Raw genomic sequence first — 487587 nt, forward strand, 5'->3', positions numbered from 1 at the left:
TGCGCTTAGTTCCTCCACTCTGCGTGACTGCAAGCGTCACGAATATTGCATAGTGTGTGCAAAAGGAAGACAGCTGATATAGCTACGACGCGACAAGGAGGTGGTGTCGACGATGGATCTCGCAACCAACACAGTGAAGGAGACGTTGACAAGCTGCAGATAAGAATATTTATACTATTTCACATTTAGCATAATAATAGTGCACGGATTAAGTCACTTTCATAATAACGAACTGAATGTCCAGCAGTTTAAAGAAGGCATTCAGAACCAATGAGTGTTCGTGCTTTTACATGCACGTGGGCCCGCTAAAATATGGAAAAGGTAAAGGCCACCTTCACTAACATGGTGGGATAAGAGAAATTCATCAGTGACATTAAGCCCGCAGAATCTATGGAAGAGTATTTTTATCCAGGTGAAATATCAATAGCAGGCACTGATGTAAAGCAGGAAACTTATACAAAAATGTCATGGGTTTAACAGCACGTGGGAGCCTTTACCGATTCGTGATCGCCACGTTACCGATATCCTTCAAAAATGTTTAGAATCATTGCATTCTATACCGGTTATGCAATATGGGGCATGAACCTGGAGGTTAACAAAGAAACTTGAGAACTCGAGGACTGTGCAGAAAGCGAAGTAACAAAAATTGTTGGAGATAGCATTAGGGCAGGAAGACAGCGGCGTAGTAAACCGTGGCAACTGATATGCTCGTTGAAATTAAGAAAAAAAAATGGAATCGGTGGGCAGGCCATGCAAGTCTTCAATCACTTGTTGCCAATTCATAACAGGTGATTACATAAGCGTGACAGAATAGATGTCAAGGAGAGAGAACTGCAGCCGAGAATGTTAGAAAATTGCGCAATAGGATAAAAATATGATGTTTGTATGCACAGGATGCAATCAGCTCGCATAAGACGGGATTGTAGGGAGCGGCATTGGTTTTGCAGTGAACAAAAATGGGTTTGTGGTGCTGACAGTAGAGACTCCTGAAGGTGCGAGGACACCTCAGCTGCTGGCACACTAATAAACATTACAATGGGCTCTGAAAAAAACAACCCGTTATGAAAAATAAAGCAACATTGTCCCGAGAAATTGTTTTATTATGCATACACTAAGGACTTCCAGAGTTAAGGGCATTTAGTACCAATAGTGCAATGAGCATTTTCCCTTGTAAATAATGGTTTACATGCGGTTGATTCATTCCAACAATCCACTTTCTTTGCAGCAAAACATTCTGCTGCTAGAGGCACTCAACCACCTGGTGGCAGTAGGCGAGCGCCAGGCACGTGCTCTTGAGAGTGTGACAAGGTCCAGAGGGCTGCTCTGCAATAGTAGCATCAGTGCCCTCACTGGTTTTCAGTCGAGCCCCCAGAACACACCTTATAAAGAAGCTTTCAGTTTATTGTTTCGTTTATTATTCAAGAGCATGAATAAAATTATTGCAGTAAACATTGTGCTGTGCATATTGGGACACTTGTAACATGCACTTGGGTCTCTTCAACATGGGCAAGAACATAAGACAACCTGTGCCACTCTTGGACCATGTAAATGAAAAATACACTAATGCAGCATACACGTCATTGTGCTATTTGTTTTTTCTATGTGCAAGAATACAGTGCGTGTTGATTAGCCACAAGGTGAACGGTGTCTGTAATTCACAACGAAAAGACAGCAAACAGCAGGAGCTTAATAATGCTATCACCTATAGACTGTGCATATGAATGCAACACTCCTCGATTTACACGTGCCATTACATGCATGTTCGATACCACATATTCTTTAACAATGTTAACAATGTCATATATTTGCGTGTACTAATTTTCATACAGCTTAAGCCCATGCATAGCTAACTTGGGATGTATCCACTTCATAGGCCAAATAATTGTACACTTTGTCCTTTTGTGTTGTATGAAAAGCGGCATCCTCTAGTCTGATACAACTTCAGAAGACAGGAGAGGCCCCGCAGAGATGACGAAAGCGTTGCAGCCGATTGCCGCCACGTTTAAAGAAATGGTCCGTCTCCAATGAGCGGCTATTAGTGCGTCCGGTGGCACGACGTCAGTCTAGAGTGTGTGCCCATTGGTGCAGGCTTGTGTTCACCTACCATTGCCATTCTGCGGCCTCCTAAAGTTGTATCCGACTATAGAATCACGTAATGCCTTGCACTGGTTGCATGGACTTTAGCAACTTGATAGCACACAATGATCAGGAGCAGAAATCTATAAAGGCACGAAAGCAAAGCTGGCTGGCCACACTTCCTTTATGAGGCGCTGGAAGAAGGTCTCGCCAAATATTCCCATGACATCCTTGAAATAGAGGTGGTGTTTAGCACTTGTTTAGAATCAAAAACAGATCACAGTGAATGTTGTGTACCACGGTAAAACAAACTGAGCTTCGTTATCTGCACAGCATGCAATGGAAGATTGTGCTTCTCATAGGAAACAAACTGCTCTGTCCAGTACAATTGTCGAGTTCGGTGCAGCACCTATTATGTCATTAGTGTCAACATACAAATTACACTTTTCAAATGCCATTCATTTCACCATTATTTTTGTAGGACGGTTCTTTCAATGAGTGCTTGTATTACGTGAGCAGGTGGATTTGAAAGGAAAGCTTTGTTTGCAAGCCTTCAGACTTCAACGATTGTGTGGCAAGGCACTGGCATGTTGTGGAATAGCTAACACTTCCTCGGACCTGTACCAAAGAAGCCCAATGCTCTATTTGAAGTTGGATCGCACAAAATTCGACGGCACACAAGGAAGAGTAACACACACAGCAGAGCGTTCTGCTGTGTGTATTTCTCTTCTTAGTGTCCCGTCGAATTGTTGTGCAATTAAAGTTAGAGCCTCTATACCAATACAATCAGTTTTCAACCTCACCAATCCTCTAGTTATTGAGCCACAATTGCGCACATCTTTGAAATGTCCCAACACGAATTAGCTCTTCAACAAACCACCACAAGCGTAAAATTTCGCTGCACAGGTGCATGCACGTGCCTTATTCTGTACCACTAAACTTGCAGGAATCAAAGGTGCAAGCATTAACCAGCCTTACCGCTGCCGTTACCATCATCATCATGACACCAATGGAAAGACAGTGCTGCGTTGCAGTAATGGGAGTGCCGGAGGGAAAGGCGTGACAGCGAGGCTTACAGTAAAAATAGCAGTTACAAGACATGTTCAATGCCAAAATATGCTGCATATCGCTCATCCTACTTTGGCATTGCGGCAAGCTTTTACACGTTTGAGCATCCCACGTTATGTGTAATCATTGCTCTAAAGCTGTACAAAAGGTCTACTCGCTCTGCAATCTTTATTTTTATCATGGCGGGTTAAAGACCCACTTTTCATTGGCATCTGCACCACATTTCACCCGATATGTAGTTTTGCCGTGGTGGTTCATGACATCTTCACGCACACCGAGTTCTACAGAGCATTGGATCTGCATTGTTCTATTGCTGAAGAATTAGAGCCCCATTATGAGACGAAAATATACGATTTTTCTATACAGAATATTGCTGGCCCCCCTCCCAAAAGAAAATAAACTGAACCACTGGCACATGCACCAACAGTGAACACAGCGAACACTTTGAAGTATTTTCTTCATGCAAGCCAGCACACTAAGTTTCTCAATGCATTTTCGTTTCGCCATAAATGCGTAGGCACAACCCGCTTAGCGTGACATCCGCAACTGCAACGAATTGTGCAATGCCTTGCTTTTTCATAGTGCGGCCGATAGATGACGCATGACCAAAATTCAGCATTAGGCATACTAAGTAACTTGTACTAAGTACTAAGTAATCTCATAAGAAATACCAACTTCTTTATGAGATTAGCATTCACCGGGTACTTCACACAATTTGTGATATCCATTTATCTATTTATACTTCATTAACCTCTTTCCCCAAAAAGTGAGCCATTTGGAAGGCACCCTGACAGACAAGTAGTAGAGTCGGCAAATAGTCAGCAACCAGAGAAAAAAGTGAGTATCATAGGCTGCCGCATGTGTGATGTCGGCAACACAAAATTTAAGTCGGCTACACAGAAGTGACAAATTTGGCAATATGGTGTGTGTAGACATTGCTTCAATGCTAATCACAGTAACGCTGACATTGAAGGCGCCTTAATTCCTACGTACATACGTTCCGTCGACACACACGACTACGTTCGTAATGTTTCCGTGCGCAAAGTAAGAAACGTTCTTTTATAAATGCCCGCTCAGCCGCAGTCTTCGGGAAAGCCAGCCACCGCTTCCGCACTGCCGCATCAATAAGCGCATCAGACATCTCTGACAGAGAGGCTCACAGTAGTTTGATGACGTCCAATGTAACGCTCGGCGCCGATGGCTCCATGAAAACTCCCAGTCCCGTAGAAACGGAGGGCACAGATGACTTGCTCTCCGACGGTGAGCGAATGAAGCCCGCCACGCTGTCTCCACAGACAAAAGTCTTCACCTAGTTCGTCACACGGCCAGCGCACTGATGTCTTCGACAGGCGAAAATGACGCTCAAACTCCACGTCGGCCATGTAGGTGAACGAATCCAGACGGTCATACTGACGCCTGGTGCCGCTGAATGCAATGACATAGGCTGCTGCTTCCACCACCATGTTCCCGAGTTCAACTCGGAGGGGGTTTTGCGATGTACCAGTTTAGCACGAGTTCGCCTGCCAATCGAAGCCAGAGGTCACGCCCCGCGCGAGGCATGTAACTCATTTGCGCGCACCCACCACAGTTGGGCCACGCCCAACTTTTCTTTCGGCAACAGCGACGCGGTGCCAAGCTGAGAGGCGTCAACAATATTCACCAGCGACATCAAACACGCACAACGCACTGTCATCGGTGATGTACTGCGCACTGCTATCAAAAACAAAGCGTTGACTGTCGCTGGCTTATGCATATATCTTCTCGGGCTGCGATGGCCCTACAGCACGGTTTCATTGCCTGCACTGTGTCGACGTAGCACATAGTAAACAATTATCGGCTAGTCACTGTAGCTGCTTGCAAGGCGTCGATGCGCCGAGGGGGACGACGATGCTGAGGAGTGCGTATCGCAGCAGTCGTTCGAGATGGCTACTCTGTCATCGGCGATGTATCCGAGCCACATAATCATAAACACTATCAGCGTGCGAAAATCGCTCGCTTTTCTAGACCCAGTGCAATGGCACTTCTTGATCACAAGCACTGCGCACTCAGCAGCTCCAACACCTTCCTCAGTTCGAAGTCTCATTTCATAGCTGCACACAAGAGCCCTCACCTGCCAAAATGCGATTGCTGCGGTGTCGTTACGATATCCTTCTGCGATCGCCGCTGGCTCCAGCATAAGCCGCAAGCACCTTGGTGTGCACAAAACACTCAAATACTGCGTACATGGGCTCAGAGGCACTTTCACTGGGCAAGCGATGGCAAGCGATAAATTGTGTCGCTGGGAAGCACGCACTTCGCAATGCATCACCGAGGCTTCGCGCATAGAGTTAAACTGAAACATTTTCACTGAACTACGTCACTACATGCACTACGGACCGCCATTCGGCAGCGACAGCCATTGCTCCCGTATTTATGACCTGTGTGTCGTTTTTAGTTGATAAAGCGGGGGCCTTAAAGCGCCTGCGATGAACAGCCATACTGCGGCGCTGCGTTTCCATTCCCCTAATAATGAAAGAGTGGTTATGACTGACTTTATTGAGAATAGCACTGTTGCGCCCCTAGGTGACTTCTCACCGTATGAAATGCCTCGTGCGTGCAACCCGCTTCAATCTATCCGCTTCTAAACTTTCGCCTCACTGTCGCCACTCACGGCAAGACGTGTCAAATTTAATAATTTGCTCGATCTGCGTTTGTCGTCGGAAATTTATAGCATTCAAAACGAACAACAGATACCTAAAAAATAAGAATGTTTGTTATTTTATTTGTTGTATTTTAACGTATTCGTTCGATCCAAAGTGTAGGTGCAAGAATGCGCTGCATGTACCCTGTTCGCGTTCGATGGTGAATAGAAAAATAGTGCCCGAAAGAGGAGGCACGCCCTTGACGCGCCCGGGAAAGGCGTGGCAAGCGGCTCACTGCAAGTGTGCAGACAGACAGCGAGATAGTCACGGTATTGCTAAGTTGCGATAATCCGTTGACAACAATACGCGGCGCTGGCGCGTTTCGTTGAGGAGCCCTCTTCGCTTGAAACGTGGAAGCAGCGTGCCGCGCAGGGTGCGCTCATGTCGTCATACGCGGCTTTTTGTCTACATATTTTCTTGCCTGCAGCCCTTGCGCGTTCCACGCTATCTCTGTTCACTGACTGCCGTCGAGCAAACTCGGCTAAAACTCGGGTGAACGAGAAACTCGGTGCATCCTGCATAGCACCCCTGAAGACGACTCCAGACGAACACCTTCCCTAATCGATTGCGTCTGAAACGTATCTTCCCAGATAAGCATCAAGACATCACGTGCAAATAGTGCCAGGAAGGACCAGCAACACTCAAACGCATGCTGTGGGAGTGCAATGTAGTTAAAGGAAGGATGGCGGTCGCTCCGGTGACCCTGTCGTCGAGGTGGGCCGCTGCTCTGTGCAACTCAGACCTCGGAATCCAGACGTGGGCACTCCAGCGAACCCGTGATGCGGCGGTGAGGCAGGGCCTTGAGGTTCCCCCGTGGGAGACCTGAACCTGTGTCGCGTTAAACCTTGCCGAACGTACAAGAAGGTTGTATCCATCCATCCATCCATCCATCCATCCATCCATCCATCCATCCATCCATCCATCCATCCATCCATCCGTCTATCCGTCCGTCCGTCCGTCCGTCCGTCCATCCATCCATCCATCCATCCATCCATCCATCCATCCATCCATCCATCCATCCATCCCATCCATCCATCCATCCATCCATCCATCCATCCATCCATCCATCCATCCATCCATCCATCCATCCATCCGTCCGTCCGTCCGTCCGTCCGTCCGTCCATCCATCCCTTTACGCTCCAGGAAAACTGCGTGTACTTGCAGTACTCCCCTTGATCTTCAGCACCTTTGGTGAACTCTTCGTAAAAGCACTTTCAGGTGTAAAAAACAGAATTGCCATTTCATGCCCTAAGTCCTCACTCACCAAATCATGTGTACAGAAAATGAGCGCCAGCTTAATGTGCAGATCACGCGTCTATTAGAAATAGAGTATCCTAGTGTTGCAGTAACCCCTGCCGCCGAACGCTTAAAAAAGTCAATCATTTCGTCTAGTTCGAACATCGTTGCAGAAAGCCATAATAACAATAAAAAAGTCATAGGTATTCCATACGTCCATTCCTTATCGCACAGGTTAAATAAAATGGAAGGAGATACGGTGCTAATATTCGCTTTACGGCCACCAATATGCTAAGTAAGAGTTGTGCCGCCGGGGGGAGAAAGAATGAGCCGATAAAAGACAAACGCGGACACACCTTTGCTTCGTAAAACCCGCGCACGAATTTGCGGACTGCCGTACTGGTGCGGTAACGGTGCTCTTTTCAGCTGCAGCCTCTTCTGCATAGGGCAGACCGGCCGTTGTATTAATCAGAGATAAATGAAACATAAGAGGGCGTTAACCGGAGGATAGCTATCTCCATCTTTCTTTGCACTGTCGAGAGATTAAATGCATGCACATGGACGAAGAAATGCGTTTAATGGTCGATGCCTGGGATATCAATAGTAGTAGAAGCGCATGCCTGAGCCAGTCTCCTATTAATTTGCAGAAATAAGAACTAAGCAGTTTCCTCTCGCGCAGGCTAACAGGTGTGCCTGATTGACAGTTGGTGCTCCCATACCTGAGCATCCACGGATAAGTTTCTCTCTTCTGTCTTTTCCGCCGCAGTGCCCCTCCAGTTGGCAAAGGGCGCTTGTGTTTCCTGGTCCTCTTGTGTCCGTGAATGCATGCCTTAGGTTTTTTCACCATGAATCTGCACTAACTAGCTCAACTTTCTGTACTTCCATGGAAAAAAATTGTCGCGAGGCATGATATTTTATTTGTTTATTTTTATTGATTAGTACCTCAAAGGCCCCATTGAAGGGGTATTACATGAGGGGGTGGAATTTCAGCAGCACATTGCTTCTATGGACGATCTGAATGACGATGAGTCGATCTGATCAACGACGGCGTTTCACAGGTCATTCCAGTCCCTTGCTGTATGGACGAAAAATGATGACAGATGCGCAGAAGTGCGGGCAGGGGGAGGGTAAACGGCCTTCCCGTGGTTTGTGCGATTGGAAATGCGATGTGCGGGGCTGATATCGGCCTTCAGAGATGGATGATAAAAGAATTTATCAAACAGACGCAGTTTGGAAATTTTTCGGCGGTTGGCTAAAGTTGTGAGTTGAGCATTACGTTTTAGTTCAGTTAAACTTACATGATAGGAATAGGCTGAGTAAATGAAACGAGCTGAGCGATTTTGTACAGATTCGAGAGTATTGGAAGGGTTATTTTGATGAGGGTCCCAGATCGCGCATGCATATTCTAATTTGGAACGGATAAGTGTTAAGTAAGCAAGGGATTTCACCGATGGGGGTGGTAGTCGCAGGGTTCGCCGAAAGTAACCAAGGACGCGATTTGCTTCGTTAGTAACCTGTGATATATGAAAAGACCAATTGAGATCAGGTGTCAAATGGATGCCTAAATACTTGTAAGTTGATACTGAAGTGATTTCTGCATTCGCGATTAGATATCTTGAAGATAGTTGTGAGTGACGTCGGTGGATTGATAGCAGAGATATTTTTTTTTCACATTTAAGGACATTAGCCAGAAATGACCCCAGGTTAGTACGTGCTGAATGTCAGACTGAAGAGACAAATGTCATCGGTGTTAGTAGTAGGCCGATAGATGCCGCAATCATCAGCGAATATGTGAATGTTAGAACATATGTTAGCAGGCAAATCATTACTATATATGAGAAAAAAGAAGGGGGCCAAGACGGTGCCCTGAGGTACCCCAGATATAACAGAGGAATAAAAAGATGAACATTTATTAGCAAACACAAACTGCTGCTGCTGTGAGAAAGCTGCATATCCAATTAAAAACGTGTTCGTTAAGATTCAGACGAGAAGGTTTTAGGAATAGTCGTTTGTGAGGAACTTTGTCAAAAGCTTTTTCAAGATCGAGGAAGAGGGCGTCAATAGGAATGTTAAGGTCAATGCTAGAGCTAAGGTCGGTAATACAGAGGGCTAACTGTGTTTCGCAAGATAAACCTTTTAAAAAGCCATGCTGGTTAGGGTACAAGAAGTTTACGGACACTAGAAATTTTATAATTTGAGAGAAAATTATATGTTCCATTAGTTTAGAAGTGATACATGTGATAGATATTGGTCGGTGATTATGGCGAGAAGATGAAGGCCCTTTTTCGGAAACTGGGATGACCATGCCTATTTTCCAGTCATGGGATACAATGGCTGATGAAAGGGACTGCAGAAAGATATGAGACAATATGGTGCTAGTTGCATGTTTCGTATTTTTGAACACTTTAGTATTCATTCTGTCAACACCAGCTGAGGCGGTTAATTTCAGAGTCGATTATTTTGGCAATGCCATCAGGTTCGAAGCTGAAATATGGCATACGTGGATAGTTAAAAGAAGGGAAATCATGTAATTTGTTATCCGGTTCGTGAGTGAAAACTGAGCTTAATGATGAATTCAAAACTTCCGCAAGGTCATGATCTTCAATTGGATTATTATCATCGTCACACAGTGGTATATTTGTGATGGGGTTAGGATTGGTACACTTCTAGAATTGACTGGGTCTGTACGAATAATGTCGGGCAAAGTAGAAGAAAAAAAATGAGTGTTTAATTTTGTATACTTGTAGGTTATAGGATCTTTCTGCTTCGTAATAATTTTGCCACATGCTGGCGTTATTTTTTGCCACATGCTAACACATAACACGCCACATGCTGGCGTGTTATTTTGCCACATGCTGGCGCACGGAATTGAACCAAGGTGATTCATGGCGCTCAGTTACGGTGATGGTAGGTATAACTTTTTCAATTAGAGCGTGCATTTTGTTTTTGAACAGCAGCCAATTAGCAATTAGTTTCATGAGTGCGATCATGAAAAATCGGTTAGAAACCAGGTGCGGAACGCATCAAGTTCACAGTGATGCTTTCATAGTCTCCTTTGTCATAAAGTGTGATTGTTTTAGGTATATTTTTTTGGTGCGGTAAGTGGTTGAGAAACATGGCGTGTATTACTGAGTGGTCACTGATTCCCGGCAGATTAAAGAGTGAAATTAGGTTTTCAGTATGTGACGTTAGTATTAGGTCTAATATGTTCGATGATTGAGCATTCTGCCTTGTTGGGCTGGTGACCTGTTGGGTCAGACCAAAAGTGTGACAAGTATTCAAGAAATCGCGCGCACAAGAATTAGTCGTGTCAGATGGGTTCTGCCAATTAATTTCGGGAAAGTTGAAGTCACCTAAGACAAAGAGACAAGCTCGTAGAAGTTCCGAAGTTAGGAAGAGCGTTGTGGAAGAAAGGAATAAACGAGGCATCACTGTCTGGAGCACGATAGCAAGCACAGATTACTGTCGGCGGAAATGAGGCTTTAGAACAGATGAATAATATCTCGATCGGAGAGTCAATCGGAATAATATGAAATTTCAGGCTGCGGTGTGTTGCTACAAGAACACCACCACCTCGTTTACCGATGCCATCGCAGCGGAAGACATCACAGTTGCGAGAATGCGGTCTACACTGCGCTATCCGTTATCTTCTCATTTAACCAGGTTTCTGTTAGTACGACTACATTGCTTTCTGTGGTGTTGATTAGGCTAGATAGAGCATCGCGTTTAGGCAGGAGGCTTCTATGTTAGTGTAAAGGACTGAGAGCGAGTTGGGAGTGCTTTTTTGGGTGTTTTTACGTCATGGTACCGATTACCATCCTGTCGTGTCGAAGGGTACGCTTTTTTGTTGACTTTTAGCGCAATCTATGAGGTTTTTATGGGCAATAGGAGTGTTACAGGAGTAGTCTTCGGATACGTTTGAATAGTACCGTTAAAGTGTTTTGCGTTTGAAAGAACCAGTTCCTTGGTTTTGAAGTGCGCGAATTTGACAATAATAGGCCTGTTCTTCTCATTATTGAAATTACTAAGCCGGTGGGCCCCTTCTATGTCCATAGGTTGGATTCTGAGACTTAGCTCGGATTTGCAAATATCTATTATCAGGTTCTCCGATTCGGCCCAGGTTTCGCGGTCAGCATCCTTCACACCAAAGAATACGAGATTGGAACGACGGGCCCTGTCTTCGCTGTCGTCTAGCCTATGTACAAGGTCTGACAGTTTGTTTGCGTTTGCTCGGGTGAGGCCCTGGACGTCGTTAACTTGGGCTTTAAGGGGGGTCTAGTGAGGCGCATTCTTCTTCAATTTTTGTTAGTCTTGATTTTATCTCCTTAAACGCTTTCTGTTGTTGAGCCAGTCTTGTGTGAATTTATTTCATCTCATTTAGTAGGGTTGATTGCCAATTTTTTAACTCGCCCAATGCCTCAACCTGTTCACTGTGCGAATCTGTATTGCCTGAGCGCGTGTTAGATCATGGTCCAGCATTTAGTTCAATGTCCCCACATAGCAACAGAAGGTGGGAAATGACAAGGGCGCAGTCGCTTGCAATGGCAATACAACAAAGTGGACTCGGCAGCGCTATCAAACCAGCGTAACGTGTACGCTTCGCAAAAAGAGGATAAGGACTGTTTACCTGCACGAAATAAAGGCGACTCATTTGGACGTTACTGTCTTTCGAAGTACTGCCGAGTTTACTGAAGGGAGTGTTGATTCCGGGGACCTTTATACGTGGTTTTGGCGATGTAGATAGGGAAGCAGATAGTTCTGGGAGCATGAAAGGCAAGCTTTATGGTGATTCCAGGTGTGGCGCCGCGGGGCAGGAACGTCGGTCGTTCGGTAGATTGTGGGCCGGTGCAGGGCGGTGCGGCTGGCACTGTGCTTCCACGATGGTGGCAGGATTCGAGGACCGCGAAGTTCCGGCACTCGGGACAGCAGCACGGCAGGTGTAGGAACCTGGCGACCATTAACAGGCAAGGAAGAGCAGCTGCACGAAATAAAGGCGAGTCATTTGGACGTGACTCTCTTTGGAAGTACTGTCGAGTCCACTGAAGGGGGTGTTGATTCCGGGGGGCTTTATACGTGGTGATGGCGATGTAGATTGGGAGGCTGATAGTTCTGGGAGCATGAAAGGCAATCTGTATGGTGATTCCGGGTGTGGCGCTGCGGGGCAGGAACGTCGGTCGTTCGGTAGATCGTGGGCCGGTGCAGGGTGGTGCGGCTGGCACTGTGCTTCCGCGATGGTGGAAGGATTCCGGACCGCGAAGTTCCAGCGCTCGGGACAGCAGCACGGCAGGTGTAGGAACCTGGCGACCATTAACAGGCAAGGAAGAGCAGCTGCACGAAATAAAGGCGAGTCATTTGGACGTGACTCTCTTTGGAAGTACTGTCGAGTCCATTTATTATCAAACCAGATGAGGTTATTGCGATAATTAAAACTGACACGATGAATATGCATCAGAAGAACTTGAATATGCTTGTGCGTCATAGCAACTAAAGGACAATAACAAAGTCAGCAGTACTTATGTTGCCATTTCTGCGATGCATTTAGAGAGCGTGAAAATATTTGCTAAAAAAGCTCTCGAAATATCAAAAGTCTCGAATTTAATTAAGTCGAAGCGATCGTATTGAGCACTGTTCATGTAGCAGCAATTCCAAGCAGATAACTCTTTTCTAATGCTGAGCTGCCTGATAAAATTGGTGTTCGATCATCAAACAACTAACGCATACACGCAGAAAATATTCAAAGACCAATTAGAAAGATCACTACGGCTTCTATTGAGGTTAGCAGCGCCAGCCACGCAGCAATGTTGGGGAAAATTTAGCAATATATAAAAAATAATGTGAGTACAAGGTAGAGGTTGAAACTAGAATAGACGACACTCGGCGTACCAATTGATGAAAGCATAAAAATATAAATAAACATGGCACGCGGCAACGAACCCTCAATACCGATGGCAAAGATGGAGATGACGGTAATTTGGAATGACGCAGGCAGCGACGCCAGACAAATACACAGCGGATATAAATGGCAGGGAAGGATACGGTGACCGGCAGGAAGGAAATGAAATAAAGTGGGCGGAGAAAATACCACAGATGACGAGAAAACGCTTGCTCACCCTGAACGTAGTGCATGCCCCTGGCACTTGCCTCCTCCTCCCCCCTCCCCCCCCCCCCTCTCAGTACCCTGCTTATAACAACAAACAGGGTATCCCGTGCCTGTGCGGGCTGTTTATGCGTGATACGGTGGTGCAGACCGCTCGTACGAGGACGGCATGTGCACCGAATCTCGCGGCATGTCTTCAAGGGTAGCGGAGCTGCAGACTGCCCGCATATCCCGACGATAACACACAGGAGATTGTTTGCTCAGCCTCCCTTCGTGGTTTGCTTTGTGGCAGCTTACTTTTGCTAGCATTTTTTTTTTTCATCTGCTAAGCCATGTAGCCGCTGTTTCGATTCTGTCTCTCGCTTTTATTTCTGTTTTGGTTCTGGATTGGAGTCAGTGAGCTGGTTCTTGCGGCCCGAGCTTCGCAGATTATGCCCGAGGTGCGAGACTTGACCGTGGCGACCATCGTACGCGGGTGTCAGGGTAACTTTTCCACGTTTATACAACCGAGCCGATATTTACGGTATATTGTGTAGAACCGTACATTTCGCCTGCTACATCGTTCCCCGTAGAGACAACTTCTTGGCTTGCACTATGTTTTATAGCGATAGCAATCACATGGACGCTCCAAGCGAATTTTCGCCGACGGCATCGCGGTGAGGTTCTCCATTATTTAGGTATACGTATGGTATATGGTATATATGAAGTTACATGCCATGCTATGCATGCTGTATTTATTGCTACACCATTCTATAACTAAAGCTGCTTATACCGTGTCTTACATTGCTGAATAAACTATTCCTCAGAATTTTGAAAATGGCTGTCCACAAAGAAACTTCTTCAAACATAAAACATCCAGAGCACATGCCTCAAGTCTTCTTAGGCTATTAAATAATGAAAGAGCGAAACAACATCAGAGCTCAAACTTGGAAGTGGGAAATTTTACTGACCCGGCTCCTCACGGGCAGTGACGTGGTGCCTGCGCGATGTCATTACAGACCCTAAAATGGTGTGCTAAAATTTTAAGGGGGCCCATAACCACTTTTTATCGAAGTGCAGAAAGGCACTTTGCGCGTTCAGCTGAAGCGGAGTTAACGGCAATTAAACACAGCACCCGCTGTGCTCGCGTTCCTTCTTCAATGCCTTGTACTGCCCTTATGAAAATGAACCATGAGTTTCTGTGGAGGACGTGATGTGTTCCTAAGGTGACATCAGACATTCATAAGGAATGCATCGTCTAATGTTTTTTGGCATCACAAGTACATCAGAGACTCAAATGACAATGCACCTTAGGATTTCTGATGAGAGGAGTGTACAGCTTTTTTGTGTTATTGCTAATGTCAAAGTACATCATATATGAATGTGTACGATGCCAAGTCGCGAAAAATTCTTTGTAATGCGATAGCTATAAATGGCTCATGAGCCGCAAAATCCGGCATTGTCGGCGTGAGCACTCGATGTACAAAGAGGTTACAAACACTCAACCTTTCATGGGAGTCGAACTAACCTACCTCTGGCGGCAATTAAGGCTACGAACCCACGACCTTTGGTGTTGATTAAGGCACCGTTAATTAAGAATGTTATTGAAGATATGGTTAATTAATGCACTCGAACGCACGTACGACTCTTAGTGGAAGTCGAAGCCTGTTAATTAATATGTTAATTAAGGCGCAGCTGATTATTATGTTGTTAATTAAGACACTCGTATCCACGACCCTTGGTGCTTATGAAGGCGCTGTTAATTAACGCGCAGTTAAGATGCAGTTATTTGAGGCACTCGAACCCACGACCTTTGTTAATGATGACGATGCTAATTAAGGTACAGTTAATTACGATCTAGGAATCAAGTCACTCGAACACATTACCTTGTGTGGGAATCGCACCCACGACCATTGTTGTTAATGAAGGCGATATTAATTGAGGTAACATTAATTAAGATATAGGCAATTAACACCCTCGAGCCCACGATCTTATGTGTTAATGAAGGTGGTGTTAATTAAGGGGCAGTTATGATACAGTTATTTGAGGCACTCGCACCCACGGCCTTTGTTAATGGAGATGGTGCTAATTAAGGCACAGTTAATTAAGATCTAGCAATTAAGTCACTCGCACCCAGTACCTTGGGCGCGAATCCAACCCACGACCTTTGTTGTTAATGAAGGCGATGTTAATTAAGGTAGTGTTAATTAATATAGTCAGTTAAGGCACTGGATCCCACGGCGTTTGTTGTTAAAGGTTATGTTAATTAGGCATATTCAATTAATATATAGTTACTGAAAGCACTCGAATCCATGATCTTGTGTATGAGTTGTGCCCACGAATTTTGTCGTTAATGAAGGCGATGCTAATTAATGTACAGTTAATTAAGATATAGTTGATGAAAACACTCGGACACATGACTATTGGTGGGAGTCCTACCCGTGATCATTGGTGTTAATGATGACGATGTTAAGTAAGGAACCGTTAATTAGGATACAGTTAAGTCACTCGGACCCTTGGCCTTTGGTGGAAGTGGTTCCGTTTCATCGTTAGGGACAGTCTAAGAGACAAAAATGATGAAAACGATATAACACAGCGTGAGCGCCGAGTACTCAGGAAACGCTTCCGATATATCAGGGCTAGGCACAAAACAACGACGTCATTTTCTTTTCTTTTTAAAGAGCACTGTAAGATGGTGTTACCCCGTTATCACATTTGGTAAACAGTGCAATTCTATAGCGTATGCCTTGTTCTGAGCAGTTTGATTTCTCGGATGTGTTACTAGTCTTTAAGTGGCAAACCGACAATTGTGCAGATTGACATAATCATGACATGGAAAACTGCGCGTAAAAAAATTATGGGGTTTTACGTGCGAAAACCACTTTCTGATTATGAGGCACGCCGTAGTGGAGGACTCTGGAAATTTCGACTACCTGGGGTTCTTTAACGTGCACCTAAATCTAAGTACACGGGTGTTTCCGCATGTCGCCCCCATTGAAATGCGGCCGCCGAGGCCGGGATTCGATGCCGCCACCTCGTGCTCAGCAGCGAAACACCATAGCCACTGACCAACCACGACGGGTAAAAAGAAACAAAAAAAAACTGCGCGTAAGCGTCTATTTGCTGGAACGCACTGTAGTACTTGGTTGAAAGCACATCGTACGCCAGCGCACATTTCTGGCATATACGACATAGGACAAATGCACGCTACCGGGACATGTGGGTTTTTCGAGGAATCTTCGTGGATAGCACGATCAACACAGAAGGCACGAGCGACAGTAGTGCAACCCGCGCAGATTAAACGCACTAACACGAAAACAAGATACGGACGACAGGGGCGTAAGCTGCGCCACACGAGCAGATTTGACGCTTTCCGATTGACACTGTTGCAACTGGCACTAAAACATCGCACACTGCACACGTGTCCCTCGGAGATCGCGTCAACGATGTCTGAGGCCATATAGTTGATGTTAACGACAGCAGGAAGTCATTTAAATTGAAGTGACGGCGCAGGTAGCACGGGGAGCAACGAAATGCGTAATTCACGGGTTTTTTGAGAGGTAACCGAAGCGAAAATCGTTCGTAAAACGTCACCGGAACGGCTTTCTATAGGGTTAACATTTTCAGATCTCGAAGGCCATGCTTTTGCTGTCTGCAGATAGCAGAAACGATTCAAATTGAAAATGCGTTATAGAATTTCTTTTTATGCCAAACTATAGCTTACAATATAGACTTATCTGCGGTTCTGCTTGTCTTGCAACAGCTATGCGCAATTAGGCAGCCGCACAAATCCTCAGATGACGCTAGCCGAGGCATTGGCCGGCCCCAGCCGACTTGTTGGTGGCGCCACCCACCATCCCGTTTCCTATCCAATCCAATCCAATAAGCCTGTCGCTCTGTTTACGAGTCGGTCGGGCGTGCGAGCTGCAACGATGTGCTTGTTTGATCGTGTGTTTTTGTGTTTGCTGTAACTAAATATGACTTAGTTCGCGTGCGCATAAGTGCCACAGACAGCTTGTGTCTCGCTGCAAACTCGCCGTGTGCGTGGCGCGCCAGCCAAATGTGGACCAACGATGTTCATGCCGTGGAATGCGTTCCCTTTGTCTCTGGTTGTCGTGGAAAGTTGGGTGGACGTCGCGAAGAAATAATGCGTATTGTTAGCGTGCCACTGCTCCTCCACTATGCACCGGTATGTCCGCTGGGAGTAACATCGAAGCATCGGCAACTTGGAGGGCGCTTTTCGACCGCGTCGTGCCATTCAAAAGGTGAGTAACCGTGCTTGCTAACTACACACGTGTTGTGCGTGCTTCTCGGTGTGGGCATAGGTTGCCTTGCGAACGTAGGAAAGAGAACTCCCACGACAACAGTGAAACCTATGCCGATGCTTGCTGGGTGTCAGATTTAGTTGCGCGAATTTATTGCCATAATGCGGAATTGAAAATCTTGATAAGCGTTTTCTTCTGATGAGAAAGATTAAGTTCGGAAATAACCGTGTTCATCATGCGCGCTTGTGCGTGAGCTCCCGCATTTCTGCTGATGTCGCATAATAACGACTCATCTACCTCTTGACCGATTCTCACTGCAATGACGTTTCCTCGCTTATAAATGATTCGACGTTGTAGATAATCTCTGCTTACAAAGTTTTCGATTTAGGAGTAGTATTAGGAGAACAGAAATGTAAGTAATCACAGCGTGCTACTGTTACAGGTTTGTTTTGAAGGGGTGTTGCCATAACTTTGACGTAACTAAACATTACAAGGGATAGTCACATAAAGTCATTAAAGAAACTCTAGAATCGTTATGTAAACAAACATTCATGTAATGCGCTGCTGCTGCGTGTAAAATTTTGCCTTGTTGAAGGGGTCCCCGTTACCGTGACATTCATCAGTGACTTCGACTTTGTGCTCTGTTGCCACCCTGCACCAGTGCAGGCATTGTTTTCGTGACTGTTTTTACATGCTCCTTGCATGTGTTCACGATGTGATGGTCTTATTCTGCCACAGCTATAAGTTAACACAGAATTCTCTTTGTAGTGGTGAAGCCGTGACCCACAACAGTGTCCACATAACCCGTGGCCATGGCTGCAGCAGCACGGCATGTAATCTGTATGGACATATCAGGTATGCTTTAAGTGTACGTGTTCACAAAAGTGGGCTTCGGTACCATTAGTGGATAAGTGTATCGACATATTACTTAATGAATCTTGCTAAATAGGCTAAATATTTATGCAACTTTATTCCACTTGCTGCTTATTTGTGTTTGTAGACATTATGCACACGTAATCTTGTCCTGTTAAAACTACACCTCGCATGTCCTGGCGTTTAGTATTTTTCTCGCATCAATTGCTTGGCTGCAAGTCCATTTTATTTTTGCCTATTACGCAGTATGTTTCATTTTTATTTTGGTTTTATTTGTTTGGAACTGTTTCTTATGCTGTAGCATATATTTCCCTGTTTTCCTTTCTGCTTATGATACACACACGTGCTGTTTTTGTCCATGTAAGAATTGGAAGTGTAGTGTGCCATATATGTCACAGGTCTAAGCACGCAGTGTGCATACCATTGTTTAACATTGATATTTACAATTATGTCTGTTTTGTTCTCAAAATAACTGTCACTGGCAAATACACATTTGATGAACTCGAATTTCTTGAAATGAAATAGGAAGGCCAGTATTCATTGTGCTGCAGTTACTTAAGTAGTGAGGTCTTTTCTGGTAAGCTTTCTATTTTTTCTCTCACTTTCTTCGTATTCTTTTCTTTGCAAGCTGCCCCTATTTATGCTGGTAGGCATTGTAGCAGTTGTGAGTGTGTCTAGTGCAGCAATGTCACAGCTAGGTTGCACACACTACAGGATACCAACAGATACCCATCACTGTTTTTGTGCATTTCTGAGAACCAGCTGTGTCCACTCGGCAAAACTTGTAGTGTCTATTTGAATTTGCCAATCAGTTCATGTAACTTTTCAGGACAACATTTACGCAGCGAGGGAAGGGAGACCACGCAACATGACCTTGGCTAACAACTGTTTAAGTTGTAGGAAGGACTAACAAAAATAGCACTCGTGCACCAGTTAATTTGAGGGATGGCAGAAGTTGTAATACAAAGGCATAAAATCATGATAAATGGTGTTTGCATAAAAAGAAGTAAGTGAATCGGCACACACTAGTTTCTATCCCTTGTAATCTACAAAGGATGCCTTTCTTCATGCATTGATAATGGGGGCTGCCTGACACTTATTGTTATTTATGTGGTGTGCCTGACTGATTTCTCTTGCCAATTTTCATCCATGGGTGAAAACAGATAAACAATCCTAATCCGGCCTGAAGCCCCATTGCGGATATGTGGGGCCAAGTCGGACGAGCATACTGGTCTTTTGAGTGAAATATGGTGCTCTCATAGGTACATATTTAGGCACCAGCCAGTCTGCACTAGGACATTGGACATTGGCACTATGTACATTTGACCACATGTGAAAGGAATACAGTACAGTGCCTCTGACACGTACTGGACAAATTTGATGCCACCTTTAACCAAGCAACCCTCGCTTGCCTCCTTGCCTTTCTCGATTCAATTTTCAATTCAATCAGTTCATGTAACTTTTCAGGACAAAATTTGCGCAGCGAGGGATGGGAGACCACACAACATGACTGCCCAGGCAGCACACCAGCATTGGTCCAACCATGGCCCAATGCTGGCAAAAATTGGTACCAATGTTGGACCAATGTTGGCATATTGGCAAAGTGCAACCCAATCCAATGCTGGTCCAGCGTTAAAGCCAAGATTGGACCAATGTTATGCCAATGCAGCAGCCATTGTGCTGCCAGCGTAGGACCAGCGTTAAAGCCAAGATTGGACCAATGTTATGCCAATGCAGCAGCCATCGTGCTGCCAGCGTAGGACCAGCGTTAAAGCCAAGATTGGACCAATGTTATGCCAATGCAGCAGCCATCGTAGGACCAGCGTTAAAGCCAAGATTGGGCCAATGTTATGCCAATGCAGCAGCCATCGTGCTGCCAGCGTAGGACCAGTGTTGAGCCATATTGTTGCCATTATTAATGCCAGCTTTGAGCCAATGCCCTTTGCATGACGAATATTCTAGATATGCTGGCTTTAGAGCACGCACATATTCTTACCGCAAACATTTTGCTAGCGGCATTTTTTGTAGCAATTGTCCCCTTACCATCTTCCTCAATAGTAGCTAGGAAAGCTCGACAAAAAGATGTCAAGAAGCAGAAGTCATATATGATTGCAAATAAAAATAAATGAATACTGAAATTGACGTTTATGACAGTTTATTTGCGAATAAATTTTCACAAACAGGCATTTTCCGTGGACCTAGATGGGTGACGCTCGGTTATCTTCAAACAGTTTATTTACAGGCACTGCCCTCCGGATAGGAATTGGGCAAGGTGCCGAGGACGGTGGGCTGGCCAGGGGTTTCAGGGCAGGGAGCTGACGTCGGTAGGCAGGTTTGTCAGTGCTTGGATGACAGCGGGCTTATCAGGCCCCCGAGGGCCACGATAACGCGGTGGTTTCGTTGATATTGCCACCATATCCCATAGCGACTTCACCATTACTTGGAGGAAATGTTTGCACTGTAAAATGAAAAGAAACATTGTCAGAAATGCTGGTATGACAAATGTATGTGGGAGAGGTTTCATTTGAAAAATCGCCATACTGCAACAATATTATAAGTCTGAGCAGAGAGTTCGAAGGGGTGAATCAAGAAACTTTCTTGCAAGAGATTTGTCAAGTAACACTTCTTAATATTTCGACATATATGGCATACCTTGTACAAGGTGTAACGTAATATTTAGAACAGACATAAAATGCGCAGGATCCGTCCGCTTTGTTTACAGCTCACACCTAGTCAGCGTAGCACTTTAAAATGAAAAATTGCAGCAAAACCTCCTGCAGCACAAAAAGCCTAGTTTCAGACTGTGTAGACACAATGCGGCCTTCGTGCGAAATTTTTAATGTGGAAACCGAGAAGTTCCGTCAAGAAACACTAGTAAAAGAAGCATTTATTATACGAAAAGAAATACTGTCAGCTGGAAATGATGCTTGACCTATACCAGTGAGAAGAAGCGTGGTTCCTCGGTATCACTAGCAGGATCAGGCCGCACGCGTGGCTTGATAAAATCATAGTCCTGGAATTTGGGTGAAATTCACAGAGATTTAGACGTGGTTCTACTACAGGCACTATTCAAAGGCTGCAAATAAAAAGAGCTCTTTAATTACAGGCACTCTACATTAGCCAGGCCTGTTTCAGTAATATATATACCGCGTGATATTGCTTGGGTGATATAGCTTGGGTGATATTACTTCTGATAAAACTTATAACATGCGCAAAACAAATGCACTCACCATTGTATGATCCATGCTTCTTTGTATCCGAGTTCATCCCACATCGAAGACGGTGGCCACGAGTGCCGACTTTTTTTCTAATTGTTGTTTCGCCTATATTTATTCTAACACTCACAAAAATTCGTGGCCATATTGCTGCGTATTTCAAGATGTAAGCTTCTCAGTAGGAATTACGACCGCAAGCGAGCATTTTTCACGAGAGGAGTGCGCTGGCAAGAACGGACGGCAAGCACTCAGGCGGTGTTGCACCCAGTCGGCGTGCTAGCGACGCATAGAAGGAAAGAGTGAAAGGAAAGGGTGAACGAAGAATACGGCGTAAACGCCACTTTCCCCCGCTGGACCTAGCCCGAACGGGTTTTGGGGTGGCAGCGATGGAGGGCGACAAGGAGGACAATAGTGATCCCGCCGCTTTCCCCCATGCTTCCGAGAGCACCCAATTCGACACAGCAGCTTATGGCTGTCTGAACGCTTGACTGATAGCATTGACCAGGCTCACCTGGGTGCGTGGGGGAGAGGCAAGGGGGGGCTGAAGGACGGAAAGCTAGGCCGAAAAAAAAATCCGGAATGCGCCGTGCCAACTAAAGGCAAAGACAAGAGGTTGTTGACACGCAAATGCCAAAACGTGCAATTAATTTTTTTTTCTGTCAGGGGCATTCATACAAGGAGCTTACTACACATGCACGAACAAACAAATATATTAGAATAGCATCATGATGTCGCCGCAACATGCCATGCATGCTAAACAAACAAACAATAGTTTCACTAATGCATATGTGCTCCATCTCGATGAAATATAAAACGGTTCCATTAGCTCTGAGGCACTGTAATTCTCGATTCTCCTCAGAATCCTGACCCACTAAAGCCACGGAGCGTACATGCAAAAAATACAATGCGCAGGCAAATTCGCAATACCGTTGCTTCTTATGGAAAGCTCAAGTTCTTATTCAGAATCAATAAAGCAGCGGCTAAATTTATGCGACTTCCCCTGCTTGCTACGTGGTACACTGGCTTTTCTCTTTAGGGGACACATTTCGGTAAAGGAGAAGTGCAATAATGGAGGTGTACCATTCATGGAGTTGACATGGGAGAACATATTTTTGGTTCCTGTGCAGTGTGCCTGTGATCAGTGCGTTAGTTTTCAAAACACGTTGTTCAATCTCAGCAAGTCGTAGAGCACTAAAAGCCGACAAGGCGAAAATTAGCTTATTACGGGCCAATGTCCTCCAAAGAAAGCAAACTAGTAACCCATATTGGCAAATCCATACGAAAGTCGGTCCAATAATTCCCGCCTTGTTGAACGGCAGTGCCAATATTGTTTACTGACTGTGTAAAGTGGGCCAACATTGGATCTCTATCAGAATGGCACAGCCAATATTGTTTACTTTCTGTGTAAAGTGGGCCAACATTGGATCTCTATCAGAATGGCACAGCCAATATTGTTTGCTGACTGTGTAAAGTGGGCCAACATTGGATCTCTATCAGAATGGCACAGCCAATATTGTTTACTGACTGTGTAATGTGGGCCAACGTTGGATCTCTATCAGAATGGCACAGCCAATATTGGCGCCACGCTGTTAACCTTAGGCCAACATTGGGCCAGGAACCAGAATGGCACTGCCAATATTGGAACCACGCTGTTAATCTTAGGCCGTCATTGGGCCAAGATGTGCCAATATGTTTCCAACGTTGGCCCAACCTGACGTGCCACCTGGGTGTTGTGCATATGCTGCCTAATTTATTTTTGCTGGAAATATATGTGCATTGCAATCCACAAGTGAATTGACAAAGGCACCCAGGCATTGGAGGCTTGCTTAGTTAAAGATACCCAAAATTTGTTTTGTATCTCTGAGGGGCAATGTAGGCTATTCTTTTGATCACGTGCATATTTGGTCCAATGTACATTGGGCACGCTGACTAGCCGGTGCCTCAGCATGCGCCTAGGAGAGCACCATAATTCACTCAAAGGACCACTGTGCTCGTCCCATTTGACCATGCATTGACACGACAAGCCGTGCACTAGATTTAGATTGTTTATCTGTTTCGTTCGCCTATGGCAACCGATTGATACAACAAAATCAGTGAGGAATACCACATCCAAAAATGGGACATGTGTCAGTCAATGCTCATTATGATTGCATGACAAAGAGGAATACTCAATAATGACGTGGGATAGCAACCACCATGCTTATTTATTAAATTATTTTTATGCAAGCTTGTTCGTCATGCTTCTACGCATTTGTTTTTCAACTTGTGCCCTCCCTCTGAAAGCAGCGCTCGGGTTTAAATGATAAAAACACCAGACATGGTGGGGTGTATGTCTTGAATTGGATGTATGCCGTCATTCAGGAGGCCAACACATGCATGACATAGTAGGCTTGGAATGTATGAGAACTGTGCCCGTAGCTGATGCAAATATTCTGTAACGCCTCGCACTTGGATGTCTCTGGGATGCATTGGGTTGCCCGTGCACAAACACTCCTACGCTCATTTCCAAGCCAAGTAATTAGTGAGATTTTCTCATTCACGCTAGCAATCCACAGACACTGCTGTCTTTTGTCAAGTAGAAACCGATATAGCTGAACTAGTTCACGAAATGTACACACGCCACAGCTGATCCACGTTGCACGTTTTTACAGCCAAGAGCAATTTCTGCTTACTGTAGTTACTGCTTCACCCAAAGGCCACACAGTGGTTCCTTAACAACTTTGTGTGAACCGACCCCACATAAATTTTTCGCAGAACTATCTATAACATCTCCAGATCGTTCTGCAGCAAGTGATACAGCGTGTATTTCTGTGGTTGATTGCCAAGTTTTGTTAATTTTCTGTGCTTTCTACCATGCAGGGTACACGTGCACTTACTTCAAGATGACGACACTCCACCTCAAGAACAGCCTCTCCTCAGTGATAAGTAGCGAGATTAAATGAAAGGAAAATATCACATCCGTAACCAGACTGATACTCTGTTTTCCTTCCATTTAACCTCCTTCTGCATTTAAGGAAGTATTGATATGCCCAATAAATGTTTTTGTTAAATATCTTTCTTTGAGTAATGTCTAACATGCAGCATATGTAGGACCCATGTAAATGTTGACAAAAGTGCTGCATCTTCGCTCGACATACATACATGCATACAGGCTGCATATATCAAGCACCAAAGACAGTCACGCACAGGTAACATATTTAAATAAGGTCTGAGTGCCATTGGGACACATGAGAAAATGTTACCATACGTGGTGGCCAATTTTGTTATAGGAGTAATATGAGCACCAGCAGTCTAATGTATAAGCTCATCAGAGATTCATTAGGAAGCATGAGAAAGTCACAAGAAAACTGCTTTGGAGCGCACATTAGGAACACATTTCATGCTCACAAGAAAAACACTCGTCAAGAATTCTACAGAAAGACGGTGGCCAATATGTTATAGAATGACATTAGGAATACATCAGAAAATTCCAAAGAAACTCATCAGAAAGTCTAATGGCTTTGATGTCAAAACTCGTCAGACTTTCTTGTGAAACTCATCTCATATTTTCATAAGGGTGCGAAGGCTACGACGCAGTGGGGCGTTCACGCCCACAACGCTCCGCCTCATAAAATGTTACCGTGGAGCACAGTTGACATTTTAAACAAAAAATTACATTGTGGGGTTTTACCTGCCATAACCACGATCTGCTTGTGAGTCACGCCGTAGTGCGGGACTCGGGAAATATGGACCACCTAGGCTTCCTTAACGTGCACCTTAACTCAAGTAGACGAGTGTTTTCGTCCCCATTGAAATACGGCTGCCGTAGCCGCGATTTGATCCCGCGAACTTGCGCGTACCGACACAACTCCATAGCCACTAGGCCACCACGGCGGGTAGTACAAATTTCATTTTAGATGTAAACGAAGACACCATGGCTTCCGCCTTTGGTGCCTGCGACGCGCTAAGCATAAGGCAAAAGGCGAGCCGCAGTGCGCTTGGCCAGTGGACTCGTGGCAGCACCCCGCGGCGGCCGCGGTGTCTGCGCCATGAAGCCGACAGCAGCTTGATGCCAGCTATCGGCCAATATACTAAGGGAATGGCGAAATAGTGCGTCTAGAAGAGAGTGAGGACAGGGCCTGCTGTCGAAAAGAGAGGGTTTGAGAGAAAGGTCACTTCGCGATCCGTTGCGAGCTCTACGCATATGATGTGAAAATTTTTCTTAGCGAGTGCAGTCTATTCATAGGAGGGTTTTATCGGCCTCTGAATTGCGACACCACCTTCGTCGAAAACCACAAGGAGTTCTTGCACGCCTATAGGAATGAGCGCTCCAGTACGCTACTTGCGGGAGATTTTATTGTTCCATCGGTAAACTGGAATAATGAATTCCTCGAGCCCCTCTCAAGTGCTTCTGAGCCTTTCGTAGATATAGTAGCGCTTCAGAACCTTTCACAGTTTGCCAAAGAACCTACCCGTATTGAAAACAATACGTTATCAATTCTGGACCTTTTCCTTCCAAATGCTGCCACTGTCGGCTGCAACCAGCAAAATCGGGTATCGAAGGTACAGCAGATCACAAAATTGTGTAGCCTACGTTGGAAGTGAATTTTGCCCCACAGACTGAAAAAAATAAGAAATAATTGTTGCAGTTTTCTCGCGTGCCAGTGATATTGATGTATTGGACGCACTAGGAGGCAATGTTTTCTGAATTTCATGCCATGTGTGAATCAAACAAACATTCCATTGATCAAATGTGGGACTACTTCAAGTTCCTGGCTCTGAAATGTATCCGTGACTTCGTACCTGTCAAGCGAAAAATGCTGCGGAAGCGCAATCCTTGGGTAACAAAAGAAATAGAACCAATGGAACGGAATCTCAAAAAGGCAAGAAAACAACACAAGCAACGCCCAACTCTTCCCACGAGCGATAAGCTTCTCGGCTTCCGTATATTATTAGCTAATAAGGTAAAAAAAATCAAGAGCATACTACCAATAAATACTAAAAAAATTTCTTGTCTCATCCCCAGGAAAGTTCTGGCACCGTTGATCGCCCAAAAACAAAGTTGCGCCCAAACTCTGTATCGATCATACATCTTCTAACCGACACTGCCGAAATCGCAGATGCACGCAACCAATACTTCTGCTCAGTGTTTACGCGTGATGACGGTATCAGCACACCGTTCCCTAGCTATGAACACACTCTGCCGATTGGTGATGTTAGAATTACTGAGGAAGGTGTGTTAGCACTTATTGCCCGGAGCTGATGGAATCCCGAATGCGTTTCTTTTCCGGTAGGCCGTGGTGTTCTAAGTATTTAACCTTAATATTCCAGAAATCACTGTATGCGAGCCAATTCCAGCCGATTGGAAGTACGCAAAAGTAATCCGCATACCAAAAACGGAAAATCTGTCTCTTCTTACATCATACGGCCGGATCAATATCTTTACTCTGCACATGCGCTAAATCCCTCGAACGCATCACTTTCAAACACATTTCCAAGACAACATGGTTTCCGGTGAGGTTTTTCAACCCTAACTCTGCTCACGGAAACAGTTGGCTTAGCGACAGCTTTAATAGACAAGGCGATATTGACTTAATATTTCTTGATTTCGAAAAAAAGCATTTGTCCGCGTCTCTCACTCCAAACTACTACTTAAACTAAAACCCATTTTGAAGAAAGACATCGTAGCTAACTGGATTGCAGAATACCTCACATTACGGAAACAGTGTGTTCAAGTCAACGATGGAGCTTCGACACCCGCAACTGTAGACTCGGGCATTCCACAAGTATCGGGGCCACCCTTGCTCGTTTTAATATATGCTGTCATCAGTGGCATACACATTAATTGCAGATGACTACAAGTTGTACAACAAAATACGCATTTCAAATGGTCAGGAAGCTTTAAACACCTCCATGTTTTCAATGCAAACATGGTGCTCCAAATTGCGGATAAGTATATTAATCGCAAAAAGACTGTTGCCATGACCATTGCTCACAAAAAGAATCACTTAACCTTTACTTATAGCATTAGCAACTGGTCTTTATTTATCATGTGTACATGTACAGTAATAATTAGATCTTAGGGGGAACGAGCATGTAAAATACATTATTAATAAAGCAATCAAGAAACCACCCTTTTTAGGCGATAAATAAGAAACGCATCACCTGAAATAAAACATTTAGCGAATAAAACAGTTGTCTGACCCATTCTAGAGTACACTGCGAATGTCTTGGATCCTCACACAAAAGAAGCGTACGGTGAGGGGCTAGTTGGTATGACATTATGAGAACAAAGAAGAACTGCGCAAAAAAAACAAGACAGAGAAAGAACCACACGACACAGGCGCAGTGTCGTGTGGTTCTTTCTCTGTCTTGTTCTTTTTTGCGCAGTTCTTCTTCGTTCTCACACACAAACCAGCATCACTAAAATTAGACAGTCGGAAGAAAATCAGCTAGGTTTATTTTCAATTCGTACAGCTGGCGTACGTCCCCATCACATCTTCCAGAAGCTGCAGAATTGGAAAACTTTGCAACAAGGCGTTACCAGGACAGAATGAAATTTTTTTTTACTTACTTCAGCTCCTCTCAGCACAAGATATACCACTACAGCTCAAAGAAGACCTCTTGGACCACCTAGAACGCCACAAAAAGTTCTCTATTTTAACAATAGATGTAAAAGGAGCCTTCGATAATGTGAAGCATGAAGCAATCCTCCAAAATCTCCAAGATTCATACTGCGGAATCCGGACCTACCAATACGTACACGACTTTCTCAAAAATCGCACGGCTACGGTGGGTATAGGCAACATCCGAAGCGACAAGTTTGAAATGCCCAACAAAGGAACTCCACAAGGGTCAGTCATTTCACCTTTGCTGTTCAATCTCGCAATGATTAAGCTCCCACAACAACTCGATGGCATCGAAGATTTGCGCCACGCAATATACGCCGACGATAGAACGTTATGGACAAAAGCGTCCACAACCAGCCAACAGCAAACTACCCTCAAAGAGGCAATCGATCAGATAGAACAGTACCTCTCAAAATGCGGTCTCCAGTGCGCCTCCGAAACATCGGAGCTACTTATACTAAAGGCAAGGACCCGGGGAAGACCACCAGGCTACGTCGCTCCAGATCCCAACGTCAGACTCAATGTAATCGATATCCCTCAAGTTGCCTCCCTCCGCGTCCTTGGCCTCAGAATACATAAAGACGGTTCTGGGGCAGCTACACTTCCGAAGCTTCAGAAGACCCTAACACAAGCAACCTATCTCATTCGACGTATAAGCACCGAAAGAAGAGGACTTAAAGAGCAAGAAACCGTCCAATTAATCCAAGCACTCCTTATAAGCCGGATCACATATGGCACCCCGTATCTACTCCTCAAGAAAGCTGAAATTGAAAAACTCAACATCATCATCAGAAAAGCAATCAAGAGCGCACTAGGACTCCCCTGTACGACCTCAACCACGACACTCCTCAAACTTGGCCTCCATAACACCTGGGAAGAAATGAGCGAAGCGCACAGAGCCAGCCAGCTGGAACGCCTTAAGCTGACTCAAACAGGCAGAGCAGTACTTCGCAAGCTCGCATACAGCGAAAACTTCATAGCAGACTCAGACGCGACAGCCCGATTGCCGCCACTTCTTCGTGACTCTATCTCAGTCGCTCCAATACCTCGCAACATGCATGCAACATACCACAAAGACAGAAAACAAGCAAGAGTTAGAGCGCTGAGCAAGAAATACTCAAAAAACCCGAACACAACATATACAGATGCGGCAAAATACCCAGGTAGAAGAGCATACGCAATTACCGTGACCAACAACCAAGGGAAGGAGCTAATCGCTGCCACCATACCGGCCAGAAATCCAGAAACGGCGGAGGAAGTGGCCATCGTCTTCGGCATCGCCACATGCAAAGACACAGCAGTCATCTTGAGCGACTCCCAAACGGCATGTAGAAACCTACGAAAAGGCCGAATTTCTGCCGCAGCAGTGAAGATTCTAAAAGAAATAACAAGACCCCAAGAACTACCCGACACCTACGTCGCATGGACCCCAGGCCACGAACACCTGGCAGGAAACGAAGCAGCACATGCTGCCGCCCGAGCGCATACCAGCCGGGGTTTCCTGCCGCACGGTCGCCGGAAAGCGACGAGGGTGGAGGACATTCCCATCAACTACGCCGTAATATTGCAACATTACCGACTGGAAAGAAGACAATATCCTCCACCTCATCCAAAATTAAGCAAGGAAGAAGCCACCGCCCTCTGCATACTACAAACAAATACGTATGTACATGGAATTACCATGCACCGAATGCACCCCACGAAATTCTCATACCTATGCCGGTATTGTGACGCACCAGACACGCTCCCACACATGGTGTTGGTGTGCCCACACCGCGAGAAAAACAGTGAAGATGATGCCTCAGAACCGCTACAAGCGATCGAAGAAACGTGGGAGGCATTGTTAAAGGCACAGAGCTTGGAAGATCAGCGAAGTCTGGTGGACCGGGCCCGGGCTGTAGCATTAGCAGACGCCTTTCTGGACTAAGAGAGCCGCCCACCTAGGGCGAAGAAAGGACACTTTCTCGCTGTTCCTTACAATAAACGTTCATTCCTCCTTACTTTATAAACCGGCCGTGGTTGATCAGTGGCTATTGACACGTGTACTTATCTCTATCGGGCGACCACGTTTCGCCACCGAACAAATGTAATCGCACAGCGCGGGACGCGCCTGCATGAATCCGAACTTTCTGGAAAGTTATCGATGCTTCTATCCGCTGTCTGTTGTGGCCGAACCTTGCGTTATCGGGTTTCATCGCTTGACGCGATTGGTGTAGAACATTGTAGAAGGCATGCTGGTCCCAACGATTAGTCTGGAACATTCGATGACTGCTGTATAAAAGCCGACGCGCTTGACCCGCTGACCAGATTTCCGACGATCGCCGACTGTGTTCGCCGCTATCGTTGCGCTTTAAGTGTAGCCTGTTTTGTGGGCACAGGTTCTCCCAATAAAAGCTAGCTTTGTATTTCACAGTACTTCTACTGTGTTCTTTAACGTCACTACCACGTGACATCTGGTGGAGGTGCTTGTGCGTTCATGTACCGAACGCCCCCGCAAAGCCGCGATCCAAGCCCAAAGCCCGAGGACAAAACCAACGTCGCCCAAGACCAGCGTGCTAGCCGCCGACTGCAAGGACTGCCCCCAGAGCACGGACTTCTACCTGAGACGAGCAGGAAGATTGCCACCAAGTCCACCCCAATGGCAGCCCCAGCATCCCCCGTCGTGCTGCAGCCCCCCACGTTCCGCGGTTCAACATTCGAGGACCCGGAAACCTGGCTCGAGACGTACGAGAGGGTCGCTGCATTTAACAGCTGGAACAGCGACGACAAACATCGGCATGTTTTCTTCGCACTGGAAGATGCTGCGAGGACGTGGTTCGAGAACAGAGAAGCCAGCTTAACGACCTGGGACCTTTTCCGAAGCGGCTTCCTGCAAACATTCGCAAGCGTCGTACGCAGAGAACGAGCCCAAGCACTACTAGAAACCCGAGTGCAGCTGCCTAACGAGACCACCACTATCTTTACAGAAGAAATGAGCCGCCTATTCCGCCACGCCGACACGGAAATGTCCGAGGAAAACAAAGTCCGGCTACTAATGCGCGGTGTAAAGGAGGAACTTTTCGCTGGTATGGTACGAAACCCACCGAAGACAGTCGACGAGTTTCTACGCGAGGCCACTAGCATCGAGAAAACACTGGAGATGAGAAACCGGCAATTCGACCGCCGCACCAACTCTACAAAATATGCCGGACTTCAATTACTGGCCTCCGACGACCTGCGCGAGGCTATCAGGGTAGTCGTACGAGAGGAGCTTCAGAAGATCTTCCCGTCGTCGCAGCCTCAAGTAGCCTCAATCGCTGACATCGTCAAAGATGAAGTTCAGCGCTCGCTTGGAGTTCCGGAGGTGCAACCTCAATTACCGCAACCTCAGCCGCAAGCGATGACATACGCCGCCGTCGCCCGCCGTCAAGGTCCCCCTCCACAACCGTGCCAGGGCCCCGTAACACAGCAATTCCATCGACCACCACCGCCGCCGCCAGCACGCCCACCCGTCGCCCAGCGCAGCTACCCGAGGAAGACAGAAGTTTGGCGCGCTCCTGACCACCGCCCGCTCTGCTACCACTGCGGAGAAGCAGGTCACGTCTACCGACGATGCCCATACCGGCAGATGGGACTGCGAGGTTTCGCCGTGAACGCTCCGCGCCCGCAGCAAGGTGAACGCCCTCGCGATATCGCCGATTACCTCAACGCTACTCAGTGGAGCCCTCGACGGCCGTCCCGTTCGCCGTCACCAGGCCGCTACCTGTCGCCGTAGCGCCGACCATACACCGGCCCAGCCCGGGGCCGCTCTGCGAGCCCAAATCCGGAAAACTAAAAGCAGCAACCGATGGAGGTGTGGTTGCTGTTCGTCGAATTGACGAAGATCCTCCGCCGCCGACGAAGACGACGAAAAAACCATCTCGACGACCTAATGACGACACGCCGCCGTTCGGGCGAAGTCAGGAAGCCAAGACTACACCGACGAAAGACGGCTTGACGACGCGACGTTCCAGCTTCAGCTCAACACGACGCAGCCGTGATCCGACGCCGAGACCTAACTGTAACGCCAGGCAAAGAACCACCGACCTCGACGTGCTTCTCGACGGCCACGCTGTTACCGCCTTAGTGGACACACGGGCTGATTACTCCGTAATGAGTGGACACATTCGCCGCCCAGTTGAAGAAGGTTAAGACTGCATGGGAAGGCCCTCAAATTCGCATCGCTGGAGGACACCTGATTACGCCGATCGGAATCTGCACGGCAAGAATAACCATTCATGACCGGACTGATGACCGGAAGTTGAAGAAAGTTAAGACTACGTGGGAAGGCCCTCAAATTCGGACCACCGTAGGACACCTCATAACGCCGACTGGAATGTGCACGGCAAGAATTACTATTCACGACCGGACTTACCCTGTCACCTTCGTTATCCTCCAACAGTGTTCACGAGACGTCATTCTCGGTATGGACTTCCTGAACCAACACGGTGGAATCATCGACCTGAAGTCGAAGTCAATAACGCTGTCGGAAGATAAAGCGATACCGCCGGAGAGCCCTCGTAATCACCACGCCTTGAGTGTGCTCGATGACCAAGTGAGCGTCCCGCCTCGCTCCAGCATTGTTATTTCAGTCGGCACCAAAAAACCCCCTGACGTAGAAGGTGTCATCGAAGGCGACCGACGTCTACTGCTAGACCGTGAAATTTGCGTCGCAAGAGGGATTGCTCGACGGCACGGAGGGAAAACTGAAGTGTTGCTGACAAACTTCAGCCAGGAGTTCAAGGGCACGACGATCGCGTATATCGAGGAAATTCTGGAAACCAGTAATGCGTTTGTCCTCTCGGATTCCGCCGCATCTACCCCGACGACCATGGTTCCCCAACCAGCCTACGACACTAATCCAAGTCTCACAGTGAATAAGCAACAGCAGCTCAGAAGTCTGCTCCGAGGATGCAAAGGCTGCTTTTCGACGTCATCGAGGATTCGACAAACACCAGTCGCCAAGCATCGCATAATCACCGAGGAGTACGCTCGACCACTCCGCCAAAGCCCTTACCGAGTTTCGCCGCGAGAATGCGAAGCTATAAGAGAACAAGTCGACGAAATGCTGCACGACGACATCGTCCAGCCGTCGAAAAGCCCGTGGGCATCCCCTGTTGTGCTGGTGAAGAAAAAGGACGGAACCCTACGTTTCTGCGTCGATTATCGTCGTCTGAACAAGATCACGAAGAAGGACGTATACCCCCTTCCACGGATAGACGACGCATTAGATCGGCTCTGCAACGCTAAGTACTTCTCCTCGATGGACCTCAAGTCTGGCTATTGGCAAATGGAAGTCGACGAAAAAGATCGCGAAAAGACCGCCTTCATCCCCCCAGACGGCCTCTACGAGTTCAAGGTTATGCCATTTGGACTGTGCTCGGCGCCTGCAACGTTCTAGCGTGTGATGGACACGGTTTTAGCGGGATTGTAATGGCAGACCTGTCTCGTTTACTTGGATGACGTCGTTGTATTCGCCGGAAATTTCGACGATCACCTTAGGCGCCTTGCCACAGTACTAGAGGCCATCAAGTCATCAGGGCTCACTCTGAAGCCAGAAAAATGTCGCTTCGCTTACGATGAGCTTCTGTTCGTAGGCCACGTCATCAGTGAATCCGGAGTACGCCCCGACCCCCAGAAAACAGCTGCCATCGCAAAGTTCCCGCAGCCCACCGACAAGAAGGCAGTGCGTAGATTCCTTGGCATGTGTGCCTACTACAGGCGCTTTGTCAAGGACTTTTCACGCATCGCCGAGCCGTTGACACGTCTAACTAAATGTGATGTTGAGTTCAAGTGGGAATCGCCGCAGGCCGACGCATTTGAAGAACTCAAACGACGCATGCTGTCGCCGCCGGTACTTGCGCACTTCGACGAGTACGCCGATACAGAAATCCATATTGACGCCAGTAGCCTAGGCCTTGGTGCCGTTCTAGTCCAGAGGAAAAACGGAGTCGAACAGGTGATATCTTACGCTAGCCGGTCGCTGTCAAAAGCGGAAGGCAACTATTCTACGACCGAAAAGGAATGCCTCGCCATCGTTTGGGCTACAGCTAAATTTCGCCCTTATCTTTATGGCAGGCCATTCAATGTCGTCAGTGACCATCACGCGTTGTGTTGGCTAGCGAGTATAAAGGATCCTTCAGGACGACTGGCGTAGTGGAGCCTCAGGCTACAAGAATACGATATCACTGTAACCTACAAGTCCGGACGAAAACACTCCGATGCCGAATGCCTATCACGCGCTCCCATTGACCCGCCGCCGCAAGATGACGAAGATGACGACGCCTTCCTTGGAATGATAAGCGCGGAAGACTTCGCTGAACAGCAACGGGCAGACCCGGAGGTAAAACGCCTCGTGGAATATTTGGAAGGGCACACCGACGTTGTCCCCAGGGCATTTAAGCGCGGATTATCTTCCTTCACGCTTCAAAACAATCTACTCGTGAAGAAGAACTTTTCACCAGTCCGCGCCAACAACCTTCTTGTTGTCCCGTCAGGACTTCGTCCAGAAGTATTGCACGCCCTACATGACGATCCGACAGCTGGACACCTCGGATTTTCCCGGACACTATCGAGGATACAAGAAAAGTATTATTGGCCGCGCCTGACCGCCGAAGTCGCCCGTTATGTCAGAACATGCCGAGACTGTCAGCGACGCAAGACACCGCCGACAAGGCCAGCCAGATTACTACAGCCAATCGAGCCTCCTTGCCGACCGTTCCAGCAGATCGGGATGGACTTGCTGGGACCCTTTCCGACGTCAACAACCGGAAATAAGTGGATCGTTGTGGAGACGGACTACCTCACCCGCTTCACTGAAACTAAAGCACTGCCGAAAGGTCGCGCAGCCGAAGTGGCGAAATTCTTTGTTGAAAACATCCTGCTGCGACATGGCGCCCCAGAAGTCCTCATCACCGACAGAGGAACGGCCTTTACAGCGGAGCTCACCCAAGCCATACTGAAACACAGTCAAACCAGGCACAGGAGGACAACGGCCTACCATCCGCAGACGAATGGTCTTACGGAGCGGCTGAATAAGACCCTCGCCGACATGCTAGCGATGTACGTCGACGTCGAACACAAGACCTGGGATGCCGTCCTGCCGTACGTAACATTCGCTTACAACACGGCGGCGCAAGAAACAACACAGATTACGCCGTTCAAGCTGGTCTACGGCAGGAACCCGACGACAACGCTCGACGCCATGCTGCCGCACGTCACTGATGAGGAGAACGTTGACGTCGCTACCTATTTCCAGCGCGCCGAAGAAGCCCGAAAGCTCGCCCGCCTGCGAATCAAGAGCCAGCAGAGGACCGACAGCCGACACTGCCACCTCCGACGACGCTTCGTCGAGTACCAGCCCGGCGACCGTGTTTGGGTATGGACCCCGATACGCCGACGAGGACTCAGTGAGAAACTACTCCCACGCTATTTCGGACCCTACAAGGTCATCCGACGTATTGGTGCTCTGGACTATGAGGTCCTGCCAGACGGCATTTCGCATTCACAGCGGCGCCGCGCACGATCTGAAGTGGTCCACATGGTGCGCCTTAAACCCTTTTACGGACGCTGACGAAATTCCTTATTTTTTTTTTGTTTTATTTGCTACGGGTGTTTTTATTTCGCTTGTATGTAGCATCGGGTTGATGCTTTCTAAAAGGGGGGTATTGACACGTGTTCTTATCTCTATCAGGCGACCACGTTTCGCCACCGAACAAATGTTATCGCACAGCGCGGGACGCGCCTGCATGTATCCGAACTTTCTGAAAAGATATCGATGCTTCTATCCGCTGTCTGTTGTCGCCGAACCTTGTGTTATCGGATTTCATCGCTTGACGCGAATGGTGTAGAACATTGTAGAAGGCATGCGGGTCCCAACGATTAGTCTGGAACAATCGATGACTGCTGTATAAAAGCCGACGCGTTTGACCCGCTGATCAGATTTCCGACGATCGCCAACTGTGTTCGCCGCTATCGTTGCGCTTTAAGTGTAGCCTGTTTTGTGGGCACAGGTTCGCCCAATAAAAGCTAGCTTTGTCTTTCACAGTACTTCTACTGTGTTCTTTAACGTCACTACCACGTGACACAAGACAGAGGAACGGCTGCTGAGCTAGGCTGCTGTGTTAGGCTGCTGAGCACGAGGTCGCGGGATCGAATCCCGGCCACGGCGGCCGCATTTCGATGGGGGCGAAATGCGAAAACACCCGTGTACTTAGATTTAGGTGCACGTTAAAGAACCCCAGGCGGTCGAAATTTCCGGAGTCCTCCGCTACGGCGTGCCTCATAATCAGAAAGTGGTTTTGGCACGTAAAACCCCATAATTTAATTTAATTACTTACTTTATAACAGTAAATTAAGGATGAATAAAACATTATATATTCTACGGGATAGCCACCGCTGCACGCGCTTTTATCACAAGAAAAAGGTTAGAAATTTTTCTTGCAGGACCCACGCATTTTAAATTTCTGTTTTCCGCGCACCGTTTCGGAATGCTTGAACACATTACCCACCGCAATTGCTGACTTCTTACCGCTTCTATAATTCTTTCTGAACTTGTGAATAAACCGTAGTGTTCATCCCTGGCCATTGCCCGTCAAATCATGATGGTGAAAAAAAAAATTATCTTGCTGTTTATTATGCAGTTTATCGTTCATTGTCTGCTATTTTTTTTATATTTCTGTTCTGGTCCAAATGCCCATTCCTGCCTAAGGCCTGGTAACAAGGCTGGAAGTACTTGTAGAATAAAAAATAAAGAGTGTTGAAAGTCGGGAGGAGTGATAGTTGTCGGCGGAGAACCCTCGCCCCTCCGTCGAAATACGTTTTTGGCTATGCCACTGCATCGAGTTCTTGGTGTTCTTGTGCCCACACACGACACATGGCGCGTGTTTACTTAGCCTATGTTTACTGCAGCTCATAATACCATTCCAGGCACGACCCCTACACATCTTGTAATATTATGACAGGTGCTTATCGCATTCATTACATCACCCGTATGGAGAAACTGTTATTATTTATCATTACACTATTACAAGATTTACGTTAATACTCTTGATTTGGTAGGCAACACTGGAAACCACAATGCTTAAGGCTTTTCTACACTGGTAACATTATTTGACATATAAACGGTGCTCTTTAGTGATTCATAAATTGTCCGCTAGTGGATGTGGATGTCACGGTCATTTTTAAGTTACATAACCACGCTAATCAATTAATTACAGTTGCACGAGAAATTAGGGATGGCATTGAGTACCTTACAATAAGACTCGCGAGGCGTTGAAGAGGGAAGCTCATTTTCACTAATCCTATGCGCTGTTACTATAGCAGAATTGCCACATGCCCTGGAAGAGTGGATAGAAGACAGTATGGCTATCAATATATGGTGATGATATCTGGCATTAGCTATCCTGGTGCCAGCGCAAGTTCCTGTCAGTGATTCCTCAAAGGAACTGTTGTGTCAAAAGGAGGCTCTCATCGGTAGGCTTAAGAGGAAGCTTTGCATTGGTATATCCCTTCAAAAAGATGAGAACGGAGAAATTGTCTTGTACGGCAGCCACGGTACCCAATTAGACGCAGTTTCTTCTATAAGAAACGTTTCGATGCAGTGAGTTTAAGAAGCACATTTTATTTAGGCATTATATTTTTTCACAAATTTCCACACTTACAAAAATAAAATAATGTACACAACTACCATGTCTTCAACTTTGCTACCCACAACAAAATAATGGCATCGCAATTCTGTACACTGCGTCTACTAGGACATCTAAAAATACGGGCTGCGAATTCACCTGCAAGTTTTAAGCACCTATATATAAAGAATGTGTGCGCTTGAGATGTTGGCATAGTTCAGGGAAGTTCAATATCTCTTTTTAGTGCTGAAGTATGGGTTTTAACACTGATTTTCATAACTTAGTGATTTTAGCACAATTTTGCAAAAAAAATGATTCAGTCGATCTTAAATGAAAATTTTGGTTTCTGCAGTTCCTATAATTTAAATTTCTTGTTGAAAGGCAATAAACTTCGTTCAAATAGGGCCGGCAGCTGTGTCATTAGGGCATTTCTGTGCTCTACAATATGAGTAAGGAGACTGAATTTGGCCGTGAGCTAATGCTTCTGTTTAACCATCTCAGCAGACGATTCCCGATCTTTTTTTTTTCTTTTTGCTGGTTACTGGACTGCGGCGAACAGCAACGTGAGTAGAAATCAGTGTTGTAAATGCATAAATTGGACAAACAAATTGTATTTATACGCATCGCCATGTTTGCGCACACCCTTCAGGCTCCTACTACGCATGTCACGTTTTCTGTCAGCCTTTATATAAACGTGACTTGCTCTCATATTAAACGCATTTCGTTCTCTGTATCACGCCCGTGTAGTAGTTGTCGGAATTGGTGGGCGATCTGTTTCGCAAGCCCCATTTGCCTCTGCTTGACCCCCGCACCGTTTACCAGATCGGTGCCAGTAGAGCGTACAGAGCGATGACATATGGCATCAGCGCTTCTTCCACGGTCAAAGCAACTGGACACTACGGGTGATGCTTTCCCTAAATGGGCCGCCTGTAAAGGAGAGCTTGCTCTGTTTTCTACTGCGACTGGATTGCAGCAGCAGCCTAAAGATGTTCAGACCACGACATGTTTTATGAAAGTTGGTGAAGGAGCAAAGAAGGAATTTTATACCGTCAGCCTTGAGAATGATGACGAGAAGCAAAACGTCGATAATAGCATTGAAAAGTTGGAGGCACACTACAAACCAGTAACGAAGTTGACATTCAACTACTTTCGTTTTACCTCCAGAAACCAGCGCGAGGGCGACCCTTTCAGCGAGTGTCAAGTTAACCTTAGAATTTTTGCTTGTCTCTGCGAATTTGAAACACTAAAGGGGAGACAATGGCGCAGTCGGGTAATCCAGGAAATCGTAGACAAAGCCTTGCAGCAGAAATTTTTGCCTGAAAATCCGTTATATATGAATAGATCGCGAGAGTTGCAACGTGGGCTTGTTGGTAACGCATCTTGAATATGTGTACGGTAGAGCGATTAAAAGACAGGACAGAAGAAGACACGCAGGCGCTCGTGTGTGTCCCTGCATGTCTTCTTTTGTCCTGCTTTTTTTTAATCGCGCTGCCGTACACCTAGTCAACATGCCACAACGAGTTTATATGTGCTGAACCAATTTTGAATCAAGGGACTCACATTCTCAGTTAACCTGTTATAATATTATTCAAGTGCAACGCACTGAACAATCTTGCGTGGTAACCATAGGCTTTTTGTTTACTGAGCCATTCCTCCATGTCTCACATCAGCTTATATAAACATTCTGTATGGGGCTCATTCCAAGCCTTTCCCATTTCGCGCAAATTCCGCCAGAACGCTTCCGCTGGCAGTCTATGCTTCCTCAGCAAACTGGACTTTACCTAACCATAATCCTCTGCTTCCTGTCTGGTTAAGGAAGTGATCACGTCCGTTGCCCTGCCTGTTAACAGTTTGAGCAGATCCGGTGGCCACAATTATCGGGGGAACCCTTGCTTCTCGTACGTCCGCTCAAAGGCTGCCCACAACAAACCAATGCCCTCTCGGAGCTTAAGGGGCCACATTTGCTCTGTCATTTACAATGATACGCGCTCTCCTGCACTGTTTCCTTCACTACTCTATCCAGCTGCTCGAGTGCGTTCCATTTCAAACTCGAGTCGCTTCCATGCAAGGACGTGCTGCCTTTCCTCACGCTCTTTTTGTTCAGCTTCATTTGCATGCATTTTTGCAGTCTCCCTCTCTCTAATCAACTCCAGGCATTCTGTAAGCTCATCATCCTCAGCCTCCAGAGCAAGAATAGCCTCAATCAACTGTGGTTTCCGGAGTGCGTCAGTGACATCTGGGTGCAACTCCTTCGCTAGCTCCAACAACTCCTATTTACGCAATGCATTCAAATTCATATCTGTATTCAGTGCTGCTCTCTCTACTGTACAAAATTATCTTGCCGCAGCTTAACTAGGCAACAACAGTAGCTCGAATTACCCATTCTGTTTAAACATTCAACAAAACCTGGCAAAACTCAGCAGAGAAAGTCCCACACTCACCGCCTTGCCGCCAAGAATCCGACATAGACCATCGCAAACGCTGCATCCAGTTGCGAATTCGTATTCGAGGCTCGTAGACCCATGTCCCACCACTGCTTACTAGTTGTTATGAGTACAGGACTTTGTGACCTTCAACAGCGTATGCTTGGAGCTCCAATAGGTTGACCACCGGAGAGGATTCGACAAGGAACATGAGGCGACGTAAAAACAAAAGGCGGAAGTTTAATACGTCACTACATGTGAGCGGCACGCATCAAGACAAAAATACAGAAACGTTCAGCGTCCGTCCACGTGCACTCAAGGGCTGAGAATGCGTGACCACACGTGACAGCTGGGTGGCTTTCTTATACCCTCCATCATCAGGGCAATCTCATTTTATGCTGCTCCCTAGTGGAGGGCCTTGTCAGGAGACGTCGGGTCAAACCACACAGAGGGTGAAGGCAGGGAAACCACTCCTTCACGTAGAGTGGTGCCATGTAGGACAAAGGTAAATAAGATTTTCACATTCGGCGCATAATCCCATCGCACACACGCGACGGACAAGTATTTTCATGTTGGTGAGCGTGACAATTAGGCACGCCATGCCCCAGGTGCTTGACATCTCTTCCATTCATTGCCGCACAAAGTGAAATGCAATAACCACCAGACTATAACAAAACTGCTGGTTGTTCCTCACCACCTGGAGCCTTGCACTGCAACGCCTGAATCCATTTGCCTTCGCCTCCAAGACAATAGAACGAAAAGCAATGGATATTTTATAACAGGACGGCCAAACATCTACCACAGCTTCGCCGCAGTTCGCTGGTATCAGTGTACGACACCATACGCAGACCCTGATCTCCTTCTGTGGTTGTAGGTCCTGTAGCCCCCCCCCCCCCACCCCGATCGTACACCTTAATACAGAATGCGAACAGCTGCGGCGTACGAGAGCATCTTATTTGCAGGGAATCGCGACTTAGGTCAAACTCTGCAATGACTGTTTCTGCGGCGCCACTATCCTAGCCTGAACAGGGGACAGAGATACCACGTCAGGACTTACTTCGTGGAAGTAACCGCTTGCGTGCAGCGCTACAATGTTGTCCCCTGCCAGGGAAACATCAGTAATTGCTCCCTGTCATAGAATTTGGTTCCCTTGTTTCCTGTCTTCTTCCTGTTTCTTTTTTTCTTCGAAAAGAAGGAAGATATAGCTATGCGTATCGTCATGTTCCCCCGCGCCCTTCAGCCATCTGGCTGTGCATATCATGTTTTGTGTCAGCTCTTATGCAAACAAAGCTTTGTCTGATAACAATCGCTTTCCTTCTCTGCATCGCGCCCATCTACACTAATCACGCCCAATTTCTTAGCATCGTACTTGACTCCTGGATGCATTCTTGAAGTTCTGCATACAGCATAGTTTCTTCATAGCAGCAGGCTAGACCACACTATACAAAGCACAAAGAGAAAGAAAGCCGTGGAACAAGCACCAAAGGACCCAGCACTTGTTCCGCGGCCTTCTTTGTCTTTGTATCTTGTTGTTTCGCGCTTTTGTAAAAGAATGCAATTATACCAACGTGCCCGACTCTGCATCCCTTGCCGGTTTAGGCCCTGGCTTCTCAAGTTTTGATCACGAGTAAAACGCGTGCAGATGCTGTATGAGCCTCGCCTCCGTCATCCATTCTCGCCTGCGCGCAGCCGAAATTGCGTGGGGCCGGCGGCTGAAACAGACGCGCGCCCTTTCTTCAAAAGTCCTCGGCCGATTCGCAAGAGGCATGTATTATATGTCGAATCAATGTGCGTGTCAGTTATTTCTCTCTGCCTATCTCTCTATCGTTTCGTTGTTCCAAGCGTGCCAATACAGTGTCAATAATACTGGTGCATGCTTTCATAGTCACCCTTTCATATTAAAGTTGCACTCGGCACTAGTGGTGAATAATGCGAGTTTCCAGTTGCCTTTAATAGAGCTTTTCAATGATCGGCTGGAGTTGCTGCTGCTGTAAGTCCTCCAAGCAGCTCTTGGTGTGCCATAGACAGCTGCCATAATGATGAGATTAAGGAGGTTTCGCGAAACACACGGACTCCTGGCTTCGTAGGCAACGAAACAACGAGCATCGACCCCCTCTCGTGCAGTAGTTGCTACATCGGCCAAACTGGTCACTGCATTTTCGACAGCCTCAGAGAGCATTCAGGTTTAGTGAAGGGGTGTATTCGCAGCCACTTAGTCATCCATAGCTTCCGGTGTGGTTGTCGTGCATCGTTTGATGAATGCAAAATACTAAGGTGCCATGGTGACTACCGTGGACGAGAAATATATAAGGCCCTTTGCGTCGACAGGAAAAGTACGTTGTGCGTGAGTGTACGCCTTCGGTATTGCTCCTTACGAAGGAACTTGCGTATCTTGCACGTGGATGATTGCGACCATTTGGTTGTGCTGTTTTTACTTTCTCCGAGGTCTCTATCATCCTGACAATGTATTTCTACTATATGTTCTCCTCCCTCCTGCCTATTCAAGTTCCTCTATATATGTCAGCGTGCGCAATAAAATATTGGTCGATAGTCTGCGCTTCTTCTGTCTCAGTCACGTCCCATATTTCAGCGCTGTTACTCGTTTTCTTAAGAGATGTGCTAATCAGCCCAAGTTAGCATGTTATTGCACAACATATCGCATAAGTAGGCAACTTTGCCTCACTCCTCATCCTGGTCTCAACCGCGAGCAGGTTACTACTGTCTGGCGTCAATCAAAAACAAGCTCCCCCTACCTATATACTCCTTACATACTCTGCCGTATGTATACCGGCTGCCCTTCGTGCGATGTACACCCACCACTTCGTCCACGTGCTCTGGTAATGTAGGGCTTTCCCTCCTCCTTCTTGATCTTGCGATCTCCCTCATCGAAAGCGTGAAACCGCGTCCTCCTACCAAGTAAATCGAGGCCGCAACCACCCCAGACGCCCAGCACGTCGTAGGGTGGTCCCGTCGGCCGGCCACTTAATGGGTCACGTGGGAAGTTCTGACTTTGGCGAATAAAGTAATCTTTCTCTCTCTCTCTCTCTCCCTCTCTTTGTATGCCTGATACTTGGAGTATACAGTGTTGTGGGTATGCGCCATAGTTGCGGTTTATCACCACTGTCATGTACGCCTTTTTGTGCGTTCAAGCGGTGTTAACGAGCTTGACGACTGAGAAGAGCACACCAGCCCAGCGCCATCATGTTAAAAACCACTTTTATGCAAATCACGCATTGTAAGTCTCGTCTGCTGCAGTATTGCTGACTACTACCTCTGACATGTGTACACAGGCGCCGCGCATTTGAACTTTGTGTGGTGGACAATGCGTTCATTAATTATCTGGCTCTATTGTAGAGGGTTATTGGTAAATGTAAGTACTTTCACAATTTCGTCCTTGATTATTGAGGAATTTCGGAGTTCTGGTCCGAACGACGACCTCCAGTTTTGCGTACTGTCAATCCTTTGATTTCGTAAAAGAAGGCTGTGGCTTGTCCTTGTCAACTTTAAGCCACTCCTAACTTCCACGTCGAAACGTAAGTAACTGGCCACCTTTGTTATGAGAGGCCAAAGCACGCCTCTTTCATTGCCGCCTCGCCCTTCTATTTGCACGCATTTCCCTACAATGGCGAATAATACTTAATGAATACGAAACGCGATCGACACAGCTTGAAGTGATTAAAGCACCACCCCACGGCCCGACGTGGTTCTCGAGCCGCCAAAATATCCCAACACTTACTTTTCTCGATGCTCAAACGCGCGTAGCGAGGCTCTGTCAGTGCCTGCCTGTATTGACCACTCCACGCGATTCGGGTTGTCGTGACTTCTAGATCGCCTGGCTTCACACGAGTTAACAGGCCTGTTAATTCGCTTCCGTTGCAAGACATCACTATGAGCTCGCCGATGCGCTCGAAATTTTAGCGCAGTTTTACTTCATGAGGAATGTGCTGCACATGGTTGGTTGGTTCGCTTCTTTTTATGGCTCACACCAACTATTGAGGATTGCCCGCATAGCACGACAGAAATATAGTTAGTGAAGTCTAAGCGAGCTGATCACAGTGTTTGATCATCATCCTCATCATCAACATCATAGTATTCATCATCTTCATAATCATCATCATCATCATCCTGGCTACGTCCACTGCAGGTCAAAGGCCTCTCCCATACTTCACACTACCCCGGTCATGTGCTAATTGTGGCCATGTTGTTCCTGGACACTTGTTAATCTCATCCGTCCACCTAACGTTCTGCCGCCCCCTGCTACGCTACCCTTCTCATGGAATCCGGTCCATAACCCTTAATGACCAGTGAATGATCACATCTAAACGAAAGTATAATACTTCGTTTTTATAATTGTGCAAACAAATCGCCCTTATTCCAAGGGTTGTTTCTCAACGGTCTCACAGGCATCACTGTAATAGAAAGTATAAATCAAATATGGGAAACTCTCCTTATGATGTGGTGTTGTTCAACGATGCGAAATTATGGCATAATAAGAAGTATTCTATCATCTCATCGCTATCATAGAATGTTGTGTTCCTGGGGTTGTCCCTTTTCTTTTTTTATAGATTTGAACATCTCTCCCTAAGTGTTCATTCGATTCGATGCCAAGATATGTTTCATTCTGATAGGCTGCGAATGGCCCCATGCAAGGCGGACGAATTCTTTTTCTGCTTTAACAAACCCAGGTTGGCTCGACGGAACCCGCGCTTCTTCTTTTATTTGAGTGCTTTGAGCATGTTCTACCCGAAATAATTAATTAATTATTCCTTATTTCCCATCGAACAATGCAGAAGGCGGAGCAAAAAATAAGTGGCGAAACCCATCTCACGGTGACTGTCGTCGATAATGCCTTAGCATTGAATTATTATGGCCACACAACGCCTTGCCACCATCAAAACGAGTTGTGTTTTAACGCGAGAGCATATGGCGAGAGCGTTAAGTGCCCCGTGTCGCAGAAAATCCTGCGTCGGCGTCCAGTGTCTAACCTTGTTACTGCAGGATTTTCGAACCACGCATACGCAAGCCCTCCATGTGGTGCCAGGAAGTTACTGATGTAATATGATGATTTATTATAAGGCACTAGGCACAGTCCAGTTGCACTGGCAGTAGACGAATGCTGATCGCGCGCACAGCCGGCACAAGAGCGCGTTCTTCGTCTTCCTCTTCACCGCACTGAAATAATTGTATTTCTCAAGCTAAAATACGTAGAAAATAGTAAAGTACGACTTACACACAACGTACACACATGATAGCGTCGGAGTGTAATTTGAATGTACGAAAGGACACATTCTACTATTACGCAAGAACACAAAAAAAAATTGGAGGACGCTTAAGCTTTGCCTTCAAGAGTGGGACGCGACAGCGTTCCCGTCGACCCGCCAAGGGGTCGACAATGCGCTACGGCACAGCGATCACTTACGATGCGCCCCGCATCGGACTTAGCGCCCACCTATCACGCGGTGAGCAACGCAGCGTTCGGCGCGGCAACGAAACGTGCGCCTGAGCGAACGGAACGAACCAAAGAACTCGGTGTCTCGGAGGGGAAACGATCTACGCCAGCCAAATGTCGTGATCGGCACGGGCAGAGAGATAGATAGTGATCTAAACCGAGAGCACGGCGAAGCGTCGTCAGGGGAGAGGGAGTCCCGCAACGCGCCTGGCAGCGGTCCCAATGCGCGCGCGGTGCGCCTCCTGTCGGGGCAGCGCCGTACATTGAGAGGAGGGGGTCTTCTGTGTTTGCCGCAAGATGGCTCTGCGTGTGCGGAAAGCGCAGAAGAAATGCAGCGGAAACGCACTTCGCAACTCGTGTAATTGTGACTTCTGTACGTTACATGTTCATAATTACCGATATACACCGCAGTATAACTTTCCACGGCTCGTTTCGAAGGCAACACCGCATTCACTAGAGGCGCGTTTGCACCGCTTGGAAGCATCGAACTCGTGGCTGAGTGGTAGCGTCTCCGTCTCACACTCCGGAGACCCTGGTTCGATTCCCACCGGGCCAATCTTGGAAGTTGCTTTTTATTTATGAAGCGCCTGCCGTGATTTATCGCTCACGGTCAACGCCGCAGACGCCGACACCGACGACACCGGCTTTTCTGCGACACGAGCTCCTTAACGCTATCGCGTTAAAATACAATCTTCTAACGTTCCTACCATTCATAAACAGGCAGCAGCGTCTGCCAGTTGCGCGCGCTGGCGCGTGAATATCTCGGGAATCCACGAAGCGCGGCGCCCGTTTCCTTGAAACACTATCATATGGCGCTCGCCTCCGCCGCATTGCAGCCCACGGAAGAGGCCGCGTTTCTACCAGAAAGCCCACCTTCGGGCATAGCGTTCGCCGCGAGCATTTTCCGGTAAACATTACGTTTACATACGCTGCAGTTGCCGGGAAGCGTGACAAGCAGTCGGGTATCTTTGAATACTATCGCGTTCTACTCTTTAAAGCGAAGCTTAAGCGGCCTCCAAATTTTAGGCGTCTACTACAGTGGGACTGATCTTTTACGCTTCCGTAATAGCACTCGGCACTTCTGGCGGTGCTTCCGCGAAAGCTGCACGTGGCCTCCGAAATGCACGGCGTGCTGGTGCGCGCGAGCCCCGGCGAAACGCCTCATGTGGCAACCGGGCTCCTCTCTCACACTTCTTCTTAGACGCGCTGTGTTATCTAGTGGCATTCAGCGCGTGACCTCTAAGACAAGAAGTGCGGTGCGCTGGTGGCTGTGAATAGTGAGAATAGTCCCCGCCCTAGCCGTACACTCAGTGACGCACACTGAATGACACAAGTTGGGGAGAAGTTCGTTAAAGGGTCGCACATACCCAGTGCAATAATGACGTAGATCGCTAAAGGGCTGAAGTGAAAGCTGAACACTGAAAGCTGCACATGCCTAGTACATTTGCGACTCAACCGGCTGATGGGTTCGGTTGCTGTCTTTGAGGAACCTTTGCGAGGTAGGTTCAATTCCGCTCCGCGTCAGGGAATATTAGGGACCTTTTTGTCATTCTCTTAAGTCTTGGCAATCTTAAAAGAAAAACAGTCACATATGACACTCACAATCCTGAGATATGGCATGGAGCACGCCGTGACACAACTATGCAAAACAAATAACACAAAACCAGTTACCTTCGCTCTGCATAATTTCCAACACCAAAATGGCGTGGGCCTTGCAAAGATATCACTGCAAGAAGTTCCTGACATGTTCGAGTAACAAATCGTTTGCCTTTCCTTTGCTTATCAATTCTTTTCTTTTATCTTTTTCCTTCTTGAACCATTTCATATGTTAACATATTACATTGTACCGTTATCTATTTCTGTAGTATTTCTTTTATTCCCCTGAAATGGTGTGTTTGAAATGGAGTTTGCCCCTGAGTTCTATGGTTTAAATTTTTCAACTATCCTTTTTTTCTCACGTTTAGACGCCAACGCCGGACTCCACCAAATTTTGCTCGATGAGGATTTTGTACTCGCGAAACATTATTAACATTAAACCTAACCTTTCACTTGTACCTTAGCTAACGTTGTATATTATCAGCAATGATTATTTCTTCTTTTTTATAGTAACATACAGCATTCTTCTAACCTATTGAAACTGTTGATACCACCCCCTCTGCAATGCCCCCTGGCCTTGAGGGTAATAAAAATAAATAAAAATAAATAAATAATATGTTCCCTATGTACTTTGTTTGTACTATGTACTGTGACCGATGATGTCATCTGGAAGGAGCAGCCACCTCGTCAAGCTACTCGCTGTAAAAGCTTTTGTGACCTTTTCCTTTTTTTCACAGAAAGAGAAATAAAGCATTGAATTCATTTGAATTCCTGTATCGTATCTGCATGCGTTGGCGCACTCACGCACACCAGCCGTCGGCGCAAAACTGTCAGCAAGCCGATGTAGATGCATGATACCGCGCTCCCCTCTTATGTACCGATTGTGCTATAAACGCCAATGCTCAATAAAACGCGCGTTTATTGTTCACTGAATGTGTTGATGCGTCACGTCGGCAAGTTGATTTCATATGATTTCATATGATTTCAGAAGTGGGATGGTGGTGAAGCCTGCTCCTCACGAATTGCACTTGTGGTGCTCAGCCGCCGACGGACGTCTTGGAAAGCATCAAGCTTCCAGAACCACTGAACATACCTGCAGACACAGGGAAGAGCTGGAAGCAGTTTCAAAAAAGATTTCGTGCTGTTCTTGCAGGCAACGTCTCCTGACAAACCAAGGTCGGAAGCAGTAAAAACTGCACTCCTTCTAAGCGTTTCAGGCGAAGATCCGACATATATCGACAACATTTTGTTCTTCGAGACGGAACGCAAACATGACTACAAGCTGGCCGTCACGAAGTTGCAGGAGCACTTCGGTGAGCAGAAAAACGAAGTTAACGAAAGGTACGTGTTTCATGCATGCGTGCACTGGGAGGCAGAATGGTTCGAACACTTTCTACGAGAAGTGAAGAAAGAAGCCAGGGTGTGTAATTTCGGTACCATAACGAATGACGATGTTCGGGACCAGATCATCATCGGAACGAACTTTCCGAAGCTGTGGGTAAAACGCTCAGAGAAAGGAAGCTCTCACTGAAAAGTGCTGTTGTCTTATGCAAAGCAGCCGAACCCGCGGCTCGCCGAAGCGAGATATGGTCTAGGACAAAGGAAGCGACTTATGTCGATGCAGAAACGGCAAACAAAGCGGTGGCACGTCAGCCACCAAGTTGTACCCGTTGTGCCAGAACTCACCCACCAAGGCGCTGCCCGGCATTTGGCAAGATCTGTCGTTTATGCAAAAGGCCAAATCGCTTTGCCTCTGTTGCAGAAGGAGAGCTAAGATTTTCGAAGTGCAGCCAGGTGAAAATGACTTGGATTCTTTTCCGATGTAGCCGTAAACATTGTTCCGACAGGGCGCGACAGGATTGTGAAAGCCACACTCTGTGGAAGGAACGTCACATTCAAACTTGACACCGGATCCCAAACAAACCTCGGTCCCTATATCAGTCGGTACGCTTCAGTCAAACGTCGCTACGCTCTTACAACGGCGAAAATATCAAGCAATGTGGAACGTTCTCGGCACCCTTTGTAAATGGAAACCGGCAGGAAAGTGCACAGTACTTCGTGTTGAAAAAAAAAGAACAGTAGGCTATCATGGGGCAATTTAGGGATTGGAGGCCAGCGAACGCTTTGGTTTAATTCAGCGGAATGTTGACACTGTAACCGCAACCACCTCCAAAAAAAAAAAAACCGGCGGTTCTCCCATCTACTTCGTGGAACTGGACGCTTTCACTGGGAATCAAAAATTGTGCCTCGCCAAGATGCTACGCCCATTGTCCAGCCAGCGCGAAGAGTGTTCCGGTTCAGCAGCCGCTGCGTACAGAATTGGACCCGATGGAGCTAGTGGCCTAGGTATGGAAGATGATAAGTCCAACAGACTGGGTAAGCCCATTAGTCATCATTCTCAAAGATATGGCGAAGTAAAAGTGTGTCTTGACCCTAAAAATATGAACCAGAGCTTGAAACGATGAACACTATGAGATGCCTCAGCGAGAGGAACATGAGACGGAACTAACAGGCGCGAAATGTTTCTCACGTTTAGACGCCCCCCCCCCCCCCCCCCCAAATGCCCGATTCCACCAAATTTTGCTCGATGAAGATTCATCTGAAATGTGCATGTTCTCAACGCCCTTTTGGTGTTATTGTTTTTGCAGCTAGTTTTTGGCAAGGCCCGAGCCAGAAATCCCTAAATGTAATATTTCATGGCCTTCCAGGTGTGAGCGTATGTGTAGATGACCTGTTCACTTCGGGCGCAGCCAGGGCGCAGCACAAGCAGCGCCTACGAATTGCTCCAAGCAGCTGAGATCGCAGGACTTACCTTCAGCGTTGTGAAGTGCACATTGGTACGCAAGAGATTGCATTCTTGGGTGACAGGATTTCCAGCCAAGCCATCAAACCTCATCCAGAATTAATTGCAGATTCCAAGAGATGCTTCCAAGCCGTAAACAGGCAGGCAATACAAATGATGCTTGGACTATCAAGTATTTCAGCAAGTATATACCTATATAGTCGTTGTCATTGACCGACTGTGATTGGGTATCTGTGCTTGCTTTCTTTCTCTCTCTGTCTACTTTCCTTCTACTTTACCTCCCCCTCCCCACTGTCTCCAGGCTAGGGTAGCAAACCGGATGTTCCCCTCTGGTCACTCTCCCTGTCTTTCCCCTTCTGTCTCTGTCCATCTATCTGGTCATTCCGTCGGAAATCAGGGATAAACAGACCTAAGTATTTGTGTGAGGTGCTTTTCTTTGCTCTTAATTATCAGTGCTGTAGGAGTAGCTTAGGGGCCAAACAATGAAATTTTCCTTTCCTTATACCACTTCCTAACCTTAAGTGAGGCCTCCTTACAGCGAAGGACCGATGGAGGAAGCAAGGGCGAAAAGAGCTTTCAAGCGCCCTTCGCCCGTCCTCACGTAAGGAACGGTTGCCGTACGCCTGGATTCGATAGCGTCTCATATAAACTTTACACGGACGCCTTTATTCAATAAAAAGAAAGTTTGATGATCACATAATATTTAAATTGAATTGCTAATATGACGGCGTGTGGACGCCTACTTCCAGTTTTGTTTACTCAACGCGATACGTTTCGTCACGATACGTCAAAAAAGATACCTTTCAACAAACTTGTTATTGGTAGCAAGCAATACATCTACAATGACACAACCGATACTGTAACTGAGCTATTGTCATCATAGCCATCACCACCACCTGCTTTCCGCCCACTACGTGCCAATCCTCATCAAACATCATTAGCTAACATAAATGCGTGGGCTTCAAAGAAAATGACTCTAATATTGACAAATATCCGCAGTTACCTCCCAAAGAAAGAAGCTGTAGGGTCCCTTCTTGAAGATAGTTCCGCGGACATTGCTATTTTTACCGAGTCTTGGCTAACTCCCGATATCGACGACACAGAACTTCTTTCTGAAACGAAATCTTTTATTGCTTACAGGCTCGACAGATCGGGAAGAAGGGGTGGTGGCGTCCTTGTTCTCTCAAAATCAGAATTGCATACATCCCCCGTACACGTTAGTTCCTCTCACGAGATACTTTGCATTAAACTGGCCCTTCCTAGCTGCACAAATATTATTGTTGCTTGTTATCGGCCTCCTAATTCCGACTCCTCCTTTCTTACCGACCTTCACTCCGTCCTACTTGATCTGCACTCTCGGTTTGTCCATGCAAACTTCCTACTTTGTGGAGACTTTAACTTTCCCGATATTGACTGGGCAACACTGTCAGCACCTTCCGGTCCGTCGAACAAATTCATTGACTTAGTCCTCACGTTTAACTTACCCAGACAGTTAAAGTGTCTACTCGTGGCGACAACATTTTCGATCTTGTTCTCGCTTCCAAACCTGAGTTAATTGAGTCATTAACAAGCATCACTGGTCTGAGCGATCACGAGGTGCTTGTGTTCAATTTTTCCGTTCCCATCCTCACAAAGCAACGCTCCATTAAATACATTCGCGACTACAATAAAGCAGATTTTTGCACTATTAACCGTGAGTTAGAAACTTTTTTCCACCTTTTCCAACAGGACGCACCCACTAGATCAGTAGAACAAAACTGGTTGCTCTACAAGAGTAAAATCTTATCCCTTGTCGAAACCTATGTCCCCCTTGTCTGTATACGTGGTGACTGTAACAAGCCCTGGTATAGCAACGCCCTGCGACAGTTAGCAAGCAAAAAGAAGCGCCTCTATCGTGCGGACAAGCACACAAATTCTGTAAAAAATGGGAAACGTACAGCAAGTGCCTACAAGAATACATTACCATACTACGACGTTCCAAAAAGAAATTTTTTCACGAAGATCTTGAAAACATTATGCGCGTTAACCCCCAAAAATTCTGGAATCTGGTCACCCCGTGCAAAAGTCGTACTCAAAACATTTCTTTGGTTAACCATGATGGATTACATGTCCCTGATATTAAGCGTGCATATGTCATGAATTCATATGTTTCCTCCGTGTTCACCCACGAACCTGCACTTCGTACGCCCCCTATACCTGCCACTATTTTTTCCCTAATGCCACCAGTTTTTATAACCCATGAAGGTATTGCTAAATTCATCGACAACCTCAAGTTGTCAAGCACTCCTGGGCCAGACAACATAACTGCCAAAATATCGAAGGGCATCGTGAGCATATCTAGCTGTATTTTGCAAATTATTTTTCAGCAATCTGTTTGGAACGGCGAAATACCAAATGATTAAAAAACTAGTAAAGTAACCCCAGTATTTAAGGCAGGCAATCGATCCGATCCTTCTAATTACCGCCCAATTTCATTAACATCTATTCCATGCAAGCTGCTGCAGCACATTTTATATTCGCAGATCGCATCACACCTCGACAATAACGCTTTCTTCTATGAAAAACAGCACCGTTTTAGATCAGGCCATTCGTGCGAGTCCCAGCTTTTCGAATTCACCACAAACCTTCACTTAAACTTAGATTCTTGTTTTCAAACTGACGTCATTTACCTAGACTTCTCCAACGCCTTCGATCGCGTTCCACATCGGCGTTTAATGGCAAAACTGTCCTGCCTCCACATTAACCCTTTAATCTTGTCATGGATTGACTGCTTTCTCCGCGAACGCTCACAATATACAGTAATAGGGAACCACAGATCGCAAAACACTACAGTCATCTCTGGTGTCCCCCAGGGATCGGTGCTGGGACCACTCCTTTATGTGATATATATAAATGATCTTCCTAATGCCATATCATCTTGTATCCGCCTCTTCGCAGAGGATTGTGTCCTTTACCGCCGCATATCTACTACCGACGATCAGGCTCTGCTTCAACGCGACTTAAATCTCATAGAAACCTCGTGTGCGACATGGCTTATGCAACTGAACATTTCGAAATGTAAGTTCATGCATGTATCAAGAAAGCGAAATAACCTGAGCTATCCGTATTCATTAAATTCTACACCACTCTCTGAAACAGAATCATACAGGTATCTTGGAATCATCGTGAACAACAAACTAACATGGTCTGGACACATTGCAAAACTTTGTACAGATGCTTCAAAGTTGCTTGGGTTTATCAGACGATCCCTCGCTTTTTCACCCCGTTCTGTCCGTCAACTCGCCTTCGTAACATTCATCCGTTCGAAACTCGAATATGCCTCGGCGATCTGGAATCCCCATCAGAACTATCTAATCGATCAGCTTGAAGCCATCCAAAATCGCGCGGCCCGTTTTATCACATCGCAGTATGGCAGACGACATAGTATAACTCTTATCAAGGCATCCCTTTATCTTCAACCCCTGGCACTTCGGCGTAAAATTTCACAGCTTCGCCTATTTCACAAATAATACTATACCTTTCCGCAGCTAAGAAATTCTGTATTACACCCGCAGCTGCGCACCTCACGCCGTATTTTCAACTCCTTAAGTTTGCAGCGCATACATGGCTCCACAAACTCATTTAATAAATCTTTTTTGCCCAGCTCCATTACATTGTGGAATGACTTACCCGATTCCAAAGTTACTGAAACAGAACCTAATAAATTCAGGCACTTATTACCAGCACACTTCAAGAGCTGAGTTATTTTGCCGTGGTTTTGAATGTGTACGCGTGTTTTGTTTTGTTTCCAAGTTGTTCTTGAGCCGCTGTGTCTATCTTAGTGTTGATGCTTCTGATGATGTTAATGTTGAACATGAACCCTGCACTTTGTATTGCTTTTTTGTTGTTACCGACCATCGTATATGTAACGACTGATCCCCCCCCCTTATCTAATGCCCTAAGCCAAGGGCCTTTAAGGGTAAATAAATGATGATGATGATACCACGGCAGCCGAGCGGAAAACTTCGTGTGTTCCAGCAAGACTAGCACGTCGGCGTTACTAGACGCGCCACTCGTGCCGAACGTGCGACTGAAATGGACGCCGACTCCTGGCATCGTGCCCGCGCTACTCCCCAGGCGGGTGACAGCGCGCACGCGCTAGCACGCATCACGTGCGCCACATTGAGGTGAAGTGCTCGTTCAGGGCCAGGAGCAGCGTACTGAGGCATGAAGGTAGCTACGGAGCAACCTTAAGCAGAGGAAGCACCAAAGAAGCTTTCACCTAGGCCCCCCAGTAAGGAAGCTTTCAGAGTGGCATGAGGTGGCCTCACAGCAATGAAGGCTCCCTTAATGAGGTAAGGAGGATTTCATTGTTTGGGCCTAGGAGCGTATTAACGCGACAACGTTAAGGAGCTCGTGTCGCAGAAAAGCCGGTGTCGTCGGTGTCGGCGTCGGCGGCGTTGACCATGAGCGATAAATCCCAGCAGGCACTTCATGAATAAATAACAACTTGCAAGATGCGCTGGGTGGGAATCGAACCAGGGTCTCCGGAGTGTGAGACGAAAACGCTACCACTCATCCACGAGTTTTTTTTTCTTTATTGCCTCGCTTTTCACAGAGGTTACGGGATCAGAAGAACTGATTAACAAGATAATAGTACCGAGAACCGTCAGCTGTTTGCTGACTACAAGCCGTCAGTATTTCGGCATCTGCGACAACATTTCTAATCTTGGAACCCACTCTGGTACATACGACTGCACCTTCTGCACTTCGACAAAATGGGACACCGATTCGCAAAAATATTCGTGAACCGGTCTAGCGTCAATATCCGCATTGTGTACAGCAGTCCGAGTTCGCCATATACTGTGCAGGCCCAGGAGCATAACCAGATCGAAAGGCACCCCATCGTCGTTTTCGACCATGAGATAACAGATTCCGTGCGTACTTAATGCCAACTCTTTTTTCAAGGTTCTCTGTAAGATGTACCAGAAGAACACTCCACCCCAGCAATCTAAAATCACATGCTCAATTGTCTCTGGTTTTTTGCATAACAAACAATGAGTACCCCACGGAACAAATAAACCCTTTTCTTCTAACCATGTTTTAACAGGTAAGGTTCCTGTGTGCAGCTTAAAAAAAAGGTTTTAACCCCTGGCGCAACTAGCATTTTTTTAACGCGTTTCAAAACATATTTTCCTTTGCCCGCACAGTATAATTCACGGTACAATGGCACAGGAAATAACACATCCACAAGGTCCTTGTACAGTTTCTTGCGTGACACATCTGTCAAATATTGCAAAGAAAAACGCACCGATAAGAAGCGGAAAGATGACACCACTTCTTTTAGATATCCACGTACTGGTCCTTGCTGACACACCGAAGACACAAGAAACTCTGGTAGCACTTTACCCAGCCTCAGTTGAATCATAGTTCTGAGAAAGGTATGATCTACATCTCTGAGAAAAACAAATCGACTGACGAGTTGTCTTACATACAGATGCACTAGACCAAGCCCACCATCACTCCCTCTTTTAAACAGATTTGTTCGGCTCGTTTTTTTCCCATAGAGAGCTCCAGATAAAGACCGCGAACACTCTGTGCATTTTTTTTGTACATTTAACCTGCTGCAATGCAAAACTTGCATTACATACCATAGCTTGCTTACAAGAAATAGGTTGCACGTCGTGGCCCGTGAGAAAATCGACTTATCCCATCATTTGTCCTTTTGTGCATTTTCACGTAACACCTCTGTTTGTTTTTTCCAATAAGGCTCATTGTCAGAGTAGTACTGTAGGTGTACTGCTAAGTATTTTGTCGGTGTTTCTTGCCATTTGATGTTCAAAAACATCCTTGGTGCGACGTCCTATTCCCCATGCCAGAACCCAACGCACTTGTCCCAGTTTACTGCACTACCACTTGCTTGACAGAAACTTTTAACAGCATTGACGGTATGCATTATACTTTCATGATCAACACAGAAAACTGCAGTGTCATCAGCGTAAGCAAGAAGGCTTACCTCGGCTTGATGTAACTGAAATCCACGTATCGCGTTGTTCCTAATTACGCTTAGACAAAAGGGCTCAATATATATGCAAAAAAGAAGAGGTGATAATGGGCACCCTTGTCTGACCGAGCGCTGTACTGGTATGCATTCACCTACTGATTTGTTTATTATCAATCTCGTCGAACATCCGGCGTAAGCCATCCGCACACCTTCGCTGATCACATTGCCTACATTCACATATTCAAGCATACATAGAAGCAGGTCGTGTGGGACACGGTCGAATGCCTTCTCAAGGTCAACTTGCAGCATAGCGACACTTAGTTGCACTGCGTCACAGCATTGAAGGATTGATCGTGCTATGTGTATATTTGTCATAATTGTCCTTCCTTTTATTCCGCACGTTTGGTGTGGACCGACTAAACCCTTTATTATGGTCTGCAACCTAATAGCCAATACTTTCATTAATATTTTATAGTCTATATTTGTCAGGCTAATCGGCCTATACGATGTGACGTTACGTAATTTGATTGGGTCTTCAGTTTTTGGTATTAGGACCGTGTGTGCTGACAAAAAGGACGGTGGTAGATGGATGGTGGTTGGTGGTGGTGGATGGTGGTTTGTTCGCATAAGCCTCGTTGTATACTTCAGTCAAAACAGGCGCGATAACACCCTTAAACGACTTGTACAATGCAGCGCTTAAGCCATCCGGTCCCGGTGATTTGCCATTATTTAAATGGTCAATCGCATTCTTAACTTCCTCTACTGTTATGGGCACTTCCAATACTTCCTTAGTTTCATCATCTAATGTTGGCATCAATGACATGAAGACTTTTATAAATCTATCAGTGTCAACTTGGCTACGAGAAAACAATATTTTGTAATATTCCAAAAAACAACTTGCTATTGTTTCTTTGTTGGTAGACAGTAACCCATTATGTTCTATTTCTGTTATTGCATTTTGGGAAGCATATTTCTTTTCGACTCCCAAGGCACGTTTTGTCGGCATTTCTCCTGTGCGCCAATTTTCAGCTCTGGCTCGAATCAATGCTCCATTATATCGCTCTTGGTCTATCAGCTCAAGTTTTTGCTTTATACTTTTTACGTCTTCTAAGAAATAACCGGGTTGTATACTTTCAACTTCCAATAATTGCTTCAGATTCAATCTAAGACGCGACTCGAGTTCTTCTTTCGCGTGACTTAGAACACTGGCCCTTTCAAGTGCTTTCAATTTAGTTGTTTGCGTACAAACTTCCCATTTATGTCCCCAACTATCTAAGTTTTGAGTTGTTTTATGTATAGCCTTGAGAAACTGCTCACAAAACTCGTCGTCTTTCAGCAAGTTTGCATTAAATTTCCAAAGATCCCAGGAAATTTCTTTGCTATTTGTTTTTTCCTTTCCAACAAGGAAAGAAACCAAACAATGATCACTAGATGCAACAGGTGTGACTCGATAATGTCGACACGACTGAATTAGTTCAGCCGACACGTACACTCTGTGAAGTCTAGCATGGCTCGCACCCTGAAAGTGGGTAAAGGTGACCGCTTTTCCACCGCAAAGACATTACCCCACGTCTTCTAGATTAAATTCTGCAATCAAGTCTTTCAAAACAGCAGTACTTGCATCATTCTGTTTCCCACTGGTTTTGTCACGTTCCGTACAGACACAATTGAAATCTCCCGCCAGGATTAGTCTACGCTCGCATTTCAAGTACGTCTCCATTTCTCGAGTTCGATGCTTCAAAGCGGTACAAAAGCGCCTCTAGTGAATGCGGTGTTGCCTTAGAAACGAGCTGTTTCTAAGCCTCAGGCGTTTGTCGCTTGCTCAGGCGCACATTTCGTTGCCGCGCCGAACGCGGCGTTGCTCGACGCTCACCGCGTCCGATGCGGGGCGCGTAGTCGCTGCGCCGTAGCCCATTGTCTCACACCCCTTGGCGGGTCGACGGGAACACTGTCGCGTTCCACTCTTGAAGGCGAAGCTTAAGCGTTCTCCAATTTTTCTTCCTAGAACCAGTCATAACTAGTGTTTTAACAGGGCTTAGCTCTGGCTACCAGCCTTGATATCATTCATTTTAATTTTATGCATGTTACAGTTTATAACTCTTGGTCAATATGAGTTGTCTTATTACTGTATAAAATGCCACTCCCTGCAAGAAGTCTGATTGGTGCGTACACATTGTTGGGGAGGTCATTAATGAATATAGGAAATAAAAGAGGCCTATGTACACTAACCTCAGTTACCCGGATTATACAAAATAAATTGCAGAGTTTTGTAGTAAACATAGCGTTTATGAGCATAAGATTAAGCAGAGAACCACCGGCTAAAACAGTATTATCAAACCTAATTTCTAAAATAGCAATTCTTCGTAGCAAACCTTTTAGAATGCTTTCGCAATATCCACAAAGATCACGTGTGTTTGACCGCGTGATTGTGTAAAACTTCCGAAATATAAGAAACTAATTCGATAAGCTGTGACGTAGCTGACAAGACTTTCCGAAACCTATGCTGACAGGTGCATAATGAGCCATGCGTATTCAATAATGTCAAGAATTCTTTGGATATTATATTGCTACGATTAATGTTAAACCGGCTTTATTTAAGGGACGAGATTGATGGTCAAGTCAAGATGGCGTCCCGAGGCTGTACACGCTAACGTCTTCTTCCTCTTCTGCTCGCCCGGCTCATGCCGTAGCAATCCCCGGTTGCCAGACGAAGCTTGCTGGGCAAGTCCAAATCACTCGGAAAGTGTAGGGTGAAACTGTTTAAGACGGGCAACATGTACTAACTGGGTCCTGCTAGACCGACGACCAGCGGACGTCAAGCGTGCCACAACGTACGTCAAGTCACTCAAGCGATCTACAATGACGAATGGGCCCGTGTACTGGGGTAAAAACTTTTCGCATAAGCCACGTTTACAATCCGGAGTCCACAACCACACAAAGTCTCCTTTAGCGTACGAGACAGACTGGTGTCGGCTGTCATAGCGCTCTTTCGATCGGTGTTGAGATGCCACAGTACGAAGGCGAGCGATACGCCGGGCTTCTTCGGCAAAACAAAGCGTCTTGGCAACAGAGTACTCGCTGTGAAAGTCAAATGGTAGTATAGTGTCAATGCAGCTTAGCGGTGAACGTGCGTAAAGGAGATAAAAAGGACTGTAATCGGTCGCCTCATGCTTTGCAGTAATATAAGCATAGGTGATGAAGGGGAGCACGTCATCCCAGTCCTTGTGATCGGAAGATACGTACATGGCCAGCATGTTAGTTAGAGTTCTGTTCGTACGTTCTACAAGCCCATTTGTCTGAGGGTGATAAGGCATTGAATGACGGAACTGCGAACTGCAAAGACGAAGCAGTTCTTCTACGGCGTCCGCAACAAACTGACGACCGCGATCGCTAATGATGACACGGGGGGGTCCATGTCGAAGAATAATAAATCGAAGCAAAAACGTTGCAATGGACGCAGCTGTTGAAGATGGCACGGCCGCCGTTTCCGCGTAACGGGTCAGATGGTCTACACATACGAGGACCCATCGGTTGTCGTTAGATGAGCGGGGAAATGGGCCCAGAAGATCGATACCCACTTGTTCAAATGGCAGGCGAGGCGGCGGCAGAGGTTGGAGAAGACCTGGCGGAGCGGTCGTAGGGCGCTTGTAGCGTTGACATTGTTCGCAACTGGCCACGTAGTGCTTGACTGTGTCCCGCATTTTGGGCCAGTAAAAACGCTCCTGTGTCCGGTTCAAAGTTCTGATGAATCCTAGATGGCCAGAGGTCACATCGTCGTGCATGGCTCTCAGTATGTCCGTTCGCAGACTCTGCGGCACCACCAGAAGGAAGCGTGCGCCTTTAGCTGAATAATTGGCCTTGTAAAGCAGGCCGTCACGGACACAAAATCGACCGATGGCTCCAGGACGCGATGCGGCTACAAATAGAGGCTCCAAACTAATATCATTTTCCTGCTCTGCTTTGAAAGTCGTCGAGTCTGGGAATGTAGAAGAAATGGGAGCAAAACAGTCATCAAGATTGTCTGCGTCACACTCCGTTGTCGTCAGAGGAAGGCGGGAGAGACAGTCCGCATCTGCGTGGTGAGGCCCTGACTTGTAGGAAATAACGAAGTCATACTCCTGCAGTCGAAGAGCCCAACGTGCCAGTCGTCCACTCGGGTCACGGAGATTCACCAACCAGCATAACGCGTGGTGGTCAGTAACGATAGTGAACGGGCGTCCGTAGATATAGGGCCGAAATTTGTGGACAGCGAAAACAGCTGCCAAGCATTCTTGCTCGGTCACAGTGTAATTGCGTTCCGCCTTAGTCAAAGAGCGACTAGCATAAGCCACAATGTGTTCAGCTCCGTCATGACGTTGCACTAGTACGGCACCGATGCCGATGCCACTGGCATCAGCGTGCACTTCCGTAGGTGCGGATGCATCGAAGTGACGCAATATGGGCCCTGACGTTAATAGAAATTTTAGCTGGCGGAACGCGTCGTCGCAAGCCGATGTCCAGTTGAAAGGGACGGCTTTTTGGAGAAGACATGTTAGGGGATACACCACGTCAGCGAATCTTGGGACGAAGCGCCGAAAATACGAGCACAGGCCCAAGAAACTCCTCAACTCCCGCACTGACTTCGGTGCTTCGAAGGAGCTGACTGCCTCAATCTTCCGTGGATCTGGCCTCACACCGTTTTTGTCGACCAGATGCCCAAGGATCAACGTCTCCGTTTCCCCGAAACGACATTTCTTGGAATTTAGGATGAAGCCGGCTTGTTTGACACAATCCAGAACAAGACTTAGACGGCGGTTATGCTCATTCAATGGGCTGCCAAAAATCACCACATCATCGAGATAGCACAAACAAATTTCCCATTTAAGTCCTCGGAGGATAGTATCCATGAATCGTTCGAATGTTGCTGGCGCGTTACAAAGGCCGAACGGCATAACGTTAAATTCATAAAGACTATCTGGTCTCACGAAGGCCGTTTTCTCCTTATCGTCTGGGTGCATGGGTATCCGCCAATACCCTGATCGTAAATCCAGTGATGAAAAGTAGGCAGCGGAATGTAAACAATCGATGACATCATCAATTCTAGGAAGTGGATACACATCCTTTATGGTGACTGCATTCAGTTTCATGTAATCGACGCAAAACCGCCACGATCCATCCTTCTTCTTTACCAAGATTACTGGTGCTGCCCACGGACTAGAGGACTCTTGAACAACACTTTTCCGCAGCATGTCTTTCACCTGTTCAGCAATAACTGTCCTCTCTGTTGCAGAAACGCGGTAAGGCTTTTGTCGAATGGGGCGCGCAGATCCGGTGTCAATTCTGTGGCGAGCGCGGGAACGAGGGAGTGAAGCCTGCTTGTCGCCTTGTGCGAAATCGAATACAGAAAGATGTGCCCACAAAACGTCTGCGAGAGCATGGCGCTCAAGTGAGGGCAGCGCCTTGTTGATCATCCATAGGATCTGCTCTTCAGAAGTGCTTTGGTGAGGATCGCTAGTACGAGGCTGCTCCTCCTCGCTTAGAACTGTAATGGAGCTGTAAGTAATCTCGTCAAATTCAGCGAGCTTCATATCACGCGGAAGAACAGCAGGGACGCAAGAACAATTGAAAGCCCACAAGTTGGAGGCGCCATTCACTACTCTCACGACAGAGCGTGGTACAAGTACATCTTTCTTTGCGCAGCTCGACGTAAGTGGCTGGACTTGCGCGTCAAACGATAAAAGGTCGGCAGCAGCGAAGTTGACAGGGACACGTGACAGCGACCAAGGCGGTACCAGCAAATCCTTCGAAACAACACAATAGTTTTTCACTGGTAAGGATGTGTCGGCAAGGGTGGCGAGAAGCGCGTATATTCAAAGTAATTTCGCCTGTGCCACAGTTAACAGATGCACCACAATCCTGAAGAAAGTCAATCCCGAGAATTATGTCATGAGTGCACCGCGGTAATACGAGAAATTATGTTTTAAGGTCTTCTCCTCCGAACAAAACACTTGCAACACAGATACCAAGGGGAACTAGGCACTCTCCACTGACACCACGAAACGTCACATCACCATTCCACGGGAACATACCTTTCCGACCCAGCCTCTCCTTGAAAGTCACACTCATGACGGAAACGGTAGCACCAGTATCCACTAATGCTGTTGCAGGTATACTATCAATTAACACACGCACTTTGTTCTTCACCATCGTAATAGGCAGAGAAGTATTTCGTAGAGACGCAGACGGTCCGGCGACCTTACCTCCATCGGTCGCGCCGGCTAGTTTCCCGACGGCGGAGGTGACGCAGCACGTCGCCGTGATGACGGTGAACGGCGTGGGCGACTGGTTGGGGGCGTCAGGCTGCGGTCCGAAGCTGGCGAGCCACTCCTTCTACTATATTGGCGGAAGGTATTCCGGGGTGGCGCGCCTGTGGTGTTTGCACCATCAGGGTCTGTCGGCCAACGGTCGTCATAACTGTCACGTTCAAAATTAGGCCAAGTTGGTGGTGGGCCATATCTTGTCTGTCGGCGCCGGCGACAAAAACGAGCATTGTGCCCTGAGGCGCCACAGCTGTAACACACAGGCGATGCGCGACCGACGTTGTAAGCCTCGGGGTCAACCCTGGGACGCTGCGAAAAATAAATGCGATCTTCCGAATTCCGATTCGTGGTGGTAGCTCGACGAGTTCGTTGATCGTGCGTCACGTCGTCGGGAAAGGTACGTTGGTGCTGCCGCAGCTGATCGACTCGACACTCTGCAACGCCTGGCATGGCAGACAATGCGGAGAGAGCAGATGCATGTTCTTGAGGTTGGTTGGGAGCCCACCCAAGCTGTTCGACATCCGCCCCTTTGGTGTGTCTTTCAAGTTCTTCGTGAACAATTTGCATTATCGTTGCCGCAAGGTCAAATTGAAAACTGTAGTTGTCATTGTCTTCAACGCTTGCCACCGTTGCGACATTTACTAACCTGCCGTACTTAGGCGTGATACGGCGCAGCTTCAAGGCCTCAAATGTGCGGCAATGCTTGATGAGGTCGGCGACCGAGGCGAGACTCTCCTTGCCGATTAAATAATTGTACACATCCTCGGCTATGCCTTTGAGAAGGTGTCCAACCTTGTCCTCTTCGGACATTCGAAGATTGACCGTTCTGCAAAGCTTCAGGATTGCTTCAATGTACGTGGTACAGGTCTCACCTGCGACTTGAGCGCGCTGCAGCAATGTCTGCTCCACCCACTTCCTCTTCGTGGTGGAATCGCCGAAGCACTCAATAAGGTGAGTCACGAAGCTGTCCCACGTTGTGCAGATATCTTCATGGTTCTCGAACCACACTAGCGCAGTGTCTGTGAGGAACAGAACCACATTGTCGAGCTGAGCCGTGGAATTCCAGCCGTTGTACTTGCTCACACGCTTGTAGTGGGTGAGCCATTCCTCCACGTCCTCGCCGAATTTTCCTGAGAAAGGGCGGGGCTCCATCTGATGCATCCAGGTGCCGGTTGTTCGCACTGGAGCTGCCAGAGAAGGCTGTTGGTCACCGCTGTGGGACATCGGGATCTCAAGTGGTGTTGGGGGCAGTCGAGCGAGGCGTCGGCTCCGGCGTGGTACTTGCTGCAGCAGTTCCGTCGTCTTGTTCGAAGTACCCAGCACCTCCACCACAAAACTGTTACGGTTAATGTTAAACCGGCTTTATTTAAGGGACGTGATTGATGGTCAAGTCAAGATGGCGTCCCGAGGCTGCACACGCTAACGTCTTCTTCCTCTTCTGCTCGCCCGGCTCATGCCGTAGCAATATGTTTAACTAGCTTTGAACGGGTACTGGTGAGCGAGATTGGTTGATAACCTGTAAATTGCTTTCGTAACTTTCGAGGATGGGTCCTACATTAGCTAATTTTCATTATTGGTCTTATTGCGTCGCCCTTCGTATGCCATTAGGTATGTGCGACCGATAAATGCATGCGCCCAACTTCAGTGAACCTATTTTGCGCCAACTGGGATATGCGCCCACTGTGTGTCTGCCGCTATTCAATAAATTTATTGGACGCTAACTTGGGTCATTGAATATCACAACACCAAACAAACATGCTCCTAGTGACACATCCGTAATGCGAAGTGAGGCATTATGTACATGGCAATATGTGTTGCAGAATCCTTTTGTCACCCCTATTTCCTAGAATAAACTGTAGCAACACCATGTCCCAATAATTAAGCCTAAAACGGGCGTACTTTCCCTGTATTGAAGAGTTTTAAATAGTGTTTTGTGCTTTTAATGAAGTATAGTCTGACTGTTTCTTACTACTGAAGAACATTTGTAGTTTAGATCAGCCGTTCAAAAAATGCTGTGGAAGGTTGTCGGGCAACTGTTGTTGCTGTGGAGATAGAGCCTCACCTGTGATCACTTCATTGACCGGCTCGGTCATTGCAGCTGTAATCAGACTATTTTCTCGTGCGTAATTTCATCTACAAAAGCTTGTACCAAACGAAGAAACTATGCATAGAACATAGAGATCGATGCTCCAAAAATTGCTGTTTAGTCAACGTGCATTCTTAATTTACTCTTTTCTAAATATTGCTCTTTTATTGCGATAGCAATTATACGGATGCTCCAAGCACATCCCCGCCGTCGGCGGTACCGCTACAATTGTTTTGCGGCCTGCTAACGGAACCTCCTTGGTTCGCACACGGAGGGTTAGAGGGTACCCAAAGACACCAAGTGCGTTCCGCTGAAAAACGGCGAAACAGAGTTGGCGCACCGTCAACGCTACGCTCAGTCACCTCCGTTTTCCGTGCAAGAGCAACGTGCTGCCTTTCACTGTTGGCATAAGCCCTGAGCGCGTGAACGAAATTCGCGCACCAGCATTGCGGCTGCTCTGCTGTATGCTTGCCCTGATCTGAGCAGTAAGCTTTCCGGCAATGTTTCGAAATATTTCGCAGGGTGGTGACGACACGGCGACGGTTTCCCATCGCTGTCTTTTAAAGCGAAAGCTTTACTGGCCGCGAACTTGCGATTTCGCCGTGGCGGTGCTCCGAGGAGGCACATGCCGTCACAAGGCGCGCCTCGCCGCGGATATTTCTCTCTCTCTCTTTCTCACGCCCTAGTCACTACTGCGTATGCGCCACTAGTTGCACCGAGCCACAGATGTTCCGAGGGGGTGCAGCGCCGTGCCTTTCCGCCTCTGCCGTTTGGTATGACGTCACACGCGTTCCTCGTCGTTGCGCTTCCCTCTTCTCGCTCCCCAGCTGCGTCGCATGCCTGATAAGAGGTGGGAGGATTGAAAAGGAGATCCCGCATGCGCCGCAACAACAATTGAGGCGGCAGTATGGACGGCGGCAATTCTGACAAGCAGGAGGAGGCCTGGAATCGGCATCGGAACGAGATGAATAGCAAACGAATCGCCCAGGAAACAGACGAACAGCGCGCCGAACGACTGGCTAAACGTCGCAGCATAGCTAGACAACCAGACTAACCTGGACTTGCAATCAAGATTAACCAAGGCTAACCATCCTATGCCTTAGCTTTCGTTACGTATATCCAGGCATATCCGAGCTAAGCCACTGCCAATTTTTTCTTTCACTATTGAGATGCGACGTCCCCAATGCCATTGGCCGCGCTCCTAATAAGGCCAGCGTGTTGAAAAACCTGGTCGGCATGCTGCTCATATGTCGAGCAGCATTTTCCTTGCGAGTGGCCTCGCGCTATATTGTCGCTAAAGCCACAGGAAATGCTAAAACGCTGCTAAAGTAAGATCTTGATCGAGTTGATACTTCATGCTCGCTACTTAAAACAGCGGAAAGACGGAACGCTGGCAAAAGAAGGACACAGACCCAGCGCGGTGTCAGTGTTATCTTTTTATTGGTCTTCCGTCTTTCGCACTGCTTTAAATTCCAAACAATACTAAACGTTGCCTTCTTGGGAAACTGCAAAATGTTCAGTCACAACCGGGTCACCTGTTGTTCTACAATGACGGTACTCCAACTGTCACACTGATACTAAAAAAAAAACATCCAGTTATCCCTGTTATGATGTAGTTTGTGGTTTACATCGTAACATCCCTGTTATGATGTAAACCACGTCCGGTTGTTACGAATAATGTCGACTTCACGACTGTTTGAATTAGGGCTCATATAGTTCCTTGAAACAGCGAGCAGACTGGGATCGATCACTGGAGCACGGATGGTAATGTTAATACTACAACTATCTTGATTTTAGCTTCTAGCGCGAAGTGAAACACGGACACAGAAAGGAGCAGACAGGACGAGCGCTGGTCCTGTCTGCTCCTTTCTGTGTCCGTGTTTACTTTGCGCTAGAAGCCAAAATTATGTTACCGTACCAACTCGCCCAACTGTCTATCCTTTTGCACCAGAACTATCGGAAGGTGTTCTACAGTGTGAAATATTAACCAGTGCGGAGGAGTAGACTTAAATACCAGCCTTTGTTTCAATATGTTGCTGATTTGGATACACCAAGTTTGTTATTTCTTTTATTTGCCATGCTAGAAGACCGCTCTAAATGTTATGGGTATTAGCATGGGCCATGTCTTCAACCTTGGCGAAACTCATCTGTGTGCTGACGCTGCAACATACAAATTGTTTCAACGTAGTTTGGTGGTATCGTAAGTCTTAATGCTCCTGCTCTATATATAACGACAGGGACATTCGACAATTTTTCATAACCGAAAGCAATGTCAACACTCACATGTCCACGTGAGATCTAATCTCTGTGGATATTGGCGCAGTTGGCAGCGTTTTTAGTTTTGTTACTTTGTGAAGGCTTCAAACCGTTACTGCTCTTAACGTTCCTTGCTGCCAAAGATACTTAAATAACTAAGCATCGCTTCAAAACGTTCAAATTCTTCATTCTTTTCAAGCTTTATAGCTCACTTATCCCATTTTGCCTATTCTCTCCCGGTTTGCAAAGTACGTCTGCGCCTTAATATATGACGTGCTTCTGAGCCATTTTCTGGCGATCACGTAGTGCTTTCCAGGCGTGCGAAGAGCGCTTCCATCTTGAAGCTTTCCTTTCGGCACGCTCAGTTTTGTTTGCCCTTTCTTTCATGGAGTTCGGTTATTGAGTCCCGCGGGTCCATTTGCGCTCCAAAAGGGTGTGGTCCACGTCGGACAAAAAAAAAGGGAAAAAGGAGAAATAAACTCAGACGCTGTTCTTTTCAACAAAAATGTCTTCCCCCAAAAGAAAGCTTTAAAATGAAGCAGCACTCCTGTGTCTATCGATCTTACGCACTCTATTTGGGGCCCGAACGCCCCAACGAGTTTCGTGCGAGGAATAAAGTGACAAGGCAAATATAAGTGAACCGGTTGATGGCGCAAAAGTCTCTTTTCATTTTTGCTCGTACTTCCGTCCATTCTTCCCACCGTACTGTACACGTTATTGTACGTCGCGATCAAATATTTTCTTCAGAGGCGAAATGCATGTGATGAACTACGGTATCGACTGCACTTGATGTTTCTACTTGAAGAACCCAAGTTTCAACTACATATAAAAAGCTTTTACAATGTATTAATTTTTTAAAATTCTGTCTTCTCACCTGCGTGTGGGAACGGAACTAAAACAAGTACGAAAAACGAGAAGAAATGGTATTTTTGGTCAGAATGAAAACGTAATAGAAACGTTGGCTATTATTTTCTTTCGTAGTGAAACTGCAATATTTTAATCGGTTTTAGGTTAAACGGGAAAGTCGGCAATCCAAAAGAACCGATGTGAGGTAACGTCAATTTGAGACAAGGAGCGACTCAGGGCCGTCAGGGTTGATATTACGGTGGTAGTGGATGTCGTCGTGCCGCACGAACATGTGGCATATGCTGTCGATGCTGGCAGATTGCGCTCCGGCGGTGATGGGCTGTAAGGATTCGTCGCGTTGTTGTTCAGCGCGCATGTCGGTCATGTCAGTGAAAGCCATCACGCATGTCACTGGATCGTGCGCAGCAGGATCAGCATGATCCACGGGGTGATGAGAGAGGCAGTCAACGACCTTGTGGAGACGTCCAGACTTGTAATTGGCAATAAATGAAAACTCCTGGAGCCGCAAACCCCAGCGACCAAGCCGTCTTGTCTGGTCCCGGAAGGATGACAGCCCGCCGAATGTGTGGTGGTCAGTAACTACCAAAAACGTGCGGTCGTACAAATATGGCCGGAACTTGGCGACAGCCCAAACTAAAGCCAAGCACTTCCGCTCCGTGATGGAGCAACTTCTCTCGGCAGGTGAGAGCAGGAAGCTGGCGTAAGCTATCACGTATTCGGTCCCATTCTGTTGTTGCGCGAGAACAGCGCCGACCGCATGGCCGCTTGCGCCAGTGTGGACTTCAGTCGGTGCAGATTGATCTAAGTGGGCAAGTGTGGGAGGGCTGGTGAGAAACCCGACGAGAGCGGTGAACGCGTGAGCCGGCTGCGGGCCGCATGAGAATAGCGTGTTCTTCTTTAGAAAATATGTTAAGGGCGGAGCAACGTTGGCGAAGTTTTTGACAAAGCGGCGAAAGTGAGAGCACAGGCCGACGAAGCAGTGCACGTCAGTAGCAGAACGTGACACACGGAAACTGCGAACGGGGCAAAATTTTTCCGGATCTGGTTGTACACCGGATGCGTCAACGAGGTGTCCCAACACGGTGATCCGATGGCGCCCGAATTGACATTTCGTGGAGTTCAGTTCACGGCCGGCTTTTCGGAAGACCGCGAGAATGACAGACAGTCATGTAAGGTGGCTGCCTAACGTAGGAGAAAAAAGAATAACGTCGTCAAGGTAACAAAGACAGGTGGTCCATTTGTAGCCTCGCCTAAAAGAGTTCATCATACGTTCGAATGTGGCAGGAGCATTGCATAGGCCAAAGAGCATGACTTTGAACTCATATAACCGTCCGGCGTGATGAAGGCCCTCTTCTCGCGGTGCATTTCATCAAGTGAAATCTGCCAGTAGCCGGACCGAAGATCGATGGACGAAGTATTTAGCTCCGTGCAAGCAGTCCAAGGCGTCATCGATCCGCGGTAGTGGGTAGAGCTCTTTTCGCGTGATCTTGTTTAAATGGCGATAATCGACGCAAAAATGCAAGATGCCATTTTTTTTCGAAAGTACGACAGGCGAAGCCCAAGAGCCGGCTGATCGTTCGATGACGACATTGCGAAGCCTTTTGTTCACTTCTGATCGAATGACTGGACGTTCAGCATACGATACATGATAGAGACGACGACGAATACGATTCGTGTCTCCAGTGTTTATACGGTGGTGAACAACAGATGTTTGGCCTAAAGGCTGTCGCCGAAATTAAAGCTGTCCCTCTATGATTCGAGCAGGAGACGTATGTCCGTGTCCTGTGCAGAGGTGAGGCTAGGTGCAATTATTTTCGCGAAGTCATCCGTTAAGGAACCAGAGCTGTGAGCTGCAATTGGCGCAATAAAGCGCTCCCGGCATTCAGACTGTCAGTGTCAAATTCGGAACTAATAGAAACGCTGGCCAAGAACATGCCGCCAGGAAGCACTTGAGGACACAGGTTTAAATTCAGAAGCGGAAGAATGACGTCGATATTAGCACCCGTGGCCTGCGTATGCTGAACAGCAACGCTCCGGTTCAAAAGCAAATTGACGATGGGGCCGAGCACTTATTCCCCTTCACGAACCTGTGGTTGGGCAGTCAAAGTGATGTAACTGCTTCGGGTGGCAGCCGCACCACATGAAGCAAGCATAAGTGCGGTGGGGCGGTGCTCGGAGCATCGGCGAGTCGAGGTAGTTCTAACTGAAGAACGCCGGTTGGGCAATCAATGAGGGCATAATTTTTGGCTAAAAAATCCAATCCAAGCATAACGTCGCGAGGGCAGTTGTCGGTCACAGCAGAGAAGGCAGAAGTAAGGCGGCCGGCTATAATTTAACGCGCAGTACACAATTCAAGAACGACCAGACCGCCTCCGTCGGCCACACGAAGCACTAGGGCAGCTGCTGGGGTGAGGACCTTCTTTAAACGTCTACGAAGGCGAGCATTCATCACATATACGTGGGCTCCCGCGTCAACGAGTGCTTCAACCGTGTCATCCGTGCACTGTATGCCGTGTATTTTAACGTCAGTTATAGATCTCTTTGTTGGAACAGAGAGAGGATTTGCTGCAGTAGTGGGCAATGCAGCACCACCTCAAAGGGCTGCATTTCTTAGTTTTCCGAAAGGTTGAGTCCAAAAGCCACAGGGAACGAAACGCGACGTGGCTGTGGCGAACGGGAAGATGAGCAACATGCTTGCGTTGAACGAGACTGGTGTCCGCGCGGCGATGGTGATCGACTGTAGCGCGTGTTCCTAGCAGAGTTGTCGGCACTGTTAGATTCGGCGGTGGGCGAAACATTGCGGGCATTTCCATCAAAACGGCTCAGGTTCAGAGGCGTGCGAGGTGTTGAGCGCCACGAGTTGCGACAGTATCGGGCGTCATGACCAATGCGGCGACAGGTGAAACATGTTGGCTGCTCGTCCGCGTTCTCTAGTCAGTCGTGTTGCGATCATGCGGAGAGAAGGACTGGGGTGGAGCGAAAATAGTAGCAGGGCGATCGTTGGCGACGGTTGGCGATCGTTGCTGTTGGCGACAGCACGGACAGAATGTAAACCAATGTTTTCATGTTCCTGGCGAACGATGGCTTGTACGAGGGCAACAGAAATCCACCGCGCGAACACGAACCCGAACAGAATGCCGCGGGCACCATCGCATCCAGTTCACGTCTAACTATTCGCACAACATTCTCTGATGGCGACGCAAGTTGCTGTGCGGGTTGATCTTCCACATGTCGACCTTGCTGCAGTATTTGGAAGTCTGGCTAATTGTTACAAGACGCGTCGGCTTTTGGCCTGCTGGAATTGTCAGCACTCTTTGATGATAGTATCAACTGTCGAGCAGCTTTTGCACATCAGCAGATTAAAAGCGTAGTCAGCAATGCCCTTCAGCACGTGCCCGACCTTGTCAGCTTCTGTCATGTCGTGATCAGATTTACGACAAAGCGCCAGCACTTCCTGGATGTACGAGACATGGGAATCTGTGGGGGATTGGGCACGGGAGGCCAGTTCCTGCTTTGCGGCAATCTAATGGCGGGCTGGTTTGCCAAACTATGTCAACTTCTCCTTGCATTGGTCCCAGCTGGTTAGCTCTTCGTGGTTTTCGTATCACACCTTTGCCGCGACTCTTAGCTAGAGGTTAGCTAGCATAAGCGTAGGATCCCACCTGTTGATTCCACTCACCCGTTCGTACATCGGCACCCACTCTTCAACGTCAGCGCCATCGGTCCCAATGAAAATTCCAGGATTCTTGGGTTGCACAACCACAACCGGAGAGGTCAGCGACGTAGCTGGTGACGGCGTTCACCTCGCGTGCTCACCGTCATTCATGGTGGGGACGGTGATAAGACGTCCACTGTGGAGCTCCGCTTCCAGCCGTCATACCCCGCACCTTCCACCAATATGTTACTGGTATGTTGGGAGTATAGAAAGAATGCATTTACCATAAATGTACAAGCAGAGTCAATGTAGTTAAAAACGGGTGATCATTAACAACAGGCAGCAGCCAGCGTCTCGCGATCTTCTTCTTCCTTCCTCTTCTTTTATCATTCCGCAACAATATTCAACAAGGTGAAGTAGAGTGAGCCAAAAAAATGACTCAGTCACCGCAAACCCAATAGTAATCGGCCCATTCTTGTTCAATTTGTGAACTTCAAACACAAATGCAATATACTGAAAAGCGCTTTCAAACTAAGACTTGGCAACCCCTGCGTCTGGGTAGAGGAATACTTTAGCGGCGAATGCAACTAATCAGGAAAACTCTCCGCGATATCAATAGCGCGATGCGCGAACAGGACGGGAAATATAAGCTGCAGTTTGATAAGCTTATATTTTGTAATGGAATTTTCACCGTCGACCACTCAAACAATGAAATGGTCTGCATCCCAAGGCCCGAGGGCCTCGCAATTGGTCATTGGCGTCTTATTGCAGCTCATGAGGAAAAGCTTTGCATCACTCTGGCAAATTTTAGAAGTCTGTTCAGAAAACAGGATCATCTTTGTGCGTTTCTGGGGTTCTACTCAGCTGATATCGTGCTGGGAACAGAGACATAGCTGTCGTGCGATGTGTCCGACATTCATCTATCTATCTATCTTCTTCTAAAAACATTGTTTTTGTTTTGCTTTTTCGAAAGGTCAGCGTCGATACGCGAAGCGGTGTTGTTGTAATTGCAACCAAGAAAAAAATTCCAAGGCGTGCCTACAGGGCATGGATTGGAACTTTTTCAGTTATGCTTGAACTTTCATGTTTACCTTGTGCGGTTGGGGTTTGTTACCTTCTTCCATACTCACAAGGCACAATCATTAAATGCATGAACAAATCTTCAACATTTGTATGTACCAAATTTCCCGACTAAACTATAATTCTAGGAAGTGACTTTAATTACCGTAGAATAAGGTGGCGGATGCGCATAGCCCAACGCGGCCCATGAAAAGCTAAATGCAAGAATTTTCTTGACGTGATCTCTGTGTATCAACATCATCATTATCGGCCTGGTTACGCCCACTGCAGGGCAATGACCTCTCCCATATTTCTCCAACAACCCCGGTCATGTACTAATTGCGGCCATGCCGTCCCTGCAAACATCTTAATCTAATCCGCCCACCTATCTTTATTCCTTCCCCTGCTACGCTTCCCTTCCCTTGCAATCAAATCCGTGACCCTTAATGAACACCTGTTATCGTCCCTCCTCATTACATGTCCTGCCCATGGCAATTTCTTTTCCTTGATTTCAACTAAGATGTCATTAACTCGCTTTTGTTCCCTCACCCAATCTGCTCTTTTCTTATTTCTTAACGTTACACCCATCATTCTTATTTCCATTGCTCGTTGCGTCGTCCTCGATTTGAGTAGAACCCTTTTCGTAAGCCTCCAAGTTTCTGCCCCATAGCTGAGTACTGGTAAGACACAGCTATTACACGCTTTTCTCTTGAGGGATAATAGCAACCTGCTGTTCATGATCTGAGAATGCTTGCAAAATGCACCCCAGCCCATTCTTATTCTTCTGATTATTTCCCTCTCATGATCCGGATCCGTAGTCACTACCTGCCCTAAGTAGATGTATTCCCTTACGACTTCCAGTGCCTCGCTGCCTATTGTAAAGTGCTGTTCTCTTCCGAGACTGTTAAATATTACTTTAGTTTTCTGCAGATTAATTTTTAGACCCACTCTTCTGCTTTGCCTTTCCAGGTCAGTGAGCATGCATTGCAATTGGTCCCCTGAGTTACTAAGCAAGGCAATATCATCAGCGAATTGCAAGTTATTAAGGTATTCTCCATTTACTTTTATCCCCATTTCATCCCAATCCAGGTCTCTGAATACCTCCTGTAAACACGCTGTGAATAGCATTGGAGAGATCATATCTCCCTGCCTGACGCCTTTCTTTATTGGGATTTTGTGGCTTTCTTTATGGAGGACTACGGTGGCTGTGGAACCGCTATTTATATCTTTCAGTATTTTCACATATGGCTCGTCTCCACCCTGATTCCGTAATGCCTCCATGACTGCTGAGGTTTCGACAGAATCAAATGCTTTCTCGTAATCAATGAAAGATTTATATAAGGGATCGTTATATTCCGCACATTTCTCTATCACCTGATTGATAGTGTCAATATGGTCTATTGTTCAGTGGCCTTTATGGAATCCTGCCTGGTCCTTTGGTTGACAGAAGTCTAAGGTGTTCCTGATTCTATTTGCGATTACCTTTGTAAATACTTTGTAGGCAACAGGCAGCAAGCTGGTCGGTCTATAATTTTTCAAGTCTTTGGCGTTCCCTTTCTTATGGATTAAGATTATATTAGCGTTTTTCCAAGATTCCGGTATGCTCGACGTTATGAGGCATTGCGTATACAGGGTGGCCAGTTTCTCTAGAACAATCTACCCACCATCTATCAGCAAATCTGCTGTTACCTGATCCTCCCCAGCTGCCTTCCCCCTTTGCATATCTCCCGAAGCTTTCTTTACTTCTTCCGGCGTTACCTGTGGGATTTCGAATTCCTTTAGACTATTGTCTCTTCCATTATCGTCGTGGGTGCCACTGGTACTGTATAAATCTCTATAGAAGTCCTCAGCCACTTGAACTATCTCATCCATATTAGTAATGATATTGCCGGCTTTGTCTCAATGCATACATCTGATTCTTGCCAATTCCTAGTTTCTTCGTCACTGTTTTTAGGCTTCCTCCGTTCCTGAGAGCATGTTCAATTCTATCCATATTATACTTCCTTACGTCAGCTGTCTTACGCGTGTTGATTAACTTCGAAAGTTTTGCCAGTTCTATTCTAGCTGTAGGGTTAGAGGCTTTCATACATTGGCGTTTCTTGATCAGATCTTTCGTCTCCTGCGATAGTTTACTGGTATCCTGCCTAACGGAGTTACCACCGACTTCCATTGCACAGTCCTTAATGATGCCCACAAGATTGTCGTTCATTGCTTCAACACTACGGTCCTCTTCTTGAGTTAAATCCGAATACCTGTTCTGTAGCTTCATCTGGAATTCCTCTATTTTCCCTCTTACCGCTAACTCATTGATCGGCTTCTTATGTACCAGTTTCTTCCGTTCCCTCCTCAGGTCTAGGCTAATTCGAGTTTTTACTATCCTGTGGTCACTGCAGCGCACCTTGCCGAGCACATCCACGTCTTATATGATGCCAGGGTTAGCGCAGAGTATGAAGTCTATTTCATTTCTAGTCTCGCCGTTCGGGCTTCTCCACGTCCACTTCCGCCTATCCCGCTTGCGGAAGAAGGTATTCATTATCCTGATATCATTATGTTCCGCAAACTCCACTAATAACTATCCCCTAATATTCCTAGTGCCTATGCCATATTCCCCCACTGCCTTGTCTCCAGCCTGCTTCTTGCCTACTTTGGCATTAAAGTCGCCCATTAGTCTAGTATATATAGTTTTCACTCTACCCATTGCCGATTCCACGTCTTCATAGAAGCTTTCGACTTCCTGGTCATCATGACTGGATGTAGGCGCGTATACGCGCCTACATCCAGTCATGATGTCAGTCAGGATACCGTCTATAGACCTGTACAATCTTCATTTTGTACTTCTTATTCAGTTTAACAACAAGACCTGCCACCCTCTCGTTAATGCTATAGAATTCCTGTATGTTACCAGCCATATTCTTATTAATCAGGAATCCGACGCCTAGTTCTCTCGCGCTAAGCCCCGGTAGCAGAGAACGTGCCCGCTTTTTAGCACTGTGTATGCTTCTTTTGGCCTCCTAACTTCACTGAGCCCTATGATATCCCAGTTACTGCCCTCTAGTTCCTCCAATAGCACTGCTAGACTCGCCTCACTAGATAACATTCTAGCGTTAAACGTTGCCAGGTTCATATTCCAATGGCGGCCTGTCCGGAGTGTCAGTGGTGGCGTAGAGGTAGAACACCCGCCTCGCGTGCAAGAGGTCCGTGGTTCGAATCCCGATGCTGGCAATTTTCCACCGGATTAAAAAAAATCCGCTTGTTGATGAAATTACTTAAACAGGCCTGGAGCGTGGCCTGATCCCGGTGACCAGAACCGGTAACCCACTCCCTCACCAGAGCAGGATTGGCCACCCTGGTGCAGTACTTGGCCACAACCTCCTCTGTGTATGGATTGAGCCAAATAGTTTCCTTGCAAAAACTGGGGATGCTATGTTGAATCTTGCGCTGACTACTGAAATCGTCAACGTGTCTGTTCATGTGTTAGATTGCATTACTGACCACACGGTCCTCCATTGTGAACACTATCTAAACCGCAAAACGTATAAGAGAAGACAATAATTTATGATTATGCACGAGCAACAGTTGAAATGATCAGCAGAGAGCTGTCGTCGTTTTGAGTAGCATTCTTGAGGGGCATGCATGATAGTGACAGCAATGATAACTGGATGATTGTTTGTAACAAGATGACTGAAATAATTAAAGAAAAGTACACTCCAAAAATATCAATAACTCTGTACATTCTGTCGGGCAAAAACACCATGCTGTAGAATAAGAATACTGTCACGCTCTTGATACCACAAAAATAAATTAGATCGCGTCGCCTTCAATCGCTTATTAAATATAACGGTAGAAAGTTTCCTAAATCGATTTCCCCACCAACACGGCCGATGACATCATTTCATTGGTGTATGATCACGGGAAAAACGCCAAACCAGTGAATTGGGTTGCTTTATTCAATAAGTGTGCGAGTGTTTTAACAAAGGAAGACCCTTTCAGCAACCTATCTGCGGGAAGAGTCAATTAAAGGCACATGAATCACATAGTCATAACTGCTGTTGGAATTGCAGCATTTATTAGCCTGAGAGTGTCAACATGCGCAGGAATTGATAATATTATTACAAAATTTCTTTAACACACTCACAGTACTGTATCATGAGAAGCCAACAAACACGCCCCACGTCTTCGCATGCTAATTCGAAGACATGGAATCGTTTCCCAACTGCGGCATGTAGTTTTTTGTCTACTTTCAATGACATTTATTTATCATTCCTTTAATTTATTCAGTGAGTACAAATGAATTACCCTATGTTGTTCTTGGTGTCTTGGTTTGTTACCTTCTCATTATATGATTAATAAACATCAGGCCCCTTGGATAATCCCCTTTCTTCTAGTCACAATACTAGTATGATACTTACACCCACACTTTTCAACAATCTAACAAAACTTGTTGCTGAGCTAGTTGGTTCATGACATGAAAACAAGGGTTGCGGCGCTAAACAGACGAGGACGAAGCGAGAGAAGCGAGTTTCAACAATCATTGTCGACGAGCGAAATACCGTATGAGTGGAAACTCGGTAACCTTATACAAGCATTCAACCAGCCAACAAATCTACGGTTGGCCTAATCAAATCTAAGATTATCGTCCGATATCTTTAACGAGTGTCCCATGAAAATTACTTGAACATGTCATCGCTTCCAACATCGCTCACCACCCAAAAGCTAATAACTTTTTTTAGCCGAACCAATGCTGCTTTAGAAAAGGTTTCTGATGTGACGCTCAACTAGTACAATTTACTCATGAGTGACTTAATCCCGAGATAGATGGAGCGAACTTTCACGGCGTATTTCACCTGGGCCAAATACACGCGACGGGACACCGCCGATGGTTCGCGTGCATTGCATGCATGGTAGGAAAAACGGGCGGACGCCGGCGCGCGCTCGTCGCGTATCTATCAATGTTTCCAGAGCATTTGCATGACACAAATATAGTGAGTGGGGTTTTTATTGTATTTTATTGTTAATGACTAAGCTGGAAAAAAAAGTTTCATTGAGGCACCTACAAACAATTTCCACACATTCCATTGAGCTGTAAGTATTTTAGTGGGCTGGCTTTGCGCCGTCTGGCTGCGTTAAGCGGTGGCGTCGCGGAGCGTAGACGTGGCAGAAGGTGTTTGGGTTCTTCAACAACAACGTTAATTCACTTTCTGCAAATTGTGGTCATTAATGTTTACTTCAATTCCTGATTTACAGCCTCCAAACACGAACGTTTGGTACTGCAGCAGGACAGGATAGAATTATTGAAATTTGGCGTGAAATGGACCCCTCAGTGGCTCTCGTTCTGCTGCGCCGTGTGGGCCCACACAGATGCACGCATCCAGTGGACCAGGGATGCTCGGCTTCTAACGTCTTCTGCCGTCTCCGTTTTCCTTCAAGGCACTCGAGCAGAAGGGATTTTTGGTTCGACTACAGCAGCGGTGATTTCTGACCGAACCAGCAGAAAACCCAGCATTACGAGCACGCATGCTCACAGTGACAAAAAAAAGAAACCGAAACAGCTGCAGGTGCCCAGAACAAGAAACCATTTCGTTGCATATGTGGCAGTCTGACGCATAATGTACCCGAAACCATGACGCATATACCCTAACCCATACGGGCGCCGCCACTCCCTCCTTCTCCGCCCAAAAAAAGGCAAAATTAAGTAAAGCAATATAATGCAGACACTACTTTGCGCGATCGAAATGATGAAAAGTAATTATACAGAAATATACACTATTCTTCTCGTGCTCTCAAACATTCCATATTTGGGTGTGGTGATCAGCGGTGTTCCTTGCTTCAAACGGGGTCATTTCCCTCCAGGGGCCGATTCAGTCACTTCGCGCCTAATGTAGAACCCCACTGCCCAGACAGTGGGGAGGCGTACTGCTCCTTATCCCATATGCTCTGGCAATGCCCTGCGTTACGCAACTCAACGCTAACCACTCTTACCGACTGGGAGGCAGCCCTTAAGAGCGGCGACCTCTCAGAGCAACTATGGGCTGTCCAGAGGGCCTGCGACAGGGCGGAGGACCATGATCTTCCGGCCCCGACGTGGGTGCGGCCCGCTACGGCTACGGGGACTCCCTGAAAAGGGAGGTACCCTAACGCCGGTTCCTCAGGACCATTATTAAGTTCTTTGTCTGTCTGTCTGTTCCTTTCCCCCGGTAGTGACGATGGGGGCGAAATGCGATAACACCCGTGTATTTAGATTTAGGTGTACGTTAAAGAACCCCAGGTGGTCGAAATTTCCGGAGTCCTCCGCTACTGCGTGCCTCATAATCAAAAAGTGGTTTTGGCGCCTAAAACTCCATAAAAAATCCGCTAGTGAACGGCTAAACTAGCCCAAGCACCTGCATTCCATCACTAGCGCGCGGCCGCGCTACAGACGCTCCGATGGAAGCACCAACGAAAAAGGAAAAACACAAAAACTTTCAGTGGCTCCCAACCAGCTCTCGGAAGTCCGAGGGAGATCGATCGTCGTGACGCATGGTGAGCGCACGAGGCTCTCTCGCCGTTTCCGGCGGCGATTTTCGCCTGGCGAAGTTTTTCCGATCAAACCGGGTAACCGGCGGGACTCCAATTTTGGGACACCGGGGGTCAAGCGCTCGCCGCCGGCCGGATTTTGCCGGTTTGAAACCGGTTTTCCGCTACATGTTTCGAGGCATTTATTATGAACATGAATAATAAGCCATGGCGCGATCGGAGATCTTTGTTTTGCATGTTCGTTCGGTTACCAGCGTGCGCGATTGGCCTAGGCCGCGCCGATATCGTCAGCCGCAGGGTCCGGCCAGGTTTTTGTTGACGTCAAATGACGTGAATGCAGCTTTTTGCGCACCAGACGACGACGAAGAGGCTGATACACACGAGCGCCGACTTACAACATTATTTCATTTTGAAGCAAACGACTACATTTATAGCAGAATGCATTACACATTACGTGTGCACCGCCCGCACAAAATACGTGCAAAAAAGATAGCTCCTTGCTGGAAAAGGCGATGGATGGTTTTGACACAAAGGTATCACCACACCTGTCAATTAAGCTGCATTCATGTCCTACCAACAAGCCCAAACAATCACCTTAGTAGTTAAAATGACAACATGCTCCTGTCAATCATCTTGAAGCCGAGCACGCCATCTGCTAGGTGCAGAACGCGACGGGAGTTGTGAAGTTGGAGCGGTCATACGCTCGTTACGAAACAGGCTTCGCGTGGCGCGTCTGGTGGATTGGATTTGATCCAAGTGGCGCTGCAGCAGCGCAATGGCACGTTCGTATCGAATCCTTAGTCTAATTCTAGAAAATGGCGCTTGCGATGGGAAGTTCGGTTGTGGCATTGTCGTTGCTCGAAGAGGAGGGAGAGTGGTTGAAGGTGCGAAATACGTTTGAAGAGACGACAGAACGCGAATTCCGGCGTAACTTTTGTTTCTCGAAACGGAAAAGTGCATTGGTTGTGGGGCTAACTCGACCCCATCATCGGGCGCCAGCGAGCCAGTGGAATTTCGACTTAGTGGAAGGTGTTGTGCGCACTAAGGTTTTTTTGCTTCGGGAAGCTTCCAGCAGGGTGTCGGCAGCGGAGAATTCATCTGCCTGTCGCAGTCGTCTGTCAGCGACACTATCCACGAAGTGGCAAATGGCATAATTGTCGTTGGCGTGCGAAAGCGGGGGGTGGAATTCCCTCAGAAGCCAGCCACGAAGGCCATGGCAAAGGTGGCATTTGCTCGTCTCAGACTGACCCCCTGTCTACTTGGCTCCGTCGATGGTACACTCATCCCCATTCAGCAGCCCCAAGGCCTCAACCCAGTGGATAGGCAAAGCTATATGGCAAGAAAGAGTTTCTCCGCCCATGAACACCATGATCGTTAGTATTATTCTTGCATTGTATCGGCAGTCACTTAATGTTCATTTGTATCGCTGAAATTTTCCATTTTACTCTGGCTGTTGCAGAAGAATCTAGTAGGAACGCTATTCGCGATCTATCCAAAGCGGGAATTGGTTCGTTTCCAGGGTACGTCGTGATAGAACAGGGATAAGATCGTGCGAGCGCTGCGGGACAGAGTGTGGTTCAGCGGGCTCAACACTGCATAAAGTTACCGCTGCTCGATCGCCAAGTATCCCCGAAGCTTGATTCCCGATGTCGATAGATTCAACATAGCGCAAAATGGTGCCGTAGTACTCCCTGTCCTGTAGTAAGGTCCTGCGTCCCCGTTTCTCAATGTGCCCATGTTTCATGATGGGCGTTACGTGTTGCAACACATCTGCTTTTAATAGGACTGAATAAGTTTTTCTTTTATTCCGGATTTGTGTCTGCAGTTTGCCATGTTGGAGGTGTTCTGGAACACTAGCTGAAGCTTGTAGCAGTTATGTGGGTAAAACGCGGAGGTTCCAAAAAGTTGGCACGTTTCCGAGCAGTGAACTTGCCGGCTAGCCTTTGACGATTCCCTGACGAAGGCAAGTCCGCTTGTTGAAACTTTGTCTACAAGTTGTTCCTCGTGCATGATTTATTCGTAGCAGTACTCGAATAGTCTGTCACAGTCTGCAGATATTCAGTAAGGTTCATAGAGCAAAGTGTTTTCAAGGGCTTTTATAAAAGGAATTTGCACTAATTTTTAATTTGCAAAAATGCGATGCACACCCCTGGATCCAGGACATTAACGCCTGCTTCCCGGGGTCGTGTCACGATTCATGAGTGTGGCGCAGGAACCAACTCCGGGGCTACGCGCAAGCAGAACTCCACCCTGGTGAATATTTGCTTGGTAAGTGCTGCAAATGTGTGCCACAATCAAGGAGGCACCACTAAAACTGTCATCCTGCCGTTGCGCAAAATACTCCTGCTGTTCCTTGGAGCTATGGCTTTTAATACTGTTGACTGGGCCTCCAGCTGGCAGCGCCCCCCCCCCCCCCCCGGCGGCCCCTATAACAAGGAGCACACCGCCGTGGGCAATGCGGTGTAGTGGTGCATCAGGGTCCTGAAGAGGAGGTTCCGCTGCTTGCAGCATTACCGGACCCTAGTCTACAACCCCGATCGAGCAGCCATCATTGCTGCTAGCGCAGCTCTTCACAACATTACCTTGGTGGCATATGAGCCTGCCCACGAAGAGCACGACGACGACAGTGAGATGTCGCGAGCGGTCAAGCAGATTGCATATGTGGACCCGCCACCACCACCCATGCGAGTGCCACCACCACCACGGGAGGTGTACCTATATAGGTGGATGGATGGATGTTATGAGCGTCCACTTTGGAACGGGATGGTGGTCTGCGCAACCAAGTCCTAGCTATTGTACTGGTTAATGTCCTACGTAGGTTAACAAAGAAAAAAAGGAAAAAAAACCCACGATGAATACCCGTCCCCAAATTTTCTGACCCCATATTGTATACTTCCTTTTTGTGCGTATCCGCTTTTTGTCGTTTCCCTACTTTCCTTCCACCACTCTTCCAATCGCCTCCTACTAATCTCTATTGCGGACATGTTTACTTTCGCCCTGCTCTCCCTGAAACTATGGGGTCTATGGAGGCTAATGGTGCCTAATTCGACCAAAGGGGCAAGCAGAAGCGCCACGGCGTGGTTACCCTTTCTCAAAGACCACGGGGCGTGCATGCTGACCTCCTCCAAAGGGCACGCTGCCGCCTGTGGCGACCACGTCGGCAGCAGCCAACGTAATTCTGCAACTGTCTGGTACGTTGTTTTCTAGTTTACTTCTTTGCTACTGGTGCGAAAAGAAACCGAAACGAAGCTGTGGATTTGACGTGGTAGTTCTGCGGAAACCCGCAAGGGGGAGAGAAGTAATAAATAAAGGGAAACTCAGACATCCACCCGTTTGTAGCAATTGCTACAAAGGAAACCCATACGGGTTCCTCGAAAGAAAAGCCTCATAGCTGAGGAAAAATTAGTCCTGGTCCAGGACTCAAACCCGGGACCCCCGCCTTTCCGGGGCAGCCGCTCCACCATCTGAGCTAACCAGGCGGCTAGCAGATGGCAGGGCGAAGTCGAATTTGTCTACAGCACGAAGAAAAGGCAATAGTTTGACGTAGTATTCCTGCGGAAACCCGCAAGATGGAGAGAAGTAATGAATAAAGGGAAAATCAGACATCCACCCGCTCGTAGCAATTGCTACAAAGGGAACTTTCCTTTGTAGTAATTGCTACGAACGGGTCAATGTCGATTGTCCCTTTATTCCAATGCTGTGGATATGCCAAAGTTCACGAACAGCCACCCTGTATCTGTGCTCTCATTTAGCTACTGTGAATTTATCGAAAGTACACAGCAACAACATTTGCTGCAGATTAACTAAAGTCCGTTATCAAAACTAATGAAATATTATAGTGTAGGCCACTGCAGTGTCAAAGCAGTGCCCCTCGACATTGCCCCCACGCTGTGGTGCTCCCGCAGTGCCACGCCCTATTGGTGCAGGATGCCTTCCAGGCGGATGTCTGTCGGTCGGCAGCTTCCCTCTGCAGCCTGGTCTCGGTGGCAAGCTTTTCAAGGGCCATGGCCTGTCGGGTGGCCGCATCACGGAGCTCTGCAATCAGCTTAAAACCAAGAAATACGTCACCAATGTCACCTCAGAATACCTCGCTACCAAGAGTTCGCTGGAATGTTTTGTTTGCGAACAGTCAGCGCACACAACACTTTCCTCTCCATTCAAAATCTAGTGGCACAGCGGCATCTGCGAATGGTGCAGAGTTCACAGCACAACCAATGCGCTTCGTTTAGACACGCCGTAGTAGAGCCGGAATTCATTTTCTGTGACCTCCTCAAACGCATCTCACACCTTCAACCACTTCTGCACGAGAAGAAACCAAACAGACCTTTTCAAGGCCACGCAGTAGCTTTCCTGGCGGGCCGTTGTGCAGTTATCTGCGATTCTGTGTCCTCGTGATAGGATGCACGCGACGTCGGACTTGTGTTGAGACGTTGTCTCGACGACTGCAACGCAATGCGTGGGCGAAACCAGCAACGGCTCGGAAAAAGAAAATAGCAGACCGGTGGCGCAAAGCTCAAGAGGGAGAAGGAAGAAAAAGAAGCGCGAGGCAAGAGATGGGAGAGCGGGAGCTGCGGGGCGCGGAAGAGTGGTGACAAGGAGGTGCTGCCGGTTCGTGGCGCAGAAAAACAAGAAAAGCGTGCCTAGGCAGAGCCAGGAGGGAGCCCTGCTACTTCAAGGGACTGACTGTTTGGGGGATGTCCACGGACGACGGTCCATGGTCGAGCTGAGCCTGGTGGACGGAGCAGAGTGACCGTTCAGGCGAGGGGACCCGGCCCTGGCCTGGGTCACCTCGCCTTGGCCTTGGCCCCCCTGACCATTGCTGAGTGCTACTCCTGCGCCCCGGCCCACCCGACGCTTCCCGAAGAGCGCGGCTACGACCATTCGCCAACCGTTCCTAAGTGCTGATCCAGTGCCCGGCCTTACCAACGTCTCCAGGAGAACACAGCTGGGACCCGTTCATCGACCGTTCTGGTTGCGACTACCAAGCGTCGCGCAGAGGCCAGCGCCGGCAAGGGAGCCTGCGGTTCATCCCTGGCCACATCTTCGGCAACGACCCCGACATCTGGGAGAATCAGTTTTTCTCTGTGAACACGCGTTTACACGATCATTGTGGCTCTGTCTTATCGCGTCGTTAGTGGGCGAAGTAGTGAAATGTGCAGAGCTACGCAATAGCTTTGATCGTACCCGGCTTGTTTATTCTTGCCAGCTATAACTAAGTTTTATTCTGAGTACTCCTGCATGCGGCTTTAAATATAGCTTATTTAATCTTATGAGAATGCAGTGAGAAAAGATTACATATCGTCTGCAAACGGCTCTAATATTTGCGCCAAGGCTGCCCTTGCGTGCACCATATCCACTGATGCAATATGCCATACATACCCGAACCCATGATCAAAAGAGGCATGCAGAAGCAACGTTATAACTGCAAAATTCTGAATTTGCGCTCGGTGACTACGCTGACAATTTAGTTCCTTACGCACTTAGCCTTCTTTTCTTTATTTATTTTTTTGTATGGGTGATTAGTAAATTGTTGGTTCGAGTCGATCTTTAAAAAAGTACCAAACACGAAAACATTCTAAAGTATCAATATTCTAAAGTATCACACATTCGCCAAAAATAGGTTTCGGTCAAGATGTTTTTAATTTCAAGAGAGAAGACTCGTTTATTGCATCTCACAATTATGGAAAATATTTTCTCGGCTACAACCACTTGCCACCTATATCTTTTTGAGAAAAGGTTCTCCAATATTGTGGAACAAATATTGTTCTTACAAGCATGTATTTGCACTCATGCTCATCAGTTATGTGGGTATAAGACCATCCGCACTGTATAGAAATAGTATCCACGCAGCGTGTTTCTTTGCTGCTGCTGCTCACTACTCCGGGCGTCCAACTCCGCCAAGTGTGCCAGCACCTCGCGGGCACCCGCCCACGGCGTTTGGCGACGTTTTTGGCGTTACGGTGCTGAAAGCATGCAAGTTGTGTTTTAGTTTCACAGCAGGAGTCTCCATAGCACTTGTTTCAAAGGACTGCCATCTTAACAAGCGTCACATGCCGATAGGCGATTCCGTTGAACTGTTCACATTGTTACAGATAACCGGTCAAGATGACTCCAACTTACGAGCTAGGGCACTCGGGCTTTGCTGGGCCGCATCCTGATCGACCACGTCATCGAAACCATGCGCAGTTCTCTGAAAAGCCATTTCTAGTAAAACATTGCATTATGAACGCTGAGTGGATTAAAAGAAAAATGAAATACAAAGTGTGAAAATTCACCTGCAAGCCACTGGTGCCGGGCGTCTTGCCAACCGAAACTGTTGACCGGGCGGGCAATAGCTGTGGTGCTGAGTTGCCGGAAGTTCCCAGCAAAAGCTCGCGCCTCCAGGCCCCCGTCTGGGGGGACCAACTGTAAACATGTGTTCAGAACGTGTTACATCACTTCCCCTGGATGTGTAACGATGATTGTACCCACAGCTGCTGAAAATAATTCATAGATTTTAATGTAACGAATCTGCACGTAAGGGGGCAGCGGCGCAGCGATAATTTTTTTTTCGGGAAGGGGGGGGGGGGCGTGTTTTGACAGGCGCTATGCTATGTACTCGGGACCTTGGGAGACGGGGGTAGGGAGGGGGACTTGTTTGATGTGCCAGCCGCTGGCTACGCCCCTCAGTGGAGGATGGCAAGTAGTTTGAAGCACGTAGGGTCCTCTAATACGCTTCTAAATCTAAGTTCACGGGCGTTCTTTCACCTTCACCGCAAATGCGACCATCTCCGACAGTGTTCTAAGCAACACCTACACCTAAGCATCTGAACCACCGCGAGGGCTGAGCGACCCACTCCTGAACATTCGCAGGCAAATCAATCCACGTTTTACGACCTCGATGCGACATGGAAGCGGGTATTTTTCGCGTCTACAAAAGCGCGATGGCTGACGTGAGCTACACACCGTGACGCGACGAACAACACTGCAAAACGTTTTTTATCCCGGCAAGCTGCGTGGCATTAGACCTCGGTTGCCTAATTTCTGACGGGCAGGAAGTGCTAATTTGCAGCACAAAGCTAACAACCATATTCTAAGCCAGTGCTTACCACTCCCGACCACCCGATCACAGCGTCTGGACCACCATCAACCCCCGCGGTTCCAGTCAGCTGCAGCATAAGGCTGAAGAGCATGGTTAGCTGGCCAGCTCCGGGGGTCGTGTAAAGCACAAATGAGGTGTGCAAGATGATAGGCGAAGACACAACTTCGCGCACACTCACCTCTGCTGCTGCCTTACAAGTGCGAACACCTGGTAGGCGAGGAAGTGCTCCTTCCACCAGTAGGCCTGTCACTTCTGCACTTTCTTGTGTGCAGAGCCTTCGGCGTCCAGGAGCGCCTTCAACTCGTTCCACAGCGTGTCCTTGTCGGCGTTAGCGAACGTCGGCCCCAGTGGGTACGACGGCGTCACAAGAGTTGGGTGCTCCTCCATTAAAGGAGGAGCCCCCTCTGACACGCTGACACCCGGGGGCCGAGCCGTACATTTCTATGAGAGGACATCTCGAAAAGTGCGCCACAGAGACCTCTTTCTTTTTCGCTGGGCGTGACACCACCTAGCAACCATGCAGAGCGACTAATAGCAATAAATTGTAGTAGTCATAGGCATTACTAGTTGAGAACTTGTTTAAGCTTGAAAAATAAAAACACATTTTTTTTTCGTATACCCATTTAACTAGGCGAGAAAGATTTCGTTTCCCGGTATATGGTCCCCAAGCAGACGACAAACGAGGCAACGGAACCTCCGGGGAGTTCACCGCATGCCGAATGGCTGCTCTCTTCCTCCTACTCTCACAAATTTTTCGCACCGGCCACTTTGTGACGTTTCAGGGACTGAACAGAACGCTTATCGAACAAAGATCTCTGATGAAACCCCTAGTCATTGATTGCATATTCATTTTCATTGAATTTCCTAAAGCTTTTGATCGCGTATGGCCTTGTCGTTTTATCTTATCTTTCCTGCCTTAATTTCAATTCATTTAGCTTATCCGGGGTGAGAATTTTTTTCCTTTCGTAAACAACACACCGTTTATAATTCTTTATAAACTTCACTGTGGGATGTCTCCTCGGGCGTCACTACCATAGGGAACCTAGAGTAGTGTGTTGGGACCGTTGTTTATTTAATTACATGAAGGATCTGCCAGTGGTTATCTCCGCTCTCATGATACTTTTCGCAGACGATTGCGTAATCTAAGGAAAAAGTGCTCATCGAACTGATCATATAGCTCTCCAACATGACCTGTATCTCGAAACTAATTGGTGCTCACGCTGGCAATGTCTCCTAATACCGATGAATTATTAAAAGGCAAATGCGACATCCACCAAATCGTAGCAATGCTACAAAGGAAACAGGGTTTCTTTTGTAGCAATTGCTACGATCGGGTGCATCTCATTTTACCTTTTTTAATTACTTCTGTCCGCCTTGCGAGTGTACGCAAATTATTCCGTCAATACCGATAAATATAAACTAATGACCTTCGCCCGGAAGAAATCATCTTCATGATCTAGCTACGCCCTTAAGAGGAAGCTTAACATTGGCCCTACCCCCAGGCGGCCTATTCAAATAGATGTAAAACGCAGAACCGCTTTTCTGCGTTAACCACCGGATTCATTTTAATAAAATTTGTTGCATTTGAGAGAGAAAGGTAAACTATAGTGACTGTTGTAAGTGTAATTTGTATTTGGGGCCAGAATTTTGTTAAAAGAATTTTCAAAATTCGAAAGTGTGAAAGAAACAGACGCACCAAGTTGACAAATTGATAGCTCTGCATCGGGAGGAGATATCGTGGTTCTGTAAACGGCATCCATTAGGTCACTCAAAGCGGACAAATTGCATTTGTGAATTTATATCTTACGTGAATTAAGTCTTGTACAAGGGTTGTGTAAAATCTGTATTTCCATATTACTAATGTGTTTACTCATGTGTAACATATCAAATTTGTTCGCTTTAAATGTACTATTAGGTGCAATTCGCATAATTGTGATATCATTTTTCACTGCTGACCTACGTAGTTGTAAACTTGATAGTTTTGTTTTCTGAACGTTTTAGATTTTCGCTAATTGTAATAAACATTGACGACCTAAATAATGTGGAACCAACATACACTAGCTAGCTTTTAGGTCTTTCCTTTTCAACTTAAAAAAAATCTTGCCATATTTGGTGCGGTGGTAGCCGAGAAAAACGAATTTTCCTTTTACATGTGTTTAACTACGAGCACCCTAGCTAAAGCTTCCTCTTAATAGCTGGTACGTAGCACGTACCTCATCTTACAAATGCCTTGGCGTGCATCTTTCAAGCTTCGATAGATGAAAGCGATTTCAAATAATTAACGTATCCTAGTTTTCTACTCAAATGAAATGTGACCATTTGATTTCATTACTGACGGCAGAATGCATATTTGCATAGAGTAACAGAAAGAAGCCTTACGCATAAACAGAGGGAGGGGAACGCGCTATACTCTTAATTATAAACACCGTAATCATTACCTAAAGCAAGACGTCGAATAATAAAGTGAAGTGGTCATGGCGATTCAAACACTACAGTTTCTAGGAGTCTCCGTCTGCATGAAGACCGTGGAACGAGATTGCGGTGCGGCTCAGCAACAGTTCGGGCACATGGTCGCGCAGGTGAAGAACGCCGAGCCGTCATTGACGGACTGGTCGCTCCTGGAGCGAACTCCAGGTAGTAATGAGGTGGGACCTTCTACTGGGCTCCGATGGTTGAGCAATCTAAGTTCTGCCGGTAGGAGTCTGAAAGCGCGGGCCCGCGGCACGACTTCTCATTCCCGCTGCCGACGGACGCTGACTTCTGCGGTTTTTTTTTCCTGCGTTCGAACACTACCACGCTATTCCCGCCTTTCTCTCTCTCTCACGCACACACCTCTTCTCCTTTGTTTTTTCACTAGGTGAACCATCGTGACGGCCCATAATGGTCGCTTTCTTCTTTGTCGTTTGGTCAGACGGCGTCCGAGATTTCCCGCGCATGGCTGCTCCGTCATTGTCTTCTTGCGCTTGTCCATTCGTTCTCGATGTTAAGTTGTCTTCGCCGCACTGCTTCCTCTAGCAAACTACTGGCATCACGAACGGTCATTCGCCGATCCCCTAACACACAACACTTGGACAACACAGATAGATAAAATCCCAGCACAAGCTTCACGCACCCTCAGCTATATATGACGAAACCTTCACGGCACTCCTACTTCGAACGATTCACTAGCATATCTAACATTCGTCTATCCTCAACTGGTATGCGCATCATCAATTTGGTCACTTCACCGAGCCTGGCTAATCAACGCTCTGAAACGTGTCGAAAATACTGCCGTGCGTTTCATCGCCAAAGCCTGCAGCCGTCCTTCCAGTCTATACTAACATTAAATAGTCACTCTACTTACCCTCCTTCGAATCACTCAGAAAGATTGCTTTAATCTGCTTATTTTATAGAATTACAAAGCGTCAGCATCAAATCAATTTCCCTCTCTCCGAACGCTTACAAACGGCTCACCGTTTACACAACAACAGTTCCTTCGAGCGCATCTTTGAGTGCCCAGTCGCTTTTAACTCATCAATGTTGCCACTAGCAATTGGACTATGCAGTGGTCTCCCTGATAACTTTGTCGACATTAATGACCCTGTTAAGTTTCGTCGTGATGTAACGGCCATTTTTTCATGACCAGTTGCTTTCATTCCTAATTTGTCTTAATTACATACATGCTTCTCGCTAATTTCTGTATTTGGCAGTGCGAGGATATGTACCCTTACATTACGTTTGTAAAATTTGACAGTGTTAAAGGATGTGCGCTTACATTGTGTATGTCACCATATACTCCGATAGTTTACATCATGTTCCCCAAACTATTATGTAACGTCACCTTGCTTTATGCACCTTAGCATACAACTTATATATTTGTTATCTCTTTCCATTCTTTGTAGTGCTTCCATTTATGAAAATATATACTGTACAATCCCCCGCTCACACGATACCCCTGCTGGAGCCTGTGAAGCTTTTTGAATAAATAAGAAAATCGGCGCATCCCACACAATGTACGAATCGATGTAAGCGAAGCTTTGTATGCTCTTTGCTTTGATTGAAAACAATTAGCGGTGTTGCTGTTAGCGAATGCGTAATTTCTTTAGCGTTTATTCTAATAGTTGAAGTTAAAAGTTACAATGCGTGCACCACAGCTGTTTTTCTGTGTAGTTCACAGAAAACACCGGGAAACGCGCTTTCTTGGGGCGTTGTTGAGCGTCATTCTTCTAAATGCCTGAGGGGGTTGAGCGTTGTGATTGCCTCACATGGCAAATCGCATCACGGCGGAGCTGTTAAATTTTAATTGAATTATGGGGCTATATGGAATTCAAATTATATAATTGTAGTCATATAATTCCAAGTTAAAGACTGCGCAAAGAGCGATGGAACGAAGAATTTTAGGCGTGTAATGAAGAACAAGAGCACAAGAACAAGGCCAGCCAGATCGTCTCTTCCATGCCTGCTGTGCAACCAGTGGGCCAGCCGGATCGCCAGTGCTTAGCACGAGTGTGAGCCGTTCGGGCAGCCAGCTGTTCCTGCTCTGCGTCACCTGCCTCCTCGGTTACGAAGACACGTTACCCTCGGAACTGTTCAGTGCACCCATTACAATTGGTGGAAGGTACGGGGTATTCAAGAACATCTACACCCTGGAATTCCCGTCTTGGACTCTGCCTCCCGTCATGCCTGACTCTCCTTAGCCGACGTCGCCGCCACCCCCCGTTGCCTGCTCTGGCGCTGTCCCGCAATGCCATCCAGTGGTTTTCAGCGGTACGTATGAACAGGACGTCAATAACTGGTTGGCTACGTATGAACGGGTGAGCTTGCACAATCGATCGGATGATACCGCCAAGTCAAATGCCGTCATATTCTACCTTGCAGGATTGGCTCCCCTGTGGTTTAAAAATCACGAAGCCGACTTTCAGGCCTGGTCCGCGTTCAAGACCAGTTTCGCAGCAGTTTTCCGTCGCCCTGCCGTTCACAAGATGCGCGCCGAGCAGCGGTTACGAGAGCGAGTGCAACAACCCAGTGAAACATTCACCTGTTATATCGAAGAGGTCCTCGACCTATGCAAACGTGTGGATGCTTCTATGCCGGAAAATTACAAATTGAAGCACATTTTGAAGGGCATCGCCGATGACATTTTCCAAATGTTGTTCGCCAAGAGCCCGCGCACCGTAGCAGAGCTCATAAACTTGTGCCAAATCTATGATGAGTTGAGGAGGCAGCGCGAGTTGACCAGGCGCCCCTCAGTGGCAGACGAGGCCCTCTCTTCCATGACAGCCTTCTCTGACCGCTCTCCCTTGCTCACACAAATCCAAGCTTTCGTGCGGGAGGTATATAGTTGCACGTCAGCTTTCTCTGCTACCCTTCGATGAGCAACCCCAACAGCAGCCGCAAGAGCCTCCTACACAGCTCGCTCCTACGCTCCGGCGGGTTATCGAAGACCAAATTGCTGAGGCTCTACCAATGCAGCATCATCAGAACCCTGCCGCCGTGCTACTTACTTAGGCATCCGTCGACGCGCAGTCCTCTCGTCATCCACTCGTTGCTCTACATCCTCGGCCGCTACCACCCGTTCATAATTCCGTTCATCGACCTGCCCCTGCCTTTACTAATCCTTCGCGCACGCAAGACAACAGGCCCATATGTTATGCCTGCGGTATTCCCGGCCATGTTGCACGACTATGCCGCCACCGCATGCTGCACTCTCATGAGTTTGTGCAGTCGCCTCCCTACGCCAACGTGCAGCCTTTCCACGACACTTATTTTAGTCGGCAGTCGAACAGGCCACCAGACGAGTGCCCGGTCCTTACAGGTCGTTCACCGTCCCCGCGTCGCCGTTCGTTGTCCCCATGCGTAGGCGCCCTTCACCCACGCAAGAGGAAAACTAAGCGCCGCAGTTCAGGAGGCAAGAACTGCGTCGCCATCGATCTGTACAAGTTCTCAATTGTCGCCTTCGAACGTTGTCGACCTTACCGTTGACGGGGTCCCTACCGTTGCGCTAACTGATACTGGAGCAGCCGTGTCTGTCCTAAACGAACGCCTCTCTCACGCTTTACGAAAAGTTACGAGGCCACTTTCTCGGTTTTTTTTCAAACAGCAAGCGCCCAGCCAGTTCAACCTTCAGCAGCATGTAGAGCTAGAGTTGTTATTCAGGGCGTTCTCTCTATTGTGGAGTTTGTGGTTCTGCAGTCCTGTTCTCACGACGTGATACTTGGGTGGGACTTTCTTTCGCGAAATAACACCGTCATCAATTCTGCACGTGCTGAAGTCGAATCATCGCCTCACCACTTCTCTTCCCGCTAAGCCAGTTCTTCGGGAAGACATCGCCATACCGCCGTACTCGTTTGCCGTTATTCCCATCTTCTGTGGCGCTGTCTCTGAAGGCGCTGTCCTCTTCACTCCTTCGGAACTCTTCATTACCCGCAATGACGTTCCCCTCCCTTTCGCCGCGCTTGACATTTCAGCCGGTTTCAGCATCATCGTTGTCTGCACTCCGCTTCCTACAGCCCTGATGGCTCTTTGCGGCGAAGCACTTGGCCATGTTCAGCCTCTTGACGACAGGTTTATAACCGACGTGCCGGATGCTTCGTATGCAGAGCTCACGGATTTCTGTGCAGTTTCCACTTCTGCTCCGCCATCACCTGACTCATTCACACCTTTCATTGCCGATGACCTTACGTACGAGCAGTGCTCCCAGCTTCTTCACCTGCTTGCCCAGTTCTGCTCTTCTTTCGATGTCGCTCAGCCTACTCTAGGTCGCTCGACAACCGTCAGCCACCACATCGACACTGGCTCCAACGCGCCATTGCGGCAGCACCCATACCGCGTATCCACCAAGGAGCGTAAGGGGATCAGTGAGCACGTGGACGACATGCTTCAGCGCGGCGTCATTCGACCTTCGAATAGCCCGTGGGCATCATCGGTGGTCCTCGTCACAAAAAAAGATGGTTCCTTTCGGTTCTACATCGATTATCGCCGTCTTAATAAGATAACGCGCAAAGACGTCTACCCTCTACCGCGCATTGACGATGCTCTGGACAGCTTGCAAGGCGCTAAATTCTTCTCTTCGTTGTATTTACGCTTGGGCTACTGGCAGGTCCCGATGTCAGCAGTTGATCGCCCTAAAACTGCACTCACTACGCCAGATGGTTTACACGAATATAATGTGACGCCATTTGGCCTATGCAATGCGCCTGCTACGTTTGAACGAATGATGGACAATATCTTGCGCGGCCTAAAACGGAGCACGTGTTTGTGCTGCCTCTACGACATCGGTGTGTTCGCCCCTGATTTCAGCACGCATCTTCTTCGCCTTAGGCAAGTGTTGACGTCTTTGACCAACGCAGGCCTGCAACTGAACCTGAAAAGGTGCCAGTTCACCGCATGATTCTAGGTTACGTCGTATCACAAGACGGCATTTGCCCCGACCCAGAAAAACTTCGCGCCATGGCAGAATTTCCGAAATCTAAGACACTCCGCGGCTTCATCGGCCTCTGTTCTTACTTCAGACGCTTTGTTCGTGATTTTGCCTCGGTGATCTCCCCTCTGACACAACTCTTAAGTGGCGCCAATGACCTATCCTCCTGGTCTCCTGCATGCGACACTGCGTTCGTGACCTTATGCCGTCTCTTGACGTATCCGCCTATACTGCGACACTACGACCCCACCACCCCAACTGAAGTGCATACCGATGCCAGTGGTATTGGACTTGGCGCTGTCCTTGCGCAGCGCAAGTCTGGCTATTCGAGTACGTCGTTGCTTACGCCAGTCGTGCGCTGACCAAAGCGGAAAGCAATTACAGCGTCACAGAAAAAGAATGCCTGGCCATCGTTTGGGCACTCGAAAAGTTTCGGCCTTATTTATACGGCAGGCCTTTCAATGTGGTTACTGACCATCACGCCCGTTGCTGGTTATCCTCTTTAAAAGACCCGTCTGAACGCCTTGCCCGCTGGGCTCTGCGCATTCAAGCATACGACATACACGTCATATACCACTCAGGTCGCAAGCACTCTGACGCTTACGCTCTGTCCCGCTCTCCGCTGCCAGCCGACACGGCCTCCCTCTCCACCATTAAGGCGGTATCCTCTGTCGACATCGACACCTTCGCATCATAACAGCGCAAGGATCCTTGGGTGGCCTCTCTTTTGGATTTCCTTTCTGGCTCGCCTGCATCTCCCATCTCCCGCTCCCCGCCTCGCCAAGCTGTCCATTTTGCTCTAGGGGATACCCTCTTGTATCGACGCAACTACCAGCCCGATGGTCGCAAGTGGCTCCTGGTTATCCCTACGACTCTGCGTTCCGACATGTGCGCGTCTTTCAATACTGCCCCACAATGTGCACACGCAGGTGTTTTGAAGACGTATGAGTGCCTGCGGCAACGTTACTACTGGCGAGGAATGTTTACTTTTGTCCAAAAGTTTCTCCGGTCGTGCCCGCAATGCCAACGCCGCAAATCTCCGCCTCATCCAGCCCGCGGTTTATTACAGCCGCTTCCGTGCCCTGCTCATGCCTTCGACCGTGTGGGAATTAACCTGTACGGGCCGCTACCGCTTATACCAGCTCGAAAACGATGAATTATTATCGCAGTTGATCACCTTACACGCTATGCCGAAGCCACTGCTCTACCTGCAGCGACCGCCAATGACGTTGCATCCTTTCTTCTCCATTGTATCATTCTTCGTCATGGCCCACCTCGGGAGCTGCTGAGTGATTAAGGCCGCGTGTTTCTGTCGCAGGTGGTTGAAGGTCTGCTTGCTCAATGCCGCATAGTTCACCGGACCACCACGGCGTACTATCCTCAAACTAACGGTCTTACAGAGCGTTTCTATCACATCCTTGGGGATATGCTCGACATGTACGTTTTATCGGAGCATACAAACTGGGACATCGTCCTCCCATTTTCCTCGTACGCATATAATACAGCTACACCAAGTACCACAGGATTGTCTCCATACTTCCTTCTCTACGGTCGCGATCCTTCCCATACCATCTATACGGTTTTGCCTTGTACACCAAACCCGTCAGAATGTGCTCCCATTTCAGCCGTCGCCCGATACGCCGAGGAATGCAGTCAATTAGCCCGAAAGTTCACTTCCGCTGGCGAACAACGACAAAAAGCCAATCGTGATGGCGATGCTACGAATCCGAACTTCGCTCCCGGCATCCTTGTCTTGTTGTCTGCGCCTTCTACCACGCTTGGACTTTCGACAAAGCGTATCTCGCAGTATGATGGAGCATACCGCATCGTCGAACGCACCTCTCCAGACAACTATGTCATAGAGCCGCTTACATCGACATCCGACAAACGCCGCCATGGACGGGATGTTGTTCACGTTCGCCGCCTGAACCAATTCTATGAACCGCTCGTCTCCACGTCGTAAGTCGCCAGGATGGCTCCGCTTTTGCACCGGGGGTAATTGTAATGAAGAAGTGCACAAGAACAAGGCCAGCCAAATCGTCTCTTCCATGTCTGCTGTGCAACCAGTGGGCCAGCCGGATCGCCAGTGCTTAGCACGAGTGTGAGCCGTTCAGGCTACCAGCTGTTCCTGCTCTGCGTCACCTGCTTCCTCGGTTACGAAGAGACGTTACCCTCGGAACTGTTCAGTGCACCCATTACAGGCGTAATGTTAAGAGACAAGAAGAGAGCGGTGTGGATCAGAAAGCAAACGGGGATAGCTAATGTTCTAATTGACATTACCAGAAAACAAATGGAGCTGAGCAGGTCATGTAATGCGAAAGTTAGATAACCGGTGGACCATTAGGGTTACAGAATGGGTGACAAGAGAAAGGAAGCGCAGTCTAGGACTGCAGAAGACTAGTGTGTTGATGAATTTAAGAAATTCGTAGGCGCTAGTCGGAATCGGTTGGCGCAGGGCAGGGTTAATTGGTGATCGCAGCGAGAGGCCTTCGTCCTGCAGTGGAAATAAAATAGGCTGATGATGATGGTTACGATAATGATTATGATGATGACGACGATGATGATACGTTGTATACATACATCCGCGCTCTGCACCACGTTTCACTGCGCAGCGAAGACGCTCCTGCTCCGCACGACACTTATTTCGGGGCTAGGTGTCCTCGTCAGTGAGTCCGCGCTTTGAAGCTATTTGTGGTGCGTATTTACGTGCTCGTTCTGTACACGTGCCGAGCACATTGTAGAGACACCAGCTCCAAGCGGTCTCTTCTGGCTATGGACGATTGCAATGTTTACGCTACGCAGCCAAGCACGTGACCTCAAGAGTCCAGTAGCTGCATTTTCGTAGCATAGAAAAGCAAGCACAGCACGTGCCTTACGCACAAACTACGAATCGCGGCCCACGGCAGAGCCGGCCGGGATGCGCGGAGGAGAACGCCATTGCTAGTGCTGCAAGAAACACAGCAAAACGCGCAAGCATGGATGGATGGACGGATGGATGGATGGATGCTATGAGCGGGCCCTTTGGAACGAGGCGGTGGGCTGTGCCACCAAGCTCTTGTTATTATATGGCATAATGTCCTGCCTATGTTAAAAAAAGAGAAAAAGAAAAAACGAAAACCCCCATTCCAGTCGCATATGGGGCGTGTTTGGCGTAACGTTAAGGGGCTCCTGAAACGGTTCGGACAAATTTTGTAGATGCGTAGAGTACAGTTTAAGTTGAACATTCGCACCACAATTTAAGTGAAGCGTTACGTATTAATGGTGCTACAAGCGATTGCGCGTTACCCTCCTACCTAGCCATGCTTTTCCTCCTCAACTCGTTCGCCGAGCCACCAGGGCTAAGCTCCGCCTTCACTGGTTCTGCGTCACGACGTGACGTCACATCGTCCGCTTCCGGTTGTTTTGGAGCCCGCCCCCGCCCGAGCGAAACCTCTCCGCTAGCCGCTTGGCCGTCGACCCCAAGCGAGAGCTATCGAAGCAGCTTGCGTTGCGAGCATTCTGTCGTAGCGCCGAACATGTCTGGTATTCCGGTAATCACACATAGCTGAACTTTGCGACGGAGCGGTGGAGGCATAAACTCAAGCTGATGAAGAAACTTTAGCGCAGAAGCACGTGAGCTTCCTGATCGGTATCCACGGTCGAGTCACCCGCTGGCGCAGAGCTCAACCAGCCAAAGAAAGAGCTAATATTGCTCTAACCGAGTGCAAAGCATTTTAAAAATTTACAAAAACAATGTGTTAAGGATTACACTTCTGCGAAAATTTTACGCCAGCAGCAAATAATACATTTTGTTACTGCTACTGTGTGTGATTGAGCTCTATGCCACGAGGTGGCTGCACCATGCAGACCCTTCCCATTTGCGCTTCTGTTCATCCCCTGAAACGACACGCAAGAGGACACGGCCAGGCCCTGTCTCCTTGCGCTTGCGTACACCCTAATACCGGACTCGCGAAACGCTATTGCGTTAGTAATCTTCCGGTGTAAAGAGATGGCCGCAATCGCGTAAATCCTGGCGCCGATCGGATAGCGGCAGCCCGAAGTGCTGCAGCCAGTCCGCTCGTCTATTGGCTTGCAGAGGGGCATGATCTCGCAGCTTGACATATTGCCAGTCACTACGTTTGCAGTCCACAATGCAACAAACTCTAATCATAGCGCTCGCGGAAAGACAGACCGACACTGACGGTGGAGCTCTCGTCAAAGACGGAGCACGTTGTATAGAAGCAGACGACACTTGCTGCGTGCCGGAAGTGCTTAAGTGCACTGAAAAATTGTTCTTGTGCATTCTCTTTATGTTACTTTCTCTTTATAAAAACAAGTTAATTGACAGTCCAACTATTACGAACATCATTTGTTTACCATAAAGATGGAAAAATTATCGATCACGGGTCATGGCCAGCCAATCGGATAGCTCGCCCCACTGACGTCATATGGCGATTTCCGTCATATGGGTAGCGGCGGCCTAAAATTCTGCCAAGCAGTCTGCTGCGATCGGCAGCTATGTGCATTTTTAAAACCTTATAATGAATTACACTCTTTACGCGGAGCACTTAGATGTGTCAATTAATGATCAGAAGGACCTACTCTTACGACTCGGTACGTTTGTAGAAAATCGTCAAAATCGTTTCAGGGTCCCTTTAAGATGCAGGTAAAGAGTGGGGGGGATCGCAGAGTAAATAGGGATAACTGATATTCTAGTTGACATGAGGAGAAGGAAATGAAGCTGGGCAGGTCGTGCGATGCGTACGTTAGATAAGCGATGGACCATTAGGGTAACAGAATGGGTGCCAAGTCAAGGAAAGCGCAGACGAGGACGGCAAAAGATTAGGTGTGTTGATGAAACTCAGAAATTCGCAGGCACTAGTCGGAATCGGTCAGTGCAGGACAGGGTTAATTGGAGATCACCGCGAGGGGCCTTCGCCCTGCAGTGAACATAAAATAGGCTGATGATGACGATGACGATTATGATGATGATGATCACTTGCTGGTAAGCTTGTTTCTTTTAATCCACTGGGAATGAATGGTTATCATGTTCAAATATCTAAACCCTCATGTAGCCTATTTACTTTCTTTCAATATTCATCAGTAGTTCTTCATAATCAATTATTCGAATCAAACCAAATCAAATCGTCGTGGCGGCGTATGCTGTATCTACGAGTGAAAACGTGCGAGCGTGAGCCAGCGAACTCGGCTCAATCTCGCCTGTGCGAGCGCGGAAGGTGGGCCGGAAGCGCGCCCTCTGCTGTCGCGAGCGAGGCACGGGGGCGATGAGAGGGAGGCGGGGCGTTCTTCTCCTGCGGCTCCTGCATACGGCGCGGTCGTTTGGGCGCCGCATCTTCAAAGCATTCCCCGGCCCCACACACTCTCAAATTCCAGCGATCGCCACAGAGGGCGAAAAATTAACCGCGGGGGGGTTCCAGCATGAAGCTCGTAATTGTAACTATTGTAATTTGGTCGTATACATTAATTCGTAAGTTTTCTTATTCGCACACGCAACGCGGCTAAATGTTCGGTCTGTAAATGTAGATTTAGTAACCGACAAAGATAGTGAACATGTCATTGTTTTGCTAAATAAGGAGAGCATAATTTTATTGGACTTTTCTTATTAAAGTATCCGCTTCATTTCTTGAATGAAGGTTTTGAGACCTCACTGACGTGTGATAAACTGCACCCTACTTGTATTGATTGCAGTCCGTGCCGTTTATCGGTTCGAATTGTAGGGTGGTAATATTTGCGAATGAGGTGGACGTTTCCTTTGAGCAGCATCACTCAGGTTCGTTTTAATTAGATATCAATAATATATCAGCCCATTTCTGCTTAAACTTGTTCACCCCTTTGGACTGTATTGCCTCTGGACGTACAAGTCAACACGAATGTGGCACCAGCGGCAGTAACATCAAGGGCGAAAATCTTCACAAGGTATGCTTCTGAACACCAACAAGAAAAAGAAATAGTCATGGGCAGAACACGTAATGAGGAGAGGAGATAACCGATGGTCATAAGGGTAACGGACTGGATTCCAAGAGAAGGCAAGCGTGGTAGGGGGCGGCAGAAAGTTAGATGGGCGGATGAGATTAAGAAGTTTTCAGGGTCAACATGGCCACAATTAGCACATGACGGGGGTGGTTGGAGAAGTATGGGGTAGTTGGAGAAGTTTGCCCTGCAGTGGGCGTAGCCGGGCTGAATATGATGACGATAATGATGATGATGAATATTGCAGCTAGTTTATGCGTTCATCATTCGCTAGCCGCCACTAAACGAGCCTGTTTAAAGACGGCGAACTTCATCAGCTGTGGCTTTTCACTGGCACAACGGTTGCCTTGCTTCCGCATGCCGTGCAGCCATTATCAGCAGCGTCTGCCGATTTGCCGCATCTGCAGATCTGCCACGTCTGGCTAGGTAATGACGTGTTGCGTTTAGCAATATGCTAGTAAGCTGAAAATTTACCACTAGAACCTAACACAGTCTGTTTGGAAACTAACCACGAAAGCGCATTAACACCTCTTAACTGCCCCGCTACCCTACCTCGTCCCTCATCCACCCATACCGAGCGATGGGAGACCTTGCTAACCAGCACCGCCCTGGAAGACCAGCTCGTCCTGATCTCCAGGGGCCAGGCGGCTAGGGAAGCATATGGGTCCCGTGAAGAGGGAACCACTTCCATCGACGGCGTCTAAGAAGATGTCGAGCTCGGCTCAATAAAGTTGTTTCTCTCTCTCTCTCTCCCTGAAGCCTCTGGCTGGGTGCACCGGTCAGTAAAAAACCACTGCTTCGTAATTTCAACTTTGCATTTCTTTGCGTGTGAGGAGGATAAAAGAGATTCCTGTAGTCATTTCCTAAATCTCAAAAATAATAATTACAAAGTTATTGCTCTTCAAGGGAATTCAAGCAAAGCTATTGTTATTTTGCAACATTGCTAAAATTTCTAAGACGGGGTACTGCATAAATAATAAAGTTTTGGCTGTTTCCGCGTAAATAATACACTGCGATAAATTCACTACACATTAGTGGCGAACGTAGAATAATTGAAATTGTAACATAATAAAATGACTAGTGTTTATTACCTAGTGCCTAGCAGAAGAAATTGTCCCCTAATCGAGGCTTCACTAAGCAAAGCCTATACATAGATACCATTTGTTTTGTGCGTCTTGTGCACCATTCTTAATCATAAATGGATCACAAGCTTACTCACCCTTACACCATAGTAATTAAGAGCCTTTTTTCTTTTGACTCCAGCCTCCAAGACGGTGCTTACACTTGTTCACCCCTTTGGGACATATCTTCTGTGGACGTGCAAGTCAACACATTCAGGAAGACGCACAAACGAGATTATTGGTCTGCAAGCTACCTACGCCAAGCCATAAATAGCTCAACGGTCACCTTAATGACATGTCCTTTTGAGCCATGTGCCTCACCACGAAATGTTTGCAAGTTTACTAGATATAAGCGTGCGATCCCTATCGGGAAAGCAACAGTCAACAGCTTTTTGTCGTACCGAGCTGGAATGCTAACATTTTGCGTACAAACTTACTAGCTTTTAAGGGCGTTTTATGACAAACGGAGAAGTAACATGTTAAGCCTCAAGTTGTTTCTTTTCTAGTCACTGTGGTCATCACGACCAGAACAGAAACAATATAGCAAGCTCCTACTCGCTAATGCACAAAAAATGTCATCTGCTTTTTGCAAATCAGCTTGATGGACATTTCCACTAAGTATCACATGCTCCCTCAAAACAATAATGTTTTACATGAAAATGCCAAGAATATCAAAATGTTCGAATGCGCTAAGCGCAATCTTGAGGAAGTGACACTTCGTGTTTACTGAAACTCTAGCAGTCAGTGTTTATTTTATTTAATTTTTTATTCTAAATACCCTCAGGGCCATATGGCATTAGATAGGGGAGTGGTTGCAAAGTAGTAGAGTAAAGCAAAGAAACAAACAAGTGCTATTAGTTCTGCTAATTTAATAATTCTCGGAATTATACAATTTTGGCTAATGGTCTGACAAAAAGTTTGTTATCGCTGATGGCTACGATACTTGAGGGAAGGAAGTTCGATTCCTGAGATTTAGGGGGATAAAACATTGAAAGGAAGGCTTCATGTAAATGAATCAATTCCTACCTTACTGCGCTGATTGACGCATATTGAAATGTACTAAGCTCGCAATATGAAGTCGTCGTGAAGTGCGGTGTGATGCAAGCGCTTCCTAGCGCATGTCCTGTCTAGTATTTGTCGTTCGTCCCTGCCGCGCTGTGCTTCTAGTGAATTCTGATAAGGTAATGGTCGCTCCCCAATGTCTCGTCGAGGTTAGTCCATGTAACTGCTCGTTCATCGCTTACGAATGTCAGATGAGGTGCCGTGTCTTTTGCCACGCTATTTCCCTGTCTGGTGGGTAGGTCAGGCCAACGTTACTAGAACAGCTTCAGTTTTAAAACTCCGCGCTGTTGCGCGGAACCGCCACCCGCCCGCGCCTTCGTGGCGCTGCAGTCGCGCCCAGCTTCACTTCCTCACTAGCCGGCTACGCGGAAGGGCTGGACTAAGCACGCGGTGCAGCGCTGGTCTATTCTGTAGTTCGTTGTTGACGGCAAATTTCATAAAGCATGTCATCCGCGAAACTGTAGACTTCGACGAGTTTGTTTAGGATATCAGCAGACGATGCCGACGTGCTGCGTACCTGGCTGCATAAGCGGTTATCGGAACGATGCCGACAGGTCCGCGCGCCACTTTTTTTGTGCTCCCAGCAATGCCACGCTTCGCTCGGCGTGGAACAGAGCGATTCCTCGTGCCGACCGGGAACTCTCTGCGAAATCTAAGGTGTGTGATTTACACTTTCACGAGCAGGACATATTGAAGTGTTATGTACATGTTATTAACGGACAAAGGGTTGAGATGCCACGAGGCAAGTGGACACTTGCCGAAGGTGCGGTGCCGAAAGTGTTCCCGAACCTACCCTCGTACCTGTCGAAGCCGTCTGAAAAAAAACGCAAACGAAGAGAGGAGAACACTGGAAAAGCGATTGGTCGCACCTTGTCACATTCAAGTGGGGGACAATGTGAAGACGCACAAGAAGCGCAGATCGTTTACAGCCAAGGCTCCAGTCTCGATGCCCCGAAGGAAGTCACGTTAAGTGAAATGGAAAGCGTACGGCTACCGTCTTTGTGGCGGACGCTTACTCTAGAGGACATAAATGGCAAATATGTCGTGTTTTTCACTCTCAAAACAGAAGAAAGGCTCCCTCAAATTGAAAAATGTGTTGCAGTGGGGACTGAGAATAGAGCTACGGCAAGTGCTTTCGGCCATGTGATCGCGGCGTTCAAGAACGTGTGTATCCGCACATTGGATGACCTAGCCATTCTAATAGACAGAGTTGACGGGCTCAATGTCTGTCATGGGCTAGAAGCAGTAAACGGTATGAGCGCTCCACGCAGGTGCAAGGTGCTCACTTCTGAAGCGATGTGCAACCCGTGCAAAAAGAAAATGAGGGAGCAGGAAATTCAAATGGCTCTGAAGCGAAAAAGAGCGTCGCACAGACAAAAAAAGATAAAAAATCTTCAGAAGAAAGCAATAAGGGCTGCATCTGCACGAGTTTCTTTTATGACCGAGATAGACAAGCTAAAGAAGCAGCTAGCAAGCCAACAGCCTACGGCGATCGAAGAGGCACTGAGTTCACTACCACAAGTCCAAAAACTTGCATTTCAGACCTCACTGCAGCAGGTGAAGGCAAAAGGTCCTCAAGGTGTTCGATACACAAGAATGTGGGTAATGAACTGTCTCCTGCTTCGCATCGCAAGCCCGAAAGCTTACAACCTTCTGAGAAACACGAAGCTGCTTCCTCTTCCAACGACCAGCCGGCTAAACCAAATTCTGTCTGGTGTTCCTTGCGAGTACGGATACAATGAGGTTGCACTTGAGACAATCAAGGCCTTTTTCAAGGACGTACGTCCTATCGAGCGGTGCGGCACTCTTGTATTGGACGAAATCAAGCTACGGGAGTCGGTCGATTTCAACAAATCAACTTTGAACTTTGATGGGTTCGTGAGCTTTGGGAGCCATTCAGGGGAGCAAGTTGCAGCTGACCATGCTCTAGTGATCATGTTCATACCACTTTTTCATAGGTGGGTGCAGCCAGTAGCCAGCTTTGCTACTAGAGGCGCTGCCCCAGGCTTTGAACTGGCCAAAATAGTTATGGAGTCTGTGCTGAAACTGGAGCGCTATGGCGCTACCATCATAGCCGTCGTGAGTGACGGCGCTGGGAACAACAGGTCGATGTGGAGTCACCTTGGGATATCAGGCAAGCTGTCACAACCAGTCAACAAGTGTCCGCACCCGACCCTTGAAGACGGACGTTCTCTTCACTTCTTGTGCGACGTTCCACATATTGTCAAGTGTGTGAGGAACCACCTTTTGACCCACACGCATGGAAAGGTAATTAACATCCATTCAACTTTTGAAAAATTTGGCACCTGTGAAGGTTACTATGTTTTAGAACGTCAACGCTTGATTTTTGTTATATTCTTTGTAGGCTGGCTCTGACATGGTGAGCTTCGAGCACTACAGAAAGCTTCACGACACTGAGGAAAAAAAACAGCTAAAGGTTGTTCCAAGGCTGACGGCATCTCACGTTAATCCGAAGAAGCTCCAGAAGATGAACGTTCGCCTGGCAACACAGGTAGTACCTGGGTAGTACCATAGTGTGCCTTCTGCTTTGTATAGTTTTTTGCAGTTGCTGTGTTGGCACGTCAGCGGCAAAATAAATGTCTTGACATGTAGAATGTCCACTCTGATCGCGGGTGTTAACTGAAATATTTTAGCAATAGTGAATGCTACTCTCAGCTCTTCAGCAGGAGCGTCGCTTTGGGCCTGAAGTTCTACCGGGAGCAACGAATGCCTGGCTTTGAGGGAACGGAAGGAACGGAGAGCTTCACAAGGCGGATGAATGACCTCTTTGATGCTTTAAATGCCAAGTGCCCAGCCGAAGGCATACGCAAGAATTCGCCCCAAATCAAGGTACAAGGAAGTTTTTATGCGCTCAGCGTGTCTACTACATTAAACAGATGGGGTACATGCCATTTTACTTTGTCATCCAGGTGATCATCGACTTCCTTGAAATGCTGAACTCAACAGAGAAGGAGAGTGTTAAGAATAAGACAAAGCTGTTTGCCTCCCAAATGACGACCGAATCTCTTCGAGTGACACTAATGTCAGTCCTCGACGTTATCACTTGGCTACATGACAAGGGCGTCAGATACGTCTTGACTGCGAAGCTTAACCAGGACCCGCTAGAGGTATCACTTGTTTCTTTGTTTTGAAATAACTGTTCTCTTTAAAGCGAAGCTTTATATGCCTAAGCGAAATCGTATATGGCTAGGCGAAATCGCGTGTGAACAGAAAACTATCATCAGCACGATTAGCTCTAGCACCGTCGTCGCCTTCCGCAGCTGGCTGCGTTGCCGTTCATCATTCCAGCGTAGAATTTCACTTCTCTTCTGTCGTCGTAATGTGGAGGCCGCGTTTAGGGGGGTATGAGCCATTGCTTAAGGGAGTATGAGCCACTCATTGTCTTACGTAACGGACAGATTTAATTTTGAAGAAATTTAATTTCAAAGAATCACAAGCGGCAAATGGCGGGCGAAGGCTGCTAGACACGCTGCCGAGCAAACTCGAGACATGGAACGCAAGCGACAACGGCGGACTACGGGCATACCGTCAGTGACGTCGTTCTCTCCATCGCAGCCCATTGTGTGCGTAACCTCATAATTGAGAAATACATTAATCAGCTCTCGGCCTTAACCCATTGATAAACACAGGGGTCGCACGTTTCACCTTCGCTGGTTAACCATCTTCACGGAGTGGAAGAGCGGACAATGTCTTTTTTTTTTTGGCTTGTGTGTTCAAAGACTGACCTCATCTTTCTTTTTGTAGCGCTTCTTTGGCGTGGTGAGGAGCTTCGGTGGGGATGAAGATCACCCTACAATTACGCACTTTGGCCAGATATTCAGGCTCCTGAGCCTTTACACACCACTGCAGATGCAAATGAAAGGCAATTGCTCCGGTGATGCTGACCCGGTTCTTGTGACTGTGGAGGAGAGCCTAAGCACAAAGAAGTTGGAGGCGTTGTCCCGAAAAAAAGACCGTCAGCGGAAGCTGGCCATGTTGATAAGCCAGATTGTCCTGCGGGAGGAGGTAGACAGTGACTCACCCCAACAAAGCGGCAGTCGCCCTTTTATATATGCAGCTGTTCTCCACTATCTTGGCGGCTACGTTGTTAAGAAGGCTACCAAGATGACGGACTGCAGTGACTGCCATGCGACTTTGGAAGCTGCATCAGACGTTCCACCTACAGCCATTCTCACCGAACTTAGGTCATTTGTGCCTGGGGCTTTGAAGCACCCGTCTGGAGCCCTAACATCTATGCTGTCAGCCATTGAATGTATTATAGAACGGCAAACAAAGTCAAACAAGGTGTTTGGTGACCTGTTCTGGGCCATCTTGGAAGAGCTGTCAGAGCATACGCTTAGTCGTGTGGGGTGCCCCTTGCACTTTCAGGAAGTGAGTGCACGCATCATTATATTTTATTTAGTCACGCGCATGAATTTTTATGCAAGGTTCCTGGAGCAGCGGCGGGGATCCAGTCTTGAAGTAAAGGCAGCGAGGAAACGGGCCAAGCTGTTGTAGCTAGAGTTGGTTTCCACGTCGGCGCAAATCATTTGCCCAGGTTATGTCATTTGTAACAGCGTCAGTCTTAGCTATATATGTGGGTCATAATAATTTTTTTACTTCATTTTCTTTAATAAGGCATTCATAAAAAAATAAAAAAATGGTTGATAAGAAAGCTGTGCTGTTATTTTTGTGGATAATAAATTTGGTCTCGCTAGTTGGCATATAACTGCCTCAGACCAAAGTGTTAATTAAGGACGTAAAAGCAGTGAGGAAACATGACAAGCTGCTCTAGGTTAGAAGTAAAGTGCGTGAAACGTTAAGACGACAGGAAGAAACATTTAGAAACGCATCTTCTGCGCTTCGCTGTATGTGTTTCTTCCTTTCGTGCAGTTGACCGTTCCTTCAGTATGAACCAACTCGACCGATAAATCTTATTGCTGCAGGTGGATGCCGCTTTGTCATGGTATCACTAATTCGGACAAAGGGGAACGCCAGCGAGCATGAAACACGCGCAAACTGCCCGTCTGCACGAGCTCAAGGCTGCGGCGAGGCGTCTGCAGTGGAGCGCGATGGAACGGCGCTGCCATCTGGCGGCTGTCACAGAAGTGGAGACAGCGGCTGTAAGCGCGCGGGCGGGGAGTTTTACAACTGAAGCTAGTCTAGTAACGTTGGGTCAGGCTGCGTGACGCTGATCAGCTCGTGAGTTCCCATGAGCAGGCAGGTACGTTTGGCTGTGTCCTTTCTATAACCCCGCTCAGTGTCCCAGGTGTTAAAGTCCCCTAGCAATAATATTCTGTCTCCTTGTTTCGCAGTGTACGTGACCTGTAAGATAATGGGTGTGAAGTCCACCTTATAGTCTCGTGGCGAACTGTATGCATTGGCTACCATGTTTTTCGGACGACTGCACTTTACCGGCCATAGCGTGGCTATTTGATGCGGTATTTAAATCCCCGGTATAGCTTCAGCGCTCATCTGTATATTCGTTCTAGTCAATATGGTCGTTCTCGTGTTATTATTATTTTTGTGGAGTATGTATCTTCTTTTGAGCAATTTGGTTTGCCGGCTTCTTGCAAGCATATGAGATCTGATGCACTTGCTGCTGCTTCCACGAATTGTGCCAGTGCAGCTTCTTTGTTGTGCAGGGAATGGCAGTTCCACTGCCACAACTCGACATTCTCTTGACTGCGTGTGGTGTGTTTAGCAACCATAGGGGCTCTCAGTATTTGTCTCCGTGTCAGTCGTTAACAAGACCTTGGCATCGCGTCTTCCGGAGCTTTGGTTTTCCCGCTTGCGCAATTTTAACGCGATAGCGTTAAGGAGCTCGTGTCGCAGAAAAGCCGGTGTCGTCGGCGTCGGTGGCGGCGTCGGCGTCGGCGGCGTTGACCGTGAGCGATAAATCATGGCAGGCGCTTCATAAATAAAAAGCAACTTCCAAGATTGGCCCGGTGGGAATCGAACCCGGGTCTCCGGAGTGTGAGACGGAGACGCTACCACTCAGCCACGAGTTCGATACTTCCAAGCGGTGCAAACGCGCCTCTAGTGAATGCGGTGTTGCCTTCGAAACGAGCCGTGGAAAGTTATACTGCGGTGTATGTCGGTAATTATGAACATGTAACGTACAGAAGTCACAATTACACGAGTTGCGAAGTGCGTTTCCGCTGCATTTCTTCTGCGCTTTCCGCACACGCAGAGCCATCTTGCGGCAAACACAGAAGACCCCCTCCTCTCAATGTACGGCGCTGCCCCGACAAGAGGCGCGCCGCGCGCGCATTGGGACCGCTGCCAGGCGCGTCGCGGGACTCCCTCTCCCCTGACGACGCTTCGCCGTGCTCCCGGTTTAGATTACGATCTATCTCTCTGCCCGTGCCGATAACGACGTTTGGCTGGCGTAGATCGTTTCCCCTCCGAGACACCGAGTTCTTCGGTTCGTTTCGTTCGCTCAGGCGCACGTTTCGTTGCCGCGCCGAACGCTGTGTTGCTCGACGCTAACCGCGTGATAGGTGGGCGCTAAGCCCGATGCGGGGCGCATCGTAAGTGATTGCTGTGCCGTAGCGCATTGTCTTATACCCCTTGGCGGGTCGACGGGAACGCTGTCGCGTCCCACTCTTGAAGGCGAAGCTTAAGCGTCCTCCAATTTTTTTACCCCTTTGATGGACTCGTCGATATATCTCTTGAGGTGTCCTATCTACGCGCAGAGAAATGCGAACTGGGTTTCTATGTTTTGTAGCTGCCATTCCGCGTGTTGCGCCCCGGGAGTAACGTGTTGTGTTGTGTCTGTTTTCATTTGTGTTGGGTGGTTTTCTGTGTTATGCCTTTGGGTCCTAGTTGCTAGGTGTTGTTTTAGTGCTGCGATTTCGGCCTGTATTTAGGCAACATTGCATTTAAGTTGTGCATTTAATGCCATTATTCTCTGATATTCCTCACTTTTTGGTATTGGTGTGGTCGTGGGAGCCACGACCCTTGCCCAGCTTAGCTTCGTGTTCGCAGGTGGCTCGAGTAGACGGTTGTGGTTCACCTGCTTGAAGTAGAACACTGTTGTTTGTCACTCGAGGCCTGGAGCTTGATCTCGATCTCCATCGCGGTAAATATGGTGTCTCGGAGCGTGTTCGGACTCTTCGATCGTTGGGCGACGGAATCCTATGTCGGCTTGGCGATCGCGGCTTCGCTTCACCGCTAAACTCCCATTCCTCGTTCTCGGATGCAAACCAGTGGATCGCCCTAGACTTTGGGCTGGGTAAGCGCCCTCTTGGTTGACTGACTGGTGTTCTCGCTTTCCTGAGTCGCTGTGTACAGCTGCAGTCACCTGTGAGGTGTTCCCCCCCCCCGCATTGAGACACACTTTGGCGCGTACATATGTCCGTCCAGCGGTTCCCTCGTTCCACATACGCGGCAGACGCGAGTGTCTGGATGGGGGCACACATCTGTTCGATGTCCCTTGCTTTAGCAGGCCTTGCACACCTGCACCGTAGCTCTATACGGGTGGCACGCAAGTTCTCCTCCACAGTAATACACAAAGCGTGGGAGAGTCGGGCCAGAGAAGGTGATCGCTGCGCTCTTCGTGTCCCCCATCATGCGTGCAAGTACTATTACCACCCCTTGCATACTTAGCCGCAAGTTGGCTCTGGGCATTTCGGTAGGTGCGCTGGCTGGTATTCCGTGCACCAATCTTCTGAGGGCTTCTTCGCCAGTCGCCGCTTACACGTTTACGGCATGTGGGCAACCATTAGGTGTGAGCGCGGTTATGCGATGAATTCGCTCCGCTACTTCTTGTCGCGTGGTTGATTTCGATCCCGGTTTTATACGTAACGGAAACTGCTCACCTGTTACGGTGTATTGGCAAGCGGATAAGACTGCCGCAGTCAGCTCCGCGGTGGTGATTGTTCGCAGTATTAGTCCCTGGTGGGGTCGGTTACCTATCTTGAAGTCGTCTTCTCGAAACTGCGGGTATTTGATCCTCTTCCTTTTTCTTCGCTTTCGCAGTGGGTTTCCCTCTGGTTTTCATTCCTCGGGATTTCTTAGCCTCTGCTTATTCTTTCTCGTTGTTTTTTTGTTTTCGTGGCCGGAAAGTGAGGACAGTGTACCAGTCCTCCTCGGTTGTCGTTCCATCTGTAGTTTCAGAGAGAGTTGCCGGTGGCTTGATGCTGTGTGTCTTGGTCATTGAAGATCCGGATCTCCATGTCCTGTTCCGTCGTGGCGGAGGAATGCACGTCGGCGTTCTTTCCGTTGAGCGCAAGTTCCTGGGCCGCCATGTGCGTCTGCGTTGCCGGCATCGCCGGCGGAGCTGCCAGCGTCTCGTACCTATCGGCAGGCTTGGCGCGGCTGCGGTGTAGTGCAGGGCTTTTTCTGACATGGCGGCGCAAGCAACGGCTCCCGGGCCACAAAAGTGGTCACCGCGTATTCCGGGTAACTTCATGAGTCAAGTGGAGTGTGTGTGAAGTGATTTTTAAAGAGAAATGGAAGAGATAAGTGCAGTGTCCAGCGGAGTCCAACTTTACTAGGTGTTTAGAACGAAGCAAGCCAAAAGACATAGAACTGCGAAGCGCGATGCGTGCGCTTCCGCACTCTTGGACGCCTCTAGCGTCTCTCCAGCGACTGTAGGAAGTCACCACAAGTAGGAAAACGAACTAGGCACCTCGGTTCACAAAGGCTTTCATCCACCATAGACTGCCTTCAAGATAGTGCGTGGGCGACGCACAGCTGGGCTAGTGAAAAATATGCGTGCTCACCTGCCCCCCACCCTCCCTGCGTCGAGCCATTTATCAGGCGTCCCATTCGAAATTATGCGCCCTTCAAGGCACACTGAATCTCGGCTCAACCTCGCACGCTTAATGTCGCCCTCACAGGATACGGAGTGAGGGGAGAGATAAGATTTTATCGCACTTAGAATTTATATGAAACGTCAGGCCTGCCCGCTCGTCCGATAACGCACTTCTGAATGGCATTTGAATCCGTCATCCATATTTGTGTCGACTCGCAATAAGAGCTTTGGTGTAAGAACCGTGGTGCTTTCTAGAATGTGTGTTCATCGTTGCAGCCCACACACTCATTGACGTAAATATCAGTTGCTGCGAGTCTTATTATCCCCTTCTGACATTCCATTTGCTTCGCCTGTTGGTCACTATGGTCAATTTATTATCGCTCCACGCCCTCAAGCCAACTGAACTAAATCAGCAGGTGGTCCGGGAGTGCCATGCACTCTAGGATAACATGCTCCAGCGGATGTATGTATGTATGTACATGTATTGAAGCATATGGCACACGTTCCCGGTATAGTTGTAAACTCCGGATCTCATTATGTGCTTTAGTCTCCGTAAAATAATTTCGAAATAATATTGCGATCAATCTCTGCCTATACAAAGATAATAAAAAGAGGTGAATGGCAAATTGTAGGGAGACGTGTCTCTTTACGAATGGGCAACTTGATGAAATTTTTGAAAGTTGAAGCAATCTGTGTAACACACATCTGTGAGTTGAACGTGAATTGCGGAGGACATGTTGGTAAACTGATATTCAGAATTCCTATTGAAGCATTCTGTGAAATTTGGGGCTGTCCCGCTTAGTTAAAAGTGCCGTAGCATAGTATTGATAATAATGTGTTGCATAGCAGCTTTATAACTACTAATCAGCTTTAGGCGACCAATAAGGAAACAAATCTTTTAATACTAGAGCGCTCAAGGTTCGCAACACTTGTGCCGAAACACATTCAACATTTATATATTTTTGCAGGCACACCTGCAGGCTGCGAGCTAGCTAGGCCACATGTTTTTCACGATAGACTATTCTGGCAAATAAAAACAAAGGTAAATTGATCTACATGTCAATCACGTCGTCGTGTTAGTCACCGGCACAAGAAGTGGACGCTTCATGATAAAAGTCAAGCAAATGACGTCGTCGATAGACTATTCCGTGTAGGGTTTATAATCGTTGATGCGATGGTAGTGATTAAATAGGAATAGATTGAATGCAGCAGTGCTGTAGGCAACCTTGAAGAGGGAGCCGCGTATATGGACGCGATACCCTCGGTTGCCGCTGTTTGCTGACATGCCAATGGCTATCACGGAACAGCGTCGACAGATTGTATGAGCATCCGTTAAAGAAAACAACACAGACTGCAGATGCTCCAGCGGATGCAAACGCAGCACTTGGGGTGCAGGGACGAGGTAGAAGGAGCACGCTATAATCTGCGCCGCGGAAAGCATGCTAACGTCATCTGACGGTAGAGCAGCGAGGAAAAGCGAAAGTGACTAGAAGCAGCGCGAGGAGGAGGAGCCGGGCAGATGTGCTGGGCCGTGGGCCATTCCGCTCGAAGTTCACTGCAGTTCGACGAGGCGTAGGGAGCGCATTTCCACTTTGTATGCAAATGCACTGTCGGCGCGCAGGGCCGTACACACGGGGCTATCCCGCCGTTTCTCTCGCCCCCCTCGGCTTCCGCTTTCCTCGGCCAGTGAGAAAAAGGCATCTTCCTTTCTCTCCCCGATGCCTCTTCGCGCGCGTGGTTTCGCTCCTCGCTTGGCGCACGTCGACGATGTTGTGCTCCCTTCAATTTCAAACCACGTACATGGGCTGGCGCCGCCGTCTTGTTTGCCTATCCCGACATGCCGTTTGCCCCGCCTCGCCCCCCTTCGCCCCTTTGCACTTTCGCATCCGCGCCAATGCTGCTTGGGCATACCGCGAAACCACAAGGGCTGCACCAGTGGCGCCATCGCTACTGCCGGCGCCGTCGAGATTAAGTATGCTCGAAAGGCACTCCCTTAAATCTGTAACTGGATTTCGGCAGCGTCATTCCTTATGTATTCTGTCTTGTTCATTGGCTTAGCGAGCGCTTTACGAAAAAATAAAGCGATATATATACAGGACAGTTCCTTTATAAATTTATTAGACAAAAAGAAAACTTGCAGTTTCCTTTCCAGGGCAAACACAGCTGTTTGCGATACCAAAATTCGGCGTTGCGCTTAAGCAAACTTAAATTTATTTACTATATAAGTAATAGGTCACTTGACAACCTAACACATGGTTTGAGCAACTTTGGTGGTTCAGTACAGTTATATACACTACATACACGGGACCGATAAGCACATACCCTACGTATACATAACTAAATGCGCAACGATGCGGCGGCGGCGATAAATCGCCTCGAGCGTGCGTGTAATTCCTGTCGTAATAAAGATATCTCGTCACAAGCTTAGTGTCCGCTGACAGGCAGCATTTCTGTCAGGCAGCATTGAACGCTTTTACCATGATTTTTTTACCTCATGCCGATCAACTCAAGAAGGAACACAAGAAGCCTATTTCTGTTTGTTCTTAATTTCGAAATAGGTTCGTTACCTCTTGGTGTGAAAGCATCTTGATTGGATCAAATTATTGTGATAGAGGAACAAGGCTTTGTAAGCCTACAGTGTTTTCATACTACAAGGTGAATGGAAGCTGGAGTGCGAGGTGCCTAAATCACAGTTTGATAATGATCGGCTGGTGTTTTTTACCTCTGAGCGCCATGCACATTTGAGTACGGGAATACCTTTTTGCAGACATCAGCACAAGATACGCCCAACTGGAATCGAATAAATCTCAATTCTGCAAAAATGAGCACAATTAATGAGGTATGAAATATAATACCGCTGTGACCTATAGTAGCTCCGTTGATATACAAGAAAGATCCGCTTCTATTCACATGCACTGTGGGGAATACACCACCGAGAAAAGCTAATGAAATCTCACATCTCAGGCTGACACTTACAAAAATTTTAAACTAGACGCCTTTTCCTTCCTCACCTTCCTTTCGAGGATGTTGCGCATCTATTCGACACCTATTTCAAACATTCATGCACTCGTTCAAAACAAATCAGGACAAATTCATCAAACATCAAAAACATCAAAGTCATATTCACATGACCAATAAACGTGAAGTGCAATGGTGAGGACAGCGATGACTGCAGGCACATGGCATGTCTTGTTCTGGCCTGAAGTCTCTGTCACCTTTCTTGCGCTTCAAGTTTATTAGCACCGGAATAGTAACTAGCCCGCTCTCAAGCCTTGCTTAACTTTATGATAACACTCACAAAAATTCACATTCTCTACACAGCATTTCCCAATCGAACATGGTACCTAATAATGCTGCAAATGTTGTCTCTGTTGATGCATTTGTTAATAGCATTCACAATTTCGATTTTGCCTGGTGATGAATTTTCGCACCAATATTTGCATGGTTCTACAGCTTCACATTTACAAATGTGCGAAATTGCTACTGGTAATATTTGGGAGCATATTTTTCAGTTCAGTTCAGCTTATTTTTCACCACACCCACGTAAAAAAGTACTCAAACTGAAAAAATGGTGACTGGAAGAAAAGCTGCATTATAGCAATGTTTTAAGGCAAAAGCCTTCACGGTCACGTGTTCCAGAAAGTCCGGTGTCAGTGTTTGGCGCCTGCTTCGACGCAGGTGCCTACGAGCCAACATTTTCCACATAAGTTTTGGTATATGTATATGGCAGACCTTGGTATAAGATATGCGGTATATGAGGGTTATATTGCCCCACCATTCTATCATTAAAGTTGCTCATGCCTTGACTTACATTCTTGACAGAATTATTCCTCGTAATTTTGAGAATGACAGCCCTGAAACAAAGGTCTCCAAACGAAACACCGGGAGTACATGCGAGTTATTTTAAATCTCCGACGTAAATAATTAAAGTGAGAAACAGCAGAAACTTCACGAGGAAATGTTTTTTTTTCTTTTTTTTGCGCGGCTGCGCACAAATTACGGGATTACTGCCGCGTTTCGACGTGAAAACTCGCTTTCGTGCATAGCTCTTGCCGCCAGTTTTTTCCCCGTAAACATTGCGGTTACGTATAAGCCACAGTTGCCGCTAAGCGTGAGAAGCAGTCAGGGGTCTTTGAATGCTATCGCGTCTCACCTGAAACATGCGAGCTGAGTTTGGATCAAGAGGAGAACGAAGCTGTGTTGGCTCACTTAACTGCTCTGTTAGAGTTCAAGAATTGCAGGTAGTTGAAATAAATGACAGATGACATTGCTCTGGGAAGGAGGCGATAAGCGTTGTGACAGAAAGGGTGCTTGGCTATGCGGGTGTTACAAATAGACAAACTCTTACGTCGGACGTATCACTAACAATAACTATGGAGGCTGCTGTGGAAATCTCAGAAAGGCGATGAAACTGCTGGCAATGAGCCCTGGGAATTGTATATTGCCGGCTGTCTCTAGTCACTTACCTCATTTGATGCAAACTACCTGTCTAAGTCCTGCAACGATTCAAACGACCCTAAGCAACAAAACAGTGATTGAAGCTGAGGTGCCTATCCTTCTAATCACGGTATCAAACCTTCGACTTCCTCTTCTGTGAAGCCTGCTATTAGAAATCTGGTTAACATAGACTAGCAAATGACAGATGTGGTACAAAATGCTCCACCGCTTAAATGAACAATGTCATCAATCAATGATTCATCCTCCGGTCCCCGCTCAAAAGCTAAGAAATGTCAACCCAGTGCTCTACCAAAAGAAAACATTCAGTAGAAGGCAGTTTCGGCTCCGCACTTTCTAAAGCTTAGGGTCGCATAAATTGATTCAGTGGAGCTGTCGTTTATATTCTACTTCAGTAAACGTATTTTGTCTAACAACTCAACTTGACCTTGATTTAATTTCATTACAAGACACTTGGTTAAATTCTGCGAAACAATCCGAAACAAAATTTTACCGATCATTTCGTCTAGACCGTCACACTAGAGGTGGCGGATTAACTCATTTCTTATCTGAAATTTGTCCTAATGGCAAAATTTCGTTTCGACTTTTGGGAGGTACCACCTGTTTCTGATGTACGAGAGTGTCTCCAAATCATCTACGATGATATCTACCCAAACAATGGGAAACGTCCCTCTCATGATATGTTAAATGAACTATTACAATACCATTTATTCAGTTTATACCGGTGGAAAATTGCCGGCACCGGGATTCGAACCACGGACCTCTCGCGTGCAAGAGGTCCGTGGTTCGAATCCCGGTGCCGGCAATTTTCCACCGGATTAAAAAAAAAATCCGCGTGTTGATAAAATTGCATAAACAGGCCTGGAGTGTGGCCTGACCTCGGTGACCAGAACCGGTAACGCACTCCCTCACCAGAGCAGGATTCGCCACCCTGGTGCAGCACTTGGCAACAACCTCCTATATGAACAACACAATCAAACCCCGGCCCTCAGTCCCCAGCAGCTGCGAAGCAACTGACCACGGCGGTGGTCAGACCTGCGACGCTGCAGAGGGTGCTAAGAATCACTGGCTCCGGACAGGCCGCCATTGGAATATGAACCTAGCAACGTTTAACGCTAGAACGTTATCTAGTGAGGCGAGTCTAGCAGTGCTATTGGAGGAATTAGAGGGCAGTAAATGGGATATAATAGGGCTCAGTGAAGTTAGGAGGCCAAAAGAAGCACATACAGTGCTAAAAAGCGGGCACGTCCTGTGCTACCGGGGCTTAGCGGAGAGAAGAGAACTAGGCGTCGCATTCCTCATTAATAAGAATATAGCTGGTAACATACAGGAATTCTATAGCATTAACGAGAGGGTGGCAGCTCTTGTGAAACTTAATAAGAGGTACAAAATGAAGGTTGTACAGGTCTACGCCCCTACATCCAGTTATGATGACCAGGAAGTAGAAAGCTTCTATGAAGACGTGGAATCGGCGATGGGTAGAGTGAAAACTAAATACACTATACTAATGGGTGACTTTAATGCCAAAGTAGGCAAAAAGCAGGCTGGAGACAAGGCAGTGGGGTAATATGGCATAGGCACTAGGAATATCAGGGGGAGTTATTAGTAGAGTTTGCAGAACAGAATAATATGAGGATAATGAATACCTTCTTCCGCAAGCGGGATAGCCGAAAGTGGACGTGGAGGGGCCCGAACGGCGAGACTAGAAATGAAATAGACTTCGTACTCTGCGCTGACCCTGGCGTCATACAAGACGTGGACGTGGTCGGCAAGGTGCGCTGCAGTGACGACAGGATGGTAAGAACTCGAATTAGCCTAGACCTGAGAAGGGAGCGGAAGAAACTGGTACATAAGAAGCCGAACAATGAGTTAGCGGTAAGAGGGAAAATAGAGGAATTCCAGAGCAAGCTTCAGAACAGGTATTCGGCTTTAACTCAGGAAGAGGACCTTAGTGTTGAAGCAATGAACGACAATCTTGTGGACATCATTAAGGAATGTGCAATGGAAGTCGGTGGTAACTCCGTTAGGCAGGATACCAGTAAACTATCACAGGAGACGAAAGATCTGATCAAGAAACGCCAATGTATGAGACCTCTAACCCTACAGCTAGAATAGAACTGGCAGAACTTTCTAAGTTAATCAACAAGCGTAAGACAGCGGACATCAGGAACTACGGTATAATATGGATAGAATTGAACAGGCTCTCAGGAACGGAGGAAGCCTAAAAACAGTGAAGAAGAAACTAGGCATAGGCAAGAATCAGATGTGTGCGTTGAGAGACAAAGCCGGCAATATAGTTACTAATACGGATGAGATAGTTCAAGTGGCTGAGGAGCTCTACAGAGATTAATATAGTACCAGTGGCACCCACGACGATCGTGGAAGAGAGAATAGCCTAGAGGAATTCGAAATCCCGCAGGTAACGCCAGAAGAAGTAAAGAAAGCCTTAGGAGCTATGCAAAGGGGGAAGGCAGCTGGGGAGGATCAGGTAACAGCAGATTTGTTGAAGGATGGTGGTCAGATTGTTCTAGAGAAACTGGCCACCCTGTATACGCAATGCCTCATAACCTCGAGCGTACCGGAATCTTGGAAGAACGCTAACATAATCCTGATCCATAAGAAATGGGACGCCAAAGACTTGAAAACTGATAGACCGATCAGCTTACTGTCCGTTGCCTGCAAAGTATTTACTAAGGTAATCGCAAATAGAATCAGGAACACCTTAGACTTCTGTCAAGCAAAGGACCAGGCAGGATTCCGTAAAGGCTACTCAACAATAGATTATATTCACACTATCAATCAGGTGATAGAGAAATGTGCGGAATATAACCAACCCTTATATATAGCTTTCATTGATTACGAGAAAGCATTTGATTCTGTCGAAACCTCAGCAGTCATGGAGGCATTGCGGAATCAAGGTGTAGACGAGCCATATGTAAATATACTGAAAAATATCTATAGCGGCTCCACAGCCACCGTAGTCCTCCAAAAAGAAAGCAACGAAATCCCAATAAAGAAAGGCGTCAGGCAGGGAGATACCATCTCTCCAATGCTATTCACAGCGTGTTTACAGGAGGTATTCAGAGACCTGGATTGGGAAGAAATGGGGATAAAAGTTAATGGCGAATACCTTAGTAACTTGCGATTCGCTGATGATAGTGCCTTGCTTAGTAACTCAGGGGACCAGCTGCAATGCATGCTCACTGACCTGGAGAGGCAAAGCAGAAGAGTGGGTCTAAAAATTAATCTGCAGAAAACTAAAGTAATGTTTAACAGTCTCGGAACAGAACAGCAGTGCACAATAGGCAGCGAGGCACTGGAGTTTGTAAGGGAATACATCTACTTAGGGCAGGTATTGACTGCGGATCCGGATCATGAGAGAGAAATAATCAGAAGAATAAGAATGGGCTGGGGTGCGTTTGGCAGGCATTCTCAGATCATGAACAGCAGGTTGCCATTATCCCTCAAGAGAAAAGTGTATAATAGCTGTGTCATACCAGTACTCACCTACGGGGAGTACCTGGAGGCTTACGAAAAGGGTTCTACTCAAATTGAGGACGATGCAACGAGCTATGGAAAGAAGAATGATAGGTGTAACGTTAAGGGATAAGCAAAGAACAGATTGGGTGAGGGAACAAACGCGAGTCAAGGACATCTTAGTTGAAATCAAGAAAAAGAAATGGGCATGGGCAGGACATGTAATGAGGAGGGAAGATAACCGATGGTCATTAAGGGTTACGGACTGGATTCCAAGGGAAGGGAAGCGTAGCAGGGGACGGCAGAAAATTAGGTGGGCGGATGAGATTAAGAAATTTGCAGGGACGGCATGGCCACAATTAGTACATGACCGGGGTTGTTGGAGAATTATGGGAGAGGCCTTTGCCCTGCAGTGGGCGTAACCAGGCTGATGATGATGATGATGATGATGATGATTAGTCAGTCAGCTATAAATACGGTAATTGCTATAGACGTCTAGCACGGTGGAGAAATATATGGAATTGGCATTTTCGCTCCTACTCTAGACTACTCATTCTCAGTCAGAATTCCGGACTACTTTTTTGTATGTCTGGCTGAATTCCTAGCGGTAGTGTTAGTCTTCAGTAACTTAAATTAATCAGTATCGACGGCAGTCATAATAGCGGATTGTTTATCTTTATGCGCATCATACACAACAAATAATGGTACTAACCTTTTACGTACCGTTTATTTTCTAGTGCCTGCCCGCATAAACATAATTCGGTTAAGTTGGATGCCAGGTCATAAGGTAAACATCCGTGAACGAAATATTTATTATTATTTATTTATTTATTGATACTGCAATCCCCACCGGGATTTTAGCAGGGTGGGTTACAATACATGAGAGAAAATACAACATAATGGCAAATGAAACATATGTACATGCCTAGGTCACAGTCAAGAAAGAATAAAAGAAAAATTAAGCAAAACATTTATCAAATGTGCAAATGAAATAGACGAACACTCAACGTATAAATCATATAGACAGTCACTATAATATAACCAGTTTTCTTTCAGCCATCAAGAAGGGATGCGAAAGCTGACAAAGAGTCTGCTTGAACGATACAGCTGCTGAGATTATTCCAGTCTCTGACTGTTCGTGGAAAAAATGAATACTTGAAAGAGTCATTGTGAGAACGAAAAGGTGGTATTGTTAGTTCATGTCTTTGGCGTGTCGAATAACCGGAAGAAAATGTAATCCATTCGTTAATGTCGACTTTATAGTGCCCCTTAACTAATTGATATAAAAATTTTAGTCGCGATGAGGGGTTTCTATCGGATAACGGGATTAGGTTAGCGCGAGCTTGTAGTTCAGTGATTGAGCTACGTCGAAAGTTGTTATAAATGAACTGTACGGCTTTTTTTTTGGAATTTCTCTAGTTTCAGAATATTACCTTTTGTATAGGGGTCCCATATTATAGATGCATAGTCTAAGACTGGGAGGACAATGGAGGTGTATGCTAATCTTCTTACAGCAGGGGTAGCCAAAGTTAATGTTCTTCTTAAAAAGAATAACTTTCTATAAGCATTCGCTGTAACGTAGTGAATATGTTTGTTCCACCTAGGATTGTTTGAAATCCATAGCCCAAGATATTTGTATTCAGACACTTCAGACAAAAGCACATTGTTAAAATTATACGGAAACGATAAGGGCCTCTTCTTAGGAGTGATCCGCATGAAAACGGTCTTGTCGAAGTTTATACACATCTGCCACCGCTTACACCAAGAAGCAACACGCTGAAAATCATTGTTTAACAATGCCTGATCAGAGTGATCATTAACCTCCGTATATAGAACACAATCGTCCGCGTATAATTTTATTTTTACAGAGATGCCTTCTACCCTGTCGTTTACATACATAAGAAAAAGGAGTGGCCCTAGGACCGAGCCCTGCGAGACACCCGATTTTACTGGTAACTGGTTAGATTGATGTCCTTTGAACGCAACAAACTGATGGCGATTGTTCAAATACGCTGATATCCAATTAACAAGTTGAGAGTTTTTAAGCAGACTATTTAATTCAAATAACAATTTACTGTGTGATACTTTGTCGAAAGATTTGGAGAAGTCCATAAAAATTGCATTAATTTGTTTTACGTTATTTACAGATACGGCAAAATCATGGATAGTACCAACTAGCTGTGTACAAGTCGAGTACCCTTTACGAAATCCATGCTGGCATTTTGTTAAGATGTTATGTGTATCTAAAAAATCCACGATATGTTTATGTATTATGTGCTCTAATAATTTGCAAGTGTTAGAGGTTAAAGATACGGGACGGTAATTTTTTATAGACTGTTTGGCACCTTGTTTATGAAGTGGTGTTACTCGGGCTGTTCTCCAGTCATTCGGGAGTTGACCTTCTTCCAAGGAACGTAAAAACACAATGTACAAATATTTCGAAACCCATTCGGCATAGCTTTTTAGGAAAGTGTTGGGTATATCGTCTGAGCCTGAACTTTTCTTTTCATCAAGTTTTAAAAGCATGTGGAATATACCCTGTTCGCTTATTGATACATCAGAAATAGGGGGCAAATAATTCTCAAACATAGGTAAGACACCATCATCACTAGTAAAAACTGAGTGGAAATGCTCATTAAATAAGTTAGCAATCTTTTCTTCATCATTCAGGTGAATGCCATCAACTTCAAAAACATCGCATTGGTAATGTTTCGGTGACACCTCCCACCAAAATCTATCTGGAGACGCTGTGATGAATTTAGGCAATGATTCTTCATAGTAACGTTGTTTCTCAGTAGATAATTGGATCCGAAGTTTAGATGAAAGAGAAAGAAATTTCTGCCGTTGATATGGTGAAGCACTGCTTGATTTTTTCATTTTATCTTTTAACCTCTTGAGCTGCCTTTTCAATCTCAGCGTCTCCCGAGAAATCCAGGGATTCTTTTTTCTTTTCTTAACAATAGTTGGTACATATTTTTCAATGCATTCATTAACAATACTCTTAAAGCGTTCCCATTGTTCCTGCACATCTACAATATTCTCTGAAAATGAATCTAGGTAAAACGAAAGCGTATCTATAATCGAAAAATCATCAGCTCGGGAGAAATTGCGGAATCGGACAGCGCTAAAGCTGTCTTTCCAATTCATATTATTTATGGTTAGTAACACAGCCTCGTGATCCGATATACCGGGAAATACATCACACTTAGTGTGACCACTTATGGTCCCACTTACAAAAAAGAGGTCCGGGATTGTTTCAGAATTACCCTGTATTCTAGTACAGGTATCCACTAACTGTAATGAATTAAAAGAAAAGACAATGTCCAGCATGGCCTCCCCTAAGTTGTCGTTATCACTTTTGACCGACATCGTTTCTCAATCAATGCTTGGCAAGTTAAAATCTCCCGAGAGAATAATGCGGTCAGCGGGTTTGGGATGCTCGCTCATGTATAGCTTCAAAGAATCCAAAACTTCAACACCAGAATTAGGAGGTCGGTAAAGAGCAGCTATGACATATCGAATATTTTCATGGTAGGCCTTGCAAAATATGCATTCAAAATCTGATAAATCAGGCATCTTTAAGAGCTTAATGTTATCCTTGAAAAGGATGGCTACACCTCCGCCCCGGCTACCTCTGTCTTTTCTGAATGCGCTATGCCCAAGTGGAATGAACTCGCTATCATATATTTCTTCGTTTAACCATGTCTCCGTCAATACAACGATATCTGGGTTATACGACAAAAGAATTCCCTCTAACTCTGTACGCTTGTTTATAATGCTCCTACAATTTACGTTAAGTATTCCTAAAGAGCAACGCCTGCGCTTAGTCTGTCAATTTTGAGAACTTGATTTCTTCAGCTTATAACGGCATTTTTTTTTCAGCATCCCAACCAAACAAAGTCCCGTTGATGCTCAACTTATCGTAATGCAGCTTTACTTTCATGTTTTTCTGCCTTTCTTCCTTAGAACTCTCCCATAAAAGCCTGCGTGTGTCACGTACTCGCTTAGAAAAGTCTTTAGATAGTGACAGTTCACTGCCCTTCAGTTTATGCGATGCTCTAAGCAGGGCATTCTTTTCTCGGTAGTCAAGAAATTGTAGAATCACTGGACGGGTTTTATTTTCGTCTTTTCTTCCGAGTCTGTGACACCTTTCTATGCCTGTTACGTTAATGCCTAGTTTTTTTTACTAAAGACGTCATCTTTCGCATTTCGTTCTAAGTCTTCTGAAGTTTCAACTCTAGGTTCATGTAAGCCATAAATTATTAAGTTTTTTCTCCTACTTCTGTTTTCTAGATCATCAACATGTTCCCTACTGTTAGCGAGTTCTTCCTTGAGGTTCGTTATTGTTGTTTTGATGCTTTCTACGTTAGAGTTCAGTGCACTTAAACCACCCAATCGTCGCTCGATGTCATCAGTTCTTTCTGTTAATTTTGATAGGTTCCTTTGCATTTCATTCTGTGTTGCTTGCATATCATGTATAGTAGAAAGAATTTTACTTTGCCCATTTAACAGTTCTAGCAAGAGATCTTTTTCTGTTGGACCTGGATTTTCTTCTACGTCTCCGTAAACCAGAAGATCTCTAATTAATGAGCTAATTATACTAGACAAAAATAATTACCACACAGTGGGCAGGGCAGCAGAAGCGAAAACCGGTTATCCGATCGATAACCACGAGTTGGCATATATCTACTAACCTGTAGCATGAAGCAAAATGGATTGTTCAGCATGTTGCCGGGATTGCTGCCGCCTTGCCCACTGGTGAAGCACAGCTCGTCCGGCGCCTTTATAGCTGTCCGATGGGGCATGTGACTTGACGTCACTGTTGTGGAGGCGATACCCGGACTTGTGACGCATGCAAAACTTTGCCGATTCATGATGCCGCATTCACCACGTGTCGATGAATGCACGCCAGCGTCTTGGTCCACGCCCAACAACGTTGTCGAAGCAGCACAGGCGCTAGTCGAAGCTTGGTTTCCGAGAGTAAGCAGCGTAACCTGTAGCATGAAGTAAAATGGATTGTTCAGCATGTTGCCGGGATCGCTGCCGCCTTGCGCACTCTCGCGAGAGCGCCACTCAATGGCGCTGTATTCTCATTACTTCCTACATCAGCCTGCCCAACTACTTCTAGATTGGGCAGATGTGCAATTGCTCAAGGCTTTAAGAGCCCAGCGATAGCAACTATTTAAGAATATCGACGCCTCCTATTCCCTTGGCTCAAAAATTCCTTTCACACTAGAAAAATTGAAGTAATTTTACCCGATTGCGCTGACGAATACCAGTATCAAACTTTCATCGTCACATGGCTGGTCTGGCACGCTCCCCTCTGTGACCAATGTTTGCAGAACTAAGACCATAGATCATGACCACAGTTTTTTTTTCTTTAACGAAAAAGCATTTTAGAGCTAACGTCCAGTCAACTTGCTTTAAAATTTTCCATTTGAAATATTTTTTCTATTGGAGCCGCACCTTTGGTAAACTTGCACAGGGATGTTTTCTCAGCCGTGAAGAAATTCATAGTTGTTTCAAGGTGATTCTCTTAAATTCTTCAAAAATTATTTTTATCCATTTCTACCGGACACTCATAAAAATTTTAGTTTGAACAGAATCTGCCTAATTCCATCTAAATCTTGGTTGGTTCCCCACAGTGGGCACGCGCCATCGTAGAAGGATATATCGTAGAAGGTCATTTTGCGAGAAACGTTCTCTGTTAACTGAGCATCAATTCGGCTTTCATCTAGGCATGTCACCAGAAATAGCTCTGCTAATGCAAAAAGATGCGATATTGAGAGGGTTTGAGGAAAAGAAAAGAGCACTCGGTGTTTTTACGGATTTGTCCTATGCATTCGATAGGATTAATCATATCACGTTGTTTATGAAATTGGAGCTTTACGCTTTTCGTAGTTTGTCGTACTTAAACAAATGAAAACAATGTGTCAGTATTGGAAATGATCACTCAGGTTTATTGAACATGCACGCTGGAGTTCCTGAAGGCAGCATACTAGGGCTTGTACTTTTATTATATACATTAATGACCTAATGAATATAAGCGACAAAGCCCAATTTATTATTTATGCTCCTGATACAGCCATTTTCGTGCAGTCATATTACATGGAAAACCTGACACAATTAGCAAACACCATATTGTGTAATTTATTCTTGTGATCAAGCGCAAATTCATTAGATATATACACATAAAAAAAACCAGCGGCAATACTGTTTGCACCTGTACATGAACGGTTAAGTCGTGATGCGGAAATCTTTCTTGGAAATCAAGAAATTGATATTGTAGCTAGTGTGAATACACTGGGCGTAACCTACAATCAACATTTAGGTTAGGATTAACATGTTGAGCGTGTAACGACAAATATGGCTACAGCGTGTGGTATACTTTGTAAACTGCAAGACACCCCAGTTGAAAAAGACAACAGGAATTCCTGTCGCAACTACAGAAATTTCTGTTGTACAACAGGATTTTTCTGTAGTAACTACAGATTCCTGATGGAGCGACAGACTTTTCTGATGTACAACAGACATTTGTTGTTGCTACTACAGAAGTACAGTCTGTCGTATGTCTGTTGTTACAACAGAAAGCTGAAGCTCTACAACAGATTTTTGTAGTACTACAGAAATTTCTGTTGTACAACAGGATTTTTCTGTAGTAACTACAGATTCCTGATGGAGCGACAGACTTTTCTGATGTACAACAGACATTTGTTGTTGCTACTACAGAAGTACAGTCTGTCGTATGTCTGTTGTTACAACAGAAAGCTGAAGCTCTACAACAGATTTTTGTAGTACTACAGAAAAAATTGTCATCACTACAGGCACCCTGTTGTCCCAACAGAAATACTCCTGATGTAACCCGAAAAACTTCTGTAGTGCTACAGAGAGCTGTTGAAATACTACAGAAACCTATTGTGGCAACAGGCCCCCAATTGTCACAACAGAAGTGTTCCTGATGTAATGCGACCAACTTCTGTTGTACTACAGAAAAATGTTGTTGTACGACAGAAACCTATCATTGCAACAGGCCCCCAGTTGTCATAACAGAAGTGTTCCTGAAGTAATGGACAAACTTCTGTTGTACTACAGAGAACTGTTCCACAACGGAAACCTATCGCCGCAACATATACCCAATGATGACAACAGAAGTGCACTGAAATTGTGTGATGCGACAAGCTTCTGTAGTGCCCGGTTGAAAAAGACAAAAGGAATTCCTGTCGCAACTACAGAAATTCTGTTGTACGACAGAAGTTGTTGACCTTTCTTAATTGGGAGACATTTCTGACGTTACGACATAAATTCTGATTTCGCAACAGAAGCATTCTGTCGCGACAACAAGAGTTCTGAAGTCGGAACAACAGCTTTATATCCTGACAGCGACTCCGACGTTACGACACCAATTCTGACGTCGCAGCAGAAACATTCGGTCGCGACGGCCAAGAGTTCCGAAGTCGCAACAGAAGCGCTTCCCGTCGCGGTCCTTTAAAATTGTATGTTTTTGCATCGGTAGTGTACACTGTACTTTTCTCCTGCGCGGTATTCAATCGCACTTCTCTGAAGCCGGCAATGCTGACACCGATGGCACCGACACCGGTATTAAAGTCGACGTGGCGAATAGTTATAATTGTGCCGTGACGACGCGGCACCAGCAACGCCCTACCGGCCTCCTCTAAATCGGCCGCTGATCAAAATCATACCATCTGCGGGAATGGCTGCGTATCCGGTTTTTTTTTTTTGGTAAGATGTGGCACACAGGCCTGTGGACTTACATGTGCTGTTAAACTGACACATTAGTTAATTTCCCAGGAATATTTCACAAGCTTATGCGAAGCGGAAAAGAAGATTTCGGTTGTTCCACAAAGTTGCGTGAAAAGCTGTATCGCTCGGGTCTCATTAATCTGATACAGTGCTGCCGTGAGAAGCCAGTATGCTATCAGAAAGAACTCTCATCCACGAATGTTTATGTAGCTATTTTGCATTGAACACACGAATTATATGCGCGCTCAAAAGTGTAAAGAACGAGAGACAACTGTCGAAACTAGCAGTAATAACCCTAAAAGTCAACGTTGTCTATTTCTGAATTTCTTATTTAATATGGATATCGTACATCAAAATCGATGTTCTAGCACTGCACGATGTACTTGTCGATGGTACGAACACTCTTGCTCTTCTAGAGATGCGGCACTTGACGCGGTGGAGTGATAGCGGATCTTGGCTCTCAAAATGCAAATGTAAACATCAGCGCATCAGCACGTCGTACTATTCACATGGCCGAAACGTACACTCGAAGACCATGTCAGGGGTGGTGCAGTGGTAAGATGCCGGGCTAGAAATCGAGAGGTCGCATGTTCGAATCCTAGGCAAAGACGTTTTTTTTTTAAATTTTTTTTTACTTTTATGTTTTTCTTTTTTGTGCTAACAAATTTACATAATCTTACGGACGTCTCTGTCAATTTTTAATTAAATATTGATCAAGAACTACAGAACATTCTACTACAGGACGTCACGCTACAGACAACACAACTACAGGCAACAGAACTACAGGCAACAGAACTACAGGCAACAGAACTACAGGCAACAGAACTACAGGCAACAGAACTACAGACAACAGAACTACAGACAACAGAACTACAGAAACAACGTCCCAAAATACAACAGACTGGTAAAATTTCCTGTTGTGTTTTTCAACTGGGACTCTTCCCCAAAATGTAAAATTACTGTTTTACAATTCTATATTCGCTTCTCCTGCTAACTGCTGCTGCCTTGTGTGCGAACGACGAATGTATGCAGGCTATCTGTCTTACGAACAAACAAACAAAAAAAAGCTTTGCCCCACGTTGATCAGGTTGAGCATCACGCTCATGCGGGACATCTACTTTCATCACTTAACATGCTTTCCTTTTATCAGCTGTATGATTTCAATTTTGCAATAAAATACGTGACTAGCGTAATACGCAATGATACTAGGTTTCTTAGTCTTTGCAAGCCAGTAAAACCTGGTGAAGCTCGATACGACATTTGAAATTGCGAAATATGGGCGGTTCCTTTTTTCACAGACCGAACAAGGCCATCACAGATTAGAATGCAGAATGCCGATGCTACTAAACAACATTTCAGAAAATAATATCGACATAAGCTCAATTACCCGACAGAAATTAAAAGGGCATTATACTAATTATGAATAAACAGATGCATATATCATACATGTAAGTTCTCTGGAGAACATTGTTTTATTCTCTGCGCAATTATCAAAATAAAAAATCTACATTGTACTTAAAGTGCGTCGCTGATTTGAATGCATTTAAATGTGTATCAGTAAAGTGTTCGTATAGCTACATGTACGTATGCCCCTTGATATGTTTTTTTTTTACATCTTGTTTCTCGTGGATTGTTGCCAGACACTTTAAAGAGATTGGGACATGCGCATTGTATCAGAAGTAACATTGTTGATACCAATGTATTGTACTAGGTAACCATCACGAGGAGAAGTCATCATTACAATGTATATCTATGTTCATATGTCATTTATAACTATTTATTACAATGTCCGATATCATGTATATGTTTCATTTATATCATGCACGTTTTTCCCTGCCAAATGCAATCAAGGCCCAGAGCCTTTGTCAAGCTGCTGGAAAGCGGCTTTTTGCTCCAGTCCTGGCATTTGTTCTTCTTTGTAAAAATTGAATGCGAAATAAACTCTCTGTCTGTCTTTCTATGCTGTCCTATCGGGTGCGGCGCTGTGAACTGCTTTCTCGGCATTCCTGGCGTTCTTGCATTGTTTGCATTTTTTGCTCTTGGAAATAAACGCGATCCATCGTCATTATTTTGGTGAAAGGTGTTTGGTAAGCCAGCTACTACCGAGTGCTGCCTGAGGGACACTTTCTATCAATGACAGAAGCCCACCTGTACGACTTTTGCCGCAGCCGTCTGCTTGCGGGCTTGGCAACACTACCTTAAGAAATGAGCTCATGCGGAGACATCCAGCAACCACATGCGAGGGCATCTCCTTACCATTACAGCGAGCCGCGGGCCTTCGCAGGAAAACCCGGTGACGATGTGGATGAGTGGCTCAGCCACCTGCAGTGGGTGAGCCAGTCCAGCAGGGGGAATGCCGTTAGACAGCTCTCTAAATTGGGGTTGTTCCTTGATTTGACTGCGGTTTAAGAACCATGAAGACACATTGACAACCTGGGATATTGTAATTTCCTGCAGAAAATTACGAAATTCTTTCAACAGCCAGCAATGATAGAGAAATGTGCGGGGCACACCTTGTCGCAGAGAGCTGCAGCCACAGGTGAGACTGGCAGAACGTACATTGAAGAGATATTGAAGTTGTGCAAGTCGGTGGACGCCCACATGGCGGAACTGCACAAGGTGGGCCATATTCTCAATGGTACTGCCGACGATATTTATTACGTCCTCGACGGCAACGAGAGTCTGGAATCAGTGGCTGACGTGATTGGTCACGGTCGAGCCTTCGAGGCCCTGAAAACACATCCCATCACTTCAATGTTTGGACATCTCGCCAACTTCACTACGGTCACCACCGTGAATGTCTCGCATGGTTCACGGCCTGCTGGCATTTCTTCCACCGTTCGTCTCATTATACACGAGGAACTCCGTCGGCATGCTTCTGTTCCTGTGCAAGCTAGACACACGCAGTATGATATATACCATCAGCTACTATATGATATGATATATGGTATGATATATATGTGATATATCATATGATATATGATATACATATATATATGTATAATATGATATATACCGCAGCTACTCCAACCACGGGCCTCCGCTCAGGGTTCCACTACCAATGGCCTTTAACGAAAAGCCGGCACAGCGCCCCGTGAAAGTTACAGCTACAACAGCTGACCATCTCCGTTCGTTCACAGTGGGAACAGTATGCCGAGTGCACTCACAATACCGCCACTTTTGGTATGCCACGTGAACACCCCGTGTGCTGCCAGTGCGGTGTTTGTGGACACATCGCCCGGTTCTAAACTACGCGACATCGCCCACGTACGACATTTTCCGAGCAATCTACGCCATTCCCACGGAGAAGCCAACGGCCCGGTTATACCTACTGGACTTCGGATACAACTGCCCAGCAGCCCGTGTACTGGCAGAACGTCCATAGTGACTCTCCCGCCTCTGTTCGAAGCGTGACACGGCCTACTATGCGCCTGCGACAGTCGCCATCTCCACGAACACGGCTGCGGCTTTCATCTCTAGCCTGCATTGCCGATGGAGTTAAGGTCGCTTGACGTACTGCATTGCACACAAGTATGCCTCCACCAGTTTCGATGCTTCAAAACAAGGTTCATATGCTTGCTGACGATCTTCCTACAATGGCTAGCTATGATAGGCACTCTAGCAAATGTTCCTGTGATGAGTTTAGTTTTCAAGGAATGGCTTGGCCGTAAAGTTATGCTTTATGCGAAAAACCTACGACCTTTCACTTTGTGAGCAGCGCGGTTTCGTGTTCAGTCCGTGTGTGCATCGTATCTATTTCTGGCGCTGGCATGGACTTCAAAATAGAATTTGCAGGAGCTGCTTATTACACACGTGATGTTATCCTTGGCATCGACTTTATGCAAGAGTGTCGTGGTACTGTGGAATGCGGAGCAGGCGAAGTTCAGTCGTCCGCTCTCGCCCAGCAGCCTCCACGTCGAGGCGACCACCTCGTGGTAGTAAACGATACTGTTCTTCCGGCTTGTTCCCCTTCCAGTGTGCTAGTTTATTCTTGGACAACCGACCCGAGTACAGGTTCATTTGACATTGTGAAGGAGCTGTAGCGCTTACCTAGTGTGAAGAAAAACATGTTTGTGACTCGCTGCTTTGTATAGCTTGCTGGCGGAAAAGCACACTTATGGGTGGTGAACTGAACAGCCGAGTTATGTTCCCGAAGGGTATGCGCCTTGGCATGTTTCAAAAGGAGTGTGGTATCGGCATTCGAGCCCTAAGCGACTGCGCTAAGTCTGAGCGTATTGATATGTCTCTTACAGAATCGGAATACTTAAAATTGATTCGCAAGTCTCTTCCCTACAATTTGTAGAAAGAGGAGTGGGTGTAGTCAACTATTGGACATAGGGGGAAACGTATTCTAGATTCATTCATTATTTAGTACTTCTTTTGGTCTGTATACTTCGTTTTACTGCTTCTTTCTTCATCCAGACCAGACGTCGGGATGAGGCTTCCGTCGAACCCTCGACTTAATGATATTTTTATTTCACCTATGCTAAAAAGAAGACGTAATCTACAGCAATGTGGAGCTGGTTGCTTTCACAAGAGGCCATTCATAATTTTGAAATTCGGCTCAGTACAAGTTGCGAAATGTGCGTGGCTTATATCGTTCAAAAATTGTTCTGGCTAGTCACTGCAGCAAATTTCAAGTCGATGATGCCGAAATTTCTCAACGTGCTATGCAACATGCAACTTTTCGGAATCCTTATTGGGGGTGGTGGTGAACTTTATTGAAAGGGGAAGGGTAAAGGGGGACGTAGCTGAGGGATCGGGCTCAAGTAAGGCCCTGGGCCTCCTTGGCCTCCTCCGCCCAGTCCACCAGTTCAAGCTGTCGGTCGACATCCCCGGAACTCAGCCAGGCTGTCCAGTCAGTTTCGCTGCTGACGGGGGGATGAGAAAATGGGGGCGAGGTGCATTCCTACATTATGCGTGTGAGTGTTCTTGTTTGCGAACAGAGCCTACATTGGTCGCTTTCCTTGCCCCCTGTGATTTAGTTAATGTACTTTGGGTGTGGGTATGTGCTTGTCTGGCGTCGCCTAAACGAGACCGCTTGCGTTTTATCGAGTTGCTTGGCCGGTGGTGGCAGCGTGCGACGCCTCAAGCAATACCTATGGGCTCTTCATGATAAGTCTCGCAGAGTCCCTCGTGTCTCTCCTCCTCATTCACGCCGTTCGCATCCGCGGACGAGGCTCGGCGCGCGAGATCTCCATACAAACTGTGAGCTGACGCATTGCCGGGAAGAGCGGCGTGAACGGGGGTCCACACGAGGGTTTTCAAGCCGCTTAGGGGGTGCCGCGTGGGACGTGGTACGACTCTTTGAAATTATACCGCAGATGAAATTGCCGATGGCCTGCTTGCTATCGCTGATGACGGTATTTGCTTCCGCATGCATGGCCACGGCAATCGCGGTTTCCTCCGCTTCCACCCCTCGACCAGCCGTGATTGTTGTGTGTTCTGTCAATCGTCCGTTGTGATCCGTTACCGCCGTGGTCATGAGGCCACCGTGAGGGTGCCTCGCTGATTCCGTGTAGACCACTCCATCTTGTGAGCCGTAGCCTCGCCAAATGGCTTCACTATGGGCCTGTCGACGGCCCTGATGGAACTCGGAGTCCATGTTGCGGGGTAGAGGCGGGGCATAAGTATGGTCCCTGACCTTTCGCGGAATCGTCATGAACCCTGTAAACTCGGGGATGGCCTCGAGACTGAGCTTCCGGAGCGCTGTTACAAGTTACACTTGCTGTACGACATAACTATGATAGCTAAAGAAAATAATACTTTTGTATATCCTTATTTACAAAATCATTACTCTCTTTATCTATCATGCTATTGTAAATAATGATATACAAAAGCATTATTCTCTTTACCTATCATAATTATGTCGTACAGCAAATGTAAATTGTAACAGCCCTCCGCATTATTTTCTTTATCTATCATGGAGACGAGGAAGAAGAAGCCGAGTAGCACGGTCGTGCCCACATCGGCTCCTGCTTTCTTCGATATTTTCGGTGAGCAATTCATCTCAATCTCGATGATTTCTGCACCAGCGGATGCATAAGGAAAAGAGGAACCCATGGATACCAACTTTTCCATGGTGAGTGGCCTTTTCGTCAGTTTTTGAGTTGGTTCTCTTCCGTGACGCCGCGTTCCCCTCAGTCAGACGGCAAGGCCTAAGCAGCGTTCGCCGGGCAGGGTTAATCCCGCCACGTCATGACAGAGGGGATGGTTGTTGTAATGGAAGGAGACGATCTTCCTCCAGAAGAATTTGGTGCGGAGCACGGCTGGCGCTCCGCCGCTGTCAAGAAAAACGCCCTGCGTGTCTCACCTCGCGAAAGCACCCGTGAAGCGGCGAGCAGCGAGGGGCACTGCGAGCGTCTCAATGGCAGCAGGAAGCCCATTATCCTAAAGCACAAGATCATCAAGTCGTCGCGAATGCCTCAGCTCCCGAAGGAACGCTGGAAGATTATCGCCCGCCCCAGGGGTGGTCTGGATGTTCAGAAAACGGGCTCCGCAAGGCTTGGTCGGGCCGTTGCCACCGCGGCTGGACTCACATCCGAGGAAGCTAGCCACGACATCGTCGGCCCCAACGCAACACCAAATATTATCGTCCTCAGCACCGCGTCTCGCGATAACGCAGACACTCATTTATAAATGAATTGGGAATCAAACAATACGAACTCAGCACTTACGAAGCCGCGCCGCGCGCCACGTGCAAGGGTGTCATACGTGAAACTGATGTGTCGGAGAGCCAGGCCGACCTGGACAGAAGCATCCTCCTCAACGAGAGAAATTACTTACCCCTGGGAGCCAAGCGAATCAAGAATAGCGAAACGGTAGTCATCGTTTTCGACGGCTACAAGGCCCCAACTTCGTTTTCTACGGCTCGGCACTGGTCAAGTGCTCCTTGTACCTCAGGCAGCACGACTGCTGCTATGCCTGCGGTAGACTAGGCTACAGAACCGATGTCTGCCCTACCCCGGAGGACAAACTATGCAGGAAATGTAGGGCCAACAACTCCGACGACAACCACACCTGCTCCCCTACTTGCGGCCTCTGCGGGGGCCCGCACGCCACAGTGGACAAGATTTGCAAGCAAAGATTCCAACTCCCGTACATCGTTCGACGGAGGAGAAGGGAAAGAAATGCGGAATCCAGGAAACGAGACCAGTCACCAGAAGAGACATGCGTCGGAAGCGAACCAGCTACATCTTTGAGCTGGCACTTCCGCTCGAGAAGCCGTTCGAGGTCCAGAAGCCGTTCCCGGTCCAGGTCCAGGAGCCGTTCTAGGTCCGGGTCCCGGGGCCCACAGAACAGGGTCCAGTTCGAGGAGCCAGCCGGTCCTGCGAAACAAGGCGCCACCTAGGCAGACAGGGTGCGGAGTGGAGCGAGAACTGCCGAAAAGGTAACGGGGGGTGCGGCGCCAGAGTATGGTTCCTCTGAAATAGCTCAGCTTAGGAAAGAAAACGCCGAGATGCGCAGCATAATCAAGTTAGTGCGAGCCGAAATAGCAGAGCTCAGAAAGGCTAATCTCCCTCACGATTTTCCAGTCCCTAGTTCAACCCCCTCAGGGATCCCTTCGGCGACCCCCTCGCCCCATCCCCGTCAGGGACCTCAACCCGTTCCAGTCCCTAGTTCATCCCCCTCGGGGATCCCCTCTCCCCAAACAGAAGACGTTCCCATGGTCGTGGATGCAAGCCACTCGGGCAAGCCAGCGAAACGAAAGCTGGTTCCCAGCATGCCCGATAATGTACAGGCTAAAGCCAAGTTCGAAGAAGAGAAATGCTGAATTCCATCTGCTTCGAGATCAAGAAGATTAATAAACGACTATCTGCAGTGGATCAGCGACTCTTGGTCGTGGATCAGAAGTTAGACGCGCAAAACGTCAAAATTCAATGCTTAGAAAACAGAATGCCAGAGATAGAGTCCAAGATGCAGGAAATGGACATCAGGACGTCAACCCACGTACGTTCCGTTTACATCCCGGATGGCGCGTCGGTATCTACGCCGCCACCACTGCACATCCCCGGACCGATTTATAGAACCGTCTCCCTCGAGACCCTAGTTGCAATGCCGGAAGGTGCTCTATACAGCAATGATGGGGCGACACACCCAATTTAGGATTTGGCATTGGAACTGCAGGGGACTTCACCATAAAAGATGTACCGTGCAGCAGTTTGTTCCCACTCACAATGAAAAGCCACATATTATATTATTGCAAAAAACAATGACTGATCAGGTTTCACTCCAGGGATACAAAGCTCTTGCTCTCCGTGGGGATGGCAGAGGAATGTGCACATTAGTCTGCAGCAAGGTCACTTTCGTCGCACATGATCTAGGCGTCCGCCCTAGCAAGATGGAGACCTCCCTAGTAGAAGTCGTCCCAAGTCAATCCAACATCTCCATTTTTATACTTAACGTATACAGCAGCCCGAGCGATCACAGGCAACGTTTCAAAACCATCATCACTAGGACCACAAAACTCACCGGAAACTCTCCACTGGTTGTGGCCGGCGATTTCAACGCCCCCTTTCACGCGTGGAACTGTACGCATGACACGGTCAAGGGCAGAAGCCTGTGGCAGAAGGCGGGAGATGCGGGACTCTCTCTATCGACGGACCCAGCCTTTACCAGCAGACGTGGCACCTCCTCGACTAGGGACTCTGTCCCAGATCTCGCCTTTGTTAAAAACGCTTGCTCAGCCGTGTGGTCGAATCTGCTCAGAGACCTCGGTAGCGATCGCTACATCACGGTCACCAGCTTACAAGTGGAGCAGAAAAAAAAGAAGCCTTCTCGGTCCATGACAGGGACAAATTCCGTGAGGTTCGCAAGGCCCGCGCCGGCCGTGGAGATAAGCCGGAGAGTCTAGCCCTGTGGTGCGCATTAATTCTGGAAGATGTCTGCTCCACCACCAAAACCATAGAGACGGATCTACAGACAGGCAAAATGGATAGCAGGCTAGCACACCTTCTCGAGGCCAAGCAATCACTTCTCGAGAGGTGGAAAAGTGAACGCTTAAATGGCAAGCTCAGAAAAAAGATAGCCGAGATCAACAAGCACATCGACGAGCACTGCCAAGCCCTGTCTAGGCAGCAATGGGATGAAATTTGCAATTCAATGGACGGGCAGATGCGAATGGGAGGCAAGTGGAATATTCTCAAACACTTGCTCGACGACTCCCGCACCAAGGCAAACCAGAGAAGTGTCCTCGCTAAAGCGCTCCACGAAACCAAGAAGTCGTCTTCGGAAAAGGACATGCTGGAGATGCTAGTTAAGTACTTGCCACTCAAGACTGTGGCCGATGATGCGGCATACACAGTATATAAATGAAGCCGAACTCCGCGCTGGATCAGCCTTTCAATGTCAGTGAAATCCGTCGCGCCCTACTCGACCGCAATGGTAGGTCAGCGTCCGGCCCGGATCACATTAACAACAAGGCTCTCAGAAACCTAGAGGACGCATCGATCGAGTTTCTCAAAGATGAGATAAATCGGATTTGGGAGGAGGGAATTGTACCGGAACAATGGAAGTTGGCGAAGGTCATACTAATCCCAAAGCCTGGTAAACCGCCGAACTTGGAAAACATCTACGCGATCTCACTTACGTCAAGCGTAGGAAAAGTGGCCGAGCACGCCATCCATAACAGAATTGCCGAGTATATCGAGACCAACGACCTTTTCCCTCACATGATAGGCTTCAGGCCAGGCCTCTCCACCCAGGACGCCATGAAGCTTATCAAGATACAAATCTTGGAACGCTGCACTCGGGACACGAGAGCCATCCTTGGTTTGGACCTGGAGAAGGCCTTTGATAACATCCGTCACGAGTTCGTTCTCGACGCCATCTCAAAACTCGACTTAGGCTGGTCCTTCCATGCTTTCGTCAGATCTTTCTTGAGCAAACGATGTGCCGTCCTCAAGGCTGGAGATTTGGAATCGGAGAAAATGGAGCTGAGCAGAAGAGGCACCTTCAGGGGTCAGTCATCTCACCGCTCTTCTTTAACATCGCAATGGTCGACCTCTCAAGGTACCTAGGCAAGGTCCAGGGCATCGGTCACACGATCTACGCAGACGACATCACTGTCTGGTGCGCGGGTGGCAGTGACGGACAAGTCGAAGTCGCTCTCCAGGAAGCTGTCGACACTACAGAGCGCTTTCTAACGGACACGGGACTCCGGTGCTCCCCAAAGAAATCGGAGCTCCTTCTCTACAGCCGAACTAGAAAAGGACGCAAGCCTCAGAACTTGAAACCCTCCACTGAAATTGACATTAATATCTACACCAACTGCGGAGATCCCATTCCCAAAGTCGCGTCCATTCGAATCTTTGGAATGACACTCGAAGGGGCGGGCACGAATAGCATCACCATCCACAAACTGGCAAAGAAGACGGATAGCGTCATCGGTCTAATCAGGCGAGTAACTAACAGAAGGAGAGGCCTGAGCGAAGAGAATCTGATAAGGCTAGTCCATGCTTTCTTGTTATTCTATTTCACGTGCGTAGTGGCGATGCACGTCTGGAAGATGGCCGAGCGAGACAAGCTAAATGCCATGATAAGGAGGGGGATCAAGGGCGCGCTTGGACTACCAAACTACACACGGACAGACCGACTCCTGCAGTTGGATATTCATAATACCCTGGAAGAAATTGCAGAAGGACACAAGAAAGGGCACATATTCTCAGGCTCTCCGGCACCAGGGCAGGCAGAAGACTCCTAACAGAGATGGGTGTCCCCCCGGCCACTGTCGAAGACGCCTATCAGGGCCTTCTGACAGAGCAGAAAGATAGCATCATCATCTCGCCCGCCTCGCGCAATATGCATCCCCAGCGCAACGTAGAAAGAAGGAAGGCCAGGGCGGTGGCGCCCCTACGCCGCGCGACAGAGCTCCCTGGCGGCAGCTGCTTCGTTGACGCGGCCCAGTATGGCAACAGCAACAATTTCACGGTAGTGTCGATCAACCACACGGGTTCGACCATTAACGCCGCTTCGGTACGAAGTCCGTCGTCGCGTGCGGCCGAGCAAATGGCCATTGCCTTGGCCCTCCTGGACGACAAACATGCCAATATCTTCAGTGACTCCAGGGCAGCCATACGTGCCTTCAGCGTTGGCGCTGTGTGTAAGGAAGCCTGTCGCATCCTCGATGCCAAAAGCATCGCCGCCCACATTCTCACGTGGTTCCCCGCTCACATGGGTTCCATCATGCGAGGCGCCACAAACCTCAACGAGCTGGCCCACTCCAAGGCGCAAGGTCTCGCTTTCCGCCACCATGGAGAACTCCAACACCGGCCCGCACTGGTGGAGAACAGAGATCAACCGACCACATACAATAAAATTGCGCAGCACTTCTATCTCGGCAGGAGGCACTTTCCCCTTCCACACAAGAAGTTAAATAGAGCGCAGGCATTGACCCTCAGGTTATTGCAAACAGACTCGTATCCCAGCCCGGCTTTATTCCACAAGCTTTATCCCGACACCTAAGCAACTAGTTCTTGCAGGCACTGCAATGACATCGCTAGCCTAGACCATATGCTCTGGCGTTGCCCCTCGTTACGAAGCACAGAACAAATCAATGAGGACAAGTGGCTCTGCGCTATCAAGAGCCCTGCTGCCGGGGCGCAACTATGGGCTGTCCAGAGGGCCCACGATGCGGTGGTCGGGCATGGCCTGACTGTCCCAACGTGGGAGCGGCCCGCAGCGTGCTGAGTCGCTTACCTCAGGAACTTCATTAAAGTTTTGCATTCATCCATCCATCCATCATAATTATGTCGTATAGCAAATGTAACTTGCTTATGTGCTTTAGCAACCTATGTGTGTACCACCATGCGTGCCTTAGCAACTGTTCCGACAGATACCTTCTTTTTCCCCGGGTTTTTGTTTACCTTTTAACCCTAGTTCAAATTTCATACTTGCAGCAACAGGTTCGTGCGTGCTGCGCACTTCAGTGTTTAGCTGTGAGGTCAATCACTGAGCAGCAGGAGAAGTTTAATACGTTTAGCTCAAGCATGTTGCGTTACCTGCAAAAGTGTGTGAAGTATTGTTCTCTAAGACAACGAAATAAAGGGTTCCGTTATTTTGATATCATTCTGCATGGGACTTGCATTTTGTCAGCAGTGACGTGATTCACTGGTTTATATGAGATGGTGTCATCCATTTATTTATTTGTTTATTTGGGATACCTTACAGGCGCAAGGCGTGATACTAGGATTAATCACTATAAGTATCAATAGATTAATCAATATATAATATCAATACATATTAATCATATATATCAATAAATTAATTTCATTGACGGAAGACGGATACCTTATATAAGGGGAAAGGCAGAAGTGAAGGGGGAAGGGAGTGATGCAATCGGGTAATTTTTCCCCGATTGTATCACTCCCTTCCCCTTTCACTTCTGCCTTTCCCCTTATATAAGGTATCCGTCTTCCGTCAATAAAATTTAGTTGACAGTCAGCGCTTGTGTCCCGTCATTCATACTTTGTGGTTGCACGTGTTTGCAGCAGCAGCAGCAGCAAACGACTTCATTGGGGTCCAGAGGAGCTAAGCGGGGGCCTGCAGGTCCCTACCCAGCCGTTGGCTAGTCCCATGTCGGAACAGAGAGGCCATGCCTCTCCGCTCGTTCACGGGGTCTCTGGACAGCCAGGAGCTGGACGTCCTGTCTCGGGTCTGTGATGGCCTTCATCCAGTCTTCTTCTGTATTAAAATCCTGTAACACAGGTCACTGCCAGAGCATGTGGTTTAATGAGCTAAATTCAGTGCCACAATCTGTGCAGAGTGGATCGACGCCCGGGTGTAGCTTGTTCAAAAAGCCCCTAGAGGGGTAGGACCCCGTCTGGAGCATGCGAAGCGTGCTAGCTTGTGGCCTGTTGAGCTTATGATGGGGGAAAGGAAAACTCTGCCTATTCCCTCTGTAATGAGAGGTGATTTCATGAAAAGTAACCAGTGGATCACTGTGGACGGGCTCTCCCGAACTCACCCGAGACACCATCCCGTCGCGGCATACGAAACCTCGCTCACGGTCGTGGGCTATCTCATTGGGGTTCAGGTGACCCGGTAATACGTCTGGTCCCATGTGAGCTGGGAACCAGACTATGTGGTGAACAATGTCAGAGGGGTGTTTGCCGTTTAGAATCCTGGCTGCTTCTTTGGCTATCAATCCCGATGCGAACGCTCTAACGGCTGCTCGGGAGTCCGTGTACACTGTAGTGCGTTTTGAGTCAAGTAATGCGAGCGCTATAGCAGCCTGTTCCGCCACATCGACCGAGGAGGTTTTCCGCGAGGCTGCTGAGGGGAGTTCTCCCCTATCATTGACTATGGCTACGGAGAACTTGTTGGCACCGGCGTGTCGCGCCACGTCAACAAAGGTCTCCGTTCCGGATATGTTCTTTAAGAAAGTTCTAGCCCTCGCTAACCTTCGATCTTTATTGTGTTGGGGGTGGACATTTCTTGGAAAAGGGTCTACAATAAAGGAGTTCCTTGTCTGAATATCAAGTTGCGTGATATTTTCCTGATTGAAGCTAGGACGGAGGCCTGCCGCATCCAGAGGTCTTCTGCCTGCTTTGGAGTTTGATAATCTAATAATTTGCGCTGATCTTTGTGCTTCTATTAATTCCGAAGTTGTGTTGTGTACTCCCAATGTCATGAGTTTCTCTGTGCTGGCCGTGATTGGCACGCTGATCACCCTTTTGATACTTTTGCGCATAGGCGTGTCTAATTTATCGATTTCTGTTTTTGTCCAGTTGAGGGCCGCGACTATGTAAATGACATGGCTGATGAGGAAAGCATGGTGAGCCCTAAGGAGTATATCCTCGCCTATGCCACCTTTCTTGTTGGACACTCTCATAATTAATCTAATAATGTTTTCAGTTCTCGTGGTGAGTCGGGCTATAGTCTTAGCGTTGCATCCCTTTGAGTTTATTGAAAGCCCTAGTATTTTGATAGAGTCTACTCTCGGGATGGTGTGCCCATCTCTGGTACGAACGCTAATGGGCACTTGATCGAGTGGGGTGAGTCCCCTAGCACCTCGTCTAGCCTGTCTGTACAGCAGGAGTTCCGACTTTCCAGGCGAGAGTGCCAGTCCCGTACCTTTCAAGAAAGACTCTGTAACATCCAGAGCCTCCTGTAGAGCTTGTTCGACTGTAGCCTCCGATCCTCCAGGACACCAGATTGTAATATCGTCAGCATATAATGCATGACATGCGTAAGGAATTGCTGCAAGGCTTTCCGACAACTTGCGCATTGCTATATTAAACAGAAGGGGTCAGATAACTGCCCCATGGGGAGTACCCCTGTTTCCGAGTGTGAAATATTCCGAGACTGATTGCCTCAACTTTATGGCCGCCGTCCTGCTCTCGAGGAAGGATGCAACGAAGGAGAAGAATTTAACTCCTAAGTTCAAGGCCGATATCTCCAGAAGGATATAGTCATGTGCAATTCTATCGAATACCTTGGATAGATCCAGTGCGAGGACGCCTTTTACATCTTTGCTTTGAGAGTCGATTATCTATGTTTTGAGCAGGAGCATGACATCCTGCGTTGAAAGCAAGGACCTCAAACCAACAATATTGTACGGGAATAGTTCGTTGCGCTCAATATGCCTGGATATCCTGTTATGCACTGCATGTTCCGCTACTTTGCTAATGCAAGAAGTAAGGGAGATAGGACGGAGGTTCTCCAAGCTGGGTGATTTACCTGGTTCGGGGATTAAGACCACTGTGGCCTTCTTCCAACTCTCCGAAACAACGCCTTTCTCCCATACCTCATTTATCTCCTTCACTAAAGCTTGAATTGCTTTGTCGTCCAAATTTCTTAAGAGGCGGTTTGTAACTCCGTCGGGGCCTGGGGCAGACCTGCCGTTTACATTGTGCAGCGCTTCCCTGATCTCAGCTTCCGAGAAGGGGACGTCCAGCTCTGGGGCAGGCGCGCCCTCATACCGAGGGAGGGGAGAACCTGGGCTTTGGCCAATTGGAAGGTATTTGTTCGCTAGTTTCCGAAATGTGGAGGCCTCTGAGATGCCTTCCATTTTTTCCTTATTGATTAATCGGTCTATGGCTAGTCTCTGATTACGTTGGGATTGTCGATCGTCTAAGAGATTTTTAAAGAGGGTCCATTTGCGTCCTTTGCGCATTTTTCCATCCGCTGCCGAGCAGGCGTCCCTCCATTGCTGTTTATTAAGTTCGGAGCAATGCTCCTCAATGAGTTTATTGAGCTCCGCGATCTTTTTCCGTAGCCTGCGATTGAGTCTTTGTGTCTTCCATCTCTCGAGGAGAGAACGCTTGGCTTCCAGGAGATGCGCTAACCTTGCGTCCATCCCTGGGGCATCAAAATCCGTAACTACCGTTCAGTATACGACCGTTCAGTTCACTGAACGCGTCGTATACTGCTTCATCTTCACCTCTTATTTTCCTAAAGAGGTCCCAGTCTGCGTATTTATATGTTTTGGGAGGAGCTGCTATTATTTCCATCCTGAGTTCTATTATGTAGTGGTCGCTCCCCAAAATCTCCTGTAAGTTGGACCACGTGACCACAGCATTTCTGGTGAATCCGAGATCAGAGGTCGTGTCTCTGGCGACCGAGTTTCCCAGCCTCGTGGGGAAACGGGGGTCCGAGACGAGCGTCAGGTTTAGGTCTGTACTCGCTGCAACTAGGTTGGCCCCTTTCTTTGTTCGTGTTACATAACCCCAAGCCGGGTGGGGAGCGTTGAAATCTCCTGCGACTATAAAGGGCTGCGATTTCGCAGCGGTTGCGACCCTATTTAGTAGTGAGCGGATATTATGCTTATGAGCGGAAGGAGAGCTGTACGGGTTGAGAATGAAAATGTTTCGTCGTATTTTTCCGTGGGGGATGATTTCAATTAAATGTGCCTCGAGACCGGATTTCTTATCCGAGTTACAAATTTTGACTACGTGCTCCTGAAAAGAGGTGTCTTTCCTGACGAATGTGGCGATACCTCTGCCATTTTCTCCTTTTTGACTAACCGAACGGTAGCCCAATAAATTTACCTTCTCACTAAGTGTTTCTTGCAAGAGCAGGACGTGCGGCATTATCGCTTGTGCTTTGATGAGCTGCAATAGAGCAGCCTTGCGCCTTACGAAGCTGGCGCAATTCCACTGCCAGATAATTAGGTTTCCGGTTTGTCCCGCCATTTTGATTTCTATTGAACTAGCAGAGCCTGCAGGGGACTCGTGTTATCGGGATCCTGCTGTACTTTCTTAGCTTTTGCAGTGGTGCCAGTGGAGATGCTTTTGATTTTGCTAGAGTCCACCATTTTCATTTTAAACTCGAGGATGCTAACTCTACGTGTTAGGTGGGAGATGTTACTGTCCATATGCTCGACAGTGCTAGATTGAATAGCTAAGGCCTCTCTCATCTGCGTGAGCGATTCCTCAATTACCTTCAAAGACGCGAGTATGTTTGGTTCTGGCTTAGGGTCCTGAGCGGGGGACTCGTCAGTTTGCATTGGCTCTCTTTCCGTGGTCGCGGGGGTGGGGAAATAGCTTTGCGCTTATTCGACCCTTCTGCTTGAACTGGGATGGGTAAGGCTACTTCGTGGGGTTCACGCGAGTTACGGAAGAGCTCGAACTCAGCCCTCAGCGTTCGTAGTGCCTCTTTTAGCTCTGCATTTTCCTTCTTAAGCATTAAAATCTCACTGCTCTCTTTTATGCTCCGGCGAGATGCCCTGTGTTACCTTTTTGCCGCTTGAGATGTTCATCTTGGCCTTGTCTGCCCAGGACATTGGTTCCTGGATTCGGACCCTGGAACCCGATCGTCCTCTCGAAAGGGAGCGTCTGCTGCTATTGTCGCGCCCTCTGGAGCGAGAGCGTGATCTGCTGGATCGCTCTCTGGATCGGGAACGGGAGCGTCCTCTCGATGTCGATATGTTGCGGGGGGGGGGGGGGGGGAGTAGAAGGGTTTCTCTCCCGCCATTGCTTCTCCGCCGCTAGCTGTGTCGAAGCCACGCGGTCCTGCCGTGTGGCTTCGACACGCGGCAAGAAATCTGTTCCAAAAGGTTTGTAGAAACGGGAGCCGACGCGCTCGCACATGTGCGTTCGAAAACGTCGTCTTCTTCCCCCCATGTGTTTGCACTGTAACAATTTTTATGTCAAGTATGCACTAACTCGCCCAGAAAGAAGTTTTAACAAAGCAGCAAGCGTCCGTCACTCTGTTCAGGTGAATTGCTGCCCTTGAGCACTGCCTTTTTCTCTTGAAGTATGTGTCAGCGTGTTCCTCTTGTATACTTCGTTTTCGCTTTGTGCGGTTGCATCTAACTTGCATAAGTACATGTAAAAATACTATAACGATTTCAAGTAAACTTACATGATCTATAAAAATGCATGTTCCAGCAAACTTGAAATTTTGGTTATTGCATATGTTGACAGTGACTTATACAATCATTTATAAGGACGACTGTACAACCCGCGAAACAGGGGATACAGCAGGCTCTGACAGAGTGTAAAGCCTGTACAGTAAAACAGTGACGTACAAGGAGAAAAATATGGTGTTTTAGTGGACAAATTTGCGTGAAAATTCAAAAAAAGTTGTGATCGCTATTTAAATTACTGCCGCTCTTCTTATGTATGCATATTCGCGTTTAAGAAAATCAATTTTGCAGTTCAGAGTTTTCCTGTCCATTCGCAAGTGCTCATAGAGGGTGCATCTTTAGTGTGAAAATGTTTCATTAAGAAAAGGTCTGAGCGTACCGAACGTGCCCTTTCTGTATAGCAGTTTCCTAGGCGAGCCGGACGTGCTTTGCCGCTAATAGCTTGAATTTCAGAACAGTTAACAAATTTGTTCTAATTAGCTATTTTATTAGTACCTCTCTTGACCAACTTAGAATGAGCAGAATTGGTCAAGTGAGGCTTTGCTAACCTTTGCCTAAATAATGCTTTGAAAAATTCGTTAGACGATACGGTTTTGTCTAGCTTTGCCTCTCATTGCGAACGGCTTTCGCAGGCTGGTTATCCCGTGTTCTTACAAGTCAAAATAAATTAAATTCTGGTGTTTTCCGTGCCAAAACCACTTTATGATTATGAGGCACGCCGTAGTGGAGGACCCCGGAAATTTAGACCACCTGGGGTTCTTTAACGTGCACCTAAATCTAAGTACACGGCTGTTTTCGCATTTCACCCCCACCGAAATGCGGCTGCCGTGGCGGGATTCGATCCTGCGACCTCGTGCTCAGCAGCCTAACACCATAGCCACTGAGCACGTCCTTACAATTGTCAGTAGCAGAACGGATTCAAAGAGAGATTTGGGCAGACAACCAGCACGAAGATAATCCTGCAACTACTCGGGGTAGGAGAAACATTATTTTTTTATATTCACACCATCTCACATAACCTTAAGAAAATCGCAAGCGAGCGAATATTCGTGTACTGTTTTCGGCCCCTAACAAGCTTATGAGGATTTGCAAGCAGGCTAATCCGAATAAAGAGGCTCCTCCTAGCTGTGATAAGAATCATAAAAAGAAGTTCGTTAGTTTCACACATTGTGTTGCTTATTGTTTTCCACTCAAGTGCTGAAAACGTTACGTCGGTCAAACTGGCCGATGTCTAAATGATAGGCTGCGCGAACATGGTTACAATGCCAAGAATTGTATTACGGCTGTGGGGTTTCTTGCGCAGCCCTGCAAAACGTGTGCTTGCGAACCTGTTTTAGAGGAATGCGTCATTCTAGGTCATAGTCATCATCAGCTCACAAGAGAAATCACCGAGGGCAAAGGCTACCATAGGTCTGGACCATGCATGAATACGCTTACCTTCATTATCGTTATCAAGCAATGAATTGGCGTATCTCAGACTGCCGCCACAGGCTATCTAACTGTGTTTTCACATGATTACTTTTGGTTTTGTTGCTTGGATTTATGTAATGTCTTCACGTCACCTGGTTCGCTGAGTGTATACGTAGCCTTCTGCGTCACGAAATAAACTATCACTTGGAAGTTAGCGCTCACTCTGTTCTCCGTTCTTTTTCATTACCCATTCTACCTTCCTTTTTGCTCTTTCTGAGCTGCGCTCCAAGCCTATAAATGTCATGGCATACTAACTCTCCCAAACTGCCGCGCTTTTGACCTGACTTGAAGTTTACCATGGTCGTTGAGAAGAAAAGTGTACAATCATTGCATACTACCGGTGCTAAGATATACGGATGAAAATTTGACGCTAGAAAACATGCTAGAAAACAACTTAGGGGCCATGCAAAGGGCGGTGGAGCGTGAAATGCTGGCGTGAGGTTAGGAGACAGCAAAAGGACGCAGTGGATCAGAGAGCACACGGGGGCAGCACTTATTCGAGTTATCACTAAGGAAAAGATGGAGTCGGGCAGGTAAAGTAATGCGTAAGGTAGATAACCGTTGGGTCATTAGAGTTGCGGAATTACTGCCAAGGTAAGGAAAGCGACTCGAGCACGGCAAAAAACTAGCTGGGGTTAATCGGATATCGCAGGTGCAGCAGGGGACATATAAATAGGCTGATGAAGATGAATATGATTAATAGAAGCAGCGTGTGTTTCGGCGTCATGCCAAAAGAAGATGTAGAAGAACCAAATAGACAGCGGACATCCGAAACCCTCGTCGTGCACATAGGAAAATAAGTAGTACTTGGCGACGCTTGGGCGACAACGATGGAGGCCGTTTTTATGGAAACGGGACCGCAGACAAACATCATGTAGGATTTGGCATATCGTTCATGCACTGCCTTGGCCAGGTGCCCCGCAGCTGCTGGGGACTGAGGGCCGTGGGTTAATAGAAGAAATCATGAGGACTGCCATCCTCTACCACGCAGAAATAGCCGTTTCGGGTCTTGGCCATAATTTAGTGCCTAAACAACGTCGATGTCACAGAATATTTCTGTAAACATCTCGCTGGATATACGGCTGGAATTCTGTTTCTTCAGCACAGCTGCACAGCCCGAACTGCGGACGATCATATTGATCTTCCATTCACGCTGCTGGAACGTAAAGACGTGATCTCTGCTTTTCCGCGCATAGCACATCAGGACCAGATGGAATCATCTATTCTGCACTGCGTCACCTCAATCCTAACGCAACCGACTCGCTCCTGGCTCTATTCGACTTTTATTGGACATCTGTAACAGTGCCAGCTCATTCGAAAAGACGTCACCCTGGAATGCTGCATAAGTCAGGGAAGTAACCTCGTAACATAATGTCGTGCAGACCATTTGCTTTAGCAACTTGCATTGAAAAACTATAAACAGGATGGGTTTGACGCGTTCGAATTGGTTTCTACAGAGTCGCGGCCTATAAAAGCAATGGATGACTGGATTCAGAAATGACCGACCTTCCATCAACGCCGTAATCGACTTAGTCCGCACAGTGAAGCAGGAAAAGCAGTGCCGCCAGCTAACGGCTGCAGTTTTTTCTGGATATCAGAGGTGCTTTCGACGATGTTGATGCAGCATCGGCGGCTGTCTTACATCAGTGGACAGCAAGATAGCTAAAATACCGCACAATCTTTATGACAATAACGGATGGCGACACACCAGTCTCTCCCACCAATCGCGATGTATCACAGTCAGGTGTCCTCAGTCCTACTTTATTCTACGTTTTATTAGTTGGGTTACCGAAAGAACTTCCCAGCACAATGTCGATTTGAGCAAACGCAGATGGCATCTGCAGTGGGAAATCGAGTGCTGCTCACCCCCCTAACGTACGAGAAAGTTTGAAACCTGCAGTTTCTGCGAAGTCCTCATACCTACACCCAAAAGTGCGACATTATTTGTTGCTTTCGGCAACAAATAACGCGACAGTGACATTTACACAAAAACTGATGACCTGGCATGCAGTAAAAACTCATGGACAGGCTATACCATCTGTACTCACCACAATTTTTGGGTGGGACCATTGAACGTGATTTATTTTGGTCTACCCAATCCCCAGTCCTGTGTAGAATGCTTGAAAACTTCGTTCAGGGCATACGGCGAATAGCTAGACGAGTTTGGGGCCCATCTGAACTATCACATTTGGGACTTTACCAGGCCTTCCTTGTTGAATACCTTAGATATAACGAGCCCATTCTTTCTCGTATCAGGAAGCATGCTAAAACACGCTCAGGCTTTCAGATTCGGATTCAGATTTATTAGTTCCAAAAAAAGAAGTAATTACATGACAAATATACAGACGAGGGTCCCAAAGTGGAAGACCTGTAGTGGGACCCTCGGTTAATAACAACAACTTTGATGGTGACATCAATAGTCAGCAAATTAGCGTTATTATAAACAACATCTACAGATCAAATACATCATTAGACATGTCATTTACAATCAAACACGAAAAAGCACGTTATAAAAGAAAGTCGGAAAAAATGGCTGTGGCTTAGGTAAGGTTAAGCCCAGGATGCGAAGCATACTAGCCTTTATTTTAGTTGTTGAACCACTGTTTAGCCTGGTGAACTGCTGTTGCTTGGCTATATTTGGTTCGGCTAGACGAAGAAACAACTCATGCATTACTGCTTCGCCTTCAAGAGTGGAACGCGACAGCGTTCCCGTCGACCCGCCAAGGGGTGTAAGACAATGGGCTACAGGGCAGCGACTACGCGCCCCGCATTGGACGCGGTGAGCGTCGAGCAAAGCAGCGTTCGGCGCGGCAACGAAATGTGCGCCTGAGCAAGAGACGCACGCCTTAGAAACAGCTCGTTTCTAAGGCAACACCGCATTCACTAGAGGCGCTTTTGTACCGCTTTGAAGCATCGTACTCGTGGCTCAGTGGTAGCGTCTCCGTCCCACACTCCGGAGACCCTGGTTTGATTCCCACCCAGCCCGTCTTGCAAGAGTTGAGCCAAAGCCACTTCTCCTCTGTCGTGACGTCACGGTGTCACGTGGTTTCAAGGCGACACCGCCGCGCCTGAGGAGCTGGGTTAAGTTCTCGTAATATGCTTCGCATAAAAAGCATGGATAAAATACAAGAAATGACATGTGAGAGAAATGCTAAAGGTACACCGCCAGATCGTAGTTAAGTTATCGCAGAAAATGATGCTTAGGGTGATATTAAAAAATTTCAAGAGAAGTACAGGATGTTATGGTGGATGGTAATTCATTCCAAAGAGAAATTGCAGCAAATGAAGATGTTTTTTTTTTGCCGTAATTGGTATGAACCATGCGTAACAAGAAATTGTTGGCCGCAAATCTGATCATATTTTTGTTCTGCAAAACGCGCACAATTTAAAAGCTGAGAGGTAATTAGGCTGTCCATTCTTGGAATATCAAAGAAATATATTGCACAATGAATTACCCTAAAACAAAAGACTTTGTCTCGTATGTATTGTACGTACTGAGAAACAGAACATGTATTTGCCGATGGACCGGTCACAATGACATGTTCTGCTGAATCTCTTTTAATGGCTAATAATGCTGTTTTTTTAATGCGAGGGTAAATGTCTCAGGGAATACAGGGGCATGGGATGGGGGTGAATAAGGTTGATTAAATGAATGAAAAAAGATTTGCTGATCAAATGAAGTCCAAAAAGGATCGATAATGGGGTCCCTGCGTCCAAGCAATGTAATCGCTCGGATTATGCGGTGAGATTAGCGCTGCCTAATGCTGTTAGGAAGCGCTATTGGATAAAGCACAAGACCTCTTCCACGGCAGCAGAACTAAGCAGAATGCGAGAGGCTCTCCATCAAATGAAAGAAGGCAACAGGCGTTGGGCTATATTTTCTGTCTGTCGGTTGGCAATATGATTACCTCACAATTTCCTGAGATGATTTCGAAACGCAAGTTAGCACCTGGTCACCGACATTCAGATAGTTTACAGGGAATCATACAATTAAGGACATATTGACAAGCTACAGTGGATACCCAGCCGTTGAAGAGTAGGCAATGAACAAGCTGATTCTGAAGGGAAGGTGTCACTCAACAACGGCATCTTAATACGAATCACTTTTGCATGAGCTGATATTTCCACCGTTCATTCTTGTTCAGTGAACACAGACTCAGACAACATTGCGCACACCCCAATCATTACCACGGCCGCGCGCCGAGGCTTGGCACAAGTTTTAAATTTGAACTCCATGTTAGGATTTGACGAGACCAGAAGACACTGCTACGTCGACTGATACTTGCTGCGGCACATACACGATAATACATGACTAAAACGGCGCCACGGGGATAATTCCACTGTTGCCTTCCTTCTACCTTTTAGATTATCTAACAAGTGCTTGGTGTGTACCACAGTATATCACCGTGCCAACACGCTTATAACGACAGTGGCTTGTTTAGACTCCCGCCCACTATCAGCGTGCATTGACGTTCATTTCAAAAAGTCGGGGAGGTGCAGAACATTGGCTCCGCACAGTTCAAGTACTATTAGACTTTCTTTGTTAAGCCGGTCTAGACAGTCCGCTGTGAATTCTGCAATGAGAGGTTTATCATTGATTGCTTTGACCTGTGTTGTTAGTAGGTGTAATGCACGTAGATAGCTTTATGTGTGTACGAAATTTTACTTAGTTATGCTAATTCACGGGAATTTTTGTGTTTAGTATATGTGTATATATAAAATACGCATTTCCTGTGCATAGTATGCGTTTAATTACGCTGTATGTGCTAGTAGGGGCTATATAGTGATGTATTTGCTAAGTTGTGCTGTATAGTGCTGTATCCCTTGTTTACTGTGTGCCTTCTTACGATTACATGTTCTTTCTTGATCAGTATCAGGGACACTGATTCCACTGGTCTGGTTGGATGAGGATTATCACATAGAAGTTTTCCATCCTCACTCCTTATTCTCCGCTGCCTTCCTGTTTCCCGCCTTGCCCTTTACCGTCATATGGAGTAGCAGACTCGAGACACGCTCCTCCGCCCCCTCTCCGCATTTCCTCTCAATAAATATTATTACAGAAGCGTAAGGTCTAGGCAGTCCGCTGTGAATTCTGCAATGAGAGGTTTATCATTGAGAGAAAGCAAGAACATCGTGAGACACTGGCTGCTGCATGTTGTTGCGGGTCAGCCATCTTCACCACAATGACTCTGCTTGTACATATATTGTACACACAGTCTTTCTATACTCCCAACATCCCTGTAACATATTGGTCGGAGATGATGGGTACCACGGCTGGAAATGAAGCTCCGCTGTGCACGTCGCATCACCGTCCCCGCCATGAATGACGGTGTGCACACGGGATGAACGTTGTCGCCGCCTCCAACGTCACCGTCGACAGCTACGTCCCTGTCCCCTTCGGCTTTGGTTGTACGAATGATGGATCCCGGAACTTCTTGCGAGACCAATCCCACCGATGTTGAAGAGTGGGTGGCTATATAGGAAAGCGCGATTGCAATCAACAGGTGGGACCCCACGCTTATGCTAGCTACCCAGTTGTTCTACCTAAGAGACACGACAAATGTGAGATACGAAAACCCCTAAGAGGAGCTAACCAGCTGGGACCAATGCAAGGAGAAGTTTACAGAGTTCTTTGGAAAACCAACCGGCCGTAAATTTCCCACAAAACAGGAACTGGCTTCCCGTGGCAATAGCCCACGTAGTCCTATGTGTCGCACATCCGGGATGTGCTGGCACTTTGTCGGAAAGCCGATCATGACAGAAGCTGGGAAAGTCGGGCATGTGCTCAAGGGAATTCCTGGCAACGCCTTTTATCTGCTCATATGCAAAAGCTGCTCTAGCGTTGATGCTATCATAAAACAGTGCCGACAATTACAGCAGGCCAGAAGCCGACGCGTCCTGCAACCATTCGCGTGACATCCAAATACTGCAGCAGGGTCGAAGTGTGTAGGTCGACCTGCACAGCAGCACACGTCGCAATCAGAGGACGTGGTGCGAATCGTTCGACGTGAACTGGATGTGATGCGCACCCCGCTTTCCGTTCGCGCAGCCCTGATGCTACCGCTTTTTCAGATCCCCTCGTACAAGCCGTCATTCGCCAGGAACTTGAAAACATTTGGTCTACATTCTGTCTGCACTGTGTTGTGCCATTACCACAAGCCCGGATTCCGAATCTGCAAGATGCGGAATCTATCCTGCGAGCGCCCTAATTCTCCCTTCACAAGTCAAGATGCTGAGCCGTCGTGCGGGGGCTGCGGGAGAAGCCTCGGCGAGCCGCATGTTTGGACGTGTCGGCGTGTGCCAGACAGCCCGGCGCCGCACCTCCCTTGCCTGGAGGTCACCGCGCGCGCGAAGTTTGAACCGGGTGGCCAGCGCGGTCGCTGGTTGGACCCCTCGGACGACCGTCGTGTGCTGACTTTGTATTGGGCCGTTTGAGTGACAATGGTTCCTCGGGGATTATAAAAGCAGCAACGCGCGGCCTGAAAAACAGGATCCACCGTCCCACCGGGAGAGAGTGTCGCTCCCGACTGGGGGAGATGTGTCACGCGTTTTCGCCGGACGTCGTCGTGCGAGAACAGTCGCGTTTGTTGTGAGCACTCGGCCCCAGTGCCGACCCGTTCATGTCCTGTATGATAACCTGTATATAATGTATAAAGTCCCTTTTGTTATTCTCATCGACGCCAGGCTCGGAGTCTTCGCTACCAACGCTCTGTCACGAAACGGGTGACGAGCGCTACGGGACCACAAAGCCGTAATCGTGGTGCAGCGGTGCAAGTTCGTAACACTGCTGGCACCGGTTGGATGTCGTAACACTGGTGGCACCGGTTGGAAGTCCGTAACACTGGATGGCAGCTACGGGATTGACCGGCATCAGCTACCTCGGCGCGGTGAGTGCCTGAAGTTTACCTCAAACACCAGACTTTCTCTGACACAGGTTATAGTAGCTTAGGGAAGGATTTGGTGTTGCATTGTGATAACCTTGTGTGTTTCAAGCCTAGTAAGAGTGTTTTGAAAACCAGGGGATGCTGAGGGGGTAAACAGGGCAGTGTGTGAAATACTTGCATATGTCTTACTAGTAGTGTTATAGTAGCGTACGGCAGGTATATTCAAAAAGGGTAAACAGCAGGAGGACAGTGTGAACGATGGAGAAGTACAAGGTGAAGGAACTTCTCGAAATTTGTGAGGAGTTGGGCATTGAGTTGGGCTCGACCAAAAGAAAGAATGCGATCCTTGAGGTCATGAGGACTGGGGACGTAACGGCGGAGGAAGCCGCAGAGGCCTGGGCGGATATCAATGAACGTCGGGAAAGGGAGGAGAAGGAACGTTGCGAGCGGGAAAGGAGAGAACAGCAACGTCGCGAGGAGGAAAAGGAGGAAAGGAGAGAACAGCAACGTCGCGAGGAGGAAAAGAGGGAGAAGGAACGTTGCGTGGAGGAAAGGAGAGAGATTCGTGAGCACGAGCTTAAAATGAAAGAGTTGGAGACCCGAAATAGCTCGCCAGCGCCTAGTCTCACTTCTAATGTTCCAAGAATACGCGATCAACTTCCACCCTTTGTCGTCGGAGAGGATATGGCCAAATACCTCGTGAAATTTGAGCACGTGTGCGAACGGAATAGCATTGAGCGATCCCTCTGGGCACAGAATCTGTTAGCGTTGCTTCCTGGGGAGGCATAACACGTAATAACTTGCTTATCGAAAGAGGCGTTTGAGAGCTACAGTGATGTGAAGGAAGCGCTACTGCGGAAGCACAAATTGTCGCCCGAAGCTTTCCGGCAGAGGTTCCGGTATGCAAAAAAGGGCAAGGAGTCGAATGTTGACTTCGCGTTTCGTCTAAAAGCCGACGTGGTGGAATGGCTGAAGGGCGAAGAGGTTTTCGACGACCGCGACAAAATTGTCGAATGCATCGCGTTGGAGCAGTTCTACCGTTGCATTGATGAGGATGTCCGGCTCTGGCTGCAAGATAGGCTAAAGGAGGTTAAGCTAAACAAGGCAGCAGAGTTAGCGGAAGAGTATTACACCCGCCGCAGCTTACACAGCAAGGCAGTGCGTGTAGAAAAAGCAGATAGAAGAGATGGGTTTTACGGGAAGCCCGACGAACGGAAGGAAATCACGCGTCGCGAGTTTCGGGAAGACGAGTCCCTTCCCAAAGAAACTGTAAGGGATGGACAGAATGCATCTCAGAATGATGACGATGGTCCGAAACAGCGAAACGAAATGACGCGTTCTTTTGAAAAACGGAAACCGTTGACCTGCTACAATTGCAAAAAGCAAGGGCACATCGCTGCAAGCTGCCCAGAGAGAATTGCTTTTGCAACGATACAGGAAACTCACAAGAACATACGTCTATTGGAGCCCTATGTGCAGGAAATTAAGGTAAACGGCAAGAAGTGCCGAGCACTGCGGGACTCTGCAGCAACTATGGACGTTGTTCACCCGTCTTTCGTCTCCTCGAGTGATTTTAAGGGAGAGTGTGTTAGGATACGGCAAGTGGCCGAGAAGGAGAGTGTCTGTTTACCGATCGCAACGGTTATCATTGAAGGAGAGTTTGGGAAACTTAACACCGAAGCCGCTGTGTCAGCCGCCCTCCCGGAGCAATTTTCCTACCTCTTCTCAAATAGCTCGGAGCAGCTGCTGAGGGATCAGGGCAAATCATTCTTTGCCGACGTGGCGTACATGGCCCCCACGCGATCCAAAGCGCGCCCGCTGTCGAGGGAACTTGACTTAGCGTCGGTGAGCGAACAGCGGTGCGGTACAGGGACCTAGCAGGGTAACTTGAGTGGCGAGCAGTCACGGGAGAGGCAGAGCTCGGAGGCTGGCCTAGGCGAGCGGGTCCTGGAGATGAGTGGGAGTGACGCGTGCAGTGCTAGCCGCGATAGAGACGCGACGCCGCAATTAGGCGACGCGGGCTCCACACTCGCTCCGGTTTCCGCCAGCTGGCAGGAGCAGGCTGCAGTTGAAAGGGAAACTCGGATTCGCGAACAACAGGAAGATTGTTCACTAGCCGATCTGAGGAAGAGCGTCAAACGGGGAGGGGAAAAAAAGGGGGTTTCATTTGGCAAAGAATCTGGCTTATCGTACCGCCGCTACACGGATAAGCAGGGTCGCAAATATAAGCAGCTTCAGATTCCGCGAAAATATCGCCGGGAAAAATGAATGACCTCATTTGCTTCCTCAGAAGTATGTTTTCGGTCCAAGTGATTTCAAGGGGACCATTCTATTTGTAATTATTATTGCTGATTAATAATTGTTTCTATTTTGTTGCGTTGTTAATTTGAAAATTGGTTGTTTGAGCCTTGTGTACTAGGTCGTACACCTGCCTCTTGTTGCAGCGGGAGCAATAAGAGGGATAGCGATTTAGTTAGGTTGATTTGGATTATGGCCTTGTCTGGTGTTTGACGGGAGACAGAGGGCACTTGTTCGTGTTGGGTGTTGCCTTTTGCCGGTCGGTTTTGCAAGCTGCAGAACGACCAAGCGGGACCAGTGGCGAGAAGCAAGGTCTTAGGAACGACCCGAGCGGAGCTGGTCAAGGTGCCTTGGCGACGACGCGGTGAGCAGAGCTCCTGTCCTGGCGAGTCGGACCTGGGCACGTGAAGTTACCTGGCGTCCCGACACTGGACGTGAACTTGGACGAGCCTGACGAACGTGCGCGCCCGGCATCCGAGCCACGTGGAGGCAGCTCGTCTTCCCGGCGCCTTATCTGAGGGCGGGCATGCTGTTGTGCCATTACCACAAGCCCGGATTCCGAATCTGCAAGATGCGGAATCTATCCTGCGAGCGCCCTAATTCTCCCTTCACAAGTCAAGATGCTGAGCCGTCGTGCGGGGGCTGCGGGAGAAGGCTCGGCGAGCCGCATGTTTGGACGTGTCGGCGTGTGCCAGACAGCCCGGCGCCGCACCTCCCTTGCCTGGAGGTCACCGCGCGCGCGAACTTTGAACCGGGTGGCCAGCGCGGTCGCTGGTTGGACCCCTCGGACGACCGTCGTGTGCTGACTTTGTATTGGGCCGTTTGAGTGACAATGGTTCCTCGGGGATTATAAAAGCAGCAACGCGCGGCCTGAAAAACAGGATCCACCGTCCCACCGGGAGAGAGTGTCGCTCCCGACTGGGGGAGATGTGTCACGCGTTTTCGCCGGACGTCGTCGTGCGAGAACAGTCGCGTTTGTTGTGAGCACTCGGCCCCAGTGCCGACCCGTTCATGTCCTGTATGATAACCTGTATATAATGTATAAAGTCCCTTTTGTTATTCTCATCGACGCCAGGCTCGGAGTCTTCGCTACCAACGCTCTGTCACGAAACGGGTGACGAGCGCTACGGGACCACAAAGCCGTAATCGTGGTGCAGCGGTGCAAGTTCGTAACACTGCTGGCACCGGTTGGATGTCGTAACACTGGTGGCACCGGTTAGGTGTCGTAACAACTGCCGCCAACCCCACAGCCAATGAACGCCCTTCTACAATATTCGCTACCCCGACGATTCTCATCGCGTTATCGCAACCCGACTTAATGGAGACCCTTATGAAAGTGGATTTAGAGTTCCTTTAGAACTCCTAATGAGTTCCTATGGAGTCAAAAGGGACTCTATAGGAACTCGCGATCTATAGAGTCGTCTGCATAGAATCTCTATAAGAAGTCTATAGAAACTTTTCTATAGAAACTTTTCTATAGAAACAAGTCATTTCACACACAATAGATGTGCTATAGAGGGTGTATTGACGTCCTATGTACTGAATCCTATAAAGTAATTTTTATCATCATCATAATCATCATCAGCCTGGTTACGCCCACTGCAGGGCAAAGGCCTCTCCCATACTTCTCCAACAACCCCGGTCATGTACTAATTGTGGCCACGCCGTCCCTGCAAACTTCTTAATCTCATCCGCCCACCTAACTTTCTGCCGCCCCCTGCTACGCTTCCCTTCCCTTGGGATCCAGTCCGTAACCCTTAATGACCATCGGTTATCTTCCCTCCTGATTACATGTCCTCCCCATGCCCATTTCTTTTTCTTGATTTCAACTAAGATGTCATTAACTCGCGTTTGCTCCCTGACCCAATCTGCCCTTTTCTTATCCCTTAACGTACACCTATCATTCTTCTTTCCATAGCTCGTTGCGTCGTCCTCAATTTGAGTAGAACTCTTTTTGTAAGCCTCCATGTTTCTGCCCCGTAGGTGAGTACTGGTAAGACCCAGCTATTATATACTTTTCTCTTGAGGGATAATGACAACCTGCTGTTCATGATCTGAGAATGCCTGCCAAACGCACCCCAGCCCATTCTTATTCTCCTGATTATTTCCGTCTCATGATCCGGATCCGCCGTAACTACCTGCCCCAAGTAGGTGTATTCCCTTACGACTTCCAGTGCCTCGCTGCCTATTGTAAATTGCTGTTCTCTTCCGAGACTGTTAAACATTACTTTAGTTTTCTGCAGATTCATTTTTAGACCCACTCTTCTGCTTTGCCTCTCCAGACCAGTGAGCATGCATTGCAATTGGTCCCCTGAGTTACTAAGCAAGGCAATATCATCAGCGAATCGCAAGTTACTAAGGTACTCTCCATTAACTTTTATCCCCAATTCTTCCCAATCCAGGTCTCTGAATACCTCCTGTAAACATGCTGTGAATAACATTGGAGATCGTATCTCCCTGCCTGACGCCTTTCTTGATTGGGATTGTGTTGCTTGCTTTATGGAGGACTACGGTGGCTGTGGAGCCGCTATAGATATCTTTCAGTATTTTTACACACGGCTCGTCTACACCCTGATTCCGTAATGCCTCCATGACTGCTGAGGTTTCGACAGAATCAAATGCTTTCTCGTAATCAATGAAAGCTATATATAAGGGTTGGTTATATTCCGCACATTTCTCTATCACCTGATTGATCGTGTGAATATGATCTATTGTTGAGTAGCCTTTACGGAATCCTGCCTGGTCCTTTGCTTGACAGAAGTCTAAGGTGTTCCTGATTCTATTTGCGATTACCTTAGTAAATATTTTGTAGGCAACGGACAGTAAGCTGATCGGTCTATAATTTTTCAAGTCTTTGGCGTCTCCATTCTTATGAATTAGGATAATGTTAGCGTTCTTCCAAGATTCCGGTACGCTCGAGGTCATGAGGCATTGCGTATACAGGGTGGCCAGTTTCTCTAGAACAATCTGTCCACCATCCTTCAACAAATCTGCTGTTACCTGATCCTCCCCAGCTGCCTTCCCCCTTTGCATGTCTCCCAAGGCTTTCTTTACTTCTTCTGGCGTTACCTTTGGGATTTCGAATTCCTCTAGACTATTTTCCCTCCCATTATCGTCGTGGGTGCCACTGGTACTGTATAAATCTCTATAGAACTCCTCAGGCACCTGAACTATCTCATCCATATTAGTAATGATGTTGCCGGCTTTGTCTCTTAATGCATACATCTGATTCTTGCCGATTCCTAGTTTCTTCTTCACTGTTTTTAGGCTTTCTCCGTTCCTGACAGCATGTTCAATTCTATCCATATTATACTTCCTTATGTCAGCTGTCTTACGCTTGTTGATTAACTTCGAAAGTTCTGCCAGTTCTATTCAAGCTGTAGGGTTAGAGGCTTTCATATATTGGCGTTTCTTGATCAGATCTTTCGTCTCCTGCGATAGTTTGCTGGTATCCTGCCTAATGGAGTTACCACCGACTTCCATTGCACACTCCTTAATAATGCCCACAAGATTGTCGTTCATTGTTTCAACACTAACGTCCTCTTCCTGAGTTAAAGCTGAATACCTGTTCTGTAGTTTGATCTGGAATTCTTCTATTTTCTCTCTTACCGCTAACTCATTAATCGGCTTCTTATGTACTAGTTCTTCCGTTCCCTCCTCAGGTCTAGGCTAATTCGAGTTCTTACCATCCTGTGGTCACTGCAGCGCACTTTGCCAAGCACGTCCACATCTTGTATGATGCCAGGTTTAGCGCAGAGTATGAAGTCTATTTCATTTCTAGTCTCACCGTTCGGGCTCCTCCACGTCCACTTTCGGCTATAGAATTTTTATAGAATGTCTTTAAAACTTCTAACGCGACCTGTCTATAGAATGGCTCTCCATTCGTTCTCTATAAATGTTCTATAGAGATTGTATTGATATCATATGTACTAAATTCTATAAAAGAATGTCTATAGAAAGTTTTTAACACTTCTAATGTGGCTTGTCTATAGACTGACTCTCCATTCACGCTCTATAAGCAGTCTATAGAGGGTTTATTGTCATCATATGTACAATATTCTATGAAATAATGTCTATAGAAAGTTTTTAACACTTCTAATGCGGCTTGTCTATAGAATGACTCTCCATTCACCCTCCATAAATGTTCTATAGAGGTCGTATTGACATTTTATGTACCAAATTCTATAGAAAAAATTTTATAGAACGTTTTCGGAAACGTTCTATAGAGGTCGTATTAACATCTTATGGGCCAAATCCTACAGAAAAATGTTAATAGAACCTTTTCAGAACTTCTAATGCGGCCTGTCTATAGAATGGCTCTACATCCTCCATAAAAGTTCTATAGAGGTCGTGTTGACATCTTATGTACCAAATTCTATAGAAAAATTTATAGAACGTTTTCAGAACTTCTAATGCGGCCTGTCTCTAGACTGGCTCTCCATTCCCGCTCTAAAAATGTGCCATCCTATGGCATACGTACTGAGTTCTGTAAAGGAACGTTTATAGGACATTAAAGAAGCTAAAGTGCGGCCTGTCTAAGAACGGCTGTATATTTTCACTCTATAAACAGTACCCAGTATCCATTGCAGCGCCGGATGATGGGTCCAGTGCCGCGCGCTGGATGCATGGTGCGCTGGGCAAGCGCGGTGTACTGGTGCGAAAAACAGCTCTAGCGCGTTAAATACGCGGTGCCCGGACACCGTATATATATATTTTTTTAATACAGAAAGCAACAGACAGCGTTTTAGTGCAATATAAATAGAAAAAATGAACATGTAAAAACAGGAGTGCTCTGACTAGGATTCGATCGTCGTACCTGCAAATCCCCAGCCCGGCTCATTACCGCTACGCCACGCCAGCATACGGACATGGGCGGATAATTTAGCTTATCAAAATCGAGAAGCAGTTTTAGTTTCACAGAGAGAAGTCTTGCACAGACGTGGTAGATGTGCTATCGCCCAGCAACTAAAACTCGCGCCTGTACCACAAAGAAAAATTTGCTCTCCGTATTCAGTAGTGTGCTCGGAAGTGCCATAACATCGACTGCGATTGGTATTTTAACTTCGAAAAAAGTACTAAATGAACCACCGACCCGGGACGCTGCATGAATGGGCTGGTACTGCCGATTTCGATAGCCGTTTCTTGTTCTTCACGCGAGGGGTACGCTATGTTTTCTTAGTTCAGTGATGCCTTTCAGTCTACACGTCTGTCTAGTCATGTATATTCGTCAGAGAAACGCAGGCTAGTGCTGGGAGCCTTCGGCGACAGCACATATACCTGCGTTTATGATGCGTCACATCGGCGCTCCTCACTTCTTGTGCTGGCACTGTAGACATGAAAAAATTGTTTATTTAAAAGCACCGATGCGAAATCTGAAACATAAAGTAATTTATCCTTTTTAGACTTCTTGATTCTTGAGGTTAGACGCGCCGAAAGCGTGCAGACGTACTCAGCGGATACGCTATGCCTAAGCTTCGATGGGGACTGATGTCGGCGCGGGTAGCTGGCGAAAGCTAAAATGTGTGTATTTGAGCCTCAGAACTCTTTTTATTACAATAGGGAAAGTGGAAGTGCACGAATCGCCTCAGCCTTGTTATCGGTGCGATAATATCAAGCAGCGGTAGGCTTCGAACTCGGGGTCCGTTCGAGCGCGTCTGAACGACTTCTGGATTTCATGTCCACTCCACAACACTGCGACAATGGCAATAACTCCCAGTCATACGTTACGTGCGAACTACTAAAAAAGCGGCGTCCTCTCCGTTTGCGTGGTTTTGTTAAAGAATTTAGTTGTCCGCCCTGTCAAAAGGCTAAATGCAAAAAACGAAAGTGATTTTCATTGTCACATGTGCAGGAATAAACAAGGCAGCTCATGCACCTTTATTCCATGCTGCGACACGAAATAGTTCTATGACCCTAAGATATAGCGTTATTTAGGACAAGAGACTAGTATCAAGCCATGAAATTGTATAAAGCATTTAATATTCAGCAGCGCTCGTCCTTGCGTACTGGAGCCAGCGCGGCACAAATACAACCAGCGCCGTTTCCAATGCGAGCGTCTCTTCCAGTGTGACCCAGCGTTCTCACTGGTCTCGAGTGAGTCCCAGCGAGCGCCAGCGTACCCAGTGCGATCCAGTGCTTAAAAAAAAGAAAGAAAAAGGAAAAAGAAAAACGCGCTGGTTTCACACTGGAAGGCACTAGAAGACGCTGGTTCTTGCATTCGGCATTTCAGAGGTTTTTTACTATCAAGTAAGAGCATCGTTAAAAAGACACTCATTGACCAAGGCAAACATAACACTAATCGAAATTAGGAAAACCAAAGAAATATAATGGAAGCGCGCATTGTGGTTTATATCGCATATGCAGGTAAATCACAAAGATGTATACCAAGAAACACTAAGCTAAACTGCGCCTTAGCAATCGCGTCATATCTATTTGCTGGCATGCAGTGACTGCAGCACTTGGGGCGGAAACAGATCGAACGCCGCCGCACATTTCTGGCACATACCACTCAAATGCGACAAATGCACGCTGCAGAAACGATTTTTTTTTTCAAGGAATCTTGAAAAGTCACAGACCACATGAGCGCGATCCTCGCATGATAAGCGCATCGCCACGAAAGCAAGATAGGGAACACATAAGCGTAACCTGTTCGTCACGGGTAAAATTAAAAATCATCGTATATACGTTGCTGTGCGATGGACACAAGCGCACGGAAACATCACACACTGCACATGTGTACCTCCGAGGTTGTGTCGACAATTTATGGGCTACATTTAAACGACAGCAATGAGAAATGAAGTGAGGGCGCAGTCACTGCAGGTAACGGCTGCGCATAAAGTCAGTTAGGGTTTTAAGGCCAGTGACCGAGGTTGAAATCGTTAAAATCACACCGCAGCGATAGCTTACGCAGAGTAAATTGTCGAGATCTTGAAGGCAATGCTTTTTGCTGACTACATGTGGCATAAGCGATTCAAAAGCAAGAATACTGCATGTAATTTATTTCTGCTTTAAACTATAGCACACAATATGAGCATGTCAATGTTTCTTCTTGTCTAGCAACATATGTATGTAGTTCGGCTCAAACGCCGGCTCAAAACGGCACAAAACCTGCTGTAGTGGGTATTATTGTAGGAATCATGGAGGCCACAGCAGCCGCACTATTATACAGACGGCGCTGGCGGCGCCGGTATTTTCGTATTCAACGCGACAGGTAGAATACGAAGATACGGCGTGTTCTTATTGCTCCGTCTTCAACGGTTGTTGTGCGAGCTGCATCGATGTGTTTGTTTGATCGTGTGTTATTAGGTTTGCTGTAATGAAATGAGACGTAGTTCGCGAGCACGAAAGTGCCAGAAGATGGCTTGAGTCTCGCTGTAAGCACGCCGTATGCGTGGCGCGCCAGCTAAATGTGGACCAACGATTTTCATGCCATGGAGTGCGTTCCCTTTGTCTCCGCTTGTGTTCGTGTAAAGTTTGGTGGACGGCGCAAAGAAGTAATGCGTATTATTAGCGTGCCTCAGCTCGTCCACTACCCAGTGGCTTGTATTGCTGCAAGTAACATCGCAGACGCATCACCGGAAACTTGGAGAGTGCCTTTCGACCTCGTCGTACTGTTGAAACGGCAAGCAATCGTGCTCGCCCACTAAACGTGCGTTCATCCGTGTTGTGTGTGCTTCCCGTGTGTGTATAGAGTGCCTTTCGAACGTAGCAAGTGGAACACCCACGTCAACAGTGAACCCTGTGCTGATACTTGCTACGCGCTGGTTGTAAAAATTGTGTACGCACCTCTATTGCCACAGTGCGGAATTGATAATCCTGATAAGCGTTTGCTTCCGCTGAGAAAAGTTTCGGAAATCGTGTTCACCTTGTGCAGCTGTGCGTGAGCTCCCGCTTGTCTGCTAAAGTTGCACAGTACAGACCCGTCTACCTCTTCATCGATTCTTTCTTCAATTAAGTTTCCTCACTTATGTATGCTTCGACGTTGTGCACAATATCTGCTTACGAGGTTTTTAGCTAACGTACAGTTCTAGGGAAAAAATGTAAGCCAATCACAGCTTGCTACTAGTACAGCTTTATTTCCAGGACAAGATGTGTTGACATAACTGACTTAACTAAACATGACAGGGGAACGTTGCCTATACTAAGAAATGGAAAAAACATTAAGATTAGATTGTAATCAGCTGCTGCGGCGCGTCCAAAAGTTTATTTGATGTAGAGGTCCCTATTGTCATGACATTCGATGATTTCAAGCATTTGCTCTCTTTCCACATTAGTTCAGACATTGTTTTCATGACTGTTTTAGGTGCTAATTGCATGTTTTCACGATATCACAGCTTTATTGTGCCACTGCTATAAGCTAACATAGAACTCATTTTGTAGTGGCGAGGCCGTGACCCACAACATAAACTACAAGATCGAGGAGCCCCCAGAAATGCAGACCCTGTGGATATATGGCTGCAGCAGCATGGTGTGTGATCTGGATGGTCATGTCAGGTGTGTATGAAATGTCTGTGTTTCAAAAAGGGGGCTTGGTGTCATTCATGGTGAAGTTTGTCAACACATTACTTAATGCAGCTTACTAAAGAGACTAAATATTTATGCAACCTAATTGAACTTGCTACCTATTTGTGTGCATAGCCATTATGCCCACATTATTGTGTTCTGTATAAAACTATGCCTAACCTTTCCTGATGTTTAGTATTTCTTTTGTGTAAGTTGCTTACCTGCAAGTGAAATATAATTTTTCCTTTGTACGTAGTGTACTTATGACTTTTTATTGTGGTTTTATTCTTTGAAAACTATTTCCTATGCTGTACCCCTTATTTTCACAATTTTTTTCTGTTTGTGCTGCAATCTCATGCAGTTTGCTGTGCATGTAGAAATTCGAAGTGTAGTGGACTAAATATGTCACAGGTCTAAGCACGTAGTGTGCACACCTTTGTTTATCATTGATATCTTTACAGTTACTTTTCTGTTCCCATAGTAACAGCCACTGCAAAATACACATTTGGTGAGCTTTAATTTCTTTAAAATTAATATGACGGTCAGTATTTACTACGCTGCATTTACTTCAGTAGTACATAGGCACAGACTGATATGGATACCTTGTGACCTGCACAGGATGCCTTTTTTGTTCGTTGCATTAAAAATGGGGGCTCACCCACATGTCTTACTATATATGTGGTATGCCTCATCGATTTCACTTGTCAATTTTTACGGTGGATGAAAACAGATGAACGATTGTAATCCAACATGAAGCCCCGTTGTGGAAATGTACGGCCAAGTTGGATGACCGTACTGGTCTTTTGAATTAAATATGGTGATCTCTTATACACATACGATACCGGCCAGTTTGCCCTATGTACGCTTGACCACATGTGAAAGGGGTACAGTACACAGCCTGTGACACACACGACAAATTTGGTGGTATCTTTCACCGAGCAAGCCTCCCTTGCCTGCTTGCCTTTCTCAATTCTCTTGCACACTGCTGTGCATATAGGCACCCTGACAAGCAAGGCTTGCTTAGATACCACTAAATTTGTCTTGTGTCTGTCAGGGGTAGTGTAGTCTATTCTTGTGATCATGTGTATATTTGGTCAAATGTACATGCAGCAGATTGGCCGGTGCTTCAACACGTGCCTAAGACAGCACCATAATTCACTCCCCCGGATCAGTATGTTTGTCCCTCTTGACCATGCACCAATGGGACTGGGGCTGCACACCAGATTTAGACTGTTCATCTGGTTTGTTCAGCTGCGGCAACCAATTGACCAACAAGTTCGCTGAGGAATGCCACATAAAAAGACTGGGTCACCATCTGTTTACTGAATTGTCTGCAACCTTCGTAGTAACAAATTTGTTTGTTGCAACTAGTTTTAGGCACGTTATTTCTTGTTAAATTTTCTGCTTGACCTACAGAGCAGTTATGCAATCAATTTTCAAAGTTACATTATTAGTATAATTTTTGTTTTCTGTTTTTCACATGCCATGTTGCAAGACGGACCCTTTTTAATTAAAACTGAATTAACTTTTCAATTGCAATTGGGAAGTCTTATCATTGCGTTTAGGATACATATCAGTGCACACACCTGTACTAGATTAGAAACTAATTGTTTCAATTACTCGAAAAGCACGAATATACTGTGTCCATTGTATCTAACAGTGACACTGCGAATGTGTTCCAAATACCACAAATTGGCAGTTATCCATCATAATTTGCGAAAACAACTTAAAACATTATTGCGCCCCATACAATGGATACTTGCATGCATCATCATGGTTGCTCAAGCTCCATGTGAGAAATTTATTATTGGCATATTAAGCATAGTACATACCAACTATGGCTAGCAGCGGATGGAATATTAATTTTATCTACCGCTCAGCAATAGAAGCCAGTAGGTCATTCCCTTCTTTTCAAAAAATTTGTTTCCTATGCACAGTGTGACGTCTATATAGGACTCTTAGCTCATGGGTGTTCCTGCTTGCTTTTGTTATAAATGGGGAATGTGTTGTCATTGCAAGATGAGATTAATGTGTGACTAGGCTGTTGTCGTTTGGAGATGCTTTTTGTCATTAGCAATGATATTCTACTGCCAGGCACATTGGCCCAGAGCTGATGTCATAGAATCTTGGGAAAGTAAAGATATTGTCAAAACTGATTCTCAAAAGAACTGCTGCTGTTTGGCAGAGTGGTGGGGAGGTGGGGTGTTCTGCCACTTTTCTGTTATAATTTTTTTCTGAAATACTGAAATGAAACTTAGCATAATGCTACAACTATATAGATATTTGTGGCGTGTTTGTGCCTGCTAATTCATTATAGCTGAATGTTCATTACACCTTTTGAAAATTAATTTCAATTGTATTTTCCAGGCTCCAGCGTCGCCGTTACTAGACGGACCAAATGAGGCCAAAAACTAGCCTTTACTCACTCCTTTCCTGGGAAGTGAAATAGCAGGTGATCATGTAAGAATGAACTTGAAACATGTGAGCAGTAGCCAAAGCTCAATACAGGTCATGCTGGTGGTGGAATGATAAGACAAACCGCAATATTTATTTGTTTACTTATTCACTTAATATTTATTTATTCATATCTCGTGAATACTGTGCAGTTTTTGAGCAAGAAATCAGGTAAAATAAAGAAATATCATTGCATCAAAGTAAACATGTTATTTGGAAAAGCATAATTCACATAGCAGAGTACCATCATAAAACATTTTCAGACAACTAGTCTGCTTTTGATACGAATTCATGAAAACTGCAAATTTTGAAGAAACAGAGCAGTAAGGTTAACAAATCTTACTCACAACTAAAAAATGAGATCACATTTCTGTTGGACCTAATACCATAATTGAATCTGGCAAATTAGAGATACCATATGCTGCTCTAATATACAATCACTAATTTATGAGTTGATGCGCGAAACTCTCAAACATTGCAACAATTTCATGTAAGCTGTATATTCATATATAAAGTTTGTTGACTTTAGACATAGCAGTTGGAGTCTGCAGAACTGTGATATCTCTTTCTGGCACAGAGACAGGGATTAGTAAGCTTCGTAGTGTTATCTTTCTTAAACCTGCCAAATAGTTCTTCCTGCAACAAGTTGAATTCTCAAATGCCACAAACTTAATTCAGACTAGTGCTGTGGTTGTCTCAAAAGTATTTCTGTATTTTGGACGTATTTGAGTAGGAAAATTTACAGAATTACCGACCTTGTGCTAGTCCTTTTTTATTTATTTACAGTTGCAAACTAAGTCCTTTTCCTTCACGTTTTGCTATTTTCAGCAAATTTTAATAAAAATTGATGGTGTTAATGTAAAAACTATGATTTAAACATTTTTAAATGTATCAAACCTCATCCAATTTGGTTCCATAGTTGCCAAAAAAAACTATTTTACTGTTCATGTGCACTACATAGGAGCTCCTGAGCTAAATCTTTTTTTTAGTCATTGCGTGTGTCGGTCTGGTTTGTATTTCTCACCCTAATTTGAATATTGGCTCTGATCTCAAAATTGTTTCCCTTACAACGAAATACAAGCTTTTAAACTTTGTACGATATATGCTGTACTGCTCTATGAAAACCACTGTTTGCCACATTTTTGTAGGGCCTGCCAGTGCTAATTTTACACATAAACATCGACTAAAATGCTGTGTGGTTTCGGATATATGGTGTACTTATCTGTGAAAGCCATTATGTGCCACATTTTTGCAGCGACTGCCAGTGTTATTTTTGCACTTAAACAGACTAAAATGCTGTGTCGTTTCGTCAGGCTGACACAACATTGCAGTGCACATTCATATCAGTATATTTTCAGGCTTTAGTATCCAACCATTCAATGTGCACTGCTGGAACAGGCTCTCCTTTTGCAGTTTTAATGGTATGGTTTCTTGTCCTAGTCAAGCCGGTTATTGCCAGGTGTCAACCGTAATCACGTCTGCCACTGATTTTGTTACCTCATGTTTCGTTTGTTAGCACCACCAGCTTGACCTGCGAAGCATGTTGGCAGCTGCAGTTTGTGTGTTGCAAGTTCTAGTCTGAAGCGTGTATGTCACATATATGTATCATGTATCTAGTCTGGAGGGCAATAAACATTTCAAACTGAATACTTTGTGGTTGTAGCACCAATTATTTTGCCACTGCAATTACTGTAGTCCTTATTGCCTACAGTAGAACTTTGGTAAATTGCAAGTACTTTACACATATCGGCCTAGCTTTTATAGGCATTTGCTTGTAGGGACTCGAAAGCAACTGCATAGAAATATTCTATAGAATTTTGTCTTTACCATCTCTACAGCAACTCGATAGAAATATTCTATAAAAATTTGCCTTTAGCATCTCTAAAGAAACTCGGTAGAAATATTCTATAGAAATTTGTCTTGAGCATCTCTAAAGAAACTCGATAGAAATATTCTATAGAAATTTGTCTTTAGCATCTCTAAAGCAACTCGATAGAAATGTTCTATAGAAATGCGTCTCTAGAGTTCCTATAAGAATGCGGTGGCCAAATAACTTTTGGAACTCTATAGGAAAATACTATAGGCAATCAAAATAAACACAATAGAGTTGTATAGAGAAAATTCAAAAGACTTTCTAAAAGAACACATTAAAAATTTTTGTAAGGGTGTTAAGTTCGCCCCAGATGCTTCTGTGCTCCTTTCGTCGTCGTGTTGTCGGCTCGGCCTCTGCCAGAAGCTTCTCTCTCGCTACATAAGTTATTATAAAGTCCTACGTCAAGCTAATGACGTCAATCACAATATCTCGCCGTTACAGTTTGATACATCCCCAAGTCCGGCGATTGTTGACATCGTGCACGTTTCGCAGCTGAAGCCATACTTCGCTCGCAGTTTATCGCGTACCATACGCTGAGACGGCACTTCAGTACCCGGGGGTTCATTACGGAAGGATAAAAGAAAAGAAAGGAAGAAGATCGCGAGACCCTGGCTACTGCATGTTGTTGCTGGTCAGAAAATTTTTAACATTCACGCTGGCACGCAGATCCAGAAGTGACTCCAAATCATCAAGTGGTCAAGCAAACGATGGACCCCGGTCAAGATCACGATCTGGATCCCGTACACGCAACCCATAAAAGCGAGTCACGTATGCAGACGCTGCAGGAGGAACCACACGAGCACAAGAACCCACGGAAACCGAACGAGACCTGCGAGCACAACTCCAAAATCAGCAAGTCCTCATTGACAAGCTCATACAAAGGTGCAAAGAACAAAACACCGCCAATCAAGCCTCGAAACCTCAAGGAATGCCAAACATCCCACCACCCCTTACGGAAGAAAGAATCAAGGAAATCGTAACAATGGAGGTAAGGAAGCAGATACAGGAGGCCATGGCCACTTTTGCCAAGGAGATAACACAACAGCTCCTGGAACACATCACCGCTCAGCTGGCCCCTATCCATGCTACCCTCCAAGACCTCAGCAACTTCATGTCCTATGCCAAGCAGAACCACGTAACGAAAGCCACAGTAGAAAAGCTACTCAACAACACCGACACGGCTCGCAAGAAAGCACGTAAAGACCTCCACAATGCAGCCAGACCGGAATTTATGGCCCGGGGCGAAGATAACGATATCGAACAAGATGGCGAGTAATACTAAGAAGAGATTACCACAACTCCCAATGAAGCTGTGGCAATGGAACTGTCGCTCTATTCGAACCAAAAGAACAAACCTCCAAGAACTGACCAAACTGGAACAACCAGATATCATCGCTATCCAAGAAACTTATTACACCAATCTGCGCATACAGGGATATGATACACACACCGGATCTCAGAGAACAGCCATCCTGACGAAGAAAAATCTCACCACGCAGGATCACGCAATTCAGGGAACAACCGTGCAACACACCCTAGTGGAAGTGCTACCCGAGAAGAAGACACACCAAAGACTATTCGTACTATGCATATATAGCCCACCCAGGGATCCGTTATCCGACTTTGTAAACATCATCACGCAAGCCAGAAAACTATCTAAAGGACATAAACTCGTAATAATGGGGGATTTTAATGCCCCCCACACAGCATGGGGTTACCAGCACACGACCAAGAAAGGAGCGCGAGTGCACGATTCGGCGCAACAAAATCACCTCACCCTCTGGAATGATCCTAAACTACCGACTCGAATAGGCAACAGTGTGTCCAGGGATACAAATCCCGACCTCACCTTTACAGTAGGAGTATCCAAGGCGGAATGGACCCGACTGGAAGAAAATCTCGGCAGCGACCACCACATCCTTCAGCTTGAAATCCTGCACCATAAGAAGCCGAGTAGAACAGGAACGGCGAAGCAGACGGATTGGAAGGCCTTCCGAGAACATGACATAGAAGAAAACATCGAAAACATTGAAGAGTGGCTCACCGAAGTGGTCAAGACGGCGGAGAAGCACACTAAAGTCATCCAACTCACGATGGACACGCCGGCCGTAGACTCTCACCTCCTACATCTTTGGGATGCCAGAAGAGGACTACTGAGGCAGTGCAAAAAGATGAAACTTAACCGCAAACTGCAGAGACGGATCGCTCACATAACAAAGCAAGCGGAAGAATACGGAGATCAACTCAACAGGCAGAATTGGCATAAACTGTGCGACCAACTTCAAGGCACACTAAGCACGAAGAAGACCTGGCATTTACTGCGAGCCCTTCTAGCTACCACCAGAACCAAGACCCAGCAAAGACATGACCTCAAGAAAATCATTAACTCCCATCCAGGAACAGACAAACAAATCCTGGAAGAAATCAAGCGTAAACTTGTCGGAGACAATGCCCCCAAGGTTACCGATCCCCGACCGTACAAAGGCGAACCAAATCTCACCCTCGACAGCCCTTTCACGCTTCCTGAACTCCATGCCGCCCTTGCCAAATTGACCCGTAACACATCGCCAGGAAATGACAAGGTGACCAACAAGATCCTACGAAACCTCCCAGACAAGGCCCTAAACGGACTCCTCGACTACATGAATAACTGCTGGGAAAAAGGTGTGCTCCCAGCAGAATGGAAGCACGCAAATGTAATTATGATCCCAAAACACAACAAGCCACTACAAATCAGCAACCTAAGGCCCATCTCCCTTACTTCCTGCGCTGGAAAGCTGCTCGAACACATGGTTCACGATCGCCTCACCACATACCTCGAAGACTGGGGACTCATGCCCGACACAATGTTTGGCTTCCGACAGCTCCTCTCAGCACAAGATATACTACTACAGCTCAAGGAAGACCTCTTGGACCACCTAGAACGCCACAAAAAGTTCTCTATTTTGACAATAGACGTAAAAGGAGCCTTCGATAATGTGAAGCATGAAGCAATCCTCCAAAATCTCCAAGATACAAACTGCGGAATCCGGACCTACCAATACGTACACGACTTTCTCAAAGATCGCACGGCTACGGTGGGTATAGGCAACATCCGAAGCGACAAGTTCGAAATGCCCAACAAAGGAACTCCACAAGGGTCAGTCATTTCACCTTTGCTGTTCAATCTCGCACTGATTAAGCTCCCACAACAACTCGATGGCATCGAAGATTTAAGCCATGCAATATATGCCGACGATATAACGTTATGGACAAATGCGTCCACAACCGGCCAACAGCAAACTACCCTCCAAGAGGCAATCGATCAGATAGAACAGTACCTCTCAAAATGCGGTCTCCAGTGCGCCCCCGAAAAATCGGAGCTACTTATACTCAAGGCAAGGACCCGGGGAAGACCACCAGGCTACGTCGCTCCAGATCCCAACATCAGACTCAATGGAATCGATATCCCTCAAGTTGGCTCCCTCCGCGTACTTGGCCTCACAATACATAAAGACGGTTCTGGGGCAGCTACACTTCCGAAGCTTCAAAAGACCCTAACACAAGTAACCCATCTCATTCGGCGTATACCCACCCAAAGAAGAGGACTTAAAGAGCAAGAAACCGTCCAAATAATCCAAGCACTCCTTATAAGCCGGATCACATATGGCACCCCGTACCTACTCCTCAAGAAAGCTGACATTGAAAAACTCAACATCATCATCAGAAAAGCAATCAAGAGCGCACTAGGACTCCCCAGTACGACCTCAACCACGACACTCCTCAAACTTGGCCTCCATAACACCTGGGAAGAAATGAGCGAAGCGCACAGAGCCAGCCAGCTGGAACGCCTTAAGCTGACTCAAACAGGCAGAGCAGTACTTCGCAAGCTCGCATACAGCGAAAACTTCATAGCAGACTCAGACGCGAAAGCCCGATTGCCGCCACTTCTTCGTGACTCTATCTCAGTCGCTCCAATACCTCGCAACATGCATGCAACATACCACAAAGCCAGAAGACACGCAAGAGTGAGAGCGCTGAGCAAGAAGTACTCAAAGAACCCGAACACGAGATATACAGATGCGGCAAAATACCCAGGTAGAAGAGCTTACGCAATTACCGTGACCAACAATCAAGGGAAGGAGCTAATCGCTGCCACCATACCGGCCAGAAATCCAGAAACGGCGGAGGAAGTGGCCATCGTCCTCGGCATCGCCACATGCAAAGATACAGCAATCATCTTGAGCGACTCGCAAACGGCATGTAGAAACCTACCAAAAGGCCGAATTTCTGCCGCAGCAGTGAAGATTCTAAAAGAAATAACAAGACGCCAAGAACTACCCGACACCTACGTCGCATGGACCCCAGGCCACGAACACCTGGCAGGAAACGAAGCAGCACATGCTGCTGCCCGAGAGCATACCAGACGGGATTTCCTGCCGCATGGTCTCCGGAAAGCGACGAGGGTGGAGGACATTCCCATCAACTACGCCGTAATACTGCAGCATTACCGACTGGAAAGAAGACAATATCCTCCACCTGATCCAAAATTAAGCAAGGAAGAAGCCACCGCCCTCCGCAGACTACAACCAAATACGTATGTACATGGAATTATCATGCACCGAATGCACCCCACCAAATTCTCATACCTATGCCGGTATTGTGACGTTCCAGACACGCTCCCACACATGGTGTTGGTGTGCCCGCACCGCGAGAAAAACAGTGATGATGATGCCTCAGAACCGCTACAAGCGATCGAAGAAACGTGGGAGGCAATGTTAAAGGCACAGAGCCTGGAAGATCAGCGAAGTCTGGTGGACCGGGCCCGGGCTGCAGCATTAGCCAACGGCTTTCTGGACTGAGAGAGCCGCCCACCTAGGGCGAAGAAAGGACACTTTCTCGCTGTTTCTTTCAATAAACGTTCATTCCTCCTCCTCCTCACTCTGGCTGTATATATGTTGTAAATACAGTCTGCCTATACTCACAACATACCCGTAACAATATTATATATCTGCCTCTCTTTCCTTCTTCAAATGTTTTCAGTCTGTCATCTAACCTCTTACATTCGCCACACATAGCCTTTAGTTGTTCGTGATGCCATCTTAATTCCATTGTTGAAGTAAGCTTGGCACTGTCTCAGATCCAAGAAGCACCTGCTTCCACGAGAGAGCTCGTGCTCATGAGCACGCACATCGAGAATCTGCCAGAATGGCTCAAAATAAATATCGTTCCTGGTTCTTTAAGCCTCGCTTCTTGCCAATGAACCGCGCGTCATAATTAACACCATAATCATCATCATTCAAAGGAAGTCATCCGATGTTCGGCAAGCCATCATCGTCATACATTCATCGTCATGCCGCCATCCCATTGTCATAATACCAACTTCGCTGTTCCATCGTTGTCACTACTTCATTGTCATTCCATCGTGACCTTGCTGTTGGGATTCAGTTGTGAATACAGCACTGTTCGTAAGCCATCGTCATCATACTCTCTTTCTGACAACTACGTTTTGATGCTATCGTCGTCACTCCATAATCATTCTAGCTTTGTCATCCAATTATCATCTCCTTCATTCGTCATCGTCATTCGTTATTTCACTATCGCCAATGCATCGTCGCAATACTGTCGTAGTCATGCCATCATGATCACGGCCGACCCTGGCAAGTGAGCGTCATAACAATGTGGACAAATCCCGCAGACAGGGTTTTCTCATACAATCGAAAGTAGGAAAATGTTATAATTACCACCATTAATTACCGCCTCTGGGCTTCTAAAGCATTTGGTTTGTCTTTTCACAATTTTTAGCACTACAATAATGAATGTTAGCGCATTTGTTACGTTGAGTTTTTTGTATATGTATTCACAAATGTATTCTAATTATTGTATAACCTTTGAGTGTACTCTTCCCCCTTACACAATGCCTCGAGGGACCTGTAAGGTATATTAAAATAAATAAATAAATAAAAAATATAAATGACATTTGGAGCCAAATGCTGGGCAGCTGACTTTTTTTAATGCGAATCGCATTAATTTGGACTGGTGTAGTGAGAAAGATGCTGCTTAGATGCTGTAGATTTAAACGTGAAATTCCACGATTAAAAAAATATAAATAGCCATCGTTAGCATACAACTCCCCCCTAAGTAGGATCTAAAAATTACATCCCTCATTCCTAGTGGGATTTATGCTCTGAGTAAACGCCATATGCTGGACAACACATCATAAGAATAATGTTCTGCTTGTGTGCACAATGTGACCGTGTGGAAGACGGGCCTTACCGCCTCCTTATGTTCCAGGTAGAATTTAAAAAAAATCGCGTTGGAAGCTACTGATTTGGCCAATAAATGAGTCCACGTGTTTGCTATTGCCATCGTCCATAGAGTTCGTTCTTTATATTTCAGGCGATTATGCACAAGGGAAGCTCATGAATGGTGACCAATGACGACTGGCTACTGTCGTTCTATGACGTTCATTTCCCACTGCACACCATTGGTCATACAACAACTTACTATTACAATCAATCTTGTGAGAATTCTTGAGGGGCACAAAGAAAAAAGTGGAAAAGAGGTACCCGACGAGAAACACCTCTAAAGAAGACTGGCATGCCGGGAGCGAAATCGCCCATTACAGTAAAAAAAAACACAGTTCCTGAATTTATAAAACCGCCATTCTTTCTATAAATATTATGGGCGGCAAGAAATACATACATACACAGTGGATGTTATTGAAGCTTTTATTTGGTAATTTAAAAAAAATGAGCTCCAGCAGCTTAATGGTGCGGCCTAATTTTTAAGGGTGGTTGGTTATGTATTCCACCGATCTTAAATGTCCTCAGCCTCTGTGCTTCCAAAAAAGCATACGCCGTATTTTTTTCTTGAGGGAGAGAGGAGACGCCGTGAAAAAACCAAAAATAAAGGATTAAAAAGACGTCTTCCGTGAATGCAGGACTTCTCAGCAGAGTGGTCGTTCCCTTCTAGGCACCAGCCCAAAACGGTCATCACCAATTTAGGCTGAGGCCCAGTTTCAGAAAACCTTCGTAGCTAAGCGTTATGAAACCATCCCTGTCTGTGTCTTCATTCCGGAAGGCCGTTGTCAGGGTCTGGAGAGTGACGCAGCACAGTATGTAGTCGTCAAAGTTGATGGAGCCTTTCCGATCCTTGTCATACTTCATCAGGATGGTGTCGAGTGTTTGCTCACCCAAGCGGTAGCCGAAGCTGGTCAGAGCTTCATACAATTCGCGCTTGTCGATGGTGCCAGACCGGTCTTTGTCGAAGCTCTGGAAGCACTTGAGCCAATCATTGATGTAGTTCCACAGAGATGTAAACTCTTGGAAGTTGATCGTGCCAGTGCGGCTGCGGTCGAAGATATTTATCATCAGATGCACCGTGTCGGGGTTGAACGGTTTCCAGGTGCCGTTGGACAAGGCACTCTGCAGCTCCGTCGCATTGATCTTCCCGCTCCTGTTCTTGTCGACGTTATTGAACGTCTGCTGCAGGTATCCAGTGTCGGTTCTGGGAGGCGGGGGTGGACCTCGGCCATACAGGCTCATGGTGGTTACCCTTTGGCAAACGTCGCTTACGTGTCGCCCTTTATCGCTGCTCCAAGTGCAGCTGTGAGACCACCTTCCGGGATTGATTTCTATTGTAAGACGCCTACCCGCTACGGGAGATTGGCCAAGAAGCCAGCAGTTAAAAAGGTGGGAGCGGTTACAATTGTACAATAAATTAAAGCAGAAAAAATAAATTTGGAGACATGTTCTTGCTTAGATAAATACGCGTAGGTCTTTAAAGGAAAGCAAACTAGAAGGAAATATATTTATTTGAACAACAATTTTGCAGCCATAATAAACAATAAAACACTAAGCTAACTTAACCAGGTATTCTCCTTGTGTCATAAAGAAAACAGCAAACGGCCATGTGGGTTTTCCTATGGGTGAAGACAAATGTAGATGCCCTTAAGCACAGGGTGATTTCAGTATTTAAAATAATGCCTAAGCTTCGGAATGATATTTCGAAGCGTTTTCTTTCTCTCTGCTGGAAACCGACGGCAGGTTCAGAAAGAATGGTCGATAATTTCAGGTTACTTGGAGATATGGCATAGAGGAGTCAGCGGGACCTACGAGGTAATATTGGTTGGTTAAGTTGCATCAACGAGTGACACCTACCCACTAATGGGGACTGGCAAAATATCGGGCGTGTCGAAAACATAATTCATCTAAACGTAAACACTCTTGATATATTCTGTAATGATAAAAAAAATACTCTAAGCAATGCATAGGTAAATGACGTTGCTCCCGGATTAAAATTGATTTTTCGTGTTCTCATTCACCCATGTTTTGCCCATGCATTGCTTAGACCTTAAATGAAGGCCTCTGCTCAACCAGGTTAAGATCATGCGCAAGTGCAATAACGAAAAAGCACGAGAACTTCTAGAGGCATATTATATAAGAAAGAAGGGACAAGCAAGCATCAGTGAAACATCGGTCATGCTTTGCAATAGGGAGGCAAGTTTCCTGGATAATATGTTTAGCTGAGCCATACCATCGGTTCTTTCTGATTCTGTGTTTTTTCTTCTTTTCTGCTGCTGATACCCTGATGCGCCTGCGCTGGCATGGTCTGATATTTAAGTGTTTTCCTCGAATAAACCTCAGTTGTTAGTTTGCGTGTGTTTGGCTTCTTCCTTTTGATCGTCTAGAAAGCGCTACCAATCTTTCCTAAATACGCTCAAAGAGTTGGAAGCTGAGTTCAAGACAGATTTTCTCAAGACGTCATTTTTCTAAAAACTATTCGCGAGGCGAAGGTATTGTGTTGCAGTGTCGTTAATGCTGTATTTAATCATGTTTTCATTGGCCCCATTCAAAAACCGGTACGTTGTCACATTTATATAGGATTACGTTCGAGCCAGCGTTCTTAACAAATTTTGCTTAACCAATTTTTCTTAACCAATTTTTCTTATTGATTACGAGAAAGCGTTTGATTCTGTCGAAACCTCAGCAGTCATGGAGGCATTACGGAATCAGGGTGTAGACGAGCCGTATGTAAAAATACTGAAAGATATCTATAGCGGCTCCACGGCCACCGTAGTCCTCCATAAAGCAAGCAACAAAATCCCAATAAAGAAAGGCGTCAGGCAGGGAGATACGATATCTCCAATGCTATTCACAGCGTGTTTACAGGAGGTATTCAGAGACCTGGATTGGGAAGAATTGGGGATAAAAGTTAATGGAGAATACCTTAGTAACTTGCGATTCCCTGATGATATTGCCTTGCTTAGTAACTCAGGGGACCAATTACAATGCATGCTCACTGACCTGGAGAGGCAAAGCAGAAGAGTGGGTCTAAAAATTAATCTGCAGAAAACTAAAGTAATGCTTAACAGTCTCGGAAGAGAACAGCAATTTACAATAGGCAGCGAGGTACTGGAAGTGGTACGGGAATACATCTACTTAGGGCAGGTAGTGACGGCGGATCCGGATCATGAGACGGAAATAATTAGAAGAATAAGAATGAGCTGGGGTGCATTTGGCAGGCATTCTCAGATAATTAACAGCAGGCTGCCATTTTCCCTCAAGAGAAAAGTGTATAATAGCTGTCTTACCTGTACTCACCCACGGGGCAGGAACCTGGAGGCTTACGAAAAGGGTTCTACTTAAATTGAGGACGACGCAACGAGCTATGGAAAGAAGAATGATGGATGTAACGTTAAGAAATAAGAAAAGAGCAGATTGGGTGAGGGAACAAAGGCGAGTAAATGACATCTTAGTTGAAATCAAGGAAAAGAAATGGGCATGGGCAGGACATGTAATGAGGAGGTAAGATAACCGATGGTCATTAAGGGTTACGGCCTGGATCCCAAGTTAAGGGAAGCGTAGCAGGGGGCGGCAGAAAGTTAGGTGGGCGGATGAGATTAAGAAGTTTGCAGGCACGGCATGGCCGCAATTAGTACACGACCGGGGTTGTTGGAGAAGTATGGGAGAGGCCTTTGCCCTGCAGTGGGCGTAACCAGGTTGATGATGATGATGATGACAAGCTCATGCTATCGAGCTTTGTTTAAATGTATGTCAAAAGAAGTAGCGCTGTATGTTTTTTGTTATAATGATTGTTTTGTGCGTTGTAACGTCTCACACGCACTCACACAGTCGTTATTGCAGTGCATTTGGCTGTTGCCGCGATAGCATAAATAACAAACAAGATGTTACACGAAGAAACCGCCGCACCTTTGATTTTAAGGCAATTGGTATTTATGGGTTGCATTACCAACTTTTCGGTGTATATATATATATATATATATATATATATATATATATATATATATATATATATATATATATATAATGTGGCGCAGGAGAGATCACGGCTTTTATTCCGCGTCAAAAGGTTAGGCGAGCCGACCGCGCCCACAGCACGGAGCACACTCGAGAGCCAGCCCCACAAGCGATGATGAAGAAGAACCCCATATGAACCCCATATGATGATGATCGTGTACAGATGACAAAGAATAGCTTATAAATTCCCATACTAATGTCCCCTCGCGCGAGAGCGGCCATCCTGGCCGCAATTCAAAGGGGCGGTGAACGTCTCGTGAAAGGCTTCATACGGGAAACGTGGACAATCTCAGCGGCGCGGCAGCGGCGGTCATTTGGAACAATAACTGGTTCCACGCGATAGTTCACTGGAGAAGTCTGCTCCAAGACTTTGTAGGGGCAGATGAACCGGAGCTGAAACTTGTCACACAAGCCAGGAGTACGAACTGGTGTCCGGAGTAGCACTTCCTCACCAGGGCGGAAGCACACGAACCGATGAGAGGCGTCGTAATGCTGCTTGCGGTCCTGTTGCCGTGCTTCGGTGTGGATGCGGCCGAGCTGGCGACAATGCAGAATGCGGGACACATATTCTTCGCAGGAGGAAGGACATTGATGGACAGTTGGCGCGAAGAAAGAGACGTCAAGACAGGAAGAGGGCGAACGACCACAGGCAAGGTAGAATGGCGAGTCACCGGTCGTGCGTTGAACGGTGGTATTATATGCAAAGGTCACGAATGGTAAAATTGCGTCCCAGTTTCTGTGATCTGGGTCAATGTACATGGCTAACATGTCTGACAGCGTGCGATGAAATCGCTCTGTGAGGCCGTTGCTTTGCGGATGGTAACTGGAGGTAGTCTTGTGGGTGGTTCCGGAGGCTCTGAGTACTTCGTCTAGTAGTTGCGAGAGGAATGCTTTTCCGCGGTCGCTCAGGAGGACGCGAGGAGCACCGTGACGCAGTATTAAGGATTGAAGCATGAATGCAGCAACTTCAGAGGCTGAGGCAGAACTCACACAAGTTGTTTCGACGTAGCGTGTCAAGTGATCAACGGCTGTCGCAATCCATCGTTTACCGGTGAGAGTCACAGGAAGTGGGCCATACAGGTCAACTCCAACGACCTCAAATGGTTGCGACGGACAAGGAACCGGTTGCAGTTGTCCGCTTGGAGCTGATGTAGGGAGCTTTCGACGCTGACATAGAGCGCAGGAAGCGACATACCTCGCTACACTGGCGGACAATCCAGGCCAGTAGAAGCGCCCTTTCATGCGGTCATAGGTTTTCTGGAAACCAAGTGACCAGCAGTCATGTCGTCGTGAGAAGCCTGCAGGACATGAGCACATAGAGAGCGTGGCAGAACCGGAACCCAGCGTTGACCATCAGGGTGAGAGACATGACGGTATAGGACGCGGTTGTCAATCTTAAATTGCGTCAGCTGCCGACGAAGGCGGGCGTTAGGCGGGCGCGAAGCTCCTTGAAGGTGGTCCGTGTTGCGCGGACAGTAAGAGTCGGCAAGTTGATGAAATTGGAAGAATTTGTTGTCGTGTGGAGGCATCTCGTCGACAATGGCCAACAAGAAAGCATCTGAGGAGGGATCGAGCGAAAGCGTGTCACGGATGGTAGTTGGAGCTCCATTGCATGGTGTCATAGGAAGCGGACAGCGAGAAAGCACGTCTGGATCTTGGTGTTTTTTCCCGCACTTGTAGGTAATGGTAAAGTCCTATTCTTGCAAACGAAGAATCCACCGACCAAATCGTCCAGACAAGTTCTTCAGCGTCGAAAGACAGCATAAGGCATGATGGTCTGTAACGATCGTAAAGTGGCGGCCGTGAAGATAATGTCGAAACTTCTGCACAGACCAAATGATAGGTAGACATTCCTGCTCCGTGATGGTGTAATTCTTTTCGGCGTTTGTCAGAACGCGACTTGCGTATGCGACGACCCTCTCACCTAAAGTGTCGTCTCGCTGTAGGAGAATGCCACCAATTCCGTGACCACTGGCATCCGTATGCAGGAGGGTAGGAGCAGCTTCATCAAAATGGCGTAGTACTGGTTCAGATGTGAGAGCGCGCTTCAGATGGGTGAACGCAGATTCACATTCGGGAGACCACACAAAGGGAACATTAGAACCCAGTAATTTGTGCAGAGGTGACGCTATTGAGGCGAAGCCCCGTATGAATCGCCGAAAATAGGAAGCGACGCCTAAGAAACTACGCAAATCTTTGGTCTTTTCGGGACGAGGGAAGTGCTGAACTGCGGAAACCTTGTCAGGATCAGGACGAATGCCATCTTTGCTCACAATGTGACCTAGAACTTTGGTCGTCTTGCTCGCAAAATGGCATTTCTTGGTGTTTAGCTGAAGTCCAGCGTTGGCAAGCCACGTGAGAACTTCATCCAGACGTTGCAGGTGCTGAGAGAAGGTTGACGAGAAAACAACAATATCGTCAAGATAGCACAGGCAAGTCTTCCACTTTAGGCCACGAAGAACGGTGTCAATCATGCGCTCGAACGTTGCCGGCGCATTTCAAAGGCCGAATGGCATGACATTAAACTCGTAGAGCCCATCTGGTGTTGAAAACGCTGTTTTCTCCTTATCGTCCTCGTGCATAGGTATCTGCCAGTAGGCGGAACGCAGATCGATGCTGTAGAAGTACTGGGCACCCTGCAGGGAATCCAAGGCATCGTCTATTCGCGGCATAGGTTATACATCCTTGCGTGTGATCTTGTTAAGTGCTCGGTAGTCGGCACAAAATCAAACAGAGCCGTCTTTTTTGCGAACCAAAACAACGGGGGAAGACCAAGGGCTAGCAGAGGGGCGTATTATGTTTCGTTGGAGCATGTCGGTGACGTTCTCGTCAATGACTTTCCTCTCGGCTAGCGATACGCGATATGGTCTACGGCGCACGATGGATGTACCATATGTCTCTATCCGATGCGTCGTAATCGAAGTCTTTCCCAACGAAGATGAATGCGCGTCAAAGGAAGCTTCATGTTTTTGGAGCAAAGCAAGCAATTGTTGTGACTGCGAAGGTGTCAGGTCGGAACTGATGGCAGCTGCAAGAGCTGAAGGAGATGCGGCCCAACCGGTACAAGGACCGTCAGAGGAAGCTGGTTTAAAGGAAATAACAGATATAGACTCTGATGCAGTGGCGCAAGCCAATGTAGTGCCTTTACGGATGAGAATCTTTTCGGATGTCGGGTTTGTAGCGTAGAGAAGTACAGAGCCATGATCAAACCTAACGAGCCCAGATGCAAAGGCTATGCCTCTTGCAAGACAGCGTGCAGATGGTAAGACGAGCACGTCGCCGCAGTCAATCACATCAGACGTGATAGTAACGATGCTTTGATGGCGAGGAGGTAACGCGGTATCTTCTGCAGCAAGGAAGTGAAGGGGTGTGTCATCTGCATGAAGTGAGTAGGTCGTGTCGGTCATGTGGAGAACGCGTTGTCCACAGCAGATGGAGGCGGAGGCCGTAGAAAGAAAATCCCATCCCAATATGAGCTGCTGGGCACACGAGTTTTGCACCGCAAATTATACGTGATGTAGAAGTCCATCGATGGAAATACGAGCTGTGCACATGGCGATAGGTCGAATGGAGGCCCCTTGAGCAGCGAGTAGCGTAGGTCCATCATAGGGGGTCGTAACTTTCCGAAGTCGCGAATACAAATCACGGTGAATGACAGAAACACTAGCACCAGTGTCTATTAAAGCTTCAACTTGTACCCCTTCTACTACAACCAATATCACACTGTACGGATGCGATGGAGGAATTTCTGTCCTGTCGTTCGATGCAGCTTTTCCTCCAAAAGCTGCATAATTCAGTTTTCCGGACGACGCTCGACGAATTGAGAAGCAGGTCTCAGTAGAGCGGCGAAGGGGTGACGGCGAACGGCGTCTCGCAGGACGGTAAGCCGTCTCGGATGCTACAGTAGGCGATGGAGAGCGTCCGCGCGGTGGACCATAAGGGCGGCGTTGGTCATGGAAGCTCCCTAGACGTTGGAAAGTAGCTCCGGGCGAAAACTCATCCCGTTCGTATACGTCATATTCGTGACGCTCGTCTTGCTGGCGCTTGTGGCAAAAACGCGCTATGTGGCCACGATAGCCGCAGTAGCCGCACGATAGCCGCACGATAGCCAACCTTCGCATGTCGCGTGCGATGCTCTACCAATTGAGCTACCGCGGCGGTAGAGCATCGCACGCGACATGCGAAGGTTGTGGGTTCGGTTCCCACCTGCGGCAAGTTGTTTTTTCATCCACTTTAATTTCCATTAATTTATCATTACTTTAGTTCATTTATTAAGCACATGCAATTTCCCCTATGTTGTACTTGGTGTCAGTGTTTGTTGGCTTCTCATTATATGACTAATAAACATCGGGTCCCTCGGTTAACCCCCTTTCTTCTCGTTTATTACATAACGAGGGTCTCGAATCCGGCAACATTGATGCTTTCAGGTAGCATATGTGGGTTTATTGACCAGTTGCCTTCACCCGATAAGATCACGTTCTCGTGACGCCTGCGGCAAGTTGTTTTTTCATCCACTATATTTTCCATTAATTTATCAATACTTTAGTTCATTTATTAAGCACATGCAATTTCCCCTATGTTGTACTTGGTGTCAGTGTTTGTCGGCTTCTCATTATATGACTAATAAATATCGGGTCCCTCGGTTAACCCCCTTTCTTCTCGTTTATTACATAACGAGGGTCTCGTATCTGGCAACATTGATGCCTTCAGGTAGCATATGTGGGTTTATTGACCAGTTGCCTTCACCCCATAAGATCACGTTCTCGTGACGCCTGCGGCAAAAAAGACGTTCCACGTCCGCCGCCAAGGTCTGTGAGTGGGGGCGCTGGCTAACAGTCCCAGGGTTCTACTAGTACACATAAATACCCAAGAAAGTAGATGGGGAGACGCCGCCGCGGTAGCTCAATTGGTAGAGCATCGCACGCGACATGCGAAGGTTGTGGGTTCGGTTCCCACCTGCGGCAAGTTGTTTTTTCATCCACTTTAATTTCCATTATTTTTTATCATTACTTTAGGTCATTTATTAAGCAGATGCAATTTCCCCTATGTTGTACTTGGTGTCAGTGTTTGTTGGCTTCTCATTACATGACTAATAAATATCGGGTCCCTCGGTTAACCCCCTTTCTTCTCGTTTATTACATCACGAGGGTCTCGAATCCGGCAACATTGATGCCTTCAGGTAGCATATCTGGGTTTATTGACCAGCTGCCTTCACACGATAAGATCACGTTCTCGTGACGCCTGCGGCAAAAAAGACGTTTCACGTCCGCCGCCAAGGTCTGTGAATGGGGGCGCTGGCTAACACTCCCAGGGTTCTACTAGTACACATAAATACCCAAGAAAGTGGATGGGGACACGCCGCCGCGGTAGCTCAATTGGTAGAGCATCGCACGCGACATGCGAAGGTTGTGGGTTCGGTTCCAACCTGCGGCAAGTTGTTTTTCCATCCACTTTAATTTCCATTAATTTATCTATACTTTAGTTCATTTATTAAGCACATGCAATTTCCCCTATGTTCTACTTGGTGTCAGTGTTTGTTGGCTTCTCATTATATGACTAATAAACATCGGGTCCCTCGGTTAACCCCCTTTCTTCTCGTTTGTTACATCACGAGGGTCTCGAATCCGGCAACATTGATGCCTTCAGGTAGCATATGTGGGTTTATTGACCAGTTGCCTTCACCCGATAAGATCACGTTCTCGTGACGCCTGCGGCAAAAAAGACGTTCCACGTCCGCCGCCAAGGTCTGTGAGTGGGGGCGCTGGCTAACAGTCCCAGGGTTCTACTAGTACACATAAATACCCAAGAAAGTAGATGGGGAGACGCCGCCGCGGTAGCTCAATTGGTAGAGCATCGCACGCGACATGCGAAGGTTGTGGGTTCGGTTCCCACCTGCGGCAAGTTGTTTTTTCGTCCACTTTATATTCCATTATTTTTTATCATTACTTTATTTCATTTATTAAGCACATGCAATTTCCCCTATGTTGTACTTGGTGTCAGTGTTTGTTGGCTTCTCATTACATGACTAATAAATATCGGGTCCCTCGGTTAACCCCCTTTCTTCTCGTTTATTACATCACGAGGGTCTCGAATCCGGCAACATTGATGCCTTCAGGTATCATATGTGGGTTTATTGACCAGTTGCCTTCACACGATAAGATCACGTTCTCGTGACGCCTGCGGCAAAAAAGACGTTTCACGTCCGCCGCCAAGGTCTGTGAATGGGGGCGCTGGCTAACACTCCCAGGGTTCTACTAGTACACATAAATACCCAAGAAAGTGGATGGGGACACGCCGCCGCGGTAGCTCAATTGGTAGAGCATCGCACGCGACATGCGAAGGTTGTGGGTTCGGTTCCAACCTGCGGCAAGTTGTTTTTCCATCCACTTTAATTTCCATTAATTTATCTATACTTTAGTTCATTTATTAAGCACATGCAATTTCCCCTATGTTCTACTTGGTGTCAGTGTTTGTTGGCTTCTCATTATATGACTAATAAACATCGGGTCCCTCGGTTAACCCCCTTTCTTCTCGTTTATTACATCACGAGGGTCTCGAATCCGGCAACATTGATGCCTTCAGGTAGCATATGTGGGTTTATTGACCAGTTGCCTTCACCCGATAAGATCACGTTCTCGTGATGCCTGCGGCAAAAAAGACGTTCCACGTCCGCCGCCAAGGTCTGTGAGTGGGGGCGCTGGCCAACACTCCCAGGGTTCTACTAGTACACATAAATACCCAAGAAAGTGGATGGGGAGACGCCGCCGCGGTAGCTCAATTGGTAGAGCATCGCACGCGACATGCGAAGGTTGTGGGTTCGGTTCCCACCTGCGGCAAGTTGTTTTTTCATCCACTTTAATTTCCATTAATTTATAATTACTTTAGTTCATTTATTAAGCACATGCAATTTCCCCTATGTGGTACTTGGTGTCAGTGTTTGTTGGCTTCTCATTATATGACTAATAAATATCGGGTCCCTCGGTTAACCCCTTTTCTTCTCGTTTATTACATAACGAGGGTCTCGAATCCGGCAACATTGATGCCTTCAGGTAGCATATGTGGGTTTATTGATCAGTTCCCTTCACCCGATAAGATCACGTTCTCGTGACGCCTGCGCAAGTTGTTCTTTCATCCACTTTAATTTCCATTAATTTATCATTACTTTAGTTCACTTATTAAGCACATGCAATTTCCCCTATGTTGTACTTGGTGTCAGTGTTTGTTGGCTTCTCATTATATGACTATATATATATATATGTATATATATATATATATATATATATATATATATATATATATATATATATAATACATATATAATATATATATATTATATATATAATTCATGGGGAAGTAGGAAGTCCGTGGTATAATGGATAGAGCATTGTGCTGTTCTGCTGACGGAACGGCGTCAGCAGCCGACTGTCGCGCCATGTTAGGTCATTGGGTATGGGCAATGGTTGTTTGCCGTTCATCAGTTCAACCATTTTATGATAAATTGCGTAACTGTGTGCAACTTTGTTCCTCAATAGAATAAAAAATATGTATAAGATTTCTCGCTGCTTGCGCGGAATAGAACCTGCTTGATATACATATATTGAGGCAAGCTTCACTGAGGTTCGGGGGAGCACCCTCGACCGATCCTACGTGAGCGGGAAACCAGTGAATTGAATGGTTTGTGAGAGCATGTGGACTCGAGCATGAGACTCAATGAGTCTGCCCACGAGGCTGTGCGTGACCTCACCGACCGCGCTTCCTCTATAAGGAGCACTGACTCCCCTTCTCTCTACGGTCACAGGGACGCTCCCGCTACTCACAACGAGATTATTAAATATTTCTACATGTCCAGAAGGCTCTTTCCACCCCCTCACCCCAGGTTGAATAGGGCGCAAGCCGTTTCGCTTAGGCTCCTACATACCAGCACATATCCGTGTCTGTCCGCTCTCCACGAGGCTTACCCCGACGTGTATCGCGACAACGCCTGCCCGTCCTGCGGCCAGACCGCCACCCTACCTCACATGCTCTGGGAGTGCGGGTCGACATACCCCAAGTTCATGAAGGAGGAGTGGGACTCGCTTTTGCGTTGCCCCGCTCTAGAAAAGCAAATCCTGGCCGTCCGGCGTGCCCGCAACCGGGCTGGTGGGCTAGACCTGCCGGTCCCAACGTGGGATTAGCCGGGTGCGCGACGAGTTCGCGCCCTCGTCGGACCCACAATAAAGTTTATTCACTCACTCACTCAAGCTTCACTGAATATATATCCACACAACCGCCACGCGCAGACTTCCCGGTGGCACCGCTGTATGGCCCAACATTTCCCGAGGGAAGTGCTGGAGATTCGCGCAGCTGCGTACACGTCTCATACGTGACGCCTCTGTGTGGCGGCAATAGGATCTGTAGCTACTTTGTTTCATTGCAGGTCTCAGTAACTCATCCATTCACCGTAAGATGACCCCAGCATCGTAGGAGTGCAATCTGGCAGCACTTACGGCAGGCGTCACATTTTAGAGCTGCACAGCGGCATCCTCTGCTGTCGCAATATCAACCCTGACGTCCCTGAATTGCTCCTCGCCTTTCCTCGTCATCTGCGATTCGTAGTTCTAGAACAACTTCACGATGCACCGACGGCGGGACACTCAGTAATTTTCTTACATACGATCAAGTACGACGTGGGTTCTTCTGGCCAGGTCTCTACCGCTCTCTGCGTTGTTATATCGCAACTTGCGAATTGTGTCAGCGCCGGGAGAAACCTCCCCTGCCACCTGTCGTACGACTTCATCCAATTAAACTTCCCTCTAAACCGTTCTTTCACGTAGGCCTGGCCGTTTTCCGGCAACGACTAGATGGATTAGGAGGATCACCGTCGCTACTCATTACGCGACAGGCTACACGATAACAAAGGCGTTGCCGACTAATTGTGCAGCAGACGTCGCGGATTTTTTCCTCCACGACATCATTCTCCGCCACGGTGCACCTGGACACCTGGACACCGGTCGTTCTTGCCTTGGATTGTTGACGACCTCCTCCGCTCTTGTGCCACTGAGCACAAGCGGTCCACCACCTATCGCCCACAAACTATTGGTCTTACGGAATGTCTGAGCAGAAAACCCACAAAGATGGTGTAGATGTAGATCTCCAACGATCACCGCGACTATGACGCCTCACTGGCCTACGTGACATTCGCGTATAACTGAACCCGACATGACACCCCAGAATATACACCAGTTTATCTCTTGTACGGTCGCGACCCCACATTGCCGTTTGACACCATCCTACCTTTTGTGCCACTTGTTTCAACTGAGTACGTTCGTGAAGTCATCGATCGCGCTTACATGGCGCATCAAGTCTCCCGATTGCGTTTATTAGCCTCGCAGCATATACAAAAAGACCGTTACGACCGGTGCCATCGCAATGTTAAGTTCACCCCAGGTGCTTCGGTGCTCCTTTGGTCACCGTGTCGTTGGCTCGGCCTCTCCCAGAACATTCTCTCTGGTTACACAGGGCCTTATGAAGTCCTACGTCTAGCTAACGACGTCAATAACGAGATCTCACCCTAAGAGTTTGATCCATCGTCAAGTCCAACACTTGTTGACATCGTGCACGTTTCGCAGCTGAAGCCATACTTCCCTCGCAGTTCTTCGCCTAACATACGCCAAGACAACACTTCAGTACCCTGGGGTCCTGTTACGGGAGCGTAAAAAAAAGAGGAAGGAAGAAGAACATCGTGAGACCCAGGCTACTGCGTGTTGTTGCTGGTCAGATATATTAATCGCATTGACTCTGGCTCTATATATATTGTACATACAGTCTGTCTATACTCTCAACGTCCCCAAAACAATATTCTCTCTCTCTCTCTTGTTCCATCTTCAAATATTTTTAGTGTGTCATCTAACCTCCTACATTCGCCACTCATAGCCTTTAGTTGTTCGTGATGTCATTCTAATTATAGTGCTGAAATAAGCTCGGCAGTGTCTGGCATCCAGGAAGCACCTCCTTCCACGAGAGAGCTTGTTCTCATGAGCACGCGGACCGAGAATCTACTCAACATCATCATCAGCAGCAGCAGCAGCAGCCTGGTTGCACCCACTGCAGGGCAAAGGCATCTCCCATACTTTCAAACAACCCGGTCACGTACTAATTTTGGCCACCTCGTCCCTGCAAATATCTTAATCTCATCCGCCCACCTAACTTTCTGCCGTCCCCTGCTACGCTTCCCTTCCCTTGGAATCAAGTCCGTAACCCTAATGAACACCTGTTATCTTCCCTCCTCATTACATGTCCTGCCCATGCCCATTTCTTTTCCTTGATTTCAACTAAGATGTCATTTACTCGCCTTTGTTCCCTAACCCAATCTGCTCTTTTGTTATTTCTTAACGTTACACCCATCATTCTTTCCGTAGCTCGTTGCGTCGTCCTCAATTCAAGTAGAACCCTTTTCGTAAGCCTACAGGTTCCTGCCCCGTGGGTGAGTGCAGGTAAGACACCTATAATACACTTTTCTCTTGAGGGATAATGGCAACCTGCTGTTCATTATCTGAGAATGCCTGCCAAATGCACCCCAGCTCATTCTTATTCTTCTAATTATTTCCGTCTCATGATCCGGATCCGCCGTCACTACCTGCCCTAAGTAGATGTATTCCCGTAGCACTTCCAGTGCCTCGCTACCTATTGTAAACTGCTGTTACCTTCCGAGGCTGTTAAACATTACTATAGTTTTCTGCAGATTAATTTTCAGACCCACCCTTCTGCTTTGCCTCTCCAGGTCAGTGAGCATGCATTGCAGTTAGTCCCCTGAGTTACTAAGCAAGGCAATATCATCAGCGAATCGCAAGTTACTAAGGTATTCTCCATTAACTTTTATCCACAATTCTTCCCAATCTAGGTCTCTGAACACCTCCTGTAAACATGCTGTGAATAGCATTGGAGAGATCGTATCTCCCTTCTTGACGCCTTCATTTATTGGCGTTTTGTTGCTTTCTTTATGGAGGACTACGGCGGCTGCGGAGCCGCTATAGATATCTTTCAGTATATTTACATACGGCTCGTCTACACCCTGATTCCGTAATGCCTTCATGACTGCTGAGGTTTCGACAGAATCAAACGCTTTCTCGTAATCAATAAAAGCTATATATAAGGGTGGGTATATTGCGCACATTTCTCTGTCACCTGACTGATAGTGTGAATATGGTCTGTTGTTGAGTAGCCTTTACAGAATCCTGCCTGGTCCTTTGCATGACAGAAGTGTAAGGTGTTCCTAATTATATTTGCGATTACCTTAGTAAATAGTCTGTAGGCACCTGACAGTAAGCTGATCGGTCTATAATTTTTCAAGTCTTCGGCGCCCCCTTTCTTATTGATTAGGAATATGCCAGAATCTAGTAGAGTGTCTCAAAATAAATATTGCTCCTGATGCTTTAAGCTTCGCTTCTTGCCAATGAACCGCGCGTCATAATTAACACCATAATCATTATCATTGAAGGGACGTCATCCGACGTTCATCATGCCATTATCGTCATACATTCATCGTCATGCCGTCATACCTTTGTCATAATACCAACTTCGCTGTTCCATCGTTGTCGCTATTTCATTGTCATTCCATCTTGACCTTGGTGTTGGGGATTTAGTTGTGAATATACCCCTGTTGGTAAGCCATCGTCCTCATACTCTCTTTCTCACACCTACGTTTTGATGCTATCGTCGTCACTCCATAATCATTCAAGCTTTGTCATCCAATTATCATCTCCTTCATTCGTCATCGTCATTCGTCATTTCACTATCGCCAATGCATCGTCGCCATACTGTCGTAGTCATGCCATCATGATCACGTCCGGCACTGGCAAGTGAGCGTCAAACAAAGTAGACAAATCCCGCAGACAGGGTTTACTCATACAGCCGATGCTAGGAAAATATCAGAATTACCACTATGAATTACAACCTCTAGGCTTCTAAAGCATTCTGTGTGCCTTTTCACTATTTTTAGCACTACAATAACGCATGTTAGAGGATTTCTTACATTGAGTTTCTTGTATATGTATTCAGAAATGTATTCTAATTATTGTACAACCTTTCAGTGTACTCTTCCCCCTTACACGATGCCTCGAGGGGCCTGTAAGGTATCTTAAATGAATAAATAAATAAATATAAATACATTTGGAGCCATATGCTGTGTCGCTGACTTTCTTTAATGCTAATTGCATTATTTTCGACCGGTGTAGTGAGAAAGATGCTGCCTAAATGTTGGGGTTCTAAACGTAAAATTCCACGCTTAAAGAAACACAAATAGCCATCGTTAGCATACAACTTCCCCCTTAGATGGATCTAATATTTAAATCCCTCATTCCTAGTGGCATTCATGCTCTGAGTAAACGCCATATGCAAGACAGCACATCGTAACAATAATGTTCTGCTGGTGTGCACAATGTGACCGTGTGGAATCCGGGCCTTACCGCCTCCTGATGTTCCAGGTAGAATTTTTAAGAAATCGCGCTGGAAGCTACTCATTTGGTCAATAAATGAGTCCACGTGTTTGCTATTGCCCTTGTCCATAAAGTACGTTCTTTACATTTAAGCCGATTATGAACAAAGGAAGCTCATGAATAGTGACCAATGACGATTGGCTACTGTCGTTCTATGACGTTCATTTCCCACTGCGCACCATTGGTCATATAAAAACTTACTATTACAATCAATCTTGTGAGAATTCTTGTGGGGCACAAAGAAAAAAGTGGAATAGAGGTACCCGACGAGAAACACCTTTAAAGAAGACTGGTATGCCGGGAGCGAAATCTCCCATTACAGTAAAAAAACACATTTCCTGAGGTTATAAAACCGCCATTCTTTCGATAATTATAATGGGTGGCAAGAAATATATACATACACAGTGCATGTTAATGAAGCCTTTATTTGGTAATTAAAAAAATGCGCTCCAGCAGCTTAACAGTGCGGCCTAATTTTTAAGGGTGGTTGGTTATGTATTCCACCGATGTTAAATGTCCTCAGCTTTTTGCTTCCAAAAAAGCATACGCCGTATTTTTTTCTTGAGGGAGAGAGGAGACGCTGTGAAAAAAACAAAAAAAGATTAAAAAGACGTCTTCCGTGAATGCAGGACTTCTCAGCAGAGTGGTCGTTCCCCTCTAGGCACCAGCACAAAACGGTCATCACCAATTTAGGCTGAGGCCCAGTTTCAGAAAACCTTCGTAGCTAAGCGTTATGAAACCATCCCTGTCTGTGTCCTCGTTCCGGAAGGCCGTTGTCAGGGTCTGGAGATTGACGCAGCACAGTATGTAGTCGTCAAAGTTGATGGAGCCTTTCCGATCCTTGTCATACTTCATCAGCATGGTGTCGAGTGTTTGCTGGCCCAAGCGGTAGCCGAAGCTGGTCAGAGCTTCATACAATTCGCGCTTGTCGATGGTGCCAGACCGGTCTTTGTCGAAGCTCTGGAAGCACTTGAGCCAATCATTGATGTAGTTCCACAGAGACGTAAACTCTTGGAAGTTGATCGTGCCAGTGCGGCTGCGGTCGAAGATATTTATCATCATATGCACCGTGTCGGGGTTGAACGGTTTCCAGGTGCCGTTGGACAAGGCACTCTGCAGCTCTGTCGCATTGATCTTCCCGCTCCTGTTCTTGTCGACGTTATTGAACATCTGCTGCAGGTATCCAGTGTCGGTTCTGGGAGGCGGGGGTGGACCTCGGCCATACATGCTCATGGTGGTTACCCTTTGGCAAACGTCGCTTACGTGTCGCCCTTTATCGCTGCTCCAAGTGCAGCTGTGAGACCACCTTCTGGGATTGCTTTCTATAGTAAGCCGCCTACCCGCTACGGGAGATTGGCCAAGAAGCCAGCAGTTAAAAAGGTGGGAGCGGTTACAATTGTTCAATAAATTAAAGCAGAAAAAATAAATTTGGAAACATGTTTTTGCTTAGATAAATACGCGTAGGTCTTTAAAGGAAAGCAAACTAGTAGGAAATATATTTAATTTGAACAACAGTTTTGCAGCCATAATAAACCATAAAACACTAAACTAACTTAACCAGGTGTTCTCCTTGTGTCATAAAGAAAACAGCAGACGGCCATGTGGGATTTCCTATGGGTAAAGACAAATGTAGATGCCCTTAGGCACAGGGTGAATTCCGTGTTTAAAATAATGCCTAAGTTTCGGAATGATATTTCGAAGCGTTTTTTTTTTCTCTGTGCTGGAAACCGACGGCAGGTTCATAAAGAATGGTCAATAATTTCAGGTTACTTGGAGATATGGCATATAGGAGTCAGCGGGACCTAGGAGGTAATATTGGTTGGTTAAGTTTCATCTACGAGTGGCACTTACCCACCAATACGGATTGGCCAAATATCGGGCGTGACGAAAAAATAATTCCTCTAAAACTAAGCACTTTTGATATATGTTGTTGTGATAAAAAAATAACAAATTCGGTAAAGATTTCTTAATTTAGCAAGGAAATTGTCCTGATTCAATTATAAACCTCACTACACCTCCACCAACATACCTATGGTAATGTATCAGAGAAAAGGCCGCCAAAAATAGGACATTGGCAATGACTAGATTACACACGATTAGCTGTACTTCGCAGATGCCTTTTTATAATGATGAAAAATGGCAGCATGGGGAAAATCCTCAAAGTTTTCTTCAATAAATGTATGGGTCATACCCACTGCGGATGTTGACCAAAATTAGATGGCAGAGAATGCGATGCGATATTAAATGTAACGATCGCAAAATCCAGCATTTTGGCTGCACATCCGATAAAGAAGAAGTTTCTGCTTAACGTGTTAGTTTCTCAATTTTAAAAATAGTAATCCCTTACTCGTTTTTTTTCCTAAATATTACTATGCGCGTGTGTAACGTTACTGTTTCAACATTTTTGTCACTGAAACTTCCTGCTCAATATCCACTACTTCTTCTAGACTACAAAAAAGACTGCAGAAGCATTGATCTCATCTGCAAAAGTTTAGAATTACTAACATAATCAATAACTCTCGGAGCACTGAGCATAAGAAAAAAATATGTATGACTTAGTGATACGTGTTCCGCTTGCTATCTTGCTAAAGATTTTTTTTATTGGCAGAGCCCATCTCGCGATCACTGTCCGCCGTAATGCGTTTAGCATTGAATCAATTGACTGTTTGAGAATAGCGTTTGTCGCCTTACGTACGTTAAGCGTGAGCACCTTTGCGGGACGTTACGGTGCCAGTCCTTTCAACTCTTTTAGTTTACCTCATAGAAAAATAAACGTAAAGAAAACGTTATAAAACAGGGCGCAGTCTGGTGCCTCATGCCAAGTGTATCCAAGCCAAGAAGATCCATTTGCAACCATCCTGATGTTGCTATGTGGACGCGTCTCGTTAGGCGTGCGGGTGCCAGAGTCGCCGAACGATCTCAGTAAATGGACGCGCTAGGCACTCATAACTAACCTTTCTGGTGAGTTTAGCGAAAGCGAAAGCTCATTCCAATAGCTACTGGCGATTAACGCGAGTGAGACCGTAGCCATCACGAAAATTCACGCTGAATCGAGAGCCACGGGTGCCGCCATGCATGTTCGACAACGCTAATTCTTAGCGTCCGTAAACATTATGGACGTTGAACTCGGCAAATTACTTACGTTATAATAGCGCACGTGAAACGCAGAAACTTAATACCTTCCCGAGCATGCGCAGTGACCAAGACGCTATTTCATTACGTACGTAATGCTTTAGCGTTCGGTTGCAACCGCTAAACTAAAACTGTCTGATATAGCGACACAACGCATTCCCATGGTCTGAGTGGCTTATGTGCGAGACGTATAACACGTGTGCAGCAGAGTAGCTTCTCTTTCTCCCTTCCCCAAGAACATTGTAGCAGCGCTGCCACGAAGCCTGCACGTGGCCTCCGAAATGCATGCCGTGGTGGTGCGTGCGAATGCTGAGAAATGCGCCACGCGGCCAGCGGGCTCTTCCCTCGCGCTTCCTTCTGGTCATCATGCGCCATGTAGTGGCACCGCCGAAAGGTGCGTGCTTGGCCTCAGAGACAAGAAACGTGGTGCGCCGATGGCTGCAAACGCAGAGAATTGTCTCCTCGTCGCACGTACTGAGTGACCCAAGTTGGCGGGACGTTGTTCGATGAACGGCGCACTACCACTGCATTCATTGGTCAGCTCGCGAACGCGTCGGCGCGATAAGGTTCATTAGAAATTCGCACAGCTATGATGCAGCCTGCTAAAGAGTCGGGTTGCTGTTTGTGAACAAACCGTGTCACGCGGGTTGGATCCTGTCCAGCAATGGAGAAATTTGAAGGATCTTCTTCCTCATTGTAGAGCAACACATTCCCAGTGCCACATACGTAGTTTCCCGATATCAAAGATGTTCATTGAAGAACAGTACGCACCTACTGGCCCATTCCCATTGACCAATATTGTCATCAAACAGCTTAGTTGAATCGCGCTACTTGTGGAATCCTGCATACGCGGTGACCCGTGTAGGCTTGAATGGGGTTCGTGGAAGAGTGGCACATATGTCGACTACACATTGCCGCATACTCAGGGACCCAAGGTGGCCTCACGGCTGGTTTTGAACACTATTCCCTAAGAACAACTGCCTGATGCGCTACCTATTCCACCACAGTCTACCCAGTGACTCGGGTAGGCGGGAAAATGGTAACAGATAGTGACTCAGGCAAACGAGAAACAGATAGCCCCCGAAAAATTCGAGAAGTAAACTAACAATCCTAAGGCTTTCAAAGGAAAGTGTTCACCAGGATTAGGCTCCCTGTATGTGGGCCGCAATCCTTATAATCACCCCCTACTTCTCGTGCTTTTTACTTACTTATATTCGAATTACTTCATATTTACATATTATTTCAGCATTATATTTTTAAACACATTCAATAACCTCAATTTGCAATTTTGGTGTCGTGCTTCTGCGTTTAAAGAAAGGCCACGAAATATTAGAAAAATGTGTCCGTTACATGGCCTATCCTCCATTCTTTTGGTCAATCCAGTAAGGGTTTTGGTGATAGGTTCACTTCATCATTAAAAATAAATACTTTATATCCTTTAAACTACGTATACTCTCTAATGTGTAAATTCTGATTCATTTCTTTTGTTTCTAATACTGTATTTTTAGTTAAGCCAACCGCGTGTACACAACAGCTAATCTTTCTACTAATACTACTACGATCAGGAGCCTAGCCTCTAGTAGTCGAACTATTAGTCAGTTTGCACTAGGTTTGAAACTATTCGTCGGCATCTATCGTGGTACGAGCGAGAGCAAGAAACACATAGTGAGGAAGAAATACATACGGATAAATAAAAATTAAACCACTTTACCAGTTACAACACGTTGACCACACGCGAAAGATGAAGTTTCGCAGAATGCGTTGTTGGGCAAGTTGGTTCATTGTAATTTGGAAAGATTGGTTGCGCTTTCTAGACGATCACAAGGAAGAAGACAGGACCGGCGCAAACAAACAACTGAGATTTATTCGAGGAAAACACTTAAATATCAGACCATGCCAGCGCAGGCGCATCAGGGTATCAGCAGCAGAAAAGAAGAAAAAACACAAAATCAGAAAAAAACCGATGGCGTGGCTCAGCTAAACATATTATCTAGGAAACATGCCTCCCTATTGTAAAGCGTGACCGATGTGTCACTGATGCATGCTTGTCCCTTCTTTTTGATATATTATGCCTCTAGAAGTTCTCGTGCTTTTTCGTTATTGCACTTGCGCAGGATCTTAACCTGGTTGAGCAGAGGCCTGCATTTATGATCTAAGCAATGCAAGGGTAAATGACGTTGCTCCCGGATTAAAATTGATCTTTCGTGTTCTCATTTACCCATGTTTTGCCCATGCATTGCTTAGATCATAAATGCAGGCCTCTGCTCAACCAGGTTAAGATCCAGCGCAAGTGCAATAACGAAAAAGCACGAGAACTTCTAGAGGCATATTCTATAAAAAAGAAGGGACAAGCATGCATCAGTGATACATCGGTCATGCTTTGCAATTGGGAGGCACGTTTCCTAGATAATATGTTTAGCTGAGCCACGCCATCGGTTTTTTCTGATTTTGTGTTTTTTCTTCCTTTCTGCTGCTGATACCCTGAAGCGCGTGCGCTGGCATGGTCTGATATTTAAGTGTTTACCTGAAATAAACCTCAGTTGTTAGTTTGCATGTGCCTGGCTTCTTCCTTTTGATCGTCTAGAAAGCGCTACCAATCTTTCCTAATTACGCTCAAAGAGTGGGAAGCTGCGTTCAAAACAGATTTTCTCAAGACGTCATTTTTCGAAAAACTATTCGCGAGGCGAAGGTATTTTGTTGCAGTGTTGTGAATGCTGTATTTATTCACGTTTTCATTGGCCCCTTTCGAAATAACGGTACATTGTCACATTTATATAAGATTACGTTCGAGCCAGCGTACTTAACCAATTTTGCTTTTACGACACATTGACAAGCTCATGCTGTCGAGCTTTGTTTAAATGTATGTCAAAAGAAGTTGCGCTGAATGTTTTTATTATCATGATTGTTTTGTGCCTTGTAACGTCTCACACGCACTCAGACTGTCGTTATTGCAGTGCATTTGGCTGTTGCCGTTATAGCATAAATAACAAACAAGGAGATGGTACACGAAGAAACCGCCACACCTTTTATTTTAAGGCAATTGGTATTTATGGGTTGCATTACCAACTTCCCGGTGTGTGTATATATATATAAATATATATATATATATATATATATATATATATATATATATATATATATATATATATATATATATATATATATATATATATATATATATATATATATATATATCATGGGGAAGTAGGAAGTCCGTGGTATAATGGATAGAGCAATGTGCTGTTCTGCTGACGGAACAGCGTCAGCAGCCGACTGCCGCGCCATCTAAGGTCATTGGGTATGAGGGAATGGTTGTACGCCGTTCATCAGTTCACCCATTTTACGATAACTTGCGCAACTGTGTGCAACTTTGTTCCTCAATAGAATAAAAAATATATATAAGATTTCTCGCTGCTTGCGCGGAATAGAACCTGCTTGATATACATATATTGAGGCAAGCTTCACTGAATATATATCCACACAACCGCCACGCGCAGACTTCCCGGTGGCACCGCTGTATGGCCCAACATTTCCCGAGGGAAGTGCTGGAGATTCGCGCAGCTGCGTACACGTCTCATACGTGACGTCTCTGTGTGGCGGCAATAGGATCTGTAGCTACTTTGTTTCATTGCATGTCTCAGTAACTCATCCATTCACCGTAAGATGAGCCCAGCATCGTAGGAGTGCAATCTGGCAGCACTAACGGCACGCGTCACATTTTAGAGCTGCACGGCGGCATCCTCTACTGTCGCAATATCAACCCTGACGGCCCTGAATTGCTCCTCGCCTTTCCTCGTCATCTGCGATTCGTCGTTCTAGAACAACTTCACGATGCACCGACGGCGGGACACTCAGTAATTTTCTTACATACGACCAAGTACGACCTGTGTTCTTCTGGCCGGGTCTCTACCGCTCTCTGCGTTGTTATATCGCAACTTTCGAATTGTGTCAGCGCCGGGAGAAACCTCCCCTGCCACCTGTCGTACGACTTCATACAATTAAAGTTCCCTCTGAACCATTCTTTCACGTAGGCTTGCCCGTTCTCCGGCAACGACTAGATGGATTAAGAGGATCGCCGTCGCTACTGATTACGCGACAGGCTACACGATAACAAAGGCGTTGCCGACTAATTGTGCAACAGACGTCGCGGATTTTTCCCTCCACGACATCATTCTCCGCCACGGTGCACCTGGACAGTTATTACAGACCGCGGCCGGTCGTTCTTGCCTTGGATTGCTGAAGACCTCCTCCGCTCTTGTGCCACTGAGCACAAGCGGTCCACCGCCTACCGCCCACAAACTAATGGTCTTACGGAATGTCTGAGCAGAAAACTCACAAAGATGGTGTAGATGTAGATCTCCAACGATCACCGCGACTAGGACGCCTCGCTGGCCTACGTGAAATTCGCGTATAACTCAACCCGATATCACACCCCAGAATATACACCAGTTTATCTCTTGTACGGTCGCGACCCCACATCGCCGTTTGACACCATCCTACCTTTTGTGCCACTTGTTTCAACTGAGTACGTTCGTGAAGTCATCGATCGCGCTTACATGGCGCATCAAGTCTCCCGATTGCGTTTATTAGCCTCGCAGCATATACAAAAAGACCGTTACGACCGGTGCCATCGCAATGTTAAGTTCACCCCAGGTGCTTCGGTGCTCCTTTGGTCACCGTGTCGTCGGCTCGGCCTCTCCCAGAACATTCTCTCTGGTTACACAGGGCCTTATGAAGTCCTACGTCTAGCTAACGACGTCAATAACGAGATTTCACACTAAGAATTTGATCCATCGTCAAGTCCAACGCTTGTTGACATCGTGCCCGTTTCGCAGCTGAAGCCATACTTCCCTCGCAGTTCTTCGCCTAACATACGCCGAGACAACACTTCAGTACCCGGGGGTCCTGTTACGGGAGGATAAAAAAAAAGAGGAAGGAAGTAGAAGATCGTGAGACCCAGGCTACTGCGTGTTGTTGCTGGTCAGATATATTATACGCATTGACTCTCGCTGTGTATATATTGTACATACAGTCTGTCTATACTCCCAACGTCCCCGTAACAATATTCTCTCTCTCTCTCTTGTTCCATCTTCAAATATTTTTAGTGTGTCATCTAACCTCTTACATTCACCACTCATAGCCTTTAGTTGTTCGTGATGTCATTCTAATTCTAGTGTTGAAATAAGCTCGGCAGTGTCTGGCATCCAGGAAGCACCTCCTTCCACGAGAGAGCTTGTTCTCATGAGCACGCGCACCGAGAATCTACTCATCATCATCATCAGCAGCAGCAGCAGCAGCAGCAGCAGCCTGGTTACACCCACTGCAGGGCAAAGGCCTGTCCCATACTTTCAAACAACCCGGTCATGTACTAATATCGGCCATCTCGTCCCTGCAAACATCTTAATCTCATCCGCCCACCTATCTTTCTGCCGTCCCCTGCTACGCTTCCCTTCCCTTGAAATCAAGTCCTTAACCCTTAATGAACACCTGTTATCGTCCCTCCTCATTACATGTCCTGCCCATGCCCATTTCTTTTCCTTGATTTCAACTAAGATGTCATTAACTCGCCTTTGTTCCCTCACCCAATCTGCTCTTTTCTTATTTCTTAACGTTACACCCATCATTCTTCTTTCCATAGCTCGTTGCGTCGTCCTCAATTTAAGCAGAACCCTTTTCGTAAGCCTCCAGGTTCCTGCCCCGTGGGTGAGTACAGGTAAGACAGCTATTATACACTTTTCTCTTGAGGGATAATGGCAACCTGCTGTTCATTATCTGAGAATGCCTGCCAAATGCGCCCCAGCTCATTCTTATTATGCGAAGCATATTAACGTAAGTTTCGGGCCTTCGCGCGACGCCCGGCGGTGGCCACCATGGACCCTGAAGTGGGTCACGTGACATGACGTCATGTGATGACGTCACACAGGCTGCAGATGGGGCCTCATATCGCGCCGTCGGTCGCCTCCCGGCGCTGGCCACCATTGACCTTCAAGTGACCATCAAGTAGGTCACGTGACTTGACGTCACGTGATGACGTCATGTGATGACGTCACACAGGCTGCAGATGGGGCCTCATATCGCGCCGTCGGTCGCCTCCCGGCGCTGGCCACCATTGACCTTCAAGTGACCATCAAGTAGGTCACGTGACTTGACGTCACGTGATGACGTCACACCGGCTGCAGATGGGGCCTCATATCGCGCCGTCGGTCGCCTCCCGGCGGTGGCCACCATTGACCCTGAAGTGAGATCACATGATGTGACGTCACGTGATAACATCACACCGGCTGCAGATGGGGCCTCATATCACGCCGTCGGACGTCGCCCGGCGGAGGCCTCCACGCTTCGGTTCGCGCCGTCGCGCGCGACGCGGCGGCGGCGCCACCATCGCTGCATCACGTGATACATGCTTCGCATCCACTGGGCTTAACCTTGATAAGCCTCCAATTTTTGCTTCTGATTATTTCCGTCTCATGATCCGGATCCGCCGTCACTTCCTGCCCTAAGTAGATGTATTCCCGTAGCACATCCAATGCCTCGCTGCCTATTGTAAACTGCTGTTCCCTTCCGAGACTGTTAAACATTACTATAGTTTTCTGCAGATTATTTTCAGACCCACCCTTCTGCTTTGCCTCTCCAGGTCAATGAGCATGCGTTGCAGCTGGTCCCCTGAGTTACTAAGCAAGGAAATGTCATCAGTTAATCACAAGTTACTAAGGTATTCTCCATTACCTTTTATCCACAATTCTTCCCAATCCAGGTGTCTGAACACCTCCTGTTAACATGCTGTGAATAGCATTGGAGAGATTGTATCTCCCTTCCTGGAGCCTTTATTTATTGGGATTTTGTTGCTTTCCTTATAGAGGACTACGGTGGCTGTGGAGCCGCTATAGATATCTTTCAGTATGTTTACATACGGCTCGTCTACACCCTGATTCCGTAATGCATCCATGATTGCTGAGGTTTCGACAGAATCAACCGCTTTCTCGTAATCAATAAAAGCTATATATAAGGGTTGGTTATATTGCGCACATTTCTCTATCACCTGATTGATAGTGTGAATATGGTCTGTTGTTGAATAGCCTTTACAGAATCCTGCCTGGTCCTTTGCATGACAGAAGTCTAAGGTGTTCCTGATTATATTTGCGATTACCTTAGTAAATAGTTTGTAGGCACCTGACAGTAAGCTGATCGGTCTATAATTTTTCAAGTCTTCGGCGTCCCTTTTCTTATTGATTAGGATTATGCCAGAATCTAATAGAGTGGCTCAAAATAAATATTGCTCCTGATGCTTTGAGCTTTGCTTTTTGTCAATGAACCTCGCGTCCTAATTAACACCATAATCAGTATCATTGAAGGGACGTCATCCGACGTTCGTCATGCCACCATCGTCATACATTCATCGTCATGCCGTCATACCTTTGTCATCATACCAACTTCGCTGTTCCATCGTTGTCGCTACTTCATTGTCATTCCATCGTGACCTTGCTGTTGGGATTCAGTTGTGAATACAGCAATGTTGGTAAGCCATCGTCGTCATACTCTCTTTCCTACACCTACGTTTTGATGCTATCGTCGTCACTCCATAATCACTCTAGCTTTGTCATCCAATTATCATCTCCGGCATTCGTCATCATGATTCGTCATTTAACTATCGCCAATGCATCGTCGCCATACTGTCGTGGTCATGCCTTCATGATCACGGCCGGCCCTGGCAAGTCAGCGTCGAACAAAGTGGACAAACCCCGCAGACGGGGTTTTCTCATACAGCCGATGCTAGGAAAATGTCAGAATTATCACTATGATTTACCACCTCTAGGCTTCTGAAGCATTCTGTTTGCCTTTTCACAATTTTTAGCACTACAATAATGCATGTTAGCTCATTTCTTACATTGAGTTTGTTGTACATGTATTTAGATATGTATTCTAAATATTGTGCAACCTTTCAGTGTACTCTTCCCCCTTACACGCTGCCTCGAGGGCCCTGTAGGTATTTTAAATACATAAACAAATAAATATAAATACATTTGGAGCCATATGCTGTGTCGCTGACTTTCTTTTATGCTAATCGCATTATTTTCGACCGGTGTAGTGAGAAAGATGCCGCCTAAATGTTGGGGTTTTAAACGTAAAACTCCACGCTTAAAGAAACACAAATAGACATCGTTAGCATACAACATCCCCCTTAGATAGATCTAATATTTAAATCCCTCATTCCTAGTGGCATTTATGCTCCGAGTAAACGCCGTATGCTAGACAACACATCGTAGCAATAATATTCTGCTGGTGTGCACAATGTGACCATGTGGAAGATGGGCCTTACCGCCTCCTTATGTTAAATCGCGCTGGAAGCTACTGATTCGGTCAATAAATGAGTCCACGTCTTTGCTATTGCCATTGTCTATAAAGTACGTTCTCTATATTTAAGCCGATTATGTACAAAGGAAGTTCATGAATGGTGACCAATGACGACTGGCTACTGTCGTTCTATGACGTTCATTTCCCACTGCGCACCATTGGCCATTTAAAAACTTATTATTACAATCCATCTTGTGAGAATTCTGGTGGGGCAAAAAGAAAAAAAAGTGGAATAGAGGTACCCGACGAGAAACACCTCTAAGGTAGACTGGCATGCCGGGAGCGAAATCTCCCATTACAGTAAAAAAACACATTTCCTGAAGTTATAAAACCGCCATTCTTTCTATAATTATAATGGGCGGCAAGAAATATATACATACACAGTGTATGTTAATGAAGATGTTATTTGGTAATTTTAAAAAAATGCGCTCCAGCAGCTTAACGGTGCGGCCTAATTTTTAAGGGTGGTTGGTTATGTATTCCACCGATCTTAAATGTCCTCAGCCTTTGTGCTTCCAAAAAAGCATACGCCGTATTTTTTTCTTGAGGGAGAGAGGAGACGCCGTGAAAAAAGCAAAATAAAGGATTAAAAAGACGTCTTCCGTGAATGCAGGACTTCTCAGGAGAGTGGTCGTTCCCTTCTAGGCACCAGCCCAAAACAGTCATCACCAATTTAGGCTGAGGCCCAGTTTCAGAAAACCTTCGTAGCTAAGCGTTATGAAACCATCCCTGTCTGTGTCCTCGTTCCGGAAGGCCGTTGTCAGGGTCTGGAGATTGACGCAGCACAGTATGTAGTCGTCAAAGTTGATGGAGCCTTTCCGATCCTTGTCATACTTCATCAGCATGGTGTCGAGTGTCTGCTCGCCCAAGCGGTAGCCGAAGCTGGTCAGAGCTTCATACAATTCGCGCTTGTCGATGGTGCCAGACCGGTCTTTGTCGAAGCTCTGGAAGCACTTGAGCCAATCATTGATGTAGTTCCACAGAGATGTAAACTCTTGGAAGTTGATCGTGCCAGTGCGGCTGCGGTCGAAGATATTTATCATCAGATGCACCGTGTCGGGGTTGAACGGTTTCCAGGTGCCATTGGACAACGCACTCTGCAGCTCCGTCGCATTGATCTTCCCGCTCCTGTTCTTGTCGACGTTATTGAACATCTGCTGCAGGTATCCAGTGTCGGTTCCGGGAGGCGGGGGTGGACCTCGGCCATACATGCTCATGGTGGTTACCCTTTGGCAAACGTCGCTTACGTGTCGCCCTTTATCGCTGCTCCAAGTGCAGCTGTGAGACCACCTTCTGGGATTGCTTTCTATAGTAAGCCGCCTACCCGCTACGGGAGATTGGCCAAGAAGCCAGCAGTTAAATGGGTGGGAGCGATTAAAATGGTTCAATGAGCAACACAAAAGCAGAAAGCAGAAAAAATAAATTTGGAAACATGCTTTTGCTTAGATAAATACGTGTAGGTCTTTAAAGGAAAGTAAACTAGAAGGAAATATATTTAAATAATTTGAACTACAATTTAGCAGCCATAATAAACAATAAAAACACTAAACTAACTCAATCAGGTGTTCTCTTTGTGTCATAAAGGAAACAGCAGACGGCCATGTGGGATTTCCTATGGGTAAAGACAAATGTAGATGCCCTTAAGCGCAGGGTGATTTCAGTGTTTAAAATAATGCCTAAGTTTCGGAATGATATTTCGAAGCGTTTTTTTTCTCTGTGCTGGAAACCCACGGCAGGTTCAGAAAGAATGGTCGATAATTTCAGGTTACTTGGAGATATGGCATAGAGGAGTCAGCGGGACCTACGAGGTAATATTGGTTGGTTAAGTTTCATCTACGAGTGACACTTACCCACCAATGGGGATTGGCCAAATATCGGGCGAGACAACAAAATAATTCCTCTAAAACTAAGCACTCTTGGTATATGTTGTAATGATAATAAAATAACAAACTCGGTAAAGATTTCTTAATTTAGCAAGGAAATTGTCCTGATTCAATTATAAACCTCACTACACCTCCACCAACATACCTATGGTAATGTTTTAGAGAAAATGCCGCCAAAAATAGGACATTGGGAATGGCTAGATTAAAGAAGATTACCTGTCCTTCGCAGATGCCTTTTTATAATGATGAAAAATGGCAGCATGGGGAAAATCGTCAAAGTTTTCTTCAATAAATGTATGGGTCATACGCACTATGGAGGTTGACCAGAATTAGATGGCAGAGAATACGATCCAATAATGAAAGTAACGATCGCAAATACAATATTGTCGCTGCACGTCCGATAACAGAAGAATTTTCTGCTTAACGCGTTAGTTTCTCAATTGTAAAAATAGTAATCCTCTACTCGTTTTTTTTTAAACATTACTACGCGCGTGTGTAAAGTTACTGTTTTAACGACTGTCTTGTCACTGAAACTTCCTGTTCAATATCCACTGCTTCTTCTAGACTAGAAAAAAAACTGCAGAAGCATTGATCTCATCCGGAAAAGTTTAGAATTACTGACATAATCAATAACTCTCGCAGCACTGAGCATAAGAAAAAAGATATGTATGACTTAGTGATACGTGTTCCCCTTGCTATCTTGCTAAAGATTTTTTTTTATTGGCAGAGCTCATCTCGCGATCACTGTCCGCGGTAATGAGTTGAGCATTGAATCAATAGACTGTTTGAGAATAGCGTTTGTCGCCTTACGTAGGTTAAGCGTGAGCACCAGGCACGTACCCAGGGGGGGGGGCCCGGGCCGAAATCAAGTGGCATACCCCCCCCCCCCCCCCCCCATCCCACCAACGCCACCACTCCTCACACATTCCTATAGCGCCACCAGATCAATGTTGAGACTTGACAGCTGTACATCGGTCCGCATTATGCTGCCTTTTCCACTCCGTTTAGATGGCGGTAGTTATCGGCATCTCTTGTAATTTCAAGGACAGTTTTCTCATAGATTCCGCACCCGCGCGATTAACTCGAGATGCGTTCAGTTGTCACCATCTATTCAACCATCACGCGCATGGCTGTTGCTTTTGTTAGTCCAACCTTCTTTGTTTAGGCTGATCCTGGGACAAGGAGAGGGATGCGGCTGTTACTCAGCTGGTCTTTACTTTCATGGAACGAGTTGCGGCCGGAGAAAACGCCAATTGCGTTTAACTTTTCCCTTTGCTTCATTATTTCCTTGAGTGACGGCTCGCCGCGACGCTGGCAGATGCCCGGAACCATATACACGTGATATGGGTTAGATAAGGTAGGAAATGAAATCATGTGAAAGAGCGTCCATCATGGAACCCTGCAATACCCCTTAGACCCATAAGCAAGATGACTGTCGCCTGTTACCTCGTGTGTTTTTCCCTAACTGTATAGCACTTTTCGTGCAAAATTGGCAACTGGAAACAAAAATCGCAAGGAGTTGAGAAATTAAGGGATCTACTAAGGGAGAAACCAAGGCAACAACCAAACTGCAAGCAAAAGCGAATAATAAAAAAGTTAACCGTTGTTTATGAGAATATTTATGGATCAACATCTTTTTATTTAAAAAGGAAGTAGAGAAAACGCCACCGGAAGTGTAGAACAATTACTTGTTTTGAATGACGCTTCTACAGTTATCGGTCGAACCGCCTCACGTAGCCACTTCTCTGCTGTGCTTATGTGGGTGTTTTCCTAACCTTTCGCAGTGAGCGCAGTACGTCTAGAATCGCACAGTCCTGCGCTCTAGGCGGTTGTATGGGACTGGCGGCCGCACAGCGTTACGCAATTCGCGGAACTGTCAAAACTGATCAACAAGGCGAAAATAACTGATATTCGAAACTATAACATGAGAAAGACTGAAGAAGCCGCAAAAGATGAGCGCAGCCTGAAATCAGTAAAAAAGAAACCTGGCATAGGACAAACCATGATGTATGCACTAAAAGATAAGAAGGATAATATAATCAGCTATCTCGAAGATTTAGTAAAAGCAGCGGAAAAATTCGAAGCTGACCTGTATACAGTACCCAGAAGAGTCACGATAGTTCACTTAGAAACAGTAATGAACAGGATACAGAAACTCTCCTATCGCTAGCGATGAGGTCAGAAGGGCCCTGCAAGACATGAAACGATGAAGAGCGGGAGGATAAGGTGGAATAGCAGTCGATTTATTCAAAGATGGAGGATACATAATGCTTGGAAAACTGGCGGATCTTTATACGAAGTGTCTACCGACTGCAAGGGTCCCAGGAAACTGGAAGAATGCAGACGTTATACTAACCCACAAAAAAAGGAGACGTTAAAGAATTGAACAATTATGGGACCATTACCTTGCTCCCAGTATTATATAAAAATTTACCAAAATAATCTCCAATAGAATAAGGTTAACACTGGATTTCGTCAACCAAGGGAACAGGCTGGCTTCAGGAAGAGATACCTTATAATGGATCACATCCATGTCATCAATAAGTTATCGCGAAATCTGCAGAATACAATAAGCCTCTCTATGTGGCTTATATAGATTACGAAAAAGGCATTTGATTCAGTAGAGATACCAGCAATCGTAGAGGCACTACGTAATCAAGGAGTACAGAACGCTTACGTAAAAAGCTTGGAAAATATTGCTACATGCGTGAGGTATTTGTTTGTTTGAACGAGGCGCGTAGGCGCCATCACTCCAGAAAAGAGGAGGAAGAACGAACTAGGCTCGCGCTGTGAATCTAACCGGTCAGCGCATCAACCATTGTTGTAAATATAATCTGTAACTAGTTTCTTGTCTTACTGACTCGTCTTTCGCGTTCGAATATGTACAGAGGTTCTACAGCTACCTTAATTCTACACAAGAAAAGCGGGGAGATACCTGGCGAGAAAGGGGTCAGACAGGGAGACACAATTTCTCCAAAGCTATTTTCTGCGTGCTTAGAAGAATTCAAGCTATTAAACGGGGAAGGCTTAGGAGTAAAGATCGACGGCAAATATCTCAGTAACTTTCGGTTCGCCGATGACATTGTTCTATTCAACAACAATGCAGACGAGTTACAACAAATGATTGGAGACCTTAACAGAGAGAGTGTAAGAGTGGGGTTGAATATTATTATGCAGAAGATGAAGATAATGATTAATAACCGGGCATAGGAACAAGAGATCAGGATGGCCAGTTGGCCACTAGAGACTGTGAAGGAGTACGTTTACCTAGGTCAATTAATCAGAGGGAACCCTGATCATGAAAAGGAAATTCACAGAAGAATAAGAATAGATTGGATCGCATACGGCAGACATTGCCAGCTCCTGACTGGAAGCTTACCATTATTATTGAAAAGTAAGGTGTGCAATCAGTGCATTTTGCCAGTGAAATATGTCCAGTGCCAATGCATTTGCCAGAGCATTTCCCAGTGCATTTTGCCAGTGCATATGTGGCAGAGACTTGAAAGCAAGTTAAGGACCACGAAAAAAGCGATCGAACGAAGATTGCTAGGCATAACGTTAAGAGAGAACGAGAGTGGTTTGGATCAGAGAGCGAACGGGTATAGACGATATTCTAATTGACATCAAGAGGAAAAAAATGTAGCTGGGCAGGTCATGTAATGCGCCGGTTAGATAACCATTGCACCATTAGGTTTACAGAATGGGTACCAAGAGAACGAAAACGCAATCGAGGACGACAAAACACTAGGTGGAGCGATGAAATGAGGAAATTCGCGGGCGCTAGTTGGAATCGGTTGGCGCAGGACAGCGGTAATTGGAGATCGCAGGGAGAGGCCTTCGTCCTGCAGTGGACATAAAACAGGCTGATGATGATGATGATGATGATTATGGGGGTTGTGGGCCCCCCCCCCGAAAAAAAATCCTGGGTACCTGCCTGGTGAGCACCTTTGCGGGACGTTACGGTGCGAGTCCTTTCAAGTCTTTTAGTTTACCTCATAGAAAAATAAACGTAAAGAAAACGTTATAAAGCAGGGCGCCGTCTGGTGCCTCATGCAAAGTGTATCCAACCCAAGAAGATCCATTTGTAACCATCCTGATGTTGCTATGTGGACGCGTCTCGTTAGGCGTGCGGGTGCCAGAATCGCCGAACGATCTCACTAAATGGACGCGCTATGCACTCATAACTAACCTTTCAGATGAGTTTAGAGAAAGCGAAAGCTCATTCAAATAGCTACTAGCGATTAACGCGAGTGAGACCTTAGCTACCACGAGAATTCAGGCTGAAGCGGGAGCCGCGGATACCTCCATGTTCCACAACGCTAATTGTTAGCGTTGGTAAACAGTATGAACGTTAAACTCGCCAAATAAGGTAAGTTATGATAGCGCACGTAAAACGCAGAAACTTAATACCTTCCCGAGCATGCGCAGTGACCAAGACGCTATTTCATTACGTACGTAATGCTTTTGCGTTCGGTTGCAACCGCTAAACTAAAACTGTCTGATATAGCGACACAACGCATTCCCATGGTCTGAGTGGCTTATGTGCGAGACGTATAACACGTGTGCAGCAGAGTAGCTTCTCTTTCTCCCTTCCCCAAGAACATTGTAGCAGCGCTGCCACGAAGCCTGCACGTGGCCTCCGAAATGCATGCCGTGGTGGTGCGTGCGAATGCTGAGAAATGCGCCACGCGGCCAGCGGGCTCTTCCCTCGCGCTTCCTTCTGGTCATCATGCGCCATGTAGTGGCACCGCCGAAAGGTGCGTGCTTGGCCTCAGAGACAAGAAACGTGGTGCGCCGATGGCTGCAAACGCAGAGAATTGTCTCCTCGTCGCACGTACTGAGTGACCCAAGTTGGCGGGACGTTGTTCGATGAACGGCGCACTACCACTGCATTCATTGGTCAGCTCGCGAACGCGTCGGCTGTTAGATATGGCGCCGTTACCTGAGGCTACTTCGAGTTCCCCAAACCACTTCGAAACGCAGCACAGCTAATTGAGGAATGCAGAAGCAGGAAAGCACATTCCAGAGGAGCGGCCGAGCAAACAAGTTGAAGGCAACAAGTTCACGTGCCAACAAGTTCGTACGCCGCCGGGATTAGAAGGGGGCCCCGGACAATGCAGCATGAGCAGCCCTCCCCTTCTCCTCGTTAGAAGAAGTGCATTGCCAGTCTGCGAGGCAAGACCGCAGAGAGCCGCCAGGTGTGACACCGCGACACGGGCGCCTACCATTGGCTGAAAGTGGCGTCATCGGAGCGGACTCTCCCATTGGTCAAACATGACGTGACTTCCAGTGCTCGACGGGTTTATAAGAAGCCTTCCAGAGAGACCTGAGCATTCTGGGACATTCCCTGATTCCCTGATTCACCTCTCTCGAACTTCTTGCCGCGGGCCGCAGCGTCCGAGTTGCTGCCGGCCCGTAATGAGTGTACGAATGTTACTTGTCGCTCACCTCCCTGTACATAATGTAGAACATACCCTCCCAAGTTTGGGTTGTCATCCCGAAGTCCTGTCCTACAACCCCTACATCTGGTTGGCAGCGGTCGGATCGCCTCCGAATGCATCAGCTGGTGGCAGCGCTACGGATAAACCTTCGTCAAGAGAGATCCTAAGAAACCGGGAAGAGCGAAGAAGAGAGAGCCTTCGTTGAAAGAGGTCCGAAGAAACTGGGAGTAGCGAAGAAGGAGCGAGCCTTCGACCCAGGGAGTCCGGAGGAACCAGGAACAGCGGACGAATGAACCGGATGGCAGGGTGCTGCAACCGTAAGTGAGCGCGTGGTTTTTTTCCGTATGATTCGCCAGACTCAAAGGTTGTGTGTTCAATTTTGATAGTTCTGGGAATCGGGAGTTTGATGCATTGTGTGTTTGCACAAATTAATTAAGGAAAACAGTTTTAACCACCTGTCGGGGCAGCTGCCATGGATCTTAGAAGGTTGACGAGGTTAGGCTTGTTGTTGGTGTGTGACGATTTGGGAGTTGAGGCGGACGAACGGATGAAAACGCCAGCTATCATAAAGGCGATTAACGATAGTGGCAATGATGATAAAAGCATTGAGCTTGCTTGGGAGGTGATACAGGAGCCACGGGAGCGTGTGCGTCGTGTACGTTTGCGGGAGCGTCGTGAACTTAGGAGTGAGCTTAAGCGTGAAGAACGCGAGAATGAACGGAAGCAGGAGATTCAAGAACTTACTCTTAGGTGTCAGCGTCACGAACGTGAGAATGAACGCAAACGTGAGTATCAGGAACATAAGCTTGAGCGTGAGCAAAAGTATGAGAGAGAGAAGGCAGCACTGATCAAAGAGATACAGCATTGTGATCAGTTATTGGCACAGAGACAACGGCTGTCTGAGAATTCTGTAGGAAGTGCAGAGCGAAAGAATGAGCAAGGGTCTAGCAGATTTTCGCCAGAAGCCGACGAAAAGAGTAGTATACTGGAAAGATTTTGCGCCAAAAAACACAACACACACAAGAAAGACGTGTAGTGTTTTTTGGCGCAAAATCTTTCCAGTATGCAAGAACACCAACTAGCCCAGCAGTTAACTCTTCGAAAAGAGTAGTGCCTGTGAGATTGGCTGCAGATTCATAAGTGAAGGGAAAAGGCTAGTTTCTAACGATGCCTTAGTGGCAACAGAGGCCGTTAAAGGCCGTAGTGAGAGCGACGAGGTGCTGTGCCAACAGATGACTGTGGAGACAGCTAGGCCAGCTGCGAACAAATTTGTACAGTTACCGCGTGTGTGCGTCGCTGGTAATGTTAGCGAGGTTCCTAGCGAAGAAAAGGGTACTTCTGACCCGACAGAAGCGAGCACCCATGTAGAGCCAGATGTACGTGCAGAAGTGAAGTGCGAGCTGGACGATGCAGTTGAGAATAGTTCTCGGGGTGGCGAGCTGCGTAGCTCAAGAGATTACAACTGCATTGTTCAGGGATCGGTGCGGCTCTCCGCCAGTCTAGATAGCCTAGATAGGGATGGTTCAGTTAATAATCATTCTGACTGTGCGCGTGAGACAGCGATCGATACCGACGGGCTGTGTGCCGATGCACAGCGTGCGCTGGGCAATGTAGTAGAGGGCAGTTCGCTAGAGTGCGAGTTGTCTAACTCGAGTAAAGCCTGCTGCATTGTGCCAGAGTCGGTTGAACTGTCCGCCAGTCGAGGCAGAGAGAGTGTTGATTTAAGTGAGAATCACTCAGACTGTGCGGGTAAGAGACCGATCCGGGCCGACGAAATGTGTACCGGCCAGCACGAGGCACGAGAAGGCGACATGAAGGCGAGTGCAAAAAGAAAGCGCCGTAAAAAGAAGCGCAGTAAAGACCGAAAGACGGTATTTAATGTAGCGCCGCCAAAGATGGCGAGAAACCCAAAAGGGCAGGGCGCGAGGAAGAAGGTGCGGTCGTCTAGGACGATGTTGAAGCATCCAGAACGTTCGAGCCACAGGTCAAAAGGGGACCGCGAAGCATGTTCTGCACGGACGCGGACAAAGGGCACGAGGCAGTTAATCTCCTCGTCGTTCCGTAGTTCTTTTCACAGCTCAGCGTGCAGTTCGAAGAAACGCAAGGTGGCAGGACGAGACCAGGTGGGGAGTAGCGACGCGGTCAATCGAGTTCGTGTTGAAAGCGGGGCGCGGGGACGCAAATTGGCAGGAGACCGTAACGTCTTGGGGGAGCTGATAGTGAATCAGCCCTTTTGTTGTTCCTCCATAGCCAGAGTAGCTTGTAAACTTCGCCCACCGCGGGTTCGACTCAAAGTATGAGTCAGACGTAAGCGTTTGGAAAGGGAGGCCAGGAGACCTTCCGTAGAAATGAAGTGTGTTGTTTGTTATTTTGAGCATCGGAATGTTTTCGCGATTTGAGACTAGGATTTCTTTCAATGTGTAAGGTATGAGCTTTGTTTATGTTTTCGTTTGAGAAGCTCCGTGATTTGAAAGATGAGGTTTATGTAAACATGTAGTCTCGCGAGATGCTCATTAATAAGTAGATAGGTTTTTTTGTGTGTGTGTGAGTAACCTGAGGGTCGAGGTTACTGTTGAGAGGCCTATCGTAACGCGCGTGTGTTTTATTTAACCTTCTTTCTTTTTAAGTGTTGAATTTTCTAAGGTTAAGCGTGTAAGTTTTCAGTGAGTGCATGATTTGCACTGAGAAGCGTTCTTAGTTCCATTAGCGCATGTCCTGTGTGGACGGAAGGAAGCAGATTTATGACTGGGTTGCTAGTGTGTGTTGAGGGCAGCCGTATTCTGACTTCTCTGATAAGTATGCGTGGAACTAGTTATTAGAAGACGCATTATTTTAAGAGTTCTGCGGTGTGTGTAAATCCCGCAAGTTTAATTGTTCGTTTATGTCCCGTGTCCTGTAGGACTTTCAGGGAAGAAACGTGAGTAAGCGTAAATGAAAAGTTTGCCTACAACGCAAGTACGCGTTCTGTTTATTGACCACAAGGCTAGTGCGCTTGTGATTAGGTACTTGTGTGGTTGACCAGATTGTTCAGTGGCACCATTACGTGCGATAAGTACGCCACTGCGATAGATTGGAAACATGCTGTTCGTGTAGTTAGGCCACTTAAGTAATGTTCGGCTGTTTTCATTTGTTGTTTGCATCGTCGACGACCCTTTTGTTTTGCAACAACAATAGTACTCTGGTCTTGTCGGCATTCGAGGAGAAATGGATAGCTGTTTGGAAGGGTGGTTGGAACTGCTTTGTCGAAATTGCGGAAATAAAAGATCAGGGTTCATTTTGACTCAGTAGTAGCCTGGCGATTCAAGGGTGAAGAGCCTGCGCTTACACGTGGGGCAGCGCTGTGTTGTTTTGTTTGTTTGATGTCTGTTCTCCAGGGCCAAGGATCCCGAAGTTCTTCAAACGTGGCTCGACCCCAGTACCCTGCAGCTTCTATCAGCGTTCCTCATGGCCAGCGAATTGAGTTCACCGGCCATTCAGAACTACCGGGGCGAGGACGAGCTGTTAGATATGGCGCCGTTACCTGAGGCTACTTCGAGTTCCCCAAACCACTTTGAAACGCAGCACAGCTAATTGAGCAATGCAGAAGCAGGAAAGCACATTCCAGAGGAGCGGCCGAGAAAACAAGGTGAAGGCAACAAGTTCGTACGCCACCGGGATTAGAAGGGGGCCCCGGACAATGGAGCATGAGCAGCCCTCCCCTTCTCCTCGTTAGAAGAAGTGCATTGCCAGTCTGCGAGGCAAGACCGCAGAGAGCCGCCAGGTGTGACACCACGACACGGGCGCCTACCATTGGCTGAAAGTGGCGTCATCGGAGCGGACTCTCCCATTGGTCAAACATGACGTGACTTCCAGTGCTCGACGGGTTTATAAGAAGCCTTCCAGAGAGACCTGAGCATTCTGGGACATTCCCTGATTCCCTGATTCACCTCTCTCGAACTTCTTGCCGCGGGCCGCAGCGTCCGAGTTGCTGCCGGCCCGTAATGAGTGTACGAATGTTACTTGTCGCTCACCTCCCTGTACATAATGTAGAATAAACCCTCCCAAGTTTGGGTTGTCATCCCGAAGTCCCGTCCTACAACCCCTACACGGCGCGATAAGGGTCATTGGAAAGTGGCACACACCTATGACCCTATGGACTTCCCACTGCCCCATGACAGATATATATATATATATATAGGGGTTTTCTTGAAAGTTCAGCACGCAGGACCCGACGTAACACACGCAGGTAAGAGACGACGAACTTTTCGGACGACTTCATTTACTTAATGTTTTCGGCTGGTGGACCAGCGTTCGTCAGATTACAGTGAACTCTGACGAGGGCTGGTCCACCAGCCGAAAACGTTAAGCGAAGTCTTCCAAGAAGTTCATCATCTCTTTCCTGCTTTTATATTTATATAGATCGCTAGATGTATATATATTTATATATATATATATATATATATATATATATATATATATATATATATATATATATATATATATATATATATGTCTATTCGGCATGGGGCAGGAGGAAGTCCGTGGTATAACGGATAGAGCATTGTGCTGTTCTGCTGACGGAACCGCGTTAGCAGCCAACCGCCGCGCCATCTTAGGTCATTGGGTATATGGGGCAATGGTCGTATGCCGTTCATCAGTTTACCCACTTTATGATAACTTGCGTCGCTGTGTGCTACTTTGCTCTTCCATAGAATGAAAATTTATATAAAATTTCTCGCTGCTTGCTCGAAATAGAACCTGCTTTATATACATATATTCAAGCAAGCTTCACTGAATGTATATCCACACAACCGCCACGCGCAAACTTCGCGGTGGCACCGCTGTATGGCCCAACATTTCCCGAGGGAAGTGCTGGAGATTCGCGCAGCTGCGTACATGTCTCATACGTGACGCCTCTGTGTGGCGGCAATAGGATCTGTAGCTACTTTGTTTCATTGCATGTCTGAGTAACTCATCCATTATTCGTGAGACACGTTGTACCGCATATTTTTTATTTTTAGTGATAACGAGTTGACTGTGTTTTACCTACAATTGAGGCACTGCAAAAGACCAGAGACGACTAAGTGAACTTGAAACGATGCGCGGGTTCGTGCTACTTCGGTTGCCCCTGGAATCTTGCTGCGCCATATTTAGAGGTATAAATGCACGCACCAACTGGCCCGGAGGTATGTTTGCTGAATAGTGGTAATCTGTGTCTGCTTTACCTTTCCTATTGAATTTCGCAATTTTCCAACTCAATACGTACTGCTCCTTCACTACGTTTCTCTATCTTTTGTCAATACCTGCTGACTTCCTTGTCCAGCATTCTTTTTCGCTGTGCAACATAGCCCGATTTAATTTGTGTCCCCCGTAGTGGGTTCTTGGCAGCAGCCCGCCATTCTGGCACGCGCCACCTCTCGCTGGCCATGGAGAACATGTCTGCTCAACCGCAGCTACATAGATCCTCTCCGGAAAAGCCTTGCTTCTGACAATGGTCCACGCCCTAAACGCGCCCGAAGACGCGCCCACCCGCGACCACACTGTAAGGAGGACCGACACCGGCGCTGCTGTGGCTCCCTTATCGCCGACTTCGGAACCAGCCATCACCGCTTCACCAAGTGAATGCCAGCCGAAACCGGTAAAACCACATTGATTAACGCTATATTTTGCAGCTCACGAGTCACAACGCAAAATTTTGGTCTAGCAGGTATTCCATGGCTTATAGCACCCAATAAGTTGTCGGTATCTAGGCAGTTAATTGCTCCAAGCACTCCACGGAATTGCGCAGTACTCACTCAGCCCATGATAATGGCAGCTAAAAGCCTTGTGCTGTGTAGTTTTAAGCGCCATGCCTGCATGAGTAGCCAGCTCGAAAAAAAACGTTGTTCCTTTATATTGATTCATCTTTAACAATCATTAAAACGTTTTCAATGCTACAACGCGTGATATCCAGCCCTTCAGGGTTATCGCAAGGGTGGGTGATAAAAATATGCTTACGTGCAACATACTTATATACAGGGTGTTTGAGCGAACACTTCCGAAATTTTTAAAAGTTGCAGACAGCTCAATTCTAGTTCTTGTGCCGGTCTACTCCAAGCCGTGGACACTACTCGCAAAAAAAATTAAATTGCTAAATTGACTAATTTACAAATATTTTGTAATTAACTTTATAGCTACTTATCTCATGACCCATATAACAGTTTACAAATTCTAGCAGAGGACTTCGCAAGGTGCATCCACTTGGAGCGAATTTTCAGGACGACACCACTTTCGAGATATAAATTCCCGAACTTTGCGGCGAAATGCACTGTCGTTCCAGTTACTTGTGCGCTTCAATGCATGAAACGATGTTTTAACAAATTAAGTGGAATGCCGATGCATTTCTCCGCAAAGTTCGGGAACTTATATCTCGAAACTCGTATCGTCATGAAAACTCCATGGCTAGAATTGGTTAATTGCAATATTGGCTATGAAGTAATTGGTTAAAGACTAATTAGTGAATTTTTATTATTCAGCCGATTTTGCATCTCAATTTTCTATCCAAGTATTGTCCGTCGCTTCGAGTAGACCAGCTCATCAACTAGGATTGTAATATCTGCCAATGGCAACTTTTAAAGATATTTGAAAGTGTTCGCTGAAGCACTCTGTATAGCAAACTCGCTATGAACAAACGAAAGAATATTCGATGAAAGTTTATAAAAATTCGCAGTTCCGCCAGAAAGGCGTAGCACCGATTGAGATTGCGAATTAGTAGATAGCTGTAGGAAGTAAGGATAGTAGTTTTGTCGGTCGTACAAACTTGTAAACTTTTCCTTACTAAATTAACAATGATAAAATGCGTAAGCATGGCCTAATGAGGACGTAGAAAGAAACAGACACACAGAGACAACGCTGCCTTTGTGTGTCTGCTTATTTCTACGTCCTTGTTCAGTGGCGCTTACACATTCTATCATAGATTTAAACGAAGTAGCCCGTTAATGTGTTTTACTAAATTAACCAGCACGGTCTCATGCACGCACAGGTAAACATGAACACACATCACTCGATGACAGCGGAAACTGTCTGTGAGAACGCTGGAGTTACGATTCGCGGCAGCAGCCGCGAGCCAGTTGACCATCGTGCATCATCATCACCACCACCATCATCATCATCATCATATGTCGCTTCAACGTGTACAAAACATCGAAAGCACAGCGCATACGAACCTACCAGCACTATGCGCACTCTACAGACGTTGCAGACCGCTTTGAAGGTGCGGCCGGCGCGGGCGCGCACTTTAGCCACGTCGTAGACGGTTTTGAAGGTACATTAGTGCCAGCAACGAGTCCCTACGGCTTCCGCCAAAGGCGTCTACTACACATATAGTGAACTAAAGAATGGAAAGACGCTTGATGCTGCAACCCGGGAGGGAGCACGGCGAAGCGTTATCAGGGGAGAGGGAGTGAGAAGTGAAAGATGATAGAGAAAGAATGAGACTGGGGCCTAATAGACTCCATTATGCGTGACATGTGCCAGTCCTCAGTAAAGTTACCAGCATTCTAGCGGGCCCTTACAAGGTGTCTATTCTCCCCAGTGGAATTTATAAACTCTAGCAGGTCTCACAGCGCAGGGAGCCAGGGACACACCGGAGACAGCAGGTCAGTTTCAGTAATCACTGGATGGCCATGGCGTCGGTAAGTGTTGATCACTATGCAGCATTCCTGCGCCAAGGATCGGCAAGCGCAGATAAGGTGCTCCAGAGTCTCGGGGTCCCCGCACCTCTGTCAGGCAGGTGACGTGGTGTGGTTCTTGGCGTACAGCCGGTCCAGGTGCAGCCAGTCCTCAAGCGCAGGAGCCTGGAATGGTCGCTTATGGAGAGGCCAGTAGCCGCTCGGGGGTCTGGTTGAATGGACGTCAGCAGGCAGCGCAGCCGATATGTCGTGTAGTCCGAAGCCGCCACTGCTCGGGTAAACGGGACTACATCATGGTAGGCAGCTTTGGCGTAGGTATCCGCCTCGTCGTTATCGGCTACCCCGACATGTGAGGGCAGCCAGTGGAAGGATATTGCGATTCCGGTAGTGGCCTGGAGCGCTAGCTTAGATTCGGACACCACCACCACCGGCTGCCGGGGAGGATGCTCAGCAAGGAGGTCGGGAGTCATGTGCAGCCCCGCGTGCTCAGCTGCTGTAGAACTTCCTGTAAACCGGAGTCCTACACTGCCTATGACAGATGAGAGCCAGAACTGTGCACGTTGCCATGACTGATCATAGGGAACATTGAAAGCGAAGACAGCACGTCGTAAGGACAGCGGGAACCTCCTCCGAAAGCCAGACGGTACGACCTAACTGGACCATCCGCCGTTACCCTTCGCCGTGATAAGAAACCTACTCTGCGTCCATACGAGAAAGGGAGCGAAGCCACACATTTTTGAAACACAAGATGAACCGCCTCAAAGTCCTCAAAGTCAAGCGAATGGCGGGACGCCATGTAATACGCGCCTCATCAATGAAGCGAAAGCCGTGAATGAAAACGCTGAGACTGCAAAGATTTCATTTTTGATAGAACTACACATCAATATTGCGAACTTGGACAAGCTTAACGCCGAGATTGAGCAAGCTATCCCTGAGGACGAGTTCGCGACAGAATTTGAAACTGTGTTGCCTTATCAAGATGCTGCGCGAGGAATGTTGGGGGAGCTGAAGGCTCGCGAGTGGCTACTCCGTCAAAGTCAGTGTTCTACTACTGCCCCTTCCGCAGCTGCAGGTTCACCACATGCACTCGATGATCGCGCCCCACGCTAATGAATCAAGCAGTTCGTTCCTCAGAAGATGTATACAATCTTCGAAGGCTATTGAATTATGTGCTGTGCCATATCAGAGGCGTGAAAGGTCTAAACGTCAGTCCTGCTAGCTACGCAACTATGATGACGGACATTCTGCTGAAGGCTTTGCCAGCAGGCATTGCCATTCACTATTCCCGAAAAGAACACAGCTCAAAGTCATCGCCATCTGTTATCGACAGTTCAGGCTCTGTACAAACAGCAATACTAAGCGACAGCCGATGAGGAGTTCCAAGAACTCTTGACCTATCTTCGCGTGGAAATTGGTAGCCGAGAAAGAAGTGAAGTTCATGACATTAAAGGTAAGAAATGCACTAAACCACCTGCGGAGAGAGGAATCTTGCATTCCACCTTACCAACAGCTGCTGCCCTGCAGTCTTCCTCGAAAGTTAGAGATCAGGACTGTCTCTTCTGCGGGTCTACAAAACACTGAACTTCAGTTTGTCACAGCAGCATCAACCATGAAGAAAAGCTGAACAAATTGGCTAGAAAGAACCGATGTTATGGATGCACTGTGAAAGTACATCTTGCCAAAGACTGTTATCAAAAAGTCAAGTGTGGAACAAGCAGAGGAAGACATGTCTCCTCAATGTGCGATCCCAAGTGTAAACCTAAGAAGGAACAACAAAGTCCCGTAACCGCGAACAGTCTTCATACCAGCTCTCGTTCGTACGTGAATGCTGCGGTTTTATTGCACACATTTCGGGCATAGATCATCGGGAAAAAGCAAAGGGCCCACATTCGTGGAATTGCAGACAGCGGAAGTGAGCGCACGTTCATACGTGAAGACGTATCCAAGACACTTGGCATGGAAGAACTTCGATCTCTTAATTTACAGCTACATATTTATGGACAGACAAGCTCGGCTACCATACAACATCGCCTTGTCGAACTGAAACTTCGCAGTCTATAAGGCAATCGGAAGAATCTGGTAAAGGCCATTGAATTACCGTTCGTCAGAAAGGATGTTGTTTAAGTACCACTCGAGCATGACTTTGTAAGAACCATTGAAAGCGACGGATACCTTCTTGCAGATAAGTTCTTGTTACCGGGCATGACTGCTGTTCCTGGTATTAGCCTTTCAATTGGTGCTGACCAGCTATGGCAAGTCATGTCCGGAGAAATAACATGGTACCACGGCCAGGGAGACTTGGTAGTGCTGTGTTCTGCATTTGCCTGGATGTTGCAAGGACCACTTTCGTTTACCACCTCTTTGGAAGCAACACTCAACGTATGCGTATTGCGAGTAAGTGCATCTTCTGACTCTATCGACAATGTTCTTCTGAGGTTCTGGGAGTTAGAGAACATCGGGATTGTGCCAGTCGACAAGCCTCCAAATATAGAACCTAATATGGTGCTAGAAAAATTTGAACACAATAACGCCTTCGTCAACGGTGGCTACCATATGGCCCTTCCGTGGAAAAAAGCTGTGGGCAACTAGAAGATAACCGATTGAAAGCACGGAAGCGACTGATGAGTCTCGGAAAGAAAACGAAGAACAATACAGAGTTTGCCGTAGAATATGATACCACCATCAGGAACTATATGAAGATGGGTCACGCCGAGAGAGTACCTAGCCAAATTGATGCGCAACACTCTAAGCTCTACTGCATGCCGCATTACTCTGTCGTGCGAAGCGAGTCCATAACGACTTGAGCGCGAGTAGTTTTGACGCATCCACTCACGGTCCTGATTCATCGTCCCTCAATAACCATCTCGAGAAAGGACTTAAGCTACTAGCCGACTTTGTTGCTCTCATACGTTTTCGTATGAACCATATTGCTCAGACGGCTGACATTGAGAAAGCCCTTCTGCAGATTAGCGTAAAAATGAAAGACAGAGTTGGCTTGAGATTCCCATGGTTCAAGGATATGCCCTCTAAGAGAAAACCCGATCCTAAAATAGAGGAATGGTATGAGACAAGGGTGCCTTTTGGAACAGTAGCAAGCCCATTCCTACTCACCGCCACACTCCAACACCACCTAAAGGAAGTAAAGCATCAAGCAGAAGAAACGGCCAAGTTGCTTGCGGCTTCTTTCTACTTTGATGACCCTCTTATAGGAGCTGATAGTGAGGATAAAGTTTATAAAGTACACAGCGAAGCAATTGCAGTAATGGAAGACGTTGGAATGCTACTAAGAAAATGGTCATAAAATTCTAAACTGCTGACAGATCTTATTGCCACGGCTGAAGGAGGTAGCGCCACATCGGGAGCTGTCAATATATTGGGACCCTTGTGGGATTCTCTGACAGACAAGATGACAGTAGCCACCAAATGAGTGTTATGTTTCTTGGCAACGGATCAAAAACAGTGTAAGAGATATGGTCTTAAAGCAGTGTCAATGATATTCACCCGCTCGGAATGACTGCATCCTTCAGCATTCAAGCCAAAATATTGTTTCAGTAGTTGTGGCAGAGACGGTGAGATTGGGACGCAAATTTGCCTTCAGAACTTGCTTAACAATGGCGAAATGGTGCTCAAATGTGCAGCACCTTACTTCTATGACTGTCTCACGTTGGGCCAAGACTGAGCTCGAAAGTCACTCCATGCGGCTTCATATATTTTATGATGCAAGTCAGAGGGCATATGGAACTTGTGCGTATTCGAAATTCCTTCCCCAAAAGAATTGTTGTCATAGCTACCTCATAATGGCGAATTCACGAGTGGCGCCTATGCCGAAACTAACTTTGCCAAGACTCCAGCTATTCGGAGGAAGGTTAGCGAAATTTCTGAAGAGTGTCCTTGAGAAGCGAACGTTAGAAACAATCTTTTGGACAGATTCCAAGGTCACACTGCATTGGATAAAAGGGTCTGCGAAGAAATGGAAGCCATTGGTCGAGAATAGGCTGGCTGAAATTCAAGGCTGTTCCGAGAACAGCCAATGGCGACATTGTCTTGGGACTGATAATCCTGCGGATCACCTTACACGTGGAATTCAGCTGCACTTTCACAAGGCAAACGCACCGTGGTGGAAGAACCACTATGGTTGACAGAAATGGAAGGTGCATAGCCCATGCACACCTTTGAGGCAGAATTACATTGTAATATTATAGACTTAACGGAAGCAAAAGTCGTCGTACAAGGTTTATATGTGAGAGCGTTGTTGCCCATTTTGGACCTTGAACGTTACTTAAGCCTCACAAGACTATTAGGAATAACAGCGCAGGTAGTACCATAAAACTAACACTCCGAGGATGACGAGGCCGCCTTTGACGAAGATAGGTCCTCCTATCGAAACCTTCGCCAGCCTTACTGAGGCACCATATCCCTGTTTACAAACTTTATACCACAGCGCAGGTATTTAATTACATGAAAAGCTGCAAAAATATATGCATCAGGCACCAACCACAGCTCATAGCCGAAGACATTACCGGCGCTGAAAGTTACTGGATCAAGGTGGCTCAAGAGGATGTTTATGCAGAAAAAGTCAATCAGCTTGAAAAGGAACTACAGCTGAATCGCAATTAAGATCTGAAAATGCCTCATCCTTTTCTCTACAGAAAAGGGCGGTTGCGTGTAAGTCATCATCATCAGCAGCAGAAGCAGCCTAGCTACGCCCACTGCAGGGCAAAGACCTCTCCCATACCTCTCCAACTACCGTGGTCATGTGCTAATTGTGGTCATGTTGTCCCTGCAAACTTAATCTCATTCCCTCAACTGACTCTCTGCCACCCCCTGCTACGCTTCCGTTCTCTTGCAATCCGGTCCGTAACCCTTAATTACCATCGGTTATCTTCCCTCCTCATTACATGCGCTGCCCATGCCCACTTATTTCTCTTGATTTCAACGAAGATGTCATTAACTCGCGCTTGTTTCCTCACCCAATCTGCTCTCTTCGTATCCCTTAACGTTACACCCATAATGGTTCTTTCCATAGCTCGCTGCGTCGTCCTCAATTTAAGTAGAACCCTTTTCGTAAGCATCCAGGTTTCTGCCCCGTAGGTGAGTACTGGTAAGACAAAGCTGTTATACACTTTTCTCTTGAACAATAATGGCAATCAGCTGCTCAACATTAGGAAATGCCTGCCAATTGCACCCCAGCCCATTCTTATTTTTCTTATTTCAGGCTCATAGCCCGGATTCGCGTTCACTATCTGCCTTAAGTTGATGCATTCCTTACCACTTCCAGTGCCTCGCTACCTATCGTAAACTGCTGTTCTCTTCCGAGACTGTTAAACATTACTTTAGTTTTTAGCAGATTAGTTTTTAGACCCGCCCTTTTGCTTTGCCTCTCCAGGTCAGTGAGCATGCATTGAAACTGGTCCCCTGAGTTACTAAACAAGGCAATATCAGGGAATCACAAGTTACTAAGGTATTCACCATTAACTCTTTTCCAATTGTTCCTAATCCAGCTCTCTCAATACCTCCTGTAAACACGCTGTGAATAGCATTGGAGAGATCGTAACTCCCTGCCTGACACCCTTCTTTATTGGGATTTTGGAGCTTTCTTTATGGAGGACTACGGTGACTGTGAAGCCGCTATAGATATACTTCAGTACTTTTACAACGGTTCGTCTACACCCTGATACCGTAATGCCTGCATGACTGCTGGAGCTTCGAGTGAATCAAACACTTTGTCGTAATCAATGAAAGCTATATATAAGGCTTCGTCATATTCCACACATTTCTCTATGACCTGATTGATAGCGCGAATATGGCCTATTGTTGAGTAGCCTTTACGAAATCATGCCGGGTTCTTTGGCGGATAGAAGTCTAAGGTGTTCCTGATTCTATTTGCGATTACCGCAGTAAATGCTTTGTAGGCGACGGTCTGCTCAGTCTATAATTTTTCAAGTCTTTCGCGTTCCCGTTTCTTATGAATTAAAGTTATTTTGGCGTTCTTGCAAGATTCCGGTATGCTCGAGGTGATGAGGCATTGCGTATACAGGGTGGCCAGTTTTCCTTGAACAATCTGTCCACCATCCTTCAAAGTGTAAGCCGATGACTGCAATCCTCACAGGAAGCAGAAGCAGTTAAACATCCGATTTTGCTGCCTCCGCTTCATCTATTGCCAAACTTGTCATAAAAGACTGCCATAAGCATAGACTTGCCGGTGGTCTGCAAGATACCCTTATTGAACTTAGAGAGAAATTTTGAGTATACCACGGAAGACAAACTGTCGAGAAAGTCATCCGAGGATGCAACGCTTGCATGAAGACACGCTTGAAACCCATCAGCGCACCTGTTGCACCATTACCAAGTAAACGAGTACGCCGATCTGATCCCTTTCAAGCGGTTGGAATTGATTTTTCCGGACTTCCCAACTTGAAAGACCGTACGCCGAAGGGCTACATTGTGTTACTCACTTGTGCCGTCACAAGAGCAGTACACCTTGAATTAACCACCGGACTGTCAGCAGAAAGCTTTCTGCTCATGTTTCGTCAATTTGTATCGCGTCATCGATTGCTCCCGTAATATACACAGACAACACGTAGGCTTTCAAGAAAGGCTCAAAGAAAATCGCCTCCTTGGCAAGACTATTGTTCAGTGGAGAGCTGCAAGTCTACTTCTCTCAAAGAAGAATAGAATGGAAGTTCATCGCAGAAAGAGCTGCATAGTGGGGCGGCTTCTGGGAGATATTGATAAGAACTGTGAAAACCAGCCTCCGGAAGATCGTTGGCAAGACAAAGCTTACGCCAGAAGAGTTAACGTCAGTGTTGTATGAGGTAGACGAAGTATTAAACTCCAGGCCCCTCACTTACTTGTCAACGTCCCCAGCAGGAATAAAAATACTTACTCCGGCTCATTTCTTATCCGGTAAGCGACTAACAAGCCTTCCTTACCACAACGAAGATGTCCGTACTTCACGGCCAAGGTATTCTATGGTCACAAGAAAATGGCTTCATCATAATCAGTTACTGGAGCACTTTTGGAGAACATGGAGGAGAGAATATCTTCTTAGCCTGCGTTCAGTGCACTAAGCGAATCTTCAAGCTTCGAACAATCTGAAAGTTGGTCATCTTCTGCTGCTTTACAGCGAAAATGCCCCACGACAACTATGGAAGATGGGATGAATCCAAGAAGTACACCGAGGACGTGTTAAAAATGCCACAACCTCTTCGGTGAAGCTTCCAAACGGCTTTGTTATACGCCGACCGGTCCAGCTTCTGTACCCAACTGAACTTTCTTCACTCTAACAGACTCTAACTGCGCGCCTTTCCGGGGTGCGGATGATATTGAATATTTACCCTCCTTCGAAGAGCTAGAGAAAAAGAAGCCAACTGCATGGAACGCGATAGCGTGGACGCACGGAGAAGACGAAAAAGTAGAAGATAAGACAGCGTCTGTCTTGGGCTACGTTCGATCTAATTACTGTAAATAGTGCAAATACAGTTGTGTTTCATCATAAGCCATGACCACTTATTCTATATGACATACTGTAGAGCCATACTCCGATATCGGTTTCATAAAATTGTCTCGAAACAAATTAAACACTTACATGACAAACGACTAAAGTAAAGAAACTATAGATTGTGTATAAATAATACGATGAAACAGCAACTCGGGTTACAGAAGAAATAAGTACTCGCACCTTTATTTCTCACAAGAGGTGACGTGCTGGTGCCAATGTGGTTTACTAAAGAAATAGAGGGTGGATCACACTGGTTTGAGACGCGGGTTTTGCTTTAAAGGGCAAGTTGGAGAAGAGGGCAACGCATGCGGACACTCATGTCGGTTGCCTCAGTGTGTAGCTTGTCCTCAATCATTTTCACAATTTATAAGGATCACCATGATCCAATTCCAACAGCCCCAAGTTTAGTCATTGGACTTGGGGTTGTTGGTAATAATCGGTGGGTAGTTGGTTGACCCCAATTACCCGCCGATAAATAGTGACAAGCCACTTCAAGGCTACAAACCCCATTTGGCGTAATCTCCACCATTCAATATTTTCTGGAAACTCTCTTCCTGCCCAGGGACCTTACAAAAATAATGCTTTAGGGCGAATAAGGAGTTCCGTTAAAATGATTACAAGATGTCGACTACGCTAAAGCGAAGTGTCATTGTATGTGAAATACGACTGGAGCGTCCCTTGATTGAAGAGTGTTATGCTACAGAGAAATGAAAAAGGTGTGTGAAATTTTTCGGTTTTGGTTTTACGTACCGCAACCAGGATCTCGTTACGAAGCACACCATAGTGGTTGACTGCAGATTTTTCTTGACCACCTGGGGTACTTGAACGTACACCCAATGCACAGTACACCGGTACTTTGCATTTCGCCCCCATCGAGAAGCGGTTATCACGGCTGGGATGTCATCCCACGCCTTCGGCCTTAGTAGTCGAACGCCAAAGACAATATCCAACCACGGAGGATAGGAATCATTGCCGGCATTAAAGGGCAGGCCAGCATGTAGGAACAAGAGAAGTATACAAAATGGTACCAAAGCTTGTATTGAGTGTCAAATAGGCGGAGGCGTCAAGGAAGCGTCGAGTAGTACAAGAACGTGTTGGTTGCGCTCAAAAACGTGCACGCTTAAAACAGTTGCACCCTTGGGGGTGTATATCGTCCACACAACAATAATCCGCACCTGTATTGCTTGCGTTTACTTTGTTGAAAACGCTGCGCTCATTACTTTCCTGTCGAAAATGCTCCGTCATGCTGATAACGCGCATCCCGTTCGTGACTTGGAAGTACCGGGCTCGAAGCTTTGAAGAAGGGGAATGCGGACAAAACAGATGACGATTATTGTTGTGTCGCAAATAAACACTCCAAGAGGTGCAACCGTTTATTCATTGTGTGGTGCCGAATAGAAGGTCTGTTGGTTCACAACAAGCAAAGTGGTATATTTGCGCGAACACCAAAGCTGAACATAGATTTGCCCGTGAGCCTGGGATCCGCCAGCTTATTTCTTCTCCTTTTTTTTAGGAATAGCATTCTTGCCATTCTCCGACCAGTTTTATTTCCGGCTATCCAGCTATCAACCTTTCCGAACAGAAATGTGTGCCTATTGCAAACATGGTCGCTTAACAGATCATTAACAGTCAGTTAACATAACCTATTTTATATTATTGCTCTCGCACAATAGGAAGCACGTATATGTCCTGATATTGCTAAAGTAAGAATCCACTAATGCGTACACCTAACTTGGTGCATGGATGCGCTGACAATTTCAATGCGTAAGCATTCATTGGCGAGCATCCAGCCCCATCACGCGATAAGTGTAACGCCTTCTATATGCACAAAAAGGCGTAAATAACAAGGGTAAGACATTTAATCATTATAATAGTGGAAATGTATAATGTTGGCAGCTTTACAAGTAATAAAAAAACAGTTTACACCAAAAATAAAAATCAATATACATAGGTGTGTTTAGAAAATACATGCGGAATGTTATATAGCGCTGGGCAAACTGAAATTTAAAAATTATGGGGCTTTACGTGCCAAAACCACTTTCTGATTATGAGGCACGGCGTAGTGGAGGACTCCGGAAATTTCGACCACCTGGGGTTCTTTAACGTGCACCTAAATCTAAGTACACCGGTGTTTTCGCATTTCGTCCCCACCAAAATGCGGCCGCCGTGGCCGGGATTCGATCCTGCGACCTCGTGCTCAGCAGCCTAACACCATAGCCACTGAGCAACTACGGAGGGTAACTGAAATTTTGAGGTGGGCAAAACATAATATGGGGTCGGATACTATAAATTTGGAGGTGGGCCAAGATAAATTTCCGTGGGCCAATTTGAAATTTGGGGGTGGGCCAACTTATATTTGGGAGTGGGCCAACTGGAATTGACAACAGAGCCAACTTATAATTTGGTGGTTGCAAACTTGAAATTCGGGGGTGGGCCATCTTATATTTGGGAGTGGGTCAACTTGAAATTAGCTACAAGGCCCACTTTTTCTCTGGTATGCCAACATTCAATACGCCGAGGGTAAACTGAAATTTCGTGGTGGGCCAAATTTAATTTGGGGGTGGGCAAACTTGAAATTTGAAAGTGGTCCAACTTGTATTTGTGGGTGGGCCCAGTTAAATTTGGGCGTGGGCATACGTAAATTTGGGGTTGGTCTAACCTAAACTGGGGTAACGCCAACATAAATTTGGAGGTGGGCCAGCTTTGTTTTGGTGATGGGCCAACTGAAATTTGGGGCTACACCAACTTCAAATTTGCGGGCAGGCAAACATGAAACTTGGGCGAGGTACAACTTAAACTGGGGTGTGGGCCATATAGAAATTTGAGGAGGGGCTGATTGAAATGTGGTGCGGGGCCAACTTGAAATTTGAGGGGTGGGCCACGTTAAGCTTGGGGGTGAGCAAACTGAAATAGGGGGGTATGGTTATGCATACTGGAAAACTTCAGTGGAGTGTGTATATCCTTTTTCAGCCAAAAGCGACACTGTGACGACCTGAGAAGTCATTCCTCATTTTAAGAAATTTATACTGCTTAACACTGCCATAATTAATGAAGCCACGTCGGGAGCTCTTGACATATTGGTTGACCACTGTTCACTGGAGAAGTGTATAAAGGAAAACATTGCCGCTTCGACCTTACTCTCGTGTGAGTTTAGTGATTCCCGTCTTTCTCGGTTTCCTTAATCCCTGCGTTGTCAAACAGCAAATAAAGTGCAAGCGAGATACCACTAGGGAGTATTCTGGGTCGTCATGTGAGGCATGCGTAGTGAAGGTTGTCTTACACTGAGTACGCTGACCTTTCGTGAACAGCTATGCTGCGTCCGGCACAGTCTGTCTTTTCCTTCCGTGGTCTACAGTTACGACTGCTGCCACATATTTCTGACTGCCTTAAGACAATGAGCAAAACGAGAACAAGCTAAAAGCGGGAGCCAATGTTTCGACGACTGGACTTACCGTTTTCAAGGCGACATATGTTTTCGTGGGCGTAGTATATAAAGGTAGGGTTCTTCTAAAGGGGAGAGGAGGTAAAGCGGGTGGGCAAGGCAACGAACGAGGGTGTCTTAGTGGTGATGGAGTAGAATTGAAAAGAAAGGTGTGCTATTCAACGTCGTTGCAGGAATATTAGGCAGCACCGTGTGTCAGTCGGCCGCGTGACAGCCGGCCGTGTGTCTTCTCGTGGAAGGAGCCTGGACGACGGGTAGGGGGGATTATCTGTTCCGCTGGAAGTCAGTGAGCTATCGTCTTTCTGAAAGGGATATAAAAGGAAGCGGCAGAAATTGATGCTCGTGGGAAAAAATACTAATATGAGATAAATATTGACGCGGAATAAGTTTGCACGTGTTCACACAGGACCCTTAAGACGAGAACGACGAAGTTCGTGGTTGCGCGCGGGCCCTCCGAGGACCAGCCATCCCTAAAGGCGGACTTTTTTTGCCAATCTGTAATTTGCCAAACTGTTTTAGTTGTAATAACTGGGTGACATTTCTGGTGGAGGCGCGGGGTATGGTCGATGTTAAGATTTCCGGTGCATACACCAGACGTAAGCCCGGCGAGTAGTTCAGCCGAGCTTACCCCTGTGTACGTACAGTCACCCAAATCTTTAACTGGTGTGCGGGAGCGGCGACTTTCCCGGGCGTCAGCGCCGTATGACGCGGCGAGGCTGCAAACAGCCTAGTAGACGATGGGCCCAGCTGAGCGCGCTTTGTCCGCATGCGCTTAGCCTCAGACTGTTTCCAGCCTCGCCCCGTCAAACGGCGCCGACGCACGGAAAAGTCGTCGCTCCCGCACACCAGTTAAAGATTTGGGCGCCTGTACGTGCCAGCCAACGTCTCCAGGGACTCCAGCACAGCACGGTCTGCTACCCGAACGAACTAGAATGAAGAACCAACCACCTCCTGCCACTCCTGCAGCATCGCACGTTGTCTTCAATCAATCACTGTTCCACGGAAGTGCTTCAGAGGACGCCGATGACTGGCTTGACCATTTTGACCGGGTTGCCAACCTCAACGACTGGAACCACAAGCGTAAGCGGCGCTACGTGTACTGCGCTCTTGAGGATTCCGCGAAAACATCGTTTGAGAACCACGAGGCGAGCCTGACGTCATGGGAAGAATTTCGTAGGGCAGTTCCTCAATGCCTTCGCCAGGGCGGACAGGAAGGAGAGGGCGGAGTTAGCGTTGGAGGCAAGAATTCAAGGCCCGCATGAGCCAGTGACGGCATACGTAGAAGGCACGAATCGGCTTTTCAGACGTGCGGACCCTTCTATGACTGAAACAAAGAAGGTGCGCCATCTCATGCGCGGCGTCAAAGAGGAAATCTTTGCTGGCCTCATTCGAAGTCCGCCGACGACACTTGCAGAGTTCCATGACGAAACCACTACTATGGAAAAGGTCTTTCAACAGCGGGCCAGGCAAAACAACCGCGACGCCGTGATTTCAAGGGATCTCTCTGCCGTTACCCTCGGTAACGATGTTGGCGCCTTGCGAGAACTCATCAGGGCTGTCGTTGAGGAGGAACTGCAGAAGATGCAGACGACCACTGCCCCTGTGGGACAAACTTCCATTGCGGAAATGGTGCGCGCCGAGGTCCGACAGGCCGTCCATGTCCCTGGACAGTACGAGGCACCACAGCAGGGACCGCACGCCTAAATGAGTTACGCTGAAGCAGTACGCCATCCGCCACCCTCACGTGCGTGCAGCATGGTACACCCCACTCAACAAATGGACGTAAGCTTCAGGCCGCCTCGCAGCCCCCCACACATCGCCGAAGCAAGAACTAAGAAGAGCGACGTCTAGCGCACCACAGACTACAAGCCCCTTTGTTTTCATTGTGGCGAAGGTGGACACATCTGCAGAATGTGTCTTTATCGGCATATGGTGCTCCGTGGATTCTCGCCAAATGCACCTCATCCACGACCTGGTCAGCGGCCGCCGGAAATAGAGGGTTTCGTCGCAGATCGTCGCAATGTTGACCAGCGATGGCAGGAGCCCCGTTCGTCGTCTCCTGCTCGATACAGGTTACAATCACCAAGCCAAGCCTTTACTCGCGGCGCTCTAAGACGCCGCTCGCCTAGCCCGGCGGGTCGGGAAAACTGACTTCAGTGACCTCCGGGGGTAAGACCGCTGACGACGACCGCACGCAATATCCTCCACTATGACGACAACAACGAAAACAGAACGACGCAGACGTACAGACGGAGTCGAACACCTTACCAGAGGAAGTAACGTCGGACATTCCCGTCACCATAGACGACGAAGAAATAACGGCGTTAATCGACACTGGAGCGGACACCTCAGTTATGAGCATGGACCTTGCCTGCAAGCTGAAGAAAGTTTCGACCGAGTGGACTGGGTCGCAGATTCAAACTGCAGGAGGCCATCTGCTAACCCCGGTAGGAACATGCACAGCGCGAGTGAGCATTCGTAGGGATTTCGTTATCCTCCCAAGCTGTTCGAGGGACCTAGCTCTGGGAACGGACTTTCTGCAGGCTAATGGAGCTGCGATTAACTTACAAAAGTCGCGGGTAACGTTTTCGACGGCGCAGGCCTTAGCAGGGAGCAGCACTGACGACACGTATGTCAACGCCTTGAGGATTGTTGACGAGAACATCATGGTGCCACCAAGGAGCAGCGTATTGACCCTCGTCACCTGCGACGCATTCGACGGCTATGAGGGTATTGCCGAGGCAAATATCCCGCTGCTGTTCAAAACACACATCTGCATCGCCCGGGGCCTTGTTCGAATACAGAATAAGTGCTCGCAAGTTTTCTTGACAAACTTCAGCCATGAGTATCAGCACGTCCCTCAAGGTACAGCTGTGGCATTCCGGAACGGCATTGCTGACTTCTCTGATATCGGCACGTTACAAGTGACTTCACCGGATGCAACAGCTCAGGCCAGCCCGAATACCCGCGTCCACATTAATGCTGACTTAGCAGATGTACAGAAGAATCAGCTGCTGGGCCTACTGACATAATTCTCCGGCTGTTTTTCCATGGAATCCAAGGTCCAGCGCACTTGCGTTACGCAACACCGGATCGTTACAGAGGAGTCGGCGCGGCCTGTTCATCAGCATCCGTATCGCGTGTCACCTATGGAGCGGGAGGCGATTAAGCGTCAAGTTCAAGAAATGCTAAATGATGACGTCATCCAGCCGTTGACTAGTCCGTGGGCATCGCCTGTCATACTAGTAAAAAAGAAAGACAACACACTCCGGTTCTGCGTTGACTACAGACGGCTTAACCGAGTCACCAAGGGCGACGTTTATACCCTGCCACGGATTGATGACACTTTGGACCGTCTGCGTCATGCTCAGTTCTTTACTTCGTTAGCCCTAAAGTCAGGCTACTGGCAAATCGAAGTGGATGAGCGTGACCGTGAAAAAACCGCCTTCGTGACTCCCGATGGGCTGTACGAATTTAAAGTGCTGCCTTTCGGTCTCTGTTCCGCTCCTGCTACGTTCCAACGAATGATGGACACTGTACTCGTTGGACTAAAGTGGCAGACGTGTATAGTGCACCTGGACGACGTTGTTGTGTTTTCCAGCATGTTCGATGAACATCTCGCTCGGCTACGAAGTGTCCTGACCGCAATACGCAAGGCCAACCTCACCATCAAGCCTGAAAAATGTTACTTTGGCTTCCAGGAACTCAAGTTTGTAGGCCACGTGGTCAGCTCCCAAGGAGTACAAAGAGACACAGAAAAGCTCGCTGCCGTTGCGGAGTTTTCTCATCCTAAAGACAAAAAGACTGTTCAGCGGTTCCTGGGCCTCCACGCTTACTACCGTTGTTTCGTTGAAGGCTTCACAAGGATTGCTGAACCACTCACGAGACTGACACGACAAGATGTGCCCTTTGCGTGGATGGAAGACCAAGAGCAGGCCTTCACTGAATTGCGGAAACGCCTTCAGTCCGCTCCAGTGCTGGCGAATTTTGATGACACCGCGGCAACTGAAATACACACCGACGCCAGCAACGTAGGACTCGGGGCCCTTCTGGTTCAATGGCAAGATGGCGCAGAAGGTGTAATTGCGCACGCGAGTCGTAGTCTGACAAAAGCAGAAACTATTTATTCAACGACCGAAAAAAAATGCTTAGCAGTTGTGTGGGCCATCAGCAAGTTCCGACCCTACTTATACGGCCGGCCATTTCGAGCAATCAGTGATCACCACTCACTCTGCTGGCTTGCCAATCTACGAGACCCGTCAGGTCGCCTCACTCGTTGGAGCCTCCACCTCCCGGAATACGACATAACTGTTGTCTACAGATCCGGCCATAAGCATAGCGACGCTGACTGCTTGTCACGTTCTCCTATTCCCTTGACATCCTCTGACTTGGAGCTAGATTAGCCGTTTCTTGGTGTCGTTGACGTGGTGCGCATGGCTGACTATCAACGTGCAGACTCTGAGCTGCTTCCAGTCATCCGATATCTCGAGGGAGCAGACGTTGTTGTCCCACGCCCACTTTCACGACGAGTGACGTCGTAGTGCCTGAGGAACGATGTCCTGTACAAGAAAAATTTTGAGAACAGCCAGGAAACGTTCCTTCTCGTCGTTCCGACGGCACTGCGCGAGGAAGTTTTGCAGGCGTGTAACGACGATCCCTGTGCCGGCCACTTAGGCTTCGCGAGGACATTAGCGCGCATACGGCAAAAAAACTATTGGCCACACCTATTTTCGTCAGTTCAGCGCTATGTGCGAACGCGCCGTGACTGTCAGAAGTGTAAAGTTCCACCCGTCAAGCCTGCCGGCCTTCTTCAGCCATTGGATCCGCCTCCGGCGCCGTTCCAGCAAGTAGGAATGGACCTTCTTGGGCCGTTCCCCACGTCTTCCTTGCAAAATAAGTGGATAATTGTGGCAACTGACTATTTAACTCGCTATGCGGAGACGAAAGCTGTGCCGCGGAGAACTGCTGCTAAAGTCGCCCGCTTCTTCGTCCACAACATCGTTCTTCGCCACGGTGCACCCGCTGTACTCATTACTGACCGCGGTGCAGCGTTTACAGCGGAGTTATTGAACAAGTCGTCACACTGACGCACACCGACCACCGAAAGACCACAGCCTATCATCCCCAAACTGACGGCCTAACAGAGCGCCTAAACAGAACATTAGCCGACATGCTCTCCGTGTACATTGATGTGGAACACAAAACATGGGATGAAATTTTGCCATACGTCACGTTTGCTTACAATACCGCTGTGCAGGAGACGACCGAGTTTACATCAATCGAGCTTGTTTACGGACGTCGTGTTACAACCCCCTTAGACGCCATGCTCACGGTAGACCACGGAACCACAAGGAATGACACCACTGAAGATTTCGTCGAGAAAGCCGAGGAAGCTCGCCAGCTTGCTCGGAATTGCATCCGCACCCAGCAGAATACCGGCGCCTACTGTTACAACCGGACCCGAGGGAATGTCCAGTACTTACCAGGCGACCGCGTGTGGGTGTGGACACCTATCCGACTCCATGGGCTCTCAGAGAAATTGTTACGCCGCTACTTCGGCCCCTATGAAGTTGTATGCCGCCTCAGTGACGTGAACTACGAGGTGGTGCCTCAACGCTCTGATCCTGGTTCGAACCGACGCCGTCCCCGTGCTGAAGTCGTCCACGTAGTACGGATGAAGCCGTACTACGCACGCCAGGTCTAAGCAACCCTCACAAACCATTTCAGCAATGTGTACATTCCTGTACGTTTTTTTTTGTCTTTTCATGTTGGTACTCTTGTCCATAGTGCGTGCCCGCTGCCCTTGAAGCGACCGGGCCGGTCACTTTTGAGAGGGGAGCAATGACGCGAAATAAGTTTGCACGTGTTCACACAGGACCCTTAAGGCGAGAACGACGAAGTTCGTAGTTGCGCGCGGGCTCTCCGAGGACCAGCCATCGCTAAAGGCAGACGACTTTGCCAAACTGCTTTAGTTGTAATAGCTGGGTGACAATATTTCTTCCTATTATCTAGATATATAAATATATTTTGCTGATTGTCCCGCGTCACCTACGCAGAGATGTCCTCGTCCAGTTTCATGACAACACCAACTTCCGCACACTTAGGCGTCTCCGTAACTTATGATCGCATACGACGACATTTCTTCTAGAAGGGCCTCTGTTTTTTCCGTTCGCCACTACCTAACTTCTTGTGACCTTTGTCAGCGCCGCAAGAAACCTGCGACTCAGCCTGCTGGTCTCCTCCCGCCAATTGACATTCCAACTGAGCCATTTTGTTGAGCGGGCCTGAATTTGCTCGACGCCTTCGAAATTTCCACAAATTGACACAAATGAATTGCAGTGGGAACAGATTATGCCTCGTGGTGCGCACTTACTCGAGCGATGCCAACCAGCAGCGCCACGGACGCAGTCCACTTCCTACTGTACGGCGTCATCCTCCACCATGGTGCTCCACGCCACCCACTCACAGATCGCGATTGCTACTTCCTGTTTCGTGTGGTTGACGATCTTTATCGATCACGTGCTACTCATCACAACTTCACCAGCTGATATCACCCTCAAACCAATGGACTTACCGACCGCCTCAACCGTACACTGATCGACATGCTTTCCTTGTACCTTTCTACTGACGACCATGATTGGGACGTTTCCCGTCCTTTCGTCACATATGGTTAAAAGGGTAAACAGAAACCCGGGGCACTTCGCCGACCAAATAAAGATTTAAAAGAAAAGAAGACGTTTCGGCTCCCACACGGGAGCCTTGTTCACAGGTAAAATCCATATGCATATGCACACAACTCATCCCGTCATGACACTGCCGGCTACTCACCCTTCTGTCTTCTTTTTGGCCACCATTCCTTATTACCCTTTGAAACCTTGCTCCCTTCTGATCCGGTGACCCCGTCCATGACTTCCTATGCGCAAAATGCCATCACGCGTGCACTTGTAGCGCACACAGTAGCCCGCGCTCGGCTCTGGTCATCGCTGGACGCACAAAAGAACCTTCTACCATCGTCGACCCCGGGATGCAGCTCTTCCACCGGGCTCTCTCGTCCTTCTCAGCCTCCCATCTTGTCGTGCGGGCCTCTGTGAAAAGCTAATGTTGCGTTGCATGGGATCCTAACGCGTGCTGCCCCAGGTGACTCCTGTCACCTATGAGCTAGCTCCCATGACAACCAGCACCGGGACGATGCTTCACCGGCCGGGGATAGTGTCACGATCAGTATTGAAGGCAAAGAAGTAGTGGGGATGGGACAGAGTCTCTCCTGTCGGGCTGCGATAACTGCTAAAACCTGTGTGCCCTGTGCAGTTAATAAAAACTTGGTGCGCTAAAAACGCGAAATACGCATAGAAAGAAACGCACACCACACTAGGTCTTCCGTGTTTTAGCGCTCTAAGCTTTTATTAATATGAATAACCAACTAGCCCACCTATCCATCCTTTTTCCCTTTGCAGTCTTGACTAGGCGAGTGCTAGCCGTTTACTGTTAAGTAAGTACTCCCCGTAGCAGTATTAATCAAAAAAGCAAAGGAAAGCAAGGAAAGAAAACAAATCACATATAACCCAATGGAAAATATTTAAGTGCTGTTACCTAAAGTATGAAATTTAATATAGCGAACATATTCGAAAGCTTACTTTCAAATGTTTATGCCTATTGGTTGCAATGTCATGAGCTTATGCATGAGGTGCGATTCTCTGTATTTCCTGTCTCGTGCATAACGGACACTTGACTGTAAAATGCCCAGTTTAAGTTCATTAAAGTTATCACGTGGTTGGTTGAAATGCCCCCCGACGGCTTTGGGAAGCCTTTTAGCTGTGTCCACAGAGGGCAGTTTAGCCTGACGTTTCGATGAATGTCAAATTTTCCCAATATGTTGCGTCTTAAAGAAGGAACATTCAAGCATATAAGTCACATCCGAACTACACTAAGTAAGGCAAGTTTTCACTTTATCTGTATAACCATTTGCGGTACGTTTAATTTTAGTGTCACCTTGAGGTGCCTACAAGTTTTGCACCTGTGCCGACGGCATGCTTTTATTGCAGATGAATGATGTTGGCTGACTTTTGCGTCCCACTAAAATGCCTATTAAGTTTCAGTTGCGGCGATACGTCACCGTTGTACTACCGAGAGCGATTTTCTCAGAAACTCCTTACTTGATAATATTAGGTGGTATTTTCATACGATGTTTATGTTTGGGAGGGCATCAGAATATATTATTGTAAAGGCTCATGGCCTCTCAGATTCTGCTGTAGGCTGTTTCTTAGCTAATTCTGACTGCCTCTATAATCTTGACGCGACTTCATAAGCTCTGTCGGGAGGAACTTGTGGATACTTTCTTTCTGCTAGTGTTGCTTTGAGGCGATTTAGGTAGTGGATGTAATCTTTTTCTTAGCTGCAGATTCTTTTTATTTGTTTCCTTTGTCTGACAAAAAATTTTTTGCTCGCAGTGTTGCGGGTGATGACTGTTGTAGTCAAAGTACTGTTTCGTATACATAAGCTTCCGCTTAAGTGTCCTTCTCAGTTTTCCACTTTCTATATAGACCGTCGTGTCGAGAAAATTGATTTGATTGGAGTGGTAAGCAGTATATTTAATACTCGGGGGAAAGTGGCTGAAATGGATAATTAGGTTAGTTCACGTATTTGTGCCATGTTGTCGTATTATAAATCTGTCTTCAATGTAACGCAGATAGGTGTGGGTTTTTAAAGGGAATGATTATGTCAGGTTTGTATTTGCAGTAGGAACAAGCTAAGAGAAAGCCTACAGCCGAACCTTAGGGGCCACCAGCATTCATAACAAAATATTGTAATGCCCTTCCGAACATATACAACATCGTGCTAAAACATGATCTACAATTGTAGCGCGAAGTGACACAGACAAAGACTAGAAGCAGACAGGACGAGTGCTCTCTCAACAAAATGATTCGTGAAACTATCAACACACGCGCACACACACACACACACACACACACACACACACACACACACACACATATATATATATATATATATATATATATATATATATATATATATATATATATATATATATATATATATATATATATATATATATATATATATATACAGGTGATTGTAAATACCGCAGCCAATGTACCTGACCAGGCCTAAAGATATCAGTTAAACATGTCAAGAGGAGCCAAAACACCAACAACAATATGACACTACTTGAGATGAACACATGTACTGTGAAGATATTGAAATTCGCATTCTAACAGAGACAATGATGCGTGGCTAACGCAAGTCTTTCCTAATCAGATCGACTAGACGCAGTTCTGTCTGCTTCTAGTTTCTGTCTCTGTCACTTCGCGCTACAATTCGCCCAACTTTCTATCTTTTGCATTCCACCAAAATGCCACCCAATATTGTCAAGTAACGAGCTTCTGAGAAAAGCGTTCCCACTGGTACCAAGGCTCAACTACCGCCGCAACAGAAATTTTATACGCATGTTATTGCATGCAAAAGTCTACAAACATCATTCCACCGTAATAAAAGCATGTTGTCGCCACAGGTTCAATACCCGCAGGCACCAGAAGGGAAACTTGGGCGAGGTGGTGGAAATTCATGTTTCAGGAAGTAACAGCGATAAACAGACAAGGACATAGGCAAAGAACACGGCAGTGGAGCACTGCAAGCCTTTTATATTTATAGGGAAGGGGAAAGGTGTCTTGGTCAGCCGTCTGTCGCCCTTGCTAATAAAGAGTTCACATATTTGCAAGAAAGTGTGTGACGGTAGATTGCTACTAAGATTGATAAGGAATTCTTCAATCGGCTTTCTTGTTTTTTCGTTTTTGCTATAACGCAATGGTTTAATCCACGTGCTGACGCACAGGTGTAGGCCACGTGTGGTTCGACACGTCACCAGGATAGCTCCTGCAGTTCATATACAGTCGCGTAGATGTTGCCCTGCCGGTCCATGTTTAAAAAGATGACTTTCTTCGAAAAAACTTCAATTGTGATTCAGCACCAGTGTCCTGTTATGCCTTGCCTCTCTACTTGTCTGTTAAGCGCCGTTACTTTTTCAAACCTGCAGGCACCTTCAAAGTGTCACGAAAATTTAAAAACACCCCAAATAGTTATACACTAGTTATACACTAGTTATGCACTATAACGGGGGAATGATGTCGGCTTACTTTTGCGCGCACTAACATGTCTATAAAATTAATGTTGTGGTAACAGTTCCCGCTTGGTACCACCGGGAACGATTTTCTCAGAAGCTCGTTACTTAATGATATTGAGTGGTATTTTCGTTCAATGTTATTTATGTTTTGAATGGCATTGGAATGTTTTGTTATAAAGGCTGGTGGCCTCTCAGATGCTGCTGTAGGCTGTTTCTTAGCTAATGCCTACTGGAAATACACACCAAATTCTTTCCCCCCGCGCTATGCTAGTCACTTGAGGTGTTTCTGCCCTTTACAGTAACTCACCCACGTGGGAACAAATTCCAGCCGTATCGAAATCCCCCGCAGTCACTCCCCAAGTGCATGCTCCTTAACTTTTCCTGTTACTCATTGGATTAATTCTCATGCTTAGCTATTTCGAATTTGATTCTATTTATTACCTGCAAACTATCGGCACTAAAATGAGAACAGCATTAGGGCACACGTATGCCAAGATTTTCACGGGACAGCTTGAAGCAAACCTAACAAAATCATGCCCTTTGAAACCTTACACCTATCTGGGTTACATTGACAACAGATGTATAATACGACAACATGGCACAAATACGCAAACCAACCTAATTATCTGTTTCAGCCGCTTTCACCCGAGTAATAAATATACTGTTCATCACTCCTATCAAATCAATTTCCTCGACACGATTGTCTACATAGAAAGTGGAAAAGTGAGAAGGAAACTTTAGCGCAAGCCTATGTGTAGCCAGTAGTAATTTTGGGAGCAAGAAATTTTTGTCAGACAAAGGAAACGAATAAGAAGTATCCTCTGCAGCGAAGACAAATATTACATCCACCCCATAAATGGCCTTAAAGCAACGATACCAGAGAGAAACTATCCAGAAGTCCCTCTCGACAGAGCTTATGACGTCGCGTCACGATTGGACAGGCAGTCGTAATTGGGTATGAAACAGCGCACAGCAGATTCTGAGAGGCCAAGAGCCTTTATAACGAATATTCTGATGCGCTCCCAAACATAAACATCGTACGAAGAGACCACCCAATATTATCCAGTAACGAGCTTTTGAGGAAAGCGTTCTCGGTGGTAGCAAGGGTGACCTATTGCCGCAACTGAAACATTATAGACATGTTAGTGCACGCAAAAGTCAGCCAACATCCTTACCTCCTAATAAAAGCATGTTGTCGGCACAGGTGCAAAGCCTGCAGGACCCTTCAAAGTGACACTAAAAGGAAACGCACCACAAATAGTTATACACACGAAGTGAAGACTAGCTTTACTTATACTAGTTCCGGTGTGAATTATAAGCTTGAATCTTCCTTCTTAAAGAAACAATATGTCAATAAAACGGGTCAACCAATGAACGTCAGGGGAAACGGCCATCTGCGGACACAGCAAAATTGCTTCCCGAAGCCGTCGACGGACATTTCAACCAACCAGGTCATTTTTCGATGAGCCTAAACTTAAGATTCTACAGTCAAGTTTCCGTTCTGCGCGAGACAGGAAATACAGAGAATCGCACCCCATGTATAATTTCAACACATTGTAACGAATAGGAATAAAGGTTTCAAAGGAAGGTTTAGAACCTATTAGCCATGCTAAGTTTCTAGCTATGCGCAACATCACTTAATTTATTTTTTCATTAGGTTGCTCAGCGTGTTTTTTCTTCTTTCTTTCCCTTCCATTGTTCGTTTTTCATTGAATAATATATTTAATTCATTTTAGCATTTTTGCCATAAGCATCATTTTCTGCGCTTCTCTTTCAAAGAGATGACAGCTCACTGACCTCCAGTGGAGCACATAATCCCCCCGCCCCCCTGCCATGGTGCAGGCCCCTTCAACGAAAGAACACACGGCCTGCTGACACACGGCCGCGTCACCGGCTGACACTGTGCTACTTCACATTCCTCCACAGACGTTGAACAGCCCACCTTTGTTTTCAATTCTACACCCTCGCCGCTAACCGCCCTCAGTCGTTGCCTCGCCCACCCACCCGCCCTGGTTTCTCTCCCTTTTAGAAGACCCCTCCCTCTATATACTGTGCCGAGGAAAGCATATGTCGCCTTTGGAAAGTCAACTTCTTGAAACGTTGGCTGCCGCTTTTGGCTGGTTCTTGTTCTGCTCACCATCGTGAATTCCCGTCTCCAGCCTTCCCCGTGTTTTCCCTGGATGACTGTTTAAGTGTTCCAGTTAGAGAAATTGCTTCATACGGGATATAAGACAGCCCACACAGAACAGCAGGACAGAGAGATTAAATGAATCACATCACCCTAAGGGTGTGTGTGATTATACGTGCCCGAGCATGTCCTTTTTTTACGTAGCCGTGTCATATAAGCTAGAGGCATTACTAACTCGCTTAAGTCGCAATTATATTGATCAATTCGAGAGCATAGACTCACACTGTGATGTCCCGTGCAGGATTCTGGCGCTCATCTCTCGGCGGCCAGTGGCGTCACTACGCGCACTGTCGGCACGGAAGCCAGCGAGCCGTACTGGGTGCTCGCCGTCGTTCTCCTTGCGGTGGTGCTCATTGTCACTCTGGCCGGAAGCTTCCCCTACGTGTCCAAGTAAGAGCGTTTGCCTCGTGTATTTCGTAAGAGAAATTCAAGCTTCACGAATCGCAGTGCCGTCCGTCCTTCCGCCAGTATGCCGGCGTTGGAATATATAAGACCACATATATCACAGATCCCGAGTCATCCACCTATTTTATTTCTTTCCTCTTCCTCCGCCTATTGATCCGCCCGCCCGTCCGTCCGTCCGTCCGTCCGTCCGTCCGTCCGTCCGTCCGTCCGTCCGTCCGTCTGTCTGTCTGTCTGTCTGTCTGTCTGTCTGTCTGTCTGTCTGTCTGTCTGTCTGTCTGCTCGTCCGTCCGTCCCTTGTCGGTCAGTCTATCTATGTGTCTGCCCATCTGTCTTGCTGCCTGTCTGTCCTCCTGACTCTCTGTCACTCTTTGTATGTCCGCCCACATGCCCCTCTTTCTGTCTTCCAGTTTGTCGGTCTCTCCGTCTCCTCTCGTGCTCTTGTCCATCTCCACTGGAAAGTTAACTTGTTAAAACGTTGGCTGCCGCTTTTCGGTGGTTCTTGTTCTGCTCATCATCGTGAATTTCCGTCTCCAGCCTTTCTGGTCTTTTCCCTGGATGACTGTTTAAGTGTTCAAGTTAGAGGATCCACTTGTCTTTGACACTGCTTCTCTATCCGTCTATGTCTGTCACTCTGTGTCTGTCCATTGGTCCATCCGCACGTATGTACGTCCGTCTGTCTTTCTGTCTATCGGTCTGTCGCTCCCTGTCTGTCTGGTTCTGTCGATCCGTCCATCCGTCCTTCCATCCGTCATCTGTCTGTATGTCTGTCTGCTTGTATTTCTGTCACTCCGTGTCTGAAGTCCATCCGCCCACATTTCCATCCGCCTGTCTTCCTGTCTGTCGGTATGTCTCTCCGTCTGTCTGTCTATCGGCCCGCCCGTCGGCCCGTTGTCTGCCTGTCGGTCGATCTGTCTGCCTGTCTACGTGCGTCCGTCGTCCATCTGTCTGTCTGCTGGTTCATTCGTTCGTTATCTACACATCTCTGTCCTTCCGTCCGCTGGCTGTCCAAGTGGAGTCATCTACCCACCGACGCTGCGCGCCATTCCAATACTAGCCACCTTAAGTCATTCATCGAAGACTTCCGACAAATGTAACAAGCCAACCCTCCTTTAATATCGCAACAGGGAGAACTTGAGGTATAAATCTGTCTCGCTGCCTTTCTGTCAGGCCATGTTTGTCCTCCTGTCCATACGCCCATATGCCAATCCGTCTGTCTTCCTGCCTGTCAGTTTGTCTCTCCGTCTTCACATTCATTCGTCTGTCTATCTGTAGGTCGGTCCGTCCATCCATCCGTCCATCCGTCCGTCCGTCCGGCCGCTGTCTTCATGTAGGTCTGTCTGTCTTTGCGTACGTTCGTCCATCTGTCTGTCGGTCTATTCGTCCGTGATCTGCCTACCGGCGTGTCTGTCTCTCTGGTGTCCGTCCAACTAGAATCATCAGCCCACCGACGCTGCGCACCACTCCAATCCTAACCACCTCAAGTCAATCATCGAAGACTTCACACAAGTGTAACAAGCCAACCCTTATGTGATAGGCCACAACAGGGTGCATTTGAGTTATCACGAAATAAGTAGAATGACGTACACATACTAAATAATATTGAAAGATGTAGTAGCACAAACATTAAGCGCAATAGCAACATTTAAATAAAATACGCATAAAAAATGCGATACAACGCCAATGCAGAGCTTTAACAAGGTTACTCAAGACACAAAGAGAAAGCAAGCCAGCGCATGTGAACATGAAAAAGCATTACAACAAAGAATAGATCAGACAAAATGCCCAAACTTGCGTCAAAACGTAAAACTCAACAATGAAAAAAATTACGGCAGGACTCACCTGACAATGACTATCGATGGCAATTCAACAGCAATCGAGCAAAATCGCAACATAACGTGCTCCTGAAGTTGCGTTTATTTAACAGGTGCAATTGTAATGCTGAGACTTTTGTTGCTTCGCCTATATGCCCCATGGTCTGCTATCTTCCAACTTTGGCACGACATTTACTTTCCAATGTCACCTATGGACATGGCGGCATGACGACGGTTTGACTCTGATGCAGTGACGATGGAATGAAGAAGAAGGAATGATACTGATAGGACTACAAAGGTGGTATAACGACAACTGCATGACGACAATGAGATGTCAGTCGTAAATAATGACGATGTTGTAACAACGTGACGACGGCGAAGACAGTGATGAACACTGTGACATAACTACGCCTGTATTGCGACGATGGCATGTCGAGGACTGCATAAAGACAAGCGGATGAGAAGCTGGAATGACAACGATGATACGACTACGGCGGCACGGCTACGGCGATATGACAAGGGATGCATGATAGCCTCTGTCTTACGGCAGTGAAATAGCTATGATGACGATTGCGGCCTAATCGCGACTGAGTGACTACATGATTACGATAGAACTACCAACAACAAACGCCATCGCAGGATCGGTGAAATAGGTATGAGCACGATGAACACAGCATGATGACATTGGCATGTTGACAACAGCATGACGACAAGTGTGTAGATAGCTCATGACGACGCCATGAGGAGTGCCTGATATTGATGCCACAATGATGACAATGTAAATGGCAGCGACAGCATCACAATGACACTATCCAAACAAGTGCAGTTTGACAGCTATATGGCGACGACGCAATGACGACGATTGCGTGATAACGGTGTGATGACAATGGTAAGATAGAGCGTGTATTTATCACAGTGGCATAGCTTTATCATGAAACATGCACGACATGTACGACGACGTTGGCGTGACGACCATGACACAAAGAAAGTCGCATGACGCAACTAGTTTGACGAAATGGCACGACCAAGACAACATGACGACGATGACGTGGCAACGGGTGCATGATAGCGACTGTCTGATGACGACGGTACGATAAGGGGTGGCATACCCGCGACTGAATGTCGACTCTTTTATTACGATGGAATGCGGAAAATAAAATTGACGTCGATGGAACGACGATGGTGGTGTTGCGAGGACAGGATGATGAGAAAGTTAGTGACGTTCGATTTCGTGAACACGGGTTACGCCGTGAACATTCAGTATGGACCCCCAGAACATTCACAGCGAGCACCACGGCGTCGAAGCACAAACGGAAAGGCCATGAACGCTGCCACGGGCGTTACATTGACTTCGACGGTGTAACGCCCGGTGTGCAACCGGGAAAGCAAATATTGTTACGCATGCAAAAAAAAGACGCAGCCAACATTCACAGTGAGCACAGCGGCGTCGAAGCACAAACTTGAATGGCGCGAACACCACGATTCTCTTCCACGCCACTAGGCGCCTATCACGACATAAACAAAGAGGAGATGCCCGTAAAGGCACAGCGAGCACCACGGCATCGAAGCACAAACAAAAAGAGTGCGAATACGGTGATTTTCTTCTTCACTTCCAGGTGCCTTCCTCCTCCGGCGATTGCTTCCCTCGCGGCTACGAATATAGTCTCACCAATTTCACAGATGGGCCATCTACGCTTACCTATAAAGTGGGATCACGTTACTGAAGTGGTGACAGTGATAAAATGGCAGCATGACGACGGCTGTGTGGCGACGATGACGTGTTGACGGCATGACGAGTGTCATATGACAAAGCTGGAATGACGACGATGCAGTGAACACGGTGGCATCAAGACCATGAGCCCTACCTAGTGGCCCAAGCAATTAGACTACTTAAAGCACTGGGTTGGAGTAGAATGCATGACGACGACAGCATGACGACAGCAGATCACACCGCTGGAATGGCGACGATTTACCCATCACGATTATAACAGGATGGTGGTGGGACAATGAATGCATGACGACAGTGTGGCAACGATGGTGTTTCGACGACGAAATGAAGAGAGTCGGATTACAATGCTGGAATGATGACGATGGAACAGCCCGGACAGCATCGCTACCTGGTGGCCAAACAAGTACACAACTTGGGCCACTGGGTCAGTGTAAGAGCACAGACAGACAGACAGGCAGACGGACGGACGGACGGACGGACGGACGGACGGACGGACAGACAGACAGACAGACAGACAGACAGACAGACAGACAGACAAACAGACAGACAGACAGACAGACAGACAGACAGACAGACAGACAGACAGACAGACAGACAGACAGACAGACGGACGGACGGACGGACGGACGGACGGACGGACGGACGGACGGACGGACGGACAGGCTCGGAAGTACTGAAGTAGGCAAGGAATGCTACTCTTAATAAAATAAGGACAGGGAACAGACTTGAAAGTTGAAGGACTGTCACCGTGTCAGCGCAAGCAAATTTCAGTACATGAAAGATTAGTAAATATGTAATTGTTCCCACAATCAATGATCGAGTTTCAAAGCTTGATGCTGAACTGCAGAGTTGATATGATTTGCGTATCGATAAATGCTACACTGAACTCAAATCTATCTATCACAGGACGTCCCGTCAGCAGTGCAAGGCTCGCGCGTGCCGCCAGCTCTCCGCCGTCCTCCAGGAGAGCCTCGACCTGAGCGTCCGCGCCTGCGACAACTTCTACCGGCACATCTGCAATGGCTGGGTGGCCAATGCTGAAAGGGTGAGTTGTTGTGTTTGGTTCTATTTAGTATATTTGTCAATATTGTTGACACGTGTACTTATTTATTCTTTCCTCGGGAACTGCATTTCATCCAATAACAATTTCGACGTCACTCAGTGACAAGATGCGCCCGCATGATTGGTACTTACAGGCATGTATGTTATGGATGGTTCTATCCGTTGTCTACTATCACTGAATCTTCTGTATTCTCATGGCATGCACGCCGCTAATTGTGCAGTACTTTCTAGAAGACACGCGGGCACCAGCAATTACTTTGGAACCTTCGATGACTCGTGTATAAAAGCCGACGGACTTGACCTGAAGATTATATTCCGACGATTGGCGATTGTCTTTGCCGCTATCGTTGTGCTTTGAGTTTATTTGCTTTTGTGGGTACAGGTTCGCCCAATAAATGGCTAAGTTATTCGTACTTTTCTTCTGTTGTGGGAGTTCTTGTCGTGGAGGTGCTTGTGCGCTCATAACCGGATGCCCCCGCAAAACCACGATCCAAGCCCGCAACACGTAGACCATGGCAACTTCGCCTTGGGCCATCGAGCAAGATGCAGACAACAAACCCTGCCCGCGGACCACGGACTGCTGCCTGAGATAACCAAGACGATCGTGGTCAAGCAAACAACCCTATGGCAGCCCCAGCGTCTCCCATCATGCTGCAACAGCCCAAGTAGCCACCGACCTTCCGTGGCTTATCGTTTGAAGACATGAAAAACTAGCTGGAGACATTCAACAACTGGAGCTCCAATGGCAACCTACGCCTTGCTTACTTCAGCTTGGAAGACAATGCCAGAATTTGAGAATCATGAGTCCATGCTCACAACGTGAACTTCAGCACCTTCATGAGCGTCGTCCACAAAGAGCCAGTTGCAGCGATACTGGAATCCCATGTGTAACTCTCAAACGAGAACGCTGCAATCTACAGAGAAGAAATAATTCGCCTGTTCAGCCATGCCGACCCATACATGTCTGAGGACCAGAAAATTAGCTTGCCGATGCGTGGCGTGAAGCAAGAACTTCTCAGCGGATTGTTTCGCTATTCACCCAAGACCGTCTCCATATTGTTAACGAAAGCCACGAGCATCTAGAAGAAGCTGAAAATTCGCACCCAGCAATACAACCAACCGGTGCTCTCGCCGAAGAGCGAAATTTAAGTACAAGCCTTCGATGAACTCCGACAGACCATCAGAGTTGTTCTACGCAAAGAACTGCGCTAGATGTTCAATTCATCGCAGCCTCAAGTGGGTTCAAGTCAAGACGTCGTAAGAGAGGAGAACCAACAGCCACTCGGGGTCGCTCAACCGCCGCAGCCTCCCCGAACGCGGTGACTTATGCCACCGTAGCGCACCGTCACTTCCCTTCTCCGCGCCCACGCCGCGGTAACGCCACAAGTCTGTCTTCGACCGCCCCCGCCGCCAGCAAACTTACCCACCGCCTCGTGCAGCGACGTGTGGCGAGCCTCCAACCTCCGTCCACTCTGCTATCACTCTGGAGAGGCCGGCCATGTCTACCGTCGATACTCATACCATGACTTGCGAGTGAGGGTTCGCCGTCAACGCGCCGTTCCCGCAGCAAGGTCAATGGCCTCGTTACGTCGCCGACTGCCTCACCGCCACTTAGCGGAGTTCAAACGAGCGTCACGTGCAACGTCATCAGGCCGCTACCTGTCCCCGCAACGCACACCATATACTGGCCCCGCCTTGGGGGCATTCTGGGAGCCCATATTCGGAAAACTAAAAGCAGCAACCGATGCAGTAGCGGTTGCTGTTCTCCTAACTGACGAAGATCCTCCGCCGCCATCGAAGACGGAGAAAAGCCTGTCACATCGACACATCGACGAGCCACCACCATTCCGGCGAAACATGTTAGCACATAGTAGGCCGCAAAAAGAACACCGCGCGACGTTCCATCGATAGGGCAATGCGGCACAGCCATGATCCGACGCCAAGACGAAATGCAAAGCAAGACAAACAACCACTAACCTCGACGTACTTCCCGACTGCCTCGAATTGACCGCTTTAGTGGACACAGAAGCCGACTACTCCGTCATGAGGAGACCCCTAGTCGCCCAGTTGAAAAAAGACTGTATGAGAAGGCCATCATATTCGGACAGCTGGAAAACGCCTAATAACCCCGAACAGAATCTGCACGGCCAGAATTACCGTTCATGAGTAAACGTACACTGCCACCTTCATCTTCCTCCAACAGTGCTCATAAGACCTGATTCTCCGCATGGACTTCCGGAACCATCAAGGCACAATCATCGACCTGAAATCGAAGTGGACAAGTCTATTTGAAAATGACACGATTCCGTCAGAGAGCTCTCGCACTCACCATGACTTGAATGTGCTCAAAGAGAAAGTGGCCATTCCGTGTCTCTCCAGCATTGTCATTGCCGTCGGCACCGATACACCTGACGACGTAGAATGCGTCATCGAAGGCGACCAACGTCTACTGCTACATCGTGAAATGTGCGTCGCAAGCGGGATCGCTCGACTGCACGGAGGAAAAACGAAAGTGATGCAAGCTCACTTCAGCTAGGAGTTCAAGCACGTCAACAAGGCCACAACGACCGCATACCGCATGTAAATTGTGTAAATCAGCAAGATGTTTGCTCTCTCGTATTCTGGTGATTCTTCCTCGACAAACATAGTTCTGGTTCGGCCAAGCCTCCCCATGCCCCAAGCCTCCCCATGAGTAAGCAACAGCTCATAAGTCTTCTACCGCAATACAAAGACTGCTTTTATATATCATTCATGATTCTCCAAACACTAGTTGCAAAGTATCGCATTATAACCGTGGAATGCGCTCAACACTTCGGGTAGATCCCATGTTTATTTCATGTAGTTTAAGTTCTTGTGTAGCTTTCATGTTTGTGTCCGCTCCCCCCCCCCCCCCACGCTATGTAATACCCTCGCATGAGCGCCCTTAGGGGTAACGTAAATAAATAAATAAATAAATAAATAAATAAATAAATAAACACTTCGGATAGATCCCAAACCGAGTGTCGACGCGAGAATAAAAAGCAATAATTCGACGAAATGTTACGCCATGCAGCCGTTGAAAAGTCCCTGGATGTCTTCTGCGGTTTCAATCAATCAATCAATCAATCAATCAGTCAGTCAGTCAGTCAATCAATCAATCCACTAAGTTTTATTTTCGCCGCCGACAATACATTGTTACTGTGAAAATAGGGGGCCAGAGAAAAAAGCTGCATCTGTGCAGCTTCACGAAGCTCTAGCCACCCGTACAGCAGTAGTGACACGACAATTTGTTATCTGGATTCAGTTACATAAGCATATCAGGAAACAAAGAAACGAGACAATTTCATCACAAATGACAATTACAAGAACAATTAGAAGTATAAGCAGTGTCAACACAGTCAAGCAAACAGGTCAAAAAAGCTTTGTTAGTAAGGGTCACAACGTCAACATTTTTCCAACAATCTACGCTTTTGCGTCGATTGTTGCCGCTTGAACAAAATTGACACGTGTACTTATCTTTATCGGGCGACCACATTTCGCCGCCTAACAAATGTAATCGCACAGCGCGGGATGCGCCTGCATGTATCCGAAGTATCTGGAAATTTATCGATGCTTCTACCTGGCTGTCTGTTGTCGCCGAACCTTGTGTTATCTGATTTCATCACATGACGCGAATGGTGTAGAACTTTGTGGAAGGCTCGCGGGTCCGAACGATTAGTCTGGAACATTCGACGACTGCTGTATAAAAGCCGACGCGCTTGACCCGCTGATCAGATTTTCGATTATCGCCGACTGTGTTCGCCGCTCTCGTTGTGCTTTAAGTGTAGCCTGTTTTGTGGGCACAGATTCGCCCAATGGGCAACCAGCGCTGAAGCTTCGCGTACCGACAGCAGCGCCGTAACACACAGCCTAGCGAGCGGTAGACACAGTTTCCAGTAGCACACGCAGTGATTTCGTGTCAGCAAATTCACCGATTGTCTTGAGTCACACTTTTCACGGCTCCTCAAACGGCAGGGAACCGACGTGCTAGGACGTAGCAGCGCATGCGCTTTGCGCAGCGCGCATGGCCATGGACAGAACTTGGCTGGCCGCATCGGGCTAGGCAAACATTGATACAGGCGCACGTTTCTTATCGTTCAATATGTCGTGCCATCTTCGTAGCCTCCCTATCGGACGGTTTCAGCATATTTTAGTTACACATGAAAAATGTCGTAGCGCCTCCTGGCCAGCGCTGGTTCCCCATAAAAGCTAGTTTTTGCCTTTCACAGTATTGCTACTGTGTTCTTTGATGTCACGACCACGTGTGAGCTGGTGGAGGTGCTTTGTGTTCGCGTACCGGACGCCCCCACAAAGCCGTGACCGAAGCCCTCACGCGGAAGACACCAACGTCGCCAAGAACCAGCTAGGTAGCCGCAGGCTGCAAGGACTGCCCTCGGGGCACGGACTTTTGCCTGAGACGACTAGGAAGATTGCCACCAAGTCCAACCGAATGGCAGCCCCAGCGTCTCTCGTCGCGCTACAGCAGCCCAGGGAGCCTCCGACGTTCCGCGGATCAACTTTCGAGGACCGGGAAAGCTGGCTTGAGAGAGTCGCTACGTTTAACAACTGGAACAGTGACGTCAAACTGCGATATGTCTTCTTCGCATTGGAAGACGCGGCCAGGACGTGGTTCGAGAATCGAGAAGCCACTTTAGCGACCTGGGACCTTTTCAGTAGCAGCTTCCTGCACACATTTACAAGCGTCGTGCGAAAAGAGCGAGCCGAAGCTCTACTGGAGACCAGAGTGGAACTGCCGAATGAGACGATTGCGATCTTCACTGAGGAAATGAGCCATCTGTTCCGCCACGCCGACCCAGAAATGTCCGAGGAGAAGAAAGTCCGCCTGCTGATGCTTGCCGTGAAGGGGGAACTTTTTGCCGGAAGGGTACGAAACCCACCGAAGACCATCGACGAGCTTCTTAGCGAGGCCACCAGCCTCGAGAAGACACTCGAGATGCGGAACGGGCAATTAGACCACCGCACGAACTCGAAAAACTACGCCGGAGTTCAGTCACTGGCCACCGACGACCTAAGCGAGACAATCCGTGCTGTCGTGCGGGAGGAGCTACAAAAGCTGTTCCCATCATCATAGCCTCAAGTGGCTTCGATTGCCGACGCCATGCATGAGGAGCTCCAACAACAACTTGGAGTAGCCCCTGAATCGCCGCAGCCTGAGCCGCAAGCGATGACCTACGCCGCCGTCGCACGGTGTCAAAGTTCCCCTCCACGACCACGCCAGGGCCCTGTCACGCGGCAGATTCGTCGTCAGCTGCGGCCGCCGCCAGCGCGAACGCCCGCCGTCCAGCGCACCTACGCAAGGAAGACGGACATTTGGTGCGCTCCTGACCACCGCTCGCTCTGCTACCACTGCGGAGAAGCGGGTCACGTCTACCGACGATGTCCATACCGAGAGATGGGACTGCGAGATTTCGCCGTGAACGCTCCGCGCCTGCAGCAAGGTGAACGCCCCCGCGATATCGCCGACTACCTCGCCGCTACTCAATGCAGCTCTCGACGACCGTCGCGTTCGCCATCACCAGGCCGCTACCTGTCGCCGCAGCGCCGACCATACACTGGCCCAGCCCGGGGCCGGTCAGCGAGCCCATATCCGGAAAACTAAAAGCAGGAACCGATGAAGGTGCGGTTGCTGTTCGTCGAACTGACGAAGATCCTCCGCCGCCGACGAAGACGCCGAAAAAACTACCTCGACGACATAACGACACGCCACCCTCCCGACGAAATCAGGAAGCCAAGACTACACTGACGAAAGACGAATTGACGACGCGACGTTCCAACTTCAGTTCAACACAACGCAGCCGTGATCCGACGCCAAGACCTAACTGTAACGCAAGACAAAGAACCATGGACTTTGACGTGCTTCTCGATGGCCACGCAGTCACCGCCTTAGTAGACACAGGAGCCGATTACTCCGTCATGAGTGGACCCATCGCCGTCCAGTTGAGGAAAGTTAAGACTGCATGGGAAGGCCCTCAAATTCGGACCGCTGGAGGACACCTGATTACGCCGACTGGGATCTGCACGGCAACAATTACCGTTCATGACCAGACTTACCCTTCCACCTTCGTTATCCTCCAACGGTGTTCACGAGACGTAATTCTCGGCATGGTCTTCCTGAATCAACATGGCGCAGTCATCGACCTGAAGTCGAAGTCGATAACGCAGTCGCAAGATCAAGCGATACCGCCGGAGAGCCGTCGTAGTCACCACGCTTTGAGTGTGCTCGAAGATCAAGTGAGCATCCCGCCGCGCTTCAGCATTATTATTTCCGTCGGCACTGAAACACCCGCTGACGTAGAAGGCGGCATCGAGGGCGCCCAACATCTAATGCTCGACCGTGAAATTTTCTTCGCAAGAGGGATCGCTCGACTCCACGGAGGGCAAGTGGAAGTTATGCTAACCAACTTCAGACAAGAGTTCAAGCACATCAACAAGGGCACGACAATCGCAGACATCGAGGAAATTGTGGAAACCAGCAATGCCTTTGTCCTCTCTGATTCAGCCGCATCTACCCCGATAAGCATAGTCCCCGAACCAGACTTCGACGTGAATCCAAGTCTTCCTATGAGTAAGCAGCAGTAGATCAGAAGTCTTCTCCGGCAATACAAAGACTGCTTTTCGACGTCATTGACGATTCGACAAACACCAGTTGCAAAGCATCACATAATAACCGAAGAGAGCGCTCGCTCACTCCGCCAGAGCCCTTACCGAGTTTCGACGCGAGAACGTGAAGCTATTAGGCAACAAATCGACGAAATGCTGCGCGACGACATCATCCAGCCGTTCAAAAGCCCGTGGGTCTTTCCTGTAGTCCTGGTAAAGAAAAAGGACAGAACCCTACGCTTCTGCGTCGATTATCGTAGACTGAGCAAGATCACGAAGAAGGATGTGCACCCCCTTCCACGGATGGACGACGCATTGGATCGGCTCTGCAACGCTAAATACTTCTCGTCGATGGACCGCAAGTCTGGCTACTGGCAAAGAGAAGTCCACGAGACAGATCGCGAAAAGACTGCCTTCATCACGCCAGACGGCCTGTATGAGTTCAAGGTCTAGCCATTCTGACTGTGCTCGGCGCCTGCAACGTTTCAGCGTGTCATGGACACGGTGTTAGCCGGACTGAAGTGGCAGGCGTGCCTTGTTTACTTGGATGACGTCGTTGTTATCGCCGGAAATTTGGACGATCATCTTAGGCGGCTTGCGATAGTGTTAGAGGCCATTAAGTCATCAGGGCTAACTCTGAAGCCGGAAAAGTGCCGCTTCGCTTACGATGAGCTTTTGTTCCTAGGCCATGTCATCAGCAAATCAGGAGTACGCCCTGACTTACAGAAGACAGCTGCCATCACTACATTCCCGCAGCCAGCCGACAAGAAGGCCATGCGCAGATTCCTTGGCATGTGTGCCTACTATAGGCGCTTTGTCAAGGACTTTTCACGCATCGCGGAGCCGCTAACACATCTAACCAAATGCGATGTAGCATTCAAGTGGGAAACGCCGCAGGCCAAGGCATTTCAAGAACTCAAACGACGCATGCAGTCGCCGCCGGTACTTGCACACTTCGACGAGGACGCCGATACCAAAATCCACACTGACGCCAGTAGCCTAGGCCTTGGTGCCGTCCTAGTCCAGAGAAAAGAATGACTTGAAAGGGTGATATCGGATGGTAGCCCGTCGCTGTCAAAAGCGGAAACCAATTATTCTACGACAGAAAAGGAATGCCTCGCCATCATTTGGGCTACAGCTAAATTCCGCCCTTACCTCTATGGCAGGCCATTCAAAGTCATCAGTGACCATCACGCGTTGTGTTGGCTAGCTAACTTAAAGGACCCGTCAGGACGGCTGGCACGGTGGAGCCTCAGACTGCAAGAATATGACGTCACGGTAATATACAAGTGCGGAAGCAAACACTCCAACGCCGACTGCTTATCGCGCGCCCCCATCGATCCCCCGCCGCAAGACGACGAGGATGACGACGCCTTCCTTAAGACAATAAGTGCGGAAGACTTCACTGAACAGCAACGAGCAGACCCGGAGCTAAAAGGCCTCGTTGAGCATTTGGAAGGGAACAGCGACGTTGTCCCTAGGGCATTTATGCGCGGGTTGTCTTCGTTCACACTACAAAACAACCTGCTCGTGAAGAAGAACTTCTCACCAGTCCGCGCCAGCTACCTTCTTGTTGTACCGTCAGCGCTGCGTCCAGAAATACTACACGCCCTACACCACGATCCAACCGCTGGGCACCTCGGATTCTCCCGGACGCTGTCGAGAATACAGGAAAGGTATTACTGGCCGCGTCTGACCGCCGAAGTCGCCCTTTACCTCTATACATGCCGAGACTGTCAACGACGCAAGACACCACGGACAAGGCCAGCAGGATTACTACAGCCGATCGAACCTCCTCGCCGACCATTCCAGCAGATTGGGATGGATTTGTTGTGGCCGTTTCCGATGTCAACATCCGGGAATAAGTGGATCGTCGTGGCGAAGGACTATCTATCCCGCTTTGCTGAAACTAAAGCTCTAGCAAAAGGCAGCGAAGCCGAAGTGGCGAAATTTTTCGTCGAGAACATCCTGCTGCGACATGGTGCCCCAGAAGTCCTCATCACCGACAGAGGAACGGCTTTTACAGCAGAGCTCACCCAAGCCATTCTGCAGTACAGCCAGACAAGCCACAGGTGGACAACTGCCTACCACCCGCAGAAGAATGGTCTCACGGAGCGCCTGAGCAAGACCCTCGCCGACATGCTAGCAATGTACGTCGATGTCGAGCACAAGACGTGGGACGCGGTCCTGCCGTATGTAACCTTCGCTTACAACAGGGCGGTGCAAGAAACAACACAGAACACGCCGTTTAAGCAGGTTTACGGCAGGAATACGACGACGACGCTCGACGCCATGCTGCCCCACGTCACTGACGAAGAGAATGTTGACATCGCTAGCTATCTCCAGTGCGCCGATGAAGCCCGACAGCTCGCCCGCCTACGGATCAAGAACCAGCAGCGTACAGACAGCCGACGCTACAACCTCCAACGACGCTTCGTCGAGTACCAGCCCGGTGACCGTGTTTGGGTTTGGACACCGATACGCCGTCGAGGACTGAGTGAGAAACTATTGCGCCGCTATTTTGGACCCTAAAAGGTCAGTCGACGTATTGGCGCACTGGACTATGAGGTCGTCCCAGGCGGAATTTCGCATTCACAGCGGCGGCGCGCACGATCTGAAGTGGTCCACGTGGTGCGTCCGAAACCCTTTTGCGGATGCTGACGAACTTCCTTTTTTTGTTTTCTTTGCTACGGGTGTTTTCCTTTATTACTTGCATTTGTATGCAGCATCGGGTCGATGCTTTTTAAGAGGGGGGTATTGACACGTGTACTTATCTTTATCGGGCGACCACATTTCGCCGCCTAACCAATGTAATCGCACAACGCGGGATGCGCCTGCATGTATCCGAAGTTTCTGGAATGTTGTCGATGCTTCTACCCGGCTGTCTGTTGTCGCCGAACCTTGTGTTATCTGATTTCATCACATGACGCGAATGGTGTAGAACTTTGTGGAAGGCACGCAGGTTCGAACGATTAGTCTGGAACATTCGACGACTGCTGTATAAAAGCCGACGCGCTTGACCCGGTGATCAGATTTTCGATGATCGCCGACTGTGTTCGTCGCTCTCGTTGTGCTTTAAGTGTAGCCTGTTTTGTGGGCACAGGTTCACCCAATAAAAGCTAGTTTTTGCCTTTCACAGTATTGCTACTGTATTCTTTGACGTCCCGACTACGTGATAATATAAGAAAGAAAGATGTATACCCCTTCCCATGGACAGACGACACTTACACCGACTCTGCAAAGCTAAGTGTTTTTCGTCGATGAATCTCAAGACTACTTATTGGTAAATTGAGGTCGACGAAAGGGTTCGATAGAAGACCGCGTTTATCATAGAGAGGCGGCCTCTTCGAGTTCAAGGTTTTGCTATTCTGGCTTTTCCCTGCACCTGCAACCTTCCAGCGCCTGATGAAAATAGTCTTGGCAGGACTGAAGTGGCCGACTTGTTTCGTGGACTTGGATGACGTTCTACTCCTAGCCACGAATTTGGAAGATAACCTGAAGCGGCTTCCGAGAGCACTTGAGGCGATCAAGTGATCTGGAAGCACCCTGAAGCCGGAATAGTGCCGTTTCACTTGCGAATATCTTTTGCTCCTAGACCACGTCTAGAGTTCGTCCACCCGCAGAAGATAGCTGCCGTCGATAAGTTCCCGCGGCCCGCCAGCAAAAAAACTATGCGCAGATTCCTTGACCTGTGTGACTATTGCAGGCGCTTTGTAGGAGACATTGCAAGCATTGCGGCATCATTAAGTCATTTCACGAAGGCCGACGTCGACATTAAATGGGAAACACTGCAAGATGTCGCAATTGAGGAGCTGAAACAACGGCTGCAGTCACAGCCAGTGCTTTAACACTTCAATGAAGACGCTTAGACGGAAATCCACACCGACACAAGTAGCACAGGCCACGCAGCCGTGCTTGTTCAAAGTAAAAACATCGTTGAGAGCGTAATAGCGTACGCTAGCCGGTCACTCTCAAAAGCGGATGCGAATTATTCTATAACGGTATGGCAGGTGCCTCAAGGTGGTAATTGTTGTGTTGGCTGGAAAACTTGTATTGGCTTGTGTTGCCTATTGTTGCCTTGTGTTGCCTTGTAGCCTTGTGCTGGCTGGCAATCTTAAAGGGTCCTTCAGATCGCCTAGCACGATGGAGCCTCAGACTCTAGGTATTTGACATCACCGGGGTGTATAAGTCTGGGAAGAAACATTCTGACGCTGACTGATCACCAACAACTGGACAAGGCGCACGAGACTGTTTTCACGCATGCTCCGCCGTCGTGTAGAGGCTCGGTGTATGAGCCGGATTGCGTCCATTGCCTTTGTGGTAAGCTTGTTGATGCTCTCGTCGTTGCGGCCGCTCTTGTTGAGCAGCAGGCGCAGGACCCTGAACTTGGGAACTTCGGGGTGCGTTGTCCCGGTGCAGTCACAATCTTGATGTGGCCACACTCCCGAAGGGGAGCGCGCTTCCGTCCCGGTCGAAGCGGTGTGTGAACGAACAGCTCGGATTTGGCGGGCGAGCACATTAGGCCTGTGCCGTCAAGGTGCTGCTCGATGGCGATAATCGCCGCTTGCAGCTGTTGCTCAATACTGACGTCGTTCCGCAGGGCGCCCACAGGGTTATGTCGTCGGCGTAGATCGTATGCCGCACGCCGGTCCCCGCTACGCCCTCGCTACCCCGATCATGACGAGGTTACAGAGCAATGGCGAGATGACTGAACCCTGCGGAGTACCCGTACTGCCAAGCTTGTTCGGGGAGCTTTAGGGCTCCGGCGTGCAGTTCCACCATGCTGTTGGTCAAGAAGTCTTGAATATAATTGTAGCTCGTTACCCCCATGTTCAGTCTTGATACTTGTGCTAATATGGCTGAGTGTTGACTTTGATTACGAGAAAGCGTTTGATTCAGTCTAAACTTCAACACTCATGGAGGCATTACAGAATCAGGGTGTAGACGAGCCCTATGTAACAATACTGAAATATATCTATAATGGCCCCTATGCCCCCGTCGTCCTCCATATAGAAAGCAACAAAATCCCAATAAAGAAAGGCATCAGGCAGGGAGATACGATCTCTCTAATGCTATTCACCGCGTGTTTATAGCAGGTATTCAGAGACCTGGATTAGGAAAACTTGGGGATAAGAGTTAATGGAGAATACCTTAGAAACTTGCGATTCGTTGATGATATTACCTTGCTTAGTAACTCAGGTGACCAACTGCAATGCATGCTCACTGACCTGGAGAGGCAACGCAGAAGGGTGGGTCTAGAAATTAATCTGCAGAAAACTAACGTAATGTTTAACAGTCTCGGGGGAGAATAGAAGTTCACGATAGGTAGTGAGACATTGGAAATGGTAAGGGAATACATCTACTTAGGGCAGGTAGTGACCGCGGATCCAGATCATGAGACTGAAATAATCATAAGAACAAGAATGGGCTGCGGTGCGTTTGGCAGGCATTCTCAGATTATGAACAGCAGTTTGTCATTATCCCTTAAGAGAAAAGTGTACAACAGCACTGTCTTACCAGTACTCACCTAAGGGGCAGAAACGTGGAGGCTTACGAAAAGGGTTCTACTTAAATTGAGGACGACGCAACGAGCTATGGAAAGAAGAATGATAGATCAAACGTTAAGGAATAAGAAAAGAGCAGATTGGATGAGGGAACAAACACGAGTTAATGATATCTTAGTTGAAATCAAGAAAAGAAAATGGGCATGCGCAGAACCTGTAATGAAGAGGGGAGATAACCGATGGTCATTAGGGGTTACGTATTGGATTCCAGGGGAAGGGAAGCGTAGCTGGGTGTGGCGGAAAGTTAAGTGGGCGGATGAGACTGAGGAGTTTCCAGGGACATGGCCCCAATTAGTACATGACCGGGGTAGTTGGAGAAGTGTGCCCTGCAGTGGGCACAACTGGGCTAATGATGGTGATTATAATGCTGCTGCTGCTGCTGATGATGATGATGGCGCTATTGGCCTGCCACCGCAAGGCGAACTGGTCAGTAACGCCTTCCTATGAACAATAACTGCAGACGACTTTGCCTAAGAGCAACGAGCAGTCCTGGAGTTAAGAAGCCTTTTGGATTACTTAGAAGACAAGACCGAAGTTGTCTCTATGGTATTTCGGCGTGGACTATATTCACACAACGACGTACTCATAGAAACGAACATCTCACAGGTACGCGCAGACGACTTCGCTTAAGAGCAGCGAGCAGTCCCGAAATTAAGGAGCCTTGTGGAGTACCTAGATGACAAGACCATCTTTGTCCCTAGAGTATTTCGGCATGGGCTACCTTTATTTTCTTTACACAACGTCGGGTTAATAGAAAAGAACCTTTCACCAGTACGCGCGAACTACCCTCTCATTGTACCTGCTGCACTCCAGCCAGAAGTCCTGCACACCCTGCACGACGGTCAGACAGCCTGGAACCTCGGGTTTTGCTGTAGGATAGCAAGAATACAAGAGTACTATTGGCCGTACCCGACCACCGCCATCGCACATAACGTAAACACGTGATGGGACTGTCAGCGACCTTAAGACACCACCGACAAGGCCGGCGGGATTGCTACAGCCGATCAAGGCTCCTAGCGGACTATTTCGGCAAATTGGAATGTATTTTTGGGACATTTTCCGACGTAAATAACTGCAAATAAGTGGGTCATCGTGGCGACGAACTACCTCAACCCCTTCGCTGAAAGTAAAGCTCTGCCGAAAGGTTGTGCAGGCGAAGTGGCGAAATTCTTAGTGAAGAGCATCCTGCTGCGACACAGCACCCCAAAAGTCCTCAACAGCGACAGGGGAACGGCCTTTACAACAGAGCTCACCTAAGCTATCCTGCAGTATAACTAGACAGGTCACAAGAGGTGAAATGCTGCCTACCACCTGCACACAAATAGTGTTACGGAGCGGCTGAAGAAGACCCTCGCCGACATGCAATGAATTTACTTCGACGTTGAGCGCAAGACGTGTGATGACGTCCTGCCTTACGTAACCTTCACTTATTGACCCTTTTCGCGGAGCAGTTTGTTCTAGAAAAACGAGATGGTGCTTTCGGCGGCGCGTTGCATGTGGTCTCAGCGAAAGACCGGGAATACCAACCGTTACTGCTTCAACCTGGCTTGTGTGCGATCAGCTGTCAGAAATACTATACAGTTTTCGCTAAGACACTGTGCTTCAGTCATGTTGGAACGAATCATGACGATTGAAGACCTGTGCATTGGTTGACTGCAAAAGTAGTGACTAGCATGTTAAGGAATGGGATTAAACCATCCTGCCACGGGGCGGACCACTGCTGCAACTGCTGTACGAGTTACCGGTACTTCTACATGCACGGCTTTCATCTACGATACAGAAATTTGCTCATCCGCCAGCGTTGTATCGCTAACCTTCAAAGGAAGGGCTGCAGCCCCGGAACGTCGGCATGGGCGCGGGCTCTTCAGTAAACAATAAAAAACGGAGTAGTGCTGCCTCCTTTCATAGTAAGGTTCTCGCACGGTATCTATAAGCATCTAGCCCGACTGGCACAGAAATATGCCGCAATGCCACGGAAACTTGTCGCCATGTAAAGAATAAATGAATAGGCGCACACTTGAATATATGCGTACTATACGTACGCACAATAATTGACGGGCTACACCGATAGGGCACGAATGGTAGAAGCTGAATGTTTTCTGACGGTCCATAAAAGTAAGCGAGTTACTAGCTATAACACATATTTGCAACAATGTATTACAATGTACAAAACAGCTACGTTTCAAGCTTTGTGCGCAGCCAGAACAAATCTGCTGGAACCGTGAACACCCACGAGCGATTAGACAGAGAATAATCATATGTGACAGCACTGACAAACTTTACTGAGTCACAAACGCGATAAGCCGCTGACTCGAAGTATTTGCCCAAAGAAAGAACGAAGAGCGAAACAGGTAAATCATGATTGAATTCATGAGCGGAAACTATGGATAGCTTGGAATACGTACTAAAACCTGCTTTTAGAACAAGCACCATATACGCTGCTCGCACCGTTTTGACATAGCTTAAGCAGCTCTGGCAGCGTTTTTGAATGTTCTAAAGCTGTGACCAAACATTCATGTCGTCTGCCCAGTCACTGTCTACGATACCTCCTGAAATAGAGGTTCGCTAAGCCACACCAGCGTCAAAGACACGCATTGTAAACACGGATGCAACGGAGGCAGTTGAAGCCAACAATTGACGCGTCACTTCGTGACCAAAAATGGCAGTGCCTACGGGATCGCCGCGAAATGGGTCAATAACGTGGCAGAAAAAATGCAGATCACGCCGTTCAAGCTGGTTTACAGCAGGAACCCGACGACGACTCTCGACGCCATGCTGCGGCACGTCACTGACGAAGAGAATCTAGACGTCGACGCCTATCTCTAGCGCGCCAATGAAGCCCGGCAGTTCGCCCACCTGCGCGTCAAGAACCAGCAGAGGACCGACAGCCGGCACCCAAATCTGCGATGACGCTATTGTAAATACCAGCGCGGCGACCATATTTCCATCCTGGACTCTCTTTCGCTGATTTTTACGATGCTCAGTGGCATACCAACTATTTCTCGAAAGGGGCAGCAAAGCGCGAACGAGCTGATCTTTCTCTCTTTCCTCTCTCTCTCTCTTATATATATATATATATATATATATATATATATATATATATATATATATATATATATATATATATAGCGAATTACTATTGCAAAAAGTTGCAGTTTCGCCCAAGAGGTGCAGCATCGATTGCTATTGCAAATAGCAAAATAGTAGACATCCCTAATAAGTAAGGACATCAGTTTTACCGGCCGTATAAGCTTGTAAACACTCACTTAGTAACTAAATCACCAAGCATTTGTCAGTGCGCACAGGCAAACATGCACACAACGCGCTCAATGAAGCTTAGAACGACAGAAAGCTGAGCTAGTTGGAAAGGATTCATTATGCAAAATAGAAGTGAGGCGTGCAGACAGGACACAAGAGTAGAGAAGTGGACAACACGAACGCCGGCGTTCGCGTTGTCCACTTCTCTACTCTTGTGTCCTGTCTGCACGCCTCACTTCTATTTTGCGCTCAATGACCGCGGAAACTCGCTGTGAGAACGCTAGCGTGTGGAATTGCGGTAGCGGCAGCGAGCGAAGTGACCTTCGTGCCTTCTATCGCTTCAACGCAAACTGAGCCATGAGAACACCGCACGCACAAAGCTACGAGCCATCGGTCCACCTAGACTGTGCTCCCAAAGCTGATAACACTCAAGAGAAAGCCCGGGCGAACGCATGCGACCGCAGTTGCTGCCGAAGTACAACGCGCCCACAAGCTCCCGTCCCACTAGGTCTTTGCACGCGACGGATGATGGCGCGCTTCCTCCCCGCATTCCGCCCTTGCGCATGCGAGAGTGATCCGCGATCATAATCTATGCCTCGCACACTATCACCGGCACATACAGCATACGGCTCGCGGCGACGTTGTTATCGCCCATGGACTTCATACGGAACACAATGTCAACGGCAACGACGAGAACAAAAATGCGCCTGGAGTTACCATAGAATTGCCATCGGAAAAAAGAGTGAAAGAGTTTGGAAATGGTTCTATCAGTTATATATTGTAAGGGGGGTTTATTCGGCTCGTAGAACAGCAGCGACAAACTCAGCACCAGCAGGTAGGGCGCACCCAGTGAACGAACTGGGTACGTGCCACGCGATGGCAACGGGGCTTTTCAGCCTGCCGATCTTCTTCGTCACAATCACCCCCGGAATTGAAGAGTAGCCATCCTGGCGACCTAGGAAGAGGTGGGTGGATCGTAATACTGCTTCAGCCGGTCAATGTGTACAGTCTCTCGCCCCCGACGACGCAGATCGGAAGATGGCGATATGGGTTCGACCACGTGGCTAACTGGTGATGTTTGTGCAACCATGTGGTAGGGCCCGTAGTACTTTGGGAGGAGCTTGGACGAAAGGCCAGGAGCAGCAACAGGCGGGACCCAAGGCCACGCGAGTGAGTCGGCGGGGAAGGGGTGAGGGGGAGGATTGAGGTCATGGCGTTCTTTTTCGCGGCACTGTTGAGCAGACGTCAACGAACGGGCCAGTTGGCGGCATTTCTGGGCGTGCTGAGCAACCGTAGAAACAGGTGAGCATTCAGCAGGGTCCGACCGGTACGGGAGAACCGTATCAATGGTGCTGGAGGGATGGCGGCCGTAAAGCAGAAAAAATGGTGGGAATCCGGTAGTGGCTTGAGAGGCAGTGTTGTATGCGTAAGTGACGAACGGAAGTACAAGGTCCCAGTTGGAGTGGTCAGATGCAACATACATTGATAGCATGTCACCAAGAGTTCTGTTGAATCGTTCTGTTAAGCCATTGGTCTGTGGATGATAAGCAGTAGTAGTGCGGTGAATAATTCGGCATTCAGATAAGAGTGACTGCAGGACATCTGAGAGGAATACGCGGCCCGGATCGCTCAACAGTTCACGTGGTGCGCCATGGCGGAGAACGAAGTTGTTTAGAATGAACGAGGCGACGTCTTTTGCTGATGCGGCAGGCAAAGCGGCGGTTTCAGCATACCGTGTCAAATGATCTACGGCGACAACAATCCATCGGTTGCCAACGCCAGTAGATGGAAGAAGCCCATATATATCAATGCCGACACGGTCAAATGGCTGAGCTGGGCAGGGAAGTGGTTGGAGAGGTGCGGTGGAGAGATGCGGGACACATTTGCGTCGCTGGCAGGCAATGCAGGAACGTACTTATTTGTGGACGAAGGTGTACATCCCTCGCCAATAATATTATAGGCGAAGCCATGTGTAAGTTTCTGACACTCCGCGGTGACCACACTGCGGGTCAGAATGAAAAGTGCAGCAGACCTCTTGTCGTAGGTGGCGAGGCACTACCAAAAACCATTTGCGGCCGTCATTGTGGTAGTTGCGGCGGTATAAAAGTCCGTCCCGGATTGTGAAATGCTGCGCCTGTCGGCGTAGCGCTCGAGGTGCCGAAGTTGCCGGAGGATTGGACAAAAAGTCGAACATCATGACGATCCATGGGTCTTTTTGTTGCTCCGATGCCATGTCCAGGATGTCAAGTGGTTAGATGTCATGTCTGTCGGTGAAGTGCTGCTGTCTGAAGTAACTGGGGAGCGCGAGAGGGCATCGGTGTCGGCGTGTTTGCGTCCAGAGCGATAGACGACACGGATATCATATTCCTCAATTCGGAGGGCCCACCGAGTGAGGTGGCCTGACGGGTCTTTTAGGTTAGACAACCAGCAAAGAGCATGATTATCCGTCACCACGTCAAAGCGTCGACCGTAGAGATATGGACGAAATTTTTGAAGAGCCCATACGATAGCCAGGCACTCTTTTTCTGTTACTGAGTACTTGGCCTCAGGTTTCGTGAGGGCACGACTGGCATAGGCGACTACGTATTCAGCATTAGTGTTCTTGCGTTGTGCGAGCACGGCACCAAGGCCGACACCACTGGCGTCAGTGTGAAGTTCTGTAGGTGCGCTGGGATCAAAATGGCGCAAGATTGGCGGAGACGTGAGTAGGTGACGAAGAGTCGTAAAGGCACCATCAGAGGCTTCCGACCAAGCAGAAAGTTCATTGTCGCCTTGGAGAAGTTGGTTTAGTGGTGCGATCACAGTAGCAGAATTGCGAACGAAATGTCGAAAATAAGAGCATAGGCCAATGAAGCTGCGTAGTGCTTTCAAGTTAGTGGGCTTTGGAAATTCGGATATGGCGTGAAGTTTAGCAGGATCAGGAAGAATGCCTTCTTTGGAGACAACGTGGCCTCATATAGTCCGTTGTCGAGCTACAAATCGGCACTTTTTTAAATTTAGGCTGGAGACCAGCATTCCGGAGACAGGTCAAAACTTGATGTAAACGCCGAAGATGGGTCGGAAATTCAGGAGAAAAGACGACAACGTCGTCGAGGTAGCAGAGGCAAGTATGCCACTTTAGGCCGCGTAGGATGCCGTCCATCATGCGTTCGAAGGTGGCGGGCGCATTGCACAGACCGAACGGCATTACAGTGAATTCGTACAAGCCGTCTGGTGTTACAAACGCGGTTTTCGAACAGTCAGCGTCAGCCATGGGCACCTGCCAGTAGCCAGAGCGGAGATCTAAGGAGGAAAAAAACTCCGCTCCTTGCAAACAGTCAAGTGCGTCGTCAATACGTGGCAACGGGTATACATCCTTTCAGGTAATCTTATTAGGCCTTCGATCATCGGTGCAAAATCGTATGGTGCCGTATTTCTTTTTAACTAGGACGACTGGTGATGCCCAAGGACTACTAGAAGGCTGGATGACACCGTGATTGAGCATATCGTTCACCTGGTCATTGATAACGCGTCTTTCAGTCGCCGATACTCGGTAGGGACGCTGTCAAATTGGTGCATGGCTCCCCCCGCAGGGGCGTCTGCGCAAGCAGGCGTTCGGTGTGTTGCGACACCACGTACCCGAGCACACGAGGGTTGGACCCTCCCGCATGTAGCCGTGCGCGGCTCAGCCGTGTCTGGGGAAAAGGGGATCCTGGGGGTTGAGCCGATGCATGGTGTTTGGACCTTTAAGGCCCTCCGGCGGAGGCAACACACCTCTTCGGCCTCGGCTTCACATAGACGGCACCTCCAGACTGACCCACCTGGAGGAAATCGGCAGTCGCCTATTCCTGTCCTCCTCTCCATTCTTCGTCTTTCTCTCCCACTTTTCTATCTTTCCTGTCTTCTCTTCACTTATTACTTCCGTGTTTCTTGGCGGCAAGGGTTAACCTTGTGCATTATGCCCAGCCTCGGGTATAGGTATTTGGTTATAGTGGGGATGTACCGCTGGCGTGCGCAGAAGTGGATACTTCTCGTCCTGTGTCGTCCCCTGGTTGGGCTCCATGGTGGGTGGTGGCCATCCCTGCCGAATATTATAACTACTTATGGAATCAAATTTCCCGCCACTCCCTGATGGCTCCTTCAAGAGGGGGCGCACCGAAGATTCCTTCAACTTCTTCATGATTCACAAAGAAACATTCCCAAAATACCATGTCATTCACAGTCAACATAAAAGCAAGACAGTCCGAACAATATCTCGTTTTGTTGTGACAAAATCATTGCCAAACTCCATCGGCCCAGGTTACAAAGTAACTAAAAGGGAAGTGGCGATCTTCTTGTTGAACTTCGTGACAAAACACAGTGCAGTAAATTGTCAAAACTAGTTGCTTTTGGGGGCCTACCTGTTTCAGTAGGCCCACACAGATCTTTGAACATTGTCCGCGGTGTCGTCTCTGAAGATCACCTGCTCGATCTTAGTGAAAGTGAGCTACTTGAGGGATGGCAAGATCAAAATGTAGTAAAGGTCCAGAGAATAACGATTAGGCGGGACGGCAACGAAATCCCCACAAAACACATAATCTTAACTTTTGGAACTAGCAACTTACCAGACTCAATAGAAACAGGATACTGCAAACTCCGTGTAAGGCCATACATTCCTAACCCACGCCGATGCTTCAAGTGTCAGCGGTTAGGGTATGGTTCACAAAGCTGCCGAGGGCGCACTACTTGTGCAAAATGTGCATCAAACGAGCACTCATCTGACACTTGCACTTCCACCACCCATTGTGCTAACTGTGACGGGGATCACCCAGCGTACTCCCGTTCTTGCCCACCCTGCAAAAAAGAAAAATAAATCATCGAAATCAAAATCAAACTGAACCTTTCCTTCCAAGAGGCGCGCAAGCGCTTCAGGATGAAGCAATCGAGTCCGTCCTACACCGATGTGGCGCGCAGGGGGGCAGCGCTACATCACTCGGCGGCCGCCCAAGTCACATAGAGTGTGACAGCGGTCACGCCATCAGCCCCTCCGGCCGGAACAGCCAGTGTTGTTCCAGCCCCCGTAAAGGAGGAACAGCAGACCCTCGGGCCTGTTGAACTCAGGGCCACTGCTCGGGCAGATCGGCCCATCACTCCCGCGAAAATACGCGCTCCGCGGGTAGTATCCACCACCCCAGACGAGGTGATGGACACAAGAAATACAACTGCGGCGTCTCAGACGCTCAAGCAACGGCGTAGTTCTCTTGAGCGCGCCGGGAAGAAAGAAAAATTCCGTAGGCCTTTCCAGGCCCCGTGAGCTAATCTAATCTACATCTCTTAGACACACAGCACAAAAACATATGTAATATGGATACACAGATATTACAGTCGAATGTTAGGGGTTTACTCCACAACCTAGACGACATTAAGGAACTTTTACATCGGTACACCCCAAAGGTGCTGTGTGTCCAAGAAACACATCTTAAACCTTCACAAACTTTCTCCGACAGTATGCCATTTTCCGGAAAGACCGCAACGAGGCCCTTGCCTCGTCGGGCGGTGTGGCAATAATAGTAGATAAGTGTGTTGCTTGCCGGCAGTTACCCCTTAAAACGCCCCTAGAGGCAGTTGCAGTCAGAGCAGTGCTTTTTAGTAAGCTGCTGACAATTGCATCACTATATATTCCTCCCAATTGTCAACTCTCCAAAACTGAATTTGATAGCTTTATTGCGCAACTCCCGGAACCCTACAATGTCGTTGGACACTTAAATGCTCATCATACCTTATGGGGTGACTCTCGGTGTGATGCCAGAGGACGCCTGATTGAAAACTTCCTCTTCAATACAGGGGCATGTTTGCTAAATAAGAAGGAGCCAACTTTCTACAGCGTTGCGCACAAGACATTTTCATCTATAGATTTATCCATTGTTTCAAGTACAGTCGTGCCGTACTTGGAGTGGAAGGTACATAACAATCCATACGGGAGTGATCATTTCGCGATTGTATTAAAATTAGGGAAACGGGACGAATGTTATCCACATGTACCCCAGTGGGAAGCTGACTCAGCGAACTGGCAGCGATACGGAGAGCTGACATATATGACCTGTGATGATATTCGTGCGCTTAGTATCGACGATGCAGTGTCTTATTTAACCGCATTTATTGTCGACGTAGCGTCAATATGTATCCCGCAAACAAATGCATCGCCTAATAAACGACGTGTTCCCTGGTGGAATGATGAACGTAAAGAAGCACGAACGAAACAGAATAAGGCTTCGAACCAGCTCCGTGACTCTCCGACTATCTAAAACCTTATCAGCTTTAAGAAAATCAAATAAGAAGGCAGAGAAACGCGCCGCCGTGCCAAAAGGGATAGCTGGCAAAAATACATTTCCGAAATACTCTTATACAGACGAAAGAAAAGCTTGGAACAGGGTAAACAAATTAAAAGGCCGCGAAGCTCATCCTCTACCATTAGTAAACACACAAGTAGGCACTGTTGAGGACCAAGCTGATTCTCTAGGAGCACATTTCGAGCACATTTCCAGTACATCTCATTACACATAAACATTCCTAAAATACCAGCGAATAGTAGAACAGCTGCATTTGGGTCGGAAAAGCACATCAAATGAGCCATACAACCGTCCATTTAGTATGGCTGAGTTCCAGGCCTCACTGAACTGTTGCAACAAGTGCGCTCCAGGAAGTGACAGAATATTGTATTGTCACGTAGTCACAACGTCAAAGAACACAGTAGCAATACTGTGAAAGGCAAAAACTAGTTTTTATTGGGCGAACCTCTGCCCACAAAACAGGCTACACTTAAAGCACAACGAGAGCGGCGAACAAAGTCGGCGATCATCGTAAATCTGATCAGTGGGTCAAGCGCGTCGGCTTTTATAGAGCAGTCGTCGAATGTTCCAGACTAATCGTTCGGACCCGCGTGCCTTCCACAAAGTTCTACACCATTCGCGTTACGCGATGAAATCAGAAAACGCAAGGTTCGGCGAGAACAGACAGCCGGGTAGAAGCATCGATAACTTTCCAGAAACGTCGGATACATGCAGGCGCGTCCCTCGCTGTGCGATTACATTTGTTAAGCGGCGAATCGTGGTCGCCTGATAAAGAGCTGCACTCTTTTTATTGTCAAAATGAACGCGATCCAGACTGCCATACCACATACTATGTTTTATTCCGTATATGTGGATGACATCCAGATAGGTTTCAAATCATGTAACTTAAGTATCTGCGAGCGACAAGTACAGCTTTGCATAAATAAATTATCTAAGTGGGCGGACCAAAACGGTTTCAAACTACACCCACAAAAAAGTACATGCGTCCTATTTTCTAACAAGAGAGGCATAATGGCGGACCCCTCAATAGATCTAAATGGAGAACGGCTATCTGTGAGCCATGAACACAAATTTCTAGGAATCCTTTTAGACAGTAAGCTGACTTTTGTACCACACTTGAAGTATCTGAAATCAAAGGGCCTCAAGTCTATGAACTTGCTGAAGCCCTTGTCACGTACATCTTGGGGAAGCGACAGGCGGTGCCTTTTAAAGCTATACAAAAGTCTAATATTAACTCGCCTTGACTATGGAGCAATAGTCTACAATTCTGCCGGACGTAGTGCTCTGAAAATGCTTGATCCTATTCACCACTTAGGTATCCGCCTTGTTACGGGCGCCTTTAGGACTAGCCCTGTGCAAAGCCTCTACGTCGAGTCAAACGAATGGTCATTGCACTACCAAAGGACATATTTAACTTTCTCCTACGCCCTTAAAGTTAGGTCAGAAGTTAAGCATCCTAGTCATTTCACTATATGCGACTTGTCCACTGCTAGGCTCTTTCGTAACCACCCAGCCACTAGGCCTCCTTTGTCCCTCCGATTGGAAGCACTATCAGAAAAAACAGGGGTCCCTCTTTTACACAATGTCCTAATGGCTCCTACATGGCTTCCACCGCCTTGGGAGTGGCAGACTATCCAATGCGACATCTTTTTCTTTAGAAATATCGAAACGAGCCCCGGAGGCACACATATATTCGCATTTTCTGGAACTCAAGGAGAAGTACTCATGAGATGAATTTTACACAGATGCTTCGAAGTCTCCAGCTGGTGTTGCTTAAGCAGCTCCGGGAACCTCACTTTCAACATCTGGACCAATAAACCCATACACCAGTATCTTTACAGCGGAAGCATACGCCATTCTTCAGGCTATTCAACACATACGGCTCAAATATATTGCTAAGGCTGTTGTATTTACAGACTCATTAAGTGTAGTGAGAGCCATAATAACCTTACGAAAGCATAAGAACTCGGTTTTTAATGAGCTGTATAGCTTGTTATGCCCCGCATATACGTGCAATCAATCGATTATACTATGCTGGGTACCTGGTCACAAAGGTATAAAAGGCAACGAAGCTGCTGACGAAAGTGCTAGGTCAGTAATTTTTAGCGATGCAGATTCAAATATCCCCATCCCTGCCACAGACCTAAAGCCCTTTCTACGCAGTTAATTGAGGAATCACTGGCAGGGCGAAGGGGATACACAAAAAATGAATAAGCTTCGCATAATAAAACCAAAACTGGGGAATTGGATAAATGGGAAAATAGCAAGGTACAAGGAAGTACTTCTTTGCCGATTAAGGATAGGCCACACATACGGCACCCACTCTCATCTCTTGACTGGGGGCGATCCTCCAACTTGTGTTAAGTGCGGCAATAATCTCACTGTCCTCCATGCTCTTATTGCTCTTATTCAGTTCCCTGCAATAGAAACAGAGAGGAAAAAGTATTTCCCTGCTGCATATCGCGAGAATTTACCCCTTCACCCTGCATTTTTTCTTAGCGATAAACCTCTTTTTAATCTGCAAACAGTCTTAAAGTTGTTAGCCGAAACGGACACCCTGAAAATCATCTGGCCAGGCAACGTTTAAGCACACGACTAACAGCCCTGCATTCAAGGGCTCTCTTGAAACTCTGGTGTCAGTGTTATGGTTTTATTGCATCACCTTTTAACGAAAGCCCATTGCGCTAGCCCGCATCACATCCTAGTCACCGTCATTATTTTACCACCTATATATTCCACTCCACTTACAGCGTAAGTTTTTTTAGGCCCTTTTACAGCCATATCACATCTACCATGATGAGTTCATTGTGCATGTCATTCACAATACAACATCAACATTACCACATGTCATGGCGCTCTTTGGTCAAACCTGGCCCTTGCGCCATAAAACACCACACATCATCATTGGTGCATGGCTCGCAGTGTCGATAGTGTGCGAAACAGTCGTTGTGCAGCCGAGTGATGTTGCTTGGCAGTCAAAAGACGAAGAGAAACCTTGGAGCAAGCGAAGAAGTTCGTCGCGCTGCGTCGTCGTAAGGTCGCTGGTAATAGCTGGCGTAAAAGAACGTGGCAGTGACTGAGGAGGTGATGCCTCGAGAGCAGCAAGATAAGTAGATTCGTCCATCGTGTCAAATATTGAAGATGAGGTCAGTGGCTCTGCTCTGCCAAGGCTTTCACAGTGGCGTAAAGTAATGGGTTCAGCCGATGGGTTGGAGACGCACATGAGAGAGGCACCAGCTTTGAACTCGAGGACGGCGAACGGCAGTGGTAGTGAACGGCGGCGAACTAAGAGTTCAGACGGAGCGAAGAGTACTGTGCCGTCACCTACAGATTCGCAAGAGATACTGACAAGAGTGGAAGACCAGGCAGGTATAATGGCGTCGTCTGAAGCAGCGATTTTGCGACAGTGGGCCTTATGGTAAGTGATAATATCGGTAGAAAACTGAAACAGCTCGATTTCAGCCCGGGCGCAGTCAATGATCGCATGATGTGTGGAGAGAAAATCCCAACCTAATATGACGTCGTGTGAACATGATGGCAACACGATGAATTCTATGATATAGAGGACCTCCTGAATTACGACACGAGCAATGCAGGCGCCGGATGGCTCGACGTGCTGCGCGTTGGCAGTTCGAAGAGACAGTCCAGAAAGCGGTGTAGTCAATTTCCGATCTTGCGGCAAATACGGGCATCTATCGCTGAAAGTGCAGCGCCGATGTCGCCAAGTGCTAGCGTCAATGTTCCTTCGATTGCGACTTCAATAACATTTTTCGGAGAAGTGTGAGGCCTTATACATTTCGCTGGCACCGTAGTTCTCGCCTCCTGAACTGCGATATTTAGTTTTCAAGGCGCAAAGGGCTCCGCCGCCGGTGCGTGGGGAAAGCGAGTGGCAGCGAGGAGAAGGTGAATGGCTAGCGGCGGAGAATGCGGTGTCGACGGCAGAAGGAGATTCAAAGGCGTCCGAATGGTTTCGGCGTTATTGGAAACGTGCCGCATACGGACGCACATTGTTCGGGACGTTCGGTGTTAGCAGGCGGCAGTGACGTGACACGTGTCCAGCACGGCCACAATAAAAACAAATCGGACGGTTGTCTTCCGTGCGCCAATGGTCTTGTGGTCATGCATAGTTCACCAGTGGACGGACTGGAGGGGATACGGGTGGGCGCAAAGGTGGGCGAAAGGGGCCGTAGGTCTGTGGCGCAGGCCTCATCGCGACTTCGGCGTACGTGAGGGGAGCGGCCGTCGGAGCCTGTTGAAGAGAAGGCGAAATGTGGTCGGCTACCTGCTCCTTGATGATAGATTGGAGAGCGGGCGCCAACCGAGTACTCGCCTGGCCGTGTGCAAGTGGAATCAAGGAAAGCTGACGAGCCACCTCTTCACGGACGAACTCCTTGATCTGTAGCAGCAGCGAAGTGTTATCCGGGGCAGCAGCCAAACTCGACGTTGAAGTGGCCTGAGGTGCAGATTGGCGGGTAGCTACGCGTTGTTTGAGCAGTTCGTCAAAGCTTTGGCACAGACTGACGAGTTCAGAGACTGTCGAGGGATTTTTCGCCAACAGCATCTGGAAGGCGTCGTCTTCAATGCCTTTTAAGATATGGCGGATCTTCTCGGCATCAGGCATTGCGACGTCAGCGCGATTGCAGAGGTGGACAACATCTTCTATATAGCTCGGAAATGTGTCCCCGCACTGTTGCGCACGGCCACGCAAACGTTCCTCGGCGCGAAGCTTGCGAACCGCGGGGCGCCCGAATACCTCTGTCACGTTAGTCTTGAAGGCCGTCCACGTCGTCAGATCACGTTCATCGATGTGGTGCCACACGCTGGCGACACCGCACAAATAAAATGACACGTAATTAAAGTTTTTTGGTGTCGTCCCAGTGGTTGTGGATGCTCACCCGGTCGTAGTCAGCGAGCCAGTATTCGACATCATGGTATTCTGTACCAGTGAAGATGGGTGGGTCGCGTTGCCGCAACGGGCCGGGGCAGACCACGCTAGTCACCGGGGCAGCGGGTTGTGGTTGTGGTGGTCCTTCTTCCGGCATTATGAAGACGGGCTGCAGTGTCCGATTACGAAGTTCCAGAATTCTGGTTGTACCCAGCAGCTCCACCATTTGTAAAGGGGGTTTATTCGGCTCGTAGAGCAGCAGCCACAAACTCAGCACCAGCAGGCAGGGCGCAGCCAGCGAACGAACTGGGTACGTGCCACGCGATGGCAACGGGGCTTTTCAGCTTGCCGATCTTCTTCGTCCCAATATATATATATATATATATATATATATATATATATATATATATATATATATATATATATATATATATATATATATATATATATATATATATATATATATATATTATAATACCGAGACCGATCGAGTTGTCCAGCGCTGTTTATTCCACAAAAGGCAACGCCCCCAGCTCACGCGCGAAGAAGTCGAAGAACATGGAAGATGATGGCTATGTACAAATGAAAACGACGAAGTACGTTAATAGTGCTTACACTAACTTCCCCCTGTCATGGAAGTGACCAGCCTGGCCGCAGATTAGGGATTATCTAAATGGGGAGTGAAGGGCTTCATCCGCGAGACGTGAACAATTTCGGCATTCCGGCGGCGCCGGTCAGTGACGGAGTGTACTGGGTGGACGAGATAGTTCACTGCAGATGTTTGCTGCACAACGGTGTATGGGCCAATGTAGCGTGGAAGGAACTTCTCACAGAGGCCTGGGGTGCGGATTGGAGTCCAAAGCAAGACTTGGTCTCCAGGGTGAAAACGTAGGTCACGGCGTTTGTTCTCGCAGTAACGCTTGCGCTCAGCTTGGGTAGCTTCTGTGCTTTTCCGGGCGATTTGACGGCAATGTGCAACTCGGGCAGCAAAATCTTCTGGAAGTGACGCGTTAGGCGAAGATGCGAAAAATAGTTCTCTGTCGAATATGGTGGAAGGAGATCGTCCATACACAAGGAAGAAAGGGCTGCAGCCGGTAGTCCGTTGAATAGCAGTATTATATGCGAATGTCACAAAAGGAAAAATTTTATCCCAGTCAGTGTGGTCAGGACGGATGTACATGGAAATCATGTCAGACAGCGTACGGTGGAAGTGCTCAGTAAGGCCATTGGTTTGCGGATGGTAAGTAGAAGTAGATTTGTGGACGGTATTAGTGGCTCGAAGAACTTCCTCGAGAACTTGTGAAATGAACGCCTTGCCACGGTCACTGAGAAGAACGCGAGGAGCCCCATGGCGCAATACGATGACGCGCAAGAAAACGTCGGCGACCTCAGAAGCGGTGCCGGATCGCAGAGGGGCAGTCTCGGCATATCTTGTTAAATGGTCGACCGAAGTGAGAATCCAACGGTGACCGGAGGGTGTCAACGGCAAGGGACCATGTAAATCAATGCCAACAAATTCGAAAGGTGCATCCGGGCAAGGGAGAGGTTTTAGTAAACCGGCAGGAGGGGATGTCGAGCGTTTGCGGTGCTGACATGACGCACAAGAGGCAATGTATTTGGCCACCGTTGAGGATAGGCCAGGCCAGAAGTAGCGGGTCTTTATGCGGTCGTAAGTCTTGTGGAAGCCTAAGTGGCCAGCCGATACATCGTCGTGAAGTGCCTCTAACAACCGCAAACGAAGGCAGCGAGGTAGAACTGGGACCCACCGGTGACCTGTTGGGTGGTAAACGTAGCGGTGTAGCACGCCACCTTGAAGGCGGAATTGTCGAAGTTGGCGTCGCAAGCGGCTGTTGGGTGGTTCGGCGAACCCACTAAGGCGATCCATGAGAGCTCGACAGTAGGAGTCGGCCCGCTGAAGTGAGACGAAATCAGAGCGTGATGAAAGCGTAACTTGGTCCAGGGGCGTTATCGAGAGTTCGTGAGAGGCAGGCGTAGCATCGGAACGACGTGGTTGGGAAGACGACGGCGCGTTACCTGGAGAGAGTGAGAGTGGGCAGCGAGACAATGCGTCTGCATCATGATGGCGTTTTCCAGACTTGTACGTTATAGTGAAGTCATATTCCTGCAAGCGGAGTATCCAGCGTCCTAAGCGTCCTGACATGTTTTTCATTGATGACAGCCAACACAGAGCATGATGGTCGGTGACGATGGTGATGTGGCGGCCGTAAAAGGTATGGGCGAAATTTCTGAATCGACCAAACGATACCCAGGCGGTCTTGCTCTGTAATGGTGTAGTTCCGCTCAGCTGGAGAAAGTGTTCGGCTGGCATATGCTATGACTTGCTCTTTAGATGCTGTATTACGCTGCAGAAGTACTGCGCCAATACCTTGTGCGCTTGCGTCAGTATGGAGTATGGTGGGGGCACGATTATCGAAGTGGCGAAGCACTGGTCCGGGAGTAAGTTGCCGCTTAAGAGCTTGAAAAGCCGACTAGCAGTCGCTAGTCCACGTGAAGGAGGCACCGGTAACCAGTAGCTTGTGTAGAGGAGCTGCTATGGCTGCGAAGTTGCGTATAAACTTGCGAAAATATGACGCCAAGCCGAAGAAACTACGTAGATCTTTCTGTTGCTGGGGGCAAGGAAACTGAAGAGCGGCACTAATCTTTTCGGGGTCAGGCTGGATGCCATCTTTTGAGACGACGTGACCCAATACTTTTATTGTTTTGCTTGCAAATTTGCATTTTTTTGTATTGATCTGGAGACCAGCATTCGCAAGGCACTTGAGAGCTTCGTCTAATCGATGAAGATGTTGGCTGAAGTCAGACGGAAAGTTGACAATATCGTCCAGATAACAGAGGCATGTCTTCCATTTTAGACCACGAAGCACGTTGTCTATCATGCGCTCAAATGTGGCAGGAGTATTACAAAGGCCAAAAGGCATCACGTTAAATTCATAAAGGCCATCCGGTGCAGCGAATGCGGTCTTTTCTTTGTCAGTCTCGTTCATCGGAATTTGCCAATATCCTGATCGAAGATCAAGGCTGGAGAAATACTCCGCCCCTTGTAGTGTGTCCAAAGCGTCGTCAATTCGAGGTATTGGATATACGTCCTTGCGTGTGATCTTATTGAGCGCTCGATAATCCACGCAAAAGCGAACTGAGCGATCTTATTTCTTTACCAGGACCACGGGAGACGCCCATGGGCTAGATGAAGGTCGTATTATCTTCCGTGCAAGCATGTCAGCGACCTGTTGTTCAATGACCTTTCGTTCGGACGGCGATACACGATAGGGGCGTCATCGTATTAGAGCGGAACCATCGGTTTCGATGCGGTGTGTAGCCACAGGAGTTTGGCTCAACACAGGGGAACAGCTTTCGAAACAGGCTTTGTGTTTTGCCAAGACCACCATTAAGGCTTCGGACTGCGCGGCTGTTAGGTCAGAACCAAGAACGGCTGGAGGAGGGAAAGAATCATCCAAGCCTGAGGTTGGTGCTGGCAATGAAGAAGGGCAAAGCGTGACTAGAGAGATAGGTTGAGTGTCGGCGAGGGTTGCCACAGTCATCCCTTTGGGCAGCATCACAGGATCTGGGGTCGTGTTGCAAGCAGACAGAATGGCGCGGCCGCGTGAAAACCGGACGAGACAGGTGGCAATGAGAATTCCGCGAGAAGTACAGCGGGAAGAAGGGGCGACTAGGGCGTCTCCGTCGGTGATCTGACTGGATGTTACGGCTACAACGTCTTCGTGACCAGGACGCAAGACGTAGTCTGCAGCGATGGCCAAGTTCACGCATGAAAGTGAAGAGTCCGCAACAGGTTCAAGCTCTGTATCCGTGATGTGGACAACTTCCTCTCTACATGAAATGACGGCTGAAGCAGAATGTAGGAAGTCCCAACCAAGTATAAGTTCATGGATACACGTTGGAAGGATGATGAACTCGATGTGGTGGCGTATGCCATCGATGAGAACACGAGCAGTACACTGTCATTCAGGGTGAATGAATGCATTATTAGTACCACGCAAAATAGGTCCAAGATAAGGCGTTTTTACTTTACGGAGCCGGGAACACAGATCACTCCGAAGAACAGAAACAACGGCACCGGTATCGATGAGAGCTGACGCGGGAACACCTTCGACAGTCACAGAAAGCATGTTGGCCGGGCGAACAGGAGGAATTTTTGAAGACCGATAAGAAGCAGTTTCCCCTCCAAAAACTGCAACAGTTAGTTTTCCGAGTGCTGGTCGACAAAATGGGAAGTGGGACGAAGCGGTGATGTAGAGCGCCGGTAAGGGGATGGAGAACGACGTCTGGCCGAACGGGAACTATGAGGCAGATTGGGAGCAGCTGGTGGAGACGGAGAACGCTGTTGAGGGAACGAGTGCGGTCCGGGATAGTAGTCGTCTGATCGGCGAGTGCGGCCTCTTTCGTGCTCAGCATAGCCTCGCCTTTCATCCTGCTGGCGCCGGCGGCAGAAGCGAGATATATGGCCGCGTATACCGCAGTAAAAACATACCGGACGAGGAACATACCGGATCGAGTGGAGCAGACGACGACACGTCGTGTGTCACTTGCTGGGCAAAAGTGAGCCCCAGCGTTTATTCAGCACTGGTTTTATACACGTTGTGAACAGGCGGGTAACGCCCTTATCACATGGGGGCGTATCGTGCCATGAACACAGAGCGCGCTGCATGCTGAGCAGATTAGATACAGATTACGATACATCCCCCTTCGTAACGAAAAAAAAAAAAAACTAAGGACAAGGAGCGCTTTTAGCTCGGGAGAACAAAAAGAAAGTTAAAGAATCACTGCACATCCAAAACTACAGCAAAGATCAGAGCACTGAATACAGTCGCGGCACTTGTTGAAAGTTCGCGTCATACATTAAGCGCCGAGGTGGTCTGCGTTGTCTTGTAGTCCTTGGAGCAGCTGCTTGTTGCGGAACTGTCGGCACAATGCTCGCTGTGCTGTTTGGGTTTTGCGCCGCCTCTGGGTCGTGTTGTGTGCTGGCAGGGGCAGCGTATTCTTGAAAAACACCTTCGTCGTCGTGAGGAGGACCGCTAAGGCGAAAAGATTCTCTGGTTGGCAGCAGATGCTCGCGGTTGCGTCGCACGAGTTGCCCGTCTTCAGTCATGACAACGTATGACCTTGGTTGACCAGACGACTGAAGAACCCGAGCCTTTCTTCTCCATGATGAGCTGTCTTTTATTCTGACCGTTTCGCCGTTGTTGAGCGGTGCGAGTGGCCCTCTTGAGTAGTCTTTTTGCTGGCGTTTGTCAACCCGCCGGCTTTGTCCGACCTGAACGGCTGGTAGAGTTGTTCGCAGCGAGCGTCCCTGTAATATTTCGGCTGGTGACCAGCCGCATTCCAGTGGAGTTGACCTGTAAGCGAGAAGACCAAGCCAAAAGTCTTGTTTAGCTTCAGTTGTTTTCTTCAAGATTCTCTTGACTACTTGTACCCCCTTTTTCCGCGAGTCCGTTGGAGCGGGGAAAATACGGGCTTGAGGTCACGTGTTTGAAATCGTACATTTTTGAGAACATGGCAAATTCTCTACTGGAAAACTGAGGCCCGTTATCAGTGCATACCTCTACAGGTATGCCATATCTGGAAAATATGGCACTTGCTGCATCTACAGTAGTTTTTGCTGAAGTGTCTACGAGCTGTTGGACTTCGGGAAAATTCGATAGGGCATCATAAACACACAAGTAGGACCGACCTGCGTGGCTAAAAATGTCCATGCCGACGCGGTACCATGGTTGGTCTGGAACCAGACGCATAATCAAAGGCTCTTGCGGCAACTTGTAAGCGTACGTTTTACATACAGAACATGCCTGTGCAAACGTCTCGATATCAGTGTTCATTCCTGGCCAGAACACCAGGCGCCGTGCCCTTTCTTTGCACTTGTTAATTCCCATGTGGCCTTGATGAATTCTTGCCAACATATCGCGCCTCATACTGGCCGGAATGACAATCTTACAGCCTTTCAAGAGAACCCCTTTTACTTCCGATAGCTCAGCGGCAAAAGGCTTGAACGGTCCTTCAATTGGTTGCCCGTTCTCCAGGTGCTTTAGCACAGCGGCGAGCTGCGTGTCCTTTCGTGTCTCGGAAGCCAGTTCTTTCCACGTGGTTTCGCTGACAAGAGAATCAACCACACTTACTGCGTGCACTTCGACGTCGTCGTTGTTGTTGTCTGCGTTATCTGCTGCGCCCTTAACGGAAGCCCTGGACAGCATGTCCGCCAGTAGAAGCTGTTTTCCTGGAACATAATGCATTGAAATGTCATAGCGTAGCAGACGCAAAAAAAATCGCTGCAGTCTTGGCGGCATGTCACCGATCGCCTTCTGCGATATGGAGATCAACGGACGATGGTCAGTCTCAACGACAACCTTCCGCCCATACATGAAATGGTGAAATTTCTCGCAGCCGAAAACTATGGCCATTGCTTCCTTTTCAATTTGTGAATAGCGTTGCTGCGTATCAGTAAGCACTCTGGAGGCGTACGCAACCGGTTTCCATGCACCGTTGTGATACTGCAGCAAGGCAGCACCGATTCCGTTTTGTGACGCATCGCATGATAACCTGGTTTCTTTTTCAGGGTCAAAAACTGATAGCAAGGGCTGCTTGCTAAGGCTGTCGCACAGCGCTCTCCACTCTTTTTCGTGATTTGCCGACCATTCGAAAACAGTGTCTTTTTTTAGCAAGCTTCTGAGAAGCGTTGTCCTTTCTGCTAGTGTTGGCAAAAACTTTCCAAAATAGTTCACGACACCCAGCATGCGTTGAACTGCTAGTTTATCACTAGGGGGTGCCATCTGCAACATGCACTCAACATGGGATGCATTTGGACGGATTCCTTCTTCGTTTATCACGTCGCCCAGGAATTCAATTTGTTGAACGCCAAACTCGCACTTTGCTGGATTGAACGTAAGGCCCGCACGTTCTGCCGCTTCTAGCGCTGATCTTAGACGTTGGTCGTGCTCTTGTTGGGAATTGCCCCACACGAGTATGTCATCGACATACACTCTAACGCCAGGAAGCGCGTCAAAAATTTCACTTAGGGTTTGCTGAAATACTTCGGACGCTGATGATATTCCGAAAGGCAGTCGCAAAAATCGATAGCGGCCGAAGGGTGTCGCAAAAGTGCATATCCTAGACGTCTCGTCATCTAAGGGAATTTGGTGAAACCCTGCGTTTGCACCTAGGCGAGTGAATACTCTTGCGCCGGCCAGCTCGGCCTCTATGTCTTCCCGCCTCGGCATCGCGTAGTGCTCGCGCTTGAGGCACTCATTTATTTTCCTGGGGTCCATGCAGACTCGCAGCTTCCCGTCTTTCTTTCGTACGATAACAAGGGGACTCACCCAGTCTGTTGGCTCAGTGACTTTTGCAATTATTCCGGCTTGTTCCATACGTGACAACTCCTCCCGAAGTGGCTCCTCTAAAGCCAGTGGCACTCGACGAGGTCTCTGAACCACTGGCGTGGCGTCCTTGCGAAGCACCATGTGGTATACTCGTTTGACGCAGCCGGTGCCAGTGAAAAGGTGACGAAAGCTGGCAACCACTTCTTCAGAGCTGTTTTGCGACACGCTGTTCACGCGTGAAATCAGTCCCAGGCGTTCACTCGCCTCAAGTCCTAGGATTGCTTGGCGCCCCTTTCGTGCCACGAAAAAGCTCAGCATGGCAATGCAACCATTTAAAGAGACTTCGGCCCGCATGACGCCAATGTGTTTGATTACACCTCCGCCGTAGGAGCGTAAAATCGCGCTGCTGGGGTACAGGGGCGGCTGTGGGTTCATTTTGGCGTATAATCCATAAGGCAACAAATTTGCCTGCGATCCCGTGTCAACCTTTAACTGAACTGCCACGTTCTTGATTTGGACTTCCACCGTCCAGTCATGCTTGCTGGACACATTCTTTGCGGATACGTCGAGAATCTCGAAATCGTCTTGGCCGCTTTGCAACTCGCCAACAACTGCCGTCGCTTTACAACATCTGGCAAAGTGGTTTTTCCGCTGACATCTCCGGCACGTTTTTCCAAAAGCAGGGCACCTTCTTGGGGAGTGTTTTCCGCCGCAGTTTCGGCAGTCATAACGTGTCTGTTCTCGGTTTTCGCGGCTCGTGCTAGTCCTGCTGATAGGATGCACTTGGTGTTCCTGGTTCCACATTTCCTTGTGAGTTGCTGATGCTTCAGCTGCTTTACAGGCTTGTTCTGCTTTCTGCAGGGTCAAGTTGTTGTCCCTGAGGAGCTTTTCACGTACCGTGTCGTCATTTATCCCGAACACAATTTGGTCCCTGACCATCGATTCCTCCAAAGCTCCAAAGTTGCAAGCACGTGCTTGATTCTTCAGGTCTCGTAAGAAGTGCTCCACTGGTTCGCCAGCAGCTTGGATTCTTCTCCTGAACATATACCGCTCGTGAACCTCATTGGTCTGTGCAATGCAATACTCATCAAATTTTTTCACCACTGTGGCATAGTCGTCGTTCTTCTCGCCTGCTGCAAACGTGAAGGTGTTAAAGACTTCAATGGCCTCTGCGCCCGCGACGCTCAAAAGCAACGCTGTCTTCTTGGACTCAGTCCGAGGCTTTTCTGCGACCTCTGACGCCGTGAGGAAAATTTCAAACCTTTGTTTGAAGAGCTGCCAGTTCTTGCGCAGGTCGCCTGTTGTAAGGAGCGGCTCCGGTGCTTTGAGGAAATCCATTTTCCGCCACAGGATCGCTGGTCTTCACGCGTCGTGCAGGAAGTGCATTGCCATGCTAACCACTTCTGACACCATGCATCGAGTGGAGCAGACGACGACACGTCGTGTGTCACTTGCTGGGCAAAAGTGAGCCCCAGCGTTTATTCAGCACTGGTTTTATACACGTTGTGAACAGGCGGGTAACGCCCTTATCACATGGGGGCGTATCGTGCCATGAACACAGAGCGCGCTGCATGCTGAGCAGATTAGATACAGATTACGATACAGACGCCACTGAGGGTACGATGGCGCAACAAGTGCTCTGGTTCCCATCGAAGCCAAATGGTCATAGGAAACGCCAGTAGGCACGGAAGTCACGGTAGGGGTGGGTAGCGAAAAAACATCCGCGTAGGTAGGTGTGGAGTGCGCTACCGGAGCAAGATGCGTCGTGGGTGTAGTCATCGCTGTCAACTCCTGCTTTACGACCTCGCGCAAGTCGAAGGTGGGGGCTGGTGCGCAGGCAGCAGGGGGACGATTTAGGTCTTGTAGTTGAAGCTCCTCGCGGATGATGGTGCGGATAAGAGCACGTAGATCTAGAGAATGAGGAACCTGAGGATCGCTGCTGTCATGTGGAAGACGAATAGACGGCAGCTCGTCGAGGCGTTGACACGTTGAAGTGATGTCTTGGACAGTAGCCGGATTTTACACGATTAAGGCGTTGAACGCGACAGGCCCAATGCCTTTTAAGATGTGGCGAACGCGTTCGGACTCCGTCATGCTAGGATTCGCACGGCGGCACAGAGCCAAGACATCCTCTATGTATGAGGCGTAAGACTCTTGGGGAAGTTCGCGGCGCATTCCCAGCTTCTGCTTGGCGACTTCTGCACGGCCAGACGAGGAAGCGAAGATTTGCCGCAGTTTCGAGGTAAACGTGGACCAATCCGCGATGTCGGATTCGTGGTTGAAATACCACGTCTTTGCAACACCGGTCAAGTAGAAGGCGACGTGCCTCAATTTCTGGGTGTCGTTCCACTTGTTGCAAGAACTCACGCGGTCGTAGTGGTCGATCCAATCGTCTACGTCATCACCGCGGAGTCCCGCAAAGACAGGGGGATCTTGCTGAGGGCTCGTCACAGTCCAAGAGGGCGCCGCAGGTGGGGTCGTCTGTGTGGTAGGGTTTGAGGCGCCGGAAGGGCCGGGGTTGGAAGTGTCCATTGTTGTAGGGGTAGCTGGTTGCAGGCGGCGACCGGAACGGAGCTCCAGGGAGGACTGGAACGCGAGAGGACGTCGGGATCTTGACGCACCTCCACCACTTTATAATACCGAGACCGATCGAGTTGTCCAGCGCTTTTTATTCCACAGAAGGCAACGCCCGCAGCTCACGCGCGAAGTCGAAGAACAGGGAAGATGATGATGGCTATGTACAAAATAAAACGACGAAGTACGTTAATAGTGCTTACTCTCTCTCTCTCTCTCTCTCTCTCTCTATATATATATATATATATATATATATATATATATATATATATATATATATATATATATATATATTGAAATACCACGGTTGAGACGACGCTTTATTCCAAGAAGGAAAAATGGCGCCGACGCAAAAACGAACACGAGCCGATGATTGATGATGACTTTGTACAGATGAAGATGAAGTCCGCATAAATGCTTACACTAATTTCCCCCGTGGACAGAAGCGGCCAGCCTGGCCGCACATTAGACAGTGGAACGGAGATGAAAGGGCTTCAGGCGAGAAACGTGCACGATCTCTGTTCCGCGGCAGCGTCGGTCGATTGGGGCCTCAACAGGTGTAACGCGATAGTTCACCGGCGAGGTCTGCTTGATGACTTTGTAGGGGCCAAGATATCGAGACTCAAGGTTCTCACATAAACCGGGTGTTCGCGCAGGGGTCCATAGGAGCACATCGTCACCAGGGCGGTAGGAAACGGCGCGATGAGAGGCATCGTACCGATGTTTGCGATCGTCTTGGCTGGCTGCAGTGTTCATACGGGCGCGACGACGACATTGGGCAAGACGAGACACAAACTGGTCGCAAATGAATGGTGAAGTGTTGACGGGGCCAGAGAAGAAAGAAACGTCGAGTGATGAGGTTGGGTGGCGGCCGTATACCAAGAAAAACGGAGAGTATCCGGTGGTCCGTTGAACAGACGTGTTGTACGCAAATGTTACAAATGGGAGAATCGCATCCCAGTTACGATGATCAGGTTGAATATACATGGATAGCATGTCACACAGCGTGCGATGAAATCGCTCTGTGAGGCCGTTGGTTTGAGGGTGGTAGCTAGACGTTGTCTTGTGCACGGTGTTGGACGCTTGCAGAACTTGATTAAGAGTGCTTGAAAGGAATGCCTTGCCTCGGTCGCTCAAAAGAACGTGAGGCGCCCCGTGACGTAAGTAGACAGCCTGCAAGAAGAAGGCCGCTACTTCTGAGGCAGCTCCTGAGCGTATTGAGGCTGTTTCAGCGTACCGCGTCAAATGGTCAACAGCAGTGACGATCCATCGGTTGCCGTCTGGAGTAGGTGGGCGGGGCCCGAAAAGGTCAATGCCGACGACAGAGAAGGGTTGTGCTGGACAAGGAAGTGGTTGTAGGGTCCCGACCGGAGCAGTAGTAGGTCGCTTACGGTGTTGGCAAAGCGTGCACGAGGCAACATATCTAGCTATGCTCGTGGAAAGGCCTGGCCAATAAAATCGGCTGCGTATGCGCTCGTGTGTTTTGTTGTAACCCAAGTGGCCTGACGTCGGGTCATCGTGTGAGGCTTGCAGAACTGCAGCACGAAGAGAGCGCGGTAGAAAGGGAACCCATCGATGGCCTTCTGGGTGAAAAATGTGCCGGTAGAGCACGTCGTCTTCAAACTTGAACAGTTTGAGTTGTTTCCGTAGCCTGGCATTGGGAGGAGATGAAACACCGCTAAGGCGATTGATGATACTATGGCAATAGGAATCGGCGCGCTGGTGAGTGGAAAGCACTGAAAGGCGGTTTGGTGAAGTCAAGGAAGAAATCGGTGTGAGAGACGAAGCGTCCTCCCTGTGGCCAATTTGACAAGGTGATGTGATGTGCTCCGATGATGGTGGTAATGGGCATCGTGAAAGAGCATCGGCATCTTGGTGCTTCCGTCCGGACTTATATATGACATTGAAATCATATGCTTGCAATTGGAGTATCCAGCGGCCAAGGCGCCCGGACAAGTTTTTGATCGTTGACAACCAACATAGGGCATGGTGGTCGGTCACAACCGTGAAATGTCGACCGTGGAGGTATGGACGAAATTTCTGATTGGACCAGACAACAGCCAAACACTCTTGTTCGGTTATCGAGTACTTCTTTTCCGCGGAAGTGAGAGTGCGGCTTGCATATGCAACAACCTTTTTGCAAAATTCGTGGTCGCGCTGCAGCAGTACGGCACCAATTCCGTGACCACTGGCGTCAGTATGCACTAATGTGGGCGCCTTGTCATCAAAATGACAAAGAACAGGAGGGGATGTTAGTGCGCGCTTGAGTTCTTGGAACGCGGCTTCACACTGATCGTTCCAATCGAAGGAACTGGAACTAGCAAGGAGCTTGTGGAGGGGCGAGGCAATGCTGGCAAAGTTCCGGATAAAACGTCGAAAGTATGAGGCGAGTCCAATGAAGCTGCGCAGGTCTTTTGCACGAAGTGGACGTGGAAAGTTGAGCACCGCGGAAATTTTATCCGGATCGGGCTGGATGCCGTCTTTGCTAACGAGATGACCCAGGACGTTAATCGTTGTGCTAGCGAAACGGCACTTCCTCGTGTTTAGTTGAAGTCCGGCATTAGAAAGGCATGTGAGCACTTCATCTAAGCGTTGCAGATGGTCAGTGAAAGTCGAGGAAAACACAACGATGTCGTCGAGGTAACATAGACAAGTTTTCCACTTGAGGCCGCGAAGAACCGTGTCGATCATTCTTTCAAATGTGGCGGGAGCATTGCATAGACCGAAAGGCATTACATTAAACTCATAAAGACCATCCGGAGTAGAAAAGGCGGTCTTTTCTTTGTCCGCTTCGTGCATTGGGATTTGCCAATATCCGGAGCGAAGATCAAGGCTGGAGAAATATTGCGCGCCTTGCAACGAATCAAGGGCGTCATCGATACGGGGCATCGGATATACATCCTTACGGGTGATCTTGTTTAGCGCACGGTAGTCAACACAAAATCGTACCGATCCATCCTTCTTCTGCACCAAAACGACGGGTGATGACCAAGCACTGGCGGAGGGACGTATGACGTTCCTTTTCAGCATATCGGCGACGTTCTCCTCGATGATTTTGCGTTCGGCCAAAGAGACTCGGTAGGGACGACGGCGTACAATAGTCTGGCCATCGGTGCATATCCAGCTTTTCTGGACACGTACCTACTAGCGCCCCAAGCGGGCCCGGCACGAAGCTAGCGCGTTTTCAATGGAACGAGCGGGTTTTTCGCGAATAACAAAAGCTGCAGGCCGATTATTGAAAAACGCAGGTGACAAACGTGTTCTGGATGACAGTCCACACGAGCCAAATGCAGTGATCACTCTATGGCATGTAAAAATTTTGTTCCCACAGCACTTAAAGTTTTAGCAATGGAAGCCTATGGAAACGACGAAAATTTGTGCTCGATTTTTGAGGCAAGAACGATGACTGTAATAAAACTATCCCGTCTATCGTAATACGCAGTGCAGCGTATGTAGTCCGGAGACTCAGCTTTCGATTGATGCCTCTCTCGACTCTCCACATATGGCGTAAGACTGTTCCCGAAAGCGATTTTTGTAACACTGTCGTGAAAATTGCCGTGGTATCTATAAAAACAGAAGCGTACCCTTCGGCGAAGCCTCGGTAGCCGTGGCCGAGTGGTAGAATAGCGAGCACCTTTCGTCCCGCATACAGGCGGCCGTGGTTCGATTCCCCCTTCGCAGCTTTTTTTTTTTTAAGCAGCATAGGACCTAGTTTTGTAGTCTCTCACTAGATGGCAGAATCACAACCCAAGATTTGCTTTCGGTTTTGGTTTTTCAGCAGCGCATTTTTTGAAAGCCGCATAGGGCTTATAGTCTCCTACCAAATGGCATAACCACAATACTCAAGACTTGCTTTCGGTTCTGGTTTTCCAGTGGTGCTCTTGAAATATTATGCTTTCTGTTTTTCCTTCATAAAACGTAGCAGTATCGTGTTCATTTGTTAAGTCATCGCTTTTATGAAGGTTTTATTCATTGGACAACATAGCTAGAAGCTTGCGCATGGCTTTGTGTTATGAAAAAAAAAAAAAAAACTTTCGTGCTTTGTAGCGTGGAACCTGCAAGAACAAGATGGCTATTCTTATTGCATTCTTCTGGAAGGTCCGTTTTCTTCGACCCACAACTTAACGGGGAAGAGGCCGCCGATTGGCGTAAAATACAGACCGGGGTGTTCCCCCATTTAAAATTGCTAAGCGCCATGTATCCCACTCGTTATAGGGCCAACTGTCCTTGGTGCGGTGGCACACCTACCCTAATGCACATAACCTGGGAGTGCACTAAGCACCCTCATAGGCCAAACACCAGTAGGACAATGGAGCAGTGGGAGGCACAGCTCGCCCGCTCCGACCTGGCAGGACAAAAGTCCTTAATTAGCCAGGTCAGACAGGCGGCAGAGGCCAGTGGGGCCCTGGACTGAGAGGCTCCGACCACCCCTCCTTCAAATCTTAACAGTTACAATAAAGTTTCTCTCTCTCTCTCTCTCTCGACTTTCGGCTGTCCTTAATGGCACACACTCCGAGCGAATGACGTCCAGCTGTGCCACAATGTTACCCGGTGGCCAGTGCCATTCCTATGCAACATTCGTGTGGAACAAAGGGTCTGCTAGGCTGAGTCGCTGCCTGAACGGTAATTATTTCTAAATATTCATCCAAATAAGAAATGCACCAACTAGGAGATGTGCAGCGTCTGGATTAGTAGCTACTGTTAGTGTGTTCCCTACAGCCAAGTGGTATCAATCCGTAGGTGTGGCCGTAAAAAAACCATTTGAATAAATGTCCTTCGTTCGGTGCATTTGCTTTTAATGCGCAGCATTCTTTGTCGAGTACCCCAGCAATTTGGTAGCAAACTCGTGCAATATCGTACCTGTAATGCCAAAAGCTTGATGCATTTCCCATATAAGTATATAGGTCTTCATAAAAAGGGTTGGGGTGACGAACTTGAAATTGGAAGTGGCATCAGCATAAATTTGGGCCAAGGTGAATTTAGCAGTGATATGGGAGTGGCCCTACCTAAATTTGGGGTGAAATGGTAGTGAGCCAAGCTGAATTTGAGGCTGATATGGGGGTGGCCCAGCCTAAATTTGAGGTGATATAGGGGTGGGTAAGCCTAAGTTTGGGGGAATATGGGGGTGGGCCAGCCTGGATTTGGGGATGATATGGGGGTGGGAGAACCTAAATTTGGGGGTTATATGGGGGGTGGGCCACCCTAACTATGGGCGTGATATGATGCTGGGCCAGGCTGAATCGAGGGGGGGTGTAGGGGGGCTAACCTAAATTTGGGAGTGATTTGCGGTGGGCCATCCTAAATTTTAGGTGATAGACGGGTGGGCCAGGCTAAGTTTGGGGCTGATATGGGGGTGGGCCAACCTGGATTTGAGGATGATATGGGGGTGGGCCAACCTAAATTTGAAGGTAACATGGGGACGCGCTAACCTAACCATGGGGGTGATGTTTGGCTGGGCCAAGATGAATAGGGGGGGGGGGAGAAGGTGATGGGTGGACTAACCTATATTGGGGTATGATTTGCGGTGGGCCATCCTAAATTTGAGGTGATCGAGGGGTGGGCCAGCATTAGTTTGGGGCTGATATGGGGGTGGGTCAACCTCGATTTGCAGGTGGTATTGGAGTGGGCCAATATAAATTTGGCGGTGTTGTGGAGGCGGGCCAATCTGTATTTGGGGGTGATATGGGGTTGGTCCTACCTAAATATGGGGCAATCTCGGTGTCGGTCAATCTGAACTTGGGGGCGATATGGGGGTGGGCCAACCTAAATTTTGGGGTGCGTCGACTGGAATTTTGAGGGACGATTTATGGAAATTCGTGGGTGGACCAACTTGAAAATTAGGGGTGGCCTAATTGAAATTGGGGATGGGCCAACTCCAAGTTTAAGGCTGGGTGAAAAAAAATCGGGCGTGGCCGACTTAAAATTGGGGGGTGGGCCAATTTTAATTTGAGGGTGCGCCAACTTGAGATTTGGGGGTGGGCCTATCTAATATTTGGGGGTGGGCCAATTGAAATTTGGGGAGCCTGTTAACGAATAGTTAGACAACACCAGTGGTGTTTCTGCATCTTTTTCATCATCGCAAAGTATGTATATTAATAATTGTGACCCAATACTCCTCAAGGTGAGCTACCACTCGAGCCTTCCCAGCCCACTGGGCTGATAATGTCACAGAAGTACTCTCATCGTGACAACTGCGACGTTCAATGCGGAGATCACATGAACAAATCGCAGACTGAGCTGGCCATTTTCACACCAATGTCATTGCTAACTCTACTCGCTCGTGCTAGAGGCAACACAAGCTGACAACTATCATAATTCAACTTTCACTCGCACGCTAGTCGACACGCTCTCAGCGCACTATTTCGCCAATCATTGGATAGAGCCTTGCTGGATGTTTTACTGTCATGTTGCGTCGTTTTTCACGAAGGCCGTCTCCCGAAAAGATAATAGATTTTTGAGATTGACTAGGCAAGCTAGTATATAACTCATACGAAGCAAATGTATAAACGGTTATAGTGATTTTTCAAAAATGAATATAAGTAACTAAGATTTCAGATGGTATTGTTTCGACCGGGCATGACAACGAGTTTTTCCCGCCTGTCACAGTGCTTTGACCGAAAACCTAATCATTTTGCTCAAACGTGTTGCCCAATACTACATGTGCTAAATGTAGAAAAGTGCGGTGCGTGGTCACAGCTTCAAAGCCAGTCTATTTTGTGTACGGTTGTTGATATTGTAGTAATGTGGAGTTTTCTTCTTTATAAGAGCACAAAAAGAAAAATATAACAGATGGCAGCTAAGCGCGAAGTAAATTGGAAGATCTGAAACCAGCAATTATCTTTAATTTGTGGATTGGTCTTCTCCGCCGGTACATCGCTGTCGCATTACTTCAAAGAATTTTGTTTGTGTGCAACTGCAGCAAAAACGAAAATACTACCATTTCATTGCCAGGACCTTTATGCCCTCCACACACACAACAAGGACACCAGATAATTGGCAATATCAGTTTATAAACTGACATTGTTTTGCTAATTTCAGTGTAGCGTGGTGCCTGCGGATGGAGTATTTTCTTAGTATCAGTCCAGTGTTAGCAGTGAGAAGCAGTTCGGTCTACCATTTCCATGAGGGAATACTAGCCATTCTAGCGCTTTACTGTAGGACAAATTAAGTGCTAAAAACTTGGTGTGCCTTGTCCTTTCCGCAGGTCGTCCATCCATTCTGTTATGGTGACGATCAACATTGTGTCCGTCAGGCCTCCTCCTCATTTTTAGCTTCACCATCGCGGGAGTGGACAGAGAAAGGAAGCTTTCTTCACAATCAGCCCCAGCGGGATTCCACCACTCGTAACTGCTGCAATTTGCATTCAGTGACTGGGCATGCTAAGCACATCCTTAGTTTCACAATGACTAGAGTACGCAAAAAAAGTAGAGCTTTGCTCGCTATCACTACCACGAACCCATGCCAATGCAGATATAAGTACGTGCAGGGGCTGAGTATGCTAACCTCTCCGCTACCACCTGCTTCCACCACCTTAGATTTTCCAGGCATACCTGCTTCTTGTTTTCATCGCAGACGCATGCAGGATAAACGCGGATAACTAAAAAATCTCAGTGCCCTTCCACTCTGCGAAGAAACATGACCTGCAAAGCTGTGTATGTGGGTCCCTTAATGGTGAACTGCACCTCCACCGTATGTCGGCCCCGCGTTGCACTGTCTTCGGGATCGGCCCACGTATGGGGAGTGCTTAACGCCTGCTTCACCTCCGTCGCGGGTCTCCCCGGCATGGCGTTACATTCGGGATCAGCCCACATATGGGGAGCGCTGAACGCATGCTTCACCACCGCTGCGGGTCGGGCCGGTATTACGCTACCTTCAGGATTTGGCTCTACACGCGGACGCGATAGTGGAGAAAGTAGCCCTTAAGAGGAAGATTTAGCTCTGGTGGTCCTATCTAAATAAATGTAAAAGGAGAATTCGTTTTTCTCGACAGCCACTGCATCTAATTTCACAAGGTTTGTTGCATTTAAAACAAGAACTTAAAGTCTAGTGTCTGTTGGTTTCGAATTCTTGAATTAGGTCATCATTTGTTTATTCAAAATTGTCCAAAATGGCAAATTTTAGGAAAACGAAACCATCAAGTTTACAACTCTCTTTCGGCAAAGAAAACTGATATCAAAATTATGTACATTGCATCTAACAGCACATCTAAAGCAGACAAAATTGATATTTTACGCATGAATCTTAAAAAATTTAGTAATATGGAAACACAGCTTTTCCACAACCCTTGTTCACAACGTAACAACTTCACGTAAGATATAAATCGGCATATTGGAATTGTCTAATGGATGCTGTTTACAGAACCGCGATATGAGTTCTTTATCTGGAGTTAATAATTTGTAAACTTCGTGCTTGTGTACTTTCCGCACTTTCGAATTGTTGAATATCTTTTACCAAATTTCAGGCCCTAAATAGAAATCCCGCTTCCAATAGTCACTAGAATTTACCTTTCTCTCCCGAATCCAACAAAGTTCATTAAAATTGGTCCAGGGGTTATCTAAGAAAAGCGTTTCGGCGTTTTACATCTATTCGAATAGGCCGAGTCGGAATAGGGCCCGTGTTAAAGCTTCCTCTTAACGACTTCGCTGTAAAAAAAAAGAATAAAAGAATAAAAGAAAACAAAAACGCTGCATCCATCAATATCGCCGGCTCAGATTTCATCATGATGGCACCGTCCCCATCGGCACGGCTCCGTGAGCAGCTACCAAGCTGTTCACTTTCGTTATCTTCCTTCCCTCGGCGGCCGCACATTGTCTTGATGCCAGCGGCGCGCTAAATCTGCACCATCATTCCGTCATGCATCGCTTCTGCGACCAAGCAAGCTTTCGGCGGCACACGTACACTGCCGTATTGACACCAAAACTTTAAACTGCTTGCTTTCGAGAAAACAGCATGAATAAAAATGGAAGGCGACTATAAGGCCACGTGGAATATGTTCGCGGGGCCATACTATTGATGACAGCATCCCGAAAGGCTAGATGTGGTCAGGTTGGCTTTACAGGTTTGGAAGAAATGACTGACGGTCTAGCTGCTTCATTATCACATAAACAGCGCTTGAAGTTGTTAGCGCAGTTTGTATGTGGTTCCTCCTTTGTGTCCCGTCGTGAACTGCTGTTCTTTCTGTGCCTTTACAGATGCTCCTTTTCTGCGTCAGTTACGCCTTCCAAGAGTGTTTACTTGGAAAATGTTTGTTTGCATGGCTCTTACAAAAGCACGTTTAGTCGAAAGTTTTTCGATCGGCTGCATAATCTCGAGGACGGGCTCCAAACTTCTCATTTTCTTTAGCCACGTAAGAACCATTACTGAAAATTTAATTAACGTAGCTTTTGTTAATTACGCAAACAACTTCTCAACTTACTCCGCATCTAGAGATTACCAATCTGAACACTCGAATGATAAAATGATGTTAACATTGTTTGTATCATTTCAATAGTTTTGTTTCGTGCAGTTAAAAGCAGCTGGCATATTGATGGCGTTGTAGACTTCTTATAAAGTAAGTGTGAAAGCTTGGACAAGTTATCTTGACACAAATCAACTTCACGAGCTTAAGCACATGTGTCAAACCTTGCACGACTGCCTTTACAACCGATTCTCATATATTATACAAGAAGCACCTCAGCGCTACGGTACATCCCACAAGGTGTGCGAGAACATTGTGCGCGCTCCCGATTAGGTTCCTGAGCGTTGGTGGCATCAGGCTCGGTTTCCTGGCATCATATGGAATAAAAATTGCTGTCTGGAGGAAAGCATAGGGTACATTTTCAATACTTTGTAACATATGAATCAGCACGGATGTGTACGTTATAACGAAAAGTACTGAAATATTAGGATGAGGCTTTCGCTGGATGTATTTTAGCTGTCTAATGATAAGATCTAAAGAAAAAATACTGTGATTTTGTGACAAATAATGCTGACGTGAAATATGAGCTCCGACACAGTAGCCGCGGCGGACCTGGCCCCTGGACTATTGGGATACATTGAACCACGATACGCTGGTTTGATAGTTCGCGCTTGAATTTCCTGTATGTCGGCGCCGTTGTGCAGTGTTGGAGGCCCTTTTTAAACGACAAGCACTATTTTTCAGCTAATAATGAAAGCAACTGTATTCCTTTTTAGGGGGGAGGCATTTTTTTAGCGTCTAACCGCAGTTCCAGAGTTATCAGTTAGCTCAAGATGCGCCTGCATGTGTTTCTAATATCCAGTATGTTGTCACGGATTCAATAGCGAAAGAGCGTTATCTTATCAGATTGCGCGCTTGAAGCGAATACTGGCCTACATTCGCCGTCACATTTTAGGACCCGAGATTGCGCTGCAATGTACAACCATTTCAGTCTGACGAACTGACGCCTTGATCCGTAGATCGGAATCAGAGGAAGCACTTTGCGCGCAGCCATCGTTGCGCTTTGAGCGTTTTCTTTTCCAGCGCAAGCTCACCTTATAATGAGTTATATTCATGACTCACTCTTTGGAAGTGTTTTGTTCTTGACATCCCTACAATGTGAGAGTATAGAGGCGCTCCATCTTCATTGAGTGAATACTTGGAAACGGACTAGGCCTTTTCTTGCTTCTGCGTTTACACACTTACCGCATCAATTTATTTTTTTATAACCTAATTTAGGAGGCTGTAAAGCACAGCAACCTTTCATTACCAGGACGTTTTAATAACACAGAAAATATAAATGCTTATTAGTCGGCTTTCACCTCATGGTAAGGAATTTCAATAAAGATATCTTTATGATAATTCAAAGCCTATCCTCTTGACAACGTTTAATCTGAGTTCCTCTTTGCAAGCTGATACAGACTTGCAGGTGGTTCGTATCGGGGGCCCTCAACATATGTCTAACCGTCAAACAAAGAGTTATTCCGAATGTTTAATTCCAGGAAGGCGTGTTACCCTCCTGTCTTTCATTCCCGTTCGCAAACACGCATAAGACGAAAGTGCTGCATGAAGAGCGTCGTTAGTCAAAACCAACGAGCTAGCGTAAGTCACCTCGCTTATATCGCTGTCATTTAGGCTTATATACGAAATATATATGTTTTATATCGACGCATCACGAATCCAAAAAGAGCTGTCCGTGACCAGCCCAGCTAGGTTTCTTTCATTTCGTACTTCGTAGTAGCGGCTAATAGTAGCTCACGAAGCAGAGCACTGAGTGTGGATATTGAAGAGAAGGTGTTCTATATACTGTCTCGTCACCCACCGAAAATTGCCCGCCGTGCTACTGGCCATTCCTAGAAAATTGTATATGTGACGCCCATTCATTTGCAACACCGCAACTTTGTTTTGCGATTGGAGAGTCCAGGTGAGAGACAGGGTGGTTATGTAGATAAAGACACGCTATTTTCTGCAGTAACATAGGAAAGCATGAATGAATGCCTTCATTTATTGAGAAAAAAGAAGACCAAGCATCAGTGGTAGCACGTCTCAGCAGATTGGGAAAGAAGCGGGAGACAAAGAGGAAAAGCTGGAGGCCGGGTGGCAGGCGAAGGCGCAGTTTAGGGGCGAGAGAATGTAAGCAAGAGTTGGTGAAACCAGTTGAATTATAGTGTAGATCTGTGATGTGGCGAGCAAATGATTGGAGTCACCGCCAAGCATCCGTCATTTGCGGTAGTATAAGCACCCGCCGTTCTTGGTAACAAACGTTTACTGAAAACCAATCTTCGCAATTAATTATTCATCAGCCATACCTCGCCACGTATTTCTTAGTGGCAGGGTCAGTGGATTTCAACTACGCTGTCACGACAAGTTACGACTATAACGTGGCGCTTGCGGTTACGGTTGCCATAGTCGTGACTCTTGCTATTGCGCGAATACCATAAACATGGGTTTACTGTACAAGTTAGCGAACAGACATTTTAGAACCGCGTTTCTCACCTTACATACGCGCAACGCAATCACCATTGCAGCATGTTACGGTGCGCGTCCCTTCAAGACAGAGACGAAAACAAAAGAACGCGTTAGAAGACAGGGTACCGACTTGGGCCTCGTGCCAAACATATCCAAGCCAACAATATTTATTTTATTTCAATACCCTAAAGGCCCAATGCGGGCGTTACGTACGGGGGGATTCATCAAAGAAAACTTAACAATATACAACACAGAATATAAACGGCTGAAGACAGGAATAAACAAGTTAATAAGCCAGGTACAAGTTGACAGGGGAAGAAATGGCTAGGAACAGGTACTGAAAAAATGCACATGTAGCAAATCCCACAAAACAAAACAAAAATCGCACCTTCAGAAGTTACAAAACATGTCATCTAACATTCCACGGAACGTTACGGCACACACGCACACTCTGAAAAAAAAAATGAAAGAAAAAACGCACATCATTCTACAGTGGAATTTTCTAAGCATGGCGGGGGGGGGGGGACCAAAGAGCTGTTTGAAATGATGATGTTCCAGCGATAGCCGAAATGCTAGAAGGAAGCGAATCCCACTCTTCAATAGCCAGGACCAGAGGTGAGTATTTCTATCGTTCTGTCCGAGCGAAAATGGGTTTCGTCTTCTTCATGTGATCTACACGAGCCGGTGTGTGCGGCACCGGGAGAAGATGTGAACTTGCCAATGGTGTGTTGCTGTGGTAGAGAGTATGGAAAAAAGATAAACGGCTGAGTTTTCTGCGCATGACCAGAGGCGGGAGACGGAGCGATATTTTCAGTACTGTTACACTTTGATACCGAGAGTAACGGAAAGGATGAATCGAGCAGCCTTGTTTTATATACATTCCAACATGTTAACAAGATAGGTATAATGAGGGTTTCAGATCACGGGTGCGTATTCTATCACAGGCTTGATTAGCGCGTTGAATGCGTGTAGTTTTGTATCCAGGTTGGCTTGGCGTAGTCGGCGTTTAAGAAAACCAAGTTTTTTTAAGTCTTTGGTAGTAATCAGTTCAATATGAGTGCTCCAGGATAAATAAGAGCTAAAATTTACACCGAGGTATTTTACCGACGCTGAAGTTTCAATGATAGTATTATTAACTGTGTGGACATTAGGAATCGTCTTAGCAGCGGAAGTAAACTTTAGATGTATAGTTGTGTCTGCGTTAATTACCATCTGCCCTACCGCACCAATGAGTTAGCTCATCAAGATCAGACTGGAGAGCAACGATTTTAACAATCATGCCGTCGTTTCTATGCAAAGAGGTTATGTATTTAAACTTCTCGAGTGACAGTCCAATCCGCCACCTACGGGAGCGCTTGAAGCCGCCGGCGGCCATATTGTTAGAGGAAAAGGAGCACGGCTACAGTACGTGGCTGCAAGCACGCGCGACGCAACTGTGCTTGCGGTTCTGCGATGAAAAATCAAATGAGACCCCTTTAGGAAGTATATCAGTCCGGCATTGTGTGTCGCTCTTGTAAAAAAAAAAGAATGTCATGGTGGTGGGTGCCTTGTGTTCTGTGTACAATATGTTGCGAGAACTGAAAAACAGCCGTTCCCTGTTTTCTACATTCAGTAACCTGCCGCGTGCATCGGCACTGTGATGCCCTTTCGTCGATACGTGGTGCTGGGCCGTAATGACAAAACATGACCTTGAAATATAGTGTCCTTATGCCATTTCTTAAAAAAAAATCACTATTTGTGCTAAGGAGCATTTTTGCTTTAAACCTAGAAAACAAGAAAAATATTCAACGGTAGGTCTCATTTTTGTCTGGCGTTTCAGTTCTAGCTGAAAAGAGTTGGTGAAAGCAAATTTACAATAAAGCTAAGGCGACCCACCATCTGCACGAAGCCGCAAGCCTACATGCGCTCCAATGAGGGTAACCTGCCAAAGTTAAAGTCATGCGTCACTGGCGGCTCAAGCAATCTTTACTTTTTTTTTCGTTTCTGCATCCGTTCTTCCTGCGTCTGCGGCAAAAACGAGAAGTGGGAAGGCAGATAAATGGAAATTGGTGGAGGCAGGTGGTAGCGTAATGGTTAGAGTGCCCATCTCCCAAATGCAAGATGCTGCATTTGGGAGATGGGCTCGAATCCCGGAGGTTTGTTTGGGAAGACAGCTTTCAGTGCACTGTGGTGACTGCGACGCCCAGAATTAGGCGGCAGCCTGACGACAACGGTCGCCGTCAACGTAACAGAATAAGCGGGCGTGCAAGGTCCCACTTAAAGCCGAAAGTACATTCAGAGGAGATACGCTATGCTCTTGTCGGCAAAAAAAAAACAAAAAAACTGATGAGTAACGAGCGGTGTTGTTGAGCGAAGCTGTAGACCGATAATGTCACCATAGACATGACCACGCTCCAATCCCGGTGCTCAGCGGAAATATACGTCGACATATAGATACTTCATTAAGGTCGTTGCGTGTTTGCATTGTGTCTAGCAGGAGCGAGTAGTATAGGAGATTTCATTGGAGAGATGGCGGTGAGCGAAGTCCGCGAAAAGTAATTGAGGATAGCCATATTGAACGTCGACGCCGCGTTGAAGAAAGCCTGCGACTTCAGTTGCTCAGCCGACAGAAGGCTTGAGTGGTAACATACCGCTGGGCGTATTTGGTAACCACAGCGATAGACACACACTTTGCGGAAGTAAACAGAGGAAAGGGACGTAGTGAGTTTGCCGCCCTTTTCAAGCTCTGCTTGAAAAATGCATGTGGCGAAGTATGACGCACCAAATAGTATATGCCAACCCCAATGAATCAGCGCGGTCATACTTGCGCGACATGCCATGGTGGCCTGCCACCAGGACATCATGAAGTTGCAGCGATTACAGTTTGCATTGGGTACTTGAGAATAAAAACGAGCACATCAGAGACGTCCGAGGGATGTTTCTACGGTATAAGAACACATCGCTCTCGCCCGCCCCCCCGCCCCAAATAACTAAATCACGAATATAAGCTTACGAATAGGGGCATCATAAGATCGAGCACTAGGGCGCTTGTTGATCTTGTTCAGGATGACGTCAGCGTTTCGTTCAGCGTTTATTTCTGAGAAAATGAGTTGAAGTTACGTTTATTTGCATCACAATGGTGGGCGTAATCAGGCAAACATTGACAGCATTTCATTAGAGGGTACCTGACTACTCTGTGGAGATTACGTTTAACAATGACAACAAACACAGAAAGCTTTGCTTACATCGATTGCATAATTTTGTGACTATCAATTTAGATGCTTCAGAATGGCGCTCATTAGCGCAACATTTCCATCCACAGTGAGCATAAGCGGCTCTCGTATCCACAGTAGAATTGATTTAAATGGCTTTAATCCCATGGACATATCGTCGCCAACTTCCGTGGGAATGCAGTCGTCAAAATGGAATACAGGTGACAGGGAAATCAGGAGGTTGATGAACGGCAAGAAGGCGGAAGCTTGCGCATGACCTGAGGGATATAAAATGACTTTTTGAGCAGCTTGGTCAGGGGGCCATGCAACGGTTTCCACGTCTATTAAAAATCCTCCAAAATATTAACAGAGGCCGACAAAAATGCGGGCATTTTGGGAAAAGTGAAACCGCTGGAAATTTCACGACAGCCTTAGCCTAAATATAAAAGATGACTTAAAAATAAGAAACCATAACGTTGACAGGGTGGCCAAATTCTGGCACAAATAAATCGGCTGTTGAAGCAGTTCAGCTGAAACGCAATGGTGCGAAATAAGGCGAGAATGTCGTCAAGTGTTGAACAAAGGTCAAGTAGGTCCTGTGGCCGACGCCAGCGCTCGGCAGCTGTCAAACGACTGCACGTATTAGCGAGATGCCTGGTCGTCAGTAATTACAGTATGATTCGGGTCTGAAATATTGGACGCGGACTCCATCCCATTGAATACAGTGCATTCTACGGTGTCATTCTTGGACAGATGGTACCCACTCTCCAGCAATGAGGATGGGAACAAATTGTCTCACGTGCCGGCTGTCACCTTCCTCCTACTGCCAACATTCCTTTCCCTCCGTAGTTGCTTAGCTTTTGTTGGGTTCGGCTGCTAATCACGAGGTCTCGGGATCGAATCCCAACCACGGCAGCCGTATTTCAATGGGTGTGAAATGCGAAAACCCGCGTACTTAGGGTTAGGCGCACGTTAAAAATCCCAAGTGCTCTAAATTTTTCCCGAATCCTCCACTACGGCATGCCTCATAATGAAATTGTGGTTTTGGCAAGTAAAACCTCATAATGCGTAACATTCGTTAAGGATGTCCTGGGCAGTCGCACAACTCTTGAATACAATTAAGTGTCAGGAGTTGCGCGTGAGGTCCTTGAATGTGTCATCATCATCATCATCATCATCATCATCATCATCATCGTCATCGTCATCATCAGCCTGGTTACTCCCACTGCAGGGCAAAGACCTCTCCCATACTTCTCCAACAACCCCGGTCACCTACTAATTGTGGCCATGTCGTCCCTGCAAACTTCTTAATCTCATCCGCCCACCTAACTTTCTGCCGCCCCCTGCTACGCTTCCCTTCCCTTGGAATCCAGTCTGTGTATAATAGCTGTGTATTACCAGTACTCACCTACGGGGCAGAAACTTGGAGGCTTACGAAAAGGATTCTACTTAAACTATGGACGAGGCAACGAGCTATTGAAAGAAGAATGATGGGTGTAACGTTAAGGGATAAGAAAAGAGCAGATTGGGTGAGGGAACAAACGCGAGTTAATGACATCTTAGTTGAAATCAAGAAAAAGAAATTGGCATGGGTAGGACATGTTGTGAGGAGGGAAGATAACCGATGGTCATTAAGGGTTGAATATGTGGATAGCCTTTATGGCGTTCGATAGCTGCTAGTCTACATTGCGGCTATATAATAAAGGCGGAACGGCAACATGGTAGAAAATGTGGAGAACATACAAATCCCGCATATATTACTGCACAATAATTTTAAATAGCGTTCTTGCTTCACGCACGTGGATAGCCGCCATAGGAGACTACTTTGGAAACTAACTGCAAGTACTGTATATGTCGTACCCAAGGGTGTACCTGGCCTGGTGGCCAGTAAATGTGACGTAATATTGCGAGCATCTTCGGCCATAGCATGCTAACGGATGACGACATGAAGTGACTAGCGCATGAATGGACAGGGGACACTAAAGACGCTACAAGGACAAGCGCCCAGTTGGAAGTTTGCGCTTGTCCTTGTCGCCTCTTTAGTGTCCCGTGTTCACTCTTGCGCTAGTCACTTTAGCATGGAATACCAACTAGCCCCCTCTCACACCCTGCGACGACACGGGGACAGTTTGCTCAACTCATGTTTCGTGACTTTTGGGTCAAGGTGAAAAACCGACATATCCATGCATATGTCTTAATACTTAAGCACATCTAGATTTGCAGCTGCGGCGATAGCCCATGAGTGCGCATTGCAAAGTCGCTAGTGAAATAATTGTGTGCACCTTAACAAATTCGATAAGGGAAAATCAAAATCCATCCACGACGGCGTCTCTAGTAGGCGCGGTGCGATGTTCGGACGTTAACAATGTATGTCGATTGAAGAAAGGCTGCCCCGAAGTGCTTCTGACGGTTAGGCTAGCTTCTTTACTCCGCAGAATGAAAAAAAAAGAAAAAGAAAAGGAAAAGAGAAGAAAAAAAAGGAACCGAATCAAAAGCCCAGAATCAACAATTGCTCGTCGCGAGTAAACGCTGGATGACGAGCAATTTCCAGGCGACGAGCGAATACGCTTGATCACGAACACTGATAACGCCGGCGGGACAAGCATTGTGGCGAAGTTCAATGCGTAGGAATAGCTTTTACTTTTTTTATTTTTGTTTGGTTGACGTCATCACGCGTCACCGCGGGAAGTTTGAAAAGTTTAAGGTGAGTACGCCACGTGGTGGCATTCACGCGAACTAAACCCTTGTGTCCAGAAAAGCTGGATACGTCGATACGAGGGAAGGCAACGGAAGTCTGTCCGAGGGACGAAGTATCCATATCGAAGGAGGCCTGGTGCTTCGTAAGCAATTTTAGCAACGCTTCATGTTGAGCAGCAGTAAGGTCAGGGCTTATCACGGAAGTAAGGGCAGATGAAGCAGATTTGTCCTGTTGAGGAAGAGCTGGCGAGGCGGCAAGAGGAAGCAGGGAGACTGGTTGGGTATCCACATAACAGGTCACTGCGGAGCCTTGAGGTAGGAGGATTGTCTCAGTGGTCGCATTTAAAGCGATGATTAATGCAGAGCTTTCTTTGAACCGCACCATGCAGGAAGCGAAGACAATCCCACGGGCAAGACAGCGACCGTAAGGAGTGATGAACACGTCGCCATTGGTGATGTCCGTAGAAGAGAGACTTATGACTTGCTCGTGGCCGGGAGGCAGTACAGAATCGGCAGCAGTGAGAAAACGCAGTCGTGGCTCATCGGTACTCCCGCCGCAATGAACAGTCTCGCTCATATGGACTACACGTTGACGGCAAGAGATTAAAGCGGACGCTGACGAGAGAAAGTCCCAACCCAAAATTAGTTCATGAGCGCACGGGAATAAAATCGCGAACTTAATGTGATGACAGATACCATCAATGAAGACGCGTGCTGTACATTGGGCTGATGGTCGAATGATTGGTCCATTAGCCCCAATCAGGGATGATCCAGTATAAGGCGTCTTCACTTTCCGCAGACGAGAGCACAGGTCGGCACGCATAACAGATATAGTAGCTCCCGTGTCAATCAGAGCTAACAAAGGCACACCCTCCACAGACACCAATAACATGTTCGAAGGACGTTCAGGAGGACTTGGAGCACTTCGCGGTGATGCAGTTTTCCCTCCAAAAACTGCACTGGTTAGTTTTCCGGTCGCTGGACATGGAGGTGGGAGACAGGTCGAAGCGGCGAAACAGAACGTCGGAGCGGCGATGGGGAGCGGCGTCTCGAGGCACGTGTGTTGAATGCGGTGTTGGAGAAGTCGGCCGGAGATGGAGATCGGCGAACGGGAGGATTATCGTCATAAGTGCGGTAAACGCGAGGAGGTGGCTCATCGCGTTCAAAGGCCGCGTAACCACGACGTTCGTCTTGCTGGCGGCGTCGGCAAAACCGGGAGATATGTCCGCGAAAGCCGCAGTAGTAGCAGATAGGCCTCGACGAACGCCAGGCAGAGTAGTAAGGCGGGTTCGGAGCTCGGGTGACTAAGGGTGCCAGGTGATCGTGAACAGGCGCAGATGGTGTAATTGGAGACGGCGCGGCTGGCATTGCAGCAATCTGGGCGTAAGAAGCCGGTTGTGGGCAAGGAGAAGCGTTGGTATGCTGGGCGTTCTGCAGGGAGGCCAATTCCTCCTTAATAATACCGCGCAGGTCAGTAGAAGCAGGTTGGACGTGAGCGCTGCTGCAAGGGGTTGAGCCATGCGCTTGCAATTCCTCACGAATTATGGCTCGAATGATAGACCGGAGCTCAATACTGTTTGCCAGGGGGTTGTCGGAAAAGTCCGGTTGCAAGCGGATTGACTGCAGGGCGTCGAGGCGCTGACAGACGGAAACGACGTCCGACACCGTCGAAGGGTTTTGAGCGGCGAGTGCATTGAAGGCAGTAGATCCGATACCCTTAAGAAGGTGTCGCACGCTATCAGGTTCTGGCATGGCACTGTGGACACGGCGGCAGAGCGCGAGGATGTCCTCAATGTACGAGGTATATGATTCGCCAGAATGCTGGACGCGCTCAGACAGCCTCTTTTTCGCAACTTCCGAACGAACCGTGGGCGTGCCGAAAATCCGCCGTAGCTGCTCCCTGAAAGACGACCAATCACGGAAGTCTCTCTCATGATTCAGGAACCATGTCTTGGCTACTTGAGAGACGTAAAATGGCACGTTGTTTAAGCGCGATGTCTCGTTCCAGTTGTTGTATTCGCTGACACGATCGTAGTTGTCGAGCCAGTCTTCAACGTCCTCACCAGGAAGGCCAGAGAAGATTTCAGGGTCGCGATACCGGTTGTTGGCAGGGCTGGGATTAGGGGTGGCTGGCACTTGAACCGGGATGGTGGATGCTGCGGTCTGGTCTTGCGACATGGCGGCCTCTTGGCGTAAGCGGCGTCCCGAACGTAGCTCCAGGAGAGATCTTGAAGTGGATTGAGGTCGAAGGGATCTTAAAGCGCCTCCACCACTTGAAATACCACGGTTGAGACGACGCTTTATTCCAAGAAGGAAAAATGGCGCCGACGCAAAAACGAACACGAGCCGATGATTGATGATGACTTTGTACAGATGAAGATGAAGTCCGCATAAATGCTTACAATATGTATATATATATTTAACACACATTTACCTATTTATCAATCAGACGTGGTGAACCATAGGGTCCCGAAAATTTTATTTTACGTGCATTTCTTGGAAGTATATAAAATCTCGAGAAGATGCAGGAACAAAACCCAATGATTGTCTCAGAGAGGCCCCGGATCCCGCGCAGTAGCAGCAGTACAGCACACAGAAGAAATGGCCTTTTGCGACAAACAAATTTAATAATTAAGCAAGGAATTTTACTTGGTGTTTAAGTCTACAGCATAAATGCATAGATAGTTTCGGTAATAGTATTGTTCAGGTTATACGCAACGAAGTACTATCAACATAAATTACTTGAAATATTCACAAGAAAAGCCAGCAGATGTGTGCGACCATGAAGTTTACAACCCGATTTCCATTTAAACTGTTGCTTTCGAACATCCGCAAGAAAAGTTCGAGTTTCTTGCAATTATATATTTTAATAGTTGCCTGTAGACACACACACACATATATATATTTATTGTTACGGTGCAGGGAAGGAAGAAGTTGATTTGGACTAAAGGAAGAAGAAGTCTGGCAGTTGTTTGAACACCATATACCCCTGTTGTACATGTATACATTATTTTACACTCGTGGGCCTGCTTTATTCCTGCAACATTTTGGTGTAAGGTGCGGAGTACAATCAGGGAACTTCGCAGCGCACGTCATCTACCTGCCACCACAATTGCAAATCAACCAACACAAGCGACAATGCCTCAGCAGCCCGGGCCAACGGTCATCTTCACGCATCCGCGAGACCCAGGGATATTTTGTGGCACGGACAACGCCGACGTCGAGGACTGGCTCAAGATGTGCGAGCGTGCGTGCGACAACAGGTGGAACCCAACAATGATGCTAGCAAACGTGATATCCTATCTAAGAGGAACTGTAAGGCAATGGTACGACACACACGAAGCCGACCTAACGAGCTGGGATGTCTGCGAAGAAAAAATGCGAGACCTGTTTGGCATACCTGTCGGTCGTCAGCTGGCAGCTAAAAAAGAACTTGCGTGCCGTGCTCAGACGTCCACAGGATCCTATGTCGTATACATACAGAATGCGCTGGCCTTCTGTCGCAAGGCTGATAACAACATGATCGAGGCAGACAAGATTGGTCACATACTGGAAGGTATTGCAGACGATGCCTTCAATCTCCTGATGTGTAAGGATGGCGCCACTGTGGATGCAATTATGAAAGAGTACCGGCGCTTCGAACAAGCAAAGGGCCGCCACGTCTCTCAAACTTTCGACCTATTGCCCAATACCACCGCGACATCTTCTTGCGAAGACCCGCCGTGGTTCGTTCAGCCCACAGGACCGGAAGATATCACGCGCATCATTCGCCGTGAGCTTGAGGCGATGGCTCCGGCTCCAGTTCGGTGCTACTGCCGGGAAAGCGTGCCCGCTACCTTCCTTCTACAAGCGGTCGTTTGGGAGGAAATAGCAAGTTTGGGCATTCCATTTCTCTGCTCGGTCCGCCATACAAATACCTACCAGATTTCTCTGGCCGGTCGCTCCCAGACGCAAAGCTTTGCGCCATCATCATCATCATCATCAGCCTGGTTACGCCCACTGCAGGGCAAAGGCTTCTCCCACACTTCTCCAACAACCCCGGTCATGTACTAATTGTGGCCATGCCATCCCTGCAAACTGCTTAATCTGATCCGCCCACCTAACTTTCTGCCGCCCCCTGCTACGCTTCCCTTCCCTTGGGATCCAGCCCGTGACCCTTAATGACCATCGGTTATCTTACCTCCTCATTACATGTCCTGCCCATGCCCATTTCTTTTTCTTGATTTCAACTAAGATGTCATTAACTCGCGTTTGTTGCCTCACCCAATCTGCTCTTTTCTTATCCCTTAACGTTACACCTCTCATTCTTCTTTCCATAGCTCGTTGCGTCGTCCTCAATTTGAGTAGAACCCTTTTTGTAAGCCTCTAGGTTTCTGCCCCGTAGGTGAGTACTGGTAAGACACAGCTATTATATACTTTTCTCTTGAGGGATAATGGCGACCTGCTGTTCATGATCTGAGAATGCCTGCGAAACGCACCCCAGCCCATTCTTATTCTTCTGATTATTTCCGTCTCATGATCCGGATACGCCATCACCACCTGCCCTAAGTAGATGTACTCCCTTACGACTTCCAGTGCCTCACTGCCTATTGTAAATTGCTGTTCTCTTCCTTTGCGCCGCTCCGTCGCAACCCAGCTGACTGGTGCACAGCAGATGATAAACCCATCTGTTTTAATTGCTCCGGTATTGGACACATCGCCCGTCATTGCCGCAACCACTGGTCGTCGCCTACTCGGTGGTCGTCTCCGAGTCACTAACGCGCAGTACCAGACAATCGTACTTTCTCTCCCTATACGCCGACTAGGAACATCAACGGCGACAGTGCTCCATCAAGATCGAGCCGCTCCCCGCATCCGCAAGGTCGTAGGTCCCGTTCGCCTCTCGTTCACCGCTCTTCGTCCCCTTCTGCAACCAGTCGCTTCGCTTCGGGAAACTAGGCGGTGCAGCTCCCGGAGGTGAAGCTGCAACTCTGACCCGGCCCACAAATCCTCTATTGACCCTGCCTACATGGGAAAACCTACTGGACATTGAAATTGATGGCGTTGCTGTTATATCTCTCGTTGATACAGGAGCGCAGCTTTCAGTTATGAGCGCTGCTCTTCACCGAAGGCTCAAAAAGGTTCTAACACCCGCCGTACCGTGCACTGTGCGAGTCGCCGATGGGAGGACTTCACCGGTCCTTGGAATGTGCACAGCACGTATGACCATTGGGGGCCATTCTACCACTGTCTTATTTATCGTCATTGAACACTGTTCGCACTACCTAATTCTCGGCCTCGACTTTCAAAACACTTTGCCCAAATTGACTGCTCCGCAAGTGTTGTACAGTTGGATCTGCCGCTTCCTGCCGACGCAACGACTTGTGCTTCACACCGATTATGTTCTGCTGAGTTTGCAAAGCTGTCTCCACGGGTAGCTACAAATGTCCTCCTGACGCCCGGTCCTCCCGTACCTGATGGCGAGAACGTCGTGTCGCCACTTACTGACGTGGTTTTGTCGCACAATATTGCCCTACCGAGCACCTTAATCCGGATCCGCGAAAACTGCGCTCGCGTGCCCATCCTCAATTTTGGATTTTCGTCGCATGTGCTGCCACATGGTATCGCTATAGCCCATATCGCTCCTTTGGAAGAATTGGAGATTCTCCTTTGACCTCTGAATCCTTCCTCAGTAGCAACGGACCTTTGTCACCCACTGCTCCATACTCGAAGCCTGCGGACAATGTTTCTAAGATGATCGCCCCTGACCTTCCGTCCGAGTAAACAACAGATCTTCGTCACCTCCTGTCATCTTATCGGGACATCTTTGAATTAGACGACCCTCCACTTAGCCAGACATGTGTTGTCACGCATAGCATCAACACGGGGGACGCCAGCCCCATTCATAGGCGGCCATAGCGTGTCTCCGCAACACAAAGGGCCATTATACAGAAATAGGCAGACAGAATGGTGGACAAGGACATCATTGAATCTTCCAGTAGCCCGTGGGCATGAGCGGTCGTCTTAGTAAAGAAAAAAGAGAACTCGTGGTGCTTCTGCGTTGACTACCGTCACCTCAACAGGATAACAAAGAAGGCTGTTTATACCCTTCCTCGCATTCATGACGCTCTTGACTGCCTTCAAGGATCACAATCCTTTCAATAAAGTGACCTCCGCTCCGGCTATTGGCAGATTAGCGTCGATGAGATGGACCGCGAGAAAACTGCCTTCGTCCCACCGGACTGTCTGTACCAATTTATTGTTATGCCCTTTGGACTATGCAATGCGCCAGCTACATTCGAACGCATGATATACTCTCTCTTGCGTGGCTTGAAGTGGTCTACATGCCTATTACCTCGACGATGTGATCGTGTTTTCCCCGAACTTTGAGAGCCACCTGCGGCGCCTCACAACCATGCTCTACGTGTTTCGCAGGGCTGGCCTTCAGCTTAACTCGTGCAAGTGCCATTTCGGTCGCGGTGAAATTAACATGTTTCACCATCTCGTAAACACCGCCGGAATTCAACCTGGTCCATGGAAAGTTCACGCCGTGCAAAATTTTCCTGTACCTTGTCCAACAAACGATGTCCGTAGTTTGCTGGGCTTACGCTCTTATTTCCGGCGATTTATGAAAAATTTTCCCAACATCGCTCACCGTCTCACTGACCTTCTTAAGAAGGACGTCTTTTTTTCTTGGGGACCACTGCAGGAGAAAGCCTTCTCTACCCTGATTGAGCGGCTTACAACTTCCCCGATTCTGTCTCACTTTGACCTTCCTGCGCCCACTGAAGTGCGAAATGATGCGAGGGGTCATGGCATCGGCGCTGTCCTCGCTCAGCGTCAACAGGGCCAAGACCGTGTCATCGCTTACGGTAGCCACCTTTCTTCCACGCCCGAGCGAATTACTCCATTACTGAGAGAGAATGTCTCGCGCTCGTATGCGCGGTCGCGAAATTTCGCCCGTACCTTTTCGGTCGGAGCTTCTGCGTCGTAACCGATCATCACGCCCTCTGCTCGCTCTCCTCTTTGAAGGACCCAACTGGACGACTTGTACGTTGGGCATTGCGCCTACAAGAATACACATTTTCTATTATGTATAAGTCAGGGCGCCTGCATAAAGACGCTGGCTTCCTGACTCGCAATCCCATGGCTCAACCGGACGATACCAATGCAGACTCGGACATCAGTGTTCTATCTCTCTCCGGCTTCCTCTATATTGGCGACGAGCAGCGCCAAGATCCTGTTCTTCGAACACTTATGGAACGCCTAAGCTCCTCGCCCAATGACCCATCCCTCCAGATGTTCACCTTTTCGCGATGGTGTTTTATACCGTCGTAGCGTTCGTCCTGACGGCCCGGAGCTCCTCCTGGTCGTTCCCAAGCACCTTCGACTCGCCGTGCTCCAGCAACTTCGCGACGCTCCTACTGCTAGACATCTGGGCATCACTTGTACATACAACCGCCTGCGGCGCCGCTTCTTCTGGTCCGGCATTTATCGCTCTGTGCGCCGTTATGTCGCTTCTTGCGACCTGTGTCAGCGCCGGAAGACGCCTGCTATGCCTCCCTCTGGTTTGCGTCAACCAATTGATATCCCTACAGAGCCCTTCTTCCACGTGGGCCTAGACCTCCTTGGCCCCTTTCCAATTTCCATCAAAGGAAAGAAATGGATTGCTGTAGCAACCAATTATGCCACGAGATATGCCATCGCACGAGCGCTACCAACCAGCTGTGCTACAGATGTCGCCGACCTCTTACTGTACGACGTCATCCTGCACCGCGGTGACCCTCACCAGTTGCTGACGGATCGTGGCCGCTACTTTCTATCGGAGGTCGTCAATGATCTGCTCCGCTCCTGTTCTACAGAACACCAGTTTGCTACCGCGTACCACCCTAACCGCACGACCCAACCGCGACTCAACGACTTAGTGACTCAACCACACGCTAACTGAAATGCTCGCCATGTACGTTTCTGACAATCACCATGACTTGGACGTCGCTTCACCATACATCACTTTCGCATGCAACTCATCCCGTCACGATACTGCCGCATTTTCACAATTTTACATTTTGTATGGCCGCGACCCCCCATTGCTCTTTGACACGTTGCTACCTTCCGCAGTACAATCATCCAGCACTGGTTACGCTCGCGATGCTATTCACTTAGCCGCCCAGGCCCGAGATGTCACCCGTCATCACCTCACAGCCTCGCAAGCTTCTCAAAAGCGACGCTACGACTTTCGGCACTGAGACTACCAGTTTTCACTTGGTTCCCTTGTCCTTCTCTGGTCGACTTCATGTCGCAACGGCTTGTCGGAAAAACTACTTTTGCGTTATTCTGGTCCGTAGCAGATCTTACGCCAACTGTCCGACTTGACATACGAGATCGCCCCAGTCGGTCAGCCTTCAGAGCCTCCCAACGTCACTAGCGATGTTGTTCACGTCGCCAGGCTCAAACCCTATATCCCCCATTAACTGAGGCTCTATAACTTGCACCAGAACGGAGCTACCCCGCCGGGAGGGTGATGTTATGGTAAAGGGAAGGAAGAAGTTGAATTGAACTAGAGGAAGACGAAGTCTGGCAGTTGCCTGAACGCCATATACACCAGTTGTAAATATACATTATTTTACACTCATGTGCCTGCTTTCTTCCGGCACCAATATATATATATATATATATATATATATATGTGTGTGTGTGTGTGTGTGTGTGTGTGTGTGTGTGTGTGTGTGTGCATGTGTGTCTGTGCGTGTGCGTGTGCGCGCGCGTGTGTGTGTGTGTGTGTGTTTGTGTGTGTGTGTGTGTGCCGCTTAAAAACTTCCCGCAACTTTCCGCTTCGGAGCACTTCGGAATTTGTGGTGATGGGCTGCTGAGCACGAGGTTGCGGGATCAAATACCGGTCACGGCGGCCGCATTCCGATGGGGGAGAAATGCGAAAACACCCGTGTACTCAGATTTAGGTGCACGTTAAAGAACCCCAGGTCGTCGAAAGTTCCGGAGTCCTCCACTACGGCGTGCCTCATAATCAGAAAGTGGTTTCGGCACGCAAAACCCCATAATTTATTTTTTTTTTCGTTTTCGGAATTTTGAAAAGGCCAGTAATTCATCAACACATATGTTACACCGCCATGGCATTTACCAGGCTTAAGAGAATTAGAAAGGCTAGTTCCTGTCTGGCTTGATGATTTACCATGGTGATCCTTTCCTCTTCCCTGTCCCCACCCGACTCGATTCCCACAAGATTTAATATCGGTTGAGTTAATTCGCAGTTCCTCAAGGCAACCGCACAAATTCGTTGTTCGCAACACACATTCAGAAAGTTCCAGATCACTTAAATTCGTAATTTCCAGCAGATGTCATAATTAGTCTCCCGTCTTTGAAGTTATCCTACATATTGCTAATAAGGCGTCCTTTATTTTAGGCAAATATAAGCAAAATTCCAGGTTTAGTTCAACGAGGACATCGCTCAAACGATGACGGAAGGTGTTGTGTCGTCTGAGAATAGGTAAAGAAAAACGATGACTTGGCAATTATTTGCAACGATTCTTAGTGCTCCAAGAACCTAAAAATTTCGGCACATATTGCAGTTATCATGCCCCCCGTCCCATATCCACAATACATAAACCTGTTGTATCCAACAGCTATGACGGGACATTAAGTAGCATAGCTGACAGCGGCCATATCAAACGCTCTAACACTTGAATAAGAATTTTTGCAAAGGCTGTGTTAGATGCAACAGCATTTAGCTTCGCGCAGAGAGTTTCCATTGCATACCACTAATTTCCGCTAAATATTGTCTTTGGTTTTTATAGTTCTGTCAGGGCAGCTGGCTGAACTCTTCCTAGCTCGTTAGACACGCTTATGTAAACCTAGAGTGCTGGCATACGTAATTTATTGCGAAAGCCCCAATTCCATACATGTTTGAGCCTCACCTGCGCATAACCCTTTAACTTGTTCTTAGTCATTAAACATAACGAAGCCGCCTCCTGCTGTTTAGTGTGGACACCAGACGAAACTAATTTATCATGCAGGAAAAGTAAAAAGAAAAAATATAAAGGTTCAATATTTATTCGTATAGCCTCTAAATGAGCAGAAACATTAAAAGTACGCAACGCATTGCACCTAAAATGCTGACTATTCCTCCAAGATATAAATATCTAAAACGCAGAGTTCTCTTGAGACATTCGAAACCTAGCTAATATGAGCAGTGTCAGACTTCGCACACTTGCTTACAATTTTTTTTTAACCTTGTAGTTCATTAACACTTATTTACCATCACAAATAAAGTTGCCGTATTCTACCCCTTATTTTAGCAAATTACACCTAAGTTATAGTTGTAATTATGCATAACAGCCGCCTAAGTTATACAGCTTTCGTAAAACAGACTAATAACGCTATGGACCACGGGAATACATAAACTGCTAGAAAAATTGGAGGACGCTTAAGCTTCGCCTTCAAGAGTGGAACGCGACAGCGTTCCCGTCGACCAGCCAAGGGGTGTAAGACAATGGGCTACAGGGCAGCCATCACTTACGAGGCGCCCCGCATCGGACGCGGTGAGCGTCCAGCCATATGGTCGAGCAACGCGGCGTTCGGCGCAGCAACGAAACGTGCGCCTCAGCAAGCGGAACGAACCGAAGAACTCGGTATCTCGGAGGGGGAAATGATGCACTCCAGCCAAACGTCGTGATCGGCACGGGCAGAGAGATAGACAGATAGTGATCTAAAGAAAGGAAGGACGCTTGATTCTGCAGAGGGAGAAGGCGAAGCGTTGTCAGGGGAGAGAGTCCGAGCCGCGACAGCTCCAATGCGCGCGTGGCGCGCCATCTGTCGGGGCAACGCCGTACATGGAGAGGAGGGGGTCTTCTGTGTTTCCCGCAAGATGGCTCTGCGTGTGCGGAAAGCGCAGAAGAAATGCAGCGAAACGCACTTCGCTACTCGTGTAATTGCGACTTCTGTAAGTTACATGTTCATAATTACCGATATACACCCCAGTATAACTTTCCACGGCTCGTTTCGAAGGCAACACCGCATTCACTAGAGGCGCGTTTGTACCGCTTGGAAGCATCGAACTCTTGGCTGAATGGTAGCGTCTCCGTCTCACACTCCGGAGACCCTGGTTCGATTCCCACCCAGCCCATCTTGGAAGTTGCTTTTTATTTATGGAGTGCCTGCCGTGATTTATCGCTCACGGTCAACGCCGCGGACGCCGACACCGACACCAACGCCGACGACACCGGCTTTTCTGCGACACGAGCTCCTTAACGCTATCGCGTTAAACGCCTTTCTCCCACCCATTTGAAACATTGCCTATACATTGGCCATACCATGCCCCTCATTTTCCCGATATATATGCAAGATGCCTTGTTTAACTCACCGAGGACACCTGGGAAACAAACTACGAATCTTGTAAAATACATAAAAAAACGAGGGATTAGTAATTATCTGCAACCCTTCCATTGAAAGCAGAAAAGTGAAGGTTTCGCAACGCATTGCCCTTTAAATACTCTCTATTTTCACGGGAATTGAACCGTCCTTTGTACTGTTGTTTTCTAAGTCTGGGAAATATTTGTATTAGCGGCAGTACGATACGAGGGGACGCTTAAAATGAGCAACTTTCCAGAAAGGCTGTAATGAGCCTACACAGAACAAACATATCTCGCTGGCTTATCAGAACGTTGCTTCGTACTTCGAATACACTGTGCCCCACATATTTTAGCGAGGAAACCAGGGGAGAACACTAAATGAGATGTATAACGCATAAAAATTGGTAGAAACTGATTATTCAGTAACTGTTTTCAGAGCACATAAGTAACTTACACAGCGCTAATTTTCAGTCACCGAAAAGTGGCGTTCATTTTTTCAAAATATGAAATATCTTCTTTTTTACCTCCTGCCGGGAAACATGAAGTTGTGTAACTCTTATTTAGAAACAGTCTGGAAACGAAATCCTGTAAGAAGTGACACTTGCCTTTAAAAAAAATTCGTACTGAAGCAGCTCTGCATGTTAGACCAACGTCAATTTCACTAGCCTATCTACAATAAGTCGTGATAACACAATTACATTCGACAGTTACACCTGCTAATGATTGATTAAACTTTTTCTGATGATAACATACTGAGACTGCAACGCTTCCTAGGCTATCTCTGGACAGAGATATATAGTTGCGGCATTTGATAATCCTCTAATTTAATGCCGTAAGACCCACAATAACTGGGCGCGGCTAATTATAGTGCTTTCACGTAACCTCCTCATCGTCCGCAGCTTAAATTTAGTAGGCTGATTCGAATGCGGATTAGCGGTCCCAAAAAACTGGGCATGATGCAAGTTGCGCAAGCTGACATTTGTTACGGCGGGAACAACCCAATGGCAGGCAGTTTCCCGCAACGCGAACGTGTATGGTCAAATCCGCGCGTTGTCCGCGACATGGCATCACGAGAAGGCACAGAAGACAATCCTCGCTGTCCATGCAGAGGATGCATAGTAAAGAAAAACATTACTTATGTGTTGGCTCTGCCGTTCCCTTAAGGCTTCTTCCTTTCTCTCTCGATCTCTCTATAAAGGAAGACAATTTAGCTTCAGCTGTATATTTGTTGGACTTTCCAGAGCAGCCCAAAGTGACCGCTTTAAAAAATGGGAGGGCAAATGACCTACTTTGCCTCCCCCCCTTGCCGCCCCCGGTAAATACACCTCTGACGATGCTCTTTCGGACCTTAAAAGATCATCCGACGTATGGCGCACTGGAGTGTGAGGTCGTGCCAGACAGAATTTCGCAATCACAGCAGCGCCGCGCACGACCTCAAGTCCTCTACGTGGTGCGCCTTACGTTTTTCTACGCCCGCTGACGAACATCTGAGACTTTGTTCCTTTGTTGATTTGCTGTTGTTGTTTCTTTATTCTTTTCACTTCCATAACTGTTTCTAGCATCGGCACAATGCTCCTTTAGGATGGGGACATTGGCACGTGTGCTTATAATCCCTTCCTCGGGGATTGCATTTCACCCACTAAACATTGACCGCTCAGCGCAACACGCGCCCGCATGTTTAGAACTTACTGGAACCTTATCGATGGTTCTATGCGTTGTCTGTTGCCACCGAAGCTTGTGTAATCGTACTGTATGTGAGACGTGAATGGTCTAGTGCTTTCTGGAAGACACGTGGTCATGAGCGGACAGTCTGGAACTTGATGACTCATGCATAAAAGCCGACGAACTTGACCGGCCGATCAGATTCCGACGATCGCCGACTGTGTTCGCCGCTATCGCTGTGCATTGAGTGTTCTTGCGGTCACAGGTTGGCCGAATAAAAAGTTCTTCAAAGGTCTGCTGCTGTATTCTTCCCGGTCATTACTAGGTGACGTTATTATGAAAAGTTCTGTTTTGTATATTGTGACACATTTAAATATTGATTTTCAAACTGAACATGTGTTCCGAGCTCTCGAGACTGTACAAACCGTGCACAGATTTTTTGGACTGCACTAAGGGATGTTTATGAGAGCGCTCAGTCGGCCGTATAATGATTAGAGCCTTTAAAAAAAAAATGCTATTAAAACGAAGTTTTTATTTTCTGAGTTCCCAGGTGGTTTCTGTGGCTGCTAGGCAATCGGCTTCTCTGCGACTGAATTGTGTCAGTGGCAGTGTAATAGTAAAGTGAATTGTTTCCGCTATTGTTGTGGCTGGGGCGTGGGTGCATCATAAAACAAATATTTATACATGTACATCGCTACCGTCCAACTAATGTTGTTCAGAGGGCCTGCGACGTCTGACTGTGTGCCTCCTTTTGTGGTCGCGCTCTTGCCATTACCACTGAATAAGCAGACACAATGCGCATCCTTGCAGGACTGGACAGAAGGATGAAAGAGTGGTATATGCAAACAACTTGTCATATTGCATTTTGTGCAAGCAAATACACTGGTTTTATCTTACCGCGACATCTCGCGCTGTTTTAGCGTGCATATTCGGCGAACGTGCTTGCTTAGAAATGACCCCAGTGCCGCATTCAACTCTGACAGGGATTGAGCGTGTTCGACGAGATCGCCTTCCATCTGCGCGAGGCCATCGGCCACGATGCGCTGGCTGCCGCCGCGAACCGTTCGAAGGCTGCGGCGACCCTAGCGGCGCCCGCTGCGAGGGCGGCCGCCAGCGACAAGGCGGCGCTGTTCTACCGCAGCTGCGTGCTGGCTCCGGCGAACCCCGCGAGCGAGCTGGCGTGGCTGAAGGACGTGCGCCGAGAGATGGGCATCTCGTGGCCCTACCTGTACCCGCTGCGCCGCCAGACCGGCGACGCCGCCGACGGCGCTCGGCTCGTCCTCGAGGCGCTCGTCAACGCGTCCGTGCGCTGGGGCTTTCCCGTGTGGTTTGACGTAGCCGTGAACCTCTCCAGGCCAAGGTGCGTGTGTTATCCATGAATACTTTGTTTAGCGCAAAACGACAGGCACAAGAAAGTCGACCAGGACAAGGCGCTACTCTCAACTGACATCATTCTATTGCGTCCCTCCTTTATTGGCCGCTCAAACCAGAGGAACATGCGCAGTGAGCACCATGCGGTGGAGCCACCAACATCCGATCCCAAGAGCGCACTCATGTGACAGAATGTAAAAAACCAAATTCAGCGCTGTACAAGGTTAAGGAAGGCACACTAATGCACTGTGACCCCAATGACTGAATGAAGAATGCTTCCGATAACTCTCGGGCGGTCGTGTCACGGCTCGTTTGTCGTCTTGCGCTAAACAAAGTATTCATGGATTCGCACCAACTAGCCTGCCAAGGCATTCCTGTTTGTGAGCAAGAGAGCTTACTTACGTACTCATATTGAAATCTCATATTGCTCTAACTGATGGCATACTTTCTTGTGTATATTTTCATTTCACAATTTGACATCATGATCGCATGGTTTACTGCGCGCGGATACTATGCATTTATATGGTAGTTCATAGCAGCCCTTTTTTTAATTCCAAGATCCATTCTTCGGAAATTGGATTTACATTCCGTGCAATCTACTTGCTTATCCGTGGCTCTTCCAACAGAAGAAAGCGCGTGCGTCACATTGTTACGTGCAGTAAATAATGCGACAACGTCGATATAAAACTGCCTACTAAATAAATACCGAGGCTGTAGGATTACGTGGGAGTATCTCGTGGGAGTATCTCGCATTTCACAACTTTAGAAAACAGCTCCTGCCGCTGTGGAAGGAATCTTATAAATGCACAAAATATGGCCGGACACGATCACAGACTTCCTTCTGTAGGCTCTTGCTCTTCAGTGAACCGAATGTGTGTATAATGCAAATTCCAGAAACGTATTAATCATAGTCTCACATTTTGCTCTTCGTTTTCCAGGACGGTGGTGATAGAGACACTTACCGGCTTCCCACGTCAGCCCGACATTGAAGTCTGGTCAACGATTCGCGTTTACCGCTCCCAGTTCGAGCGGCTAGTGCTGGCCATGTACAAGCTCTTCACCAAAAGCGACGTCGTGTACGACAACATAGAACCATTCTTGAGTTCGCACTGGTAAGGCACGTATGACTGCGACAAGGGAAAAAAAATCGATCTTCTTTTCTGGGGCCACAGCAACGTCAGATTTCTGAATGGCTGTCAGTAGAGTTACTACAAATCTCGGTGCCCATAATATGACCGGCAACGGCATGTTCGCGCGTGTATTGAAATGACCCCAGTGCCGCGAAGCAGTTTGCTCTACAGAAACAAGATGGCGCTTTCGGCGGCGCGCGGCACGAATACGAAGCCATTACCTCTACTGCCCTGCTTCTGTGTGATCAGCTGCAGAAAATTCAACTGTCTTTATTAACAGACTGTGCTCCATTCATGGTGCAAGATATGTGTGTGTGCAGTAGTTGACTGTACACGCAAATTAAGGAATGGAATGAATTTGTTTGTCCATGTTCACGGACCGCTGCTACATTAGGCCTGCCGGTGCTGCCAGCTCTTTGCGATCCACGGATTATCTCGAGGATAAAAATTCTGTACAACTCCCTTTCTAGCACTGACCTCCAAGGAAAGGACTTCAACCTCTGATAAGTTCTCATCCCATAATTCGTTGAAACGAAAATTAAGTAACTGCGGAGAAAGGCGTTCCTAGAGGAGTCTAAAAACAGGTTTAAGGCCAATGAAAATTAAATGGATAACGGTTTTGAAATAATACCCAAACGCCCATTTTTTATGTAAAAGGTGAATTTGAAAAGTAAAGTATGTGCAGGGTTACTCCTAGTGTACCAATGTGCGGTCAACGAGGGCAGAAGGTCCACGTGTAAAGCGTTTAATGAATATGAATTCCAAATTTGTGTGCGATGTGAGCAATAATACGCCAGGTTCCAGATGCCCGCGTTCAGAAGGTTGATAATGGTAGAAACCATGATACTGAGACAGTTCACCGGCACATGATGTTGTAGCCACAGATGGGTAGCTGAAATAATCTGCACATACATGGTCAGGAGGGACCGGACAATGACCTGTCCCTCCTAACTCTAAAATGAAAACTAAGAAAAAAAGTGAAGATGGGATGGGATTGGAAACGTGGACCTTCAACCCTGGAACGTCTCCACGAGTGACCGCTCGTTCTACGGTGACAAAGGAAGTAGCGCTGCATCTTGATATATAGTAACATTCTCGCGCGTTATCTACAAAAATCAACCCCAACTTACACACAACTTACGGCCACTCTGTCGCCAATGTATCAAGAATAAGTAAATGGGCACATACTTGAATCAATGCGCCGACACATGGCTGACCGCGACCACACCGGCAGCACACTAACATTCGAAGCTCAACGTTTCGTAATGGTCCACACACTAAGCGATTGACTAGCGATAATACGTATTTGCTACAAGCTATTAGAACTTACGGAACATCTATGTGACAAGCCTTGTACCCAATCTATCTATCAAGTCTATCGCAACACCTCTATCACAACAAGTATATCACAACATGTCTAACAAGTCCATCGCAACTGAGCACACCCGCGAGTGATCAGGATGAAAGCAAACAATCAGATAGTGACCGCCGTGGTAAATTTACTGAAGCAGAAATGTGAGAAGTCACTGCTTCAAATGATTCGCTGAATAAAGAACGAAGAGCTAATCCCACCTATACTGATTAAATTCATAAGCGCAAAGTTACGATAGCTTGTAATACATTTTTAGCCCCGCTTTTATTTCAAGCACCGTAAATTCTCTTCGCACCGTTTGAACAAAGCGTAATGAGCTCCGAAAGCGCATGCATGTCCTTGAAGCTGTGGCCAAAGCTTCGCGTGTCGTCCACTCAGTCACTGTCTACGGTATCCGCCGAAACATAAGTTCGGAGAGCCGCACCGGCGTCATGTACATTCATTGTAAACACAGAGGCAATGGAGCCATCTAAGCCAGCAATGGACGCGTCACTGCGTGATCAAGCATGGAAACACCGTGAAAAGAGTCAAAAATTTCTATACACGCACTTCCTCCTGTGACAGTGGCCGCTTTCTATACCTAATGCGCTTCACCACAAAACGTGCTCTACACATGTTCTAAGTGCTAATTGCGGCGTAGCTAATTTATGAAAAAGAGGTCATTATACAACGCATATTAAACCTTTGCCTCTCATGCGCTCCTCGTGCGTACGTGTGTGGCGCGCGCACGTGCGAAATTCGGCAATCTCCTGGACAAGTCAGGAGAATTCACAGGTATGCGGCCAATGAGGGACAAATCTTTCTGCGTGCGTCACAGCTCGGAGGCCATGTGCGTATTTCTCGGTGATGGCGCTACACGGTGCATCGTATATCAATAGGGAAGCGCGAGAGAGGAACATGGGTGTAGTACACGGCTGATACGCACGGGTGCGCCACTGGCTGGTGCAATCCGCGGCAGCGCCACTAGATTGGGCAGCATGACCATAGGAAAGTGCGACCGAGCCGTCCCAATAGCCAAGCGTGCCCAGAGAGAAACGCGAGTGCGGAATTCCGCTGCGGCACACGCCTCGTGCACGACACGTTTCGCCGGTGGCACGGCGCTGTGTTGCTTCCAAGCACCGCACTACCATCGATGGTCATCGTGAAACATTCTGCCGGTATTTTTTTGCTATCGGTTATCTGACTGCACTCGTGGGACGATCCGGAGGACAATGCACTTAGGCGTGTCACACAGTGACCTAGCGCTGAATTTGAAATGCATATATATTTATCATACAATTAGATAGCGCTAAATGTGACCTTCAGACCCAATAGAGAACCGAGGAAACAGTATACACTCACTTATCGCTTGACACATTCGTTCTCAAACTCTAGGCATAGTGCACTTAGGTTCTTCCACGAGTGCGTAGTGACGTCGGCAATGGCGAGCATTGGACTTGCTCGGCCCCTACCGGCGAATCCACCAGTGATGTCACCAGCAGAGACACGATGGAAATCACAATTAGTCAACCAATGTATATTGAGTAATTATGTTAAGCGATGCACATATGCATCCATGGATATAGGTGCATATTGGCACTACTATGTTTCTGGGGGTAAGTGCCAGTGGGGATGAGGTGGAAGTAGCGCAGATTTTTAGGTTAAGCGTGGAGCCAAAGAAGGCGTCTAGAGGAATTCGAAATCCCAAAGGTAACGCCGGAAGAAGTAAAGAAAGCCTTGGGAGATATGCAAAGGGGGAAGGCAGCTGGGGAGGATCAGGTAACAGCAGATTTGTTGAAGGATGGTGGACAGATTGTTCTAGAGAAACTGGCCACCCTGTATACGCAATGCCTCATGACCTCGAGCGTACCGGAATCTTAGAAGAACGCTAACATAATCCTAATTCATAAGAAAGGAGACGCCAAAGACTTGAAAAATTATAGACTGATCAGCTTACTGTCCGTTTCCTACAAACAATTTACTAAGGTAATCGCAAATAGAATCAGGAACACCTTAGACTTCTGTCAAGCAAAGGACCAGGCAGGATTCCGTAAAGACTACTCAACAATAGATCATTTTCACACTATCAATCAGGTGATAGAGAAATGTGCGGAATATAACCAACCCTTATATACAGCTGTCATTGATTACGAGAAAGCGTTTGATTCTGTCGAAACCTCAGCAGTCATGGAGGCATTACGGAATCAGGGTGTAGATGAGCCGTATGTAAAAATAGTGAAAGATATCTATCGTGGCTCCACAGTCACCGTAGTCCTCCACAAAGCAAGCAACAAAATCCCAATAAAGAAAGGCGTCAGGCAGGGAGATACGATCTCTCCAATGCTATTGACAGCATGCTTACAGGAGGTATTCAGAGACCTGGATTGGGAAGAATCGGGGATAAAGGTAAATGGAGAATACCTTAGTAACTTGCGATTCGCTGATGATATTGCCTTGCTTAGTAACTCAGGGGACCAATTGCAATGCATGCTCACTGGCTTGGAGAGGCAAAGAAGAAGAGTGGGTCTAAAAATTAATCTGCAGAAAACTAAAGTAATGTTTAACACTCTCGGAAGAGAACAGCAATTTACAATAGGCAGCGAGGTACTGGAAGTCGTAAGGGAATACACCTACTTGGGGCAGGTAGTGACGGCGGATCCGGATCATGAGACGGAAATAATGAGGAGAATAAGAATGGGCTGGGGTGCGTTTGGCAGGCATTCTCAGATCATGAACAGCAGGTTGCCATTATCCCTCAAGAGAAAAGTATATAATAGCTGTGTCTTACCAGTACTCACCTACGGGGCAGAAACCTGGAGGCTTACGAAAAGAGTTCTACTCTAATTGAGGACGGCGCAACGAGCTATGGAAAGAAGAATGATAGGCGTAACGTTAAGGGATAAGAAAAGAGCGGATTGGGTCAGGGAACAAACGCGAGTTAGTGACATCTTAGTTGAAATCAAGAAAAAGAAATGGGCATGGGCAGGACATGTAATGAGGAGGGAAGATAACCGATGGTCATTAAGGGTTACGGACTGGATCCTAAGGGAAGGGAAGCGTAGCAGGGGCGGCAGAAAGTTAGGTGGGTGGATGAGATTAAGAAGTTTGCAGGGACGGCATGGCCACAATTAGTACATGACCGGGGTTGTTGGAGAAATATGGGAGAGGCCTGTGCCCTGCAGTGGGCGTAACCAGGCTGATGATGATGATGATGGAATCGCCATCGCCCATCGGAACACCGGTCCACCAGTTCAGCCCTAGCCTGCTAGGCTGGGCCCGACTCCATTCCCCTGCAAGAAATTTCGACTAATTGTTTGCCTCCTACAACTACCATGGCCACCGCAGCTTCATCGCAAGTAACACTACAGACTCCTATGGTTCGGTGGAGCTTGCATGGTGATGCCTTTGAAGGCGTCCAAGATTGGCTAGACCAGTTCGATCGCGTCGCCAAGTACAACCATAAGACCAGCTGGGAGGACAAACTCTCGAGTGCCGATTTCTATCTGAATGACAATGCACGCACATGGTACGTCAACCGGGAGAGGAGTTTTGCCACGTGAAGCGACTTTCCTACATAGCTGCTGGATACCTTTAAAAAAATCGACAGGAAGGAAAATGCGCAGCGTTTCCTTCAAATGCTCGTTCAAAAGCCCTATGACAGCGTTACAATGTTCTCAAAAGAATTAACACGGCAAGCTGGGCGAGTTATTGACTGAACATGTTTCTAGGGGTGGGCCGCGCAACCCGGACGAGAGATAAAAGGAAGTGTACGATCGTATACTTCCTTTTCTCTTTCGTCCGGGTTGCGCTGCTCACCTGTGGGAACATGTTCTCAAAACACTTGGCCCGTCTTTTCCGTAGGGCAGACCCCGACATGCCAGAGCAAAGAAAGCTGCGGTATCTCTTGCGGGGAGTGAAATAGCAACTGTTTCCCGGCCTTGCGAGCAATCCACCGACAAAAGTGGCGGAGTTAACAAAAATGGCTACAGCCATTGAACGAGCCCTACAGCAACAATACAGCCAGCATGACAAGAGTAACTCTGCGGTGAACACTTCCGTACTTACTGCAAGTAAAGACAGGCCTCTGCTTGAAGTTATCCGAAAGGTCGTCCGAAAAGAGCTTCACCAGCTCGGATTTGTTAGTGCGCCTACGGAACCGGCGCCAGCGTTATTTTATGTAGCTGATGTGGTCCGGGAAGAAGTCCCCGCAAGCAGTGGGATAGCCAGACTGTGGTACCGTTCCGAGTCGCCTTACTTATGCGGATGCTGTTCGCCGTCAAATCAATGTGACTTCGACGCTGTTAACACCCACAACGAGAAAATTCCCTACGCTACGGAGTCGTTGTAATCAGCCTCGTCGACTCTACCGACTACGCCGATCATGCCAGCACAAGCAATGCCGCATATTCCATACGCTCACTCTATTCCTTAGCTCCATGGTTAGTTGCCGCCGAATTATCAGCGTCGGGAAACCGATTTGTGGCGCAGCGTCTAATGCCCACCGAGGTCCATCGAGTTTGCGAAAAATGGAACAACTATCGTGTCGCTCAATACCCACGCTTTCCTGCCAACCACGCCTGTTCTCTGCATGACGGTCGACGCGCCTACAACGACGCTCTTGTGAACAGTCAGCCGCAAAACACGAAGACACCCCGAACACGTTCTTCTTCTCCATCTGCTGCACGCTAGAATTCACCGACTCGTCGCACTTTTTCCAAGGTCACTAGAGGCAGGTCCACTAGCCAGCGACGGGGAAACTAGCCAAAGCGGCATCCGGGTATGAGGTTGCCAGTTGCCAATTTCTCCACATCCTCCATTATCGACGAATGACGACGTGAAGACTCCGATTATAATTAAGACGCCGAATTCAATGACGGATACGACGGATAAAACTACGAAGGGCGTAACTGACGTCGTCAGCACCCGTCTCAACGTTCTCATTCCCGGCCACCAAGTAGCCGCTCTTGCTGACACTGACTCCCATTTTTCAATCATAAGCTTACAGCACGCCGACAAACTAAGGAAGGTGAAGACGCCATGCCATGCGTCCAACATAAGAACCGCCGGAGGTCAGTTGCTAGCACTTGTCGGGAAATGCACGGCCTGACTTTCAATCACTGGTTCAACCTCCGTCGCCGTTCTTGCTGAATGTTGTAAGGGACTTAGACTTCGGATGGATTTCCTACATGAGCATGGCGCCGTGATTAATATCCTTGGCAGAAGCGTCGCTATGCCACGAACTGGAACAATGCCCCCCATGAGGATCAACACCAGCTTCCCTTGCGTATTGCTGCAGACGACGTGATGCTGTTGCCGCGGAGATGCTTTCTTGTGCCCGTACACTGTGACAGCCTGCAGAATGGGGCTGGAGTCGCTGAACGCATCAATGCGCTAGCACAGAATTGCAGCGTGTCCATTGCCAAAGCACTTATCAATGTAATCGACGGAAAGCGCCGAACTCTTGCTGACAAAGTTCAGTAAGGAGCGCCGACCCATCGTTAGAGGCACGGCTGTCTCTTATTTCGACGAAGTAACACAAATACAAGACTGCCACTTAGCGCAGAAGGTGGCCTCTACAATCCACGCAGCTGCGCCTATTGTAAACGTTAGTCTGGCGTTAACGGCCATTGAGCGAAAACGTCTTTTTTGAAATCATCTATCATTGCCAGGTCTGTTTCGCATCTGCATCACGAGTTGGTCAAACGTCACTTACCAAACACGACATCATAACTGTTGTCGACGCGAGACCCATTCGACAAAACCCTTATCGTGTAGCCCCACAGGAACGCGAGGCAATACAAAAACAAGTGAAGACGATGCTGAAAGATGGTGTTATTCGACCATCTGACAGTCCTTGGGCATCACCTGTACTTTGGTGAAAAAGGCGGACGGCAGCCTACGCTTCTGGATCGGCTACCAGAAGCTCAATCAGGTCACAAAAACGTTCGTTTATCTACTGCCACGTATCAATGATTCCTTGGATAGGTTGCGAAACGCGTGCTACTTTTCGTCAATGGACTTGACAAGCGCTTATTGGCAGATTGAAGTGGAAGAGAAAAACCTTGAGGAAACCGCCTCTGTGACGCCTGACAAACTTTCTGAATTTCGAGTACATGCCTTCGGTTTTTGTTCGGCGCCAGCAACATTTCAGCGTATAATGGACACAGTCCTTCCTGGATTTCAATGGCAAACATGCCTCGCGTACCTTGATGACGTGATTGTCTTTTCCACAGCGTGTGACGAACACTTACGAAGGCTGAAAACCGTTTTTGAAGCAGTACGCTCTGTCGGCCTCACATTGAAGCCTCAGAAGTGCCATTTTGCCTTTCAAGAGCTCCAGTTCCTCAGTCATGCAGTCAGCAGTCAAGCAGTCCGACCTGATCGGGATAAAATTGCTGCCGTCGCTAGTTTCCCGACCCCATCAGACAAAAAGGCTGCGCGATGTTTTCTCGGACTCTGTGCATAATACCGGCGATTTATTGCGAATTTCTCGCGCATCGCATGGCCCTTAACACAACTCACCAGAGTAGATATCCCTTTTACTTGGGGCGAGGACCAGCAGCGGTCATTTCACGAGCTCAGGAAATGCATAGAAATGCCTCCCGTGCTAGCACACTTCGATGGAGACGCCTCGACGATATTGCATAAAGACGCTAGTAATGTCAGTCTAGGCGTAGTTCTCGTACAATGGCCGCACGACAGTGAAAAGGTGATCGCTTACACCAGTAGGGCACTATCCCGAGTCGAAGCTAACTACTCGACCACTGAAAAAGAATGTCTCGCAATGGTTTGGGCTTTTCTCAAATTTCGTCCGTATTTGTGTGGTCGGTCTTTCACCGTCGTTAGCGACCACCATTTGCTGTGCTGGCTCAATTTGAAAGATCTTTCCGGCCGGCTCGCTCACTGGAGTTTTCGACTCCAAGTGTTCGGCACTATTATCGCATACAAGTGGGCAAAACAGCACGCCAGCGGCGACTGCCTTTCTCGGTCTATTGTTAGGCTGGCAGCACAAGACGATGACGGCACGGTCTTTCCCGGACTCGGGGACACTGCCAATGTTTCACGTCAGCAACGGGACGACATTGAATTGCTTCTGCTTATTGATTACCCTGAAGGACGAACCAACAGTGTGCTGAAGCTATAGGCAAGAAGGCTGATGTAGTACTGCTTGCGCCATGACGTCCTCTGCAAGAAGAACTTCTCACATAGCGGCAGCAACTACCTGATTCGTTGTTCCCTCATCACTTCGATGTGAAATATTACACGCCTGCCACAACAAGCCGACCCCTGGGCACTTGGGCTACACTCGCACATGGGCATGGATTCGGCAGAATTACTATTTTCCGAGACTTACTGCGGTCGTTAAACCTTACATTCACATATGTCTTGATTGCCAGCCTCGCAAGCCGCCATCCGTCAAGCGAGCTGGCCGTTGTTCAAGTACCCGCCAAACCATTTGCAGAAGTAGGCGTGGATTCTCTGGCCGTTTTCCAACGTCTGCTACCGGCAATCGGTGCATAATCGTCAACGCGAAATATCTCACTTGATAGGCCGAGACAGGTGCCCTGCAACGGGCAACAGCAGATGAAGTGTCACGGTTTTTTTTTTCAGGAATACATCGATCGTTTTAAGGCATGGCACTTCCACAGTAATCGTTACGGACAGAGGTCCTGCATTCTTCGTCAAGCGTCGTACGTCTAAGGGCGACCGCCCACCCGACGACAGCGGCCTATCACCGCCAAGCAAAGGTACTGACAGAACTACTCAATAGGAGACTGACTGATATGATAAGCATGTACGTAAATGTGGAGCACAAGAACTTGGACGAGGTTTAACTTATGTCACCATTGCGTACAATGCGGCTGGTCAAGATACCACTCGCAAGACACCGTTCAGTGTCTCGTACGACCGAAAGGTTACGACAACATTATACGCAATGCTGCCTCATGAATTCGATGACAAGGAGACGGGTGCTGATGAGATCACACAACGAGCAGAAGCAGCTAGGCAGCTTGCGCGTCTGTGAATCCACGTACTACAGCAGGACTGCGACGCCAGATGCTACAATCTTCGGCACAGACCCGTCACATAAAGCATCGGCGACTAAGTGTAGGTGTGGACACGTATTCGTCAGAGTCGGCTCTCTGAACAGCTCCTGCGCAGATACTTCGGGCCCTACGTATTTCTCCGACGCATCCGTGACGTCAACTACTAAATCATTCCAGATGGCTCTCACTGTTCAAACCGCCGACGACATTTACCCGAGATTGTTTACATGCTTCAAATGAAGCTTTTTTTTTAATACTGACAAGAGGGCACAGTTGTTTATCGCTGTTTTGCAATGTTCTATCATCGGGACGATGATGTTTTCTAAAGGGGAGCAAATGGCACAACTATATTGCCACGGGTATGTGCCAGTGGGGACGAGGTTGAGGTAGCGCGGGTTGTGAGATTGCGCGTGGAGACGAAGAAGATGTTTTTTGTTTGGACGACCGATAAGGTGTCTTTGCTAGTACTGCTCCACGTCCTCGTCGATCCTACGTCGTTACAATATGTACCTTTACAAAATCTAGCAGTCTAAAATTGTAAATTTGTACATGATAATCATCTCTAGCAATGTGATCTCATATAAACAATAAATCTTCACAAGCTGCGGCGTACGCTTCGTTTGACAAAATTACAATGCTTTGTGAGTGCTATTCAGAAGACAAGAACATATAATAATGCTTCGCATTAGGTAACATTAAGCTGCAGTTGTGGCTGCCAAAGTTAAGCTTTCTCAAACGGCGCAGGCTCATTGAAAAAAATCGAGGATAGTTGCGAAGATGAACAAGTCGTGCGCCATGACTAAGCACGTTGCGCTAAGAGCTAAGGTTGTCGCTCTGCATGACGTACCAATGCACTATTACTACGCGAAGAAAGTAGGTAAGGGAAAATAAGAGGTGTACGCACTGCTGGAACGACGAAACTTTCTCTGTTCATGTCTCGATAGCGCCGAACATTATTTTCGCCAGTTCAATAGCAATAGAGTTCCGTTCTCGGCTTCAGGATTGCAGCTCATACAGAAAGCGATAGTATACATGGGCACAAATGCAGAGGTTCACAGGAGTGGTCAGTGAGGTAGCATAAAACAGGTTAAGGCAATTTGGGCAACGAAAGATGCGGACAATGGAGAGGGAGGCTTAGACAAGCAAAGGCCTCGTGGTCCAGTGTTTGCCGCTGCTGCGGGAGGTCGTGGTTTCCAAACCGTGCTGGCGCCCGTTACGTGCCAGTTATCGAAATGAGTAGAAGCCTCCTACCCCCCGGCCCGACACTTGACTTCCTTTAGATTTTATTTGCCTGTGAAAGGACGCCACGCCACACAATTTCCATCAAACACTGTGGGCGCGGCAATACCTCGAAAAAGTCAATCTTGCCCTCTCCCATGGTGGCTATTTCCCATGTGGCGTCCCAATCAACTATTAGGTTGGGATGCCCTCGTAGTGAGGAGGAACAGGCTTCTCAAGCACTCAGATCCAATAATGGCCGAGCACCGGGAGTTTCCGCGTTTGTACTTATTTTGCCGATATGTACCCTGTGGAAACCCTCTTCTGCCGCCCACACAAACATGGGAGATAGTCTACAACAAGGCCGTCTGTGCACGGCCAATTCCCCTCACCAGCTAACCAATGCCAACTATCCCGACAGTTAGTCATTACTAGAAAGCACTCATCCTGGCTTAGCCACCCCTCTCACCTCAAAATAAAGGTCCCAAAGCACAACCATGATCAGCTTCCAGCTGAAAATAAATAAGCGGCAAAATGGGTTCCCTGGGCGTGCGTCCTGATTACGATGATGCTCGACCACACGGGAAGGATGTATGAACGGAAAACCAATTACTCGAGTTGAATCGCAGAGCCACTAGGAAGCCACCCTCCTCACTTATGGATGGAGATGTACCACCATCCCTTATCAAATTTTCCATTTGGTGGGTGTCCTCTCCTTGGAGTTATTGCATTCGTCGAGCACCGGGCCAGGAGCGCGTTAGTGCTGACAATACCAGTGGTTACCCGGTGGCAGTGCATATCTGTCGCACTTAGCAGCTAGGACGCTCGACTATTTCACCATTGTGGAAAGCGTACAAGGGACGCCCACAGGGCGTTCGACCCTTTGTAGGACTCCTTTTGGAGAAATCATATAGACAACCGGGGGACATCTCTACCCATCAGAAAAAAAAAATCGGTAGCTTCCAGGGGATTTTGCTCCACATTCCAAACTTTGACTGGCCCAATTTTGTTTATTCGGCAAGAAAGCAGGACTCAGCACTTCCAAAATGAAGAAAACGGACACGCGCATTCCATCTATGAAATTTATTGCACCGTCGTTGTCACCTGTGGTCTTGCTCTCGTCATCGCTTCGGAAACGCCATGCCATTGTCGCCATGCTGTCGTTGTCATGCTGCCATTGTCATTACATCGGCGCCATTTCTTCACCATTCCATCGTAATAAAGCTATCTTTTATTCGTGATTATGCAGCCGTTATTATATCGTTGTGACTGAAGCCTCGCCAGACAGTCATCATCACACGGTCGTAGTCATTCCACCATAATCATTCCAGCTTCATCATCTACCTGTCATAAGCCGTCATCAGGTCATCGTCGTCATGCAGTTTCCGCGGTACAATCGAAGCCACGACATCATCGTCATACATTTGAATAACAGCAAATCGAGCGCAGAAGAAGCAACAGTAAAAACCCAGGCACAAACGAACAGAATTGGCCAGCGGGCGAATGCAACCGTCTCGTTCTGGGCCCGAAGAAACTTGACAAATTATGCTAGACGTGAAAGGCTCATAACAAGGAAGTGCGAGCATGGATGTTCAAACATCAGAAACCATACGGCGCTTGCGGTGAAGCTGTCCAGTACCAGATTCTCTTGTCATGCGGCAACCACTATATCGGAGAGACCGGTACATGTTTAAACGAGCGCCTTATTGAACATGCCCGCAATATCAGACACGGGCGAGGGGGAACACTTGCTGATCACATCCTTTCCTGCGAGTGAAAAATGTCCAAGCCATTCCTTGATAAATCTGTTCTCGTAGGAAACAAAAATAGGGTAAGTGGAGAGATCATTGACGCAGAAAAGATAAGCAGAGCAGGGCGCACATGTTTGAGCGCACCTTCTATTTTCCTCTGCGATAAGAGCTAGCGTTTGTTCTTCATGATATGTTCTTCGGACGCATAAAAGTGTTGGATGTGAAAAACAAAATCTGTTGGATGTGAGGCGCTCGTGCTGTTCGCGTGTCTCTTGTTTTTGGTGTCTCGTCCTCTGCGCGCTATTTGTTGTTATTTAAATCATGCACCAACAAGCCCAAGAGGGCACGCTGCTAGATCGTCACACACTCGTCATCAGCCCATTGTCTTCTAGCCGCCGTCATCACGCATTCGTCCTTAACCACTTTCATCCTTTCAAAGAGGTCATCTCATTGCCGTGATGCCGTCGTCATCATACCACTTTAGTAATCCGATCGACATGATTTCTTCTGCGTCATTCCATTGTCACTGCGTAGTCGTAATACACTCGTGGTCATGCTGACAAGCTCATTTCGAACATTCGTTGTCAGATCATCGTTGTGGTGCCATCAATACTTCGTCATCTGATTCTCATCATACCGTTGTCGCCATGCCATAGTCGTTGCACAGTCATCGTCATCGCAATGTCCTCATGCCGTCGCCATGACACTGGCGCCGTTATCCCTTCGCCAATGTTTCATAATGATCATCTCAATCTCATCTGCCACTGTCGTCATACCGCATTCATTTCCTGACCTCATTGCTTCTTCGTCACTGCATCGTTATCGTCATGCAGTCGCTGTCATGCCGTCATGCTCATGACCAACCTTAGCATGCGGGTGTCACAGCAATTTGGGCCGATACCGGAAAGAATGTATGTCGCATATATCCATAGTAATGCAAGCCTCAAAATAGCCATCGCCAAGATATTCTCAATAAGGGTGTCTTTAGCAAAATGGTGTGTTCGTAACTTCTAATCCCGCGATGACTTTCGACAGTGGTATGATTAGCATTAGAGTAATGTAGCGACACACTATCCATGGTCGCATGCATACCTGCATCACAGTTTGCAATAAACGGTGACAGCCGCTTCGTATAAAATTCCTTCCACATCCTCGACAGTTTCGCACACATCGCTTCACGCAAGCTGCAACTAACTTGCCTCCCCATCATGTGGATCACCTCACGTAGATCACTGTCACAGAGTTGGAATTATAGAATGCACAACTAGCGCTTCCTTTCAATAATTCCTACGAAGCACATCTAAACAGGGGATTCATTTCGCAGCGAACATTGCCAACATATTTTACAAAGAAACCTTAAAACATTTTTTAGGTGTCACTGTACAAAGAAGCCATTTTACTCTAGGCTATTCTTTCTTTGCTTATGTCTTTTATTGTATTTATTTATTTAATATATTTATTCAGTTACCTCCAAAGCCTTTCGAGCATTATACAGGAAACTAATGGGTACAGTTTTAATTAATGCAATAAGCAGCAGCAAGAACTGAAATAATAAATTCTTATTTACAACCACAACAGTAATGATGTATGTGGTTTTTTTTACAAACCATGGTCGCATCAGTATTTCTAAAAGATATTATAATCCCTAAACGCGCCAACACAGTGTGGAAAGCAATTGGAAAGCAAACTTACACTGGGTTGTGGTGGTGGTAAACTTGAAAGGGGGAAGGGTAAAGGGAGATGTGGCTGTGGGATCGGGCTCAAGTAAGGCCCTGGGCCTGCTTGGCCTTCTCCGCCCAGTCCACCAATTAAAGCTGTCGGTCGACGTCTCCGGAACTGAGCCAGGCTGTCCAGTCAGTCTCGCTGCTGACCGGGGATGAGAAAACGAGAGCGAGGTGCATTCCCACGTTGTGTGTGGGAGTGTCCCTGTTTGTGAACAGAGCCTAAATGGGTCGCTTTGCTTGCCTCCTGTGATTTTGTTAATGTACTTTGGGTGTAGGTATGTGTTTGTCTGGGGTCGCCTCCCCGCAGGGGCGTCTGCGTCAGCAGGCGTTTGGTGCGTTGCGACACCAGTACCCGAGCACACGAGGGTTCGACCCTCCCGCGTCTAACCATGCGTGGTTTAGCCGTGTCCGGGGAAGTGGGATCCTGGGGGTTGAGCCGATGCTGGGTGTTCAGACCTTTAAGGCCCCTCGGCGAAGGCAACACACTTCTTTGGTCTTTGATTCACGTAGACGGCACCCCCAGGCTGACCCATCCGGGGGAAATTGGTAGTTGCCTTTTCCTGTCTCTTTCTCCCTCCATCCTTCGTCTTTCTCTCACTTTTCATCTTTCCTGTCTCCTTCTCATTTCTTTATTACTTCCGAGCTTCCTGGCAGCAAGCGTTAACCTTGTGCGAGTAGCCAACCTTGGTTATGTCATATCTGGTTATAGTGGCAACGTACAGCTGGCGTTTGCAGGCCCTGCAGCGTCCCCTTGTTGGACTCCATTGTGGGCGGCTAGCGTTGCTGCCGAAAACTATACGACTACACATGCCAACTTCCTTCCCTTCACTACCTGATCGCCCTCAGAAAAGAGGGCGCACCGAAGATGTTTTCTAATTTTTCGGATGCCAAGTCCACACTTTCCCCCTTTTCATGTAGTACACTCTGGAAAGCCAGACAAACCAGTGTGAACCATCTCATCATTTCTTGTTTCAAAGTCGTTAACCGAAATTTTTGGTCCAGGATATAAGGCGTCGAGAATGGCAAGCGGTGATCTCCTCTTGGAGCACCGCGATCAGAAGCGATATGAGAAACTGCCAAAACTAGTGTCATTTGGGGAAACCCAAGTAATCGTAACCCCGCACCGTACTATGAATACCACCCGTGGCGTAGTTTCAGATGATGATCTTTTGGAGTTAACTGAAGCGGAACTCTTGGAGGGCTTCAGTGAACAGAATGTGATCAATGTTAAAAGAATTAAGATGACGCGAGATGGCGAAGAAATCCAAACCAAGCACTTGATAATTACCTTCGGTTCAAGTATCCTGCCCGAGTCAATCGAGGCAGTGTATATTGCGCTCCGTGTTAGGCCATACGTGCCTAACCCCCTGAGATATTTCAAATGCCAGCGTTTCGGCCACAGCTCGAAGAGCTGCCGAGGCCGCCAAACCTAGGCGAAGTGCAGTTCCGAAGAAAACACCTCTGAAGCTTGTGAGAACTCTCTCCACTGCTTGAACTCTGATGGGGAACACGTCGCGTACTCGCGGTCCTGTCCATCATGGAAAAAAGAAAAAGAAATAGTCGCAATCAAAGTTAAGGAAAACATAGCGTTCAAAGAGGCACGCAGGCGGGTAGCATACCTTCCAAAGACTAGCTTTGCCGAAGTGGCGCGTCAGGGAGCAGCGTCACAACGGCCTCCGGCGACTGTCCGACCCACAAGCAGTGAGTCGGCAGTTACGCCGTCTGTCCCCACGGTGGTTTCAGCAAGCGCTGCTCCGCCAACCGAGCAGAAGGGACAATCGACCCCGAAGGTAGGCGCAGCCGAGGCTGCCCTAACATCCCCGGCCCCTTACAGCGCTGGCAACAGCCGGCGCAGCCAAATCTCTCAGGGAGCGCCATCGATTTCCGGACTGGTGGGCGCAGGGGTCTTGCCCTCCAAGGCGGGACTCTCTCTGGTAACTTCTCACTCGCAATTGCACGTGTCCGGAGCCTCACTAAATGCAATGGACACTACACCTATCCTCAAGGCGCACCAAACGCCTAAGGAGCGGCGAGGTTCCCTAGAACGCTTCAGAAATGGCAAAACCCCAGTTACAGGGCCACGGAAGAGCTTTGTAATCTAAGGCATCACTTCCGTTTCCGTACACACAGCGCCTATTTACTCCCAATATCGATACACAAATTATTCAACGGAACCTCAGAGGTCTCCTTAAAAATCTTGATGTGCAAGATCTCATCCACAAACACAATCCAAAAGTCCTGTGTTTACATGAAACGCACTTAAAACCAAAATACACAAACTTTCTTCGACAGTGTGTTACGTTTCGCAAAGATCGCGATGATGAAATCGCAATATCGGGCGGTGTTGCAATTGTAATTCAAAAAAGCATAGCGTGTCAACGTTTACAGGTACGAACGGCCCTTGAAGCAGTGGCGGTTCGAGTTGTTCTGCTAAACAAACGTATCACTACTTGATCGCTTTATATACCCCCACATTAGAAACTGAGCAAACATGAATTTCAGTCCTTTCTAGATGAATTGCCAGAACCCTATGTGGTTCTTGGCGATTTCAATGCACACAGCTACCTGTGGGGATGCGCGAGGACGTCTTGTTCAACAGTTCTTTTTTTCTTCTGGTGCGTGCCTGCTGAATAAGAAGGAACCCACATATTACTCTCTTGCAAACAGAACCTGCTCTTCAATAGATCTTACCATAGTTTCCCCGTCTATACTGCCTGAACTTGAATGGGAAGTTAACAATAACCCTTACTGCAGCGACCACTTCCTTATACTGCTAAGAACATCTAAAGAAAACGAATATCCACCACAGGCTCCTAGGTGGAAGATCGATACAGCCGACTGGGAGAAATTCCGAACTCTTCCTAGTATCTCATGGGCTGACATGTTTTCTTAGGAATTGAGGCTGAAGTGGAGTATTTTACAGTCTTCATAATAGATGCCGCATCTAAATGCATAACTGAAGTGGCTTGGCATGCAGACGGCGCGTCCCGTGGTGGAACGAAGAATGTAGGATTGCTCGCAAGAAACAAAACAAAGCGGAGGGGTTGCTACGGGCCTCCCCCACTTTGTAGAACCTTATTAACTTTAAAAAAGTAAAATTCGAAGGCAGAACAATGCGCCGACAGGCCAGAAGAGAGAGCTCGCAGAAGTTTTTATCGGCCATCAACTCGTATACAGATGAGGCCAAAGCCTGGAACAGGCTTAATAGGATAAGAGGACGACAAACATGCTCCCTCCCTTTGGTAAACACACAAGGCAATGCCCTGCACGACCAGGCAGATTCACTTGGGGAGCATTTTGAGAGCGTGTCAAGTTCAACCAATTTCTCACAATCTTTTCTCAAACATAAACAAATAATAGAACGTAAGCCATTCACAAGAAAAAGCCGGGAGAATGAGCCTTACAACCGTCCTTTTAGTATTGCCGAGTTGAGAGCTGCCTTGAGCGCATGCAAGACCTCTGCACCGGGATCTGACAGAATCATGTATGAAATGATCAAAAGCTTACACAATGACACCCAAGTCACACTAGCACTTTTCAACGCCATTTGGGCCTTAGGATACCTTCCATGTGCATAAAATGAAGGCATTGTGGTCCCTGTTTTGAAACAAGGCAAAGGTCCTCCCTCAGTGGCAAGCTACCACCCGACAGCCCTCACAAGTTGCCTTTGTAAGGTATTTGAAAAAATGATTAATCGGCAACTCATTCACTTCCTTGAACTGAGCAAAATGCTTGATACCTATCAGTGCAGCTTCAGAGAAGGACGCTCCACAAGTGATCTCGTACGCATTGAAGGAAATATCTGGGACGCATTTGTACACAGTTTCTCTTATCCATATTCCTTGATATGGAGAAAGCGTATGACACAACGTGGCGTTAGGGAATATTAACAGACTTGCGAGAAATGGGCATCCATGGTAATATTCTAAACCTAATAGAAAGCTATCTGTCCAATCGTACCTTCCGGGTAAACGTCGGCAATATGCTTTTACGTCTTTTTACGCAAAAAGCGGTTGTACCCAAAGGTGGCGTGCTCAGCTGCATGTTCTTTATCGTGAAGATGAACATGCTTCGTGCTTCATTACCACCGGGCATCTTTTATTCTTTCTACGTGGACGACATTCAAATAGCTTTCAAATCCTGTGACCTTGTAGTGCGCGAGAGACAGGTACAGCATGGCCGGAACAAAGTGTCAAAGCGGGCAGACAAAGATGGATTGAAGATCAATCCTAACAAAAGTTCTTGTGTTCTTTTACAAGAAATAGAGGCCTGATCCTAGATCCTTGCCTAGAACTTTGTGTACAACAGATACCTGTGAACAAAAGCACAAATTTCTAGGTGTTATACTTGACTACAGACTCACTTTCGTCCCACACAATAAAATTCTTAAAGAAATATGAAAACAATGAAAATAATGAAACTTCTATCCGAGACTACATTAGGTAGTGACATGAAGTGTTTAAGGAATCTCTACAAGAGCCTCATTCGATCACGATTGGACTATGGTGTCGTGATTTATCACTCTGCCGGCCCGGGCGCGCTAAAGATGCTAGACGTAGTCCACCATCTTGGAATCCGAGTGGCCAGTGGCACTTTCAGAATGAGTCCCATAAAAAGCTTATATGTAGAATCAAATGAGTGGTCACTTCATCTGCAGAGAACATACATCAGCCAAACATATTTTCTGAAAGTCCACTCTAATCCTCAACATCCGTATTTTAATAGTGTTAACGATATGACATATGCTACACTCTTTCGTAATAGTCCCTCCGTAAGACAGTCTTTCTCGCTGCGTGTGAGGAAGCTTAGTCATGATATGCATGTCCCACTCCTCGAGCTTCGCCTAATGCATCCAGCCAAGTGCTACCTCTTTGGGAGTGGCAGCTAATACAATGGGATATATCTTTCATGCAAGCTACAAAGCGCGCTCCAGAGATTGAAATCGAAATGAATTTCCGGGAACTCCAGTACAAACACTCCTGCATGGAGTTCTACACAGACGCATTGAAGTTACACGACGGGGTGTCCTATGTAACCGTCTGTCCATTATTCCAGGAATCCGATGTACTGCATCCGGAAACTAGTGTCTTTACGGCTGAGGCCTGCGCACTATTGTTGGCTGTAAAGCATATAAAGAAATCAGTTATATTGTTACGTAGGAAGACGCAGACGAAAAGCAATGTACAAGTATATTTACAAGAAAATACGCTGCGCTTGGCCAAGAGGCAACAGCCCGCGCTAGCTTCTCATGTCTGCGCACGGCTCGCCTTTTAATGATCGCACATATTGTTCCGTCGCACTACCCCCGGCTGCAAAAGCGCCGTCCCGGAGCGACTAAAGATCGGACTCGGAAGCAGTGTAGTAGGCCTTGAGCCTACTGACATGCACGTCATCACTTGATGGCAGAAGGGAGGACGAGGTTGAACCCGCAGGAGCAATTTCGTACGTCACAGGCGCCACCTGGCGCAGCACGCGGTAGGGCCCTGTGTATCGCGAAAGTAGCTTCTCTGAATGTCCGACGTGACGGGAGGGCGACCACAGGAGCACGAGCGCACCAGGCGAAAACTGTACGCCACGATGGCGGGCGTTGTAATGACACTGCTGAGTTGTTTGTGAGGTCGTCAGTCGAGCACGGGCAAGCTGGCGTGCATGGTCGGCGAGGGCGATGGCATCGCGCGCATACTCACTTGTTGAGATCGCAGCAGGAGGAAGTGCCGTGTCTAGTGGCAAGGTAGGTTCGCGACCGTACAGTAGATGAAATGGAGAAAATCCGGCGGTGTCGTGCCGGAAAGAATTGTAGGCAAATGTTACGTAAGGAAGGGCAATGTCCCAGTCGTGGTGGTCTTTGGAAACGTACTTGGACAGGATATCGGTAAGAGTACGGTTTAACCGCTCTGTCAGGCCATTGGTTTGAGGATGGTATGAGGTAGTCAGTTTGTGTTGAATGGAGCAGGAACGCACAATGTCAGCGACAACTTTCGAGAGGAAGTTTCGACCGCGGTCAGTAAGCAGTTGTCGCGGGGCGCCATGAAGCAAGATAATGTCACGCAATAGAAAGCCCGCGACGTCAGTGGCGCAACTGGTAGGGAGAGCCCGAGTGATAGCGCATCGGGTGGCGTAATCAGTTGCGACGGCTACCTATTTGTTCCCAGAGGATGACGTGGGAAAGGGACCGAGGAGGTCTAATCCAACACGAAAGAACGGTTCCACAGGAACGGTGATCGGCTGGAGATGACTGGCAGGTAGCACCTGAGATGTGTTCCGACGCTGGCAGGGATCACAGGCAGCAACATACCGTCGGACGGAGCGAGCGAGACCAGGCCAATAGAAGCGGCGGCGGACGCGGTCGTACGTGCCGGTTACTCCAAGATGTCCTGCAGTGGGTGCATCATGCATCTCAAAGAGCACAGGCTGTCGTAGCTGTTTTGGCACGACAAGAAGAAGATCAGAGCCGTCAGGGAGGAAGTTCCTTCGAATGAGAATACCGCCCTGGAGGACATATCGGCGAACGGATGCGTCGGTAGGTGTTGAGCGCAAACGCTCGATAAGTACTCGCAGCGATAGGTCTCGGTACTGCTCACCGGTGATGTTAGCGAAGGCAGACACAGAGAAAATGCCGTTAGCGCTACTACTGTCGGCGTCTTCAGGCTCGTCGACCGGGTAGCGAGACAGGCAGTCAGCGTCCTTGTGTAGACGGCCAGATTTATAGGTGACAGTATACGAATATTCTTGGAGGCGTAAGGCCCAGCGACAAAGTCTTCCTGTAGGATCTTTCAGTGAGCATAACCAGCGAAGCGCGTGATGGTCCGTGACAATGGAAAAGGGTCGGCCATATAAGTATGGGCGGAATTTCGCAACCGCCCAAACTAGGGCCAGACACTCACGCTCAGTGATGGAATAGTTGCGCTCCGTGGGTGAGAGGAGCCTCCTGGCGTAAGCGATAACATGGTCGTGGCCATGCTGGCGTTGTGCCAGTACTGCGCCTATTCCGTGACCGCTCGCATCAGTACGGACTTCGGTAGGGCGCAGAAGGATCGAAATGGGCCAGAACGGGAGGCGTTGTGAGAATGTCCATTAGATGGGAGAATGCAGAGGCCTCGTTATCGCCCCACTGGAAAAGGGCGTCTTTTTTCAAAATCTCGGTTAGTGGTCGTGCTATGGCGGCGAAATTTCTCACGAAACGGCGGAAGTACGAACAAAGGCCGATCAAGCTGCGCACATCCTTCACACACTTCGGAACAGGGAAGCGCGCAACAGCATGGATCTTGCCTGGGTCCGGTTGCACTCCGTTCGCGTCAACAAGATGTCCAAGGACGGTAATCTGGCGACGGCACAATTGACACTTCGATGCGTTCAGTTGCAGACCGGCTCGACGAAAGACGTCCAGGACTGCTGAGAGGCGCTCGAGGTGCGTAGCGAACGTTGGGGAGAATATGATAACGTCATCCAAGTAGCACAGGTACGTGGACCATTTGAAACCGTGAAGAAGGGAGTCCATCATGCGTTCAAAAGTGGCTGGGGCCTTACATAGACCAAACGGCATCACTTTGAATTGATAAAGACCGTCGGGTTTTACAAAAGCAGTCTTCTCGTGGTCGAGATCGTCCAGGGCACTCTGCCAGTAGCCGGAGCGAAGGTTCAATGGAGGAGAAATCGCGGGCACCGTGGAGGCAGTCAAGGGATACACGTCCTTTTTGGTAACCCTGTTAAGGTGCTGATAGTCCCCGCAAAAGCGCCATGAGCCATCCTTCTTTTTGACCAGTACAACAGGTGACGCCCATGGACTATATAATGGTTCAATAATCTTCTTGGCATCATTTTGCGAACTTCTGCGTGAATAACTTGATGCTCAGCTGGTGACACTCCATACGGGCGGCGATGAATAGGAGGGGCTTCGCCGGTATTAATGCGATGTTTGACAGCTTTAGTTTGGACCAAAGGACGATCATTTAAGTCAAAAATATCGTGGTAGGAAAACAGAACGCGGTAGAGTTTACGAGCGTGCTCGGACGGCAAGTCGGGAGCAATCATTTTCTGTAAGTCAGCGATGGTACAATTTGCCGAGTGCGATGGTAGAAGAGCATCGGATGAAGTGTCGTCTACTGCGATGGATGCTACTGAGTGACCCGCGAATGAGCAAAGCTGGGCCAGAGACATCCCGCGTGGCAGCACTTGTGTCGTCAAGCCAAAGTTGACCACTGCCAGGCAGACGCAATTCACCGTAATAGATAAAACTGTATGGGGTACTGTGATCCCGTGGGTAACGAGGACGTCTTGCATGGAAACGCGATGTCGTGACCGTCGGGGACTGGTGGGGAAGACACTAGGTCAACGTATGTCAGTGCCGAAGGTGGCAAGCGAACGAAGTCAACAGAACTGAGGCGACTGGTCCGTGGTTCAGCAGGATCCAGAACAGGCAGGTCAAGGCGGAGAGTACGGGCAGAACAATCGATGAGAGCAGAATGTGCGGAGAGGAAGTCTAAGCCGAGGATGATGTCTGGGGACAGTGAGCGGCGACTGTGAATAGCACGATTGTTCAGCGATCGGCGAAGGAGACGTGGGTGGTACACATACCAATTACGGGGGCTGTTTCGCCATCGGCGACACGGACAACAGGCGTCGTGGTGGGCGTGATAATTTTCTTGAGCTGGTTACGAAAGTCAGCGCTCATTATGGTGCATCCACACGACGGGCGGCTCCGCGCAAATCCGTGCCGCGGACGCTTATTCTGCCGCCCGTCTGGCTGGCTGCGAAGCGCATCCAGACGACGGACGGACTGAGTAGGCGACCGCGCCGGAAAAATAAAGATGGCGGCTACGCCCGAAGCGACTGCCGTCCGCCTCGAACCTGTAAAGTCGTCGTCGTCCACTGTGAGGCCCGTAACTTTCAAACTGACGATTGTATTTGGTTTAAATTTGTGTCCAGAAGCTTCGACAGCAATGTATTCGTGATGAGTGGGCACCGTTTCCGAAAGCGATACTCATATTCTTGGCGTGTAGGCTTAGAGTGGCTGTATTGGCTGAACATAGCCTCGAAGATGTTGCGGCGGCCCGAGCGGATCTCAGTGGCCGCAAGTTAACATGATTGCTTGTTTCTACTCACTCTAGATGGCGCCACCGATGTAACAAACACTTTGTCATAGGTGCTTTTCATTTTGAATGAAAATGGAGATCGAAAGGAAACGACGGTTGGCCGCAATGGCTGTTGTTTTGTCCGAATTGAACACGAATGGTGTTAGCAGCGATGAAGCTGTTTCAGAAATATACCAAAGCAGCGCTTGTTGCCAGACTGTAGAGCATGCTAGGCTAAATCCTCAGCATTCGACCCCCAAAATCCGGATGCGAAAAATAGCTCGGCATTTTCCGTCCGTGGGGGTCGCGGACGACGCGCGGACGGCACAAATCCGTGACGCGTAGTCACGTGATGCGCAGTCCGTCGCGGGAAAGACGGATTTCGTCCGTCGTGTGGATCCACCATTACGGACTAATGCGCCCCAGTGTCTATGAGTGCAGACATAGAAACACCGTCGACTTGCACGTCAAGAAGGTTCAGATGAGTGGGCAGCGTCAGTAGAGGATTCGCCGGCGTAGGGAGCAATGCAGCGTCACCTCGAGGCGCTGCATCGTCTAGTTTTCCGGCTGGGAGTGGCGTCCGAAGGGAGTCGGCGAATAGGAGTGACGGGGCTGGGGAGAACGAGATTGTCGTTGTTGGGGCGAAGACGAACGAGAATAGGAGTGCTTTCGTGCAGGAGAATCAGCGGCGGCGTTATCGGAGCGTGCGGCATAAGTACAAGAAGGGCCACCTGGGGGGCGAGAGTAGGCGGTATAAGTTGACCGGGTCGGGGAACTCCAGCGACTGAGACAGTGCCGAGAAATGTGCCCGATACACTGGCAGTGGAAACAAATGGGCTTGTCGTCAGCAGTGCGCCATTCAGATGGGTTGCGGAAATGTGGTGGGTAAGAAGTTGCGGGACGGGGCGGAATCGAAGAAGCCGGGTGGGTATCAGGAAGATGGGCCGGGCACATGGTGTGAAGACCCATGTTTTCGAACTCTTGGTGGACACCTGCCTGGATCAGTGAGACTGTGACTGCATATGTGTTGGTGGGACTGGAGTCGAAGGCAGCAGGATAGGCGGCCTCGATCTCACGCCGGACGTTCCTTGTAACATCGGCAGTGTTGTTGGGACGAGGAGTGTCGGCACAGGAAGATTTCGCCAGGGTGTTGGGCAGACGGGCAAACTGCTGGTCAATACGTCGGCTTTTAGGGAGTTCCATGCGGCGGCACTCTTTTATAACAGCATCCACAGTCGCTACGGTGTTGCAAACGAGCAAGTTGAAGGCGTCATCGGCAATGTCTTTGAGGATGTGGGCAACCTTATTTGACTCAGTCATGTGGGTGTCAATTTTGCGGCACAGAGTGAAGATGTCCTGAATGTACGTGACATAAGGCTCTGTTGACGTCTGCACACGGCCGGAAAGCGCCTTTTGCGCGGCAAGTTGGTGACCGTAGGGGTTGCCGAACAAGTCCCGAAGCTGTGTCTTAAGTGAATCTCAACTGGTGAGCTCATCTTCGTGCGTGCGATACCAAACTCTAGGTGTGCCACCGAGGTAAAAGACTACGTTGGCGAGCATAATAGTAGGGTCCCACCGGTTATTGCGGCTGACGTGTTCATACAGGCTGATCCAGTCATCGACGTCTTCCCCATCTTTGCCCGAGAATACGCCAGGAGCACGGGGAGCGGGGAGAGTGATGTAGGTCGTCGAAATGGCAGCAGGTGTTAGAGCCGGGGGAGTCCGGTTGTCGTCGCCGGGAGCCATGAAGGAAGCCATACCGTCCACTGCGAAGCTCTGTGACGAAGTACAGGGAACGTCCACCTCCACGAGATATGTTACGTAGGAAGACGCAGACGAAAAGCTATGTAAAAGTATATTTCAAAGAAAATACGCTGCGCTTGGCCAAGAGGCAGCAGCCCGCGCTGGACATAGGGGCATCGAGGGTGACGTTCTAGCAGACCAGATGGCCACATCGATTTCATTGCATGCAGTTACTCCTACTGCTTCGGTCCCTGTCACAGACTTGAAGCCTTTCTTAAGAAGGAAACTGCGAAACCACTGGCAACCTATCTGGGACGCAGAAGTCAATAACAAACTGCGCTTGATAAAGCCACAGTTAGGTTCTTGGCCATCCGTAACAAAATAACGGCGAACAGGTGGCCTATTCTGCCGCCTCTGAATAGAACACACATTTGGCACGCATAACTTTTTACTCACTGAAAATTATCCTCCAACCTGCGGTAGATGCGGGGAGTGGTTGACCGTCCTCCACGTCCTCCTGGAGTGTGGGGCAGCCGAATCTGAGAGAAAAACATTTTCCCCTAGCATACCGGCAGCACATCCCCCTTCATCCAGTAATGTTACTCGGCCCAGAACCGCTCTTTCACACCAACGCAGTCATAAGTTTTCTGAAAGATGTGTTGCCTGTTGTTAGCCCTACATGTTAGTAGCGTCTTCTCTCTTTAGAGGATGCCGCTGTGATAGCTCTTTCGTATAGCACATGCCTCTAGGCCCTTGTGTTTCAAGGGCTCTGGCGAGGCAGCAGTGCTCCAGGTAATTTTACCATCTCATATAATTTCTATTTTGCATCATTCTTTTACGATGGATTTTAATGCTCATAGAGCACGTCTTTTGTCATCGATATAACCTTATTACAGGTAGATTTTACACACGCTAGAGCGACTATTTTAAGACCCTTTACAGCCACCTCACACCAACTTGATAGAACTCATACCTACATTGCAAACTCATCGCCGTGGACCTGGCACTCTTTGGGCATATCTGGCCCTTGCGTCAATAAAAACCATACATTCATTCATTCATTGCTGCCGCCTAAACGCGACCGCTTGCGTTTTATCGAGTTCACTGGGAATAAATCAGTCATATAATCTTGTTGTTGTGCTTCATGTGATTAGAAAACTGTGTAAACTTTAACCTTGTTGTTCTTCTTACGCGAATTGTGTACTCAAGTGTTGGAAAATGTGTACTAATCTAATTTCATGTGTGACCTCCTTAAAGCCTGCGACTGCCTATTTTCTGCCAATGTACGGGTGGCACGGCTGCTAGGATTGGGGGCTCAATCCCATCGTTCGTGATCCGTTCTCAAGATTGCAGTCGGGCATGAATTAGAAGGTAGCTGGGCCATGCCGTCGTCTAACTTATCCACGCTGTGGACGTTGATGAAGGGAAGGACTGCTTCTCATCGAGAATGAGGAATATGGGTTTATTTACAGTATTTATATCAGTCTAACATGACTGTTTGAGAAAGTACATCAGTCTAACATGACTGCATGAGAGAGAGTGTCCTGAGCAGCCGCACAACAGCAGTTTTTAAACACTCGGTCCTCTCCCGATACAAGGTGATCCGAACATTCGTTTAGTCATCGCAAACAAGCCGCCTCTCCGCGGCATGGTTTACACACACACACAAACACACAGGTGCGGAGGTACGGAGCCGACGTCAGAGGGCCCCCGTAGAACTCGGAGCCGTTACGGGTAGCGCGTTGTCTTGCGTATTGGCCGGTGCGTGGGAAGCAGCGCAAAACGGCGTTCCCGCGGCAACTCGCGCACCCGTAGCAGTTCAGGCCCGCGTTGAGGAGTTTGGGAACAATAGTTGTCCCGCCGAACTCATTCCATCACAACGGTGATGAGGCTAAAGGTTGGCGGCGGTTTCAGCACAAAGCCTGCTTCAGCGAACGCATCCTAGCTGAAGTGACGGAGAGCGGGGGATGCGCGTCTTGTTCCCCGACACAAAGTCGATTTAGTCACGCTGTGGCTAGAGGTTGGCGGTGATGCTCCCGAGATGTTGCTTACACAGTAGCAACTGGGTGGCAAACTTGCCATGCAGCTGGCCGTTCTTAACACGGCCTAGTCAGGCAAATGTTTGCCTTTAGCCGTGTCCCCTAAGACAGTCTGTTCATTGTCTTAAATAAATCAATAAAGGAAGGAAGGAAGGAAGAAAAAAAGAAAGAAAGAAAGAAAGAAAGAAAGAAAGAAAGAGAGAAAGAAAGAAAGAAAGAAAGAAAGAAAGAAAGAAAGAAAGAAAGAAAGAAAGAAAGAAAGAAAGAAAGAAAGAAAGAAAGAAAGAAAGAAAGAAAGAAAGAAAGGAATGTTCTAAAACAGAATACCTTATTTATGGTGGCGATCAATTATTTCTGACTCTGCTCTGCTCTACTCTGCTTTTTGGGTTATAGGGTATAATAAATAAATAAGTAAATAAAACGAGCGCAGTTTCTCCTTAAAGGCGAAGCAGCACAATATTAGATAGCTATACCAAGTAAGTATAGTAGTTTTATTGGCCGTGAAATGTCGTAAACATTCACTTATTAACTTCAGCACAGGACCACCTGTTTCCTTTTCTCAAATTTTGCTCGTCACGCAAGCATATCATCAATGAAACTGACGCTCGGTTTGCAGTGTCTTGCAATACGTCCTATGTCTATGCGCTTATGCCTGCTTCATAAGAGTTACTACATTATTCTCGTTCTTAAAGATGATGTGTTCCTCCACCCATCCTACATTTCACCTCGCATCGATCACCAAATGAAGGTGGGGTAGCTCCATGCAAGTCGACCTCTTATGTCCAACCATTTATACCACGCACTGCCGATGACAGGAACCACATTCCCGCCTCCATCGCAACCATCTATGACACCATTAATTTCATGAAGATTCCATATGACTTCGTATGTACTCACCACTCCTGTGCAATGCCCACTGGCCTTGAGAGTATGTAAGTAAATAAACAGATTGTATCAACATGCATGGTGTCACGCTTGCACAGGCTAACGTAAAATCATCTCACTCGATGACCTCAGACACTCACTGTTCGATCAAGGTCGAGCCACCATCCTCGGCTTTTCCTTGCGCGCTTTTACTGGCACACAGCGTACCGTGAGCTGCAGTGACTTGTACGGACTAAAGTTGGACGGAACATCACGGCGACGCCGCCGACAGCGGCGGCGGAAATGCGCCTGGAGTGTTGATTTAATTGAACTAATAAATAATAAGCGCTACTAACGCAATTACGCTACTAACGCAATTACAACGTTGACACGCGCTGTGATGCAGGCATGTCCAGAGCTTTGTCAACAATGCAAACAAAGCCCGCGACATCGTTCGCTTCGACAATCTGGCCACGTTTGCGGCTAACCTAACCGCCAACATAACGGCGAAAGCTTGGGCCGACGTGCTGTCAGCGGCTCTGGATGTTCGCCTGACCGTGGAGGACACGCCAGTAATTGTCATCGGGGCGCCCTTTCTGGCCACATTTAACCGTATGCTTCTGGAGCTGAACGCTGACTCCTTGCTGCTTTACTTGGGATGGGCTTTTCAGCTGTCCATGGCCCGCGTGTTGTCCCGCGAAGGTAAGCCATCACTGTTCTTCTTTTTATGTGTTTTTTTTTGTGGAGTGGTCCTGTTTGAGGTGAAAGGCTTTACGCCCGATGAATCAACCAGCCGCTATCAAGACTCTTCTGAACGCCCTTTTCTATTCGCCCTCGTTGATCGAAATAAGAATTGAAGTCGTGTGCCAGATAACTGCGCTTTTAAAGCAGATGAGTGCTAGCAAAAAAGCAGTTGTGGCATGTTGAGCTTAGTGCAGACAGTTGTGTAGTACGCTAAATGAAACCTACGCTTCAAGTTCAGACCATGATGTATGCAAGTTAAGGCATCTAAAGCGAAGTTGCCTCTATTACTATCTGTCATGTGTATCGTTAACGCTTCTACGGCATATACTTCTTCAGCATGTTTGCCTGCACATATAAGAAATATAGAAGGATTGAAGAGCGGGCGAGCTTTAAACTGTCCATTATTGGGCAGCACACAAACACGAAACACGAGAAAGAATACAGGACAAGCGCTTTCCTAGCAATTGAAAGTTTCTTTTTATTGGAAGAGAAAGGTAATCTAGAGGGTGGTCATAAAATCCATTTGGGTGACGTGTAGAAGTCATCTCATATTCACGAGCAATCAATGAATGCAGTCTCTTCGCGTGCTAGGGAAAGTGGAATCTGCTTTATACACACGTTCTTATTCTTCACTATGCTATGTGCATCAGCGATATCACGTGTGTGCGGATCATGGTGTTCCATGGTGATTGAAGCATCCTGAAAAGAAGGCGCGCAGCCGTAATTTGGGCAATTGCTGCCAAGATGCGAAGATGCCCCTCCCTTTAAAGAATTGGCATGTTCGCATAGCCTGATGCTAACACACCAGCCACTCTGCCCGATGTACACGTCACCACACGCGAAAGGAATCCTGTACACCACTCCAGAGGAACAATCAGCGTACTTAATAACATACTTAACAAAGCAGGCGTTATCACTCGCTCCTCCGCCAATCTTTACACGCCGATCAATTGCAGAGCAAAGACCACCAAATTTCTCGCCAACGTAGAAAGCAATGTTAATGCCATAACGGCCGGCCACTTCCTCTAGCTCGTGCGAAATCTAGTGCACATAAGGAATTACAACAACTCTTCCGCTCTATATGACGAAACAGGCTGATTATCTGAGGACGCTATACTTCCAAGCTTCTTTAACATACGCTCAAAAGTAGTTACAAGAAAGGAAGCGGGAAAACCATCTTCCTTAGGTGACCAATCCACTTACAAAAGCTTCCTTCTTCGGCAAGAAAACAGGATTTCTAAATTGCTGAGTGCAAACATGATGTTGCACTCCCATTCTTTACTAGTTTGGAACGCACACATTTGCAGTTTAACAGGGGCTTGCCCAATAATAGGGCTTGCATCCAACTAGCGTGTGCAGACTGAAATCGCAAAGTCGTAGAAGTGAAGCTATTTTTGGTTAGGAACCTGACACCCATACTGAAGTCCATGGCCCCTTTGCTTAAATGATTTGAGAACATATGCAATGCTCTGAGTGTTGTTATAACTGTCTAGAAAAAGTATATAATCCTCAGCAAAACATAAAATTCGAGTCGCCAAACCCTCGACATTGCATTCAAGGTCACTGCTTACCTTGCTTATACAAGTACCGCTTAAAACAGGTGCAACTTTTCTCGTGTTTCGCTTTCATGTGCGCCGCCCAAGAATGGAAGAAACATAGTAGACCTCTCCCGAGGCTGATTTGTTGCTTTAGGCAACGCACATAGCGGCGCCGCTATTTCCTCCGTAGTCATTACAGCACTGCTAATAATTATGGTAGCGACAATCGGTATTCCCTTTAAAATTAGATGGAGACAAATCGTTCCCTAGCCTGCTTGATGTAATCAGCATCATCTATCGCTAAGCAATAAGCAACTACATCTATCGCTATATGGCCTTTTGCCTATCTGATATCCATCTTTCACATTTAGAACCTACACTTTATCACTATACCACTATACCACTCTACGTCTGTCAATATATATATATCACTATACTGTATGATTGGTGCAAAAAAGAAACGCAGACGCGTGGTAAGGTGTGTCTAGACGCCTGTGTAGCTATGGTGCCCTCTCCCTTCCTACTTCCAATGAACTCGACGATCGTCCGGGCACTGACGACGCCATCGAGGCCGTCAAGAACGATATAAACGCGAAGTTGGACTAAGGTAGCGGTGGTTAAAAGCCTTCACATTAATCAAGAATTTTGACGAGGCAGGCAATAGTGGAATTTCATGCTCGGCCTCGAGAGGTTGCGGCACTTCCATTCCAGATTTTGCTGCTGAGCTTACGGCGAATCCAACTGTCATAGCTTCAGTTTCAGTCGCACATTGCATGAGTCAAACCGTGAAGAAGGATAATAGCAACGTGATTCATGCAAGATAAAAAGACTTCAACTACGCTGTCTTCATTGCTTTATTTGTTTTTCACTCTGCTCAAATACTTATAAAAAAACTAAGCGTCCTACAATAGGTCAAAAATATTGTTGACCAGCTCGTAAAAGTTAACTCCATGGTCGAAAACTGGTGTTCGTTACTTGCCTTGACAACGCAAATGCGCATTCTTGAGATGAACCTCTATGCAGGCAGAAAGCAAAGCCCTGACATGGCATTTAGCGGGGTGCGTTGACGCTGCGTCTGCTTGTCGCCATCATTAAAACCGCCGGGATGGAAGCACACCACTAGCATAAATCGCGCATCCATCGCTTGCGTCGCTGCTGTGTCGCCTTTTAAGCTGCAATACACCCAGCTAGATGTTATGTTCGTTTGTACGCGCAACTTTTGAGAGCACTGCAATCACGGCACGAAACGGGCATGTCGCTTGGTATTTTGTTTTTTTTTTTATTTCGCGAGCATCTGAAGTAAGTGGGAAAATACTAATACCGTATAGGTAGAGAGTTAGAAACTGTTTAAATCAACGTTTTAAGACCGTTTTATAACTTCTTATTTCGAATTTGGCCTAACCTCGTTGCTTAAGAAGCATGGTTAATTCATCTTGTCTAACTATGCAATTAGGCAGAACACAATAGATATTGTGACTTACTCCATGAACAAATGAAGCGGTATGATCCTTCGAATGGAAGATGAAGCGCAGGAACCTGGGTTCAGGAGAAGAGAAGGACGTTAGAATAAAAGGTAGACAAGATGGATGCCAGTTCCACAGCAATACTTTCCGTCTATGGTGTCCTTTAACTAAGAATGCAACATTATTTTGGCGCAGCTGACAATTGACTCCAACATGTGGTAGACATTTTTCCTTGCGGAGACCTCCGCAGTGAAGATCATCTTTTCGAGATGCCAAGCTCACGATGAACCAGCGGTGGAACTACGTCGCGAACTCAACTCGTCAGAACTCGTGAACCTGGTTTTAAAGAAGGCTTCCATGGACACTGCTGAACTACGTCGGACGGGTGCTGTGAAAGTGAACTTGCGACTCGCGATCTTCGACGAATTAGTTCTTCAACCGATGCGTCGAAAGCACTCTGGATTACAGTCGTCGACGCAAGAGGTGAGCCTCGTTTTGAAAGCTCTTCGGCTACAACAAGAACAGACTTCGCAGCAAAACTAACTGGTGGCATCAGTTATAAGCTCTCTAAACGCTGAGAAGCCGGTGACTAAATTTGTAGAATCCGAGGCGTTCGACGGCATGTCTTCAAGTCCAGAAAGTTGGCTTGAATTCTATGAATATGGCACTGGAAAAACATCTGGCAGTCTAATGAGGACAAGATTACTAACATGCGTAGTTACTTAAGAGGTGTTGCACGGAAGTGGTATGATTTGCACATTATTGAAGAGGCTGGCAACTCTTGGAACCAGTGGAAGGAAAAATTCTCGACGACATTCCGAAGCAACCGAGTGCAAGATAGGACGCCGCGTTTAGTTTCAAATTCAAGCAGCGCTCCTTAGTCGAGTATCTCTTTGCAAAACGCCGCCTTTTAAGTCTGGCTGAGCCTATGCTTTCTCCTTCTGCCGTAGTAGCAATAATAATGCACGGACTGCACGCAGAAGTCCTGAAGCAAGTGCAAATACGATGACCTAAACTATGGATGGGCTCCTGGAGTGCCTTCACGACATACCATCTACTTCAGAAGAAAATATAAGCGCTAGCTCAAGCAGTCACTTGAGACGGTCCGGCGCGGATTGGTGAAGCCGTAATCAGCGAGAACCGAGCTGCCATACAGGCGGCACGCAGAACTTGGGTTGGCGCGCTTCCAGAGGTCCGGTGAATAACGTCGACAGCGACTCTGTCCCCTTACTTTCAGACGCCCAAGAGTCTCCGACGACAAAAAACTAATAAACAAGGTTGATCAGTCTTTCCCGCTGACCAGAATTGAGACTGCTTATTTAACTTGCTCTAGCCTAATTCACATTCCTGTCAAAGTGGGAAACAGACATATGATGGCTTTGGTCGACAGCGGTGCTTCTGTGTCTATACTAAATGCCAAGCTGGTAGATGCAAGTCACCTGCATAGTGGAAGAGTACTACGGGTGCAAGGTTACGACGGAAAAGTAACAATGCATAATCAGTGGGCCTCAGTAAACATCGAGTTCCAAGGTCATGAAATAGAGAGTGAAGTACAGTTGATAGAGGGGGTGATGTACGACTTTCTGCCATCCAGACCAGATATGAAGAAACTAAATATTGTCACGAGATCGTGACGTCAAAGAACACAGTAGTAATACAGTGAAACACAAAACTAACTTTTACTGGGCGAACCTGTGCCCACAAATGAGGCTATACTTATAGCACAACGATAGCGGCGTACGCGGTCGGCGATCGTCGAAAATCTGATCAGCGGGTCAAGCGCGTCGGCTTTTATAGATCAGTCGTGGAATGTTCCAGATTAACCGATGGGACCCGCGTGCCTTCCACAAAGTTCTGCACTATTCGCGTCGCGCATACATGCTATCAGATTACACAAGTTGCGGTGAAAGACAGTGGAGGGAACCATCGATAACATTCCAGAAACTTCTTTTACATTCAGGCGCGTCCTGCGCTGCACGATAACATTTGTTAGGCGGCCAAACGTAGTCGCCCGATAAAGATAAGTGCACGTGTCATTGCCCCCCTCTTAAAAAGCATCGATCCCATGCTGCAAACAAACGCAACTAATAAAGAAGCACTCGTAGCAAAGAAAACAACAAAATAAGGAAAGTTTGTTAGCGTCCGTAAAACGGTTTAAGACGCACCACGTGGACCACTTCAGGTCGTGCGCGGCGCCGCTGTAAATGCGAAATGCCATCTGGCACGACCTCATAGTCCAGTGCGCCAATACGTCGGATGACCTTGTAGGGTCCGAAATAGCGTCGCAGTAGTTTCTCACTCAGTCCTCGTCGGCGTATTGGGGTCCACACCCAAACACGGTCGCCGGGCTGGTACTCGACGAAGCGTCGTCGGAGGTTGTAGTGTCGGCTGTCGGTACGCTGCTGGTTTTTGATCCGTAGGCGGGCGAGTTGTCGGGCTTCTTCGGCGCGCTGGAGATAGGTAGCGACGTCAAGAATTTCTTCGTCAGTGACGTGCGGCAACATGGCGTCGAGCGTCGTCGTCGGGTTCCTGCCGTAAACCAACTTGAACGGCGTGATCTGTGTTGTTTCTTGCACCGCCGTGTTGTAAGCGAATGTTACGTACAGCAGGACGGCATCCCACGTCTTGTGTTCGACGTCGACGTACATCGCTAGCATGTCGGCGAGGGTCTTATTCAGCCGCTCCGTAAGACCATTCGTCTGCGGGTGGTAGGCCGTTGTCCTCCTGTGCCTTGTCTGACTGTAGTTCAGAATGGTTTCGGTGAGCTCCACTGTAAAGGCCGTTCCTCTGTCGGTGATGAGGACTTCTGGGGCGCCATGTCGCAGCAGGATGTTTTCGACAAAGCATTTCGCCACCTCGGCTGCGCTACCTTTCGGCAGTGCTTTAGTTTCAGCGAAGCGGGTGAGGTAGTCCGTCGCCACGACGATCCACTTATTTCCGGTTGTTGACGTCGGAAAGGGTCCCAGCAAGTCCATCCCGATCTGCTGAAATGGTCGGCAAGGAGGCTCGATTGGCTGTACTAATCCCGCTGGCCTTTTCGGCGGTGTCTTGCGTCACTGACAGTCTCGGCATGTTCTGACATAACGGGCGACGTCGGCGGTCAGGTGCGGCCAATAATACTTTTCTTGTATCCTCGATAGTGTCCGGGAGAATCCTAGGTGTCCAGCGGTCGGATCGTCATGTAGGGCGTGCAATACTTCTGGACGAAGTCCTGACGGGACAACAAGAAGGTAGTTGGCGCGGACTGGTGAAAAGTTCTTCTTCACGAGTAGATGGTTTTGAAGCGTGAAGGAAGATAATCCGCGCTTAAATGCCCTGGGGACAACGTCGGAGTGCCCTTCCGAATATTCGACGAGGCCTTTTAGCTCCGCGTCTGCCCGTTGCTGTGAAGCGAAGTCTTCCGCGCTTATCATTCCAAGGAAGGCGTCGTCATTCTCGTCGTCTTGCGGCGGCGGGTCAATGGGGGCGCGTCATAGGCAATCGGCATCGGAGTGTTTTCGTCCGGACTTGTAGGTGACAGTGATGTCGTATTCTTGTAGTCTGAGGGTCCACCGCGCTAGTCGTCCTGAAGGATCCTTTATATTCGCTAGCCAACACAACGCGTGACGGTCACTGACGACTTTGGATGGCCTGCCATAAAGATAAGGGCGAAATTTAGCTGTAGCACAAATGATGGCGAGGCATTCCTTTTCGGTCGTAGAATAGTTGCCTTCCGCTTTTGACAGCGACCGGCTAGCGTAAGCTATCGCCTGTTCGACTCCGTTTCTCCTCTGGACTAGAACGGCACCGAGGCCTAAGCTACTGGCGTCAGTATGGATTTCTGTATCGGCGTGCCCGTCGAAGTGCGCAAGTACCGGGGGTGACTGCGTGTGTCGTTTGAGTTCTTCAAATGCGTCGTCCTGCGGCGTTTCCCACTTGAACTCAACATCACATTTAGTTAGACGTGTCAACGGCTCGGCGATGCGTGAAAAGTCCTTGACAAAGCGCCTGTAGTAGGCACACATGCCAAGGAATCTACGCACTGCCTTCTTGTTTATGGGTTGCGGGAATTGTGCGATTGCAGCTGCCTTTTGCGGGTCTGGACGGACACCAGATTTGCTGATTACGTGGCCTAGGAACAGAAGCTCATCGTAAGCGAAGCGGCATTTTTCTGGCTTCAGAGTGAGCCCTGATGACTTGATGGCCTCTAGTACTGTCGTAAGCCGCCTAAGGTGATCGTCGAAATTTTCGGCGAAGACGATGACGTCATCCAATAAACAAGGCAGGTCTGCCACTTCAATCCTGCTAAAACTGTGTCCATGACGCGCTGGGAAGTTGCAGGCGCCGAGCAGAGTCCGAATGGCATGACCTTGAACTCGTAGAGGCCATCTGGCGTGATGAAGGCGGTCTTTTCGCGATCTCTCTCGTCGACTTCTATTTGCCAGTAGCCAGACTTGAGATCCATCGACGAGAAGTACTTAGCGTTGCAGAGCCGATCCAATGCGTCGTCTATCCGTGGAAGGGGGTATACGTCCTTCTTCGTGATCTTGTTCAGACGACGATAATCGACGCAGAAACATAGGGTTCCGTCCTTTTTCTTCACCAGGACAACAGGGGATGCCCACGGGCTTTTCGACGGCTGGATGATGTCGTCGCGCAGCATTTCGTCGACTTGTTCTCTTATAGCTTTGCGTTCTCGCGGCGAAACTCGGTAAGGGCTTTGGCGGAGTGGTCGAGTGTACTCCTCGGTGATTATGCGATGCTTGGCGACTGGTGTTTGTCGAATCCTCGATGTCGTCGAAAAGCAGCCTTTGTATCGTCGGAGCAGACATCTGAGCTGCTGTTGCTTAATCACCGGTAGACTTGGATTAATGTCGTAGTCTGGTTCGGGAACCATGGTTGTCGGGGTAGATGCGGCGGAATCCGAGAGGACAAACGCATTACTGGTTTCCACAATTTCCTCGATGTGCGCGATCGTCGTGCCCCTGTTGATGTGCTTGAACTCGTGGCTGAAGTTTGTCAGCAACACTTCAGTTTTCCCTTCATGCAGTCGAGCGATCCCTCTTGCGACGCAAATTTCACGGTCGAGCAGTAGACGTTGGTCGCCTTCGATGACCCCTTCTACGTCAGCGGGTGCTTCGGTGCCGACCGAAATGACAATGCTGGAGCCAGGCGGGATGCTCACTTGATCTTCGAGCGCCCTCAAGGCGTGGTGACTACGAGGGCTCTCCGGCGGTATCGCTTTATCTTCCGACAGCGTTATTGACTTCGACTTCAGGTCGATGATTGCGCCGTGTTGGTTCAGGAAGTCCATACCGAGAATGACGTCTTGTGAACACTGTTGGAGGATAACGAAGGTGGCAGGGTAAGTCCGGTCATGAACGGTAATTCTTGCCGTGCAGACTCCAGTCGGCGTAATGAGGTGTCCCCCAGCGGTTCGAATTTGAGGGCCTTCCCATGCAGTTCTAACTTTCTTAAAATGGGTGGCGATATGTCCACTCATTACGGAGTAATCAGCCCCTGTGTCCACTAAGGCGGTAACGGCGTGGCCGTCGAGAAGCACGTCGAGGTCGGCGGTTCTTTGTCTGGAGTTGCAGTTACGTCTTGGCGTCGGATCACGGCTGCGTCGTGTTGAACTAAAGCTGGAACGTTGCGTCGTCAAGTCGTCTTTCGTCGGTGTAGTTTTCGCTTCCTGACTTCGTCGGGACGACGGCGTGTCGTCATTAGGTCGTCGAGATGATTTCTTCGTCGTCTTCGTCCGCGGCGGAGGATCTTCGTCAGTTCGACGAACAGCAACCGCACCTCCATCGGTTGCTGTTTTTAGTTTTCCGGATATGGGCTCGCTGACCGGCCCCGGGCTGGGCCAGTGTATGGTAGGCGCTGCGGAGAGAGGTAGCGGCCTGGTGATGGTGAACGGGACGGCCGTCGAGGGCTCCACTGAGTAGCGGCGAGGTAATCGGCGATGTCACGTGGGCGCTCGCCAAGCTGTGGACGCGGCGCGTTGACGGCGAACCCTCTCAGTCCCAAGTCGCGGTATGGGCATCAGCGGTACACATGGCCGGCTTCTCCGCAGTGATAGCAGAGCGGGCGGCGGTCGGGGGCTCGCCAAATGTCTGTCTTCCTTGCGTAGGTGCGCTGGGCGACGGGTGGGCGTGCTGGCGGCGGTGGCAGTGGTCGACGGAATTGCGGCGTTGCAGGGCCCTGGTGCGGTCGTGGAGGGGAACCTTGACGGTGGGCGACGGCGGCGTAGGTCATCGCTTCTGGCTGGGGCTGCGATGATTGTGGTTGTAACTCGGGAACTCCGAGCGATCGCTGAACTTCTTTGACAATTTCGGCGACTGTGGCCACTTGAGGTTGCGATGAAGGGAAGATCCTTTGAAGCTCCTCTCATACGACTGCCCTGATGGTCTCGCGCAGGTCGTCAGTGGCCAGTGCCTGAACTCTGGCGTAGTATGTCGACCTCGAGTGGCGGTTGAATTCCCGGTTCCGCATTTCGAGTGTCTTCGCAATGCTCGTGGCCTCGCGAAGGAAATCTTCTACGGTCGTCGGTGGGCTTCGTATCATTGCGCCGAAAAGTTCCTCCTTTACACCACGCATCAGCAGGCGGACTTTCTTCTCCTCGGACATTTCCGGGTTGGCGTGGCGGAACAGACGGCTCATTTCCTCAGTGAAGATCGCAATCGTCTCATTCGGCAGCTGCGCTCTGGTCTCCAGTATAGCTTGGGCTCGCTCTTTTCGCACGACGCTTGTAAATGTTTGCAGGAAGCCGCTACGGAAAACTTCCCAGGTCGTTAAGGTGGCTTCTCGGTTCTCGAACCACGTCCTGGCCGCGTCTTCCAATGCGAAGAAGACATATCGCAGTTTCTTGTCGCTGTTCCAGTTGTTAAACGTAGCGACCCTGTCGTACGTCTCAAGCCAGCTTTTTGGGTCCTCGAAAGTTGAACCGCGGAACGTCGGAGGCTCCCTGGGCTGCTTCAGCACGACGGGGGACGATGGGGCTGCCATTGGGGTGGATTTGGCGGCAATCTTCCGGCTCGTCTCAGGTAGAAGGCCGTGCTCTGGGGGCAGTCCTTGCAGTCGGCGGCTAGCACGCTGGTCTTGGGCGACGTTGGTTTTGTCGTCGGGCTTCGGGCTTGGATCGCGGCTTTGCGGGGGCGTTCGGTACATGAACGCACAAGCACTTCCACCAGATGTCACGAGATCGTGATGTCAAAGAACACAGTAGCAATACAGTGAAACACAAAACTAACTTTTATAGGGCGAACCTGTGCCCACAAATGAGGCTATACTTATAGCACAACGATAGCGGCGAACGCGGTCGGCGATCGTCGAAAATCTGATCAGCGGGTCAAGCGCGTCGTCTTTTATAGATCAGTCGTGGAATGTTCCAGATTAACCGATGGGACCCGCGTGCCTTCCACAAAGTTCTGCACTATTCGCTTCGCGCATACATGCTATCAGATTACACAAGTTGCTGTGAAAGACAGTGGAGGGAACCATCGATAACATTCCAGAAACTTCTTTTACATTCAGGCGCGTCCTGCGCTGCACTATAACATTTGTTAGGCGGCCAAACGTGGTTTCCCGATAAAGATAAGTACACGTGTCCATATCAACGTACACTGGGACGATGGAGTTTTAGTGATAGGACTGTCAAATGAAGAGACACAGCAGGATAGAAAAATAAACTGTGAGCTGTCAGGTGAGCGGAGCATATTGCAACGACCTATCCTGAACTGGTATGCATAGGAAGCTATCCACAAGCGATGAGGTCACGCAAGATGCCTTTCGAACTAACTGACAAGATCTTCATCCGAAAATCACCTTATAACATGTCAAGAGCGCAAGATATGGTTGAAGAGAGAATTGCAGGAGGTGCTCGACGCCGATATAATGCAGCCTTCGGTGTTACCCTTCGCCTCTCCCGTAACGATTGCCCCGAACGAAGATGGAACTTGCAGACTGTGCAAAGATTACAGGGTTCTCAATCGCCAGAAATAACTTATACGATTTCCCATGCCGAAGACAGACACGATTATAGATGAGACAGGTGGTTGCCGAAGTTTTTCATGTATTGACTTGTGCAAAGGTTTCTGGCAGATCCTGCTAACCGAAGAAACAAAAATGTACACTGTGTTTATTACGCCCTTCGACCTGTACGAGTGCTACCGGCTTCCTTTCAGCTAGAAAAACTCGCCAACATGGTTCCAGAAGATTAGGAACGAAGTCCTCAAGCCTTTCCTAGATGTCTTTTGTAACGTGTACAGAGACGATATTATCGTCTTCTCTAAAACAGAGGCTGAGCATCAGGAACATCTGACCAAGGCATTATATGCCTTGAGGTTGGCACACCTCAAGGTTAATTTTAAGAAAAGTTCGTTCTTTCAAAGAGAAGTTGTGTTTCTTGGAAGAGATTTTAATGGGACTACCAAAAGCATGAAACAAGAGTCCGTCGAGAGGATATCCCAACTGGTATAACGACGTCCACTGACGTCCATATGACGTCCACTCATTGCGTGTGTTTTTGGGATTAGCACGACATTTCAGACCCTTCACAAAAGACTTTGCCATAAAAACAAGATTCCTCATGCGCATAACGCAGAAAGAAGTTTCATTTGAGTGGGATGAGGAACGTGAGAGAGTCTACCGTGATTTGGTGCACAGAATCTCTGCTGACCATATTCTACGCATACCAGATTTCACTTTACCCTTTGAACTAAATACCGATGCGTCACATTATAGGACAGTGCAGGCTCGTACCAGAAATGTCCAGAAGCATCCGGCCGAGAAAAGCGACACGTAGTAGGTTACTACAGCTACACCCTCGAGCGACCTGAAGTCAACTACACCCCTACTGAAAAGGAAGCTCTTGCAGTACTTGAAGCAATTCATTACTTGCATACGTACCTAGAAGGTGCGACGTTTACTTTGTTCACCGATCACCAGGCCCTCACTCATCTCTTGAATGTGACCCAACCTAAGGGACGTCTCCCCAGATGGGTGAACTACTTGCAGCAGTTCGATTTCACTATCTCCCACAGAGCTGGACCCTTTTTGACTGATGTATATGCATTGTCTAGACTGATGATACAGGCCAACAAAGAACAATCGGAAGAAATCAATGAAGGTGAATTGTGGTAAGGCACTGAACAATTGATTTTTATGGAAGGTCGCTATCAACTCCCGCCAACGCTGGTTTCCAGGGTGCTTTAGTTGTACCACGATAGTCCAGAATCTGAAGGACACGACAGATTTTGGCGCACCTACAACAGGCTCGTCAAGTGATTTACATGGCGTCACATGAAAGATGACGTCAATCAATACGTCCGTTCATGCCACATTTGTCAAGTCAACAAAGTGAAATATAAGCAGCCTGTGGACGCCATGATAATAGCTTGCCACTGGAGCGTGCCTTTTGAAGTTATACACCTGGATTTTGCCGAGCTAAATGAGGAACGAGAAGGAGTCCGTAAAACGCAAGGTTTTCTTCTGGCTATAGATGAATGCACCACGATGATCGCGACACGGGCAGGAAAAGAAGGTGCGAATAGTGTCATCGCCCTTCTCGAACGGGATATCTTTATGACAACCAGGACGACTGTATGTGACAAATGTCCAGCGTTCAAGAGTGAAAAACTGGCAAGATGGGCTCCAAACCACAATATATCAATCAAATTCTTTGCGCCACAGCATCTCGTGGCGAATAGGCTCGCAGGGCGTGCTATACGACATGTACGTGAAACAATACATCGGATGTACGATAGTTTCCCTGGCGGATGGAAATGCTCTTTAGAAGCAGCTGTAAGACATCACAATCGCTCCTACACCAGTGGCTTGGAATGCAGCCCGCAGTTCGCTTCTTCAGGAGAGACCCCTATTCTTCAGAGGGACCGTGAACTGGGGCTGTTAGAAAATCTCAAGACCGTGGAGGAGAGGAAACAGAAATCGCAGGAGCAGAGGTGCCATAAATGAATGAATAAGCAATTTGACCAGAGATATTGCTCAGATATTCCAGACATTCAAGTCACCGACCTCATTCTAGTTAGGAAAGGAGTAAGAGAATCCAGCGCCAAATTTTATGGTACTCACTCTGTGACAAAGACAGCCACTCAGAAAGGAATATTGAACACTGTGTGGTACATTGGTGAACGTGGCTCAGTTGAATGTGCTCAAGTTGGAAACGTTTACAAGTATTACCCCAGGATGGATTAGAAAAAAAAAAAACCTGGAAGGTTGAAGCGGTATGAGCCTTCGAATAGAAGATGAAGAAGCGCAGGAGCCTGGGTTCAGGAGAAGAGAAGAAGGAAGTTAGAGTAAAAGGTATACAAGATGGACACCAGTTCCACAGTAATACTTTTCTTCTATTGTGTCCTTTAACTAGGAACGGTACAAACAATACTCAGTAACATGTATTTTGTCGCGTCGTCTTCGAGTGCATCAGCATATTCCTAAACTCTGGCTAAAGATAGCTGGGGTATAAACCACCCACAGAGTTGCGACTTCCCCGTAATTGGAGCTTATGCAACCGTAATGTTTACCCGAAAACGCTTGCGACCACCGCTGTGCGTGAAGGCGAGCTTTCTGTTTCTTTGTTTTCTGTCCCCCGGGCGGCCAGCCCCGCCACTGCCGCGGATGTGTAAGGTCCCTGAATAAAACTAAAATGTAGCGACATTCCTCCTCCACCAGCTTCTCCTTCTCCTGGCCTTCAAGTAGCTCAGTCTTTCTATCGTAGCTCCCCCTCGCAGTTTGGCAATTCGCTCAGAAGCCGCCCGTAGAGTCACAAGACGGGAGACATCAAAAATTGTTGTTGGGTGTTTGCACATGAATTTTCACCGTATTTAAAGTTTGATTATTGTGTGCTTTCCTAAGACCGATGATGGAACGCTATGAAACTCGCAGAAGTAGATGTTTTTTTTGTGCTTTTTCGGCGCGTAACTGCGCGCTTGTATTGTGGCTTAGGGTTGGCTGCCTGCTTTCACTTAGAAGGTTTTTAGGCTTGTTTGGTAGACAAATTCCTTTTCGTGTCGAGTACTAGGACAAAAAGCAGAATTCGTTGTCTCGCAAATAATGTATCCATAATCTGCACGATGTTTATATACATGACAGAGCTTTGTTAGTGTGTTATGTTGTCTACGGTCATGCATTATTCTCGTAGGCAAAAACACTGTCGCGGCTTGCACAGAGCAACCCGCTTCATGAGGTGCTTCTATTGCATTGATCAGATTCTTTATTTGGCTTTCTAAAGACACTTGCCCGGCGTGAAAGGGTTGCGATTAAGGTTTCGCCGGTACACGCCAAAGGAGATGCGCTTGCGTGTGTTCAGCACTATGTAGCTGCCGATTAAACAACTGGGATGCATTTGCGCTGCTCGAAGTGCGTACGCATGTACTTGCGTGTACCCAATCGACTGCCGTGTGTCCAGCTTATGCAGCTTCATAATTTCATCATTTTATTACCATGGTGACCGAACGCAAGGGGCGTGACATATTCGCCTGAATAACACGAGTGTCATGTAGAAATGTGCGCGATCGACGCGGACCATCTCAGCTATTCTCGTCGTTTCGTCATGACGCTGGCAACTCTTTATGCAGTGAAACTGGTCCTGCGCTTTTATGACAAACTGGTGCCTTTGGCTCTCAAGCGCAAACATCCCGGTGGAACCTGTACTTCATTTGTCAACAAAGAGTATGCAAGGCCGAAAGTTGCACACAGAAATGGTTTCCATCAATGAGCAATTTCCCACTTTGCTGAGTTCCAAGTCAATATGAGCCAACAAACTCGTGCACCACTTTATGCTGCCCCGACGGTGAAGCGGAGGCAGCCAACTCACAGTGACTAACAAAAACAAGGACTGACAAAGCTACGCACTCTCAGTACTATAAAAATTACAAGTGTTACCTTTCTAGCGCGATATATGGTAGAACACAGCCTACGCACTGCATAGCTTCATGCAGCTGATGAGGATAGCGCGATCACGAAAACACATTTGAACAAGCACGGCGAATAGCACCCATGCATAATCTTACCCATGCCTGACCTCTGTACTCTGTCAATAAAGAAAAAGAAGCTCCGTTGGTACACGTTTACACCTGCACTACTGTTAAAATCAATCCGTAACATAAAACAAAACAATAACTGACTTCTTCAAGGGCGCGGTTAGCCACCAAACAGCCAAAACATCCAAAATTCCTTGCGAAAGCCTCGCCGCGGGAAGTCGATGTCCAACTGTCATGGTGGTGAGTCCACCGAGATGCGGAAAAGGAGAAAAAAATAGACAAAAGGATGCATTTTTCTTCAACTGCGAGGCTCATCTTTCGAGGAACCCGTATAGGTTTCCGTTGTAGCAATTGCTATGAACGGGTGTGTTAGGCCGCTCATCGTCGAACAGGCAGAATTGACGGCGTAGGGCTGCATGATTGTTTTGTATATACTTTTGCAGTGCCGTGAGTTGCCAATGCGTTTTGTGAATGGCGAAGCGTCCACCCCCCCAGCGCCTCGGGCGGCGACCGTTTCTGTTGTTGAGGGGTCGGACGGCCCGCGTGGTGTTGGGTGACGAGCCGAGGCGCGCGCCGCCGCGGGGGGTGCGGTGCAGAGGCGGAAAACGGATTCGGAGAACATGCTTTTACGCGGGCTTTGTTGACATTCCGCCGATGGTCATAATAGGGCCACGCGGACAAAGCTCGAGCGGACAAAGGTTGTATACGCGACGTTGTGGCGCCGGCTTTTGAGTCCCCTGCTAATTAGAGACGCAGCTGCTAGCAATGTTGACCACGTCTGGCGCGTACGGAGCGGGGGGTTCGCGCCCCTCGCATTCGGACGGCAGCCACGTGCATCTTGTTTTGAGCGCTGGGGAGAGCCCGCTTTGTGTCGTGTTACAACATGCAGTGCGCGCCGTAGAGAGGGGCGCGGCGTCGTTTTAAGAGCACCCGAGTCCGGATGCCGCCAGCGGTAATTAGTTTTCTACCAGGAAAAACCTTGAGGGGGACTACGGTACGCGGTGTTGGGACACCAGCGCCCGAGCCCCCCCTTGCTGGCTAGAAACGCCGCTGAGGTGCGAGATGGCCTCAATAAATCATGCATGCCTGGCGTGTTTGACGAGGCCGTCACTGACCACGTGGAAATAGGAGGGGGAGAAGAAGATATGGGAAGAGGGAAAACAGGGTGGTTTTCCAATAGATTCACTTATGAGAGTAAGCCCATCCCTTTGGGTTGTGGCTTAAGAAACTGTCAACTCTCATTGGCAATTGCTTCCGTGGGATGGGCTAACGACCCTACCGCCCTTTTTCTTTGTCTCTTTCCCCTATAACAACCGAGACGAGGTGCTTGTTCCTCAGTCTAGGCGGTAATCACTAAACCTGATAGAACAGTAAGACTCCGTACGATGCAACGCTAGTCTGGGCCGTAACCACTTAGTGGTAGAACAGTGAGACTCGGTTGGTCGTATGTAGTGACAGTTGTCCTAGGCTCTAACTTAAGAGAAAGTAGAAGAGTAAGGCGCTGTTTACTTGTGTGTTTTGTATCAGTGTTCTTTTGCTAACTCTGCACTTGACTGTGTAAATATTTCCGTTGCAATATATCTTCAAGTTTTGTTACCTCCAACCTGTCTCCTGCTTCATCAACGCCGATAAACACCTTGAAGAGACTTTGGTCGACTTCAAGGAGAAAAGAACAATCAATCGAAGAAAACTTAACTGGCAGTTGTCCTAGGCTCTAACTTAAGAAAAAGTAGAAGAGTAAGGCGCTGTTTACTTGTGTGTTTTGCATCAGTGTTCTTTTGCTAACTCTGTATTTGACTGTGTAAATATTTCCGTTACAATATATCTTCAAGTTTTGTTACCTCCAACCTGCCTCCTGCTTCATCAACGCCGATAAACACCTTGAAGAGGCTTTGGTCGACTTCAAGGAGAAAAGAACAATCATCAAGCAAAAAACTTAACTGGCGCAGCCGACAGGATCGGCGAGCTCTACAACATCGAATCCTGGACCAGTGGTGAAGGGATCAAGTCATCCAACGAGCACCTCCTGCACCTTTGAGAAGATCCCACAGCAGCCAAGCCCGGCACCGTGGAGGAGATCCGAAAACGACAGTGCATTCAGCAAAGGGTGAGCAGGATTTCTTGCGTCTTTCTCAAGTTGGCATGGCAGTTGATGTGTAGAGCAAATGGTGAGGACACGCGGGGCGCAGAGACAATGGAGTCTAATGGAGTTGAGGGTGCGACGGTGGCGGAAATGGATCGGAATCGGGAGTTATCAAATGACGATAGGCTAAATTCCGATAAGTCAAATGAAATGAGAGAACCCAGTCAGAGCCAGGAATTTTCGCAGCAGGCATCTCAGCCTTTGCAAATTCCGAATGATACAAGAACGCTTGAACTTGAAATTCAAAGGCTCAATGCTCAGACTACCTGTATACAACTTCAGATTGAGTACGAAAGGCTGTTGCAGGCAAGGACGAATGCTGAACGTCTCAATGGCACGTCGTCCAGCGCTGAGTCGGAGCGGGGCGATCGGAGGCGAATGGGCTTCGACTCAGTCGAGCAATGCGCAAAAGTGCTGAAAGGGTTCCGCCTGCCGTCTGACGCGGATGTACCCTTATGGTTTGAGGAGGTAGAGAGACTTTTTGCTACTTACGGGGTACCGTATGAGAGTCGCGTGCATTTAGTCATGCCAGCTCTAACTGAGCGCGTTCGCTACCTACTGCGTAACCTCAACCAGGAAGAGAGTACAGATTACGAGTCAGTTAAACAGGCAGTGTTGATGGAACTGAAGCTTTCTCCGGCAGAGTATCTGCAAAGGTTTGAGAGAGCAGTGAAGCGGAAGGAGGAAACGTGGTCACAGTTCGCGTCGCGAGTGAAAACGTATTTCTCCTACTACCTTCAAGTAAGAGGAGCCGACACTGTAGAAGTGATGGCAGAACTCATCGTTGCGGATCGTATAAAAGCGGGCCTTAGTATAGAGGGTCTTGAATACGTGATGCTACGAGAAGGCGAGGGATGGCTTAAGCCACCTGAGATTGCCAAAGTACTACAAACTTTGGAACAAGCCAAAGGCAAAGGATACGCCTCAAAGTCATCAGTGGCAGAGATGGGGCAAAAGCAGACGCGCGTAGCAAAAAGCGCCCTCAGGTGCCACGTATGTCACAGCTCAGGCCATTTCGCTAAGGATTGCCCGATGTCTAGTGACAAGGAAAATCAGCCAAAGAAGGCTATCGAGCCAAGGCAGAGGGCACAAAGGGTGTCGATAGCCCACGAGACGGGAAGTGAGATACCGAATGGAGTCCTCACTGCAAAGGTAGAGGCCTTGAAACACAAAGGCGAAGGCATGACTAACCTGCAGTTGATCCCTATCTCATGCGGAAACGTATCCACAGATGCGATTCTAGATACGGGAAGTGAAATAACTGTCATACGCGAGAGTCTCCTTCCGAAAAGTATCGTGGAGCCATCGGGCACAATAAGATTGGTGTCTGCATTTGGTAAAACTATCGAGGCAAAGCTAGCAACGTTGCCGGTAAAGTTAAATAGCCCGCAAATGGCGGCGGAGCCCCAGAACATTGACCTACTCTGCGCGTTGACTAATGAGCTCGTCGAGGGCACAGATTGTTTGTTGACCAAGGAAGATTGGGAACATTTATTCAAGGCCAGCAGCTCTCTGGAATCCATTGTAGCACCGGCCGAGCCTGCTCAGATCATAGAGCGATCAAATGAGAAAGCCGAGGCAGTGGCCTGCAACGTTACTTTGGAAGAGGAAGGTGTTTCTGGAGAAGTTGAGCTAATTGGTGACGAGAGGGATGCGTCAATAAGCCAAAGAGAAGAGTTCCGCAGATTGCAGCTAGCTGACGCTACCTTAAAGAAAGGGTGGGAAGATGCTCGGAGTGGGAAATCCGGCATGTTCGTCTCTGATGGACTCTTATACCACTGGGACTCAATAGTAGGCACCCGAGTGAGACAACTAGTTGTTCCGAAAGACAAGCGCAGTGAGGTGATGCGTTTAGCTCATGAGTCACTATGCGGAGGGCACCTAGGGCCAAGGAAAACTAAAGTGCGTATTAGGTGTAATTTTTTTTGGCCTGGCATGGAGAAGGAGGTATTAGAGCATTGTCGTTCGTGCCATGATTGTCAAATTCGCTCTGACAGGCGTCGCACGGACAGAGTACCTATAACTCCTCCCACTAGGCCAAATCACCCTTTTCAAATTGTCAATGCAGACATCATTGGAGCCTTAGACAGACCGTCAGCGAAAGGTCATAGGTACGCGCTATGCTTGGTGAACATTTGCACAGGGTGGCCAGAGGTTGTCCCACTGCGCTCTTTGACAACTAAGGCGACTTGCGACGCGTTGATTGAAATTTTCAGTCGCACTGGCGTTCCGGAAATGATCTGTTCCGACCCGGGCACTAATTTCAAATCACAGCTCACACAGTCGATGCTCGAGAAATTAGGTTGCGCACCAAGATTCTCAACCCCAGAACACGAAGAGAAAATAGCTGCAATTAAGAATGTGGCGACACCACGCACTAAAAAGGAGCTACGCAGCCTGCTAGGACTGTGCGGCTACTATCGCGAGTGCGTCCGAGAATGTGCAGAGGTGGCGAGCCCGCTCACGCGGTTAACAAAGAAAGCGGTACCCAATAGCATACCCTGGCCGGAGGAAGCTCAGACGGCATTTGAGACACTGAAACAGTCCCTGTGCGAGGCCGTGGCGCTCAGCACTCCGGACCCATCTGAGCCCTACTGGCTTTTCACAGACGCATCAGCTACGGCGGCGGGCGCTTGTTTGGCGCAAATGACAGCTGAGGGAAAGGAGAGGTCTATTGCCTTTGCCAGCCACCGCTTCACGCCGACTCAGACGCGATGGTCGACAATTGAGGGGGAAGCGTTTGCTATTATATGGGCCTTAAAGAAGTTTGACTTCTGGCTTTTTGGTGCCGAGATAACCGTGGTTTCCGACCACAATCTATTGTCGTACCTTACAACTTCGACTCCACACGGGGCAAAATTGACAACATGGGCGCTGGCTTTACAGCGATATCACGTGTCAGTGCGACATCGGAAGGGTGTCAGTAATGGTAACGCGGATGCTTTGTCCAGGCTTCACAACAGCTCATGGAAGCCAGCGTAATACTATAGTGCCATGCCAACTGGATGGGCGTGAATGTTCCTGCTCACTTGGCGCTGTATATTGCGGACTTTGTGAGTGCCGATTCAAGACACAGAGACACTAGAGTGCTCTTACAGTTTGGAACTGCAATCGTGTGCTTAATAGTTTGATGACATGTATTGTGTATTTCTTTTTACTCTCTTCTTGCTTTGTTATTTGAAAGTGTTTGTTGTTGTGATGTAATTAGGCTAGGGTGTGATTAGAATGTTCATTACGTAATCGCGGCAGTGATTTATCGTATCACTGAGCGAAAATCAGCCCAGTATACTCTTTAGGGGGAACGTGTTAGGCCGCTCATCGTCGAACAGGCAGAATTGACGGCGTAGGGCTGCATGATTGTTTTGTATATACTTTTGCAGTGCCGTGAGTTGCCAATGCGTTTTGTGAATGGCGAAGCGTCCACCCCCCCAGCGCCTCGGGCGGCGACCGTTTCTGTTGTTGAGGGGTCGGACGGCCCGCGTGGTGTTGGGTGACGAGCCGAGGCGCGCGCCGCCGCGGGGGGTGCGGTGCAGAGGCGCAAAACGGATTCGGAGAACATGCTTTTACGCGGGCTTTGTTGACATTCCGCCGATGGTCATAATAGGGCCACGCGGACAAAGCTCGAGCGGACAAAGGTTGTATACGCGACGTTGTGGCGCCGGCTTTTGAGTCCCCTGCTAATTAGAGACGCAGCTGCTAGCAATGTTGACCACGTCTGGCGCGTACGGAGCGGGGGGTTCGCGCCCCTCGCATTCGGACGGCAGCCACGTGCATCTTGTTTTGAGCGCTGGGGAGAGCCCGCTTTGTGTCGTGTTACAACATGCAGTGCGCGCCGTAGAGAGGGGCGCGGCGTCGTTTTAAGAGCACCCGAGTCCGGATGCCGCCAGCGGTAATTAGTTTTCTACCAGGAAAAACCTTGAGGGGGACTACGGTACGCGGTGTTGGGACACCAGCGCCCGAGCCCCCCCTTGCTGGCTAGAAACGCCGCTGAGGTGCGAGATGGCCTCAATAAATCATGCATGCCTGGCGTGTTTGACGAGGCCGTCACTGACCACGTGGAAATAGGAGGGGGAGAAGAAGATATGGGAAGAGGGAAAACAGGGTGGTTTTCCAATAGATTCACTTATGAGAGTAAGCCCATCCCTTTGGGTTGTGGCTTAAGAAACTGTCAACTCTCATTGGCAATTGCTTCCGTGGGATGGGCTAACGACCCTACCGCCCTTTTTCTTTGTCTCTTTCCCCTATAACAACCGAGACGAGGTGCTTGTTCCTCAGTCTAGGCTGTAATCACTAAACCTGATAGAACAGTAAGACTCCGTACGATGCAACGCTAGTCTGGGCCGTAACCACTTAGTGGTAGAACAGTGAGACTCGGTTGGTCGTATGTAGTGACAGTTGTCCTAGGCTCTAACTTAAGAAAAAGTAGAAGAGTAAGGCGCTGTTTACTTGTGTGTTTTGCATCAGTGTTCTTTTGCTAACTCTGTATTTGACTGTGTAAATATTTCCGTTACAATATATCTTCAAGTTTTGTTACCTCCAACCTGCCTCCTGCTTCATCAACGCCGATAAACACCTTGAAGAGGCTTTGGTCGACTTCAAGGAGAAAAGAACAATCATCAAGCAAAAAACTTAACTGGGTGGATGTCTGATTTTTCCTTTATTAATTACTTCTTTCCACTTTGCTGGTTTCCGCAGAACAATTACATCAAATTTTTGCCTTTCTTTCGAGTTGACAAATTCGACATCGCCTTGCCTTCTGCTAGCCGCCTGGTGAGCTCAGATGGTAGAGCGGCTGCCCCGGAAGAGCGGTGGTCCCGGATTCGAGTCCCGGACAAGGACAACTTGTTCTTCAACTGCGAGGCCTATCTTTCGAGGAACGCGTATGGGTTTCCTTTGTAGCAATTGCTATGAACGGGTGGATGTCTGATTTTCCTACTTTAAATTGCTTATCTCCACCTTACGTGTTTCCGCAGAACTATTACGTCAAATTCCTGGCCCTGTATTGCCACTGTCTGTTCACTATTTTAACTGAAAATCATACCACTACATATTCTAACGAAAAATTTCAAACCTAAATTTTCGCCTCCTTCTTCACATATATTAGACAGACGTTGCAAATCATTTTTCTTGAACCTTGAACCTTGAAGCTGCTGCTCTGCTACTGTGCTTGCTTGCTTGTATGAGAGATTAATCTCATTATCACTTCCTTCTAGCGCCCTCTCCGTCCTCATCATGTATATCATAAGGAGATGTGGGGATAACGGGCACTCCTGCCTCAGTTTCTTGTTGATATCAACTTTCTCCTCTCTCCTCAGCCCTGCCCATTCAACGCAAAGGGTATTTTCTAGATAAATCTCTCTCAAAACTATCGATAGAAAACTATCGGCCTATATCATTGACAAGTATTTGCTGCAAAATGCTTGAACATATCATTGCGTCTCACATATATCATCATCTGGAATCAAATAATTTTTTCTTTATTAACCAACATGGGTTTAGGAAAGGTTTGTCATGTGAGACGCAGTTACTAGAATTCACTACAGACTTGCATTTTAACATGGACCATAATCTTCAAACAGATTGCTTTTTTCTCGACTTCTCCAAAGCCTTCGACTGTGTGGCTCACTGTCGTTTAATTTCCAAGTTATCCGTTCTCAAATTAGACTGCTTAACGCTCTCCTGGATTGGTAACTTCCTCACAAACCGTCAGCAGTTTACAGTCGTTAATAATTTTACGTCACCCCTTGCATATGTCAGTTCCGGTGTACCGCAGGGTAGCGTACTAGGACCCTTGCTTTTTCTTATTTACATCAATGATCTGCCCAATAACATCTCATCCTGCATGCGTGTTTTCGCCGATGATTGTATAATATATCGACCCATTCGCAGCCTTGATGACCATCGCATTCTTCAAGAGGACCTTCATCTCGTTACCAAATGGTGTGAAGACTGGCAAATGAAACTTAACTCATCTAAATGCCAACTAATGACATTCACGCGAAAAACAACTCATAGGTTTTCCTATTATATCAACTCAAATATAGTATCTCAGGCATCAGCATATAAATATCTAGGCGTAAATCTTACACCGAGCCTTTCCTGGGCCTTTCACATTGCAACTATATGCGCAAACGCTTCCAAATCTCTTGGGTATATTCGCCGCAACTTGCGTAATTGCCCGTCTAACATCCGTAAATTAGCATTCGTATCATTTGTACGCCCTCAGCTCGAATTCGCGTCCCCTATATGGTCTCCCTACCATGAATACCTAATCCACATGTTAGAAGCCATCCAAAACCGAGCTAGTCGATTTATTTCCCGAAATTACAGCTACCAGTCAAGCATTACTCAAATAAAACTCGACCTTTCACTTCAATCACTGAGTAGCCGACGTGACATAGCCCTCCTGTCCTTGCTCCATAGATATGTTCACCAAGTCAAGCCACCAAACTTGCCACTGGAACGCGCGTCTTGCACATCACGACGACTTTATAATGATTTAAGCCTCACTCGCATTTATGGCAACACTAACGCATTTAACTTCTAGGCTTTACCACGAGCGATTCGGTTATGGAATTCGCTTCCTAATAGCACTGTCGCTCAAATGAGCAATGATAAATTCAGACAACTACTAAACCTACAGTCTTCATCATAACAAATATATTCATCTGTACATATGTCATGTCATATAATACGTGACTTTCTTGTTATTGTGGTTTCAATTTTGTTTGCTTTATGTACTCGCGCAATGTACGTTATTTCGCGCAAGTGTTACATTGCCTTTTATGTTAGAGTGAATTGCCCTTTTCATTCCTTTCCCGATAACGCTTTGTAATGATTTAGCGTTTTCTTTTAACACTGTTTGGAAGCATGTGATCATAACAAACATTTTTAGCTCACATTTTTTAGCGCTCATATATATGTTTTCTCTTGTCATTTGTTCAATGACGCCCCCCTTACTCAATGCTCCCCTTGGGGCCTGTAAGGTACTTTGAAATAAATAAATAAAAAACTGTAAACAATCGTCGCCTCAGCCTTCCCCTTCCAGAATACCCCCAAAAATGTTGCGGTTACGTTGTCATACGCTCTTGTAATGTATAAAAACACCGCATACAACGGTCTGCTTTCTCCTCATGATATTTCAATACACTGAGTATGAAGAAATAACTTATTATCCAAATTCTTACCTATTCGTAAGCCATTCTGATATTTTTCCAAAATGGTATTATTCGCTGCCCATGCTTGCAGCTTTAAGTTGATTGCCTGCATTGGTAACCTGTGCATTACCGATGTAATGATCAGTGGTCTATACGAGCGAATCCTATCTTTCCCCTTTGCCTTTATAAATTAAATTATTTCTACTTAATCGTCAACTGCCTGGTATTCGTATATCTTCAGAACTTCTTTCTATTGCTTTCACCGGAGCTCCCTTGCTTTTTGGTCCTATTTCATTAATCAGCCTAACGAGAACCTCGTCTAGCCCTGTGCATGTGTGCTTAAGAATTTTCTCTTCGGCTTTCTGTCAGTTGAAGTTTCTCAGCACCTGCTCCTTGTCCATATGGTTCTCTTTCATTTTCTTTTTTTCTGCAATACCACCTCGTAATTGCCTTGGAAATACTCGGCTGTTATTTTTCGTAGGTAATTTAATGCGGCTTCCCCTTTGAGTTATTTCCATCTTCGTTTGGGATATGTTGTTGTACTGTTGCTGTATTCCTGTCTAACGTTATTTGGTTCCAAAATATTCTAGGTGCGGCCTTCTTTATTCTCTCGTATTTCTGACAACCAACGTCGCTTCTACCTTTTAGCTTTCCTTACACCAGTATATGAACCATAGATTTTTCCCCTCTATATTTCCGATTTCCCGGGCACTTCATGCTGCGGCAACTGCGCCTTCTTTGCCTGCTTGTGCTCTCGGAATGCTTTCTCTCATTCAGCGATCAATTCTCGTATCTTCCTGTTCCACCAGCTTTTCGGTTTCTTTTTTTTCCTTTCCAGCGAACACATTGTTTCTCTTTCCGTATTTCAGTCGTTATTACACTCAGAAGCTCACTATATTGCCACTCTTTACTTGACCATTTGCAAAGTTCTTCGACGACTCTTGTGACTATATTTGTTATTTGTTGAACGTTCCAATTTAGACTGGCCATTTTGCACTGCTTGCCCTTTTTCCCAACTACATATCCTATTTTCAAAATGATGCCTTGTTACTGCCTATGCTGCTATACCTTCCTCGTCAATGACCATTTCCGTCAACTTATCATGAATTCCTCCTCTCATCAGACACTAATCAACGGCCCATTCCCGGTTTCCCACTTTACATGTAATCTGCCCTTCACGTTTAGGCCCTGTATTCATGATAACGAGGTTATGCTGCTCACAAAGATTCAGCATTGACTTCCCGTTGTTGTCAGTATAGCCATCTAGATCCGAAACGTGGGCACTCATGTCACCCGATAGGATAATTTCGGCATCGTTTCTGAAACCCCTGATATCAGCACTTATGCATTTCACTAACTCTGTTTTCGTCTCTGTGCAAACATTTCCGGTCCAAAAATACATTACGCCCAACCAAGTTTTTTTTTTTTTTTCAACTAATTGTACCTGATAACCCAAGATCGTCTTGACATTGAATTCGCTATTTTCCATTTGGCTCCCTGATGCATCAGCAATCCGGCTCCCCCTTTGTTTCTTTCCGACTTAGTTCTGTTGCACACAACAGAACGCAAGTTCTGTTGCAACCCCTAGCGGCTCTTCCGAACCTCTAAGGTGTGTTTTTGTAATCGCTTACACCCCTATTTGTTCTCTACTTAACTACTCCTCAATCTCTGTCCACTTTTTCTTTCTTCTGCCGCCTTGCATGTTGATGTAACGTATGGCATAGCGAGCTTTCCTTCTTGTTCTCCTCCTTTTCTGTTATCGACGGCGATGCTCTTCTGGGGTTCCCCTAGGGGAACATGTTCATTGCTACCCACTCTGACCTCCAGAGCGCCCGCGGGCCCCCTAAAAAAGCGTGGGAATTTTCCTTGAGCTTTGCTTTTGTTCGCTCCATGACAGAACCCAGTTCTTGCACTGGAAATGTCCCAACCGCCACTCTTTCATCACCTTTCATCCTCTAAGAATTGCTTCTAATCATCTAGCCAGGGTTGAGTCGCCTGTGCAAATCACCATTTCACTCTTTCCTTCCTCTCCCTGCTTCCCTTTGTCCTTTTCCGCGTGATTCGAACTTGACAAGGGGCATTGACTCCTGTGCTCCTGCTTCTTTTTCCGTGGTGGCCTCAAGGTAGGTGCAGGTTTTTCCAGCTAACCCCTCACCACGCTGCACGCAATCCAAGCACTTTGCTGACACTCCCTCTCCTGTAACGTCGGGTGATTCCGTTTCATTCTCACGACCATTCTCGTTCACTATGGCGGCAGTGTTCAGCTTTACCTAGGCTGCTTGAAGTCTTTTTTCCACTACCTTCTGTGCATCACGCTCTATATTTAGCTCATTTTCGAGCTCTTCGACATGCTCGACAAGCTAATCCTGGAAAGCGTCCATTTTCTTCAGCCTAGCATCAACATCACAGTGTGTGCCGATTGACTCGATTCCTTCTCCATTCTCATCCGTCTCCTTGTCTGCCTTGATGGACACCCCGCACACTGTAGGCTTTCACGGCCTTGCCATATATTGCGCGGTTTTTTCTAGTGCAAATACAATAATACTATAATAATGTAGAGCACGTGCTTTCTAGCGAAAACCAATACGCACGGTGTTTATTTCGTTAAAATTCCGCAAAGTCATTCTCACCAATGTTTCGAAAGCAATCAATGCCGCACAGGCTTAAGATATGCCACGTTTTCGCACGTGTTCAGCCACGCGGCCACGCTTTGCCTGTCCTACCAAAGCAATATTCCAGATACCAGTGCACACACACTCCAACTACTAATAGCTAATCCTTGACTGAGCGCTATGAGCCTGCTCAGTCAAGGAACCAGCCGTTTGAAAGACGCAGGTTTGCAGTGCTACCGTATGTGCATGATGTCTCCCATAGGCTAGAAAAGATTCGGCAACGTGCAGAAATCACAGTAATTTTCTAAGCCCCGGAATAGCTGGCCAGGCTCAGTGAACGTGTAAACGCGCCTAAATCACGTCAGAGTTATTGCTCAGTCGGGCACAGAAAACGTTTTGTGACATGAGCAACTAATGTGGTTTACCAGATTCCCATGTTTTGCAGCAGTAATTATGTCTCACAGACAGGCAGAGGCTCAAACGATCGTTTTAGAGAGCACTATAACAACGTCCATAACACTGTTCAAGGCCACTTGCGCATTCATTGCCGGGACTGCGGCTGCGTGCCCCTCTTTGACTAAACGGAAGTTTTAGCGAGTCACAGTGCACAGCTAGCACGGGAAATTATAGAAGCTAATTTAATCAGAAAACCGGGTAGTGTGTGCGTTAGTGCACCCTCTGTCGCGCTAACCCCTAGTGAAGTCATGTATCTCAACAGATCGAAATAGTAATGTTCGTTTGTTTCAAGTGACCACGTTCTTAGTACAATAACAGGCTGTTAAAGCACGCCTTGCGACTGCCTTTGACTTTCTGCGCATGCCCCCTCCTGTATATATCCACGTGATGTGGCAACGCAATAAAATATTGTTGGAAGTCAGCGCAGTCTATGTCGTCTCTTGCAGTCCTTGTCCTTGATGCTGTCATTTTTATCATGAATTACAGACTAGCCTAAGCAACCACCCTAGCTAGCTTATTATTCACGAACGCAGACAAGGTCTTGCATGTCATAAGATTCATCCAGGAAGGCGATACCAGTACTCCGAAGTCCACAGGATAAATGAGTAGCAGCAAGTTTTTCTGCCCCATGTGTGAATACTGACGTTATTACCACGATTAGTGGGGAAGAAATATAATTAGGTGGGGATACTAGATCAAGTCGGAGTGGTGGAGTATAGTAATAACATAAGTGAAACAAAGGAAGCCTCCACATTTTTCGGTGGTGTGCCAGTGAGGGAATTTCGAGTGGACTTCTCGAGGACGTGACTCCTGCTGTTTGGTTATATTTGTTAATAAGACACCTGGTATTGGTGTTCTGCACCAGCTCAATTATCTTACAAAAGTTACATGGCCCGCTTTGTCAGATTTCAAGCATTGTAGCAAAATTAATGTGATACTTGTCACCAAGCTAACCTAAGGATATATCTCGCTTTGTTTAGATATAAGCGCGAGACTTATGAAAGAACTAACGTGACGTTAGAAATAAAATCATAGCACATTTCTAAATAAGCCCATTTACGACCGTTTTAATTGTTTTGGTTTGGTAAGAATACATTCTAACCATAAAGCAAGCATATATTACATCATAACCTTGATTGGCACTTCGTGCGCAGTTCATCGGACTCTGAAATAGACATTAGCCTGCAATACTTGCGTATTTGTTTCATAATTGCACGACTGTTTAGTATATCTATGTGTTCGTCTTCATATTCCAATGCCAACAAAAATGTGAAGGCTAAGACGTCACAATTCAAGGCAAATAACGGAATGATGCAGCAAAGTCTTCCTGCACGTAATATACAACATGCCGACTCCACTCCACTGCACTTCAATTTTGTTTGTGTAACCTAATCTGAATAACAGTACGTGAAATCCATTCCTGTAAGGCTAACACTTCACGCCATTTCCCCTCGCGTGCGCTTGCAGTTGCAGCGTCGATAAATGGCAGAGGCCTCCCTAACGCAGACATGGCCGACTACTGCTTCCTGTTGACTGAGCACCTCCTCGGGTTTGCGCTCACGGCGCCTGCGCTGCACTCGAATTTGGACACCGACCGAAAACAAGCTGCGGAAGCCACGTACGATTTCAGCACAAGCCACTTCCGTAAAGCCCTGCAAGCGTCTCCCTGGATGGACGACAATGCCACCAAATTGCGAACCTTTGCTAGTCTCACGGCCTTGCAAGTGAGTTCCGCAGTATGGGCTTTCTCAGTCCGCATAGTGCCCACCGGTGTGGTTCAGTCTTGTAGAGTATTTTGCCATCACGCATGAGTGAACGGTTCAGAAGTTCACAGGCTACGGTGGCTGAGTACCGATGCGGTGGAACGCAAGCCGCTGTAGTACTTTTTGAAGAAGTGAGACACAGTGTGGATCAGTTCTTACAATTAAGGCCTAATTCACACAACCGTCATCGTCCTGATGCTGGTAAGTCAGGAGAGTGCAATTTCTTGCCGATTTTTCGCAAAAAAACCTGGAGGACGTTAAGCTTCGCCTTTAAGAGTGGAACGCGATGGCATTCAAAGATCGCTGACTGCTTCTCACGCTTCCTGGCAACTGCACCATATGTAACCGTAATGTTTACCGAGAAACACTGCCGGCGAACGCTATGCACGAAGGCGAGCTTTTGGTAGGAACGCGGCCTCTTGGTCGGCCGAGTCCCGAACATTGAGACAGCTGTGCTAAAAAAAAAGAAAAACATAATTTTCAGGTTTCTGTTATCGTCTCGAATTTTTAATCTTTAAAGCTCAGAAGATTACATGTACAAGACATGCGCTGCCGGGGTTTCATTTCTTGAAATTACTTTGTGGGCTGTTACTCTCAAAATTTCTAGGAATAACTTTGTCCAGAATGTAGGACAGAGTATGAGCAACTTTAGGGATAGAATGATGCGGCAATATAACCCGCATAATCTTCATCTCACATAGCAAGGCGCGGCACATACATATACCATAATACATATGGAAATTTTCGCTCACGGACAACCCAGCTAACAGAGGGAAAGGGCCCCGATACAGGCGGCCCTTAGCACTTCGGCGTTTAGAGCGATACGCCGGTGACGATGAGACCATCGGGCAACGCCTCGGCGTCCCGTTTTTGAGGACAGATCAGTGACGAAACTCTCTCTCATAATGGTCTCTTGTGGGTTGACGGGGTCGGATGCCGTGTTTCAGGTGGTGTAAGGAACGGTTTAAATACGTATACACAGAGAACTTAAAGGTCCTGCTCTTTCGCTCCACATAGAAGTTGCTCATACTTCGTTTGACCCATTTGTGAGGTCTACTGATCGCGGCAGTAAGAATAAGGGCCTAACTTGAGTATATTACGCACCTTTTAATGTAACCAGGTTGATATATAATAAACGAGAAGAAAGGCGGTAAACCTAGGCGCCCGATTTTCATTAGTCATATCATAAGAAGCCAACAAACACTGACACCAAGGACAACATAGGGAAGAAATCTTGTGCTGATTAAATGAAATAAACAAACGCTTAATTAATGGAATGAAAGTGGATGGAAAAAACAACTTCCCGCAGGCAGGGAACGATCCCACAACCTTCGCATTTCGCGTGCGAAGCTTTAACAATTGAGCTACCGCGGCGCCGTTTCCCCATCCACTTTCTTCTGTTTTTACGTTTATTTCTATCAATTTATTGTTTCTTTATTTTCTTAGCCTCGTTCAGGAACGATGAAGTAATTTTTTCCCAAAACAAAATGAATATTCATTACAAGGAAAAAAGCAAGATAATGCCAAAGAACACACAGTGATAGCACCGAAAAAGAGAAGCGCAGCTAGCCTTGTAGTTCATGCGAGAAGTTCAAATCACTCGGTAGGAAAATTTCGCAAAAAATGTCTCTCTCGTAATCGAGAGTAGATGTGCGCATGAAATGGCTGCTGGTTTGGAGTACTTACGACAACTGCTCACACCACCTCACAACCATCCCCGGCACACTGGACGCTACCGTCCTGGTCGCGCAGCGCGGCGACATCTCTGGAAGGACGGTGCGCAGAAACCGCGCCGCGCAACTCGCGAACCGCTGGCGTAAAAAAGAGCAACCCTGTCGCAGCGCCAAAAGACGACAATAAAGTGTATGGCACACTGTATCTGCCTTTTGAACGTTGCTATTGGAAAAGACATATCAAAGTTCAGCGTACTAGAAGTTACAGTTTCAGTGTTATTAATTGTGAAAGAAAAAACATTAGGTTGAACTCGCAAGCAATATTTTTTGTGTCTTGTTTGTGCAGTAACTAGCATATGTAATGCGGTCTTCTACAAAGGGTTGGGGTTGAGAGACCGCATTTTCTCAAGTTTTGAACAGCTGCCCGGATGATCTCGTTTTGTTCTCGCAACGTTCTCGTTTTGAGTGACCGGATGATGGCTCTGGCTTTTGGTCAAGGTCACTTGAAGGTTGCCAACAACGAGAGGCAAAGCATTTCACGTTGAAAGTTAGCCTAGGTTTGCCTTACTCTTTAATGCGAAATTCGAGTGCAGCTCTATGCTTGAGTTCATTTCGAGGTATATTGAAGCATCGCACCGATCACAGCACCGACTGACAGAGCCGCGACGCGCGGTGCCATATATCATACGGCCAGACAGCTGCCGCTTCCCGGCAACTGCAGATTATCCAACCAGCATCTTTACCGGGAAACGCTTGCGCTGAACGCTGAGCGCGAAGGCAAGCTTTCTGGTTCTCCTTTTTTTTCCTCTCTGCCGCATTGCCGGGTGGCCACCGCCACGAATACACGGACGTGAGTGCCATATGGCGGTGCTTCAAGGTGACTTCTTCCACTTTTCTCCTCGGGCACTCTTCACTATCGCAGTCTTCTGCTTTCCTCCTCTACCTTTCGCCATACTCTTCTGCTCCGCTTTCCGCCTCATGCTTTCACTGTAGCCTCCTCATCCTCTTTCCTCCTCGCGCTCTCTTCGCTATCACTTTGTTTTATTCCTAGCTGCATTCCGAATTCACTCGGTTCCGCCGATGAGGCACGCCAACGCTCAGCGCCTGAACGGTAGCCTAAAAGCGGTGTCCTAAAAACTCAGCCATCACAAGTCTTAGATACTCGGGTGATGGTGCGTTGAGAGCGATGGGGCCTCCGTTGACGGTGGTTGCGGGGATAACAGGCAGTGGCAGATGAGGGATGGTTTCTCATGGTAGAGACAACCTCGGACGTCGGCGTCCAAGGCCGATGTCCAAATACAAGATCGTCGGGGTCCAAGGATGTCGGAGTCCAAAGGTGTACAACTGCACGAACAACTTAGGAGGAGGATGAGGAGCACAAACACCTACAACAGCAGGTTAAGCTGGAATAGCCGAGCCCTGCGTTCGGCTGATCTATCCAAGGACAGCCGGGACCATCCTGGTTCTGTCAATGGTTTCGAGTTCGGGTTTCGAACACTGACCACACCGACCAATTCACCAGCAATCTTCGAGACCCTCTCCTTCGAGTGATCCCTCCTCTCGCCGTTCCTCGTAACCATCGTTTTGTGCGAAATTGACCTTCTTTCTCTTCTTATTTATATGCCTCCGACCCTTCCCCATGGAGCGGAGTCATGCATCCTAAAGTGTTACAGAAAAGAGCGCTCCTCCTCTGCTTATTCACTCTCTCTCAGCCCCTCATTGGGTGACGTTCTTTCTCCCTCTTTCGACAACTCGTGCCTATCATGGTCTTTATCGGCCTCTCGAGGCTTTTTGGGGCTGCCGCTGTTCCCCACTTGTTTTGTCGTCACATTTTTCAACGCACCCGACATTACGCGCCCGCCAAGTCGCCCTCCACTTTCTCAATACAGTGACATAAACCACAACCGTCTGTAGAGGGAAATTAGGCAGACAAGTAGCGGAGGGGGGAGGGAGCGTATTCTGTAACTGTACACATAGGAGACTGCCCATTTTGGCTGGCGCTGATTCGCTGGAGCTCAACCAACGAGAAGTAAACTGGCTAGATGTGCCTGTATCTTTCTTTCTGTTGCCCCAGTCCAGAGAATCAGCACTTCAGCAGCAGCCTCAGGGGACATGTCCACCAGGTGGACACTTAAAATGCCTACTCTGAAGGTACACGTATTGCAGGTAAACCTTGCGACTACAGGAGATGACACAGCAGCGAAATAACCACCGCAAATACAATAGTTGAGGCAGAGTAGCACGGAGTGTCGCCATCTGTACAATTGGCGAAGCTGCCCCTCGCCACATCAAGGGAACCCTGTTATCAGATTTGTCGCCCCTCCTGCCTATTTTACTGTGTCGAAGAGATTTCTGCGTGTGGATTTTTACTGGAGGCACTGGCTACTCGTGACACGTCTGAAGATTGTGGTTACTGGCCCCTCTGCTCAACTAAGCAGTAATATAAATGATATGTTCCCGGGGCTTTGCGACGCTGAAGACAGGAAAGGTCTTTCCAACGAGAGTATGCGCTTACAGCAGTGAGTAAGGGAGCAATATTTTCCTGGTACATTCATGAATCATGATGTTCACGTCACATATTTAACAAGTAGCTTGAATTAGCTTCGAAAAACGTTGCAGCGTTTCTTTGGGCTGCGGAGAAACTGCCCTGCAATGACACCATAAGAGAGACCAATAACAGGCTGTGTTGGTCCCTTCTCTTCTGTAGCGTCCAAGTGTCACGCTTGCCCCATTGGTCTAATTTTGTGCAGAAAACTCGCGCGAACTTGCGCCCTTATTTTCTTAAGTTTTTGTCAGCGATGCCATATTTATCAATGCGCTCATATCCCTTCAATATTTAGCTCGATTGGACGGTCGACGAGCATCTGCCTTGGGAAAAGCTCTACGCGTCCGTCCCACCGGTGACACACGATTCGTTCGTGCCCAATTGGAGGCTCCTGGTTCAAGCCAGGAGTGCCATTCGCTCAAGTATGCTGGCCATGAACGTCCGTTACCACTCGATCGACGAGGATGGCCGGTTGGACGAGATGACCCATCGTTTGACCGTTCCTGTAGCCCGGCTTCAGCCACCCTTGTTCTACGGCGTGCAAGAACCCAGCGTCGCTGTGGCTCTGCTAGGGTCTTGGTTCACGAGAAAGGTTTGTACCGCCTCATGATTTTACACGGGGAGTAATGTCAATGCTAACAGCAATGAGTGATACAAAAATGCTTCTGTTTTGTTTATGGGAACTGACCCTGTCAACCTCCTATTTATTTATTTATTTATTTATTTATTTATTTATTTATTTAAGATACATTCAAGGCCCGTACGCATTACAGAAAGGAGTGGGTGAACATAAAGAAAGTTATGCAAGATACGAAGACATGAACTTCAATGTTTGACGTCAGCCCGTCTGGTTGGGATGAAACATGGTTAAAAGGTAAACAAAATCCCGGGGCTCTTCGCCGACCAAATCAAGATTTAAAAGAAAAGACGTTTCGGCTCCCACGCAGGAGCCTTGGTCACAGGTAAAACCAGTAAAACACAGGTAAAACGTCTTCTTTTCTTTTAAATCTTTATTTGGTCGGCGAAGTGCCCTGGGTTTTGTTTACCTTTTAACCATACAAAGAGATATTCAATGTGGCGTTTCACGAATGCTGCTTTTAAAGGTGTCGGTATACAAGATGGCTGCAACGGTGGCGGGAAGGTGCTTCCAATCTGTGCTTGTACTAGCGATGAATGCATTGCTACAAAGTTTAGTACGTGAAGACGGCACACCAACTTTGAAACTGGGGTCAGAGCGAGATTATATGTATGACGGTTGGGTGATAAGCTGTTCTTTCAAGAAAGGGTTGTGGTGGTACATTTTATGGAAGAGCGAAAGGCGAAAGCATCTACGAAAGTTCTGGCAAGTTAGGTGAGGCTTTCATTGAGGTAACGCTAGCATATCGGGATTAGTTTGATCAGATGAAACGCGCTGCACGATTTTGAATGGCTTCTAAGCTGTTAATGAGTGTAATGTTAGCCGGGTCCCAAATTGCGCATGCGTATTCTAGTTTGGAGCGAACTAATGTTTTTTAGAGAGTTAGTTTCAGTGACGATGGTGCAAATGAGAAGTTTCGGCGCAAATAACCCAACATGTGATTGGCATTGCTACATATAATGTCGACATGCATGGGCCAGGAAAGGTCGCTGGTGATGTTTAGTCCAAAGTATTTGTACGATGAGACAAGTGAGAGAGGACTATCATTGAGGAAATATGTATGCAGATTAGTAGTATTTGTACGCTGTGATAGGCGCATGCATTTACATTTGCTTAAGTTAAGCTTCATAGACCACTTGTTACACCATAACAGAACGTTATTAATGTCGTCTTGAAGGTTACGAGAATCATTGAGGTCAGTAACTTTATGATTTAGAACGCAGCCATCAGCAAAAACCCTAATAATTGAAAATTTCACATAGGAAGCAAGATCATTAATATAGATTAGAAAACGTAGAGGACCCAGCACCGACGCTTGCGGCACGCCTGACGTTACCGCGAGGGGCGCAGACGACGAATTGTTCGTGATTACGTACTGCGTTCTATTAACAAGAAAGTTTTTAATCCAGCCAGTACTAGCGGGTCAATGTTAAGAAGACTAAGTTTATGGATTAGTAGGTTATAGGATACAGTATCGAAGGCTTTAGCAAAATCGATAAATATGCAATCGGTGTCAAATCTTAAGTCAGTGTCAGAAAAGAGGTCGTTAGTAAAGCAAGCTAGTTGCGTTTCGCAGAAAAACGATTTCCTAAAGATTTTCCTAAAGACATGCTGACTGTTGTTGAAAAAAGAGTTCGTCTCAAGAAAATCAACTATGAAGGAATATATTATATGCTCCAGAATCTTACAGGGAATGCAGTGTGTAAATAACTGTGCTGCTTTTGCTGCTTGTAAATAACTTATTATTTATATATGTGAATTTCAAGGCTTTATTATTTGTATCATTTTATGCTATTCCCTTTCTGTAATATAATTTCTTGCAGCATTCTATTGTTGAATTTTTCACCCGTATGTATTTCTGTTATACAATGTTCAACATACTTCACTTTTTTTCTCATTTATCCGTTATTGTATGTTTGTGTTCTCTTTATTGTGCACATTGCCATTTCTGTAGAGGGCACAGACCCTGTCAAGCCGAATTCATTTGGATTTTTGTCTGTACTCCTGTCATCTGTACATGTATAGATGCAAATAAACTTGAATGCTTGTTAGTGATATGGGACGGTAGTTTTCAGGACAATGTGTGTTATCTGATTTGTGAACACGAACCACCTTCCCAACCTTCCGGTCGATGGGAAGTATTGAGCAGTGTAATGATTGTTTGAATATCCAAGAAAGAATAATTGATTAATAGAGTTCCGTACACATGAGTATTTCTGAATTAATTTCATCTGAACGCGCAGACGAAGATAGGTTAAAATTACCGATTAGTTTTGTAATGCCCACCCAGTCTATAAGAATTGGGTCCATTGGGGTATCATAAACTTTAGTTGAAGGTGGAAAAAGCATTGGTGCAGCATCATGAAAAAAGTAAGCAAATAGATTATAAAAAATTGTGCAACACTGATCACTTTGAACAGGAGTTCGATTGGGACATTTGTATTGTGGCTGGTGTATTACCACGAGCAACGCTCCAGAATTTACGCGGGTTGACATGTAGGTTTGATGGCAATGTAATGTTGAAAAAAGTCAGCTTAGCTTGGGAAATGGCGCTACAATATTCATCTTTGATGCGGTGGTATTCGGACCAACGAAACGGGTTGTTTGATTTTTTTTCTGGTTCCGCAGACGGCGAAAGGTGGCCGCAAACCAAGGCGACAGGGAATTACACTGTACTTTTCGTTGGGGAACGTGTTTTTGAATAAGGAATAACAGTTTGCATTTATAAAGGGACCAGTTTTGTTCAAGTGTTCGTTGATTGAAATCGGGCTTCATTGCATCCATAAAATGCTCCATTTTGCGTGATTGCGGGAATATCAGCCTTGGAATAATCGCGCATTGCCTTGACCTTTTTTGTGTAAGAAAAGCATGTTCTTAAATCAGACTGTAGCAATGAATGGTCACTTATCCCAGGAAGTTAAGTTAAGGAGGAAACTAGGTGGAAGGTAGTAGACAGCACTAGGTCAAGTATGTTAGGAGATGTTGGAGTGACTTGGGTTGGTTTGTGGACCAGCTGTGCTAAGTAGAAGTCAATGCAGAAATTTTAGAATTCAATAGATTCGGCTGAAGTACGTTTAAAATTAACACAGTCAGTTCCCCATATTATATCTGGAAAAGTAAAGTCCCCCAGAACAAATGCTGGCGAGTTAGGCAACCTAATAATCAATTTGTTAAGGGCACCATGGAAATTTGCACAAAATGAAGAGGACGAATTTGCTGGCCTATAACATGCATAGAATATAAAGGGACGGTCTGAAATGCTCACGCCCACACAGACTAATTCTAGAGATGATGCAATGTCAATAACAGATGAATTTAGGGTATCTTTGACGGCAATCAAAACGCCCCCTTCTGACCGAATATTGCGGTCGCACCTGTAGATGTTATAAGCACTTTCACACTCTAATGTTTCACTGTTCTTTATTTTCGCGGAAAGCCAAGTTTCTGTATGAACAATGACGTCAGCGGAGCAAGAATCGATAGTTCAAGATAAAGGTGTTCGCTTGTTGGAAACGCTACGCACATTAGTGAAAAGAACAGACCCACTATTGTGACAAGCTCGACTTGAAGATATTTTTGCAGAATGAGAGGAAAGATTGTTAAGACATGTGGCATCGTTATGTTCTTCAGCGGTCAAATCGGAAGAATGAAGTTCGCACATAGTATTGGTGACTGAAGATTACATATAGGTTTTGTTGTTCATGACTAATTTATTTGCCCGCAAAGAAAATGATAGCCCGATGGCTTTTCCGAATTCAATTAGTTTCTTCGAATTCAACTAGATTGGCGTGGAGCCCTGCAAACATCTTCTCCCCGCGATACTTTTGTGGCCTGTAGCAGGCATTTCTGTGACAGCATCTTTTCTCTTGTTTTGAGCGATGAAAACTTGATAATTATGGGGCGAGTCTTGCCGACCACAAAAGAGCCAAGAAGATGTGCCCTAGCAATCGCTTCATCAAATATTTCTAATTTTAGATGGTTTTTAATAAAATCGCGCTCAAGGATTTCAGTTTGTGCCCATGTTTCCAAAGCGTTATCAACAACCCCATAGAGCAAAAAGCTGTCCCTCCGTGATCGATCCTCCAAGTCATCAAGCCTTGATTTTAATTCAGAGTTTTTGGCAGTAACCGCAGTAGTAACTATTTTGGATATGTCTGTGGGAGGCGTGGAAGATTGAAGTGTTTCTCCAACTGTTTCAAGGGTTATCAATCTACTTGACAGGTCCGACACTTTGTGAGTGAGGGCTTCTTGGGTTGCTTTAAGTTCCGAGAAGGAACGCATTACGCCTTCATGACGGCACTGAGCCAAAGGGGTTAAAGAAGCAATGGCAGCCAGGACTGGGCTAGTTATATCATCAGGCCCAGGACTCATCTCTACATCCCCGCAGAGAAGGAACAGTTTAGAAACGTGCGCAAAATCACAAAAAAAATTGTATATAACACACTCGGGCACGGCAGGATCAGCAAAAAGACGTTATTTGAACGCTTGCAATGCAGTGACGGACTGCCACTAACCTGCACATAGAAGGAGACATTCAGCGGCGAGCTCATTTTGGCTGCTCCTCCATGCCGACTGAAGGCGGCCAGGCCGTGCCAGTCCTTTAAGTAGTGGCGCCGTTGTGACGTTGCGCGTGACGTGTTGAAGAGGGAGGCGTGGCCGGTCTCATGGCGGTGACGACAGCAGAAGCCACACTGCTCGGGTGATGTCGAAGATGGAAGCACTCGTGCTGACGATATCTGGTAATCAGCAGCTTATGGTACCGAGCCTAACGATCCGCCAAGGAAGAGAATCTGCACATAGAAGGCCACATTGAACGGCGAGCGCATTTTGGCTGATCCTGCGTGCGCTCCGTGCCTTTAATTGCCGACCTCTCTCGAGTGAAGCTAGCTTAGCAGTACTCTTTGAGGAACTATCAGACATTGTTTGGTATATCATCGGCTGTAGTGAGGTTAGAAGAACTGCCATGGTGACGGCTATATGTTGCTGAATAATAGCCACGTCCTCTCCTATGGAGGTCTCCCTGATAAAAATCAGTACGGAGTAGGATTCTTAATCTATGAGGACATAGCGGGCAACATTGACGAATTCCCCAGCATTAATGAAAGCGTAGCAATAGTCGTAATCAAACCTAGTGAGAGGTATAGATTAAAGGTAGTATCAGCCTACGCTCCAACATCCAGTCACTATGATGAGGAAGTAGATCAGTTTTATGAAGATGTTGAATTAGCGATGAGAAAAGTGCAAACTCGGAATACAGTAGTAACGAGTGACTTCAATGAAAAAGTGGGGAAAAAGCAGGCGGGTGAACAGGCAATTGGCCACTACGGCGTCGATTCTAGGAAGGCTAGAGGAGAGGTTCTGGTAGACTTCGCAGAAAGGAATAAGCTGAGCATGATGAATACCTTTTTCCAGGAAGCTTAGCAACAGAAACTGGACATGCGAAAGCCCTAACGGTGAAACATGGAACGGAATTGATTTTATTTCTGCCAATCTCAGCATAGTGCAGGGTACAGAACTGTTAGGTAGAGTGAAGTGCAGTGATTATAGGTTTGCGAGGCCTAGGATTCACCTAAATTTGAAGAGAGAAAAAGTGAAATTGGTCAAGAAGAAACAGGTCAACTTAGAGGCGAAAAGTGTAAGAGCAGAAAAATTTAGGCTGGTACTTGCAAACAAATTTGCAGCCTCAGAACAGAGATTATGGTGATGACATGGGGGTAATGAATAAAACCATAATGATGCTGGCTTCAGAGGCAGCAATTGAAGTGGGAGGCAAGGCACCGAGGCAATTAATAGGAAAGCTCTTCCAAATAACAAAGGGCCTATTAAAGAAACGACAAATAATGAAACTGTCCAACTCAACAAATGAGAAAGGATTGGCGAAACTGTCAAAACTGACCCACAAGGCGAAAATAGGTGATATTCAAAATTATAACGTGAGAAAGACTGAAGAAGCCATAAAAAATGGATGCAGCCTGAAAGTAACTTAGAAGGAAACTTCGCATAAGACAAACCAAGATGTATGCACTGAAAGATAAGCAGGGTAATATCATCAGTAATCTCGAAGGTATAATAAATGCAGCGGTCAAATTCTATACTGACCTGTACAGCACCGAGAGGATTGAGTAGAACTCCGCTTGTAACTAGCAATCACGACACAACAGCATGATGTCCAGAAAAAGAACGATTGGGCGCGTTAAGTTAAGGCGCTCGAGCACGCTCTAGCCATCAGAGTGCGCTCTTTTAAACTTAACGGCTAAAAAGTGACTTCCGGTGCGTGATTACGGAGCACGCTCTACGCGCCCCACCCGGAAAATGATGCGCGAGAGCGCGCGCCTGCTGCGGCTTCCGGAAAAATGATGTGTTTCCTACTCTTTCCACTGATGCAAGTCCGTTCTCCTTGCCCACTCGTTGCTCTCGCCGCCGCGCAGCCGGGCGTCTGAAGCTGCTCTGAGGCGAGATCGGGAACGTGTTGGCGCGCTTTCAGCTTGCATCGCATCGTAAGCCGCTGCTGCTGCCTCCGTCGCCGCGCGTCAATTTCTACCTTTTCATCGTCCAACAAGAACTGCAGGAGTACCGTCGGCGGGGCCATTTTCGAAAAGAGCTCGCAGTGCAATAGCGGATGCGGAAGCAACATAACATTCGCCAGACGGCTCACCCATGCACCCGAAAACAGTCGGCGAAAATGGCCGTTAAGCTCCGCAGGTGTCGCACTCTAGCGCACTCGAGCGTGCTCTTTTGGAGTTCGGAGCGCGCTAACTTAACGCGCCCATTGCTTTGTCCAAGCATTTGATTATATAGGCGCGCGACCGTGCGCCGAGAGTATCTGCGCATTTAGGGTGCGCAGTCATGCTACAGTTACTTATCGGATACATCCCTTTCCGGTAACAAATGAATTGCACACCTTCCTAAAAACTTGTTCAAACTTTATCTCACCATAAGTAAGGATTATATAGACAATTTATTAAAACGTTCGTCATAATAAAGACGTTGCGGTGGCTTCATGGTTGGGGTCGACCTTCTCAAAGCTGGCGGTGGTACAGCCGGGCTCGAAAGTTTGCCTATTGTCGGTGGTTGGCGCGTTACTGGTTGAGAGGTAGGAACTGGCGCTATTGAATGGTAACCAACGTCGTTGTCCGCTGGGGTGGTATTGATGAAATCATCGCTTGCCTCCAAGAGCCGTTCGCCAGTTTGCAGTAGGGTACGGTGATTGCGCCTAAGGAGCTTCTCGTCCTCCGTTTTTACCAGGTAAGGTCTTGGGTAGGGAATGCCAATCACTTTTCAGGAACATGCAGTATCTCTGAGCCTCACGATGGTACCCTGTTGGAGAGGAGGCAAAAGCCTTCCAGCTTGTTTTTGACTGTGCTTATTGAGGTCGGTCGCAGTCTCATCACTGAAGTCCGGGAGGTTGGCGCGAAGGCGCCTTCCTTGCAGGAGTTCACTAGGGGATCGCCCGTCCTATAGCGGGGTAGTGCGGTAAGCCAGCAGGCCCAAGCAAAAATCATCCCCCGAATCCACAGTTTTCTTCGGGATGCGCTTCACAATCTGCACACCTTTTTCCGCAAGCCCGTTAGACTGCGGATAATGAGGGCTGGATGTGACGTCTGTTAAGTCAAATTTCTTTGAAAATACAGCAAATTCATAGCTAGAAAATTGCGGACCATTATCAGTACATACTTCAACTGGCACGCCAAATCTTGCAAAAATAGCACTGAGGGCTGCAATGGTTGATCGCGCCGATGTGTCTGGCAGTTTCTGGACTTCTGGAAAGTTTGAGAAGCCATCAAAAACAACTCTGTACATGTCACCCGCAAACGAAAAAAATGTCAGCCTCAACTCTATACCATGCATAACCTGGCACGGGTGGCATTTGAAGCGGTTCCCGCGGCTGTTTGTAAGCGTACTTGCGGCATGTAGGACACATGTGCTCCATAGAAGTGATCGCAGCGTTGAGCCCTTGCGAAAATACGAGACGTCTGGCTCTTTAGATGAATTTTCGCATGCGGCGAATGCCTGCATGAATTCTTTGCAGCATTGTTTGACGCATGCTATTCGGAATAACCACTTTCGATGCCTTTAAAAGAATTTTGATGACAAATGATAGTTCTTGCTCAAAAGGCTTGAGGTCACCTTGTACCGGTAGCCCCAACGACAAACTAGTGATTATCGACTACAGGTAGCAGTCACGAGCAGTGGCCTCCTGCAGTTCTTTCTGCGTTGCCGCCGTGACTCTGTTGCCTAGTAGCTGGACTGCGTAAACTTCGACGCCGTCCATGGCACCTGCCACGGACGACGTCGCAGTCAACAGTCGACTGGGACAGCATGTCGGCAAGCACAAGGTGTTTCCCAGGAATATACTGCAAGACATAATCATACTTGAACAATCTCAAAAAGAATCGTTGACGACGAGGCGGCATGTCACCGACTGCCTTTTGAGCAACTGACAAAAGTGGCTTCTGGTCCGTTTCGATCGTCACTTTCCACCTATAGACGAAGTGATGAAATTTTTTCGCATCCAAAGCAAATTGCTAGGGCCTCCTTTTCTATCTGATCATAACGATTTTCTGCTTCAGTCAGCACTCACGATGCGTAAGCTACGGGTCACTACTCATTATTGTGGCACTGGAAAAGGGTGGCGCCGACACCACCATGGAATACCAACTAGCCCGTACCCAAACCTTGGTTGTGCAATTCATCGCAAGATAACTTTGCTTCCCGTCGCGGGTCAAATATTGCTAACACGGGCGCGGTGGTGAAAATTTGCGTGACGCTTTTCGACTCTATGGCGTCGTTTTCCGTCCAGTCAAACTCTGTGCCAGCTTTGATTAGAGTTCTTAATAGCACCGTGCTTTCAGATAGCTGCGGCATGAACTTGCCGGAGCAGTTCAATACACCAAGCATACGGTGAACATCGGCCTTGCATGTTGGCACCGGCATTTGAACCAAACTTTCAGTGAGCCCTGGGTTTGGAGATATGTTTTTCTCCCCGGTGATATCACCCAGAAAGCGGAGCTCGGTTACGCCGAACTTGCACTTCTGAGGAATAAACGTTAACTCAGCTGTTTCAGCAGCTTTCAAGACAGCTACCAGGCGCTTATCGTGCTCTTCCTTCGCTGAGCCCCTGACCAGGATATCGTTGTAACGATCCACCCGGGTTCGTGAACAAAGGAGGGCTCGAGGCACCCTCCGTTAGACGGACGCTCCGCAGCGTGGTGGTGCTGAACGATGAGTGACCGCAGAGCAGCTGTGCTCGTCGGTGTTTATTGCGATGCGGTGACCAATGATGCCTGCTGAACTTAGCAGGCCACCGGGCCTGCCGGGCGAACCAAGATTATGCCCGAGCGGGCGTTACATGCTTGCTACAGCCCCTTACCCTCAGTTTGTTTGTTAAATAAACGAAACAAACGTCCATGTTCAAAATAGGAGGCTCCGCCTCCACCCTAATTGAGTCAACGGTGCCTGCTATCCAGGCGAGTAATGGTCCGGTGGCCTCCACCGTCGAGTACTCCGCCTGGGCACCGGTGTTGGTGGGTCGGGTGTGGCAACTACGGGTGCTGCTTGAGCCAGTCTCGCTCCATCCGGAGGCTCCGTAGTGGTCGGCCTTACGAGTGGTGCCGGGCTCGACACCGGTCCAACGGGTGCCGCACTACTGGCTACGGTTGTCGCCTCCGAGGTGAGCGGTGCTCTGCTGGGAACGACTGGTGCTGCCGCTAGTCATCCTGCGGGCTGGAACTCAGAAGTGGCAGTCGAGGGTGCTGGCCATGTCCCGAGGCGAGGCCTGACATGGTCGGCGTTTCTGTGCCACATGGCCCCGTCTGGCATGCGGACGAGCAGCGATGAGGCACTGACAGGAGACATTACCTGTCCGGCAGACCAGGGTGGGCCACGATGGAGGTTCCTGGCGAAATCTTGAGCTCCCGATTCTGGCAAAGGCCTGGGACGGCACCCTCCTTAGTCAGCAGCCAGCTTCTGCTTCAGCTGCTTCAAGAGCACCGTGGATCGGAATTCCGGGTGCAAGACGTCCAAGAGTGCCCTGACCTTCCGACCCAGCAGGAGCTCACAGGGGCATGGCCAGTGACATCGTGGGGCGTGGCCCGGTACTGAAACAGTATCCGGGCAATCTGCGTCCGGAAATCCCCAGTTTGGCTCTTCTTGAGCTTGCCTTTGATGGTTTGCACCACGCGCTCGGCTGCACCATTTGAAGCAGGGTGGTACGGCGGAACCATCATCCGGCGGATTCCGTTCTTCGTCAGCCAGGCCAGGTACTCTGTGCTGGTGAAAGCACGACCATTGTCGGACGCGATGACATCCGGCAACCCCTGGGCGGCGAAGACCTGTCGTAGCGCTGCAATGGGTCACGCCTGCTGATGGAGCGGTGGCAGGTAGAGCCTCCACCCACTTCGAAAAGGCGTCCACGACCACCAGGAAGTAATGGCCCTTGAAGGATCCGCCAAAATCCACATGTACGTGGGACCAGGGTCTCTGTTGGAACGTCCAGGGGGTAATCTCCACTTGACGCGCGGCTCGCTGATGCTCCTGGCAGATTTCGCAGCTCTGCACCAAGTGAGCGATGTCCTGGTCCAGGCCACGCCACCAAACATGGGACCGAGCCACCATCTTGGTCTTTTCTACGCCAGGATGACCCGCGTGCATCAACTGTAGGACCCTGGACCAGAGACATTGTGAGATCACCACCCTAGAACCACACAGTAGGCATCCCTGCTGCAAGCTCAGCTCAACCGCCTTGTAGCTATATGCCTGCTGCACCAATTCCTCTCCACGCGACGCCGCCTTGACCACCTGAGACAGGAATGGGTACCGGTTGGTCGCATGAGATACCGCAGATCTGGAGAACACCTCCGGGTATGCGTGTTCCAGCATGAACACTTCGGCAGGTTCTGGAACAGCATCAGTCACGTGTGGCAGGGGCAGGCGGCTCAGGGCATCAGCAGGTACCAGGTACTTTCCCGGACGGCAAACCAGCTGGTAACTGTAAGCTTGACATAAAAATTTTAACAGCGCAAACACATGAAACCACAAAGTACCAAGGACGAGACACAGCGCTTGTGTCTTGTCCTTGGTACTTTGTGGTTTCATGTGTTTGCGCTGTTACAATTTTTATGTCAAGTATGCACCAACTCGCTCAGAAAGATGTTTTAATGACCTGTAAGCTGCCAGCCTCAAGGCCCAGCGTACCACTCGGGGCGATGCCTGCACAGGAACTGCCTTGTCAGGCCCCAGCAGCCCCAACAGCAGCTTGTGGTCTGTGACTGCCTCGAACTTGAGGCTCCACAGATACTGGTGGAAGCTTTTGACACCGAACATGAGGGTCAAACCTTCCTTGTCCAGCTGGCTGTAACGTTGCACTGCAGCATGAAGCCGTCGAGAAGCACACGACAAAGGACGTTCCTGGCCATCTTTGTGCCGGTGTGCCAAGGCGGCTGCCACACTGTACGGCGACGCATCTACGGTAAGGAAGACAGGCTTAGCAAGATCGAAGTGCACCAGCACTGGAGCCTTGGTGATTAGCTCCTTGTTGAGCTTGAAGGCCCGGTCCTGCTCCTTCTTCCAGACACATTGCTGATCATTTCGGAGCAGAAGATGGATGGCTGTAGATGCTCCGACAGGTTCGGCAGAAAACTCCTGTAGAAGTTGATGAGGACGAGGTAGCTATGAAGCTCCTTCTTCTGAGGCTTAGGTGCCTTGAGCACAGCATCAACTTTGCGGGGAGCCGGGGCTAGGCCTGCCTGGGAAATGACATGTCCCAAGTACTCAGCGCTGGGGGCTAGGAAAACGCACTTTTCCACCTTGAGCTTGAGGCCGGCGTCCTGCAGTCGTGTAAGGACGTTTTGCAGGCTCTGCAGGTGATCCCCATCGTCACTGCCAGTAACCAGGATGTCATCCAAGTACACCGCCACGTGCCTCATGCTCCTGAAGAGGTTGTCGCTCTCCCTCTGGAATAAGGCTGGGGCCGAGGCCACGCCAAACGTTAAGCGCGTGTACTGAAAGAGCCACGAAGTTGTCGATATTGTGACATACTCCTGGGAAGCAGTCGCACGGGAAATCTAGCCGGCGTCCTTGGCGGCAACTTCCATTACCAGTGCTGTCTTCACGGCGTCATCCAGCGAGGGGAGGGGAAGCTTCAGGAGTCGCGTCTGCATGGCGGGGTTGTTGATGCCGCAGACGAAACGGTCCCGGAGCAGCAAGTCCACCTAGTCCCCGGAAACCTAACTACTCGCTAACCCTCGCAGCACAGCAACGAACTGCCCGAGGGTCTCTCCTTCCCGGCGGCTCCGGTTGTTGAAGCGGAAACGCTCCATTAGTGTGGACGGTACTGGGTTGAAATGCGAGCGCTGTATGGCGAGCAGCTCACCCAGCGTCTGAACTTGTGGCGTGGCTGGCTTGAGAAGGTCGAGCAGGAGGCTGAAGACGCGGTTCCCGCACCTGGCCACGAAAATGTCCCGCTGTTTGGCCTCGGGTGTGTCGTTTGCACGGTAGAACACGTGGACTTGCTCCTCGTAAGTCTGCCAGTCAGACCCATCTTCCTCGAATGGCTCGAGGCTTCCGTCCAGCGGCATGGCAGCAGCAACGGGGAGCGGTGTTTCACCGCTCGCGGCGGCGTGGGACGATCCGTGGGTACTCGTCGCCAGTGTCACGATCCACCCGGGTTCGTGAACAAGGGAGGGCTCGGGGCACCATCCGTTAGACGGATGCTCCGCAGCGTGGTGGTGCTGAACGATGACTGATCGCCGAGCAGCTGTGCTCGTCGGTGTTTATTGCGATGCGGTGACCAATCTTGCCTGCTGAGCTTAGCAGGCCACCGAGCCTGGCGGGTGAACCAAGATTATGCCCGAGGGGGCGTCACATGTTTGCTACAATCGTCTATACAGATAAGCACGCCAGGTAGAGCGTCAAATATCTGGCAAAGCGCCTGCTGAAACACCTCAGGTGTGGACGAGGTACCAAAGGGTAGCCTTAAGAAGTGGTATCTGCCGAAAAGTGACGCAAACGTACAGAACGTGGACGGTATCTCGTCCACGTTCTGGCGTTTGCATCCAGACAGCTAAAATAGGTAGCTCCTGGTAGTCATACTTCTAAGTCCTCACGCTTCGGTAAGGGGAAGTGTTGCCTCTTGACGTACATGTTTACTCTTCTGGGGTCTATGCAAACCCTTAGAGCGCCATCTTTTTTCTTTACTAAGACCAGAGGACTTACCCAGTCTGTGCGCTCCCTTTCTCTGACGATGATTCCCGCACGTGTCATTCGCTGGAGTTCTTTCTCCAGAGGTTCCTGTAGTGCAAGTAAAACCCTACAGGCCGGCTGAACGACTAAAACCGCACCTGGTTCCAGGTCCGGAATTTAACGGAGTCTTCAAGCAGCCCAAACCTTGGAAGACGTGCCTAAAATCTTTCAAAAGTTCATACTCAGGGGAGGCATTCACACTGTCCCCCGAGCATTGAACCAACCAGAGCTCCTCGCTGACATCAGGTCCTGGGATGGCTTCACGCCCATTTTATGCGATGAAAAATTTGGTGCTAATTTCGGTGGCTGCAACGGACACTTTCTGTGACGGTGTTCCGAAGCTTGAGCTGACACTCCCGTTATATGCTCGCAGCACTGAGCTGGTAGGTGGCAATGATTCTTTGGTTCAAAGCTTACGGTATATTAAAACGATAGCAAGCTTGCCTGCGAACCTGTGTCCACTTCTTACGTGACTTCACGGCCACTTACACGTGCTTTAACTCTCCAGTCCTTCCTGTGACTATTTCCAGAGCTTATCTCAAGAATCTCAAAGCCATTCTCCTCGACATTACCGACTTCTCCGACGGCGGTCGACTTCTGGCAACAACTTGCAAAGTAGTTGAACTTGTGGCAAGAATGACATATCTTACCGAACGCTGGACACTGTTTAGGCCTATGTTTACGGTTGCATTTCCTGCAGCAGTACTCTTGATTATCCCGACACTACTTTTTATCGTGTAGCTGCTGTTTTTTCGTTGACACTGGCGACTTAAAATACTGTCAACGCAGTATTCCAACTTATACCAAACTTGGTTCCTTAGTGCCGCCGATTCTGCAGCCTTGCACAATTCTGCTTTTAGTATTGTTAGGTCTTTCTCGGCGATCATTCTTTCGCGAAGCTTTGGGCTGTTGGCACCAAACACAATTTGGTCTCTAATCAGCGAATCGTGCTGATCCCCAAAATTTCACCGCGTTGCCTGTTTCTTTAAGTTGAGCACAAATTTGTCAAAAGGTTCGTTCTGCGTCTGGCTCCTTGGACGAAATACATATCTTTCATGAATTTCATTGCTCACCTCGGAGAAATAAGCGCCGAACTTCTGCACCACAGTTCCGTAGCATTCGTTGCTTTCACAGGGCCCGTGCTGGAAATTGTTGAATATGTCGAGCGCTTCTTCTCCTGCGAAGCTCAGCAAGAGTGCAGCTTTTGAAGCATCATATTCTGGGGCCTTCTCCACTGCCATTGCTTGCAGATACAGCTCGAACCTTTGCTTGAAGCGCTGCCAATTTGCCGATAGGTTGCGCGATAGACGCAAGGGCTACGGCATCTTCAGCAGGTCCATTCCGCGCCGTTACTACTACGCTTCGGTCCGCGCCGGCCGCTTCTGACACCACGTAACTACCGAGGACGACGCAACAGCATGGTGGCCAGAGCAACAAGAACGATTGCTTTATTCAAGATTTCATTGTATAGGCGCGGGACCGTGCGCCGAGAGTTTCTGCGCATTTAGAGTACGCAGTCATGCTAACGTTGACTTGTCGGATACATGATTCGAGCCGATAATGAACAGGATACAGAAACTCCTCCTTTAACTGCAGATGAGGTCAGTAGGGCCTTGCAAGATATGAAACGGGGTGAAGCGGCTGAGAACATGGAATAACAGTCAATTTAATCAAAGAGGGAGGAGACCTATTGCTTAAAAAACAGTTGGCTCTCTATACGAAATGTCTATCGACTGCGAAGGTCCAAGAAAACTGGAAGAGTGAAAACATTATACGAATCCACAAAAAGGGAGACGCTAAAGAACTGAAAAATTACAGGCCTATTGGCTGACTCCCAGTATTATATGAAATATTCCCCAAAATAATATCCAATAGGATAAAGGCAACACTGGATTCAGTCAACCAAGGGAACAGGCGGGCTTCAGGAAGGGATTCTCTCCAATGGATCACATTCATGTCATTAATCAGGCTATCGAGAATCCGCAGAGTACAATAAGCCTCTCTATATGGCTTTCATAGATTGCCAAAAGCATTTGATTAAGTAGAGATACCAGCAGTCATAGAGGCATTGTGTAATCAAGGAGTACCAGACCGCTTACGTAAATAACTTGGAAAATATCTACAGAGATTGCACAGCCACCTTAATTCTACGCAAGAAAAGTAGGAAGATACCAATAAAGAAAGGAGTCAGACCAGGAGGCAAAAAATGAGCAGTATATGCAAGCGCTTTTAGAGCTCATTGCGCATCGCCCAAATGATGCGAGCAGTGTTATATGGTGCTTGCACTAGAAGTGGCCGAGAAATTTATTCCAAGCTGTAAAAGCTTCCCCTTCGGATTAAATCCGGATCAGCGCTTTTAGCGCTTCGTTCTTTGCTTGCGAATGACTTTGAATAAGCGGCTTGTCATCTATCTGAATAAGAAACGTTTCTCGGTGCGGTCACTGCCTGATTGTTTATTTATGCAAAAGCATGAATGGGCTCATCGAGTGAAAAAGGCAAAGTCTGTAGAAGCGAAACGGCACCTAATTTCCCATTGGTTGCGATGCGCGCCTCGACGGAGCAGAGCGAGTGAACAGGAACTGCTGCCGCGCGCTCGCAATACGTGTTGCGCGAGGGGAGAGGGCGTCGCCGGGACGGCGCGTCACCCTTGCTCTCGGAGGCCTGTGTTATCCGCGCGATCCTTTCCGCGCAAGCTCTCACCTGCGTTCTATCTTCGCCTCGGTAATAGCTATAAAGAAATGAATGTATACGGCACAGAATAAATTCGAAACAAAAAATGTTGTTGCTAGTGAGTTTCGAGCTCATGACCCCACGCTCAGAGGCCGAGAGTCTTACCCACTGCTCTAAACCAGCGCCCCCTATTAGCAGGCCTGCGCGCTCTGCTTTAAGACATCATGCTATTTGAACGGAAATTGCAATTGCCAAGCCGGGTTTACAAATTGTAACAGACAGACAGACAGACAGACAGACAGACAGACAGACAGACAGCCAGCCAGCCAGCCAGCCAGCCAGCCAGCCAGCCAGCCGGCCGGCCGGCCGGCCGGACGGACGGACGGACGGACGGACGGACGGACGGAGACGGACGCATGGACAGGTACTGCAATAAAACACGTTGTGGGGCTAGTTAGTGCATAGCTTTCAATAGAATAAGCGCCAAAAGTGACGGCACACAAGAAGAAAATTAGCGCCTTGTCCTGTCTGTATTTCTTCTTGTGTGCCGTCACTTTTGGCGCTTATTCTATTGAAAGACAAACAGACAGACAGAAAGACGGACGGACGGACGGACGGACGGACGGACGGACGGACGGACGGACGGAAGGACGGACGGACAGACGGACAGACGGACAGACGGACAGACGGACAGACGGACAGATGGACAGATGGACAGACGGATGGACATACGGACAGACGGATGGACATACGGATGGACGGACGGGCGGACGGACAGACAGACTCACTCTTATTGCCCGAAGTTGACAAATAGTCCTTCGCATTGAACAGGTTTGCAAATGTGAATGCTCAAGGCAAGATCAACGTACTTTCACGTGAAATACGACACGAATAAAATACCCAATGAGTGTATAATTAACATGAAAAAGACAGAAAGATACAGAATAGAAGAATGTAATCGACATTTAATCGTCGACTCATTTTAACTACCATGTATACGTCGGCTTTGTCTGCTTTAGTGTCGATACTTGGTAGACCGTTGCATTTTTGTTTCGTAGCGCTGCATCTGCCTGGGGTATCTTCGCCGATCAACAAGGGTAGGCTCCAGGCCACTGGAACCACGCTGCTTGTTGGGAGTCGTGAACCATGTAAAAAAAATTGTATTGTCGGTGTGTGCTAGCGTGTCTGGTTTTCGTGATGGCTGCTTTTATTGTATGGCTGTAGCGCCCGTGGTATACGGGTGATGGTACAATAGCGGGACTGTCAGCCACGCAATAGGGTCTGCCTGTTGATTATTTAGAGCTCTTCATCCAAGTGGGCTGTTTTCACAAATGAGAAAATGATGCGCATTTGTTCACCATGATACCTCAGTACTATATATGATTTACAAATCAGCGCCCTATATTGCGGGCTCAGACGTTTGCGATGACGTTTGTTGTACAGGTGGCCCAGCACGTATTCCACGCTGATTGGCTTATTTCCGAGAAAGCCAAGGAAAGGTACGACAGCGCCACGGCTTGCTTCGAGCCAGACTTCGGGGGAAACTCGTTGTCACGGTGAGTGATAGAACAGTGGCGTCGTTTCGCTGCCTCTTACGGCACTAACAAATTCTACAGAACGTTCGTCAATCACCGAGTTCTGTGCCATTTCCTGAGTGGCTACCTTGTAAACGGAAATAACTCCCAATTGGGAGTATAGTGCTTCTCCTCTAACGACCTACCGGTTCGGAGTTTATTATGCTCTGTATGATCGCAGTATAATTTTTACTCTGTGCGAGCGAAATTTTGGCCTGTAATTATGGGAGTTTTTTTCTGTCTTTCTATATTTTTTGCTTTGCAATGGATGGAGTTTTTTTGAAGTGCAACGGGTGTATAAAAAGAGGCATCGCGTGAGTTTGCGCGAACATCTTTACATGCAGTGGCTGCTGGTAAAATTTTGACATATGCACACGAGACCGCGTCAAATTCGACAAAACAACTCAATGAAAGCACATATATCATGACATACATAAACATTTCAGAAACGCCCAAAGCAGAAATTTGAAAGACATCCCACGTACGCGCGATAATCAAGAAGCAACGCTGCCAGTAAATATAGCCACGATACTGTGTGGCTGGAAACCGCCTACGGAGCAGCTGTGCTGTTTTCAGAATTACGACTCAGATGCTCGTTCGTACGAGATCTGCCTCTCTGAAATTAACAGAATACCTTTATCAACACAAAACTGTTAATTCAGAATAGTGTAAGAAAAAAGTTAAGGGCATAATTTTTCAAAATTGGCGTGCCATTCCGTGCGGGCTGAAGCGACTTCGCACACTGCCGGCGATCGCGGCAAAAACTAGTGCGTTAGTTACGGTAAGCAAGAAAAATTGAAGTGCGCGTGCTTCATAGCAAAATTAAATTTTTGCGATATAGTGGTACCGTAGCAAGAAATTATTACGTGTGAGCATGAGCCGCAGCAGCCGACGCAACACCGAAAAATGCACAGTCGTACATTTTATAAACCGCACTACTGGCTCTGCGCCCAAACGATCTCTCTCGGTTGTGAAAAGGAGCTACATCGCTGATCTGTCCAGTGAATTCTTAAACTCGGAGTCAGCAGGCATGCGTCTAAACCAGTGTCTCGGAAAGAGCGTAATGGTAATGCAATATTGGAAGCAACGAAGTGACCAAAACCTATATGCGCGATAACAATTCGATTCACATCGCTCAATAAGAGTCTTTATTTACAGTACGCATACTTATGTCCTACCGTTTTTCTTCGGGTGACGATATCCGTTCACAGATACATAAAAACAGTTGCTTGCACTCCGGTCTTTCGCACTGGTAATACAGCACCGCAACGAACTTGGGGTACGCCATTCATGTGCGACAAACACGGACGTCGTCACTCGAACAGTGGCTGCTGTTGCCATTGCTACGCGGTCCTTTCAGACATTACACCGGGCGTTGTCAGCATGTACCCAAAAGGACATGGAAGTCGCCTTTCACGTACTGAAGAACACAAGCCAGGGTCACGCAGCAAGAAAACACAGTCAGAACCTGAGCCGACATCACGAGCCAGTGAGCAGCTTCGAGGTATACCTAAGCCTTTTTCCGCACTTGAAAACGTTGCTCTTGGATTCAGCGTTGTCAGCAAAGTGATCAGAGCTAACGCACTTCAAGCTGAGATACAGTGAGCTTCGGCATGCCTATAATAATTTCTGGAAGGAAATACGGAAAACAAATTGACGAAACGCTGTCACGGAACGGCACTACACAGATGTTAGCAAGCCATCAGACATGAGCACTGCCGGCTCCACCGCCAAATGGCGAGGTTCACAGCCTCATGGGAAGCGCCACGTGACCAACCTATTTCGGCGGAGGGGAGTTTTTTAAAACTCCCTGTCGGAGTTTCACAGGAGAACAATAATTTAAAGCAGAGTATAATCGCGTCATGTCGCATTAATATTCCCGCAGCTAGCCAGCGGAGTGAAACGAGGGAATGGCGCTGTTTTGCTCCCATGCACCGGAGTAAATATTCGAGGAGGGAAGGTTTTAGGGCACATCAGCTGGAAAAAATTCCCAGTTGGGTTTATTTTCGTTTACAGTGCATAGTATGTGTGGCAGGGGCATAGCTAGCAGGGTCATTTCCTGCATACTACATTCATCGCTGTGTTCTTGTACTCGGGTGCCGCGTACGAAATAACGCATTGTGCACGCAAAGAAGAAAACTTTGTATCGATGACAACTTTTGATGCTGTGGTCGGTGTTTCCGTTTGGAGAGGAATATTGGGGAAAAAATTGAAGTGGCACTTAGTTATCCCTACGCCGATGAATGCGAAAGCACTGCGACTTCCGCGCGATGCCTGTGCTCTTTCAGTCAATTTACCTTGGCCTCAATTAACCCCAAAGTTTGTGGACTGGACTCCCAACAAAGGTAGTGCGTTCGACCCCCAACAAAGGTACAAGGGTTTGTCTGATCTTCGTACATGTAGCTTGAGACTTTCTCGTAGCTTTGTTTATTACGCCCTGCCTGGGCCGAAATTTTAGCAGAATCTATAATTTTGTAAATGCCGAAGGTATTAAAACTATGGAACATGCATAACGGCTGCAAGTTGCAGTGGTTCCGCTTCTGCATGCGTTCGTGGCGTAATAGTTTCAATATAGTACTTCAATGCTAGAGTTCCCGTGCTCGAATCCTGGAGTCGGAGGACATTAATACTGTCCGTTTAATTATTTATGACGAAGAACTTTCTTAAAAGTGATCAATTTGAAAAATTGTGATTTCGTTTTAAGGCAGAAGGATGAAGTTTGGGTAGAATAACAGTTTAACAGTTAACAGTTTAACCCAAGCTGGTTAAACTGCCCTGCTTGCTGCTCGCCTAGACACTAGCGCCGCAGTTCCCTCTAGTATTTGTATGAAACTCTATAGGAGAGAGCGTGCACATCTTCCGAGTGTGTGCACGCGCGTTTTAGTGCGCGTGTCTTCCGATATGCATTTGCGTTCGCGCGAGAGCGTGTGTGTGAGCTTGTGCGCGTGTGTTTGTGTGTGTGTGTGTGCATTTGAGTGGGTACATTCTTGTGCATGCGCCAGCTGTGTGAGCGCTTCAGTGCATGCATGTATCGATCCATGTGAATGTGCGTGTTTGAGATTGCATGCGTGTGAATATGTGTCTGTGTGCGTATGTGTATCTGTGCGTGCTGTGTGTGTGCGTGTATGTGGGTCTGTGAGCGTTTCTTTGTTTACGCCTACTCTCGGACATATATGGGGGGTGCAGTTAGTTACACCCGAATGTAAATCCACGAGACAAGAACGAATAACACTGCATTCATAGCTCTATCTTTCTGAAAGCGAAACCTACGCGAAAAAAAAGGAGTGCCTGTAACGTGAAAGGAATGCTTCTACCCCTGCATTTTCTGATGATGACACCACCTGTGAGGAGCTCCCTATAGAGTTTCACCTTAGTGGTATTCCTTCGGTTGCGGCGCACGTAACAGGTAGGATGCAGGTAACATGATAAACCTGCATCATTGAGCCGTGCATCAATTTTGTTGTGCAGTAGGCTTTCGATGGCACGCGTTCGCTGCTATATCGGCACTGAAACGTTCAACTGCTTGCCTTCGAAATAACAATGTGATTGGAACCTGCTCTTGGGGTCATGTCTTTAGTGATAGTGGCAACATCACAAAAAGGTAGGACTAATAAGCTCGACGTTATAGACGTTCTTTTTCGGCGTCATTTAACGCTTTCAGAGAGCCTTTAAATGCCCAACATTTGTTCGCGTAAGTCTTGCAGTAGCTTGTTGAATAAAACTTTCTTCGCTGGGCTAGGTTATGTTGAGGACGGGCTCCACACTAATTTGCTTTAGCCACCTAAGTGCAATTACTATGCAGGTAATTAAGCTGGCTTTGTACCCACCATTGTGACGTAGTGGCTTCGGCGTTATGCTGATAAACTATAAGTCGACGGATGAAATCTGGGACACAGCAGCACAGTTAGATGGGGGCGAAATGCAAAACACCCGCGTACCGTGCATTAGGTGTGTGGTAAAGAGTCCCTGCTTTTCAATATTAAGATGTAGTCTCCTACCACAGCGTTCATCATAATCATATCGGGGTTTTTCCCCGTAAAACCCCAGACTTAAGAAAAGAAGCTAGCCTGGAAATTACGCACAAGGCTGCTCAACTGAACTCCTGCCTAGAGCTGACCAATGGGAAACAGGAATAATAATAATAATGTCACCAAGATTTGCATTATTCTTTTTTGGCGCAGTTTTAAAAAATACCGCAGTATGATTGGCTCAGTACGCTTCTGATAAAGCAGATGCGAGTGCTTGGGCATGTTTTCGTGACGCAAACCAAGTTTGTGCGCTGAAACGCATGTGCCCAACCGTACACTGCTGACTTTACAATAGGGAGTCGTACATTATACAAAAGCACCTCAGCTCTACGGTATGTAATTGCAACGGAGGAGCGAAAATGAACCACGTTGAAGTGCATTGGTTTTTATATATCCTAAGCGTATCCTTGCCGAGTTTTTTTTCTGCCATCATGTGAAATCTGATTATTAAGGATTTACTTTTAGACCTTTTGTTGTGTCCAAGTTGCTATCCTTTACAATCTCTTTGAGAAATCGTGTTAGTTGTGAACTGGTGAATAATAAATTATTTCGTTAAAAGGGTAAATGCAAACGCAGCAAATGTCCTAGACCACTCCATACTATTCACTCAATGAAAATTTCACCCGTGGTTCTATCAAGTTTAGTGATCATGCAGAACAAGGCAGCTCCAGAAGTGTGATCATGTCTAATCTATCTCACTGTTAGGCCAGCTTCTCCACCGAAAAAGCAGTAACGCTCAAAGCACAATGACATCTGCGCGCAAAGTCATTCATCACTGGAATCTGACCTGTATGCATCAAGGCGCCGGACAATCAGACTTGAATTATCGTAAATTGCGGCGCATTTGGTGCCGCTCACGTAAGATCGAGAATCCACGCCTGTGTTCGCTTCAGTTGCGCTATCTCATTAGATAACACTCTTTCGCCATTGCATCGGCGACAACAGCCTGCAAATTATAGATACATGTAGGTGCGTCTTGTACCAAGCGATAGTTTCGTAACAGTGTCTAAACGCTCACGAAGGGTTATCGGGAAAAGATTAAAGAAAATGTAATACAGTCGCTTAAACATTAGCCGAAACGTGGTGTACGCGGCAAATCAGAGACAAATTAGAGAGCAAAACAATGTTCTGATTACTGGTATTTAGTAAACCAGCATGTTCTTTCCCAGTGTAGCCGTGTTGCCTTAGGGCCACTTATACCACGGTAACCCTACCAGCGCTCATATTTAACGCGACTGTACGTGCGTCAGTATTGCCACATTTCCCTGTATATTCTTTTGAACTTAACCTCAGATGGCCAAACTATATGCCGCAACGCCCTCTTCCTAAAATATCAGTATTTTTCATTCTAACGAGCATGTTTGCGCTGTCCCGTCTGTTACAAATTACAGAAAAAGGTATCCAATACTTTTCACAAAAAAATAATTTCCAAGGAGCGGTTATTCCCGATGACGCCAGGCAACCGAGCTAGAAGATAACAATGCTCGCAAATGTAATCGGGCACACACATTGTTCTCTTGCATCTTGTTGTATGCACTGTACCACTGAGGTGCTTCTTGTGCAATTAGGACCCTCCATTTGTTGCGGAGGAGTGACGTGACTGGCACACCGGCTGCGTGTTAAATACTGGTCAACTTTAATGAACATTTCATCAATATATACAAGCACAGGAACACGGTGTTGTCCACCTAAACACTGAAACCGAAACCAAGTAAACAATGGACAGGATAGAACATATTTTCCCTCCTTTTTAGTGAATGTGTTATTACGTTTGTGGGTTGATCACGCTTCGTTCATAGCTGATAAAAAACATCAAGAAATACAGACCGAAATTCATGTACACATAGAGAAATACAATATTAGAGTGCGCAAAAAGTATACAGCATCAGTATACATCAGTATATGCTTCAGTATACAGCTTCAGAGTACCCGAAAAAAAAGATCCGTACACATTCCCTGCTCGTCTCTATATCGTCGGTGGCATTCTGGCTCGGTGCAGCTGAATACGATGGTTAGGGGGGCACAACACTGGTGGTTCTCCTTCGGTAGTGCTCACGGGATAACGTGGCACAGTTTCTGATGCCGGAAGCCGTTCTGCGTTTGGCTTCGTTGGGTAAACGGGACCGCATCCTGACCTATGCACAGTTTGGACTTTCGGAATACTTCCCTCTGTGGGTGCTGGCTGCCACGTTGAAGCGAGACGTGTTGCATTAAAAGGATCATCATGATTTGGTGGATCACGGCACGGGGCACCTTGCCGAAGGCCCTTCTGTCCCGTGCGGTTAGCAGACATCTTGTAAAGCAGGCGTCATCGAGGACGAAGCACGCTGGACCACGTTGCCAGATAACTTCCCAAGGCCTCGAGAAGGAAATGTTACCCTTGAATGAAATCGTTGGTTGTTTCACCTGCCACGCATCTCCTACCGCCATCGTTGTGGGCTTTGCAGCTCGCGTGCTGTCGGTGTAGGCTCTGCTTTTCTGTTGTCTGCGCTTGGCATGCTGCCATAACCTGGCCAATTCCTGGTTGGCTGTCTGCGAATGACTCAGGCGGTAAGCCGAGGATTTAAAGTTTAGTTCTTGGCAGCTTGCCATGAAGCAATACCGCCGGGGCTACCTCTGTGTGGCGTGTGGTGTGCACCGGTAAGCGGAGATATAGTGCCGTACAGCAGTTTGCAGGGAACGCTGTTCCAGATATACCAGCTGGATGTACGTCTTGAACGTGCTCTATAACCGTTCGATCGGCCCATGTGCCTGCGGGTAATAAACAAATGAATGCGACAGATAGATCGCTCGTTCTTGTAGAAAATTGACAAATTCTTCTAAATTGAACTGGGCTCCACTATCGCAGACTATCTCCTCCGGATATCCTTCCCGTACAGATATATTGATCAAGAACTCGTTCACAGTTCTTGTAGGAACTTGCATACAGAACTGCGCTTCTGGCCGTATTGAGAAGTAGCCCACGAGCGTCAGAACAAACCTGCAATGATTTTATGTGCTGCTGATGGTGATGCCATCGTGGTCAATGCATAGTCGTCGTTCCAGATACGGCAATCGCGTTTCGTCATGCTGCCGTCGTCGCCCATATTCTTCAGGTCATCGTCATCATACAGGCTTCATGATACGATGTTGTTGCACAACTTCCCTCATACACACGATCTCATCCGGTTGTCCTCATACCTTTATCAAGCCGTCGTCGTCATTGTGCCGACTTAATAAAGTGGTCGCCATGCCTTCCTTATCATACCCTGCTCAAGATGCTGTCACGGTCGTTCCATCGTCACTATCTGGCCTTGACGTCCGAATCTCATCGTGTAATCATCTTCCAGCCATCGTTGTCGTACACTCGTCGTCGTCCGATTGTCCTGATGTCGTCGTCACGCTATCGTCATAGTGCCACGTAGCGGCTTCAGTGAGAAGCACAGTGGTAAACCAGTTATACATAAAACTACCTGTTTATTTGGGCAACATGTGCCCACACAAACAGGTGGCACTCAAAGTGCAACGTTAGCTTCGAGCACTGTCGGCGATTATCGAAACCTCAACCGCGGGTCAAGCGCGTCCCCTTTGACTCATGAGCCACTGAAGGTTCCAGAAAATCCCCTGTTGCCCGCCTGCCTTCCAGAAAGTTCTGCACAGTTCCCGTCGTGCACGCAACCTTATTACACAAGGTTTAGTGAGAACATGCACAACACCTAAAATCAAAGCGATCATTCGGGCAAGTTCCAACCACGTAGGCGCGCCCTGCACCAGGCGACGGCTTTACGTTTCTGGAGGGTCAAATTTAGTCCAGATAAGGATCCATAAGTGCAGGTGTCAATGCCCCCCTCTTAAGGTGCATTGACTGATGCTGCAAACAGGCGAGCAAGAAACTAAAGCACAAGCACCAAAAAATAAACAAAGAAAGAAACAAAGATCCAGAGTTAGCGTGGTACAAGAGCTCAGGGTGCACGACGTGGACTATTCCTGGCCGTGAGTGCAACCACGGTGATTATGAAATGTCGTCTGTTACGCCCTCATAGTCTAGTGCGCGAATACATGGGACGATCATGTAAGCCCGACATAGCATCGCAAAATATTTCGCTAAGTCTCGTCGGCCTATTGGGGTCCAAGCCCAAAAACGGTGGCTGCGATAGTACTCGACGTAGCGTCCTTGAAAACATTAGTGCCGGCTGCCAGCCCTCTGCTGGTTCTTGATGCGCAGTAGGGCGAGCTGTCGAACTTTTCCGGCGGGCTGGAGATAGGCGGCGACGTCAAGATTCTCTTCGTCAATGACGTCCGGCAGCATGGCATTGAGAGTCGTCGTCGGGTTCGTTCCGTAGACCAGCCCGAACGACGTGATCGGCGTTGTTTCTTGCCTCACCATGTGTTAAGCGAAGGTTATTGTGGAAGCATGGCATCTCAGCTCTTGTGCTCGACGTCGACGTACATTGCGAACATATCGGCGAGAATCTTGTTAAGCCTCTCCGTCAGATCATTCGTCTACGGGTGGTAGGCAGTTGCCCTCATATAGGTTGTTCTGCTGTAGTGCAGAATGGCTTGGGTATGATCCGCTGTAAAAGCATTTCCTAGGTCGGTGATGAGCACTTCTGGGGCACCATGTCCTACAACATCATTCTCAACAAAGAATTTCGCCACTTAGGCCGCACTACTTGCAGGCAGGGATACTGGTTCGCCGTAGTGGGTATGTCAGTCGGTAGCCACGATGATCCACTTATTCGCGGATGTTGACGTTAGAAATGAACCCATCAATCCATTCCGATCAGCTGGAATGGTCGGCAAGGTGGCTCGATTAGTTGCTGCAATCCCGCTTGCCTTGTATGTGGTGGCTTGCATCGCTGGCAGCCTCGTCATGTCCTGACGCAGTGGCCAGTCGGCAGTCAGCAGCGGCCAGTAATTCCTCTCTTGTATCAATGCCAGCGTACAGGGGAATCCGAGGTACCCAGTGGTCGAATCATGATGTAGGCCATGCAGAACCTGGCGCTGACTGGGGAGCAGTTCTTTGCGAGATCATCATTTTGCAGAGAAAACGAAGGCAATTATCGCTTGAATGCCCTAGGGACAACGTTGGTGTCCTCATGGAAGTACTCGTCGAGATTTCTTAGCTATGGGTCTGCTCGTTGCTGTTCGGGAAAGTCTTCAACGTTTATTGTTCCCAAGAAGGCGTCGTCATCCTCGTCGTCTTGCGGCGGGGGGTCAAAGGGGTCGCTCCACAGGCTGTCAGCATCACAATGCTTCCGTCTGGACTCATAGACCACAATGATTTCGGATTCCTGGAATCTGAGTCTCCATCGTGCTGGGCAACCTGAAGGATTATTTAGGTATGCCAGCCAACCCAAAGCTTGGTGGTCGCTTACGATTTTGAAGTGCCTGCCGTTAGCAGGTAAGGGCAAAATTTCATTGGGGCCCAGATGATGGCAAGGCTTTTTTTCCGTCATAGAATTATTGGCTTCTGCTTTCGATGGCGACCGGCTGGCGTAAGCAGTGACACCTTTCAAATCCACCTTCTCTTTTGACTAGGATGGCACCGAGGCCTGCGCTACTTGCGTTGGCGTGAATTTAGTTGTCGGCATCTTTATCGAATTGGGCGAGCACCGATTGTGACTGCAGGCCCTGTTTAAGGTTTTCAAATGCATCGATTTGGGGGGCGTGCCACTTGAACTAGACGTCAAATTTGTGAGATATGTCAATGCCTCGGCGATGCGTTAAAAATTTGTGATGAAGCGCCTATAATAAACACACACGCCAAGGACTCTGCGCTCTCCCTTCTTGTCGGCGTGGAAAGTCAGCGATAACAGATGTCTTCAGCGGATGAGGGCGGATTCCAGATTCGTTAATGACTAAACCCCGGAACAGGAGATTATCGTAGGCAAAGGGACACTTTTCCGACTTCAGAGTCAGCCCTGATGACTTTATCGCCTCCAGTGCTGTCACAAGCAACCTAACATCGTCGAAATTCGACGTCATCCTAGTACATTAGACAAGTCTGCAACTCCAACTCCCGCTACCCGCCATGGTTGCTTAGGGGCTATGCTATTGGGCTGCTAAGCACGAGGTCGCGGCATCGAGTCTCGGCAATGGCGACCGCATTTTGATGGGGGCGAAATGCGAACACAACCGCATACTTAGATTTAGGTGCACGTTAAAGAACCCCAGGTGGGCTAAATTTCCCGAGTCCCTCACTGCGGCATGCCTCATAATGAGATCGTGGTTTTGGCACGTAAAACGCAGTAGTTTAATTATATATTTAAATATTCCAACCCCCGCTGATACCGTGTCCTTCACGCGCTGGCACGTCGCAGGTGCCGAGCGCACTCCAAATGGCATGACATTAAACTCATAGAGGCCGTACGGCGTTATGAATGCGGTCTTCTCGCGCTCCCTCTCGTCCACTTTTATTTGCTAGTAGCCTGTTTGAGATACATCGTTGACAAATACTTCGCAATGCAGAGCTCGTCCAATGTGTCGTCTATCCATGGGAGCGAATTTACGTCCTTCTTCATCTTGTTGGGCAGACGATAATCCAGGCATAAACGCAAGGTTGCGCACCTTTTCTTCACCTAAAATACAGGAGATGCCCCACGGGCTCTTCGAAAGCTGGATGATGTCGTCGCGTAGCTTATCACCGACTTGTTATTTTATGGCTTCTCGTTCCCACGGGGTAATCTGATGGAGTGGCCGAACACATTATTTGGTTATTAGGCAAAGCTTAGGAACTGGTGCTTGTCTGCCCTCGATTACATCGAAAAGCAGTCTTTGCATCCTCGGAGACGGTTGAGTTGTTGCTGCGTACTCATGGGGAGACTCGGATTAATGTCGAAGGCTCGTTTGGGAACTACGGCCATCGAGGTATATGCGGGAGGATCCGAGGGGACAAGAGCCTCCCTGGTTTCCACAATTTACTCGATTTGTGCGATCCTGGTGCACTTCCTGAGGTGTTTCTACTCCTGGCTCAAGTTTTCTAGCATTACTTTCGGTTTTCTTCCATGCAGTCAAGTGATTCCTTTTGCGACGCAAGTTTGGTGGTCCACCAGTAGCTGTTGGTCCCCCTCACGCACAACTACGTCTGACGGTGTTTTAGTGCAGACGCAAATGATGATGCTGGAGTGAGGTGGGATGCTGACTTGATCGTCAAGCACCCTCAAGGCATGGCGACTCCGAGAGCTCCCAGATAGCGTTATCGACCTGGACTTCAGGTCGATGATCACGCTAATGGTTCAGGAAGTACATGCCGAGAAGTAACGTGTCGCGTGCACTGTGGGAGCATAACGATCGCCGCAGGGTAGGTCTGGTCATGAACTTTAATTCCTGTTGTGCAGATTCCAGTCGACGCTATGAGTTATTTACCAACTATCTGAATATGAGGGCCATTCCATGTAGTCTTGACTTTCTTCAATTGAGTGGCTAACGATACACTTATGACAGATTATTCGCCTCCTGTGTCCCCTAGAGCGGTGACTTAGTGGCCGTCGAGAAGGACGTCGAGGTCGGTGGTTCATTGCCTTCGGTTGCGGTTAGTCCGTGCCGTCGGATGATGGTTATGTCGTGCTGTCCCTGCGCTGCGACGTAGCGTCGCCCGGCTTTCTTGAGGCGGCGTCTGCTTGGCTTCTGGGCGTCGTCTGAATGGCGGCGTTTCGTCGCGTCACTCGCGAGGTGTTCCTTGCAACGTGGTCGGCGGCGGCGCAGCATCTTCGGCATTTCGGCGAACAGCAACCGAAGCTCCGTCGGTTGCTCCCTTTAGTTTTCCTTATATGGGCTAACAGACCGGCCCCGTGTTGGGTAGGGTACTATTGGCGCTGGGGCGAGGAGCAGCGGCCAGGCTGCGGCGAACCGGAAGGCCCTCGGGGTGTTCGCTGCGCTGTGGCAAGGTATTCGGCAATATCACTAAGCCGTTCATCTTGCTGGGAGTGCGGCACGTTGACGGTGAACCCCCGTGGTCCGATGTCGCTGTGTAGGCATCGGCCGTAGACGTGGCCCACTCCTCCTTACTGATAGCAGAGCGAGCAGTGGTCAGTAACGCGCGAAACGCCTGTTTTCTTGGGGCATTGTGCGGGCTGACAGTCGGATGGACTGACGGTGGCGGGGATGGCTAGCGACGGAACAGGGGCATTACCGGGCCCTGGCGCAAGTGCGGAGGGGCGATTTGACGGCGAGTGACGGCTGCGTAGCTCATTGCTTCAGGCTGACGTTGCGGCGAGTTTTGGGCTCCTTGCGAATGCGTAATATTTTTCCCGGACGACATCAGCCTTAGATGAGACTTGGGCTGCGACACTGGAAACAGCCTTCGTAGTGCTTGACTCACAAGTGCTGTTATAGTCTACCGCAGGTCCTCGAACTAGAGCGCGTGAACTGACATTTCCAGTGTCTTCTCAGTGGTTGTGACCTCTGCTAGAAATGTTATGTTGTTCGGCCGGTTGCGCATCAGTCCGGCAAAAAGCTCTTGTTTTTCACCACGCACAAGGGAACAAACTTTCTTCTCTTCGGGCATGTCGGGGTCGGCGTTCCGCAACACGCGAGTCATCTCCTCGTTATAGATCGCTATATTCTCATTGCGTAGCTGCATGGGGGATTTGTAGCAGAGATCGGGCACGCTCTTTGCGCACAATGGCCGTCAACGGCATTCGAATTAAAATGTCAGACCTTTCCGCGGTGCGTACTGATCTAATTCTTTGGAAACACGATCGTCGACGCACATTTTGTTGTCACTTAGTAGTGACGGTTAGGAAGGCAGCAAAACTGTGATTAACGAAACGAGAGTTTTATTGGGCTAACTTGTGCCCTCAAAAACCGGCTACACTCAAACAACAACGGTAACGGCGAACATGATCGGCGGTCGTCGAAATCTGATCAGCGCATCAAGCGCTTCAGCTTTTATAGATCAGTCGTCGAACGTTCCAGAGAAATCTCTGGCGCCAGCATGCCTTCCACAAACTTCTACGCCATTCCCGTCGCGCATACATGCAATCAGATTACACAGTTCGGTGACAGCAGACAGCGGATGGAACCATCGATAACATTCCAGAAACTTCCGACAGGTGCAAGCGCGTCCTGCGCTGTGCAATGACATTTGTTAAGCGGTGAAACGTGTCGCCCGATAAAGACAAGTACACGTGTCAATACCCCCCTCTTAAAAAGCATCGACCCGATGCTGCAAACAAACGAAAGTAACAAAGAAAAGCACTTGTAGTCAAAAAACAAAAAATAACGAAGTTAAAAAATTAAATTACGGGGTTTTACGTGCCGAAACCACTTTCTGATTATGAGGCACGCTGTAGTGGAGGTCTCCGGAAATTTTGACCACCTGGGGTTCTTTAAGGTGCACCTAAATCTAAGTACACGGGTGTTTTCGCATTTCGCACCCATCGAAATGCGGCCGCCGTGGCCTGGATTCGATCCCGTGACCTCGTGCTCAGCAGCCTAACACCATAGCCACTGAGCAACCACGGCAGGTAATAACGAAATTCGTCAGCATCCGTAAAAGGGTTTAAGACGCACCATGTGGACCATTTCAGATCGTGCCCCGATACGTAGGATGACCTTGTAGGGTCTGAAATAGCGTCGCCATAGTTTCTCACTCAGTCCACGTCGGCGTACCGGGGTCCATACCCAAGCACAGTCGCCGGGCTGGTACGCGACGAAGCGACATCGGAGGTTGTAGCGTCAGCTGTCTGTACGCTGCTGGTTCTTGATCCATAGGCGGCTGAGCTGTCGAGCTTCTTCGGCGCGCTGGAGATAGGTAGCGACCTCAAGATTCTCCTCGTCAGTGACGTGCGGCAGCATGGCGTCGAGCGTCGTAGTCGGGTTCCTGCCGTATAGCAGCTTAAACGGCGTGTTCTGTGTTGTTTCTTGCACCGCCGTGTTGTAAGCGAATGTTACGTACGGAAGCACGGCATGCCAAGTCGTATGTTCGACATCGAGGTACATTGCTAGCATGTCCGCGAGGGTCTTATTCCGGCGCTCCGTAAGACCATTCGTCTGTGGCTGGTAGGCCGTTGTTCTCCTATGCCTCATCTGACTGTATTGCAGAATGGCCTGGGTGAGCTCCGCTGTAAAAGCCGTTCCTGTGTCGGTGATGAGGACTTCTGGGGCGCCATGTCGCAGCAGGATGTTTTCGACAAAGAATTTCACCACTTCGGTTGCGCTACCCTTCGGCTGTGCTTTAGTTTCATCGAAGCAGGTGAGGTAGTCCGTCGCCACGACGATTCACTTATTTCCGGTTGTTGACGTCGGAAAGGGTCCCGCCAAGTCCATCCCGATCTGCTGGATTGGTAGGCAAGGCAACTCGATTGGCTGTAGTAATCCCGCTGACCTTGTTCGTGGTCTCTTGCGTCGCTGACAGTCTCGGCATGTTCTGACATAACGGGCAACGTTGGCGGTCAGGCGCGGCCAATAATACCTGTATCCTCGATAGTGTTCAGGAAAATCGGAGGTTTCTAGCGGTCGGATCGTTATGTAGGGCGTGCAATACTTCTGGAAGCAGTCCTGACGGTACAATAAGAACTTAGTTGGTGCGCACTGGTGAGAAGTTCTTTACAAGTAGGTTGTTTTGAAGCGAGAACGAAGACAATCTAGGCTTAAAATGCCCTAACGACAACGTCGGTGTCCTTCCAAATACTCGACGAGGTTTTTCCAACTCCAGGTGTGCTCGCTGCTGCTCAGCGAAGTCTTGTGCGCTTAAAATGCCAATGAAGGCGTCGTCATCTTCGTGATCTTGCGGCGGCGAGTCAATCGGGGCGCGTGATAGGCAATCGGCATAAAAGTGTTTTCGTCCGGACTTATAGGTTACAGTGATATATTCCTGCAGTCTGAGGCTCCACCGCGCCAGCCGTCCTGAAGGATCCTTTAAATTTGCTAGCCAACACAAGGCGTGACGGTCGCTGACGACTTTGAATGCCATATAGGTAAGGGCGAAATTTCGCTGTAGCCCAAACGATGGCGAGGCATTACTTTTCGGTTGTCGAACAATTGCCTTACTCTTTTGAAAACGACCGGCTAGCGTAAGCTATCACGTGTTCTTGTCCATCTTTTCTCTGGACTAGCACGGCACCGAGGCCTAGGCTACTGGCGTCAGTGTGGATTTCGGTATCGGCGTCCTCGTCGAAGTTCGCAAGTACGGGCGGCGACTACATGCGTCGTTTGAGTTCTTGAAATGCGTCGTCCTCCGACGTTTCCCACTTGAACTCGACGTCACATTTAGTTAGCTGTGTTAGCGGTTCAGCGATGCGTGAAAAGTCGTTGACAAAGCGCCTGTAGTAGGCACACATGCCAAGGAATATACGTACTGCCTTCTTGTCGATGGGCTGCGGGAACTTTGCGATGGCAGCTGTCTTCTGCGGGTCGGGGCAAACTACAGACTTGCTGATGACGTGGCCTAAGAACAGAAGCTCACCGTAAGCGAAGCGGCGCTTTTCTGGCTTCAGAGTGAGCCCTGATGACGTGATGGCCTCCAGTACTGTCGCAAGCCGCATAAGGTGGTCTTCGAAAATTCCGGCGATGACGACGACGTCATTTAAGTAAACAAGACAGGTCTGCCACTTCAATCCCGCTAACACCGTGTCCAAGACGTGCTCGAACGTTGCAGGTGCCGAGCACAGCCCAAATGACATGACCTTGAACTCATAGAGCCCGTGTGGCGTCATGAAGGCGGTCTTTTCGCGATCTCTCTCGTCGATTTCTATTTGCCAGTGGCCAGACTTCAGATCAATTGACGAGAAGTATATTGCGTTGCAGAGCCGATCTAATGCGTCGTCTATCCGTGGTAGGGGCTATACATCCTTCTTTGTGATCTTGTTCAGTCGACGATAATCGACGCAGAAGCGTAAGCTTCCGTCCTTTTTCTTCACCCAGACAACAGGGGATGCCCACTGGCTTTTCGACGGCTGGATGATCTCGTCGCGCAGCATTTCATCGACTTGTTCTCTTATAGCTTCACGTTCTCGCGGCGAAACTCGGTAAGTGCTCTGTCGGAATGGTCGAGCGCACTCCTCGGTGATTATGCGGTGCTTTGCGACTGGTGCTTGTCGAATCCTTGATGAAGTCGAAAAGCAGCCTTTGTATCGTCGGAGCATGCTTCTGAGCTGTTGTTGCTTAACCATGGTAAGACCTGGATTAATGTAGTAGTCTCGTTCGGGAACCATGGTCGTCGGGGTAGATGCGGCTGAATCCGAGATGGCAAGCGCATTACTGGTTTCCAGAATTTCCTCGATGTACGCAATCGTCGTGCCCTTGTTTATGTGCTTGAACTCCTGGCTGAAGTTTGTCAGCAACACTTGAGTTTTCCCTCCGTGCATTCGAGTGATCCCCCTTCCGACGCAAATTTCACGGTCTAGCAGTATACGTTCGTCACCTTGGAAGAGGCCTTCTTCGTCGGCACGTGTTTTGGTGCCGACGAAAATGACAATGCTGGAGCGAGCCGGGATGCTGACATGACTTTCGAGCACGCTTAAGCCATGGTGACTACGAGAGCTCTCCGGCGGTATCGCTCGATCTTCTGACAGCGTTATCGACTTCGACTTCAGGTCGATGATTGCGCCCTGTTGGTTCAGGAAGTCCATGCCGAGAATGACGTCTCGTGAACAGTACTGGAGGATAACGAAGGTGGCAGGGTAAGTCCGGTCATGAAGGGTGATTCTTGCTGTGAAGATTCCAGTCGGCTTGATGAGGTGTCCTCCAGCGGTCCGAATTTGAGGGCCTTCCCATGCAGAACTTTCTTCAACTTGGCGGTGATGGGTCCGCTCATGATGGAATAATCGACTCCTGTGGCTACTAAGGCAGTGACTGCGCGGCCGTCGAGAAGCACGTCGAGGTCGGTAGTTATTTGTCTTGTGTTACAGTTAAGTCTCGGCGTCGGATCACGGCCGCTTCTCGTTGGCCTGTTGCTGATACGTGGCGTCGTCAGGTCGTCTTTCGTCGGCGTATTCTTTGCTTCCAGACTACGTCGCGATGGCGGCGTATTGTTATGTCGTCGAGGTATTTTACTTGGCGTCTTCGTCGGCTGCGGAGGATCTTCGTCAGCTCGACGAACAGCAACCGCACCTCCATCGGTTCCTGTTTTTAGTTTTCCGGGTATGGGCTAGCAGACCGGCCATGGGTTGGGTGGTCGGCTCTGCGGCAACAGGTAGCGGCCTGGTGACGGCGAACGGGACGGTCGTCGAGGGCTCCAGTGAGTGGTGGTGAGGTAGTCGGCGATATTGCGAGGTCGTTCTCCAAGCTGTGGTCGCGGCACGTTCACGGCGAACCCTCGCAGTTTCATCTACCGGTATGGGCATCAGCGGTAGACGTGACCCGCTTCTCCGCAGGGGTAACAGAGCGGGCGGTGGTCAGGAGCCCGCGAAAGGTCCGTCTTCCTCGCGTAGCGGTGCAGGGCAACAGGTGGGCGGGCTGGCGTTGGATGACGAAATTGCGGCGTTATAGGGCTCTGGTGTGGGCGTGGAGGGGGGCCTTGACGGCGGGCGATGGTGGCATAGGTCATCGCTTCCGGCTGGGGCTGCGGTGATTCTGGTTGCAGCTCACGGACTCCAAGCGATCGCTCAAGCTCATCTCTGACGATTTCGACGATTGAGGATACTTTAGGCTGTGACCTCGGGTACAACCTCTGCAGCTCTTCCCGTACGACAGATCTGATAGTATCGCGCAGATCGTCGGTAGCCAGTGATTGAATTCCTGCGCAATTGGTAGAGGTCGTGTGGCGGTTGAATTGCCGGTTCCGCCATTAGAGTGTCTTCTCGATGCTGGTGGCCTCGCGAAAAAACTCTTCTACGGTCTTCGGTGGGTTCGTATCATTGCGCCGAAAAGTTCTTCCTTCACACCCCGCACGACAAGGCGGCCTTTCTTCTCCTTAGGCATATTCGGGTAGTCCTGGCGGAACAGATGGTTCATTTCTTCCGTGAATATGGCGACGTTCTCCTTAGGTAGCTGCACTCGGGCGTCCAGCATGGCTTCGGCCCTTTCCTTGTGCACGATGCTCGTAAAAGCGCGCCGCTCCGGAACAGGTCATTCTGGAACAGGTCCCATGTTGTCAAAGTAAACTCCCGATTCTTAAACCACGTTCTGACGGCGTCTTCTAAGGCAAAGTATACATGCCACAGCTTGTCGTTGGAGTCTCAGTTGTTCAAAGTCGCGATTTCTTCGTAGATGTCCAGCCAGGATTCCGGGTCTTCAGTCGCTGCTCCATGGGAGGTCGGTGGGTCCCGAGGTTGTTATAGGATAACGGAGGACGCTGGAGTAGCCATTGGGGTTGTTTTAACTACGATCTTCTTTGTCGTCTCAGGTAGAAGTCCATGCTCTGGGGGCAGTCCTTGCACTCTGCGGCTAGCACGCTGGTCTTGGGCGATGTTCGTTTTGTCCTCGGGCTTCGGGCTTGGATCGCGGCTTTGCGGGGGTGTTCGGTACATGAACGCAATAGCACCTCCATCAGATATCACGTGGTAGTGACGGTTAAGAAGGCAGGAAAACTGTGATTAGCGAAACGAGCGTTTTATTGGGCTAACTTGTGCCCTCAAAATCAGGCTACACTCAAACAACGGTAACGGCGAACACGATCGGCGGTCGTCGAAATCTGATGAGCGCGTCAAGCGCGTCGGCTTTTATAGATCCGTCGCCGAATGTTCCAGAGTAATCGCTGGGACCAGCATGCCTTCCACAAAGTTCTACGCCATTCGCGTCGCGCATACATGCAATCAGATTACACAATTCGGCGAGAACAGACAGCGGATGGAACCATCGATAACATTCCAGAAACTTCGGACACATGCAAGCGCGTCCTGCGCTGTGCGATACCATTTGTTAGGCGGTGAAACGTGCCGCCCGATAAAGGTAAGTACACGTGTCAGGATGCTCTGCGCTTGTCAGCATAAAACGGCCAGACCTGGTTAGGGGCCCTTTAAGCAATCAAGCCGAAGACTTGTTACACGGAAAGGATCTTCCCCAGTGTGACACATGCCCTGATCGACCACTTTTCATAATGACGGCAATGAATGTTGGAGTAACTACGCCCTCCCGCGCATCCCCCCACATTCAATCGTCTTTGAACACCGAACTCCATGAAGACATTAACCAAACTTTGACAATTTCCTTGAACAGAAATATTTAAGTCGAAACAAAACACGTGTCTGCGGATCCTCGGTCTTTTTCCAAATTCTTCAGCATCTTGAAAATAAGTGATATCGAAAAGATGGCACCATAATTGAAGAAACAGCACCGAGAATATGGACAGAAATTTCAAGACTACGAACACAATGCTTGTTTGTCAGTTTTTAATCCTTTTCTGTGTTTTCGGCAGTATATCTTCATATTTTGGAATCCCGTTAACTAGCCCAGCTCTGTCGTTAGGTCAACCATAACGCATCTCGGGCTCCGCGTTCCATTCTGGCTTATGCAACCCGCAAAAGCCTTCGAGGTTTTTCTGCCACCCAGCGGAAATCGTCGCTGAGACGTAGATTTGGACACCACCTATTGTGACGTCTTTTTCGCCTGCTGCGCCACGTTTTCAGTGAGGAGATGGCCGCGATCTGGCACCTGGAGCCGACGCGACGCGCCTTCCTCGCGTCCAACACTTCGATACCAGGCGTGACGAGCGCCGAGCTGCGTCTTCCCGGTCTCGAGATGCTCCAGGGCGAGCAGATATTCTTCGCCTTGCTGTGCTTCACTCTGTGTGGTGGCATGGTGGCCAAAGCGGATACAACCGGATGGGCGGTCAGCGGAGAGAAGCTCTGCAACGTCCCGCTGATGCACAGCACGCACTTTGCAGACGCCTTCCAATGCCCTGCGGGATCTCCCATGAATCCCGAGTTCAAATGCACTTTCTGGTAATATAAGTAGGCCGCAATTTAATAGTAATAACAGTAATAATTATAGTCACCCAATCAATGAAACCTTTATTATAGTGTCCAAGAGCAGCTAAGCCTTTGTGCTGGGGCACACGTGGAGTAATACACAAGACACAATGTGCGGTAAAGACAAATGTGGTATACAAAGCGAGGAGCCATGCCTGAAAAGACGCTAATCATAAAACGCGATCATTTTAACTTGTAACAAGCACAGGGAAGGAACTCATAAATATATTAACACAATCAAAATGTAGAGTACCATAGGACAGTCCATATTGCAACCACCTCACGCTGACAACACGGAATGCTGCCTGGTGAACTTTTGGGGGATGGGAAATCGTACGAGATCCGAAGTGCTTTTATCAATGTTCCACGCCATGTTGTGAAGGTACAATAAAGGTTAGATTTAATGTGGCTTGTATTTATACGTGCGACGTGAGGCACATAAATAAATAAATATATAAATTAATAAATAAAATAAAATAAAATAAATCAACAGTTTAACACAGTGCGCACGAACAGCTGCGGGTCTTCGTACCAGTGCAGTTAAAAAGTAATATGCGAGACAAAATGCACAAAGAAGGCAAATGGGACAGAAAATCAATGTGAAATAAAGAAACAGAAACAAATAGGAAAACCGAAGACAAGGAGGTGGGCGTAAAAGAAAATATAATCATAGAACCCGATTATGCACATGTATACAGAACCTACAAAAATAGCTATGAAATAGGTCCATACAGACAATGCTTGAATAATTCTTGAAGGCAGAGAGTAGTGCTTGCACATTGCTTAATAGTGGCGCTTGAAGTAATGCTTGGATATCAATTTATTCAGGACGCATTCAATGAGGTCAAAATTGGATTTGCGCGTTCTGCTCCAAACTAGAGGCATACTCTGGTAGTGTAAGGCACGTAGCAACATATAATTTCAGAAAGGCAGCAATGGAGTGGACGTCATGGGATGTACGACACGCAATACTAACAGCGCGAACGGCACGTTGTTCTGCATATGTAGCATTTGAAGAGGCTCTTACGTTTTGTCAAAGTACGCTCCAAGAGCTAATAATAATAATAATAATAATAATAATAATAATAATAATAATAATAATAATAATAATAATAATTTATTTACACACATCCAAAAGCAAAACAAAGAAATGGGCCGGTCTAAGTCCACGAGGACTTGTGCGACTAGGCCCGGCAGAGTCGGTAGAGCGATGTGTTACATACTCTCATAATAAGTGAAAAGGTAGACATTTGCATAATAATGGTACTAATACAAAATAATAACAAAAATAATAATATTTATTGCCACCAAAAATCCAAAACAACACGATCAGGCTGGTCTAAGCCAAGGGTAGTTTGTAGGACCGTGCCTATGAACATAACATACATGGCGGCAAAAATACAGTTATTGATGAGACACGCAGAACAAAGAAAGAAAAGGAATTACAAGAAATAAAAAAGAACAAGCTAAAATTTTGTTATTCTACTTAAAACAATGGAAATTCAAGAAGCAAATATTACAATACCACAATGTGCTCGAAGTTAATTTCACCATAGCTTCAATAATTGTATGAGCGTGCTTTTCGAAGTCGCATTAAAGGCTTCATCCGGTTGTCGTGTTTCGGCGACGAACGACACCATCTTGAACACGAACGGAAATGAAACTCCCACCTTTATTTCTCCGTAGTATATACACGTATGTGTGCTTGTCATGCATGCGCAGGGCAGCACATCAAGGGCCGTGGCATGACGAGAACTAAACACGATAAAACAACAACGATTATGCCACATCTCCCCGCACTGCATTACATTAAGAAATTCCATAACGGTTTGGTTTTCTTACAGTTCTACCGAATCGTGTAACGTAGTCGCCTGGTACCTGCGGCGAAACATTACCCTGATCCTGTGTGGGGTGACCTTGGAGGGCTGGGATGTTACCCTGATCGCTAACCTCTGCTTTTTCCAGGCTAGGGTGATACTCGTATGTCTCGTTGTACGAGTCTGTAATTCTGCTTGGCGCTTGCTTGACTAGGAATTTCCTGTTGCGTTCGATCTGGATGCCGCTCTCCAACGCGACGACATACGACCGCGGTCGTTTTGCCCGCTGACAGATCACGCCTTCCCGCCTGCAGTCCTTGACCCAGACAGAATCACCGGGTGCCAATGGGACAAGGTGGCGGGCCGCAAGATGGCGGTCCTAATTTTGCCGCTGCTATTCACGGACAACTGCATCCTTCTTCCGTACCTCTTTCAGATTGGGTGCCTTTAGTACTAGCCTGTTCGTGTGGAGAGGCAGGGTTGTATGAAGCCGCAGCCCCATGAGCAGCTCCACTGGCGTCTTGCCTAGTGGTCCCAGAGTGTCTCTGTAGGGTAACAGAGCCAAATATGGATCATGAGACTTTAGCAGTAGCCCGTTCACCGCTTTCACCATTCGTTCTACCACTCAGTTTCACTGCGGGTGCCTAGGGCTACACGTCACACCTTTGAATTCATAGGCCTTCGCGAACTGCTTAAATTCTTCAGACAAATCCAGCACCGTTATTCGTGACAAACACTTCGGGTATACCGTGCCTAGCGAAAACGTCTTTGACGTGATCAACAACACCAGTGCTGGTGAGCGATTCCACTAAACACAGTTCTAGAAATAAAGATAGAAAGTCCACTAAGAGCGTGTAGTTACGGCCGTTGAGATGGAAGAAATCTACTGCGACCCTTTGTCAAGGTCGAATAGGTGTCTCGGTTGGGATCATTGGTTCACTCGGCTGTTCTCGGAAGTGCGTACACACGCGGCAATTGAGAACCAAAGAGGCAAGTTGAGAACTCAAGCCCGGCCACCAAACAGACTCCCGTGCTCTCGCCCTGCATCTCACAATACCTTGATGACCTTCGTGAAGCAGATTAAACATTCTATTCTGGAGCGAGAGTGGCACAACGAGATGAGTTCCATGCCTGAGAACCCCTTTACACGCGCTCAATGTTGCGCGATACTGCCAATATGGCCTCTTAACGCTTAATAGCGAAGTTGGGCCCGGCCAGCCTTCACGAAAGTAACGGCACAACGTACGGCAGGTCTCATCCTATGCCTGCTCTTCGGCGACCAGACGAAAGTGATCCGATTCACCCAACTCGGATAGCACACCAGTAACAAACGAGTTCACTTCATCCACAGAAAGGAAGCTCTTGGTTTTTTGCCCTCGCAGTGGCGCTTATAGAAAGTGCATCAGCAATTTCCAAATTTTTCCGGGGAACATATTCAACATCAAAACTGAATCAGATCAGACGCATTCGCAATCCCTGAATGCGCGGCGGTACCAAATTTAGGGGAGTCTTTCCTAGTGAAGCCGCTAGCGGTTTGTGATCTGTCTCCAACTTTATGTGCAGTCCACTCGCATAACTTTCGAGACGCTCAGTCGCCCATGTTAGGGTCACCTTTTGAATTTGCGCGTAGCGCATTTCTGTTGGAGTCAGTGATCTTGAAACAAAAATAACTGGCCGTCTCTCTTTATTTGGTTGTACTTAAAGTAAAACTGCACCTAAGCCATCCGACGACGCGTCTGCAGAAAAAAAAAATACCGACGATTACGTTACTTCCTAATGCGAAATTTGAGCGCAGCAAATAAGCTGTTTCACCTTTTCGATAGATTGAGGCAAAGAAATCGAGCAACACATGTATGCGCTATCACAGAATTTTTCTTTATTTTTCACACGTATTCCTTTAACAAAGACTCCGCTAACAGTTCTTGACAGTCATGAAGGAAGCTTTGTGGTCGGAGAAATAGACTGATATATGTTCGACTTGGTACACCAATGCTCGATTCTCAAAGACGAGATCTATACAAGTGCCTCGCGAGGTTGTCACAGCTGTGGGACGCGTTACGAGCGAGAGGAACGGGATGTTCTCCCGCATAAGTGTTAGGAAATTGCTGTTTGTCTTTATGTCAACATTAAAGTCCCCCACTACTAACATCGGTGTGGATCGATGGACGGTTAATGCGAGTTGCAGGAAGTGCACGACGTCTTTCGTGAGCGAAGAAAAGAATTAAGTTCGAGCCGGCGCTTTGACAACCGGAGACTCGCAGGAAGAGGGGGGAGGGGGGCGGCGTGTACACCCAGCGGCAAACGATGGGGGCAGAAGCGCGCGCAGCAAGCGGACAACACGATAAAGGGAGGAGGGAAGAGATAGCAGCGACTGACTGATGCCGCTGACGCCGATAGTGAGTCAACCCCAGCTGCGGAGTTGGTTTCAGGGACAACGCCGCCGATGCCGACACAAACAATATGATACCCTCGCTTCCGCAGCCCTAAGAACAGCCGTGGGAAGGTGGTCACGTATTCGTCGACGTGCCGGGGCCTACGTGAAATAACCGGCGCGTCGGCAACTGAAGAGCACCCTATCCGCCACACAAGAACAGGGGGGGGACCCTTTCCTCCTCTTTCTGCATGGCGGTGACGGTGTTCTATGCAGTCACGTTATCTTGACTCTCTAGCGGCGTCAGCGGCATCCAGCGGTATCAGTCGGTCGCTGCTAGCGCTGGGGGGATGAAAGGGGGGCGGAGCTGGTTACGAGGCCGACGACAACGCCGACGACGACGCGAAACCCAGGAACGGACGCCAAAGAGCTGCGCTCTAAAAAATGGTTTGATTCTCTGGATCAAACTTTGCCATACACCCATAGAGTAATATAGTAAGTGTTACGAGCGGACACTCTCATAGGCGCCTGCGGCCGATTTTGGCTCTCGGTGAACCTAGCGGAATCGGCATAACGCACCAGCTTCCAGGATGGTCACGCACACTGCAAAATCTCGGAGGCTCCAATTTCAGTTTTGTTTCTTGTATCTTTTTTTTTACCCATCCCTGTGCTTAAATCGCGTGATTTCATACAGGCGCTTCTACCGTTCTTTATATGTTGTGACAACGAGCTTGCAAGGGTGTTTCCCTCATGCTTCATTTAAATTCATATTTGCTGTTTAAAGCTTTACCTCAGCGCAATAATCATGCCTGCTGTTGAGGAAGTAGAACTTTATCGCTTACGATATTGTACGTCTAGTAACTCACGCCAAAAGCTGTATTGTAATTAATTGTGCCATGTTCCTTCAGTATAAATGAACTTTCTGCACAGTCAAGAACATGAAAACAGCAGACAACAATTTATTGCAGCAAGATTATAAGAGGCGGATACATGAAGACGGGAAGAAACGGCGAAATGCAAGTAATGCGGGTGACACGCGGCGCACTTTTGAACGCGGTCAAGCACAATCAGATTCGAATTTCTCAGTCACAATTGGTTCTTTTGCGCAAGCTGCGCGATGGCGCCAATATCAGTCGCGAATTACAATCCGGATCGGACTTGTTCGCGATCGAAAGTGGTCGTGTGACACCGGTATAATGGAGAGTAGTCGGAAACTAATGGCGTGATGGCAATAACTTTGCACAAACAAAGCACATAGAAGACGTGTTGCAACTATCCACATAATGAAAAAGAAAACTGCAAATACACGACTGCAAATAATTTGCTTAAAATGGGATTCTTCTAGAAGGAAGAAAATAGGACGTTTTTCTCTTGTACTTCTGCGAAGTAGGGTAAATTAGGGCAGCAAAATTATGTGTATGGTAGCGTGACGAAATAAAATGGCTGCAAAAATAATTGAGCACGCACCAACATCTTCGTCTCGAATGTAAGCCAGTGTGTCCGTCATTAAAGAGCTGCAATTAAGCACTTTGTGTTGCGAGTTTTCACCTGCTGTCTTCCAAGCCTTGCATTCGTCTTCTGATACTTGAAATTTTGCCCTTCAGTATGGGCGATGTGTTTTGGCTGTACAGTGTACTTTGAGGAAATGATGGAGATTTTTGCAAACCTAGAATGACAGACAGAAGGTAAGCAACACTGGAGGCTTCAAAGCTACTGAATGTAGAGGCTACGTTCCTTCGTGTAAGCAATATTAGAGCCTGGAAAGCTTTATAGTGGAGATGCTGCGTTCGTTCATGCAATGCGTATTTGTTTGGTGAAGCAAGCACTGTTATAAAGGCTAAGAAAGAAGGAAGTTTCTACGGTAACCACTCCATACACATTTAAAACAATAAAACACGTATTTTCAGCCAATGCAGAACAGCTAACAACGCTCGAGCGCACATACCCTGCTACAGAGGTTCGGAAAGAGCGCATTATTGCCCTACTGAACGTGCACCGCTCTAGAAATAACCTCATTTCGTTTGCAGAAGTAGAGCACTATACTTTTTCAGCAGTCGCCCCGCGTATCATAACGCTTTCTGCCCCTAACGGCATGTGTTCATAAGCCACATTTCTTAACGAACAATTTTGTTTTCTAACTTCGTCATTGTATCGAACGTGCATCGCAGCTCAGACGCTGCCGCATCGCTGTTTTCACTAGCATCGCCGCTCATTGTTGCGCATAAAAAAAGAATTTGAAATGAAAGTCAGCGTAGCAAATGGGCAGCAACTGTTCATGGCTGCGAGGCCGCCGTCACTCGTTCATGCGGCTAACAGTGACATAACGAAATGCGGAGAGAATAAGTCGTCAACAAAGCGCAAAAGAACTTGCTGTGTCCTTACCATGAAACGGCGACGAAGCAGACGCTGGCAGAAGATCCCAACAACGATGCTCAGGCGCATATTACAGAAAGAGCCCGGCGGAGCGGTCTGCCGAGGCTTCGCACATGTTGGGTCGTGCCCAGTGGTCGTGCCGCCTGTCAAAAGCTGCTAGCCGCAGCCACATTTTTCTTGATAGGCTCTGCCACCTGCCGGATTAGGCGAAGCTCCATAGCTCGGCCGCGAAACGGCTCAAGTGTCCGCTCTTGTCGCTTGCTATGTTACTCTATGATACACCTATCAGAACAGATAGCACGTTTTACGCTGTCAAATGCCATCTGCTGAGGCGTAGCCCAAATCCATTCACTGTGCTTGTGCAGCAACTGACGTAATGGTGCAGTCTTCTAAGATAAGTCTGGAATAAACCGCGAGCAATGAATTTATGGCCGCTATTTTGTAAACGTTCGAAAGCCGACGTTCGATTTCGCCTTACGCGATTGGAATATATTGCCCTAGGCCGCGATATCGGCTCAGCGTGGAAAATCGCGTGAGGCGAAATCGAACGTCGGCTTTTCGAACGCGTACAAGATAGCGGCCCAGGGACTCTCCGCATATCGCCAACATTTTCAGGTGGCTTCGTATCAGTGATCGCTACAATGTTTGCAGAATCCTGCAGTATGCCATCGTTGCTCACTCGGCATCATCCCAAAAACATAGCTTTTTTTACACAGAACTGACATTTTTCGCGATTCAAAGTTACCCCGGCTTCTGTCAAGCGTTCTAAAGTGTGAAACAATCGCTCATCATTCTCTTTCTGTGAAGAACCAAAGACTAACAGATCGTCCATTAGGTTTACAACCCCCGGCATCTTGTCAAGAATATCACACATTTGCCTTTGAAAATATTCAGGAGCAGAGGTTATGCCAAACGGCAGGCGTTCAAAGCAATAACGTCCAAAGGGAGGAATAAACGTGGTCAATAGCTGACAATCCTTGCTTAGCTTTACTTGATGGAATCCCGAGATCGCGTCAAGTTTAGAAAACAAAGCTGCTCCGCTTAGTAACCCGAGTGTCTCATCAACAGTGGGGAGCACATATCGCTCACGTTTCACCCATTTATGGAATTGAGTTAGGTCAACACATATTCTCACTTGCCCGGATGGCTTCAAGACGGGCACTATGCCAGCGCACCAATCGGTTGGCCCTTTTAGTTTACGAATGACCCCGTTCTTTTCCATTTCTTCTAGCTCGCGTTTCACGCCGTCCCTCAGCGGGATGGATTACGACCCGTGGTGTAAATGGCATAGGGCACCATGTCTGCTTTGAGATTAATACAGTATTCTCCTTTCATGGTACCCAAACCGTAGAACAAAGAGGGGAACCACGTTTGCACAGCTTGGTGGATCGAAACTTCGTCTACAAATTTCACTATTCCGAAAGCTTCTATTGCTGGCAAGCCTAAAATGGCATTACTCGGGGAGTTAATGACGAAGACATCCTGCCTAACCAAACATCGTTTCCACAGAATGTCTGCAGTGAACTGTCCTTGCAGATGTAACACTTCATTGCCTGGCCCGTTCAAAATTACATTAGAACACTCTGCAGTATTGCGTACAGCAGGAAACGATGCTGGAACAACGTTTACCTCTGCTCCTGTGTCAATCTTAGCAGACACTGTGACCCCAACAATAGCGACCTGAACAAAACGAGCTCTTGGAATTGTACCAGCTAAAGTCCCAAGAAAATAGATGCCACATACTGTTTGCTCACTCAATCTAGCCGTCCAGGGAACACTGCACAAATCTACCTTGGATGCGCTTGCTTCGGCGATCGCGAAGTTCTGCTTCTGTGGGCAGACCACGGCGAGATGTCCCCGTCGTTGGCACCTGTAGCAGATTGCCCCTCTTGCGGGGCACGATGAGGTCAAATGACGGGTCCCGCCGCAAGCCGCACACTTTCGGACGTCTTCTTTGGCCCATTATTCCTCTGGATGTCCCCGGCTTGCTCGTCGATAAATTCCGTCGACCTCTACACTGGCTGGTTGTTGGTATGGACTGCTGTGAAGTTCCTGCTGTTGCTGTACCGCTTCCTTTATCCTTTCCTTTGTCAGTGCCGTGTTCAGAGTCAGTGCAGTGCCCATTTGTAGGGTCTCGGACAACTTTGTGTCACGTAGTCCAACCACGAAACGGTCGAGGATCATTCGTTCTTTCATCACGCCATAGTCACATTTATCGTCGTTACATACTGGTCCACCGATTCACCTGAAACTTGGTGGCAACGATGCAAACACATTCTCTCGTAGACCAAATTGAGTGTGGCAATGAAGTAGGCGTAGAAACGTTTTTTCACCACTTCATAGTCCTTTGACTGTTCTTCCGACAGCTCAAAGGTCTTGAATACGTTGCGTGCCTGCCGCCCCATGGTATACAGAAGCCTGCGCACCTGAGCCTCTTGAGTTTGCTCATTAAAGCCGGAAGCAAATTGATAATCATGGAATTCTTGCACCGATGCCGGCCACTCTGACGCCATGTCAAAGTTGAAGCTCGTTGGTGGCTGTACTGGAAAGAGCTGGCACGAAATACCACTTTCCTCACGCGCCATGGCTCGAAGTTCTTGTTCCGTTATCGTGTCCGAGCCGAGGACGCCCACGATGAAGGTCGACCGTACCTGTATCGTCTCAAGTCACCCGTGGTTCCACCCAGTTTGCGAAGACAACTTCCGACACCATGTCGTGTTTCCGCGACGAACGACACCGTCTTGAACACGAACGGGAATGAACCCCCCACATTTATTGCTCCGTAGTATATATATATATATATATATATATATATATATATATATATATATATATATATATATATATATATATCTATATATATATATATATATATATATATATATATATATATATATATATATATATATGTGTGTGTGTGTGTGTGTGTGTGTGATACACGCATGCGCAGGGCTTCGCATCAACGGCCGTGGCATGACAAGAACTAAACACGATAACACAGCAACGATTATACCACGCCGGTAACCTGTTGAATATGTTCGGCACATATGCACAGTGTCTGGCCGCACCATTCCTTGTGGCTGATCTAGGAACTACATGACGAAGATATTTTCGAAGTTCCATTATGGCTTCATTTTTTAATGCTGAATCCCAATCATATTTGACAACTGTTTCAATGAGCAATGATTGAAAATTCGATAGACCAAGTTCACAGACGATATTTGTAATAGTTAATTAGTATTGCGGAATTCTAGGCAACAGTTTTTACATATTTTTTATAATCCTGTCTACGCTGCATCTCCAACAATCCTAACAGAAGCCGATGACTGTAATGCCGTATCTGAGCACATTGTAACCCAATGCACGTACAATAAGTTTTTTTACTGACAGGAGTCCAAACTTTTTTGTATTAATCAGCGAATAATAACATTATTATTATTATTATTATTATTATTATTATTATTATTATTAATATTATTATTATTATTATTATTATTATTATTATTATTATTATTGTTGTTGTTGTTGTTGTTGTTATACTCGATTAGTATGTTTCAGAAATCCGTTAAAGGCTATTGTAACAAGTCAACATGTCTTCCTTCACGGTTCTGATTGCTTAGACTGTGTTTGCGCCCCAGTACAATATGCAGATAGTGTCAAGTACCTTGGAGTATACTTTGAGCCTGACCTATGATGGAATATTCAAATGGCCTAAATTAGTGCGCGATTACGTAATGTTGCATGTGTCCTTTACCGTATAAGGAGTTATGCACCTACCAAGATTAAAAAAGTGATAGTGCATGCTTTAGGCTACTCGCATATAAGGTACGGCATTCTCATTTGGAAGCAGCAGCAGCTGGACGTGAACTCGTCTCTCACGAACGCCGCTTCTATTTTTTCAGCTATCTGCTGCTGCTCCGGCACCTGACGTCCTGGCTTTCCTGGGGCTTGTGAAGATTCCTAATCATCGGGCCTCCGTCACCAACCAGTACTCTGCTGCTCTGCGCATGCCCAGACGTATCTACACCAGGTGTGAAATTGACTGACCTACGACGTCACCGGGATCTCGGCGCCACCTTGGGCCATAAAAGCGGCGGCCTCACAGTGAAACGAGTCATTTGGCAGCAGCAGCAGCTGGACGTGAACTCGTCTCTCACGAACGCCGCTTCCATTTTTTCAGCTATCTGCTGCTGTTTCGGCGCCTGTCTTCCTGGCTTTCCTGGGGCTCGTGAAGATTCCTAATCATCGGGCCTCCGTCCCCCACCAGTATTCTGCTGCTCTGCGCATGCCCAGACGTATCTGCACCAGGTGCGAAATTGACTGACCTACGACGTCACCGGGATCTCGGCGCCACCTTGGGCCATAAAAGCGGCGGCCTCACAGTGAAACGAGTCATTTGGCAGCAGCAGCAGCTGGACGTGAACTCGTCTCTCACGAACGCCGCTTCCATTTTTTCAGCTATCTGCTGCTGTTTCGGCGCCTGTCTTCCTGGCTTTCCTGGGGCTCGTGAAAATCCTAATCATCGGGCCTCCGTCCCCAACCAGTATTCTGCTGCTCTGCGCATGCGCAGACGTATCTACACCAGGCGTGAAATTGACTGACCTACGACGTCACCGGGATCTCGGCGCCACCTTGGGCCATAAAAGCGGTGGCCTCACAGTGAAACGAGTCATTTGGCAGCAGCAGCAGCTGGACGTGAACTCGTCTCTCACGAACGCCGCTTCCATTTTTTCAGGTTGGTGTCTAAACCCTATTCCGTAAACCCGAGCTCTACTTTCTGAAGTGCGCTCTTGCTGCTGCTGCTGCTGCTGCTGCCATCTTGCATTTGCTGCCATCTTGCATTTGTTAGCCTATGTGTTCGTAATATCCGTGTTATTCTGTTCCTTTTTTTGCGTATGCTTGTGACACCATGACATCGTTACAAGATACTATATGCACTAAATGTAACGGGAACATCAATACTGGTGAACGCTCAATGTCTTGTTGCGAATGTCTTGGGGCCTATCACTTAGGCCCATGTTCAGGGATTTCCAAGTCCACATTCAAGTCAAAGGGAGCAGAGCAAAAAAAAAAAAAGTGGAAGTGTCAGGATTGCCGCAAACATTGCAAAACTAGCGGCTCAAGTCGGAAAGAGAGCGATGATTCTGCCTTGACAAACTTGATGAACTGCTTCCTCTAAAGAAAGTCGTTCAAGACATGGAAGAATCCCTGAGCATGATGGCCAAGAAATACGACACCATTGTTTCTGATGTTCCGAAGCACAACGTCGAAATTAAGAACCTGAACAACCTCAAGAACCTCAAGTGTCCAAACTTGAGGAAATCGGTGCTTGCGCAGAAATAAAAAAGATTTCTTGTGCAGTTAACGACCTGGAATACCACAGCAGGAAAGTAAACATTGAGCTTCATGGCATCCAGAAATAACACAAGGAATCTTTAATGTCAGAGGTTAATGCTATTGCGTCAAAACTTCAGCTCGCACCATTAACTGAGCAAAGTGTATCTGCGGCCCACCGGCTGCCCTCTAGCTCAGATACGATTCCTGGAATCCTCGTCCGCTTCTCGAATCAGTCGACTAGGGATCAATGGCTCGGTAAACGTAAGGCTTTGCCAACTGTTCAGAACGGCGCGTACATGATAGAAAGCCTAACTACGCAAAACAGGGCCCTACTGAAGTTGGCTAAAGCATGAGCGCATGACCACGATTTCTGACTTGTTTAGCTACTTTTGGCCTACACACAGATATGGCGTAAAATGCGTCCATTTGAATTGTCAGTCTGCTTGCAATAGACATGATGAGCTCGACGCATTTCTTGGCAGTCTAAGCGTCTCTTTCGATTTTATCATGCTGTCAGAAACGTGGTACCACCAAAACTCGGCAGTTTGGCACTCTCCGAACTACAGATGCTTCACGCAGTCTAGGACGATTACACGTGGCGGTGGAGTTAGCATTCTGGTTCGAAACGAATTGGTAGTGCAGCGTATAGATTTTTGTACTGTGACCAAAGATTACGAGGTCCTTTCAGTTATATGCTCAAACTTATTGGTTACTGTATGGTATAGGCCGCCTGATGGTAACACGGAGCGCTTTTTTCTCTTCCTTGAAAACTGCTTTATTTATATCTCTAATAATCACTATGAAGTTATTTGGGGTGGGGACTTTAATATTGACCTACTTGCATTAACCCCTTTGTGTCGTGACTTTAAGCTCTTGCTACATTCCTACGGTTTTTCAAATGTTATCTCGGTACCGACAAGAGTGACCGGCCACACAGCCACCAGTATTGATTCATTCATTCCTAATTTCCCTGAGTGCAATACCAAAGCTGGTGTCTGTTCTTCTGTTCCGAGTGATCCCATGCCAATTGTTTTCCGTGTAAACCGTAAAATTAAAAGATGTTCCCCATGCGAATTTTCCACTCGGCTAATTACACTCTTGCGAATGCAGAAGTTTCGTGATGAACGGCGACATATTGACTGGAGTTTGATTTTTCAGTCAAAATGTGCTAACTTCGCGTATGAAACTTTCTTGGGCCTTTTTTGTGTGCTTTACGATCAGCATTTTCCCACTCGTACTAGAACAAAGCGCTCCTCAAAGATAAGAAAACCGTGGATAACGGCAGGACTATTCCAAGAAATAAAAGAAAAGAATAGTCTATATAACAAGTTCACCCTATCCCGTGACATGGCAGATCTAGCCACGTTTAAGAAATACCGTGATAAACTAAATAAGCAGCTGCTGCTTGCTAAGATTAGGTATAATAACAAGTATTTCGAATCCTGTTCGATTGATAGTAGGAAAATATGGAAGAAGGTCAATTCGCTACTCGGTCGTTCACCTAATGCCCTACTCCCTGTTATTAAGAAAGACGGGGTTGATGTTAGCCCCGAAATGTTACCTGATGTTTTTAATTATTATTTCACAAACATTAGCACGTTGCCCACAAATAGCAGTGCCTGCCGTTATATTAAAGCCGCACCTCATGTAACCGTTTTTCTCCGGCCAACTGATGAAGGTGAACTTATCTGCATTTTTTGCAATTTAAAAGACAGTAGCACGTGTGATATAGATAACTTGCAGATGAAACCTGTTAAATATGTTATCGATGTAATTGCCCCAGCGCTAACGCATATTTATAACCTTTCACTCGCTAGTGGTGCCTTCCCACGTAAAATGCAAGCTGCAAAAGTGTTAGCTATATTCAAGAAAGGTGATATCAGCTATGTCCAACTACAGACCAATCTCTATACACCCGATCTTTTCGAAAGCTTTAGAAAAAATAATTTTTATCCGTGTATCGAACTTCCTTGAAACTAAAAACCTCCTCACTGACTCGCAATATGCCTTTCGCTAGCACAGATCGACTCAGCTTGCGCTTCTTCAGCAGAAAGAATACATCTTACAAACTTTTTAGGACCACCAGCTTACTTTAGGGGCATTTATTGTGTTTAGTAAGGCATTCGACTCCATCAGTCATGAATTATTAATAAATATACTTGCCTACTATGGTATCCGCGGTGTCACCTTAAAATTATTTCGGTCATACTTGCAGCATAGATGCCTATATGTGTTCATTAACAACAAATCATCCAAAATTTCTTCTGTTGCGGCAGGTGTTCCCCAGGGCAGTATCCTTGGGCCTCTTTTGTTTAATCTTTACGCCAATGATCTCGTTAACATTGATCCCGATGCCAAGTTCATAATCTATGCCGACGACACTACTGTCCTGTTTTCGTCCAATGATGCTTCGGAGCTAGTGTCAGTGGCTAACTCTTGTTTGTAAAAAAATGTATTTATGGTCTCTAGAAAATGGTATCAAGATTAACGCTGAAAAAACAAAGGCAGTTTTATTTCAACCGAAGAATAAGAATATCTGTCTTTATAGGGATGTGGTGTTAGGGTCTTCTAAAATTGAACTCGTCCCTTCCGTGAAAACACTCGGGTTCTTTTTTGATGAACATATGAGCTGGGGCGATCATATTGATTTTCTTGCAGTCAAACTCTCCCAAATTACTGGACGCGTTTTCGCTATTCGCTACATGCCTCGGAAGATTAACATGTTAATTTATGATGCTTTGTTTGCGAGCCACCTTCATTTTTGCTGCCTTATCTGGGGCACCACATCTGTTACAAATATTAACCGTTTGCTTGTAATACAAAAGAAAATTGTTCGTGTAATTAGTGATATGCCCTTTGACACCCCATCTGAGCCCCTATTTAAAAACTTCGGGTACTTAAAGTCAGTGATATGTTTAACTACCGCCTTGCTCTTGGATACCTAAAAGAAACCAAACAAAACTTAAGCCTTGTTTCATCTCTGGCCAGATTAAAACACAACATCCCATGTTATAACACCAGGTCCCCGGAATACTGGCATGTGTCGCATGTGCGTTCAACCTATGGTAACCAAATGACTTGCTACACTCTCCCCACTCTGCTGAATAATCTCAGATCTGCGTCCATCGATGTACGAAATTGTTCTGGGAGAGACCTGTATAATTTCTATTGCCCCAAGAATTAATTGGGTTTAACCATGTACCTAATGCTTTTCTTAAGCGTTTTGTGTATCTATATATATATATTGTTTGTTTTTCCCGAGCTGTTTCATGTGTGAAGCAAATTGTTTAAGTGAGATCTATGTACTACATGCCATTACTCTTTCCTTTCTCCATTTTCGTTGTTCCTTTTTTCCTTTCATTTTCTTCATTTTTTTTTTCTCGCTCCTTGCTCTCTGCTGCCTTTTGGACGTTCTGGTTATTAGGACCAGTCAAGTTGCTTCTGTAGCAACTTTTTTCCTAATGCCTTGGCACTTTGTACCACTTGTTTTTTTTATGAATAAAGGAATAAAGGTATAGTGCATGCTTTAGGCTACTCGCATAAAAGGTACGGCATTTGCTGTTTTATTAATTGCAATGTATTTTGGAAACATAAAATTGACAGCCTAATAAAAAGCATACTAAAAAGTCTTGCATTCAACCAAACCACGGATAACTTATTTCGAGATTCAGAAATGCCCGATTTCGAGTCTTTGTTTCGTTCGACAATTTTGATGCGTTATTTCTGGCGCAATGCTTTCCGAGAACCTATACATAAAAGTGTTGCTTTGCGTAGTCATCCCTGATATGCAGTTCCTCGGGCAAGAACTCGTTATGGAAAAGGACAAAGGAGGTACTATATCCCTCGTCTCTTTAATAACCTTCCCATTGCTGTACTGGATCAGACAAATTTGTCGCGGATTAATTAATTCCCTCAAGGCAATGATAGAATAGTTTTCACATGTATAAAGTCTATTTTGTTGTAGTGTCATCTTTGCCAAAAGGAATATAAGACTGTTTCCGCTGTTGTCACGAATTTTTTTCCTTTTTTTTTTTTTCGATAGGTTGTAACTTTGTTTACATATTGTGCCATGTTTACTCACTCTTAATGGTTCGTGTGTGCCACGTGTTTTCATTCGAACATTAGGTGTTGTTTACTGGGTATGTTTACCTGAGGAACCTGTGATACGTTTTTATATTTTTTTATTTGCTTTTTAGTTGGACATTTAGTTTATCTGTAAGAACGTTACATAATGCATTGCCCTGACTGCCAGGTTTCTGCCATACAAGCCCACAGAAGGCCTCGGCAGACCCAGCAAATTTATAAATGCAAATTCATTATATGTAATAAAGAATAATTTTATTATTATTATTATTATTATTATTATTATTATTATTATTATTATTATTATTATTATTATTATTATTATTATTATTATTATTAAGACCGCTATTGTAAGACCACTGTTCAAGGCAAGTCAAAAGAACGCAGTTGAGAACTATCGACCAATCTCTGTTTTGCCGATCCTTTCCCAAATACTGGAGAAATTTCTATTTGAACGCATGATGTCCTTCTTAAACAAATTTGCTGTCCTTTCAAACCATCAATATGGTTTTATCCCAGGAAGGGGCACCATACCATGTTCTGGAGGAATTTGCAGACCAATTGTACGCAGCATTTGAGGAAAACTCGTTCAGCTGCGCCCTCTTTCTAGACGTAAAGAAAGCTTTTGATACTGTTAACCATACTATTCTTTTATAAAAACTGTACTTACTAGGCTTTCGAGGTCCCTTTTATGCCATTCTCAAGAATTTTTTGAGTGGTCGTTCTCAAATTGTTAGTTTAAACAACAAATCAGAATATAGTAGCAAGCTGCCTGTGAAGGCTGCTGTACCACAAGGATCCATTCTGTCCCCACTACTCTTTAATATATTTACAAATGACTTGAGCTTAATAACTTCCAAGTGTTCCATATTTCAGTACGCAGACGACACTGTTTTGCTCACAAGACATATAAACTACGAGACTGCAGTTAATACGTTGCAGGAAAACGTGATTCATGTAATGAAATGGTTCGCTGATAACGGAATTTCAGTTAACACACAGAAAACCAAAATAATATGTTTCAGAAATCCGCTAAAGACAGCCCTTATAGACAAACAAGTTTTTTTCCATGATCATGATTCTCTCTCTTGTCGTTGCGAACCCGTTGAATATGTAAATTCGTTCAAATACTTCGGGGTGATTTTCGATAGCAGTTTATCATGGCATGACCACTTGGCTTACGTTTGTACCAGGCTGCGGAAGGTTTCATGGTTACTCTTTAATAGCAGATCTTTGGCTCCAATGTATGTGAAGAAAACTGTAATTTATGCACTTGCGTATAGTGTTCTTAGATACGGAATTACCTTATTTGCGTCATGTCCTTCCCGTTGGCATTGCCGAATTGATAGCATTTTAAAAAAACATGTTAAAGAGCATTGCATATAATTGTCATATCCCTTCCAGGGCCGACATTTTCAGCTTCCTACGTCTTTGTCATTCCATTCTCTTTTTGTACAAACAGTTGTTCATCGCCACTTTTGGAATTCAGAATTTTTAATTAAATATGATCCTAACCGGAAGTTGCGAAATGCCATTCGATATTTTGTACCACGGAGTGTAACAAGGAATGGAAAGGCAAGTCGGTGTGCTTATGTGCCGGACATTTTTAATGGGCTACCAGAACTTCTTGCTGTAAACTATATGCGGAACCTAAAAACTCATTTGAGAACACTGAGTTGATTCTTGTATTCTTTCACAGTTGGTGCTTCGATGTGTGAGATTATGTATTATAAGCTTTGTTTCCTTGGAGTTAGTACGGATGTTCTTGATACTGGTTTTGTGATTACCTTGTTTTTTCTATTTCTTCAGCTGAACCTATTGTTCCTTTCAATGTTTTGCTTGTTGTTGCCATTTTGTAACCTCTGCCGTAAACTGCCGGGCCCAGTCCTTCAAGCCTCCTGTTGGCTTTGACGGGCCTGAACCTCTCTGTATCCTCTTCAAAGTGGCAGTTATTATTATTATTATTATTATTATTATTATTATTATTATTATTATTATTATTATTATTATTTACAATACTGCCCCTCTCTACTGATACCATAGCTGGTAGGCACTATATATATGTGCATGTACAAAGAACGCTCATCGTGTTAAAAATCAAGCAATACATGTATAGCATGAGCTCTGCACTTTACACATAGACAGTTCACACTACATAATGTATACACCAAATACAAGTGCATGCTAATTTCAAGGTAGAATAAATGGCAATTTAGGCATTATACGCTACATACACCACTACTTACAGAGGGTACAAGTGCATGCTCGTTTGGATGATCTAATAATAGCACTAGCGATTTCAACTGCTAATAAAATGTTTCATTGTTTAATTCAGATACAGTGACTCGGCGTTGGTGGTGCGAGGCGTTAACATATTCCATTCCCGGATGGCAACCGGAGACAAGGAACATTTAAACACATCATTATTACATTTATACTCTACTAAGGTATGTGTATGTTTGTGAATAAGAAATGTAATTTGAGGTCTCAGTTTTGAGATAATTATGCAGGAGTTGATAAAGAAATTTTAAACGTGCCTGTTTCGCTCGTGCTTCGAGCGTAAAGAGCCCACAAATAGCTAGAAGGTAAGGGGGATAGTCTTCCCGTCTAAATTTGTTATAGATAAATCGAAGGGCGTTCCTTTGTGCGGTTTCTATTTTCTTTGTTAGTCTGCGTATGAGGGAACCATACAGTGTTTCCGTATCGAGGAATTCTGTAATAATAATAATAATAACAATAATAATCATAATTTATTATTATTATTATTATTATTATTGTTGTTGTTATTATTATTATTGGAATATTCACCATAGAAAGTGTGGGCCTGCTAAAGGCAAAGGCTTGGCTTGAGTGGAAGTGCCCGGCAGCTGACCCAGTCCAAAGCAGGCACGTCATAGTCGGATATTATTTTACAATCCACAGTCTACAATAATTTTTACTATCTTAAAGCGTAGGCAATTTTAGTGCTTCTTAGAAAATGGTGCACAAGTTAACGCATATGCAGACGATGCGAACGCGCGTGTTTTTAATTTTATTTGTTTATGATTGCTGGGATGTTCTGGCCAAAATTTGTGTAGGATGGATTTTGTAGTTGCATGTACCACATACATTTTACAGACAAACAAAAGCATACACAACTAATAAAATTTTAAAATTGCGCTGATGAAATAGTTGGCAACGTGAAGTGTAAAAAAGGAGACATGAGCAAAATTGTATAATTGCATGAGCAAAGTGTATAATAACTGTGTAAAGTGTATAATAACTGTGTAAGTGTATAATACCTGTGTCTTACCAGTACTGACCTACGGGGCAGTAACCTGGAGGCTTACGAAAAGGGTTCTACTCAAATTGAGGACGACGCAACGAGCTATGGAAAGAAGAATGATAGGTGTAACGTTAAGGGATAAGAAAAGAGCAGATTGGGTGAGGGAACAAACGCGAGTGAATGACATCTTAGTTGAAATCAAGAAAAAGAAATGGGCATGGGCAGGACATGTAATGAGGAGGGAAGATAACCGATGGTCATTAAAGGTTACGGACTGGATTCCAAGGGAGGGGAAGCGTAGCAGAGGGCGGCAGAAAGTCAGGTGGGCGTATGAGATTAAGAAGTTGGCAGGGACGGCATGGCCACAATTAGTACATGACCGGGGTTGTTGGAGAAACGTGGGAGAGGCCTTTGCCCTGCAGTGGGCGTAACCAAGCTGATGATGATAATGAGCAAAATTAATTAATTCATACTTTTGTGTGTATGTACCTTCATTAGTGCTTGTATTCTGATAGCGACTTTTCATGTAGCTTTCATGTAGATTTCAAGTAGCTTAACAAGTACTACTCCAACTGATTCACGTTCGTACATTGGTGTCTGCTTTTTCTTGTCTTGTGTTCGTTATGACTGCCGTCGTGGCTATCAGACGTGCAAGTGACGATGCACGACATCTAATGCAATACAAGACCGAAGTGTCTGCAACTACTACAGGTCCACGTATTCGTCTTAGTGTGCAGTAAGAATGTTTGCCCTCCCTTCGTTCAAGCTTGTCGTATGGACATGTTTTACTTCTGACTTGATGATGCTTACCATCTTTTTTTAGCTGAAAGTATTGTCTGATTGTTTCATTTGCCAGCTATTTAGCTAAAACAATTTCATACCATAAAACCTGAGTTTATTTAGCGCAAAACGGGGAGGCGAGAAGGTGAGCGCCCAAGAAAAGCACTCACGTTGTCACCTCCTCTCCTAACCTCCGTTTTGCGCACAGATATCGTAGCTTTGCTTCAGTTGTCTAACAGTGCGCAAGAACTTAAGATCTGGCCTTGTTCACCCAGTCTGGCCTTGATAAATTTTTTCCCAAGGAGCATACTGAGACTAACATTCTCATATAAAGAGGGCATTTTGTTGTGCTACTTGATAGCCTCTTCAAACGAAAAGTGAAATCCATGGTAGATCAGTACTTCGAAGAAGTACCAGAAAATGCGACCAACGTCAAGCAAAAGGTACTACAATTATTGGACAGCTTTGGATAGACAAGTGAGCGACAAGCGCCAAAAAAGCAAGCGCAATGCAGCTCAACTTGTTCTTCGTTGCGAAGACACTCAAGATAGACGCATCGTTTTTTGTTCTATGTGCGTTTTTTTTTTGGCTGTAGTGTCAGAGAAAAGAAGTTGGTTTGCGGTGGTGTCCAGGTTTCTTCAGCGCCAGCTTTCTAGCCTAAAAAGCATAGACTTCTGCCGAATTCCCAACTCCAAAGCGATGGTTGAATACCTAAGGAGCGAAAACACGGGTCACCTTGCTGAGGTGAGCATCGATACTGAAGACCTTGGCTTTTGCTACGATACGATATTGTCGTTGACATTCTATGCTATGAATGAATGACCAATCCCTATCAATCACTAATACACGCTCCTCTATATTCATATTCTTATCTATTCAAGTTCAACTAGCTAACCTATCCATTCCTAATAAGACGTTTACCACGAGGCAACCTCCCTTTCCCTCATTACTCAGCAGCTATCCAGAAGTCAACGCAGCGTTGGCAGCAACGGCTGACGGGTCAACAGAAGGCCTCTCTACTAGCAGCTGACAACCGGAACTAATGATGAAAAGGGTCGACGTCAAACGCTACCGTGGGAATGGCTTCGACCTCGGATTCCCAGATTGCTACGTGCTTTCTAAATATCCGGTGGCATATTCTTTATTCTTCATTCAGACATAACCCCGCTTAGCCCGAAAGCGTTACAGCAGGGGGGGTTACAAGCATGAAAAGAATACATCTTGATTCTCACTGCACACCTGTTCACATGGCAGTCTATTCCACTGAGCGATAGTTTGTACAAAAAAGGAGTTGGCATACAGGCCCGTCCTAGCCCAGTATTCTCTAATTTTGCACTGGTGGTCAGTGCGTGCCGATATATGGTTTGGCGGTTTTAAGTACATTTCGCTATCAATTCCAGTTTTGTTGTGCTATATTTCATACAGAAGCTTTAGCCGCAGCCTCTTTCGGCGAGACGACAGGGACTCCCAGTTGAGCTCTGTTTTCATTGCTGTGCAACTGTACCTCCTCCCGTACCTACTCAAGACAAACCTGGCTGCTCTGTTTTGTATTTTTTCTAGTTTACTTATGATACATATCTGTGACGGGTCCCATAGGGTACAAGCATATTCCAAAATAGGTCGTATACAAGTTAGGTACGCCGTGCTTCTAAGGTTAGAATTTGCGCATTTGAAATTTCTTTGAATGTAATTCAGAGCAACTGCCGCTTTGCCAACTACATAGTCCACGTGTGCCCGCCAAGAGCAGTCGCCCGACAGCATTACGCCGAAATATTTAGTCTTGGATTTAGCACTTAATATATTATTCATTAGACTGTAGCTGGCATCGATTACTTTTTTCTTCTTAGTAAACCGCACATGGACGCACTTTCCGGTATTCAAATTCATTTTCCACTTTGAGCACCATTCGCAAATACGATCTAGGTCGGCCTGCAGTTTGAGAACATCGTCTTCATTATCGATTTTTTTATACACAATACAATCATCTGCGAAGAGCCGCATGTTATAATCAATACCTAAGTTAATATCATTAATATATATAAGGAAAAGAAGAGGCCCCAGAACAGATCCTTGCGGGACGCCTGATGTGACCTCAAGATAATCTGAAGTAGTACCATTTAGGACCACACGTTGACGGCGACTTGACAAATAGTTCTTTATCCAGCTAAAAACACTAAAATCTATACTTAACATTCGAAGTTTATGAAGTAGTAAAGAATGGCAGACAGTATCAAATGCTTTGCGGAAATCCAGAAATATGCAGTCTATTTGTCCACCCATATCAACCACTGACGCCAGGTCATCATAAAATTCAATCAGTTGTGTCGAACATGAAAACCCCTTGCGAAATCCGTGTTGTCTGTTTGTAAGCAATGTATTGTTCGTTAGATGTTCCATGATAGCCTTATATATTATGTGTTCCATGATCTTGCACGAAATCGAGGTGAGTGAGATAGGCCTATAATTAGTAACTTCTTTTTTAGAGCCCGCTTTGTGAATAGGGACTACATTTGCAATTTTCCAGTCCTGTGGCATCTGACCAGTAGTTTATGACTTGTGAAATATTAAATAAAGGTAAAGCGAGATGGCGTGAGAACACGGTTCTAAAATTCTCGAAGAGATACCGTCAGGGCCAATAGCCTTACTTTCATCAAGGTTTTTTAGCAGAGATTCAATGCCGCTAACACTGAGTTCGATTGGTATCATAAGGGGAACGTTGCTTTTGGATGATTTTGGGCTGCATGCAGATTGAGAAAGAAAGACTGATTGGAAATATCTGTTTAGGCATGTCGCTTTTTCTGCATCGTCAGAAAGAATACGTCCATTGTAAATAATTTCATTTATTCCAACAGGATCAGACCCACATACCTTCAAATATTGCCAGAACGGTTTAGGATTTGTTTTCATTTTGTCATTTAATCGTTTAAGATACTGTTCTTTTGCTTTTTTCGGCAGGTCTTTGTATTCGCGTGTTAATTCTTGTAGCCTTTTAAACACGCGTGTGTTTTTGTTCTTTTATATCTTTGAAACACATGCCTTCGTTTTTAATTAACCTCAAAACACGAAAGGTGATCCACGGTTTCTTACGCTTTTGGAGTCTAGCCGATTCAATACTTGGTACGAACTTCTCTGTAAGGTCAAACAGCTTTTGTTTAAATGTGCTCCATAAAAATTCTACTTCATGTTCCTCCGCAAAGCATTCAAAAACAGGAAGAAAATCAAGAAGTTTATCAGAAATTGATGAATAATCGCCCTTTTCAAAGAAGAAAATTTTTCTGCTGATGCGCTTTTTTATGCGCTGTACTTTCGTTTTGATCTCTGCAACCACAACCCGATGATCACTGATACCTGGAATGACATCAACATTACCAACTAAATTTGGTGAATTACAAAGGAGAAGATCTAGGGTACCATTAATTCGTGTGGGTTCGAGGACATACTGAAAAAAGCCAAAGCTATCAACCAGGTTCCTCATTTCTAGATTATTACGGTTTGCACTCATTAACTCGCATGTACCCTTTTCCCACTTTAGGTCGGGTAAGTTAAAATCACCCGCAAGCAGTATTATTTGGCCAGATACCTCCGAAACGATATCGTACAGCGTTTCCAAAACACTGAAATCCGTACTTGGCGATCGATAAAACGCTCCAGTGACAAAAGAAAGATTATTAGCCAGTGTAACTGTGCACCAAACCAACTCGACCGAGTCATGACCGATGTTCAACATCGAAGACGAAAGGGACGAATGAACTAATACAAAAACACCACCGCCATGACCCGGCCTGCCGTTGCAATAAGCAGTATAGTTGCAGGGGAAGACCTCGATATCAGTTGTGGATGGGTTTAGCCAGGATTCAGTACCAAACATTATATCTGCCTTTAATGACTCAACCAATCCGGCAAACTCATCTATCTTGTTGACTATGCTACGGCAATTTACCACCGCAATAACTAAATCATGATAAATAGAGCAAATATCATTTGTACGTCACCGCTTTGACAGGGCAATAACTTCTTCCTTCTCATCGTCCCATGTAAACGCTCTGCCATTTATGATCAGTCTATCGTCTTTCAACTTAACCTGGTTATTCTTATCCGCCTTCTTCATTTTGCCGTATTCCCGAAGTTTCTTTCGCACTGCTCGAGTTTCAAATGAAAAGTCCTGTTCTACACTGTAAGAGGAGCCCTTGAACTTGCTTGCATTCTTCAAAACGGCCATTTTTTTTCTTTATCGGATGAAAAATTTACAATTATAGGTCTTTTCTTCCGTTCATAAAAACGACCAACCCGATGTGCCCTTTGAACCGACTGCAGTTCGATTCCCAAATTTGTAGCGCAGATACCCTTTACCAGGGCTTAAGATTGTTCCCATATTTCGGACCGATCATTGTCATCTATCCCGTAAAACACGAGGTTCGATCTACGGCTTCTCTTTTCGAGGTCTACATTTTTCTTTTGCAGAATTCTTACTTGATGGCTTAGATCCATAATTACAGTTGCTTGTTCTTGTACTAGCTTCATAGCTTTTCCTATCTGGTCTTGGGTTTTGTCAAGCTTGCTGTCCATTTCAGCCATTTTGGCATCATGATTAGTTATCCTGGCATCAATGTTTTCTAACTTATTCATAATAGTATCCTGTAGCGTCTTTAAGAAATCCATTTCGCCTTTATAAAAAGGTCCAGGGTTGAGCTCAATGTCGTCGGAAAAAGCAAGAGCAAAGCAAGCCATAAAACTCGGTTCACAACTAAACGAAAACGTCTATCACGTCCAGTGCACTGTACTCGCGCTGTAGGTGCAACACATGCCCGCGTGGGAAGAGCCGGCAACGCCATGACTGCTTTAGAAATTTCAATTAGGTGAACAGTACTAACCTGCAGAAACAACAGTGGCATAAGCTGCATGTCGGCAAGCGTGCCGGCTCTAAATCCCACGCAGTCAAGGTGCTGTGCAGCTATATAGGCCAGTCCCGGGTCACGTGCTTCGCAATGCTCGACGAGTCTGCTGTCGACGTCATGGTCGAAGAAACCATCCCAGTGAGCCTTGCAGCGTTCTTCGTACAGCGATGAGCTTGCGTCGATTGTCGATATGTGCCATGATGGGTCAGAAGATTGCTCAGGGTAGCACGGATTAACCGCAGCGGTCGATGTGCGATCACCGTCCAGGAAGCACCGAAAACCTGCAGAAACAACAGTGGCGTAAGCTGCATGTCGGCAAGCGTGCCGGCTCTAAATCCCACGCAGTCAAGGTGCTGTGCAGCTATATAGGCCAGTCCCGGGTCACGTGCTTCGCAATGCTCGACGAGCCTGCCGTCGACGTCATGGTCGAAGAAACCATCCCAGTGAGCCTTGCAGCGTTCTTCGTACAGCGATGAGCTTGCGTCGATTGTCGATATGTGCCATGATGGGTCAGAAGATTGCTCAGGGTAGCACGGATTAACCGCACGCCCACCAAGCGGTCGATGTGCGATCACCGTCCAGGAAGCACCGAAAACCTGCAGAAACAACAGTGGCGTAAGCTGCATGTCGGCAAGCGTGCCGGCTCTAAATCCCACGCAGTCAAGGTGCTGTGCAGCTATATAGGCCAGTCCCGGGTCACGTGCTTCGCAATGCTCGACGAGCCTGCCGTCGACGACATGGTCGAAGAAACCATCCCAGTGAGCCTTGCAGCGTTCTTCGTACAGCGATGAGCTTGCGTCGATTGTCGATATGTGCCATGATGGGTCAGAAGATTGCTCAGGGTAGCACGGATTAACCGCACGCCCACCAAGCGGTCGATGTGCGATCACCGTCCAGGAAGCACCGAAAACCTGCAGAAACAACAGTGGCGTAAGCTGCATGTCGGCAAGCGTGCCGGCTCTAAATCCCACGCAGTCAAGGTGCTGTGCAGCTATATAGGCCAGTCCCGGGTCACGTGCTTCGCAATGCTCGACGAGCCTGCCGTCGACGACATGGTCGAAGAAACCATCCCAGTGAGCCTTGCAGCGTTCTTCGTACAGCGATGAGCTTGCGTCGATTGTCGATATGTGCCATGATGGGTCAGAAGATTGCTCAGGGTAGCACGGATTAACCGCACGCCCACCAAGCGGTCGATGTGCGATCACCGTCCAGGAAGCACCGAAAACCTGCAGAAACAACAGTGGCGTAAGCTGCATGGCGGCAAGCGTGCCGGCTCTATATCCCACGCAGTCAAGGTGCTGTGCAGCTATATAGGCCAGTCCCGGGTCACGTGCTTCGCAATGCTCGACGAGCCTGCCGTCGACGACATGGTCGAAGAAACCATCCCAGTGAGCCTTGCAGCGTTCTTCGTACAGCGATGAGCTTGCGTCGATTGTCGATATGTGCCATGATGGGTCAGAAGATTGCTCAGGGTAGCACGGATTAACCGCACGCCCACCAAGCGGTCGATGTGCGATCACCGTCCACGAAGCACCGAAAACCTGCAGAAACAACAGTGGCGTAAGCTGCATGTCGGCAAGCGTGCCGGCTCTAAATCCCACGCAGTCAAGGTGCTGTGCAGCTATATAGGCCAGTCCCGGGTCACGTGCTTCGCATGGCTCGACGAGCCTGCCGTCGACGTCATGGTCGAAGAAACCATTCCAGTGAGCCTTGCAGCGTTCTTCGTACAGCGATGAGCTTGCGTCGATTGTCGATATGTGCCATGATGGGTCAGAAGATTGCTCAGGGTAGCACGGATTAACCGCACGCCCACCAAGCGGTCGATGTGCGATCACCGTCCAGGAAGCACTGAAAACGTGCAGAAACAACAGTTGCCTAAGCTGCATGTCGGCAAGCGTGCCGGCTCTAAATCCCCTTTTAGCACCATCGCACTCAGAGTCCGTCGGAAAAATGGGATATCATGGCGGGTTATTGTGACTGATTCGATTATTGTGATTAGCCACTATACAGACATCAGATTCGCTAGTCGCCTAAGCAATACGATCGTATTAAAAGCGGATACGTTTTGTGCAGTGGGAAGTGCTGACGGGTCCCAATGTGAACTCCGATGTTTAATATGTTCCTGCATTGAAGCCAGTGTAACTAATGGAAGATAAACCCTTTTTTCCTTATTCCTACTGCCGGACGTGCTCGTCGATGGGCTTGGTGCATCCCATGGCCAAAGACCACCTCGAGCGACAGCAATGCATGGCGGCGTGATGTGGAGTATGTAAAATTGCGCTGGCATTTGTATTCTGTTCAAGAAATACTAATGCGTAACTAACTTGAGCGATCATGGAGCCGATACAATGGCGCACAGTTTCTACGTAGTATCCTGCGAGGAGAGCACCGAGGAAAGCAGGGCGGTCCCCGAGATTGCAGTCTGACGCGACGCCTCAGAGCACGAGCTGCCAACAAGGAAAGAAGAGGAGAAAGCGGGACGTTATGCACGCGCCAAGCGTTTCAAGTTTAGAACGAGACAAGTGCGCGTGTGGCCCGAGCACCGGGCTGCTATGCTCGACGGCAGAGGTTCGACTCTGCAGTCATTCACGCACATTTATCTTTTTATTAAAGCGAGGTGCCGCAGGAACCTAGCTACATGGTTTCATATCTACATGCCGCAAAGTGCCAAGAATAAGTCAGATAAGTGCGCCTGTCCGTCTCTTTTATTCTGTTGTCCGCGTCTTACTTTTTGCACCCAAAACAATTTCTAAAAGCGGTGGCTGTTCGTTCTTCATTGTCCCGTGTTCCTCGCACCATTTACAAACAGACAATGAATGTCTATTTGTCAGCAATGTATCATTGTTGTACGGCTTCTCTTTACAAAATCCTAGTTTGCCTGTAAGGAAACACGTTTGCCCCTCTTTATGACTAAATTGATTTTGTTTTGACACAACAGAATTCGAGGGGAATCGCTTTCCTATTTGTTGGAAGACTTGGCGTTCCACAGTGTGCGGCGCGTTAAGATGGAAAGTTTTCGAAGGCGTTCAATATGGCACGGTCGCCTTTAGGCAGGCTTGCGTACAAGAGCAACGTAATAAGTGAATTACCCATAACAGCGAGGATGCTTCATTTCAGTTGAATGACATTGCACGGCACTCAGGTATGCGCAGTTTCCTGCCTAACGGTCGCGCATGTTGCACTGACGTCTCTCCATTTTTGCTCCTTGCACGTCTCCATAGTCGCGTTCTCGGCCTCTCGGCTGAGCTGCGCAACCGCCTATTTTTCGCCTCGCACCTCGCAAATTTCAGGCTCCGCTGTCGCGTAATGTAACTCGCGCTTACGAGCGAAATCCCAGTTTCCGCTGTGACGCCGCGCTCTCGGTGCCCTGCATTTGACGTGAAGCCTGCGCTGTAGGCGGCGTGGAGCAGAAAGATGGTCGCGCGCGCTTCGCTATGCAGGATTTTTAACGGGGCACCGAAATTTGCATGTCAGAAAACGTGACGCCCGTAATACCGCCAGCTAAGTTCCCGCGTTCAGCTGAACAAAGCCGCGAAAGATTACGCAAGTTGGTCCCTTAGCTTTCGCGTCACTATTTCATTTTTGTTCTCCCTCTCCAGCGCGCGCGTGCGTTCTCGACGCCGTGCTGGCCGCAAGACGTCGACGCTATGAGGAAACGGGGACGTAATAGGCGGCCCGCTTATGAGAGATTATATAAAGAGCGCGCTCCCTTGCGCGGCGTACAGTTTTTCAGCTCGTCGCCGAACCTCTGATCCGGTGATCCGAGCGCCCCGACTTTATGACGTGACGCAGCATCTGTGGGAGGCATCGCCCCACGCTACGCACGCCCGCGGCGGTTTCCGGCCGTGGCGAGGTTTCCTCCTCCACCCTAATTTGTGTTTCTTTTGCAAACATGCACGTTTTTTTTTTTGTTTTTCACCAGCTCGGGGAACGTAATTTCTTTTTTTTAGGGTGTATAATGCAGCTGGCAAAAAGAGAAACTTAAATGAGACAACTTGCAAGTAAATGTTTAAACGTTAGTGTGCAGCAAACGAGTCTACTAATGTATGCGGCGCTCATAGCGTTAGTTGCTTGTTCGAGCTTCCGTAAAACTTTGTCTTAAAACAAACTGTTCTCTTTTTCTTCCTTGGCGAATCACCCCCAATTCACCGTTTTGGATAGGCATGCGTCTAACTTATAATTGCAGCCTATAACATTGCCTATTATTGTTTTTTTTTCTTTTTTTCTTTTTTACCACATTGATGTCTTGCAGAGTGACACGCTCAGTGTTGTGCAATATCGTGGTCTGGGCGGGGACTGACGCATTGTCAGGCGTTCAGTCGCCTTTTCGCCACCCCTTCCCGCTGTACCACTGAATATGTATGCTTGAACTGGTGATAAAATAAACCTATCATTCATTCATTCATATTTACCTGGGAGATGCCAATGAGCTGGTGGAGTGTAAAGACAAAGATGTTGCTCACGATTATGGCGACCACAATAATGATTAGGACGATGATGACCATGATGATGCAGATGCCTGATGACAAGAAGTTGCAGGGCTATTTCAACCTGTATGTAGTTGACGCCGATCACAATTTCCTGCTCCTATCTGTCGCGGTGGAACTTTAGCGGCTATGCTGGAGTAGCTAGCATAAGGTCACGGGATGAAATCACGGCCACGATGGCCGCATTTCGGCGGGGGCAAAATGCAAGAACACCCATGTCCCGTGCATAGAGTACACATTAAAGATCCCCTGGTGGTCAAAAATAATCTGGAGTCCCCCATTACGGCGTGCCTCATGATCAAATCGTGGTTTCGGCACATAAAACCCAAGAATTCAATGCAATTCAAACATTGCCACCCCAGCGCGACCCTCACAATAATTAAATGGATCATATATCCCATTCTCTCTGCCAACTCGCCAAGAAAGACATTGTCTTTCATCGGCTTCAACTATACGTTGAATCGCCTTCGAACTTTTTCTGCACACTTTCTTCTCTTTGTTGCTGCATGCGTTGCTGCTTAAGTGGATGCCCAGAGACGCCGTTGAAAACCACTGCTTCAACTGCTGCAATGCAATGCCCCATGGCTTTAGAGTGACGTTAGGAATGTGAGTAATGGTAATTTTCCCCGCGCACCGCCGTCTATAGCGGTGCTGCAACAATATTGAAAAAAGTTGCTATGCTAGTAATTTTATACACGAAAGGCTAGGGTGGTCGCACCACATTTCGCAAGCTGGCGTCACCGCGGCAGCTTGCGCAACAGGTATCTTTACCAGGAAACGCATGCGGAGAGCGCTACCTGTCGCATTGCTATCACGAGTGCATTATCATCAATTGCGTGGTTAGTATGCTTGTTTTGAGCTTGTTCTTTATTGAAATGTACACTTTTCTGTGTGTTTCATGAGATATTTAAACGAATGTATACACTGTTCGCTTCCCTTTTCTGAGTGCTTGTAGCCTCTGCCTTAAAAGGGTATGAGCCATTGATGTATATATATATATATTTGCAGCGATATGGTTTATGGTTAGGGTTCCGTGCATTTTTCGTGTCTGTTAACAAACCTGTGTCAGCAAAAGCTATAATCATCAGAAATGGCTCTTGCCACGGCTCGCACGTTCGTCGTCGTCTTCTACCATAATGTAATATCTTCGACAGTTGGCTAGACACGGGACCTACGGCATGAGGCCTAGCGGCCTGGCGCAAAGCGCCTGTAAAAGGAGGGCCGGACTGCTCGAGTCTGAGGCGAGACAAAAAATGCGTTAATTCCGGTGAGGGGAAAAGCAGCAGGTATACTTACAGCGTTTGGCGCTGAGTGGCACCCTGACGTAACGATTCGAAACTGAAAAAGTATATTACATCACCTCTTCCTTGTGATAAAATGCGCCACTTGATCTCCTCGCAACAAAAGCAAGCGTCATGATTTACAGAAGAACACCGAAATGTAAGCATTGCACAATGAAAATTTTCTAACGTGAGTTTTGGGCATGTTATTATTTATCATTACACAATGAATAGGATTTTATACTAGTATCAGTTATGCACATGTATCATCCACACATTTTAGTTGGCGTTGACCAAATGGAATAATAAGCACAGTGGAAATGCTACTCACTACATGCCATGCTATTCAATTTGAAATGAGCTGCCTAGAGATCACATGTCAGCACTGCAATACAAGTGCTGGTGATGACATCTTTATACAGTAGAACATTCTGCTGCATGTGCCTATCACAGACTTCCTTTTCCTAACCAGACATTCTTGGCTTTCAAATTATAAATAAGAAGCATACACACAAAGAGGGAAAATGAACAAAAGTTCATGAACACAACTGCACTACAGTTGTGATGAGTAGGGTGGAGGAAGAAGAAGTGTCGAAGCGAGCGGACGCACGTCGCATAGGCTCAGCAAATTTTCGAAGTTTTCAGCAGGACTCTTTTATTAGGCCACCAAATTGTTTGGCAACATCAACGCAGCTGATCCTCAGGAGCACTAGAATATCACCTTCGAGCCGGTAGGCCCATTTTTGGACTTGTTGTCGGACTTCCAAGATCTCCGACGGGGCCGGCGAGCCAAGTGTCACGTTAGGCTTAGCCAAACCCGACACCCGGGTGGGCACCAAATAGGTCGGAGCGACAAGGCATCGACCGAAATGGATCCTCGGGGCGCTACCAACCCTGTGACAAGCAATTTTATGACGGGGACAGCCCAAAACCCGACAGAATTCCAAGATATGGAGGAGGCCCCCACAACCACGCACTCGAGCATGGAGGCAGTGGGCACCGGGGCCGCACCTCATGTAGCAGGACGCCACGGGCGAGACGAGCCGGCAGCAAGACGAGGGAAAAAACTGGCAAATATACCATTCCAGGCGCCAGAAAAAGAATCTCAAGCGGGCTACAGAGAGCGACGTCATTTTGAAGACGAGAAGATCCCAAGCCATGGAGAGCAATAACAAGATGACGCCGGCAGCCACAGCTGGTAGCGGCATCACGCAAGACGGCGCGACGGGAGCGCCGCCGCAACAACAACAGAAGGTGGGAGCGCCGCGGCAGCTGAGGCAGAGGCTGCCACCGCTACCGAAGGACGACGCGAAGATCATCATCCGGCCCAGAGGGGGGCTGAAAATCAAGGACATGAAACCATATCAAGCAACGCAAGCCATCATAGGGGCCTGCGGGATGAAATTCAAGGAAGAAGACTTTCTCGTCAGGCTCCGACCAGGATCCAACATTGTCATCGCAAGTGCTTCCAAGGAAGAAGTTGCGGACGTCATCAGGAAGATCAAGTACCTCCCATACAGCGGCATCAATTACGAAGTAAACGCTTACGTGGCCATGCCTGGGGACGTAAAGCGGACGGTAATCCACGGGCTACTGATAGGACTACCATCTGAAATACTGGAATCCAAGCTGCGACTACGCACTCAATGCGTGGAGATCCTGGCGGCAAAGATGCTGGGCAAGTTGGAGACGGCGCTAATCACCTTCGACGGCCCCATCATTCCCAAGTGGATAATCTTCAGCTCAGTACAATACAAGACATACCCCTACAGACCAACCAGACAGTTCTGTTACGTATGCGACACGCGAGGACACCGCTCGGACGTCTGCCCAACGCCGTGAGCGAGAACCTGCAGGCAGTGCGGAGCAAACAACCCAGTCGAAGGAAATCAGTGCCAACCAAAGTGCCTGGTATGTGGAGGCGAACACGCCGCCGGTACCAGGGACTGTCGGATGCGCCTCAAGAACATCGACGAGCTGTGAGCACGAGCCGCGCAGAAATGCCGAGGGCAGAGCCGGAGCCGTAGGCGCCGTCCCAGGTGGCTGAGCCCGGAAGGAGAGCAGAGTCGCTCGCGGAACCGGGGCCGCAGCCGAACACGGAATCGGGACCGAAGCCAGTCCAGGGACAGCTCCTTCCCACCGCTGGGGCCACCACCCGCAGCCAATGCGCAGTGGAAACAGCAGCCAAAACCACAACAACAACAAAAGAAGGGCGGAGTTATGGTAAGTAGGGGGCAGGCCCTCCCAAATCACTGTTTCCGCACTCGTATAATAACAATAACGACAACGAACTTAAATACCTAAGGGAAGAAAATAAGGCTCCAAGGCGAGATCTAGAGAAGAGTAGGAAGAAAACAGAGCAATTAGAGGAGAGAATCAAAGAACTATTCAGGGAACTGCGAGAGCAAAGGGTGGGTAGCCTGCCGCGACGGCAGACTCCACCTCCAGCTATAGAGCAGCAACAGCCACAGCAGCCGGAAAAGGGAACCGTAGAAATGCAAATGCAGTCCTTTATGCAAAAAATACAGGAGCAAATGAATTTGATGCAACAAAATATCGCAATGCAAGATCTAAGTTTCCGCAACTACATAAAAAAATCAAAATACGGAAAAGATGACAAATGAGGCTAGAGATAGACTCTATCACGAAAAAAGATTCGGCACCGAAAACCAATGTATACCAACAACCAACGATAAACCAACATGGCTAGACACAACACATTAGATATATAGCAGTGGAACTGCAGAGGCTAACGCAAAAAGCAAGACCCGCTGCAGCAATTCATAAATTCACAGCTAAGTCCTCCTGACATAATCGCGCTGCAGGAGACAAACACCGTGCCTACACTCAAGGAATACACGTGCCAAGAAAAAGATCGCACGGCCACCTTAATTAGTAAAAAACTAGTCGCCGTAGCACGCGATGAAATTCCGGACACGCGGATAGAACACATCGCGACCGAGATAATTCCAAAGAAAAAGGGAAAACATAAAAGCGCTTTTATCATAAACTTATACAGTCCACCACGACAAAATGACGGGGATTTTCAGAAACTTTTCATAGGAGCCAGCAAGCTAGCGAAATCCAACACCCTGCTTATAATGGGTGACTTTAATGCCAGGGGGCAGAGCTGGGGGTATCAAAAAGACACTAAGAAGGGAACGCAAGTTAGCGACGCAGCGGAAATCACAAGCTCCACCCTCTTAACGGACGCAAACCAACCAACGCGCCTAGGCCCAGAGATGCCCGAGACATGCCCAGACCTGACATACGCCAGGGGAGCAAGGCAAGCCTCGTGGGAGAACCTGCTGGAGAACCTGGGTAGCAACCATTACAATATAAGAACGCAAGTGTCAGCAGAGAACATCAAGCGCAAGATAGGAACAGCCAAAATAACGGACTGGAACGCTTTTCGCAAAGAATGCAAGCACATGGAGGGGGGATAACCTCCATAGAGGAATGGGGCAAACAACTTAAGGAAATACAACAACAATACACCCAGGAGGTCGAAAGGTCAGAGCAAACACGGGAGGTGGACTCGTGACTCCTCAGGCTATGGGATGCGATGCGTGGACTAACAAAAAGGTGAAAGAAACAACGACTAAATAAGAAGCTAAAGAAGATAGCAGAGGTTACCAAGGAGGCAGAGGAATACGCAGCCCAGCTCACGCGACAAAGTTGGCAAAAGTTAAGCGACTCGCTGAATAGAACCCTCAGCACCGCAAAGACCTGGCGTATCCTCAAGGCTCTAATGGACCCAACCAAGACCAAGTCAGAAAGTAACTAGGCCATCCAAAAACTAATACAGCAATTTGAAGAGACAGGAGAAGAGCTACTGGAAAAAGTCCGTGTAAAGTGCTACGCGCAAGATAAACGCGAAGCGTACATGGAGAGATACCGAGGCGAAGAAAACCCCGACCTAAACAGACCCATCACCAGGGAGGAAGTTTTCAGAGCAGTTAAGGCCTCGAACCGGAACACAGCAGCAGGGGCGGACAAGATTAGTAATGCACTAATCCACAACCTAAGTGATGAGGCGGTCACACAGCTGACGAACCTCCTCAACCCACGTTGGGAAGTGGGGACACTGCCAGAGGAATGGAAAGATGCGTAGTTATGCTCCTCAAGCCAGGAAAAAAGCTTCTAGCAGAAAACCTACGATCGATATCACTCACTTTGTGCCTTGGCAAGTTGTACGAGCGAATCATGACAAGAAGGCTACAGCAATACATGGAAGATGAAGATCCGTATCCCCACAGTATGTCCGGCTTTCGCATCAAATTATCAACCCAGGACGTCCTAGTACAAATTAAAGGGGGGGTTCTAAGTAGCATCCCCTACAACGGAGAAAACATAATAATGGCTCTCGATGTCAAAGGAGCATTCGACAACGTCAGCCACGCGGCCATCCTCAAGGGACTGGACGACCTCAATAGCGGACGAAGGATCCACGGCTCCGTGACAGCGTGCCTATCAAACAGAACAGCCACGGTGGGGTTAGGAGACCTGCGGACAGACAAGTTCCACACGCCTAACAAAGGAACCCCGCAGGGATCCATGATCTCACCGATCCTTTTCAACATTGCAATGATTGGCATAGCCCGGAAGCTGGAAGAGACCGATGGCATACATCACGCCATTTATGCCGATGATATAACCGTCTGGACTAACCAAGGCTCGCTCAGCCAAAAAGAAGAACGACTACAAGCCACAGCAACATGCGTGGAAGAATGTGTTAAGGAAAGAGGCCTCGCCTGCTCGACGGAGAAGTCAGAGCTCCTGCGAGTCAGAAGAGGAAAACGCTCCGAAGAACAAATCAGCGCCACCCTAGAAGGACAAAAGATACCAGAAAAGGAAGCCGTCAGGATTCTGGGAATGTGGGTGCAGAGCAATCAACGCTGCACACACACCATAAACCTACTCAAGCAAGCGACGGCACAGGTGGCACGTATGATCGCCCGCATCTCGCAAAAAAGAAGCGGCATGAAGGAGGAAGATACAATCAAGTTGGTTAAGAGCCTCATAATCAGCCGGATTACGTACGCCTTCCCATATTACAACACAAACAAAGGCGAACGGGACCAGAGCGACGCCATCATAAGGAAAACATTCAAAACAGTGCTTCACCTGCCGGCCAACACCTCGACAAAGAAGCTGCTGGCCCTCGGACTCCGCAACACGTTCCAGGAGCTCAAAGAGGCACAATTAGGGTCGCAGCTACTCAGACTCCAGCAGACTACCTCGGGCAGAAAGCTCCTAAAAAACTGGGCACAAGGAAATTGAAAGGGAAGAACAAAGAACGGCAAACCTACCCGATGAGTATCACAGTACCATCAAAGTAGGGTCCCTGCCAAGAAACATGGACCCGAATTTACACACAGCCAGGCGGAACGCTGGAGCAAAATACGTAGAAAAATACCTAGCAATCAAGGCGAACATGGTATACACGGACGCCGTGGTATATCCTCGAAAACGAAGGGAAACAGAACAAAGAGTCGTCGCGGCAGTAATAGACTCAGGCTATAGGAAAATCCTTTGTGAATCGGCACGGGATTGTACGGCAACCGAGGGAGAGGAAATAGCTGTTACTCTAGCAGCTGTGGAAGGCTACCGCACAAATAGATCCCTTATAATTCTAACAGACTCCTAGGAAGCATGCTGAAACGATATTAACGGCAGAATCGGTCAAAAAGCGCTCCAAATCTTCCTCCGCGTTGGCCAATAGAATAAATGCATTAGACACACCGTCTTTTGGGTGCCGGGGCACACTGAGATTGAGGGCAACCAAAGGGTCAATAAGATTGCTCGCGAGCATACAAACCGAGTGGACCTAAGCAGAGATCCTGAGGACTTCATGACAGTGATCCCAACGTACTCTGACACACTAAATTACCATAGACGGACGAAGATCAGATATCCCCCGCCTCACAATACACTCACTCAACAACAGGCAGCTTACTGGTGAAAGCTGCAGACAGGTAATTTCGCAAATTTACATATACTATGCAAAATGTTCCCAAGTCAATACAGGGTCACTTGCCCGTGGTGTGGCGCAATACCCACAGTTTATCAGATCACATGGGAGTGCAATACGAATAAGGCATTCCACAAAATAGAAAATCCCAGTGCGGAGCAGTGGGAGAGCGTGCTCTCCAGCAGCGACCCTAGCCTCCAACGGAGGCTGGTGGATCATGCCCGACGAGCAGCCACGCTCAGTGGTGCCCTGGAATAGGGGCGCCAACCATGCAGGCCGGAGACCGTCATCAACCAATGAAAAATGAAGACATCCGGCCCGACCACTGAATTACTCTTTCTAGAGCAATAAAGTTTACTTCCTCCTCCTTCTCTGATGAGTACCCGTCTAGGAAGGACAACGATGAGATGCATACTTGCACATAGAGTTCATGCATTATAAGAGTTCACTGAGTACAAGAAACAGAGAATGCGCACATCCGTGTGCCCCTTCAACAACACTGACGGGTGGCTCATTGACTCTGAGCTTGACTCGAGACAGCTCTGTGGCTGCAGTGGATTGATGATTGTGCGTATAAGGCACGTTGACACTGCAAGATAGTGCAGGACCTAAGTAATGTGCAAGAGCCTATTTCGCATAAAAAGACGAATTCGCATGGTGGCCAGTACCGTAATGATGATGTGCGTATTGCATGCTTACGCTACAAGAAATATAAGGTATCCCTTATGCCAGTAAGAACTGGAAGAAAAGGTCGGAAACCATCATGAAGGGATGGACAGTAACTGGAATGGCTCCTTTCAGCTAATTTTTCAAGAAAATTATGTCGTACAGGGCATTTCACAAGTTTCGATGCATTTCGAGGTTTGCCAGTTTCAAGCTTGAAAGTATTGCGACCTGTCCTATAGTAAATCTTGAACAGACCTGGGCATTCAGGACCAGACTTTTTGAATTTGCGTAGTCGGACAAGATCTGGACAAAATTGCGGGCATTTTGTTGCGCCACGACGGCCCAAGTACGTTTAACATTTTGGCGCAGGGCCTAATTCCATTCAACGATTTCCTTTATAGGCTGCAAGCTATATTAAGTATCCTGATCCCAGACAAAAGATTGTCCTTGCTTTAGAGCTTTTCTAGGAGGCTCTGCCAATTCAGCGCACTGTGGGATCAGTTTAGCGTAGTATCGCGTGAGACCGAAAAATGAATGCAGCGACTTTTTGTCAGTTGGCTGCAGTGCATCAACCATTGACTCGACTTTGTTTTCCAGAGGCGAAATGCCGTTTGCACTGAACCTATGTCCAAGAAAGGTGAGCTCTGGGACACTATATATATACACGTCGCATTTAGCTCTATGCGAGCAGCTGAGGTTCTAGAAAGCACATTTTGCACATTTTTATGATGCTCAGCTTTTGTGCGGCTCCAAATAAAAACATTACTTAGGCAGCACAACGTACACGGACAATATTTTAATCCAGTTCATATTATCCGCTGAAAAGCGGAAGGCGCCGATGCCAATCCGAAATACACACTCTTAAAGCGAAAGTGACCGTCATGATTGATGAATGTAGTAAGCTCGCGGCTTTTCTCTGACAATAAAACCTGATGATCAGCGCACTGTAAGGCCAACTTACTGAAGCTAGTAGCATCAGCGAGTCGATGGAACAGTTTGTCAGCCCTAGGTAGGGAAAAGGCATCGATGACCATAGTCTTGCTGGACACTATATATACACTTCCCATTTAGCTCTATGCGAACAGCTGAGGTTCTAGAAAGCACATTTTGCACATTTTTATGATGCTCAGCTTTTGTGCGGCTCCAAATGAAAACATTACTTAGGCAGTACAACGTACAGCAAGGTGAGGCGCGGGCTGAAGTACTTTCGTGGAATTCTGGAACAGCCGATTGGCACGCTGTCTTTCTTCTTCGCTCAGCCTGCAATGTGAGGCTCGGGCTGCGGTCCTTTCGTGGAACCCTGGAACAGCCGGTTTACATGTTGTCTCGATGGCTGGATAAGTGCCGAGGGATGGTTGGTGATTTGACTCGTCTAGTTAACAGCGCTTATACATTCGTTGTCGTGGTTGCCTCCCATTCATCCTTTTCTCCGATTTCTAGGTAATGGCGGGATGAGCGCTTTTATTCGTTGTCCACGGAGCTGGTTAGGAGGTGCGGTGGTTTGACACGTGAAAAACGTTAACACCTTTGGTGGGCTTGAGACGTAACATACCTCTACTTTTCCGCATCGAGTAACTGTGGAATCCTAGTGCACCCTAAACATGTTGGCTGCTGTCGAAGGTCGAGCACCCTAAATATGTGGGCCGATTCACAAGATCAAATCAAGCTTTATTCCAACATTCGGGATGCTGAGGACCATATGCGATAAAGCTGCTACAAGGGCGCGACTAGGATCCCGACCCAGTTAGTACAAATGACAGGGAGAGGCAAATGCAGCGATGCAAAGATACATTTAACGCAACCAAAATAATCAACTCTGCATAATACATCAAACAGTAAGACCAGACATATCGTGAGTACCGACACAATAGAAACATAATTACAATGCATCGTGTCTAACATTAAAGGCAAGCGATGAATACACTATATCGAATTAAACGCAACATCAGCACTAAAGCTAGAATATATAAAACTACAAATGAGATGTGCCGAATCACGTGGTATAAACAGAAAGTGCAACATTAGTTTAACAATAGCGTAAGAAAAGGGGTTATGCGGCGTAAACAAAACAGTACGTCAAGCGTAAGTTCGACAACGTACAAAAAGCGATGAAGTGCCGGTATCTATATATTCAGATTATTAGTTGATTCAAGTGAAACGCCGAGAAAAATCACAGCATTTCTTTCCCCTAATTAGTTGCTGTCCCACGCCTAAACAAGACAAGTGCTATGTAAATGTCCTAATGCTTCATTCTTGCAACGGTGCTCATAAATTTATCACTTCTATGGCCAGCGTGGAATGACATGAGGAATGTTTGCAATCGCACGAACAGCCTTTTTCCGAAACAGACCACCTGTGTTAGCAGTATTCCCCTAGGAGGGAAGAGCCTCTGTTTCCCCACAGGTCATGTCACTTAACACTTGTAATAAAAAAACTAATAGTTACGCAATGCATCTGTATGGCAGAGAAGTCCTGTCGTCATAAGATGAGAGCTAGTCTCGCGGCCGGTTTCAAGTACTTGGTCCTATACTTATGTGCATGTAAAATCCTCAGGAATTTGAAACCCTCTTAACACGACTTGGAGCCACGCACTTGTCCGGATTAATGAAATAAAATATTCACTGCTATTGCACTCTGTGATGGTGGATTACCAGTGAAACGTGTATGTGGGGCCCTTTAACGAACTGTCCGTTGCCGTGCGGCAAACGGCGTATGCATATAAATGGAACGGCGAGGCACAATTAGTCGCTCCTGCACGATATTGAGCTTCGGAAGATGATGAGGCACCGGGGAGTATACTACTTTATTGGGTGGTGTATCGCGGGGTATACTACATTGTTGTCAAACGCGGCACGACAACTTTTACTAACCTATCTCGGTACGCAGAACGGGCATGCAGCTCACCGTACTCCGAGTGCTCACATTCCTTAACCGTAGCCAAGGCGATCGTGCGTTGATCGACGTCCTGCAGTACAGCAATGGATTCGAGGTCACTCGAAAATCACAAGCGCTCACACAACACGGGGCACACAAAATGTGTTCCTTACAAACTCCCTCTGAAACCTAGCCGTTGCTCCGGTGGAACGTTCCAAGTTTGTGGGATTGGGGCCACATGAACGTTTCGGGTATTCTTACGCTTCGCGGTCCTGGCGGGCAGCAGTCTTAAGGGACCACCTTTACGGGAGAGCGGCAAGCAAGGAAATGAGATACGCAAGCGCTTGGAATGCCGACAAAGCGAGGGCGGTGCGAACATAGGGCGCTATAACGTAAAACTATTTCTAACTTTTCTATTGCAATTCTGCAACCAGCCCACCGCGATTGGTCAAAAACTTTTTTGGACCACCCCCACTTCCCCTGTCTGTCACGCGACGCCACGAAAATCACGATAGCTCCCCATCTGAAATGACGTGTACACACTGATTATACATAATTTGACCGAACAAAACAAAAATAGTTATTTATGATTCGACACTTTTTTTATTAGCTCTCGGCCATTGGTCAAAAGTTTTCGGGCTGCACCCACTTCACCTGCCATCACGCGACATCACAAAACCGCAAAAACTTAGGCGTCAAAGTGACGCATACGCTTTAAAGATGGATTAATATGCCGAACAAAACTGAATTATTTACTAAACAGGCGCAGGCTGCCTCGTTCTGAAAGGAATAGAAGCTGGACTTTGCCGATCGCTCCGGCACTGGCTACTCGGCCCTGCCGGAGAGCATGAGTGCATTTGCGTGTAATAAAACCTTTTTGCGTGGCCGTGCAACGTTTTCCGGAACTTTCGGTACGTTTACGACTTCGTTCTGCCAATTCTTCTTTGCTGAGGCTCCATTTTAGCGTCATTCTTAAGCTTCCGTTGCATGCCGCCACAATTGTCGACGAGCCACTGCAAGCTAAGTAAGAGACAGACAGACAAAGAACTTTATTAATGGTCCTGAGGAACCGACGTTAGGGTACCTCCTTTTTCAGGGACTCCCCGTAGTGGTCGCGGGCCGCACCCACGTCGGGGTCGGAAGATCGTGGTCCTGCGCCCTGTCGCAGGCCCTCTGGACAGCCCGTAGTTGCTCTGAGAGGTCGCCGCTCTTAACGGCTGCCTCCCAGCCTCTTAGAGTGGTTAGCGATGAGCTGTGTAACGCAGGGCATTGCCAGGGCATATGGGATAAGGAGCAGCACGCCTCCCCACAGTCTGGACAGTGGGGTTCTACATTAGGCGCGAAGTGACTGAATCGGCCCCTGGAGGCAAATGACCCCGTTTGAATCATGCGAAACGCCGACGATTGCCGTCTATTAAGTTTAGGGTGTGGTAGCGGAAAGGCCCGCCGAGAGAGTTGATAATGTGCCAAGATTTCATGGAAGGTGAGAAGCGAATCCCTGTACAGTCCTAAGTCGCCGCCCGTGAGTCCACCTGAACCGCCGTGGTGTGTAAGACTTCGCGCACAGTCATGGGCCAACTCATTCGCGTTAGCAAACTCAGAGTGCACATTGGTTCCCATATGGGCCGGGAACCATTTGATGCTATGGAAACCAGCAGCCCCCTCGCTGCCGAGGCTGGCCGCCACCTGCTTTGAGATCGAGCCGGAGGCGAAAGCTCGGGCTGCAGATCTCGACTCTGTAAAGATATTGGCACGTAGAGGGTCCTTCAGTGCTATAGCTATAGCAACCTGCTCGGCTACTGTTGAAGAAACCTTCCGCACGGATTCTGAGTTAATGAGAGTGCCATTGGAGTCAACCGAAACTGCGGCATAGTGATCAGAGCACTCGTACTGGGCGGCGTCAACGAAACATGCCAGATTCGGAGTGGCAACAGCCGCTTTCAACAGGGAACGAGCCCTGGCTACCCGGCGCCCTGCATTGTATTGAGGGCGGACGTTACGTGGCATGGGATCTACCTTGAACGTATCTCGGACCATGGGTGATAGGGTCACGTTGCGCTCCGTGATTTCCTGGTGACCCCATCCAACGGACTCGAGGATGCGTCTCGCCGCTCGCGATGATGAGAGTCGTATTATTTGGGCCTCTCGTTGGGCCTCGATCCCCTCTGATAGGGTGTTGTGCATGCCTAGTTGCATGAGACGCGCGGTGCTGGTAGTGAGTGGTAAACCCAGCACGCGCTTGATGCTTTTGCGCAAGAAGGCGTCGATTTTAGCCTCATCCCCTTTAGACCAGCACAACGCGGAGGCTACATAGTTAACGTGGCTCATCAGAAGCGCGTGGTGGAGTCTGAGTAGATTGCTCTCGGTTAAACCCCCTCTGCAGTTCGAGACCCTGAGGATAAGCCGAAGCATATTCTCCGTCTTGGAAGTAATACGGGCTATAGTCTGTGAGTTGCCCCCGCAAGATTCCAGCGAGGACCCTGATGGTATCCACTCTGTTTATTTGTTCTCCGTCCCTTGCATAGAGGGCTATGGAAGCATGATCTAAGGGTGTGCAGCACCTAACCCCCCGTCGGGAGGGCCTATACAATAGAAGTTCGGACTTGGTTGGTGACAGACTCAGGCCCGTGTCTAGTAGGAAGTGTTCTGTGATGTCGAGCACCTCTTCAAGCGCACTCTCAACTGCAGCGTCAGACCCTCCCATACACCACACGGTAATATCATCCGCGTAGAGGGCGTGGCCCGTTCCTCTTACTGTGGCCAGTCTGTCCGAGAGGCCCTTCATGGCGATGTTAAACAGTAGGGGAGAGATGACCGCCCCATGCGTGGTGCCTCTCGCTCCCAATGTAAATTCCTTCGATTTGATTTGCCCTATTTTGACAGTGGCCTTGCGATCCCTGAGGAAGGAGCTAGCGTACGCATGGAATCGTTGCCTCAGGCCCAGATCCGAGATGGCGTCTAGTACGAACCGGTGCGAGATGTTATCAGAAGCCTTGGACAAGTCTAGAGCAAGGATGTCCTGAGTGTCTCTAGTGTCGACATCAATGATTTGCCTCTTTATAAGTAACATGACGTCCTGTGTGGAGAGTGCCGGCCGAAAGCCGACCATGTTGTGAGGGAATAACTCATTATTTTCTATATGCCTAGATATACGGTTGTGAATGACATGTTGGGCCACCTTACCCACGCAGGAAGTGAGCGAGATGGGCCGCATGTTCTCCGGCGCAAGAGGTTTGCCTGGTTTCGGGATGAGCACCACTGAGGCTGTCTTCCAGGAGTCGGGGACTAGGCCCGTTTCCCAAATTTTATTGACCTCCCCGGTGAGCAGCGCAACTGATTGTTGGTCCAAGTTTCGGAGGAGCTTATTGGAGATGCCATCCGGGCCCGGTGCTGAGCGACAGTTGAGCGTTTGCAGCACCTCCCAGATTTCGGATTCCGCGAAGGGGGCGTCGAGCTCCCCCACCGCTCTCCCGTGATAACAAGGATAATCCCCGTCACCGGAGTGGCCCATCGGAAGATACTTTTCGGCCAACTCTTGCAGGAGGACGTGTTCAAATACGCCCATTGCCTTTTGATTATGAACTATGCAATCAATGGCTAGTCTTTGATTGCTTTTGGTTTGCGAATCATCGAGTGAGTGTTTGAGCAGGCTCCATTTGCCCCCCGTTCTCATCTGCCCATCAACCTAGGAGCACACTTCATTCCACTGTTGTTTGGGCAGTTCGATGGAATGAGTTTCTATTGTACGATTGAGCTCCGCAATTTTCTTACGAAGCCGGCGGGGGAGGGTGGGCCGGGGAGGAGGCTGCGCCGCTGGGGAACTCCAGCGGCGCAGGGTGGAGTTTTTGGCTTTTATGTGGTGCGCAAGGCGCGCGTCCATACGATCTACCTTTACGTCGGTCTTAACCACCTTAGTCACAGCTTGTACGTCCTTCTGTAGTCTTGTGAACAGACTATCGAGATTATCGTAGTCGGTCTGGTCCGCCTTCCGTATTTTCCGGAAGGCATCCCAATCCGTCACTTTAAATTTCCTGGTAGGGGCTGTGCTAATCGTTAGGATAATCTCCACAATGAAGTGGTCGCTGCCCAGGTTCTTTTGTAAATCTCGCCATCCTGCTCCGGGGGCGTTCTTGACGAACGCCAGGTCCGGAGTGGTGTCTCGGACTACCGATGTACCGGTCTGCGTCGGGTATTTAGGATCCGTAATCAATTCCAGTGAGCAGTCAGCAACGGCATGGACAAGGAGATTGCCCTTGGTGGATTGGCGGGGGTATCCCCAGGCATCGTGGGGGGCATTGAAGTCACCCGCTATCACTACGGGGGCCCCCTTGCTCAGGGACACCGCCTTTGTCATGATCGTGGCGAATGCCTGCCGTTGATCCGACGGCGAGCTGTATATGTTTAAAAGGAAGACGCTGCTCTTAAGCCAATTGTTAGGGATAATTTCGACCACAATGATTTCCGCCCTAGTTTTGCCAAATGGTAATTTGTGTACTTGAAAGGAGCACTTCCGTGCGACCAAGGTTGCTAAACCCCGCTTTCCTTCCTCCCTTATCGATACAACCCGGTATCCCGGGAAGGTGGGCGCGTCATCGAGAGTTTCTTGTAAGAGAGTTACGTGCGGTTTGACCGCCTGTGCCGAACCGAATTGCTGCAGCGGAGCTTTGCGCCGTTGGAAGCTGGCACAGTTTTACTGCCACACAACCAAGTTATTGGGATTGACCACCATGGTGATTGCCTTGGATTGGCCATTCCACCGTCTTGTTGACGGAGACGGCGCTTGCGGGTAAAGACACCCGACGGGGCTCCCTCGAAGGCTGTCTAGCCGTAGCTAACGCGGCCTGTGCACTTTTCGGGGACGCCATCCTTTTAAGGAGGACAGTCACGCTTTCGGCGAGCTGCTGAATTGCGCGCTGCATGCTTATTAAGTCTTTATTATTGGACTCGGTCTCCATAGAGTCAGCGTCCCCATCTGGGGGTGCGGCTTTACGTTTACCCGAGCGCCTAAGGGGAGCACCTGTTGCTTCTCGACTTGCGAGGGGTACGACTTACGGAAAGACTCAAAATCGGCCCTGATCTGCTGCATTTCTGCTTTGAGTCGAGCGTTCTCTTGCATGAGTTGAGCGACTCTGGGATCAACTTTATACTCCGGCAATGCCGGCGTCTTCTGCTTCGACTTGACACGATCGCCCCAGGTTGGCGTTTCCTGGATCCGAACCCGGGAGTTAGAGCACCCTCGGGAACGAAAGCGCCCTCTGGAGAGACTGCGTTGTCGACCAGAGGGCGTGATGGAGCGCTCCCTCCTGGGGCTCCCGCCGCGCTGGAGCCACGTGGCCCGCTCTCCTTGGCCTGCTGTTGCTGCTGGTGCTTGTTCTTGGCGCGCTTACGGCGCCGTCGGCGTCTGCGTACCACGTATAGGACTTTAAAGCGCTACTTACACGTTTTGTCCGCCATAAGATGCGGTCCTCCGCAAAGGGCGCACTTCGGCGAACACTGGTGGCCATCGGGTGGTGAGCTTAGTCTGCAGCCCCGGCAATCCTCATTGGTGGGGTTGGGACAGACGTCCGCGCGATGTCCCAAGCCGCCACATGCGTAGCACACCTCGGTATGGCGTTTGTAGAGCGTGCACCGCAGAAGGCTGACGCCGCACATGACATAGTTAGGCACTTTCATGCCGTCGAAAAGGACGACCACTGTGGTGGTGTTGTTAATTCGTTTGACTTCCAGAGCCTTCGGGTTACGATGGTTGACGATCATGCTCTGGAGTTGGGCCTCACTGATGTCTGCGTCGACCCCTCGTATGACCCCTTTGCAGGTGTTGTCTGGGGCCGCTATGTATGCGGCCACTTTGTATAGTCCTTCGCTTATGCAGATTTGCTGGATTCCTGCATAAGCGGCGGCGTTCCTTCTCTCCGGGGTGGAGACAACGAGAACGCTTTGAGTGAAATTAGGGCAGATTATGTCGCCCTCAGTTTCTGTGGGGGCTAGTGCAGCCGCCATGGCCAAGGCTTGAGCCAGCTTGATTTGGCTTATCTTCTTGACGTCCAGCCCAACCCTTGGGCAGACAATAATTCGTATGTGCTCCCTAGGCAGTCTGAGGAGCCTGGACGAGGCTGCGAGACGTTGCAACACGCCTTGCGGGGCAGCCGTGTGGCAGCCACCCTTCGAGCCCACGTGGGTTTTCTTGCTCGTTGAAACTGGTGTTTCTTGCCGGGCTTTCTTGTTCTTGCCCAACGCTGTCGTCCAGCCTGGGCTGTTGGCTTCTTCGAAGGAGATTTCCTCTCCTACCACCATTTCTACTTCGGGCATAATGCCCCTCTTCGTCGGGTTAGGCCTAAGCCTGGCCGTGCCTAGGGTCGTCGCGGCGTGGTCTACACAAAAATTTCAACAGTTTCCGCGCAAAGGCCACTCACCGAAGGAATTCCTCAGAAGAAACCGTGTCGAATGGTGTGCATTTCCGCGGTAGGTGGTAGATAAAGCAGAGCGAAAATATTTACGAAAGCGGGAGCCGATCTTTCCACGTCCGCACTAGTCGGCGCCTTCTTCTTCTTCCTAAGTAAGAGAAAGACGACCAGTCGCAGACGCCAGCACCACCCTCTTCATCTGGTTATCGATATTCAGTGCAGTGGCTCGGCCCCATCGAATCCCTCTCCACTTGAGCATGCTCCTCGCCTCTTGTGAGCCAATTAAATAAGACAAGCCGCTCAGTGCAGGCAATCTTATTCGTTTTTCTAGCAAAAAAAAAAGTGTCCTATGAACAAGGGGAGCATTTGATTGGTTTTTTCAGACAACCCTACGGGTGACCGCCCGATGCTTGCCTCGACGGTTACGCAAATTTAACGTCAGGAGATTTGAATAAAAACATGCTGGAATAGTTTTATGTTATACGGCCCATAGACAAGGCCGACGCGGGTCAATGTGTAGTATCTGTTCTTATGAGCTTAACGTCTCATACGGGTTCTATTTCGGCATAATATATTGAACTTATGCACTTAATGCAACTTAATGCAAGTTGGCGATGGGCTTAAAGCCCGCCGCTTCACATCCGCCATAGGTCGACCTAGTATAGAACTGTCTTCGGGATCGGCCAAAGTATGGGGAGAAATTCTCGGTCTACACAGCTCGATAGACGCACGCAATTTTTCCCAGAACCTAGCAATATCCAGCTTCACTGCGAAAATTGCGGTAATGCTGCACGTTCATTCTCTCTCACACAGATTTAAAAAAAGTGCGGACCAAGTACGATATCAACGTTCTGTTTTCAGCTCCTAATGAAGTGGGTAATGTGTGAGCAGCTGTCCCAAAGAAAGAGAGAAGGAATAGGAAGGGAGACAGGCCGTAAAGTAATACATGAAGATAGTTTCGTCCCCCTGTAAGGTTGCTGTTGTCTACCAGATCCCGTTGTCTTGCATCCGTACGTACATAGACTAGACATGCCGATGCATTGATGTCAGGCCATAGGAGCACCAGAATTCTTTCGAAAAAAAATCTAATAATCTATTAAACGCAAGTGCTTCGTACGTAGGGAAAGTGAGAATGGTGACAACGTAGACATGACCTACGCGGGCCAATGTGTAGTATATATTTTATTTACTTTATTTACAGATACGGTCGGCCCTTGCACAGGGCTATTGCAGGAGGCGATTAGAAATGTGTAATAGTTAGTATTCTGGAAAACAATGACATCACATATTTTGCATTCAACTCTAACAAGTGAAGGGACAAATTAATGGCACAAATAACAAATAAGCAAATTGTTAGCAAAGAAATGCATCAAGTCACATATAGGTAAAAAACTATTAGCAGTGACAAATCAGTATGTTAGCTATGTGTTTTATGAATGAATCAGCTCATGATGATGAGACGGCTTCTTCAGACAGAGAATTCCATTCGCTGATAGCTCTTGGGAAGAAGCTACACTTAAAATAATCAGTACGAACGGCATGAGTACAAATAGACATTGAATGGCGGTACCTAGAGGTCTCGTTGCGAAGAATTTCAACATAGTCTGCATATTTTATATGAATAGGATAATGAATAATAAGATTTACATATGTCAACCTTTCCTCTTTAGTCCTATCCTGTAATTTAAGTTGTCCTGCAAGTACGCACAGCTGAGAAGGGAATTCGGACCGCCGGTCTTTATTGAATATAAATCTGACTGCTAGAAGCTTGATTTGCAGATTTGCATAACATTTGCAGATTCAGTTATTTGCCTAATTCGTGTTTTTCCGCTAAACATTTTGTTTCTTGTGTCGCAAATGGCAAATTACGCCCGAGACACCAGAGCGACTAGTTGACCGTAGAACACATATAAGCTATGTGATCGTTCCAGCGAAGATAGTTCCAGAAAATCAAGCCTAGGTATTTACGCTGCTCAACTCTTCTGAGTTCATAATTATCAATACATTAAGAGCAGTTTAAAGGAATTTTCTTTCGAGAGATTGTCATAACTGCGGTTTTGGTGGATTTAGCTCTATTTGTCATTCATTATACCATTTCCTTATCTTCTGCAAGCGTCCATTTAACTGTTTCTGGTCAGCTACTGTTTCTACTTTATTGTATATCACGCAGTCGTCGATGAAACGTCTACACTATTCGGGAGGTTCTTTATAAATCAAAGAAATTAAAGGGGGCCAAGAACACTACCCTGGGGTACGCCTAATAGGACAGATAAAACCCGCGATTTCCTCTCACTAATCTCAACATACTGCTCGCGAGAATGTAAGATGAGAGCGAATTTGTAATGATAGCATTATTATGGATTAACTCAATTTTTGTAGCAATTTTCGGTGAGACACTTTACCGAATGCCTTTGAGAAATTCATGAAAATCTTATATGTCTGTCAGCGAAAGTTAATGGTTTTCGAAAGAGGGTGCCCTAATTCGATTAGCTGAGATGTAGTAGACAAGCCTTGCCGAAAGGCATGTTGGTGATCGGATAATTAATTGTGCCCGTGATATAACCTATGACATGTTTCAAGATAACATGTTCAAGCAGGTTTGAGCAAGTATTAGTAATCGAGACGGGGCGATAATTTGGTAATTGTCTGGATTGCCGCTTTTCAGGATAGGAATCAATGAATTTTCAGGATAGGAATGTCTCGAATTAGCTTGCTTCCAAACCATTGCGAAAGAACGGCTATGAAGCAAAGACTGCAAAATAAATGTGAGATATTTTGAATTCCGTTCGGCATACCGTCTCCGAAACTAATTTGGGATGCCATCGGGTCCGGGGCTTTTCTTTAGGTCCAAACTTAGCAAGAGGTTGAGCACACTTTGTTCGCAAGTTTAGACGTCAGTAAGGGGTAGCCACACAGATTGAGACTCAATGCTTTGCCTAATACCATTATCTGCTGTGAACACAGAAGCAAAGTATCCGTTGAAACTCTCACCAGCTGGACTGTGCCGTTGACTTGCCGTTGAGCGAGTATTCGCCGATGGGTTTATATATCTGCGAAATTTGTCAGCTGCCTCTGTTAGAAATCTCCGGATAGTGATGCCAAAGAACATTTGTTTCGATGCTTTCACAAGTTGCTTGAGTTCATTCTCGAGATGTGTAATGTTGGATAGAAGCTGAGTGTTAGGATTATCCTTACAGTTCTTAGTACAGTTTTAGTTGCCTTTTTATGTGTATCATTTCTGTAATTGTCCAGAGACTTCTATTACTAGTTTTCTCAATAAGCCTAGGTATATATTGTTACGCGAACGAAGGAATAAGAGCTGTAAACTATTTACAAAGTGTATTTACAAAGGATAATGCAACGCTAGCCAGTTCAGCCGACAATACGAGAGTGAGAGAGCGTTCGTCGTCTTCGTCGGGGCACCCACGTGCATCGGCTACAAGAAACACCCAATATGCATGTATCATTATCCCCGGTGGCGGAAGCACCATCCCGGTGCGTCTAAATATGGATGATAACAGAAGAGTAATATGGTTTGAGGCGCACGACATGCACCACGTCAGTGGCCTTCGGGCCAGATGAGGCACTGGTGCTGACTTGGGCGATTTCGTACGTAACTGGAGTCAGGACACGCAGCACCCGATATGGGCCTGTGTACCGAGACAGGAGTTTATCTGACAGGCCAACGTGACGAGTAGGGGACCACAGGAGTACTAGAGATCCAGGCAAAAACTGGACGTTTCTGTGTTGGCGATCGTACAAACGCCGTTGCTTCTCTTGCGAGGTCAGGAGGCGAGCGCGGGCAATTTCGAATGCTTGGGCTACCCTGGTGATGGCGTCAAGTGCATATTCGCTGGTCTCTGCAAGCTTCGGTGGATAGAAAGGATGCGTCCAGTGGCAATGTGGGTTCTCGGCCGAACAACAGAAAAAACGGGGAATAACCGACAGTGTCGTGACGCGAACAATTATATGAAAAAGTGACATAGGGTAGGGCAACGTCCCAATCAGTATGCTCGGACGAGACATAGTTTGCAAGCATGTCTGTTAGGGTACGATTTAGACGCTCCGTGAGGCCATTAGCCCGTGGATGGTAAGACGTGGTCAGCTTGTGCTTGGTTGAGCAGGACTGCAGGATGTCGGCGATGACTTTAGAAAGAAATGTCGACCACGATCAGCGATGGATGGATGGATGGATGGATGGATGAAGCGTCCCTTTTGAAAAGGGGTGATGGCAGTTGCCACCATGCTCAGCTTTTTATTTTTGTTTCACTGTGTTGTAAGTTATTAAATTCGCCATTTTCTTTAACAACGCCTTCCTGCACTTTTAACCTTATATCACCTCTCTGGTTTGAGCCACCAATCTTCCAGTCACTTTTTGCTCATTTCCGCCGCGCGTTTATTTACATCACTATTGTTATGTCTAAACCTTAGGGCCTCAACAAGCGTGACATTGCCCGCACCTACATTGGAATAGCTACCATCACATTTTAGTATGTGGTTTACCAGATTTTACTAGATTTACCACACACAGTACAGGTGTCTTCTTCTTCGTTAAATTTGATCAAAAAGTGAGAAATTGGTGCGGAGCGCCATGCTGCAGAATCACGTCGCGCAAAACAAAATTGGTGACATCCGTGGCGCAGCTTGTCGGAAGGTCTCTGGTGATAGCGTAGCGCGTGGCGTAATCTGTCGCCACAGTGACCCACTTGTTGCCAGATGTGGATAGAGGGAAATGGCCAAGTAGGTCCAAGCCAAAGCGAAAGCGCGGCTCCGAAGGAATGTCGAGCGCTGGAAGGCACCCGGCAGGGAGCATCGATGGTGTTTTTCGGCGCTGGCAGTTCTCACACTTCGCAACGTATTTCAGGATGGAGCGGGTAATGTCTGGCCAAAAGAAGCGTCGGCGAATGCGGTCGTAGGCGCGGGAGGCGCCAAGGTGACCTGCCGTTGGTAAACCATTAAGTTCTTGTGCAAGAGCTGACCGGAGGTACTTAGGAATGATGAGGAGCAGGGCAGGGCAGGACCGTAGGGGCGTACACGATGAGTAGGAATCGCATTACCAGTATTTATGTGATGCGTAACAATTGAAGTCTGGCATTATTGACGATTGTTGAGGTCGAAGATGTCGTGGTAGGAAACCAAAAGTTGGTACAGAGCTGCTGCTTGTTCAGGCAATAGTTCCGCAGCAATCATGGGATGAAGTGGTGCGTCAGGGCAAAATAGCATCCTGTGAACATGGTGAAAAACCTATGCAAACGTCAACCGAAAATGTCGTGACGTGGTCATCTCCTATGGCACGCAGCGTTGCAACCGATATGCCTTGGGGTAGAACTTCCTTTGTCAGGCCGCCGGGGAGGGATGTCCCGTTATCGGCGACGCTGATGGCGGAATGGGGCACAATAATATTGGGCTTTAAGAGAAAATCAGGAACAGGGGTGGCGACGTAATCGCCATCGGGCTCCTTAAAAGGTGATAGAAAGTCAACGAAAGCCAAGGCTTTAGGCGGCACGCGCACGAAGGCGGTCGTACTAAAGTTGTTCGGTAGTTCGGCACGAATATGTGCGAGTAGAGGACGTTCGAGAGAAACAATATCGGCAGAACAATAGATCAAAGCTGAATGCACCGTAAGAAAGTCGAGTCCGAGGATTTGGTCATAGGGACAATTCGTCAGCACTGTAAAAAGAACAGGAACGCGGCAGCCGGCGATTCTGATACAAGAAGAGCACATTCCAGTGACGTCCACAGTGACGTACACATTCCAGTGACGTCAATCGGCCACGCGTGCGGCTCTAGTAGTAGGAGGCGTAAGAACCTTCCTCAGTCTACGACGGTGGTTACAACTCATTATGGATACCTGGGCTCCAGTACCTAATAATGCCGTCAAAGGGACACCGTCGACGTGAACATCAAGTTCTGGTTCTTTGGAAGCGTCGATGGAAGATTTCGACACGACGAATATAACGCAGCACTACCCCCAACAGCTGCATGGCCTAGTTTTCCGTCCGGGATGGTCCATAATTGGTCGGCGACGAATAGCGGCGTGGCTGCGGCGACGGGGACCTTCGGTGAGCGAGCAGTTTGATTGTTATCGACGGATACGCCTGAGTTAGCAATCATACGGTGAGGCGAGTAACGGCGCGGGTCGGCATATGGGCGAGGAGACTGGGCAAAGAAGTTCGAATACGGCGACTTCCGGGAGGTGCGGCCGTGGCAACGCGACGTGCCCAATGCGGAGGCAACGGAAGCAAATGGGTTTTTCGTCCGGAGTTCTCCAATTGGTTGTGTTCTTCAACGTCTCCACCATGTGACAATATCCTTATGAAGCCATGCCTCAGCAATCATTATAATGTCCGGTTCATGTTCCAGAAGCGTTGCTTTGATATCCACGACCTTATCTGGCATGCCTCTTGCATCCAGGTTCAATATCTTTAAGCTTTCGCATTCTAAAGTTCATGCAGAGTCATTCTGTGGGAGCTCATGTCACTGCTATCGCTGCTTCATGGGGTCATTTCATGCATACAAAACATCGCTGATTTTGATTTTGTCATCATCTTCATCATCATCATCATCAGCCTGGTTACGCTCACTGCAAGGCAAAGTCCTCTCCCATACGTCTCCAACAACCCCGGTAATGTACTAATTGTGGCCATGTCGTCCATGCAAATTGCTTAATCTCAGCCGCCCGCCTAACTTTGTGCAGCCCTCTGCTACGCTTTCCTCCCCTTAGAATCCATTCCATAACTCTCAATGACCATCGGTTAGCTTCCCTCCTCACCACATGTCCTGCCCATGCCCATTTCGTTTTCTTGATTTCTACTAAGATATCATTAACTTGCGTTTGTTCCCTCACCCAATCTGCTCTTTTCTTTATCCCCTAATGTTACACCTATCATTCTTCTTTCCATAGCTCGTTGCGTCGTCCTCAAGTTAAGTAGAACCCTTTTCGTAAGCCTCCAGGTTTCTGCCCCGTGCGTGAGTACTGGTAAGACGCAGCTATTATACACTTTTCTCTTGAGGGCTAATGGCAACTTGTGGTTCATGATCTGAGAATGCCTGCCAAACGCAGCCCAGCCCATTTTTTTTCTTCTGATTATTTCCGCCTCATGATGCGGATCCGCCGTCACTGACTGCCCTAAGTAGATGTATTCCCTCACCACTTCCAGTGCCTCGCTACCTACCGCAAACTGCTGTTTTCTTTCAAGACTGTTAAAACATTACTTTAGTTTTCCGCAGTAAAATTTTTCGACCCACCCTTCTGCTTTGCCTCTCCAGGTCAGTGAGCATGCATTGCAGTTTGTCCCCTGAGTTACTAAGGAAGACAATATCATCAGCAAATCGCAAGTTACTAAGGTATTCTCCATTAAGTCTTATCCCCAATTCTTCCCAATCCAGGTCTCTGAATACCTCCTGTGAATAGCATTGGAGAGATCGTATCTCCCTGCCTGACGCCTTTCTTTATTGGGATTTTGTTGCTTTCTTTATGGAGGACTACGGTGCCTGTGGAGCCGCTATAGATATCTTTCAGTACTTTTACATACGGCTCGTCTACACCCTGATTCCGTAATGCCTCCATGACTGCTGAGGTTATGACAGAATCAAAGGCTTTCTCGTAATCAATGAAAGATATATATAAGGGTTGGTTATATTCTGCACATTACTTTGTCACCTGATTAATCATGTGAATATCGTCTATTGTTGAGTAGCCTTTGCGGAATCTTGTCTGGTCCTCTGGTTCACAGAAGTTTAAGGTGTTCTTGATTCTATTCGCGATTACCTTTGTAGATACTTTTTAGGCAACACACAGTAAGCTGATCGGTCCATAATTTTTCAAGTCTTTGGCATCCTCTTTCTTATGGATTAGGTTAATATTAGCGTTCTTCCAAGATTGCGGTACGCTCGAGGTCATGCGGCATTGCGTATACAGGGTGGACAGTTTCTCCAGAACAGTATGCCCACCATCATTCAACAAAGCTGCTGTTACCTGATCCTCCCCAGCTGCCTTCCCCCTTTGCACAGCTCCCTCTTCTTCTTCGCACTTCTTCCAGCGTTACCTGTGGGATTTCGAATTCCTCTAGACTATTCTCTCCTCCATTATCGTCGTGGGTGCCACTGGTGCTGTATAAATGTCTATAGAACTCCTCAGCCACTTGAACTATCTCATCCATATTAGTTATGATATTGCCGGCTTTGTCTCTTAACGCATACATCTGATTCTTGCCAATTCCTAGTTTTTTCTTCACTGTTTTCAGGCTTCCTCCGTTCCTGAGAGCATGTTCAATTCTATCCATATTATACTTCATTATGACAGCAGTCTTACGCTTGTTCATTAGCTTCGAAAGTTCTGCCAGTTCTATTCTAGCTGTAGGGTTAGAGGCTTTCATACATTGACGTTTCTTGATCAAATCTTTCGTCTTATGTGATAGCTCACTGGTATCCTGTCTAACGGAGTTACCACCGAATTCTATTGCACACTCCTTAATGATCCCCACAAGATTGTCGTTGATTGCTTCAACACTAGGGTCCTCTTCCTGAGTTAAAGCCGAATACCTGTTCTGTAGCTTGATCTGGAATTCCTCTATTTTCCCTCTTACCGGTAACTCATTGATCGGCTTCTTATGTACCAGTTTCTTCCGTCCCCTCCTCAGGTCTAGGCTAATTCGAGTTCTTACCATCCTATGGTCACTGCAGCGCACCTTGCTGCGCATGTCACAATATTGTATGATGCCAGGGTTAGCTCAGAGTATGAAGTCTATTTCATTTTTAGTCTCGCCGTTTGGGCTCCTCCACGTTCCCTTTCGGCTATCCCGCTTGCGGAAGAAGGTATTCATTGTCTGCATATTATTCTGTTCCGCAAACTCTACTAATAACTCTCCCATGCTATTCCTAGTGCCTATGCCATATTCCACCACTGCCTTGTCTCGAGCCTGCTTCTTGCCTACCTTGGCATTAAAGTCACCCATCAGTATAGTGTATTTTGTTTTCACTCTACCCATCGCCGATTCCACGTCTTCATAGAAGCTTTCGACTTCCTGGTCATCATGACTGGATATAGGCGCGTAGACCTGTACAACCTTCATTTTGTACCTCTTATTAAGTTTCAGAACAAGACCTGCCACCCTCTCGTTAATGCTGTAGAATTCCTGTATGTTACCTGCTATAGTCCTAGTAATCAGGAATCCGACTCCTAGTTCTCGTCTCTCCGCTAAGCCCCGGTAGCACAGGACGTGCCCGTTCTTTAGCACTGTGTAATCTTCTTTTGGCCTCCTAATTTCACTGAGCCCTAATATATGCCATTTACTGCCCTCTAATTCCTCCGATAGCCCTGCTTGACTCGCCACACTGGATAACGTTCTAGCGTTAAACATTGCCAGGTTCATATTCCAATGGCCGCCTGTCATGTACAAGCCTAACCTTGGCTCCCTTTGAACTTTCCTCCTGTGAAGAAACCCATACACATCTCCGTAATTTGACGATTCTTTTGCAATAGTCATCACTGACGCTTACATTCGTTCCCTTAAGCACAGAACAATGACTTAAATTTTTTATTCATCTTTAAATTCAGCCACCCTTAATAATATGGGTTGGTCTCTACTTTCTGTGTTTTTACCTAGGCGATGTAACTTTCCATTGTAGTTATTTTATTTTCGAAATGCGATTAAACACAGCATTCACCTTTTCCACCAAAATATCTTCAGTTTCTCTCCCGTCTTCTTTCATTCTTCTTATTATCAAGTTATTTCGCCTTGACCGATTTTCTAGTTCATCAACGTCCCAGCTGAGGTCATTTATTTCCCTGTCTCTTTCGTCAAGACAGGCCTCAACATTGGCAAGTCTGCTATCAACAGCATCTAGGACCTTCAATCATTCTAGCATGGTAGAGGACCTGTTATTCATTTGAAGTAAGGTTGCCTCAGAAGAGACCTCCTTTTCCTAAATTTCAGAAAGTTTACATAAACTTACCTTCGGCGTTTCAAGAAGCTCCTAAATCATTTCTGTGTTAGTAGGCCCAAGATTTTCTTCTTATCATCCGATAGCAACAACATCCCTGGCAAAGAAAAGGATTAGCCAATGCAATTCACTATAATGCGTGGACACGGCAGCACGACTAGACAAAGGTACTCACTACGAAATCCGCATTTTTTTACTAACCTGCATGAACAATGGTACGTGAAGTAACAGTGTCATGGCCCTGCGCAGCGTCCACTGAAGACCGTTGCTGGCGCTGCCTCTTTTAAGCCCAAGAACCTGGTTCGTCGCTGTCGTCGTGGTGACGTGAAAGTGCTCTCAGGTGGTGCGCAGTAGATGCTGTCCACGTGCAGATTCAACCACGGCTTGCCAAAAACAGAGCTTGCGCCGGGAAGACTGCTAGGTTCGATGTAGGAAGCTGAGGCCAGCGGTGCATGCACGGAGCAGTGCCCGTCATCGGCCCATCTCATGGATCTGTGACGGATGAAGCGGCTCCCAAGCAGAATCTCCGCACACAATGTTACGTGAGGCGACATTGTCATCGCTGTGCCACCGTGTGCACTGTATATGTTGTTATCAGCTTATACGGGTTCAATTTGTGCCTAAGATTGAATTTATTTTTGCAAGTTGGTGAAGTGCTTAAAGCCCGTTTCACCACCGCCGCGGGTCAGTCTAGTATTCAACTATCTTCGGGATCGGTGAAATTGCGGAAGAAATTCTCGACCTACACGTCTCGATAGCCGCACGCAATTTTTTCCATAACCTAGCCATACACAACTTTACTATAACAAATTGCGGTAATGTTGGACATTCGTTCTCTGTCACACAGATATAAAAGAAGTAAGGGCCATATACGATATCGATGTTCTCTTTTCAGCTCCTAACAAAGTGGGTAACTGGAAACAGTTGTCCCAAAGGAAGACAGAAGGAATAGAAAGGAAGACAGGCCGTAAAGAAAAACATGACAGTAAGTAGGTCCCCTGTAAGATTGCTGTTGCCTACCAGATCCCGTTATCCGCCATCATTGCCTAGTAGCTATGGTGTTGAGCTGCTAAGCACGAAGTCGTTGGATTGAATCGCAGCCACTGTGGCCACATTTCGATGGGGACGAAATGCGAAAACAGCCGTGTACGTAGACTAATGTGCATGTTAAACAAACCCATGTAGTTCAAATTTTCAGAGTCCCGCATTACGGTGTGCCTGGTGGTTTTCCCTAGGGGTGTGCGAATATTCGAAATTTCGAATACGAATCGAATATTTTCCTTATTCGAAGCGTATTCGATTCGAGAAATGCATATTCGTAAATTCCCGAATATTCGAGGACGGCCGAATAATGGTCGAAACGGCAAATATATTCGGACAGACTGTGAATAATTTAGCAATTAACGAATTATACGCTTGCTCCACATTCTCCTAAGAACATGTTTATTCACTGAGAGCTTCACATGATCCGCTCATTATCTGTATGCTCTGCATCAAGATGGCAAGTTGGGCCAGTTGGTTGGGATTAATAGTAAGGTTCGTTACAGCGCAACACAAAACAAGGACAAAAGAAGGTACAAAACGACGACACAGCGTTACAGCACTGTGATCTTAAGTGCTGTAACGAACCTTACTATGAATGTGTACGTTCTGTTCCAGTCTATCTGCATCAGGCCCGTGAGACATGATCAGTTTCGATTTTTTTTTACCAAGCTTTATTCCAGGGCTCTTTCATAACAATATATGATGTACTTTCGGGCTTTGTATGTATGCGCAATAAAATATTGACCGAGAAAATGTTACCTGGACCAATGTTGTCACAGTGCATAGAGAGCCTTTACTTTCTGAACATGTTGAGCAGTCAATTTTCCTTCGCCATAATCTGCAACAAGCGTTTACCTGACAGAGCATTACCTTACATTACCTGAGTGCATTACCTCGAATGAGTGCCTCTTTAACCTGAAGCAGCCTCGTAAAATGCAATATTATTTTTAAAAGGATAATAAAGCTATTGTGACCTCGTTTTGCAATTTTAATAGTACACATATAATCGATATTCGATTCGATATTCGAAGACAGTTTTTCGCCTTAGTCGTATTCGATTCGTATTCGAAAATTTCAATATTCGCACACCCCTAGTTTTCACGCATAAACCCCCTTATTTTATTTTCCCTAAACCCCCTATCCTGCGGCCGTACATACATAAGCTAGACATGCCGATGCATCATTGTTAGGTCATAAGAGCACCAGAATTCTTTCGAAATGAATTTTACTAATATGGCAAAACACTGTTTCGAATGTGAATGTGTGTCTTTCTCTTTTCACGCTGAAATCCTATTTGTTCTGAATGACAGCAGTGCGGGACAATTGGCAAAGGCATTTCATAAATCTGCTCATAGAAAAGGTAGTGGCTAAATTAGTCAGCTTTTACTAGCCTTCTAATCAAATGGGCTTGTTAAGTATGGGTGAACAACGGAAGTAATCATGTGTTCGATCACGAGGCAATGTTTTGAAATGACGAGTACTATTTATTGACAATGCGCATGCGTACATGCTTGATGTAGGTATTTAAAAGCAACCACATTTTTTTTTTCAATTAACGCAGTTGTGAGTCAGTGCCATGTTCATCCGGGCTCTGTTTATTTATTTATTTATTTATTTATTTATTTATTTATTTATTTATTTATTTATTTATTTATTATACATACTTTCAAGGCCCTAAGGCACTACAGAAAGGAGTGGTACATACAAAGCAATGTGATATGCAGACAATGGTATGCAGGCAACGTTAAGCGATAGCGTGGTAGACTGCTGTTTTGAATGAACTTACATCTGTGATCTGAGCGATGGAAGCAGGAAGGCGGTTCCAGTCGACACTTGTGCGGGGTAAAAAAGAATAATGGTACTTCTTCGTTTGGGAGGATGGGACGGCAACTTTATATCTGTGGTCCGAACGGGACGAAGTGCAGGAAGGTGGGGTGATAAGTTGATTCTTGAGCACCTGGTTTGAGTGATAAACTTTGTGAAATAGGCAAAGACGAGCACATTTGCGGCGTAAAGAAAGATCTGGCAGATTCAGGGTTATTTTCATACATGTAACACTGGAATGGCGGGAATAGTTAGATAAAATAAAGCGAGCTGCTCGATTTTGCATTGCTTCAAGCGTTACGGTTAGTGATGCTTGATTGTTATCCCAAATGGCAGATGCGTATTCAAGTTTTGAGCGAACTAGGGTTTTGTAGAGCGTAAATTTTACCGAAGTAGGAACGGTAGAAAAGTTACGACGAAGATATCCTAACATACGATTAGCATTAGCAGTAATATAATTAGTATGCAAATTCCATGAAAGATCATTAGTTATGTGAAGACCAAGATATTTGTGAGCGTTAACGGATGCTAATGAAGTGTCATTCAGTACATATCGACACTGATTGCTATCGCTGGTTTTACGTAATATGCGCATTGATTTACACTTGTTAGCGTTAAGTTTCATGAGCCATTTTTTAGACGAGAGTGATATGTTGTGAAGATCTTCTTGCAGTTTATCTGAATCATCAGGGTTAGTAATCTTTCGGTATATTACGCAATCGTCTGCGAACAAATTAACTGATGATGACCTTACACAGTTAGGGAGATCATTAATATATATCAAGAAGAGTAGAGGCCCCAAGACGGAGCCTTGTGGCACTCCGGATGTAACTGTTAACACTGCAGATGAAGAGTTATTGGTTGTGACATACTGAGTTCGATTAGAAAGAAACTGTTTAATCCAAGACAACACATTTGGGTCAATATTAAGCAGATTAAGTTTATGGATAAGTAGGTTATGACATACGGTAGCGCTGCTTTTTAGGTAATATGGAAAACCACCAACTCTCGGAATCTGCCGTTCTTTTTCGTCGTTGCTGCGACTAGCAAAACAGTACCCCACCTACGCCCCCCTCCGAAAAACGACAAACATTATATGTGTAACATTTATTTATCCCGGCAGCTGTCTTAAAATTGCGTTCTAGGAAAACGCTATCTTTGGTACATATATTGTTTTAAATGTTTGTTTAGCATACGACATTGACATCGTGTCTGTGTGTGGTATTTTTTTAAGACCAAGTAAAAGAGAAAAAAAATTACCAGAAGACAGCATGATGTTCATGAAAATTAATAAAAATAAAATGAGACATCCACCCAATCGCAGCACCTGCTACAAAGAAAAGCCAAACTGTTTCCTTCGTAAAATTGTTTTTCAATCTTTAATAAAAAACAACCACATTGACTGCCTAGTAAAACCAGGCTGGTACAGGTTTTATAATTGCCATTTATTTGCTGACAACTTGGAACAACTCAGCAAAATTGAGTGAAGCACGTTTTTCCGAAACATAGAAAATGGATGGGACACTGTTGACTACGTGGGCTGCATGGCTGCTGCACATATTCGCAGCGGTGCACCAATAGTATAGAGGTAGACAAAGCCCACGCTCCCTGTCCCTCATCTCTCATTACTTTACGCCGCAGCATGCCCTTAAATCGTGCGTGAGTTTGTTTCCCGCACGTTCCTTTGGCTTCAAGTCGCCTTGCGTTTCATCGTTTCAGGCCTGCGTATTGACATGCCGCGCTAGTGCGTGTAGCCGCAGGTTTGCAAGATTGTGCGTTATTGCGCCGTTCTTACAGCCGGAGCGTCTCTAAGCACCGAAGTCTTAACACTCAGGTGGAAGACCAGTGGGACTATTAAGCAGTCAACAGAGCGCGAGAGAACACGCTCAGTGCTTTACCGTGCGAAACGTTGCTGCGTGCTGCGACAAACGGAAGAAAGCAGCGCACGGAACCATGTCCCCACTTTTAACATTGCAATCACATTTGTCCTCCGTCTTCCCAACGATATTCTTGTTCGACCAGACTCACCCAATTTCAGCTCACACATTTGACGCGAGAATACAGGGTGAGCAGAGCAACCACAGTTCTCATTAGTTGCGTGCAAAAAGCTTTACTAATCAGCTTCGACGAACAGCGCATAGTGACGCAGCTTCAATCTTGCACATGAGACGCTCTTTCTTCAGGGAGAAAAAGAACAGGGACATTTTATTGTAATACAAGGTGATTTTAGAGGCTTGACACAAAAATTCAAGAGCTAATAGGTAATTTTTCAGGGCACTTAGCTCAGCACGGAAGCGCACATCACTGCAAAAAAGGCTCGAGACACGTTTTCTGTTCAAATCAGTAGGCTTCCTGTGAATGACTCAGTGAGTGGCAGTTGTTTATTTGGTATCGTATGCTTTTCAAGTGTGAAAATGCCGTCCAAACAGGCATGCAGGAGTGCAAACCCCTGCAAAGACCTGCATCAAAGATAGGTTCGCCTTTCTTTAATCACCGGACGGCGAAGGCCTTCCTTGCATTTTGAAGGGTCTCGAACAGGGTCACGGCGGCGATCACCAAACGTCGCAGCACAGAGACGCCTAGCAACGACACTGTAGCCAAGATGGCGGACAAGGGCAATGCTTCCAGACCGCTATGTATTTTTGATATCGCCCACTACACGGCACAAAATAGGAAGCTCAATCCAAGCTACGCTACTTACGTGTTAGAAAGACGGGAAGGGTCTGCGAAGCCATCGCTAGCTGCGTTGTGCGCTGCTACCCGCGATTACAGTGCGGCAGAACGGAATTCTGGTGAAGACAAGCCGCACACGAAGACGAATTGTTGCGGGAAAAGGCTCCCTATCGCAACACACGTATTGGCCGTGCCATGTCTGTTTAATGCGTGGTGTCGCGCGGCAGCCTGGGCAGGGCGTACTGCAAGAAATCCCGCCGCGAACACCTTTTCCATCTTCCGGCTCGCCGACTCACTTATTTCCCTGGGGCACTGTACAAGTCAGCCGCGAGAACCGCCCTCCTCTTCGTCTTGTGCTTGCCTTTCATGGGCTCTGCAGTATCGTCCCGCGCGGCGTTGCTCCATGCACCCTGCTTCTTTGCTGTGGTGGGCGATGATGTCTTTGTAAGTGTGTGCGTGTCGAGAGGTGGTGGGGGGTTGCGAAAGGAAAGAAAACACAGTGAGCTCCGCGTCTACAGAACGCTGCTGCTCAATCCGCTGAGAACTCCTGTTCGATCGCGTCTGGCACGGAGATTTCTAAACACGTTGACGGCGAGAAAACAAAGGGCTCTCGGCCGTCCCCGAAGGCAGCCGGCTCGGGAACCTGAATCCCCTAGGCTAGAGTGCACCAAACCCTGCAGACTCGACAACGCATTCCGCGTTTTCCGCTGTGGTGGTCGCGTCCGCACGCGCTTGCCAAAGCTCCCAGCAATCGTCAGCCGATGCACTCATAAAAGAATAAAATTTGCATCATAATGCTTTCTTGTCAGCTACATATTTCCGATAAATACCGCGGTACATTCTCATTTATAATTAGGGGTGTGCGAATATTGAAATTTTCGAATACGAATCGAATACGAATAAGGCGAAAAACTGTCTTCGAATATCGAATCGAATATCGAATATATGTGTACTATTAAAAAATTGCAAAACGAGGTAACAATAGCTTTATTATCCTTTTAAAAATAATATTGCATTTTACGAGGCTGCTTCAGGTTAAAGAGGCACTCATTCTAGGTAATGCACTCAGGTAATGTAAGGTAATGCTCTGTCAGGTAAACGCTTGTTGCAGATTATGGCGAAGGAAAATTGACTGCTCAACATGTTCAGAAAGTAAAGGCTCTCTATGCACTGTGACAACATTGGTCCAGGTAACATTTTCTCGGTCAATATTTTATTGCGCATACTTACAAAGCCCGAAAGTACATCATATATTGTTATGAAAGAGCCCTGGAATAAAGCTTGGTAAAAAAAAAATCGAAACTGATCATGTCTCACGGGCCTGATGCAGATAGACTGGAACAGAACGTACACATTCATAGTAAGGTTCGTTACAGCACTTAAGATCACAGTGCTGTAACGCTGTGTCGTCGTTTTGTACCTTCTTTTGTCCTTGTTTTGTGTTGCGCTGTAACGAACCTTACTATGAATCCCAACCAACTGGCCCAACTTGCCATCTTGATGCAGAGCATACAGAAAATGAGCGGATCATGTGACGCTCTCAGTGAATAAACATGTTCTTAGGAGAATGTGGAGCAAGCGTATAATTCGTTAATTGCTAAATTATTCACAGTCTGTCCGAATATATTCGCCGTTTCGACCATTATTCGGCCGTCCTCGAATATTCGGGAATTTACGAATATGCATTTCTCGAATCGAATACGCTTCGAATAAGGAAAATATTCGATTTGTATTCGAAATTTCGAATATTCGCACACCCCTATTTATAATATCTTTCGTTCAGTTGTTGGGGCCTTGCATGTTTCGAGTGCCTTTTATTTTGATCGGTAGTATCTCAGATGCCCAGCACTTTAATTCCCGATCACTCACGTGAACCCTGTGCGTTCACTTGATCTCATTATGAAGTGCGCAGTAGTCGAGGACTCCGCATTATTCTTGACCTTTTAATGTGCGCCTCAATATAAGTACACGAGCGTCTTCGCATATCGCCCCCTCCCCCAAAAAAATCCTGCCACCCTGGCCTGAATCGAAGCCGCGACCTCGAGCTCAGCAACAGCGACTTAACCACTGGTCTAGCACAGTGGGTGATGCAGTACAGCTGAGAGAAACATATGAAGATATTGAAACAGTTTTCAAGCTGCTACATGCCAGTCGCTAAAAGGCAGAGACAGTGACATAGAATGCAGCGCCGTGTTTCCTTCTAACTTCCTGAATTTGAAGCAGTCAATGTACGCTCAGGTTGGACTGTTTATTTATTTATTTATTTATTTATTTATTTATTTATTTATTTATTTATTTATTTATTTATTTATTTATTTATTTATTTATTTATTCAGCTACCTCACAGGATACTGAAGGAGTATTGCGTGAGGAGAGGATACAGGAAATTTGCAAAAATAAAGAAGTACTAAGAAATTATACACTGTTAGCGAGTAAACGGGAAAGAACAAATATCTAAAGATATAAATATTGCGATAAATGAAACAAAACAACTGTGTAAAGTAGCAAAAAAAGGAGTACCAAAAAATTATACAAATGGTAGCTGGTGAAGATGAAAGAACAAGACCCTAACAATGTTAACGCAATACGAAACAAACATTCAAACAAAACAAACAAAAAACTATACAACTTAGCTAAAGGTATTTGCTTGGGTGCGCAGTAGGGTTTAGCTGTGGTGAATTATGGAAATAATATGCATAAGCGTGCTTTCAAGGCTACAGGGTCAAGAATGTCAACTAAGTCGCTTGGTAGGTTATTCTAATCCTGAATGGCACGTGGTAACGCGGAAGAATGGAAAGCATTGGTTCGGCCAAAGATACGCTGGAAACTCAGATGATTATGCAGACACTGAGATGTACGAGATGGGCGAGTGAGCGGCAGGGTGGACGCGCGCGTGCTATGGACTATTTTGTGAAACAGGCAAAGCAATGCTATGGACCTTCGTGATTCAAAAGATGAGATGAATAAAGATGACTAATGCTAGTGACGCTAGAGTCGCGGTGATAATCTCTGGCAATGAAGCGGGTGGCGCGGATTTGCACTGACTCGAGAGTCGTGATTAGGTAAGCTTGATGAGGTGACCAGATAGGGGCTGCGAATTCCAGTTGTCGCCTCATGAATGTCTGATACACGATTTCTCTGGTGAAGGCAGGAGCATCGCGCAGGTTACATTTAAGATAACCGAGCGTACATGATGCTTGAGCAGTTATCTTTTCGATGTGCGCAAACCATGACAGGTTAGGTGTAAGGATAAGGGCGAGATACTTGTATGAGTTGGTGCGTGCGAGGGGGTTCCTTTCCAGTGAGTAATTTAAAGCGGAAGATATCTTTTTGCGGGTGAATCTTATTAGTTTCCATTTATTTGACATCCCGGAACATATTCTAATTATGAGAGACACCGAATTAGGATGCCTTGGGAAACGGCCTGACCCATTACTCGGGATTTTTTATTAATTCATCAAAAGTACAGAGAATACTGGCGCAATCGGAACTATGCACTTTCATACTAGCCTCCGTTCTGTCTATATCGTGTCAAAATATACACGTTCCCTTGCAGACATTTCTTTTTTAAACATACCGTGTGTCAGCGATTGTTTTGGCTCTGAACTCATTTGCAGCTACAGCAGCACGCACGCGCGGTGGACATCGGGGCCTTGAGTTACGTTTGCTCCGGAGCAAGAGGGCTCACATACTAACGGCATGGCCAACAATGAAGTCACGTCACACAGTGAAGTCACAATCTGTGAGAAAGTCCAGTGTCTTTTAAGTACCGTACCAGCGCCTTTATAGCCGATCGCGCTGATGTTCGCATAGGCCAGTTTCCAAGGGTCCTGTTTTCTGTCATCGGGCGCTTGTCCACTTTGTCTAGGGTGGCTGAGAGGACTGCTCTTTGCGGGTTGGAACGAGAGCACTGACAAAGAAGGTGCGCGATTGTTTTATTGCACCCGCAGAAGTCACAAAGTGGGCTGTTGGACATTCCAATAAGAAAAGAGTACGCATTTGAAAATGCTACTCCAAGCCATAGACGAACTAGAAGGGTGCAGTCGCGTCGTGGAAGCTCGGGCGGAATACGGAGTTGTAAATTAAGGTCCAGGCTATGCTGGTGTGCACTGGTGAAATCGGATGAATTCTACTGAGGTAATGTGAGGTCGTGTGCAAGTACGGCGAGTTTTTTCGCTGCATCGGCTCTCGATAGAGGAATGGCAACGCAGTTGACGCCGTGATGCCGTGACGCCGTGATCGGGCAGCTGTGTCTGCTCGATCATTGCCATGTATGCCACAGTGACTAGGCAACCACTGATATATGATATCGTGTCCTTCGTCAACTGTGCGATGGTGTACTTCTATGATCTCTGCGACGAGCTGTCTATGTGATCCATGGCGCAGTGCTGAGAGTACACTCTGTAGGGCTGCCTGGCCATGCATGGGGTGATCCCTCCTGAATGAAATGAAGAGCCGCACGCAAGGCTACCAGTTCAGCAGCTTTCGTTGATGATACATGTGACTTTTTTATCTGTATTTTGACGTATCTTGTTGGTATCACCACAGCAGCAGCTGAACTTGCAGATGTGACTGAGCCATCGATGTAGACGTGTACGCGGCCACTGTGCACCTAATGTTAAAGTTCTAATGTGGACTGCTTCCGGGCAAATGATGGCATGTTAGCCTTTTTCGTGATTCCTGGGATGGTCAGGCGTATTTCAGGTCTATGCAGGCACCATAAAGATGAGGGTGGTCTTGCTGCAGGCATGCAGTTCGATGGCAATGAGCTACGATTGGCAACAATTATGCAACTAATAGTTGCGTGTGGCCTTTCTGTGCGTAGAGCGGCAAACTAGTGGGAAGGTGGTCGGGCAACGTGACCAATATGCGCTCTGACAGCGTCGGTTACCAAGTGCGTTGATATTGGGTGATCTCGAGCTATGACAATCTTTGCCGCTGTAGACGCATACCTCGGAAGACTGAGACACGTCCGTAGGGCAGGAGTTTGTAATCCCTGAAGTACACGCAGGTTTGTTTTGCAGATGTTGCCAAGCACAGGGAGGCTTGGGTGCGATGTGCATAGACCGCACCGATGTGCCCCATGACTTTGCGCCGAGAAATTTGAGATGCGTTATTGTCATCAACCTATTCTTTAGGTATGAAACGTGCGGGCTCCATGATAGGTCGCGTCGATAATTACCCCCCAAAACGGTGTTTCCGTGCATTTGCGAACTCTTTGTCCCTTGACACTTACAGAGTAACGCTTCATTGCCGCCCGAGTAAAAGTAACAAGGCAGCATTTCTCTGAAGACAGCTCTAAGTTCTGTTTTCGCAAGTACAGTGGTGTTAAGGTAGCTGCCTTTTTTAGCCGTTCTCGTACCGGCAGTTGTGTTACAACAGACGCCCAAATGCAGATGTCGTCGGCATAGATAGATACTTGAACTGTGTTGGGCAATCATCTGACTAGGCCAGCGAGCACTAGGTTGAATAGCGTCGGGCTCAACACTCCGCCTTGCGGTACTCCACGGAACGTTTGGTGTTGAGTCGTGGCGCCATCCTTGGTCATTACGAAGAAATGCCTGTCGGTCAAACAACTGCACAACCACTGAAACGTGCGGCCACCGATTCCAGCTTCAGTCAGAGCCTCTATAATGGCATAATGTGCTATATTATGATAGGCGCCTTTTATGTCAGGGAATAATGCCGCAGTCAGTCGTTTCAGACATTTTTGATGTTGAACAAACGTGACCAAATCGATGACATTATCTATGGATGAGCGCCCACGCAGGAAGCCAGCTATAGCATCTGGGTACACGTTGTAATTTTCCAGGTACCATTCCAGGCCAGTCAAAATCATTCTTCCCATTATTTTCCCTGTGCAACTGGCCAGAGCGATGGGGCGATACGATGACAAATCTAACGGTGATTTACCAGGTTTCAGAAGCGGAACCAAGCGGCTGCATTTCTGTTCACGTGGAACCAAACCGTTGCGCTAAAACTCGTTGTAGAGGTTTAGCAGCATGAGTCGTGCTTTCTGCCCAAGACTTGCGGGCGCCGCATAGGTAATGCCATCCGGCGCAGGTGACGAAGAGCGCCTGCAAGTTGCCAGTGCCGCTTCAAGCTCCTTCCCCGAAAACGTTACATCTATGCGGGAATACCGTGGCACAGGACTGGCACATGGCGTAACTGCGCGTTGGAGCTGCAAGCTGGCAAGTCTTGAGAAAAATTCTTCAGCAATGTGAATTTCGCTGCGACATTGGTGCAGAGCGAGGGATTTGAAAGGAACACGCAGTTGCGGTGATACGCGAAGTCCACGCACGGTTCTCGATATCTGAGATATTAGCTGACGTGGATCCAACGACCCACAAAAACGTTTCCATCTTTGAGATTGCAGTGCATCAGTGCAGCGTTGAAACTTTTTTGCATCCACCTTGCCTCTCTGAGATCATGGATGGATTAGGTTGTCCTGTATCTTCTTTCAGCCCGCCGGCGAATTGCTTGTAGTCGCTGCAGTTCGGCTTCAAATTCTTGGTATTTTGGGAAAGACTGAAAAGCGCGCACAGTACCTTGCATGGTTTTTTGAATTTCGAGTTCCAGACTTGAATTGTTCCCTTGCTGACATACTTCCTCCATGCGCGACCAAAACGCCGACCAGTCAATTCACCGGAAGGTCGTGGAGGGGCATTTAGACAGTCCCTCGATCTTCAGCAGTAGAACCGGTTGTTGGGCTAGTAGGTGCATAGCTTTCAATAATTGAAGTGCCAAAAGTGACGGCACAAAAGAAGGAATACAGACAGGACAATGCGCTACTTGCAAACTGTTTATTGAAGTATCAGGTGGCTGATTATATAGCCATGAGGAGAGGGGAACGAAAAAAAGAGGGACATCGAATATGTGAATGCGCATGTACGACCACACTGAACATATATATGAAAAGAATCACGCTTAATCTAAATCTAAACCTTATCTAAAAACATGTTTTCATTCGTAAATATATTCGGAGACGGGGTACTGAGAAAGTTGTCCCCTCTTTTCTTAATCTCGTAGGCCTCCAATAATTCACGCGCCACAGTATATTTACTTTTAAACATGATTGTCGTATCATGAAGCGTTAATTGACATACTTGTTCATTCTCAATCCCGCAAGCCTCGCAATGAAGCGGCAGGTTTGAACCATATCCATTTGTCAATGAAAGCTTTGTTCCCGCAGGCGTTCATTAATACATCGGCCAGTTTGGCCGATATACTCTTTTCCACACTTCAGTGGTATGTGGTATACGACCCCTTCTTTACACTTAACAAAAGGGTTCGTATGTTTAATAGAACACCCTACTTTCTTAGAGTCATCCGGACCAATCAGGCGGCACAAAGTAGCAAGTTTTCGCGGCGTGGAAAAAACCACAGGAATTTTGTATTTCACGGCAACGTGTTTAAGATTATGCGCCACTTTATGAGAATATAGTATCACCACCGCTTTAGCTTTGTTTTCGACTGTTTGATCTTCTTCACTTCTTTTTGTTTCTTTTTTCAGCTTTTTCGGTAACGCCTCCGAAACTGCGCTTAAAACCAAGCAAGGAAAGCCAGCCTTCCTCAACTTCAAAATCTGGTCGCTAAATCTTGCTTGTACCTTGTGACAGCATGATATTTTCAGGGTGGATTCGAGGCACATAGTGGCAATTGCTCGTTTAAAAGTCTTGGAATCTGTAGACTCATACGGCCACAATTCTTTGCGGGCACGGGGTCGGTACATCCAGCAGGAACCTTCGTCAGTATCTAAAAACTGCGAGCTGTTATCCTCGGCTAGTTCAAAAGTAAAATCTAAGCATTTTCCTTGCTCTTTAAAATGAGATAAAATGCCCTGCACAGTATGCGAGTAAGTCATGGGAGATCGTTCCCTCAGTAAAATAAAGAAATCGTCAACATACCTAAACACCTTGAGCACTTTTCCTCCGTCAAACACTTTCGATAGCGCTCTGTCGATGCCCGCAAAGAAAATGTTGCAAAGTACAGGAGCCATGCACGCCCCAATACCAATTCCTTTTTTTTTTGCACATAAAACTGACCTTGAAAACACACAGCTGTTGAGCACAAATAAAACTCCAACAGTGCTATGAAGTTATCCACTGAAATTCCTGCGGTATTCTGAAACGATACCTGCCCGTTCATCTCGATGCAGCTCAGCACGGCAGCTAACAATTCTTTTTGTGGAATAGAATAGAAAAAGGTCAACAACATCTATTGAAAACAAGCATCCTATCGATTGGGACTCGCGTAAAAAGGCTATGATGTCAAGGCTATTCTTTACCATGAATGGTTCATCTATAACCAACGTGTTAAGCTGCTTTAGAAGGTAGCGGCTAATGTTGTTTTGTTCAGTGTTCAGTGTTGTTCAGTGTCCTCTGACACTGAACGTTCTTCAGTGTCCTTTTTTCGTTACCCTCACCTCATGGCTATATAATCAGCCACCTTTGTCTTCAGTAAACAGTTGCAAGTATAGCGCCTTGTCCTGTCTGTATTCCTTCTTGTGTGCCGTCACTTTTGGCGCATCACCTATTGATCGTCAGGTACGTCGGAATGTGGTCGCTTCCATGTGATTCGACATCTGGAAACCATTGCACGTTTCTTTCAAAACGCCGAGAAACCAGGGTCAAATCTAGGCATCTGCTGCAAGTAAGCCCACGTAAATATGTTGGAATACCATCGTTGAGGCAGTAAAGGTCGTGCTGTGTGGCAAAGGATGCTAGTCTCCTTCCCCTGGAGTCCATCTTCAAGCTCCCCCAAAGTGGTTGGTGAGCATTAAAATCTCCGGTGAGAATCGTAGAGCCGAGTGTCGCTGAGAGCACGTCGTGCAGTCGTTTAGAGTCGGAGCCACGTGAGAGAGCAATGTAAACAGCGACGAGTGTGAACGTAGGCTTATTCGTTTTCACAATTAAACAAACGTGCTGGTCGTCGTCGTGAGGCGGGACTGGGTGAAACACGTACGTCAGATCAAATCTAATATGTACAATTACCTTGCTCATATTACCGCAGGAAGAAAGCATGAACGATTCATAGCCAGAAAAGCGTATAACATTCTGCACGTTCGGTTCGCAAATTACGAGGATGGGAAATCGGTTTTCGAAGACATAGTGTCTGAAATCTGAAATTCTCGATTTGAGACCGCGGGCATTCCACTGCAATAGAGATGCTTTCTTGACTTCCTTGTGGAAGGGCAGCGAGGGGCGGGCCATGGTGCTATGCGATGCTTTCAAGTACTGGAGTCAGCGCGTCCAGCCCTTGCAGTGCGCTATGAGCAGCCGGAGTGTCAATGTTTGTCAGTATTAGACGCATGACATTCGTGAAGGATTTGAGCATAGCAATCACTTGCGAATCCTTGTCTCGCATTTGGTAAACTGAAGTGTCATTTAACGCAAGTGGTGAGTCATGTGCTGTGGCTCTGGCGCGTGGCTTGTCTTCGGCAGTGCTGTCCACACCTCACTTGAAGTAGGAATAGCAGGGCCGCTTTTATCGTTGACATTCGCGCTCTTACTGGAGGCAGATGGAACAGGAGGCGGCGTTGCCGGACGAGACTTTTCCTTTGAACCGGAAAGGGATTTTGTAGACTTTTGTTTCCGGGAGCGATGTCGCCTTATCGCTGCGGAAGCATCTCTGTGCGATGATCCGTCTCTGGTCATTTTTCGCAAGATTTTCTGCTCTTTCTTTAGGCGTGGAGAGTCTTTTGAGGATGCGGCGTGCGAGCCTTGACAATTTGGGCATTTGAGCTCTGTTGCACGGCAAGTATCAGTGTCGTGTTGTTCGGAACATCGTGGGCATGTCGCTGTATTTCGGCAAACAGCCCTCACATGTCCAATTCTTTGACACCTTCTGCACTGAAGTGGTTTGGGTACGAAAGGTCGTACCACATGCCAAAAGTGGCCGACCTTTACATGTGATGGTAGGCAGTCGCCTTTAAACACGAGCCTTACATAGGTCGACTTGCCGAAGCGCCGAGCTTGTAGTAAGGCAACGTCATCTGTGGTAGGTTTGATTAAAACTAGCAGGTTGCTGTAACTAGCCGATGTGTCAGTGTGATAAACGACACCAGCCGTGGTTTCGTTGCCCTGCGCAATGAGGTAGTGGACATTGATGTTGCCTAGGAGCATTACTACCATCAAATCATTGATTGCGCTTTGGTTGTGGACATCAATAGCCAGGACGTTCTGCGGAGTATTAATTCTGATATCCTTGATTTCTCCTGGGACAAGAGACTCCAGAGAAACGGAAATCGCTTGTCTATTAACGCGGTTGAGGTCGTCGGCAGGTGTGTCCGGCACAAAAAGAATTGTGTGCGCCGATGGTCTTCGCTGTGGCATGACGGTAGACTTACTTGACGAAGACCGTCCGCTGATGCTTCTTCTATTGGCCTTGCGATGTACCACCCTTTCGAAGCCTTCGTCATCTGAGGCGTCATCGCTTGAGCAGGAGTACAGCACAGTGTCCTCGCTGTCAGCTTGACTAGGAAGGCAATTTCTCTTTCTCAGGCCGGTACCTGCCGAAGCAGTCACGTCGCGTCGGCATTCTGCTGACTCCACATCCATTACCGTGGCAATGGGAGTGGCGTCTCTTCGTAAAACACAGGGAAAAGCCGACAATACTGCAGCGCGAAGGAACAGTGGTCTCTACGAGAATCACTTCGTAAATTTCAATGACGGACGAACGTAAAAGCAGTCCACCATTGAGAAACGGAATTTCGTTTTCGTATGACTTACCCAGCTCGATGTCGTGTGAACGAAATTCAATATAATCAAAGAGGCCCATTTGATGCATACATTTCCAGGGCGACTTGTGAAATGCATCGTCCATGCACTATCACTCGTAGTTGTCTGGTAATTTGTTAACAGCCCCAAGTGGCAGCATTGAAATAAACAAAGGTAGTTCCTGCACGTTCGTACTTGTCCTGCATTGCGTATTACACGAGAAAACTACATAGGAAGAGACGACACAAACGAAGGTACGAAAGCGCTTTAGTTCCTGCGTTTGTGTCATCCCATCTCTTTTGTAAAACCCAGCGAATTGCCTTTATGATCCTCGACTGAATGTTGACGAAGTGTGTTTGTCCCACGGCAGGTTCAAAGAAGAAGAAGATGGTATTCGCTGCAGGAGCAAGAGTGGATCACGTCGGACATTGGACGTGTTTCTTCGATGCTAGACCACTCTTCTAGACCACTCTTCTCTAGCATGTACGCATTTATTTATGTTGTGGGCCCTGCAATTAGGGACCCATCATTTTTTTCTGTGCGCTTCAGGTGAGCCGCCAATGGACAACAACCTGACTGATCAGATACCCTTGCATACATTTCAGGGCCATCCGCAAACAACTTTGTCGGGGTTTCGATGTGACCACAAATGATTTAAATAAAATGAGGAAAGAAGCGGCCCTAACACGGATACTTGCGGCGCACCACACGTAACCGCTACGCCATCCGAGCCATTCCTGTTCAATACAACTCTTCTCAGATATACCTACTTATAAATATTGTGATAGAGCCGGTAGATACATCAAGTATTACGCGTTATATTACCGTGAAGGTGGTGGCGTGGAGCGGAGGTAGAACATCGGACTTCTAGTTTGTAGGTCGCCAATTAGAATCCTCGTCCAGTCGAGTACATAATTGAGACTTGTAGT

The 487587-nt window shown here is 47.4% G+C and overlaps 2 protein-coding genes, 2 long non-coding RNA genes and 4 pseudogenes across 5 annotated transcripts; 4 read left to right on the top strand and 4 right to left on the bottom strand.

Moving 5' to 3' along the window:
* Nucleotides 1-17239: 17239 nt before the first annotated feature.
* Nucleotides 17240-24464, top strand: LOC139049409 (uncharacterized). Its single transcript, XR_011508219.1, has 3 exons — nucleotides 17240-17402; nucleotides 18171-18257; nucleotides 24350-24464. It is a non-coding gene; the product is annotated as an uncharacterized lncRNA (long non-coding RNA).
* A 148837-nt stretch (nucleotides 24465-173301) lies between these two features.
* Nucleotides 173302-174235, bottom strand: LOC135912175 (programmed cell death protein 6 pseudogene; annotated as a pseudogene).
* A 15551-nt stretch (nucleotides 174236-189786) lies between these two features.
* On the bottom strand, nucleotides 189787-190708 carry LOC135912178 (programmed cell death protein 6 pseudogene; annotated as a pseudogene).
* A 10545-nt stretch (nucleotides 190709-201253) lies between these two features.
* On the bottom strand, nucleotides 201254-202176 carry LOC135912176 (programmed cell death protein 6 pseudogene; annotated as a pseudogene).
* Nucleotides 202177-213577: 11401 nt separating this feature from the next.
* LOC135912179 (neprilysin-1-like) lies at nucleotides 213578-414252 on the top strand. The gene is made up of 10 exons (XM_065444559.2): nucleotides 213578-213806; nucleotides 239349-239497; nucleotides 243959-244097; nucleotides 312472-312848; nucleotides 313798-313971; nucleotides 342205-342500; nucleotides 371354-371610; nucleotides 376163-376459; nucleotides 393857-393969; nucleotides 413507-414252. The coding sequence occupies exons 1-10, from the start codon at nucleotides 213660-213662 to the stop codon at nucleotides 413823-413825; spliced, it is 2268 nt and encodes a 755-aa protein (XP_065300631.2). The 5' UTR covers nucleotides 213578-213659; the 3' UTR covers nucleotides 413826-414252.
* LOC135895763 (uncharacterized) lies at nucleotides 275328-279715 on the bottom strand. Its single transcript, XM_070525357.1, has 3 exons — nucleotides 278118-279715; nucleotides 276921-277018; nucleotides 275328-276143 (listed from the first exon to the last, which is right to left on the bottom strand). Exons 1-3 carry the CDS (start codon nucleotides 279453-279455, stop codon nucleotides 275597-275599), a joined length of 1983 nt encoding a protein of 660 aa, XP_070381458.1. The 5' UTR covers nucleotides 279456-279715; the 3' UTR covers nucleotides 275328-275596.
* Nucleotides 414253-424735: 10483 nt separating the features above from the next.
* LOC139049664 (uncharacterized) lies at nucleotides 424736-487338 on the top strand. Of its 2 annotated transcripts, XR_011508482.1 has the most exons (3): nucleotides 451775-451813; nucleotides 471295-471384; nucleotides 487029-487338. It is a non-coding gene; the product is annotated as an uncharacterized lncRNA (long non-coding RNA). The 2 variants fall into 2 exon arrangements; XR_011508483.1 differs by lacking the exons at nucleotides 451775-451813; nucleotides 471295-471384 and adding an exon at nucleotides 424736-425144.
* On the top strand, nucleotides 460935-461147 carry LOC139050225 (U2 spliceosomal RNA; annotated as a pseudogene).
* Nucleotides 487339-487587: the final 249 nt, after the last annotated feature.

Source organism: Dermacentor albipictus, chromosome 9, assembly GCF_038994185.2.
Source record: "Dermacentor albipictus isolate Rhodes 1998 colony chromosome 9, USDA_Dalb.pri_finalv2, whole genome shotgun sequence".
In the NCBI taxonomy this organism is placed as follows: Eukaryota; Metazoa; Arthropoda; class Arachnida; order Ixodida; family Ixodidae; genus Dermacentor; species Dermacentor albipictus.

Bases quoted from the DNA above. Each gene is read 5' to 3' on its own strand.
- LOC135895763 (XM_070525357.1), bottom strand. From the start codon at position 279,455: ATGGATTTCCTCAAAGCACCGGAGCCGCTCCTTACAACAGGCGACCTG. The intron at 277,019-278,117 runs GTGAGTCCCCTT...ATTATGTTCCAG, and splicing joins TCACTGAGCCAACAGACTGG to GAAAACAGCTTCTACTGGCG. The intron at 276,144-276,920 runs GTAAGTGTGGTT...TCTCGCTTACAG, and splicing joins ACGACGTCGAAGTGCACGCA to GTCAACTCCACTGGAATGCG.
- LOC135912179 (XM_065444559.2), top strand. From the start codon at position 213,660: ATGGTCCACGCCCTAAACGCGCCCGAAGACGCGCCCACCCGCGACCAC. The intron at 239,498-243,958 runs GTAAGAGCGTTT...TATCTATCACAG, and splicing joins AGCTTCCCCTACGTGTCCAA to GACGTCCCGTCAGCAGTGCA. The intron at 313,972-342,204 runs GTAAGGCACGTA...GCTGTGATGCAG, and splicing joins CCATTCTTGAGTTCGCACTG to GCATGTCCAGAGCTTTGTCA.